This window comes from Bos taurus, chromosome 16 (assembly GCF_002263795.3).
Source record: "Bos taurus isolate L1 Dominette 01449 registration number 42190680 breed Hereford chromosome 16, ARS-UCD2.0, whole genome shotgun sequence".
Lineage (NCBI taxonomy): Eukaryota > Metazoa > Chordata > Mammalia > Artiodactyla > Bovidae > Bos > Bos taurus.
The window spans coordinates 50,726,079-51,265,429 of NC_037343.1; the positions used below are offsets into that span (position 1 = coordinate 50,726,079).

The 539,351-nt window shown below is 53.3% G+C and overlaps 29 protein-coding genes, 1 long non-coding RNA gene, 1 other non-coding gene and 3 pseudogenes across 100 annotated transcripts; 22 read left to right on the plus strand and 12 right to left on the minus strand.

Annotated features, from left to right (window-relative positions):
- Positions 1–15,324: 15,324 nt before the first annotated feature.
- On the plus strand, positions 15,325–105,054 carry CFAP74 (cilia and flagella associated protein 74). Of its 8 annotated transcripts, none has more exons than XM_024976793.2 (40): positions 15,329–15,729; positions 46,876–46,943; positions 48,728–48,812; positions 48,921–49,061; positions 49,307–49,405; positions 50,348–50,452; positions 53,407–53,580; positions 54,114–54,224; positions 54,537–54,639; positions 54,971–55,128; positions 56,027–56,228; positions 56,850–56,897; positions 57,138–57,293; positions 58,622–58,795; positions 59,123–59,241; positions 61,636–61,702; positions 62,088–62,177; positions 71,372–71,536; positions 72,851–73,013; positions 74,142–74,218; positions 74,720–74,842; positions 79,030–79,151; positions 81,031–81,159; positions 81,378–81,465; positions 81,972–82,145; positions 83,485–83,618; positions 98,205–98,481; positions 99,436–99,534; positions 100,361–100,500; positions 101,156–101,290; positions 101,436–101,545; positions 101,680–101,735; positions 101,864–101,983; positions 102,233–102,388; positions 103,025–103,151; positions 103,257–103,411; positions 103,649–103,781; positions 104,011–104,141; positions 104,329–104,463; positions 104,606–105,054. In XM_024976793.2, the coding sequence occupies exons 2-40, from the start codon at positions 46,892–46,894 to the stop codon at positions 104,705–104,707; spliced, it is 4,935 nt and encodes a 1,644-aa protein (XP_024832561.1). In that variant the 5' UTR covers positions 15,329–15,729; positions 46,876–46,891; the 3' UTR covers positions 104,708–105,054. The 8 variants fall into 8 exon arrangements, with proteins under 8 accessions (XP_059731746.1, XP_024832562.1, XP_024832560.1 ...); XM_024976795.2 differs by having other exon boundaries at positions 103,257–103,393; XM_024976792.2 differs by having other exon boundaries at positions 15,326–15,729; positions 103,257–103,781; positions 104,014–104,141.
- On the plus strand, positions 90,499–98,062 carry LOC132342513 (large ribosomal subunit protein eL34-like; annotated as a pseudogene).
- Positions 105,055–107,229: 2,175 nt separating the features above from the next.
- TMEM52 (transmembrane protein 52) lies at positions 107,230–109,174 on the plus strand. Its single transcript, XM_059875765.1, has 4 exons — positions 107,230–107,308; positions 107,395–107,438; positions 108,247–108,425; positions 108,531–109,174. The coding sequence occupies exons 1-4, from the start codon at positions 107,243–107,245 to the stop codon at positions 108,707–108,709; spliced, it is 468 nt and encodes a 155-aa protein (XP_059731748.1). The 5' UTR covers positions 107,230–107,242; the 3' UTR covers positions 108,710–109,174.
- A 364-nt stretch (positions 109,175–109,538) lies between these two features.
- CALML6 (calmodulin like 6) lies at positions 109,539–111,778 on the minus strand. Its single transcript, XM_059875626.1, is given in 4 exon segments — positions 109,539–109,736; positions 109,828–109,972; positions 110,063–110,326; positions 111,685–111,778. Coding segments are annotated over 4 exon segments (699 nt in total). The 3' UTR covers positions 109,539–109,540.
- Positions 111,779–122,829: 11,051 nt separating this feature from the next.
- On the plus strand, positions 122,830–122,933 carry LOC112441930 (U6 spliceosomal RNA). Its single transcript, XR_003029885.1, has one exon. It is a non-coding gene; the product is annotated as a U6 spliceosomal RNA (small nuclear RNA).
- A 7,283-nt stretch (positions 122,934–130,216) lies between these two features.
- On the plus strand, positions 130,217–207,323 carry GNB1 (G protein subunit beta 1). Of its 2 annotated transcripts, XM_005217017.3 has the most exons (12): positions 130,217–130,434; positions 175,263–175,311; positions 185,377–185,479; positions 189,378–189,416; positions 190,951–191,057; positions 194,913–194,976; positions 196,045–196,207; positions 202,114–202,180; positions 203,537–203,738; positions 204,452–204,668; positions 205,339–205,454; positions 205,674–207,323. In XM_005217017.3, exons 3-11 carry the CDS (start codon positions 185,423–185,425, stop codon positions 205,443–205,445), a joined length of 1,023 nt encoding a protein of 340 aa, XP_005217074.1. In that variant the 5' UTR covers positions 130,217–130,434; positions 175,263–175,311; positions 185,377–185,422; the 3' UTR covers positions 205,446–205,454; positions 205,674–207,323.
- Positions 207,324–211,554: 4,231 nt separating this feature from the next.
- NADK (NAD kinase) lies at positions 211,555–236,961 on the plus strand. Of its 6 annotated transcripts, none has more exons than XM_005217071.4 (12): positions 211,555–211,739; positions 220,709–220,930; positions 222,442–222,525; positions 225,613–225,742; positions 225,990–226,098; positions 226,212–226,297; positions 227,176–227,278; positions 227,629–227,783; positions 227,936–228,035; positions 228,100–228,269; positions 228,855–228,937; positions 229,365–231,048. In XM_005217071.4, exons 2-12 carry the CDS (start codon positions 220,758–220,760, stop codon positions 229,543–229,545), a joined length of 1,374 nt encoding a protein of 457 aa, XP_005217128.1. In that variant the 5' UTR covers positions 211,555–211,739; positions 220,709–220,757; the 3' UTR covers positions 229,546–231,048.
- On the minus strand, positions 229,671–235,899 carry LOC104974460 (uncharacterized). The gene is made up of 2 exons (XR_009490870.1): positions 235,854–235,899; positions 229,671–234,618 (listed from the first exon to the last, which is right to left on the minus strand). It is a non-coding gene; the product is annotated as an uncharacterized lncRNA (long non-coding RNA).
- Positions 236,780–256,580, plus strand: SLC35E2B (solute carrier family 35 member E2B). Of its 6 annotated transcripts, none has more exons than XM_005217097.5 (10): positions 236,780–237,518; positions 239,790–240,025; positions 245,058–245,463; positions 245,591–245,726; positions 245,910–246,037; positions 247,426–247,546; positions 248,425–248,478; positions 248,828–248,900; positions 251,277–251,422; positions 252,731–256,580. In XM_005217097.5, the coding sequence occupies exons 3-10, from the start codon at positions 245,142–245,144 to the stop codon at positions 252,966–252,968; spliced, it is 1,218 nt and encodes a 405-aa protein (XP_005217154.1). In that variant the 5' UTR covers positions 236,780–237,518; positions 239,790–240,025; positions 245,058–245,141; the 3' UTR covers positions 252,969–256,580. The 6 variants fall into 6 exon arrangements, with proteins under 6 accessions (XP_005217154.1, XP_024832032.1, XP_024832033.1 ...); XM_024976264.2 differs by having other exon boundaries at positions 236,780–236,960; XM_024976265.2 differs by lacking the exon at positions 239,790–240,025 and having other exon boundaries at positions 236,780–236,960.
- Positions 256,581–257,527: 947 nt separating this feature from the next.
- CDK11B (cyclin dependent kinase 11B) lies at positions 257,528–277,368 on the plus strand. Of its 8 annotated transcripts, none has more exons than XM_059875255.1 (20): positions 257,528–257,994; positions 260,027–260,150; positions 260,944–261,059; positions 262,223–262,350; positions 263,373–263,511; positions 271,545–271,681; positions 272,045–272,167; positions 272,442–272,537; positions 272,619–272,774; positions 272,962–273,027; positions 273,568–273,743; positions 274,453–274,543; positions 275,036–275,157; positions 275,341–275,446; positions 275,652–275,773; positions 275,851–275,958; positions 276,041–276,157; positions 276,248–276,396; positions 276,486–276,675; positions 276,760–277,368. In XM_059875255.1, the coding sequence occupies exons 1-20, from the start codon at positions 257,909–257,911 to the stop codon at positions 276,850–276,852; spliced, it is 2,445 nt and encodes an 814-aa protein (XP_059731238.1). In that variant the 5' UTR covers positions 257,528–257,908; the 3' UTR covers positions 276,853–277,368. The 8 variants fall into 8 exon arrangements, with proteins under 8 accessions (XP_059731238.1, XP_059731240.1, XP_024831847.1 ...); XM_059875257.1 differs by having other exon boundaries at positions 262,223–262,320; XM_024976079.2 differs by having other exon boundaries at positions 257,528–257,607.
- Positions 266,604–267,136, minus strand: LOC100295775 (large ribosomal subunit protein P1; annotated as a pseudogene).
- Positions 277,369–277,776: 408 nt separating the features above from the next.
- Positions 277,777–280,121, minus strand: MMP23 (matrix metallopeptidase 23). 2 transcript variants are annotated; one of them, XM_005217096.5, is made up of 8 exons: positions 279,936–280,121; positions 279,471–279,607; positions 279,250–279,389; positions 279,018–279,185; positions 278,491–278,655; positions 278,309–278,419; positions 278,106–278,232; positions 277,777–278,018 (listed from the first exon to the last, which is right to left on the minus strand). In XM_005217096.5, the coding sequence occupies exons 1-8, from the start codon at positions 280,092–280,094 to the stop codon at positions 277,907–277,909; spliced, it is 1,119 nt and encodes a 372-aa protein (XP_005217153.1). In that variant the 5' UTR covers positions 280,095–280,121; the 3' UTR covers positions 277,777–277,906.
- Positions 280,122–281,652: 1,531 nt separating this feature from the next.
- On the minus strand, positions 281,653–293,901 carry MIB2 (MIB E3 ubiquitin protein ligase 2). Of its 11 annotated transcripts, none has more exons than XM_059875766.1 (20): positions 293,687–293,901; positions 292,097–292,252; positions 288,194–288,449; positions 287,944–288,115; positions 286,922–287,028; positions 286,535–286,729; positions 286,243–286,385; positions 286,032–286,139; positions 284,941–285,045; positions 284,696–284,858; positions 284,485–284,618; positions 284,251–284,399; positions 284,009–284,165; positions 283,756–283,916; positions 283,540–283,666; positions 283,220–283,453; positions 282,630–282,808; positions 282,362–282,555; positions 282,185–282,287; positions 281,653–282,046 (listed from the first exon to the last, which is right to left on the minus strand). In XM_059875766.1, the coding sequence occupies exons 3-20, from the start codon at positions 288,438–288,440 to the stop codon at positions 281,668–281,670; spliced, it is 3,057 nt and encodes a 1,018-aa protein (XP_059731749.1). In that variant the 5' UTR covers positions 288,441–288,449; positions 292,097–292,252; positions 293,687–293,901; the 3' UTR covers positions 281,653–281,667. The 11 variants fall into 11 exon arrangements, with proteins under 11 accessions (XP_059731749.1, XP_059731750.1, XP_059731751.1 ...); XM_024976799.2 differs by having other exon boundaries at positions 281,717–282,046; positions 282,222–282,287; positions 292,097–292,184; XM_024976800.2 differs by having other exon boundaries at positions 281,717–282,046; positions 282,222–282,287; positions 286,032–286,127.
- A 10,527-nt stretch (positions 293,902–304,428) lies between these two features.
- LOC100847369 (large ribosomal subunit protein eL39-like) lies at positions 304,429–306,319 on the plus strand (annotated as a pseudogene).
- A 7,992-nt stretch (positions 306,320–314,311) lies between these two features.
- FNDC10 (fibronectin type III domain containing 10) lies at positions 314,312–321,277 on the plus strand. Of its 2 annotated transcripts, none has more exons than XM_024976807.2 (2): positions 314,312–315,862; positions 316,014–321,277. In XM_024976807.2, exon 1 carries the CDS (start codon positions 314,448–314,450, stop codon positions 315,123–315,125), a length of 678 nt encoding a protein of 225 aa, XP_024832575.1. In that variant the 5' UTR covers positions 314,312–314,447; the 3' UTR covers positions 315,126–315,862; positions 316,014–321,277. The 2 variants fall into 2 exon arrangements, with proteins under 2 accessions (XP_024832575.1, XP_024832576.1); XM_024976808.2 differs by having other exon boundaries at positions 316,120–321,277.
- Positions 321,278–327,481: 6,204 nt separating this feature from the next.
- On the plus strand, positions 327,482–351,980 carry SSU72 (SSU72 homolog, RNA polymerase II CTD phosphatase). Its single transcript, NM_001076349.1, has 5 exons — positions 327,482–327,635; positions 337,212–337,355; positions 349,343–349,482; positions 350,255–350,373; positions 351,619–351,980. The coding sequence occupies exons 1-5, from the start codon at positions 327,556–327,558 to the stop codon at positions 351,718–351,720; spliced, it is 585 nt and encodes a 194-aa protein (NP_001069817.1). The 5' UTR covers positions 327,482–327,555; the 3' UTR covers positions 351,721–351,980.
- A 351-nt stretch (positions 351,981–352,331) lies between these two features.
- Positions 352,332–358,906, plus strand: TMEM240 (transmembrane protein 240). 2 transcript variants are annotated; one of them, NM_001206963.1, is given in 4 exon segments: positions 353,217–353,277; positions 353,502–353,608; positions 357,825–358,033; positions 358,189–358,906. In NM_001206963.1, coding segments are annotated over 4 exon segments (522 nt in total). In that variant the 5' UTR covers positions 353,217–353,220; the 3' UTR covers positions 358,338–358,906.
- A 65-nt stretch (positions 358,907–358,971) lies between these two features.
- Positions 358,972–375,579, minus strand: ATAD3A (ATPase family, AAA domain containing 3A). Of its 5 annotated transcripts, none has more exons than XM_059875576.1 (16): positions 375,143–375,573; positions 371,821–371,897; positions 371,056–371,157; positions 370,882–370,941; positions 370,346–370,415; positions 369,989–370,154; positions 369,754–369,823; positions 369,280–369,435; positions 368,748–368,804; positions 368,479–368,604; positions 368,178–368,302; positions 367,858–367,909; positions 367,497–367,567; positions 366,636–366,803; positions 365,399–365,531; positions 358,972–359,800 (listed from the first exon to the last, which is right to left on the minus strand). In XM_059875576.1, the coding sequence occupies exons 1-16, from the start codon at positions 375,342–375,344 to the stop codon at positions 359,651–359,653; spliced, it is 1,785 nt and encodes a 594-aa protein (XP_059731559.1). In that variant the 5' UTR covers positions 375,345–375,573; the 3' UTR covers positions 358,972–359,650.
- A 7,526-nt stretch (positions 375,580–383,105) lies between these two features.
- Positions 383,106–388,336, minus strand: VWA1 (von Willebrand factor A domain containing 1). Its single transcript, NM_001103230.1, has 4 exons — positions 388,200–388,336; positions 386,558–387,115; positions 384,630–384,908; positions 383,106–384,519 (listed from the first exon to the last, which is right to left on the minus strand). Exons 1-4 carry the CDS (start codon positions 388,264–388,266, stop codon positions 384,182–384,184), a joined length of 1,242 nt encoding a protein of 413 aa, NP_001096700.1. The 5' UTR covers positions 388,267–388,336; the 3' UTR covers positions 383,106–384,181.
- Positions 388,337–393,061: 4,725 nt separating this feature from the next.
- On the minus strand, positions 393,062–396,371 carry TMEM88B (transmembrane protein 88B). Its single transcript, NM_001076958.1, has 2 exons — positions 395,805–396,371; positions 393,062–394,994 (listed from the first exon to the last, which is right to left on the minus strand). Exons 1-2 carry the CDS (start codon positions 396,078–396,080, stop codon positions 394,770–394,772), a joined length of 501 nt encoding a protein of 166 aa, NP_001070426.1. The 5' UTR covers positions 396,081–396,371; the 3' UTR covers positions 393,062–394,769.
- A 2,674-nt stretch (positions 396,372–399,045) lies between these two features.
- Positions 399,046–401,993, plus strand: ANKRD65 (ankyrin repeat domain 65). Of its 2 annotated transcripts, XM_005217158.5 has the most exons (4): positions 399,162–399,414; positions 399,644–400,178; positions 400,946–401,267; positions 401,452–401,993. In XM_005217158.5, exons 1-4 carry the CDS (start codon positions 399,170–399,172, stop codon positions 401,604–401,606), a joined length of 1,257 nt encoding a protein of 418 aa, XP_005217215.1. In that variant the 5' UTR covers positions 399,162–399,169; the 3' UTR covers positions 401,607–401,993. The 2 variants fall into 2 exon arrangements, with proteins under 2 accessions (NP_001095819.1, XP_005217215.1); NM_001102349.1 differs by having other exon boundaries at positions 399,046–399,414; positions 400,946–401,983.
- Positions 401,994–406,253: 4,260 nt separating this feature from the next.
- On the plus strand, positions 406,254–409,293 carry MRPL20 (mitochondrial ribosomal protein L20). Its single transcript, NM_001038506.2, has 4 exons — positions 406,254–406,365; positions 406,451–406,561; positions 407,232–407,309; positions 408,885–409,293. Exons 1-4 carry the CDS (start codon positions 406,279–406,281, stop codon positions 409,056–409,058), a joined length of 450 nt encoding a protein of 149 aa, NP_001033595.1. The 5' UTR covers positions 406,254–406,278; the 3' UTR covers positions 409,059–409,293.
- Positions 409,294–411,521: 2,228 nt separating this feature from the next.
- CCNL2 (cyclin L2) lies at positions 411,522–419,672 on the plus strand. 3 transcript variants are annotated; one of them, NM_001034650.2, is given in 11 exon segments: positions 411,522–411,859; positions 412,334–412,408; positions 412,684–412,793; positions 413,547–413,667; positions 414,610–414,674; positions 417,133–417,232; positions 417,414–417,518; positions 417,601–417,742; positions 418,227–418,338; positions 418,419–418,511; positions 418,660–419,656. In NM_001034650.2, coding segments are annotated over 11 exon segments (1,563 nt in total). In that variant the 5' UTR covers positions 411,522–411,574; the 3' UTR covers positions 419,015–419,656.
- A 1,609-nt stretch (positions 419,673–421,281) lies between these two features.
- Positions 421,282–425,814, plus strand: AURKAIP1 (aurora kinase A interacting protein 1). 3 transcript variants are annotated; one of them, XM_005217042.5, is made up of 4 exons: positions 421,282–421,511; positions 421,726–421,815; positions 425,085–425,530; positions 425,624–425,814. In XM_005217042.5, exons 2-4 carry the CDS (start codon positions 421,764–421,766, stop codon positions 425,723–425,725), a joined length of 600 nt encoding a protein of 199 aa, XP_005217099.1. In that variant the 5' UTR covers positions 421,282–421,511; positions 421,726–421,763; the 3' UTR covers positions 425,726–425,814.
- A 21,116-nt stretch (positions 425,815–446,930) lies between these two features.
- MXRA8 (matrix remodeling associated 8) lies at positions 446,931–451,286 on the plus strand. Its single transcript, NM_001075830.1, has 10 exons — positions 446,931–447,008; positions 448,076–448,099; positions 448,208–448,558; positions 448,661–448,762; positions 448,873–449,358; positions 449,508–449,666; positions 449,849–449,885; positions 449,965–450,041; positions 450,137–450,217; positions 450,427–451,286. Exons 1-10 carry the CDS (start codon positions 446,960–446,962, stop codon positions 450,450–450,452), a joined length of 1,392 nt encoding a protein of 463 aa, NP_001069298.1. The 5' UTR covers positions 446,931–446,959; the 3' UTR covers positions 450,453–451,286.
- A 2,561-nt stretch (positions 451,287–453,847) lies between these two features.
- Positions 453,848–465,975, plus strand: DVL1 (dishevelled segment polarity protein 1). Of its 9 annotated transcripts, XM_024976257.2 has the most exons (16): positions 453,848–454,326; positions 459,480–459,549; positions 459,674–459,795; positions 460,073–460,176; positions 460,423–460,561; positions 460,772–460,865; positions 460,990–461,059; positions 461,138–461,277; positions 461,351–461,427; positions 461,517–461,584; positions 461,721–461,873; positions 462,464–462,595; positions 462,789–462,956; positions 463,044–463,250; positions 464,051–464,090; positions 464,629–464,706. In XM_024976257.2, exons 1-15 carry the CDS (start codon positions 454,157–454,159, stop codon positions 464,059–464,061), a joined length of 1,725 nt encoding a protein of 574 aa, XP_024832025.1. In that variant the 5' UTR covers positions 453,848–454,156; the 3' UTR covers positions 464,062–464,090; positions 464,629–464,706.
- Positions 465,455–471,511, minus strand: TAS1R3 (taste 1 receptor member 3). Of its 2 annotated transcripts, XM_024976810.2 has the most exons (6): positions 469,778–471,504; positions 469,386–469,686; positions 468,528–469,310; positions 468,163–468,366; positions 467,948–468,068; positions 465,455–467,817 (listed from the first exon to the last, which is right to left on the minus strand). In XM_024976810.2, the coding sequence occupies exons 1-6, from the start codon at positions 469,972–469,974 to the stop codon at positions 466,853–466,855; spliced, it is 2,571 nt and encodes an 856-aa protein (XP_024832578.1). In that variant the 5' UTR covers positions 469,975–471,504; the 3' UTR covers positions 465,455–466,852. The 2 variants fall into 2 exon arrangements, with proteins under 2 accessions (XP_024832578.1, XP_059731755.1); XM_059875772.1 differs by having other exon boundaries at positions 468,528–470,452; positions 471,423–471,511.
- A 72-nt stretch (positions 471,512–471,583) lies between these two features.
- CPTP (ceramide-1-phosphate transfer protein) lies at positions 471,584–475,464 on the minus strand. 6 transcript variants are annotated; one of them, XM_059875271.1, is made up of 4 exons: positions 475,381–475,464; positions 473,656–473,747; positions 473,269–473,402; positions 471,584–473,127 (listed from the first exon to the last, which is right to left on the minus strand). In XM_059875271.1, the coding sequence occupies exons 2-4, from the start codon at positions 473,680–473,682 to the stop codon at positions 472,605–472,607; spliced, it is 684 nt and encodes a 227-aa protein (XP_059731254.1). In that variant the 5' UTR covers positions 473,683–473,747; positions 475,381–475,464; the 3' UTR covers positions 471,584–472,604. The 6 variants fall into 6 exon arrangements, with proteins under 6 accessions (XP_059731254.1, XP_005217095.1, XP_059731256.1 ...); XM_005217038.4 differs by lacking the exon at positions 473,656–473,747 and having other exon boundaries at positions 475,400–475,464; XM_059875273.1 differs by lacking the exon at positions 473,656–473,747 and having other exon boundaries at positions 473,211–473,402; positions 475,400–475,464.
- Positions 475,465–475,579: 115 nt separating this feature from the next.
- Positions 475,580–485,873, plus strand: INTS11 (integrator complex subunit 11). The gene is made up of 17 exons (NM_001101108.1): positions 475,580–475,701; positions 476,567–476,664; positions 477,085–477,158; positions 477,447–477,675; positions 482,250–482,348; positions 482,433–482,467; positions 482,725–482,863; positions 483,281–483,345; positions 483,506–483,695; positions 483,856–483,939; positions 484,324–484,413; positions 484,519–484,681; positions 484,775–484,882; positions 484,981–485,042; positions 485,112–485,254; positions 485,337–485,466; positions 485,556–485,873. The coding sequence occupies exons 1-17, from the start codon at positions 475,674–475,676 to the stop codon at positions 485,616–485,618; spliced, it is 1,800 nt and encodes a 599-aa protein (NP_001094578.1). The 5' UTR covers positions 475,580–475,673; the 3' UTR covers positions 485,619–485,873.
- On the minus strand, positions 485,782–489,021 carry PUSL1 (pseudouridine synthase like 1). 5 transcript variants are annotated; one of them, XM_002694135.6, is made up of 8 exons: positions 488,474–489,018; positions 488,155–488,212; positions 487,875–488,062; positions 487,590–487,739; positions 487,337–487,507; positions 486,685–486,739; positions 486,442–486,604; positions 485,782–486,091 (listed from the first exon to the last, which is right to left on the minus strand). In XM_002694135.6, the coding sequence occupies exons 1-8, from the start codon at positions 488,536–488,538 to the stop codon at positions 486,030–486,032; spliced, it is 912 nt and encodes a 303-aa protein (XP_002694181.1). In that variant the 5' UTR covers positions 488,539–489,018; the 3' UTR covers positions 485,782–486,029. The 5 variants fall into 5 exon arrangements, with proteins under 5 accessions (XP_002694181.1, XP_059731756.1, XP_010811744.1 ...); XM_005217199.5 differs by having other exon boundaries at positions 486,025–486,114; positions 488,474–489,019; XM_059875773.1 differs by having other exon boundaries at positions 485,782–486,459; positions 488,474–489,021.
- Positions 489,022–489,180: 159 nt separating this feature from the next.
- ACAP3 (ArfGAP with coiled-coil, ankyrin repeat and PH domains 3) lies at positions 489,181–503,470 on the plus strand. Its single transcript, NM_001083687.1, has 24 exons — positions 489,181–489,280; positions 492,902–492,959; positions 493,583–493,702; positions 493,899–493,952; positions 495,056–495,114; positions 495,719–495,902; positions 496,264–496,308; positions 496,394–496,489; positions 496,570–496,644; positions 497,067–497,078; positions 497,678–497,790; positions 497,885–497,936; positions 498,174–498,274; positions 498,349–498,460; positions 498,702–498,910; positions 498,983–499,052; positions 499,186–499,280; positions 499,358–499,563; positions 499,723–499,827; positions 500,850–500,948; positions 501,033–501,253; positions 501,432–501,541; positions 501,652–501,762; positions 501,897–503,470. The coding sequence occupies exons 1-24, from the start codon at positions 489,234–489,236 to the stop codon at positions 502,042–502,044; spliced, it is 2,502 nt and encodes an 833-aa protein (NP_001077156.1). The 5' UTR covers positions 489,181–489,233; the 3' UTR covers positions 502,045–503,470.
- A 189-nt stretch (positions 503,471–503,659) lies between these two features.
- SCNN1D (sodium channel epithelial 1 subunit delta) lies at positions 503,660–512,834 on the minus strand. Of its 2 annotated transcripts, none has more exons than XM_024976812.2 (12): positions 509,371–512,834; positions 507,347–507,726; positions 506,606–506,813; positions 506,348–506,529; positions 506,089–506,177; positions 505,853–506,016; positions 505,647–505,745; positions 505,368–505,485; positions 505,187–505,265; positions 505,053–505,110; positions 504,645–504,890; positions 503,660–504,563 (listed from the first exon to the last, which is right to left on the minus strand). In XM_024976812.2, exons 1-12 carry the CDS (start codon positions 509,404–509,406, stop codon positions 504,267–504,269), a joined length of 1,956 nt encoding a protein of 651 aa, XP_024832580.1. In that variant the 5' UTR covers positions 509,407–512,834; the 3' UTR covers positions 503,660–504,266. The 2 variants fall into 2 exon arrangements, with proteins under 2 accessions (XP_024832580.1, XP_005217258.1); XM_005217201.5 differs by having other exon boundaries at positions 507,347–512,539; positions 512,666–512,833.
- A 172-nt stretch (positions 512,835–513,006) lies between these two features.
- On the plus strand, positions 513,007–524,988 carry UBE2J2 (ubiquitin conjugating enzyme E2 J2). Of its 4 annotated transcripts, none has more exons than XM_024976115.2 (8): positions 513,297–513,500; positions 516,813–516,829; positions 517,047–517,177; positions 519,623–519,663; positions 523,046–523,148; positions 523,228–523,366; positions 523,648–523,728; positions 524,337–524,988. In XM_024976115.2, the coding sequence occupies exons 1-8, from the start codon at positions 513,437–513,439 to the stop codon at positions 524,619–524,621; spliced, it is 861 nt and encodes a 286-aa protein (XP_024831883.1). In that variant the 5' UTR covers positions 513,297–513,436; the 3' UTR covers positions 524,622–524,988. The 4 variants fall into 4 exon arrangements, with proteins under 4 accessions (XP_024831884.1, XP_024831883.1, XP_024831885.1 ...); NM_001038043.1 differs by having other exon boundaries at positions 513,338–513,345; positions 524,337–524,983; XM_024976116.2 differs by lacking the exons at positions 513,297–513,500; positions 516,813–516,829 and adding an exon at positions 513,007–513,189.
- A 740-nt stretch (positions 524,989–525,728) lies between these two features.
- C1QTNF12 (C1q and TNF related 12) lies at positions 525,729–531,777 on the plus strand. Its single transcript, XM_002694132.5, has 8 exons — positions 525,729–528,092; positions 529,842–529,958; positions 530,039–530,123; positions 530,210–530,361; positions 530,673–530,781; positions 531,030–531,120; positions 531,324–531,402; positions 531,578–531,777. The coding sequence occupies exons 1-8, from the start codon at positions 527,925–527,927 to the stop codon at positions 531,674–531,676; spliced, it is 900 nt and encodes a 299-aa protein (XP_002694178.1). The 5' UTR covers positions 525,729–527,924; the 3' UTR covers positions 531,677–531,777.
- The last annotated feature ends 7,574 nt before the right edge of the window (positions 531,778–539,351 follow it).

The following is a 539,351-nucleotide window of genomic DNA, read 5'->3' on the forward strand; positions in this document are numbered from 1 at the left end:
CGCCTGTCTGGGCCAAGCTCCACCACACCCGCCCACATTGCCGTCCGAGGGCAAGCCGAAGGCCCGGCTCTGAAGAGATGACGCCCCCATCCCACCCCACCCCATCCCCACCCCCAACCCCACGGACCTGCTAAGAAGGCCAAGGCCTCGAATTCTCTAGCATGACTCTTCTCAACATAAAGCTCTGCAGTTTCCCCCCAAAGCTGACCACAGACTTTAATGGTTTGGTCTTGTCCATTAACTTCTGGACTGGATGTCATCTGACAACCGGAAGTGAGCGTCTCCTGCAGTTCAGTCCCTCAGTCGTGTCCGACTCTTTGCGACCCCATGGACTGCAGCACTGTCCGTCACCAATTTCTCTGTCCATCACCAACTCCCAAAGCTTGCTCAGACTCATGTCCATCAAGTCGGTGATGCTGTCCAACCACCTCATCTTAAAACTGGGCAAACTGGTCTGGCAGTGGGTTGGGTCCTGTGGGTGACTGTGGACACTTGGTCTGAGTGGGGGCGGAGTGGAGGGAGGTAGAAAGGGCTTCACTGTTGGGAATTTCCAGTCCTGAGGGCCACAGATCAAAGCTGAGACCCACTCAGCTTTCTTTCTTAAAGCCACCCAGACCTAAGACAGGCAACCAGGTCCCAGCATAAATGCCTCTCCCTGCCCCCCAACCCCACCTCTTGGGAGGATCTTCTGGGACCTGGAAGTGCTGCCCTACTGTGCCTGTTATGGTGTCCTGGGTGCTTCTCTGGACACATTCCCACGTGTCCTCCCACAGGCTTGATGGGAAGTTGAGAAATTAATCCAACAGAAAGTGTGGAGAGCGGATCCTTTTCTTTATTCCTCCTCTGGATCGAGATCTTGTCTGTCTGCTTCTTCAAAGCAGCCCTTGGGTCTAACAGCCTCTATTATGATAGGCGCTTAATAACTGGGAAAATTTAGGCTCAGAGTCAACGACAACCAGCACAGCGGGTGTGGTCAGACCTGCTCAGGGCTGCTCGGGGCTGCACGGCGCCAAGTTCTAGACTTCGTGCTGGTCCAGGTTCTGGCTCTTGTGCATGGCTCCCTGTCACACTCTTTTCTTTTTTTTTAATTGGAAGATAAATACTTTACAATATTGTGATGGTTTTTGCCGTACATCAACATGAATCGGCCACAGGTATACATGTGTCCCCCACATCCTGAACCCCCCTCCCTCTCTCCCTACCCTGTCCCTTTGAGTTGTTCCAGAGCACCAGCCTTGGGTGCCCTGCTTCACGCATTGAACTTGCACTGGTCACATATCCTGTCACACTCTTTTCCTGGATCTGAGAAGATCCAGGTGCTGAGGGCCTCTGAGAAATATTGCTGGCCTTGAATCACCTGATTCAGTTGGTTCAGAGTAAACCACATTATTGCCATTTTCTACATGCTCCTCTGTTATCTGAGGCATAACATTAATACTGAGCTTTCCCTGGAGAACTCCCTGCACGGGCGTCTCAGCTGTAGCTCAGGGTGCTGGGCAGCATCTCTTCTGGGATTTCCCTGGCAGTCCACTGGTTAGGAGTCTATGCTCCCAGTGCGTTGGTTGGGGGATTCTTCCCTGGTGGAGGGACAAGATCCCACATGCTGCATGTATGTGTGTGTTAAGCCGCTTCAGTTGTGTCCGACTCAGTGACCCCATGAACTGTAGCCTGCCAGGCTCCTCTGTCCATGGAATTTCCCAGGTAAGAATACTGCAGTGGGTGGTCATTCCCTTCTCTAGAGGATCTTCCCAACCCAGGGATCAAACACAGGTCTCTTGCACCGCAGGCAGATTCTTTACCATCTGAGCTACTAGGGAAGCTACTGGAGTACATGGTGCAGTCTAAAAAACAACAACAAAAAAATAAACAGCAATTGCCTTTTCTTCCTCGAGCCCTGGAGGAAGCAGGACTCAAAGCCAGGACTAGAGAAAGAGGTCAAGCAGTGTCCAGCACGCCCACAGGCCCTGTGACACCGCACCTCCCTCCCACCTCCTCCTGGGGTGCCCGCTGTTCACTGACCTTAAATCAAAATTTCTCCCTCAGAGTCTACAAACTTTATTCCAGTTCTGCTGCTGCTACTGCTAAGTCGCTTCAGTCGTGTCCGACTCTGTGCGACCCCATAGACAGCAGCCCACCAGGCTCTGCGGTCCCTGGGATTCTCCAGGCAAGAACCCTGGAGTAGGTTGCCATTTCCTTCTCCTTTGCATGAAAGTGAAAAGTGAAAGTGAAGTCGCTCAGTCACAACTGACTCGTGGTGACCCCATGGACTGTAGCCCACCAGGCTCCTCCATCCATGGGATTTTCTAGGCAAGAGTACTGGAGTGGCTTGCCATTGCCTTCTCCATGCCCCTGATTGGCTTCAGCTTGGATCTCAAGAATGAGAAGTTTCATTGCTCCTTCCTCAAGAATTACTTAGTCACACTCCTGAACCTCAGTCACAGCCCATGATGTGCCCCATGTTGGTCTCCCCAGCCTCCTCTTCTGCTTCACCCAGACAAGCTCCAGACACCCCAGGATGAGGAAGCCTGTTCAGGCAGCCCCACTAAAGGTCAGGAAACCAGGACCTCAGTGCTGGGTGGTTGGCCTGCTGCTGAGGCAAGCCCCCAGGAAGTGCTAACAGTCCACTTCTCCCCACTTTTTGATAATTCAGGAAATGACCCCAAGTCAGAGGTCTGGGAACTAGTCCCAGTCCTGCTCCTAAATGGCTGTGTGGCCTCAGGGAGTAACTTCTCCCGGCTTTGTTTTATTCATTTGCTGAAGGAGGGGCTGCTCAGCGATGGGTGTCCTGAGCACAAGTCCACATGGCTGATCCTGTTACAAAGAATCTCAATAGACTGTCTTCACTAAAGACAGAAGTCTAATTTATATGAGCTCAGGCTCTCCCACCTTCTCTGGAAAATAGTGTAGGTTCTCCCCATCTTTATTCATTCTTGTGATTTTTTTTTAGAGGGGAAGTAGAACTTCACACACCATGTCTGACTGTGCTGAAACTCTCCAAATCAATCAGATGAAGGGCCTCTGTCCACTTCTCGTGAGGTCTGTGCTCTTCGCCCAGATACGCGATGGTCCCATCCCTGTGTCTGGACACGGAGACCAGTCAGGCACCTGGTGTCCATGCCTGCAGACAGAAATAAACAAGAAGCCCGAATGGTGAGGCCTGTGGTCCCTGTGGGTCCAGTTAACTCACCCACACTCTCCCCTTCCTCTTATTTCACAGGTAACACGGCAGCTTCTTGGCTGGATGATGCATGCAGAGCGCTCTGGTTACAGGCTCAGGGTGTCAGCTTCGGTCCCTCCCTCCTGTTCCGTGCAGGGAGGCGTTCTGTTCTCCCCATATGGTGCAGAGCGGGGCATCACGCACTTGGCCCTAGAAGGTATGGAAACTCTGCTTCCGTGGTTGCCCCAGGGTCACCAACTCGACACTTCTCTGGGTGACAAGACCATGGGTAGTGTCTAGGGAGCTGGGAGGTGTGGTTTGGGGTCTGCTTGACTCTTGAGATCCTCAGCCTGCTCCTGTTTCCACTCTGTTTCTTTGGAGTGATGGCTTTGCTGCTTGCTCTCAACGTCTGGGAAGCCATGGCACCGAGTCCAGAGCTTTGGCAGAGAGCTGGCCTGAGTCTCTTGCAGCAGCAGGATGGGCCCCAGGAGGTAGAGGTGAATCATGGGACCCAGGAGGGGAAACTGTACTTGCTAATTTTAAAATCCCTGCTTGATACATTGGTGACGCTGTTTTATTATTTTCCTGGGAAAATGCACCAAATAGAGGAAATGGCAGTGACACAGAAAAATATTTCCGAGCTTAGAGTGTCATTATTAATCCCATGATTTCCAGATGGAATTCATTCACTTGGAGAAGCAGAGACTACTTGGCAGAAAGGACCACATGCAAAATCCTTGCAGCAGCCTGAGATCAATGTCTACTCAAACAAAGGATGCATGAGGAAGCTGGGTTTCATGGCTGCTTTTAGTCATCGAGGCCCTGAGGACCAATAAGTGATCAAACTTGGCCATTTAGAGAATTTTTTCTCCACAAGGTAAATAGATGTCCAAGTACAACTGCTCACATGTAACGAGGAGAAGTCAGAATTCTATTCTCCTATTTTATGTTTTTTAAAGTGGTGATTCTTTCACCTGATGGAAAACACTAAACACAGATTAACACTACCGACAAAGGGCTGCCTGTCAAGTGAGACTCAGCTTTGGGGCCAGCAAGACTGAATCGAGGGCTTCCCGGTGGCACTAGTGGTAAAGAACCCGTCTGCCAATGCAGGTCAGACATAAGACAGGCTGGCCTGATCCCTGGGTCGGGAAGAAACCCTGGAGAAGGGCATGGCAACCCACTCCAGTATTCTTGCTGGGAGAATCCCATGGACAGAGGAGCCTGGCAGGCTACCATAGGGTCATACAGAGTTGGGCACAACTGAAGCAGCTTAGCATGGCACCCACGGCAAGACTGAATCGATGTGAAAGTCCTGAAGGGTCTGCTGGCAGTGTCCCAGATGGCAGGCAGCCATGCTCCCCAGACTCCCTGAGGAAGTCAGCCTGGCTCCCTGAGCCCCTCTCTGCTCTGACATGGTGATCCCCTGGGTAGGATGTTGGAGAAATAAAAGCAAGAGGTTTGCTGTAATCTTTTTTACACTTGATATATAGATGCTTTGATTAAACTTCCTCAAGAAAGGCCCCAACACAGGTCGATATTTATTTAACCCAAATCTAACCATTTAAGGAATTATTCATCTGACTCTGTGAAGTACTGGTCTAGATGTTTAGCCTGAATAAGATATAAAAGGTCCCTGCCTTTAGTGGCCTTGTCTTCTAGGAGGAAGAACAGGGACAATTGTGAGTAAACAAACAATTGACAAATGGTATATCAAAAAGCAGAGACATTACTTTGCCAACAGAGGTCCATTTATAGTCAAAGCTATGGTTTTTCCAGTAGTCATGTATGGATGTGAGAGTTGGACCATAAAGAAGGCTGAGTGCCGAAGAATGGATACTTTCAAATTGTGGTGCTGGAGAAGACTCTTGAGAGTCCCTTGGACAGCCAGGAGATCAAACCAGTCAATCCTAAAGGAAATCAACCCTGAATATTCATTGGTAGGACTGATGCTGAAGCTGAAGCTCCAATACTTTGGCCACTTGATGAGAAGAGCCGACTCATTGGAAAAGACCCTGATGCTGGGAAAGATTGAGGGCAGGAGAAGAAGGGGGTGGCAGAAGATGAGATGGTTAGATGGCATCACTGACTCAATGGACATGAGTTTGAGCAAGCTCTGGGAGATAGTGAAGGACAGGGAAGCCTGGCATGCTGCTGTCCATGGGGTCCCAAAGAGTTGGACATGACTTAGTGATTGAACAGTAACAACAAAACAGACAAAAGAGATCATTTCAAGTACAATGCATGCTGGGAAGGAATCTCAGAAAGATAAAAATAATGAGGAGAACGATAAAAATAATGAGGAGGGTGGGCAGTCCAGACAGGGAGGACCATCCTGAGGGGTAACATCTGAGCTGAGGCTTGGATTCTATTCTGTCCCTTCTGGAGGAAAAGGCAGCCCCATCCAGAGCCAGATAAGTGTTCTGGGCAGAGAATGGAACATGAAAAAGCCCTGAGGCAGGAGCAAGGCCAGGCCAGTGGGTCTGGGAGGGAGGGAGTAACGGTTGTAGAGCAAGGTAGGCAGAAGCCAGGTCATGCGTGGTCCAGTAGATGCAGACGGTTGTCTAGGTTTGTTTTATTTTTAGTCAGCTTTATTGAAATAGAGTTTACAGGGACTTCCCTGGTGGTCCAGTGGCTAAGACTCTGCACTCACAATGCAAGGGGCCCTGGTTTCATCCCTGGCCAGGGAACTAGATCCCACATGCTGCAACTAAGACTTGGCACAGATAAATAAATAAATTTTTTTTTAATTCCTTTTTTAGATTTTTTTTGATGTGGACCATTTTTTAAGCCTTCACTGAGTTTATTACAATACTGCTTCTGTTTTATGTTTTGGCTTTTTGGCAGCAGGCATGTGGGACACATGTGGTGACAACATACAGCCTTGACGTACCCCTTTCCAGATTTGGAACCAGTCTGTTGTTCCATGTCCAGTTCTAACTGTTGCTTCTTGACCTACATACAGATTTCTCATGAGGCATGGTGGTCTAGTATTCCCATCTCTTTCAGAAGTTTCCACAGTTTGTTGTAATCTACACAGTCAAAGGCTTTGGCATAGTCAATAAAGCAGAAGTAGATATTTTTCTGGAACTCTCTTGCTTTTTTGATGATCCAACCAATGTTGGCAATTTGATCTCTTGTTCCTCTGCCTTTTCCAAAACCAGCTTGAACATCTGGAATTTCACAGTTCAGGTACTGATGAAGCCTGGCTTGGAGAATTTTGAGCATTACTTTATAACGTGTGAGATGAGTGCAATTTTGCAGTAGTTTGAACATTCTTTGGCATTGCTTTTCTTTGGGATTGGAATGAAAACTGCCCTTTTCCAGTCCTGTGGCCACTGCTGAGTTTTCCAAATTTGCTAACATACTGAGTGCAGCACTTTCATAGCATCATCTTTCAGGATTCAAAATAGCTCAACTGGAATTCTTTCACAGCATTGTCTTTCAGGATTCAAAATAGCTCAACTGGAATTACATCACCTCCACTAGCTTTGTTCATGCTGCTTCCTAAGGCCTGCCAGAGTCCAGCTCCATCAGCCAGGGAATCAGCCTGAAGGGATGAGCCGTGTTGGCTAAGAATGATGTAGCCTCTGACTCGAGGTATGGGACTACATGTTTATTTCAAGCATCAGGTCTTCTTTTATACTTTGACAAAAGCATTAGACAGCGGTTTTATATTTTCAGTTCCCCCTCACCCAGATTTATTGTCTCATTGTTGGCCTTCAAGCAGAGTTCCTGCTTCAGGGATTCTCTCAGAATCCTGTTTACTTGTGATTACATTGTAACTCATGCTTATGTCTGGGCCACATACCACATTCCCCAGTTTATTTCTTATCTTTCTAAATCCTGCTTGCCCCTAGTATCCTAAGCTCACTATCTCCTAAAAAGGCTTCTAACTATTCTTCAGATCAGATCAGATCAGATCAGTCACTCAGTCGTGTCTGACCCATGAATCATAGCACGCCAGGCCTCCCTGTCCATCACCAGCTCCCAGAGTTCACTGAGACTCACGTCCATCAAGTCAGTGATGCCATCCAACCATCTCATCCTCTGTCGTCCCTTTCTCCTCTTGCCCCCAATCCCTCCCAGCATCAGAGTCTTTTCCAGTGAGTCAACTCTTCCCATGAGGTGGCCAAAGTGTTGGAGTTTCAGCTTCAGCATCATTCCTTCCAAAGAAATCCCAGGGCTGATCTCCTTCAGAATGGACTGGTTGGATCTCCTTGCAGTCCAAGGGACTCTCAAGAGTCTTCTCCAACACCACAGTTCAAAAGCATCAATTCTTCAGTGCTCAGCCTTCTTCACAGTCCAACTCTCACATCCATACATGACCACAGGAAAAACCATAGCCTTGACTAGACGAACCTTTGTTGGCAAAGTAATGTCTCTACTTTTGAATATGCTGTCTAGGTTGGTCATAACTTTCCTTCCAAGGAGTAAGCGTCTTTTAATTTCATGGCTGCAGTCACCATCTGCAGTGATTTTGGAGCCCAAAAAAATAAAGTCTGACACTGTTTTCCCTGTTTCCCCATCTATTTCCCATGAAGTGATGGGACCGGATGTCATGATCTTCATTTTCTGAATGTTGAGCTTTAAGCCAACTTTTTCACTCTCCACTTTCACTTTCATCAAGAGGCTTTTGAGTTCCTCTTCACTTTCTGCCATAAGGATGGTGTCATCTGCATATCTGAGGTTATTGATATTTCTTCCGGCAATCTTGATTCCAGCTTGTGTTTCTTCCAGTCCAGCATTTCTCATCATGTACTCTGCATATAAGTTAAATAAACAGGGTGACAATATACAGCCTTGACATACTCCTTTTCCTATTTGGAACCAGTCTGTTGTTCCATGTCCAATTCTAACTGTTGCTTCCTGACCTGCATACAAATTTTTCAAGAGGCAGATCAGGTGGTCTGGTATTCCCATTTTGCAGAATTTTCCACAGTTTATTGTGATCCACACAGTCAAAAGCGTTGGCATAGTCAATAAAGCAGAAATAGATGCTTTTCTGCAACTCTCTTGCTTTTTCCATGATCCAGCAGATGTTGGCAATTTGATCACTGGTTCCTCTGCCTTTTCTAAAACCAGCTTGAACATCAGGAAGTTCACAGTTCACATATTGCTGAAGCCTGGCTTAGAGAATTTTGAGCATTACTTTACTAGCGTGTGAGATGAGTGCAATTGTGCAGTAGTTTGAGCATTCTTTGGCATTGCCTTTCTTTGGGATTGGAATGAAAACTGACCTTTTCTAGTCCTGTGGCCACTGCTGAGTTTTCCAAATTTGCTGGCATATTGAGTGCAGCACTTTCACAGCATCATCTTTCAGGATTTGGAATAGCTCAACTGGAATTCCATCACCTCCACTAGCTTTGTTCATAGTGATGCTTTCTAAGGCCCACTTGACTTCACATTCCAGGATGTCTGGCTCTAGGTCAGTGATCACACCATCATGATTATCTGGGTCGTGAAGATCTTTTTTGTACAGTTCTTCTGTGTATTCTTGCCATCTCTTCTTAATATCTTCTGCTTCTGTTAGGTCCCTACCATTTCTGTCCTTTATCGAGCCCATCTTTGTATGAAATGTTCCTTTGGTATCTCTGATTTTCTTGAAGATCTCTCTAGTCTTTCCCATTCTGTTGTTTTCCTCTATTTCTCTGCATTGATCACTGAGGAAGGCTTTTTTATCTCTTCTTGCTATTCTTTGGAACTCTGCATTCAGATGTTTATGTCTTTCCTTTTCTCCTTTGCTTTTCGCTTCTTTTCTTTTCACAGCTATTTGTAAGGCCTCCCCAGACAGCCATTTTGCTTTTTTGCATTTCTTTTCCATGGGGATGGTCTTGATCCCTGTCTCCTGTACAATGTCACAAACTTCCATCCATAGTTCATCAGGCACTCTGTCTATCAGATCTAGGCCCTTCAATCTATTTCTCACTTCCACTGTATAATCATAAGGGATTTGATTTAGGTCATACCTGAATGGTCTAGTGGTTTTCTCCACTTTCTTCAATTTCAGTCTGAATTTGGCAATAAGGAGTTCATGGTCTGAGCCACAGTCAGTTCCTGGTCTTGTTTTTGCTGACTGTATAGAGCTTCTCCATCTTTGGCTGCAAAGAATATAATCAGTCTGATTTTGGTGTTGACCATCTGGTGATGTCCATGTATAGAGTCTTCTCTTGTGTTGTTGGAAGAGGGTGTTTGCTATGACCAGTGCATTTTCTTGGCAAAACTCTATTAGTCTTTGCCCTGCTTCATTCCATATTCCAAAGCTAAATTTGCCTGTTACTCCAGGTGTTTCTTGACTTCCTACTTTTGCATTCCAGTCCCCTATAATGAAAAGGACATCTTTTTTGGGTGTTAGTTCTAAAAGGTCTTGTAGGTCTTCATAGAACCGTTCAACTTCAGCTTCTTGAGCATTACTGGTTGGGGTATAGACTTGGATTACTGTAATATTGAATGGTTTGCCTTGGAAATGAACAGAGATCATTCTGTTGTTTTTGAGATTGCATCCAAGTACTGCATTTCGGACTCTTTTGTTGACCATGATGGCCACTCCATTTCTTTTGAGGGATTCCTGCCCGCAGTAGTAGATACAATGGTCATCTGAGTTAAATTCACCCATTCCAGTCCATTTCAGTTCGCTGATTCCTACAATGTCGACATTCACTCTTGCCATCTCTTGTTTGACCACTTCCAATTTGCCTTGATTCATGGACCTGACATTCCAGGTTCCTATGCAATATTGCTCTTTACAGCATCGGACCTTGCTTCTATCACCAGTCACATCCACAGCTGGGTATTCTTTTTGCCTTGGCTCCATCCCTTCAGTCTTTCTGGAGTTATTTCTCCACTGATCTCCAGTAGCATATTGGGCACCTACTGACCTGGGGAGTTCCTCTTTCAGTATCCTATCATTTTGCCTTTTCATACTGTTCATGGGGTTCTCAAGGCAAGAATACTGAAGTGGTTTGCCATTCCCTTCTCCAGTGGACCACATTCTGTCAGATCTCTCCACCATGACCTGCCCATCTTGGGTTGCCCCACGGGCATGGCTTAGTTTCATTGAGTTAGACAAGGCTGTGGTCCTAGTGTGATTAGATTGACTAGTTTTCTGTGAATATGGTTTCAGTGTGTTTGCCCTCTGATGCCCTCTTAACTAACTATTCTTAATTAACTATTCTTAATTATTCCTAAAACCTAAACTCAGCAAACTTCCTTTGCCATAAATACTTCCCTCCCAAACAGGTCTCAGGTAACAATCCTTCCCATGGCCTCAAGCTGCGGCCTACGTGCTCATCCTGGGACATTCTTTGTAAAAATCCTTGAACAAATGTCAATGGTTACTTTATAGATTATTTTCTGGGCACAACTGCAGAAGGCTTTGTGCTTTCTCATGCTTCTCTCAAGAACAATAAACACCTTAACATTCTTTCCAGCCAACTCAACCAAAGAAAGGAAAGAACAAGTCAGAATCACAAAACCTAACTCCTTCATCCCAGGACCGTGCCTGTGGAATGAGGGGAGGGGGTTGGGGCCATGCCTCCTTTTTGTCAGTAATGCCTAACTCGGCTCCCAACATCGGCCCACTTGACTTCGCATTCCAGGATGTCTGGCTCTAGGTGAGTGATCACACCATCGTGGTTATCTGGGTCATGAAGATCTTTTTTGTATAGTTCTTCTTGTGTTCTTGCCACGTCTTCTTAATATCTTCCACTTCTGTTAGGTCCATACCATTTCTGTCCTTTATTGTGCCCATCTTTGCATGAAATGTTCCCTTGGTATCTCTAATTTTCTTGAAGAGATCTCTAGTCTTTCCCATTCTATTGTTTTCCTCTATTTCTTTGCATTGATCACTGAGGAAGGCTTTCTATCTCTCCTTGCTATTCTTTAGAACTCTGCATTCAGATGCTTGTATCTTTCCTTTTCTCCTTTGCCTTTAGCTTCTCTTCTCAGCTATTTGTCAGGCCTCCTCAAACCATTTTGCCCTTTTGCATTTTCTTTTTCAGTCCCTTTTTTGCAAAAAAAAGAAGTTTTGCATTTCTTTTTCAATCCCTGCTCAGGGAATTAAGATCCCATAACATGCATGTGTTAGCCGCTCAGTTGTGTCCAACTTTTTGCAGCCCCACAGACTGTAACCTGCCAGGGTCCTCTGTCCGTGGGACTTTCCAGGCAAGAATACTGGAGTGGGTTGCCATTTCCTTCTCCAGGGGATCTTCCCAACCCAAGGATCAAACCCACATCTCTTGCATCTCCTGCATTGGCAGGTGGATTATTTATCACTAGGAGAAGGCAATGGCACCCCACTCCAGTACTCTTGCCTGGAAAATCCCGTGGATGGAGGAGCCTGGAGAGCTGCAGTCCATGGGGTCACTGAGGGTCGGACATGACTGAGTGACTTCATTTTCACTTTTCACTTTCATGCATTGGAGAAGGAAATGGCAACCCAGTCCAGTGTTCTTGCCTGGAGAGTCCCAGGGATGGAGGAGCCTGGTGGGCTGCCGTCTATGGAGTCGCACAGAGTCGGACATGACTGAAGTGACTTAGTTTAGCACCAGATATGGCCAAAAAAAAAAGTAAAATATACAAAACCTAAAACTACCCCTGTACCCACTTTTAAGTGTACAGTTCAGCAGCAGGAAGTGCGTTCACTTTGTGGTGCAGCGATCACCACAGTCTGCCTCCAGAACCTTTTCATCTTTTCAGACTGAAACTCTGTCACCACTAAACACTTACCCTAGACTTCACCACCCTAACCCCATTCCTGACAACCACAGTCTTCTCTCTGTCTCTATAAACTTGACTGTGTATCTCATATAAGTGAAAACAAATAATACTTGTTCTTTTGTGACTGCCATGTTTCCCTCAGCATCACATCTTGGAGGTATATCCGTCTTGTAGCAGGTGTCAGAATTTCATTCTTTTCAAAGTCTCAGTAACATTCCACCATATCTATCACATTTCCTTTGTCTAGCCATCCATTGATGGACATTTGGGTTGTTTCCAGCTTCTGGCTATTGTGATATGTGTAGTGCTTTTGTGAACATAAGTGTATAAATATTTGTCCAAGTGTTTAACTTTAATTCAGTTAAATAGCCACATGTGTCCAGTGGGTACCATATTGAATAGTTCTAGACATTTTTAGTGGACAAAGCTAAGAAATATATTTTTAAAATTATATTAATTCATACTAATATTTCATATCCAATTCCAGCATCATAGGTTTTTCCATTTATTTTATATTTATACCTGTTCTGTCAAGTGAAAAATAATGGTTCATAATATTACTATCATGGCATCCGGTCCCATCACTTCATGGGAAATACATGGGGAAACAGGGAAAACAGTGTCAGACTTTATTTTTTTGGGCTCCAAAATCACTGCAGATGGTGACTGCAGCCATGAAATTAAAAGACGCTTACTCCTTGGAAGGAAAGTTATGACCAACCTAGATAGCATATTGAAAAGCAGAGACATTACTTTGCCAACAAAGGTTCGTCTAGTCAAGGCTATGGTTTTTCCTGTGGTCATGTATGGATGTGAGAGTTGGACTGTGAAGAAGGCTGAGCACTGAAGAATTGATGCTTTTGAACTGTGGTGTTGGAGAAGACTCTTGAGAGTCCCTTGGACTGCAAGGAGATCCAACCAGTCCATTCTGAAGGAGATCAGCCCTGGGATTTCTTTGGAAGGAATGATGCTGAAGCTGAAACTCCAACACTTTGGCCACCTCATGGGAAGAGTTGACTCACTGGAAAAGACTCTGATGCTGGGAGGGATTGGGGGCAAGAGGAGAAAGGGACGACAGAGGATGAGATGGCTGGATGGCATCACTGATTCGATGGACATGAGTCTGAGTGAACTCTGGGGGTTGGTGATGGACAGGGAGGCCTGGTGTGCTGTGATTCATGGGGTCACAAAGAGTCAGACACGACTGAGCAACTGAACTGAACTGAACTGAATATTACTATGCTACTTATTTGTTTTACTCCACTTTATATAGTTACAGAATAACAGCATCAATATTATTACAAAGACCAGGATCACTGGAGAGAATTTAAGATTTCTTTGCAACTCTTTTTGTCTTTAGTATACAGTCTATTGCTGCTAAGTCACTTCAGTGGTGTCTGACTCTGTGCGACCCCATAGACGGCAACCCACCAGGCTCCCCTGTCCCTGGGATTCTCCAGGCAAGAACACTGGAGTGGGTTGCCATTTTCTTCTCTAATCCATTGCCTTCTCCGATACAGTCTATTAGATATGTACAATAAGATTGTTGGGTTTTAAAGTCACCCGAAATTATCCTTTTCTGTTGGTTAAGCCACCAAGCTGACATATAGTTAGTTTCTTCTTTTTACATCTATTTGTTTGCAAATCTTGGGAGGTTTTTTTCTCTGTTATATTTTGGGTTTTGTAATTACACAGTTCCAAGTCAAATGTATGAGCACATTTAGAGAAACGTAGTTTCTACTGCTGACCCTCCTGTGCCTGGTTGGCAACCATTGTAATGTTACCTTATAATGTAAAAAAATAAGGGAGTACATTCTTAGTGGCCCTGCCCCTTCTCGGATAAAATACTCTCTCAGCTGTTCTGCATCTTAGTGTTTTCCCGTTAACCATGTGTTCTGCCCACAGGTCACTCTGGGGCAGAACACAGAAATGGTCCTTGTACCTTTCCCAGCCTTTGGCAGTGCAGCTGGACCTCAACCAGCTCCTACTGGTGGACACAGGGGCTGTTTTCAGCCTTTTGTTGTCCTTCTGTTCTTTAGTAGAAAGTATATTAATCATTGATATGGACAGGCTCAGAGAAGCAAAGCTGAAAAGGAAAAACCCCATAATTTGGGTGAGGTGGGAACGAGAACAGTTTTTCTTAGAACACCTGTTCTGGGCTGTTCTGCTGAGTCAGTTCTGTTCCTCAATCCAGGAGGGAAGAGGTCTGGGCAGCACTGCAGGGGAGGACTACAGAGGTGACCGCTATCCCGATGAAGTTCACAGTCCTAAGAGATGCTGCACTTTTAGCCAGGCTGCTAGCTCTGATGGATCTTGACATCCCAGGATGAAACTACAGGACTTCCTGGGTCCCACTGTGACATCAGGAGCCTCTGGACAAAGCCAGTGACTGACCAGCAGGGCCAGCAGCCTTGCAAGGCGCAGGTGCGCTGGAAGTTACTGGGCTCTGCAAGGGCAGGGAATACACCGATCAGCCGAGGGTCCAGGGCCTAGCACCAACTGCACTGGCTAGAGGGATCCTTCTGTTGAGGCAGTCCAAGTGCATGTTGGAAAAGAATTTCCAGACACAGAACCTTTCAGAAGGGAGTCAGTTTATTAAGAACAAAGAGCAGAGATAATGTGGGCACTGTGTGTGGACCTCCTGACAAACGAGGGAAAACGGACAGTTTTCTTGGATTAATAACCAATTTTAATAGCCTCAAGACAAAATTCCTGCTGGATGGTTGGCTTTAGGTGATTAGTTGGGGCTCTACAGAGTGCTTACTAGAGTGCTGCTGCTGCTAAGTCGCTTCAGTCGTATCGGACTCTGTGCGACCCATAGACGGCAGCCCACCAGGCTCCCCCGTCCCTGGGATTCTCCAGGCAAGAACACTGGAGTGGGTTGCCATTTCCTTCTCCAATGCATGAAAGTGAAAAGTGAAAGTGAAGTCTCTCAGTCGTGTCCGACTCTTAGCGACCCCATGGACTGCAGCCCACCAGGCTCCTCCGCCCATGGGATTTTCCAGGCAAGAGTGCTGGAGTGGGGTGCCATTGCCTTCTCCGGCTTACTAGAGTGAGCATCTGCCTAATGGGGAGTCAGGAAGCTCCTTAGTGATCATCAGGGGCTTTGGGGAAGTTACAAAGGGGTTCAGTTTCAGAGATGACCTTGGTCGTGAGCTCCGCTTCTATGGCCTTGGTGCGAGGCCTCGCACCTGTGGCTTTGGGGCAGGACTCAACACTTTCCTCACACCCTGAGTCCAGACTGCAAACACACACCCTCGGACAGGTGGAAATGGACCACGCTGACCCCAGACAAGGCTGGGGCGTGCACAGTGAGCAGGGAGGACTCAGTTCAGCTCCAGCCCAGCGTGGCATATTGTTCCAGGTCTCTGGTCTCAAAAAGAGAAGTGAGAAACCTCTATTTTACGTGAACTCTACAGTCACTAAAATTAACTAATCCGTTCTTCAACCAGCTTGGGCCAAAACAGGGGAGGCAGACTGGGGCTGCACCCGTACTACCAAGCGGCGTCAGTCTCCTCCGCCACAGCCTGGTAGTTCAGGTGTCCCGCGACCCTCCGCTCGCGGTCTCTGCTCGGCCCAGCGCGCTGATCTCCAGCAATAACCACCAGCAGCGTACCAGTGTCTGTCCGTCCCGAGCTCCGGTTGCACTTTGCCGCCTCGTCAGCACTGCGCCTGCGCGGGGGCGCTGCCGGGGCGAGCCATAGCCTTGGCGGGGGGTGAGCGGGCACCCCCGCCCTGCGATGGAGCCGTCCGTTGCCATGGAGCTACCTGCTCCAAACCGCGCCGCCAGCGGACTCTGAGGAGCTTCTCCGCCCAGATCCCGCGCTGCTCGGAACCAGCGGGGCCGCTGACAGGTGGGTCCGTTGGCCCCGGAGCCTGCGGTTGGGCTTGGGAACTCTGGCCACCCCCGAGGCACAAATCAGCGCCTCCGCCGTGGAAGTTCTGCCTGAGAAATAACTCCTAGTGAGGGGGTCTCCCCGGCCGATTTCTGGGCATTCGGACGGCCCCGGGCCAGTTTCAGGTGCCTCCTGTCCCCGCGGCGAGTTTCAGCCCCACCCCAAGCGGTTTCGTGACCCCCTTGCCGGTTTCAGGACCCTCCCCATCGGTTTCAGGCCCCGCCCCCGCCGGTTTCAGGAACCCCCGCGTGCAGGTGCAGCCTGGGTTCCGGGCTCCGTGCAGGTTCCGGGCGGACGTGGCTATGCTGTCCTTGCGCATCTAGGAAACCGCTGAGCAAAACTCGAGGGCGAGCGGGCTGGTGAGGAGGGACCCTGAGTGTCCGGGCCAAGGAAGGAATTCCGAGATCATCTCAGTTTGGTTTGTAATGATTAGTCTGTTTCTAAAAACCTGTATTATTTTGTTTTCCATAAACAAATATTCGTTTTATGTGCTCACGTTATGTTTCGGGCAAACACTCCTTGAACATCCACTGTGAACCAAGTACTGAACTAGGTGATGGGCGGGCCTGCCCTGGTACCGACAGTTGAGAGAATTCCCAGATAGTTGTCTCTGCAGACGCTGGTGCAGGGATTCACAGTACTGCATCAGTAGCCAGTGCCCAAGGCCAGAAATGGAACCTTGTCCGCACCCCGAGTGCCCCAACCCCTCCCTTGCCCCACAGCAGACCCCCTTACCCATGACCACAGCCTGACTTCTTGATTTTCTTTAGTTTTACCATTTCTAAACAATGTAGGTTTCACGTGTTTTAATCCATATATGTATACACATAGAATAACACTGTGTATTCTTTTTTAATTTTTGAAATAATCTCGAACTTACCTAAAAGTTGCAAGTTCAGCATCAAAAACTTTGTCTCCCAGGGGTATTTGAGAATAAGTTGCCTACGTAATGCTCTGTCACCTGCAGACACTTCCATTCGCATTTCCTGCACATCAGGGCAGTTTCTAGCAGAACCACACATGACCGTCAGAGTCGGGAGGATGACTCGGACATGTCAGGACATCTGATCATTGGCCACAGACAAACACCTTCTGCCAGCTGATCCTATAAAGGCACAGACCAGAAAGGGTCCAGTCTGGGCTCCCCAACCACACTGAGCTATTAACGTGTTTCTTCAGTCTCTTCCAAGTCAGGCTTTCCTTGGCTCCATGATCTTGACACCTTTGAAGGTTAGAGCCCAGTGGCTTTTGTGGAAAACCCCTCCGTTTGGATTTGTCTGGTGTTTCCTCGAAATCAAATCCCCATTACGTGTCTTTGGCAGGAAGGTCACAGAAGTGGTGCCACGTGTCACTCTGCTCTGAGCACTTGTTTAAGGTGGTGTCTGCCTGTATCTCCCCTGGGAAGTCACTTCAGCCTTTGTAATGGGCAAGTATTTTGTCGGGAGATTATGAGGCTCTAACGCCATGTCAGGCCTCACACGCTTGAGTGGATGGAGCACACTGTGGACATCGACCCCACCCTGGCCTCGGCTGGACTCTCTTACCCAACTCTAGGCTCACTGCCTTCCCCCATGCAGGCTCTAATGCCCAGTCTGGGCCACTGTGGATCCTGCCCACCTGGGCAGGGGAAGGGGGAAGGGAAGCAGCGTGTGCTTGTGTCTTCCTCCCTCCCAGCTGTGTGGTAGACTCATCTACACTCTTGCACAAGCTGTAGGTCACTGTCTTCGTCACCACCCAGCTCGCCCAGGTGGATCTCACAGTGTGTTCTATTGCTGCTGGCCAGGGTTGTTTCCAGAGTTACTGCTCTTAATGAACTCTGGTTTGCAAGGTCTTGTATGGTTCCTGTTATCTATGTGTTAGGAGGGGAGTTCTGTCTCCTCAACAACAAAAGTACTTTGATGTGCAAACCCCAAGTGTCGCAGCTGCTGCTGCTAAGTCACTTCAGTCGTGTCCGACTCTGTGCAACTCCATAGATGGCAGGCCACCAGGCTCCCCCACCCCTGGGATTCTCCAGGCGAGAACACTGGAGTGGGTTGCCATTTTCTTCTCCAATGCATGAAAATGAAAAGTGAAAGTGAAGTCATTCAGTTGTGTCCGACTCTTCGCAACCCCATGAACTGTAGCCTACCAGGCTCCTCCATCCATGGCATTTTCCAGGCAAGAATACTGGAGTGGGGTTCCATTGCCTTCTCCAAGTGTCTCAGCATGTGGCCTCATTTGGAAATAACTGGTTAAGATGATGTCAAACTGAAGCAGCCAGGCCCCTCATCCATCATGACAGGTGTCTTTATAAAGGGGGGGATTTGGATGCAGACATGCAGACAGGGAGAATGCCACAGTGTTACAGGAAAGGGGACCCCTTCCAGGGCCTGAGAGTGGGCTCTTGTCTAACACTCAGGAGAGTTTTCCATGGAGACGCACAAGCTGACCAAGCAAGAGACTTTATTGGGAAGGGGCATCTGGGCGGAGGGCAGCAGGGTGAGGGAACCCAGAACGGCTCTGCCACATGGCTCGCAGTCTCGGGTTTTACGGTGATGGGGTTAATTTCCAAGGTGTCTCTGGCCAGACTGGTGGTGCACGTCAGCCAAGATGGATTCCAGCGAGGAGGATTCTGGGAGGTTGGCGGAACACATGGACTGTCGTTTCCCTCTCCTTTTGACCTTTGCTGAATTCTTGTGGTTGGTGGTAGCTTGTTAGTTCTGTGTTCCTTACTAGGCCCTCCTGTTTAAGATACCTCATGCAAGCAGTTACTGTGGTGCCTGGTGAGGGTCAGTGGTTTTGGTCAGTGGTTCGCCTAACAACGTGGACTGGAGCTGCGCTGCCATGAGCCTGGGAAGCAGGACCGAGGAGAAGAGTCTGTACGAGGGCCTTGCTCAGCACGTCAGAGGGAGCTGGCATCTTGATATCAGGCTTCTGGCCTCCAGAACTATGAGAGAATATCTTGTTCTAAGACAAGAGAATGTCTTGTTCTCGTGGCACTTTGCTGTGGCAGCCTCAGGAAAGGAGTACAGCATTGAAAGGTTGCTGCTGTGCGTCGTGTGTTAACACCAGGATTTGTGTCCTCCGGAGGAGAGGACTTCCATCTGGGATCAGAGACGAGGCTTGACTACTTGGAGCTTTTTGTGTAGCAAAGTTTAAAGTTTAATAGAGATAGGGAAAGCTTCTGACACAGACATCAGAAGGGGACAGAAAGCGTGCCCCCTTGCTAGTGGTTAGCAAGGTGTTTTATGTCTATTAGAAAGGTATTAATTAGATAAGAGAGACACCTCAAGGCTGAGGGAGTTTCACCAGGCGCCTCTCCCACAATATGCATTCTTAAGATAGGATGGCACGAGGTCTGTCATTCCCCGCCCCTGCCCCCACCATGAAACAATTGACAGAAATACTGGTTTGTGGAGGCATTATCAACCCAAGATTTGAGAAAAGAGAAAAAGTTAGGTGGAACCATTTTGAAGAAAGGCAAATTCCATAGCAAATACATAGTTTCATTAACATAGCTTACGAAAAACATTTGCATAAGAAAAACAGCATTGGTTAGCTCAAGGCAGAACCAGGTGTCTTCTACACAGAATTAAAAGAAGCCTCTTTTAATTCTGTGTAGAGAAGGAAAAATGTCTGCCACTCTCAGTTTATTTCCTCTTGCTGCTTGGGGACCTCTGGCCTTCCTGCCTGCTACCCTCTCAGCATCTGAGTTTCTATCAGGTGATCGCCTGGGAGAGGAAGTGCTGAGTCAGAGGGCCTGGTATACACAATAGCGGCCCCAGAAACGGCCACATGCTGACCCTCGGAACCTGTGCGTGTGTTAGGTTACAGGCTGCAGGAATCTCGGCTGTTGGTCAGCTGACTGAACCAGGAGACTGTGCTTCGTTAACCTGCTGGGCCCAGAGCAGTTAGAGGTGTCCTTCTGGTAGAACAGAGGGCAGGGGGAGCCAGGAAGAGCTGACGAGAAGGCCCACCTGACTTTAGTGGCTTTGAAGTTGGTAGGATAGGCTTTGGCCAAGGCCTGTGGGCAACCTCTAGAAACCAGAAAAAGCAAGAAGACGGACTGTGCCCCAGAGCTGCTGAAGAGGAGGGCAGCCCGGCTGACATCTTGGTGTTAGCTCCGTGGGGCTCATTTCAGACTTCCGACCTCCAGAGTTGCAGGATAATAACACATTTGTGTTCAATTACTGAGTGTGTGGCAGTTTCTCACAGCAGCGATCAGATCCTAGTGCAGAGGGCATTATATTTTTAATTTTACAAGGCGATGCCGAACTCTTTTCAAAGCTTCTGTCCCAGTTTCCGCTCCCACCGTGAGTGAACAAACCTTCCCACTGCTTCCTGTCCCTGCTGGCACCTGGTATCCTCAGGCTACTAATGTGTTACTCAGACTGGTGACTGTGCAGTAATAGTTTACGTGGCTCTACTCTGCGTGTCCCTAATTACAGATGAGGTTGAGCTCATTGTCCAACCAGGACTCTGTTAGAAGAGTTAAAGGGATCACTGTGACAACGCCGGGAACACAGGCAGGAGTCAGGACACGCAGACAAACTGGTTACAGTTGTTGGCCTCTTGAATGTCCCTTATTGTGACCAGCCTGTTTAAGTTCCACCACTTTGCTGTCATTCATCTTCCTCTGTGTTGATCGATGGATGTTCCTTACCTGTCATGATGGGAGATGTGTTGCATTTATCTTCCTCTAATTTGCAGCTTTTCTTGAATTCTCCTTTGGGTGTCACTGGATGACCAAAATACTGGAGCTTCAGCTTCAGCATCAGTCCTTCCAGTGAATATTCAGGGTTGATCTCCCTTAAGATTGACTGGTTTGATCTCCTTGCTGTCCAAGGGACTTTCAGGAATCTTCTCCAGCACCACAGTTCAAAGGCATCAATTCTTTGGCATTCTGCCTTCTTTACAGTCCAGCTCTCACAATCATATGTGACCACTGGGAAGACCATAGCCTTGACTATATGGACCTCATAGCTTTGACTAGATGGACCTTTGTCGGCATTAAAGGTCCATCTATTCAAAGCTATGGTTTTTCCAGTAGTCATGTATGGATGTGAGAGTTGGACCATAAAGAAAGCTGAGCACCGAAGAATTGATGCTTTTGACCTATGGTGCTGGAGAAGACTCTTGAGAATCCCTTGGAGTGCAAGAAGATCAAACCAGTCAATCCTAAAGGAAATCAGTCCTGGATATTTATTGAAGGACTGATGCTGAAGCTGAAGCTCCAATACTTTGGCCACCGATGCAAAGAACTGACTCATTTGAAAAGACCCTGATGCTGGGAAAGACTGAAGGCAGGAGAAGGGGATGACAGAGGATGAGATGGTTAGATGCCATCACCAATTCGATGGACATGAGTTTGAGCAAACTCTGGGAGTTGGTGATGGACAGGAAAGCCTGATGTGCTGCAGTCCATGGGGTCGCAAAGAGTCGGGCATGACTGAGCGACTGAATTGAACTTTGTCGGCAGAGTAACATCTCTGTTTTTCAACACAGTCTAGATTTGTCATTGCTTCCCTGCCAAGAAGCAATTGTCTTCTGATTTCATGGCTGCAGTCACCGTCCCCAGTGATTTTGGAGACCAAGAAGAGGAACTCTGCCACTACTTCTACCTTTTCCCCTTCTATTTGCCATGCAGTACTGGGGCCAGATGCTATGGTCTTAGTTTTTTTAATATTTAGTCTTAAGCTGGCTCTTTCACTCTCCACCTTCACCCTCATCAAGAGGCTGTTTATAGTTCCTCTTCACTTTCTGCCATTAGAGTGGTTCAGTTCAATCACTCAGCCAGGTCTGACTCTTTGCAACCCCATGGACTGCAGCATGCCAGGCTTCCCTGTCCATCACCAACTCCCAGAGCTTGCTCGAACTCATATCCATTGAGTCAGAGATGCCATCCAACCATCTCACCTTCTGTCGTCCCCTTCTCCTCCTGCCTTCTATCTTTCCCAGCATCAGGGTCTTTTCAAATGAGTCAGTTCTTTGCATCAGGTGGCCGAAGTATTGGAGCTTCAGCTTAGAAGTGATATCATCCACATATCTGAGGTTGTTGATGTTTCTCCTTCCTATCTTGATTCCAGCTTATAATTCATCCAGCCCGGCATTTGTCATGATGTGCTCAGCGTATAGGTTAAACAGACAGGGTGACAGCAGACAGCCTTGTCATACTCCTTTCTCAATCTTGAACCAATTAATTGTTCCATACAGGGTTCTAACTGTCGCTTCTTGACTTGCATCAGGTTTCTCAGGAGACAAGTAAGATGGTCTGGTATTCCCATCTCTCTAGAGCTTTCCATGGTTTGTCATGTTCCACAGAGTCAAAGGCTTTAACGTAGTCGATGAAACAAGAGATAGATGTTTTTCTGAAATTCCCTTATTTTGTCTATAATCCAGCGAATGTTAGCAATTTGATCTCTATGTCCTCTTCCTTTTCTAAATCCTGTTTGGACATCTGGAACTTCTTGGTTTGCATAATGCTGAAGCCTAGCATGCAGGATTTTAAGCACGACCTTACTAGCACGGGAAATAAGTGCAATTATCCAATGGTTAGCACATTCTTTGGTATTACCCTTCTTGGGAATTGGGATGAGGATTGACCTTTTCCAATCCCATGGCCACTGCTGGGTCTTCCAGGTTTGCTGACATAATGAATGCAAAACCTTGATGGCATCATCCTTTAGGGATTTGAATAGTTCTGCTGGAATTTCATCAAATCCACTGTCTTTATTAATAGCAGTGCTTCTTAAGGCCCACCTGACTTCTCACTCCAGAATGTCTAACTGGGTGACTAACCACATGGTCCTAGTAATTGGTTCATTAACATCTTTTTTATATTCTTTTATGCATTCTTTCCATCGCTTCTTGATCTCTTCAGCATCTACTAGGTCTCTATCATTTTTATCCTTTATTGTGCCCACCTTTGGGCAGAATACTCCCTTGATGTTTCCAGTTTTCCTGGAGAGACTTCTAGTCTTTCCCTTTTTGTTGTTTTCTTCTATTATTAAGCATTGTTCACTGAAGAAGGCCTTCTTGTCTCTTCTGGCTATTTTTTGGAACCTTGCATCTAACTGGATGTGTGTTTCCCTCTCTCCTTTGCTTTTCTCTTCTCTTCATTCTTTCACTATTTGTAAAGCCTCCTCAAATAACCACTTTGCCTTCTTGCTTTTCTTTCTCTTTTAGATGGTTTTATTCGCCATCTCCTGTACAAGATTATGGACCTCTATCCATAGTTCTTCAGATACACTGTTAATTAGATCTAGTCCCTTAAATCTATTCATTACCTCTACTGTGAATTCATACAGGATTTGATTTAAGTCATACCTGGCTGGCCTATTGTTTTTCCCAGTTTTCTTTAGTTTAAGCCTGAATTTTGCTATGAGAAGCTGATGATCTGAGCCACAGTCAGCTCCATGTCTTGTTTTTGCTGACTGTATACAGCTTCTACATCTTCAGCTACAAAAAATGTAATCAATTTGATTTCGGTATTAACCATGTGGCGATGTGCCTGTGTAGAGTCGTCTCTTTTGTCAGTGAAAAAGGATATTTGCTATGACTAGTGCATTCTCTGGAGAAGGCAATGGCATCCCACTCCAGTACTCTTGCCTGGAAAATCCCATGGACTGAGGAGCCTGGTAAGCTGCAGTCCATGGGGTCGCTAGGAGTCGGACACGACTGAGCGACTTCACTTTCACTTTTCACTTCCATGCATTGGAGAAGGACATGGCAACCCACTCCAGTGTTCTTGCCTAGAGAATCCCAGGGACGGGGGAGCCTGGTGGGCTGCCGTCTATAGGGTCACACAGAGTTGGACATGACTGAAGCGACTTAGCAGCAGTGCATTCTCTTGGCAGAATTCAGTTAACCTTTGCCCTGCTTCAATTTGTTCTCTAAGGCCAAACTTGCCTGCTATTCCAGGTGTATCTTGACTTCCTACTTTTGCATTCCAATCCCTGATGATGACATCTTTTTTTAGGTGTTCTAAGAGGTCTTCTAGGTCTTCATAGAACTGATCGACTACAGCTTCTTCAGTATCAGTGGTAGGGGCATAGACTTGGGTTACTATGATGTTGAATGGCTTGCCTTGGAAATGAACCAAGATCACTCTGTCATTTTTGAGGTTGCACCTAAATACTGTATTATGGTTTTGTTGATTGTGAAAATTACTCCGTTTCTTCTATGGGATTCTTGCCCATAGTAGTAGATATAATGGTCATCTGAATTAAATTCGCCCATTCCTGTCCACTTTAGTTTGCTATTCCTAGGATGTCCATGTTTATTCTTGCCACTTCCTGCTTGACCACATCGAACTTTCCCTGATTCATGGACCTATTCCAGGTTCCTATACCATACTGTTCTTTGCAGCATCGAGTTTTACTTTCATCACCAGACACATCCACACCTGAGCTTAGTATCCGCTTTGACCCAGCTGCTTCATTCATTCTGGTCCTATTGGTAATTCTCCTCTGCTCTTCCCCAGTAGCATATTGGACACCTTCAGAATGAGGACTCATCTTTTGGTGTCGTATCTTTTTGGCCTTTTATACAGTGAGCTTCTCACGGCAAGTATACTGGGATGGTTTGCCATTCCCTCCTCCAGTGGATTATGTTTTGTCCGAACTCTCTACTATGACCTGTCCATCTTGGGTGGCCCTGCATGGCATGGCTCATTGAGTTCAGTTCAGTCGCTCAGTCGTGTCCAACTCTTTGTGACCCCATGAACCGTAGCATGCCAGGCCTCCCTGTCCATCACCAACTCCCAGAATCCACTCAAACCCATGCCCATTGAGTCAGTGATGCCATCCAACCATCTCATCCTCTGTCATCCCCTTCTCCTCCTGCCCTCAATCTTTCCCTGCATCAGGGTCTTTTCAAATGAGTTAGCTCTTTGCAGCAGGTGGCCAAAGTATTGGAGTTTCAGCTTCAACATCAGTCCTTCCAATGAACACCTAGGACTGATCTCCTTTAGGATGGACTAGTTGGATCTCCTTGCAGTCCAAGGGACTCTCAAGAGTCTTCTCCAACACCACAGTTCAAAAGCATCAATTCTTTGGTGCTCAGCTTTCTTTATAGTCCAACTCTCACATCTATACGTGACCACTGGAAAAACCATAGCCTTGACGAGATGGACCTTTGTTGACAAAGTAATGTCTCTGCTTTTCAATATGCTGTCTAGGTTGGTCATAACTTTCCTTCAAAGGAGTAAGTGTCTTTTAATTTAATTGCTGCAGTCACCATCTGCAGTGATTTTGGAGCCCAGAAAAATAAAGTCAGCCACTGTTTCCACTGTTTCTCCATCTATTTGCCATGAAGTGATGGGACCAGATGCCATGATCTTCGTTTTCTGAATGTTAAGCTTTAAGCCAACTTTTTCACTCTCTGCTTTCACTTTCATCAAGAGGCTTTTGAGTTCCTCTTCACTTTCTGCCAAAGGGTGGTGTTATCTGCATATCTGAGGTTATTGATATTTCTCCTGGCAGTCTTAATTCCAGCTTGTGCTTCCTCCATCCTAGTGTTTCTCATGATGTACTCTGCATATAAGTTAAATAAGCAGGGTGACAATATACAGCCTTGATGTACTCCTTTTCCTATTTGGAACCAGTCTGTTGTCCCATGTCCAGTTCTAACTATTGCTTCCTGACCTGCATATAAGTTTCTCAAGAGGCAGGTCAGGTGGTCTGGTATTCCCATCTCTTTCAGAATTTTCCACAGTTTATTGTGATCCACACAGTCAAAGGCTTTGGCATAGTCAATGAAGCAGAAACAGATGTTTTTCTGGAACTCTTGCTTTTTCAATGATCCAGCAGATGTTGGCAATTTGATCTCTGGTTCCTCTGCCTTTTCTAAAACCAGCTTGAACATCTGGAATTTCACGGTTCACGTACTGCTGAATGCTGAAGCCTGGCTTGCAGAATTTTAAGCATTACTTTACTAGCATGTGAGAGTAAATGCAATTATGCAGTAGTTTGAGCATTCTTTGGCATTGCCTTTCTTTGGGATTGGAATGAAAACTGACTTTTTCCAGTCCTGTGGCCACTGCTGAGTTTTCTAAATTTGCTAGCCTATTGAGTGCAGCACTTTCACAGCATCATCTTTCAGGATTTGAAATAGCTCAACTGGAATTCCATCACCTCCGTTAGCTTTGTTCGTAGTGATGCTTCCTAAGGTCCACTTGACTTCACATTCCAGGATGTCTGGCTCTAGGTCAGTGATCACACCATCATGATTATCTGGGTTGTGAAGATCTTTTTTGTACAGTTCTTCTGTGTATTCTTGCCACCTCTTCTTAATATCTTCTGCTTCTGTTAGGTCCCTACCATTTCTGTACTTTATCGAGCCCATCTTTGTATGAAATGTTCCTTTGGTATCTCTGATTTTCTTGAAGATCTCTCTAGTCTTTCCCATTCTGTTGTTTTCCTCTATTTCTTTGCATTGATCACTGAGGAAGGCTTTCTTATCTATCCTTGTTATTCTTTGGAACTCTGCATTCAAATGGGTATCTCTTTCCTTTTCTCCTTTGCTTTTCACTTCCCTTCTCTTCACAGCTATTTGTAATGCCTCCTCAGACAGCCATTTTGCTTTTTTGCATTTCTTTTCCACGGGGATGGTCTTGATCCCTGTCTCCTGTACAATGTCACAAACCTCCGTCCATAGTTCATCAGGCACTCTGTCTATCAGATCTAGTCCCTTAAATCTATTTCTCACTTCCACTGTATAATCATAAGGGATTTGATTTAGGTCATAGCTGAATGGTCTAGTGGTTTTCTCCACTTTCTTCAATTTCAGTCTGAATTTGGCAATAAGGAGTTCATGATCTGAGCCACAGTCAGCTCCTGGTCTTGTTTTTGCTGACTGTATAGAGCTTCTCCATCTTTGGCTGCAAAGAATGTAATCAATCTGATTTCGGTGTCGATCATCTGCTGATGTCCATGTGTAGAGTCTTCTCTTGTGATGTTGGAAGAGGGTGTTTGCTATGACCAGTGTGTTCTCTTGGGAGAACTCTTAGCCTTTGCCCTGCTTCATTCTGTACTCCAAGGCCAAATTTGCCTGTTACTCCAGGTGTTTCTTGACTTCCTACTTTTGCATTCCAGTCCCCTATAATGAAAAGGACATCTTTTTGAGGTGTTAGTTCTAGAAGGTCTTGTAGGTCTTCATAGAACTGTTCAAATTCAGCTTCTTCAGCATTACTGGATGGGGCATAGACTAGGATTACCATGATATTGAATGGTTTGCCTTGGAAATGAACAGAGATAGTTCTGTCATTTTTGAGATTGCATCCAAGTACTGCATTTTGGACTCTTTTGTTGACTATGATGGCTACTCCATGTCTTCTAAGAGATTCCTGCCCACCCACAGGAGTAGATATAATGGTCATCTGAGTTAAATTCACCCATTCCAGTCCATCTTAGTTCACTGATTCCTAGAATGTTGATGTTCACTCTTGTCATCCCCTGTTTGACCACTTCCAATTCAGTGACCTAACATTCCAGGTTCCTATGCAATATTGCTATTTACAGCATTGAACCTTGCTTCTATCACCAGTCACATACACAACTGGGTGTTTTTGCTTTGGCTCCATCCCTTCATTCTTTCTGGAGTTATTTCTCCACTGATCTCCAGTAGCACGTTGAGCATCTACCGACCTAGGGAGTTCATCTTTCAGTGTCTTATCTTTCTGCTTTTTCATACTATTCATGGGGTTCTCAAGGCAAGAATATGAAGTGGTTTGCCATTCCCTTCTCCAGTGACCACATTCTGTCAGACCTCTCCACCATGACCTGTCCATCTTGGGTGGCCCCACACAGCTTGGCTTAGTTTCATTGAGTTAGACAAGGCTGTGGTCCACGTGATCAGATTGGCTAGTTGTCTGTGATTGTGGTTTCAGTCTGTCTGCCCTCTTATGCCCTCTCTCAGTGCCTACTGTCTTACTTGGGTTTCTCTTACCTTGGACGTGGGGTATCTCTTCACGGCTGCTCCAGCAAAGTGCAGCCGCTGCTCCTGACCTTGGACGTGGGGTAGCGCCTCTCAGCTGTGCTTCTGCACCATCACAGCGGCTGTGCATGGCTCATAGCTTCACTGAATTATGCAAACCCCTCACCATGACAAGGCAGTGATCCATGAAGGGACCTATTGCTTCTACTGCTCCTCAATTTTAGCACTGGGCTGATGTGTTTTGAGGAAAATCTCAGGTACACTGTTTCACCTGGGAACACTTTAGTACACAGTTCTAACAGATAAAGACTCATTTTAGCATAACCACAAACCCATCATCAACCCCAACAAAATTAACATTGATTTCTTAATAAAATCTAATGCCAACTGGTGTTTGTTTCCACACTCTATCTCAAAAATGTCTTTTACACTTTCTTGCTTGACTTAGGATCCAAATGAGACCCCCACCCTGCAAATGGTTGGCTTGTCTCTTAAGCCTTTTACATTTAAAACAGCCCCCCTTCCCTTTCACCATCGTCCAGTGACTTCTGTTTGTTGATGAAACCAGGTCATTCATTCCATTTATTTTTTATTTGTGTGCATTCTCAGTTGTGTTCAACTCTTTTGACCCCATGAACTGTAGCTCACCAGGCTTCTCTGTCCATGGGATTTCCCAGGCAAGAGTACTGGAGTGGGTTGCCATTGCCTCCTCCAAGGGATCTTCCCAACCGGGGATCAAACCTGCATCTCCTGTGACTCCTGCATTAGCAGGCAGGTTCTTTACCACTGGGCCACCTTTATTTAGGTCTTATTTAATGTTACCCAGGGCTTCCCTGCTGGCTCAGCTGGTAAAGAATGTACCTGGAATGCGGGAGACCCAGGTTCAATTCCTAGGTTGGAAAGATCCCCTGGAGAAGGAAGTGGCAACCCAGTCCAGTATTTTTGCCTGGAAAATCCTGTGTATAGAGAAGTCTGGCAGGCTGCAGTCCATCGGGTCACACAGAGTCGAACATAGCTGAGCGACTAACACTTTCTTTCAGTTTAATGTCACCTAATGGGTTTCATCATTTTCTCATCAGGGGTCTTACTCATCTTTTGTTGTATTTATTCCCAAGAACTGTGGTTTTACTGGCATGATAGTAAATAATAAGTTTTCCAAATCTTATTCTCATTATTTGTTCTGATAAGGAGGACTATCTTTGATTTTTATTATTGAATTTGTATCTAGCAACATTACTAAATTGTCTCAATAATATTAACAGTTTATGTCTGTATTCATTTGGATTTTCTATATACACAGTCATATTATCTGAAATTAACCACTATTTCCTCTTCTACTCATCACACCTTGTGTTTCTTTCTTCTCTGTGTGTTCCTGTTGGAAGACCCAGTGGCTTTAGAGAGCACCCTCGCTTTGTTCTCAGTCTTAAAGGAAATGCTTTTAATAATTATGTTTTTTTGGTCTTGCCAAGTGGCTTTCGGGATCTTAGTTCCCCCAGTGGGGATCAAACCTGGGCCACCTGCAATGGAAGGAGACCACCAGGAAAGCCCCTTGTTGGCAGACATTCCTTACCACGTTAAAGAAGTTCATTTCTAATGCAAATTTGCTAAGTTTTTAAGAAGCGTGTGTGGGATGTGCACTCTCCTCAATGCCATTTTCTGCATGGACTGAGCTGGTCATGTACTTCTCTTCTCTAATCTGTTCCTGTGGTGAACTGACCTGGTTTCTGCTGCTGCTGCTGCTGCTAAGTCGCTTCAGTCGTGTCCGACTCTGTGCGACCCCATGGATGGCAGCCCACCAGGCTCCACCATCCCTAGGATTCTCCAGGCAAGAACACTGGAATGGGTTGCCATTTCCTTCTCCAATGCATGAAAGTGAAAAGTGAAAGTGAAGTCACCCAGTCGTGTCTGACTCTTAGCGACCCCATGGACTGCAGCCTACCAGACTCCTCCGTCCATGGGATTTTCCAGGCAAGAGCATTTTCATTATAACTCAGTTCAAAGCATTTTAAAATTTCTATTATGATTTTTTTCTTTGGTCCATGGGTTATTTAGAAATTTATTTCTTATTTTCAAAAAATAGGTGAATTTATAGTTTTGTATTTCAAAGAGTCAGACACGACTGAGCGACTTCACTTTCACTTTCTTTATTGGAATATAATTGAAATACAGCACGTGTAAGCTTAAGGTACACAGTATAATGATTTGATTTACATATGTCATAAAATGATGATAATGATATATTTTGTGAACATCCATATCTCATGTAGATACGAAATTAAAGAAATAGAAAATACTATTTTTCTTGTGATAACTCAGGATCTACTCTCTTAACAACTTTCATATATAATGTACAGCAGCATTAATTATATTTATCATGCTGTAAATTACATTATTGGTGCTTACCTGTCTTATAACTCAGCAGTCCCTAACCTTTTTGGCACCGTGGACTAGTTTTGGAGAAGATGATTTTTCCATGGACAGGAGGGATGCAAGCGATGGGGAGTGGCTGTCAACACAGATGAGGCTTATTTTACTCTTCCACCACTCACCTTCTGGTGTGCAGCCTGGTTCCTAACAGGCCATGGATGGGTAGCAGTTCATGGCCCACTGCTTGGGGACCACTGCTGTTCCTGGGAGTTTGTACCTTTTGCCCATCTTCATCCAGTTCCCCTTTCCCCGATCTCCTGCCTCTGGTAACCACAAATCTGACACCTTTTTCCATGAATTTGTTTGTTTTTGAAGTATAACTGACCTACTTGTGTTAGTTCCTATTACACGACATAATAATTTATATCTCTATACATTTCAAAATGATCACATGGTAGGTCGCCACACAAAGATACTGTGTAGTGGCTGCTCTGTTCCCCACACTGTGCATTCCATCCCTGGGACTCCTTTGTTTTGCCACAGGAAGTCTGTGCCTTCCAATCTCGCTCACGTATTTGTCTCCCCCTCACCCCCGACCCCGGCCACCCCGGGGTGTATCCATGGTGTTTGTTCTCTGTATCCATGACTCTGTTTCTGTTTTGCACTGTTTGTTCATTTGTTTTGTTTTTTAGGTTCCACATATAAGTGAAATTTTAGTGTTTGTCTTCCTCTTTCTGATTTATTTCACTTAGCGTAATTCCCTCCAGGTCCACCCATATTGTTGCAAATTATAATATTTCATTCTTTTAAATGGCTGAGTAATATTCCGTTATGTATATATACTACACCTACTTTATCCTCTCACCTGTTTATCGGCACTTAACCTTACTTACATATCTTGGCTATTGTAAATGATACTACAATGAAAGAAAAGGGTGCATATGTCTTTTCTATGTGTTTAGGTTTTTTTTTTTTTTCCTTAATAAATACCCAGGAGTGAAATTGCTGGTTCTTATGGTAGTTCTATTTTAAGTTTTTTCAGTAATTTCCATACTGTTCTCCACAGTGACTGCATCAATTTACATTCCCAAGAACAGTGCAACAGGGTTCCCTTCTCTCCACATTCTGCTGACATTTGTATGTCTTCTTCAGAAAAATGTGTATTCAGATCCTCTGCCCATTTTTTAATCAGGTTGTTCAGTTGATGTTGAGTTGTATAAATTTGTGTATACTTTGAATATTAACCCCTTATCGGAAATGTTGTGTGAAAATATCTTCTTCCATTCAGTAAATGGCCTTTTGTTTTGTTCATAGTGTTCTTCACTGTACAAAAGCTTTTTAGTTCAATAGTCTCATCTGTTTAGTTTTGCTTTTGTTTCCCTTGCCTGCGGAGACAAATCTGAAAAATATCACTAAGTCTGTTGTCAAAGAACTTATTGCCTATGCGTTCTTTTACAAGTTGTATGGCTTCAGGTCTTATATTTGAGCCTTTCATCCATTTTGAGTTTATTTTTGTATATAATACAGGAGAGTAGTTCAGTTTGAATCTTTTGCATGTAGCTGTTCAGTTTTCCAAAAATCATTTGTTGAAGAGGCTGTCTTTCCATCATTGTATATTCTTGCCTCCTTTTTTGCAGATTAATTGCCATGTAAGGGTGCTTCTTTTCTGGACTCTCTATCCCATCACTCTATGTCTTTTTTTGTACCAGTATCATACTGTTTTGATTACTGGGGATTTGGAGTACGGTTTGAAACCAGGGAGCATGATTCCTCTAGCTTCATTCTTTCTCAAGATTGTTTGGGCTATTTGGGGTTTTTGAGTTGCCATACAAATTTTAAAATTCTTTATTCTAGTTCTGTGAAAAATACCATTCGTATTTTGATAGGGATTGCACTGAATCTGTAGATTGCCTTGGGTAGTATGGTCATTTTAACAATATTCTTCCAATCCATGAGCATGGTATGTCTTTGCATCTTTTTGTGTCATCTTTAATTTCTTTTTTCAGTGTCTCATTATTTTCTGATTACAGGTGTTTTACTTCCTTAGTTAGAGTTAGTCCTGGGTGTTTTAGTCTTTTTTTGGTGTGATTGTAAATGGGATTGTTTCTTCATTTCTCTTTCTGATAGTTTGTTGGTGTATAAAAATGCAACAGGTTTCTGTGTATTAATTTTGTATCCTGCAACTTTACTGAATTCATTGATGAGTTCCAGTAATTTTTTGGTGGGTTTTTAGGGTTTTCTGTGTATAGTATCATGTCATCTGCAAATAGTGACAGTTTTACTTCTTCATCTCCGATTTGTATTCCTTTTATTTCTTTTTCTTGTCTGATTGGGCTTCCCAGGAGGCCCAGTGGTCATAGTGAAGACTTCTGACAAAACGTGGTCTACTGGAGGAGGGAGTGCAAACCACTTCAGTATTCTTGCTGTGAGAACCCCATTAGCACTATGAGAAGGTAAAAAGATATAACACCAAAAGATGGCCCCCGCCCAGGCTGGAAAATATCCAATATGCAGTGGGAAAGAGTGGAGGACAATTTCTAATAGCTCCAGAAAGAATGAAGCAGCTGCGCCAAGTGGCAGTGATGCTCAGTTGCAGATGTGTCTGATAGTGAAAGTAAAGTCTGATGCTGTAAAAAACAACATTGCATAGGAACCTGGAGTGTTAGGTCCATAAATCAAGGTAAGTTGGACATGGTCAAGCAGGAGATGGCAAGGGTGAACATCAGCATCTTAGGAATCAGTGAACTAAAATGGATGGGAATGGGTGAATTTAATTCAGATGACCATTATATCTCCTACTGTGGACCAGAATCCCTTAGGAGAAATGGAGTAGCCCTCTTTAGTAAAAAAAAAAAAAAAAAAAGTGTCCAAAACACTGTTTTGTATTTGGGTACATTCTCAAAAACAACAGAATGATCTCACTTCATTTCCAAGGCAAACCATTCAACATCATAGTAATCCAAGTCTATGCTCCAATTACCTATGCAGAAGAAGCTCAAGTTGACCAGTTCTATGAAGAACTAATCACCAGACCTTCTTGAATTAACACCAAAAACAGATGTTCTTTTTTGTGTGTGTGATAAAAAAGTAATTTATTTTTTAATTTATATAATTTTTAACTGAAGGATAATTGCTTTACAGAATTTTGGTTTTCTGTCAAACCTCAACATGAATCAGCCATAGGTATACATATGTCCCCTTCCTCTTGAACCTCCCTCCTATGTTCCTCCCCATCTCACCCTTCTAGGTTGATGCAGTGCCCCTGTTTGAGTTCCCTGAGACATAGAACAAATTCCCATTGGCTATCTCTTTTACATATGGTTATGTAAGTTTCCATGTCACTCTCTCCATACATCACACCCTCTCCTCCCCTTTCCCCATGTCTATAAGTCTGTTCTCTATGTCTGTTTCTCCACTGCTGCCCTGAAAATAAATTCTTTGGTACCATCTTTTTAGATTCCATATATATGTATCAGTATACGATATTTATCTTTCTCTTTCTGACTTACTTGACTCTATGTAATAGGCTCTAGGTTCATCCACCTCATTAGAACTGACTCAAATGCGTTTCTTTTTATGATTGAATAATATTCCATTGTGTATATGTACCAAAAATTCTTTATCCATTCATCTGTTGCTGGACATCTAGGTTGCTTCCATGTTCTAGCTATTGTAAATAGTGTTGCAGTGAACACTGGGGTACATGTGTCTTTTTTAATTTTGGTTTCCTCAGGGTATATGCCTAGGAGTGGGATTGCTGAGTCATATGGTGCTTTTATTACTAGTTTTTTAAGAATCTCCATACCGTCTTCCATAGTGGCTGTATCAATTTACATTCCCACCAACAGTGCAAGAGGGTTTATTTTTTTCCACACGCTCTCCAGCATTTGTTGTTTGTAGACTTTTTAATGATGACCATTCTCACCAGTGTGAGGTGATATCTCATTGTGGTTTTGATTTGCATTTCTCTCATAATGAGTCGGAGAAGGCAATGGCACCCGACTCTAGTACTCTTGCCTGGAAAATCCCATGGACAGAGGAGCCTGGTGGGCTGCAGTCCGTGGGGTCACGAAGAGTCAGACATGACTGAGCGACTTCACTTTCACTTTTCACTTTCATGCATTGGAGAAGGAAATGGCAACCCACTCCAGTGTTCTTGCCTGGAGAATCCCAGGGACAGGGGAGCCTGGTGGGCTGCCGTCTATGGGGTCGCACAGAGTCAGACACGACTGAAGTGACTTAGCAGCAGCATAATGAGTGATATTGAGCATCTTTTCATGTGTTTATTAGCCATCTGTAGGTCTTCTTTGGAGAAATGTCTGTTTAGGTCTTTCTCCCACTTTTTGATTGGGTTGTTTGTTTTTCTGACATTGAGTTGTATGAGCTTCTTATATATTCTGGAAATTAATCCTTTGTCAGTTGTTTTCTTTGCTATTACCATCTCCCATTCTGAGAGTTGTCTTTTCACCTTGTTTGTAGTTTCCTTTGATGTGCAAAAGCTTTTAAGTTTAATCCCACTTGTTTACTTTTGTTTTTATTTCCATTACTCTGGGAGGTGGGTCATAGAGGATCTTGCTTTGATTTGTGTCAGCAAGTGTTTGCTTATGTTTTCCTCTAAGAGTTTTATAGATTCTGGTCTTACATTTAGGTCTTTAATCCATTTTGAGTTTATCTTTGTGTATGGTGTTAGGAAGTGTTCCAATTTCATTCTTTTACATGTAGCTGTCCAGTTTTCCCGGCACCATTTATTGAAGAGGCTGTCTTTTCCGCATTGTATATTCTCGCCTCCTTTGTCATAAATAAGGTACCCATAGGTGCAAGGGTTTATTTCTGGGTTCCAGCTCACTGATCCATTCTTCTGCTTCAGATATTCTGCTATTGATTCCTTCTAGAGTATTTTTAATTTCAGTTATTGTGTTGTTTGTATGTTTATTCTTTCATTCTTCTAGGTCTTTGTTAATTGATTCTTGTACTTTCTCCATTCTATTTTCAAGGTTTTTGATCATTTCTACTATAATTATTCTGAATTCTTTTTCAGGTAATTTGCCTATTTCCTCTTCATTTACTTGGGCTTGTGTGTTTCTAGTTTATTTCTGCAGTATTTCTGTGCCTTTTTGTTGTTTTTTTTAACTTATTGTGTTTGAGGTCTCCTTTTCCCAGGCTTCAAGATTTCTTCCTTTTGGTTTCTGCCCTCCTAACCATGGAGATCAGCCCTGGGATCTCTTTGGAAGAAATGATGCTAAAGCTGAAATTCCAGTACTTTGGCCACCTCATGGAAGAGTTGACTCATTGGAAAAGACTCTGATGCTGGGAGGGATTGGGGGCAGGAGGAGAAGGGACGACAGAGGATGAGATGGCTGGATGGCATCACTGACTCGATGGACGTGAGTCTGGGTGAACTCTGGGAGTTGGTGATGGACAGGGAGGCCTGGTGTGCTGCGATTCATGGGGTCGCACAGAGTCGGACACGACTGAGTGACTGAATTGAACTGAACTGAAGGTTGGCCCAGTGGTTTGTGTGAGCTTTGTGTAGGGTGAGGCTTGTGCTGTTTTTTTTCCCTCTGATGGGCAGGGCTGAGTGAGGTGGTAATCTGTATGCTGATGACTGAGTTTGTATTTTTGTCTTGTCTGTTGTTTGGATGAGGCGTCCTGCACAGGATGATGGTTGGGTGATGCCAGGTCTTGTATTCAAGTGGTTTCCTTTGTGAGAGTTCTCACTATTTGATAATCCCTAGGGTTAGTTCTCTGGTAGTCTAGGGTCTTGGAGTCAATGCTCCCACTCCAGAGGCTCAGGGCTTGATCTCTGACCAGAAACGGAGATTCCACAGGTGGTTTGTTATGGTGTTAAATGGGATTAAAACAAATACCCATAAATGAGAAACCAAAGTGAACCCCAGATAAATGGCAGTTACAAAATCAGGCAAATAAGAATTAAAATAATGAAATATGCACGTATACATATACACCCATAAGCAAAATAAACACAGTCCAACAGGTACAGTAGTTGACCAGGTGAACAAAGGAAACCAAAAATGATATCCACCAGTTAAGAGCAAAACTTAACTAAAGCACAAGCTGGAAAGCAAAACTAAAGCAAGGTGCCAACTGGGGAATAAGGCAATGAAAACAAAACTAACAGATATGGTGAGAAAAAAAAGAAAAGAAAGAATAGAAATGCAAAGTTAAATAGAGGTAGATAAAGAATATTTATATATATTAAAGATTAACTTCAAGGGGAAAAGAACAGTAGGAAAAGCAAACAAAGGACTGAATGTAGAAAAAATAATAATTGGTTTAAATTTTTTTTAAATTAAATTAAATAGAAAAGGAAAACTATAGAACTCCATAGAACTCCATAGTTAAAGGCCAACTTAGAGGCAGAGGTTTATAACAGCAATAAAAAGTGTGACTGAAAAAAAAACTCAAAAGCTTAATTAGATTTCATAGTGCTAATAAAATTGACAACTATAACAGAAGATAAAAAAAAAGAAAAAAAAAGATAAAAAATCCAAAAGAAACTATGGAACAAGTCAAAATATAAGAATAATAAATGTTTTACTTGAGTCTCTGCTGTCAGCTTCCTTTCTTTCACTGGGAGTCACAGTCCACCTCGCCTTCCTGGGATGCCCTCCAACACTGTGCTGGTCTCTGGATCTTCTGTGGGGCATCTCAGACTTTAACATGGTCCTACTCCTGTGTGTTCTTGCCTCCAGTGTCCACAGCTATCCCAGAACTAGTGTGTTTTCTTTTATGGGAGCTTTCAGTGTCCTTTCATATATTCAATAGAAACAAAGTCTGCCTAGTTGATTGTGTGGATTTAATCTGAAGCTTGTACAGCTGGTGGGAAGGTTTTGGGTCTTCTTCCTTAGCCACAGTGCCCCTGGGTTTCAATTGTGGTTTTATTTCTACCTCTGAATGTGGGTCATCCACTGGGGTTTGCTAGTGAGGGTGCCCTGGAGGACTTGGGTTTGACCCTGTGAAGGCCAGGTGTGGAGGTGGTGTGGCTGCTTGGGTCACAGGGGTTCTGCCAGCACCAGGCACTCAGGGGAGTTAGCAGCTAGGGCATCAGGAAATATAGTGCTCTAGAAGGGTATGGCAACCAGTATTGGACAATACACTCCAGTATTCTTACCTGGAGAACCCCACTAACAGAGAAGCCTAGCAGGCCACAGGATTGCAAAGAGTTGGACACAACCCAAGCGGCCCCACATGCATAGATGCAAGACTTTTTGCCTGTGGCAGCTCTGCCCCAGTGAGGGTTGAGCGTGAAGGTGGCACAACTGCTTGGGTTGCAGGGGTCCTGGCACGCCAAGTGTGCAGGGACACAGGCTGCCTCAGCTGCAGGAGTTACAGCCCTATCAGAGTCTTTTTTTTGGGCATCTGGTAGCTGGTGATCAGAAGGCCTCTTTGCCTAGTCTTTCTCTGTAGCCCCACCCATTCAGGCATTTAGAGGGATCCCTTGCCTGAGGTCCAAATCTCTGTTGTTCCACACATCAGGCACTTAAAGGGGCACCCTGTGTGGGGTCCTACTCTGTAGTTTGGTGTGTCAGACAAATAGACAGCCTCTCTATTGTTCAGCTGCCTTTGCTGGCCTGTGGGGAGAAAGGCTAGGGTGATGGCTCCACCCCCTAAACATGACTCAGCAGTATCACCTTGCTTCCATGGCTACCTGGCTTTCCTCCAAAGGCATTTCCCACCACAATCTCCTCCCTCATGTCCCCTTGGCCCATCTCTCTGCAGTCAACAACAGCCCTCACCTTGGGATTGCTCCACAATCCCTACGCTCCAGCTCCCAGGCACTGCACCTTCTAGGGGACCTGCCCCCCTGTCTGGGGTATGTATGGCTGCGGCAAGGACTGTCTGATTCTCTTTCCATTGACGCTGTCACAGATCAGCTGTTTCACTCTCAGCCTTAGTAAATGTTTCTCCTCTGACTCAGACAGTTGCCCGGATGTGGGGATTGGATCCTTTCTTCAGTTATCCCACCTGCCGAGGGCAGGTCTAGTCCTACTAACACTCCTGTTTCCCCTCCCCCTAGTTCCTTCCTCCTACCAAGTTTTGCATGGTTCTATATATTCTTTTTTATTGGTCAGGTACTCCTGTCCACTCTCAGCTGGTGTTCTGCGGGCACTTCTGTGTCTGAAGGTGTATTCCTGATGTATCCACGGAGAGAGATGTACTCCACAACCACCTACTCCTCCGCCATCTTGTTCCTCCCCAGATGTTCTTTTCATCATAGGGGACCAGAATGCAAAGTAGGAAGTCAAGAGATACCTGGAGTAACAGGCAAATTTGGCCTTGGAGTACACAATGAAGCAGGGCAAAGGCTAACAAGTTCTGTCAAGAGAACACACTAGTCATAGCAAACACCCTTTCCAACAATGCAAGAAATGTCTCTACACATGGACATTACCAGATGGTCAATACCAAAATCAGATTGATTATATTTTTTGCAGCCGAAGATGGAGAAGCTCTGTATAGTCAGGGAAAACAAGACCTGGAGCTGACTGTGGCTCAGCTCATGAGCTCCTTATTGCAAAATCCAGACTTATATTGCAGTAAGTAGGGAAAACCATTAGACCATTCAGGTATGCTACTGCTACTGCTAAGTCACTTCAGTACTGTCCAACTCTGTGCGACCCCGGAGATGGCAGCCCATCAGGCTCCCCCGTCCCTGGGACTCTCCAGGCAAGAACACTGGAGTGGGTTGCCATTTCCTTCTCCAATGCATGAAAGTGAAAGGGAAGTCGCTCAGTCGTGTCCGACTCTTAGCGACCCCATGGACTGCAGCCTACCAGGCTCCTCCATCCATGGATTTTCCAGGCAAGAGTACTGGAGTGGGGTGCCATTGCCTTTTCCGAGACCATTCGGGTATAACCTAAATCAAATCGCTTATGGTCATACAGTGGAGGTGACAAACAGATTCAAGGGATTAGATCTGGTAGACACAGTGCCTGAAGAACTATGGACAGAAGTTTGTAACATTGTACAGGAGGCAGTGACCAAGAACATCCTAAAAAAATAGAAGTTCAAGAAGGCAAAGTGGTTGTCTGCAAGGCCTTACAAATTGCTGAGAAAACAAGAGAAGCGAAAGGCGATAGAGAAAGGGAAAGATTTACCCATCTGAATTCAGAGTTCCAAAGAATAGCAAGGAGAGATAAGAAAGCCTTCTTCAATGAACAACAATTCAAAGAAATAGAGGAAAACAGTAGAACAGGAAAGGCTAGAGATCTTTTCAAGAAAACTGGAGTTATCAAGAGAACCTTTCATGCAAGGATGGGCACAATAAAGGACAGAAATGGCAAGGACTTAACAGAAGCAGAAGAGATTAAGAAGAATTGGCAATAATACACAGAAGAACTATACAAAAAAGATCTTAATGATCCAGATAACCATGATGGTGTGATCACTCACCTAGAACTAGACATCCTGGAGTGTTAATTCAATTGGCCCTTAGGAAGCTTTACTATGAACAAAACTGGTGGAGGTAATGGGAATTCCAGCTGAGTTATTTAAAATCCTAAAAGATGATTTTGTTAAAATGCTGCACTCAAAATGTCACCTAATTTGGAAAACTCAGCAGTCGTCACAGGACTGAAAGAGGTTAGTTTTCATTCCAATCCCAAAAAAGAGCAATGCCAAAGAATGTTCAAACTACCGTACAACTGCACTGATTTCACATGCTAACAAGGTAATGCTCAAAATCCATCAAGCTAGGCTTCAGCAGTATATGAACTGAGAACTACCAGATGTACAAACTGGGCTTAAAAAGACAGAGAAATCAGAGATCAAATTACCAACATTCGTTGGCTTATAGAGAAAGCAAGGGAATTCCAGAAAGATATCTACATCTGCTTCATTGACTACACTAAAGCCTTTGACTGTGTTGTTGTTCAGTCGCTAAGTCACGTCCAACTCTGCAACCCCATGGACTGTATGTAGCACACCAAGCTTCCCTATCCTTCACTATGTCCCAGAGTTTGCTCAAATTCATGTCCATTGAGTCAGTGAAGCTATTTAACCATCTCATCCTCTGCTACCCCCTTCTCCTTTTGCCTTCAATCTTGGCCAGCATCTGGGTCTTTTCCAGTGAGTCCGCTCCTTCACACCAGATGGCTAAAGTATTGGAGCTTCAGTTTCAGCATCAGTCCTTTTAATGAGTATTCACATTCATTGATTTGTGGATACTGAAACATCCTTGCATCCCTGGGATAAATCCCACTTGATTGTGGTATGTGATCCTTTTAACATATTATTGGATTCAGATTGCTGGTATTTTGTTGAGGATTTTTGCATCTATATTCATCAGTGATACTGACCTGTAATTTTTTGTGTGCAATATCTTTGTCTGGTTTTAGTATTAGGGTGATGCTGGCCTCATAGAATGAGTTCAGAAGCATTCCTTCCTCTGCATTTTCTTGGAATGGTTTGAGAAGGATAAGTGTTAACTCTTCTCTTTAATGTTTGGTAGAATTCACCTGTGAAGCCATCTGCTCCTGGAGTTCTGTTTGTTGACAGTATTTTTTTAAATAGCTTTTTGAGGAAATCTCTTACGGTGCTTTGTATTTCTGTGATGCCAGTTGTAACATTTTTTAATTTATTCTTTTTATTTTACAATTTTTAAAATTATTCGTTTACTTATTCACTTTTGGCTGCATCAGGTCTTAGTTGCAGCGCACAGGCTCTTCGTGGTGGCGCACAGGCTTCGCTCTAGTTGTGGTGCATGGAGTCCAGCATGTGGGCGCTATAGCTGGGATGCTCAGGCTTAGTTGCCCCGCAGTGTGTGGGATCCTGGTTCCCTGACCAGAGACTGAACCCACATTCCTTGCATTGAAAGTCAGATTCTTAGCCACTGGACCACCAGGGAAGTCCCCTAATTTTTATGTTGAAGTATAGTTTCAGGTTGTAAAGCAAAGTGATTCAGATGTACATATATCCATTCTCTTTCAGATTCTTTTCCCATATAATTTTTTACAGAATACTGAGTATAGTTCCCTGTGCTATATAGCAGATCCTTGTTAATCATCTATTTTACATATATTATTGTGTGTATGTTAATTCTAAACTCCTACTTTATCTCTTCCCGCCATGTCTCCCCTTTGGTAACCATAAGTTTGTTTTCAAAGTCTGTGAGTCTGTTTCTGTTTTGTAAATAATTTCATTTGTATTGTGTTTTTTTAGATGCCACATATGAGTGAGATCATATGATATTCATCTTTTTCTGACTCACTTTACTCAGAATGGAAGTCTCTAGGTCCATCTCACTGCAAATGGCATGATTTCATTCTTTTTTTAATGGTTGAGTTATATTTTCTTGGAATGGTTTGAGAAGGATAAGTGTTAACTCTTCTTCTTAATGTTTGGTAGAATTCACCTGTGAAGCCATCTGCTCCTGGAGTTCTGTTTGTTGACAGTATTTTTTAAAATAGCTTTTTGTGGAAATCTCTTATGGTGCTTTGTATTTCTATGATGCCAGTTGTATATATATGATCATATATATATATATATATATATCTCACAACTTCTTTTTCCATTCATCTGTCAATGGCCCGTAGGTTGCTTCTATGTCTTGGCTATTGTAAATAGTGCTGCTATGAACACTGGGATGTATGTATCTTCAAATTATGGTTTCCTCTAGATAGATGCCCACCAGTGGGATTGCTAGATCACATGGCAGCCCTATTTTCAGTTTTTATGGAACTTCCATACTATTCTTCATAGTGACTGTACCAATTTACATTTCCATCAACAGTGCAGGAGGGTTCCCTTTTCTCCACACCCTCTCTGGCATTTATCATTCGTATGCTTTTTGAGGATGGCCATTCTTACCGGTTGAGAAATTTGTATGCAGGTCAGGAAACAACAGTTAGAACTGGACATGGAACAACAGACTGGTTCCAAATAGGAAAAGGAGTACATCAAAGCTGTATATTGTCACCCTGCTTATTTAACTTATATGCAGAGTACATCATGAGAAATGCTGGGCTGGAAGAAGCACAAGCTGGAGTCAAGATTGCCGGGAGAAATATCAATAACCTCAGATATGCAGATGACACCACCCTTATGGCAGAAAGTGAAGAGGAACTAAAAATAAAAAGCCTCTTGATGAAGGTGAAAGAGGAGAGTGAAAAAGTTGGCTTAAAACTCAACATTCAGAAAACGAAGATCATGGCATCTGGTCCCATCACTTCATGGGAAATAGATGGGGAAACAGTGTCAGACTTTATTTTTCTGGGCTCCAAAATCACTGCAGATGGTGACTGCAGCCATGAAATTAAAAGACACTTACTCCTTGGAAGAAAAGTTATGACCAACCTAGATAGCATATTGAAAAGCAGAGACATTACTTTGCCAACAAAGGTCCGTCTCGTCAAGACTATGGTTTTTCCAGTGGTCATGTATGGATGTGAGAGTTGGACTGTGAAGAAGGCTGAGCGCCGAAGAATTGATGCTTTTGAACTGTGGTGTTGGAGAAGACTCTTAAGAGTCCCTTGGACTGCAAGGAGATCCAACCAGTCCATTCTGAAGGAGATCAGTCCTGGGTGTTCATTGGAAGGACTGATGTTGAAGCTGAAACTCCAGTACTTTGGCTACCTCATGCAAAGAGTTGACTCATTGGGAAAGACTCTGATGCTGGGAGGGATTGGGGGCAGGAGGAGAAGGGGATGACAGAGGATGAGATGGCTGGATGGCATCACTGACTCGATGGACGTGAGTTTGCGTGAACTCCGGGAGTTGGTGATGGACAGGGAGGCCTGGGGTGCTGTAGTTCATGGTGTCGCAAAGAGCTGGACACGACTAAGCGAGCAACTGAACTGAACTGATTTTTACTGGTGTGCGGTGATACCTCATATAGTTTTTGATTTTCATTTCTCTAATAATCAATGATGTTGAGCATCTTTTCATGTGTTTGTTGACCATCTGTATTTCTTCTTTGGAGAAACGTCTATTTAGGTCTGCCCATTTTTTTATTGGGTTTGTTTGTGGGATTTTGTGTGTGTGTGTACGTTGTTTTGGCCATGCTGCAAGTGTGTGGGATCTTACTTCCCTGACCAAGTGACTAGAGATTGAACCCGTGCCCCCTGCAGTGGAAGCACAGAGTCCTAAGCAATGGGCTGGCAGGGCACTCCCCAGTTGTTTGTTTTTTATATTGTGCTTCATGAGCTGTTTGTACATTTTGGAGATGAATTCCTTGGTTGCTTCCTTTGCAAATATTTTCTCCCATTCTCTGAGCTGTCTTTTCTTTTTGTTTATGGTTTCCTCTGCTGTGCAAAAACTTTACAGTTCAGTTAAGTCCTATTTGTTTATTTTTGTTTTTATTTTCATTACTCTAGGAGATGGTTCAAAAAAGATGTTGCGATTTGTGTCAAAGAGTATTCTGCCTGTATTTTCCTCTAACAGTTTTATAGTATCCAGTCTTATATTTAGGTCTTTAATCCATTTTGAGTTTATTTTTGTGTGTGGTATGAGAATTCTGATTTCATTATTTTACATGTAACTGTTCAGTTTTTCCAGAACCACTTATTGAAGAGACTGTCTTTTCTCCATCGTATATTCTTACCTCCTTTGTTTTAGATTAATTAACCATAAATGTGTGGGTTTATTTCTGGGCTTTCTGTCCTGTTGCATTGACGTGTATTTCTGGTTGTAACTTCTTTTTTACTTCTGATTTCTAGATTTGAGCCCTCTCTCTGTTTTTCTCTTGTTGAGTTGGCCTCAAGATTTATCAATCCTGTTTATCTTTTCAGAGAACCAGCTCAGTTTCATTGCTATTGTTTATTTAAGTCTCTATTTCATTTATTTCTGTTCTGATCTTCATGATTTCTTTCCTTCTGCTAAGTGGGTTTTGTTTGTTCTTTCTCTAATTGCTTTAGGTTATATTTAGGCTGTTTGTTTGAGATTTCTCTTGTTTCCCATGGTAAGCCTGTATGTCTATAAACTTACATCCTATAACTGCTTCTGCTGCATCCCACAGGTTTTGGATTTTGTTGGCTTGTTTTCCTTTGTGCCTAGGTCAAGTTTGTCCCTAGAAGAAAATTTTAATTTCCTCTCTGATTTCGGCAGTGATCCGGTTGTTATTTAGTAGTGTATTGTCTAGCCTCCTTGTGTTTGTGTTTCCTGTGGTTTTTTCCTTGTAGTTGGTTTTTAGTCACGTAGTTTTGTGGTCAGAAAGGATGCCTGATATGATTTCAATTTTCTTAGATTTGTTGAGACTTGATATGTGGCCTATTCTGTGATCTGTCCTAGAGACTGTTTCATGTACACTTGAAATTATTTGCTATTTTTGAATGGAATGTTCTATATAGATCTATTAAGTTCATTTGGTCTAATGTGTCATTTAAGTCAGTGTTTTCTTATTGATTTTCTTTCTGGATGACCTGTCCATTAATGTAAGTGGGGTGTTAAAGTCCCACCTTACATTAACTATTATAGTGTTACTATCAGTTTCTCCTTTTGTGTTTGTTAATATTAATACTTGCTTTATGTCTTTAGGGGCTCCTATATTGGGTGCGTATTTGTTTACAATTGTTCATCTTTTTCTTGGCTTGATCCTTCGATCATTATGTAGGGTTCTTCTTTGTTTCTTATAACAGCCTTTGTTTTAAAGTCTACTTTGTCTGATATAACTATTGATAACTCAGCTTTCTTTTCATTTCCATTTTGCATGGAATACCTTCTTCCATCATGTCTTTAAGTCTGTATGTGTCTCTAGATCTGAAGTGAGTCTCTTGTGAAGTGAAAGTCGCTCAGTTGTGTCTAACTCTTTGCGGCCCCATGGACTGTAGCCTGCCAGGCTCCTCTGTCCATGGAATTCTCCAGGCAAGAATACTTGAATGGGTAATCATTCCCTTCTCCAGGGGATCTTCCCAACCCAGGATCAAACCCAGGTCTTCCTGCATTGCAGGTGGATTCTTTACCATCTGAGCCACCAGGGTAGCCCAATAATACTGGAGTGGGTAGCCTATCCCTTCTCCAGGGGATCTTCCCATCCCAGGAATTGAACCAGGGTCTCCTGCACTGCAGGTGGCTTCTTTACCAGCTGAGTTACCAGGGAAGCTCTTTACTGGAATGGGTTGCCATACCCTCCTCCAGGGATCTTCCCAACCCAGATCTTTCCAACCCAGGGACAGAACCCAGGTCTCCCTCATTGCAGGCAGATTCCTTACTGTCTGAGCCACCAGGGAAGCCCATGAATATTGGAGTGGGTAGCCTGTCCCTTCTCCAGGGGATCTTTCCAACCTTGGAATTGAACTGGAGACTCCTGCACTGCAGGCAGATTCTTTACCAGCTGAGCTATGAAGCAGCATATATGTGGGCCCATTCAGTCACTCTGTGTCTTTTAATTAGGGCATTTAGTCCATTTGCATTTGAAGTAGTTACTGATAGGTACGTACTTCTTGCTATTTAGTTAGTTGTTTGAGGGCTGAGTTTTTAGTTCTATTTTGTTCTTTTTTTCTTCTTCTGTTCTCCTCTCTTATGATTTGATGATGGTCTTTATTGTTACCTTTGGATTCCTTTCTCTTTGGTATGTGTGTATCTATTACAGATTTTTAGTTTGTGGTTACCATGAGCCTCATATACAGCAGTGTGTATGTATGTGTGTTAGTTGCCCAGTTGTGTCTGACTTTAGCACACCAGGCTCCTCCGTTCATGGAATTCTCCAGGCAAGAATACTGAGTGGGTAGCCATTCTCTTCTCCAGGGGATCTTTCCAACCCAGGGATTGAACCTCAGTCTCCTGTATCGCAGGCAGATTCTTTACCTCCTGGGCCACTAAGGAGGCCCAGATGTGTGTGTGTGTGTATACATGCCACTGGCGGGTGGGGCTGAGGGGTCTAGGATGTCCCAAATTGATGTTGGCCTGCAGGCGAGTGGGACCAGATCCTGGGATGATGTTGGCCTGCAGGTGGGCAAGCTGGGTCCTGATATGGCACGGCGTGGGGCTGTGGTAGTTCTGATCTGGCATCTGCCCATTGGAGGGCAGGGCTGGGGCCCAGGGCTTCCAGAATTGGTATCAAGCCAGTGGTGGGTCTGGCAGCAGGGTCTGGGGGTCCTGGAGCTGGTGTGTCAGCTCACTGGTGTGCAGGCGGGGTCCTAGCACTGGTAAGCCGGAGGGCAGAGTGTGATATGGCACTCGCTGCCCTGTGCCCTAATGTTAGAGCCAGCTCCCCGAGAACAGCTGCTGGCAGCGTCCCTGTCCCCAGGGTGAGCTGCCCGCACCTCCAGCCTCTCCAGGAGGTTTCCTGAGATCAGCAGTGGGTCTGGCCCAGGCTCCTCTCCGTTTCCTGTTTCTGCTTGGGGCCCCGAGTGTGTGGGACTTTGTGCAAGTCCTCTAAGAGCAGTGTTGCTATTCCCACAGCCCTCTGCCTCTCCCAAAGGGAAGTCCATGCTGGCCTTCAAAGTCAGATGTCCAGGGGCCTGTCTTCCTGATGCCAACCCCCAGGGTGGGGAGCCTGATATGGGTCTTGGACCCCCCTCCTTGGGGAGAACCTCTGCAATTATGATGGTCCTTCAATTTGGGGTTCCCCCCAGGTGTGGGTCTTGATGCACCACTACTTTGCCCCCACCCCACCCCACTGAAGGTCCTCCTTTACGTCTTTGATTGTAGACCGTCTTTTCTGCTGCGCTAATCCTTACACGTCTGTTATATTCTGGGTGTGAGACCTTCCTCAAATCTGTGTACTGTAGATAATTTCTCATATTCTGTGGCCTCTCTTCATCTTCTTAATGTCTTTGTAGAAGACAGATGGTTAATTCTTTGAAATCCAGTTTTTTTAATGTTTTTTTAAATCCATCTCTGTACTTTGTAAACCTTTTGCAGCTGATTTTGCCCCAGGATGGAAGAAGACGACAAGAAGCTTTTGGATGACAAGCCGCTCGTGGAAGATGGTAATTAAGAAGGGTCTCCTCACAAAGAACATACATTTCACAGCACAGAAGGCACAGGGTGGGCTTGATCAGGGCCCTTTAATTCCCTTTTTTTCATAGAAGCTACATTTTTTAAGCTCACATTTTTCTTGAAAAGGCAGCCTACAGTATTCTGTCTTTAACTGGAGAAAGGGTTCATGTGGCTGAGACCTTGAAGATGGTGACTGTAGTTTCCAGCGTCTCTGTGGAGGAATCTGGTGCTGTGTTTACTCCAGTCCTCTGAATGTGATCTGTTCTTGTTTTATTTTCCTGGAAACTTTTGGATTAAAAAAAAAGTCCTATGATCTGCAGTTCCTCTAAGACATGCTTTGGTTTGGGCTAGTGCTGGACACCAGCAGGACAGCTTTACAAGGACACTGATGTCCCTGCCCCACTAGGACCCACTTCCATGCCTGAGAGCCCCTGCCCCGAAGCTGTGCTGCCTTCTCCCTTCTACTGACCCCTGTCTCATGACTGTAGATTCATGCCTTTTAGAACTTCTTTTCAGTCATTTTTGCTGAGCTTTAATGAAGGACTGGAGCTAAGCCGTGTTTTGCTTGAAATTGGCCGTGATTCTCAAAGGCAATAATTCTCACACTTTTTTGTCAAGAAACTCCATTATATTCCTAAAAAATTACTGAAGACCCAAAGAGCGCTGGTTTACATCAGTTATACCTTTCAATGTTTACTGCATTAAGAACTAAAGCTAAAAAAATGTTATTTACTCACTTAAAATAGCAGTAATAAACCTGCTGCGTGTAACATGCAGAGCCTGGCCTAAGAGCAGATGTCTGCCTCTCACTAGTCTGGTGTGGTATCCTGTGTCATGTGGCCTCTGGAAAACTCTGAAAGGTTGTTGCTGAGCCATGAAAGACGCCAGGATTCTTGGCCTCCGGAGGAGAGGGATTTAATCTGGGCCCAGTGACAAGGCTTGATCACTCAGAGCTTTTGTGTAATACCGTTTTATTAAAGTATAAAAGAGATAGATGTAGACATCAGAAGGGGGCAGAAAGTGTCCCCCTTGCAAGTTTTAACGAGCTGTTTTATGTCTGTTAGAAAGGTATTAATCAGATAAGAGAGACACCTCAAGGCTGAGGGAGTTTCACCAGGCCCCTCTCCCACAATATGCATTTTTGAGATAGGACTGCCTGAGGGGTGTCCTCCCCTAGCCATAAAACAATTGATATGAATACTGGTTTGTTGAGCTATTATCAGCCCAAGGTTTGAGAAAGGAAAAAAGTTAGTCTTAGGTGGAACCATTTTGAAGAAAGGCAAATTCCAAAGCAAATACATAGTTTTATTAACATAGTTTAAGAAAAACATTTGCATAAGAAAAACGCATTGGTTAGCTCAAGGTTTGAGAAAAGTTAAGTTCAGGTGGAACCAGGTGTCGCCATGGCAACACAGAATCTTAAGAGAAACCTCCTTTTAATTTTGAATAAAGAAGGAAAAAGAATCTGACACTTGTAGTTTGTTTCCTCCTGCCACTTAAGGGAGAGATAAGAAATGGCACTGCAGTCTATTTCCTCTGTTTGGAGACCCCTGGCCTTCCTGCCTGTTACCCTGTCAGCTCCACGCCACACTCACTGATCTCAGGGCGGAAGAGACAGGTAGTGTTTTGCTATCGTTACAAAAATAGCTTTGAAGTGCCGACCCCTGGAAAGGGTTAACCGGGCCACGTTTTGAGAATCGCTGCACCTGTCAGGATTTATCCAGGAGCCTCAGGCTTGAGGGTCTCCGTCTGCTTTCTCTTGCTTGACGTCTAGACACAGAGGAGCTGGAGGACCCAGAGCTTGTGCTGGACTGTGTCCCCAGGGAGGCTGAGCAGAAGGCCGGCCTGGGAAGCTCCTGGTAACTGACCTGGGTGAGGACGGGGTGAGGGGACCTCTGTATTCTGGACAGTACGGTGGGGGAACATAGGCCCCACACAAGGGTAGCAGGTGTCCTTTCCACGTCAAGTCCAGGAATAGAGCAGAGCAAGGACAAGCAGAAGCAGAGGTTGACTGCTCAGGAGAAAAGGCAGGCCTGCCTGCTGCGCAGGGACTTGAGCCACCTGGACCAGCTGCATGAAGAGAAAGACCTTTTCATCCAGAAGACAAGGTAAGTGGGCCAGCCGGTCCCCTGCCCCAGGCTGTGTGGGTGCCCTGGCCGTGGGGGTTCCCTGCCCTCCACTCCTATCTAACCAGCAGTAACACTGCTGTGTGGATGACATGAAACTTCACTCCTGAATGTGTGAGATGGAGGAGGAGAGGTCAGCCACCCCGGGCCTGGTCCCATCCAAGGAGAGGGAGACTGAGGCCTGGGGTACGCACGACCACTCACCCTGATTCTGGCTCAACTTCCAGGGGGGAGCTACGTGCCTGCCGCAGGAGGATGGAACTCCTAGTCAAGCAGCAGGAGAGTGTGGCAGCCGAGATAGCTGCAGAGAGGGCAGCCAACAACATGTAGGTCTGAGGTTGGAGGTGGGGCCTTGGGGCCAGTGTGTGAGCAAGGAGCCATGTCCACCCAATTGTGACCCGCATCTAGTGCCCACTGCACCCAGGTGGCAAGGGAATGGACCCATCTCCTGCCCTTGTGGGAATCTGACAGCTGCAGCAGACACCAGGAGTCAGGTGGCCACGACCCGGGAGGGAGGTCACTTTGATACGGGTGTCCAGGGGGCCCTCCCTGAGAAGGGGACCCACAGGCTGGGACCTGAGTGATAGAAACAGCAGCCACGCGGCACTGGAGCAGGAGCACCAGGGTGGGCTAGGTAGGGGTTGGGGGGAGCATCCAGCGCAGGGCCTCAGATGGCACCAGGTCACGGGCCTGCAGACCAGAGCCATCTGGTCAGTGTCACTAAAGGCCATTCTCATATAGATGACCCCACCCGCTTCTGCCCTTAGAGGGGGTATTTAGGGGCGGTGCATCTGTGTGTCCTACCCCATCACCACCCACCCATTCATCAGAGCATAACTGGGCTCAGATGACTGGGGGTCAAAGGCACTTGAAGTAGAAATTTCAAGGGGATTTCTTGAAGCGCACCACCCCCGCCAAGGAGGGATTGGCCAAGGGCGGGTCTCTCGGTGGCTTTTGTCCTCGAGATGCTTCTGGTTGGCAGATGAGTATGCTGGGTCCTTCCTGGGCCAAAACCAGGCTGGGCCTGCTGCTCTGAGGAGCTGGCAACCAGGGAACAGCTCCCCATCCTGTTAGAGAGGCCAGTGGAGCGGGTAAAGGCAGCGTGGTCAGATCAGTGAGAGTAGGCCCAGCAGAAGCCTGCCTTCGGCCATGTTTCTGCCCGCCCAGCTGACACTCATCTCCTGCAAGTGAAAAATCAGTTGAAGGCATGGCTGGCTGGGGGCCGGCAACCCCAAGGCCCTGATTGCCGCTGTCCCTGTGGTCCCCAGGGCAGCCATGGGCCGCCTGGAGGCAGCGTCGAGGCGCCTGTGCTCAGAGCTGAAGAACGAGCAGGACCTGCAGGCGCAGATGATGGCGGTGCTGCAGCAGAGCCAGTGAGTCCAGGCCGGCTGGGGGCGGGCGCCTGGAGACAGAGAACCACACTTGGCACTTGACTTTCAAGCTGCCTAAAAATGGAAGGGTAGCCAAGACTTCCCTTTTTGTTCAGTGTTTTTCACTTTCTCCACGTTTCTTTGAATTCTTAGGAACTGTGAAATCAGCTGCTTCTTCCTTTTTTCCTGCTCTTTGTGCCCCCATGGAACAACTGAAACGATTTTTAAATCTTTATGCCTTTTCTACAAGCATCCCCCCAGACCCCACCCCCTAGAGAGATACTCCACCTGGAGCTTGTCCTGGCAGCCCTGCTGTGCGCCAACCAACATCTGGGCTGCTCCTCACCAGCCTGGGACACCCCTGGTGGCCCTGCCTTTGTCCATCACTGTATCGTCCATTTAGTTTTTTAAAGCTTCTAACTTTTGAAAGAATTTCAAGTTTACAGAAGACTTGCAAAAACAGCACAAAGAATCCCCAGTGTCCCCTCCATTATCTGGTGACACTTTACAGCAAGAGGGTCCCACCTGGGGTGGTTACAGAGGGTTGTCCTGCCTCCACTAGGAAGGGCCTTCTGACCTCAATATTTCTGAAGATTCCGCCCCCAGAAGGGCCCCCAAGTTGCCTTTGTGTGATGTCTCCTCAGGACGGTGGCCTAGGATCCCCTACCTGGTGCCCCCCAGCAAGAGTCCTGAAGGCCACTGGTCCCCTTTCTTGGTGGGGGAGATTTCAGTCCCTTGATGGAGACGCGGTCTGCAGGGCTCCTTCTGCGCAGCCACGCTTTTCCTGTGGGAACTTGCTGGAACTTGTGCACTGTGTCAGCCTGGAGAGCCCCTCCCCGCCCCTCTCACGCTCCCGTTTTGCATTTACTGATGTTTCTCGCTTGAATCGGTTGTGATGATGGCTGCCAAAGGGCAATTTTCATTCACTTTTTGTGTGTGTGGCCCCCTGGCCACCTGGGGTGGGAGCAGAGTCCTCACCACCGGACCGCCAGGGAGGTCCGTGCAAGCAGTTTTCTAATTCTGTGAGTCTTTCTAAGTGTGCGAGTTCTCATCCTGCTGTAGAGAACAACGTCTCATGTCTCTCTGTGTCAGTGCAGACTCTCCAATTTCTTTTCTGCTCAGTGACTTGTTCCTGCTCCATCTTTATCGTCCCCAGTTTGGCCAGTGGGACCTCTTTCAAGCTGGCTCTCTGTCATTTTTCCAGCACTTTCTGGGGGTAACAACAAGTTCCAGGCTTGCTTGTTTATTGTTGCCCAGCTCTGGACCTGCCAGGTGTGCCCAGAACCTGGTTTCTTGCAGAGAGAACGGTGTTTAGGGATCCAGGGTGGGTACCAGGGGGACTCACTGCTCCAGGCTGTCTCTCAGACAGAGCTGGGAAGCACATGTTCTTCTGTGTGTCTGCTGAAACAGTTCATGCCTGGAAGTCCAGCTCCAACAAAAGCAGAGGCTCACCCTCGTCTCCCGTCTGACCTGTCCCGTCTCTCCTCTGACCTTCAGAGGCTCACCCTCATCTCCCGTCTGACCTGCTCTGTCTCTTCTCTGACCTTCAGAGGCTCACCCTCGTCTCCTGTCTGATCTGTCTTTTCTCTTCTCTGACCTTCAGAAACTTGCCGCTCATTATCCTCTGTGTTTTCACTCATTTTCCTCTGTGTTTTCACTCATTTCTCCTCCCACCAAATGCCAGTCTGCTGACCATGCCCAGCTGCCTGCTCCTCAGGCCCTGACCCAGGGAGCCCAGCTGCCTGCCCCCCTCATGTGGGCGTGGCCAATGCCCACTTACTTTCTTACTAATCAGCTAAGGTCTAATATACATGCAAGAAAACACACATCAGATGTCCCTTCGTGTGTCCCACCCATCAGCAGCACCGACCCCAACGATCATGGGTGTCCCCCCCGCCCCGCCTCATTAGGTGTGCGGACCCTGCAGTGCTTACTGCCTTGCGCCCACTCCTCCTCCCTACACAGCAGCCACGAGGCACCTCCCTTCATGGCTGCAGAGTCCACTGCCATTTGCGTCACGGCTGAGCAGGGCCGCCCAGGCCCCTCCTGGCTCCCACTGGAAGCCCACCCAGTTCCATGGCCCAGTCAGTGTCCGTCTTGGACAGCATAGTGGCCCCTCTGCCCTCTGGTGCAGTCGTCAGCTTCAGCTTCCAGCTCCATGGCCTCGTTGCTGGTTCTTCCTTGGATGTTGCTCCGTGAGCACCAAGGCTTGGTAAATAGCTCTGTCCACTGCTTGGTGCTTCCCTGAGCTGGCCACCACCTCTGGGCCAGTGTGTTCAAGCCTGTGCCCGTGGCAGCCACACCAGGGGTGTCACCTGGGACCCCTGGCAGCCCTCCCCTGGGCCTATGACCAACCAGAAGTCACCCTTGAACCTGTTCTCGGGGGGATGTGCCTTCAGGGCCCTCGGTGTTGCTGCTGGAGTCTGTGCGCCCAAAATCAAGGGCACCCCAGGCCACAGGGATGTCAACGAGCCCCCCCAACTCGCAGTTTGGGCTGAGGGTGGGCGGGCCACAGAGCAAGTGTCAGCTGACCCCAAGGCCATCCTCCGGGGGCATGTGTCCCATTCCACCTGGAGCCCTGTGGGCACACCTGACCTTGGGGGTTGGGAGCTCAGACAGAGCCACTCACTGACACCAAGCACCTGCTGAGTGCCAGACCCTGATCCCAGTGCTTAGGGGTTGATCCCAGCACTTAGGCGTCATCAGTGAGTAAAACCCCAGAAAACCTTGCCGCGAGGAGCCTGTATCATGGGGGCTGGGGCATGGTAAGAGGCAGATAAGAGGGTGGGCGCCATGTGGCGGGGCCTGTACTCCCCTGCACCCAGAGAGCAGAGCTGCGGTGGCAGGGGCCCAAGTGTCATTGGTCAGATGCAGTGCCACATCCCTGGAGTGGCTGCAGCACAGAGGGGTAGCCCAGGCTCCCACCCCTGGCTGACGTGAACACCTCCGCCTGCCAGGAGCGCCCTGTGGCAGATTGAGGTCCAGGAGGGGCAGCTAGAGGACGCCCGCAAGTCGGCCCAAGAGGAGGCTGCAGCCGCCAGGAGAGGCCTTCAGGAGCGGGCAGCCAAGCAGCTGCACCGGGAGATGGGGGCCTCGGGGAAGGCAGAGCGGAACAGGCTGCTGCGAGCCCGGTGCGTCCAGGCCTGGGGTCCTGCCTGCCCCCTCCCACACCTGCCCGGCCAGGCCCACCCTCCCAGCCCTGGCCAGAGTGGCTGGAGCCATGCTCACTCCCTGACCTGACAGTGGCTTCCTCCTGGACACCCAGCCATTTTCTCTGCTCTGGCCACTCCTTCAGCCCATCCTCCCTGAGGCCTGACACTGCCCACTCCCTGGGGGCAGCCCCTTCTGAGCACAGGGCAGGAGGACAAAGTGTGCCACAGGCCAGGGGGCCTGACCTCCCACCCCTGGGGAGTCCCTGCCCCCCATCCCACCTTCACAGGTTTCCTCCAGCTCCCACTCTACCTGTCGCCGGATCTCCTGCTTCCGTGGAATCTAAGCCCATGGACACCTGCGGGGTCCCCATCTCCCTGCCCCCGCCAGGCACGGTGTAGGGTCCTCCCTCATGCGTTTGCCCTCAGTCCCCTCTGGGTCTGCACAGCACATGTTCCTGTTCCCCCTTCTCCACAGCACATGTTCTCATCGTCCCCACCCACCACCCCTGCAGGAGATGCGTGCACCTGCAGAAGGAGCTTGGACTCCGGCAGCAGAAGCTGGTGGAGGAAGCCCAGAAGAACCACCGGAAGGCCCTGAGGTTCCTGAAGGCCTCGTTGGGGAGGTGCGTCATTCCTTCTCCTCAATCTCCTTGTGTCCACCTCACCCCTGCCAAGGGCAAGCCTGAGAAAGTGGGCCACTTGCCTTTATGTTGAAATTCTCTGATTTTATCATTGAACCCTCATGTCATCGTGTGCTTTCAGTTTTGAGCTGACAGCTGCTGCTTTCAGACAAGGACTGATCTAGAGAAATTGATCTCACCGTTTTCTCGCGGCTCATGTGCAGCCCAGCTCTCTTCCCGCTTGCACTTGGCTATTTCCTTGGGGCTCCTCCCAGCCCTGAGGCTGCTCAAGTGGTGACCAGGCCCTCCCTTCAGGATCCGTGAGCAGGAGCAGAAGGAGGAGCTGGAGACCCGAGAGCACATGCGCAGGCGCATGGACGCGGTGCTGGCCCTGAAGAACAGTATCTCCGCCAACCGGGTAGGAGCCCTTCCGGGATCCAGGCGGGACCGCATGCGCCCGCCTGCCCTTGGACAGCCTCTCAGGCTCAGCACACCGTGTGCTGGCATCCCAGGCCTTCCTGGGGAAAGTGGGGCCTGGGGGTCAGTTAGGCCAGGGATGTGGGAAGGAATCTGCAAGGGAAGCCCTGGAGGATTTTCAGGAGAGGCAGCTGGGGGTGCATGGGGAGTGGTGGTGACGTCCTCACCACCTGTGTCTCTGGTACAGTGTGAGGTCACCCACCTGATAGAAAGCTCCAGTGTGCCTGCATACACCTGCAGATGCTGGAGCCTCCATGTTCTCCTTTCCCAAGGAAACGCTCCGGAAATTTCAAGCATGGGGCCAGGCCAAGACAGAGCTGGCAGAACAGAAGGCCCAGGCGGAGAAGAAGGCAATTCTGGCCCAAGGTGGGGACGCCTTTAAGCACCTGTGCCATCAGCGCCGGCGCCAGGAGTTGGAGGCCCAGAACCGGTGAGCATGCTGGGAGCACCCCAGGGTAGTGGGGGCACGTCTGCCACAACTACTGAGGCTGCCTCTTGCCCTGCGTCTCCCTTCCACCCCCACCCCACGCGAGGTACCTCTCCTGGGCCTCAGAGCACAGCCCCTCCTGATTCTGCCACCAGGCATGCCCCTATGTCGAGTGGCTCACTCCTTTGTCTCTGCATGCCCAGCCCCCCACTAGCCCTCTCCTCCCTCCCAGAAGGCAAGGGTAGCCTGGGCTCACTTTCTGGTCTCAGGTGCTCAGTGGTGCCTCAATCCATGCTGCACCCCATCATCCCCCAGAACCCCTGGGCCTTCAAGGTCCCCATTCACAGGTCCTAGGCTGCGCCCACCCTGAGAGAAAAGGGTCCTCTGGAGGGCTTCCCAAGATGCTAGAGCGAGTTCACAGCTCTCCCACCTAGCCCAGCATTGCACACTAGGCTCTGTGTCTCCTCTCCCTGCTGGAGGCCCGTCCCTTCCCCTCTCTGGCTTCCTAGCCCCGCCCGTCGTGGTCACTGTTAGCATCTGCCCAGCTGTGGCTTCCTGGTCCTGCTGCTAGGGAGTGTCCCCTAGTCATACCATTGCCCCACCTGCAGGGGTCCCGGGATGGGGGAGAAGCTCCTTGGCATCTGAGGCTCTCAGTCCTGGCACGTGGGAGGGACAAGTGGGGAGCAGCACCCTCCCACCCAAGGCTGCCCTGGTCTGAGCCTCAGCCAGGCCGCAGAAGTCTGGGGACTAGGAGAGCAGGGACACGAGAGCCCAAGGTTGGCGCCCCAGGTCTCTGGCCCAGCCGCCCTTGGGCCTCCTCATCTGCTCCCCTGGAGCCCAGTGGGCCCAGCCTCTCGGGTCGGGGGCGTCTGGCTCTCAGCCCAGACAGCATTCCCTGCAGCGCCTTCGAGGAGGAGCAGAAGCGCAGGAAGCAGGAGATTGTGAGTCGGCTCTTGAAGGAAGAGGCTGTGGAGGACCGGAGGAGGCCACGGCCCGAGCCCCCGAGACCCGCAGGCCAGCGGAGCCTGAGGGACCAGACCTGGAGCTACGTGGCCACCTTCTTCGATGGGCAGAGCACAGAGGCCCCGCTCTGCTGTCCCCTGGTGAGCGGATGCCCTGGCGGCAACAGGACCATGCCTGCCAGCCAAGATCAGCACCACGGAGAGCGCCCTGGCCCCAGAACCTTTACTTCCTGCTTGCGTCTGATGCCCCACCCCCACCACCAGGGCCTTGGATGGCCTCAAGGCTCCCTCCCAAGGCAGGCGGGTGGCAGCCTCCCGGGGCTCTGGTGCCTCACCCACTGAGAGGCAGACCCCACAGCCACCCGTACCCTAAACAAGATCGTCTCGGGCCGCCTTACATGTGCATCGTTTTGGTGACCTGCTTACTGTGCCTGAAGATGTGGGACAGGGATCTTGGGACCCTGTCCTGAGCCCGGTGGCCCTTCCACTTCTGCCCTGTGCATCCCCAACCTGAAGGCCCAGCTCACTGGCTCTAACAAGGGTGCTGCCGGCTGGGCCCCCAGGCTTCATTGCATGTTGCCCCCCAGGGTCTCCACTCCTCTCAGTGCCCCTCTCCACCCTGCTGTCCTGGGCAGCGCCCGCCTGCACCTCCTGCTGCCTCCTCCCTATTGTCTCACCAGCCAGAGTGCTCCTGCTCTTCTCCGCGGGGGGCCTTTCTCTCACCTGCAGCAACGTCAATCTCCACCCTTATCCCTATTCCAGCCTGATGTCCCTGGACAGAGGCCAGGTCCAGCCCAAGAGCAGATAAAGGTCTGTGAAGGGGATTCCAGCACATATGTGGGCCCTGGAGAAAGGCTTTCATGATGTGTAGACATTTGTACTTTAAATGGAAGTGACAAACGATGTGTGCTCTGGTCTCTGATGCAGAGTGGGGCCTGGGGTCCCAGGGTCCTCCTTCCCATCTATGTGTGGGGGGCCTAGGGGCCTGGGGGGTCCTCCTCCTGTCAGCATGTTCTCTTTTCTAGAATGAGCCGTGTCTTTCTCCCCCAGCTCCAGGAGACCAGGTCCAGATTCTACCAGTCCTCTCCGCTGCTGACGGCCATCTCCAGTGAGTCTGTCCAGGGGGACGGGAGCCTTGGCGGGGAGGACACACTGGCTTGGCCGGAGATCCCCGGGCTCTGGAAGGAGGACTACAAGCCTTTCCAGGTAGCTCCTCAGACACAGACACAGCCCCGTCTCCCCCACCCACCCTCACCCCGTCCTGATGACTGCTGGGGCCTCGGTCATGGGTGCTGCTCTGCGGCTTCTCCTGACTGCCTCCCTGCCCCATAGCACACAGGCCGGCAGGGGCCGCACACAGCAGATGCAGGCTGGGGCTCAGGGTGGGGGAGTGAGCCCTGATTCCTGCACTTACCACTGGGAAGCCTGTGGCTGGAAGGCCTGCTCACACTTCCTTTGACAGCCTTCTGTCAGGGCAATGGTCATCCCAGCAGGCATAGCTCCGTGAGCCATGGAGTTGGCAAGTATCCAGTGCACGTGGCAGGATGCTGGCCCCAGCTCTGTTTCTGGCCACCTGGGAGGGCGTCACCTCTATCTATGGGCAAACTCATTCCCGTCATTCTGAGGGCCAAGCCATTTGGTTCTGCTGGTTCTGAGGAGGCCTGGCTGACTGGGCCGGAGCTGGGCACTACCCCACTCAGGCTTGGGGTCACTGCGCAGGGGTCACCAGTCAGCAGGCCAGCTTCCACCCCAGAGTGCGAGGGCAGGAGGGTGCCAGTCCCTGGGTCGGCCCCGGCACCAGAGCCAGGCCCCCAGAGGCTCCCTGTCTAAGTCACTGAGACTGTCAGGGCTGCACCTTTGTGCCCCTTGAAAAAATTTGCTTCCTGTAGAAATTTTCAAAAACTTTTTCTTGGCCTGATTTTAAAATACTTTCAAACTGTAGTAGTGGAAAAGACTCTTGAGAGTCCCTGGACTGCAAGGAGATCAAACCGGTCCGTCCTAAAGGAAATTAACCCTGAATATTCATTGGAAGGACTGATGTTGAAGCTCCAATACTTTGGCCAGTTGATGTGAAGAGCTGACTCATTGGAAAAGACCCTGATGCTGGGAAAGATTGAGGGCAGGAGAAGAAGGGGACAACAGAGGATGAGATACTTGGATGGCAATGAACATGAGTTTGAGCAAACTCTGGCAGATGGTGAAGGACAGGGAAGCCTGGCATGCTATAGTCCATGAGGTCGCAAAGAGTAGGACACGACTGAGCAACTGAACAACAACAAAAAAACCTAGAAAACCCCCCTCTGCCATTATTTTCCAGAAATCCTCTAGATTGTGGATGGCTCTGCTCAGCCTCTTGTCCCCCACCCCCACCACCTTGCTGGTGCCCCACCTTGGATGTTGCATGCTCCCCTCCCCACGTGGCTCCCTCTCCACCCCATGCGGCCTCAGTGACCCTGGCTGTTCGTGTCCCTCACTCCCCAGCTGCCCTCAGGGAGGCCTGGCCAGGCTTTCCAGATGGCCCTGTCAATCCCCAGGTATCCAAGGAGGATGTGGACCGGAAGCCAGTGGGCGGAACAAAGATGGACAAGGACATCCTGGCGCGGACAATGCAACGGCTACGCAGTGGGGTGATCCACAAACAGGTGGCATCAGGGCGTGAGTTCAGAGGGTGCCCCTTCAACAGCAAGCCCAAGTTCATCCACTTCAAGGTGAGCCCAGAGTCCCGGTACCAGTGTCCTCACCTGGGACTGAGGGTGACAGGGTCCCATGGAAGGGCTCAGGCACCGGCCCAGGAGGGCACTGGTCCTAGGGAGGCCGGGACATCACAACTTCCCAGTCCCCCTGGAGGAGCCAGGCACCACCCAACCCTTTGCTGGGAGACCCACACCCGCTGGTCCCCAGGCACCCCCTTCCTGCCCGAGGCGGAGGTCCTGGGAGACCAGTGAGACGTCCTGGTCTCCCAGGCATGGCTGTCAGGTGCCGAGAAGCAGCCACCAGAGAGCTTTGAGTATTAACTTTTCACTCGCTTTACCTAGGACTTTGATGTGGGCAAAGTGTACAAGAAGAAGATCACGCTGATCAACGCCACCTACACGATTAACTACTGCAAGCTGGTGGGCGTGGATGAGAGCCTGCAGGACTTCATCCACGTGGAGTAGGCAGTGGGGCGGCCATGGGCCGGGCCTTAGTCCCTGCAGCTGCTCCCAGAGCCTCTTTGTTTGAACCACACTTGGGGCCCGCGGGCATTTTCTGAAGTGTCTCGGTCCCCGTCCTCAGGCCAGCCCCATTTTCCCTGATGAATGGCTTGACATTTCCTCCTCTGTGTTTTGAGGTCAATGGCTCTGAGTGAGAGCTCCTTGTGGGGCCTTGTGCCTCCTCAAAGTAAAGAAAAAAGCCGTCTTTATTTCAGGACTGTGTACTTGAACTCTTTAAATTTTCAGTCTGCTCCAGAGTTTCAGGTTTCTTCTCTTGAGACCCTGCTGATGCCTGAGCCAGATCCTCTCGTCTGTGATCCCTTCTGGTCCCTGGAATCCTCTCTTCCTTCTTATTTTGTTTTCCCTCATTTCCCTCATAACGACCGTTACTGTGTCTCTCTGCAGGGCCCATTTCTCTTCTGCTCTTTAAGCGTTTTGACTTCTTCGTTAAGGGTTTTTTCTCCTGCCCTTCCTGGCTTCTGCTGCTCCTCCTCATCATCAATGGGGAGGTCCCCGGGGCTGTAAGTACCCAGGTGTGCGTGGCTCCTGCTGTGTGAGTGCTGCAGCCTCCGAGGCCCTGTCCGCTGCCTGCGGTGCCTTCCAGGGCTGTGCCGCTGGCCGGGGCTCTGGTCAGTCTCCCCATTGGACTCACTGTCCGTTCTGTGCAGCTTGTGAGCCAGATGCAGGATCTTCACTCCCTTTTCTGTCTTCCCTTGTTCCACGTTTATCACCCGCGTGTCCTCCACTGTCGGGCGTGCTGACACTGGGGCTTTCCGTGTGGCTGGTTCTCCCTGTGGATCTGTGGTTTCTGGAGGAGTGGGCGGGGGTGCACAGTCGGTTGGTCACATCACCTCGGCCACCCCAAGTCACCCTCCCCAGCCTGGATCAGGACTGTTTATGGGCAGCTTTTTCTCTCAACACCTTGAGGATATCCCTCCCTGTCTGCTGGCTTATGCTCTTGCCGCTGGAAGTCGGCTTTCCGGCCAGTCCCCTGTCTTCATAGGTTATCCAGCCTCCTCTGATCGCCATGAGGTTGCCGGGCCCTTGGGGTCCAGCATGTCCACCACCGTGTCTGCTGTGGATCGCTGTCTCCTAGAGCCGTTTTAGAACTCCCTGTGCTTCCTGGTCAGGCTCTGCCAACAACTGTGGACATCCCTCCTCCCTGGCCCTTCACACACTGTCCCCATCCATCCTCATGGACTGGCCCTCTGTGCTCGACTTGAAACCTGTCTGCTCTGCACCTCCATGCTTCCTGACCCCTGTATCACACTGCCCCCCGCCTTTGCCGTCATCTCTCTGAGCAAGTTTCTGGGGTCTGTCCCTCCATTCACTTCTCTCTTTTATGGTATCTAATCGGCTGTTGAAATTACTAATTTCATTTCCAATTCCAGTTGCCATATTCCTCATTTCTGAAGGTCCCAAGCTGTCTTTCAGATCAGCTGATATTTCTGGTTCTTTTCTCACGTCTGTAAAAGTCTCCCTTCAGTAATTCTGCCGCCTGAGGTCCTGGGGTCTGGCCCTGCCCCTTGCCGTGTCCCTGTTGGTTTGTGCACAGCTTTCAGGTCTGGGTTTTGACCCATCCACTGGTGAGATGCCATTTGGGACTCTGTTTGTCTAACACCACTTCCCTCCCAACACGAGGAGCTCGGGTCTACTTCTGCCTTGAGCCCCTGGGATGCTGCCAGCCAGAGACAGATTTTAATATTAAGTTTTTGCTTGTGTTTTCTAAGCAAAGTACAAGAGGTAAAATCCAACTTTGTGAAAATGGACCTCGTGTTTCATGTTAGCAATTTTGTGGGGGGCTCCTTTTTTTCAGACAAATTCAAAGTCCTTCCAGAACACTGGGAATGTGAGGCTGTTTTCCTGATCCTTTTACTTGAAGTGGGGCTCAGATGGCTCCAGTTGAATGTAGCACCTTCAGTCCCCCGCCCTGCCTCCCTGCCTAGCTCACAGCCCATCACCTTGAAACCAAAGTCCTAGACCCTTGGTTCCAGACCTGGCTCATGCCCCCAGGGAACCATGACCACTGCTCACCCCATAGCATCTGTACCCTCTGGGGCCAGCCCCTCCTTCCCTCCCTCCTTCCCTTTCCCCTCCCCCTCCCCTCCTTTCCCCACTTCCCTCCCTCCTCTCTCCCTCCCCTCCTTCACTCACACAACTGACACTCAGATGTCCCTGGAGCATCTCCTGTGGACTGAGCCCCAGGGAGGCAGCAGGGGCTCAGCCCCCGGGACAGGGTGAGAAGGAGGTTTCAATGGCCTGCCCAGGCACTGGCTGTCTGGGACAATGGCTCCAGCCCATCTGTGGTCCATGAGGGCAGGAGGCTCAGCCCTGCTCCGTTGTTGTTCCCGCAGCTTTGACCCCCCAGGCCCACTATCAGCCGGCATGTCCTGCGAAGTGCTTGTCACCTTCAAGCCCATGGTGAGTGTCAGTCCAAAAACCAAGCTGTGAAAAAAGGGGTTTTCTACTATCTCGAGAGGGTGGTGGGTGGAATTGGGGTCTCCGCTGCCCCAGGCTCCACAGGATGTTGTTATGGAGGAAGGACACACTGTAATGCAGAGGGAGTGGCATGTGGCCTCCACTTGGCTAATTTCCAAAACATGCTGGAGACTCTTCTTCAGCTCAGACAGGGTGACACGGAGGCCCTTCTGCATCCCTGGGTGGCAAGTGTGACTGCTGATGCCTGCGGGTCCAGTGGGGTGGGCTGCAGGCCCCTTCCTTAGGCAGCAGTGGGGGTGGGTTGTCCAGATAGCACGTGTCACATGGAAGCTGCAAATGTGTGGGTGGTCGGGGTTTTATTTTTTAGATAAACAAAGATCTGGAAGGAAATGTCTCGTTTCTGGCTCAGACAGGCGGATTTTCTGTTCCACTGAAATGTTCAACAAAGAAATGCTCTGTGAGTTTGTGCTGAGCATCGGGGGTGGGGGGGAGGCGGGTCTGAGGCTGGTGTCTGGGGAGGTGGGTACCCACGCCCATGCTGCAAACTTCCAGAGAGTCTGCACAGGGTGGCATCCAGCTTGCAGGACCCCTGGGTCAGAGGAGACCCTCGGGCTCGTCTCAGGAGACCTGCTCCTCCCAGAAGCTCTGTGGTGTCACCTGATGGGTTTCTTTTGTAAATTATAGTCACCATGCAGCTTTCACATCCCCAGAGCTTGTAACTGGAGTTCGTGCCTTCTGATCCCTCTACCCATTCTACCACCCCCACCCCCGCCTGAAACCACAATCTGTTTGGTTTATTTTTTTCATATCTGTGAGCTCCATTTTTTTTTTTTTCAGATTCCACCATAAGTGTAATCATACAGTACCCATCTTTTCTACCTGACTTATTTCATGTGTCATAATGCCATTCACATTGTGCCAAATGGCAAGGTTTCCTTTTTATGGCTGAATAATATTCCATTTTATATCCACCGCAATTTCTTTATCCATCTATTTGTCGATGGACCTGACACTTAGGTTGCTTTCATGTCTTGGCTTTTGCAAATAGTGCTACAGTGAATATGAGCATGCAGACAACTCTTCTGATGATACTGGTTTCATTCATTTGGACGAATACCCAGACCTGGGATCACTGGATCATATTGTAATTCTCTTTATAATTATTTGAGGAGTCTCCATACTGTTCTCCACAGTGGCATCACCAGTTTATATTCTTACCAGCAGTACATAAGGTTCCTTTTTCTCCACATCCTTGCCAGCACTTATTACTTATTTCTTTTTGATAACAGCTATTCTAATGGTACGGAGAAGGCAATGGCAACCCACTCTGGTACTCTTGCTTGGGAAACCTCATGGACGGAGGAGCCTGGTAGGCTGCAGTCCATGGGGTCGCTAAGAGTTGGACATGACTGAGCAACTTCCCTTTCACTTTCCACTTTCATGCATTGGAGAAGGAAATGGCAACCCACTCCAGTATTCTTGCCTGGAGAATCCCAGGGACGGGAGCCTGGTGGGCTGCCGTCTATGGGGTCGCACAGAGTCGGACATGACTGACGTGACTTAGCAGCAGCAGCAGCATTCTAATGGTATGGCTTCCCTGGTGGTTCAGTGGTAAAGAATCTGCCTGCTAATGCAGGAGACATGGAGATGCAGGGTCGATCCCTGGGTTGGGAAGATCCCCTGGAGAAGGAAGTGGCAACCCACTGCAGTATTCTTGCCTGGGAAATCCCATGGACAGAGAAGCCTGGCAGGGTACAGTCCTTGGGGTTGCAAAGAGTCAGACACAACTCAGCAATTAAACAGCAACGATGTTCTAACGATACAAGACAACAGGGAGCTGTGGTTTTGATGTGCATTTCCTTGCTGATCAGTGATACTTTCATGAGGACCTTTCGTGTGCATGTTGGCCATTTGTATGTCTTGTTAGGGAAAATATCTATTCAATTCCTCTGTCTATTTTTAAATCATATTGTTTGGGTTGGTTTGTATTTTTGCTATTCAGTTGTGTGAATTCTTTACATATTTTGGATATCAACTTCTTATCAATGTGATTTGTAATGATTTTCTTCCATTCCATGAGCTGCTTTTTCATTTTGTTTGTAATCTCCTTTGTTACATGGAATTGATATTTTCTTTTAATTAAGAAAATTTTTGTATTAATGAAAAGCAGAAAGAATATCCATATAATCACTTCCTGAATCCAGTCACTGTCAACATTTGCCACTTCTTCTGTCTGTCTATCTGCTTACCTGGCCCACTTCAGAATGAATCAGCAATTTCCTATTGCTCAATACCCATCCTTATAAAACATCAGCATCTCAAATACAATTAACCACATTCCTAGTCATCACCTCCCACCCAGTCCATATTCAAATGTACTGAGTTGTCCCCAGACCACCTTATATAACTGTGGTTTTTTGAGCTGAGATACAATCAAGCTCACATATTGCATTTGATTATTAAGCTCTTAAGTCTCTTTTCTTTCAGGCTTTAACTCTAGTAAAATACATGCCTAGACATGGCATGTGTAGGAAATCCCATGGACGGAGGATCCTGGCAGGCTATCATCCATGGTCGCAAGAGTTGGACATGGCTTAGGGACTATACCACCACCAGCACCATACATGGCATAGATATACATCTTAACTGGCTGTAAGTGCACAGCCCAGGGGTATTCCATACATTCACAGCGCTCTGAGCCCTCACCGTCTATCTCAGAGTCTTCATCTTGCAAAACTAGAGCTCTCCTTATTAAATGCTCGCTCCCCACCCTCCCCCAGCCCCTGGCACCCTCCATTCTCCTTTCTGTCTCTGTGAACCTGATGACTTTAAGTACCTTATGTAAGTGGGATCACAGGGCATGTCTCCTCTTATGAACAGCTTCTTTCACGGAGTGCAGTGCCCTCCAGGGCCGTCCGTGCTGCAGTCTGTGTCGGAACTTCTGAGGCTCAGTGCTGCGGGGGGCTCTGCTCCTGGCGTTTTGCTATTTGTTTTCATGCCCTGCAAGTTCTTTTGTCCCTCATCTCCTGCAGTGCTGTCATCTTTATGTTGAACTGACCTTACGTTGTGAAATGCTCAAATTCCTTTTTCATCCCCTTCTGTGTATCTTCTTTGTGGTGGGATTACATTTAGCATCCTAAAGTCACAACTATCCTATCTGGGTTTGTATCAGTCTGACATTAACAGCTCATGAAAGCTCCACTCCTTTATAGCGTTGTCCCACTCGGTTCAGTTGTTGATGTCACAAAATTACTTGTATTACTTGCGCATCCAGTAACATAAACAGAAATTGGTAGATACATCAGTTTCTTAGTTCTATAGAAAACAAAATGTGGAGTTATAAACCAAAGTTACAATAACACCAGCTTTTAGGCTAAAAAATGCTTTTTAAAAGACTATGTTAGCATCTTAAATCATGTAGGAAACTAAAATTGCTGTTACAAACCATCATGACTTTGATACCAGCACTGTGTGTCTTCCTTTCCAGAGCCTGAGGTTACTCTCTGGGGTCCTTTCCTCTCGCCTGCGCAACTAGCTGGGGCATTTCCTGCAGGCAGAACTCCTGCAGCTCTTGTCCATCTGGGCCTGTCTTTTGAAGGACAGTTTTGGTTTTTTTTTTAATGATTTTATTTATTTAATTATCTTTGCCTATGCTGGGTCTTCGTTGCTCTGCAAGCTTTTTCCTCTAGTTACAGTAATTGGGGGCTACTGTTCGTTGGGGCGCTCAGGCTTCTTATTGTGGCGGTTTCTCTTGTTGTGGAGCGAGGGCTCTAGGAGTGCAGGCTTCAGTAGTTGTGGCACGTGGGCTCAACAGTTGCAGCTCTAGAGCACTGGCTCAGTAGTCGTGGTGCATGGGCTTAGTTCCTCCGTGGCATGTGGGATCTTCCCCAACCAGGCATTGAACCCTTGTCTCCTGCATTGACAGGCGATTCTTTACAACTGAGCCACCAGGGAAGTCCCTGAAGGACACTCTTGAAAATTTAGGATTCTCGACTGACATTTTTCTTCCTGGAGCAGATCGGCTCCTGGCCCTCTCTCCTCCAAGGTGTTTGTTGAGAAATCTGCCATGATCTTACTGAGGCTCCCTTGTGTGTGACACATCATTTCTCTCCTCCTGCTTTCAAGGTTCTCACTTTTTCTCTGGCCTTTAACGGTCTGATTACAAGGTGTCTCAGCACGAGTCTCTTTGAGTTCATCCTTCTCAGAGGTTATTGAACTTCTTGGGTGTTTGTAATCATGTCTTTCATCGAAGGTGGGGAGCTTTCAACCATTTTTAAAAAAACTTTTTTAATTGAAGGATAATTGCTTTTCAGAATCTTGTGGTTTTCCCTCATACATCAACAAGAGTCAGCCATAGGTACACCCATGTCCTCTCCTTCCTGAACCTCCCTCCCATCTGGCCCCATCCGGCCCTTCAGCCTGTCACAGAGCCCCTGTTTGAGTTCCCTGAGTCACACAGCAAATTCCCGTTGGCTATCTATTTTACATATGGTATTGTAAATTTCATATGTCTGTTTCGCCATTGCTGTCCTGAAAATAAATTCATCAGTACCATCTTTTTAGATTCCATATGTATGTGTCAGTATATGATATTTATTTACATTCCTACCAACAGTGCAAGAGGATTCGTTTTTCTCCACACCCTCTCCAGCATTTATTGTTTGCAGACTTTTTGATGATGGCCATTCTCACCAGTGTGGAGTGATATCTCATTGTAGTTTTGATTTGAGTTTCTCTCATAATGAGCGATGTTAAGCATCTTTTCATGTGTTTGTTAGCCATCTGTATGTCTTCTTTGAAGAAATGTCTGTTTAGGTCTTTTCCCCACTTTTTGATGGGATTGTTTGTGTTTCTGGTATTGAGTTGTACAAGTTGCTTGTATATTTTGGAAACTAATCCTTTTTCAGTTGTTTCATTTGCTGTTACCTTCTCCCATTCTGAGGGTTGTCTTTTCACCTTGCTTTTAGTTTCCTTTGCTGTGCAAAGGCTTTTAAGTTTAATCAGGCCCCACTTGCTTACTTTTGTTTTTATTTCCATTAATCTAGGAGGTGGGTCATAGAGGATCTTGCTTTGATTTGTGTCAGCAAGTGTTCTGCCTATGTTTTCCTCTAAGAGTTTTATAGTTTCTGGTTTTACTTTAGGTCTTTAATCCATTTTGAGTTTATCTCTGTGTGTGGTGTTAGGAAGTGTCCTAATTTCATTCTTTTACATGTAGCTGTCCAGTTTCCCCAGCACCACTTATTGAAGAGGCTGTCTTTGCCCCATTGTATATTCTTGCCTCCTTTGTGAAATATAAGGCACCCATAGGTTCATGGGTTTATTTCTGAGCTTGCTATCTTGTTCCATTGGTCTATATTTCTGTTTTTGTGCCAGTACCATACTGTCTTGATGACTGTAGCTTTGTAGTATAATCTGAAGTCAGGAAGTTTGATTCCTCCAGTTCCATTCTTCTTTCTCAAGACTGCTTTGGCTATTCAGGATCTTTTGTGTTTCCATATGAATTGTGAAAATTTTTGTTCTAGTTCTGTGAAAAATGCCATTGGTAATCTGATAGGGATCTCATTGAATCTGTAGATTGCATCTGGTAGTATAGTCATTTTCACAATATTGATTCTTCCTACCCAGGAACTTGGACTATCTCTCCATCTGTTTATGCCATCTTTGATTTCCTTCATCAGTGTCTTATACTTTTCCATATACAGTTCTTTTGTCTCCTTAGGTAGGTTTATTCCTAGAAATTTTATTCTTTTTGTTGCAGTGGTGAATGGGATTGATTCCTCAAGTTCTCTTTTTGATTTTTCATTGTTAGTGTATAGGAATATAAGTGATTTCTGTGGATTGACCTTGTATTCTGTGACTTTGCTGAATTCACTAGTAATTTTCTGATAGTTTCTTTTGGGTTTTCTATGTATAGTATCATGTCATCTGCAAACAATGAGAGTTTTACTTCTTCATTTCTGATCTGGATTCTTTTTATTTCTTTTTCTTCTCTAATTGTCATAGCTAGAACTTCCAAAACTATGTTTAATAATAGTGGTGAGAGTGGACACCCTTGTCTTGTTCCTGATCTTGGAGGGAATGCTTTTAGTTTTTCACCATTGGAAATAATGTTTGCTTTGGGCTTATCATATATGGCCTTTACTACGTCGAGGTTCCTTCTATGCCCATTTTTTGAAGCGTTTTTTACCATAAATGGGTGCTGAATTTTGTCGAAGTCTTTTTCTGCATCTATTGAGATGATCATATGGTTTATATATTTCAGTTTGTTAATATGGTGTATTGCATTGATTGATTTGTGTATATTGAAGAATCCTTGCATCCCTGGAATAAACCTGACTTGATCATGGTGTATGAGCTTTTTAACATGTTGTCGAATTATGTTTGCTATAATTTTGGGGGGGATTTTTGCATCTATGTTCATCAGTAATATTTGCCTATAATTTTCTTTTTTTGTGTTGTCTTTGCCTGGTTTTGGTATCAGGGTGATGGGGGCCTCATAGAATGAGTTTGGAAGTGTTCCATCCTCTGCAGTTTTTTGGAAGAGTTTCAGAAAAATAGGCATTAGCTCTTCTCTAAATGTTTTACAGATGTCCCCTGTGAAGTCATCTGGTCCTGTGCTTTTGTTTTTGGGGAGATTTTTAATCACTGTTTGGATTTCAGTGTTTGTAATTGGTTTGTTCATAATTTCTATTTCTTCCTGGTTCAGTCTTGGGAGGTTGAACTTTTCTAATGATCTGTGCATTTCCTCTAGGTTGTCCATTTTGTTAGTATACAGTTGCTCATAATATTCTTTTATGATCCTTTGTATTCTGTGTTGTCTGTTTTAACCTCTCCTTTTTCATTTCTAATTTTGTTGATTTGACTTTTCTCCCTCTTTTTTCTTGATGCGTCTGGCTAGTGGTTTGTCAATTTTGTTTATCTTCTCAAAGAACCAGATTTTAGTTTTATTAATCTTTGCTAGTATTTCCTTCATTTCTTTTTCCTTTATTTCTGCTCTGAAATTTATGATTTATTTCCTTCTGCTGACATTGGAGAAGGCGATGGCACCCCACTCCAGTACTCTTGCCTGGAAAATCCCCTGGACGGAGGAGCCTGATGGGCTGCAGTCCATGGGGTCGCGAAGAGTTGGACACGACTGGGCAACTTCACTTCCACTTTTCAATTTCATGCCTTGGAGAAGGAAATGGCAAGCCACTCCAGTGTTCTTGCCTGGAGAATCCCAGGGACGGGGAGCCTGGTGGGCTACCGTCTATGGAGTCGTACAGAGTCGGACACGACTGAAGCGACTTAGCAGCAGCAGCAGCTGACATTGGGGTTTTTTGTTCTTCTTTTTCCAGCTGCTTTAGATGTAGAGTTAGGTTGTCTATTTGATGCTTTTCTTGTTTCTTGAGGTAGGATTGTATTGCTGTAAATTTCCCTCTTAGAGCTGCTTTTGCTGAATCCCATAGATTTTGGGTTCTTGTGTTTTCATTGTCATTTGTTTCTAGGAATCTTGATTTCCCTTCTTATTTCTTCAGTAACCTCTTTGTTATTTAGTAATGTATTGTTTAATCTCCATGAGTTTGTTTTTTGCAGTTTTTTTTCCTGTAGTTGATATCTAGTCTTACAGTGTTGTGATCAGAGAAAATACTTGGTAACAATTTCAGTTTTCTTAAATTCACTGAGTCTTGATTTGTGGCCCAAGATGTGGTCTATCCTGGTTCCATGTGCACTTGAGAGCATATTCTTCTGCATTTGGATGGAAAGTCCTGAATATATCAATTAGGTCCTCTTGAACTAATGTTTCATTAAGGTTTGTGTTTCCTTATTGATTCTCTGTTTTGATGATCTGTCCTTTGGTGTAAGTGGGATGTTAAAGTCCCCCACTATTATTGTGTTACTGTCGATTGCCCCTCTTTTTCGGCCATTGTTTTTTTTAAATATTCCCCCAGCCCTTTTCTGTCCTCCTCCTGGGGCCCTGTGATGCACATTTTGATCATCAGGTCAGGGCCTTGTCAGGAAATGGTTTATTGCGGAACCAGTCTTCTTACTAGTTATAGGTCTATTCAAATTGTCTTATTTCTTTGTGGTTTAGTGTTGGAAGGTTTTTGTGTTTCTAGGAATTCTGGGTTATCCAGTTTGTTGGTACAAGGGTAGTACTCTCTTGAAATGAAAGTGAAAGTCGCTCAGTCATGTCCGACTCTTTGCGACCCCATAGACTGTACAGTCCATGGAATTCTCCAGGCCAGAATACTGGAGTGAGTAGCCTTTCCCTTCTCCAGGGGATCTTCCCAACCCAGGGATCAAAACCAGGGATCAAACCCAGGTCTCCCGCGTTGCAGGTGGATTCTTACCAGCTAAGCCATAAGGGAAGCCCATGTACTTTCTTAGAATCCTTTTTACTTCTGCAGAATCAGTATTAATGTCCCCATTTTCATTTCTGATTTTACTACTTTGAGTCTTTATTTTCTTAGTCCATGTAGGCAAAAGTTTGTCAATTTTGTTGATCTTTTTGAATAACCAACTTTTGGTTTCATTAATTTTCTCTATTATTTTTCTATTCTCTACTTTATCTCTGCTCTGATCCTTATTTTATTTTGTCTGCTAGTTTTGGAGTTTAGTTTGTTCTTTTCCTAATTTCTTGAGTTGTAAACATAAATTGTTTGTTTTAGATCTGTCTTATTTATTAATGTCAGTTTTTATAGCTATAAATTTCCCCTTCAGTGACCCTTCCACTGCATCCCATGAGTTTTGGTGTATTGTGTTTTTGTTTTCATTCATCTCTAGTTATTTTATAATTTCTCTTGTGATTTCTTCTTTGATTTTTTGCTTAATTTCCATACTTTTGTGAATTTTCTTGTTTTCTTTATGTTTTTGATTTTTAGCTGTATTCTGTTGTGGTCAGAGAAGATACTTTGTATGATATCTCTCTTTTAAAGTCTGTTGAGTCTTTTGTGGCCTAACTTATGGTCAATCCTGGAAAATGTCTTGTGTGCACCTGACAAAAACATATGTGTTGTTGTTGGGTGAAGTGTTCTGCGTGCATCTGTTAGATCCCATGGTTTATTGTGCTGCTCAAGTTCTGTATTTCCTTACTTATCTTCTGTCTGGTTGTTCTGTTCATTGTGAGAAGAGTATTGTAGAGCTATATTTCTCCTTCAGTTTCCTCAGTTCTTGCTTCATGTACTTTTGATAGTCTGCCAGATGTGTAAGTGATTATAATTGTTATATCTTCCTGCTATGGTGAATCTTTTATTAATATACAACCATTGAATTTTTTTAGCCTTTTCCAGAATGCTGTATAGTTGGAATCATACAGTTTGAAAACTTTTCAAACAGACTTCTTTCACTTATGTAGCTATACACATCTAAGGTTGCTCCATGTTTTTTATGGCTTGATAGCTCACTTCTTTTTAGCTGGCTTGATTTTTTAAAAATTGGACTCAGGTGCTCCCCAATGTCATGATCAATACACGAGTTTATGATTTCTGGCATGTGAATTGTGTTCGTGGGCAGTGCAGAGACCTTTCCTCTCCCCCATGGAGCCAGATGCAGACCTTATCCATGAGTGTGGGGATGGGGTCAGAGCTCCGTGTCCCCTCGGCTGTGGGGTGGCAGGTGGGAGAGGAGACCTGCTGTGGTCACCCTGGCTCACTCAAGGTCTTCTGACAGCTGTCCCTCGACAAGGAGCTCATCGACTTTGGCAGCTACACAGTGGGTGAGACTGCAATCCGGACCATCACGCTGACCAACACTGGGGGCTTGGGCACCAAGTTCAGATTTCTTCTGGCATCAGAGACTTGTGAGATGGACACCTCCCAGTCGGTCCTAAAATTAGTGAGTGTGCCGCTGCTCCTGGTCAATGCTGTGGCTGCTCAGCCAAGGGCAGCGCGTGGTATCTCCTGCCCCAAGATACAGTCCCATGAGCGTGAAGTGGGCCATGAGTCAAAGGAGCCTATTGATGTGAGCAGGATGAGGAGGGGTGGCAGGACAGCCTCCAGTCCATCTGGAAGTGCTCGAACTCTGTAGGGAGCACACCTTGGCAGCAGGACACTGTCCCCTGTCACGTGTGTTGGCAAGGCAGTGGACAAGCATTCTCAGAGTAGGGGCATCCCAGACTCCTCAGGCTGAAAAGCTCAGCAAACCCTGCCCCGCACCCACATCTCTCTCAAAAGTATGAGGGAGGCCCTGGTCCTCTCATGGGAAGGCTGTGCATGTGCTGCCAAGGAAACAGAAATAGGAGGGACCCCATCCATGGAGACAACTTCTAAAACAGCCAGTGGTCAGGGAAGAGGTGTGTTGGTCATTTGGGGGTGAGCACAGAGAGAGAAAGTTTGCCTCAAAATACATTAGTTGAAACTTTCCTATAAGAAGCACTTAGTCTGTTTTCTCTGCTGCATTAAGGGGTTTCAGCAAAGGTCCTGGAAGGGTCTCCCCTGGAGAGGGAGAAGGCAGAGGTACCCTGAACAGCAACATGGGCCAGCTGCTGCAACAGAGGTTGGGACTGGGGTGTGAAACCAGAGCATGGGATGATGAGGGAAGAGGGGGTGCAGGAGCCAGGCTTATGGAGGGAGGACAAGTGGCCGGGCCCTCAGGCTCTCCACGGGTACTGGCTCTGTGTCTCAGTGGGCGTCTGAGCAGCTGGATGGCAGCTCCACCAGGACAATGCCCTGCAGGTCCCCCATGGACCCTGAGTCACACGCAGCAGGCACTCAGTCAGTCTGTTCCTGAGCCCAGGGGAGAGGCCTGCGGGTCAGTGGCCTCTTGGAAAGGAGCAGAGAAGAAGCCAGCCTGCTCTCAGCCTGCAGGGGTCTGGGCCAAAGCCAGGAGAGCTCTGGGCTGGAGCCTGGGGGGTGCCCAAGCTCACAGTGGAGAGCAGCAGGTGTCCTGGAGGAACTCGGCCCCATGCCTGTGTGCAGAGTCTCTAGGAAGGGGCTGAGGAGGAAACCACCTGCGTTAGAGGAGGCCCTGAGCCCCAGGCAAACTCAGCACAGGTCAATGGAGAGCTGCCAAGGGGGTCATGCAGGAGCCCGTGGTCCCCAGCCCAGATCATGGCCGGGTTCTCAGCGTGGCACCTCAGGGATGGTGGATCTGGATAGCTAATGGGAAAGGCAAATGGACTGCACTAAAGGTATCATGTTCTCTTTTCAGAGTAGTACCTTCACGTATGAAGACAAAAGTTTGTATGATAAATTCACCACCAGTTTTTCTGAGCATCAGATGGAGGGCAATGAGTCATCTCCTACAGATGTACCAAGCCAGAAGGAGTCTGGAAAGCTGGACGTGAAGGAGCAGGAGGAGGGGCACCCCATCGGTGAGCTGGGCCCATGGCCTGCGCTCAGCATACAGCCCTGGGCTCCTTGGCACAGGTTCCCTGAGTCCCAGCCATGTGATGGGCAGAGAGGCAGCACTCAGCATGCAGCCCTGGGCCCCTCAGCACAGAGGCCCTGAGTCCCAGCCATGTGACAGTCAGAGGGCCTATGGGTTGGGTCAGAGGGCCCCAGAGGACAGATTCCAGGAGCCACTTAGAGCACATCCACACAGACAAGGCCAAACAACTGTGAAAACAGGCTGGAGGGGGTACTGTTTTACCTTTCCAGGACTTGGCAGCCCCCCTCCCCCTACCACCCCAGCCTGGCCCCCCATCCTCCCCCCCACCCCACCGGGCCCAGCCCTCACACAGCTTTCTACCATTTTCTCCTCTTAATACAAACGTCTCGAGTCCACTTTCAGCTCCTCCTGCCTTGAAGCAAAGCCTCAGATGGTCCACCTAGCTTCCCCATGTTTCTCTGCTGTCCTCTCTCAGACATGCTGCTCTTAGGCCATTTTGAGCAACTCAGGACCTTCTCCCACCTAGGCCTCCCACTCCAGAAGCCACAGTGACCACTGTCTGAGTCCACCCAAGAAACCCCAGGCCTGGGACCATACATGGCATTGAAGTTGGGGGTCCCTGAGTTCCCAAGGCCCCCATGCAGGAGATGGCCATGGGAGCTGTGAGAGTGGAAACACATCCACGTTAACCTGGGGCCACAGTGACAGCCCCTTGTGCCAACGAGCCAGGCTGTCTACCTGCACTGACCCTACAGCCCTGTGACCCCTGTCCTGGTGCAGAAGGGTCAGGACACCCTGCCCAGGCCTGGGGCACAACCCCACTCCACTCTGGTCCTCCTGTGCCACCAAGTGGCCCTTCTTTGCAGACCTGGGTCAGGGGGAAGGGGGGGGCCCTGCCTGGGTCAGGGTGCCCCCTGTGAGGGCCCTCGCCAGCCCTGGGGACAGGTGGGAGGGCAGCACGTGATATTGTCAGGATGAGGTATCTGTTCAGGAGGGCTGGGGTGGCCTCCACAGACTCCAGGACAGCACCTGGTCTGGGAGAGGAAGGGGCCCTGGTGCCCCAGCTCTCCTGGCCTGGCCAGCCTCACCTGTGAACCCCCTTCTCTTCCAGAATCAGAGGGCGTGACCTTGACCACCATCATGACTATACCTCTCAATGAGGAACAGATGGAGTTCTCGCTGGGAGAGGTCAGCAAGGCCTGCCTTCCTCCAGCCCTGGGATGGCCTGTCCATCTGACCAGAGCTGGATGAGACTAGTCTGGTCATCGGACTTGTAGCCTCTGGGCGATTAGCTATCTCAGCCCGTATCTGGCCACCCCATCCCCAGCTGGGCTAGGTCAGACCCAGAGCCAAAGAGGCAGGCCTGGGTGCCCCTGTTGAGCACAGAGGAGACTTCCGTGTAGGGCCTCACTAGCCAGAGCGGCAGGGGTGGGGGTGGGGTCCACGTGTGTGTGCACGTGTGTCCATGTGGTACATGTGTGTGTGTCCGTGTGTGTGTGTCCACATGTGTGCATGTGTGTGCATCCATGTGTGTTCACGTGTGTGTGCAAGGCCCGGGTCATCAGGAGAGCAAGTGCACACATGGCTGCTGCCACCTCCCACCACACAGTGATTGGCCATGGTGAGGCCATGGGAGGTACCTGTCCAGAATGTGAAGGCTGACCAGCCTTCCGCCTCTCTTCCCTGCAGACAACAGAGGGGGACATAGGCCCCTTCAGCTCCATCAAGGTGCCCGTCATCTTCACCCCGATTGTCCCGGGAACGGTCCAGAACAGTTTCAAGGTTGTGTTTAAGAATCAGCAGTGCCCAACTGTGAGTACCATGCTGCTCCCCAGGCATGGGGTCCCGCCCTCCACCTTCCATCCACCCAACCATATGGGGCCTATATTACAGAAAAACCAAAGGAACTTTCTGGCCAACCCTATATTTTGAATATTAATCTCTTATCAGTCATATCATTTGCAAACATTTTCTCCTATTCAGTAGGTTGTCTTTTCATGGTTTTTTTTGTTTTTTTTGGTTTTTGTTTTGTCTTTTCAGTTTTCTCAATGGTTTCCTTTCCTGTGCAAAAGCTTTTATGCTTCATTAAGTCCCATTTGTTTGTTTTTGCTTTTATTTCCTTTGCCTTCAGACACAAATCCAAAAAAAATATTGCTGCAATTTATGGCAAAGAGTGTCCTGCCTATGTTTTCTTCTAGAAGTTTAATGGTTTCTGGTCTTACATTTAGGAATTTAGTCCATTTTGAGTTTATTTTTGATGTGGTGTTAGAGAATGTTCTAATTGCACTCTTTTACTTGTAGCTGTCCAGTTTTCCCAGCACCATTTATTAAAGAGACTGTCTTTTCTCCATTGTATGTTCTTTTCTCCTTTGTCATAAATTAGGTAACCATAGGTACATGGGTTTATTTCTGGGCTCTTTATCCTGTTCCATTGGTCTGTGTGCCTGTTTTTTGCACCAGTGCCATGCAGTTTTGATGACTGTAGCTTTGCAGTATAGTCTGGAGTCAGAAAGGGTGAATCCTCCAGCTCCATTCCTCTCTTTCAAGGTGCTTTGGCATCCCTCCATGTTCCTTCCGCATGTCCACCTTCCCTGTGACCCAACCTTTGACAAGTTCTCCTTACATGCCTCACAGAGGGCTCTGTACAACTGCCTTATTGTTTGATGCATGAGGGTTTGTGGTTGTTTTCTTATAGTAAACTATACCTTCCGCCAGAACCAAACAGACCTCTTCCCCGCTGCTGCTCAGACATCTCTAACAACAGCTGCTCCCACGATAATGATAGAGCCACCCTGCTCTCCTCTGCTTCCCCTTAGCCTCATTTCCCTGTGTCCCCTCCCATATTCATCCTTTTTTTACTCTGTATGTATTTTAAGGAGCCAGGTTTTTTCTATGGATCCAACTAATGCTGTCTGCCTTTATGGGGACACTCCAGTGTGTTCACAGCATAATACTGACACACTTAATCTCCAAAATATGCAAGCAGCTCATGCAGCTCAATACCAGAAAAATGAACAACCCAATCAAAAAGTGGGCAAAAGAGCTAAACAGACATTTCTCAAAAAATTGAAAGCATTACTTCTAAAATCAGGAACAAGACAAGAGTGCCCATTCTCACCACTGTTACTACAAATGACAAAGAATTAATCTCCAAAACACTGATACACTTTGTTTTACTTCTTCCATTAGTTGTATTGACTATTCATTTTATGATATTATTTCCTCACTTTCAATTTTCTTGTTTTGGTTGGTTTAATCAAGTTGCTACTTATTCCTTTTCTTCCTGTTATTTGGAAATTCTACTTTCCATTCCATGAACAGTCCCCTCCACTTTCAGCCCCCAAATCCCACATGACTTGCTACTTCTTAAATGGAAGAGGAAAACCCTCCAGGACAGACTGTGCCCAGCAGGACACTCGGCCAGCACTTCCTTATGACCGAAATACAGTGTGACATTGTGTCCGTCTTACTGACCCTCTTTCTTGGCCTTCAGTGTCTCCATAACACTTAAGTTTCACTGGAATTATTAGAATCTCCTCTGAACCTGCTGCCACTGCTTTAGGAGTTCTGACCTGACACCATGGTCCATGTTTCCGGGCAGGTGATCTCTTTCCAGCTGTGACCAGTTAATGCATCTGTGCTCACTGCACTGTCCTCTCCTCACCGCTTCGGAAGTCTCTGCTCTGCCATGATTCCTATTCAGCGGCCAGAGATTTGAGACAAGACACTCATTTGTTTGAACAGAAACCCCAAGGAATGGGACGTGCCCTACAGTACCCCATAGTGTTCCACAATACTCACACTGCCCCCTGTCAGTAGTACCAATTGGAGTTCCACAGAGCCTCAGAGAACCCTACAGGACCCCATGGAGCCCCCTGGTACCCTACAGGACCCCACAGAGCCCCTGCTCTGTGACGGGAAGGAACACGGGCCAGTGCTGGGTAACCGACCACTCAAGAGAGGACAGCCTGGCTGGGGCTGTGACTTTGAATCAAGCATGTGCCAGCCCATGGGGGCCCTGCTGAGTGAGGCAGGCAGTGAACACCTTGACTGCTCCCCACGCACTGACCTCTCCCAACCAGAACTGGGGACACACACGCAGCCACTGTGCAGCTCTCAGCCTCCTTGGGTGAGCAGGGGTATGGGCTCCCCATCCTGCCTGCCTGTTTTCCTGAGACCAGGCCCCTTATGACAGGTCTGGAATCTGCCAGCCTGCAGCCCCTTCCCATCCAGGGGTCTGGGGGCACTGCTGCCATCTTCCCATGAGGACAGCCCCCCTCCCATGTCCAGGCCTCTCTTTCCCACCCTGCTGGCTCTGCTGTAGATGGGGGCTTCCTTGCCCTCCTTCGTGGAAGTCTGAACTCCGAGGCCTGGGTCTTTCTTCACCCTCATTTGTCACGTGTCACCCCCTGAGTCCATCTGCTCGCCTGGAGCTGATTCAGGTGCTGGCAAGACCGGCCTCTCTGTGACCTGCCTGGCCCTGCCGCCAGGATGCTGCTTGGGGCCTCTGAGCCTCTCAGCCACTGCCCCAGCCCACCCCTGCTGCCTCTGACAGAAGAGGTTGCCTTTGTCCTCAAACCCTCTCCCAACTGCCCCAGCAGCTCCATCTCCCTGGACCTGCTTTCTGTTTATTCTGTCTGGTCTGTCTCTGGCCCTGGAAATGGGCTGTGTTTCAGTGACCCAGTGGCCTCGGATCTGGTCCAGCTGTGTTCTGAGGTCACAGTCCTGCAGGTGGTAGGAAGGAACGCCCCCCACACAGTCTTGTGGGTTGGCGGTCCCTGGCGCTACCCTGGGGGGGCTGCTGTGCACACACTCACCTGGCAAGACACCCACAAAGCCCAGCTCTGAGACCAGGACCCGGGGTCTGACTGCAGGGAGAAGCACCTCTGTGTCTGGGCCCTTGAGAGACCTGAGCTTCCATCTGTGTTGGCCATGTGCACAGCCTGTGTGACACACGATTTTGTAGCAAAAGGGTTTTTCTAAACCGCTAAAAATGTGGATATTTAGGAAGCTGCATGACACGTTTGTGAAAACCCATTGTACAAGTCTACCTTCTCATGTTTAAAAATTTTGAAAATAAACAGGATTATTTAAATTATATGATGTGGGGACCTCCCTGGTGGTCCAGTGGTTAAGAATCCACCTTCCAATGCAGGGAGTGTGGGGTTTGACCCTTGATCAGGGAACTAAAATCTCACATGCCTCGTGGCCAAAAAAAACACACCAAAACATAAAACAGAAGCAATAAATCCAATTGTAACAAATCCAATAAAGACTTTTTAAAATAATTATATGACGTGAAGGACTTCCCTGGTTAGGAAGTTCAGTGGTTAGGATGCTGAGCTCTCACTGCCAATGTTCAGTTCCTAGTCAGGGAACTAAGATCCCACATGCCTCAGAGCATGATCCAAAAATAAACAGAGCTCTGCTCATTAACAACAAAAAAAAATGATCTAATGTGAAAACTGCCATAGATCTCAAAAACATGGTTAGTTTAAATTTTTTTTAATATTTATTTGGCTGCAACAGGTCTTAATTGTGGCATGTGAGATCTAGTTCTCTGACCAGGGATCCAACCCGGATCCCCCACACTGGGAGTGCATAATCTTGCCACTGGACCACCAGGGAAGTCCCAATGGCCAGTGTAATTATTAACCTTCCAATACTTGTAACAGCTGGGACTTCCCAGGTGGCACTAGCGGTAAAGAACCCGCCTGCCAGTGCAGGAGATGCAAGAGACAGGTTCTGTCCCTGGGTTTAGAAGATCCCCTGGGGAAGGCCATGGCAAACCACTCCAGTATTCTTGCCTGGAGAAAATCCCATAGACAAAGGAGCCTGGCGGACTACAGTCCTTGGGGTTGCACAGAGTCAGACACGACTGGGCACATGGTACTTTTAGGAATTACAGATCATGCTCTGAGCTCTGTGTTAGCGCTCACAAGCACTGTCTGCTCTGCTGATGAACATGCGTGTTATTGGATTTTCGTGTTCAAATTCAGTTATATTTCAAAGTCGTCGGCGTGGCTATTGATGTGCCTGTCTGGGTGCCAAAGCCCAACGTAGACCTGAAGATCTGCATGTACGATCGGCTGTACCAGGACTCGATCCTCGTCCACACGCGGTGAGCCCTGGCTGGGTGAGATCCGATACCTCAAGGTGGGGGTCTCCAGGGATTGCCCTGAGAGCCCACTGGGACCCCAGAGCTGTCATAGGATGGAAGCCTGAGGGTCAGCGTCAGACAGAGGCTGACAGTTGCTGGGCTGCTGGCCTTGAAAATGGAAGAGGGGCCACAAACCAAGGGACGTGGCATCTCCAGAAACCAGAAAAGCCAGGAGAGCGTTCTCTGTGGAGCCTCCGGGGGAACCAGCCCTGCCTGCAGCTGGGTTTCAGCCCTGGGACACGGTGTCTGGACCTGACTTCCAGGACCGTGAGGATAAATCGGTGTCATCACCCCTGTCTGTGGGGGGGTCGGCACCCCGCACACCAGGTCAGGCCCCTCGCAGACACAGACAGAAGAGGGGGCTGGTCCTCTGAAGGAACATGGGTAGAGTTCTGAGAAAAGAAGCATGTTTCATTCACAGAGCTTTGCAAGGGTGTCCAGACACCACGGTTGTCATTTCTTTTTTACTCTCCCTTTCTTTTTTTTTTTAACTTAAGTTCAATTAAGTGGAAAAAAGAGGCAAACCCAACAGTTAGAGCTTAGTGGATCTTCACTAACCAAACACACCTGTACTTGGCCAGCTGCTGTACCCAGGGTCCTGCTTCTCTCCGGAAGTGGGGGCGATGTCAGCCTGGGTGCAATTAGGCTGGCACCTGCCGGCTGCTGGGTCCCCAGATGTCAGTGCTGCAAACATCAGGTGACCTGCTTTTCCCGGAGGCTGGGGTCTCGGAGCAGGTTTCAGATGGATTGTTTGGGAAACCAGGGTTTAACAGGGTCTGGTCAGTTTACCTCAATGCAAAGTGTGTCCACCCCTGGGGTGGATGGGGGGACACGGAGCACGGGAGCTCTGCTTTCTCAGCCTGTCCCCTGAGGCACGCACTCGACCTCTTAGGTTTGTTGAATGATTTTAGAATTCAATGTTATTACCAGTTTTATGGGTACAGAGGTAGCAAGGGAGTGAGTTCACAAAGACCCTGGTTGTAGTTGCCTGAGGGGAACCCAGCCACAGCAGAAACCAGGGTGGGAGGGCCCAGTCTGAACACCTTTCATGGTAGGGGACATTCAGTGCTGGGTGACACTGGGGCCAGAGGTCAAAGTTGAGAGAAGAGAGACCTTCCTTTGCAATCTCAGGAGCCCATGGGTCACTCAGGGTCCCGATCGGCCCTGGGTTCCCCATGCAGAGGGACTGTGAGAATCACCCCGGGTGGTTAAGGAGACACCGAGAGGCCTGAGAGGCTCTGGACCATGGCCTGGGGTCCCTGATGGCCCAGGGGCGGTCTCCTTAACAGGCCTAGGGCAGCTCACCCACTGCCTCTCTTTCTGGAGACTGGAGAGCAGGTGGGGAGGGGGTGTCCTAATGGGGCTGTGGCCCACGTGGTTGACTGGGGGCACGCCTGGCTTTCTCCGGCTGGTCCTGAGTTGAAAGCAAGGACAAAAATTGGGGAAGCTGCCGTCACCAAGGCCAAGGCCTGGCCACCTGGGGCCTCCTGAGCGTCCTGCAAGAGAGCCTGTGCCTGAGTGGGGAATGGCAGAACTCCAGGAGGAACAGGGCCCCCTCTCCCTGACCCCCGGCCTGTGAGGCGCTTCCCAGAAAACACTCAGGTTCTAAAAACCGACCAGGGTGACTTTCAGTTGTGATGTTTTTATTTGTAAGGATTCCTCAGCCAATGTCATTTCAGGAAAACCTGCCCCTGTGAGCAGGGCTCTGAAGCCTGTCCGACAGTGGGGCTGGAGGGTGGGGGCTGTGCCCGGCAGGGCTGTGCCTGGAGGGGGTGCACTGGGCCCTGTGGGGCAAGGACTGACCTCAAGTCGCTGTCCGGCCCTCCCTTGGATGCTGCAGGTCGAAGGCCGCGTTGCGCCTAAAGTTCGAGGTGTGCAAGGAGCTGCGGGGCCACGTGGAGCTCCTGCCTGAGACTGGCTACATCCAGGCCCTGTCGTCCTACTCAGTGCAGCTCAAGTTCCTGCCCAGGTGATGTGCCCAGCAGGGCGCCGCTCCTCCCGGGTCGGCCGGGGGGGGGGGGGGGGGGGGGGGGGCGGTCCTGAGTCACAGCAGGAAGCCAACCCCAGGCTCCCGTATTTCTGATCTTCTGTGTACCCCATGACTCTGGCACCCTCACAGTTGAGCCTTTTGTCATTTCTCAAATATAAAGGGGAAAAGAACATTCAAGTGCCCCCTGTCTCTTGCAGACACTCCCTCCCAGAAGATGCAGGGAAGTATTTTGACAAGGAGACCAGGGTTCTGGAGGCCCCGATGACTATCCGGGTGGCTGACCAGGTCTGTGTGGGGCTCATCTGGATGCCGGGCACCCTGGGGGAGCAGAGCTGTTCTGGCCTGGCTCTTGGAGCCCATCTTCACCGGCCTCCGGTCTTGCCCTAGCAGCCCCTGCACAGGGGAGACAGAGGGAGGGGCTTGTGGATCCAAGAGGCCCCAGTGCTGTCCTGGGTGGGCGGGGCTGTCCCCGGGACACCCAGACCCTCGTGTTCCTACAGTCCAGACCCAGGTGTCCAGGGTGTGCACATCCTCGGTACACATGTCATCATGTGAGTTCACAATGCACCGACAAGCAGATGCACAGATGCACATGTGTGTGCACACATACCCTCCGGCCCCCTGCCCCCCTGTGCTGCCCATGCCATGCTGAGGCCAACAGGAAGCAGATGTGTCCGTGAAAGGTGCAGAGTCAGCCGCCAGCTCACAGCAGGACCGGGGTTCTTCTCAGTTTTGGAGACATTTCCCTAACTGACCGCAATGACCTAATGGCCCTGCCCTCTGCACTTCAGATCAAACCCGTGGGGTTTACTGTCCATGCTGTAGTCACCACCTCAGACCTGGAGCTCAGCCCCGCAGGGCTGGACTTTGGCTACTGTACCATCTACGAGGCCATCAGGACCCAAATCAGCCTCTGCAATCATTCCCTCCTGCCCCAGGAGTTTGGGTTCGTTGGACTCCCCAAGGTACCTCGCTCATGTGGTCAGAGTGGGAGGTACTGGGCAGTGAGGGACGAGGGGCTGCTACCCTGAGTCCTGGTGCCTGGCCAGGCCTCACCCACCTGCAGACTCCACGCTCACTCCCAGGGACCTCAGCCAGGGTATCTGGCTGTCCCCACCTCAACCTGCCCCTCTCGAGCTCTCTCCACCTGCTGCATGCACAGCACCCAGAATTCTCTCCCCTCCCTCCCTCCTGAGACTCTGGCCTGCCTGGCCCTGCAGGGCAGCCAAGAGAGGCCCAGGCCTGGCTTCCCTCAGTCCTCCGGGCTGCCCCACCAGAGACCCATTGTCTACCCCCATGTATGCAGACACACTCACATACTCACCTGTGCTCACATGCATGCACACACATTCATATACTCACATACACCTGTGCTTACATGCATGTACACACATAGCCCTGTGCTCACATGCACACACACAAACTCACATACACCTGTGTTCACATACATGTACACACTCATACACACACTCATACACCTGTGCTCACATGCATGTACACACTCATACACACACTCATACACCTGTGCTCACATTCATGTATGCACTCATACACACTCATACATGTGTTCTCATATGCACACACACTCATATACTCACACCTGTGTTCACACACATGTACACACTCAATACACAGCCTCATACACCTGTGCTCACATGCATGCACACACATTCATATACTCACATACACCAGTGCTTACATGCATGTACACACATAGCCCTGTGCTCACATGCACACACACAAACTCACATATACCTGTGCTCACATGCATGCACGCACTCATACACACACTCATACACCTGTGCTCACATGCATGTACACACATAGCCTTGTGCTCACATGTACACACACATACTCACATACACCTGTGCTCACATGCATGCACACATATATACACTCACATACACCTATGCTCACATTCATGTATGCACTCATACACACTCATACATGTGTTCTCATATGCACACACTCATATACTCACAACTATGTTCACACGCATGTACACACTCCATACACAGCCTCATACACCTGTGCTCACATGCATGCACACACACTCATACACACATAGACACACATACCTGTGCTCACATGCATGCAGACACACATAAACACACCACCCTCTCACTTGCACACATGATCACATACACAGAGACAGACTCACACCCACGTAATGCATTTACACACATGTCACCAGACACAAATTTGTTTGTGCTCTGCCACACTCCCATCCACGTTGCTCCCCGTGGCACTCCCTGGAAGGTCACCTCATTTTCGCTTTGCCATCCATGGTCTTCCTTTTGCCAGTTTGTGGACATCCAGCCCAACGATGGGTTCGGGACAATCCTGCCACTGGAAACGCTACAGCTCGATGTGATCTTTCAGCCCACCAAGGCCAAGGAGTACAACTTTGAGCTCATCTGCAAGTCAGAGATTAATCGGTGAGCCTGACAGGAGTGCAGGGCCTGGGCAGCCAGCTGGGAGTGGCAGCCCCTGGCTAGCCAGGCTGACTACAGGGCTGGGCGGCAGTACCAACCTCAGAGAGCTCTGACCTAGGTCTGCACACCTGGGTCCAGGCCCACCTTGCAGGTGTGTGAGATGTGCACATGTGTGCATGCACCTGTGAGCATGCATGAGTGTGCAGAGCATCCCCTGGGCACAAGCCCCACCTGCCCTTATGCACTGTGTGATGGGCTGGTCCCCGGCCTCCGTGTCCACCCTGAGAACTGGGGCTGAGAAGGCAGGGAGCAGGGGGAAATGGACTGGACGACAGGGTCTGGCACGAGGGCCAGCTCTTGCTGATTCTCAATCATCAGCCTCCAGGGAGGAACATGCTGGGACACCCTCCTGGTGTCAGGCCAACCCCTCGTGGAGCCAGCCCACCTGTCCCCTCCTTCTCTTCCTCTCCTGTCTGCTCTTTGGTCCTGGCTGGGGGCCTGGCAGCCCTGGGGCATGGGGTGGAGGGAGGGTTAGCACCCTCCGGCCAGGTGAGTGGCTGAGGGGAAGCTGGAAGGGGTCTACAGGTGGTGATTTTAAGGAGCCAGTGCAGAGCGAGAACCCCTGGAGGAAACCCAGGTACAGGCTCTGCCCAGCTGCAGCCCCACCACCCGCCTTTCCCCTCAGCTCTAGTGACCCACCCTGGGCTGGGCCCCTCTTGGGCTTGTTCACAACTCTCAGCCTCTGGAAAATAGCCCCATGAGAAAGGGTGGTTGAAAAATAATCTCAGTGCCCAGAATGGGCTCCAGCCTATGGCAGAAGCTCCTTAGATGTCTGTCGATTGAATGAGTATTTAATTTTCTTCAAGAACTATCTACAAATAAATTGAAATTTCCAAAAGCTTATCCAAGAGCCACCTTGGAAAGGCTAGCAATGGTAAAACTGTGAGGCCTCAGGGAATAAAGCAGTGATCGGGAGTCCAGAGAGACCCAGTGGCACACACACCCCCACCCCACTGCCCCCCACAGAGCATGGCTGCCCATGGGCTCCCAGACCTGAGAGCTGGACCCGTGCCCAGCACTGCCGCCTGAGCACCGGCCACAGCATGACCCCGTCCTGACTCCTTACCTCCACTTGCACAGCTAAGTCATCAGTAAGGCCTGTTGGCTCTACCTTGAAGACTGAGCTGAATCGCCCCACCCCTACCTGGATGCCAGGGCTCTAAAGCCCGCGTTCTGCCTCCCCTCCCCTAGGCCCTCCGCCACAGCCCCCAGCTGCTGGAGACGTGTCCGTGCAGCCCACCTGCGAAGGACACTGAGTTTGGCACAGGTCCCCAGCAGGTTTCTGTGTAAGCCCGAGTTCCCATCGCCCATTGCTTAGTGTCTAGGAGGGGAGTTGCCAGGTCACAGCGTCAGTTTCTTTTCAATTTTATGTTCTCCCCCATAACGTCCGGGTGTCTGGCTGCTGCACCCCTTCCAGCTGTGGGTAATGTCAGGTTTCCTTGTCTGCTGGATGGAGAGGCATCCTCAGAGGTGTGTGACAGTGTCTCACTAACTCGTGTTTCCAATGACTGACAGCTTGGAGCTTATTTGCCATCCGTGTATCTTTTTAGTGAGAAGTATTTTTAGGTCTTTTGTCTATTTTTTAAAATCAGGGTTTTTATGGAGTTTTGAGTGTTATTTATATACTCTGATAGAAGTTTCTTGTCAGATTTGCAAAAAATTTCCCTGGTGGCTTGTCTCAATCTCTTCACACTGTCTTCTCGTAAAGCAAAAATTTTTAACTTTGAGTGATTGGGAAAGAAATACATCAAGACTGTATATTTTCACCCTGCTTATTAAACTTATATGCAGAGTTCAGTTCAGTTTGTCTGTTGCCCCTTCTCCTCCTGCCTTCAATCTTTCCCAGCATCAGGGTCTTTTCCAGTGAGTCAGTTCTTCGCATCAGGTGCCCAAAGTATTGGAGCTTCAGCTTCAGCATCAGTCCATCCAATGAATATTCAGGACTGATTTCCTTTAGGATTGACTGGTTTGATCTCATACATCATGCAAAATGCTGGACTGGATGAAGCACAAGCTGGAATCAAGATTGCCTCAATATACAGATGACACTACCCTTATGGCAGAAAGCGAAGAGGAACTAAAGAGCCTCTTGATGAAGGTGACAGAGGAGAGTGAAAAAGCTGGCTTAAAACTCAACATTCAAAACACAAAAATCATAACATCTGGTCCCATCACTTCATGGCAAATAGATGCAGAAACAATGGAAACAGTGAGCGACTTTATTTTCTTGGGCTCCAAAATCATTGCAGATGGTGACTGCAGCCACACAATTAAAAGACGCTTCCTTCTTGGAAAAGAAGCTATGACAAACCTAGACAACATATTAAAAAATAGAGACATTACTTTGCCAACAAAAGTCCATATAGTCAAAGCTATGGCTTTTCCAGCAGCCATATGAGGAGCTGGATGTAAAGAAGGCTGAATGCCAAAGAATTGATGCTTTTGAGCTGTGGTGTTGGAGAAGACTCTTGAGAGTCCTTTGGACTGCAAGGAGATAAAACCAGTCAATCCCAAAGAAAATCAGTCCTGAATATTCATTGGAAGGACTGATGCTGAAGCTAAAGCTCCAATACTTAGGCCACCTGAAGTGAAGCGCCAACTCACTGGAAAAGACCTTGATGCTGGGAAAGACTGAGGGAAAGAGGAGAAGGGAGGGAAAGAGGAGAAGGGGCTGACAGAGGATGAGAGGGTTGGATGGCATCACTGACTCAATGGAAATGAGTTTGAGCAAACTCCGGGAAATGATAAAGGACAGGGAAGCCTGGCGTGCTGCAGTCCATGGGGTTGTAAAGAGTTGGACATGACTGACTGAATAACAAGTCCCCTTTATCAACTTTTTGTTTTTGGATCTTGAGTTTGGTATCATATCTAAGAATTTTTTTCCCTAACCTAAAGTCACAAAGGTTTCTTATAAAACTTTTACAAATTTACATCTTACTTGTGCATTTATGTTTTACTTTGATGAATCATTGCATCAGGTGTGAGATACAGCATGAAGCTAAAGGGCTTCCAGTCACTCCAGCGGCATCACTGAGACAGTAGCAGAGGGCAGAGCCCACCCCCCAAACTGGGGAAACTCTGCACAGCCTTTACACCTGAAAGTCTATTTACCTGAAAAAACCTTTTATTTCCTGAGTACCTTAAATACTAACACATTAGCGTATCCACTCTCTTCTGGAATAAAATGTGTCTGTACAAGTCTGATGGCAACCCAGTATTTAAGGGACCTACTTCTTCATAGAGAAATCAAGGGAATTCCAGAAAAACATCTACTTCTGCTTCATTGACTAAAGCCTTTGACTGTATGGATCGCAACAAACTGTGGAAAATTCTTAAAGAGAGAGGAGACCAGACCACGTTACTTGCCTCCTAAGAAACCTGTATGCAAGTCAAGAAGTAAAGAACCAGACATGGAATAATGGACTGGTTCAAAATTAGGAAAGAAGTACATCAAGGCTGTATATTGTCACCCTGCTCATGCAGAGTACATCATTCAAAATGGCAGGCTGGATGAAGCTCAAGCTAGAATCAAGATTGCCAGGAGAAATATCAGTAATCTCAGATATGCAAATGACACCACCCTAATGTCAGAAAACAAACAGAAACTAAAGAGCCTCTTGATGAAAGTGAAAGAGGAACGTGAAAAAGCTGGCTTGAAATTCAACAGTCAAAAAACTAAGATCATGGCATTCAGTCCCATCACTTCATGGCAAATCAGTTCAGTTCAGTTCAGTCACTCAGTCGTGTCTGACTCTTTGCGACCCCATGAACTGCAGCTCGCCAGGCCTCCATGTCCATCACCAACTCCCGGAGTTCACTCAACTCACGTCCATCGAGTCAGTGATGCCATCCAGTCATCTCATCCTCTGTCGTCCCCTTCTCCTCCTGCCCTCAATCCCTCCCAGCATCAAGGTCTTTTCTAATGAGTCAACTCTTCATGAGGTGGCCAAAGTACTGGAGTTTCAGCTTTAGCATCGTTCCTTCCAAAGAACACCCAGGGCTGATGTCCTTCAGAATGGACTGGTTGGATCTCCTTGCAGTCCAAGGGACTCTCAAGAGTCTTCTCCAACACCACAGTTCAAAGGCATCAATTCTTCAGCACTCACTTTCTTCACAGTCCAACTCTCACATCCATACATGACCACTGGAAAAACCATAGCCTTGACAAGACGGACCTTTGTTGGCAAAGTAATGTCTTTGCTTTTGAATATGCTATCTGGGTTCGTCATAACTTTCCTTCCAAGGAGTAAGCGTCTTTTAATTTCATGGCTGCAATCACCATCTGCAGTGATTTTGGAGCCCAAAAAAACAAAGTCTGACACTGTTTCCACTGTTTCTCCATCTATTTCCCATGAAGTGATGGGACCAGATGCCATGATCTTCGTTTTCTGAATGTTGAGCTTTAAGCCAACTTTTTCACTCTCCTCTTTCACTTTCATCAAGAGGCTTTTGAGTTCCTCTTCACTTTCTGCCATATGAGTGGTGTCATCTACATATCTGAGGTTATCGATATTTCTCCTGGCAATCTTGATTCCAGCTTGTGCTTCTTCCAGCCCAGCGTTTCTCATGATGTACTCTGCATATAAGTTAAATAAGCAGGGTGACAATATACAGCCTTGATGTACTCCTTTTCCTATTTGGAACCAGTCTGTTGTTCCATGTCCAGTTCTAACTGTTGCTTCCTGACCTGCATATAGGTTTCTCAAGAGGCAGGTCAGGTGGCCTGGTATTCCCATCTCTTTCAGAATTTTCCACAGTTTATTGTGATCCACACAGTCAAAGGCTTTGGCATAGTGAATAAAGCAGAAATATATGCTTTTCTGGAACTCTCTTGCTTTTTTGATGATCCAGCGGATGTTGGCAATTTGATCACTGGTTCCTCTGCCTTTTCTAAAACCAGCTTGAAGTTCACAGTTCATGTATTGCTGAAGCCTAGCTTGTTGGATTTTGAGCATTACTTTACTAGCATGTGAGATGAGTGCAATTGTGAGGTAGTTTGAGCATTCTTGGCATTGCCTTTCTTTGGGATTGGAATGAAAACTGACCTTTTCCAGTCCTGTGGCCACTGCTGAGTTTTCCAAATTTGCTGGTATATTGAGTGCAGCACTTTCACAGCATCATCTTTCAGGATTTGAAAGAGCTCAACTGGAATTCCATCACCTCCACTAGCTTTGTTCGTAGTGATGCTTTCTAAGGCCCACTTGACTTCACATTCCAGGATGTCTGGCTCTAGGTGAGTGATCACACCATCATGATTATCTTGGTCATGAAGATCTTTTTTGTACAGTTCTTCTGTGTATTCTTGCCACCTCTTCTTACTATCTTCTGCTTCTGTTACATCCATACTATTTCTGTCCTTTATCAAGCCCATCTTTGCATGAAATGTTCCCTTGGGATCTCTAATTTTCTTGAAGAGCTCTCTAGTCTTTCCCATTCTGTTGTTTTCCTCTATTTATTTGCATTGATCACTGAGGAAGGCTTTCTTATCTCTTCTTGCTATTCTTTGGAACTCTGCATTCAGATGCTTATATCTTTCCTTTTCTCCTTTGCTTTTTGCTTCTCTTCTTTTCACAGCTATTTGTAAGGCCTCCCCAGACAGCCATTTTGCTTTTTTGCATTTCTTTTCCATGGGGATGGTCTTGATCCCTGTCTCCTGTACAATGTCACGAACCTCCATCCATACTTCATCAGGCACTCTGTCTATCAGATCTAGTCCCTTAAATCTATTTCTCACTTCCACTGTATAATCAAAAGGGATTTGATTTAGGTCATACCTGAATGGTCTAGTGGTTTTCCCTACTTTCTTCAATTTAAGTCTGAATTTGGCAATAAGGAGTTCATGATCTGAGCCACAGTCAGCTCCCAGTCTTGTTTTTGCTGACTGTATAGAGCTTCTCCATCTTTGGCTGCAAAGAATATAATCAATCTGATTTTGGTGATGACCATCTCATGATGTCCATGTGTAGAGTCTTCTCTTGTGTTGTTGGAAGAGGGTGTTTGCTATGACCAGTGCATTCTCTTGGCAAAACTCTGCTGCTGCTGCTGCTGCTGCTGCTAAGTCGCTTCAGTCATGTCCAACTCTGTGCGAACCCAGAGACGGCAACCCACCAGGCTCCCCCGTCCCTGGGATTCTCCTGGCAAGAACACTGGAGTGGGTTGCCGTTTCCTTCTCCAATGTATGAAAGTGAAAAGTGAAAGTGAAGTCGCTCAGTGTGTCCGACTCTTCGCGACCCCATGGACTGCAGCCCACCAGGCTCCTTCATCCATGGGATTTTCCAGGCAAGAGTACTGGAGTGGGATGGGGAAAAAAATGGAAACAGTGACAGATTTCATTTTTCTTGGGCTCCAAAATCATTGTGGATGCTGATTGCAGCCATGAAATTAAAAGATGTTTGCTCCTTGGGAGAAAAGCTATGACAAACCTAGACAGCCTAGTAAAAAGCAGAGATATCACTTTGTCGACAAAGGTCCCTATCATCAAAGCACTGTTTTTTCCACTGGTCAGGTATGGATATGAGAGTTGGAATGTAAAGAAGACTGAGCACTGAAGAATTGATGCTTTCGAACTATGGTGCTGGATAAGACTTTAGAGAGTCTTTTGGATATTAAGGAGGTCAAACCAGTCAACCCTAAAGGAAATCAATCCTGAATGTTCATTGGAAGGACTGATGCTGAAGCTGAAGCTCCAATCCTTTGGCCACCTGATGCGAAGAATGGACTCATTGGAAAAGACCCTGATGCTGGGAAAGATTGAGGGCAAGAGGAGAAGGGATAACAGACAATGAGATGGTTGGATGGCATCGTCGACTCAATGGATGTGAGTTTGAGCAAACTCTGGGAGATGGTGAAGGACAGGGCAGCCTGGTCTGCTGCAGTCCTTGGGGTTGTAAAGAGTCAGACACGACTGTGTGACTGAACAACAGCTTCTTATCTAAAATCCAGTAATTTTATAAGAACACACTTTGTGTTGGTTGTTATCAACTGATTTTCTCAGGTACATGGTGCTTTTCAAATCTTTTTTTTTTTAATTTCAGGAACACTTCCTAGAATTTTAGTCTTAAAACTTAAAACATTTGCTTTATTCTTGTCCTTTGGTTTTCCTCCTGGGAGCCTCCTGAAGTAAATATAATGACTTGTCTTGGCTTTTTTCACTTTTGCCACTTTTTCTTGGATCCTTTCCATCATTTTAAAAATACAGTTTCTTTATTATTTGGGCTTGTTGTGGAATCCGGAGTCTCAAACACACCTCAGAGGACACTCAGGACAGGGGAGTATGGTTTATTACACCAGCGGGTCCAAGGGGAATCAGTTCCCAACAAGTACCCTGATGTTTCTGAGAGGCCCAGTTTTATTACCCCCACCACCACCACCACATGACTGGTTACGTGTTAGCAACCTCTTTGTTGTATATGACTGAGTTTTACAACAAGTATGTGCTAGGAGAACAAACAATTAAGGTTAAAGTGGAGAGAGACAATGAGTATACATCAAGGGGGAATGTCTACATGGTTAACCTAACAGGGGCAGCCTGACCTCAACTACAAACTCTGTTTGCCATCTGTAGGGAGGGAAGTCTCCAGGAGACCTGGTTTTCATTAGCAACAATTTTCCTCACTCTTGGGCAGGCTTCAGGCCCAGTTTACATCCTGTCTTTAAGATGGAGTCTCTCCTGCTTTCCTCACTCTGGCCCAAATATCCTTCGTTGTGGTATGTGGGATCTTCAATCTTCATTATGGCACGCACGATCTTTACTTGCGGCATGTGGGATCCAGCCCCCTTACCAGGGGTGGCACCCGGGCCGCCTGCTCTGGGAGCCTGAAGTCTTATCCACTGGATCACCAAGGAAGTCCCTCATCACTTTTTTAAATATTTCCACACTTATCTCTTCTTTCTCTTAAAGAATTATCTTCCGTGTTTCTTTATTCATGGCTCCCTTCTGAGTTTCTGTTTCTATATTTCTTTTATTTATAATCCTTTCCTGAGTCGTTTGTGGGTTTTTTTATTTTGGCCATACCACACAGTCTGTGGGATCTTAGCCCCTCAACCAGGGATCCAACTCTTCCTGCATTGGAAGCACAGAGTCCTAACCACCAGACTGCTGGGGAAGTCCCCTTTCCTAAATTTTAATCCCTCACTTCTGACTTCTTGAGATTCTGATCTGTTTTTTCATATGTTGTATTATTTTCTCAAGTCTGTTAAGCTCACTTTGAATGATCACATTGCAATTTTCAATTCTCTGTGGGCACATCTCTCTGGCGTGTTTTACTGTCTATATGAATTGTATTTATTCTGTTCCCTTTTTCTCTTTTAACAGCTTTATTTATGGTTTGATCTGGGTCCTTTCCCACTGCTCATTTTCGCAAATGGTAGCTTCTCAGCTGTGAGAGCCCAGCTCACACTTCCCTCCTTCATGGCTCTGGGGTGCCCTCTTCAGTATGTCGGGGTCAGCGACTTCCTTAGAGCCACCTCCTCTAAGCCCTCCCTTCTGTTTTCAGAAGATTCCAGAGCCAGCTTGCTGTACCCTCCACCCACAATAGTGGCTCTTACATTTTTATCATGTTTGCCTCCAGTTTCCCTTTGTTACAGAAATAGACGGTCTGCTTGCAGCAAGCGACGTGCGGACCTCCTCCCTCCCCAGAGCCTCCCACTGCCAGAATCCGCAGGGTCCTTCCGATTTCTGGGTGTCTGACTTTCACTTCCTAATGGCATATTTATTGTTTGTATGTATTCCTGGGGCTTCCCTGGTGGCTCAGACAGTAAAGAATCTGCCTGCATGCAGGAGACCTAAATTTATGTAAATGCAGGGTGACCAGCCAGGTCAGGCTGTCCAGGAAAGAGGGGTTCCCAGGATGTGGGACTTCAGCACTAACACCAGGGGAGCCGCAGGTGGCCAGGGTCGGGAGGGGGGGGTGTGACACCCCACATCGGTCACATGGGTGGTGTCAGACTCCACATAGCAATCTACATCTTGCTTCTGCTTTTCCCCCCAACTCGCTGGGAGTACCTGAACACGTGAACACATCTAAGGATTTGACTATGGACATGTTAAGTTGGAGGGCTGGTGAACCACCAAAAGTAGTGCTTAGCAGGAAGTTTCTAGCTCCAAATGCATATAAAGAAGAGGAGAGAGTGTGCAAAATCAATTATTTAACCTTCTGTTTCAAGAACTGGGAAGAGAGCACAGCAAATTAAACCCAAAGAAAGTAGAAGGAAAGAATGTAATAAAGATAACAGTGTAAATCAGCGAGTGAAATGAATCAAATATCCAAAAGAGAAAACAATAAAACTAAGAGTTTGTTCTAGAAATTAGTAAACTCATTACTCTTAGCAAGACCAATCAAGATTTTTTTTAAAGAGAGGGGGAAAAAAACACAAATTGCCAATCTCAGGTATGAAAGGGGACACGTCACACAGCCTACAAATATCAGAAAGGTTAAAAAAAATGTTATGAACAACATTACACCAGTTAATGTGACAGTTTGGATATAATGGACAATTTTCTAAAAAACAAAAACTTACCAAAACTGACAGGGAGAAAAAGAGAAAATCTGAATAGTCCAACAACTATGAGGGAAATCAAATGCAAAGTTTAAACCCTCTTATAGAAACTTCCAGTTACAATAACTAGTAGGGATGTCCCTTCATGATCACAACCTTGTCATGGCAACGGGGCTTGCGTAACCCAGTGAAGCTCTGAGCCACATCGTGCAGGGCCACCCACGACACGTCAAAGCGAAGAGTTCTGACAAAATGCGGTCCACCAGCGGTGGGAATGGCAACACTCCAGTATTCTTGCCCTGAAAACCCCATGAACTGTATGCAAAGGCAAAACGATATGACGCCAGAAGATGAGCCCCCACATTCAAAGGTGTTCAATATGCTACTGGGGAAGAGCAGAGAAACAGCTCCAGAAAGAATGAAGCAGCTGAGCCAAAGTGGAAATGACACTCTGCTGTGGATGTATCTAGTGGTGAAAGTAAAGTCGGATGCTGTAAAGAACGATATTGCATAGGAACCGGGAATGTTTGGTCCACGAATCAAGGTAAATTGGATGTGGTCAAGCAGGAGCTGGCAAGAATGAACATCAACATCTTAGGAATCAGTGAAATAAAATGGATAGGAATGGACACATTTAATTCTAAGACCACTATATCTACTACATGGGCAAGAATCCCTTAGAAGAAGTGGAGTAGCCCTCACAGTCAACAAGAGTCTGAAATACAGTACTTGGGTGCAGCCTCCAAAATGACAGAATGATCTCGGTTCGTTTCCAAAGCAAACCATTCAACATCACAGTAATCCAAGTCTATGCCTCAAACACTGATGCCAAAGAAGCTGAAGTTGACCAGTTCTGTGAAGCCCTACCAGACCTTCTAAAACTAACACACACCAAAAAGATGTCCTTTTCATCACAGGAGATTGGAAAAGTAGGAAATCAAGAGATACCTGGAGCAACAGGCAAGTTTGGCCTTAGAGTACAAAATGAAGCAGGAAAAAGGCTAACAGAACTTTGTCAAGCAAATACACTGGTAATAGGAAGCACTCTTTTCCAAAAACACAAGTGATGTCTCTACACATGGATATCACCAGATGGTCAATACCAAAATAAGATTGATTATATTCTTTTCAGCTGAAGATAGAGAAGCTCTATACAATCAGCAAGAACAAGGCCTGGAGTTGACTGTGGCTCAATTAGTTCAATTCAGTTCAGTCGTGTCTGTCTCTTTACGACCCTATGGACTGCAGGGCTCCAGGCTTCCCTGTCTATCACCAACTCCCGGAGCTTGCTCAAACTCTTGTCCATTGAGTCGGTGATGCCATCCAACCATCTCATCCTCTGTTGTCCCCTTCTCCTCCTGCCTTCAGTCTTTCCCGGCATCAGGATCTTTTCCAAAATGAGTCAGTTCTTTGCATCAGGTGGCCAAAGTATTGGAGCTTCAGCTTGAGCATCAGTCCTTCCAAAGAATATTCAGGACTAATTTCCTTTAGGACAGACTGGTTTGATCTCCTTGCAGTCCAAGGGACTCTCAAGACTCTTCATTACAGTTGAAAAGCATCAATTCTTCAGTGCTCAGCTTTCTTTATGGTCCAACTCTCACATCCATACATGACTACTGGAAAAAAACATAGCTTTGACTAGCGCAGATCATCAGCTCCTTATTGCAAAATTCAGACTTAAAAATTTAAGAAAGTAGGGAAAACCACTAGTCCATTCAGGTATGACCTAAATCAAATCCCTTATGTTTATAGAGTGGAAGTGACAAATAGATTCAAGGACTAGATCTGGTAGACACCATGCCTGAAGAACTATGGACAGAGGTTTGTAACACTGCACAGGAGGCAGTGACCAAAACCATCCAAAAGAAAAAGACATGCAAGAAGGCTAAGTGGTTGTCTGAGGAGGCTTTACAAATAGCTGAGAAAATAAGAGAAGCGAAAGGCAAAGTAGAAAGTGAAAGATATACCCAACTGAATGCAGAGTTCCAAAGCATAGCAAGGAGAGATAAGAAGGCCTTCTTAAATGAACAATGCAAAGAAATAGAGGAAAACAATAGAATGGGAAAGACTAGAGATCCCTTCAAGAAAATTGGAGATATCAAGGGCACATTTCTTGCAAGGATGGGCACAACAAAGGACAGAAACAATAAGGACCTAACAGAAGCAGAAGATATTAAGAAGGGGTGGCAAGAATACACAGAAGAATCATACAAAAAAGGCCCTAATGACCTGGATAACCATGATGATGTGGTCACCTAGAGCTGGACATCATGAAGTGTGAAGTCAAGTTGGCCTTAGGAAGCATTACTATAAACAAAGCTGGTGGAGGTGATGGAATTCCAGCTGAGCTATTTCAAATCCTAAATGATGATGCTGTTAAAGTGCTGCATTCAATATATCAGCAAATTTGGAAAATTCAGCAGTGGCCACCAGACTGGAAAAGGTCAGTTTTCATTCCAACCCCAAAGAAGAGCAATGCTGAAGAATGTTCAAACAACCAGATTGTTGCACTAATTTCTTATGCTCATAAGGTTATGCTCAAAATCCATCAAGCTAGGCTTCAGCAGTATGTAAACCAAGAACTTCTGGATGTGCAAGCTGAGTTTAGAAAAGGCAAAGGAACCAGAAATCAAATTGCCAGCATTCATTGGATCATAGAGAAAGCAAGGGAATTCCAGGAAAACATAAACTGGAAAATTCTTAAAGACATGGGAATACCAGACCACCTTACCTGTCTCCTGAGAAACCTGTATGTGGCTCAAGAAGAAACAGAACCAGATGCAAAACAACTGAATGGTTCAAAATCGGGAAAATTGAGTACGTCAAGGCTGTATATTGTCACTCTGCTTATTTAACCTGTATGCAGAGTACGTCATGCAAAATGCTGGGCTGGACAACTTGGAAGCTGGAATCAAGATTGCCAGGAGAAATATCAACAATCTCAGATGTCCAGATGATACCACTGTAACAACAGAAAGTGAAGAGGAACTAAAGAGCCTCTTGAAGAAAGTGAAAGAGAGTGAAAAATCTGTCTTGTAACTCAACATTCAAAAAACTAAGATCATGGCATCTGGTCCCATCACTCATGGCAAATAGAAGGGGGAAAAGTGGAAGCAGTGATACATTCTCTTGAATTCCCAAATCACTGAAGACAGTGACTGCAGCCATGAAATTAAAAGTTGCTTGGTTGCTCCTTGGAAGAAAAACTATGACCAACCTAGACAGCGTAGTAAAAAGCAGAGACATCATTTTGCCAATTAAGTTCCATATAGTCAAAGCTCTGACAGTTCCAGTAGTCATGTGCAGATGTGAGAGCTGGACCATAAAGAATGCTGAGCATCAAAGAACTGATGCTTTTCAACTGTCGTGCTGGAGAAGCCTCTTGAAAGTTCCTTGGACAGCAAAGAGATCAAACCAATCAATCCGAAAGGAAATCTACCCTGAATGTTAATTGGAAGGACTGATACTGAAGCTGAAGCTCCAATTCTTTGGCCACCCGACTCACTGGAAAAGACCCTGATGCTGGGAAAGATTGAAGGCAAAAGGAGAAGCGTGCAGGAGAGGATGGTTACATAGCATTACCAACTCAATGGACATGAATTTGAGCAAACTCCAGGAGATAGTGGAGGACAGAGGAGCTTGGCCTGCTGCAGTCCATGGGGTCGCAAAGTGTCAGACATGACTTAGCAACTGAACAACAACAAACAACTAAGGATGTAATGTTCAACATGCTAAATATAATTAGCCCTGCTTGTATGTTATACAGGAAAGGGAAGAGAGTAAATCCTAAGTATTCTCATCACAAAGGAAAAAATACTTATTTCTTTAATATTGTATCTATGTGAGATGATGGATTTTCACTAAACTTACTGTGAATATCATTTCACAGTATATATGTCAAATCATTTTGCTGCACACCTCAAGCTAATGCAGAGCTGTGTGTCAATTACATCTCAATAAATCCTGGGCTCTAAAGCACAGGCTCAAATAGTTATGGCACATGGACCTAGTTGCTCCACAGTATGTGGGATCTTCCTGGACCAGGGATCAAACCCATATTTCCTGCGTGGACAGGTGGATTCTTTGCCACTGAACACCTAGGGAAGCTCTGTCATTTTATTTTTAAATGTCATGCATATGTTTGTGCTCAGTCGTGTCCAGCTCCTTGCAACTCCATGGACTGTAGCCCTCCAGGCTCCTCTGTCCATGGGATTCTCCAGGCAAGAATCCTGGAGTAGATGGCCATTTCCTTCTCCAGGGGACCTTCCCAACCCAGGAATCAAACCCATGTCTCTTGTGTCTCCTGCATTGCCAGGCAGATTCTTTACCACTGAGTTACCTGGGAAGCCCTTTTAAATATCACTGAATATTTAAGGAAATAAATCAGACACTTCCATTGCAACTGTTTAAACTTGTGATGAAAATTTTAATTATCCAGTTAAAATGTGCACAGGGGCCTCTTCAGTGGACAGCATCTAGAGGCATTCAGGATGGTGCAGCATCTGACATACTGTTGTAGGCTGCCCTACAATACAACCTCTAACAAAACCAGGCTGTCCTGAACCCCTGGTAATAGAATTGTTTACACTTAGACCAAGAAGGTTGGGAAGGCAACAAAATCCACATGTGGTGTGTGCCCAGGCCAACTTAGAGGCGTTCATGCTATGAGACCTAAAGTTCTCATGAGGTTGTCTGAAACGAAGAAATACGTCAGCTGAGCCTATGGTGGTTCCATGTGTACTAAATGTGTCCGTGACAGGATCAATCACGCTTTCCTTATCGAGGAGCAGAAGATCGTTGTGAGAGTATTGAAAGCATAAGCAGAGAGTCAGAAAGCTAAATTAAAAAATGAAGCATTTTTGAGTAATAAAAAATGTGCACAGGGGTAAATGGTATTTTGGAAATTGACTAAAACTCATGAATGGGGTTGGAAACAAAGCCTGTGACACCTGCTGTCCTGGTCCTGGGCGTCCTGTGTTGGAGGCCCCCTTGCTCAGCCCCTGGCTGAGCCCCTCATGCTGTCACTTCCAGGTGCTTCAAGCTGGCATGCCGGGCCGTGGGTGTCTACCCACCCCTGGAGCTGTCCCACAACCAGATCAAGTTTGCAGCCACCTCCTTGTACGACACATCCGTGGCCACTCTGTACGTCATCAACTCCCACCTGAGCATGAACTCACTGACCCACTCAGTGCCCCGCATTGGCTCAGAGGACGCTTTTCCCGTGGGGCCCACGTCTTTTGAGTTCCTGCTGCCCCCAGATTCGCCCATCACCATCTCACCCCTGGTGGGCACCGTGTGGCCAGGAAAGGTAGGTGTGAGCCCCACAGGTGGGCTGTTGGGGGGGGGCAGGCCACCCCGGGGTGCCTGGTTCTGCCCACCCTGGACCACAGTGGTTCAACCAGACAACAGATGGTAGAGATCAACCTGGATCCTCATCAGAGCTGAGTGGGCCCTCCTGCCCTCTACCCAGCCCAGCCTGGCCCCAGAAGCGGGGCACCCAAAGGCATCTGACCCCACAGGCCCCTGGCTGGGGGCTCCATCAGTTCAGACCAAGTGAGGGTGTAGAGCCCTGGATGTCACAGCAGATGGTCACAGAGGCTGCGCAGCACCTGGTCACCAGGAGCACAAGGTTTCCCACCTCTGCTCCTCCTGATGAAACAGAAAGAGCCAGGCCTCAAGGCAGGGACTCCCCGGGGCCCTCACAGCATCTCTGAGCTTACTTCCATGCCTTCATATGTGGGGGTGACAGCCACTGTGAGGGAACTGAGTGAGGATGGGCAGGGACATGCAGGCCCTGCAGTCACAGAAACGCATCGTAGTAAAGTGAGCAAATTAGGCTTAAGAAATGGTTCTTTTCTCCAAGGGAGTTACTGCAGCTGTTAAGAGCTTCCCCCTCACTCCCTTGCTGTGCTGAGCATGGGGGAGGCTACGGTGAGGGAGCTCTTGTGGGGCCCAGTGTCATCCTGGGGGTGGGCTGCCATTCCCCTCGTGGGGACAGATGGGTGGTGCAGGGACCACCCCCAGGTCTCAGAGCCTGAACATGAACCTTCCCTTCTCACTCATGCCCTGTGGGCTGCTACCCACTGTGGGCAGTGTGCCAGGTCCATCACAGGGACCCTCCCCCGACATGGTGAGAGGGGCCTGGTGATCATGCCTGCAGCCACCCAGCTTCCAGGGACAGAGATCAGGCAGGACCTCCCAGGAGGGCTCTTCTAAGCTAAGACCCCAACATGTCCGAGAGCATGAACCTTTCCCCCCACAGAGGTGCCTGGTCCGAGTGGCCTTCCGGCCAGTGCTGCCCAGCGAGCTGATCCACCAGGAGGCCTTCCAGGCCCTGAGCAGAAAAGCTGAGGTCAAATCGGTGCGTGGTGGGGAGGGGGCCAGGGGGGCTTGGGGCTGCCCGCTTTGTACGAGGCCCTTGCACAAAGGCTTGGGAACAAACACCCCCCACCCCACCTTGAGATTGGGGGCGCCCAGGGTTGGGGGGCAGGAGCCCTAGGAACACTTTACGGAGCATTAGGTGTGTTTTAAGAGGTTAGCACTTTTTCTTGGCAAAGGCCCTCCCTCCTCCCTTGAGAGCATCACCAGGCAGGGAAGAGCCCCAGATCCTGGTCCATCAGGGTGGCCTGGGAGGGTAGGCCAGGTCCTCTGTACTGCTCAGCAGAGGCTTGTGCTTACAGTGAAGGGGAACAGACAAAACATCAAAGGGCCTGTGAACCTGAGGGAGTTCAGGCCTGAAGAAGCAGCTGCCCCAGGCTCCTGCCCAGAAGGGGCATCCGATACAGCTGGGCAGTCATGACCCAGAGCCCCGTGCACCTGCTGCTGCCCTGGAGATGCGGGGGCCCCCAGCCATTACTCCTCGGTGTCCAAGCACCCCTGCTATCACAGCACACCCAGAAGGAAGGGGCAGATGCCTTCAGCCTGCCAGAGGGCAGTGAGGCATGGGGGCAGGGAACAAGGGCAGGAACCCCCGTTTTGGCCAGCCCTCTGCCTCACCTTGTGCCTCCCCTTCCTGATGGGGAAGACAGACACTGGGGGTGGTGCATGAGCCCTCAGGGGTCTCCGCACCTGTCATCGGTCTCCCTTAAGGAGGTACTTGGGGTCTGGGTCCCGGGTTCCTGCCCTGGACAGTCTGCCAGCTCAGCAGGGTCCCAAGGGCAACACCACAGCCAGCCTCCCCCTGGCAGTCCCAAAAGGAGACGGTCACCCAGAGGAAGGACCAGCGGAGACCATCTTTCTCCATGCTGCGGCTGCAGAACCAAGACCGGCTGCTCCGGGCCTCAGCCTCCCAGCCCCCGGAGCTGCAGAAGGAGGACCTTGCATCCAGGTGGGCCCGAGAGAAGGCTGCCCCCACCTCCTGCCCCACGAGATGTCCCCCTATGCTCCAGGGCCTTATGACTGCAAGTCCAGAGCGCGGCTGGCTTTAGGCACAGCTGGAACCAGGAGCTGCCTTGAGGCCCCTCAGGTTCTGCTGTCCTGGGTATCTGCTCACCTCAGTTCCCCTGGGCCCAGGGTCCCTGTGAAAACTTTCAGTCCAGGGGCTGGGGGACGCTGAGCCCCTGACCCCCATGTTCCCAGCTCAGCAGCCCAGCCTCCCCAGTTGCCACATGAGCTCTGGGCAGCTCTGACAGGCTGGAGCCACTTGTCAGCCCTGGACCCTTGCTGTGGCCCCAGAAACTCGGTTGTCTGGTGGTGCTTGATGGGTACCCTGGGAGAGGAGAGGCCCCCACAGGGACCAGGGAAGGGATGCAAAAGCCAGACAAAGTCTGGCTGCAAAAGTCAGACAAAACCGTGACAACCACAGCCTGGGCCACAGCATGGCCCCCAGGCTGCCACCCCCACTGCCCCGTACCCTCCGGCCCAGGGCCCTGGGAAGCAGGTGTGGCCTTACAGATCCCTCCATGGAGGGCAGGGCACAGCCTCCTGGGTGCTGGGGGCAGTGTGGGACAGGGCATGAGTGCACCTTGCCGGTTCTGTTCCAGCTCTCAAGAGTACCAGTCGGCACAGGCCTCCCTGACCAGGTCTTTCCAGGGGAAGTTTGACAAGTTTGTGGTTCCCTGTGTTGTTGCTAGCGGCGACACCAAAGACAGGAAGGGGACAGAACCGCTGAGCTTCAGGTGCGGTGCTCTGGGCAGTGGGGTGGGGTGGTCACTCTCCCTGCCAACAGCCACCCAGATCCCGGTGGGGCCGGCTCAGGGTCTGGATGGGAGGGCAGGGCACATGGTTCCTGCCCTACCCTCAGCAAATCCCCGCCATTCCCAGTCCCCACAACACGCTGTACCTGGAGCTGTGGTGTCCAGCAGTGGCGCCGTCTATCGTGGTGACGTCCGACAAAGGCAAGACCATCATTAACTTCGGCGACATTGCTGCAGGTGTGTCCCGATCAGAGCCCAGCCCCCATGCACACCCCCACCCATCGGAGCCCAGCCCCCACGCACACCCCTTTTCACCTGGGCTCCCACACCCACCCCCAGGCCTGGGGCTGTGACCTGACCCCCCATTTCAGGACACCGGGGCATAAAGAAGGTCTCCATCCAGAACATCTCCCCTGAGGATCTCGACGTATCCTGCCCACGCCGTCCAGGCAGCTTGTAGCAGGGGCAGGGGGTGAGGGGATTGGGGGGAGAGAGAAGGGGATTGTGAAGGGCTGAGGCCCCATTCTCACCCCCTCCTTGACACTGGGCCCTCAGCTGGAGTACTCCGTGCTGAACCCCGATGGCCCCTTCGTCCTGCTGAACCCCACCATCAGGTTGCCCTCTGGCGAGACCCAGGTCCTAGATCTGTCCTTCTCCCCACGTGAGAGTGTCGTGGTGAGTCCCAGCCCACCCAAACTCCTTTGCAGCCCTATTCCCTGCTCTGCATGCCATCCAGCACTCTGGGCCTGGGAGCCACTGGTCCTCCTGGGTCCTGGCCTCTCGCTGGAAGAAGGAGGAGGTGGCGGCCAGGGAGCTCCCAGCCATCTCAGGTCCCCCATGCCCTGACCCAGCTGCTCCAAGACAGAGCTCGCACACCTGCGTCTGCCAGGGTCTTTTTCACGCTAAGGGACATGGTCTCTGCAGGCCCAAGAAATACTGGACATCATCACCAAGAAAGGCACGCTCTCCCTGGCCCTCATGGGCACGGGTGTGGCGTCCACGATCACGTGCTCCATTGAAGGTGATGTCCTCAACATGGGCTACGTGATCGCCAGAGAGTCTGTCTCCTTGGGCTTCAAGGTAAAGCATGTGGCGGGGCCTGGTGCCACCCATCGCCTGGGAGAGGTTCCCAGGAGGGGTCCACCCCGCCTCAGTCACAGAGCCAGCAGAGTCGCAGGCCGCTCCGATCCACCCTCTCCCCCACCACCCCCAGCAGCTGTCACTCCACTGGCCCCTCTAGCCAGTGGGGAGGGGGTGCTGAGGATGCCCCTCCCTCTGCCCCTCCGCTGCTGCCCAGGCCTTCTCACTGCTCCCATTTTTCTGCCCCAGGGCCTCTGCATGGGATGGGGGCCATCCCCCACAAGGGGCCATGTGGGTTCCTACCCCCACGCAGGCAGGCAGGCCTGGCTTTTTCCGCTCCCCCGCATCTGAGGTGGCCTTGGGCTGAAGGTGCCAGTGGGACCCCTGCTTCTTTACTTAGCTTAGTCCAGGTTCTGACAGCAGACCCCTGGGCCCGATTCCATGGGATATTTTACGAGGGATGCGGCGTTCTCCCGGGAAAAGGGGGAGGCAGGAGAGAACTGGGGTGGGATGCTGGTTCAGCTGAAGGCTAGCCTGAGCCTGGAGGGGCAGGAGGGGGCTGAGACCTGGCAGCAGTAGCCTGTTCCCCGGCTGGCCAGCCCAGTTGCCCCAGTGACCCGGCCCTGCTCCCCGCAGCTGCAGAACAACTCCCCGCTGCCCATCAAGTTCTCCATGCAGCTGGACAGCCTCTCCTCCAGGAGCAGAGACCAGCACCGCCTGCCACAGTTCCTGGCCTCGCCTGACCAGAGGACGGAAGTCGTGGGTGAGCTGGCCAGCTGTGGGGACCATGTGGGCCATGGAAGGCGGGGGCCAGGGGGTGCTAGGCGCTGCAGGGGGATCCGGACCAGCCTGGCCACCTTGCCCCCAGGCACGCAGAACTACAGTGGCCAGAGCGTGTTCAGCGTGGTCCCGGTCGAGGGCGTCATGGAGCCCGGCAAGGCTCAGGACTTCACTGTGACCTTCAGCCCAGACCACGAGAGCCTATACTTCTCTGACCGGCTGCAGGTCGTGCTCTTTGAAAAGGCAGGACTCCGACCCAGCCTGGACCCCTCCTCCCCACCCGCATGTCCATTTGTCCAAGCCCTTTGGCTGCCTGAGCGGCCCCACATTGGAGCTTGGTGCCTGGGGGGGCTCCACATCAGGCTGGGGGTCATCAGGTGGAGAGACCAATGTCTGGGGTCCCACAGGCCCACATCACAGCCCCGCCCCCTCCCAGAGCCCCACATGCAGGGTTGCAAACCGCTGTGCTCCTGCCCCCAGAAAGTGTCCCACCACATCCTCCTGAAGGGCGCGGCCCGCGAGCACATGATGTTCGTGGAGGGCGGAGACCCCCTGGACGTGCCCGTGGAGTCCCTGACCGTGATCCCTGCCTTTGACCTGGAGCACAGAGAGGGTGAGCCCTCTGAGGGCAGAGAGCCCCGAGGTGGGCAAGGTGGCAGAAGAGGACACATGACCTTTGGAGTCTGCAGGGAGGGCAGGCATTCCTGGCCCATCCACCACAGGTGGGGGCAGGGCTAGTGGGCCAGCCCTGCTCAGAGGATCCCTGCCTGACCCTGGGCACCCCCGCACTCCCTCCGTGGTACCCCCACCCCCAAGACCCCCACCAGGCCCTCCTTCTCCAGAAGCTGAGGAGCTAAAGCCCATCCTGGTGACCCTGGACTACGCCCAGCTGGACCCAGACACACAGGCCCCACCTGCCACCCGAGAACTGCAGGTGGGCTGCATCCGGACTACCCAGCTGTCCGCAAAGAAGGTGACCACAGCACTGCCCTGGCCTCCCTAGTACCTCTGCAGCCACCACTGCCCGGGCAGCTCGGGCCTCTGTTGGCCTTGCCTCTCTGTAGTTGAGGGGTGGGCAGCCTGCTGGTCAGGGCCTGGGGCAGGGTTGCTTGTTCCCGGGAGCTGTGTCACCTGCCCGCTGACGGCACCAATGCCTGCAGACTGTTGAGTTCAGCATGGACAACATCGCAGCCCTGCAGCACAAGGGCTTCACCATTGAGCCCTCCAGAGGCTCTGTGGAGCGCGGCCAGACCAAGGCCATCAGCATCTCCTGGACACCACCCATCGACTTTGATGTGGGTGCCTGGGAGCCCGCCACCCCAGGAGAGGGCTGGGGGGCCTCGGTGGGTGAGGTGGGCAGTGCCCTCAAGAGAAAACACGTGCCTGCTGCGCCCCCTGACTGAGGATCCCCCTCTGTTCCCACCTCTCCCCTTCCAGCCGGACCACCCACTCTTGGCATCGGCCCTGCTGCAGCTCAGGGGGGATGTGAAGGAGACCTACAAGGTCCTCTTTGTAGCCCAGGTGGTGACCGGTCCCTGAGGCCACAGGAGTTTCTCCACAGAGCCCCCTGATCTTCCTGCCACCCTCGAAGCCCTCCCCTGGCCTGTCTACCAGGCCGAACCACCCAGGGGCCTGGGACCTGGGCAGTTTCAAAAGGGCAGCCTCCTGCATGGCCCCAAGGGGCACTCCTGCTGTCCTGGCTTCAGCTCCCGTCCCAGCTCCACATCAGAACCAGCCAAGAGGCCAGTCCCAACCACAGCCTGCTCCCAGCCTGAGCCCTAAGGGTCCCCAGCCCCACCAACACCCACTCAGCCTTTTGAGGTCCTGGTGGGGAACAGCTGCCCCCACAGACCTGTCAATAAACCCTGTGTGAATCTGTGCCTCCATGCCTGCAGTGTGGGCTGCAGTGAGCAGGTGGGCCCACGGGGAGGAGCCCTCGGGGCCTGCCCCCGCCCACACACACGTCAGCCCAAAAAAACAATGAACTCAGCCTGGACAACTAGAGGGGCTTCCTGAGCCCTGGGGAAATGGCTGGAGGGGGTTTGGGGTGGAATTGAGGCCAACCCACAGCTGGAGAGGCCGGCGAGCAGGGGGAGCTGCAGATTCCAAAGTCCAGGCAGCCCCTTAGCCCCCTGCTTTCCCAAGTCCCTGGCCCCAAGCAAGGAGTGAGCCCTCACTGCATCCTCCCTCATGGCCCAGTCAGGGTCCAGGGGGAGGCCCACCTGTCAGTTTGGTTTCCCACTATTCTGAAGTGAGCCCAGGCTCAGCCTTCTGGGTCCTGACCAGCTCTTCAAGGGAGAAGCCCCCTCTCCCAGTGCATGAGACCTTGCTGGGAGCTCAGAACGGTACCTGCACCAGTGCCTGCCTTCTAGAGAGTGGCAGGGTAGACACTGTCCCCACAGAGCTCACCCAGCCAGGCCCCCTGTGTACAGCACAGCATGCCCAGCCTGTGCCAGCCTGTGCCAGCCCTAGGAGACCAAATGTAGCCCTCCCTGGCAGAAGTGGAGGGCCAGCTACGTCCAGGGCTTCTCCTGGGCACAGGCCTCAGGACACCAGCCTGGAGTCCTCACCTTACTTCTTCAGTGCCCTTGGCATCTGGAAGTCTGCCCTCTCCCTAACCCTGAGCCCACAACAGTGGCCGCAGAGCAGCCTTTTGTGGGACTTCTGTCCAGTGGGCAGACCCTCACCAGGCTGCTGCTCACCAGGTGGGAGAAAAACCCAGGTCCTGCAGTCAGGTCAGGCCCCAAAGGAGTCCTCCCTGCAGGGCACTGCCCCACCTCCTCCTTGGGTAGGCCCCTCTCTTCTAAATGCTGGCCTGGCTCTTGGGGTTTAGAACCAGCGGGCCTTGGCGCTTACTGGCCCAGATCCTGCCTGCACTCCTGCATCCTGGCTGCACTTCTGCCCATCCTTCTCCTTCCCACTCCTGAGCCAGGAGCCTGGCTGGAGCAGGGTGAGCTGGGGGCCACCGTAGAGCCCGGAGGCGTGGGACAGCTTCAGGACAGAGCCTGGGCAGAGATCATGCAACGGGCCTGGCAAGTGCAGGCAGGATAGAGTCAAGCTGAGGAGGTGAAAATGAAAGTCACTCAGTAGTGTCCGACTCTTTGCAACCCCATGGACTATTCAGTCCACGGAATTCTCCAGGCCACAATACTGGAGTGGGTAGCCTTTCCCTTCTCCAGGGGATCTTCCCAACCCAGGGATCGAAGCCAGGTCTCCCACATTGCGGGCAGATTCTTTACCAGCTGAGCCACAAAGGAAGCCCAAGAATACTGGAGTGGGTCGCCTATCCCTTCGCCAAAGGCTCTTCCCTACCCAGGGATCAAACCAGGGTCTCCTGCATTGGAGGCGAATCCTTTACTAACTGAGCTATCAGGGAAGCCCAAGCAGAGGAGGCCCTGCCCTCAAAGAGCTGCAGTCAGTTCCCCTCCAGGGGGTAGACGTTTGAGGAACGTGTCCTGATTGCAATGAAGAAAGACAGGCAGAGCAGCTTCCTCTCCCTCCCTCCCCAGACAAGGCCCCTTGCCATGCGGACCAATTCCCTTAGCCTGACCGCCCGACGGATAAGCAGAGGGCAGAGGGCAGCGAGCGTGCACAATTAATGTCGCTGAACTATGCTCTTGGAACGCCTCAGCGTCTTGACTGCTGCAACCCTTATCTTGAGCACCCGGGTGTGTGAGAGGCGTGGCCGCCACCCTCCGAGGCCACACCCAAGCACAACTGTCCATGGGACGCCTCCGTCCACCCTGAGCCCGACTGCAAGACGCCGAAGGGCAAGACTGCCCGCCACCCCGTGACCCTATGCTAAGGAAACATCTATGGGACGGACCATGGGGCGGGAATTGCGTGGGCAGGGCCCTGAAGTGGCCAAGGGCCTGCCCGTCGGGGGCGGGGACTCTAGAGGGCGCCCCTGATCTTGGGGGGAGGGTGGGGGCGGGGACCTGGGCGTGGCTACAAGGCCAATCCTCCAATGGACGTAGTCTCGGGTGGGAGGGGTTTACGCTGGGAGCGGCCCAGGGGCGTGGCCCTCATATAGCCGCCTGGCCTCAGGGCTCGCTACCTCTGTCGGCGCTGAGCATGTTCTCCCGGGCGCCGGCTGACCGCGGGCTCCTGCTGTTGCCGCCACTCTTACCGCTGCCGCAGGTGGGTCGCGGGGTGCTCGGCTCCGGCACCGCAGGGCGGGTCTGCGCTCGGCGCGCCCTGGCCCGGGCTCACCCGTGTCCCCGCAGGTGGCGCTGGGTTTCGTGGAAGGCAGCTGCGATCCCTCGGACCAGTAAGTCGGGGACGGGGGAGCTGGGAGGCGGCGAGAAGGGTTGGGCGGAGGGAGGGAGCGGGGTTAGGGGGACCCGGGGTCCTCCCTCGGAGAGGCTTGGGCGGGACGGTGGGCCTGGCCTTTCCCCACCGGCTCCAGGTGCCGCCGTCCCACAGGTGCCCGCCCCAGGCCCGCTGGAGCAGCCTGTGGCACGTGGGGTAAGTGGAGGGCGCCGCGCGCAGCTGGGTGCGACGATCCTCCCCTGGGCCAGTCCCACCAGACCCCCACCCACTTGCCTCCACGGCTGAGGAGTCACCAGCCCTGTCCTGGGCCCCTGGCAGGAAGGTTCTGAGGCCCCCAGCAGCCAGGCAGACGGATCCCAGGTTCCTCCCCCAGTACCCAAGCAACATCGGGCATGGGTCCTGCCTGAGTTCCTCATGGCTGGGGACACCCCTGGGCCCTTGACTGACTGCCCTTGGTAGCCCATTTCCCATTCCCTCACTCTTCGTCCCTGTGGGAGGCCCCTTGAACATGGTCATTGGTCTGAGCACGGGACTCTGTAGCTGGCCTAGGGCAGTGTGTCCTGGAAAGGAACCCAAGGCCACTTGCGGCCAGAGCAGGCCCAGCAGCAGGAGGCCAGGGCAGGCCAGATCCTCAGGCCCAACTCTGGCCAGGAATGAGGTGTCTGGCCTGGAGAGGCAGTCCTGGTTCTCTTTTATCCTGTGCATTGCCTTGTCTTGAGCAGCTGGGCTGTGACTGCCCCCAGGGAACAGGTGCCCAGAGACCAGGGGGCAGTCCAGCGGTAGGGGTCTTGCTCCTCCCTGCCCAGGCTTATCCTGCTCACTGCCCTCCTGCTGCTGCTCTGTGGAGTCTCAGCCAGCTGTGTCCGGTTCTGCCACCTCCGGAAGCGGGCACACTCACAGCCACACCTGCCGCCAGCCCCTGAGCCTTGCGACCTGACAGCCATTCCCATGGATAGTGACAGCCCAGCGCACAGCACTGTGACCTGTGAGTGCTGGCACACCTCTCCTGGTGGCCCACCCGCCTGCAGGGGTGGCAGGGGACCGGTGAGGGCCAGGCCCACCCCCACAAACCCATCCTGGATCCCTGCAGCCTACAGCTCCGTGCAGTGCTGGCTGGGCATGCAGCTACCCCTGCCCTTCGGGGAGCTGGACCTCGACTCCACGACCCTTCCGGCCTACAGCCTGTACGCCCCTGAGCCGCCGCCTTCCTATGAGGAGGCCATCAAGATGACGAAGACCAGACAGGAAGAGCCACCCCTCTCCCTGTAACCCAGCCTCCCCTGGGGCCTCGTGCCTCGAGACCCCTCCAGGGCTCCAGGAGCCAGGCCCCAATGCCCAGGACCCCTAGCTGTGGCCCTGGTGCCCCATAGTGGGGGCAGGAAAGCTCTCCCAAGCCTCCCAGTGCCACAGGCCACTCTGCTCACAGGGGACTGTGCAAGGGCACCCAGCCTGTCCGCACCGTCCTTTCCCCAGGAAGGCCAGCCATCCATCACATTGCTGCAGCCCTGCACTCGTTGCTGTGTAACTCTGGACAGCCAAGCTGACTGGCCCTGTGTTGGACACACACACACACACACACACACACACATGCTGCTACATCCAGCCCTGGCCCCTAGCCCAGCCCCAGCAGGCCCTCAGCCCAGAGGAGGCCCCAAAGGCCTAAGCCTCAGGGCTCAGGGCTTGCTGTAATGTCCGCAGCTTCTCAGAGAGAAAATAAAGTTTGTATCTAGGTGATCTCTGCACGGAGGAAAGGGCCCCGGGATGGGCCCTTGAGTAGCGCATTCCAGGGCCAAGGGCAGGGTGTGCGGTCCTTGACCTAGGCCCAGCCTGGCCTTCCGACTGGTGTCCAGAGCCCAGGGCTGGGCTGTGGGCCGTGTCAGTTGTCCCACAGATGTGACAGGCCAAGTGTCATGGTCGACTCAGGAGAACCCTCTACCTTCTCCAGACCCACAGCTTTGCAGCCCCTTCTTTCCAGCCTGGGGACAGTGACACACACATGAATCTGGCTGGAGCATTATTGGCTGCGGAACGGGGGTGGAGTGGACAGTAGCGGGTAGTAGGCTTCTGCCAGCAGACCTCCCTTGGCCCCAGCGGCTCCTCCTACTGAACCAGCTTGAAGGACTCCCCAGTCATCATGCCTTGAACTCTGAGAGCAGAGGGACAGGTCAGCAGACCGACCGGGCTCCCGGGGCCCATCCTCTGCTCACCCTCGTAGTTGAGGGTCCCGTCCCCATTCTCGTCGGCTTCCTTCATCATTTGCTCATTGAGGGGCTCGCCTACGTTCATGAGCACGTACCTGCAGGGGCCCCCCTTGCACTGAGCAGCAGCCAGCAGGGCACCCACCTCCCTGGCCTCGTGCTCCACCCCCCGCCTGGCCTGGGCCCTACTTGAGCGTGTCCCAGTCAATGTAGCCCCTGGCCTCCTTGTCAAAGATGCACAAGGCTGCCCTCAGCTCGCCCTCTTGGTTCTGGGCCTTCTCCCAGTACAACCCCATCAGGGCCAGGAGGTTGCTGCAGTTGAAGAACCCTTTCTCTGTGGGGAGCAAGCGGCCAGTGAGGGTGGCACACCCTTTGTCATGCACAGGGGACCCCTGCCTGCCCCGGCTGTCCCTGTCAGCCTCACTAACTCTGTCCACATCCTTGGCCGTGGAGGCCAACTCGCTCTTGGTGGAGTTGATGCCCAGGAGACTCACGAGCCACTCCAGCTCATCCGTCTTCACTTGCCCTTTGCCCTCCTCACTGAACATCTCAGAGACCCCCCTTGTCATCCTTTATCTGCCCTGTGACAGGCGCTCCGTCTGTGGGGATGCGGGCCCAGGCTCACCAGGGGCTCCTCCACCCTCAGTCCAGGGGAGGCTGAAGGGCCTGGGACACAAGGCCCATGGCGCTCAGCCCCAGCCCAGAGCAGCCTTCAGACAAGGCACAAGGGGCGGGTCTTGAAGGGAGAGCAGGACACCAGGGCCAGGGCTGGGGGTGAAGGAGCCGGGGCTGGGGCAGACCAGCCATGTGAGAGCAGTTGGGGCAGCAGTGGGTACCCAGTTAGCCCGGGGGAGAACACCATGGACCAATGTGGGAGAAGCCTTCCCGGGGGGGCAGAGTGAAAGCCCCAGCCTGCTCTGGCATCCCAGAGGATAGCCCAGCACCTGGCCACCCCGTCTTCCACCACCATGGCAGCTTTCAGAAAGGGCTGCTCTGACCCGGCCCCCCAGAGCAAGGGTGGCCCCAGTGGCTGGCAGGGCCTGGCCTTGGGGAATCCGTGCTCTTGTCCAGATTCACTGAACTTCTTCCTCAGGTTCCCAGAGATCCTCACACCTTCGGGCACAGCCCCAGCTGATCCCCATGCCTAGAGGCCTGCCCACCCTTTCCCGCAGGTCCTGCCCCCAGTTCCCTCTGGACCACCCAGCTGGCCCACTGGGGCTCCGCCAGGCACCCATAGCAGCCTTGCCATGTCTGTGCCAGCTGAGAGGACCCTGCATGGTGGCACACAAACTGTTCTGGGTAGAGTTCAAGGGGTGGAGGGGACAGCTGAGTTTTAGCGGGGCCCAGCAGCCCAAGGCCCCAGGGGTGCCAGATTCCAAGAGCCTTTTATGTCCAAGAGATCCTCTCAGCCCTGTTTTGGGACGGGTGGCCCTTCCCCATGTGGCCCTTCATGGCCTGAGCAGCCCCTCACCCCAGAGCTCCCTCTGCGACCCTGGGTCCTAGCCAAGGCCCTCCTGGCTGCAGCAAGGATGGACACTGTGGGCCAGGGCAGGTGAGGGGGCTGCTCCCCTTTCCCCATGCAGCCCCCTTCCCCGCAGGCTTCTTGGTGAGGGTTCTTGCTGATGGCCTCCCTGGCCAGGTGACTCCCTTGCATTCCCAAGGACCCAGGGCCCAGCGTGGTACCAGCACTTTGCAGTCCCCCTCTAAAGACAAGATCAATAAACAGATACATCTGGGACCCTCTCTGGCCACCCTGTGCAGAGGAGGCTGGGGATCCAGAGTCCAAGGAGAAGACAGCTGGCCATGAGCCAGGGGCAAGAGAGGGCAGGGCAGACAGAACCAGGGGGCCAGACTGGCCACAGAGAGGTCAAGCCAGGTTTCCCCTGGGCAGTCAGGGGCTATTCTCAGGGAAACCTGACCTCCCTCTCGCTTGGAACAGCAAAGCTGGCTCCCGGGGGAGCTCCGGGGCCAGGTTGTTTAGTAACAAGATGCCACAGCAGCGCACAGCCCTGCACATGTGTGCTTGACCCTTAGACACATACATACTACGAACTGGGGCAGTGGCTCCGCGCTCCTGGACCTTGGGGCCCAGGTCCTCAGGCTCCCATCTAGGTAGGCAGTGACCTACTGGCCTGGCCATGGCACTCGGAGGTGTGTGGTTCCAAACTGGGGCTGAAGGGTCTCCTCCCATCTCCCCTCCAGTTCCTGCCCCAGGAACAGTCACGGGCCCCCAATTCCCTTCACCACTTGCATGGCCCCCAGAGTCTCACAGGCAGACACACACCTGCCCCGGCCCTGTGACCACCTGACAAATCTGAGCAGGTGGGGTGTGCCCTGTCCCCCGCCGGCCTGGCTAGTCTGCCAGAGTATGGAAACCACAGGGATGCTGCCCTCTGAGGCCCAGGATAGCTGCTGAAGCCGCAAGATTTGTGCTGATGGGGACAAAATGGCTCCAGCAGGCTCCAGGCCAGCGGCCCTGGGCCGAGATGGAGAAGAAGCCGTCTCTGGCCCCCCTACCTTCGTCCTGGCTGCTCCCGGTTATGGCTTCCAGCTGTGTGATGGTGAGAAGGACTTTCCCACCGCTCCCTTCAAAAATTACCAAGCCATTTCAAGGAAACTGGTCCCATCTATATTTCTGGACCAGAGTGGGGATACAATACAATGATGGTGTGGGTGAGGGGACAAGGGCCTGTAGAGAAAGAGGCTGGAGGGTCAGTTTTAGCACCCGATAGCCAGGCTGCGAGGCTAGGTGTTTTCCCAAACACTCATCTAGGTGTGGCTGTGAAGGTGTGTTTTTCCATATATGTATTGATTACTGTGGTGAAATTCGCCTAAAATATTACTCAAAAAAGAGAACTAACATATATTGATCATCTATTATGAACCATAATCTTTCTGTTTGTTCTTTTTTGTATTGTTTGTGGTACAAAGCCTATAACATAAAATTATCCATCTTAACTGTTTTGGGGGCTTCCCTTGTAGCTCAGTCAGTAAAGAATCCGCCTGCAATGTGAGAGACCTTGGTTCGATCCCTGGGTAGGGAAGATCCCCTGGAGAAGGAAATGACAACCCACTCCAGTATTCTTGCCTGGAAAATCCTATGAACAGAGAAGCCTGGCGGGTCACAGTCCATGGGGTCGCAAAGAGTCGGACACAACTGAGCGACTGAAGCACCACATCGTGGTTGTATCACTTAACTGCAAGTGTGCAGATCAGTAGCGTGAACTACACTGGCCTTGTTAGGCAGCAGATCTCCAGGACCTTTTCGTCTTCCCAAACCCAAATTCTGTCTCCACTAAACTCTCGCTCCCCATCCCACTCCCCGCATGACACCCACTCTCCTCCTTTCTGTGTGTGGATATGACCCCTCTGGAGACCTCTTATAAGTGACATGAGACAGGATCTGTCCTTTTGTGTCTGGCTTGCTTCACCCAGCATCATGTCCTCTAGGTTCATCCATCTTTTAGCAGGTGTCAATATTTCCTTCTTAAGGTTGAATAATATTTCACTGGATTGATTGACTTCGTTTTGTTTATCCAACAATCCATGGACATTTAGGTTGCTTCCATCTCTTCGCTACTGTGAATACTTCTGCAGTGAACATGGGAGTCATGAGGGGTTTATTCCAAGGTGATTAATGTTTAAATCTATAGATTTTAAGTAAAGCAGATGACCCTGATAATGTGGATGGGTCTCACCCAACAAGTGGAAGGCCTTAAGGGGAAAATCTGAGGTCTCAGGGAAGAAGGGACCCTCTGCATACCACCTCTGGCCTGGAGCTCCTCCTTGGGTCTCCAGGTACTGGACAAGCCACAAGCACATGAACCAATTCCTTAAAATAAGTTGGTCTCCCTCCCTCCCTCCCACTCTCTCCCATTGGTCTGTTTCTTTGCAGAACCCTTACCAATTCAGTGACCAGGAGCGAGGACCCAGGAGGGCCAGAGCTGTGTGTTCCCTGCACCCAGGTGTCTGTGCACAGGTGCTGGGGTGGCTTCCCCACTTCAGGGCACACGGTGTGTTCTCTAGACAGGTCTGGATGGGGCTGTGGGCTTCCAAAGAGAAGAGCTACATTTGCACACTGAAAACGCAGACCAGGGGAGGGGAAAGGCTGCATGTGCAGCAGGGAGACCTCAGGCCCTCCCTCAGTGCCCCGTCCTCTCGCATAGTGCAGACCAGTCACCTGCTCCCAGACAAGAGACCCACAGGCGCTGCCACCCCATCCCTCCGGGGTGGCTGCTGGTATAGACTCGGCTCACCAGAAACTGTGGTCCCACACGGGACTCTGAAGGGTGCTCACTCCAGAGCCTATGGCTGGCCCAAGGCTTCTCGCAGGACAGCTGGACCTGACCTCTAACATAGAGCCTGTACCCTAGACCCCACCTCGGGACCAGCTTCTGGAGGACCAGGCTGCAACCAGATGAGCTTTGGAGATGGGTCCCTTGCTGCCCAGCTGCCACGAGGCGCCGGGAGTAGGTACTGTCCCTGCTGTAGGTCACACGGGACAGAGTGGGGGAAAGGCCCCATAATTGCAGCTGACACAGCTGAGGACAAGTTGGGCTTGACGTGGGTAGATGAAGGGACCTGGTGGCCCTGCTGGCAGGAGGCAGGTGAGCACATCTAGGCCTGGGGGCTCCCTCTAGGGTCTGGAGCATAAGCTGGGGGTCGGGGGCAGAGAGCTTCTCAGACCCCTCCACTCTTCCCCTTGGCCTGAGCTTCACTCAGCCAGCCTGGGGCTGCTGCATGGGGGCTGTCACCCTGGGCTCTGCTGAAGCCCCCAGCCTCCTCACCCATGGGTGATAGCTGCACCGTGACAGTTTCCCCAGGTCCTGGTGGACTGAGCCCCCTGCTCAGCCCAGCTCTAGGAATGCCCCCTCCATCCCGTCTTAGTTCCTTCACCCCCAAGGAAAGCCTGCCTCCCCTCCTCCTGAGCCCTTATCACACGGTCTGCTTGGGGGCCGCCCAGCCTGGACAAGGGGTGCCAAAGAAACCCCAAACCCAGACCACCAACCACAGATGGGAGAGAGGGATGCAAGCATAAGATCCAGTAGTGTTCAGGAAATGGCCAGTGCCACTGACTGAGATTAAGCTATAATGTAAAACACTTACGATAACCACTAAAATCACAGAAATAGGTTGTGTGACTTCCACATCTGTGGAAGGAAAAAAGACTAAAGAAAATGTAATGTACCTCGTAGAACACAGGCAGGGAGAAAGAAGCATAAGAAAGCAGTGTAATGGGAACTTCGCTGGTGGCCCAGTGGCTAGGACTGCACTCTGGCTGTCAAGTGTCTGGGTTTGATCCCTGGTCAGGGAACTAAGATCCCCACACATCACAACCAAAAATAAAAATAAATAAGAGAAAGGCAGCATAGCTAGGAAGCAAAAAGTAACATAATAAAGGTAAACCCAGGTGGGGGCAGGGATGAGGAATTGGAGGAAGGCAGTCAAAGGCTAGGAACTTCCAATTATAAGAAAAGTAAAGGGGACTTCCCTTGTAGTCCAGTGGTCAAGACTCCAGGCTCCCAGTGCAGGGAACCTACGTTCAATCCCTGGTTAGGGAACTAGATCCCACATGCTGCAACTATGACCTCGGTGCAGCCAAATAAATAAATAAAAATTAAAAAAAAGAAAAGTAAAGTACTAGAAATGTACAGCACGATAAATGTAATCAATTTTCTGTATGTTATGTATGAAAGTTGTTAGAGAAAATCCTAAATTCTTGTCACAAGGAAAAAAGCTTTTTTCTATTTCTTTAATTTTGTATCTATATGAGATGATAGATGTTCACTGAACTCACTGTGGCGACAGTTCATGATGCTGTTGTCCAGTCGCTCAGTTGTGTCCGACTCTGCTACCCCATGGACTGCAGCACACCAGGCTTTCCTGTCCTTCATTATCTTCCTGAGTTGGCTCAAACTCATGTCCATTGAGTCAATGATACCAGCCACCATCTCATCCTCTGTCACCCTCTTCCCCTCCTGCCCGCAGTCTTTCCCAGCATCAGGGTCTTTTCCAGTGAGTCAGATCTTCACATCAGGTGGCCAAAGGATTGGAGCTTCAGCTTCAGCATCAGTCCTTCCAATGAATATTCAGGACTGATTTCCTTTAGGATTGACTGGTTTGATCTCCTTGAAGTCCAAGGGACACTCGAGAGTCTTCTCTAGCACCACAGTTTGAAAGCATCAGTTCTTCGGCACTCAGCTTCCTTATGGTCCAACTCTCACATCCATACATAACTACTGGAAAAATCATAGCTTTGACTACACAGACATTTGTTGACAAAATGTCTCTGCTTTTTAATATGCTGTCTAGGTTTGTCATTGCTTTTCTTCCAAGGAGCAAGTGTCTTTTAACCTTATGGCTGTAGTCAGAGTCTGCAGTGATTTTGGAGCCAAAGAAAATAAAGTCTGTCATGGATTTTATGTTCTCATTTTTTCTCCATCTATTTGCCATTAAGTGATGGGACCGGATGCCATGATATTCGTTTTTTGAATGCTGAGTTTTAAGCAAGCTTTTCCACTCTCCTCTTTCACTCTCATCAAGAGGCTCTTTGGTTTCTCCTTGCTTTCTGCCATTAGGGTGGTGTCATCTTCATATCTGATGTATGTACATCAAATCATTATGCTGCACATCTTAAACTTACACAGTGCTGTATGTATGTCAATTATACTTCAATAAAATTGGAAGAATAAACAAAGCAAAGCCAGCCACCTGACAGAGTTCCCAGGGGCCAAAGCTGGAAACATGAGCAAGAAAATAACCAAGTCATATTGGTTATAACCACCAAAGTGTATGGTAAATACCAGTGTGCATCACAGCCAACCATCAACAGGGAGAAGAGGCAGTCCACAGGATGGGAGAGGATACTAGCAAATCATACATCTGATATGGGATTAATACTCAGAAAATGCAAAGAACTACTATCACTCAACACAAAAATAACCTAATTCAAACAATGGGCAAAGAGCCTGAACAGACCTTTCTCCAAAGGAGACAGACAGCCAACAAGCCCACGACAAGATGCTCAACATCACTGATCATCAGGGAACACAAATTAACAGCACAGCCAGACAGCACTTGACACCACCAGGACTGCTACTATAAAAAAAACAGAAAACAAGACGTGTTGGTGAGGACATAGAGAAACTGGAACCCTTGAGCATGGCTGGTGGGAATGTAGAATGGTGGGAGGTCCTACAGAGGTGCCTCAAAAAAAAGGAGACATAGAAGCTCCATGTGATGCAGCAATTCCATTTCTGGGCCTATTCCCCAAAGAATCAAAAGCAGGGTCTCAAAGGTATTTGCATACCCATATTCATAGCAGCATTATTCCATTTAAAACAATCACCACTTAAAAAGGCAATTCATTTTCCTACCTGGATAAAAAGCCCAGATGCTCCCTGTGCACAGACACAGTCTACTGAAGGCCAACCCTCGGAGGCTCCCAGCACCCTCTCTGTTGGGCATGTCCCAGGAGCCCCACCCCTCTGCGCCCAGCGCTCCACACACTGGATGGGTCTGGGGTCATAACCTCAAGACATCCTTTCCTAGAAACCCCGCTTTGCTCTAAAATTCCATCATTTGTTGATCCACAAAGAAATCGCAACACTAAAGATCAGCCTCAAACTGACCACCTTCTCTGACTACCGATTTCCAACAATTATCTTTTTTAAACTATTTATTTATTTGGCTGCACTGGGTCTTTGTTGCGGCATTCGGGACCGTTTTAGTTGCAGCATGTGAACTCTTAGCTATGGCATGTGGGTTCTAGTTCCCTGACCAGAGATTGAACCGGGGCCCCCTGCATTGGGAGCTTGGAGTCTTAGGACCACCAGGGAAGTCCCTCCACCAATTTCTAAATCAAGACCAGAGGAGGAAATTCTCTGGTGGTTGGGCAGTTAATAAGACTCCGTTCTTCCACTGCAGGAGGTCAGGGTTCGATCCCTGGTCGGGGAACCACGATCCCACAAGTCCGGGGCGCGGCCAAAAAATACCAAAACAAAACAGAAACACCGGAAACAGTTAAGAGCTGAAAGGGCTTGTTTCCGCGAACAGCGGGCGGGGCGCGCTAAGAGATAATAGCCCCGAAAACTAAGGACGGTTTTAGCAAAATCACAGGCGGATCTGGAAACAGGTTATGTGGCCCTCCCAAGTTCTTCGTGGGAAATGCTAAACCGCCAGCCCAGTCTGGAGGGCGGAGTCCGGCCGGAGGGGAGTCGCTCAAGCCCGCTCCCGACACTCTGCCCTATAGTTGCCCAGTCCTCGGCCCCGCCCGGGCCCTTCTCCCGGCCCTGTCCCGGACACTCGGCCCCGCCCCGCCCCTCGTTCCTCCACTAGGCCCCGCCCCGGCCCTTCCACCGGACCCGCCCCATCCCCGGCCCGGAAGCTGCGCCTGGGGTGTCCACTCCGCGCGTGTGCACCAGGCGGCGCTCGCGGGCCGCGCGAAGCCCGGACTGGGCGTACCGCTAGGCGGGCACGGGCGTTTGAGGGCGGCCCTCCCGGATTTGGAGCTGGGCGGGGTCGCCTTCCCCGGCCTCCAGCCGGCCTCTCTCCATCCCTCCTTTCAAAACCCTGCCCTCAGAGACTCATTCTTCGGTTCCCTCAATTGTGAACACAAAAACAGGCATAAGTACAACCCAGCTTGTGGCAGGTCGGGGGGAGAGGGGAGGTCAGAGTGCCGACTGCAGAAACGGAGCCACCGCTCACCACCTTTACTCAAGGGCATGGGGTGGGCCCTGGACCATGTGGTCCTGAGAGCCTGGCCAGCCGTGCTCAGGAGCTGGGGTCCACTGCTCAGCTCAGCCACTAGGTGACCCGGTGTGGTGTGGCCGGCCCCTGCTTTGCCCAGGCTCTGGGGGCTCCCAGCTGACCCTGACAGCCCTGTGTCCCCTCTCCCCTGAGGACTCAGGGCCCCTGCTCCAACGTTCTGAGGGTTCTTCCTTGTCCTCTTAAGTCAATGGAAAGAGCCTCAGACCTCTCTGGTTCCAGGGGACCCAGAGGCCAGAGGGCGGCAGGAGCCTGGCTGTCTGTCCCACATGGAGGGGACGCTGATGCTGGAGGAAGTGAATTCTGCCCATAGAGCCTGGGGGCAACACCCATGAGGGCAGCACCCATCAGCCTTGGCAGACAGGCCCCCCGCCAGCCCAGGGGTGAGGCTTGCATGGCCCTGTCCTCAGCAGTGCCCCTGGTGGTGCCCAGTGGGGATGACCCACTGCCCCTTGCACTTGCATTCTCTCTGGGGCTTCATCTCCATGGTCTGTCTCAGAGGGAGTGTCCACCCAATGCAAGGCCTTACCCCTGTGGCCACTAGGGGCTCCTGGAGAGACAGTAGGACAGGACAGACAAGTCATTAGAAGTCTGATCCTCAGGCTGAGCCACCTCTAGCAGCCCAGAGCAGGCCTGGGCACGAGCCCAGGGGAATGTAGCAGGGGCTTGGCAGGTCCCAGATGGACGTCACTGAAAGAGCTCCAGGGCCCCGGCTCCAGGCAGCGCTACCACCACCGATGTGCCATGCAGGCCTGCTGGTTTCCAAAACACCCAGAGCCTGCAGGCCTGGCCGCCCCAGGAGGGCCAGCCCGGGGGCAGCATGCGCTCCATGCTTAGCCTGCACTCCTACTGCCTGGGGTCCCAGCCCACCACTTCCTCTTTCTTCTCCCTGGGTCCCATGCCTGCCGGCCTCCAAGACCACCGCCCTGGGACTCTGCCAAGCTCCAGGGTCACTGGCCTCACACCTGCCTCTCATTACCCCTTGCAGGCACAGCTTGCATCACCTCCCAGGTGACCGGTGGGCTGGCCTCAGGGACAGGATTCTTGACAAACAGCCCTCAGGCCCCAAAGGCCCTCCCAAAGGGAGGAGAGCTGCATCCTCAGGATAAAGGGCCCTCTGCTGAGGACCGCAGGGCTGAGGTTCTGGGGGCCTGGATGGCCCTGCAGGGGTCAGATGTCATCTCCCTCCCCCATGCCTGCCCCCAAACACATGCAGTGGTGCCCAGCCCAAGTGTAATGCGCCCTCCTGACTAGGAACAGAGCCTGGTGGTGGAGTGCAGGTGAGGGTGAAGAGTACAGCACCCAGCGAGCACCCCCCCCCACTTGCTGTCCAGCTGTCCACTTGCTGTCCCCCCCCACTTGCTGGCCCAGCCCACATCGAACTGCATCAAACACCCCCACAGCTACCCCGGAGCCTACCCCTGCCTCGGAAGGTGGCCTTGGGTCTCTGGGTGCTGGGGCTGCCCCTGGGTCCTAGCAAGCTCTCCCTGGGCAGTTCCATTGGCCTCACAGGCTGGACTCATGACAGGGGTGAGGGGCAGCTGGCCCATGGAGGGGGATAGGAAGGGGAGGAAGAGGAGACCAGAGAAGGGTAGTCTTGCTCCAGGCTGAAGAGTGTCCCCAGGTGCCCAATGGGAGTAAGGAGGGGGCTTCCAGAGAGCCAGATCCTGCCCGTGTGGCCAATGGCTGGCTGTGCTGCTTTTACTCCTGCCAGCTCCAGGCCCTGCTCAGACTGTGGAGGGATCTCCGCTGCCCAGAGAAAGCCCTGAACTGGTGAATAAGGAGCTGCTGCCAAGAAGTGGAAGAGGGCAGTGTCGGGGTGGGGCAAGTGACAGGAAGGGCCCCTGCCTTCCTTCTGAGGTACCCCCAGGCCCAGGATTCATGGCCTCTCCCTTGACTATAGCTCTGTCCTGGCTCCTGGCTGTGTTCACACATATCCCCCTAGGCAAGCTCTGGACCCTGCAGCTCCCATGGGACCCCACCCCGTGCTGGTCCCTGCTGCCCTGACCACATAAATCTGTTGTCTGCAAAGTTCCCACCTCTCTGTGGGATTCTCCTACTTCTCTTCTTCCCACTCTCCCCTTGTGGGGCATTGGCAGCCCCAGACATCCTTGGCTACCTTGACTCCCCCATGGCCCCTCAGTGGCCCATACATGGCTCTCCAAACCCACTGCAGGCCTGCTTCTCAGCCAACATCTACAGCATCTTAGGCTGAAAAGGCCCAGGGCACAGCATCTCCTCCCTCTGGCCCACCAGGACTGCCCACCCAGTTGCCCCTTGTCCTCTCAGCTCACTGTCCAGCCGTGAGGACAGGCACCCTAGTGTCACCCCTGACTCCTCTGTGCCCCCATCCTTGAACCACCACAAACCATGTCACTCCAGACTTGGCCCTGTCCAGCTTCCCCAGATCACTGCGCTGCCCACTTTAGGCTCACCTGCCCCACAACAGCTGTGGGGGTGCACCACTGCTCAGAATCCCCCAGTGGTCCCCATCTCCAACAGGACCTGCTCTCCTAGCTACCACAGGACCTGAGCAAGCTGACCACTGCCAAGGGCAAAAGGACTGAGCTACCACCATGGCCTCCTCCCAGAGCTTATATTTTTAAGAAGCATTGGAGAAGGAAATGGCAACCCACTCCAGTGTTCTTGCCTAGAGAATCCCAGGGACGGGGGAGCCTGGTGGGCTGCCGTCTCTGGGGTCGCACAGAGTTGGACACGACTGAAGTGACTTAGCAGCAGCAGCAGCAGCTGATAAATGCCAATGGTGCTTTTTTTTTTTTTTTGCCACTGAGGAAAAAGTCACTCCTCAAATTCACACAGAATTGCAAGGGACCCTGAGTAGCCAAAATGATCTTTAAAAAGAAGACCAGAGTTGGAGGACTCAAACTCCCAAACTTAAAATTTATTACAAAGCTACAGTGATCTTAACAATGTGGTACTGGTATGAAGACAGATATATAGACCAATGGAATAGGACAGACAGCCCAGAAATAAACCCTCACGTGTTTAGTCAAATGATTTTTGACAAGGATGTCAAGGTCATTAAGTGGGGAGAGCTTTTCAACAAATGGTGCTGGGAAAACTGAATATTCACATGAAAAAGAATGAATTTCAGAACTTCCCTGGTGGTCCAGTGGTTAAGACTCTGTGCTTCCAGTGCAGGTATTATGGGTCTGATCCCTGGTCAGAGAACTAAGACCCCGCATGCTGAGCAGCATGGCCAAAAAAAGGGAAAGAATAAGAACGAATTTGAACCCCTACCTCACACCATATACAAAAATTAACTCAAAGTGGATGAGACCTAAACTTAGGGATTAAAACTATAAAATTCTTAGAAGAAAACATAGGAGTAGATCTTCATTAACTTATATTTAGCGATGGTTTCTTAGATGTAACATCAAAAACACAAGCAAAAAAGGGAAAAAAATAAACTGGACTTCAGCAAAACTAAAAACTTTTGTGCATAAAGGACACTATCAATAGAGTGAAAAAAACAGTTGACAGAATGGGAAAAAATATTTGCAAAATTACATATTTTGTAACCCTAATAAGGATCTCATGTCCAGAATATACACAGAACGCATGCAACTCAACAACAAGCACAACAAAAAACAAGTTTAAAAAAGGGTAAAGGACTTAAATAGATATTTCTCCAAAGAAGACATTCAAATGGCCAGTTAACACATGAAAAGATGCTCAGCGTCCCTAGTCACAAGGGAAATGCAAATCAAACCACAATGAGATTTCACTTCACACCATCTCGAATGGCTAGAATCAAAAAGGCATGTATAGTAACAAGTCTTGGTGTGGACGTGGAGTGGTCGGAGCCCTTGTGCACTTCCTGTGGGAATGTAATATAGCTCAGCTGCTGTGGAAAGCAGTTCGATGGCTAACTAAATACAGAATTACTGTATGACCCTGCAATCCCACTCCTAGGTAAATACCCAAGAGAACTGGGAACAGGTGTTCAAACAAAAATGTGTACACGAATGTTCACAGCAGCGCTATTCACCACAACCAGAAGCGGGAAACAGCCCAAACGGCCACCAGCGGATGGCTGGATACACAGAGGGCGATGTGTCCACCCAGTGGGTCATGCAGCCCTCGAAAGGAATGAAGCACCAACACCTGCTCCAACATGGATGAGTCTTGAGAACACAGCACTCGGTGAGAGAAGCCAGACACAGAAGAAGGACACACGTTGTGTGAATGCTGTATGATTCCACTTGTGTGAAGTATTAATACATAAAACAGGCAGATCCATGGAGACAGGAGACTTACGGTGGGGGGGGCTGGGGGGAGGGCACGGGGAGGGACTGCTTAATGGGGGTAGGGCTTCCTCCTGAGGCGAAGACCGTGTTCTCGAAGTGGATGCAGGGGCTGGCTGCACAATGAGGAACCTGCTAAATGAATTGAACTGTGTACATCAGAAGAGTTTAGTGCATACTAAAACTGGAACGGTACAGAGAAGATTAGCATGGCCCCTGGGCAGGGATGACATGCAAATTCGAGACACGTTCCATATTTTTTAAAAAAGGGGGCTTAATGGTAAATTTCACATTAGGTGTGTTCTACCAGGATTCAAAACCAAGGTAGCTCATGAGGCAGAACCTCTCTGGGGGAACTTTGAGTCTGCAGGAGCTCCTGAGGCATCTCCCTTCTGACAGGAATGTGGGCTGCCCTGCAAAAGGGGCTTCCTGGTAGAGACCCCTCCCCGAGCTGGGAAGCCAGGGCGGAAACCCTGGCTTCTGGCCATGGGCTGGGTATCTGCTCCCTCTCATGGAGCGGCAGCATGGTAGGGGTCTTCTGTTGGAAAGGACAGTCCCTCCAGGGCAGGACCTGGGACAAGGCTGTGGGGCAGTCAGGACAGTGACCAGGGTATAGGCCCAGAGGTTAAGGCCCTTCCTGCCAGGCATCGGGCGCAAAGCTCTACCACTGTGCCAATCCTGGGGTGGGCTGGCAGATGAGGTGTGGTAACTGGTGACAAGATATGGCAGGTAACACGGTGTGGCCAGCGTTGTGTGGCATGATGTGGCATGGGGCCCTGTCCATGGTCATGGGGTCGGGGGGTCAGGGCAGCTCTGGGCCCGTGTGGCCTTGAGGATTTCCTGTCCCTTCCCCTCTGCTCAGTGGCTGCCCGCCTGCTGGAAGAGGCCCTGTGTGGCTTCTCTGGATCACGTGACTTCAGGATGGGGTGAGAGGGCCCTGTGGAGTACGGGGTCACAGGCACCCTCGGCTTGAACCAGTGCCACAGGTGCAAGCTGTTTACCTGGCAGGTGCTGGCGGAGCTGAGTCCCAGGGCACCGCCTGTGGGGAGAGGAATCCCAGAACAGCTGGGCGCCCTCCCCCAGGCAGGGCCTGGCAGAGGGAGGCCAAGGGAGCTGGAGACAGGGCGAACCTGGTGGCCCTGACAGCAGACCTCCACTTCCCCAGCCTGGTTTCCCCTGCCACCACCCCATCAGCTGTGCTCCTGTCTGCAGCAGGAACTGGGAGCCAGGCAGTCTGCAGGCCACTCCCCTCTAGGGGCAGTCAAGCTTGGGCTTCAGCCAGGGTCGGCCCACCTGGGTATGTGCTGCCAGGCCAGCTAGGGGCCTGTCCCAGCTTCTCGGCCCCAGGGACCCCTCCCTCTCTGAGCCTGGCCAGGCCTCTAGATGGCACCTGAGGACAGGAGGCTTGCCAGGCTGGGGAGAAGGGGTCTGGGGGCTCAGAGCCCTAAGGTATCTCTGGGGCAGCAGCTGCCTCTGAGCCACCACGCCTCCTCACCGCCCTCGGGCCTCCCCGTCCACTAGGCTCCCGTGGTCTACCCTCCCACACTGGACACTGAGGCCTCCTTCTCCTCTCACCTCTCTGGCCCCTGCCTGGGCTCCCGTCTCTCTTATGTTTGGGTGTCGGGGCCTGTGTGTGCCCCACTCCACCCTAGGGCTCTTTCAGGATCTCAGGGTCTCTGCTTCAACCCTTGGTTTGAATTCTCTCCTGGTTTCAGAATTCCCATCCTGGCCCAGGGTGTGCTAAGGCATTTCTGGCAACTGCAGTCCAGGGCTGGGCGGGTGACTGCACAGCCTTCTGCAGGCAGCTGGGGAAGCTCCAGTGCAGAAGAATCGAGGCCTCCCTGCCAAGGGCGCCGCCCAGACTGGAGAGGAAACAGGACTGGGGGCTGGGGCGGCAGGAGCACACCCTCAATGCCTGCCAGGGAGGCCCTGGAGATAGCTTCTGGGGGTGTGGAGGCGGGGGAGGGGGAACAGGGGAGGTGAGAGCCTGCCCAGCCTGTCCCTCCAGGCTCTGCCCCCAGCATCCGATTTCAGGATGGTGCAGGCCAGAGGCTGGGGTTGCCTGGCCTCCGCCAGGAGGAGCCGGAACCTGGGCCTTGTGGGCCTTGAACCCGCCCGCCCACCCCCGAAGGCTTGGTTGATGAGTGTCTCAGCTGTTGCCCAAGCTCTGCTTTTTTTCCCGTGTGTTCCCCTGTCCACCAGCCCTCCGCCTGCTGGTGACAGCATTCACTTTTTCTCAGTGTGCATGTTGTCCTAAGAGGGCCAGGGGCCCTCCATCCCCTGCCTCCAGGGGCCTATGAAATCTGAGTGAGGCCTTTCAGGGCCTTTCTGGGGTCCACGCAGTGGCATTGCAGAGTCTCTGGAGCACTTGGCTGCTTAGCTGGGTGGTGTGGAGGCAGCCCCAGCAGACATCCCCACTCCAGGCAGGAGGCCCTGCTCCGGAGGTGGAGCCCAGTAGCAGCCTCCCTGAGCCTAGCTGAGCCTGAAGCTCAGGATCTGAGCCTCTTTCCAGATGAGCTATTTGAGCTTCTGCCTCTTCCTACCCTGAGTCCTGGCTGATCCAACTCTCGCATGTATTGTTTGCATACCTGTGGGTGCACACATTTCTGGGGGGATGTGTAGGGATTATACCCCGACTCATGGTTGTATCTTGCTTCCTGAGTATTCAGCCAAAGACATCTCCCTCCACACATGATACTGAAGAACCCCTTGTGAGGTTTGCTGTGGCCCCAGAGCCATCTGTGGGGCCAGGATTTCCAACCCCACAAGCACAGTCCCGGGTTGACTGGATGCAGCTGCTATGGGGACACCCAAGGAGGAGGGTGGACTCTCCTGTTCCGCTTCCCCAGGGAAGGCAGCGTGGGCATCTGCTGGAGCTGATGGTCTGCACTGCCCCTGGGTCTCAGCCCCTCAAAGACAGCCCCCTCTGGGAGTGGCAAGAAGGCCACTGGGGCCTTCCCTAGGGTGTCTGCTCCAGAACTTGGAAGGGGGCATGCCTCTGAGATGCAGTTGCCCAGCCAAGAGCAAGCCACCCACACCCGTGGTGCCCACCCCCAGGTGGCACTTCCCAATTCCCCACTGCCCCCCATGTTTTGGTGCCCCCCAGAGATGTCTGGTTTTTGAGCAAAGAGGGGGTGATGAGGAGGGTCGCAGGCTCAGAGGTCAGGTCACAAGAGGCAAGGAGAAGGGGCAAGTCCTGCCCTGGAAGAGGAAGGGGCTGCCTCCACTGCCCAGGAGAAGGTCCAGGGGTGCTCCAAGATCTGCTGGCAGCCAAAGGGCAGTGACCAGCCCTTCCCCAAGGCCGATGAGGTGCGGTCAGCCCACCATGTCAGCCTTCTGGGTGCACTGCCCATGACCTGGTCCATCCTATGCCCACCTTGGGCCTTAACCCTTCCCTGGGGCCTTGGCACTCATGCGGCTCACTCCCTCTCTGTCTGCTGTAGGGTCTGCTTGACTGTCCCTTCCCACCGTCCACCCCACATAAAACTGCCCCTGCTCTCCACACACCCTTCTGCAGACCCGTCCCACATTGTGCTCTCCTGGCACCCAGTGGGCGCTCCCCTTGGTGAGTTCAGCTAGAGAGGGGCGGGAGCCGCCTTCCCACCTGACCCTGTTCTGCTAGCAGCCCCCACCTCTGCAAGCCAGCAGGATCTAATTAGGCTTCTTTTGGATTACCTACATTCCACCCGCCTCCCCCTACAGCCTGTCCTTATCTTCTGTCTTTCAGAGCTGGGAGGCAGGGTCAGGCCCCAGCTTGCTTACTGGAGGACAAGACAGACCCAGTGGGAGATGCCCCTGCAGCCCTAGACCTGCAAAGCCAGGCTTGGAGCTGGGCCCCCGCCCCACCGGGGGCAGTCTGGTTGTGTGCACGGATTGTTTGAATAATTCAGATTTTAAAAGACCTACTTTCCTGTCAGACCATTTCCTGCTGGAGAGCAGATGGGGCCAGGGCATCTGAATTATGCATTTGTGCTCCCCAGGTTTTAGTGGAGCTGGGCTCTGAGCCAGACACTGGGGCCCAGCTGGCCTGGCCCTTGCCGGATACGGCTGACCGGGTGTGGCAGTAGACTCGGGACCACAGGCTAGGCTCTAAGCCACTTATCAAGAGTAGAGGGAGGGAGTGTCTCCGGGAAGTCAGGAGAAGCCTGGCCTCCTGGCTGGGCATGAGCTCTCCAAGAGGGGCCCCGGTTTATGCCCCACTGAGAAGGGCCGGGTGGGGGCCCCAAAATGCAAGAGGCCAGTGCAGCAGGAATGGAGGGTGGGCGGGGAGGGCAGGGTCCCCAGAGCATCCTGTAGACCCTTGGGGTCTCAGGGACCCTGAGAGCTGATCAAGGCCCAGGGCATGTGTTTTCAGGGCCACAGGGCCCTGCTGCCTGGGGCCTCTGAGGCCTGTGTGCTTCAGATGGAGACGAGACCGGGCAGGGAATTTGGGAATGAGGACCCTGTGGCCCTGTCTCCTCCCTGCTGCCTTCCCTTCAACTTTGCCCCTCACACCTGGTCCATAAACACATAAAAGGGCTCTAGGCCCCAGCCATAGGGCAAGTTCCAGGGAAGGCCCTGCCACACCCTGCAGACCTACAGATTATCCAGGGGCAACAGGGCTGCACCCCAAAACTTCAGACAGCTGGGGCAGTCACTGGCTTGGTGTCCTGATGCGTGGCCTTGCCCTGTGGCCTTGATGTCCCTGAGGAAGGGCCTGATCAGGCTGATGGTGGCCTGTGGGACAGGGGAGCCCTGGGTCTGCCCTCAGATGGGCATGCAGGGACCCAGGATGACAGGATGGGGGTTTTCCTGCCATCCCCACAGCAGCGCAGAGTGGGCTCCATGGAGACCACTCATCGCGCTGCCCAGTTCCTTCTGCTCTCCCTCCCTCCCATTTTTCTCGCTCTCCCCCACCTGCTCTCCCCCTCCTCCAGCCACCACCCCTTTCTCCTCCCCTTCTCCCTTCCCTGCTCCTCCTCTCTACCTTTCAGTCCCTGGACTTAGGTGGGCATAGAGCTTGGGACAGCATGAGACCCACTGGACTCTCCAGGATGTCCCTCTCTCATCCCAAGTCTGGGGCCTTGGGACCCACCTGCCAAGGCATGTGGGATCTCAGTTCACTAACCAGGGATCAGACTAGGCTCTTAGCAGTGAAAGCTCAGAGTCCCAATCACTGGGCCACCTGATAATTCTATTTACTTTTTATTTTTAATATCTATCTAGTTATTGCAGCACGCCAGATCTTCAGCTGAGGCATGTAAACTCCCAGTTCCAGTATGTGGGATCTAGTTCCCTGACCAGGGATTGAACCTGTGTCCCTGCATTGGGAGTGTGGAGTCCTAGCTATTGGACCACCAGGAAATAACTGGTTTTTTTCCTCTCCTCCTCTTGAGCAGTGGGCAGCCCTCATCCTGGACACAGTGACCACTCCATTCTGATTCTCCCTGCTCCCCTACTCCCCTCCCCATCCTCACTCTGAGTCGTGTCCCCCTCGCCTGGAACGCAGCATGTTGCCCACACCCCTTCCCCCACTCATCAACACCTCTGGAGCTCCCTCTGTGTGCCCCCCGCCCTGGTACACAGGTGGAGCAGTGGGCAAGGGAGTCCAGCTCTGTTTTCAGCAAGTGAGCAGGGCAAGAAGCAAGCAGCCTGAGCATGAACCACATGAGGTCACGGGAGCCAGAGTAGCACTGGGGGGCCGGGGCGGGCTGGGGGAGGCTCCTCTGCAGAGGGGTCTTAGGGTTATGGGGGAGCCCCTCACAGGCAGGTAGAGCTACAAGGACCAAAGGCCAGAGCATGGAATGTGGAGACTGAGTGTTTAAGGAGCAGAGAGAAGCCAGATGCTGGGCGGTGAGGAGGATGGAACAGAAGTGCAATAGGAGCTGCCAGTGGTTTGAAGCAAAGGAGCAATCCTGCTGATGTTCAGTTCTGGTTCAGTTGAGCAGGGTGGACATCTCTGCTTCGGTCAGCACCCAACCGAGGGGGCAGTGATCATGGAAGATTTGTTACCCAGAGGGGGTGGTCTGCGTGTGTACGTATACATGTATGCTTGTACATGCACATGTTCCTTAGTCCACTGTCGGGGACCAGAAGTAATGGCACTCCAGGGGCAGCAAGCACAGCCTATGCCTGAATGCAGGCTTCTAAATACCTGCTCCACCAGAAGGAAACAGGGCCCCCTGGAGAACAAGTTAGGTCAAGGCTGGGGCAGGGAGGACCTGAGACAAGCCTGGAACTTCTTGTGCCAGAAATTGAGGAAGGGCTCCCAGGAAAGTGGAGACATGTCTGTGTGCTGGTAGGATGAATCAGTGTGTGTGTGTTGGGGGGAAGACGGACAAGGGGCACAGCCCCAGAGTGGGTGGGAAGGCATGGGCTCCAAGCTGAGGTCCAGGTCCACCCTAGACAGACAGTCAGGCTCACACACAAAAGGAAACAATCTGCTGCAGCTGTGAAAGAGGCTGGGGAGGGAGGGTCTACAGGGCCCCTTGAGGTTTATGGGGGCAACTGCATTGCCTGCCTGTTCTACTGTACAGGCCAGGGGGAGGAGAGGGCAGCACAGGGAGGGCTGCGGGCAGGGAGCTGATGTGGTTGCAAGGAGGTGATTAGGGTGGGGACCCCAAGCTCTTGCAGTGAAGGACGAGGGTGTCAGGAGTTGTTGGAACTGGGGAGGCAGAGGTCAGATGGAAAGGTGGAAGCCGGTGGGCTAAGGGCCCCAATCATAAACGTCCAGGAGGGGTCTGAGGACACCGGAGACTGCTGGCTGCTCACAGCTGACCTCCTTCCCCCTCCTCCACCAGGGGGTCTTTGATTCTCAGCTCCCTGGCAAACTCGGTCGCCGCATTTGCAGGGGTAGACTATTTGTCCCTACTGACAGTCGTTCTCGTTCTCGTGGTCACACCTCCATGCTCAGGTGGCCATTCCAGACAGAACCTTGACTACAGAAGCCGCACTGCCTGCACCTGCCCAGCTCACTGGAGCCCCACTGGCACCTCTGAGGACAGCCCTGACCCTGGGCTGTAGGGGCTCCACTCCGCAGGCAGACTGAAGCCAGGCGTCCCTGAGGCCGACACAGCGTGGGTGTGGGTCAGCATGGGCTGGGGGTATGTATACTCGTGTGTGTGCCGGGTGCACAATGCAGATGTGGAGCGCCCGGGGCTTTACGTGCGCGTGTACGGGGAGCGGAGTTCAGATGCTGAGCGCCGGGTGCGGTGGCAGGTTCCCGCCCTGCGTCCTTTATCTTAGTCCACCTGGCTGGGAGCCTAGCGAGTCGGCAGCCGGCAGACCACCCTACGCAGTGCCCCACGCTCCGGCCCCTGGGGAGCGGAGCCTGGCAGGGGGAGAGGCGGGTCTGACTTGGAGGCTACCAGGGAGGGTCTGAGAGGGTAGGGCGCTGCCCCTTTAAGCGGCTCGCGCACGCGCGCGGGGGGCTGGCGCTGGGACGAAGCGCGCGCGCCCCCCCGCGCGCGCGCCGGGGACTCTGCCGAGCGGGGCGTGCGCGCGCGGCGTGCGCGGTGACGCGACCGTGGGGTTTCCCGAGGCTGCGGGCAGGGGCCGCCGCGCCCATCCCGATGGCTGGAGGCGTCTGAGGGGCGGACGGAGGCGGCGGCGGCGGGAGCGGGAGCGGGCGCGGGAGTGGAGCAGCCGCCGCGGGACCGACCGGACCGAGCTTCGCCGGCGCACCTGCCCGCAGCGCCCGCGGAGCGGCCGGAGCGCGACCACCTCCCGTAGCGGCGGCCGAGGCGGCGGGGAGCGGGCGCAGCAGGCGGGACGCGGCGTCGAGGTGAGCGCGACGGCCCCAGCCCCAAAAGCGACCCCCGTCCCAGACCCCTAGCCCTGGCCGTCTCCCCCACCATTGGCCCTCCCTATCGCCCCCCCCCCGGTCGCCCGCTCGCCAGGGCCGCCCCGCCCCCACCCTCCCCGCCCCCACCCGGCTGCCTGGCCGAGTCTTCCTGCCCCGCCCGGGTGGGGTCCTCGGGGCGGGGGCGGCTGGGACCCCGCGGGCTTCGGCGGGCCCTGGGGCCGAGGTCCTGGGCTTCGGGCCGGGAGTTGGGGCGCCGGGGTCTAGAGTCCAGGTCCGGGCCTCTGGTCTGGGGTCCCGGGTGCAGGCCTGCGGTCCGGGTCCTGGGGTCCGCGGTGGGGGCGGGGCCGGAGACTCCGTGGTTTGGGGGTCTGGGGCCGGCGCCCCTCGGCCGGCTCCTAGGAGGTGGCTCGGAGGAGGGGTACCGAATGGTCCGAGAACAAAGGCGGCGGCGGCCCTGTCTCGCGCTGGGCGGTGGGCGCCATCCTTGGCCCACGGGAGGACGGGCTGCGAGAAAAGCGGCCTTTCGGAGGCTGGAGGAGAGGCCGGCGTCGCCGCGGCGGAGAAATGAGGAAGCGGCGCCTAGGGCGCGCGGGGCGGACAAAGCGCCCAGCGAACGCGGGTCCTGGCCCCACGGTCGCCGCCGGCCCGAACGGGGCCCCCCGAAACCCCGGTGCCGGCGCGCAGCCTGCGGGCGGCGTCCGGGCTCCCGCGCCCCGCGCCGAATGAATGGCCCTCGGCGGCCCGGCAAGATGGCGCGTCCGCCGCGCGGCCTTTGTCAGCCGCCGCCCGCGCCGCGGGGCTCTGGGGGCGCCGCCCGGGGGCGCCGCCCGGGGACCCCCACGGTCCCAGAGGGGTGGGGAGCGCTGAAGATTCCACCCGGGGGTCGCTGAGCCATCGGACTTTGAAAACCCTGTCTTTTTCCTTGCGAGTTGCTGTTTGACTCCAATGGTCTCCACACGTTTCTAGTGTCCTTTAAATTGCCGAGTTAGCATACCTGAGTAGCGGGAGCTTTCTGTGCTTAGTGTCTTTTTCATGGACCCTTTTGAGTTAGGATTGGGAGACTCACAGCCTGAAGGAAAACAGCAATGTATTTATGTGGGGAAACAGGGGTGTTTATTTGGGCAAAGGAAGTTGGTGGACATTTACAGTTAGAGAGTACATTACTGAGTTTATGCATACACGATGTATATATTTTCATATGTAGTTTTGGTTTAGGTTAGAGGCCTTTTTTTTTTTTTTTTTGTATTTCCATGTTGCTACGTGTTTAACAGTGATCTCAAGTAATATTTAATGATTAAGCGGTTGCCTATGAGATTATTAGGAAAAATATATAGCTATTTTTCATGATAAGCAAATAAATGGAAGTATTAGCTTTATGAGAAGTTCCTTCAACCCCAGACTCTAGATAAGGTCTGAAGACCATTGTTATCCGTAAGATTTCTACCTGAGTTCTCGTTTTCTAATTTGAGGCTGTAGTCTTTTTTGGTTTGGAGTGGGTTCTTATTTCAAAGGAAGGTTTCAGTTTGAGTCCTATTAAGATAGATAGGGCCTGTTCTGGATTTCTTCCGGAAGGTACACATTGCAAACAGAAAGCGAACAGGCAGTTCCTTTTTTGCTTCCTTACTAATACGGGTGTGTGGCTGGGGACAGGGCTGCTTGCCACCAACATGGAAACAGGTCTGAGAACCTCCAGACTGCAGACGGGAGCTTTTGGCCGGATTGAACTTTGTGACAGAGCTGTCAGAAATGGAGTGCAACTGGAAGGGTCAGAGGCCGCCCTGGCTGGATCCTGTTGGGGAAGATTTCCAGCTGCTGTGAGGCTGTCCAGCAGACTGCAGGGCCTTTCTCCTCCCGGGACTCACTCCCTCTGTCACACCAAGCCTCTGGTTTCACAGGCATTGTGATTGCTGCAAGTTTTTCTTTAGAAGGTGTGAATTGAGGAAAGCAGAGTTTTATGGTTGTGCCTGCAGCTCATTCCCAATTCTCCTGCTTGGGGGCGCGTGTTAGGCCTGCCTCTCTTCTGCAGAAATGGAGCAAGAGTATGCTAACAGAGAATATCGTTCAACTCTGCAGTTTTGCTTCAGAACTGACACTTTCTTAAATGAAAACACCCACCAGGTAGGAACCATTCTGCTTGTTTGTTACCTGAGTTTACGACAGAGCTATATTTATATTATCTTGCAAGTACTAAGAGGAATGTCCTCTTTAGTGAGACCTTAATAAGGATTTCTCTTTGTTTGATGTCTTGAGTTACTTCTGTTTTGGGAGGAGTTCAAGAAAATTTCCTCAGATTTCATTTTAATCTCAGAAGAGATTTGAAAGATTGTCAAGTCTTTTTCATCCTTAGCGACTTCGATTTCAAAGCTTGGATCACCTAGGTCTTAACATTGATCACATGAGAAGTGCACTGATTCTATGAGGAGTTCATTTATTTCTCAAAGTTTTGTTCCGTTACCTTTTATTTTACTAAAATTTTCTCTTTTATCCTTTAGCTTGATTGGTAAAGTTGTATTTCTAAAAATACCTTGAGAGGGGTCTTTATGTAGACTTGCCTACCATTGGTTGTCTTTTTAGCGAGCACCTTGATGAATAATGTTGACATGCAGTATTGGCATTTATTGTAGTGTCTTCATTAGATTGCTTTTTTCTATGCCCAAAAGATTTGGCTCATGTTGGTTTCTAAATGGGATTAAGTTCTTACTGTCTACAGACTTTGGCTTTTAGCATTAGTGGATTGGAAATGGATATCCTCAATTTTATTATATGGGCTTGACCATATGGCATGCCATATTATTTAAAAAGCCTTATTTAGCATGAGTCTAATAAAGCATTGAACAGACAGATTTTAGCATTTTTTAGGCTCCCTGGTGGCTCCGTCAGAAGAGTCTGCCTGCAGTGTGGGAGACCTGGGTTCATTCCCTGGGTCAGGAAGATCCCCTGGAGAAGGAGATGGCAACCCATTCCAGTATTCTTGCCTGGAGAATTCCATGGACAGAGGAGCCTGGTGGACTACAGTTCATGGGGTCACAAAGAGTCAGACTCTGAATTTTTTAATGTTGGTGTAAATTCTGATCTCAGGTTTGCATTTGTAGATAAGAGTGGTTTGAGAATTTATGAAGCAGGCAGTTCAGTTGAGTGAGTGGTGTAGTAAACATAGAATGAGGAGGTAAAAAGAAATTGAAATTGAAACTGATATCAGAGAAGTAATTTACAAAACTGATTGTGTAACATTACTGGGGGGAAGACACGGTCCAAATAGGTCCAAATATACATGGAGAGAATGGCTGTGTATTGAGTAATGCAATAGCACATTTGACTGTTCCGGGAAAAGAATGGAGTCCCACTTCTTTTAGAGCTGTGGGTTTTGTTTCCAGACTTAAACTCTCATTTAAGAAATACAGGCAATTCTATAGACACTTGAATTGGTCAGTGGATTAGAGGAATGCTAATAGCATTTAAAACCTTTTAGCCCACTTGTTCTTGTGGCAGTGCCTGTCCTTAGGTGCCGCGGTTATCGATGGAAATTACTGCTCACTTCCAATGATAGAAAAGCTTCCCGTTTTATAGAGCAATGTTGCTTTTCTTTTCTTTCATTTAGAAACTTGAGGATTCTCTTATTTAACTAAGTAAACATTCTGGGGAAAAAACCATTTCTAAAAACTGATTTAAAAGACCAAGTCAAGATTATCTAAAATAATAATTCGAAGAGATTATCTAGTTGAATCCATATTGTCATTGATAAAAGTTTACAATTTAATAATGAGTTGCCACAGGATCCCCCTTTGTTTTTTGGCCACCTTGTGGCTTGCAGGATCTTAGTTCCCTGACTAGGGATTGAACCCCGGGCCCAGGAGTCCCAACCACTGAACTGCCAGGGAATTCCTGCTCCAAGCTTAATACTGTATTTTATCAAGGGGGCAAAGCTATTCTTTAACCTGTCTGGACTAGAATACTAAGGGATTTGGTTGAATATATTCTTGTTTACTTGTGGGTTGTTGTGTCTATGCGTGTCTGTATGTCCTCTGACTCAGTCCTGTGGCAACTGTAAAATATATTCCCGATGCAGATTACAGATTCTCTTGACTACCTGTCCAAGTGTTGTAGTTGGTAAAGCTTTAAAAAATTCTGGGGCCTTCCCTGGCCCCAGACTAAAACTCCATGTTCCCAGTGCAGGGCCATCTCTGGTCAGGGACCTAGATTCCATTTGCTACAACTAACAGTTCACATGCTGCAAAATCAGATGCTGCCTGCCGCAACTAACAGCTGGCACAGCCAAATAAATATTTTAAAAATTCGGAACACTTCTAACTAGACAAGAGAGTATTAAAGTTTCTACAATAGTTTTCCCAAAAAAATTGTTATAGGAACTTTAAGATAATTCCTGAATTTCAGGGACAGAAAGAAATGCACTCATTTCTCAAGAGACTGTCTGAGTTAGAAGTCGGTTCTGTAACTTGCTCGTTTGGATTTGATTTTGACTTCCATGTATCTGTTTCCTGGTGTGTAAAGCAGGCACACGAGCCCCTCCTTTCTGGAGTGGTTGTAAGGGGTGCAGTGCAGCACTTGGAGCATTGCTTGACTGGCAGTTCTCTGTGCTGGGAGCACCATTTCTGTTGTTGTTGACCTTGCTTTGTAACAGTTTTTTTTTTGGCCACGAGGCTCAGCAGGTGGGATATTAATTTCCTGACCCCCGCCTCTTGGAGTCTTAACCATGGGACTGCCAGGGAAGTCCCATATTGACCATATTTCTTTGTACTGTACAGCACAATACTCTGTATTATGCTCCTGCAGCTTGTTTATTACATAACTTCTGTGGACCTCTTAATCCCCTTCACTTATTTTGCCCCCTGCCCCTTTTTGGCTACCACTGTTCTTTGTGCATCACATGAATAGCTTTGTGTCTAGTTTCGTTTTGTTCAAAAGGCTTTCTTTTACCTTTAAAGGGTAATTTTGATCCTATAATTTATTTTGAAATTGGTAAAACGATTGTTTATTTTTTAAGGATCTCACTCCCCCACTCCATTTATGATGCCAAAGTATTTGAGAGTTCACAAAACAGTTTTTGGCATCCCTTAATTTGTCAACTAGTGGCAATGAAATATTTTTCACATGTTCTCAAAAGTACCATAACTTGAAATTTGTGTCTCATTCAGCGCCTTCACTGCTCCTTGCTGCTGCTGCTACTAAGTCGCTTCAGTCGTGTCCGACTCTGTGCGACCCCATAGACAGCAGCCCATTAGGCTCCGATGTCCCTGGGATTCTCCAGGCAAGAACACTGGAGTGGGTTGCCATTTCCTTCTCCAGTGCATGAAAGTGAAAAGTGAAAGTGAAGTTGCTCAGTCGTGTCCGACTCCTAGGGACCCCATGGACTGCAGCCTACCAGGCTCCTCCGTCCATGGGATTTGCCAGGCAAGAGTACTGGGGTGGGGTGCCATCACTGCTCCTTATTGAGTGTAAATTGTTGTAGAATGGGCGTGGCTCAGGGCCTTGTTACAAAGTGAAAAACAGATGGATCACGGGCACCTAACCTACTTTAGAGTTCAGCAATGGCTTTCTAGGGAGAATGTTTCTTTTGGGGAGAGTCTTAGGTTTCTTGATTTATTACATATATGCAGCCCTGTGTTATATATTTGCTCGGTTTTATCTAATAGTCTCACCAAAGCATTCTACTGGTAGTCTCCCCCAAATGGATTCAGGAACACTAGAGAGTTGTGCGCTTCATGACTGCAGACTTGAAGCTCCCTGTGTCTTGCACTAGAGTCAGCGTGAGCATAAGGTGCTGTCCAGGCCCCGCATCTCTGGTTTCAGGGTTAGGGCTTCTGAACACCTACGTGCAAGGGACTGCAGAGTGGGAGTGGGGAGCACCCCATGTGACCTGCAGGAGGCTTCCCCAAGGGCTCGTTTCTTCTTGTCCTCTTCTTTCTTGTTTGAGTTTGTAGTCAGCCAGGGCGGCCTTGATGGCCTCTCTGGCCAATGTGGAGTAGTGCAGTTTCACAGGGAGAAGGCAGAGTTCCTTGGCGGTATCTGTGTTCTTCATGGTCGAGGCGTCCTCCACCATCTTCCCCTTCACCCATTCAGGGGCTGACCAGCTGCTGGGAGTGGCAGAACCACAGCCAAATATTTTAAAACTGGTGTTCACCATCTTTCTCTTTTCACCCACTTTAATCTGTATTTTCATTTCATCACTACACGCTGGAGCCCCCACCTATCCAGTTCCAACATTTGTAGATGCCTTGCCAGGGGACCCCAGGTTTCAGGGATTTTCATAAGAATCAACTGCAGTCTCGTGTGAATGCCAAGCCATAGCTGACAGCTCCCAGGGGGCAGGCAGGTAGGCGAGGGGCTGGAGCAGCAGCAGGGCTGCCACCATCTTGCAGGTTTGCTGGAAAATGTTGAGACTGGAAGGATTTTCCAGTTGGAGCCTGCCTGGTGCGTGAAGAGGAAGGAAAGAGTGTTCAAGGCTGAGGAGATGGACCGTGTTTTTCATGCAACCAGTTGGTCTCCTTCACTCACTGCTTCCAGCACCTAGAACCATGTAGTGCAAGATATTGTTTAATCACTAAATTGTGTCTGGCTCTTTGGACCCCAAGAGCCTGTCAGGCTCTTCTGTCCATGGGATTTTCGAGGCAAGAATACTGGAGTAGGTTGTCATTTCCTTCTTTAGGGGATCTTTCCAACACAGGGATCGAACCCGCATCTCTTGCATCTCGTACACTGGCAGACATGTTCTTTACCACTGCGTCACCTGGGAAGCCCTGTATTGCAAGATATGAAGTGAAGTGAAAGTTGGTGAGTCGTGTCCGACTCTTTGTGACCCCGTGGACTGTAGAGTCCATGGAATTCTCCAGGCCAGAATACTGGAGTGGGTAGCCTTTCCCTTCTCCAGGGGATCTTCCCAACCCAGGGATCGAACCCTGGTCTCCCGTATTGCAGGCAGATTCTTTACCAGCTTAGCCACAAGGGAAGCCCTTATTGCAGGATAGGTGCTCAGTAAAATTACGGAATGAAAACACATCCATACATGACTGCTGGAAAAATCATAGCTTTGGCTATATGGACCTTTGTAGACAAAGTGATGGCTCTGCTTTTGAATATGCTGTCTAGATTTGTCATTACTTTTCTTCCAAGGAGCAAGCGTCCTTTAATTTCATGGCTGCAGTCACTGTCCACAGTGATTTTGGAGCGCAAGAAAATAGTCTGTCAGTTTCCATTTTTTCTCCGTCTACTTGCCGTGAAGTGATGGGACTGGATGCCATGATCTTCAATTTTTTAATGTTGAGCTTTAAGTCAGCTTTTTCACTCTCCTCTTTCACTTTCATCAGGAGGGTTTTTAGTTCCTCTTCGATTTATACTGTAAGGGTGGTGTCATCTGCATACCTGAGGTTATTGATATTTCTCCCAGCTATCTTGAGATTCCAGCTTGTGCTTCATCTAGCCCGGCATTTCACATGATGTACTATGCATATAGGTTAAATAAGCAGGGTGACAATTCAGTCTTGACCTACTCATTTCCCAGTTTTAAACCAGTCCGTTGTTACATGTCTGGTTTTAACTGTTGCTTCTTGACCTGCATACAGGTTTCATAGCAGGTAGGTAAGGTGATCTGATATTCCCATCTCTTGAAGAATGTTCCACAGTTCATTGTGATCTATGGTCAAAGGCTTTAATGTAGTCAGTGAAGCATAAGTAGATGTTTTTCTGGAATTTTCTAGCTTTTTCTGTGATCCAGCGGATGTTGGCAATTTGATCTCTGGTTCCTCTGCCTTTTCTAAATATAGCTTGTACATCTGGAAGTTCTTGGTGGTTATTGTAGTCATAATATTCTTCACCGCTGTGAACTTGTGGTTAAAAAAAATCCAATTTAATGTCTTTGACGAAGCAATAAAAATCAATTTTATTAAACTGCAACCTGAGTACTCATCTTTTTACTGGTCTGTGTGACCGAATGGGAAGTCAGCATAAAGCGCTGATCCTTACGTAGCATCCTAACGTATGAGAGTCTGCACAGCAGCTATGCCATCACTTGAGTTGAAAGAACAGCCGACAGAAAATGATGACTGTTCAGACAGGGGAACTTGGCAGATGTTTTCTTAAAAACGAATGAAGTGAACCAGATACTTCAAGGAAAATAACTGACATTGTTGGCAGTGATAAAATTTGAGCTTTCAGATGGAAATTTGAATTTTGGAAAACTTGATTCTCCTACCATGAGCTTGACAGCTTCCTGGTACTTTTCTTTCAAGATAGGTGGAGATGTTAAGGGAATGTTTCTTTTTTAATGTTATATAATAGGATGTGTCAACGTTGGGAAGATCTGCTTAACTCAGGGAGGTGATGCTTTCCAATGGCCTGTGTTCAATGCTGGGAACTCAGGGATAAGTAAAAGATCCGTTCAAAGCATCAGAGTGGAGTGAGGCCCCTGGTGTTTGATGTAACAGTGTGAACAGTTAACTGACAGGGTTTCAGGTTCCGCATCAGAACTTTAAGAAACTTAGCACTTGGCAAGTTTTGATGTAGTATCAAAGAAGACTGTCGACATTTATTTGAAAAGGCTGTTAAATCACTCCCTTTTTCTACCATGTATTTGTGTGAGAAAGTTCCTCATCTCCTTCAACTGGACAAAGTGCGGCACCAGATTGACCCGCTCCCTCCCCCGACCCCCTGCTCCCCCCAGGCAGACACTTAACAGCTCTGCTGATATGTACAATGTTGCTACTCTTCTCTCCAAGTTATTTTTCTGGTTATATTTTGTAAAAATATTGTTTATGGTAACAGGCAGTATGCTTATTGAATGTTTTTAGAAAGTCTCTGCTTTAGTTTCTAATACAGTAAATACCTGTTGATATAACCTATGTAAACAAGAGCCCCTGGGGTCCTCAGTAATGAAGAACGTATGGGAGCCTGAGCCTCGGCCTCCGAGCAGCATGATGGGAGAGGAGTGCAGTGCTTACCCTGCAGGACCACTTGAGGGCCTTGGCCAGGCACCTCGCTGCGGGGACCAGTGCGGCCCTTCTCTGCAGACAGGCACCCTGCCTGATGTGTCCTTACAGGTGTGCCCTTTCCCGGGGAGAAGAACCACCTGGAGATTCTCTAAAGGTTGAAGGCCCACAGGTGCAGCTTGGGTGTAGCAGGATGGGCAGAGGAAAAGCTGCTCAGAGGAGTGGAAAGAGTTGGAAGAACATCATAGCAGTGTCAGCTCCTGTGAGCATCTCCGAGAAGCGGGGAGGGAAGTATCAGAGAAGCAGGTTTGGCTGGGAATGAGAAATCGTCTGGGGTTCAGTGATCAGGACTTCCCAGGGCCGATGAGTGGCAGTGGGGTAGGGGGAGGCTCTGAAGGAAGGGGAATTTTACTTATTTTTTCTCTTTTGACCGTGCTGTGTGTCATGTGGGATCTTTGTTCTCTGACCGTGGATTGAACCCTGCCTTCTGCAGTGGAAGTGCAATCTTAACCACTGGACCACGAGGGAAGTATCTGTTTGATGGCAATGGTGAGCAGGAAAAGGAAAGGTGCTGAAAAAAAATTAGGGCAGGGCTTCAGAGATGGCTGGGATTTCATTTTAAAAGGTGGTAGAGGGACTCCTCTCGGAGAAGGCAGCGGCACCCCAGTCCAGTAACTGTTGCCTGGAAAATCCCATGGACGGAGGAGCCTGGTAGGCTGCAGTCCATGGGGTCCCTAAGAGTCAGACAGGACTGGGCGGCTTCACTTCCACTTTTCACTTTCATGCATTGGAGAAGGAAATGGCAACCCACTCCAGTGTTCTTGCCTGGAGAATCCCAGGGTCGGGGGAGCCTGGTGGGTTGCCGTCTATGGGGTCACACAGAGTCGGACATGACTGAAGCGACTTAGCAGCAGCAGCAGCAGCAGCGGGACTTCTCTGGAGGTCCAGTGGCTAAGACTGTGTGGTCCCATAGCAGGGGCCCTGGGTACAATCTCTGGTCGTGGAATTAGATCCTGCATGCCACAACCAAGACCCGGTGCAGCCAAATAAGTATTTTTATAAAAAAGAAAAGCTTGGTGGAAACATTTGAGGTCGAGTGCAGGAGGAGGTTGGGGATGAGCCAGGCAGATATCTGGACAAAGGGAGAAGCCCTGAGACAGGACTGAGCTACGAACTGAAATGAAGGCTTGGGAAATGGAAGTTACTCTCCGTCTGCCATAGATGTTCCTATATATAAAATGTGTTGGAAGAGGTGGTTGAAGATAACCCTGTTGAAATAGAGTTCTTCAAACCATGGCCCTTCCGTCCTCCACCTGCAGTTCCCTTGGCAGTAGATGAACTTGAATTTTGCAGATGACCAGTGCTGTTAGCTCATGCTTGTTAGGCACCTACTTTGTTAGCTAGATGCCATGCTAAGAGCTTGATGATATTACACTCTGATCCACTCATCAGTTCTGAGCCTGGTCCTGTGAGTAGACCCATTTCACAGATGGCTAAACCTGTTGAGGAAATTAGGTAATTGGCCAGAGTCACAGCTAGGAATTTGCTGAACCCATATCTGAGTGTCAGTTACTTGCCTCCAGAGCTCTTACCTGTTACACCGTGGACCATCTAGCGTGCATGTCTCTCTAGTCTCCCACCTCTTGGGACTTCTGTGTCTGCCTCTGCCTCCTTCATAGATTTATTAAAGGGAAGGTTCTTCCACTTGAGGACGTGCTCACCTACACTTTTATCTTTAGTTTCTTCTTCAGAGACTCTTTTCTGTTCTGCCTTCAAATGTGACTAATAAGTCTTACATAACTCAATCTCCCAGTTAATCTTGGTGTCTTTTTCAGCCACTATTCTCCTTTTTTTCCCTCTATTTAAAATTAAGCAAAAAAATAAAATAAAATTAAGCTCCTGGACAGGCAGTCTGTCTCCACCACCTCGGTTCCTCCATCCCTCTGTCCTCCTCCTCTGAGGGCCTGTTCCTGTTCCCTCTAAGCCACCACTCTTGTTATTTTTATAAAAATGTCCTTTCAGCAAGTCCATTTTATTGTCTCCAGTTTTTATCTTTAAATTTTGTATTTTAATAATAAAAGTGTTTAATTGTTTATTATACAAAATTAGGATTATAAAAATGAGGGGAAAATCAATCATTGACCTATCTAGAAATAACCTTGTAATAGTGTATTTCCCTTTAGTCTTTTGTATTGCTCGTGCACATGTGTTCAGAGATTCCTCCCCAGATTGGAGGTCACACCGTATACTTAGATTGTTAAATTGTGCTCTGTCTGTTTTGTTAACATATTATGTGTATTTCTGAAGGTCATCTTTGAAAACATGACTATTAACTGCACAACTGTTGATGGTGTTGCTTACTTCCTGGCTTCCCTGTACTCATGAACTGGACATCCTGGCTCTGCAGTCTGAGCTTTGAGGCCATAAGCAGGTTATTTAACTCCTCTCCCAGTTTCCCCATCGCCAGGATAGTGGTGAGGATGGATTGAGATGGTGCAAATGGAATGCTTACCCCGTGCCTGGTGTGGTGCAAGCACTGGCATGTCCGCTTCCTTTAACACCCCTGCCCGTGACCTCTGCCTGTTTCGCCTTCCTTCCTTCACACACTTCTCCAAGCTGACCTGTTCTTTATTTCTGTCTTTGTGGATGCTGTCTCACTTAAGGTTTTCAGGGGTTCTTCTGTTTGGCTCTGAAGTGTTAGTTTCCTGGGGCTGCAGTAACATTACCACAGACTGAGGGGCTAAACCCCAGAAATGTGTTCTCTCAGGGTTTAAAAGGCTGGAAGTCTGAAATCCAGGTGTTGGCAGGACAGCTCCCTTGGATGCCTCTTTCTGGCTTTGGGTGGTTGTTGGCGATCCAGTTTCTGCCTCTTTCTCATGGCCTTCTCTCTCAATCTGTCTCTGCTCTTGTAAGAACACCAGTCATTGGATGAGGGACTAATCCAATGTGACCTCATTGTGAGTTAAAACTAATTATACCTGCAAAGACCTTTTTTTCCAAATAAGTCACTTCCCTAGGTTTCAGGTGGACAAGAATATTTGAGGGCCTCTCTTCTACCCGCTTCAGTTATCTGGAGCTTCTTCCCAGGCCTGTTCCCCTCGCCTTGCTGGTTCCCAGTGGTCCACGTCTTTCCCTACCTTTCATGGCTGAGCTTATAAAGAAAATTTTAGTTGCAGATTGAAGAAACCAACTTAGTAGGTTTAGGTAGAAAACTTAGGTAGAACTTAGGTAGAAAAGATAAATGTCTTATCAGGATTCTGGGTGTCTCATGGAACCAAAGTTCAGGAACAGAGCTGGGCTTTTCAGTCCAGGCCGGTCTCAGAGGATAGAGACCCTGGAGAGTCCCTGCCCAACTCTCTTCCATTCTCCGTGTGCGCCACGCCGCCTGCACAGTGAGGAAGCAGCCCTGAAATGGGCATGTTCTGCCCATCACACTCTTCTCTTGGTTCCTGGTTCTCCTCCTGCCATCGTTTTGTCCTTCTTGGTTGCCTTCCAAGGTTCCTCTCTGGCCGGTGACCAGTGTGGTCTGCATACCCTCAGTGGTCTGGTCTTTCTCCATCCTGAGACCAGGTTTCTCTCTGTTCTTGGGGGGTGTCCTTAGGTGATCATGGCCATTCCCATCTGTTCTTGTCTGTTTTAAATGCTATTTACTGAGAGTTTCGACGATTCTTAAATTTGTATCTCTACTCCAGCCTTTCCTTCAGGCTGATCTGCCTGCCTGTCCACCTGACATCTCCTTCCTTTTGCTGTTTTCATTACTGAGTTCTTGATCCTTTAGTTCTCAGCCTGAGTGGCAGCTCCTCAGAGAGGCTCTTCCTGGCCACCAGTGTTACTTTTGGTCATGTTGATTGAGCAGTTACTGCCTCACAGTACCGAGTTGTGAGGCCCTGTCTCTTACCCCTCCTAGCGCAGGCTGGAAGTAGAGGGTGCATCTGTTTGGGGCTGTTTGTGTGGGCAGGGTTAGTTCTTGGACTTGACTGAGTCAGATCTCCTGAAAGTGTCCATCAGTCCATCTGTAAGCCTGAGATTCGGGTGGGTTAGAGGAGCACTGTGAGCACCTGTGCCACACAGCCAGGTTGAGGAGACCTGAATTGCAGGCACTTTTCCTGAGAGTGGACAAGGGGCTGCTGGGAAGGCTTCACGTGGCTTAACCGCTGAGGGGTGGGCTTAGGGGTGGCTGCTGTAGATCTGAGAGGTAACAGAAGGGGCACAGAGCCTTCCTGGGAACTGATGGACTCGAGGCTGGACACTAATTGGCCTGGCATTTAAAACGTGCTTTTGAGTCAGTAACAGACTGTCATATCCTCTGTACAATTTCTTAAGATATGGGAATTGACCGCATACATTTCCCATAATTTAAAACACGACATATTCAGGAAAAGGTTAAGCTGCTCACTGCTCTTCAGCTTTACAGCAGCATCTCTTCTGGTCTGAACATGTACTCACAGATTGAGGTGATGCTGGCTGGACAAGGAGAGCGCCTGGAGTTTCTGGGGTGCTGCTGAGATTCAGGAAGTGAATGATTCCAACCATTTGGTAACATGGAATTATTTAGTAGATATAGAAGGGAAAAATCTCTGCTCCTGAGAGTGGGAGATTTCCCTATCACAGGCAAAAGATTTTTGACTTTGCTTTTAATTTCTGTAGTTTAAATGAGCTTTGTACAGTAGAATTTTTTTCAGAGATGGAGATATTTTGTAGTCTGTATTATATATATGGTAGCCACATGTAGCTGTTGAAATGTCACCTGTGTGACTTTTTAGCTTTAATATGGGCTTCACTGATAGCTCAGTTGGTAAAGAATCCATCTGTAATGCAGGAGACTCTGGTTCGATTCCTAGGTCAGTAAGATGCGCTGGAGCAGGGATAGGCTACCCAGTCCAGTATTCTTGGACTTCCCTTGTGGCTTAGCTGGTAAAGAATCTGCCTGCAATGCAGGAGACCTGGGTTTGATCCCTGGGTTGGGAAGATCTCCTGGAGAAGGGAAAGGCTACCCACTCTAGTATTCTGGTCTGGAGAATTCCATGGACTGTGTAGTTCATGGGGTCGCAAAGAGTTGGACATGACTGAGTGTCTTTCACTTTCATTTTCATGGTTAAATAAGGGGCTTCCTGGATGGCTCAGTAGTAAAAAAAAGAACATTTTCACCTGCAGTGCAGGAGACGCAGGAGACTCAGGTTTGATCCCTGGATTGGGAAGATACTCGAGGAGGGCATGGCAACCCACTCCAGTATTCTTGCCTGGAGAATCCCATGGACAGAGGAGCCTGGTGGACTACTGTCCATGGGGTCTCGAAGAGTCAGATGTGACTGAAGTGACTTAGCAGGCAGGCACGCATACATGGTTAAATTAAAAAACAAAACCAAAAACACACGTGGCAAAAATAGCCATAGTGGATAGCATGGTCCTGTAGAGATTTAGGAGATCTGAGGAAAAGTTTTCATATAAGAGGGTGAGAATTGGGAAAATTAAAATCTGTTTAGGACCTGATATTTAGCAGCCTTTGTATATCTGAGTTGCTCCTGTGTGCTCACTTGTGTCCAACTCTTTGTGACCCCATGGACTGTAGCTCACCAGGCTTCTCTGTCCATGGAATTTTCCAGACAAGAATCCTGGAGTGGGTTGCCATTTCCTTCTCCAGGGATCTCCCTGACCCAGGGATCAAATCTGTGTTGCCTGCTTTGGCAGGCAGATTCTTTACCATTGCACCACCTAGGAAGCCTTGTGTTTGTCTAGACCTTTCTGGACTACAAAACCCCTTCCTAAAGTTGTGTCCTTTGTCTTTTACCACCACCAGTGGCTGTCATCTGATCAGAGAATTTATATCTAAGGAATATTAAAGGAAGGCTAGTTAGCTAGTTCATTGAGCCCACGAGGAAAGAGCAAACAACTTTACCACCAAGTGCTCTATTCCTCAGGACACTTGCCTCCCTCACAGACCACCAGAAACAACAAATTTTTATCTTATGATTGTATAATCATAATAGCTTGTACTTAACCTCCATTTTAGAATTTATAAAATCCGTACATACCAGTACCACATTTAATTCTCACAACAGCCCTGAGATGTCAGTCTTATCTCCCCATTTTACAAATGAGGAAATTGGACCCAGAGGATTTATACAGCTACCCTCCGGGGGGCAATAATGGGTCTGGTTTCCTTCATAAAACACACAACTTAATATGCTTCCAATTGCCTGGCTCAAGATGGAGTACATCTTTTCCTCCATGTAAGAGGGAAAGGCTAGCGCCTTGTTTTTCAGATGTCCAACTGCCTTTTCCTTGTCTACTGTGCCACATCTATTCCCTCCAATGATTCATTGTCCCCTAGTATCCATTCTCTGCTTTCTTGTAACAAAGTGTTTGTCTCTCAGTAGTGTCTGACTTTGCAACCCCATGGACTGTAGCCTGCCAGGCTCCTCTGTCCATGGAATTTTCCAGGCAAGAATATGGAGTGGGTTGCCATTCCCTTCTACAATATCTGAGATTAGGAACCTCTATTGTATTGTGTAAATCTTGGAGTGTTGATCAAACATGATTGATAAATGTATATTTTAAATTTTAAAGAACAGTTTGTATATATAATTGGAGTTTTGCTGGTCAGATTTACTCAAACTATTTTGTATTGTTGTTCAGTCGCTCAGTTGCGTCCGAGTCTTCGAGACCCCGTGGGCTGTAGCACACCAGGCTCCTCTGTCCTCCATTATCTCCCGGAGTTTGCTCAAGTTCATGTCCATTGAGTTGGTGATGCTATCTATCTATCTCATCCTCTGCAGCCCTCTTCTTTTGTATTGTAGTATAGCCAATTAGCAATATTGTGATAGTTTTAGGTGAACAGTGAAGGGACTTGGCTATCCATACACGTGTATCCATTCTCCTCCAAACTCCCGTCCTATCCAGGCCAACACAAAGCATTGAGCAGAGTTCCATGTGCTATACGACAGGTTCTTGATGGTCATCCATATTAAGTATAGCAGTGTGTAGAGAACTCCGTTGGAGAAGGCAATGGCACCCCACTCCAGTACTCTTGCCTGGAAAATCCTATGGATGGAGGAGCCTGGTGGGCTGCAGTCCATGGGGTCTCGAAGACTTGGACACGACTGAGTGACTTCACTTTCACTTTTCACTTTCATGCATTGGAGAAGGAAACACAACCCACTCCAGTGTTCTTGCCTGGAGAATCCCAGGGTCGGGGGAGCCTGGTGGGCTGCTGTCTCTGGGGTTGCACAGAGTCGGACACGACGACTGCAGAGACTTAGCAGCAGCAGCAGCAGAGAACTCCCTAACTATCCCTTCCCTGCAGCAACCATAAGTACTTTCTCTCAGTCTGTGAGTCTCTTTGATTCCCTGTATGAGGGATATCATACAATATTTCTCCTTTCCTGTAATCAGATTTACTTTTAAATATTTTATTAAAAAAAAAAAATACACAGGGTTCCTAAACTTGCTGGGCTTAAAGCATGTTCATTTTGGTTAGTGGCAGTCAACCCTGTTTTCTGGGTCTGTGGAGCCCATTCACCAGCTAGGGTTTTGAGTGTCTGGGGAGCCAAGACAGGCCCAGTGCTGGAAAGGCCCTTAAGCCAAGTTTTGTTTTTTGTGGCTGTCTTGTTTTTCTGTCATGGGAACAAAAGAATGATGTCTTTGGAGGTAATTTTCACAGGACTAGGTAGAGGCTGCTGCCAGTGTCCATTCTACCAGCTGTCCTTTGAGGACGGGTCAGCCCAGACCAGTTGTGGGAGGGAGGAGGGACAGAGCACACCCCTTCCGCCCCGTGAGCGCAGCCCCTTCCTTCTCTTGGGGAAATGCCAGGCCCCCGGGGGCCCAGGCAGTGTTCTCCCCTTGCTTCTGGTCTTCGTTGTTTCTTGTCCAGAGACACCTGTAGTTACTTGTCATTAGGTGGGGTTGGGCTGCAGGGTTGTTGCTTAACCACTAAGGGGGAGCCAGCCCAGAACATCACAGGGCCAAGACAGAACTGTGACTTCCACTGACGTGCACTCTGCTTGGGAAAAACTTCTTCCTCGAGGCCTTCCATCAGTTTCCTGTTGCTGCCTAACAAACTGGCCCCCGAGCCTGATGACTTCACACAATAGCTGTGTGTTCCCCGTTGCCAATTAGGTCAGGGCCTCAGAGCTCAGCTCGCCCTGTGTGGGGGGCTGTGCATTTGCAGTCAGCTGGCACAAGGGCTGGGTCTGCACTTCCAGGACCACCTTATCTGCGGGGACTTTCGCCAGGCTGCACCTCTGTTCTCTGTGTGGCCTCTGCAGAGGGCTGATTCAGGCGTCTCATGGTAACTGAGTTCCAAGGGCCCGGAGCAGAAGGTGCTCAGCTTTTCACGGCCATCCGTAGAGGTCACATAGTGTCACCCATGTCACATCCTCTTGGCCACTCAGGTTATGAGGCCCAGCTCAGACTGGAAGTGTAGGGAAACAGACTCTGGTTCTTACAGGAGGAGCTGCAAAGAATCTGTGGCTGTGTTTTTTTTTAATCTATCACAGAGCTTTCTGTATCATGACATTTAGAATGGTCTGCTTCAGGATGTCTAGTTACTATCAAGTTTTCTGTGGAATGGATTCCAGAAGTGAACTCCTTAAAGGCATCAGTTTATTTAACAGATATTTGCCATGTACTTACTTTCAGCAGGACACTGTGATTGGTGCTGTGCAAGTACTGGTTAGTAGCTTCTCATCTTTTATTCTTTTGGGGTAGATTGTGAACTAGGGAATAAGCAAGTTTCAGACCTGTGGTGAGTGCCCTGAGACCCAGAGTGGAGAGACGGCACTTGGTTAGGTGAAGGCCATTCTGAGTAGATGGCCCCTGACAGAGGAGAAGCCAGGTAGAAGAGCCTGGTCACTTCAGGTGCAGAGAACAGCGATTGCAGAGGCCCTGCGGTGAGAGGAAAGTGTGCTGAAACTGGGTGCCCCACAAGCAAGATGGTGGGAGTCTGGGTTGGAGAGGAAGCTGGCTTTGGTCACCTGGCTGGGTTGCCTAGGACAGCGTCAGTTTACTCCTGGTGAGCCAGGATTCAAGAGGGGAGTGCCTGCTGTGACTGTTAGAAGTGCCCTGGCATGGACAGTACGTTCTATGGTTGCTGTGCTATGGAAGAACATTGGTATTTTTCCCTTTGGTGCAGTGGGACACCAGTGAACAGTTTTAAGCAGAACCGTGACAAGATGTGAATTTTAAAAGATGGTTCAGATTGCTGAATGAAGAATGGATTGTTGCGGCGAAAATAGAAGCAAGGATCATTTAAAGTAGACTTGATGAGAAATGATGTGACTTGGCCAAGCCGGCGGGTTGAGGAAAGGGATGTAAGTGGATAGACTGATTTCTCCTGTGGCGCTCAAGCCAGCCATTGTTCTGATGACCGAGAACGGTTATTTTTTGGGGGGCTGTGCCATGTGACGTGTGGGATCTTAGTTCCCTGACCAGGAGTTGAACCTGTGCCCCTCTGCAGCGGAAGCACAGAGGCCTAACCACTGGACTGCCAGGGAGTTCTCCTATCAGAGTTCTTAACTGCTTGCTTTGCAAACTTAGGAGCCAGTTATGTCAGGTGCTGAGATGAGGCCAGATGGGCGGTGCTGGCTTGTTTGGCGTCCACTGGGGATGAGAGAGCTATGCTTGGAACTCTTGAAATGGACATAGAAAACCAGTGCAAGTGTTGGCTCGTAAGTGTAGACTTCAGGTCTTGTGAATGGAGACTCTCACCTGCGCATGGGCAGTAAAGTGAGGAGGGGATAGATACCCAGCCACTGAAGGAAGGAGAGGTGGGGATCCCCAAGAGGAGGGTGGGGATCTCTGCATAGAGTGCTGATGAGGGGTGAGGAGAAAGAGTCCCCTAGACTTAGGACCTGTAGGTCCCAGGTGGTGGAAGTGAAAGCCAGATTGCGGGGAGTTAAAACATAAGAGTTGAGGTAGGGGCGACCACCTATGTAGATGCGGCTTCAGGAAGGTTAGCTGTGGGAGGAGGGGGCTAAGGAAAAGGGCTCCATAGTTGGTGGGTGATGTGAGAACAGTGGAGAGTTCTGTTTTTAAATAGGGAGATCCTAAGTTGTGTGTTTAATTGCGTGCAGCTGAGAATGAATCCCCTGGGATCTTGTTAGATGCAGATTCTAATTCAGCTGGGGGTGAGGGGCAAGTGAGTGCACTTCCCTTAACAAGTCCCCCGGTGCCTCTGGTGGTGCTGGGCCCTGGGCCACACTTGGAGAAGCAAGCACTGCTGATGTTAGAAGCTGGCTGGGAGAGGAGACTGGTGCGGTAGTGGAAGGCTAAATGCCTTAGGAAAGCTAAGGGGAGGACGTTCTTAACTACCTCACTGCTGGCACCAGCTCTTTGGATTGGCTTTTGTTTCAGTTTGTCTCATGGTTTCAAAATTCATCCTAATTGGTATGCCACTCCTTCCAACTGAGCAAGTTTCTGTGACATGGGACATGTGATAGACCTATTTTCATTAACTCTTGTGAAGTTAAACAGCAGCTTGATTAGCATCAAATTTAATTTTTTTTTTTTTGGATGGGGAACACATGTATACCTGTGGCGGATTCACCCCGATATTTGGCAAAACCAACACAACCATGCAAAGTTCAAAAATAAAATAAAATTAGAAGAAAAAAAAAAAGAAATCAAGTTTATAGTCTAAGTTAATTGTATGCTAAAACCAAACAAAACAAAAATCAATACTGGGAACAGAAAAGAATCCAGAGCTTCTTCAACACAATACTCACCATGCCCAGGACATAATCACAAATTACTAGATTCATTAAAAAATAATAAAATACAACCAATCTTCCAAACAAAGGTAATAAATAAAGACTAACCCCTAGATGGCAAATTTAAGAGAAAAGAACTTTAAAGCAGCTGTTATCACTGTATTCAATGATATACAGCAAAACATGCTTAAGATCAATGAACAAATATGAAATCTCAACAGAGGAATAGAAACTATAAAAAAGAATCAATTTAAAATTGTACAATTGAAAAGTAAATGAAATAAAAATGCCTAGATAAGCTTAAAAGAAGAAATATAAATTATATTATCTAATTTGCAGAAATAGAAAAAAAGTATTGACCCCATAAATGAATGGAGCATAAAGTATCTGGTAAAATCAAAATTTCCAATACATAAGCATTTCAAGTCCCAGAATGAAAAGACAGCAAAAAGGAACAGAAAAAAATATTTGAAAAAGCAACTCCTGAAAATTTCCCAAATTTAGTAAAAGTCATAAATGTACAGATTCAGAAGGTCACTGGCCCTAAAACAGTGTAAATACAAAGTAAATTACATTTTAGTCAAAATAAGATAATCAAAGAAAAAGACAAAATCTGAAAGCAGAGAAAAAGCATACATTAGAACAAGGAACAACAATTTCAAAGCCACGTATTTCCTGTCAGAAACAATGAGGGTCAAGACAGTGGAACTAATCATGACAGTGGAATATCCTGAGGGCTAAAAAAATGTAATGTCTATATTTGGGGACATTAATAATATCCTTCAACTGTAAAAGCATAATAAGGTATATTTAAATGAACAAACTTTATAAAATTAATTGCCAGAAGATCTGCATTAAAGGAATACGTTCTAAATGGACACATATATTCAGAAAGGAATGAGGTGCACCAGTAATTATGATTATGAATATAACATTATATTTGTGAATTTAAAATTCTATTTATACTTATAAAATATTTTTCTTAATTTATTTGACGTACATATGAGTGTTTAAAATAAAATATACAACTTGTATTAAGCAGATTAAAATATATATCCTTATAAAATGAAACTATAACATAAATTATGTGGAGAGTGGTAAACGGAGTGAAATTCTTGCCTGCATGCGTGCTAAGTCGCTTCAGTCATGTCCGTGTCCATGTCCGACTCATTGAGACGCCATGGACTGCAGTCCCTTAGGCTCCTCCGTCCATGGGATCCTCCAGGCAGGAACACTGGCGTGGGTTACCATTTCCTTCCGGAGAAGGCAATGGCACCCCACTCCAGTACTCCTGCCCGGAAAATCCCATGGACGGAGGAGCCCGATAGGCTGCAGTCCATGGGGTTGCTAGGAGTCGGGCACGACTGAGCGACTTCACTTTCACTTTTCACTTTCATGCATTGGAGAAGGAAATGGCAACCCACTCCAGTGTTCTTGCCTGGAGAATCCCAGGGACGGGGGAGCCCGATGGGCTGCCGTCTGTGGGGTCGCACAGAGTCGGACACGACTGACGCGACTCAGCAGCAGCAGCACCATTTCCTTCAGGGGATCTTCCCAGCCCAGGGACTGAACCCTGGGCTTTTACATCTCCTGCGCTGGCAAAGGGGCTTCCCTGGTGGCTCAGACGGTAGCATCAAATTTAATTTATGTCTGAAAAAATAAATTTAACTAGTTAACTTTCAGCAAACAATACTTTATTATCATTTCAGCAACTCTCCTGTACTTAACAGTCTGCATGAAGTGCTTCCTAAGGTCAGAATTTTAAGATTTGGAAGAGACAAGGTGAGATCAAGAAAGATGGCTTTGATTGGGAAGGGGAGAGATTAAACTTAAAAGATTGTTTTTTAATCTGAGACATATAGCAAAACATCATTATAAATAGGTGCAGGCTAACATAGATATTCCCTGATAAACTGAACATAAGTAGCTCTGAAGCTTTTTACATACTGGCCTCTTACAAAATTGGGGGCGTTCTTGGGGGAGAAAGTGTGAGGGTATTTGGGGCATCTGGAGGGAGAGGCAGAAAGGAGGAACCAGGTACTTGGTGGATAACTGTGATTAGATAAACAAGTTCCTCTCACTGCCACCCCTTTGTCTTTCCTACGGATTATCTCAGCTGAGATGGCTGAGATTCTATCTCAGCTGAGATGGCTGAGATTCTCCGGGGAGGAAGCAGGGCCTGAGGAGAAGAAGGCTCCAGCTCCAGGTGCACCTGTGCTGCTGCGTCTGCCCTCCCGTGACCTCACCTACCTCAGAGATACCCAGGGGAGAAAGACCAGGCCACAGTCCGCCTGCAGTTAAGCTCTTTGCCGAGAATGCTTACCTGAAATAAACTTTATTGTTGCTTTAGAGTGAGCTGCTGTTTTTAGTGTTATTATGGAGGTCAGTAATTTGAGCCACTCTAAGATAATGAATGGTCAGAAAGTCCAAGAGCAGAGGTTCATTGACAAGACCCACAGGTCTTACAGAAGCTTGCTTATTTTGATAAATAACTTATTCCTTTATAGAAACTAACTTCAGAAATAATTTTTTTGAGTTCTTAGGAAAATTGGCCAGTGTAATTTCTTACGATTGTTAAGCCTAAAACTTTCCTTTTTTTTTCAGTGGAAAACATGTTTTAAGTCAGCTATAAAACCTAACTTAAATGCATTATTCAAGAGATAAAATAACTTGAATAGACCTGATTACAGAATTTGAATGCAGTTTTCCTGTATGTACATGTTGGGATATTTTTTAAATGTCTCCTAATCTGGAGGAATAAATATTTGAGAGGAGTCAGTTTTATAAAAGAAAGATGAGGGGAAAGTATTCTATTAGATATGAACAGGAGAGTTCCATGAAGCACAGGCAGGGAGAGCAAAGTCTAGATGATGATCTGTGTATTTATGGGGATTTAGTTCATGGTTAGTGCAGCGTTTTAAATTGGTTGGGAATGGATAAGATGTTGAATCAACTGGCAGTCTGTTGGAAAAAATAGTTGAAAGCTCTATATATTTTGTAGCACATAGAGATTCTGAGTGGATTAAAGATTTAAATGTAAAAATTAAAAACATGGAAATATTAAAAATATTATAAGAAATGTTTTATAGCCTTTGAGGTAGGATGTTTTGGGAAAGGGTTTCTTAGCGTGATACTAAGGCTCTAAGCCATAAAAGATCATCTGCTTGAATACTCAGAACGTACCTATAGCAAAAGACATCTGAGAGAGGAACTTTTTTAGGGGGGCGTTGGCTGTGCCATTCAGCATGTGGGATCTTAGTTCCCCAACCAGGGATTGCACCTGTGCCCTTTGCAGTGGAAGGGCAGAGTCCTAACCACTGGACCACTTGGGAAGCCCCGATAACAGATTAACTGTAGTTCAGTGACAAGCAAATTGGAGAAAATATTAGAAATAGACATATATATGACAAGAGATTAATGTGCTTAGTATAAAAAGAACATTTCCAAACTAAATTGTTCAGCAAGTTTATTTTTGGAAATTTATTCATGGAGGATTAAAGAGAATCCTTATTACATTAGTTATGAAAATAAAATACTAAAAACAGTTTGTTAGAAATATCATGTATGAAACGAGATGCCAGTCCAGGTTCGATGCACGATACTGGATGCTTGGGGCTAGAGCACTGGGACGACCCAGAGGGATGGTATGGGGAGGGAGGAGAGAGGAGGGTTCAGGATGGGGAACACATGTATACCTGTGGTGGATTCATTTTGATATTTGGCAAAACTAATACAATTATGTAAAGTTTAAAAATAAAATTAAAAAAAAAAAAAGAAGAAATCTTCACCTAGAATTTTTGATCAGAAAACAAAAAATTGTCAGTAGTTTGGATTATAGCCCACCAGGCTCCTCTGTCTGTGGGGTTTGCCAGGCAAGAATATTGGAATGGGTTGTCATTTTCTTCTCCAGGTCTTCCTGACCCAGGGATCGAATCCATGTCTCCTGCACTGACAAGTGGATTCTTTACCACTGACCCAAGTGAAGCCCATAAGTTCCATAAGGGCAGAGATCTTTTCTTTTCTTTTTTTTAATTTTATTTTATTTTTAAACTTTACAAATTGTATTAGTTTTGCCAAATATCAAAATGAATCCGCCACAGGTATACATGTGTTCCCCATCCTGAACCCTCCTCCCTCCTCCCTCCCCATACCATCCCTCTGGGTCGTCCCAGTGCACTAGCCCCCAGCATGTACCGAATTGCATGTGGGAACTTAGTTCCTGCACCAGGAATCTAAACTGTACCCCATGCATTTATAAGTTTGGAGTCTTAACCACTGGATGGCCAGGGAAGTCCCCACAGATCTTTCTTTAAAATACACACATTGGTAGTTTTTTAAAAAGAAACATGTATTTGACTACACTTGGTCTTATTTTTGGTTGTTCTGGGTCTTCATTGCTGCTTGGGCTTTTTTCTCTATTTGCAGTGAGCAGTGGCTACTCTGTTGTTGTGGTGCTCTGGCTTCTCATTGTCATGGCTTCTCTTGTTGCAGAGCATGGGCTCTAGAGTCAAGGGCTGCAGTAGTTGTGGCTCCCAGGCTCTAGAGAACCAGCTCAATAGTTGTGGTGCACAAATTTGGTTGCTCCGCAGCACGTGGGGTCTTCCCAGGTCAGGGATCAGACTCCTGTCTCCTGCATGGGCAGGCCGTTTCTTTACCACCGAGTCACCAGGGAAGTGCATAGGTGGTTTTTATTTAAACATAAATGGCATTATACTTTTTGTACTTTTATGTATCTCAACATATTTTGAATATATTTCCATGGGGGATAGATCGTTGTCTTTTTTATTGCCTGACATATCCTGGAACAGTGCCTGAAACGTAGTACATTTCAAAAACACTTACAGGACTGAGTGAGTGAGCCTGAGAGCCATCTGTAGGGACTGGTTGGACTAAGGTGCACGCAGAACCCTGTGGGGCTGCTCAGAGGCTTGAGGTGGCCCTTCTTCGTTGTCCTGAGATGACCACCATGTAGCACACAGGGTCTGAAGGGAAGTACACATCCTGTTCATCCTGCGGAATGGGTGTTGTTTCTTGGGAGTAGGTGGGGACAAGAACAAGTTGTACAGTAAGGTAACGCTTTATCTGTATTTTTCTGTGGAAAAGCACCAAGATCATGGCTATTAGGAAAAAGATATTTTCACTTTGGAAGAAATTTAAAAGCACATTATTTACATTTCAATGTATTAGAAGCTCTCAAAGTTGGCTTGATTGCAATGAGCATATTGTAGAAATGTCATAGTCTTGGTTTGTTTGCCTTTATTTTTATTAAGGTATAACTGAGTAAGTTTGCCTTTGAGGTAAAAAAGTGTTATTGGTGCTGTAGTCTGCTCCTTTGTAGCACTTTTTGTTTTGGCCATGCTGCATGGCTTGCAGGATTTTCATTCCCCTTCTAGGGTTGGAACCTCGATCTGCAGCAGTGAGAGTGTGGCGTGCTAACTGCTGGACCGCCTTCAGATTCTCTGGTGGCGACTTATATTCGTGTTTTTCCTGCATCCTTTCACTAGTTGTTGTATATGGATGGATGCAGTGGATGCTTTTTGTGTGTTTTTATTGATACCACAGCTGCAATCTACTGTTTTTTAGTGACAGTACTTCTCAGTGTTAGATAGTAACACTCTTCAGGAAGGCTTCAAGGCAGTATGGCAGAACTGAAGACCAAGTGAAGTGTGCTTGGTCAAGGTCCTGGTAGCTGTAACAACTTGAAGTCACAGTCATAGAGTGGAGAGGCCCACGAGCAGCTGTAATGAGCCTCCAGGGCACCGGGGACTATCAGCCGAAGTGGAGCTGCCTTGCCAATAGTGTAAACTGTCAGAGGGAGAATTCTACTTTAGGTGTTCATCTCCGTGTAGCGGGGGAATCTTTTGTATAGTGGGTTTTCCACAGTTAGTTGGCAAGATTGCATAGCTTGATTTAAAGATTCTAAGCCCATCTCCTGGACTGTAGGAGTGCCAGGTGCCTCTGAAGTGTGCATGCACTCCTCGGTCTGACAGAGGCAACTGCAGAGCAGCAGGAGCGGACTTGGTCAGCAAGGGACCACCATCGTGATAAAGTGGGCGCCAGGCCTTGGGTCTGAGACTGGGATTTACAGGCTGTTTTCCCAGATAATAGTTGCTGGGCACCATCTTGTGAACCAGAGGTTGGCAAACTCTGGCCTGCCATCTGTGTGTGTGTGTGTGTGTGTGTGTGTCCTATGGGCTCAGAATAGTTTTTCTTTTTTACAATAGTGAAAAAATGGAAAGGAGGCTATTTTGTGGCATGGGTAAGTGATACGAAATTCAAGTTTATGTTCATAGACAGTTTTATTGGCATGCCCACGTCTGTTTTGTGTGTTGTCTATGGCTGCTTTTGCGATGGGAAAATGCGCCCGGAAGTGTGGTACGTATCTCTGGGCCTCTACAGGAAATTGCCACCACTCCTGCGCTGATCTCTTGGCCAGTGTGGCATCAGCAGGCCTCACCAGCAGAGCAGCAGCCTGGAGTCACAGAACCTTTGATTTTAACTGCTGTGCAGCACAGCCTCCACAGGAAAAATGTTCTGTCTTGTTTTCCTTTAAGATCGTCTGTTACCAGTTATGTGCTAGCGTACACTAAGCTAATGGGACATTCTGTACACAAAAAGAATAGATAGGTTTTCTAAATTCTTCCAAATTAAATTCCCTTAGAAATCTCACTGTGATACTTGAAATTGGAATGTCCGTGGATCAATACTAGAAGTACCTTGGAAGGAGAATTCCTTTATGGAAGTTGTGCTGAGGAGGGTCTAAAAATAACCTCTTTGAGGGCAAGGAGTTGTTTGTTCTTTGGTTTAATTTTAAATTCTCTTGTAGGACAGCAGTATGTGAGAGGCACCAGAACGTGAGCACTGTGGCTCCAGTCACAAAAGAGACGTTTAGGTCCCCTCGGGGCGTTCGCAGAGCGTCTCGTTACTGTGTCAAGTGTCCTTACTGTGTCAAGTGTCCGTGTGTGTTTGCTCTGGCAGCCGGCAGCCCCCACCTCCTTGCCAAGGTAGCAGGCACTTGGGCGGCACCTCTGTCTGAATTTGCCCATGTGCTGTCACGGAGGCAGGGGTCTGACTCCAGTTCTGTTCCCGTGAAGTTGCTCCACGCTGGTAGCTTACCTGGTAACGCCCCCCTGCCGTGCTGCCGCCTCTGTCGCCCTCGGCTTGTCGGAAGCCTGCAGTCTGGGCACGGCTCCGCTGACACGTGGCAGGGAAGGACATTCGGAGTTGTTGCAACTTGTGGGAGGCATGGCCCAGCACCCTGCAGGCCCAGGACACCTCAGCCAGGTGAGGCCTGGCATGGGGCTGGTGCATGGCAGGGCTATGGGGGCACTGCATGGCCTTGGGCGCCCCTGCCTGTGTCTTTCTGCAAATTGCCAAGAGGTGATTCCTGTTTCCTCCACTGAGCTCTCCTTAGTTTCTTCCTCTCTCTGCTAGGCTCATTCCATCAACTTCCAGAAAAACAAAGTTTTTCTTTACAACAGTGGGTAGTGAACCAGGGAGAGGGCCCAGCACCTTACTGCCTCCTGTCCCCCCAGGCCTCTTCAAGGAACACTGCACTTCTGAGCAAAGAGCCAGCCCTGCTAAGGTCACCTCCCCCCCATGAAGGCCTGGCTCGGGGGGTGCTGCCAGAAGGGGGCTGCGGGGTTCCAGCTGCCACCCGATGGAGGATGTGCTCCTTGCTGCCAGCCAGGCCCTGTGTGCCTACTCTCCTAGTGCACACACCACTGCATTTTAAAACAAATGTACATATATCATGAAGTAGAGTGCAGAATTTATCACTTTTCCCCCGTTACCACTAAATACTTCAGTACATATGTTTTGAGAACACAGACATATTTTTATATAAGCACAGTTCAGCTATTAAAATCAGTAAGTTGAGCACTGATAGCCATCTACTTCCTCCACGTTTCTTTGGTTGTCCCTGTACTGTCTTTACAGCTGTTCCTCCCTGTCTGGATCAAGTCAGTCCAGGAACACATGTTACATCTAGAGGTCAGGTCTGTTCTTTTTTAATCAGAAACAGCCTGCCTTTGTTGTTCTTTCCCTTGACATTTTAAGGAGTGCAGGCTGGTTGTCCTGGAGAATGACCCTTCTTTGGGTCTATCTGGGCTTTCTCAGGGATAGATTTAGATTTTGTGTTTGGGCAGGATACCGCACAAGTATTGCATCCTGGGCCTTCTCTGGTGAGTGTTTCTGATGCTCTCTGTGCCACTTGCAGGGTCTGGCCTAAACGCTGTCTCCCGGGTCCCTCAGCACCAGCTCCCGTCTCCCTGCAGGAATGGCAGCTCCCCGTGAACACCTGTCCTCAGGGCCGCCTGTGCGTCCCTCAGGATACGTGTCCCACCTGTCCTGGGATGTGCCCTCCAGTAATCAGTTACTGAGTTCCTCTTGGGTGTTGTTTCGGGAACACAAAGATTAGGAATTCACTTCTTGATGAATTCCTACTCTTGGTGAATTTATGGTTATTGTCCAGTTTTACAGCCCATACCTAGAGCAGGGGGACAGAGAGCCAGGTGAGGCTCTGGGTGGAGGTGGGGCCACAGTGGTGGTTTGTGGGGCACCCCTCCATGCTGTTCTGCCTCCCCTCCCTCTCATCCCCTCCACTTGACTCTGTGGCCCAGACTTGAGTCTTCATGCAGAGACTCCCCAGTTCATGGCACCTTTAGTGTCCCTGGGGTTTTCACAATGCCCCAGGCTAAAGTAAATACCTAAAAGTTTCCTTTATTGAGTCCTTCAGTTCAGTTAAGTCGCTCAGTTGTGTCCAGCTCTTTGCGAACCCATGAACTCTTGCAGTACACCAGGCTTCCCTGTCCATCATCAACTCCCAGAGTTCGCTCAAACTCATGTTCATCAAGTTGGAGATGCCACCCAACCATCTCATCCTCTGTTGTCCCCTTCTCTTCTGGCTTTCAATGTTTCCCAGCATCGGGGTCTTTTCCAGTGAGTCAGTTCTTTGCATCAGGTGGCCAGAGTATCAGAGCTTCAACTTCAGCATCAGTCCTTCCAATGAACATTCAGGACTGATTTCCTTTAGGATTGATTGATTTGACCTCCTTGCAGTCCAGGGGACTCTCAAAAGTTCTCCAACACCACAGTTCAAAAGTGTCAGTTCTTCGGTGCTCAGCTTTCTTTATAGCCCAACACTCACATCCATACATGACCACTGGAAAAACCATAGCTTTGTATGGACCTTTGTTGGTAAAGGAACGGCTCTGCTTTTTAATATGCTGTCTAGGTTGGTCATAGCTTTTCTTCCAAGGAGCAAGCGTCCTTTAATTTCATGGCTGCAGTCCCCATCTGCAGTGATTTTTGGAGCCCAAGAAAATAGTCTGCCACCCTTCCATTGTTTCCCCATCTATTTGCCATGAAGTGAGGGGACCGGATGCCATGATCTTAGTTTTTTGAATGTTGAGTTTTAAGCCAGCTTTTTCACTCTCCTCTTTCACTTTTATCAAGAAGCTCTTTAGTTCCTCTTCACTTTCTGCCATAAGGGTAGTGTCATCTGCATATCTGAGATTATTGATATTTCTCCCAGAAGTCTTAATTCCAGTTTGTGCTTCATCCAGCCCAGCGTTTCCCATGATGTACTCTGCATGTAAGTTAAATAAGCAGGGTGACAATATACAGCCTTGATGTACTCCTTTCCCAGTTTGGAACTAGTCAGTTGTTCCATGTCCGGTTCTAACTGTTACTTCTTGACCTGCATACAGGTTTCACAGCAGGCAAGTAAGGTGGTCTGGTATTCCCATCTCTTTAAAAATTTTCCAGTTTGTTGTGGTCCGCATAGTCAAACGCTTTGGCAGTCAGTGAAGCAGAAGTAGAAGCTTTTCTGGAGTTCTCTTGCGTTGTCAGTGCTCCAGCAGATGTTGGTAATTTGATCTCTGCTGCCTCTGCCTTTTCTGTATCCAGCTTGAACATCTGGAAGTTCTCGGTTCATGTACGTTCTCGGTTCATGTACTGTTGAGGCCTAGCTTGGAGAATTTTGAGCATTACTTTGCTAGCAGGTGAGATGAGTGCAATTGTGCGGTAGTTTGAAGATTCTTTGGCATTGCCTTTCTTTGGGATTGGAATGAAAACTGACCTTGTCCAGTCCAGTGGCCACTTCTGAGTTTTCCACATTTGCTGGCATATTGAGTACAGCACTTTCACAGCATCATCATTTAGGATTTGAAGTAGCTCAGTTAGAATTCCATCACCTCCACCAGCTTTGTTTGTGGTAATGTTTCCTAAGGCCCACTTGACTTCACCCTCCAGGATGTCCAGCTGTAGGTGACCACATCATTGTGGTTATCCAGGTCATTAAGGTCTTTTTTGTGTGGTTCTTTGTATTCTTGCCAGTTTTTCTTAATATTTTCTGCTTCTGTTAGTTCCATACCATTTCTGTCATTTATTGAGCCCGTCTTTGCATGAAATATTCCCTTGGTATCTCTAACTTTTTGAAGGAGATCTCTAGTCTTTCCCGTTCTATTGTTTTTGTCTATTTCTTTGCATTGAGACCTTAGGTCCAATATAAGTATTTATGTCTTAAGAACTTATAGCCCTTTGAGAATGTAATACCCATAAATTGGACGAGACTTTTTTTATTTTATTCTTAACCATAAAGCAAGCTGAGTGCTGAAGAATTGACGCTTTTGAATTGTGATGCTAGAGAAGACTCTTTAGGGTCCCTTGGACTGCAAGGAGATCAGATCAGTCAATCCTAAAGGAAATAACCCTGAATATTCCCTGGAAGGACTGATGCTGAAGCTCCAATACTTTGGCCACCTGACGTGAAGAGCTGACTCGCTGGGAAAGATTGAAGACAGTAGGAGAAGGGGCAACAGGATGAGATGGTTGGATGGCATCACTGACTCAGTGGACGTGAGTTTAGGCAAACTCCAGATGGTGAAGGACAGGGAAGCTTGGTGTGCTGCAGTCCATGGGGTTGCAAAGAGACACGACTTAGCAGATGTTAGCCAATGGGCAGTATAGCTTCTCACACTCAGAATCTGCCAGGACACGGCTGTCTTTGTTTCCTGGTCCTCCTGAATTCTTGGGCAGTGCTATTTTCTCCAAGCAACCGAGGAAACCCAGCTTTGTAAGGATGTGACGTCATCAGAAAGGCTGTAGCGCCACCTGCTGTTGGATATGTGAACTGTCTCGAGCTAGCCGCTTCCATGGTGTCTGTCACCTGTCAGGTTTCTCTGTGCTTGTCTCAACTTCAAACTGTCTTACAACCTGGGAGTTTGCTGCATCTTTCCATGCAGTTTGAGTACTGCGGTTTTAATAGCTCACAGTCTGCTTGAACTAATCCCTGCAGCTTTGGCACTTGGAGGCTTCCAGGAGAAGGGGCTTACCCCCTAGAGGAGCCAGGTGAATGTGGAAGGCAGGACCTTTTCCTGTCCGAGAATCAAATTTCAGTCATTCTAGGCTGTCTTTCCCCAGAGGGGAAGTTGAAAGACCTACAGGAAAACTAGTGGTGTCAAATATAAAGAGGTTTTACTGACATTTATAATGTGTGTTTTATGGGAAAAAATGAAATTTATCATCTAAGGAACTTAAAAATTAACCTTCGGTAGCCTGTAATTTTTCTTGACAGTTGTGACAAATGAACTGCAAATATAAATGACTTATCAAGATAACAGTGTCTGTCTTTGTTAGATGCCCTGATTCTGGCCATGACGCTTTCTCCTGTTCTTGACGTGTAATTGGTAAGACAGCAGGGACAGCCATAGTGCTTTAAAGAAAAATAATATTAAAGAGATTCTGCAGATTTTTTTTTCTTTTAGGGCTGCATGTGTTGACTGTAAGTTTTTGAGAACCAAATTATTACTTGCTGTATATATTTGGGTTTATGTATGATACTTTATGACTCCTCTTTGCCAACTAGTTAAATGGTACCAGAGAGAAGAGATACAGCTTATGTAACTTGCAGGGAGAAATGTGTTACTGTATTAAAGACACTAGTCTTTTTTGTTCAACCTGTGTTCTCTTCTAGGCAAACTTTATCTCCCATCTCAGGGGCAGCTGTCCCCTCCTGGGTCACAGACAGACACAGCTGACACTGGTTGGTGGTTGGGGTGTGAAGTTACAGTCAGCTTTGGACCATGCACAAGTTAAGAGAGGGGGTGAAAGATAGGGAAAGTGCACCCAGCCAAACTTTAGAAGGGTCACCAGGAGCCAGTCACTGGGCGCTGGATCCTGTGTCTCGTGTCTAGTGCCACACCCTGAGCCTGTTGTGCTTCTTGTCCTGGGACCTGTCGGATCCCTCCATTTCCCGTGGGAATTTCCCTCTTCTTGGCAAACAAAAGAGCCTTGACTAGACCAGTTAAACCTTGTGGTGGATTGAGGGTAAGGGAAGTCGAGTCATTTTTTCGTATCTAGAATTTAACCATTTCCTAAAAGATGTAGTTCTTAATAATGTCAGAGTTCTTTTTTCCTTTATGTTTTTCCCCCCCGTTGACAAATAGCACAGGTAATTAGACAATGTATTTATTTATCCAGTGATAATATATGTAGTAGATAATATTAAGTAGATAGTATAAGTAGATAATATATCTACTTCATGGCAAATAGATGGGGAAACAATGGAAACAGTGAGAGCCTTTATTTTGGGGGGCTCCAAAATCACTGTAGATGGTGACTGCAGCCATGAAATTAAAAGACGCTTGCTCCTTGGAAGAAAAGCTATGACCAACCTAGTCAGCATATTAAAAAGCAGAGACATCACTTTGCCAGCAAAGGTCCATCTGGTCAAAGCTATGGTTTTTCCAGTATTCAAGTATGGATGTGAGAGTTGAACTATATATAAAGAAAGCTGAGCGCCAAAGAATTGATGCTTTTGAACTGTGGTGTTGGAGAAGACTCTTGAGAGTCCTTTGGACTGCAAGGAGATGCAACCAGTCCATCCTGAATATTCATTGGAAGGACTGACACTAAAGCTGAAACTCCAATACTTTGGCTGCCTGATGCGAAGAACTGACTCACTGGAAAAGATCCTGATGCTGGGAAAGATTGAAAGCAGGAGAAGGGGACTACAGAGAATGAGATGGTTGGATGGCGTCACTGATTTGATGGACATGAGTTTGAGCAAGCTCCGGGAGTTGGTGATGGACAGGGAAGCCTGGCATGCTGCAGTCCATGGGGTCACAAAGAGTCAGACACAGCTGAGCGACTGAACTGATAATATATGAAAATATAAAATGATTAAAAGTCAGAATATACTGTTCATGTAACCTGGTTTTCTTGAACGTCTTCATTGTGTCATTGTTTTCCAGGACACATCCCTCAAAAGGCTCAACAGTATGTGAATCTTTTCCCTTTTCTTTCTGAATTAATGTAATTTTTCTTTCTTTGAAATATAACTTTATTTTATTTTTGACTGTCCTGGGTCTTTGTTGCTGTACAGTCTTCTCTAGCTCCGGGGAGTGGGGCCCCCTCTTGGTTGTAGCGTGCAGGCTTCTCATTGCAGGGGCTTCTTGTGGAGCAGGAGCTCTAGGGTGCTCGGGCTTCAGTAGTTGCGGCTCCCAGGCTCCAGAGCACAGGCTCAGTAGTTGTGGTGTACAGGCTTAGTTGCTCTGCATCATGTGGGATCTTCCCAGAACAGGGATCGAACCCATGTCCCCTCATTGGCAGGAGGATTCTTTACCACCAGGGAAGCCCCAATGTTATTTTTGGCTTTAAAAGAAAAATAACTGTCAGAATTTACATTCTTGATCACCCCATGTTTCACCAAATTGTTAATTACTACATTAGTATGATTGGGAGGAAGAAATACTGTCCACTAAAAAAAAGAGTGAACAAATGTTAAAGAAATATTTGGGAGGCCCCTTGATGCCAGACTCTTTGGCACCAAGAGTAGGGTGAAGAGTCTGGTGACTGCGCCCCTGGGCCAGGCTACGCGTGTGCAGACACTTCTCCTCTCAGGTCTCTGAAATTATGTGTCCTCACTTAACTCTTGTAGGTCAGGAGCTCACAGCATCCAGTTATGTGCAAAGATCTGCCCTCGCCCTTCTGTCATGGCCAGGGAAATGCCAGCTTCTCTCCAAGGAGTGCTTTCCTTACCCTGGACTTAAGCACAGTGGCTGAGTGTTTATTACTCCTGTGAGGGGAGGGGAGTTATTTATGTCATTTACTTGTTAATCATTCGTAATAAATGAATAACTTGGATGGAACTTTGATTTTTATAGCTTGGTTTTCTTATATTCAGTAAGCTTCTTGGTGAATTCCTACAACTAATGATTCTTTAATCAAAGAGTTCTATCTTGAGTGTTTGCTTGCTTAAAGTTTAATTAGGAAGGAAAGTCTGGGACCAAAATGATACGTGTATGGTGTGTATAGATCCTTCTTGAAACAGATTTTTGATGCCCGTTTCTTTGCTGTGTTTCCACTTCTTTTCTGTGATCCCCTTCTCCCTCCCCACCCTTTTCCCCCTTTTTTTGATGACTGAACTTTTTTGTATCAACAAGGTTGCATTTAAGAGAGGGGTAGCAATTGGAGTACATTCAGGAGTGGGGAAAACAAAGTTACTATGTCTATCCCTGTCTGTGTCCAGCAGGGTTTAGTTTATGCAGGTGAGAGCCTTGAGTTCCGGAGCAGGTTGGCATGTGGACCCCTTGCTTCAGTGCCTGGCAGCAGGCAGAGCTGTGTTGAGTGCGTGAATGAAGGCTCATAGACCATTCATTGCCGGAGGTTCTGTAAACAGTTTACAGCTTCCGTCCTGCTTCGGTGCTGCTGGACAGTGTGGCTGTACGTTTTCAAACTGGAAGTACAGGCTCAGCTAGGGGTTCCTGTGGGCTCGGTCCTGCTCCCTCAGTAAAACAAGCCGCACAACTCTGGTTGGTTCCCAGTCACGTGACAGTTGTGTTTGCCGTGCACTGCAAGTGTGCAGTAAGTGTGCAATAGTGTGCTCTCTAAACAACTGTGCAGACCTGAAATGAGAAACACTTCACTGCTAAAGAGTGAAGACCATTGAGCCTTCAGTGAGTCAAATTAGTAACAGCAGGGATCACTGATAACCATGACAAATACAGTAATAATTAAGAGATTTGAAATATTTCAAGAATTCCAAAATGTGACACAGAGACACAAAGTGAGCAAATGCTGTTGGGCAGATGGCGCCAATGGACTTGCTCAACATGGGCAGGCCTGCCACAGCCCTTCAGTTTGTAAGAAAACACAGCATCTCCAAGCGCAGTCAAGCAGTCTGCCTGTAAGTGCTCCCGCCTCAGTCTGGCCTGAACCGGCGCCGGCACGGGGCTGGGTTTGCAGAATGCGATTCTGACAGTGACCACGTGATCCGTACAGACGTCGGCTGAGCTGCACAGTGCAGAGCACTGCCGGCTTCTGGGCCGCCTGCAGGCGCAGAGTCTGTCCTTGCCCCCTTCCAGGCCCCCTTGTAAGTCACAGTGGCTTCAGAGACACTTCAGCTCATAGTGCTTTCCATGTTTGTAGGAAATATGCTCATGTCTTCAGCCTGGAAGTTTTGGAAGCAGGTTCCTATTCTTGAATGTGGGGGAATATCTTACTTTTTAAAATTTGTCTCTAACTCTTCAAGGGAAGAATACATTCATGTTTCTCAGATTTCTTTGTGAAGGACTAATGGTCAGGATCATGGTTCAGATCTGGCAGAGAGACCCAAGTTCACCTGGAGTGTTTGTGTCCATGTATTTGGCCATACTCAGACTCACTGAATCTGAGTCCTGGCGACGGTGCCCGGATGTGTGGTGGGTACAAGCACCTTGAATGGTACAGGCCCTTTCAGCTTTGTTCCATAGGAGTCAGATGTCAGAGCTCTCCCTTAGAGAGTTAAGTCAGGTGACGATAAATAAGATGGTTGGAGAGGAAAAGAGATGGCTGGGGAGTGAGTTAATAGTAGGCTCCATGAAGACTGTGAGCTGGAAGGAGGCCAGCAGTGGGAGTGAGTCCAGGGTAGGAGAAAGGGAGATCGGTGGGATTGGGTGGCAGCTTGGGGTAGGATTTTCTGTGCTGAAGAGGGTGGGGAATGGACTGTCAGGGGGGTTGGAAAGGCAAGCCTGTGATTGTGATGGGATTGAGCCTGAGAGTGCAGGACCTGGGGTGCAGCCAGGAAAGGGCGCAGCAGGGAGGAGGGGCAGCAGGAGAGCAGGGTCCCCTCATCTGGTGTTCAGGGAGCAGGAGGTGACTGGCATGCCGGGTGTTGCTCATACAAGTCAAATAAGGGAACCAAGGTCTGCAGTTGCCATTACCCAGGTGGGAGGCATGGGTTATGTGATTGGAGGCTAAGACAGGTGGGAATTTCAGAGACATTTTTGGCGAAGCCATAAAATGAGGACAGAGGTCATGGCCTGACTTGGCAGCACTTTATGTCTGGAATGCAGAAGCCCTGGGACAGGACAGGAACCATGGGGGGTGTGCCCCTCCCATGTGTCCGTGCTGCTGCTCTTTTTGCCGCTTAGCCCAAGCTGTGGTGGGTGGGTTGCCACAGGCCTCAGGTTCATGTCCCACTCGCTGCCTCTATTTCCACAGCATCAGGGGACACAGTTTGGTCTGACGTTGGCTGGAGGGTACTTGTCCTTGGTGTGGTCAGCTCTGACTGGGGTGAGGGGGAGCCTGGGACAGTCCTGAGACCAGGTTTTGGAAGAGGAGCAGTTGGGGCAGCTCTTAGGAACTCGGTTTGTAAGCTGACAGCCATGAAGGCTTGGCACCATCCAAGGTACTGCCTCTTGGGGTCATCGCGACAGTGGTCTGAGAACTGGACAAGCCAGGTGGCTGGGGAGCGTGGTGGTCAGGGGGATGTGATCAGCTCTGTCTCGAGGTCGAGTGTTGTTTCCTGGCAGAGGGGAAGAGAGGGCAAGGACATTCTGAGCAGAGGAACACATTTAATTTCTATCTGGTTTTCTTTTAAAAATTGCACACAGACTTGTGTTTAAATGACAGTAAGTATTGCGTCAGGGTAAGCCCCTGGGCTCAAATCCAGTTACCGGGTGTCACACCAGCTCTGACCCTTGGTCTTAGTGCAGCTTTGAGCCCAGTTACTGACCTTCCTCTGCCTTAGGTATCTTTTCTGTAATTTTGTAGAATTGAAATGCGAAGGAAGGATGATAGCAGTACGCACTCGTTGCGTTGCTGAGGAGTTAATCAGATGGCTATAAAGTACTTAGCAACATAGCATTGGGTGCATAATAGTTATTTGATAAATTTTATGGTTGATTAACCTTTTGATCTATATCTTTTTCACAGACATACATTAGAAATCTAGTTTGGGGGCGTAGACTCTATACGGGTTTAGTTGTCCATAACGTAAAGGGTACACTGCAGATGTGGTGCTTAGAGTGGTTCCTGAGACCCACATGCATGCCTGGGGGTCAGCCCTTCCGGATGTCACTATGACAGAGCACATTCACCCCCGAACCTGAGGCCAGAAGAGGATGGAGGAGAAGATTGTGTCTCATCTGGATCTCCTAAGTTCCAGTTGTGACATCTTTCTCATTTTTTCCACTTTTGGGGGAAAATGTCCTCTAGTCTCTTCCTGGACTTTGAGTGTATGATTTTTGCTTGGAGTTAGTTCAAGACAGCACTGTTTTCTCCCAGTTTCCAGTGTTGCTGTTGGGAAGTAAGATGCTGCCGACTCTTGATCCTGTGTAGCACCAGTTTGTTCCATGTGGAAACTTTGAGGGTCCTGCCTCTGGTGTTCTGAAATACGATGTATTTTGATAGCAGTATCTTTTCATTCATTATGCCTGGCCCATGGTGCGTCTTTTCCGCCTGGAGATTGAGATGGTTCCAGGAGGAAATGATCAATGCCAGGAAGAGGTGGTGGTATAGTTGTGCTCCAAGCATATTGCTGTTTTTATTCATTTTTCCGCACTGATGTATCCCTGGCTATATATTTCCATAGCTCGTCCTCCAAGAATGTGTTAAATGCTCAGTAGTTACTGCTGTGCTTGATGGTAAAGTTACTCTTTTATTGCAAACATTTGAGCTATTCTCCCAGGCAGACCTAAATTGGGAGAAAGTTGGAGCTCTGCAGGTCATATTGGACAGGTTACCACCCTTCTGCAAAAAATAAGTACTTTTCCTCATAACTTTTCCCCAAGAGATTTATTGTCACATGTGGAAACCACAATAAAGTGTGGCTTTTTTTTTTTAGGCTTTTAATGAACGCAAGAAAATAAAGGATAATTTAAAAACCAACTGAACATGGTTAGAAGTTTTTTATTCGGCAGCTAGAGTTAACCAGATCTGTTTCTGGTTGGAGCATCACAGGCATTCCTGGGCGCCCCTTGCACCTTCACACGGAGCTGGCTCACCCCAGACTGTGACAGTGGGAATGGCAGCCCAGCACGTTCTTTCATTTTCACACTGCTCAGGAATGATGGTGTGGACATGAGACTCCTGACACGTCACGGTAGCACGTCACCGTGACGTGTGGCTGGTGTGTTCTACAGGCTGGTCGGACTCGGAAAGGACCCAGCGGTTGGAGCCGTCAGGGGCTTTACAGTGAAGTTAAACTAGCGACCAGTAACAGAACACTGTCTGGAAAGTCCCCAAATATTTGTAAATTCAACAAAGATTACATCATAAGGGAAACTTGAAAATATTTTAATTTGAATGAAAGCGAAAACAAAGCATACCAGCATTTGTGGAGCATAGTGAAAGCAGTGCTTATAGGGAAGTATAAAGAATTAAATGCTGACTACAGAAAACAGTGGTCTTACCGGTCTAAACTTCTACTGTAAGAAGAAGTTTAGAAGAGCAGATCGATTTCAAAACAAGCAGGAGGAGGACAATAATGACAAAGAGCAGAATTACGTGGAAGTGAATGTAGAAACACAGTAGAGAAAATCAGTGAAACTGAAAATTGGTTCTTTGAAAAATTCAAATTGATAAACCTCTAGCCAGCCTGAGAAAAATAGCACTTAAAACACGAGAAAATGACGAAAAATTAATGAAATATGAAAAACTGTAAGTATTAATTCATCTTTTTAAAAATGTACACTCTTAAAATGCCATTCATTGAGCCGTTAAATCATGAACGTATTATTGTGCCAAGTTTTCCAGCTACTACAGAAGCTCTTTCTTAACTATATTGGTCAGTGAAAAAAATTTTTTGTTTTTAATTTTTAAAAATAGTTATAAAATGTTATTTTCTGACTTTATCTTCAAGTAATCTCATCTTTTATTTGATCACTGCAAGGGTGTGTTTTTAAGTCTTATGTTTGCTGTTGGTTGGCCGTAGTATTTCCCTCCCCCAGCTTTTTTTTTTTAATGTTATTTTTATTCATTTATTCTTGGCTGTGTTGGGTCTTTGTTGTTGTGCGGGCTTTCTGCAGTGGCAGGTGGACTGTCCAGTCGCAGTGCTCGGGCTTCTCATCGCAGTGGCTTCTCTTGCTGCCTAGCATGGGCTCCAGGGCGCAGGCTTCAGTAGTTGTGGTACACAGGCTTAGTTACTCTGAGGCGTGTGGGATCATCCTGGACCAGGGATTGAACTTGGATTGGCAGGTGAAATCTTGACCACTGAGCCACTGAATTTTATTTATTTGTTTAAAAGTTGAAGGAGAGTTTTTATTTTTGCATCCTGCTAAATATTGGGGAGGGAGTTTAAGCTGATCACTTGAGCACTCTGTGTGTTAGTTGTGCAGTCATGTCTGAACTTTGCAACCCCAGGGACTATAGCCCTTCAGGTTCCTCTGTCCATGGGATTTTCCAGTCAAGAGTACTGTGGGTAGCCATTTTCTCCTCCAGGGGATCTTACCAATCCAGGGATCGAACCCGGGTCTGTTGCTTTGCAGGCAGATTCTTTACCATTTGGGCCACCAGGGAAGCCCGTGAATAATTCAAATACATTGATTAAACCCCTTGCTTGAAGTTTTTCTATAATAAATGTCGATTGTATCACACACCTGGTTTTGCATAACTTTTGACGCTAAATGGAGCAGTGGACATTCTGTACTTGCACCAAGATTTAGTAACTTGTAACATTTTCTTGGAGAAGGCAATGGCACCCCACTCCAGTACTCTTGCCTGGAAAATCCCAAGGACGGAGGAGCCTGGTGGGCTGCAGTCCATGGGGTTGCTAAGAGTCAGACACGACTGAACGACTTCACTTTGACTTTTCACTTTCATGCATTGGAGAAGGAAATGGCAACCCACTCCAGTGTTCTTGCCTGGAGAATCCCAGGGACGGGAGCCTGGTGGGCTGCCGTCTATGGGGTCACACAGAGTCGGACACGACTGAAGTGACTTAGCAGTAGCAGCAGCAACATTTTCTTTGTGTGCTTTTTGGTGAACCATTTGATTGTTGTAGGTGTCATGATACTTTATCTCTACAACTTCAGCCCGTCCCAAGAACAAGGATGTTCTTTTACACTCATCCCAAAATCTGAACATGGATTCAGTGATGCCAAATCCAGTCCACATGTAAATTTCCTCAGTTTTCTTCAGAATGTCTTCATGCCCTTTTTAAAATTCAGGGTTTAACCAAGTTCAAGTGTTGGATACTTCGTTGTCATGTCTCCTGAGGGCTGCTACATCTTGTAGTCTCCTGTAAAAAGCTTTACCTCTTCTGTCTTATCTATTATTTGAATATTATTGTGTATGTGTGTTCTTTTTTTTTTTTCCAATAAGATATATTCTGTTATAGTTATTATTCCTTTTTACCCTCAGACTTATTCCTAAATTTGGCTAGGGGACCTTCTTCACATTATCATTTCCCACTCTTCAGAACAGTTTTGCGCTAGAGAATTAATCAGAACTGAGAAGTTTGCTTTGTCTCGTACAAGTGCCCAGTCCTTTTTGCAGAACTGTAAGGACTGGATTGTTCTGGGTTTTAGAAAGATGAAGGTATGTGTGTGTGTGTCATATTCTCAGTGCCACCAGTAGGACTTGGACACCTCAGAGTTTGTGACAATGCATGACTGTTCACATAGGGCAGCTAAGGACTCCTCAGTGCCCTCATGTCTGTTCTGGCCAGGTGTGGGTACTCAGAGCTGCCGAGAAGAAACCAGGCACCTGTGTGCTCTTACTGTCTTGGGGTTGTGTTGGATGTAGGAGGAGTCATTCCCAGGACCTTTCCTTGATCTGAAAGTTCAATGTCATCAGTAAAGGAAATCTCTAAGTGTGTCTCTGTAGAGGGTTTGGGTTTTAGATTTTGAAAAATACTAAAAAAAACAATAATCAAACAATTACTAGTATTTGGTACTTAAAATCTCATGATGTACTAGAATATGAACAAAGAAGTTCATCACAGATATTTAATATTGCTAAATTAACAACTACACTGAATCAAAACATTGGCTTAGTTGATCTTATCAAGACTGTTTAACTGCCTGATCTTTGACACAATAATAATAATTCCATCTTCGAAAATCTGCTCTGAGGGTATTAGCCTAGTACACTTTGGCAGTCGAGCACCTTGACTAAGGGAACCAGGTGTCTGTGGCCCTGAGAACGGCTGAGTCCCCAGCCCCTCGCTTCTGTGCAGTGGCCTCTCTGCTCCGGGCCCTTAGTCTAGTTATGTTGGTCCTGTGCCCCGTGGCATAGTTTCTCACGCTTGCTTCTCTGCATGTAGCAGGACCCAGGTAGGCGGCACACATGGGTTTTGTTGTCTGTGTTTTCAGTGTCTGGCACACTGTCTCACATTACAGGCATGGAAATTTATTTGTTGAGTGAATGGATGTTCAAGGGATTTGACTTCCAAAACCAGAGCTGGGAGGGGTGTGGTGTGCAGCTGTCTTGTTCCTGCGAGGGAGTGGTCTGGAAACTTTGTGCTGCACAGGTTTACATAAGTGGCCCGTCCACAGAGGACCAGAGGGAGGGACACAGGGCTCACACCCCTCTTCCTGGAGGCTCGCCGCTGATCAGCGGAAGACTGTCTAAAAGCAGTGTCAGGGTTGGCGAGGCGTTGTTTATTTGGGGTATTAAAAATGTTTGGTTTGTTTGTAAAATTGACTTTACAGTTGTGTGTTTACATTGGTAAATCTATGATTTGAATTTTATTTTACATACTTTAAATTTGACTAAAAGTTGATCTTTAAATGTTGGAACCTTTTTCTTGAAGTTTATGTTTGTGTTTTCCTCCAACTTCTCTTTCTAACTGGATTGCTTTCGAAGAAGATTAAAGAAGAAATACTCAGCATGTGCTCATGTCACCCCTTACCGCTCCTCTGCAGCCACACCCTCCTGGTGGGCTTTAGGGTAACTGTAGTGTCCACAAGCCTGCCTGCTGCCCAGGGGCCACACTTCCTTCTGACTGTGCTATGTGTTGCGCCCTCCCCTGTGAGCCTGTCAGCCAGGCTCGGTGGAGCGCTCTGAGGTGCTGGGCTCTTAGGGCTTCAAGGTTGTGGCTCACCCACCACTGTGCCTTTTGCCTCTGGTCAGTGTGGTGGCTTCGTAAAATGTAGACTTTGGTTTTTTAAATCCATGTTTGTCTGATTGCCTGTAAAAGTGGTGCTTCTGGTTTAGGATCATGTAGTCATGTATGAATGTGAGAGTTGGACTATAAAGAAAGCTGAATGCCGAAGAATTTATGCTTTTGAACTGTGGTGTTGGAGAAGACTCTTGAGAGTCCCTTAGACTACAAAGGCGATCCTACCAGTCCATCCTAAAGGAAATCAGTCCTGAATATTCATTGAAAGGACTGATGCTGAATACTTTGGCCACCTGATGCGAAGAACTGACTTACTGGAAAAGATCCTGATGCTGGGAAAGATTGAAGGCAGGAGGAGAAGGGGACGACAGAGGATGAGATGGTTGGATGGCATCACCGACTGAATGGACGTGAGTTTGAGTAGGCTCCAGGAGTTGGTGATGGACAGGGAAGCCTGGCATGCTACAATCCATGGGGTCACAAAGAGTTGGACACGACTGAGTGAACTAAACTGAACTGAATATATGCTGCTGTCTGAGACTGTGGTCTTGTTCCCTCTACTGGGTTCTGTGGGCTGGGCAGTCAGAAGACCCACACTTGGGTCTTGTATTCAGCCAGAAATGAGTCTGGGCAGCACTCCCTGTGAATCTCGGGCAGTGGGGTGGGAATGGGAGGGGTTCAGAGGTGCTCTCAGCACCCTCTGTAGCTAGAGGGTAAATGTTCTGGCTCCCACAGGATAGGCAACTTGAACTTTGTTTCATTCTTTGGGCACAAGACAGTCTAGGCCTTTGAATTAGATCAAACTGTGATACATTTTTCTGACTATTCTATACTTTTGTCTTCCTGTCTCTTGATGTGAAAAATCCCTGAGAGGACTTGCATTTGGAGATCCAGCTGAGGGCAGCTGTCACCTGGGACCAGTATTGCTCTTCCCATGGAACAACTAGTGGGGTCTGGAGATTGGGGGTTGTCACAGCTGCGGAAGGGGTGCCGGGGCCAGCCAGCTGCTGAATACCTCCCAGGAGATGGGGCAGCCCCACCACAGTAGAACAAGCCAGTCTCAAAAGTCAGCTGTGCCAAGATTGCGTTCCCCTGTTTTAAATTTGACGTCTGGGTGAAGCCTGCGGTGCCCACTCCTCAGAGCTCCACTCAGTAGGTTTGTGAGGGTGAGCCATAGTCTACCCTGTCTCCCTCTTATTCCATACCTGCTGGTTTGGGTTTTGTTTTTTTTCTTTTACCTCTCTGATCTTTTTGCCTCCCAGGCATGTGGGACCTTTGTTCCCTCACCAGGGATCAAAACCCCTGCCTCCAGTAGTGGCAGTGCGAAGTCTCTATCACTGCACCACCAGGGAAGTCCCTGCTTTTGTTTTTCCTTGCACCTCTAACAGCACTTTTTCCTCCTCCCATCCAAGGTAAAATTCGTAAAACAAAACCGTCTTGAAGTGGACAGTCAGTGGCATTTTAGTAATTCACAGAGCTGTGCAGCCACTGCGTCTCCCTAATTTCAGAACACCTTCATCTCCCCAGGAGGAGCCTGTGTTCTTGTTATTGTGCAGAGTCCCTGCAACCCCTGCCTTCTGTCTTCGTGGGTTTGCCTGTTCTGGGTGTTTCACATAAACAGAATCATACAGTGTGTGACCTTTTGTGTCTGGCTTCTTGACACAGCATAATGCTTTCAAGGTGTTGTCCATGTATCAGCACTTCATTCTGTTCTCTGGATGAACAAGGTTCCATTGTGTGGCTGGTCTTCATTTGTTTATCTGTTCATCTGCTGATATTTGGGCTGTTGCTACCTTTTGGCAGTTGTGACTAGTGCTGCTGTGAACATTTATGTGTGGGGATTGAGTACCTATTTTCAGTTCTTTCAGGTATATAACTACAAGTAGAATTGCTGGGTCGTGTGGTGGGTCTGTGATTAACTTTTTGAGGAATCCCCACACTGTTTCTTCCATACTTAACTTTTATTGCTGGATAAGTAGAATGTGCTTGCTTATAACATACGCAGCATAATTCAACAGTAAAACTGTTTTGTTAAATAAATGCCTTAGAATTCACAGTTCAGCTGGGGGACATTTCAGCTTGTTGATGCCTGTCCCAGTGCCCAGATTAGATGCATGTATGGGAGTTTGTAAACATAATAGTGAATTGATCACTAGGCAGGAGGTAACCTGCGAAACATCCCAAAGTGGCCCTTCCAGATAGTGTCATTTAGAGAGATTACCAGAGCATTTTAAAATGTATTGAAACTTAGTTTCTGGGAAAGAACAAGCACGTATTTCCAAAGAAATCTAGAATGAAATTTATTTTTGTACTGGCTGCAGTATGATGAGAGGCAGGTCTGGAGGCTTATTGCCATGTCTTCTGCTCTGAGGAGGTCCGTTTTGGACGGTACCGAGGCAGCTGGAGTGGGCTGGAGGAGTGGGCAGGGTGTCTGTCCAGGTGGATTTGCCTGCACTGAGAGGACAGTCACATAAGATCTTCTGGGGGAGGTTAATCTTAGAAGTGTCTTGAATTGCAGTGATTTTTCTGTTTTTGTTGTTGCTGTAATTTTTCTGGTAACACCCCTTCCCCCTGATTCTTTTCAGTTTAATTCAAAGTATTTTCCCTGAGGCATTTTTAAGGTTTTGTTTGTTTGTTTGTTTTTTAAGAAATTGAGATCATTTTTCTTCTTTTCCACAATGAAGAACTTAACGCTGTTAATACCAAGTACTGTTCAGTGATTTTGGGGAAAGAAATGGTGACAGGGAAGGGGCGAATTCATGGCTTCTTAAAGTGTATGGAATATTGTGCCTCACAACCTTAATCAATGCAAATACAGCCTTTTCTCTGTTGCAGACAATTTTACATGTTTGGGAGAACAGACCAGCAGCACTTCTGAATTAAGGTAATATTTATATAATTTGATTTTGTCAGTTTTTAGAGTAGAATCTTTACATTTCTTCAGGATTTTCTTTTTTCTTTTTAAGAACCTGGTTTTTGTAATAGTTTTGCCCATCTCTTTTTTTAAGCCAGTGTTGGTTTTTCAGAATAGACTGATCCAGAGAAAGATGTTTTCTTCCAAAGCTCCCTCCATTGTTCATCATGGAGGGGTGAGGTTCTGGAGTTGATGGTCCACATTCTGGATAAGAGCAGTATTTCTCCAACTTTTTCCAGGAGAAAGTGGGAGAGCCCCTTTGTAATCAAGTCTTAGTTGGAGTACCAGCTGATGATACAGATTGAAGGTGAAGCCATGAAATCCAGAAAAAACTCCAGTACATTTGTATGAGGTGGGAGAGATAAAGCAAAAGTGTCCCAGTTGTTAGGGATAACTAGGTGAAGGCATCCAATTCTTTATGTTTTTCTTCAAACTCTTTGCAAGTTGAAATAATTTAAAATTAGAAAGCAAAACTAAATTGAATGAGTTAGGTGCTCAGACAATTGGGTATCCATATATAAAAGGTGAAGTTGACACCACAGACAGGAATTAACACAAGATGAATCATAGAACTTAACGTAAAGCCTAATACTAGAAAACCTCTCTACGAAAACATAGAAAGTCATTGAGACTTCAGGTTAGGCAAGGATTTCTTTTTCTTTTTTTGGCCACCATGCAACTTGTGGGATCTTGGTTCCCCAGCCAGGGATCAGGGAATTCTGAGGCAAGGATTTCTTAGTGACATCAAAGACACAGTCCATTAAAAAGAGCATTTTTAAATTGGACTTGTCGACAAATTTAAAAATGCCTGCTCCTTCTAAGACACTGAAGAGAATGAAAAGACAGGCCACAGAAAATATTAACAGATCACATGTCTTCTAGGTAACTTGTGTCCAGAATAAGTAAAGCACTCTTAAAATTCAGTATTAAGAAAACAACCCAGTACAAAAGCAAGTGATTTGAGCAGACACTTCACCAGATAATATAATGAGATAGCAGATGAGCATGTGAAAAGATGGTCAGAATTATTAGCCATTGGGAAATGCAAATTAAAACCACATTGAGACACCACTAACCACCTACTCCAGCGGCTACAGTGGAGAAGACGCACCAAGCGCACCCAGGGCGTGCCGCGCCAATCCAGTGCATGGACAGGGGGCAAGAAAAACGGTGCAGCCACATTGAAGACAGCTCAGCAGTTTCTGAATATGCCAAGTGCATGCTGGTCATATATGATCCTGCCGTTCCACTCCTGGTGGTTACCCAGGAGACATGAGGGCAGGTATTCATGTAGAAACCACGCTGAGGGCGCACAGCCAGAGCACAGGACGGTGCATCCTGTGGGATTCGCGTGTGTAAAGTGACAGAAAGCAGATGCATGGTTGCTGGGGTGTGAGGGGCAGTTACAGAGGGGCACAGGAGACTTGGGGTGTGGCCGTGTTAGTTGTCTTCACCAAGGTGTGGTTTCAGAGGTGTGTTAATGTTTCAGAGTGTATCAAACTATCTGTTTTGTTGTGTTACTTACTTTCAATAAAGATATTTTAAACTGAAGGAACAGTTAGCATATGAGCTGCCCCACCTCAATCTGATTGAGTCCCTGGTTAGTTACCCTGGCAGCCACTGTTATGCATAGTTCCACCTCTGTAGAGACCTGTTTCACTGGCTGGGTAGGAAGTGTGGCAGGTGAAGGAAGAGGTGGTTTTCTGTTACTGAATCATTTCAGGTGGAAAATCCTGTTAACTGCTTTTGTAACAAGTTCTATTTAGTGAGACTTTGCTGTGGTTCAGTCAGGTGTTAAGGACCTTTTGTGGATCCTCATTGAGTCCTTGTGGCCTATGAGGTAGGGATTGTTTCTGTCTCCATTTTCAGACCAAAAGCCAGACGCAGAGGGGTTACACCTGCTGACAAGTGTCAGGCCTGGGGGGTGGATGTGCAACCCCTGCCACATGCAGCCACACTGCCTCCACCAGCAAGGCCTGCTAAGACACGTGGGACACCCAGTGGAGTCCATTGTAGTTGCTGGAAGGGAGTGTAAAGACAGAGATTCTCTGCACAGTGGTGTGCACGTGGCCTGTGGAGAGCAGTCTTCCCCAGCGTGAGGGTGCAGCCCCTCAGAGGGGCCTCTGTCGCGTGCGACTGACTTCCAGTCTGACTACCTTTCCCATTTAGCCCTTTCTTCCTTCCGGGTGCGGGCATCTTAGATGGCGTCCATTGTGTATTAAATTTGGCTCTGAAATCATTAGAGCAGAACTTCCTGACTCTCACAGGGAGGCTGGGGAGACCTGAGTACTGGAGAGGGGGAGTCTCCCCATCCGCCACTGAGCATTTGGAAGCCGCAGAGGCTTCCTGGATGCACAGGTTGTGGGGTCGACAGCTTGCAAAGGTGGTTTCTGGGCAGCAGGTGGGCTCTCCCCTTTTGGAACGCGCCCACCGCACCCTGAAGCCCTGCCTGCTTGGGCTCCTCGGCTCCCACTGTGCAGTGCTGCCAGGGCTCTGGGGTCTCCTAGGTCTGCTCCAGTGCTTTGGTACCTATAAATGCAAGGTGGACTGAGATGCATGTTCCTTTCTGGTGTAAGAATTTTCTTAACAGGCACAAAATAGTATTCATGTGCTAGATTAAATAAATCTGAGTTTTAAATTATTCAGTATAATAGCAGTATGTTTGCAACTTTTTAAAAACTTTCTATAACATGCTTATCGGATGTTTTGTTATGAAATATAAATTCTTTATTCGCATTTTACTATTTTGAAGATAGAAAAATTACTATTTCCAAATGTGACATTGCATAGCAGCCATAATTACCTTCTGTATGGTGGTAAAACTGGATAGTGCCTTCTGAGAAATGGGCTTTAGTAAATAAAATAGGGAATCGGCAGTACTTGATACCATTTCTGTGTAGGGAGGATGGAACAGCCTTACAAAAGGTACTTTTTTACTTTCTGTGTGCTCTGCAGTCTGTCCATGGAGCCAGAGTACTTTCCTACTGTCTCCAGGTACATGGTTGGTTTTTTAAAGAAACTATTTTGGTTTGTGCAGCTTGTGGGATTTTAGTTCCCCAGCCAAGGAGCAGACATGAGCCTGACAAGCCAAGTGCCAAGTCCTAACCACTGGAGTGCTGGGGAGTTCCTGGTGTGTGGTTAGCTTTTGTTAGACAATAAGCCCCTCTGGGTGCTTTTAGCCCTGTGATGGTCCCTCTCACTCAAGGACTGGTGGTCCTTGGGAAACCAGGGAAGAGTGTTCTGGAAGGTGTAGGAGCCACTTACAGTCAGCAGACCAGATGCCTGCATGGTACCAGGGGCTTTTCTTCTGCCCTGATGTCTGGGTATGCATGGATTTCTTAAGTTGATACACAGGTTTGCAGAAATTCAGTTTGTGTGGAAGTGGCTTTTGGCTGTCAGTGACTTTGTGAATTTATCTGTGTATGTTTTATTATGATTTGAAAGTATAAGAACATTTATTTTCAAAAGGTAGTAAACTGAAGGGGCTTCCTAGGTGGCGCTAGTGGTAAAGAACCTGCTTGCCAACACGAGAGACATAAGAGATGTGGTTTCAATCCCTGGGTCAGGAAGATACCCTGGAGGAGGGCATGGCAACCCACTCCAGTATTCTTGCGTGGAGAATCCCATGGACAGAGGAGCCTGATGGGCTGCAGTTCATGGGGTCGCAAAGAGTCGGACAGGACTGAAGTGATTCAGCACACATTAAGTAAGACTCCTCTTCCTGCTTAGAGAACATAAGGTGGGGACCTGGAGCCAATCAGATCTTTGTAGCTCTAATAGGTAAATTCACTTTCCCTATAGAGTCTATCTTGTATCTTTTTTTTTCTTTTTCTTTTTCCTATTTACAGAACTAATATACCATCATTGTATCAATTGATTTCTGGTGAGAATGGTTACATTTTTACATTGTACTAATGCTTCAGGGAATATGCTTAAATTGGCCTTAGATAGTAGATTGAGAAGGAGGCTATGCTGCATTGTCTTAAATGTAGAATGTGGGAAGCAAGTCTCCCCTGTATGCATTGTCTAGCAGTAAACACTAAGTGGGGGCTGTGCTTTTTCTTTAAAAACTTGTATTTAGGGGACTTCCCTGGCAGTCCAGCAGTTAAGACCCTGCACTTCTAATGCAAGGTTTGTGGATTTGATCCCTGATCGGGGAACTAAGATCCCACATATCTGCTGTGTGGTTTGGCTAAAAAATAAATAAAATTTGCATCAGAAAATCGAGAAACAGGAAAATCTCATGAGATAGCTTAGATGCTGGGGGCAGACTATTTAAATCATTGCATTTAAAAAACTTTTTTCATTGATTATCTTATTTTTGGCTGCTCAAGTCTTGATTACTGTGTGGGCTTTTTGTCGTCAGGGGGAGCAGGGGCTGCTTTCTGTGTTGCTGTCATGTGCTGGCCTCTCGTTGCAGTGCATGGGCTCAGCTGACTTGTGGCATGTGGGATCTTCCCATACCAGGGATGGAACCCATGCCCCCTGCATTGGCAGGCATATTCCTATCCCCTGAACCACCAGGGAGGTCCTAAGTCATTGCATTCTAAGAAAATGTAACACAGTGTCAAAGAACATGTGTAAGAATTTGCTGGATGCTTTTTAAATCCGGAGCCAGATGAGAATTCTAGATGTAATGGGATCTCCTATCTTAGTCTCCATTACCATCTTTTACCTGTATAAAAGCTAGTAATGGCTTACTAAGTGTTGAATATGTTGATATCTGCTACTTCTTAGAAGATAATGAATGTTTCATCAAAACTTAACTTTTTCTCACTTTTGAATCATAGAAGCCTCCAGGGTCAACCATTGAGTTGTTCAGACAAATTTGGGCATTACTGGGACTGACTCTCACAAACAGCCAGCTAACATGGCAGCGTAATCCATGTCAAAATACAATACGATCTGCTTGAGGAATACCTATGCGTCTGTATTTTTAAAACGAGATACATAACAAATTTCATATATACTTGCAGTCAAACAGTACCAAGAAATAATGACTTTTTAAAAAATTTACTAAGAGAATGTTCAAACGTAGATTAAAAGAAGAATATTACCTAAAATCTGAAGCTTGAACAAAACTCTCCTAGCTTTGTTTAACCTCCCTTCTTCCTATCAGAGTCTCATTTCCCTCAGAAGTAAGAAGCACGTCTTATAGTTATGGGTTTTAGCTTCATTGTGACAACGAACAGAAGAGCTGCGACTCCTTGTCACCGGATACCCAGACCATATTCAGGTTGTCCTGGTTTTTTCTGTACATTTGGATTTTAAATCGATTCAGGGTCTCTTAACATTTAAAAAGAAACTATTCTAATGGAAAATTGAAACATAGAAAAAGTTAATAAATAGCATAAGGACCTCCTATCACCAAACTAAAGCAATTACCAAGGTTTGGCTGGATGTGTTTTTCTATGCCCTCCCGTTTCCCTCCTCAGTTTTTTTAAATCTAATTTCACACCCAGCATTTTATTCTTAACTCTGTCAGCATCTACCCCTCACCCTGGGGAAGCCTGGGGGTGCCCTGTCCCTCGCCCTGTGGAGTTGTGCTGCCTCAATTTCGGAGGTTAACTTGGATTTGGGAATGAAGGGAAAAAAACAGAAAAGCTGGTGAAACTGGTTTAAATGCCTCATGCGAACTACTCTCTCCCGATGCTGCTTTATTTGGAGGTGAGGTGTGGAACCTGTTTGGCCAAACAGGTCAGCAGACTCCTGCCCCCGGGGCACAGGGTACCATCAGGGCTGCTGCTTCCCCAGGCAGTTAAGTGCAGCAGGGGCCCTGGTGGTTGGTGTCTTGGCTGCCTGCCCTTCAGTGGGCTGAGCCTGCCTGTTCTTGGCTGCTCGGTGGAGGGTGCACTTCGTGATCTGATGGCTGATCACAGAAAGGCTTCCGGAGCCCTTTGCAGTGGTCTCGCTAGTGCTCTTCTCCACCCTGGCACTCGAAGACCAGAGTGGAGAGTGAGTGGGTGGACGTCACCTTCCTTGTCTGTGCAGAACCCAAACCCAAATTATACTTTGATACAGTGGAGAGGACTGGGCTCTTGCTGGGCTGTGAAGCTGCTCGAAGCCGCTGCTGGACATATCATTTCACAGTACTTACTTTTACGTTACATTTCTGTGGAAAATGTTTCCTAAACAGGTGAAAGCTAGTGGCAGATGTGGGTCACAAAGAACAGAAGTGAGGCTCTCAGCAGGTCCTGTCTTAGTGGATTAGACTGATCAGGGCGCTGAGTCAGCGTGGCCAGTACTTAGTTGTGACTTTGGCCCTGAAGGAGAGAAGGAGCCTAGGCCACGTAACTGATGGTGGGCTTCCTGGAGGCTCTGGGGGACTGAGGACAGTGAGGAGAGCAACAGAGACGTCACATGTAAGTGAAACCTTTAGTGTTCATTCGTCTTTGTCATCAAAGGAATTTGAAAGGCATGTCCAGCCTTTGGAAAAAAGAGAAAAATATGACCAGTAATTCTAACAAAAATGCTGTTCTTATGTTTTGGTCATAAAATAGCTAAAATTATTACACACACATTTGTTTTTCATTTCACATATAATGAGTGTTTTTCAGGGTTTTTATGGTGTCTTTGTTATTGTTATTAGTGGTGTTTAATAGTTCATCCAGTAAAAGGTTAATATCAACTAGTTTGCTTTTTTTTTTTTTTAACTGAAAAATGGAGGAAAAATTGTAAGTGCTTCTTGGTTCAAGGCCCAGATAACGGGTTAACTTACATATATACATATATATAATTTTTATTTTTCCCTTATCCGTATATATATGATAATGTGAAAAATCAGAACTGCCCACTATTGCTGTGTTTCTCCAAAAATAACCATTAACATTTTCTCATGTATGTAGAAAAAAGATTGCTTACTTAAATGAACATAGATGTGTAGTCTTTTTATAGACACAAAAGGAGAAGTTTCATCCTTTATGTACATCCCTGTACCCCATTTATTGCATTTGCTGTCTCCACAGAAGAGCATTTGGGGTGAACTTTCAGTTTGTGGGAGTTCAGAGTTGTTCTGCTTCCTGTCAGTTTGCTGTGCATGCTCCTTGCTGTCCTTGGGGAGCCGGCTTCTCTTTGGGGGAGCCCTGACTGCCTAGTCCTTTCATGCACATCCTGTGAGGCCAGTTGGGTATCCATTAGCCCGGGAAGGAGGAGGCCCTGGTTGGTGCCAGGTCAGAGTGAACCCCAGGGCCCCCGGGTACCCCTTCATCAGGGAAAGTCCCTCTACAGACAACTTCTTCAACATGCAGAATGTAGAATATAGTTGGATTTTATTTTAAATGTCTGCCAGTAGTTTTTCTTTCTCACCAGACTGTAAGATAAAAAATCTTGGACCTTTTTGGACTCTTATTTTTATTGGTGGTAGCCTGGTCGTTTAGTTGGTTAAAGAATCTTTCAGCAATGCTGGAGACCTAGGTTTTATCCCTGGGTGGGGAAGATTCCCTTGGAGAAGGAAATGGCGACCCACTCCAGTATTCTTGCCTGGAAAATCCCATGGACAGAGGAGCCTGGCAGGCTGCAGTCCACAGTATCGCAAAGAGGGGGACACTACTGAGCACCTTTTCTTTAAATATTAACAAATACGAATTTTTTTGAGATTTAACTGTGGCCACTGATCAGAGACAGAGCTCTAATCAAAAGGCAATATTAGGGGGAAGGGTGGGGTGGAAAAAAGGAGCAAAAAGACCTCAGTGGAGGCCAAGTGTAGGGGAAAAAAAGGCAATATTAATAATTTAATGATGAAAGAAATAGATCTGGTTTTCTTCTCTCTGCTTGTGGCTGAATGTTGAAGTCAGCAAGTACTGTTACTGCTTCTGAAATTTTGTGAGGTAACTGAATTGGAGTTTGTCATTTTAAAGATACTTAAGTTTTCAATAAATTAATTTCTCTAGTTTGAAGTAATACATCTGGATGATTATCATGTATATATTCTTTTATAATATGTAAAAAAGAGCATCTAGTTAAAAGACATATTTAATTTTAAGATCTCAAGAGCTATTCCACCTAATACTAGAATTTGGGTCTTGACCTGTTTATCTTGATCCTAGGAATTTATTGGTTTTTTCCTTACTTAAAAACTAGCTCGGCTTTTTAGTGTTTAAATTAAGATCAGAATGTATGGTTTATTGACTAAAGCTCAGCATTTAATTCAGTGTACCTCATGATAACGTTAGTTGTTTTCTTCATGTGGATTTTGGAAGGATTGAAGGAAGTTGCTTATCCACAGACTAAGAACAATTATTTACTGATGGGGGTGGGAGTGTTACTGGGGCAAAACTACCCCCGACTCAGCGGACTGTCCTTATGATAATAACTGATCACGTGTGGATGCACGTGCTCAGGAGGGTTGGGTGTGCAGCACAGTCTGGAAGCTCAGGGGCACATCAGCACAGCTTTCTATTTTAAAATGATTTCGTGTTCTCTTGGCCCTGTTATTTCACACATTAATATTCATCAGCTGCAGTCCTTTGAGTGTATATGTGAAGACACAAGAATCAGCCCAGTTATCGTGTAGGGTAACTTCAGCTGAGCTCCACTTGTCCAGGGAGGTGCCGGCGGTCTGCAAGAGTGAAACTTGCAGCACCCGCTTGAAGCAACACCTCTCTCGTCACTTGGGCTTGCCTCCCCTGCCTTTGACTGTCCTACCGAGATGCCTCAGCCCCACGTCCTGGCCCTACCCATTAGTCCTTTCCTGGCAGTGGTGTGGACCCCCTTTTAGGGTCAGTGCTAGGGCCTTCTGTGCTTCCTGCGCGGTGTGCCCAGCAGCCAGTGGGATTTGTTCCATGAATAGACCAGGGCTGCAGGGGCAGGTGAGGGCAGCAACCAGGATGTAACGTGCTTTTCAAAGGTGCTTTTTACTGGGGAAAGTATTCTTATTTTCTCAATAAATATACATCAATACAAACCATATCACAATTATTTTGAATGCTTTTGTGAGGAAAAAGAAAGTCTAAAGTCTATCTAGATTGGGAACTAACAACTGTGTTTCTTGGGTCATCCAGATAATTTCCCCCAGATGTGCTCCAGTCTCAAGAAAATAAAGGACCACTGTTAATTAAATATCTGGTCTATATTATAATAACCTTGTGACTTTCACACAAAATCTAGGAGGGAAGAATCTCCCCGCCTGTATTTGCGTAGGAAATTAAGGGCCTTGCAATATGCTGTGCTTGCGGGTGGGAGCTGATTGTGTTCTTAAGTGATTACAAGATGTTTGTGATTGTTTCTTTGGCTTTGTGATACGTTGGTCACAGTTAGGATTGCCTTAACAGCTATGTTCTTGGTCAGAAATGCAACCCCCAACTATGGCATTCCCCCGGGAAAACACATCTCTTGTTTAACAGATAATTTTGTTTTGACAGTGATTTCAAGAATAGTGTCTCATGAGCCTAGGGGTGGGGCTGGGGCAGGAGTGGGCAACAGGGTTGCTTGTACTGAGCCCTCTTGGGCCTGTGCCTGGAAGGGCTGCAGTGATGCTTCTGAGTCTCTTGGGATCCCAGAGCACATTTTTGTGGGAGAATAAGTTGTCCTGAATCAGAGGCCTGGACACCAAGCTGAGTCCTTCTGGGTTTGCTGTGTGACTTGCTGATGTCCTCTGGGCAGTCATGGGTTCAGGGTCATCAACATGCCTCTGAGGTGCTAGGTTGCCAGGTGGCCGCTGTGCCCCATCCTGAACTAACTGCCCTGAGTTTTCACATGAGAGCTGTTCTAAACATCACCCTTAGGTTCTTGAGTTAATAATGAAGTCCAGATCCTCTGTGAAAACTGCTTCTAGACAGACTTTCTTTCGGCCCACCACCGCCTTCTGCGCTGTCTGCTGGACACTGTCATTTTTTCGAGGTTCATGTACAACAGTAGTTACACTCTGTTGACCCAGCCCTTGTGGGCATTTTACATGTTCTGATGAAGGCTAAAGAAAAGTTCTCTGACTTATAATGAAACCACAGCTCTCAAAATTTCAATTCTCTTTTCTCACCAGCTTCATTAAATGACTCAATCATTGTTTATTCATTCTTGGTACTTGTTTTTCTCTTTCAGATCTCAGATTCTTTGAGGTGGCTTTGAAGAGCACTAAGATTAGAAGATGAGTGAACTTGACCAGTTACGGCAGGAGGCCGAACAGCTTAAAAACCAAATTAGAGTACGTAAACTGCCTGTGTGCTTCGTTTCATTAATCATTTGGATTTTGGGTGTGATGTTACTGTTTTAAGGAAAGATGGGTTTCAGAATGGCTATTCCTTGTTTTGGATTGAAATTGAATCTTAATTGGCCCAAGATGTAGAAACTATAGATCCAGATGTTTGGCCTAGCACCTTATTTTCAGGATTTTTTTCTAGTATATTGTTACTTGAATATACCTAGAATGTTTCCATAGAAATTACAGACATCTTTCAGGGCCTTTTTTCTTAACCTTGGGAATTGGCTTCTGGACCTTCTTTTGGTCACCGTACAGAGTGTGGTGTCTGCTCCCCCACTGTGACCCCTGAGTTGAGGGCAGGAAACTTGTTTAGAAGCACGAGTGGCAACAACACTGGAAGTATTCTAGGTGTGGGTGATTTGTTGAGTGCTCCCTAGGGAGGGTTTTGGCTGTTAGAACAGAGACGCTGACTTGAAGATAAAAATGATTGGGTCCCGTCCAGCTGCCTGTTGGAAAGAAGGACAGTTGCAGAGCTGTCCAGCACCTCCTCACCACCCCTCCATGCAGTCTGCTGGGTGGGTTTGCAGAGGCATGCTGCAGAGCCACGGGTATTTCAAAGGGGAACCTAATTATTTCCTTTTAAATGACCAATTATATGCTCCAAGGGCCTGATGGTAATTGGAAGGAAAGACCAGTGTCATTTTAGCCAGGTTCTTAACTGAACTTGAGAAAAGATAAGGGGATTATTTGAGATATGCACCAAAGAGGAGACAGAAGAGATCCTTCTACTGTAAGAATTTCCAATCTCAACATTTAAAAGATACAATATAGCTCAATAAGAATAAGGAGGACTTAGAAGATTTGTTTAATACGTCCAGCCACACTCTGGAATATAGAAATCAGAACTTTTGTTTTTCTAACAACAAGTTGTTGTTCATAAATAGTGGGTTCAGGTCTATTCGTAGCAAATAAAGTTTGTATGGTATAGGTTTAAAAAAATTCCAAATACTGTGGGGGAAAAAAAGGGTTCAAAGTGAGTGTTGCATCTCAACCCAATTTCTGTGAAGCACATGCAGCCCTCCTCACAGGAGACAGGTCTGTCCTGTGAGCCACGTATGGACTTGAAAACTGTACTAGGAAACCAGTAGGATTAATTTTTAGCAACTGTATCTAACCAGTATATATAAAAGATTACCATATTGACATGTAATTAATAAGTACGTTTATTGCATTACGCTCTTGGTGCTGAGTCTTGCCAATTCAGTGTCTCTAGCACAAAACTGCCTCAGTGTGCACCTCTGGCATCTTCGTGGCGTCCCCTCCCCATGGATCGTCCGCAGGTAGAGCCAGAGAGCTGAACAGCCCTGCCTTTGAAGCCCTGCTGGTTCCTTTTACTTGCACAAAACAGAATTGGCAGTACATCAAACGGGAATGGAAGACTAGAACTAAGGAAAACCTTTTTTCCTGCTTGCCCAAGAAACACGTACTTGTTAAAGAATGGAGACACAATGAGTCCAGCGGGAGATGGTGGATGACGCTAGGAGGGTCTCTTCTTAGATTGGTATTTCAGCTGAAAGACCCCAAGGCACCGTCTCATCTGACCCGTGGTGGTGTCTGTGAGGAATGCTGACTGAAACGTGGTGCATCTTAGACACGCGAGCTTCTGACAGATGAAGGAGAGCTCCAGGGCTAACCCTGCCAGTGAGCACCCCAGGCCGCGTGGCATGTGTGGGCACTGCAGTCACTGTGGCCCAAGTGGATGGCCTCACCACATGCTGTCCTGTGCTGGTGGGACACCCACCCAGATTCGGCCTGGCTGGCTGCTGGCCAGGGTGTTCTCCTCTGTGGAGGGACAGGGTGGTGATTTTCCTCAGCACAGACAGACAGGAGCCTTGGCTAAACAATAAGGCATTGTGAACATTGCCCCAGGCCATTTAGTTGGAATTGAGTCTGAAGAGTGCTGAACGTCACTGTCAGTCTCAAGCAGCTGCAGAGATGGCTCCTACGAGAAGACTCTCTGCACAGTGCAGATGCCTGTCCTGAGGAGTGCTGCAGACTTTTACACCAGCACTTGTGGGTCCTGTGTTTAGTTTCTAAAATGATTTTTCTGTGTTCTCTTGTGTCATCACAGTCTGCTGTGGACATTACAAAATCTATTTTAATCTCTGGACACTAACCAGGGCAAAGCTGCTTATGTCCTTGGTTTGCTTTTTCCTTTAAAATAATTCTTGTCAAGAGTCCCAACCAGGGCCTTCCCTGGTGTCTAGTGGTCAGGACTCTAGGCTTTCACTGCGGTGGTCTGGGTTCAGTCCCTGGTCAGGGAACTAAGATCCCACAGGCCACATATGACAGGGACAAAAATTTTTCTTAAATACTCATCATTTTAAAAAATTGAGAGCCTTATATAACATCAGTAAGAATGGTATTCAGAAGTGAATACTGCGCATAGGGACCATAACAAAACCACACGTGGGAGACCTGCAACTTGGGATCTCCCCTCTGCCTGGTCCTGACACCAGAGTAGGTGCTGGTACAGAAATACTCAATTAAATAATTTTCCTGTTTTAATTGTGTAATTAAATAGGCAAAATTAACTGAGCAAAAAGGCTTCTAATAGGATAATTTAAGTTGAATTTGGAATCTAGCTATTTGGTACATTTATAATAGCAATCTCTTTGAGTATGTCTCCATGTTCTAGGTTGGTAAATACTACCACCAGCTTCATGAAGTTAAAATAATTAGCAGTGAGGCTGTTGGCCCCTGGAGAAGGTCTCCTGGATGCCTTCAGGAGTGTTCACATGAGCGTTCAGATGTGTATCAATGAGCGCAGGTGGGCAGATGGCTACACAATGGCAGAGTTTTATGAGAAATTGTCAGTTTCCTTTAAAATTATTCCTACACCCAAATTTTCTTCTTAGGCCCCACTCCTACACTCAAGAGTTCTTTCAAAGCCAGTGTCTCATTTCCCTTCATAATGTGTGGCTTTCTGTTTGTAAAAGTCATATCCAGATTTGAGATTTCCAGATTTATTTTTTAGCAGCTTGGATCGCTTAGAACAACAAGGACGTCTTTATTAGCTTGAGGAACATCCCTTTTTATTACATTTCTTGCCTACTTCACAAGGTCATTTCACAGATAAGAAAGCAAGCAGCAGGATGTGACCAGCCAGAGATTTGGTTGCCTTGACTCCAGACCCTTTGCTCCTTTCCATAGAGGTCAGCATCAGTGATTGTTTGGCTTGAAAACACAGTCCTGAGTTAACATTCTAGAAGAGAGGTTCCCTGGGCTGGCCATTCAGTGCTTTCTAGACATTGTTTCTTGGGCCCCATAATTCAGGACGCAGGTGCAGTGCTGTGGGGGGTGCTGGAGGCTGCGGGCAGGGGTGAGGGCACAGGGGTGCTGTGCGTTGGGGGGGTGATCTGCAGGCTGAGATGTGTCTGTGTGTGGCTGGTTCTGTGTCCAGCATGCCCTGGGCTCGAGGCAGGGTGGGGAGGCTCTTGGTAGAGGCTCTGAGATTGCTTCCTTGTGTAGCTCAGCTGGTAAAGAATCTACCTGCAGTGCAGGACACTCTGATCCTGAGTCAGGAAGATCCCCTGGGGAAGGGATAGGCTACTCACTTCAGTATTTCCTGGGCTTCCCTGGTGGCTCAGCTGGTAAAGAATTGGCCTGCGTCGCGGGAGACCTGGGTTCCATCCCTGGATTGGGAAGACCCCTTGGAGAAAGGAACTGCTACCCATTCTAGCATTCTGGCCTGGAGAATTCCATGGACTGTATATCCATGGGGTCACAAAGAGTTGGACGCAACTGAGCGACTTTCACTTTAACTGAGACTGCGGCCTGGGTCTGGGGGAGCCTGTTCTGGGAGCAGCACTAATGTCCCATTGTCCTTGTCATTTCCCAGGATGCTCGGAAGGCGTGTGCAGATGCGACTCTCTCTCAGGTAAGAACCATTGATGCAGAGTCACTGACTTGCTGTAGAGGCTGATGCTTGTGGGGCCTGCTCTGGGCCTCTGGAAGGAGCTGCTCTGACTTTGTGCACAGTGAGGGTGGGGCCCCTGTTTGAAGGGTCTCATTGGCAGGTCATTGTCAGTGTTGGGCATAGGCTGTGGTGAGTTTTAGATAAAACGTAAATACCTCTCTAGCCTTAAGTAATTATATCCTCTTAGGTCAGAGTTGTAAATATTATTACAGTTTCAATATGGGTGTTTTGAAGTTCCTCTCCCTAATTAGGTCTGCCTTAGAACTTTAGTTTCTAAGGTCCAGTTTGGCAGATTCTCTGAGATTTAAACCTGAGTTATGACCCATGGCTCCACTCCTAGGTACACACCCAGAGAGACTAGAGGTGATGCTCAGACCAGCCGGTGTACGAATGCTCCTGGCAACACTGCTCCCAGCAGCTGTGTGCCCTCAGGGGATGAGAGCAGGGCCAGGCACAGCCTGTCCACACAGTGGGACTTACTCAGCCATAGGAGGGTGAACCTCAAGACACGGGTGCTCAGTGAGAGGAGGTCACATGTTGTGTGATTCTGTGTATATGAACTGTCCAGAACAGGTCACCCTGTAGAGACAGAAAATAAATTCATGCTTGCCCAGGGTTGAGGAGGAGGCTGTAGGGAGTGACTGCTTAGTGGATGAGGGGCTTCCTCTGGGGGTGATGATGAAGATGGTTTGGAACCAGATACCACTGACAGTGGAACAATGTTGTGAATATACTAAATATTGCTAAATTATGTATTTTCAGATGGTGAATTTCACCTTATTGAAAAAAAATTTTTGTCTCAAACACTGAACAGAAATGTGAAAGAAAAATTATATTCCTCCTTCTGTTGAGGATGATTACATTTTTTACATCATCTCAATGCTTTAGAAGCTATTGTTTAATTGGGGTTAAACAATAAGTTAAAGTTAGACTGCTGGGATCACCTGCATTTGAATTCTCAGATGCACTTTGGACTCTATGTTTTTTAAAGCCCACTGTGGTGACACACTTACTCCGTTTGTTGATCCAGAGTCATGAACGTCAGGCTCTTGTGTGCTGGGTGAACAGTACGTGTGCACATGCAATTTTGTGCCCTAAACTCCAGAGTGCAGGAGAGATGACCACTTTTGTCCAGCTCAGCACACACAGCACCAAGCAGTCTATGTTCCTGGAGCCCTGTTAGATGGTGAGGAGACTGTAATTAGGAGGAAGAGCAGCCTTTGAGGGCCGGACAGAGGCAGGAGGAGCTGGGCCTGGATGGCCAGTTAGTGTGCTGATGGGGGCAGGAGGCTCTGGGCCAGCACCAAGCTGCTGCGCCTGCCGTGGGGCCTCACAATGGAGCGAGGCCGGGCTAACTGGCAGGAGCCAGGCAGGCACAGCCATCCAGGGCGGTGGCGTCATTGAGCATTGTGGGCGTGAAGGAGACTTCAGCAGCGGGGGCAGGGGGAGGGTGTGCCTCCCGTACTGTTAATTCTTGGTAACTTCTATTTTTAAGATCACAAACAACATCGACCCTGTGGGAAGAATCCAGATGCGCACCAGGAGGACGCTGAGGGGACACTTGGCCAAGATCTATGCCATGCACTGGGGCACCGACTCCAGGTGTGTGGGCCGGAACGCGGGCATGTGGGCATTCATGGTTGGGGCCAGAGCTCACAGGCTGGGATTGGTAAAGAAAAAACTGGGAACTGCTGTCAGACGTGTAGCACACAGGACAGCTGGCCACGCTGCCGTTCCCCTGTCACCACCCTCCCTTCAGCTTTGTCTTCCCAGCTCCATGGCACAGCGCCCGTGCCACCTCAGGATCGGGGGTACCTGTCCTCTGTGTCACCGGGGGGCTGACCTGTCCCCTCTGTGCCATCTTGAAGGGTGACCTGCCCACTGTGCCATGGCTCTTCTTTCCAGCCTGTTCTCATGGCCTCATGACCACATCCTCTCCTGGTTTTGGTGACCTGGTTCAGGGATCAGAAGCCAGTCCATGCGGTGTTGGGAGAGTTAAAACAGTGACGTGTGTGTCCTGAGGGCCTGCACTGGGGCACAGAGCATGTGCCTGAGAGGTGCTGTCTCTGACTCTCCCTGGCCTGCCCGCCCCACCCCCTTTTCTCTAGCGATCCCTCTGTTCCTTGAATTCTGCCTGTGTTCACACCTCTTTCTAAGTGACTACTCACCATTCCTCTCTGGGCCTCCTTCCCCTTCCTCGTCCCCTGTTTCCCTTCACCTGCAGCATTGCCGAAATGAAATCCATCCAGCTCCTTCTATCTTCCTGTTGGAGGGTACTGGGAATCTTTCTCCACTTTTCCTCCCAAATAATTAAAGAAAAAGCCATGTGATGTTGAAACTGTAATGTGTTTTTTCAGATACCTAACATGTTATACTTTGAGCATCAGATGCTTTTCTTTGAGTTGCATTTTTTTCATGTTTTAATTGTCAGGAATTTTCTGCTTGGTATTTTTTTCCTTTGTTCGTGAAATTGGCTGCTTTAGTGTGTCCACAGCTATAGAACAAAAGATTCTATTTTTAGCTTGTTCTGTACAGTATCCCATATAATTCCAAATGCAAATGAGAGCTAACTTAGATCCTGTTAATGATGGCAATGATCAGAAAGAATAGAAGAGGAAAAAAGGAAAATTGCCCTTACTAATCCATCCATCTTAGACTCTTTTCTAAAAAAATAGATGGTAATCATATAGTGTCTTACCTTTGGGGTCTTTCCTGATCTGTGGGAACATCAGTGTCCTGGTTTGACAGGAAGTTGGATGGACAGTGATGTGTCACTTGTGTCCTGAGAGGTGACTGAGAGCTGTGTTCAAAGAACTATGGCAAGTGTGCGGCCAGAGCTGTGACGATGAAGAGAGGGGCTTAGGGGGCAGGGAACCCCTAGATTATGCAGGTGTCCTGACCACATCCTCAAGGCTCTGCATGCCCTCTGGTTCGAACACAAACTGTGCTTGGGAATCCGGTGGTGGAAGGTGCAAACGTGAGGAAGCAGCAGCTCCAATTCAGGGTCGTGGTCCCCAAGGAGCAGGGTCAGGCAGAGTACCCGGAAGGCTGCTGTGCACCACCTGGCCTGTTCACTTTCTTGGACGGTGTAGGGTACATGGACGTGTGTTTTACAGATGCTCTTCAAATGGCAATTACTGGTATAATGCCCTTACATGAGGGCTGTTTTATAATCATAAACCAGGAAAACAAAAAATGATACCAAGGACAACTCCTGCTATCCAGAGCCCTTCGGAGACTTTCCCCCCTAGATAGCCATGTTTCTTGGAGAGTAAAATTTTCTACTTTAATATCAGAATTTTTTTTTTTTTAATGTTTTGGATGTACATTTTGTTTATCGCATCTTCATAGACATCAAAGTTTATTATACAACTTTTTTCATGACTCAGGGTTAATGAGTCATAATAATAATTTGGCAATACCCGTTATTTTATTATATTTGTGTGGTTCATGGGTATTCTCAGACTATCACAGTAGTTAGCTGGTTGTATTTTAAAACTATAGAAGAGGGACTTGCCTGGTGGTCCGGTAGGTAAGACTCCACGTTCCCAGTGCAGGGGCCTGTATTTGATTCCTGGTCAGGGAACTAGATCCCACATGCCACAACTAAGAGTTCACATGCCCCAATGAAGACTGGAGATCCTTCGTGCCACAGCCAAGACCTGGCACAGCCAGATAAATAAATACTTTAAAAACAAGTGAATAAATTTAGAAATTTTTCAGGGGGAGATAAAGCTATAGGAGATGCCCACAGTGAGGCGTGTGGGTGTGTTTGTGTCAGTACGTATTACATGTATAATATGTTTATCAATGTATTGTAATTTTTATATATAAAGTCTACTTTTTATAATGTTTGAGAGTCTCTTTCAATCATGTGAATTAATGTTAAACCTTTTCTCCCTTTTCTGAAATCTGCCAAAGTGATACAGTTGAGAGGGAAACACTGCTAATCCATCCAGGCTTGTGAGTGTGCAGGAAGGGGAGGCCTTGGGACCCGGACTGGGGCTTTCGGCCTTCTCCTGGCTCTGCCTCTGTGCTCCGAGGAGGTGGGAGACAGAAGGAGCCAGGGCCTCATGGCAGTCCTCTTGGGGATTAAGAGGTGTGTCTTCTCTCACCTTCTGGGGGATCAGGGCTGCTTAAAGTTTACAACCTTGGGCACGTCAGCAGATATTAAGCTTTCTGACGAGGAGACCTTTGTAGAGGTGACCTTCCCAGGGGATGAGCTTCTTTACGTTGGCTCTGATGTTCCAGCCAACCTGTACTTAGAGGGGCTGAAAGTAATAGAGCCGCCAAGTGACCCTTGATCTGATACACAGGGTCTTTCAAGTGCCTGATGTATTTATAACTGCACCTCAAGGCAGGGATTTGCTTTAAGAAATTGCATCTCCAAAATAATAGAGTTGGAGCCTGCACTGGAATTAGTGTTGTCATGCAGAGCTGAACACATGTGTATTCCCTGCCAGACTCCACATGAAGGAGTCTGTGCATCAGAACATAAGATCAGTTGTCAGACTGACTCAAGTGATGGTACCTCCAGGTTTGAGCAGGTCAAGAAGCCAAATGCACTTGTGTCTGAGATGGTTGAGACCGTGTTTTGATGCAGTCTCTGAAATGACAGACCCTTCTCCGTGTCCACCCCACTGACAGGTCTCTCCATGGGTACCTTCTCACCTGTCCTGGAGCAGCGTCACCTGTAGGGCAGAGTCCCCAGGTTGTCCAGGAGGGGCTGGTTCCTGGAGTACTCGCGTTTGCAGTTCCTTTGCCTATTGATCATGCTTTCCTTTGGCAACATCTGTCCCTCTGTGCAAATGCAGACAAAGCACCTCTTCAACACACAGGGTCTGTGCTTAGCCCAACTGACAGGAGCAAGAAACTTGGCACAAAAAATGTTCGTTAGGCTCTTCTGTGGGACCAGGCACAGCTGTGCTTTACATTGGCATCTCTTTTCAAGGCAGGTGGGAAGGCAGTTCCTTCATGGTTCTAGGAGACCTGGATTCCCATTTTGGTGAGAAATGGGTTATAAATTCTGAGTATCTAAAAACTTACTAGTCCTTTATGATTTTTATGTGTCAGAATGGAGCATAAAATTATATACTAAATATTTCCTACCACGTTTGACTCATGAAAGATCTGTGGGCTTCAGATCTGGTGTATGGCGACCAGAAGCCCCGAGAGAGCAGCTCTAGGCAACCAGCGTGTCTTATCTGAATAGCTGAGGGGCTGCGGCTGGGTCTGCACCTGAAGACAGGCACCGTCAGGCCTGCACTCTTACCTGTGCGGGTGTTTTCTTCTCATGCTTTCAGAGTTGGTGTAACAATTAGAACTTGGCTGGGGATTATCTCAAGGGAATGTACCATTGAAGTATGTGTTAGTTGTCATGAGAATTTAGTTTTCATTTGCTGTCTTTGGGGAGGCTCCAGTGTTGCTGACGAGTTTGCTTTTGTCTCTTTGCTCCAGGCTTCTAGTCAGTGCCTCGCAGGATGGTAAACTTATTATCTGGGACAGCTACACCACAAACAAGGTAGGCACTGCAGACCATGACCTGGACCAGCCCGGGCAAAGGCGGGTGTTTAAACTCTGGGTTCACTTACGTACAGTTTGTAAAGGAGAGGGCGGAGGAGCACAGGGGTGTCACTTTTAGAGTAAAGTTGGTTTGGGCCAGATGGAAACCTGGTCACATAGCTGGCACGTGTGGCCTGTGCTGCCAGGCTGAACTCTTATGGCATGGTTGGTCTTCCCTACAAAGCAGGTGGAGGGAGGGCCTCCTCCATGTTTCTAGGAGCCAGGAATCCAATTTTAGCTCATGGGAAATCTCATGTTTTATTTAAAAATGCAGAAGTATAGTTTTCCATTAGTGACTAGTTTTCACAAGAAATAACCTGAAAGATATTATACTTTAAAGTATAAATTATTTAAAAAATTTAATCCAAGATTGTTCAATCCATATTGAATGGAAAAAGTATTGTCGTTGGTCTAAATGTGTATAGCAGACAAAATTCAGTTGTATTTTGCTGGAGAATACCAAATGTGTATAAAAAGATTGCGGTACTTAAATCTCAAACACAGGGAGGTGTGTTGTAGGATTAATTATAGTAATGTCTAGTTTGATTACTTCACTAAAAATACTTGAGTTTGTGAATTAATTTTATAGTCATTTTGATAGGCCAATGAAATGTTTTCGTCTTAACATGTAATTTCAATTTGGAGGCTTTGCTGGTATTCCTGAAGTGCCTGCCTGACTGTAATAAATCTGCATTTGGGATTCTCTGGTGGGCCAGTGGTTATGACTCCACATTTTCACTGCCAAAGGCCAGGGTTTGATCCCTGGTCAGGAAACTGATCCTAAAAGCCAAGCAGTGCAGCAATTAAAATAAAAACTCTACATTAAATTGTTGTGCAGCACTGAATTTCTAATTAAATTTTTCCTTCATTTGGCTACCCATAAAAATTATTTTCAAACTAATTTTGGCCAGTGTCTTGCCGTGTCACCTCTGGGGCAGTGACAGTTGAAGACAAGAAGCAGGATCCCAGTGTCGGTAGGCGATGTGTCTGAGCCGCACGCTCACATCATGTGTGTTCTGCCCTTCAGGTCCATGCCATCCCTCTGCGCTCCTCGTGGGTCATGACGTGCGCTTATGCCCCTTCTGGGAACTACGTGGCCTGTGGAGGCCTGGATAACATCTGCTCCATTTACAATCTGAAAACTCGTGAAGGGAATGTACGTGTGAGTCGTGAGCTGGCTGGACACACAGGTACACATTCTCATCAATAAAGTCACAGTCATGTGTGCTGTGGCCAGGCATTATTAGTTCCGTTCTATGGACACTTGCCTCTTCTCAGTAGTTGTTTTATGAGATTGGCTGCAGTAATGGCCAGAGATACTCTGAAAGTGAAATCAAAGACAGGCCTTGATACACTTTTACCAGTAGGAAGCCTTTGGGTTTAAGTCACTATAGTGTCTGGTTTTCAAGGATCCTGGGTACTTGGGTCACTGTGTAGTAGCTGGTGGCCCACTTCTTTCCATATCAGCATGACATAGTTCATTCTCTTCTCTGCTTCTGAACCATATTCCATCTTGAGCACTTTTCCACAAGGGTTTCCTAATCTAAACACGCATGTTACACATACCTGTGTCCACTTGTGCACACACATACGCACCCTGACTGATTACTGACCAGCACTCATGCTGCACAGGGCGGAACAGTCCTGTAGGCCCAGGTCTCCTGAACGGAGCCTGCTGGAACTGTTAGATAGTGGGTTGTTTTAAGTTCAATTTACCTGTGACAATTATTATTCATTACAAAAGACATAACATTTCTGGAAAAGAAGGTCTCACCCCAGTTATTTTACTTCTCTTGCTGTATCCTCATTCACAACTACACCCTCTGCTCATGTATTTCACATGCAACCAGAGAATTATCATAGTTACTGGCGTCCTTTTGACATCATTCAGGCATTGTGTCTGTTAAATTGATTCTGGCCGGTTAATTGTATATTCTTAAATTTTTAAAGATACACTGCCTGTATTGTACTGATTTCTGTTCTGTGTCATTTCCTGCCTTTTGTTGGCTTTGGGGTTGCTTCCTTCTTAACTCTAGCTTCTTATTAAGGTGGAACCTTAGGCCTTCCTTCTTTTTCAAATTGAGCCTTTAAAGCTGTAAACTCCCCTCCAAGTGTGGCTTTAGCTATGTTGTCATTCAGTGGAAATATGTTTAGCACCATTTTGATAACCTGTTGTTTCTGATTAAATGCAGTTATGTTCAGAAACAGTGTTCTGTATTGGTTGAGTTTTTACATTTGTGGAGGCTCACTTCCCGAGGAGCAGGTGGTCTGACAAGGACGTGCTGCGTGTGCTCAGGAGGCCAGGCTGTGGGGCAGTTCTCAGTGTGTTTGTCAGAGCAGGACTTTGACGCTATTCACATTTTCTGTGTCTTTAGTTTTGTAAGTTGCTGAGGTGGGGTGGATTTCTCTCTTTCTCCCTTCATTCTGGGCATTTCTGCTTCTTGTATTCTGACTTATGTCAGTGGAAGCAGTTATGTTCCTGACTGTCATTCTTAAGAACTGACCCTCTTCCTCTCTCAGAACCTCTGCTGGAAAGTAGGCTTTATCTGATGTTCTTGCAACCATTCCAGCCTTCTTAGGCTGACTGTTTGCATGGTGTATTTCTTCCGTCTGCGTAACTGGGTTTATAAACACAGTCCGTTGTTTACTCTGCATGTCTCTGTCTCTCTAGTAGTGTGAGCTCCGTGTCTGCTCCCTGCATTACAGATGGACTGGGGTTTATGATGACCTCTCCTTTCCCGCCTTCTTTTGGGTTACCTGATTGTTTAGAATTCTATTTTATAGTTGTATCTGTTGGCTTCTTGGTTACCTCTTTGAATTATATTTTAGGGGTTATGTAGGGATTACAGCGTACATTAACGATTCTTAAGGTGCGGCCAATTTTGTTGTGTCCATTTATGTGAAAGGCAAGAGTCTTGTAGCCATAAATGTCCATTTCCTGCCCTTCCTTACCCTTTAGAAACTTTTCTTTTTTTAGGTCTTGCATCCTTGTGTGTTATAAGCCCCCAGTATATTGTTACACTTTTTCCGTTAAACATGCTTAGCCATTTGAAGAAAATTGAATAGTCTTTTACATTTACTCAAGTCTGTACCATTTCTGGTGCTCATTCCTTCCTGTAGATATGCGCTTTCTCCTGGGTGCCCTTCAGCCTGAGGGGCTTGCTTTAGCACTTCTTACAGTTGGTTTGTATCTCAGCAAGGAATTCTGTCTGTCCTCACCTGAAAATACTGACTATCCTTCAGTCCTGAAGAATATTTTTGCTGATATATTTCATTGGGGTTGGTATTATTTTCTTTTAGCATTTTAAAGATTTTTCTTTATTTTTCAGCAGTTTGACTGATGTGCCTTGGAGTGATTTTCTTTGTTTATTGTGCTTCAACACCTTGACTTGGTAAACTTCTGTCTTTCACTAAATTGGGGAAATTTTAGAGGTCCACTTTCTGTGCTTGGTGCTCTCTGCTGTGCATTCACGTCATCTCTTAGATTACACCTCCCGCTTCTCCATAGCCGTCCTCTAGTGCATGTGACTTCTGTCACCTCCATGGTGGTGTTAAGACCACCCAGCAAGCCATTTAAGTCAGATGTTTACTTGTTCAATTCTACAATTTGTTTGCTTTTTAAAAAATGGTTCTCGTTTCTCTGCTGAGATTTCCTGTCTTTTTTAATTTATAATGAGCATAGGATCTTTGTCAGCTGTTCCAAGAGCTGCCTTTAGAATTCTTGTCTGCCAGTTCTAGCAGTCAGTCCCTTGAGGTTGGTCTTGGTGGCTCCTTCCTCTCAAATGTAGGTGACATTTTCCTGCTTCTTGGTGCATCTAGTGATTTGACTTGTATCCTGGGCTTTTGCGGCTGTTGTATTGTGCAGACTACTCTCCTGGAATCCTGCCGTGTGGTCCTGTGGGCAGCAGCCATGCTGTGTGGGCTCAGCTGCCTTGCCTGTGTGTGCTTTGGACAGATGTGGGGGAGTCGGTGTGTGATTTTTTAGGGCCTTGTATGGCTTTCTCCTTTCTAGGTTTTCTTCTTTCACTTTCTGGCTGTGGTTGCCCAGAACCCTTAACTGGCTGCTCAAGGAAGTTGGGCCACAGATATGCTGTCTGAGGTGTGGCTGCGTGGTTGTGGCTGTCGCAGGAGGGGACCTGCCTGCAGGCACAGCACCTGAAAAGCAAGGTCCCCCAGTGCCTCCAAGTGCAGGCTTCCCTGCAGTTTGTCGTCTGCTGCTTCCAGTGTTTGTAGGAGTTTGCTTTATATTTGTCCAGAGCTCATAGTTGTTATAGGAAGGTTACTCCTGGGGGTGGAACCCAGCCTAGCCTGCCTGCCCCATCCTTGTGAACGGGGCTTCTGTCCAGTGAGCACCCTTCATAAGACACTTTGCTTACAGTGTCAGTGAACTCACAACACTTAAAAAACGTTCTTACTGTTTATCAATCTTTTATTATCCAGTTCAGTGTATGGACTTCCATTTTTAATTAAATCTTTTAAATTTTTTAACACTTTGCTGAAAGAAAAAATAAAACTAGTATTAGAATGCATTAGAAATTGTGTTTCCTTCATGCATTGTGAACTCTTACTTCTTGAGAGCTGAGTGGTATGTTTTAAACATTCGACATCTTAAGGGTATTTGTGACTTCAGACATGATGCTTCAGATCAGTAAAGGTTAATGTTCGATGAGCTTCACGTAGCCTCCCTTTAGTCGGGCGAGGGTGTGAAAGGTCAGTGGACTCAGTAGATTGGAGCATGTGTGGTCTGTCTCGTCTCTGTCCTTCCTAACTTCATCTGAGGGCATTGGTAGCCCTCATTCAGGCGTCTCAGGCCTGAGCATTAAGCCAGGGTTGGGATATTTTCTTGAAGGATCTTAGAACTCAGTTGCAATAAAACCCATCTGGGTGCTCTTCTCAGCAGGCCCTCATGCTTGGTGGTGTCTGCAGAGTCGGGGCAGGCATCAAGCTTGTACAGCCTCAAGAAGGAGGCTCTTGTGAGCAGTTTCATGTTGCTGTTGTTTCCATAAGATACGGGGCCCACCTGGAGCAAGCCGAGATTCCTTCTTTCAAGTTGGCCTCCCAGGCTGTGGGAGCGCTTGCGGGGCCGAGGGAGCACCTGTCAGACGGCGCTCTGTTCTCACATGTCTCATCTAAGTTGTCTGTCTTGCAGAGTGCAAGGTGCCCTCTAAAAACTACTCAGGGACTGAGCATCCAGCCTTGAGACTGAGTGTTTGTTGTTGTTGAGACTACATTACATACAGAATAACCTTTTGAGTGCTGTTTTGGCAAAAAGGCATTATTAGATCATGTGTTTGAGAAATCAGTAATGCCCTGAAAGTGCCTTTTTCTTTCCTGACCCTCCCATCCCAGTGCAGACGAGTGTCTTCCTGGGATCGCCTGGTCAGGAGTTTAGCCCGAACTTCCTTGGGGCCGTGATGGCCCGCCGTCCTGCGGTGGCGAGCGCTTCATGTTTGTGGGCTGGCTGTCTTTGCTGTCCGGGGCCCCTGGCCTGTTGGTTCCTTTTTCCGTGACAGGAGCCAGCAGGGTGGGCTGTAGGAGGAGAGAGGGCCCGTCCTGCTTCATCCCAGGCCTCCTCCCTCTGGACCGTGGCCTGCTCGTCCCTCCATCAGGCTGTCCTGCTGCCACTCGGGTCTCAGAGAGGCCCTGCACACCCCCACTCGGTGCCATGTTTGTCTGTTTCCCTGACCCTCTGGGACTCTGGAAAGGCACCAGTGCCTGGGCCAGCCACCTTTCTGCTGAGGACACACACAGGGATACATGTGCACACACAAACTGCAGGGAAGAGGTCCTGCTGAGGGCACACAGGCACACTCACGTGCATACACCCACACTCTTGGGAAAGGGATTCTACTTAGGGTGCACACAATGCACAAACACGCACACACACACACATACACACACACACACCCCCATGAGGAAGGGTTCTGGTGAGGGCACACACATACAGGTACACATAAATTCATATACACCCAAGGGGAAGGGATTTTGTTAAGGGCACACAAGCACAGTGCTCTTTCCAGTCGGCTGTGCTCTCCAGTCGGACAGGGTAGTGCTGGAGGCTCCAGGACTGGATCCTGGAAGACTGGCTTGTATGAGGGTGGCAGTGTGCCAGGAAGTGAGAGCTGTTCTTGGAGAGGAGCTCGGGGACCTTGGGAGGAGCCCCTGAGGGCACCCATGTGGTCCCCGGTGTCCTGTGGACATGATGTGGACTCTAGGGAGCACTTGACCACATGTCCTTGTCTAGGCACAGAACTGATATTCTGAAATTGTCTCTCTTTCTTCTATGGGAGACAGTGAGGTAATATGTTAGGTAAAGGCTTTGTTTCCTCAACAACCTTATGCTTTCCATATCAGCAGCTGTCATCAGGCTTCTCCTCTCTTGGTGTGTATTTTGTCTTTGGTTTTACTGAGTGACACAGCATCACACGTGGCTCTGTGTGGCCTGGGAAGAGCCGGCTGGGGTCAGGGGCTGCCCTGCCACTGTCCCTGGGCCTCCCGGGTGGGGTGCTCACTCCATATATGCAGTCCTCAGAGTCACTTGTGCTAAGACAACAGAGATGGTGGTGAACAGGGCTTATTCAGGAGAAATCAAATGTAGGCCCTACAGTATGGATCTTCTTCGTGTTTGCCCTTCCTTATTCCAAAAGGGGATGCAGGCTGGGACCTGGCCTTGGTGCGAGGCTCTGCCTCACCTCTCATGCTGTTGGGGTCGCGGAACTGAGTGACACACAGCGGTTTCCACGCTGAGCCCGCACTTGTCCCACAGAAGCAGGTCTGCCTCCGTCTCTGCACCCCAGTCTCTTGCCCCTGCAGACCCTCCGTCCTGGCTCCTCCTGCCATGTCAGGGGCCGGGAGGACGCGTGTGTGCTCAGGGCGCCTCCTTCCTCCTGGTGCCCAGTCCTGTGGCTCTGCTGTTGCCCGCAGTGCCTGCAGTCTGTGTGGCTTTGTCCCTCTTTCCAGCACACAGGGCAGGGCCACAGGTAGTGGACGTGGCGTTTGCCTCACCTTGCGTGGGCCTTCCCACAGTGGTCACTCCATTTACAAGATGTAGAGTCAGGTGCTTACAGCTGGGGCCATTGTTGGGTCTGTTTTCCAGGTTACCTGTCCTGCTGCCGTTTTCTGGATGACAATCAGATTGTTACCAGCTCTGGAGACACCACCTGGTGAGTCCTAGCGCGCTGAACCTGTCTCACACTGTTCTCCCCGCCGCGCAGCTGAGCCACAGGAAAGCCCTCAGCTAGGCCACTGTAACTGGACACGGCTCTGGGGCTTCAGACATGGTGCAGAGAGGTGGGCCAGTTCGTGGTGATCTGTGTAGATGTGAAGTTTCAGTTTTGAACAACTAAGAACTGATTTTGAAACGAGAGCTCTGCGTGGAACACCTGCTTGTCTCTTCCTCACAGTTCACCTTCCTGGGCCACAGTTAATAGCCTTGGGGGGTGTGCTTCAGCCTCCTCAGGTGAGCGCTGCCTCCCTCTGGGCTCTGAGCACAGCTTCAAAGTAGCAGGTGTCCCAGGAGTTTCCTCCACCTTATTGATGGAAGACACTGAAACTCTGTGAAGTGTTCACTTGTGGCACCAACACACATCCTTTAAAATCATTGAGAAGTTGAGTCATTTCAGGCTCCCACTGTCCCTGTGGGTTTTTCTGGTTCTTTGAGGCAAGATGCGGTGGCTGAGAGCCAGCAGGCCACATGGGAGGGCGGGACCCCTGGCCAGCCCTGCTCGGTAAGGTGTCCTTCGTGTGTATGCTCACTGAAGATCTGCAGTCTGTCTTAACTGCCAGTTTGGGAAGAACCTCTGATTAGAAGGTATTTTTGGAAGCTTTTTCACTTGGGAGGGATGTTTTTTGGACTTGGGGTGGAGGGGTTGTCTTTCTTCCTTCCTGCTTGTCCCTCAGGCCCTAGAGAGGGGTCCCCCATGCTTGGATGTGGGGGCTGGGTTGAGCTGGTTTTCTGTGAGGCCGACAGGGAACAAGGAGCATCTGATGGCCTTGCTTCTGTCGGGGAAGCACAGAAACAGTGCATACGTCCTTGCCACACTGCTGTGTCTCACTTTTCTCTGGCCTAGAGTAGCCTCTCGAGCTGATAGCCATGGGCCCCAGCCTTGGCTCTGTCCCATGGAGTGCTCTCCCCATGGAGTGACCCAGCCTCTGGGCTCCGGTGGGCATGGAGCTGTCCAGCAGGGGCACCAACTGGAGGCCTTCTGCTGCCCCTTATGAGCCCCTGCAGGGCTCAGGTGTGCGGCCCAGCCCACAAGTGTCCCCGCTGGACTGGGACTCAGCTCCCTCTTCTGCTGATGTGTGAGCTGGTGTGAGAATCAGAGAAGCCCCAGGTGGACTCACCCATGTCGTGTGTGTGCTTGGCTCTGTAACAACCCATTTGAGCAAAGTCACTACAGGATGCGGATCTGTCTTACGTGAAGTGTGGATGTTGGCTGCAGGCCTGGGGGTTTGAGGGAGTTTGTTGCGTGTCTGGTCTTCCAAGCAAGGGGGTGACCCCTGTCGTTGCTCTGTTCTAGTGCCCTGTGGGACATCGAGACTGGCCAGCAGACGACCACATTCACTGGACACACCGGAGACGTCATGAGCCTTTCACTCGCTCCGGACACCAGACTGTTTGTCTCTGGTGCTTGTGACGCTTCAGCCAAACTCTGGGACGTGCGAGAAGGGATGTGCCGGCAAACCTTCACCGGCCATGAGTCCGATATCAATGCCATCTGTGTGAGTTGAGGTCACAGGTGTGGGTCAGGGCCCCTGGCTGGCCGTCAGCAGGTTGGAGTCCTCAGGAGCTGCAGCTGTGTCAGCCAGTTGGAAAATGTTTTCAGGGCTAGGTGTTCACTCTTTTCTATGCAAATACAGTCGAATGGACAAAAACTCCCTGTGGGAGACTTAGCTGTGATTCGCTCTGTCCCAGTGAGGCCCGCATGTGTTCTACTCCCAGGGTGACCGACCAGTGACTGACCATGAGGCTTCCTCCCGTCGAGGGCAAATAGTCCCGTAACTGACCCTGTCAGGCCAGCCTCTGTGGGGCTCTGAGGGCACAGCAGTGGAGGGAGCCTGCCCCCGTCCACGTTGCCCTGACAGGAGGGCCTGGCCATCTGAGGAGCTGGAGGTGGGGAGGGGGAGAAAGTGTCTGCTTGCTGAGCCATCCTTCATGTGGTCAGGTGGCCTGACTCCAGCGCCTGTGGGCACCCAGCCGTGGGCGACAGCCACACTCTTGCTGTTCCTTGGGACCATGATGGTGACGGGAAGCCAACTGTTTGCCCAGGTCTGGTCCCTCCTGGTCCCTGCACAACGTCTGCTGTTGCGGCCAGAGCCTGGTCCTAGCTGGTCTCCAACTCCTATGCCCACAGTACCCTGCGTGGGGCAGTCTGTGTTTCCAGTGTTTCTTTCTGTCCATTTGCAAACTGTCGCGGCTTGCTTGCTCTTTACAGTTCTTCCCGAACGGCAATGCATTTGCCACTGGCTCAGACGATGCCACCTGCCGGCTGTTCGACCTCCGTGCGGACCAGGAGCTCATGACCTACTCCCATGACAACATCATCTGCGGGATCACCTCCGTCTCCTTCTCCAAGAGCGGGCGCCTCCTTCTCGCAGGGTACGACGACTTCAACTGCAACGTCTGGGACGCCCTCAAGGCCGACAGGGCAGGTAGGCAGCTGCCGGGCCTCGCTGGGTCTGCAGATAGATGGGGCACATGTCAGCTGCGACATGTGGGCTGGCAGAAGGACAGGAGCCAGGCCCTGGCACCAGAAGCTCTTGGCGGTGCCATGTGGCTCATGCAGGCAGGACCAGGCCAGCCACGTCCTCGTAACACCCTCCCATTGTAGAGCTGGGGCACAGGTTCAGCAGGGACCCCTGGAAGCACAGGTTGGAGCGCAAAGTGAAGTATGTGGTTGTCAAGTGTACTGAAGGAAGTTGTACAGATGAGAACTTGCTGTCTCAGTGCTGGAGAGGGAGCATGGCTGTTGGCCTGTGGCCTTCTCTGGGGCCCCTCTTCTTCTCCTGCTCCCCTGAGTGCCCCCAGGTCTGCAGCCTCTGTCCTGAGATCACGGGGTGCTCTGAGATACAGCTTCAGATTCCTCTGGAAAGTCGTGGCTGATGATTGTCCAAGCACTGACCACTGAGTGTCACAGGGCGCCCTGTCTGGGGGGAGGGGGTCGCTGAGCCTGTCTTGAAGGCCCACCCTCTGTGCTGTGCTCTTTGTGTTGGGATCCTTTCCTCACCACCAAGGCCTGGCAGGGACTGGATGTGGGGGTTTCTGGGTCCACTTCAGCAAGTGGCTGGACCCCAGGCTGACCACACTGTCCTCTGCCCCCAGGGGTCTTGGCCGGGCATGACAACCGCGTGAGCTGCCTGGGGGTAACTGATGACGGGATGGCCGTGGCGACGGGATCCTGGGACAGCTTCCTCAAAATCTGGAACTAACCCTGACAGGTAAGAGGCAGCCCACACCCTTCCCTGCTTGCAGCGCCACGTTTCTCACAACATGGGGGGAGCTGTGGGTTGGGGCTCCTGGAGTCATTTGGATGTGGCTGCTCTGGGCTCGCAGGCAGGTGAGCTCTGTGGTTAGCCTGAGTACTTGCTGTGCCCCCATCCTGAGCGGGTACAGCTGCCATGCCACTCTTCATGGTCTCTCAATTCTGTTTAAAACAGCAGGTGGACGCCACAGTGACTGGAAGACCATTCCAGCCTTGGAGCGTTGCAGATAGCATTTCCCATCTACCCCTACTAACGCGGACGCCCTGCACCCCTCAGAACTTCAAAAGGGCAAGACCTTCCCCTCACTTATTGCTGAAACCAAGAGCACAATTCCCACTGAGAGAAGAATCTCTGTGCTGTAACTAAAACGAATCGTGCATTCCTTCCGGGACCATTGTCTTTGTTTTCTTTTTTTGTTTGTTTTGAATGAATTTAAAAGGAAATACTATAATAAAAATGTTAACAAGAAGGTAAACTTGAGTGTAATTGTAAGACAGACACACCTTTTTACTAGTTTATTTGAAATCTTGATCAATAATCCTGTTTGGTGATGTTCATGCAAAACAATTTGAGGACTTCATCTTGTAATTGACTCTGAATTCTAGATTGTGTTTGTAACAGGATTTTGCAGACATGATTCATATTTCCTTCTTAAAATATATTTCTTTCTGCTCGTAGTTAAACAGAGAAGGAGGGTCTGGTGTGGCCTCTCTGAGATTGTTAATGATGTAAATTTAGTCCCTGGTTTTTTTACTTCCGTCTCGTGTCACATGACCGTCGTGCGCATGGTGTAGAAGGATGATGCTGAGAAGTCAAGGAACTGAGCACGCGGACGAACAGTGGCCGCGTCAGGCGCCTTTCCCCCAACCCACCCTCTCCCCTCAGTTTGGTTTTTAGTCTCACCCAGTCTCCTTGTGAAGTTGGAGGGAGGCTGACACAACAGCGCGACACTACCCTGTGCCCCGCCCGGCCATCACGAGCCTCCGTCCTCAAGAGCGGTGCCGTCCTGTGCGTGGAGAGTCAGTCAGTTATTTGTGTATGAAACAATGTACAAATCAATGTTTTGAAAATAATGATCTCAAACTTTCTAAGTTAAATTTTAAAAAACCTGATCGTTTGCCATATGGGGTGGGTTTGCTCTTAGAACCGCATGCTGTAGAAATGCTCACAGTGCATATAGGACTCAGTCCTTAGATGTTCCTTTTCTTTTAAGAAATAACCTCTTTGAAGTTGTGACGTCGCGCTCTGTCCACTTCGCGTCGCCCCTCTGTGCACACGCATCGCATTGGAGGCCGTGCAGTTAGCGGCTCTACACGCTCGCCTGGCGAGATGTCACTGTTTTCTTTCTTTAAAAAAACAAGTCCTGTTCCAAAATCGTTGTTGGAATGGGGTGGGGGGTGTACAGGGAACGGAGTCCCTGGCCTCCCTTATGGATTCCTCACGGCCCACCTCTCCCGGGAACCAGCCTTTGTGCTGAGGCAGACCACTTTTCTAACACGCAGATGTCCCTGGTTCCGTGCGCGTCCAGTGTTGGGCAGCGGTGCTGGGACAATGCGGGCCTCCTCCCCGTACCAGCGCCCCCGTAGCGGCAGCAGTGGCTTCTCCACCTGTGTTTGCACCATCCTGTGCGCCCTGTGCCCTGGACCCGCAGAGAGTGGGATGAGCCCCCGCCCCCGTCGGCACCTCTGTAGAGCTCTCTGCACCCTGTCCCTCACCTTTTGTATTTAATTTTAAAGTCAATGTACTGCAAGGAAGCTGGATGCAAGATAGATCCTATATTCAACTGTACTGTTATTTAAGATGTAATAAAGCAGTTTGACATGAGGGATCTTGGCGTGACTGCTCATTTGTGGGGCTGTTTCGGTGTCTGGAGGCAGCTGCCTCCCCTGCTGCACACTCTTCTGTCCATGTCCCTTGTCCCCATCACAGTTCAGTCACTTAGTCGTGTCCAACTCTGCGACCCCATGAACCGCAGCACGCCAGGCCTCCCTGTCCGTCACCAACTCCCGGCGTTTACCCATGAAAGGGTGGCTGGTCCTCAGATGGGCCTGCAGAGCAGTGGCATCCTGCCAGCCCTGGCCCTTTGTCCCTGGGCAGCAATCTGTCGTTTCCTCTTCTGAGCCTGAGCCACGCACCCCCCCTTCCCTCCCCAAGATACGAAGGACCTTACTCAATAGACAATACTTCTCTTCAGATCAGACTGTTTTCATATTTGAATGAAAAGAACTGCATTTTACAATAAAGAATGAGCATCAGCCCCCCTCACATGAGAAACGGTGCACTTCAGTGAGGAGAGCCCCTCACTCCACCCCCACCCCCGCCACAGGATCGAGGCCTGCTTCTGCTGCAGGACAGTTTTCTTTCAGCCCTCTGTGTTCCATAAGGTTGTGAAGGCTGCCTCAGTATTCCCCTGGGTCAGGTTCATGAATAAGTGAAGACTGGTCTCAGTGGGAAGCGTTCCCGCCTGAATCTCCCATTTCCGAGGATCAGGAAGACACAGGCACCAGGTCCACGCTGCCTCCCCCCTCAGCTTTGCCCCTGGGGAGGGATGGCTGGGACTGGCACCTTCTCAGGGGTTGCTTCTGCAAGGACCATGGGTGCAGTTTCTGGGTGACTGACAGCCTGAACAGTGGGTTCACCTGGTTTCAACCTCCGCCCCCACTTCTCTCTGGAATAAATCTGTTACTTGAATGTTTTAACTGCCAACTGCCTCACAGAATGCCAGAGAGCATCTAAGGTGCTCCCTGGGCTGGCAGTCTGAGGTGGGGGAGAGAGGATCTCCTGGGGTCCGGAAGCCTTTATCCTGGCACAGGGCACACCTGCTGCTGGCCACCTGCAGAGGGAGCAGGTGGGCACAGGAGCCTCTGCAAGGACCAGCTCACCCAGGGATCCTCTGAGCTGGAGCTGGGGCTGGGGATGCTGAGACTGAGTCCTCTGCTGCCTTGAGGCCACTGGCCCACCTTCTCAGGAAAGTGGTCACTGAAAATGGGTGTTGGGGACGCTGAGGGCAGGCAGCCAGCCAGAGGTGTGAAGTGACACCACTGGCACTGTGCTGCCCGGCGTGATCCTCGGACTTGACGCTGGAAGCCCAAGACCCTTGGCACAAGCACGCGGCTCCCAGGGCCTGGATGCACCTGGGACGTGACATCCCCCTGTCCCACCTCCCCTCCAGGGCGCCTACTCTTCTCCTTTCTTCCTCCAGCCTCATCCCACAGCCTCCGTCCCTAGCGTCCAAAGTAGCCGCTGGCTCTGGTGGGCATTCCTCTATCAGGTGTGATGTCCATACTCGGCCCTGGACCCTTGGTTGCTGGACACAAAGTCCTTGCAGGGAGCCTGGAATCACCTGGGCCCCTACCTCGGTTCTCAAATGCACACATGGTGTCCCCCCTACCCAGAACCAGCACCCACACAATTCCTGACCCTCCATGGGGAGCACATAGGGAGGTCCTCAGAGCCCCTGTGCCCACCCTCTGGGCCCCTCCTGACGTGTGAGAGCAGGAAAAGGCTGCCCTGCCCCACCACTCTTGCTCCAACTCCCCCACATCTCCACTATTCCCCACTCCTGGAGTCCAGCCAAATGAAAGGGGCAGAAAATCCTCTTTCACATCCTTCCAGTGTGACCTGGGGCCAGTTACTTGGCCTCTCTGTGCCTGGGATTCCCTGCAAGAAAACTGCAACAACAAATGGCACCTGTTCTGTGAGGCCTTGTGAGAACTTGGTGAGTCCCACGTGTGTGAGGTGCTGGAGTGGGGGCTGCACTATCAGAGAACCCTCCACCCCCACCGCAGGCCCATGCTTTATGCTCCCTCGGCCCAGGTTCCCTCTGCTGGTGCTCTTCTGGGCTCTTGGCAGGGCATGCCCATGCAAATACATGCACGCCCCTGCGCCTGAAGGTTTGGTTTCCTGCAGTATTGTGTTCCAAGTGGGCAGTTCCGGACACTGGTCCCAGGGGAGGACTGGGAAGGGTGGGACAGGAGGGGTCAGCAACCAGGGCCTGTTGGCTGGAGGCCAGCACTGGGGGACACCCCCTGTCCACAGGGAGACTCCATGTCTCAGCCACTTCCCTTTTCAGGTGTTGGGCAGCCTCCCACCACCCTGTCCCCCGCAGCCAGGCACAGCTGAGGCCTACATCCCCAAGAGCTTGGAGCAGAACCCCAAACAGAAGTGCCATCTCCAGACCCTGCCCCCAAATCCAAAGGTGCCTGAGTGAGTCCAGCTCTGGGCAGGCAGCCCTGTCTGCTCCCTCTACAGCCCCACTTCCTCCATTTCCATCCCCCACTCTTGCTGTCCCCCATCTTTCCACCCTCAGAAGAGGAGGGGTCCAGGTTTGGGGTATCTAAAGCTTAAATGGTAGGGGAGCCATGTTTACAAAAAAGAACACAAACATTAGAGTCCAGCAGTGTGGCACTGCAAAAGGTCATGCCCATGGCCTTTCCTGAACCCTCAGCTCCTCTGAGGCACACCGGCGTCCCTGCCCAGCCCACGTGGGCCTGACTGGCGTCCACCCCCCATCCCTACACCTGCCTGGATTCCTACTGCTGACCCTTCCCTCTGCCCCCTGGCCCAGCTCATTCCAGCTCAGCCCTGCTCTCAGCCCAAGCAAGATCTCCAGGAACCTTCCAGAGGCCTAAAGGGCCCCTCCCTGCACTGTCCTGGACCGCAGGGTGTAAGCCGGAGGCTATGAGGCCCCGGGGAAGGCTCAGGGCCTGCTGGGAGAAATTGCACAACAGGTTCAGCTGAGGAAAGCCACAGCCCCATCTTCTCATCTCTGAAATGCAGAAGCACTCCTGCCCGAGGTCTGCCTGAGGTCCTGGGTGGAAGGACTCCCATGGTCACAAACACACACCACACAAGTTCCCTTTAGGAAGGGTGCCTGCTGGGTGACCTTGGCTTGTTACCTGGCCAGAGCTGCCTTCTCTGCACACTCTGCCTGCTCTAGAATGTTCTTGGGGGGCCTAGCCAAGCATTCATATTATTGTGCTAATAATATCCAAAAAATGCAACTCAAAAGGCTTTTCTTTTCTGTGGGTGTGGCTGGGGGGGTCACTTTGAGGAAGTGGTTGGGTTTTCAAAATAACCAGATATGAGGAAGTTTGGAGCTTGAGAAATCCCCCCAAATTCCCGCCATCCTTGCCCCGCTTGTCATTCACCCTTGATGATCCCATGGTCCCATGGTCATGTAAGAGGTGTCCTTTGCTGTGCCCAGGTGTGTTCAAGGTCTCTAAATACAGGGCCAGGAGTTCCCAGCCAGAGAAGATGTCAGCAGCAGGTATGCAGATGCATAAATTTAGAGGCCAGGCTGCTGCAAAGGACCTCGTTGTCTGCACACGGCCTGGGCCAGGTGCTCTGTCCAGGCCTAGGGGGAGAGGGAAAAGGTGGCTCACCCAGCCTCATTTACAGAGGCCCTGCATCATCGCATCCAGGAGCTCGGCACACCACTGGAACACTTGACTCACTGCCCTGGTGGTGGGTAACCTGTCAATTCAGCAAGACTTGGGTGACCCACCATGCCTAGACTTGGAGGTGCAGGAGAGCAGTTCCCTCTTGGCCCCTTCCTCCCTCCTCTCTAGGTCCTCCAGTGAGGAAGCACAGTGTTGGCAGGTCACCCTTGAGGGGCCCCGCTTGAGACCTTGCCTAGAGTCCCTCAGGTCCAGGGGGTGTGCAAGGACCCACCGGGCTGCAAGGGGCGCAGTTCTATTCCAAAGTACTTTCCTTCTAAGCAGTGGTTAAGGAGTCCGGGGCAGGTAGTGTCACCACTCGCTGGGCCGCAGTCAGCCCACCGGGAGGGATGCGGGGCCCGGGTTGGCGAAAGTGCTTAGGACACAGCGAGGTGAGTGGGCACCTAGCGTAGCCCTGAGGCCCCCGCTCTTCCCCAGAGGGCAACCCCAAGCCCGCGCGCACTCTGTGCACAGTGCCCCCAACCCAGGCCTCGGTCCCGCTCCCTGTCCGGGTCCAGCGTCAGAGCCACCTCCCCATGTACGAGGGGCGGGACGAGAGTGCGGCGCATGCGTAGGGCGCCGGGTGCGCCTGCGCGGGGCGCGGAGCGGGCCTGCGCACTGGCGGCGCGGTGGCATTGCTGCTCGGCGGGCCGGGTGGCCGCGGGGCCGGAGGCGGCCATGGGGCGGGGGGCGGCCGCGGCTCCAGGGGCCGGCTAGTGACGGCGAGCGGCGGCGGGGCGCCGGGACGCGCGTGTGTGGCCTGGCGAGGAGACGGCCCCGCAGGCTCCCGGGGCAGCGAACGGTGAGTTCGCGTCTCCTCGGCCCGGCCTTCTGCCCGGGGTCGTAGGGTCGGGGTCGTGGGGTCAGGGTCGTGGGGGCGGGGCGGGAACGACCCTGCCCACTGACTGGCCACACACTGCCCCGGGCGCCGGCGCAGGTGTCCGGGTGGCCAGACCTCGACCCCCGCGACCGCGCTGCGAACGAGGTGGCGGGCCCGGCCTTCACGCGGGGCGGTCAGTTAGGGGTCCACGTCGCGGTATTCATCCTCGGAAAGCGCCTCTGTGCTCGGAACCCAGCGCCCAGCCGACGACCCCTGAGGCCGGCGGCTGGCCCGCCTGAGCCGGGTCCGAGCCCCCGGTCTCTCTGCCTCTGCGTCCGGCGCGCTCTGGTTTTCGTGGATCCTCCTCACCCGCCCGGGACCGGGCCTGAGCCCAGACGTACGCACTTCCTGCTGAACGGCGCCCTGGGCTTGGCCGTGACCTTTGCCCCGTTGCGGGAACTCGAGGACGAGGACAGGGACCCGCAGGTGCGGTAGGCGGGCTACGGCCCTGGGGCTCGGGTGCCCAGGTGTCCTGGGCCTGCAGTTCAGGTGGGCGTGGGATGGGCCCGAGTCGGCCCCGGGGGTGGACGGGGCACCCCGGGCCGGGCTGGAAGGAAGGCCGGTCGGGAGAGGTCGATTCTCTGCGGGGGCTGCGGGCCACCCCAGGCGCTGACCGACTGGGCACGGGGCCCAGTCCTGCGGGCGGGGCTGCCGGCTTGTCGTTTGCGATGTCTCCCCGACCCGCTGTCGTACAGCCCAGAGTTCAGTGCGTGGGGCCGGGCAAATGCGTGTGTAGACTGTTGGCGAAAAGAGGAACTGGGTGAAGGTGGCCCGGAGGCGGGCTCTTGTGCAGGGAGCTAGGTGTGCAAATACCTGCTTCAGCCCAAGCGCGTGCGAGATCTCCCAGGGGAGCCCCTGGAGCCCCCTCGCGTCTCTGATCCTGTTCTTCCGCCCAGCAGGCTCTGCCCCTCTGCGGGCCCAGTTTTGTCAGGTCCTGGCCAGCACTGGGCATCACCTGCCGGCGGGAGAGGGGAGATTTAATAGGTACCTTTTATTGCCTCAGTGTTAAGGAGGGATAAACTTTGCTTTTTCATTCAGTATTTGAGCAGGTGTATGTTGAGAGCTTGCACTAGGCGTCATGTTATGTTTATATTTGTGTGTGTGACTTTTACTTATGGGCATCACAATGTGTCTCCTTTCTTCCTGGGGAAGTTCTTTATCTTGGTTATTGTGCTCCAGCACTTTTCTGTTAAAACTTCCCAGTGCAGATGTTTTTTGAAAATGAACTGAAATAATTCTAGACTCCCAGAAAGTTGTGAAAAACAATACAGAGGAACGCCTGCACTTATCCCCACATCCGTGGCACAGTGACGTGAACCCTGGCACCTCCGTCACACCCCTTGCTGGGGTTCACCACTTTCCCGGGGCACAGCTGTGTGGCTGCCACCACAGACTCAGAGCTGGTGTCACCTAGGGAGCCCACCCCAGGCTCCCCACACTCCCTGGCCACCAGTGATCTGTTCTCCATGCGCTTGTGTTTAGTCATGTCAAGAAAGTTATGTAAGGGACTTCCCTGGTGGTCCAGTGCTTAGGACTCTGAGCTTCCATTTCATGGGGCCCTGGTGGAGAAGTAAGGTCTCACATGCTGCGTGGTATGCCCCAAAAAAGAAAGAAAGAGAATGAAAAGCGAGTTGTGTAAATGGGAGGGTTTATCCTGCAGTCAGCCTGGGGGCTGACTTCCTTGCCCTGCAGTCAGCCTGGGGTCACCCAGCTGGTTTCGGAGTCCATGTCCACTCCCTCTGATGGCCTGGCGCACTCACCAGTGGGGACTCTTGGACTGTCTGTGGTGTTTGGCTGCTGCAAATTAAAAGCTGCTGTGAATGTTGAGGTGCAGGTTTTTCTGTGAGCATCAGTGTTTCTCCGGGGTGAATGCCCAGGTGGACTTGCTAGGCTGTCTGTTTAGTTTTTAGTTTTTATAAGATGGTGTCAGCCCTTTCCAGAGTGTCTGGCCGTGTTCTGGTCCCGGGTGGTGTGTGAGCAGGCGTTGCTCTGCGACCTCTCCAGCGCTGAGTTGTCTGGCTGTTCTGGTCAGTGTGCAGTGGCATCTCATTGTGGTTTCAGTTCCTTCTGGCCCATCGCATGGAGCATCTTTTCACCTGCTTCTTTACCATGGGTGCATCTCATCTGTCCAGTCATCTCTTGTCCACTTTCTAATTGGACTGTCTGTTTTTTACTGTTGAATTTTGATAGTTTTTGCTATTTTATAGGTACAGATCTTCTGTTGGATATCTAGTTTGAAAATATTTTCTGTCTATGGCTTGATTTTGGGGAGGGGGGGTGTTTCTTAACAGGGTCTTCCACAGAGCAAGTTTCTAAGAAGCCCAGTTTACCAATTTTTTTTTATCTTTTATGAAGTGTGCTTTCTATATCGTGTACAAAAAAGATTCTGTCTAACTTTAGGTCCCCAAAACTTTCTCCTGCACTTTATTTATTTGTGTATTTATTCATGGCCATACCATGTGGCTTGCTGGACCTTAGTTCCCTGACCAGAGATCAAGCCTGTGCCCTCAGCAGTGAAAGCTTGCAGCCCTAACCCCTGGACCACCAGGGAATCCCCTCTTCTGTATTTTATTATGAAGGCTTTCTAGTTTACGTGGAGTTAATTTTTGTGTCACGTGTGAAGGTTAGGCCGAGGTTTACTTTTTTTGCCTATAGATATGAATGACTCCAGCATCCTTTGTTGAAAAAATTGTCTTTCCTTCCTTGAACTGCTTATGTACATTTGTCAAAAATTAATCGAGTGTGTTTGTGTAATTGTGTTTCTGGGCTCTCTCTTCTCCATTGACTTGTATCTGCCCTCCCCCAAGGCCACAGTCTTGACTATTACAGCTAAAGAGAAGTCTTCAGAGTCACTCATCTCCCTTTATCCTTCTTTAAAAAAAAAAAAAAGGGTGTTTGCTTTTTACACATACATTTTAGAATAAACTTGGCCGTATCTACCAAGAAATCTTGCTGGGATTTGTGTAGAAATCACACTAACCCTGTAGATCAATGTGGGGAGAACTGACATCTCTGCTGCATTGAGTCTTCTGATCCATGATTAAGGGCGTCTCTCAGTTACATCTTCTTTGATTTCTTTCATCAGGGTGTTTAAAATACAATTCAGCATACAAGTCCTCTGTGTATTTTGTTATATTTCATCCAAGTGTTTTTTTGGTGACTGTAGAGTGTACCGTCTCTAACTTCAGACTACCTTCTTTGCCTGTTGCCGTGACTCAGACATGCAGAACTATGCTGATTAAGGGTGGTCAGAACAGACATCCTTGCCTGGCTCCCAGTCTTATATTTTCCCCATCAAGTTAATATAGTGGTAGCTTTTTTGTAGGTGCTCCTTACCAAGCTGAAGAAGTTACCCTTGATTCCTAATTGCTGAGAATTTTTACCATCGTTGGGTGTTGAATTTTTTCCACTTTCTTGCCCATCAGTTGGTGTATGTGAGATGGGTTACACTGACTGAGCCAGCCTTGCGTTCCTGAGATACGCCCCACTTGGTGTCGATCGATCCTTTTTAAGCATTCTATGTTGTGTCCGTGTTGAGGATGCATCAAATAACGCATTACGCTGAGAGTCAGTGGATGTAATTCTTAAACTGCAAGTAGAAGCTGAGACGGCATCACTGGCATACTTAGCTGCAGAAGAAATGACATCTCAGCACTTGTCCCAGGGTCGGTTGAGCGGCTGTTGGAGAAATTTGGGCCTGGTCAGTGAGCAGCTCAGAAGGTCCTGCACTGCTTGTAGGTGGAGGTCCCTGGTGGGGATGGGGCAGCATTTGAAACATTGTTAACAGACATAAATTCATCTCAGCCATTTAGATGAGAATTATTTTGAAGAATGATTTGATCTTTTGAATGAATATATTGCCCATAATAGCAAACAAAGTATGTAAAAATCCAATGATTATATAATCAGTTATAAGACGAAAATTTCAGCATCGTAGGATTTAATTACTTCCTTGTCTGTATTTTCTCAGGATTATAGTAATCTAACTGGATTATAGTAATCTAACTTGATAGTTGCTTCTGTGTCTTCTTGGGGTGATAGAATTTTCTACACCCTCCTAGGATTACCATATCACGTGCATCTTCGTCCACACCTTCTCAGGATTGTACTACTCTAACTGGATAGTTATTTCTGTGTTTTCTTGGGATGGTAGAGTTTTCCACACAGTCCTAGGATCGCCGCATCACCTGCAGGCTCAGCTGGCTTTAAGGCAGGCTGGTGGCTCAGACGGTAAAGAATCTGCCTGCAGTGCAGAAGACCTGGGTTCGATCCCTGGTTTGGGAAGATCTCCTGGAGAAGGGAACAGCTACCTACTCCAGTATTCTGGCCTGGAGAATTCCATGGAGGAGCCTGGCAGGCTACAGTCCATGGGGTCGCAAAGAGTCAGACACGACTAAGCAACTTAGACTTTTCGCTTTCCTGGCAAGCAGGTTTCAGGTTCTTGCAGCTGATGCAGCACCAGGATAGTGGTCTTCACGTTCTGTTTGGCCAGGGTTCTGACATCACTGCCTATAATCATTGTCTCTTGATCTTACGTGTTACTGGAGGCTGGGGTGTGTGCCCTGAGAGAACCTTTTTGTCATTCAGGAGGGGCTACATCAAAGGCCTCTTTTGCAGAACATGAGGCGGGAAGGGTCCTCTCTTCTCCCAGGACCCTGGGCCTTTCTGCTGGGTCACATCGTCTGTATCAGTGAGGTCATGCCAGGGGCCCAGATACAAGCTCTGCCCTCCTCACTGTGTCACCTTGGGCTTTGGTGTCCTGGACACCCCCACGCAGCTCCTTGCGAGGACAAGTCAGACAGTTTGAGTCAAGTGCTTGGACAGGGCCTGGCAGTGTGGGCGCTGGGTCTGCTGCTCGATGGTCATCCTGACCTGGAGTGAGTGTTCACGCTCCCGCACTATGATCCTGGCCTCCCTGGCTTGCTCTTCCCTGTGGCTGGTTGTCCTAGGCCAGGGTAAGCATCTACACTCCTACACTGTGACAGCTATTCTTTATGTTATTGTTGTTGACTGGCTAAGTCATATCTGACTCTGTGACCCCATAGACTACCGAATGCCAGGTTCTTCTGTCCTCCACTATCTCCCGGAGTTTGCTCAGATTCATGTCCACTGAGTTGGTAATGCTATCCAACCATCTCACCCTCTGCAACCCCCTTTTCCAGGTCTCAGAGTGAAGCCACTACCAGGCCTCTTGTAACAGCTTAAAGCAAGTTTTTTGTTTTTTTTTTTTAAACAATATTTCCTCTTAAAGTTGTGAATTCATGGTCCATTACAGCAGTTTGTGGGGTCCTCTTGGGGATTAAGTGATATACATGAGTGGGACAGTCAGGGCAGGGCCAGCAAGAGAAGGCAAGCAATGAGGTTAGTGATTGTGTTTTTATCTTGGGCAGTTTTTACTGAAACGAGGGAAACGTGTACATAGCTTTTGTGTATTAACTGAGCCCAAACCTGCCTTCTTGTATTTCTTGCGACTTTGTCCTGTGTCCTTTCAGGCATCGTGACCTTTCTGTGTGGCCAGACTCGTGAACTCACTCTGCCCCCTTCCCATCCGACCCCACAGCTGGTGGTCTTGTCCTCATCTCCCAGCACTTGAGGCCGCCGCAGGCTCTCCGTCCCAGCACCCTAGCACTCTTGTGTCCTCCACTAAGTGTTCCAGGATTCCCCCAGACTCTTATCCAGACCCCTCCATTTGGTGTGCCCCGGGTTCAGTCCTGAGAGCCTGTCTGGTTCTATGGTTGTCAGCGTTACCGTGTGCTGACAGAGCCCAGCCCCGCATGTCCCCGAGCTCTAGGCTTGAACTGTTAGCTGCCAGCACGTCATCTCCCCTTGGCCAGTAGTGATCACGTGAAGTCAGGCCCGAGAGATGGCAGAGTTTCTGCAGCGCTGCTCTTCGGGCTGTGAGGAAGTCAGACCCCTTTGAAGAGGAACTGGGCAGCAGGTAGTGGTCAGGGTTGCGGAAGAAAGGAACTGGGCACCAGTGGGTGGGAGCGGGAGGCACCTGTTCTCTTGAGCAGGTGGCATCTGAGCACAGATCTGAGGGATGGTCGTGTCACGGGTGAGGTGTCTCGACAAGTCGTATGGCCATGCTTTCTCTTCTGTTGGGTAAATGTCTGAGTGGAAGGGCTGTAGCAGATGGCGGAACCATGCTTAATTAACATTTTAAGAAACCGCCAAACTGTTTTCCAAACTGGTTGCCCCGTTTTCATTCCACCAGCACTGTCTGAGGGTTCCATTTCCTCCTCAGGCTCTGGGACACTTGGCGTGGTCAGTTTTCTTACATTTTAGCCATTCTCCGTAGGTGTGAGATGATGTCTCCTGGTTTTAATTTGCATTTCTCCAGTGACTAAGGATGTTGAGCATCTTTTCATGTGCTTTTCAAGATGCAATCAATGTATCTTGGGGAAGTTGCCCAAAGTTGGTATCTTTGGCCTGTTTTTTAATTGAGTTATTTTCTTACTAAGCTTTAATAATTCTTTATATATTTTGGAAGCAAGTTCTGTGTCATATATACATTTAGCAAATTGGTCGATCTCATATTTTCATTAAGATTTTTGTCAGTTTATATTTTCATTTTCTTAATAGTGTCTTACGAAGGGTACAAGATTTGAGTTTTAGTGAAATTCAGTTTGTCAGGTTTTAAACTTTGTACTTTTTGTATCCTGTTTAAGAAATCTTTGCCAAATTCATAGCCATGAAGATTTTGTCTAGTGCTTTTTTTTTGAAAGTTTTATAGCTTTTATTCTTACATTTAAGTGTATGATCCATCATGAGCTGACCTTTGCCAACTTGTGAGGAGAACTGAACTTCATAGTGTTGGGTGTGGCTGTGGAATTTACCTGGAACGTTCTGGAGGAACGGTCGTCCTCTCCTGTTGACTCCCCTCGGCACCTCTGTTGAGAAGCCCTGACTGTCGTCTGCGTCCTCTGTCTACGTGTACGTCTCTGTGTCAGTACCACACAGTCTGGTTGCGGCAGCTTTGTAGCAGGTCATCAGATCCGGTAGCATGAGTCCTCCAACAGGGCTTTTTTTTTTTTGAGCTATTCTCGGTCCTTTTACGTTTCCAGTTTCCAGCTGAATATTAGAATCAGCTTGTTACTTCTGATAGAAAAGGCTGGGCTTGGGGAGACTTGAGATCTTAACGATATCGTGTTCTCTGGTCTGTGCACATGGTATGTCTCTCCCCTGACTTGTTTCCTTTCAGTTGTGTCCGTGGTGCTTGGAAAGTGAGGTAGAACGTGAAACCTAGTGACTCAGTATTTGTATGTGTGGTGAAGTGACCACCACAGCAAGTCTGTCACCACGTTTAATCACCAGGCTTTTTTCTCATGGGAACTTTGAAGACCTTCCCTCTCAGCACCTTTCAAATAAGCACAACAGTATCACTGACTGGAGTCACCATGGTACGTGCTACACTAGGTGACTGACTGACTTTACAGCTGGAAGTAAGGCTCACTCTCCTTTTGCCAACGACATCCCTACATGTCTTATATCTTAGTAGCACTAAGCTTCAGTTTCTTTCTTTTATTTTTCTTCTTTTTTTGGCCGCATCACAAAGCTTGGGGGATCTTAGTTCCCTGACCAGGGATCGAACCTGGGCCCTGGCATTGAAAACACAGAGCCACCTGGGAATGCCCTGGCTCAGGAGTTTTTAATGACTGCTGGAGCCTTTGGTCTGGGTCCGGTGTGGGAGTTAGTATTTCGCAAGGTCCTGATGTGATTGTAAAGTGCGTGCGGAGGCAGGGGACTCAGGGGCCCTCACCTTTGGCCTCGTTGTAGAGGCCCCAGGCTTCTCTGTGGCCCCTGCGCTGTCCCTTCTGATGTCCGCGCCTGCCTTGTGGTCCTGCCCCATTCCCCTCCCTTGTCCTCAGGGCTTTGTGAGCCATGAGGCAGGCTGAGCTGCTGGGCCTTTCTGAGCGGGAGGATGGGCAGGTCCCATGGCCCCAGCAGCAAGGCCAGGCCTCTCCCGTTAGTCAGTGGTTTCCTAAGAAAATGACCTTTCGGCCCAAATTCTCAGAGTGTAGCTCTTTCCACCGTCATCCAAACTGGCTTCTTCATGTGGTTTTTGCCCAAGCTCTGCTCTGCTCTTTCTACTTGTCGGCGCTCTGGTTTCTGCCGTATTTCTGTCACTTCTTTTAGGCTCGTTTGATTCCTGCTCTGGCTCTCTGACGAGGCCTTGGCTGCTGACCGCTGTTCTCAAGGACCTGGGGGCAGCTGGGTGGGCATGTGGACCCGGCCTGCATTCCCTCTTTGCTGTAACATCATGTGGGTCTGGATGGGCACGTGGATCGGGCTCGCGCTCCCTCTTGGCTGCAGCATCACATGGGTATGGGTGCGGTTATGAGCCCTCAGTGGCTTAGGAGGAAGTTGAGATGTTCCCAGCTGGTCGAGGACTGTTGTTTTGTGTCTGCTTCCATCTTTTCCTGCTTTACTGCGTGTGGTTGGGAGATGAAGCTCCTGTAAATTGAAGTTTTTTTTGAGGACCAAATAAGTCAGTTTGGGCAAGTGTTTCATCGGCACTAGAGGAAAGCGTGGCTTTGTTTGCAGGACGAGGGTGCAGTGTGTGCCCATGGTTGGTCTTCAGTCGTGCTCACCCAGCCTTTTCTGGATGAGAGGTACCGTGTGACCGTTAATTCTCTCATCAAGGTCCCACCATGTGCCTGCGTGCTAGGCTGCTGGTTGGTACCTCACTCTTGGACTCCCAGCCCTCTGGATTCATGGAAAACCACAGGTAGATTCCGGAGTTGTTAAGTGCCTTTGGGATGAAAACAGACTTCCCAGACTGGGTAGGCTAGATTTCAGCCATTTTCCCTCATGAGGGGTGTAGGTGTGTGTGTACATTGCTTTACTTTATTTTATTGAAACAATAATAATATTTATTTTATTAAATCAAGGCATCCTGGGTTTTCGGGCCAAAGTCTTCCACATCCATCAGTTGCAGAAATGGAACAAGAAAAAGTCAACGGGAACAAGGAGCCGAGTGCAGAGGCATCTTCGTACCGCTGTTCCGCGTGCCATGGGGATGAGGACTGGGGCCTGGGGCACCCACTCCGGGGCCGCGCCAAGTCCCGCAGCCTGTCGGCCGCGCCTGTCCTGGCCAGCGCCCGAGAGTTCAGGTACTGGCCTCCTGGGCCTGTGGGGGTGCTCAGGAGGCAGGAGGGGGTTGTGCTGGCTGGCATGGCCTCCCAGAGGGCACTCCCAGCCAACCCCCCCGCCCTAATGCCTGTCCTCACTGTGGAGGCTGAGGTGTGGGGGTGCCGCCCAGGGTGGCCCCAGGCCCTGGGCACACAGTGAGGGGTGGGGAAGCTGTGCCGGCCTCGGCCATGTGAACGTCACTCAAGTCCAGGGCGAAGCTGTCCTAGCCAGCACTGCCATGGGTGCAGGGCCTGAGAAGCTGCCATGTGAATAGCTGTGTCACCCTCCTGTGTCAGAGTCAGTGGGCGGGCGGGTGACCTCGGCTGCCGGCTCTGCGGGGTGGGATGTTCCCACCCTTTCCCTTCAGAGAATATTGCTTCAGAGAACGTTGAACTTGGTTCAGTGGCAGCAGGTCAGAGGTGGCTGCTCTCAAAGGTTGACTGTGATGCAGACTTAGAGAAACCTGCTGTGAACAGCCTTTCCCCAGAGGCCAGGCCGTGGCCGGCGGCCGCTCCTGCATGTTCTTGAGCTGGGGGGTTGGGGGAGCCCTTGACCAGACCAACTCTCCCGGGCTTGGCTGCCCTTCACGAGACAATAGGAAATCTGCCTTGTCCGTGTGGGGATTTGGCGTTTGTTGAGCCTTGAGATGGGCAGAGACGAAAGCAAGTTTGCCATCTGTGTTTGGCTGTCTTTGTGCCAGTATTTTTGGTGCAGAAAGGGACCATGAGGGGACCTCCCTGTGGTCCAGTGGGGAGGTGGCATACATCCCTGGTCAGGGAACTAAAATCCCACAAGTCATATGGTGTGGCCAAAAATTAAAAAAAAATAACCAAAAGGACCACAAAGCCTCTGGAGCTGGCACTCTGCGTGAGGGAGGACACACCTCCACCCTGTCTCCGTGGGGCATCCACATGGCTCCCAAGGACCGGCGCTGGACCTTGAGGGGAGGACAGGGAAAGTCACCAAGCGGTGTCATCCCTGGGACGTGTGCTGGCCACGGTGCCCTGTGATTCAGTTGTGGCTGGAAATGCTGAGCCACTCAAGTGCTGTCTTCTTCGTCGACAGTACAACTCAGCATGGGCGTTTTGTTAGAACCTGGATGGCTGGGGGATGGTATCTGAGGTCTTAATTCCCAAGGACAGGCCCAACAACTGCTCCTCAAGTAGACTTGCCTGGACAAGAATTCAGAGCCGCAGGCCCGAGCCCCATGGTACATCCCCTTTTTCTAGGGTGGGGCCCGGGTGCCTGCCCCGGTTTGGGTCCTTTGTTGTAAGGAGTTTCTGGGAGCCCTCTCTGAGGGCAGTGCCACAGCATGTTTCCCTCAGAGCAGCTCTGGGGATCAGGTGAGTGTTCTGGGACCGTTGCTCGGGTGCTGGCAGATGGCGATGCTCAGGCTGTTGGAGTGAAGATGGCAGAGAGTCTGAGAGTCAGTGCCTCGTCTGCATGCGTGTCTCTCAGCGACTGAGGGCCCGCCCTGCATCCTCTCCCACAGGAGGACCCGCTCCCTGCACGGGCCGTGCCCAGTGACCACGTTTGGACCAAAGGCCTGCGTGCTGCAGAATCCCCAGACCATCATGTGAGTCAACGGGGGGCTCCATGGGGATGGGGAGCTATGGGAGGTTCTGATGCTCCGGGGAGCAGGGCATGGGCCTGGCAGCCACGTGGCAATGTCCCCAACTCCCAAGGATGAGAAGGTGGTGGGGCCTGCTCCTCGGGCCATAGGAGCTTCAACAGGAAAAACTCAAGGAGAAAAAATAGTGTATTGCATGCTGATGCATCTGGTGACTCACATGTGTTTCTCTTCATTACTGTTGAAATGCAGAAATGTCAGCTGGTGTTTTTTGAAAATCTGAGGTGTTTTTTGAAAATCTGAGTTGACTTGTTTGAGTCCCGCCTTGTGGGCATGGCTTTTTTTGTTTTAAGATAAGCCCTGCATTTTAGCAACACCCACCACCTGAGAAACTAGTTAAAAACTAAGCAGTTTGGGTTATTTCGCAGACACGTGGCCTAGGCTGTCTTCTGTACCTGTCCTGCGCCGCCTCCTGGCACTGGACATGCCAGAGAGGGGCTGTCGTCTGCTGGCTCTGTGTGTTCTGTCTCAGGGAGAAGACACGCAAATGGCTCCGGCCACCAGAGCTTGGTGAGGAAGCAGCAGAATTCCAACCAGCTCTGCTGTCAGGCCTGGTGGTGGGCTGCCCGCTGCATAGACCATCTGTGCCCCCTCTTCGAGGGAGCTGTGGAGGCTTAACTTCTATGGGGGATAGGCCAAGGCCCACACCCAGCACAGCAGCCACACTAGCAGCTGGCCCCCCAAACCCCTCGCCTGGCTGCACCCTGCTGTGTGCCCGCCCTGTGTGACCTTTGCTGGCTGCCCAGACCCCCCCTCCCTGTGTCCCAGCCCTGCACTGCCGCACCCTCCTCGTCATTCACAGCCCAGCCTCAGCGCACCCTGGTGGCCCTTGGCCATCCAACCATAACTGGCTGTTGCCGCCCTGCCCAGCCCACAGCAGCCCAGGTGTGTGTGCTTTGCCCTCACAGCCCTTGGGTGGGGTCTCAGGGCGGCATCTGAGCTGTTCCCCAAGGTCAGGTGGGGTTGTGGGGTGCTCCAGGCAGAGGAGCAGGTGCCCCAGAGTGTCAAGGGCTGAGCAAGCAACTTTCTCTGCCCCCTGGCCCTGGCTCAGCTCAGTCAGATGGGCTGAGCACCCTGGTAGGGTGGGATCCCTTACCCGTGTGGTCCCTGCCTCTCCTACAGCCTGGCCAGGAGCAGGGGTTGTGTGCTAACCTGACTTCTCCCCTGACAGTGTAGAGGAGCTGATTACGAGAGTCTTATCTTCTACTTGGTTGTCTCATATCTCACCAATGAGTGCGTGTTTTCTGTTATGTTGAAACGTGTGGAATTACTAGTATCTGACGCCTTCAGCTTTTGAAACTGTGGCTCGCTGGGTGTCTGGCTAAGCTGTCCGGCACCCAGATCCTCCTTGGGAGGGGTCAGTATCCCTCTTTGCAATGACCCAACAGGAAGTTGAGTGACCAGTTGGCGCCCAAGACCGAGCTGATGGCACTACAGTGGCTCTGGCTGGGCATGGCTGACTCACAGATCTGGAGGGGCTGTGAGCCTCACCTGCCTGGTCAGTGGGGAGGGGGCTTCAACGTCTACCTCACCAACCAGGCAGACTTCCATCTGCCCTCCTTCTAGGCCCAGGGCCAGGTGGAGTGACGAGAGGCCTGCAAGTGCCCGCCCTCCACGTGTAAGCCCCTCCCATGGGCCAAGCCAGTTCCGCAGCCCAGTACTGTTGTCTGCAGCTGGACAGGGCCCGTCCTGACTGCCCTGGGCGGCAGAGCTCAGCGGCCAGCTGGTGAGGAGCAGTTGTCTGAGGTCTGGCCGCTTTGCTGTTAGAGGCGATTGGACAAGAGGATGGTGTGATCAGTAAGGTCAAATACAGCTTGTTTGCTTTGAGTTTTCATTTTAGGAAGCTCTGCACTTGTTTTATGCAGCTTTTAGCAAGTCACTTTACTTTATGTTTTGCTTTCAGTTTTGAGGAGACAGTGGGGTTATGGTGCCAGTGCACACTTGGGGAGTCTTGGGGGGGCTGGGGTGCATCGCACTTCCGCCGTTAGTGAAGCACAACCGAGATGCTGGGCACCCAGCACCACCCTCCGCCAAGCTGCGCGTGTGACCCAGCCTGGCAGAGATGCTGGCAGAGGGCCATGAGTGATCCCCTCCTTTGCAGAAACGCCTGGAGAGGGTGAGTGATGGTCAGTCAGTGACAGCCTGCAGCCAGGGACCCACCACCTGTTTAGTGGTTGGCATCATGGTGTGGGAAGTTGCTGGTGGGGCTGACAGGTTCTCAGGGAGGCACCGGCCATGGGGCATGATCTGGAGCAAGTGTCTTGGTTGGGGAACTTGCGTCAGAAAGGCCGTTTCCATGGCCTGCAGTCCTCAGGGCTGTTTTCCAACAGGCGGAGGTGCTGCCTGGGGGCCCGCCCCCACGTGAGGGCTCGGCCTTGGACACCCCTGCCCCTGGGGGAGGACCTGCTGCCCACAGACCATACCAGGCCCTGCACCCGGTGACCGAGGCTGGGTGCCAAGGGACTCTTGGAGCTGTCGTTGGCAGGCAGGCCCAGCTGACTTCTTTTGTTTTTTTTTTTTTTTAATTTTTTGAGAAGTTTTGGGTTCACAGCAAAAGTGAGAAGAAGGCGCAGAGCTCCCTGTTGCACTCCTCCTAGCCTCCCCGCTGTCATCATCCCCGAAGCCAGTGCATGTGTGACAAACAATGAAGTTACACTGACGCATCGTCGTCACCAGAGTCCTCTGCATATCAGGGTCCTGGACACGTGTGGTGACATGTCCTCGCGATTGAAATCACACAGCACAGTCTCACTGCTCCAGATCCCACCACTGGCTTTAAAAGAGGCTTTTACTGTGGAGGCGAGGGTCCACTGAGTTGGTCACATAGCCGTGTGGACCTGGGTCAGCGGCAGCCCAAGTCCCCATTGGCTGGTCTGGGTGCACGTGGGACGTCCTCTGAGTAGGTCCCCGGGCCGGCCTCGTCCCGAAGGGGCCTCAGGCAGGGGCACGGCCGGGCATGGGGAGGGTCTCCATACTGTGCAGGTGCCAGCAGGTCAGCCTGGGGCCCACGTGAGTGCTCCTCTCCCCTCAAAGGCACATCCAAGACCCTGCCAGCCAGCGGTTGACGTGGAACAAGTCCCCGAAGAGTGTCCTCGTCATCAAGAAGATCCGGGACGCCAGCCTGCTGCAGCCCTTCAAGGAGCTCTGCGCGTACCTGATGGAGGTGAGTGGGGACGGGCTCCAGGCTCTCTTCCCATCTGCTCAAGTCAGGAGGCTTCGTAAGCCAGACACAGGAGCTCAGAAGTGTGTACTGTGAGCACAACAAAGGCACTTTGCATCTGAGAGACAGAGGAATCGTGCCCCTCTCCCCTGACCCCATCAGAAAAGCCTGAGACGCAGAAGGAGGCTTCTAGAAGACCAGCGCCCTGACCTGTCTTCCTGGTGGGGCTGACGCCACCATGTCCTTCCAGGAGAACAACATGATCGTGTATGTGGAGAAGAAGGTTCTGGAAGACCCCGCCCTCTTGAGCGATGATCACTTTGGGCCAGTGAAGAGGAAGTTCTGCACCTTCAGAGAAGGCAAGTTGTCCCTGGGTGGCAAGGTGCTGCCTCCAACCCGGCGGGACCTCTGGTACCCCTGCCTTGCCCCGTGCCCAGCAGTTGGGGTGCTTGACGTCTCCTGTGTCTTCCAGATTACGATGACATCTCCAATCAGATCGACCTCATCATCTGCCTGGGGGGTGACGGGACCCTTCTATACGCTTCCTCCCTCTTCCAGGTGAGGCCCTAGTTGCCTGAGGCCGTAGGGCTGCAGGTGATAGGACATGGAACTGGGACTGCTGTGGGTGCTGGAAGCTGTGCCAGGCCAGCTGATGGCGCATGAGGGCCCAGGGGCTGGGCTGGGAGGAGGGTGACCCCTGGGAGAGCTGGCATGTGGGCTGAGTGAGGGGGCAAAGAGTCAGGGGCAGGTGAGAGCAGTAGCCCCAGGCTGACTGGGAGGTATGGTGGGGGAGGGACTGTGGAGGCTGCAGAAGGCAGGGATCTGTGGGGGAGGGACCTTGCCAGGGTATGTTAGGAGGTCGGGCGGGCCCCTAGAGCAACACCTGGGAGTGAGACGGAGCCAGTTGGGCAGGAGGGTGGAGTCCAGCAGGGCCTGGGGCAGTAGCGGTTGGCAGAGGCCGAGGTTGAGGGTCCTGGGATGTCCCACATGCTCAGAGCTCTCATTCTCCCTTGGGAGCCTTCTCGGCGGAAGTGGCTGCAGAGCCACCTGGTGGGACCTGAGTCCCACCCTAGGCTTCCTGCCCCGGCTGCCTGTGCTCTTGCCTGGCATCTCTGTGGGGGCTCACTGCCCTCCCAAGCCTGCTGGGCATGGCCTCTGTGTGTCAGAGCCCCCATGTCCTGCCCTGCCACGCCTTCCTCTGTCCTGTCCTCTGTGGCCAGCAGTTGGTCCCCCTGCCCCGTTTCTCGTCAGCTCTCCAGCTGTTCTCCTGGCTCCCAGGCTTCTGGCTGACCCTGTGCCCTGTGTGTCAGCACCGCCCCCCTGCCCCCACCCGCCAGCCCTCCCAGGGACCATCCAGGCGCAGGTCCATCTGGGCTAGTGCTCGCATGCCTTCCACGTGGACTGGCCAACGAGTGACCTGTCTCATTGGCTCGCAGGGTAGCGTGCCTCCAGTCATGGCATTCCATCTGGGCTCCCTGGGCTTCCTGACCCCCTTCAACTTCGAGAACTTTCAGTCGCAAGTTACTCAGGTGATACAGGGTGAGTTGGAATGTTCCTGAGCCTGAGAGCAGTTCCCATGTGGGATAGTCATCCTGCTTGGTTTGGGAGGTTTTTAATGATGCTGAGAACAGCACTGAGTGTTTGGGGCTCAGAGGACTCTGATTCTGAAGGTCGGACACCTTGTCCTCAGAGAGGAGCTGAAGCCACCACAGTTCAGCTGCCATCTGTGTCACGCAGCAATGGATTGATTTCCACAGGAGCCCAGGGTGTCGCCCTCCATTTGTGTGAAGATGGGAGGGGGTCCCTGGTCAAGGGAGCGGGTACCTCTTCTGTGGCATGACTGCCCCCACCTGCTGACTTCCCTGGGTGTGACCCCTGCTGGCCTCCAGGGAACGCAGCTGTTGTTCTCCGGAGCCGGCTGAAGGTCAGGGTCGTGAAGGAGCCCCGAGGGAAGAAGGTGGCCGTCCCTAATGGCATCAGCGAGAACGGGGTGCTGGCTGCAGGCCTGGACGTGGAGGTTGGGAAGCAGGCTGTGCAGTACCAGGTCTGTGGGCCTGCCCCTCCCCCCACCAGGTGCCGGGCCTTGCCCTCGGGCAGGGGGTGCAGGGCAGGGGCTTTGGGCTGGACCTCCTAGGGAGCCTGGGAGCAGCCCACACGCTGCCCTGCCTGCTCAGTGTGTGGTGCCCTCACCCCCAGGTCCTGAACGAGGTGGTGATCGACAGAGGCCCCTCCTCTTACCTGTCCAACGTGGACGTCTACCTGGATGGGCACCTCATCACCACAGTACAGGGCGATGGTAGGTGGGCATCGGACCTGCCCGGGGGTGGGGTGTGGGGGCAGTGCCCTAGCCTTACCTGCAGCCTGTCCCGCAGGTGTGATCGTCTCCACCCCGACGGGCAGCACGGCGTATGCGGCCGCCGCGGGGGCGTCCATGATCCACCCCAACGTGCCCGCCATCATGGTCACACCCATCTGCCCCCACTCGCTGTCCTTTCGGCCCATTGTGGTGCCCGCGGGGGTTGAGCTGAAGGTCAGAGCCCCCACCCTTGTCTGTTGGAGCCCTTTGGGGCTGTCTGCCTGCCCTGCTGGGGGCGGGAGGGACTTTGTCCACTCTGGCCTTTCGTCATGTGTCCTGTGCCCCAGAGGGTCTGGTCGGCGGGGCGGGGCTCTCAGCCTGAGTGGGTGGGGACAGTCGGGGTGGGGAGGCCCTCAGGCAATTAACCACTGCTGCCTGGCACGTCCCTGGGGCCATATTCTGGTGTTTGACTGCCCTTCCACATCCACCTCTTCTTTCCCTGGGCCGAGCTCCCTGCTACAGGCCACCCCGGGCCAGCACGTCCTTAGTGTGAACCTTGGCGGGCAGGGCTACGTCTGACGGACACAGCTCCAGGCCTCTGTGCCCTGTGGGCCTCTGTACCCTCTGGTTGGTATCCGCATAGTGCAGTGACTTCACGGCCTGGAGCTGACCTTTTTATGTGGTGGGCAGTGTGTTGCCTATGAGGTTTTCTCCTGGCCGTTGCTGTGCCCCAGGGTGGGGTCCGTGGCACTTAGCTGTGCTCAGAATGCATCTGCGAGTCCTCTGAGCCCCCTACATGTGTGCTGCTTGACTCTTCAGATCATGCTGTCACCAGAGGCAAGGAACACTGCATGGGTGTCTTTCGATGGACGAAAGAGACAGGAGATCCGCCACGGAGACAGGTGTGTGGACTGTGGGGTGCAGTGGCCAGGGCAGGTGGGCCCAGGGTGGCTGTAAGCTGTGGACCTCTGTCTGGGTGATGGCACCCTGCCAGCTGCACCTGCTCCTTATCTTCCCACCGCCTTGCCCTGGGGGTCTCCTCTTCACGGACCTGGGTGGAGTGAGGGGGTCCACGGCTCTGTCCTGGGGGGCACAACAGCACCACTGAGCCCCTAGCCTGGCTGTCTTCAGGGCCAGACTGGAAAATGGCCAGGTGCCCGTGACATCAGAGGACATGGGGCCAGGCTGCACGGCAGATGGTACAACCAGAGCTGAGGTGGTCCACCAGCCAGGCTGTCGAGGGTCCTGCTCAGTGGGTGGCAAGGGGGCTCAGTTCCATGAAGGGGCTCAGTTCCAGGAGGGGCTATGTTCATCTCCTTTCTGCTGCAGCATTAGCATCACGACCTCTTGCTACCCTCTTCCCTCCATCTGCGTTCGCGACCCCGTGAGCGACTGGTTCGAGAGCCTGGCGCAGTGTCTGCACTGGAATGTGCGGAAGAAGCAGGCCCACTTCCCTGAGGACGAGGAGGACGCGGACGAGGAGGGTGGGGAGGAGCGAGCGGGGAGCTAGGCCGGTGCCCTGTCTGTGCTCTGTGAACATCACAGGCCCTGCACCACTTGTCTCTGGCCAGAGGAAGGGCCTGCAGTCTGCCTTGTGTCGACCAGATCAGTTGTTTTTAACGTTTTAAATCTGACTTTTCTGCATTTCTAAGCAAGCCAGTGAGCAGGCCACACAAGCTCTGAATCAGCCCAGGCACACCCACCAGGCAAGCAGTCAGAGCCCAGTCCAGTTGGGGATTGCTGAGCTGGGTGGTGGGCTCCTTGTGATTCCTTGTCAGCAAACTTCCACAAATCAGTCTGTTGAAATTGAGAGGGGATCAGAATGAACGGGTCTATCCTACAGTCTTGAAAATAAATATGTCTCACGGCCAAAAATCTCCCTTCAGCGTCACAACGTCCCTGAAAGCCACTGTGGGGAGTTTGTGCCGAGAGCCGCTCCCCAGCTCGGCGTTCATCCTGAATCTGCCGGGCCTCCTGCCTCGGTCCCCAGGCCTGGTCTCCTCCCTGCTTCCGGTGATGCCGTGGCAGGCAGGGGTTGGACCACACACATTCCTCGGGAAGCAGGGGCGTGCCTCCCCACCCTGGAAGGTGTTTTCAATCCTGTGTCTACTTTTTAGAGATTCTTTTAAACTTTTCTGAGAGTGCTTACGTACAGATTTTCTTGTACACACTGTGAGATTTCTGCGGGAGGGCTTGTGCTGTGAAGTGGGACCATTCTGTGCTGCCCAAGTGGCCATCTAGAGAGCTGGGTGGCTCTGCTCAGAGGGTCTGGCACTTGGTGGGCCGGGAAGGCACTGCTGCTGCTCTGGCTTCTCCCAAGGGGCCTGGCTTTGAGGGCACGTCTGTCATTCCAGCCCCTATGCCTCTATTGCTGGCTGACCGGCCGCCTGGGGCTGGGCCTGCATGGAGTCTGGTGAGGGTTGTGGTCAGTGGGCCTCTGGTTACTGGTGCCTAATGGGCGACCTGGTTTTGAGTAACCATATTCTTTCTGAGCTGCATTTTCAACTGTGAAATTGGCCAGAAAGGATGGAGGGCCTGTACGTTCTCGAACTCACTTCTGGAGGGCCAGGGGCCAGGAGGTTGAGCTCTGCCCATCTGGACCAGGGCTGGCCCTGCAGCCTCAGCACCGTGGCCACTGTTCACATGTCTGTTGAGTGCTGTCCACCCACGTGGCTGTCTGGGCAGCTCAGCCAGTGCTGGGATGGAGATGGGCTCCTACCCTCTGCCCACAAGCTCCAGCACAGAGGGTGGCCCACCAGGCCTCCCACAGGCTGAGGGGGCGACACCCCCAGCTTTAGCTCCAGAAGAGTGGTCAGAACGCAGGTCACACATTCAGACAACAGAGCAGGTGCAGACCAAGTCCTGCAGAACGAGGGGGAATGACCTAGGAAACTTTGGGTTTTTGAAGTAAATTCTTAATGTTTCATATTGTTAATATCTTGAAATTTGTTAAATGTTGAAAGCCTTATTACTATTTTCAGATTCTTTCAATAAACAGACTTGTTTAAAAATTGGGGTTTAGCAAAAACTTTATTTGGTTCTTTGTAACCAACACCAAAACACGGAGGGGTGGGTGGGCCTGGGGAGTCCAGATGCACTGAGGCTACCCCTGGCACACTTGTAGGGTGTGGGGGGGGGTCATACTCCAGCAGCACCTCACCCGTCACGTCCTGGGGACAGGCTTCTGGGCCTGTCCTGCCGGAGGAGCCCAAGCTTTGGGCCATGGGTGCCCCATGGAGGCCAGTGGGCGCATGGTCCCCTCTCTGGTTCTGGGCCTCCCCCTCTTGGGCCTGGGCTTAGGCAGGGCCAGGCTTTGCCAGGAGCCTGAGCAGGTACTTTGGACACAGACACAGCCTTGTGGGCTGGAGCCTGGGAGCTGTGACAGGTACTTTATGGGCACTGCTGCGAGGCTAGCATAGGACAGGTGCAGTGGTTGCCCCAGCAGCGGAGCAGCCCAGGGCCTGCTCATTCTGGTCAGAGGCATGTGTGTGCGGTTGCCTCCCTGGTTCCCTTCGCATCCAGGCACACGTGGGAGCATGACCCCATCCTGCCTGGGAGTCTCAATGGCTGTGAGGCCTCTGCTATCTCCTCTGTAGTGGGGCTTGGTGGCCAGCATATCTGCCTGGAAGCCATTGTGTCCGTGGGCAATGGGGTGGGCATGCTGTCAGAGCCCAAGTTTCTGTGGACTTAGCTGAGCATGCACAGACCCCAGGCTGGGCCCTGCTGCTCCGGGAGCAGAGGATCTACTTGAGGGCAGGAGTCAGCCCACTGGCCGGGGTTTTTGGACTGCAGGTGCAGGCTCTGTTGGCACAGGCACCACCTGCAGGGTCACCATTCTTGTCTAAGGCTGTTGATCTCTCAACCTTGACCTTTCAGGCTTTGTGGAGCACATGGAAGGGGGTGGGGAACTGGAGGCACAGAGGCCGCAGGATAGGAGGGCATTTCTTTGGGCTCAGGCCTTTGGTCCCTCAGAGATCCCAACTGTCAGGATGGTGGCCTTTCCTGGCCTGTTGGACCTCCTCCCAGGCCTCAGTGCTGGGCACCCATCCAGCCGATCTCCCTTCTCTCTCAGATCAGGCTCCATGTCCAGCAGTTCCTGCCCCGGGGCAGCCTGGGCCAGGGCTGTCCTGCTGAGGTTCCCACACCTGGGAGCCACTGGCTAGAAGGACACTGGAAGTCTGCCAGAGTGCCAACTGGGAGGGGGAGCTGCTGTAGAGATGGAGCCCTGTGGGGGTCGGGGGCCTGTCAGAGGAGCCCAGAGAAGTTGGGAAGGGGGTGTTAGGGACAGGGGTGGGGGTACTTGAGTCACCACATCAGGGAATCGGCCACTGCTGGCACATTTCACCCCAGAAGGGCCAGGCTGGAGCTTGGGCTGTGTCCAAACCAGGAAACACCAGAGTATTTGGTGGAAGAGGTGAGGTCAGGGTGGGCGAGGCCAAGGAGGAAGGAGCCGACAGAGGACACTCAGGGCTGGTCTGGGCACCCTATGGGGAGGGCCTCTCGCCCCCAGAAGCTCCGGACAGGCAGCCTTGGGGACATATGCACAGCCTGACCTCAGTTAGACTTCCTGGGAGCTCGGTTAGGCCCCTGGGTCCCCAGGACACTCCTGGACGCTGATCTGAAGCCGCAAGGGGGCCACCTGCAGCCCTGGGGTCCGGTGGGCAACTTTCAGATGTCCCCTCCCACCCCCATGGAGTTCAGAGGCTGAGTCCCAGGGTCAGGCCAAGGTGGGGACTGGGGGGGTCAGCCAGGGCAGCGGTCATGCCACTGGGTGTGTAGAAAGGGTACCCAAAGGGCAGCCAAAGTGGTGCTGCCCCTGTTTCCCCACCTGCCAGTCAGGACGAGCCAGAGGCCCTAGCGGCTGTGGCTACAGCTGCCCCCACCTCCACATGCAAGGCACAGTGCCCATACTAGACAGAAACCTGGCTCCCCAGGCGCAACTGGCTGAGGTGATGGCCAGGATGGCAGGTGAGTGGACCCACAGGACCAGGGGCAGCATCCAGAAGGGCTGCTTGGCCATCCCGAGGGAGCGTCCCAGAGCCTAAAAGGAAATACCCAGGAAGGTACCGGAAGCCCCAACTCCCTACAGCCAAGGGACCTGGGGTGGCCAGGGGCCCAGCTCAGGCCCAGGCAGACCCCAGTGGGCTCATCTGATGGTGGGGCTCCCCGTCCAGGCCCTACCCGCTAGCTGGGTCTGAAGGCCCACACGCTTGGCATTGTACTTAAGATCTGTGAAATCCTTTCCCAGGGGACCACGTCCTAGGATACCCCCACCCTCAGACACCTAGAACAGGCTCAGATCCCAATGCCTTGGGTGCCCAAGGGCCACCTGTCCCTGGTCTGAGCCTCTGCCCCCTTCTGCCCTGGCAGCTCTGGTGACCCCTCACTACTGACCACTCCACTTGCCCTCCTCCAGAATGTCTAATTAGGGGAGGCCAGCAGAGGTGCCCAGAAGCACCCCAAGGTGTGGTGAGGCCTAACAAATGTGGATGGTGTGCAACACAGAGACACCTTGAGGCCTAATGTGCAGTGATCAAAAATGGCCCTGGAGGGGCTGTGGTCAGGATGGGAGTCCTGGAAGCTACATCATGTGGGTCAGTGCTGGCAGTGGGTCTGGAGGTTGGAGGTGGGGGGCCCATACCCATTCTCCCACCCATGGATCATGATCCGGTTCTCAGGACCCTGTGGGCTCCTGAGACCGGTCCACATCTGCTGCTATCTCATGTTTCCCTGGAAACATGGGCTCCTCTGGGCCCACCTGACTGTAGCCATCACTTCAGACCAAGATACGGATGTAGGTCAAGCCTGTGAGAGGGGGCAGGGGACCAGCTTGGCAGTGGGGAAGGACTGAGAGGGCCCAGCAGACACCAGCATGCCATGGGGGATGCGGGGGAAGGGGCTGTGCCAGATGTTTCAAGGATCGAGGCCAGGGCAGGGGGGTCAGCTAGGGCTCCTTCATAAGAACAACTTCCTAACAGGTATTGTATCTAACTTGCAAATAAGCAAACAGGCTGAAACGGCCATATTTGAAGCTGACAAGGGTGTGAAGAATTCTGGTCAGTCTACTGTCTTTTACCCCAAACTCCACTTCTTGAGTAAGTTGAAACTCCAGCAAACATTGGTAAAACCACTCAGATCCTTGCTGTGGCTTCTCTGATACTGGAAGTCACACAAAGACCTTCACAGGCAGCAAAGCCACGTCTCCTGCAAACATTTAGAGAATTATCTGAAAATTAATCAAGGGACACCTCAACTAAAATGGAGTTGGGAGGCGACAAGGTGGAAGTCCTCAGGCATGTACCCCCAGTGTCCACACAGAACCAGAGAGGAGGGGAGTCCCAGCACCTGTGGCCAGAACAGCCATCTCACCGCCACCACCCGGCAGATCTCCCTGCCTGGCAACGGCTCAGCCAATGAGAAGCCACCTTATTTAAACTCCAATGTTTCCTCTAATGGACTTCTTGTTTATAACAACTTCCCTTCCTCCTTTATAAAAGAATGTTCTCTCTGCTTTACCAGACTTGCATGTAGTTATCACAGTTGCATGTCCTGAGTTATAATTCTTTGCTGCTGCCAAACAAACCTGAAAGAAAGTGGAAGTCGCTCAGTTGTGTCCGACTCTTTGCAACCCCATGGACTATACAGTCCATGGAATTCTCCAGGCCAGAATACTGGAGTGGGTAGCCTTTCCCTTCTCCAGGGGATCTTCCCAACCCAGGGTTCGAACCTAGGTCTCCCACATTGCAGGTGGATCCTTTAACAGCTGAGCCACAAGGGAAACAAACGTGACTTTCTGTTAAAATAACTGGCTGTTTTTTTGCTTTGTTTTAGGTGAACAATCATTAACAGGACAAAGAAAAGGGGGCAGGATACAAACTCTGGAAGTGTGACCATGGAGCAAAGACTCCAGCAATGGTCGAAGGCCTGGGTAACACTGTCCTCTGTGCTGGAGTGGCCAGCCCAAGAGGGGAAGGTGACTTGGCACTCCAACATCATTTCAGAATTGTTAAAATGAACTGTCTCAGATAAAATGTAAGAAAGACTCGGCTATAAAGTTTTTGCTACTTTTCATACAATTGCTTTTGAAATTATTTGACTACAAGTAACTCACTGACCAGCAACAACCAGTGCTGCTGGGCAGTCATCAAGCATCTCAGAGTTGTGTGCAAAGTAGGAAAATCTACCCTATAAACTTTGTTCAGTGTCCTGAATACTCACTTTTAGGGATGGTGAAGGTGTCATATTCTGCTCCGAGATACAGATGTTAAGAGAACTCCACTTTTGCTTCTTTTTTGCATTTTAGGCCCAGGCCCCTGACCAACCCCTGGGGTGTCCAGGCCCTTCCTCCAGTCATACCTTCTGGAGGATCCCAAGGAAAACCCTTCCCCTGCACCTCGTGGCCCAAACCCTGCCTGTAGACGCCAGAGGTAGGCAGATACCACCATCCATTAACTGACCCTCTGGCCAAGATCTAAAGGAGAAACTATTAATTTTAAAACAATATGAAGCTAAATATATGAAAGTCTGACAAGAAGAATAGGCCTTGGACTTCCCTAGTGGTACAGCGGATAATAATCCACCTGCCAATGCTGGGGCACGTGTTTGATCCCCGGTCCGGACAGATTCTGCATGCCACAGAGCAACTAAAAACCGTGCACCCAACTACTGGAGCCCATGCTCCTGGCCCATGCGTGCTCCGCAACAAGAAAAGCCACCACGATGAGAAGCCCACGCATTGCAACAGAGTAGCCCCTGCTCGCCACAACTACAGAAAGCCCCCGGACAGCAACACGTACCCAGTGCAACCGAAATAAATACTTTTTTTTAAGTAGGCCTTAAGAAGAGCCCATTAGAAACTTCTCTGGCGGCTGACCAAGACACCAAACTTCCAACGCTGACGGCATGGGTTCAAAAACTAGGTCCCACATGCGGAAACTAACACCCAGGACAGACAAATAAAAATAAATATTAAAATGAAGAGGAAGAAGAGCCCATTAGCAGTAACCTCGCTCCTAAAAATTACCTTTAAAAGTAAGTGGAGAGAAGTCCTTGGCAGTCCAGTGGCTAGGACTCCTAGCTTTCACTGCAAGAGCCTGGGTTCAATCCCTGTTCGGGAACTAAGATCCCACAAGCAGTGTGGCACGACTAAAAATAAACTTTTTTTTTTTTGCTAAAAATTAATAATGTAAGCCAGGAGGAAAACCGGGCCAGGAAGATGCTGCGCGTGGTGCCAGGGATGGGTGGGGGTAGGGGCGCGTACGCAGGCAAGACAGTCCCACTGAAGCCCCTCAGAGACTTGGGCCAAGGCCACGCCCCCTGGTGGAACTCCCCAAACTCAGCCAACCAGCGTCCTCGTGAGGGGCGTGGCCTTGGATTCTAGCTGCCCCTAGAGCACCTCCGTTGCTGGCTTCCTCAGCTAGGACAGTCCCTTTGTCTTTCCTCTTCTACGGGAGGCTCCTTGAGCCTGAAATTTCTGTCTCTTGAAACCAAAACTCAGAGCCAGCTTATAGGTCGGCTCCTCCACGAACTTGCCGCTCCCTGGGTCGCGGTGGTACGGCCTGGAAGTTATCAAGGGGAGGGCGGTTCCCAGAAGCATCACCCCTGACTGGGCTGAATTGGTACGGCCCGGAGGATACCAAGGGGACGACCGTGAGAGGGTGCCGTTATCCAGAAGCACCTGCCCCGCTGGCCGAGATGGTACGGCCCGGGACGTGCCAAAAGAACAACCGCGAGGGGGCGCCATCACCCAGCAGCACCACACCAGCCTGGGCCGAGGTGCTACAACGCAGAGGGGACCAAGGCCGCGGGGGCCGCCATCGCCCAGCTGCACCACCCTCGCCTGGGCCACGCATTACGGCCCGGAGAGTACCAAGGCCGCGGGGGCCGCCATCGCCCAGCTGCACCACCTCCACCTGGGCTGATGAGGTACGGCCCGAAGGGTGCCAAGGGGATGACCACGGGGGTCGCCATTGCTCAACAGCACTATCCCCACGTGGGCTGATGTGGTACGGCCCAGGGGGGTCCCAAGGGGACGACCACGGCGGGAATCGCCCAGCAGAGCGTCCCCGCTCCCAGCACCCAAGCGGCAGCTGAGAAGCCCAGACCCTCAGGACACTGCGGAACAACTCCCGGGGGATGGGTCACGCGGGACGGCTAGGAGCCGCGGCGGACTTCAGACGCGTCACTTCCGGCGCTTGGCTTCCGGGCCAGTAGCGGCTTCTCTCCGCCTTCGGCCCCGCCCCGTCGCCCGCCGGGACCTGCGGGTTTTCTCCGGGTCCGCCCACCCAGCCCGACCCGCAGCCTTCGGCTCCTTGAGCCGGGGTCACCGGGATGAGGGCGGGTCGCTGTGTGGAGTAGGGGGCGACGAGGCCCTAGATGACCGCTCCGTCCGTTCCGGCGCGCCGGGTCCCCGCCCGGCTGCGGGGCCGGGCCCACGTCCCTGAGGCTGCGGGACCCGCTCGGCATCTACCCGGGGGCTCCTTGGTGGGTGAAGGGCTGAATAAAGTTGGCGGGGCGGGTCACCTCCGGGGGTCGCCCTTTGAGTCCGTGCCGACCCCCCGCTTCCCCTGGCAACTCGGCCAACCCCGGACATTGGCACGCGCGCCTGGGCGTCTGAGGCCGCCCGGGGGTGGGAGGGAACCGTCCCTAGAGCTTTCACGCCGGCTCCGCTCCTGCAGCGTCCACCACGTGGGCCCCAGCCACGCCTTACAGGCGTCCAGGTGGACCTTAGGCCTCCGAGGCCGGCGCCACGTTCCCGCTCCAAATCTGCCCGCGGCGGGCGGGGCACAGATGGGGCGGGAGCTGGGAGTCCTCGGGGCCCGCAGCGCCTGGATACCTGGGGGTACTGTCAGAGGCGGAGGTGGGGACACAGGGTCGGGGCCCTTGTGTTTTAACACCCACCCCCCCACCGATGCGCCCCGAGGTGGGCACGGCCCTGAAGCAGCAGGTGCAGCCGCTCCTGAAAGAACCGGGTGGTGCTGTGTCCACTTCAGGCACAGTCGCCGGCAGCAAATTCATTGCAGTTGGTGTCTTCGCAGGATTAAAAAAAAACTGGAAATTATATAATGACTGACGTCCTGCCAGGCGCCGGTCCTAGCGAACGGTTATTTTGTAAATTGGGTTGGGAAACTCCCAGTCAGGCCCAGAGCTAAGACTTCATTGTAGTTCTCAGCCTACTTTCTGTACGGGGTTTATAGGGCTTGCAGTGCCGCCCCCTCCTCCCTCAGCGCTCACGCTCTGAAGCCTTGAAAAACCTTGCTCACCCGCCGCTGCTGTTTAAAAAAAAAAAACAAAACAAAACTATTTAGAAGCAGACTTTGTTTAATGGCTTAAAGTTCTTTGTTTTTCAGTAGAGTGCAATGTTCTTTACCCAAAATCCTTTAACTTGCAAGTAACATTTTAAAGCAGAATGAAATAATACTAAACTGCCTGAAAAGGAACATTAAGAGAGGGAACAGGAAAAGTTTTTACATTAAAGAAATTATTTTTGTCTTAAAATTGAAGTATAGTTGATTTACAGTGTTCGTTGCTGGTGTATGGTAAAGTGATTCAGTTGTACATACATAACATTCTTTGTCATTCTTTTCCATTCCATCATAGGTTATAATAAGATACTGGCTATGGTTCCCTGTTTTATATATAGTAGGTCTTGTTAAAAAATCAATTTTCAATGCAAATAAATTAGAAATTGGAGAGAATGCAAAAAAAAAACCTGAAGGATCTGAGATTCTGCCTCTGAGAGTTGACCACAGTTGTTACCTTGGCCTGTGTTCTTCTGAACCGTTGGTACTTTTTAAACCTGAACACAATGTACAGAGAGCCTGTAACTCTGACTCTGCTCTCATTTTCTCTATGACAAATATATTTTTGTCACAACTGGTAGGGCTACAGCGTCCCATTATGTGACAGAGTTGGTTACAGTTTTTTTAATCTGCCACTTAGCCAGTGTCAGCTTCTCAGTCTTAAAAACAAAGCTTTTGAACATCTTTGTATGTACAAGCCTGGGCCTTTCTTGGATTATTTCTTTAGGATAAAGCCCTAGAGGTGGAATTTCTGAATTAAGAGTATGAAATTTGTAGACTTTCACTGTATTTTATCTAAACTGCCCTGTTGACAATGTGAACCGACCTAGATTTCCTCACCAGGTGTTTGAGAGCATCCTGAGTTGCTTGTTGTAGAACAGAAGACTCTTGACCTCTGACTATGGGCCTCAGAATTCAGGGTTCTGCAAAACTGGATGGGAAAGTTGACAACTTCCTGTCAGTAACTTCCACCCCGAGCTTCCCTTCAGTGGTTAATGTGCCCCAGTGGTCCTGGCCGCCCACGTTTCAGAACCAGGCAGCCTCCCCAGGGTCTAGAGCCCCTGTTGCAGGGTTGGTGGAGGCTGGGAGGGTCTCAGTGCCTGCATGTGATGAAAGCATCATGTGTGTGCTTTTTGCAACGTGATGCTGGTTTGCTTTCAGTGCCCCGTCTGGACCTTGTCCTGCGGAGGCTTTGGACAGGAGCACAGTGGAGTCAACCCTCACCTCATAGGCTGCTGGCTCTGAGCTGAGCGGAAGAGGCTACATTACAGTTCTTGTCATTTGTGCTATAAGCCCAGAGGGCAGTAATTCAGACCTGTGTCACCAGAGGCCTGGAGGTGGGGGACCCCACAAGCCCTGCGCTCAGCCTGGTCCACCCCATCTCCAGGCCGCCCTGGGTGAGGTCAGTTTTCATCGTTACCAGGTTGGGCTGCTGATCTTTGGCTTTTCACAGGATAAAAACTGCCTCTCGTGAAGGTGCCTTGAGTCACAGAGACTGAGAAAGAAGACGGCGGTCAGAGCCAGGGAGGGCAGCTGGGGTCCCAGTGGGCCTGGCTGAGCTGGACCTGCTGGGTTCTAGGTCGCTGCCCCCAGCCTCCATGCGCAATGCCAGCACAGCCACTGAGGGGCTTCACTGCACCTGGGAGCAGGCCTTCTGCACAGGACTGCCGCTCTGGCCAGTGACCAGCGGTAAGTGCTATGTGCCCGCCTGCTATCTGACCAAGAGGACCTGGCTGACCATCACCTGTGGGTGCCACCAGGCGTTTCTCACTCCTCGCGGTGGATAGTTGCCACTCCTGGTGGTGGTGACCAGCAGTCTCTCCCTGGGCACTCCTGCTGGACATCTCTGGGGGACCCTCAAAGATGGAGGTTCTGGTTTGTAGGATGTGCAGGTATGTCCCTCTCAGCGTGGTGCCCAGTCCTCTCCCAGTTCTGGTACCAGCCCCTCACTGTAGCTGTGTTCAGGCCTCTGGATCCGCACCTCACAGCAGCTCTGGGTGTTGTCAGACCTGATGGCTTTTGGCAGTAGGGGTGGCTGGTGTGTCTATCTCCCTGACCATGGATGAGGTCAGCACCTTTGGTCAGCGACCTCCAAGGTAACACCTGTGACCCTGCCTCCTGGTGTTCTCACCTTCTATAGCCCCCTTCCTTGAGGGTGGGCTTTTCATGAGCGCTGTCCAGCAAATGCTAAGGGGCCAAGGTTCCAAGAAGACTTGGCCTCCGTGGGCGCTGGCTCTCAGCCACCAGCCCTGATGCACGCAGCCCTGCGGAGGGTCTTCCCCTCACAGCTGCTGGAGCTGCATGTGTGGGCTTGGAGGTGAGACCCCAGCCCCTTCCGCCATCATGCTGGTCGACCGCCTGGACCACAGAATCTGTGGGGTCACGAGTGCGCTGTCGCTCTGAGCCTCCAGCTGGGTATGTGTTGTCCAGAGGTGCAGAGCTGACGGCTCCTCTCGTGTTCATTGGGCGTGTGGACATCGTCTCCCTCCTGGCGTGTTACCCACGTTTCCTGTTGATTGTAGGTATCCATCCTTTCTCCCTGTCGTGTTGTCATGACCCCTCCAGGTGTCACTTGTCATTTAGCATGTTTAGTGTGCTGATGTTACATCATGATGCACTGTGAAAGCACGGGAGCTCTTCCTTTAGCAACCTCATCTGATTTGTTATATTTGTGGGTCATGCTTTGGGGGATTGGTTTAAGATGCTCTTTTCTGGGCATTCCCTGTGGTCCAGTGTGGGATTTGGCATTTTCACTGCCAGGCCTGCATTCAGTCCCTGGTGAGGGAACTAAGGTGCCACAGGCTGTGCAGCACAGCCCAAAAAAACGGTACTCTTTTCTTACCCCAGGATCAGGAAGATACTCCGTACGATTTCTTCTAAGTGTGAGGTTTCACACAGTTGCATTCCACAGCCCAGCTGCCCAGGTTCAACCCTGGTCAGAAGCTGTGCCTCACACGGTGACAGCATGCCTCCCCAGGATTGTTGGGAAGAGCCATGGAGTCATCATGTGTGCCCTGCTGGGTCAGACCCTGCCTGGTTCCTGGGAAGTGCCCTGTGGATGTTGTGAATTGTTAGCACATGTCTGGAGCTCTGAGGCTGGGATCCAGTCTGTCTTTACTGGCATGGATGACAGTCGTCCTGGTGTCAGGGAGCCGAGGCCACCTTCTCCCGGAAGCCGCAGCCCGCTCTGTCTTGGGTTTGGGTTCTGCCAGTGCACAGACCCTGGGCTCCGCATCCCAGCTTGTTTACGTGTCTCTGCACCAGTGCAGCACGTGGCCTGATGCAAGTGTCCAGGGGGCAGCCCCCCTTCTTCAGGGGAGTCTCCTTCCCTTTTCCCCTTTGCGCCTCCATCATGCTCTTTGTAGTTGCCCAGTAAGACTGAACATCCTGTCACTGCTGAACTGTCACCAGCTTCCAGCCTCTGCTGGTGGGTCTCGCCCAGGGCTGCAGCCAGGGGCCTGGTGGCACATCTAGTCACGTCAGTCATGTCACCCTGTACCTGAAGGAACAGCTTTCCTCATTTGTTGATCCTGGTGGTCATCTGTGTGCTGGCCCTTTGCTGTTATTTACTTTCTCTCAATCCGCCTGGATTTCGCTGGCGGGCACCCCTCATGCTGGCCTCGTGCCATCCAGGAGCCCACCCTCCTCCCGGCCCAGCTGTGGCCCCAGCCCTGAACTCAGCCGTCTCTGCGAGGAGGCTGATTTGGTTCAGCAGAGCAGAGGTTTGGAAACCAGCTCTGCCCCTGCTGCGGAGGCATCCCTGTTCCAGGCCTCCGTGTGGGCAGAGTCGCACGTGGACGTGGAAGCAGGCACACTGTGGCCCCCTCCTTCTGCACAGCCCACTCCCTTGTCTGCCCCTCCTTAAGTGCTCCCACCAGACTTGCCCAGGTCTCGTCTGGAGCCTGCGCTTGACCTCAGCACCCATGCACAGGCTCACCAGTCACTTCCTCCCCTTCGCTCCTCAGTGGGCTGAAGTTGTTCCTCTGAGTTGTGCTTGGTTTAGGTATTTCTGTCTGTATTGCGCATTAGAGATTTTGTTTCTAGAAGTGTTATTGATGTGGGCATTTTGTTTTTTAAGCACGTGGAGCGTGGACCTGGTTCCCAAGGGCATAAGTGTTTTGAAAGTGCTGGCATTGGCGGGATCCAGGGCATGGTTGCTGTGAGGATCTGCACTCTGGCCTGGAGCTCGGTCCTCTGCCGTCCAGCCTCCTCTGCTCGGCTTTCTTTCAAGACCCTCACGCTCTTACCGTCAGAGTTGTGCTCATGGCAGGGAAACTGCAGCGGCACCAGGTTCAGTGTGGTGGATCAGGATGCATGGTGTCTGTCTCATCCCTGGGGATTCCACTTTGGTGGCTCCACGGTGGGGCAACCGCTCGTTTCTCTGGGGAGTAAAGTTGTGATGGGCTCTGGTTGCTGGTTAACGCCCTGCCAGGAGATAGTTGAGGCCACCATGGGGTCGTGGACGTTTCTTCTCTAGCTTTTCCATTTTTTCATCCCACTGATTTGTTCCTGACAGTTTCTTGTCTGTCCGCAGGACTGCGTCCTGCCTTCTGTCCCTCCTTGAATTTGCATCTGTCTCTCCTTGAGTTTCCGGGAGGTAACTCCTCCCCTACCGTCAGGGTGATTGCTGATCTTTGATCTTCACCCAGGAAGGTCCTCAGACTGAGTTGGAATCAGTTCTCCAGGGCACCCGACCCCTCCCTCTGGTGCTGGGCCCCGATTGGGCCGCTTTAGCGCCTACAGACTGTGTTCAGAGGCAGGATCCTGGTCAGTGTGGTCCCTGCTGTCTGCTGCCTGACCCCTCGTGCTCCTTGTGTGCTGCTGGGGGTGCTTGGAGCGCCCACGTCCAGGCCTGCCTGAATCGAGCTCCTAGGAGCCTGGTGCCCTGGGTGAGGTTTCTGTCTCTCCTGCCCTGGTCTTTGTTTCCAGGGGACCCTCTTCTGGTAACTTTTAGAGCAGCACCTCCCACTTTTCGATGGGCACTTGGCCCCCTCCATGTCCTCCTTGGCTTAGGTGCCAGGGCACTGAAGGGTGACCAGAAGTCCAGGGCTGCCCATGGAGGTGCAGCTCCCGCATGGTATTGTCTGGAGGGAATGGGGCACAGGCCAGGAAGAGGAGGGAGGACGGGGTGTTAGTGGAGATCTGACCCCGGCAGTGCCAGAGGGGTCGAAGGGCTTGTGCGTCTTGTGGGGAAGTGGAGCCCACAGGAGGGCCGGGTGCATCCGTCCTGGTCTGGTGTGCGTCGGGACAGCTGTGGTGTCCCCAAGGTCAGTGTGCATGTAGAGGCTTGGGTACCCTGCGAGCCCAAGCGTTGCTGAGCTTGTGGAGTGACTGAGGACACTGTGTGGACACTGGGAGCCAGGGGCAGCTTAGCCAGGAGCCCTGGCCTGGGTGAGAGTCAGAGGTCACGAGTCCACCTGGACTCAGAGGTCCAGAGTCCATCGGAGGTCATGAGTCCATCACAAGCCTGAGCAGAACTGGGCCTGGGGCGGTAAGGGTAGAGGAGCCAGCCCTTTTGGTGGGTGGCACAGCAAGCTGAATACCTGATGCCTCTTCTACATACACCTAGCAGTTAGGTGGAAACATGATGGGTATCCCCCAAACGCCAGCATCTGAGGGACCAGGACGTTGCTGGCCAGCTTGGCTGCTTGGGGGCGGGGGGATGGGCAGGGGGCTGGGACTTCCTGTTTGGTGTCACAGCAGCCAGGCCTCCTGTGCTGGTGGTCGTCACTGGGACACTGTTTATAGCCCAAACTGGGAATTTCCTCGAAGTCCAGTGATTAGGACTCTGCTCTCATTGCTGGGGCTCGAGTTTAATCCCTGGTTGGGGAACTAATATCCCATAAGTTGTGTGGCACAGTGGGGAAAAAAGCCAAAACTTGAAGAACCCACCCACCAGCACACATGAGAGGCTGGGTCTGACTGTGTGTGGTCTTAGGGCTGAGGGAGGCCTCTCTGGAGAAACCAAGAGGTGTGAGTCTGTGGAGGAAACAGTGTGTTTTCCTGGCCGCAAGACAGAGGCAGCCCCCTGCCCGTCTGCAGGCTGGCCCTCAGGTTCAAGAGGAGTCTCCTCCTCCCAGCGTCTGTGCTCAGAAACTGCCCCCTCAGGCTGGAGGCGGCTGACCACTGAAGGATGGGGACTGTACTGTCAGGTCCTGGGTGATGAACTGTTGGACCGTGAAAGATGGTACAAAGGAGGAATGGAAGGTCAAGGGAACAGGCCGGTTTGGTCAGCCCTCCCACCAAGGACAGCTCAAAACTCTGGATGAAACATCAAGGGGTGGGGGAGGGTACTGTGCGCTGGAGAGCCAGCTGGGTGGGAGGGAGCTCAGGGCAGCCCCTTGTGGTCCTGGTGGGTGGAGAGAGATGCAGAGCACTGGAGACAGCTTCTGAGGTGGGGGCAGGGGGCGGTGAAGACACAGGCCTCGCCGAGCTGAGGGAAAGGCCAAGGGAGGAGGGCAGCTGGAGGAGGCCAGATCACCAGGTGCTTTAGAAAAGTTTGGGTGGGACTTCCTGGAGGGTCAGGTGTGTGGGGAGGGAAGGGAGGCTAGGCTGGTGTAGGCTGTGGTCTCAGTGGGGCGCCTGCTCTTGCTCCTTTGGGGCTCCTGGATGCGTGGCCGACTGTGGTCCTGAGTTTGTGCTTTAAGTTACTGTAAGGGGGTGATTGAACCTGGCAGGACCTTGGCCGCTCACAACAACCTCGTCCCGTCCTTTCCGTCAGCTCCAGCCCACGCCCTGCCCGGTGTCACCATGGCTGCCACTTCTGTCCCTGGGTCCCTGACCCGAGCCCTCTGCCACCCCTGAGATGTCGGCATCTGCGAAGCCCCCAGCCCTGGGGGAGCTGGACCCGGGCCCTGGCGAGAAGCCTGGGGGACGGCCGCTCCTGGCCTGGGCCCCCGTGTTCAGCCACCGGAGTGAGAAGATCGCGTTGGGCCAGAGCGATGGCAGCCCCGAGGAGCAGGTGCTCACAGTCACCGTCACAGAGACTACCGTCATCGAGGCAGACTTGGGCGTGTGGGGCGCCCGCGCCCTGACCTACCTCACGCTCTGGTTCTTCTTTAGCTTCTGCACCCTGTTTCTCAACAAGTACATCCTGTCCCTGCTGGAAGGGGAACCCAGCATGCTAGGTACCCGCCTTGGCTAGTGGGGACGGAGCCCCGGGGAACCCCTCTGTTCACTAGGTACCTGCCCGGGCTGGGGGGGGACGGAGCCCTGGGGAACCCCTCTGCTCACGGGTCTTGTCTCCTCCTCCAGGGGCTGTGCAGATGCTCTCAACCACGCTTATTGGCTGTGTTAAAATATTCGTTCCCTGCTGTTTGTATCAGCACAAAACTCGGCTTTCTTACCCACCCAATTTCATCATGACGATGCTGTTCGTGGGCCTGATGAGGTAAGCCCACTGACATTTCAGGTTGGGTGTCTGAATTATTTGTTTTTGTGAAACCTCTTCCCCCAGCTGGCTGGCTATTAGCATCAGGTGATCCTGGGAGTGGGGAGCAGGGTGGGGCAGACCCTCCAGGCTGACTCCTGAGGGAGGGAATGCACTGATTTGTGAGGCTTTTGATTGTCTTAGGTTTGCAACAGTGGTGTTGGGTCTAGTCAGCCTGAAAAATGTGGCGGTGTCCTTTGCTGAGACCGTGAAGAGCTCAGCTCCCATCTTCACTGTGATCCTGTCGCGGACGGTCCTGGGGGAGCACACTGGTGAGCAGCCCCCCACGCCCGGCCTCATCGCGCCTCTGTGTCCCTCCAAGGCTCAGCAGATGGGACTCAATCACAGATCTCTAAGCTGGGCCGGGGCAGGCACTGTCCAGCTGCACACACGTCCCTGACTCTCCTGCCAGCCTGTAGGGGGTGGGGTCCTGTGATGAGCAGACTCATCACATGACTTATGTTTGCCCTGGGGGCAGGAGTGCTGCTCAGAGAGGGAGCTGAGTTGGCTTCAATTAGGAAATGACCAGAAGGTAAAACCAGGCAGCACCCGGCACCCTGGGGAGGAGGTGGTAGGGAGAAGGCACAGCTGGGCACCTCGCAGATCGGGCCCCTGGAGCCAGGCCAGCGTGCAGGTGATGGTAAAGCAGAGTCGGATCAAAGTGTGACCGCAGTTGCTGCAATCCCACACAGCAGGAAACAGCCTGACCGCACTGGTGCCTTCACCCACAGGGGCTTCCAGTGCCTTAGGGACGCCAGGCCACAGCGAAGGCACTGTCTGGCTGGAACAGTTAGGAAATCTTGATAAAATGCAATTTGTTGGGGAGAATGACTGAGGTACCCAGACTTGTGGGGCCAAGGTGTGGAGTTCCCAGAGGGGTGACCCCCGAAGGCACCCCAGCAGAGCCGCCTCATGGGTCCTGGCAACGGGCACAGCCCCAGCAGAGCCCTGAGCCCACCACCGCCCACCGCGCAGGCGTCTGCCTCCTTGGTGGCCTCCCAGCCACAGTCCCACGTGTGGTCCACGCCCAGCAGACAGCTCCTTCCGTGGTGACACTCAAGGCCTCACAGGCCCATGGATTTGCTGTGTGGACAGCACTGTCCTGGGCGGGGTAGTGGTCACAGTCTCAGGAGGTTACCAGATTGTCTGAGGGCTGCACTTCTGCTCTGTTTTGCTAAGCGTGAAAGGCTTGTCCCTTCGTCTGCTTTGAATTTCAAGATAAATGAAATGCCATGTCTGAAATCCAAGTAGAGGCATGGGAGGTGGGGGGACTGGAGGCCCTGTGCCCACTGACAAAGTTTTCTGTTGTCCCGAAAGGACTTTCTACCTTGTTGTCAAGACTGTTGGTTATGAAGGCAGGAGGGCTGGACGCCCTGAGGTGTGGGGCCTCCTTCCTCCCCTAGCCTTCCCTGGAGACCACCCTTCACCCTTTGTTTCACAAGTGAGAGCTTGGCGACTGTGGGGTGGGGTGCAAAAATCGGGGCTTGGAGCTGGCAACTCTGGTGTGGAGCCCTCTGCGCCACGTGCCTGGCCGGGGTAGGTGACACAGGCATGTGCTATTTTTTCCCTCCAGTGAGAAGTAAGCGAGCAGAACACCCCTGGGGGGCAGCTGGGTCCACTGGGGGGCACTGCAGCCCAGCCATGTGCTCTCCCTCTGCAGGGCTACTGGTCAACCTTTCCCTCATCCCGGTCATGGGTGGCCTGGCACTGTGCACAGCCACCGAGATGAGCTTCAACTTCCTGGGGTTCTCAGCCGCCTTGTCCACCAACATCATGGACTGGTGAGTCTGCAGGGTGGGAGCTGGGCACGTGAGGCCCACTGCTGGAGTGCAGGCACCAGGCCCGATGGCTGACAGCTGCACGCAGCCTGCTCTTGCGCGTCGCCGTCTCTGAGGGGAGAAGGGAGGCGGCAGCGGCACTTATGTCTAAGCTTGTGTCATTGCTGGTACTTCCAGAGAGACCAGAGGGTCTCCGAGTGGTGCATGAGTAAAGAGAGAAACCACCTTTCATTCCATCTGACACTTGCTGTGTTTCCTTCAGCCTCTTCTCTGCCTCTCTAGTTCCCAGAAACATAGCCCAGCTCAGTCCCAGTTTGCATCTCACCTGTAACTCCAGCACAGGATGGTCTCAGAAGCCTCCTCACTCACCGGCAGATGCTTCAGACCTCCTGGCCGCTGTCCTGCAGGGACTGTCCTTGCACGAGTCCCGCCAGGTTTCCCGCTGGCCTGCAGTGTCAGCCCTAGAGGAGGCGGGCCTGTGAGTGTCTTCCCCCAGCCTCACTTTGGTTCAAGTCCCCTTGGCCAGAGCTGGGGGCAGTGTTGGTGGTCTGGAAGCGGACACTGTCCTGTCTCCTCTCAGCCACCACTGGCCTTCCCAGCCAGGAGTTCTATCCCTGTTTCCCTGGGTCTTCCTGTGCTCATACTGTCTGTCCTGTGGCTGCGGCTGATTTGTGGGAGCTCTGGGTGCCAAGAGGGGCTCTGTGCAGAGCTGGGTAACCCCAGGCATGCCCTCCACCTCTGAGACCTCAGCTTACCCACCTCTGAAAGGGGCAGCTCGGCCTGGCTCATGGATGCCCCACGTGTACCTGTTTCCAGAGGACAAGGCACTTCGAATGAGGTGGTCTCTGAGCTCACATAATCTCTTCTCTTCTTTCTTCTAGTTTGCAGAATGTTTTCTCCAAAAAACTCCTCAGTGGGGACAAATACAGATTCTCGTAAGTGTCACTGCCCCACAGAGACCAGAGCGCGCTGGACCCCAGCCCCAACCCTCGCAGAGAGCCCTGGACCCCAGCCCCAACACTCCCAGACCACCCTGGACCCCAGCCCCAACCCTCCCAGAGCTCCCTGTGCCCTAGCCCTGACCCTTCCATTTCCCTGGTGCCTTTAAAAGAACCTTGTTGAAACTGGGGAGAAAAACCTACCTGTTTCCAGTTGCCCTTGGGCAGGGATGCTGTCACTGTCCTGTAGCAGGGGAGAAGAGGGTAGCAAGGCTGGGGGTAGGGTAGGTAGGCCGGGGTGAGGCTGGAGGGGTTGGGAGGCTCAGACGCCTGCCCTGTCCTGCAGGGCTGCAGAGCTGCAGTTCTACACTAGCACAGCGGCCGTGGCTATGCTCGTCCCAGCCTGGATCTTCTTCATGGTGAGTCCCACCATCACAGTCACCTTCAAGGGGGTGAGCCTGGCACTGTGTGGCTGCCACGCGCTTGAGGGGGCCTGACCGATGCAAACCCAAGCAGGTCCTGTGCCTGTGAGGGCTGGGCTGCAGCCCCAGTTCTGGAAACTTTGGCAGAAGGGTGTTAGGCACACTCTTGTGTTGTTGCCTTTTGGCCACACCTCATGGCCTGCAGGATCTTCGTTCCCCAACCCTGGGCACAGCAGTGGAAGAGCTGAGTCCCAACCACCAGGCCAACTGGTGGCCACTCCAACTGGTGGCCAACTGCAGGGAACTCCTGCAGTTGTTTCTTATTTCTTCTCTTACTTAAAAACATTGTGACCACCATAGAATAAGTCACAGGACAGAAACATGTAAAACAGAGGGTCTCTCCCCAGCCGCTCACACGCCCCCTCCTAGTGGAGCTGCTCCCTCTGTGTGTTTGTATGGCCACAAAGCTGCATACATGTGTCGTGAGTCCCATAGGAGCGCAGGTGTGCGTCTGCGTGGCCCTGTCTTCTCAGCACGGTGGCGCTGGGCTGTCCAGTCCAAGCTCTGCCCTGACCCACCAGACGCAGTGGTCTGGCCCTGCCTCTGCCCTGTACACGCAGCACATGACAGGGAGTTCCGTATGTCATGTCTTTCGTGGGTGAGGATGTTTCTCTGGGTTGTGTCCTTGGATTGGAATGGTTGAGAAAAAGAACATGCGTATCTAAACTTACTCTGGTATGATAAATACCTATTAAATTTACCATTCTGGCCGTTTTCTAGTGTACGTCAGGTACGTTGTTCACATCGTTGTGTGACCATCACCCCAGTTTTTTCATCGTCTCAAACTGAAGCTCTGACCCATTAAATGCTAACTCCTCACACCACCCCACCCCACCGGGTGGAGGGGGCAAGACTTACCCTACCCCCCAGAGTTCCAGCTGGGCCTGAGAGTTAAACTGACTTAGATCAACAGGAGGCAAGCACATAGGTTCATTTAATATGAGCTTCATGTGATGCCAGAGCAAATGAAGCCCCAAACAAGTGGCAGAACCTCAGTGCTTCCACGTCAGGGTGAATGAGAAGGTGACTGTGGGCAAATGACTGAGACACTGGGGCGGCTGAAGGGGGACGAGAGGGATGATGACAAGGCCCCTGAATCCCCTCTCCTCCTGGTTGCAGGGAAGGGGCAGCTCCCATGTGGGGTTTGTCTCCTGCTTCTGGGAAGGAAAAGAGAGGTCAGAGCACCCTTCTGGCACCTGCTGTTTTCTCAGTGCTTTGAGCTCAAAAATAATCCTTATGCCGAAGAGACAAACGTTGGGGGAGGGGTTCTGAATTTGGTTACCCTCTCCCCCACCCCCGGTTCCCACCCTCCTACCTTGTGTCTCTGTGACTCTGACTCCTCCAGGGACCTCACAGAAGTGGAATCACATCAGATTTGTCCTCTTGCATCTAGTTCATTTCACTCAACTTCATGTCATAAGGTCCGTCCACGGTGGAGCAGGTGTCAGGACCTCTTCCCTGTTTAAGGCTGAATAGACAGACGTATGGCTGGACCACATTTTGTTTACCCATCTTCCAATGGTGGACATTTGGGTTGCTTCCACTTTTAGGCTGTTATGAGTAATGTTGTTCTGAATGTGAGTGTGTAAGTACTTTTTCAAGACCCTGCTATCTGTTCTTCAGGGTACAGACCACAAGGGGAGTCCTGGCTCACATGGGCAGTTGTGTGTGTAATTTTTTGAAGGTTGACTAGTCTGTTTTCCCACGGCAGTCGCACCATTGTGCATTCCTACCTCCAGTACTCAGGGTCCAACTTCCCTGTCCTCGCCAGTGCTTGTTGTTTTCTGGTTTTTGTTTTTTGATGGCAGCCATCCCAATGAGTGGGAGCAGGTACCTCACTGTAGTTTTTTTTCCCGAGGCTTTTTATTTGTTTGTTTTGGCTGCACTGGGTCTTCATTGCTATGCTTGGGCATCTCACTGTGGTGGCTTCTCTGGTTGCGGAGCACAGGCCCTGGAGTGCTGGCTCATCTGTGGCACACGGGCATGGTCGCGACATCGCATGCGGGATCTTCGTTCCCTGGCTGGGACGGAGCCCGCGTCCCATGCGTTGTAAATTCTAAACCACTGGACCACCAGGGAAGCCCCCTTGGTGTAGTTTTGATTTGTTCTTCCCTGATGGTCAGTGATGTTGGGCATCTTGTCACGTGCTTAGAGGCTGTGTGTGTTTCGTGTGTAAAGTTTTGATCATTGCCGTCCACGTGCTGCCCCAGAGTCCTCTGCAGTGTCATTCCCTTTACCCAGACCCTGGGGCACAGATGCCACCAGAGTTCCCCCAGGGGCCACACAGCAGCCATCCCTCTGGCTCTGGTGCAGGACCTGCCGGTGATCGGGAGGAGTGGGAGGAGCTTCCGCTACAGCCAGGACGTGGTGCTGCTGCTGTTGGCAGATGGCGTGCTGTTCCACCTGCAGAGCGTCACGGCCTACGCCCTCATGGGGAGGATCTCCCCTGTGACCTTCAGGTAAGGACAGGAGATGAGGTGCATCTGGGTCACGTGTAGAGGGGAACGCTTGCCACTTGATGTTTTTATCAGAGGGCTCTGTGATTGTGGGTCACAGTGTAGTGATTGCTGTGCCCAGTGGTCATAATTACTTGGCCATTCTGTATTGGTGCCATTTGAAACATGAATAGGAAAGCCTGTGAAATAGATTTTTAGGGGGATTCCCCACTGGGAATCTGTGCACAGAAGAGAGTTCCTTTCAGTGTTGTGAGGTACTTCTCCCCAGAACAGCACTGTCCGGGGAATCTCCTGGGATGATAGAGGGTGGGAGCCCCTGGCCATGTGTGGATCCTGAGCACCTAGAACTGGCAGAGTGCTGAGGAGTCGAAGTCTGTTTTTCTGACTTTAATCAGCTCGCACTCAGCAGCCCCACTGACTCCCTGCTGGGAACTCAGCACCAAGCTCGGGTTTCATGAGCTTCTTCCCTAACTGGACAGCCTTAGTGCTGATTTGATACCAGAGGGGTTTTGGTAACAGAAAGGAAGGAGCCCAGGTCACCAGCAAGCCTGAAAACCCACCCAGTGATTGTCCTTGGATTTGGCTGTCATATTGTTGTGGAAACTTTTTAGCAGCCCTTTGTCCTTTAACTTCAGAACAGTCACGGGAGAGCAGGATTGTCCGCAGATCTGAGGGCCTCAGGGGCCTCGCGCTGCTCTCAGACCTGGCAGCCTCTTCCCACATCCTGGGAGAGGGGCCTGCAGGGCTGTCAGGGCCGCCTGGGTGCCACGTCCCCTGACTCAAGTGGTCAGTATGTTTTATGAGTCTGTTTCCTGTATGACAACAGGAATTATTTCCAAATATCCCTGAAACTTTCTTTTCAGGGGTTGTTAGTGACGGTCCATATAAAGACAGGAAACTGGTTCTTTTTAAGGGAAATAGCTTATGGCAGAAAAATACAAAAGTTAACTTTAAATTATCCATAATGGCAGCCCAGGAGACAAACCCTTGTGGTCATTGCATCCTCACGAGGTCCCAGCAGTGAGCAAGCAGCATGGTGTCATTTCCAGACAGCTTTCCTAAGGGAGCACTTCCCACTCTGTGGAGAGTAGGCCGCAGTGTTGGGGGTGAAAGCTGTAATGCCTACAGTTCACTTAGAAATATTTCCATCAAAGAAAGGACAAAGTAAGGCACAAGACTGAGCCTGAAGATGCCACCCAGCTCTGTTGTCCCTCTTCTCTGTGATCTCTGTTCTAGTAGGTAGGACCCCAACACAAAGCGGGGTTAGCGGAGGTGCCTATGGCCCCCGCTGACCTCCCTGCTCTCCTGCAGCGTCGCCAGCACTGTAAAGCATGCCCTGTCCATCTGGCTCAGCGTCATCGTTTTCGGTAACAAAGTCACCAGCCTGTCAGCTGTGGGTACCGTGCTGGTCACAGCTGGCGTCCTGCTCTACAATAAGGCCAAGCAACAGCAGCGCGAGGCCATGCAGAGCCTGGCCTCGGCCACCACCCAGCCCCCGGATGGCAGCTCTGAGCTGCTGCTCCCCCAGGACCCCCGGCCACACCACTGAATCCCAAAGCCATGGGGGCACCACACCACCCCCTCTTCGCTGACGGGGGAACCCCTTTGCCTCTCTCTCCCTGTGGACAGCGGGTGTGGGACCACCTGGCTCTACAGGTCACAGTCATTGTGGGAGGCAAGGTGGGCAGCCTTTTCCGCTTTTTTCTGGGGCTGTCAGTCAGAACTGGCAGGAACTTGAATTGGGTTGGAGAACACAGCTGCCACTGAGCCATGGCTGAGCCCCCTGACAACCTCCTCCTGGCAGCCTCTGCGCACCCCAGCATCTGGGCCAGGCCCCAACTCCTCTGTGAGTGATGACCACTTGGGAAGCTGGAGCTGTGTCCAGGTTCCAGCGGGCACCCCCTCACTTGGAGCCAGTGTGGGGTACCGGCTCCTTCATGCCAGCCATCAGCAGCTGCTGGAGTCCACCCTGCTCCTTGGCCATTGGGGATCTGCTGGGCTTGGCCAAGCTGAGGCCCCCAGGGCCAGGGCGTGGAGGCCACTGCAGTGGGCATAGTGGCATGGGACAGATGGGGTGAGAACCTGGGGTTCCCTGCTCCTGAGGACAGGATGTCTATCTCCTCTACCCAAGGCAGAGCTGTCGCATCAGTACCACTTAGGGAAGGTGGGCTGCCCCTCCCCACATCTGCTATGCTGAGCCTCCCACCTCCAGAGTGTCCTGTCCCTTGTGGGCAGCCAGGTTGCGCCCCCCCCACCTCAACACCCAGACCCAGATGTGGTTTCCGGCCTGAAAGCTACAGGTAGATGACCACAAGGCAAGGCGGGGCTGTGTCCCTTCTGTTCCCATACTCGTAGGTTAGAGGCAGGCTCTTCTAAAGGGGCTCCAGGAGCCCGTTTCCACCCAGCCAGTCTCGAGCCTCCTGGTCTCACTGACAAGGGTGTTATGATTTCCCCCTTGTGAATGATGAACAGGACGAATGTGGAGTGTTTACACTTTTGTCATGCTGCATTTTAAATGACAGTGTAAGTTTTAAAAGGAAACACAGGTACAGATGGCTTCTGGAATGCATGGACTGTGCTGGGTAAACCAGAGTCAGACCCACGGCCCAGCCCGGCCCTCCTGCCCCAGGGCAGACAGCCAGCCAGCCAGGTGTTTAAGGCTCCACCTCTCTCTTTACTCCTCGCCCCACATCCTGTTGGAACTTCTGGTCAGGGTGGAGCCCCCCTCCCACCTACCAGACTGGAGCTCTGGGATTTGTCAGGCACAGCCCAACTCAGGGGCCGCGGGCTGGCCACCTGCCCGTCTCTAGCCGGCCTGTGGGATGGAGCGACCCGAGGGCACAAGTGGCCCACGAGTCTCGGGAACAGTCCCTGCTGTCCAGGCCCTGGCGCCTTAATTGCTTCTCTGGTTTTCTGGTTGGCTTCTCAACTGGAAAATATAAACCAGCCCTTCCTGGAGAGCAAGTCTCTTAGAAACAAAGAGCAATAAGTGCATCTCATTAAGTTCTGCCGACTTTGAAAGTCTGTCGTGATGAGGGATTAAAAATGGGGCCTTTTAACTACAAACAACCTTTTATGAAGCTGACCTCCTTGCTCAGAGGTCAGCAGGTCACACGCAGCTTCCCTGTACAGGGTAGCAGGTGTCTTTCCCAGGTTTCCCCCCTTTCCTCTTTTTCTGCTTACCCTTAAACAAAGCTAAAGAGGATGCTGGGGCAGTGGCTGGGGCAGCGCATTGCTCTGTGAGGACCAGAGGGAAAGCACCACTTCTGGGGGGCTCTTGCCTCTGCCCTCAGACTGGGGCCACAACACCTGCAGCTGCCGGCGAGACATGAAGAAGGGGAGCATGTGTGTCGCCAGCTGCAGACTGTCATCTGAGAGTGAGCAGGTGCCAGCTGCTTGTGTCTGAGTGTTGTTAGGGGCCTCTTTTGATTTTCCAGATTTGGGGACCAGAAAAGATTTTCCTAAATTATTAGTAAATGAGGCAGTTTCTAGCAAAGCTGCTTTTGGGGCATCCCCTCATCCCCAGCAGGGAGTCCGGGGCCTGGCACCCACAGGACACATGCTGTGGCTGTATTCCGTCCATTGACTGCCCAAAGTCGTCCACATGGTGGGCGTTTCTGGGAGGAGAGTCAAACCCCACAGCCTGCGTGGGCGTTTGCTTAATAACTGTACAGACATGTTTTTTAATTAACTTTGTCTAGTAGTTTTCTAGTATGTTCCTTTCACTGCACCGTCGCAGGCCAGCTTGTACCAACGCCAACACTAGGTCCATTTCCTCTGGGTCCATGGTCGTTGTCCGTGTCTTTGTAATCAAACTCATGAACCAGGCTTCCAACTCTGGTCATCTGCTTGCTTACGTCAATACTTAGAGATCTCTGGCTTTCAAGGAAATTTCCACTGTTGAGTGGCATGAAAGGCTTTTTTAAAAAAAAAAATTCTGATAGTCATAACTTCCTGCATATTAGCATTAAAATCATCTGCCTTGGAAAGCTGAGAATACTCTTGCATAATCCAAAATGTGTCTTTAATTTGTAAGTTACACAATAAAAATGTGCTGCACGAAGAGTAAGCCACGTGGAACCGCGCTAGCCGCAGGCCCTTGAAATGCTTGCCCCAAACCGAGGGACTTTGCCTCCCGTGTGGCACTGACTGTCCTGTGGATGGTCATATATAGACAGGTCAGCAGAGACCACAAAAAATGCAACACGACTTTCTACATCTGTCCAGGGGATGTGCTTCCTGAGGCCTGGAAGTATTTTCACTATTTACCTAGGTTGGAAAAATTAAACAAGGATGCTATTACAGGTAGAGACCCTCTTCTGTTTGCCTGTGACCAATGTTGTAGTAAGGGCTCTGTTCTTTTCCAGAATATGTTCTTGCCCTGGTTGGGACCTTTTCATTTTCCTAGCTTATAATAAGAACGCTCCTGCTTCCCTGATGAGTCGGCCTGTTTCTCTCTCCTGAAGAGCAAAGAGCAGCCAGGTGGTTGTGCTGACCATCACTTGGCTTGCTCACCCTGATGCTCTGGCTATAAAACCTTCCAGTTTTCTCTCTCTGTAGTATTTCCTCCTCTTCTCTGGAGGGCTTGGATGCTGCCATTGCATCCTTGCCTAGATGTCCAGACTGACTTGGAAACTGTTCTAATTGGCAAAGTCTTTTTTTCTTGCTTTTAACTTGAGGGAAACTGGCATTCAGTTGATGTGCTATTTCTAGACTGTAGATGTGTGAGTTGAGTCTGAACCCACCCAGGGAGTATTGTGAACCCACCATTGCAGAGGGTCACAGTGAGGGTGACTTTCCCATACTGAAAAACTTGAAAATTATATGAATAAATTGTCTATATCAGAACCAAATTATACTTGCTTTACACCAAAAAAAAAACAACAACTGTGGAGAACTAAAAGTACATTACTCAAAATTTTAGTGTTTATTTCACCTATTCCAGTATTTATGCAATTAGATCAATTTTTCCTAGAAAAATGGTGGTTACATAATCTAGTGAGTCACTGTGTATTCTGCTATGGTAATACATCAATGCTGTATAATTAATCCTGTGGATGCCTACTGGTTACTCTGTCCAAATTAAGCTACCATGGTAGCAACTATCTAGGACTCTTGGTCTGCAAAAGTAAAATAAATGTTCAGTGTGTACTTTGCTTTCTCCTTTGTGTAAGACTCAAGTGTTTGGGCTACTGAAATGAACATGGGTGGGTTCTTACTGCCTTCATCTGTTTTTTGAAGGTTTTTCCTGTTACCAAAAACTAAGGAAGCAAAACAAGAGCTTGGGCACAGAAAAAACATTTCTTTCCAGAAGAGAAAGAATTTCACTTCCACACACCCTCTTTGGGCCCTAATTTCTTGTCAGATTTTTCTACATTTTCCACTTCTGGCCAGGTAGTAAACTGGAGGTGACGTTAAGTGGTAAAGAATTCGCTTCCCAAAGTAGGAGATTCAAGAGAGGAAGGTTCAATCACTGGGTTGGGAAGATCCCCAGAAGGAGGAAATGGCAACTCACTCCAGTATTCTTGCCTGGAAAACTCCATGAACAGAGGAGCCCGGTGAGCTACAGTCCATGGGGTCGCACAGAGTCGGACACGACTGAGTGCACACACTGCAAGTGAATGATACTTGTTTACCGTTCTCTTCCTGAGAGTCACGATGTCGCATTACCATTTTTCTGTGACCACAAAAGTTCGAAGAATAATTTGCTTGAACTTCAGCAGGTTTGAGGCCGAACCTCAGGATTCAATGTGTTTAAAAACCTTCGCAGGCGAGCCTGAGTAAGCACTAACAGTCATCCCTGGTCTTCGCACAGCTGAAAATCCTGCGGTAACCGCTCTTCCCGCCCCGCTCCGTAAGCAAGATTCGTCTCCTTTTAGGAAGATTCAGGGTCTTGCCCCGGGGTCACGGGAGCGGGGAGAGAAGACACAGTCACGACCACCCAACCAGGCTGGTCCAGACACCTGCCGGCTCCGAGCCTCCGCCCCTAGAGTTGTCACCAGCCTGCGCCAAGGCCGGAAGTGACGCGCAGCGCGCTCCCGGCACTCTTCAGGGCGGGAGTCGGCGGCGGGGACGCGTCTTAGCTAGTCATCAGCCCGGCGCCGACGCAGGAAGTGACGACATTACTGTCGCGCGCCGGGCGCTGTTTTTTCTCAGGCTCCGGGACCGGCGGCGGCGGCGGCGCAGGGGTAAGTGGAGGCGGGGCGGGCCGGGCAGGGGCCACGGCGCGACCAGCTCACTCGATCTCTCCGGTCCCGGCGGGCCTCGGGCGCGTGGACCGGGCTGGGCTACACTCCTCGCCTCCCCGGCCCATCTCGCTCTGCGCGGAACTCGGAGTCGCGGAGGCGGCGGGCCCAGGCGTTCCCCGAGCTAACTCCAGCCCGGCCGAACCCCGGGTTAGCACGACTGAAACTCCAAAACCGGGCCCCGCTGCCTGGTTTGCGAGCGCGCCCTTCGAGTCCTTCACTCCAGACCTCCCCTAATCTTGTGATGGGGCTGCCGCCGTCAAATGGGCCAGTGGCCCACGCGGCCCAGGTGGTCTTTCAAATAAATTCTGACGGCGAGAACAGTTCTCGGTGAGTGCCAGGTACCTAACTACGAGCTTTACCTGGGAGATCTCACTTAATCTTCTGTGATACCGTCACACAGGTGGTTTTCTTACCGTTTACAGAATGAGGTGAAGTAACTTTCCCTAGACCGTACAGGAATGACAGAAAAGAGGTTGGAATACAAGCAGTCGCTTTCCGCGACCCATCACTCTTTTTTTGAAACCTTTCCCCCCGCCCCTTATTTTCCATTGTTAAAAATCAGAGTATAGTTGATTTACAATGTTGTAAATGTTAATATTTCTACTGTACAGCAAAGTGATTCATTTATATATATATACACACACGCACACACACACGCATGTTTTTAATATTCTTTTCCATTATGATTTATCACAAGAAATTGAAAATAGTTCCCTGTGTTGTACAGTTGGATTTGGCTGTTTATCCATCGTATATATACTAGTTTGCATCTGCTCATCCCAAAGTCCCACTCCATCTCATTTCCATCCTTCCCCCTTGGTAATCCCCAGTCTTTTGTATATGTCTGTGAATCTGATTCTGTTTCATAGATAAATTCACTTGTGTCATATGTTCGAGTCCACATACAAATGATATCATAAAGTATTTGTCTTTCTGACTTCACTTAGTATGATAATCTCTAGGTCATCTATGTTGCTGCAAATGGCATTTCATATCTTTTTTTATGGCTAAGTGGTATTCCTGTGTGTGTGTGGCATGTATAGGTATATATACCACATCTTTATCCGGTCATCTGTCAGTACACATTTAGATTGTTTCCATGTCTTGGCTGTTGTGAATAGTGCTGCTATGAACATAGAAGGCACATGTATAACTTTCTTAATTATAGTTTTGTCTGGATATATGTTCAGGAGTGGGATTGCTGGGTCATAGGGTAGCTCTGTTTTTAGTTTTCTGAGGAGCTTCCATACTGTTCTCCATAGTGGCTGCAGAAATTTACATTCCCACCAACAGTGTAGGAGGGTTCCCTTTTCTCCACACCCTCTTCAGCATTTATTTGTTGTCGTTCAATCACTCAGTCATGTCTGACTCTTTGCGACCCTATGGACAGACATGCCAGACTTCCATGTCCTTCACGATCTCCCGGAGCTTGCTGAAACTCATGTCCATTGAGTTGGTGATGCCATCCAACCATCTCATCCCCTGTCATCCCCTTCTCCTCCTACCTTCAATCTTGCCTAGCATCAGTCTTTTCCAATGAGTCGACTCTTTGCCATTAACAATTTTCAAAATAAATGAACCAATAATGATGGCCATCCTGACCAGTGTGAGGTGATACCTCATTATATTTTTGATTTACATTTCTCTGATAATTAATGATGTTGAGCATCTCTGCATGTGCGTATTATTCATTTGTATTTCTTCTTTGGAGAAATGTCTATTCAAGTCTTCAGTCCATTTTTCGATTGAGTTTTCTGGTTTTTCTTATTGAGTTGTGTGAGGTGTGTGTATATTTTGGAAATTAAACCCTTGTCAGTCACATTGTTTTCAGATATTTTCTCCCAGCCCATAGGTTGTCTTTTTGTTTTGTTCATCATTTCTCTGCTGTGTAAAAGCTTGTAAGTTTGATTAGGTCCCATTTGTTTAGTTGTTGCCTAGGAGACTTACTAAGGAAACATTAGTACGATTTGTGTCAGATATTGTTTTGCCTATGACGTCTTCCAGGAGTTTTAGAGTGTCATGTTTAAGTTTTATGTTTAAGTCTTTAAGCCATTTTGAGTTTATTCTTGTGTATGGTATGAGGATGTGTTTGAATTTCATTGATTTATATTCAGCTGTCTAACTTTCCCAGCACCACTTGCTGAAGAGATTTTTTTATCCATGATATATTCTTGCCTCCTTTGTTGAAGATTAATTGACCATAGGTGTGTGGGTTTATTTCTGGCATAGCTCATCCCTCTTAACAAAGATTTCTACTGAAGCGCTCAAAAGTGGTGAGGCAGAAGTGTCCAGGAACAGCGTAGCATCAAACCATAGCTTGCTGTGTCCTGAAGCAGTTTGAATTCTTGTCTTTTTGCAGTGTTTTAACTCAAATGGGTGATGAAAAGGACTCTTGGAAAGTGAAAACTTTAGATGAAATTCTTCAGGAAAAGAAACGACGGAAGGAACAAGAGGAGAAAGCAGAGATAAAACGCTTAAAAAATGTAAGCTATGTTTTTTAAGTAAGTGTTTTTATTTTAAAGGAGATTTAATTTCTTTGCCCTCATTTTTCCATTAGAACAACGCTTCTTCGGTGAAGTTCTTTTGTACTTCCAAATGTCTCAGGTGAGCCCAAAATCTATTCTAAAAATTAACAAAAACATTCAGATGCTCAGTTTACTTTGAAGACAGATTGATAACTTACTAAAAAGCTGCATATAGATGACCACAGCTACATGGAAAACAAAGTATTTTGAACCTAAAATCATTAGTGCAGTTGAACTAATTTTTCTCATTTCATCATTATACTCATGATACCATTTCCAAGTATTTTTTACTATAGTAGGAAGTTGCCTTGAAATTAATGTTTTACACCTTTCTTGGTTTACCTAATAACATAGGAAAAGTTTAGTAATTTAATGAGGAGCATTGAAAGAAATACCTCTTCTTTAAGATTAGCAACAGACTTTTCTTACGTATTTATGAGATTATTGCAAATTATTTGGTGTATGAAGTATTCTTTAAGGCTCAGTTTTGTCTCATATAAACAACTAACATACTTGGCATAGAGTCTAATGTCCCTTTACATCTATGCTGGTTTTAATTTCTCAGGTTCTGGTTTACAGAGTTATTTGTAATTCTGATGTCATGGGATTTGAATGAAAGTTTTTTAGATTTTATCACATTGGTCATATGAAAAAGTGTGTATGAAAGTTGGTTTTGGGATTTTGGCAAGGTTTGCATCTTATTAAAAATAGGCTTATCTGTAAGGAAAAGTACTCTCTCCTTGCTTCTTAGTCTGATGACCGGGATTCCAAGCGGGATTCCCTTGAGGAGGGGGAGCTGAGGGACCACCGCATGGAGATAACAATAAGGAACTCGCCGTACAGAAGAGAGGACTCCATGGAAGACAGGTGAGCAGGGTGTAGCCCCGAGGAGCTTGCAGGCTGCAGGTGCGCTCACATCTGGCTGTGTGTGACCCTTATGGCCCTTCTCAGTGTGATTTTGTAAGTTGGAGGTCACCACCTCCATGGAAATGAGCCTTGTGTGGTGTCAGGTAACAGCTCCCCACTCTGCTTAGGAGAAGTGTGAGTGTGTGCTCCTTTCTTTGTGATTGCTCTTCAGTGAAGTCAGCACAACTCACATAGTACATTTAAGGAATTGGGTGTTTGTGATGATTTCTATACGTACTGTCTAAAATTATCTACAAATAAACCAGAGTTGCTGCTGAAAGATACTTGAGCGAGGCCTAGGAGAAACAGAAACAGAAGCAGTCCTGCCAAAGCTGCACCTCTGACATTTCTTCCTATGCTGTGGCTTCTCCTCGCTTTTTTTCCCTTCGTGTCCATCATCAAACAGTCAAAAACACTATAACGAGAAATTAAGGCTAAAAGGTATAGACTGTGTATTCTCCCAAGGTTTTGGTTTTATACTCAGTTGGGAATATGAAATGACCTTTTGAGGTCATTAAGTTTGACTAAAATTGTGGGACCTTCTTTTTTAACAGCTTTTTTAAGTGAGAGACTGCACAGATTTAATGTATGCAGTTTGATAAGTTGTTATACACGATCAAGATAATTAACACTGCATGTCTGTCACACCCTAGAGTTTCCTCAGAGAGCATTTTTGTTCCGTATAACACACTGATTTCCACTGTATTTTCCATCTGAATCTGTGTTTAGTACACAGTTTGGGCTTAAGTTTCATAATCGTTGTTATTAAAGTCAATAAGTCATGTCTGGCTCTTTTGCGACCCCAGCGGACTATAACCCACCAGGCTCCTCTGTCCTTGGTATTTCTCAGGCAAGAATACTGGAGTGGGTTGTCATTTCCTTCTCCAGGGGATCTTTACTACCCAGGGATAGAGCACATGTCTCCTGCATTGGCAGGCACATTCTTTACGGCTGAGCCACCAGGGAAGCCTGAGTGTCATAATGAGCACAGTCTTTGAGGTGATGGTTGAGGCTCTCCTTTATGTTCTGAACCCTTCCCTTCCCTGGGCTGGGGAGACTCCCTGATGCCCTGGTGCTCCCTACTTCCCTCTCAGGTGACATAATGCCATGGTGTCTCATTGCAGAGGAGAGGAAGATGATTCTTTGGCTATCAAACCACCCCAGCAGATGTCTCGGAAGGAAAAAGCACATCACAGGAAAGACGAAAAGAGAAAAGAGAAACGTAGGCATCGCAGTCACTCAGCAGAAGGGGGTACAAAGCATTTGTTTCATTTTGTGTTGTGTTCAGATACGGTCTCCTTCCTACTTCATGATCTGCTACGTTCTTCAGAGCTCAGCTGAGAGAGAAGAGAATAAAATTTTAGCTAAAAGTATAAATTTATTATAGATCATTCTGAATAGATACTTCATTTTCCTTTTGGTGTGTTTTCCCCTCACTGCATTGTTCTGGGGAAGCTGGTCTGTGTCTTAATTCAGCGTGGGAAGGCCGCTCTTCAGTGCTCAATTGCTTTTAAGAAACAGATGCTTGATAAAGTCCAAGTAGTGAGTTTGCTGTCACACCAATATCGAGAGCTTCTTAGGGATATTGGGAAACTGAACCTGGGCCTGATGTAAATCTTGTTAAACGCAGGTGGCTAATGTGGTTTATAATGTGATGCAGAAACTAAAAGGAGTTAAGCTTTGTCCTGTGTTCTTTACAAAGGATGACTTTTTTAAAATCATGAGACTAATGTAGCCTAATCACAGTTTATTTAATACAGAAAATTGAGAAGATAGAGACCACAGTTCTGTTCAGTGATAATCACGTTATTTTTGTTTTTTTTTTCTTAACTTCACGCTTACTGCCTAGCGTTTTATGTCTTCATCTTTTTTCTTTTTTTTTTAAACAAAAGTCATGGTTGTTTCTCCAAGTCTTTTTTTTTTTTGGCTGCACTGGGTCTTCATTGCTACTCAGGCTTTCTCTAATTGCAGCAAGCAGGGGCTACTCTTTGTTGCAGTGCAGGTTTCTTATTGCAGGGGCTTCTCTTGTTGCAGAGCATAGGCTCTAGGACACACAGGCTTCAGTCTTTGAGGCACATGGGCTTAATTGCTCCGCAGCATGTGGGATCTTCCTGGACTGGGGATCAAACCCTTGTCCCCTGCATTGGTAGGTGGATCCTTAACCACTACACCACCAGGGAAGTCACTGATTAGATATTTTTTCTTTTTTTCACTGGGTATTGTTGAGTTTTGGAGGTTAAGTCTCCTCTCACGACACATGCTGTTTGCCCATAGGGAAGCACGCCAGAGTGAAAGAGAAGGAGCGGGAGCATGAGCGCCGGAAGCGGCACCGGGAGGAGCAGGACAAGGCTCGGAGGGAGTGGGAGCGGCAGAAGCGGAGGGAGCTGGCCCGGGAGCACTCGCGCAGGGAGAGGTAGGTGCCCTGATGACAGCAGAGAGGGCACGCAGGTCACACAGACGGGAACTGGGCAGGAAGCGGCCCAGAGGCTTGTCCTGAAGGGAGCGAGGGCTCCCTGCACATGGGGCTGCACATGTGAGGTGACAGAAGTTGACGAGGGGAACAAAAACCTGTGCACCGAGGCTGCTCAGGTGCCCAGGAGCCCGGCTGAGCGGGTGAGAGAATGTGGTCCTGACTCAAGGCAGAGTCCCCGACTCAGCTTCTGAGGTGGTCCCTCAGGGAAGGATACTGCTGGAGGGAGCTGGGAGTCTAGGAGGAGCTGAGAGGTGAAGAGTGAAGGTTTGGGCCAGACCTGCAACAGCGGGGGAAGGAGAGTAGGGGGGGTGGTGGCCATTAGGGGTCGGGGGGCTGTCCACACCCTCAGACGACGTCCATGTGAGGGTGGTAAGGGACAAGCCTGGGGCGAGGCGGGCTAGGCCGCTGTCCCATCCCGGTGGAGCCATCCTGGAGGCGGCCCGTCCCTGCGTGTGCACCTGTGGCACAGCGAGGAGGGGCTTCGCTGTGGGTGACTTGCCGCCTGCTTGGCCGGTGGGTGTGCACCAGGCGCCTGCTCTGTTCTAGGGACCTTGTCCAGGAAGACTGACCAACAAGGCATATTGCTTAGGGTTCTCAGGGGTTACAATAGAAGTAGACTCGGGTTCTTCCAAACAAACAAACAAAAAAGACAAAGAAACCCCAAAGGCCCTGAAATGGCCAGGAGCTAGGACACCAGCCTCTGGTGCTTTTGTCTCCAGGGGCCTCTCTGTGGGCTCAGAGTCCCAGAGGAATATCTGTTAACCCAAGTCTGTCCTACATGGCCGAGGCGTGACCCCTAGGCTACCTCTGTGTCCTGTGGTCATTTCCAGGGAGAGCTTGGGAGCTGGGCTGCTCTACAGGAGGGGAGTAGTAGGGTGGAAGGTGTGGACATTCCCAGCAGCTAGGGCCCCACAAAAGGCAGGGAAGGCAGGTGTGAGAAGGGTCTATGTTTGCAGTGCTCTGTCCAGTGTGGTAGGGGCACACAGCTATGCAGACACAGTAGTGACCCCAAGGAATCCATGCTTGAAAATAAAGAGAAGCACATGGAATGGTGCAGCAGTGGCCACACTGTACAAGGCGAGCTCATAGGGTTAGCCTCACAGTCACTGAATGGCAGCAACTGGGAGGAAAGGTTGGAAGGCATGGTTGCTGCAGGACATTGTCTAGAATGTCCAGTGTTCAACAGAGAGCTCTAAGACAAATAGGATTTAACCCCTTCTAAGGAAGAAAAACATCATAGAAACAGTGTGTTCCAGACTTGGCGACGTAGAAGCATGGAACTTGAAGATGGACATCGTGCCTTCTAATGACAGCGAGGAAAAGGTTGAAGAAAAGCTGAGGGACAGCGTCTATGGGACCAGCATGTGCACAGTGGTAGTCTTGGAAGGAAGGGGGAACAGCTGAAACTGTCCCAAATTTGATGAAAAATATTTATCTACATATCAGAGAAGCTCAGTGAACCCCGAATAGTATAAGTACAAAGCAACAGTTGTACCAGGAAAACCAATGGGAAATTGGGGAAGGGCAGGAATGCTGGTAGCCCAAAATTCTGTGTGCGTCACAGCCTGCCTCCCAAGTGAGGGCAAGTGAGCAGAGGCTCTCTGCCAGCAACGTGGGCATTCTGGGGAGTGCTTAAGGACAACCTTCAAGCTGAGCAGAAATGACACCAGAAGAAAAGGCTAGCCCTGGGCGTGGCTGAATTGCAGGTTGGGACAAAAGCCCCTGTAAACATGCTTCTTCTCCCATCTTGTCTGAATTACTACAAGAGACACAGGATTGCATAAAACAATGATTAAAACACTGTGTGGTCAAGTAGCCATAATGTGTATAAACTGCAGGAGGAAACGGGAGTGGGGGCTGTATGTGAACAAGATCTGCATTTCCTGGAGCTTAATCTCATGAGATGCACACTGCAATCTCTAGAGCAACTTCTAAAAAGTAGTAAATAGAGGAATTAAAATGATTTGCTCAAAATCCCCATTTAAACCCCAAATGGGTAACTGCCTGGTAGTCCAGTGATTAGGACTCCCTCTTCTGCCACAGGGGGCCTGGTTTTGATCCCCGGTTGGGAAATTAAGATCCTGCACGCTTCATGGTGCAGCCAAAAAAGAAACCATCCCAACTGGGAGAAAGAGAGAAACCAAAAAACAAGACAAAAGAAGGTGGGGGTACGGGGGGCAGCAGCTGTATCCATAGTTACATTCAGTGTGAGATGAGTCTCTGCACCAAACATGGGAGAGCCTGTCAGACAGAAAACAAGATCCAGCTGTGTGCTGTGTCAGAGGGACATCTTAGAGTTGGAGACAAAAGTAGGTTGAAAGTAAAGGAGGAGGACTTTGTTGGAGGTCCAGTGGGTAGGATTCCATGCTTCCAATGCAAGGGGCACAGGTTCGATCCCTGGTCATGGAACTAGGATCCCACACCCCACGTGGCAGCCAGAAAATGAAATGATGGGAAAGGATGGCCCATGCACACGACAACAGTAAAAGGGCCTGAGTGGCTACACTGACGTCAGACAAAATGGATGTTACAAAAGACACTGGAGGTAGAGACCCTCATGACGACATAAATGCAGAGCAGGAAGATGCGACCAGGGTAAATGTTTTGGCACCTGGTGTTGGACCCCAACCTGACACAACTGAAGGCAGTCCATTGACTCTGGGTGGAAGCATCGGGGTCCCATGCCAGTCATCAGTAGTAAAGCTGGAGAAAATCAGCAAGGATGTAGACAATTTGGAAGATGCTACCAGCCAAACGTCCTGACAGGTGGGCACAGCGGTGCAGCTGCAGGACACACGTCTGAAAGCTTCTAGGATGTGTTTCCACAAAACTCCAAGCTGTGTGAGGGGTCTCAGAAGAACTGAGGCTGAACAAAGTGTGCCCTCTTATCACAGAAGAGTTCAATTAAGGTTCGCAACGGAAAGAAACTGGGCCAGGTGGGGTATCCTCAGATGTTTGAAATCCAACAACCCATTTCTGAAAAACCTATGGCCAGCACAAGAAACGATGAGGAAAAATACAAACTATTTGACTTTTTTTTTTTTTTTAACAGCTCAGCTTTTTATTCAATGTGTTACTAAAGAGATTTAGTCAAAAAGACCAAAGCCCATGTCATCATCAGACTCTTCAGATTCTTCTTTCTTTGCTTCTACTTTCTTCTCCTCAGCTGGGGCAGCAGCAGTGGATGGGGCAGGACCTCCTGCTGGTGCAGCACCGGCCGCTGGGGTGGGTCCACCAGCCCCCACATTGCAGATGAGGCTCCCGATGTTGACATTGGCCAAAGCCTTTGCAAACAAACCTGGCCAGAAAGGCTCAACATTTACACCGGCTGCTTTAATGAGGGCATTGATCTTATCCTCCATGACCGTCACCTCATCATCGTGCAGAATGAGGGCAGAGTAGATACAAGCAAGCTCGGAGACGGAGGCCATGGTGCGAGCGAGTGCTAGGTGGGGGCTGCCGAGCGCGGTGCTAGTCGCCGGATGAAGTGAGGGCCTCACCCCAAAACAGCCTTAGCTTCCTCGGAAGAACCAAGCACCTTAGCGGCAGCGGAGGAAAGAGCTTGACTTTTTATTTTTGAGGGCTGAAAAATGCGTACAACTTGTGGGATCTTAGTTCTCTGATAGGGATCGAACCCAGGCCCCACCAGTGAAAAGTGCCCAGTCCTAATCACTGGACCGCCAGGGAACTCCCTGGAAATGTTTTGAACTAAATGAGAATAGAAGCAGTATATCAGAACCTAGGGCTGTGGCTACCATTTTGCTTAAAGTGAAGTGTTTTGGCTGTAAACACCTAAACCAGATCCCTGCATGGGGCTATGGCTCCCTTCCTTTCCTTAGATGGAAGGCCCAGGAAGACTTGCCTTCTAGTAGAAGTGGATTAAAACTATGCACACCTGGGGAAAGCCCTGGTGTGTCTCAGAGCATCAGCTGAGCAGAATGACCAAGTGGGGTTTCAGCCCTAGGCAGTTACCTCCTTGGACCAGAACTTTCCTCTTGGCCAGTTGTTAAGGATGGGGTTAACAGGACTCGAGTTCTGGTTTTTAAAAGCCCTTTGTGGGCTGAAAAACCCAGTTCAGTTCAGTTCAGTCGCTGAATCGTGTTGGACTCTGCACCCGACGGATTGCAAAATGCCAGGCTTCCTTGTCCATCACCAACTCCCAGAGCTTGCTCAAATTCATGTCCATCCAGTCAGTGATGCCATCCAACCATCTCATCCTCTGTTGTCCCCTTCTCCTGCTGCCTTCAGTCTTTCCCAGGTCTTTTCATCCTGTCAGCTCTTCCCATCAGGTGGCCAAAGGATTGGAACTTCAGCTTCAGCATCAGTCCTTCCAATGAATATTCAGGACTGATTTCCTTTAGGATTGACTGATTTGCTCTCCTTGCAGTCTAAGGGACTCTCAAGAGTCTTCTCCAATACCATAATTCAAATGCATCAGTTCTTTAGTGCTCAGCTTTCTTTATGGTCCAACTCTCACATCCATACATGACTATTGGAAAACCATAGCTTTGTCTAGACAAACCTTTGTTGGCAAAGTAATGTCTCTGCTTTTTAATATGCTGTCTAGGTTGGTCATAGCTTTTCTTCCAAGGAGCAAGCATCTTTTAATTTCATGGCTACAGTTACCATCTGCAGTGATTTTGGAGCCCCCCAAAATAAAGTCTCACTATTTCCACATTTTCCCCATCTATTTGCCATGAAGTGATGGGACCGGATGCCATGATCTTAGTTCTTTGACTGTTGAGTTTTAAGCCAACTTTTTCACTCTCATCTTTCACTTTGATCAAGAGGCTCTTTAATTCTTTGCTTTCTGCCATAAGGGTGTTCTCGTCTGCATATCTGAGGTTATTGATATTTCTCCTAGCAGTCTTGATTCCAGCTTGAGCGTCATCCAGCCCAGCATTTCACATGATGTACTCTGCATATAAATTAAATAAGCAGGGTGACAGTATACAGCCTTGGAATACTCCTTTCCCAATTTAGAACCAGTCCGTTGTTCCATGTCTGGTTCTCACTGTTGCTTCTTGACTTGCATACAGATTTCTCAGGAGACAGGTGAGGTGGTCTGGTATTCTCTCTTGAAGAATTTTCCACAGTTTGTTGTGATCCGTATAGTCAAAGGCTTTGGTGTACTCAATAAAGCAGTAGTAAATGTTTTTCTGGAACTCTTGCTTTTTCAATAATCCAGCGGATGTTGGCAATTTGATCTCTGCTTCCTCTGCCTTTTCTAAATCCAGCTTGAACATCTGGAAGTTCTTGGTTCATGTACTGTTGAAGCCTCGATTGGAGCATTTTGAGCATTACTTCCCTAGCATGTGAGATGAGTGCAATTGTATGGTAGTTTGAACATTCTTTGGCATTGCCTTTCTTTGAGATTGGAATGAAAACTGACCTTTTCCAGTCCTGTGGCCACTGCTGAGTTTTCCAAATTTGCTGGCATATTGAGTGCAGCACTTTGACAGCATCATCTTTTAGGACTTGAAATAGCTCCACTGGAATTCCATCACTTCCACTAGCTTTGTGTGTAGTGATGCTTCCTAAGGCCCACTTGACTTTGGACTCCAGGATATCTGGCTTTGGTGAGTCATCACACCATCGTCGTTATCTAGGTCATTAAGATCTTTTTTGTATAGTTCTGTGTATATTGCCACTTCTTAATATCTTCTGCTTCTGTTAGGTCCGTGCCATTTCTGTCTTTTATTGTGCTCATCTTTGCATGAAATGTTCCCTTGTTATCTCTGATTTTCTTGAAGAGATCTCTAGTCTTTCCCATTCTGTTGTTTTCATCTTTTTTTTTTTGCATTGATCACTGAGGAGGCTTTCTTATCTCTCTGTGCTATTCTTTGGAACTCTGCATTTAGATGGGTATATCTTCCCTTTTCTCCTTTGCCTTTCACGTCTCTTCTTTTCTCAGCTATTTGCAAGCCCTCCTAAGATAACCATTTTGCCTTTTTGCATTTCTTTTTCTTGGGGATGGTCTTGATCCCTGCCTCCTGTAGGATGTCACAAACCTCCATCCATAGTTCTTCAGGCACTCTGTATGTCAGATCTAATCCCTTGAATCTATTTGTCACTTCCACTGTATAATTGTAACGGATTTGATTTAGGTCATACTTGAATGGCCTAGTGGTTTTCCCTACTTTCCTCCATTTAAGTCTGAATTTGGCAATAAGGAGTTCATGATCGGAGCCACAGTCAGCTCCAGGTCTTGTTTTTGCTGACTGTATAGAGCTTCTTCTTCTCTGGCTGCAAAGAATATAATCAGTCTGATTTCAGTATTGATCATCTGGTGATGTCCATGTGTAGAGTCTTCTCTTGTGTTGTTGGAAGAGGCTGTTTGCTATGATCAGTGCATTCTCTTGGCAAAACTCTGTTACCCTTTGCCCTGCCTCATTTTGTACTCTAAGGCCAAACTTGCCTCTTACTCCAGGTATCTCTTGACTCCCTACTTTTGCATTCCAGTCCCCTAGGATGAAAAGGACATCTTTTTTGGTGTTAGTTCTAGAAGGTCTTGTAGGTCATCATAGAACCATTCAACTTCAGCTTCTTCAGCATTAGTGGTTGGGGCATAGACTTGGATTACTGTGTTATTGAATGGTTTGCCTTGGAAACGAACAGAGCTCATTCTGTCATTTTTAAGACTGCACCTACATTCTGTATTTAACTTATATGAAGAGTACATCATGCAAAACGCCGGGTTTTATGAAGCACAAGCTGGCATCAATATTGCTGGGAGAAATACCAATAACCTCAGATATGCAGATGACACCACCCTTACGGCAGAAAGTGAAAAGGAGCTAAAAAGCCTCTTGATGAAAGTGAGAGTGAAAAAGCTGGCTTAAAACTCAGCATTCAAAAAACAAAGACCATGGCATCCAGTCCCATCACTTCATGGCAAGTAGATGTGGAGACAGTAGAAACAGTGACAGACTTTATTTTCTTGGGCTCCAAAATCACTGCAGATGGTGACTGCAGCCATAAAATTAAAAGACACTTGCTTCTTGGAAGAAAAGCTATGACCAACCTAGACAGCATATTAAAAAGCAGAGATACTTCTTTGCCAACAAAGGTTCTTCTAGTCAAAGCTATGGTTTTTCCAGTAGTCATGTATGGGTGTGAGAGTTGGACCATAAAGAAAGCTGAGCACTGAAGAATTGATGCATTTGAACTGTGGTGTTGGAGAAGACTCTTGAGAGTCCCTTGGACTGCAAGGAGAGCAAATCAGTCAATCCTGAAGGAAATCAGGCCTGAATATTCATTGGAAGGACTGATGCTGAAGCTGAAGTTCCAATCTTTTGGCCACCTGATGGGAGGAGCTGACAGGTTGGAAAAGACCTGCATGCTGGGAAAGATTGAAGGCAGCAGAAAGGGACAACAGAGGATGAGATGGTTGGATGGCATCACTGACTCGGTGGACATGAGTTTGAGCAAGCTACGGGATTGGTGATGGACATCCATTTCTTCTAAGGGATTCTTGCCCACAGTAGTAGATACAATGGTCATCTGAATTAAATTCTCCCATTCTTGTCCATTTTAGCTCACTGATACCTAAAATGTTGATGGTCACCCTTGCCATCTCCTGTTTGACCACTTCTAATTTACCTTAATTCAGGGACCTAACATTCCAGGTTCCTACGCAATCTTGTTCTTTACAGCCTCCAACTGTGTACCTCCATCGCCAGTCACATCTGCAACTGGGTGTAGTTTTCGCTTGGGCTCCTTCACTTCATTTTTTCTGGAGGTGTTTCTCCACTCTTCTCTAGGTGCATGCTGGGCACCTACCGGCCTGGGGAGTATATCTTTCACTGTTGTATCTCTCTGCCTTTTCATACTGTTCATGGGGTTCTCAAGGCAAGAATACTGAAATGGCTTGCCAGAGGGATAGTTTATAAATGCAGCAAAAAGCACTGAGGGCCAAAAAGAAAGCTTCCGGTTTCGGGGGTGAGAAAAGATTTGGTGTGCTCCTGTTCCAGGGACCGCCTCGAGCAGTTAGAGAGGAAGCGAGAACGGGAACGCAAGATGCGGGAACAGCAGAAGGAGCAGCGGGAGCAGAAGGAGCGGGAGCGGCGGGCCGAGGAGAGGCGCAAGGAGCGGGAGGCCCGGCGGGAAGGTGGGTGGGGCCCCTGAGGTGGATGGAGCCCGGGAGTTGGGCGAGGCGGAAGGGTAGGGGAAGGCTGAAGGAGGGCAAGGTGGGCGGGGGCGAGCGAGAGGGCTAGGTGATGCTGCAGGTCCCGGGGTGTGAGCTGTGCACCCTGGATAGCCATGTCTGGTGTCCACCTCCCTAATGCCCAGTGGGTGATAGGCCTGGGCTTGAGGAGGTGGGTTCTGTCCCCTGCCTTTGACCAGTAGAGAGCAGTCTAGAATGCCCACGTGGGTCCTCTGGTGGCTTCCTGGACTCCTTCCCGGGCTGTAGGCATGTGTGCGCCTAGAGGAAAAGGGGACTGCCCCCAGCCCCTGTGCTGTTCTTGCGCAGTGTCTGCACATCACCGGACCGTGAGAGAGGACTACAGCGATAAGGTGAAAGCCAGCCACTGGAGCCGTAGCCCACTCCGGCCTCCTCGAGAAAGGCTTGAGCCGGGGGACAGCCGGAAGCCAGGTAAGGCCGCACAGCGCCTGCGGACCCAGCACAGGGTGGTCTTTGCTAGGGGGACACCTGAGTTCAGAGACTGATGCTTCACAACATCACAGGGTGCTGCAGTACCTGTGTGTGTGATGGGCTATTTGTGTAAGTTCATGCGCTGGAGGATTTGAAGACTTGTCTTCCTCCCAAGTGTCTGTAGATGAGCTGGTCCTCTTATATGAGAAGCACCATCTAATGTTTTATTTTAAAACATTGCCCCATATTCACCTTCAATGGTTTATTTTATAAGTGAAAGAAGAGAAAGTGGAAGAGAGAGACCTGCTGTCCGACCTGCAGGACGTCAGCGACAGCGAGAGGAAGACCAGCTCCGCTGAGTCCTCGTCAGGTGACTGCTCGCCCGGCCCTGCCCAACTCAGCCACCACAGGGCGGGCCCCAAGTTCACTGCTGCCTGTTTTCTTCCTAAAGCGGAGTCGGGGTCAGGTTCTGAGGAGGAGGAAGAGGAGGAGGAGGAGGAAGAGGGGAGCAGCAGTGAGGAGTCAGAGGAGGAAGAGGAGGAAGAGGAAGAAGAGGAGGAGGAGGAGACTGGAAGCAACTCTGAGGATGTGTCTGGACAATCAGCCGGTGAGCTCGAGCCTGAGGCTTAATGTGATAGGAGCTTAGAAGTTACACAACAATAAAGTCTAAGTAAACAAATATCCATCTTGAAAATGCCTTGCTGACTGGGACCTCGTGAGACCCCCACTGATCATGTGAGGGCCCTTTGCTACCTCTTGTAGAGGGTCTTAGCTGACACCTGTTTCTCTTGCAGAAGAAGTGAGTGAAGAAGAAATGAGTGAAGATGAGGAGCGAGAGAATGAGAACCACGTCTTGGTTGGTGAGAAGCCCCCAAGTGGTGGTTCACCTCTTCCTCGTCCACCTCTGACCAGGGTGCTTGACCCATGTCAGAGTTGTGGTGGGACCGTGACCCACAAATAACCCTTGTCTGTGGCACGTCCCACCCAGAAGCCACAGGGGCACCCAGCTGCTATGTCCAGGACCCAGCTGCTGGTTCCCTGGCCACCCTTCTGGGGGCTGCTCGGCCTGGACATTGGGACAGGAGCTAGAAAACACCAGCTGGGCTCTGACCACAGACCAGTCACTGGCCTGGGACTTTGTGGCCTCTGCCAACAGCCAGGCCAAGGCCTTGGGCCACTGGACACCAATTCTGGGCCAGCCTTCTCAGACGACTGGTCATTAGCTCACAGTGGTCCCAGCCTGGCCAGTGGCCCCAAGACACAGCGCCCTCTGTCCAGGGCAGTGGGACACAGTGTGTCCTGGCCCCTGGAGGCGGTCGTGCTCATATTCCCCCCCCAGAATGGGTGGGGGTTGTGACACTGTCTGTCTCTGGTTCTGAAATTGGGTTTAATTTCTGAAGTTCCAGAGTCACGGTTTGACCACGATTCTGGAGAGAGTGAAGAGGGGGAAGAGGAGGCAGGTGAGGGCACCCCCCAGAGCAGCGCCCTCACCGAAGGGGACTTTGTGCCTGACTCTCCAGCCCTGTCACCCATCGAGCTCAAGCAGGAGCTGCCCAAGTACCTGCCCGCCCTGCAGGTGAGGAACCTCCTCTTTGTTGCCCATGGATGGGGCTGGTGGCTGGGAGCAGAAGCTGCGTCCTCACTGTGGGGGTCTATCCCTGGCCAGGCCTGGCCCCTAGCCTCCGACATATCCCTTGTCATGGTCTGGTCTCTTGTCCAGTAGGCTTGCTGGAGGACAGCTCATGCAACTGCAGCCAGGACTCCCACAAGGGGCCCCTGCATAAGAGTCAGGCCACCTCGTGTGCAGTCAGCTCTGCAGTCACTTCTGCCTCGGCCTGGGCAGATGGGCCCTTGACCTTCCTTGCCTTATTGCCCTATGGGGGTCAGAGGGCAGTGGTGCATATCGCCCTGCAATTCAGTAACCAAAGTGCTGCAGGGAGGGACTTGGGGGAGGGGCAGGTCCCAAGAGGGTGAGGGCCCAAGGTGCACTGAGGGTGCCACTGCTCCTGAGGGCTGCTGCGCCAGCTGAGGGTGCAACACAGAGGGTCCCTGCTGTCTTGGCATCATCTTAGGATCAGTGGCTGGAGGTGTCTCGGGGGGCCAGTGCCCAGGGCCAGCTATTGGATAGAGGGCGCCTGCTCACTGAAGGAGCAAGCAGAGGCTGAGAAGATTATTGCTCCCAGGTCCTGCCTGAGCACCATCTGGGCCTCTGGAGATGTCTAGTTGAGGCTTTGCTGTGGGCTGTGAACCTGGCTACCATGCCCTCACTCTGGTGCCTCCCCTAGGGCTGTCGGAGTGTGGAGGAGTTCCAGTGTCTGAACAGGATTGAGGAAGGCACCTACGGGGTTGTGTACAGAGCAAAGGACAAGAAGACAGGTGGGACGCAGCCCAGGGTGGTACCCCACAGGGAAGGGGGTGTGGGGCATGGACCAGGTGGCCCAGAGTGCCAGCCAGCACCACAGGCCCCTGGCTGTGTACAGGGCCCTGTCACCTTCAGTGTCAAAGTCATTGGGCGTGGTTCCTTCTGATCCCAGGGATCACCCTTCCCCTGGTGCTGGCCCTCATGGGGCCTCACCTGGCTGGTGCACACCTGAGCAGCTGGCTCTTGGCACCCACAGAAGTCAGCCTGACCAAGAAGCCCTGTGCTGCTTGTGAGTATGGAGTTCACCAGGCCAGGCCTGGAGTGACAGCACCTAAGCAGATGTGTGCCCGGGGGCCAGGGCCTCAGAGATGGAGGCGGTCCAAGCTCTGAGCCCCCAGGGAGGCCAGTTGACCACGTCCTGTGATTCTAGGGGACAGCCATAAATGGGAGCTTGTGGGTAGAAGAAGGTCTCCTCAGTGTCTGTCTTCCGGTAACTTACTTTTCAGATGAAATTGTGGCTCTAAAGCGACTGAAAATGGAGAAGGAGAAGGAGGGCTTCCCAATCACATCACTGAGGGAGATCAACACCATCCTCAAGGCGCAACACCCCAATATCGTCACTGTCAGGGTGAGGCCCATGCACCTCTGCCCACAGGGCCCCCAGTGCTGCGCCCCTAGTGGCCATCACACTTGGGGGGGTCCCTGCTGTGTCACCGGGTGTCCGGCCCTGGGATCTCACGTCTCTTGGGAGCGCTGGTGGCAGCAGGGCTGGCTGGGGCCCTGACCCCTCAGACCTGCTGTTGTTTCCTAGGAGATCGTCGTGGGCAGCAACATGGACAAGATCTACATCGTCATGAACTACGTAGAGCATGACCTCAAGAGCCTCATGGAGACCATGAAGCAGCCTTTCCTGCCAGGTGGGTCCCAGTCAGTCCCATGGGGTGGCCCTGGACCCACATCCCCTGAGGGATGTCCCACCCTCGGGCTGTTTGGGCGGGGGTGGGGGGGCTGCTGACCTTGAACTGTGACCCTATCCCACTGGTTGCACATATTCTGGAATGGCCAGTGGCTGCCACAGCGGCGAGTAGCCAGGCACCAGCCCTGTGCTGCCCGTTGCCACAGGGGAAGTGAAGACACTGATGATCCAGCTGCTGCGCGGAGTGAAGCACCTCCACGACAACTGGATCCTGCACCGAGACCTCAAGACGTCCAACCTGCTGTTGAGCCACGCAGGCATCCTCAAGGTGAGCCCTGCCCGGCGGCTGGGAGCAGAGCAGCTCCCAGCCTCGAGCCGTCTGCAGCCCACCCTCTCCCCTCACAGGTGGGGGACTTCGGGCTGGCACGGGAGTATGGGTCCCCTCTGAAGGCCTACACCCCAGTGGTCGTGACGCTGTGGTACCGAGCCCCTGAGCTTTTGCTTGGAGCCAAGGTGAGTGTGGGTATTCCAGAGCCCCCGGGGCATGCCAGCCCTCAGCCCCCTGAGCACTCCCTGACTCCTCCCTGACCCCCAGGAGTACTCCACAGCCGTGGACATGTGGTCAGTGGGCTGCATCTTTGGGGAGCTGCTGACTCAGAAGCCGCTATTCCCTGGGAAGTCAGAAATCGATCAGATCAACAAAGTGTTCAAGGTAGGTGCCCACTGGGGGCAAGTGCAGGTGCCCGGGCCGGGCCACCCTTCCCTGCACGACCCGAGTGTCTTGAGACGCTCCCTCTTGTAGGACCTCGGCACCCCCAGTGAGAAAATCTGGCCTGGCTACAACGACCTCCCAGCTGTCAAGAAGATGACCTTCACCGAGTACCCCTATAACAACCTCCGCAAGCGCTTCGGGGCTCTGCTCTCAGACCAGGGCTTTGACCTCATGAACAAGTGCGTCCTGCCCTGCGCCCCGCCCCTGCCCACCTTGGCCCTGCCCCCAGGCTGCCTCACTGGTGGCACATAGCACCTTTTTCTCCCAGGTTTCTGACATATTTCCCTGGGCGGAGAGTCAACGCAGAAGATGGCCTCAAACATGAGTATTTCCGTGAGACCCCCCTCCCCATCGACCCCTCCATGTTCCCCACATGGCCGGCCAAGAGCGAACAGCAGAGGGTGAAGCGAGGCACCAGCCCACGACCTCCAGAGGGAGGTCTGGGATACAGCCAGCTGGTAAGGGGTGGGCAGGAGCTGGGGAGAGGAGTCCGCGAGGCAGGGCTGGCCCGGCCCGGGCCCTACATGCCACTGTGTCCGCAGGGCGACGATGACCTGAAGGAGACCGGCTTCCACCTCACCACCACAAACCAGGGGGCCTCGGCTGCGGGCCCGGGCTTCAGCCTCAAGTTCTGAGGCTCCCAGCTGACCTGGACCCACCCTGGGGAGCACCGACCGCGCAGGCGCTGGAGGCGGTGTCTGGGTCCAGATTGTGGACCAGGGCACCACTGCCACAGGGCTGCCACGGGTACAACCTCAAGTCTTGGACTGCTGGCCTCGTGGGGTTTTCCACGTTTTCTTTTTATTTTATCTTGGCTTGTAAATTTGTAGGATTAAATCACATTTTCCTTGTTGTGGGAGGAAAGGCTGTACTTTTTCATATGACTTGGACTTGCCCTGTGAGGGGAGGATGGGCATTGGTATCCCCACACACTTGGCCACGGGAGGGCCATGCCGGGCGGTCATTGCTGGGACTGGGACCAGAGCTGTGGAGATTTTTGTAGTTTTTAAATCTTCAGGCTGCTGCTGGGGCACCTTCCTGCTCCTCAATGCAGGGCCCCAGAACCAGGCATGTGAACTCTCAGCCACAGTGGGTTTTTGTACAAGGTTGTTTCTGTGTTTTAAGATGTAGTAAAATATTCTTGGAGGAAAGGTCTGGTATATCCTTCTTTGAGCGGCTAGTCCTGTGCTGGATCCTGAGCTAGTGCTCCCTGGGGGTGCGGGGATCCTGGGCCCCCACACTCTTGATAGAAGTGGGGGATAAAGGGTGGCCTCCAACCCCACTTGGGCCCATCTCTTCCTGACTTGGAAGACCAACAGATACTAGTCTGGCTGGACAGGCTCTCTGTCTGAGGCCCCCACCTCCTCCAAACTAGTTCCTTTTGCTGGTGCCCCCAGCCCCGCTCCCCAGCTCACTCCACTCTTGCAGCCACGGGAGCCCTGCCTCCCCAGCACTGAGCACATGCCAGATCTGGCTCTAGTGGTCAGCCCGCTCAACAGGCTCCCCACCCGCTGGGCGCAAGAACAGCCGCCCACCCTCCCAAGAAAGGGCAAGGAGACTTGAGAGACAAAGTGCTTTATCAGCGGCCTCAGCCCCGAGGACGGCGCTCAACTCCGCACGCGGATGCGCCAGGAATAGGTGCTGAGCACGCGCTGCCGCCGGCGCACCACACACGTGTAGGTGCCCTCGTTAATGGCATTGGCGATGATGCTCAGGTGCGCTTCGCCCAGGGCCAGGTAGCCGGGGTAGGAGAACTCGAGGGGTTCCTGGTCCTTGTACCAACTGCGGAGAGGGCGGAGGGCTGGGCAGGGAGGGTCCCGCCCTCCCCTCTTCGCGCTCCCCGCGCCCCCACCCCATCCCCAGTCGGGCGCCGGGGCGGGTCACTCACTATACTTTGCCTTTCTTGTGGAGGATCTTCTGACCGCAACGGAAGGTCACATTCCTGCCCTCGGGCACCAGCTTGGTTTTGGTCCTGGGGGGCGGCGGGGTGGCGGCCACCGTGGGGAAGGGGAACTCTGCTCGGGGTGGGGGAGCCAGATCAGCGCTGGGCGCCCCCCCGAGCACCCAGGCCAGGCGGACACCCGACCTCACCATAGCAAAAGTCGCAGCTGCTGGGGCACAGCCTCTTCATGAGTCGCCGGCGGGTGTCGCAGAAACCCCTCCGCGCCCAGGACGCGCACACAAACAGCCTGTCCAGGCAGCCTGCGGAGGCAGACTGACCTCAGGACGCGCCCGCCCCCGCTCCCGCAGCTCACCGCCGGTCCCGCACTCACCGTAGAGCCGGTGAAGCCCCCACAGCTCGTCCTGCGATAGTGCCTTCCAGCCGCGCAGCGTGGCGTTGAGGTGCATGAGCGCCCGGCCGTGCTGGGAGTGCATCAGGCCCAGCGCGTGGCCGATCTCATGGGCCGCCACGTGCACCAGGTCGGTGAGCCACACGCCTGCGGGCCCGGCCGGTCAGCGCCCGGTACCCGGCCCAGCACCCACCCCCACCCAACCTCCTTGCTCCCCGCGGCCTGCACAGCTGCTGCAGCGCAGGGAGCCTCCCCGCCGCAGCCATGGAAGATAAGAATGTTCCAGGCCGGCTAGGCGGTGAGCTGGCCCCCAGGAATGCGGCTCCGGCTCCGGCTCCAGCGGTGTGGGGGTGGAGGGGCTTCAGGACTCCCAGAACCCAGGCCTACGGCCTCGGACCAGCCTTCCCCTCCCCGCCAGCCTGACCCCAAATCCCCTGCACGACCCCTCAAAGATCCCCGCTGTTCCCACTGTGGTGGAGGGGCCCCATGGGAGGCCAGGACCGCGTCACCTTTCTTCCAGCTGTAGCGCGTGGGGCCCAGGACCCAGTACTCGCTGTCGTCAAAGTGGATGCCGCCGTGTGGGGGAAAGAAGGCGTGGGCCAGCTCGCCCGTGGGGCCGTCGAAGCAGTGGTGCAGCGGGGAGACCAGGCAGTCCGTGTGGTTGACGGGGTAGAAGCCTGGGGGAGCACGGGCCTGAGAGAGGGCCTCTGGGTGGGGCGGGGGCAGGGGCACGGCGCCCACCTATACGGAGATCGCTGGGCTGCTCGGGGGCCACCTCGCGGAAGCTGAAGGGGGACACGTCACTCCACATGCGGAAGGCGGCGGCCAGACCCCGCCGAGTCTCGCTGGGGCTGAGCAGGTTCCTCGGGAAGGAGAGGATCCTGGGGTAGGAGTCACGGTCAGGGGTGGCGGCAAGGAGGCACCGGGCTTGCACCACCCACCTTCCAGGGCCAGGGCCGCACTTGTACGTAAGGTTGAAGTGTTCCCAACGCAGCCTGGCCGGGGTCAGCGTGTAGCGGCGTCTGCGGGGCACCGGTGGGTGCGGCGGACCGAGGCTCCCGGAGGCCAGGACGCCCGAAGTCTGGGGCGCAGCGTCTCCCTTGAAGGGAAGCAAGTGCTCCGTGGGGAGGCAGTAGGGACTGTCCCCAAGCCCCAGGTCGCGAGGAAAAGGGCCTGGAAAGGGGGCGCGCTCCAGGGAGCGCTGATGGCCCCTCTTTCTGCCTTTCGGCTGTTTCTGGTTTTCTACCCTGAGCCGGGTTTACTTAACAGAAAGAAAAAATTACTAAAAACAAGCCAGGTCGGAGTGGGCGGAGCTGGCGGCAGATTTGCCCCCCACCGGCCCCTCCCCCCGCATCCGCGGACATGCGGACTCACGCCGGGATAGCGGAGCTGGGGCCGGACCCACCCGTTCCCGCGCCCGCTCTCACCTGCGCTACTCTCGCCCCGGCCCCGTTCGCTGGGGTCCCTGGCCAGGCCAACAGCACGAGCGCGGGGAAAAGGCACAGCGCGCCCAGCACCGCTCCAAGCTGGCGGGCCCGGTCGCCAGCCCCCGACGCCGCCGAGGGGACGCAGGCCCCGCGGCCCATGGCGCCTGCGGACTCGCTGTCGGGGCTGGGGCGGTGGGGCGGCGCGGCAGCGGCTCGGATTACAGCCCCGGGGGGAGGGCGCGCGGCCGCCCCTGAAGGGAACCAGCTGGCCGCCCACTGTCGGGAGCACCCTCGCCGCCTCCAGCCTGGGGCGCAGGGACCTGGGCCTCTGGGTCGGTGGCGGTGGCCTGGGCAGGGCCCGCTGGGCGGGGTCACTTGGCAGTGGGGGGGCGAGGAGGGCCCGGGACGCCAGAGAAGGGACAGACGCCAGGGACTTAGGCTTAGGCGGGAGTGTCAGCTGGGGTCCCCAAACTCGCTGGAAGTTGAATGACTCGGCAGCTTTTCTCCCAAACGGAGTCCCCCCAGGCCCCTCGACACTGCATGAGACCCGGCAGTGGAACCTCCATCCTGGTCAGCTGAGGACACGTCCCCCGCAGGCGCTGGCGACAGGGACCCCGCAAGAGGGGAGGGACGCGACGGGAGGGGACGTGGCAAGTGAGTACCAGGCTAAGGAAGAGGGACGGCGCCTGCGGAGAGGGGTTTGTGTGCCAGGAGAGAGAGGGACCTGCCGGGGCCAGCGGAAGGACCTGGCAGGCGACAGAGAAAGCGCACAAGGTGCGGGGGTGGGGGCCATAGGGAGCCAGGAATCTGCACTAGGCGCTCCCTGCGGCGCGCAAGCTGGACCGAAGTCTGGACAGTTCTGGGTAGGGGCTGGGGGCCGGGTGTCCTGAGAGCAGAAGACTCGACGGGACGACTTTCAGGCTGCGCCTGGCTGAGGAGCCGAGCTAGGCTGGAGGGAGGCGAGGGCGCCTCTGGGCTGGGGGAACCGGGATCCAGGGCCGGGCGGGAGGCCCGCCGGGGCGGAGCGGACTGCGGGAGGGGAGACGGGATGGGGGCTGGGGGAATTGCTCCGAGTGGAGAGGCGCCCAGCCAGAGGAGGCCGGGGGTGCGGGCCCTCCCCATTCTCCATCCAGGCTTTGAGCCCAGAGTGACAGTGGCGCACCGGGCCAGCAGGGTCAGCGCCAAGTGGCTGGCGGGCAGCCTTGAGGCTCCAGGGGAGCATTTTGGTGGTTCTTGGAAAGCGCCCGGCTGCTGGGTCCAGACGAGGGCAGTCCCCCTTCCCCCACTTCATGACTAAGTTCGAGCCAGCACACCGACCCTCTCCGTCCTGTGTCCTACCCTCTCCCCAAATCCATATTCCGCCTCCCACGCTCAGCGGTCCTGGGACCCTGCCGGGGCTCCTGGCTTCAAACCAGAGGCCTCGCCCAACTCCCCACTTAGCCAGGACCGCACAGTCTGCTGCGAGACCGGGTCCTGCTTTAGCCAAAACCCGTCTCTGTAGCCCACCCCAGGAGACAGGAGGTGGCTACTGCTGGGGTTTCGGTCCACTCAGTGCCCCTGGACGACACCGCAAGCCCGGGGTCCCGTTCTTTCTGGCCAGGGTCCGGGGAGCACTCTGGACCCGTGAGTCCTGGGAAGGGCAGAATATGGGTCGGAAGAGGCCCTGTAAGCCTCTGGCCAAGGCGCAGAACCTAGCGCTGGGCCAACGGTGTAAGGGGTGCGGTCAGAACGGTCAGCGGTGGGGGACCCGCACGGCCCCGCCCCACACAGGCAACCAGGCACAAAGTCCAGCAATCTTTTTATAAAATACAGAGAAAGGGCTCGTGAGGGCGGCCGCGGGGCATGGCCCCGGAACGAGGCGGGGGGCGCCGGCTACACGAAGATCTGGATGCGGTCGCGGATGGGCTGGCGGCAGATCGGGCAGGCGCTGAGCGCCGCGCCACAGGGCGCGCACGCGCCGTGGCCGCACTGGAACACGAGGCGGATGTGGCTGTCGATGCAAATCGGACAGGTGATGCGCTCCTCCATCTGCCTGTAGCGGCTCTGCAGCTCCTCCACCAACTGCCGCGGTGGGCCGGGCGCGGGGGCTGCGCTGACCACCTCCGTGCCGTCTGCGGAAGAGGTCCAGGTCAGGGGCGGGGGCTCGGGGCTGAGGTCTTGCGAGAGAACCCGAACAGAGATGTGAGCCACGACAGGGGGCGGGGCCGTGGACAGCGGGCGGGGCCGCGGGCGGGCGCAGCGGCCCACACCTGGGGGCAGCGGGGCGGGGCGGGCGCCGGGCCCCACCTGGGCGCAGCTTCTTGCTGATGACCACCTGGCACCTGATGCATTTCTTCATCCTGCGCGCGCACTCTGCGGGGGGGAGGGCACGGTTGAGTGAGGGGCCGTCCAGCCCGGCCGCGGCCCCCTCCCCACCCGGCACTCACCCTCGCACACTGTGCGATGCTGGCAGGGCGAGAACAGCACCAGCAGCGCCAGCTCCGAGCACACTAGGCACTCAGCGGCCTCGGGGCCCGTCGGCGCGGCCACATGCAGGTTGGTTACAGTGTTCGGAGCACTGAGCACCAGTCTTGGACCCTGGGCCGAGCCCCCGCTGCCACTGCCTCCAGCCTGCCGCTCCCTGCGTGAGGACAGGGGTCTTGAAAGGGCCCGGAGTTTCGAGCCCGCCCCCCACCCGCCTCCCCACCGGCTCACCGGAAGCGCTGAGCACAGCCCTGCAGGGCTTTGAGCAGGCGACCCTCGGCAGCCAGGTCCAGGGGGCTCCGGCCGCGGTGGTTGGCGTAGCTCAGGTCGGCGCCCTCCAGCGCTAAGTAGTAGGCCATAGCCGCGCCTGCCGTCAGCTCTGCACTGCTCGGAAGGCCCGAGGCCTGTAGCTGGATGGCAGGACAGACGCTGGTGAGGGCGAGTGCCTGGGAACACTGGTCTGAAGGAAGCCTCGGCTGGTATCTGGCTGCAGAGGCCTGAGCACCTGCCTCCTGAGGCCCCTGGAGCCGGAGGCAAAGGGCCCCACTAGGCAGTTGGTGGCATGAAGGCCATGTTCTGACACACCACTCGGCCTATAGCAGGGCCCAGCCCCGCTAGACCCCACTCCCTCTCCCCAGATGGTCAGAATCTCAGGAACACTGGGCCAGGAGTGGTGACCAGGGTCGCAGAACAAACCACTGTGGCCCAGACTGCCTGCCCTACGAGACCTGATCCGGCCGTCCTGAGGGCAGGGAGGGCAAAGGAGCCTGTGGCCCAGTTCTGTGCCCCCCTCCCCAGCACCCAGAGTCACATTTCCTCACCCTGGACAGCAGCTGCAGGGGACCCGGGTCCCCTGCGCTCCCATCAGCTGCCAGAGGCAGCAGCTGGTGGCGCTGCAGGGCCACGTGCAGAGCCGTGTCCCCCTCCTCATCCTCGGCGTTGACGCTGCAGCCCGCATCCACCAGCAGTGGCACCAGCCCCACGTGGGCCTGCTGCACAGCCAGGTGCAGTGGGGACTGCAGCTTACGGTTGCGAGCGTTCACATCACAGTGGCCCTGGGGAGGGGTGGGCACGGGCTCAACCCAGGGAACCTGGTGGGCCCTGACACCCCAGTCCGAAGCCCAGGGGACTCTGTCCACACCTCTTGGATGAGAACCTGGGCCACCTCCCCATGGTTGTTGAAGGCGGCCAGGTGCAGTGCCGTAAAACCATCCTCCTTCTTGGCGTCCACCAGCTGCCGTGCCCGTGCCAGAATCCTCCTGACAGCTCTGTGGGAGCAGCGAGATGCCTCTGGGGTCAGGGGCGACCCAGGGTGGCCCGGTGGCACAGCAGGAGCTGTGTGTCACCCCAAACTCACAGTGTGTGGCCTTTGAGGGACGCATGGTGCAGCAGAGTGAAGCCCTGGCTGTTGGTGGCAGTGACATCGATGCCTGGCACCTCGGTGAGGACCTCCACAATGCCGCTGGCACCAGTGCCCGCTGAGATGGCGCAGTGCAGGGGTGTATCAGCATGGGCATCCTGCCGGTGGTAGGCCAGTGATCACTTGGCAAGGAGATCTCAGCCATGACCTCCTTGACCCCAGGGCCAGAGCCAGGGGACCCAGCACTCACAGGCAGGTTGACGTCACAGCCACGCTCACACAGGACCTTCACCACTTCCAGGAAGCCCCTCTGCACGGCCACATGCAGTGCTGAGCTCCGAGTGCTGTTCAGAGCATTGGCCCCACAACCTGAGCTCAAGAGCACCCGGGCAGCCTCAGGCTGGTTCCTGGCAGGAGAGGAAGCAGGAGGGGCGATGTGCCCACCGGCTGGACCTGCAGGCCCAGCCCCCTCGCACTCTGGCCGGGCCTCACCCCAGGGCTGCGTAGTGCAGTGCCGTGTTGCCCTCATCATCCGGCAGGTCAACGCCCGCCTGAGCCTGCAGCAGCAGCCGCACCAGCTCCACCTGGCCTAGGTAGGCAGCCATCTGCAGGGCAGTCCTGCCCTGATTCTTGGTGTCCACCTGCCGGGAGAGGCAGAGGGTCAGTCCCTGGCCCTTGGCCCCCTCGCTGGGGCTGCCTGGGCCAGGAGGCAGGTCTCAGGCTCGCCTGTTCTGGGTGCCGCCGCAGCAGGTCCAGAGCCCGGGCCACATTGCCCAGAGCCACCTCCACCACCAGCTTCCCTGGGTGCTCCAGGTCACTCTTCTGGGCTCGAAGCTTGTCCAAGACAACGCTCAGGGAGCCTGGGGAGGGTGGGGTTGAGGGTCAGTGGTGGCCAGGGCAGCCCTGCCCCAATGAGCTGCTCAATGGACGCTCTCACTTTTGTTCTCCCGGGCTCGCCCAGCTACGTCCAGGTTGGCATCTTCCTCAGGCCGGTAGGCCACCAGGCAGGAGGGGCTAAAGGTCCACAGCTTCCCACTGACCAGCACACCCACGTTCCCGTCTCCGAAAACCTTCAGCACTCTCCCAATGCGGCCCAGAGCCTGAATGAGGAGAGGGTGGGGTCACAGGCGTGCCTCCCAGAGGTTAGTGTGATGGGCATGGAGGTAGGGGTGGGGGACTCACAGGGGCCATGTCATCGGTCCATTCCCCATGGCCAGCCTGCAGCCGCTTCACCGTGTCAAGGTCATCGATAACCCGCACCACCTCACCCACCAAGCAGGAGTTTTGCTGAGTGACAGAGGAGCAAAAGAGAAGCACATGAGGGGCCCCAGCGGGCATGGTTGCCCGGGGTCGGAGAGCAGGAAGGCCCCCACCCTCGTTCAGCTCCACCTCACCAGGACCCCAGCCCCTGCCTGAAAACACAACCAGAGTCTCACCCAATAAGGGTGACAGGTGACCAGGATAGCCCTGCTGGCCCAGCCTCAGAGCCACGGGGGTGATGGCCAGAGTCAGCTCAGGGGTGTTCAGGCTGGGGCAGGCCTGATCACGGGCTGATGGGAGGGTGGGCAGTATGGCCAAGACCAGCCCAGCCCAGCTTGGAGGAGGGGCGCCAAGATGACTGGGGGCAGAGCCTGAACATGGCGGGGTCAGGGGCTGCTCCTCCCGCACCCCAAACCTTCCCTGGCAACTTTCTCCACACCTGTGCCCTCACCTGCACAGACAGAACTCACTGTATAAACCACCTGTCCTGTGACCCCGCCATACCCCCTCCTTGAAGGCCCACATGTCCCAGGTGTCCCCAACTCAAGCTGAGTGCTGGCTCCGCATTCTGTCCAGGGGCCGTCACCGGATGCTCTGCCACCTGCCCTCCACCTCCTCCCTCCTGCTTCTGAGAAATACTGCTTCTCAAACAGCTCTCACCATGCCCCACCACCCTGATCCAGGATCCACCCCTGTCCTAAGGGGCCTTCCCACCTTTCAGGCGGCACCCACAGTAGCATTCTAGGAACTCTGCCCAACCATGCCACCTGCAGCCTGCGAGGCTCCCCTGGCCCTCGGAACACACACTGGGCCCTGGTCTGCCCCCACTTCCAACAATGCCCTGGGCCTCCCCTTCCCATCTAGGTCCCTCTCCCTGGACTGAATCCCCTTCAGACCCACCAGGCCCTGACCTCGTCCTTCAGGGCCAGAGGAAGGCACTCCCAGGGCCGAGCGGGTACATGAAAGGGGGTGAAGAGTGAGCAGAAGGGGCTCAGCTAAGCCCCCCCATGCACCTTGGTGAGAGCCCCAGGGTGGAAGGTCCAGCGGGTCTTGTGGCTGAACTGCACACGCACGTCCCCACGGTCTGTGATGCGGTGCACGGTGCCCGTCTGTCCGATAAACTGTGGCGGGTCATGGAGGCGGTGGCCAGGTGGAGCAGGAGGGTGGGGGGCCAGAGGACATGGGGAGAGTGGGCACGGGAACTCACCAGGTGGGGCATCTCACCTTGGCCATCCGGGGGTTCCACCCGCCGTGGCCTTCCTGCATCTCCCTCAGCACATCCGCGTCCAGCAGACACTTGACCTTGTCCCCACGCTGGAAGGGCTGGCCATCAGCACTGACCCTGCGCTGCAGCTCTGCGGGCTTGCCTGGGGGTGGGGGGTGTAGCAGGCCTGGCTCAGGCAGTTCCTTCTGCCTACACCACTCACCTCAGTGACTCCAGAGACCACCCCCGGGCCCAGGGCAGGACAGAGGGCAAATGGGGGGGGCGGGGCACGTGGTGGACGGCCCCCCATACCAAGCCTTGGGAGGTGGTCCCTGTAGTAGAAGCCGCCAGCTGCCTCGCCCACACACTTGAGATCCACCTTGCCCTTGTGGCCCACACGGTACACGTTGGTGGTGCCATCAGCCCACGTCACACTGGCCACGCTCCGGCCTGTCTCCACGTCCCAGCCACGGATGTCCACTACTCGGCCTGGCTTCCCTTCTCCTCCTGGGAGACAGTGGCCCCACCAACAGGGTAAACCCACGCCATGAAGATGAGCCACAGCTGGCGGAAACTGCCTCCCACAACCGCCCCCCCTTCCCACCCCCCTCCACTCACCATCCTGTGAGCCCCCCACCTTCCTGCCCTCTCACTCACCATCCTGTGAGCCCCCGACCTTCCCACCTGGCCCCCACTCACCATCCTGTGAGCCCCACTCCCAGTCGGGGCCCCGAACCACCTTCGCCCCCTGGAAGATGCCCCTTAACGGGATCCTTGGGAGGCCCTGGCGGGGACTCAGCATGACCCTACGGGAAACAGAGTGGGTCCCAGGCCATGAAGGGCAGTGGTGCCAGAGGCAGGCCCTATGCTCTGCCAGCCCTGCTCCCATTCCCGCCCCAGGGTCTCTTCCCCTGGAACAGCAGGTGCCCCAGGCCAGTGCCCTCCACACTGGACCTTGAGTGGGGCTGCTGACTGGTTCCCTCCAGGGGCCTTTCATGACACCAGGTTGGACGGGTGCTCCAGGCCCACCCTCACCGCATGGTTCCTGTGTGTGGTCACACCACATCTGCCACCTCCTGGAGAGCTAGGTATCCTGTCAGAGCTATGCCCAGAGCTCAGCACCCGGCCTGGCCTGGGGAGGGTTCAGCATGTGAGAAACAACTGGCGTGAGGAAGGCAGGCCTGGCCAGAGGTGTTGGATGGCTGCTCCCAGCTCCCTCACTAGCCAGCACATCCCTCCCCTCCACGGGTGGGGGTGTCAAGGAGCCAAAGGCGACAGTGTAGGTGGCAGGGGTGCGCCTCTGGGAGCCCATCTTCCCTAGCGTGGGCCCTCCTGACCACAGCAGATGCAAGCAGCACACCACACAGGCCACTCTCAGAGCCCCGGTCAGGCAGCACTGGGGGGCCAGGGAGAGCCTGGCGAGAAGAGGGTCAGGGTGAGAGGAGGCCCCATCCACAGCACCGACCTCCGCAGACCTGCGAGGTGGACACAGTCGCCTTCTGTAGGGGGTTGGGGCTGGTGTCAATGCCCAGGCCCCTGGGGTGATCATCACCCTGGTCACTCCTCCAGGAAATGGCTCAGGACAGACTTGACCTGCAGCAGAGCAGTCAGCAGGAGGCAGCTCCAGCTCTCCCAAGGCTCGTCGTGGGTCAGAGGCATTCTCAGGAGGCCCTGGACGCTTGCAGGTGGGGTGGGACACTGGGACGGCTGGGGGGACTCACGGGCGCGAGTGGGCCGTCTCGTAGCGCTCGAAGGCGTGGGCCAGGTCGTGTTTGTTGTGCATGTAGCATTGCGTGCAGAGATCGTAGTCGAAGCAGATACGGCACTTCCAGCGCATGCCCCGCAGCCCGTGCTTCTTGCAGCAGTCGCAGATGATGTTGGGGTGGCGGACACCTGCAGGGCGCAGCGTCAGGAGTGCCGCAGGCCCCGCCCCAGCCCAGCTCCGCCCCAGCCCCGCCCCCAGGCCCGCACCGATTTGGGCGTTGTCATAGAGCAGCAGGTCGTGTGCGCCCTGGTAGCCCGCGCGGTAGTTGGTACGAGTGCCGTGGTCCCACTGCACGACCACCGTGCGGTCGGGGGTCGAAGGGCTGCCGTGGCGGCCGAGCTCCACCACCGTGCCCACGCCGCCCTCGCCGCCGTCCTGCTGGCCCCACTTCCAGTCCACGCCACGCACCACGCGCATGCCCACCTGCACGCCTGCTTGGGGGTCTGGGTCCATGGTGGAGGCCTGCGGGGAGAGGGGACCATTGGGCCACATGGAGAAAGCCACACGAGGTCACACCAGAGGACTGCCAGGGAGAGAGGGAAACCAGTGTGGGGGAGGGGCACGCAGAAATGCCCTGGGGCTGGAGGGCAATGGGACACCTCTCTGGAAAGGGACCCTCCCCCAGCTGCCCCCCTCCAGCAGCTGTGGGGAGCTGGAGCAGTAGTGTGGGGGCAGTCCTGGTGATGGGACTCCAGCTCCCCAGGGACCAGGGAATAAGATCTGGTCAGAAGGTCTACACAGCAGCAGATCAGGTTCTGGGTGCCTGGCATGGGGGTGGGGGGCAGGGGGGTGCCCACTAGGACTGCAGATATCAACATGCAAGGTAAGACAAAACTTTCTGAAGAAACACTGGCTGGCACTTAAGACTAGAGAGGCACAAAGACCACGTACCCAGAGTGAGGAAAGAGCCTGCTGACCTCATGCACAAAGCAGACTATCTGACAGAAAACAGGAAAACCCTGCGACAGGTACCTCCAGCACCTAGCACGCTGTGGGGCTGATGCTACCCACAGCCGGTGAGCGGTGCTGCACCGTCACTCGGCCTCACTGCCGGGCCTTCCTCTGAGAGGTGTGGCCTGGCCACCCCAGGCAGGCCCTGACGGAGCTGGCACAATTCACAGCAGTGCCCGCGTGAACCAGGTCCTGAGAAGATTTACTTTCAAGGGAGCACGACCCACCACACTACACAGCAGAGCTCACAAACGGACGCTGAAGGAGAGGAGCCATGCACCTGACCCCACCGACAGGAAGCTCACAGGCGGAACAAGCAAAGCCAGGGCGCCGGAGGCAGGGAGACCGTGGCTAAGCCAGTCACAGGGGCTTGGAACCGGGGACATGCTATTTCCTCATCTGGGTGCCAGTTACATGTGTGTTCACTTTGCAAAGCTGGATCACTCATGACCTGTGCCTCCTGGCATTATGTGATTCTTCAATAAAATTGGTTTAACATCAATGGATTTGAACAACCCCTAAGAGTTTAAAGCAACAGGACCTGAAGTGGGAGGGGACCTGGGGCCCCCCAAGACAGTAATGAAGAGGTAGGGGTTTTGGGGCCCCAGGACAGTAAGGGAGCAGTCACCCCTCCATCTCTGGAGACTGCCTCCCCAGCATGAGGGCCCCAAGGCCAGGAAAGATGCAGGCCTAGATCCCTGAACGAAGCTCACTGCACTTCCAGTGGCCCCTGGAAGGCCAGAGGAGGCCTGGAAACCTTCTGGGGTATAGCTACTCCCTCTAGTGCCCAGTGGCCCAGAGCAGCCATAGCCTGCCAGGCCAGCCCAAGGCTTGACCAGCAACAGGGAAGGAAACCCACATGTCACCCCTGCACCTGGACCACCCCCCCCAACCCCAGCTCAACAATCAGCATCCCAAGCCTGAGCCCACAGGTCACCTGACGGCCACCCTCTGTCCAGTCTCACCTGTAGGCCAGCGCCCGGCACAGGGTATGCAGGGGAGGGGCACTGCCTACAGGGCGAGGCTCCTGGGTCACACCCAGCCTAGAGTCCAAGTGAATGACCCTCAGATTCTGTGGTATGAACTGCTCAGCCAGCTCAGCCTTCTGCGAGTCCTCCCCAACCCCCACAGGTGCCTGTGCCCACTCCCTCCTCACCCTGCCCAGGACCGCCAGAGCTTCCAGATACTGGTAGACCATCTGAAATGACAAGTCTTTCGAACTCGAAGCCCAGTCTCAGCAAATCACCCTGCTACTCCTTTACCTGGACGGCTGCCCCACAGGGGCTGTACGGCCTCCTGCTCCCGCTGCCCTCCAGCCACCCTCCCCCCATGACCTCTGGACCCACTGAAGATGGGGCACCAGGGCTTTTCTGTCCTGCTAGCCACAGCGAGAAGCCCACATGAGAATGCCTGTGGCTCTTTGGTGCCAGTAAGCCCCAGACAAGGGCAGGGCCTGTGGGCTGCCGCCTCATCTGTCAGCAGCTGCCACTCATGTGCAAGTGGGCAGGGCAGCCCAGCCTGAGCCAGTGGTTCAGTGGCAGAGAGGAGGTGCTGCCCTTCAGGGCACAGGCCCTCCTCCCACTGGGAGCCTCCAGGATTGCCATGGCTCCTGGGCAGTGCTGAGCTGCCCCCTACTCTTCCCAGGCACTCCTGCTGAGCTAGTCAGCCAGGCAACCACATACCCAAACAAGTGTGGGCAGATAGGCAGCGAGAGTGCCTGCTCGCAGGGGACATGCCACCTGCAAGGCCCAGAAACTGGCCCTGGATTGAGATAAAGGAGCAGGAAAGGACGCTCTCCCAAGAGTCAGCACCACAGTTATTCTGTAGCCTGTGAGCCCAGCCTCTCAGCCCACCTGGCCGGCCACCGCACCCACCCTTTCTGTAGGCCTACAGATCCACTGGCCATGGGCTGCAGACTGTCTCCAACAAGACTCAGGGTGATTGGACACCTTAAGCAGGAGAGCAGGTGTGGCCAGTGCCTGGCTCTGCCCTCAGGGGGATGGACAGAGAATGGTCAGGAGTGGAAGGTGCCCAGCAAGGTCTGTGGGAAAAGAGGACCAAGTCTCAGCCCGCAGTGGCTCCACTAGGTCACCAGCAAAGTCCAGCCTGTCACAAGAAGTGCCTCTGACAAGCACCTGTCGTGTTCACATCCCTATTTATAGCACAGCCAGACAGTTCTCCAGTGCTGGCCAGCAACCTGCCACGCTCCCTAAGTATGTGGCCCTGGGAGCCCACTAGCCCATGGGGGACAGAGCTGAAGGGACACGCTGAGCCTCAGGCTTCCTCCCACTCAGACCAGTGCCCCTGAAGGACAGTGGACAGAGAAGAGCAGTCCTCCCCTCCACACTCCACCCCGGGTGCCCAGGTGGGTCCTGTGCCGCAGCACCTCCATCCAGCCTGGCATCACTGCAGCTGGGTCTGAGCAGGGACCCCAACAATGCCCCCTGCTTGCCCTCCTGGCTCCCAGACCTCGGACACAGCATTGTAGGACCCCTGTGAAGCAGCCCAGAGGCTTTCCAGGTCTCTCTGCTACTCTGCCACCTGCCTCCCTGCCTGGTCTTTGTCATTGTTGTCACCAGGACCCAGGAGATGGCCATTCGTGCTCCATGTGACCCCCAGGTCCCCAGCCCTCCCACTATCAGGGCTCACTATCTCACCTCAGAAGGTCTCCAAGGGTATGAAGGGAGGGGATGGCAAGTGGGGAATGGACCAGGGTCAGGGGAAGGGAGAGGATAGGGAGGAAGGGAACTCTTGTTTCACTGAGAAATTCACCCAGAGAGCTCTTCCTTTTTCTCCTTTTGGCAGAAACACTGTCCTCTGACATCTTCCTCAGAGCGTACAACCCAGGCATCTGGCGGCATCAGAACCCCCAAAGGCTGTCGCTGCAAAGGTTTATGACAACCCTGAGGGTTTCCCAAGTGGCGCGATGGTAAAGAATCCTCCTGCCAATGCAGGAGACACAGGAGATGGAGGTTCCATCCCTCAGTGGAGAAGATCCCCTGGAGTAGGAAATGGCAACCCACTCCAGTATTTTTGCCTGGAAAACTTCATGGACAGAGGTGCCTGATGACCAGCAGTTCATGGGGTCGCCAAGAGTCGGACACGGCCAAGCGCGAACAAACACAGAGGCACTCAGGGCATGAGCAGCTGGCACTTACCTCAGCGTATACACCAGCCTCTTGTCAGCATCCCAAATGCTTAGCTGCTGTTTCTCGGGTCACAAGTTTGCTCAGCCACCAAGATTTCCTGTTGGAGATTGGAATCCATGGCTGACACAGAGCACAGCAAACCAAACAGGTAGAAAGTCAGCAGGTCTGGGGAAAAATGGGTTTTAAAAGGCAGTCTTAAACTTTTAGCATTTACCATCTCAACCAAATGGGTGGACACCTGGGTCTGCTCTATTAGTTTACTAGTTTCTCTTTGGAAGGCAGAAGTATTTCTAAAGCACACGTTTAGACAGTATAGAAATAAAAGTATTTGCACTATTTTGATTATTTTATGAAAAAAAACTTTAAAAAGCTGCAAAGAGTAAATCCCATTTAGCTAGGAAGTTGGCAAACTGTCTTTATTGAGAAGAATCAACTTGGGTGCCGACTGCTGGCCACCAGAGGCTGCCACTCCTTTCTGGGCACCTCTGGCTGGTCTAATGACGGTGTTTAAATCCGCACCACATGTGGCACAGTCAACTGGCAAGACTTGGCGAATCATAGGCTCCGGTCATGTGGCAGCTCTTGCTGAGGCCGAGGTGGACATCCTGAGTGGCCAGGGAGTCTGGCCTGTCAGTCACCTGCTGGAAGAAGGCCTAAAGGAAGTAGAAGGAGGCCATCACCCTAATCCTGGTGACCCAAACAGAAGCCCTCAGGCAAGGGCAGTCACCACCCAACCACTGCACAGGGCCAGTCTTGGGCGGGAGCATGACATTCAGATACTTGTTGCACCTGGAGCAACAGGCCAGAGGGAAAGGCGAGAGGAGGGGACCCGCCAGGAACGACCTGGTGTGCCAGTGCTCCCACTGTAATGCTCCCGCAACCCCTGCCCCGCTGATGCCCACCAGGAGCCTGTCTGGCACCTTTACTTATTTTCTCTATTGGTTCTGAGCTCAAAAGGAGAGAGGCAGGATTATTCACACCCCAACACCCTAGACATATTAAAAAACAAGCAAAACCTTTTTGACGTGGCATCAGACAAAATCTGAGCCCCTCAAGAGCTCTCTTATCTAGCTGCCCAGTCGTCCCCCGCCCGCCTACAGACAGGTGGGCTGCAGCCCTGAAGCCTGGAGACTTGGGGGCTGGCCGTTAACCTTCGGCTCAAGCCCTGAGCCATCCGACCCTGCGGCGGCGGGGGGGGCGGGGGGGGTGGGAATGCCAAGACGCACAATCAGCGCCTCGCTGGTTTGTCTACACGCCCATGCACGGCCCACGCTAACGACACCAGAGCTGCCCCAAGGGCCTGCCTCCTACCCTGCAGGGCTCCGAGGGTCTAGGGCCGCCGGGGTAGGGCCCAGAGGGGTGGCGGACCCGGCTCAGCCGACGTCAGCGCCCAGCGCTGCGCCTTGGACTCCAGCAGCTGGCCTGCGGGGGGGGCGGGGCTGGACAGGCTGAGCCGGGCGCCCACACTGAAAGTGACCCCTTCCTCACTCGCTCGGGTCCGTCCCGCCCCTGTCATTCGTCACCTTCCTCGGGAAACCGCCCCGGGCCCCCGCCGCTGCCGACCCCGGGCCTAGTGGCCCTGTCGACCCTTCCACTTGCCCGGAAGTTTGCGTCCGGGCCGCTCTGCGCCTAGGCTCCAGGGGCCTGAGAAGCGCCGAGTCTGTCAGTCGGTCGGCTGCGGCCTCAGTGTGTGGGGCGGCCAGCCCGCGAGCTAGACTGCTCTGAGCCAGCCAACCTGCCAGGTGCTCAGCTGTGCCGCGCAGCGCCGGAGTCCACTGGCTGAGGCCGCCCAAAGCCCCCGGCGCCAGGGGCTCAGGGGCCAACGCGAGGCCTGCCGGGACCCGTAGTCCGCAGCCCCCTGGGACGAAGGCCGGGGGGCGGGCCCGAACCACAACTCCCAGGAGGACCAGCAGAGCCGTGACGTAGGGGGAGTGAGGGCTGAGCTACGGCCCTAGTCCCGCCCCGACAGGGAGGGGAGCCGACAGCCTTGCTTCCGGGAAAATAGTTCGAGTCCGCTCTCGCGTCTGACGACGTGTGCACACGTCTTGAGACGAATACAGACTGAAAACTACGGCAATTCTCGCGCCTCTCAACGCGTGGGGCCGCGGCCAGGGAGGCGTAGGGACACTGGCATCCAAGCCGCCAGGCTTCCGAAGACTGCGCACGCGTAGGCCGGGAACGAGGGTACCAGACGACCACGCCCCTGCAGGGGGGGCGGGGCCAGAGGCGGAAGTGCGTCACCCTCGCCCGGCCCTACGTGGGGCTGCTGGTTTCGGAGCCGCGTTGGGTTGCTGTGGAGACGGTTTGCTGAGCCTTCTGGGTGTAGAGATGAGGCGTTTTCACAAACAACTTTTTTTACTTGATATATTTTAAAATCAGAGTTACGCCAGTGCATGGTGTGTGTGTGTGTGTGTGTCTGTGTGTTTGGTTTTAATTCTCGCAGAAATGAAGACAGTGAAAAACAGCTGTCCCATGCCAGTTTCCCCCAGAGGCAAATACTTCCAACTCTTGTAATAGCTTTTCTTCTGACAGAAACCTTTATGTTTCTCAGCCAGAGAAGACTGGTTTTTGATGTATTAAATTTAGACATTTTTGGGACTTCCCTGATGGTCCAAAGCTAAAACAACGCCCAGTTGTGGATGTGACTAGTGGTGGAAGTAAAGCCTGATGCTGTAAAGAACAATATTGCATAGGAACCTGGAATGTTAACCCATGAATCAAGGTAAATTGGAAGTGATCAAACAGGAGATGGCAAGAGTGTACATCAACATTTTGGGAATCAGTGACCTAAAAATGGACTAGAATGGGCAAGTTTAATTCAGATGACCATTATAACTACTACTGTGGGCAAGAATCCCTTAGAAGAAATGGAGTAGACCTCCTAGTCAACAAAAGGGTCTGAAATTCAGTACTTGGGTACCATCTCAAAAATGACAGAATGCTCTCTGTTCAACAATTTCCAAACCATTCAATATCACAGTAATCCAAGTCTATGCCCCAACCACTAATGCTGAAGAAGCTGAACAGTTCTATAATGACCTACAAGACCTTGTAGCTGCTGCTGCTAAGTCGCTTCAGTCGTGTCCAACTCTGTGCGACCCCATAGATGGCAGCACACCAGGCTCCCCCATCCTTGGGATTCTCCAGGCAAGAACACTGGAGTGGGTTGCCATTTCCTTCTCCAGTGCATAAAAGTGATAAGTGAAAGTGAAGTCGCTCAGTCGTGTCTGACTCTTAGCGACCCCATGGACTGCAGCCTACCAGGCTTCTCTGTCCATGGAATTTTCCAGACGAGAGTACTGGAGTGGGTTGCCACTGCCTTCTCCACAAGACCTTGTAGAACTAACACCAAAAAAAAAAAAAAAAGATGTAATTTTCATCATACAGGACTGGATTGCAAAACTGGAAAATCCAGAGATAGCTGGAGTAATGGGCAAGTTTGCCTTTGGAGTACAAAATGAAGCAGGGTAAAGGCTAACAGTTCTGCCAAAAGAACGCACTTGTCATAGCAGACACCTTCTTCCTACAACATGAGAGAGAGAACTTTACACATGGACATCACCAGATGTCAATACCGAAATCAGATTGATTATATTCTTTGTAGCCAAAGACGGAGAAGCTCTATACGGTCAGCAAAAACAAGACGAGGCACTGACTAGCTCAGATCATGAACTCCTTATTGGCAAATTCAGCCTTAAATTGAAGAAAGTAGGGAAAACCACTAGGCCATTCAGGTATGACCTAAATCAAATCTGTTATGGTTGATTATACAGTGGAAGTGACAAATAGATTCAAGGGATTAGATCTGATAGAGTGCTTGAAGAACTATGGATGGAGGTTCGTGACATTGTACAGGAGGCAGTGATCAAGACCATCCCCAAGAAAAAGAAATGCAAAAAAGCAAAATGGTTGTCTGAGGAGGCCTTACAAATAGCTGAGAAAAGAAGAGACGTGAAACGCAAAGGAGAAGAGGAAAGATGTATCCATTTGAATGCAGAGTTCCAAAGAATAGCAAGGAGAGATAAGAAAGCCTTCCTCAGTGATCAATGCAAAAAAAGAGATGAAAACAACAGAATGGGAAAGACTAGAGATCTCTTCAAGAAAATTAGAGATACCAAGGGAACATTTCATGCAAAGACAGGCACAATAAAGGACAGAAACAGTATGGACCTAACAGAAGCAGAAGATATTAAGAAAAAGTGGCAAGAATACACAGAACCATACAAAAAAGATCTTCGTGACGCAGATAACCACGATGGTGTGATCACTCACTTAGAGCCAGACATCCTGGAGTCCGAAGTCAGGAGGGCCTTAGGAAGTATCACCACACACAAAGCTAGTGGAAGTGATGGAATTCAAGTGGAGCTATTTCAAGTCCTAAAAGATAATGCTGTCAATGTGCTGTACTCAATATCCTGGCAAATTTGGAAAACTCAACAGTGGCCACAGGACTGGAAAGGGTCAGCTTTCATTCCAATCCCAAAGAAAGGCAATGCCAAAAAATGTTCAAACTACTGCACAATTGCACTCATCTCACACGCTAGGAAAGTAATGCTCAAAATGCTTCAATCAAGGCTTCAACAGTACATGAACCGAGAACTTCCAGATGTTCAAGCTGGATTTAGAAAAGGCAGAGGAAGCAGAGATCAAATTGCCAACATCCATTGGATTATCAAAAAAGCAAGAGAGTTCCAGAAAAATATCTACTACTGCTTTATTGACTATTCCAAAGCCTTTGAAGTCAAGGCCCACCTGACTTCAGACTCCAGGATGTCTGTCTCTAAGTGAGTGATCACACCATTGTGGTTATCTGGGTCATGAAGATCTTTTTTATGGAAAATTCTTAAAGAGATGGGAATACCAGAACACCTTACCTGCTTCGTGAGAAATCTGTATGCAGGTCAAGAAGCAACCATGAGAACTGTACATGTAACAACCGACTGGTTCCAAATAGGAAAAGGAGTACGTCAAGGCTATATATTGTCACCCTGCTTATTTAACTTACATGCAGAGTACATCATGTGAAATGCTGGGCTGAATGAAGCACAACCTGGAAACAAGATTGCCTGGAGAAATAACAATAACCTCAAATATGCAGATGACACTACCCTTATGGCAGAAAGTGAAGAGGAACTGAAGAGCCTTTTGTGAAAGTGAAAGAGGAGAGTGAAAAAGCTGGCTTAAAACTCAACATTCAAAAAACAAAGATCATGGCATTTGGTCCCATCACTTCATGGCAAATAGATGAGGAAACAGTGGAAACTGTGACAGACTTTACTTTATTGGGCTCTAGGATCACTGCAGATGTTGACTGCAGCCATGAAATTAAAAGATGCTTGCTCCTTGGAAGAAAAGCCATGGCAAACCTAGACAGCATATTAAAAAGCAGAGACATTACTTTGCTGACAAAGGTCCACCTAGTCAAAGCTATGGTTTTTCCAGTAGTCATGTATGGATGAGAGAGTTGGATCATAAATAAAGCTGAGCATTGAAGAATTGATGCATTTGAACTGTGGTGTTGGAGAAGACTCTTGAGAGTCCCTTGGACTGCAAGGAGATCCAATCAGTCAATCCTAAAGGAAATCAGTCCTGAATATTCATTGGAAGGACTGATGCTGAAGCTGAAGCTCCAGTACTTTGGCCACCTGATGCAAAGAACTGACTCATTGGAAAAGACCCTGATGCTGGGAAAGATTGAAGGCAGCAGGAGAAAGGGACAACAGAGGATGAGGTGGTTGGATGGCATCACCAACTCGATGGACATGAGTTTGAGCAAACTCTGGGAGTTGGTGATGGACAGGGAAGTCTGGCGTGCTGCAGTCCTTGGGGTGGCAAAGAGTCAGACACAACTGAACTGAACTGAACCTGATCATCCAGTGGCTAAGACTCCACACTCCTAATGCAGAGGTGCCAGGAGCCAGCGTGGGAGTCCCCACCCATGACTGCCGGGAGCCAGCACAGGAGTCCCCACCCCATGACAAGGTCATGTGGGAGAGATCTGGTGGGCAAGGTGAGCCAGAACTCGAGGGGTGCCCCTCTGGGCCTACCTGAGCATCTACCCCAAAACCTGAGCCTGTCTGTTTTACTGCTTCATGACTTTCACCAACTCCTTTGACAGTCACGAGGGGCTATTCCCAACCACTCTTATCTGTAAGAAAAGCAACTTAGAGCTCTAGTTACTAAGTCTCCAGGGTATAATAAGGTGTGTTCCAATTGTGATCCCCTCAGAAAGCCTTCTAACCTGCCTAACAGGTTTCCGGACTCCTACAGCTATGCATGTGATTGTTTGCGACCTTCCAGCCGTATGAGGCACAAGGAGACTGTTACAATGCAGAGCCTCCCAGGGAGTTAGAAATTGTTAAAATAAAATCAATAGACGAATTCTTTGTCGAGTTAATGCCTGCTGCCAAGTTTCCATATTTCCCACCCACTGTGTCCCTGAGAGTGTATTGATTAATATAGTTTATATAAGTATAAACTTTAATGTTAATAATAACCTTAGACTCCTGAGCTAATAAATTCTTCCTTTAATTACCCCCGCTGCACCCTTGCCCTATAGGAATGCAACTTTGCCTAGTGCTTTTGGGGAGTGGTACTAAACTCTAAAGTCACCTTTGGAGAAAATAAGTTTTTCTGGTTGACTAACTCTTATCAGAAGAAAAATGTTAGCAGGTCTCCTGACCAGAACATGATGTAAATCATAAAGCCTTTGTATCTGAAGAAAAGCCTGGTTTCAAGGTCTGCTGACCTTGCATGACTTTACATCCCCTATTATCTTCTATGTACAACTTTGGGTATAAAAGCCCCTGCTGGAAATAAAGCTACGGACCCTGCTCACTAAGCTCGGTCTCCCCATGTCATTCTTTCTCGTCTCCTTTTCTTTCCTTTTGTCTCTACTCTTTCTTCAGGCCAAAGTAATTGGAGCGTGGAGGTATATTAATTTCCCACATAAATCAATTGTAATTAGGCCTCTGATTCTCTCCACTGACGCTATCCCTTTTCGCCAACGCCGTCATCCTGAAGGAATCCCTGGATCCAACCAGGGATGGACCCCGGTACAGAGGCCTGGGTTTGATACCTGCTCAGGAAAATGGATCCCCCTTGCCAATATAAGACCCAGTACAGCCAAATAAATAATGAATATATTTGTGACTACTTTAAAAAAAGTAAAAAACATAAAATACATTTAGACATTTCTATGGACTTCCCATTAAGGTCGAGGAGAAGCATGCTCTCCAAACAACTCTCTGCCCACCTCACCCCACCCCTACATTTTCACAACTGTTCACAATGAGGGCTTAAAAATTATATCTCCTTCTCTACTTTATCTTCATTTGTTTTGGTCGCTAAGCTGTCTCGGACTCTTTGGGACCCCATGGACTGTAGCCTACCCAGCTCCTCTGTCCATGGTATTTTCAGGCAAGAATATTGGAGTGCATTGCCATTTCCTCCTCCAGGGGATCTTCCTGACCCAGGATTCGAATTCGTGTGTCTCCTGCATTGGCAGGCAGATTCTTTACCGTTGAGCCACCAGGGAAATCCTCTTTCTCTTCATAGTGACCTAGTATTTCTCTTGTGCCTGGAATTTTATGTGGCTAGTTTTCTTTGTCACCTGCTTATCAATAACATTTTCCAAAGGCTCAAACACATCAGAACTGTTTAATTTCTGGAACCCCCTTTTCACTGCAGACTGATGGCATTCTCAACCCACTCACAGCCCTGCCCTCTTGACCCTTCCTCTGCCGTCATCCCTCTGACTCTTGGCCTTTCTCCTGTATGGTTCCCTTTTCCTGGAACCCCTTTGATGTTTACTCTCTTATTTTGCTGAAGTCAGTAGCTTCCTGAGAAGGGAGCTTGTCTGAAATGTGTTTATTCTGTTCATCACCTGTGGATAGTTTGGTAGGGTATAGAATTCTAAATTCAAAATACTTTTCCTTCAAACTTTCTGAAGTCATAGTTTTTAACTGTTGGCTTCCAGGGCTGCTGTGTAAAAGGTCAAAGTCATTATGATTCTTCACCATTTGTGTGTGATATTTGTTCTCTCTGAAAGATTTTAGGATTTTCTCATTATCCTTCAGTTCAGTTCAGTAGCTCAGTAGTGTCCAACTCTTTGTGACCCCATGGGCTGCAGCACGCCAGGCTTCCCTGTCCATCACCAACTCCCAGAGCTTGCTCAAATTCACGTCCATCGAGTCGGTGATGGCATCCAACCATGTCGTCCTCTGTCATCTGTCCCTTCTCCTCCTGCCTTCGATCTTTCCCAGCATCAGGGTCTTTTCCAACGAGTCAGTTTTTTGCATCAGGTGGCCAAAGTATTGGAGTTTCAGCTTCAGCATCAATCCTTCCAGTGAATATTCAGGACTGATTTCCTTTAGGAGGGACTGGTTGGATCACCTTGCAATCCAAGGGACTCTCCAACACCACAGTTCAAAAGCATCAATTCTTCAGTACTCAGCTTTCTTTATAGTCCAACTCTCTCATCACATCTTTATTCTTGGTGTTCTCAAATAACACAACAATATACCTTGATGTGGGCTTTGCTCATGGTACTGTGCACACAGTGGTTCTCTCCATTCTACATATTCATGTCCTTTAGTTTTGGAACTTTGTGAAGAACAAGCCTCCTCCATAGTCTATGTTCTGTCTTGATGAAATTCCTTTTACATTCTGACTGGACCTCTAATTTTAATCTTCTGTTCTCACATAGTGTTTACCTCTATTTCTGGTAAATATTCTTTTTAAAGTTTTATTTATTTATTAATACTTTTGGATGCAGTGGGTCTTCATTGCTTCTCAGACTTTCTCTAGCTGCAGCAAGCTGTGGCCACTCTGCTTCTCATTGTGGTAGTTTCTGTTGTTATGGAGCATGGGCCCTTGGCATGTGGGCTCAGTAGTTGTGGCACACAGGCTTGGTTGCTCTGTGGCATTTGGGATCTTCCCAGTGAGTGTTAGTCGCTCAGTCATGTCCGACTCTTTGTGACCCCATGGACTGTAGCCCACAGGCTCCCCTGACCCTAGAATTCTCCAGGCAAGAATACTGGAGCAAGGCTGGCATTAGGTGATTGGTTAGTGTTGGGGGAATATTGTAATTTCCTCGGTTCTGTCTCACCTCAGCAAAAATTTGAAGCGATGGATGGACCTGTGTTACAGCCCCATGTAATTTCCTCAGACAGAACAGTGTTAAGTCCATTTAAATTGATAAATGTCTCTGAAATTTTCTATTTTCTCTTCCTCTAGAGGTTTTGTATATCCTTAGTCTGCTTTATTCATGGATAATTGGCTTTGTTTGAAGCTATTGTAAATCATAATTTTAAGAATTTGCTGCTTTACAGAAATACAATTGGAGTTTGTATACTGATTTTTTTTTTTTATGTATACTGATTTTATGTAGAGCTACCTTGCTAAACTCTCTTACTGACTCTAATATTGTATTTCTGAATTACATTGTTTCATGTACAAACACAACCATCATATGTGAATTATGCCAGTTTTATTTCTTCCTTTCCATGTTACAGACCAGCTCCATGTTACAGCTCAGTTTTATTTAGAAAGCAAAGGAAAATATGTCCTTGAAGCCTGAGGGCGGGCTGACTAGAAAGATGTGTAGAGAAGAGAAGCCCCCAATCCTTCTAGGCTTCTTCCTTTTACACATTTGTCTCCTCCCCTGAGTCTGCCCTGTGTAAATTGGGCTGGCCGGGAGTGCTGTTTGTTTTATCTGAGGTCCTCACTCCTGTCCTCGGACATTCCTTTGCTCTATTTTCGTGGGCTTTTCCCTTCTTTGTCTTTTAGCCGCCGCCATTTTGGACTCCTTTATTCTAACTACCTAACAGTTAGGGCGGGTATTTTTACCTAACATGGGGCTTGAGAACTGGCTGGTTTAGATCCAGGGGGCTCATGGCAATGGTTGCTCTGGGGTTCAGTCAGTTCCGGAGATGACCTTAGTGCAGAGCTCCACACTTGTGACCTTGGTACAAAGCCTCACACCTGTGACCTTGGTAGGGGGCTCCACAACAGTGAGAACTGTAGACAAGGCCCATGGATAGATGCTGAAATTAGTGATGAGGATGTGTGATGAGAAAGAGGATGTTGTCAGAGTCTCTAAGTAGCTTCCTACTGGATATTTATTGGTTATAGTGACTTTACGACAGAGAAATCCACCTTACCATGATATCAAGGTGAACGTTGCTGGCCAAGAGACAGATGGATGCTGTGTTATCCCCGTTATGATGCCCAAGGACACAGCACTTCTTGCCAAAATGTATGAGCTCATCGTAATCTGGAGAAAACATTAGACATGTCCAAGTTAAGGGGCAATCAACAAAATAAACTTTAGAAGTGTCAAGGTTATGGGCAACAGGCAAACCCTGAATATCCAGGACTGATTGGAATGGACACAGGAGCCATGACGACCAAAGGCCATGTGGGTCCAGGGCAAAGGGCATTGTGGGAAAGCCACCACACCTAAGTAAGTCTTGTAGTGGCCAGTGCTGTGCTCAAGCAGCTGCCTGCTCTTCAGAATCTCATAAGGCTGTGTTAGTTGTGAGCATCAGGAGGACTTGGCAGTACTGTCCACTCTTTGCAACCCTATGGACTGCAGCCCGCCAGGCCCCTCTGTCCATGGAGTTTCCAGACAAGAATACTGGAGTGGGTTGCCATTTCCTTCTCCAGGGAAATTTCCTGACCCAGGGTTGAACCTGTGTCTCTTGCATTGCAGGTAAAGCCCAGGAGAACCTGGGTGGAAGGTATATGGGAACTCTCTATACTAATTTCTCAACTTTTCTGAGGTCCTAAATTATTTTCCAAATAAAAACCAGGACACACACAATGGGGCATCACTACCCACTCACTATCTTTATTTTTTTTTCTTTTATTCTTTTTACTGGAGTATAATTGCTAGCTTTAAAAAGACCAAAATAGGGACTTCCCTGGTGGTCCAGTGCTCCCAGGGCATGGGCCCCTAGTTCAATCCATGGGCAGGAAACTAGATCCCACATGCTGCAGCAACTAAGAGTTTGAGTGCCCCAACTAAGAGTTCGAATGCCACAAGTAAGGATCCCACGTGATGCAACAAAGATCTTGTGCGCCACAACTAAGACCCAGCACAGCCAGAGAAATAAACACACGTTAAAAAGACCAGAAATCCCTAGTGTTAACCAGGAGGTAGAGCAACTGGAGGTTTCACACCTTGCTGGTAGAAACATAAAATATGTCAACTATACAAGAGCCACTTAGGAAAATGATCTGGCAGATCTGACAGTGTCAGTCATATTCCATACCCCACGTCCCCTAAACTCCACTGCACCCAGGTCTTCAGTTAAGAAAACTGGAAGCACAGAAACACACAGCCCTGAACATGCTTGCTGGTAGCAGCTCATCCACCAGGGCAAACCCCGCCCAGCGTCCACCAGCAGGGAAGGAAGCACAAGCTGAGTGGCGGGTTGGGTGCTGTTTGGGGGTACAAGGCCGTGAACTGCTGAAAGGAGCAGCACCCTGGAAGGATCTGGACCTCCTTATGCTGAGAGAACAAGCCTGACATGCAAGGGGGTGGACAGCAGGATTTCATTTACATAAAATCCAGAAACAGGCAAGACTCCAGTGAGTGGACGGGCAGGGAGGGGCGGCTGGGACTTTTCGGCTATACGTTTGTTGACTCATCCGACTGTACTCTAGAAATGGAAGCATTTCACTTTAAAAATCATATGTCAATAACCTTTTCAAAAGGTAGATAAAATTAATACATTAAAAAGCAAGAACAGGGACTTCCCCGATGGTCTAGTGGTTAAGACTCCATGCTTCCAATGCAGGGGGCACAGGATCAATCCCTGGCTGCAGAACTAAGATCCCACAATGCTGCGTTGAGAGGCCTCCCCCCCCCCCCCCCGCCAAAAAAAAGAAATAAATTAACACAACACTGTAAATCAACTACAACATTGTGAATCAACTATACTTGAATAAAATAAATGTTAAAAAGCAAGAACACCCAGAATACTTCTGGAAAATCAAAGTCCTGAAGGGGTCCTCGCCTTACAGAGGGTAGAGCGTCTTCAGACCCGGAACTAGAACAGGGTGGAGCAGCAGAGGGCGGAACAGAGGAGGACACCCTGTGGACTCCTGGCACAGGGCGGCTCAGACTTCCCGAGGCAATTCCAGGTACTTTCCTAAGGAAGAACCCTGCCGCCCCCGGGACGCTGGGAACGCAGGGCCCGCGCAGCCTCGGTTCACCGCGCGGCCAGCAGGTGGCGGTGCTGCCGACCCCGACGGGCCGCAGCCGCGCTCCTCCTTCTGGCGACTCCCGGAGGCGCGGCTTCCTGCAGGTGCACGTGGAGGCAACTCTCCCCGCGATGCCCCGAGTAGCTGGTGACCCAGCAGCTGAACGCAAGGCTGGTCCTTCATCCATGTGCGCTGCCTCACAGCCTCCACGTGTACCCTCAGGCCAGAGTGGGAAGCAGTTACTAGGCTGCCTCTCTGAGCACGGGGTGGGAGTAACACCCCCTCTCCAGCCCTCGAAGCTGCCTGTGCGGGAAACTGGAGCCCTGGACCACGGAGGGGCCTAGGGCTGGGGAGTAGGGAGCCGGTTCATCCAATACACTTTTTTTTAGGGCGTTTGTAGCCAAAGATAAATCAACGATTAGTAAGGAGGAGCCCCATTTTCAGCAACGAGATGTTTTCAATCACTGGAAAGTCCTTCTTTCTCATTGAAAGGATGGAAAATCTGTATGAAATACGAAAGCTTCCTTTTAAATGCATGGCCAAAGTGAGAGAAAGAACAGGAGGGAAATAGCAAACCCAAATGCAATGAAATCAAAACCATAGGGCTTCGCTGGTGGTCCAGTGGTTAAGAATCCACTTGCCAATGCAGGGGACACGGGGTCAATCCCTGGTCCTGGAAGATCCCACATGCAGTGGAGCAACAAATCCTTCGAGACACAACTACTGAAGCCGGGGCCCCCAAGAAATAGTAACCCCAGCTCTCTGCAACTACAGGAAGCCCTCAGGCAGCAACGAAAACCCAGGGCAGCCAAAAATAATAAGCAAATAATTTTCTTAAAGGGGGACCATAAGAGGGGCTGAGCCCCAGGATGTGCCGTTGGAGGAGGGGGCAAGAGAAGGGGACAGGCAGGGAGGAGTGGACCCAAGCAGAATGTGAGGTCAGCTGTAGGTCAGTGTAGGGGGTGAGGCTGAGGACACCACTTATCAAGAGGGCAGGATTCTGTATTCATTCCCATTTCTCCCAGCCCGGTGGGGGCCTAGCACTTTAAAATAACTGCATGTCAAATGAGCAGATTCTTCCTGTGAAGACGGCTGGCTACTCGGGCTGCAGGTTTACAGAGGAAGGAACTGGGGACACAGAAGGAACAGGACAGCCCAGCTAGCTGACCCAGAAATGTGTCCTGGAGGATTAATCTTAATCATGACACTTCCAAGAAAACATCTGAGCATATTAGTATGAAAGGAAACAGACTTTTGACTCTAAGGAAACCAACGAAACTGTGAGATTTGGCATAATTTTTTGCACAAAAAGAAAAGAAGGAATTCCAGAGTTTTCTTCTGGTTTCACTAAGAAATCGCACAGTTGCCCATAAGAAATAATAAATGACTTACTCTTTTTCTTTTTAAAAAGATAAAAACAATTCCACAGCTTTTGTTTTCATTTGACACAAGCATGATCAAAATCATGAATAAATGTTTTGAACCTGTGTCCATCAACAGATAAATGGATCTCGTCTCTTCTCTGCCATATCCTATCAGGGTTGAATTTACTCCCTGCCAGGTCTTCTCACCGGAGAAGGCAATGGCACCCCAGTCCAGTACTCTTGCCTGGAAAATCCCATGGATGGGGGAGCCTGGTAGGCTGCAATCCATGGCATCACTAAGACTCGGACACGACTGAGCGACTTCACTTTCACTTTTCACTTTCATGCATTGGAGAAGGAAATGGCAACCCACTCCAGTGTTCTTGCCTGGAGAATCCCAGGGACGGGGGAGCCTGGTGGGCTGCCATCTCTGGGGTTGCACAGAGTCGGACACGACTGAAGTGACTTAGCAGCAGGTCTTCTCACAAGACTTTCAGGATCAAGTAATTCCAGGACAAGAAGCAAAAGCAGGATTGTCCCATTCCTCAATGGATTTAAATGAAAACTGGTAATAAAATCAGGTACAACTACAAGAGAAGACATTGGAGAAGAACCAGGCTGGGTCTATAAGGAGCCCCCATGGGAGGTGGCACAGATTTATGCTGTGTCAAGGTCACTTGCATCTTACTGTATCACTCTGAGAACATCACTACTGTTTGAAAAGCTGGATGAGTTTTAGTGGGAAATGATTTTTCTCTTTGCGTCAGTGTTTCTGCACTAGTGCTTTGGCTTAGTGATAAATATGTAAGACCTTTTGTTGGGAAAAAACAACAGATGAAAGAATAAAGAAGATGTGGTATACGGAGGACTTTCCTGGTGGTCCAGTGATTAAGACCCTGAGTTCCCAGTGCAGGGGGTCTGGGTTTGATCCCTTTTCAGGGAACTAGATACCACATACTAGAGCTAAGAGATTGCATGCTGCAACCAAGATCTGGCACAGTCAAGTAAATAAATAAATATTTTAAAAAGAAAATGTGGTGTATATATACTCAATGGAATACTACTCAGCCATAAAAAGACTGAAATTCTGCAACTTACAACAATGTGGATGGACATAGAGATTACTATGCTTAGTGAAATCAGTCAGATAGGAAAAGACAAATACCACATGTTATTACTTATATGTGATGCCTTTTTTTGGCCATGAAGTTTGCAGGATCTTAGTTTTCCAACCAGGAATTGAACCTGGGTCCCCGCAGTGAAAGCACTGAGTCCTACCTAACCCCTGGACCACCAGGGAATTCCCTGTACTTGGAAACTTCAAAATAAAACAAACTAGGGAATACATTTAAACAGAATCAGACTCACATATATGAGAACAAACTAATGGCTACCAGTGGGGAGAAGGGCGGGAGAGGGGCAAGACAGGAGTATAGGATTAACAGATACAAACTACTGTGTATAAACATAGATAAGCAACAGGGATTTACTGTACAGCACAGGAAAATATAGCCATTATTTTGTAATCACTTTAAATGGAGTAAATCCATTAAAGTGTTGAATCACTATGTTGTATACCTGAAACTAATACCGTAAATCAACCATGCAGCAGTAAAATAAACAATATGAGTAAATGTTTCAGATGCCTTAAAAAACTGTTTCACATTCCCAAGAATTTCTCACTTCGTTGATAATTTCTGGTTGAAGACACTTTGGAGCAGAGTAATGTTATATTCTTCAAGCATGATTCACCTCGTTGTTTCCTTGACTTTAATTTTGAATGAATCTCTTCTGCATCTCCTAATATGAGATTCATATACTCATCAAAAGTGCTTCCCTGGTGGCAGACGTAAAGGATCCGCCTGCAATGCAGGAGACCTGAGTCTGATCCCTGGGTCAGGAAGATCCCCTGGAGAAGGGTTATTCTTGCCTGGAGAATTTCACGGACAGAGGAGCCAACAGGCTACAGTCCATCGGGTCGCAAAGAGTTGGACACGACTGAGTGACTAACACACACACATACTCATCAAAAGCAAGGAGATCGCCCTCTAACCCTAACCCTAGCCACATACTCACCTGTGGCTAAAGCCACACTTGAAGCCGAGATCTAGTTTGCAAGAATTTAAAGATGAGGTTGAGGCTTGCACTGTCACCCTTTCGTTCCTGGCCATGGAGTAGCAAGGTGGACACCCACAGAAGCCAGGCCGACTCATCACACTGAAGGATGTCAGCTCAGTGTTATCAGGGCAAAGCCCTGATTCAGGAGGCTGAATCTGCGGGGACATCGGTCCACTCTTGAAAGTCCGGGTGTCGCAGAGGTGCCTTTGTGCCACCTGCAGGCAGCCGGGGAGTGGGGGCAGCTTTATAGCATCAGAAGAACAGAAGTTTCTCCCCTTTCACCACACTGACTGGAGAGGAGGGACATGAATGTCCTCAGAATCAGACATTCTGAGGACGCAGCAGGTCAGGGGCGGCTGAGCCTCCCTCCCACTGCCCTTTTAAACCTCTCTCCCCCCACCCCTGCCCCAGCAGCTGGGAACTAAGCTGGTCAGAGGCTGGATCACCCTGGTTAACATTCCAGAAATAGGGGCCTACAGAGCTCACACTTGCTGAGATTAGTGAAGCGCAGAGCAGACCCTTTCTAAACACATGCCATACATGGTGAGCGGTACCTTTCTCTTTTATGTTAGGAATGAAAAAGAATATAATTGTATCTCTTGCGGGAGCAAGAGCACTGTAGGAATTTTCATGCCGATAAGTCTGGAAACATAAACAAGATGGACAACTTCCTAGGACATCTGAATAGTTTCAGGGTCAGCAGATCTGCTGATGCCCTGAGCCCAGACTGACCAGTGAGGCTCAGCCCTCGTCAGCCTCCCTGGGGCTCCCGGCCATAATGGACTCCAAGAGGGTCTCTGTACAAAAGCAGAAACAGGCCAAAGGGAACCTGAGTGACTTCACACATGGGCCTCCTCACTGGAGCCCCTCTCCACTCTGTTCAACACCTCTTTTTGCTCAATTCAGTGTGCTCCCAGCAAAAACTGCCATACTGCTGATGCCTGTGCTGATCTGTTCTGGGAGGAGGGACCCACTGGGAGCCCTGTGGGTCCCTCCAAAGGGAAGATCCCCCAGGTGGGACCTGCCCCACTTCCCAGGCTCATGGAATCCCGAGCCTCAGTTCTGCCTCTGCCAGTTGCCAAGCTTGTGATCAGGCAAGCTTAGGCCCAACTGCTGCCCTGCATACTGCCGGCTCTCCGTTTGTCTACTCTAGGGAGGGAAGGGAGCCAGGTCCCAGGCCAGGTCCCGTCCTGCATGTCCTGGGAGCCCGGGAACCGGGTCTGCCCCAATAGTCCACGATGTGCTGTCCTCTTATAGAATCCTTGGAGGCCCAGAGAAGCCGGCCATTCCAAGCTCCAAGTCTTGCGGGCCAGCTCCCTGCTAGGGGCTCCTGGAGGCCAGAACTTACCCCCCGCCTCTGCAGGTGAGAAAACAGGCACCAGTCCACTGCTATGCCGCCCTGGGGACATTTTTGCAGCCTCTCAGCTCATCTCTGTCCTCAGGGAGCAGAGAAGCAGGGGTTCTGGGTAGGGAGACATCTGGGGCTGGGTGCAGAGGCTCAGTGGGTGCCGGGGCTGGGTGGGTGCTGGGGCTGGGTGCTGGATGGGTGGGTGGGTGCCGGGGCCGCCCCAGCCACCTTGCTGCAAGGGCAAATTGGGCAGTGAGTTGTGCAGAGGCTCTCGACACACCCCAGTGGTGGTGTGTGGGGGTCCTCTCTCTAGTGTCCCCTGCACTCTCCCTCCCCACAAGGTGCGGGTGGTCTCCCTCAGGTCACTGGCTGAGGATGAGCTGCTGGGGGGCCCCAAAGGCTGCCTAGAAGCCCGGGCTGTCCGGCCAGTGGCGGAGGCACCTTTGGGTCCTACAGGGGAGGAGGGCGGCCAGCTGCATCATGAGAAACATGGCCCCACAGAGGCCAACCTGGGCTTGACAACTTGTTTCTCAGAGCCCATATCTGCCAAGAGGAGAGCGCTGCACCCATAAAAAAGGCCCCCTTCCTTGGATGTCAGGTCCCCACCCCACCCCGCAGGAGCAGTCATTCTGTGGTCCTTTGGGGCATGAACAGAGGCTGGCCCCAGGAAGAGAGGACCCAGCCAGGGATGCCAAGGCTGTGGAGAGGGTGGTTCCCATGAACACACAGGCCCAGGAGGGCAGTTGCCGCCCCAACCCTCTCTTGCTCAGACAACCCAAACAGCTTGGTCACCTGCTCATCCCATGACCCTCCGTGCTCGGAGTCTGAGGAGCCCCACGCCAGCTGCTCTCTCAGGATGCTGATGGGGTGCAGGGGGCCACCCTGTCTAGAAGTACCCCCAAGAGGTTTCCTGGAAGCCCCTGTGGTTGCTCCAGGCTGGTCAACCACCCCACCACCACCACCTCTGGGTAGAAGCATTTCCCACAGGTCCTGGAGATCGGCCCCGACATGAGGTGTGAGCTGGGTGGGCTCCCCTGGATGCCCCTTCCCGAGCAGGGGCAGGGACCACAGGGACACCATGGGTGACCAGCAGCCTCCAGGGATCTGAGGGGGCAGGTGGCATGTGGAGAGAATGAAGTTCATGGAGGCTTCTGGGGTCACCCTTAGATGGTCAGTCTGACGCCTCCAAGCAGGAAGCCAAGACCATCCGACACTGACTTTTCTTCTATTTGTGGTCGTGATATGAAGTCTCCTCTAAGCGGATTTAAAAAGAACTTTCAGGAAATAACCACGCAGCTGGTAAAAGTGAAAGTGTTAGTTGCTTAGTCGTGTCCAACTGTTTATGACCCCATGGACTATAGCCCGCCAGGCTCCTCTGTCCATGGGATCCTCAGACAAGAATACTGGAGTGGGCTGACAGTCCCTTCTGGAAGGGATCTTCCTGACACAGAGATTGAACCTGGGTCTCCTGTATTGCAAGTAGATTCTTTACCATCTGAGCCACCAAATATACTGACTACCAGAAAGTGGAGCTTCAAACAGGGAAGTGTGCCTGAGCTGGACCTGTGGGGGCTGGATGGAGGCCTTCCCTCCCTGCCTGCCACGTCCTTAGGGCCAGCCCCAGCTGGATCTCTCAACAGGGGACCTGAGAAGCCATGTTTTCCTTGCCCAGAAACGGCTTCCTGTTTCCCGTGCTCTCGCTCACAGTCACGGGCCATAGCCTCCCCCTTGCCTTGCTGGCCCCTCGCAGGCAGCTCAGCCCCCTGTTCAGTCTGTGTCCACAGCTCACAGCTGGAGCCAAGGGACAGCGGGCCAGGCTGCCCACCCTGCTGTCTGAGGCCCCCGGACCCCAGTCAGGGTAGGGGCAAGTAGGGCTGAGGGAAGATGCTCATATGTTCAGGGAGGAGATGTTAGGCAGAAGGAGTGACCTAGGGTTCTTGGAAAGAGAAGGGGTGAGGGTGGAGGGTGGAAGGTCAAGTTGGGGAGGTCAGCGGGGCCCGCAGGCCACGCATTTGTGGAACTCAGTTGCAATGGTCAGAAAACTGGTGTTCTACTATTTACACAAGAGGGGCTTTCCTGGCCTCTGTGACTGTGAAGTCCAAGGGTGGGCTTGCTTCAGACAAGTTGGATCCAGACACCTGGTGCAAATACTCTGGTAGGTTTCTTGCCTCTCTCCGGGGGTGGCTTCATCCACAGACCAGCTCTTCCCGAGACACCCTCCAGTCAGCAGCTGGATGTCTACCCTTGCCAAGGGAGCAACCACACTTTCTGTGAGGTTCAGCAAAGGCCTTCCGGCCAGGCGGATGGTCTGACTGGCCAGGTTGGGTGCTCTGCCAACACCTGGGTAAGGTGGGTGAACCCACCTAAAGGCCCACAGCCTGAGAGTGGAGAATGGAGGCCCCCAAAAGGAAAACGGAGGCACTGGCACTGGAAGGCAGAACAAACGTGGGGCAGGCAGGTGCTACCCGCCTAAGACACGGTGGGGGTGGGGGTGTTGGGTTTGGTTTCAGTTCACATGCTGGTTCCTCTCTGTCTGCTGACCCTCCCCTGTTCCCTGTGCCCAGCAGCCAGCCTCCATGTCTGCATAGCCCAGGCCCTGTCCTCTGGTCTCCAGTGGGAATGCTCAGGAAGCTGGTTCCAGCCAAAGCAGGGTCTCTTTGTGGGGAGGGAGCAATCATGATGGGTGGACAGTTGGTTAAAGACGGGCCCTCTGGTCTTTGCAGTCTTGCCCATTTGCCCTTTCTGGTGGGAGAGAGGCCACCGGTGCCACACTTGGCTACATGAGGGCTGTGGGTGCTGACCTTGACTTCTCCTCCCCTTCCCTTAGTGGGGAAAGAATGACAGAAGCTCCAGCTGCTCCTGCAGACTCCATGAGCTCCTGCTTCTGGGTTGGGGGCTGTCAGGTAGGGGCTCTGGCGAGGGGATCTCAGGGCTGGTGGATCCAGGATCTGAGAGGGGCCATCTCTGTGGGGCTAGGAGAAGGGACCCAGAATTCACCTACATTCCTCACAGGCTGTGGCTGGTGACAGACGGGGTTCCAGCCCCTCTGCAGAGCTGAGCCCTAGGACCGGGTCTTTGCAGAACTAGAGATGGTAACCCTGGTGGCCACTGGCAGGGACAGCTGCAGAGGTGGGTGTGGGGGCTGATGTGAGGTGAAGGGTGGATTTCTGGGGAGTTTGTTTGCTTTACCAGCCCAGAGCCCTCTGCTGGGAAGCAGGGCTTTGTCACACTTGCCCCCACCCCAAGCCTGCAGCAGCTCCTCATACCCTGGATAGGAGCAGAACATGCCCCTCCCCCAACACCTGCTCTTTGCCCAGACCATGCTCTGCAGAGTCAAGCCCAGACCGGGAAACAGCAGATCCCGCAACCCCATGCCTGGCCCATCCCTCCAGCCAGGAGCTGCCTGACCAGGAAGCTCAGCATTGGTGTGTGAGCCCCCAACCACAGAACAAGCTCAGGGCATGGGCACCAGACTCCCCAGGGACATCTGAGGTTGGATCTAACTGGACTTCTCCCCTCATCCCTGATCAGCTGGAAAAGCTCTGAACAGTCCTGTTTCCACCTGTCTCAGGTGTGGGCAGGTGAAGTGGTTACCTGGCGGCTCTCTGGCCCAGAGGACCATGGCCCCCTCTGACAACTAACCCCTCGGGCAGAGCAGTTGCAGCAGCCTTAGCTCCCACTGGAAACCCGGTGTGAGCAAGCTGGTCCAGGCCCCAGGAAGCTGAGGGTGAGGATGTGGGGGTCCCTGGGTCACTGTAACTTTCTGCCTTCCTGGGGGAGCTCCTGAGTCCCCCATGATGCCAGGCAAGAGGCTGAACCCAGCCCCATCCCCACCTGCAGAGGGAGAAGCCAGAGGCAGGGCCAGGGTGCCTCTCTCTAAACCCTCACCCCAACCCTACCCCAGTAGGTGTAGAGACCTGGGGAGACCCTGCTCTGGATCTGAAGGAGCCAGAGAGGCCTGGTGTTGAGGGGCAGGAGTGTTGGGCCTGGGTAGGGGGCCGCTAACCCCTAGCTTCAGGCTCCGGTTGAGGTCTTGCTATCCAGTGCTGACACAGAATTCTGCGGGATGACCAGGAAGTGGTGAGGGGGGTGGAAGTAGGATGCTCCATGGGCGGGTGCATGGAGAGCAAGGACTCAGTGAGTGCTGGAGACCACCTCGTCCCTCCCCTGTGTCCTCAGGTGAGAGCAGCACCTGGAAGGGGCTGCGAGGGGACCAGGGTCCACAGGACAGTGGCCAAGGACCCCTCCCTCTCGCTGCTCAGAGCTGTGCTCCCTGCACGTGAGGCGCTCCTGCTTCACATCCAGTCAGGTCAGGCAGGCTTGGCTAGGGGCCCCCTGGCCCTGAGAGGCATCCGGACCGACAGGGGCGGCTCCCGGTCTCTGGCCCATGCTGAAGACGGGAGTGGGGGAAGGTGTGTGCCCTTCCTTCCCAGGGTAGTAAGGTCCGCCCGCTGCATCCGGTGGGCTTGTGGAGGGTTCTTCCCTTTGTGCATTCCTGCTCTCTTCTCGGAGATCCAGAGGGCTGCCCCAGGGCCCTATCTGCGAGAAGCCGAGGGAAAAATTAGAGTGGTCCACCCTGTAGCTGCCTCTTTGGTGCAGAATGAATAGTTTTCAGATGAGGAAGCCTCTTCTCGCTGGCGCCCCTCCCAGGTCGGCGCAGTCCACCTCTCAAGGAGCAGAAGCCTGGGGTCGGGGGATGGGGGGGGCGTTTCCATCCTCACCCCTTCCAAGTTAGGGCATGTGGGACCCTTTCTTTGCCGGTCACCACCGTGGGTCTGGGATGAGGCGGCGTGAAGCCGCGCGCGCTCCAGACCTCTGGTTCTCCCTACCCAGAGTCACACCGCGTTCTCGCCGGGCATGGCCAAGGAGAGTCGCGGAGCTGCCCCCGTGGGCCACGACTCGAGACCCCAGTCTGCCAAAGCCACGGAAAAGCCCTAGAAAGGCCTGGCAGGGCGGGAAGTGGCAGGGCTCCGAAGGGCGCTCATACGGCGAGAGGCCAACAGGCACAGCGGCCTCGGCGCAGCTGGCCACAGCCGGCCCCCGCCCCACTCGCGCAGCCGCCCCCTCTCCTGCGAGATCCGATCTCCGGGTGGCTGCGGCCCAGCGAGGGTTAAGGGGGGCGGGACGTGGGGCGGCCCCGCCTCCGCCGCCGCGCCGGTCCGAGCGCGCACGGGGCGCGGGGGCGGGTCGGAGCGGGCGGCGGCGGAGGGCGCGGCGCGCTGGGCGAGCGCGGGGAGCGGTGGCGCGGCCCGCGTGACCCACCGCCCGCGCCCGTGCGCCCGCGAGCCCGCGCCCCGCCGCCGCCCGGCCCAGCCGCAGGATGCGCGCCCCGCCGCTGTTGCTGCTGCTGGCCGCCTGCGCGCCGCCGCCCTGCGCCACGGCCGCCCCGACGCCGCCGGGCTGGGAGCCGGCGGCCGACGCGCCCTGGTGTCCCTACAAGGTGCTGCCCGAGGGCCCCGAGGCGGGAGGCGGGCGCCTGTGCTTTCGCAGCCCCGCGCGCGGCTTCCGCTGCCAGGCGCCCGGCTGCGCAGCGCACGCCTCGGCCGGCCGCTCACTGCGCGCCAGCGTCCTGCGCAACCGCAGCGTGTTGCTGCAGTGGCGCCTGGGGCCAGCCGAGGCGCGCCGCGTGCGCGCCTTCGCGCTTAACTGCTCGTGGCGTGGCGCCTACACGCGCTTCCCATGCGAACGCGTGCTGCTCGGCGCCTCCTGCCGCGACTACCTGCTGCCCGATGTGCACGACGGCGTGCGCTATCGCCTTTGCCTGCAGCCACTGCCGCTGCGAGCCGAGCCGGCAGGCGCCCCGGAACCCGCCGCACCCGCCGAGTGTGTGGAGTTCGCCGCCGAGCCTGCCGGCATGCGGGAGATCGTGGTGGCCATGACGGCGGTGGGTGGTTCCATCTGCGTTATGCTCGTGGTCATCTGCCTGCTCGTGGCCTACATCACCGAGAACCTCATGCACCCGGCCTTCGGGCGCCCGGGCCTACGCAGGCAGCCCTGAAGCGCGAGGCACCTGCCCGCCCGGGCTCTACCTGCCCGACTAGGGCGCAGGAGGCCCCGAGCCCTCGGCCCGCTCTCCCCTCGTCGCTCCTGCTCCCTCTTTAGGACCTCCACACAGGGCCTTCTGGAGATGGATGGGGCACCGGCCCTTACCAGGGCCTGGAGTCACCGGACGACCTTCCCAGCCGAGCAGCTGACTCCCAGATTCCAGTTCGGGACTGGCCCTTGGGCCTGAGGAGAGGTGCCAGCCCTGTCCAGGGCTCTCCTCGCTCTCCAGAGGCCTTTGGCGGCGCCGTGAGACCACAGAGCCCCTTTTCAGAAGAGCCATCGGCAGCCCCTGGCCGTCACCCTGCGCCTCCAGCCCGTGCCGAGTTGGAAAAAAGCCAGGCTATCGTCATGGCTTGGTCACTGTGTACTTGACCAACTCAAGGGCCCTCGAGCCTGTCCCCTCCCCGCCCCGCCCCAGTGGGTTTAGGTAGCTTCGTGCCTTAGTATCTCGGGCCCATTGCGGGAGCCAGCCACCCGTCCAGTACTGTCGGAAAAGATCTGTGGCCCCGATGCTGGCAGCTTGTGTGTGCTTCTGGCTAAAGCCCCCTGGGGACCCTCCCTTCAAGCTTTGCAGGAGTGATTGGCCTGGGGAAGCAGGGTCCCGCGGCATTTCCTCGTTTGAGCATCTGACAGGCTGGAAGCCACGGCTTAGCTCAGCAGGCGGCCCAGCGTTCAGCTGTTGTATCCAGGGTGAGTGTCCCTGACCTTGGGGGGAAGCTGGTGCTTTGCCTGGGCTGGGTTCCTTCCCTTTCCTTTTGCGTTTCTGGAGAGGACTTTCCTCGGTGACGGGGCAGGTGGCTGGGAAGATGGGACTGGTCTGAAAGAACAGTGTTGTATGCAGAGGGCACAGGACAGATGCCAACCTTGCCCGGCTGGACCTGCCACTGTGGTCTGGATCCCAAGCCTCAACCACAGCATGACGGACAGTACCGTCCACCCCCTCCTAGAGCTGCTGGAGATGCTGCTGCCTGCCGGGCCCCTCCACCCTCTCACCATGGACTGAAGACCGGCCTTGCCCCTCTGTGGGCACCAACCACATGACAACGCTGGGCTCTGAGTGAGCCCCTGACTCTGGCCGTTCTGGACCTGGCACTTCTGGAGTCACTGTGGCTAACTCCTCCCCGCTCACCCCAGCAGCCACCAGTGACCCCCACACCAGCAGCCTGGCTGGTGCCCCCGAAATGCCCACTCCCTACCTCTCTGTCCTTGCTCTGCCCACCCCTGGTGTGGCACTGGCCAGGTGTGAGCCTGGTACCAGTGTCTAAATGTCCATCATTCTTAGACCAAAACCACTGTTTTGTGTACTTATTTGTGACAGGGGAGAGAAGGGGTAGGGTGAAAGTTGAGCCCCTTTTCCTGGCTCCTCAGGCATCAGTCAGTCCAGTGGTTGGCCCTGAACCCTTTGCCAGGTCACCTGGGGTCAGCACAGGCCAGGGGCACAGGCATGCTGCCCTTGCAGTTTGTGTCAGAGGAACAGGCGGCATGTCCCTGGCTGGCCTTTCCAGCCAGGGAGCTGGGGAAAGCGTCTTCTCCCTGCCTGCTCTGTTGGGTGGGGGCAGGGCGGCACTGCTGTGGTTAGAAAAAGCCCAGTCTCAGGGATGATCTACTCGAGCTAAGACAAGCTGCAATTAGACACCTCCAGCAGAGCCCCCTCCCTGGCCTGGGTCTCCCCACGTGGTGCTGGAGCTGGGGTAGGGGGCACAGGTCGCAAGCAGGGCTCCTCTGGCCCTTCCCCCACCCCACCCTGGGCCTCCCCCACCTAGGCTAGGGTGTCCTTGAGATTCTGCAGCTGGCGGTGACCCTTCTGAGCAAACAGCTGTGGGCGGGCCAGGCTCTAAGGAGTGACTCATCCCTGCCACCAGGGGGTGGGGGTGCAGTGCAGTGTCTAGACAGCCCTGGGAGTAGGAGGGGTTTTACTTCATCCTGGCTTCCTAGGGGCCTTCTGCATCCCTCTGCCACCTGTGAGGGCGCTCAGTTATCTTCCACAGGTGGGCAGTCCAGCCTCCAGCTCCTGTGTGCAGCCGGTTTCAGAGCTGGGGCCACCATGAAGTTGTTGGGAGGTCTGCCCTGGACCCTTCCCTCGCCCTGCACCCAATCTGGTCTGTGGCCCTGATTGAATTCATGTCAGGTAGAGCCTCAGGCCTGTCCTCCCAGCTGATTCTTCAGACTGGTCAGCCCTGACCTGCAGGCTTCTGCTTCAGAGATGACTTTGCAGGGCTCTGTTCAGGGGCTTCTTAGAGGCCCAGTGCCCAGCCCAGCACAGTGGTGGGGGAGCACAGGCTCTGGAAACAGCCTGGAGCTGGTGTTCAGGAAGAGCACTTCTGAAGCCTTGCCATCTCCGAAGCTGCGCCTTTCCCCAGTGGCCCCTCGGTCCTCCCCAGGGGGTGCAAGGGACACTCAGGCTTCTGCCCTACTGAGTCCCCAGTCCTCCATCCCCACCATGTCCTGGAGGAGCCTCCCTCTCCTTTCCCCCTGCCCTCTCTGACTCATGCAAGGCTGGTGGGGGCACACGCGTCTTCCCTGTGCCCTGGAGGTAGGGTCCTGATGGCTGTTCCTTGGTCAGGACTTCACCCTCCTCACTGGTGCCTGAAGGCAATTTGCCTAAGCTTGTGATTTTTCTGCTGTGGGGCAGAAAGAACTGTTCTGCTTCTGAAACACTGAAGGGTTGCCTGGCTGTAGGCCTGGCCTGGCCTTTAAAGAGCCACACACAGCCATCAGCGCCTCTGTCTCACCTGTGAAGTGGAAACAGTCATAGGAGCAGTCTCAGAGGCCTGTTTGGAGGCTTACGTGAGGTCAGCCACGCAGAGAAGAGTTAAGTGTCTGTGCTGTTACTGTCCATGCCATGACTGGACATGCGTCTGGGCCGAGATCCCCAGGGCTGCATGCATAGCCTGATTCTGCTCAGAATTCTGGGGTCCTTGAGATTCCGCTACCAAATGCACGCCCTCTGGTGCCCAGACCTGCCCCACAGCTTGTGTTCCACACTCAGCCAGCAGGAGGGATCAACAGTCGTTTTGTGAACACGTGCCCAATGCCCTGTGTGGCTGGCTCTGAGGCCCCGACAATGACACCTGTAGGCTAGATGCTTGCTTGCTTGCCTGCCTGCCTGCTCAGGCCCCTCCCCATGGCCCCCAGGCAGCTGCTTGCGCTGTTGGTCCACTGGATATTCTGGCCTCTGCTCTCTTAGGAGAAACCGGTTTCATCTGTGCTGGCCTGTGAGGACCTCATAAACCTGGGGGCTGATGAGCTAGGGGACACAAAAATGTGCAGACAGGATTGGGTGCAGTGGACAAAACATCCCTCCACAGGGGCAGGGTGTGGGGCCAGCGTTTCCCTAAGATCTCAGGATCAGTGGTCTGGGCTGTTGGATTTGGTCCAGAGGGACAGCCAGGGAGCCACTGGAGACCGGGGGGATGTGCAGTTTGGCCACTTCAGCTTAGAGAGTCCTGGACACTGACAGCTAGAGCCTCCTTCAGCCTCGCTGCAGCTTTTTGGGGACTGGGAATGTGTCCTCACTGAGCCAGCTGAGAGAGAAGGTAGCAGCCCCCTTCCAGGGAGGCGTCAGGCTGCACCTGACCTGAAGGCACGAGTCCAGGGGCCACGGGCAGTCTTCTTTCAAGGCCCCAGATTTCCCTCTCCTTTAGAGATGCACCTCAGACGGTAAAGCATCTGCCTATAATGTGAGACCTGGGTTCAATCCCTGGGTCGAGAAGATTCCCTGGAGAAGTAAATGGCAACCCACTCCAGTACTCTTGCCTGGAAAATCCCACGGACAGAGGAGCCTGGTAGGCTACAGTCCATGGGGTTGCAGAGTCGGACACGACTGAGCGACTTCACTTTCACTTTCATTTTAGAGATGCTAGCTCATTTCTACCTTGTATTGGCTGTCTTTTCAAATCTTCATTTTTTTCCAGTGGTCTGGAAATGTCCCCTTCATTTCTGATGCAGGGTGTTTTTTCAAAACTATCCTTTTCCTGTTTGGCTTACAATGAAACATTTGGTTTAAATGTCTGTTTTTTGGGCATGTCTTTCTGGTTTGTCTTCTCTATCTATAGGGATGTCAGCATGCTGCTTCTTTTTCCTTTTTTAAAAAATACTCGGCTGCGCTGGGTCTTAGTTTTCGCATGTGGAATCTTTAGTTACAGTATGTGATATCTAGTTCCCTGACCAGGGATTAAACTCAGGCCCCCTTGCACTGGGAATGCAGTCTTAGCCACTGGACCACCAGGGAAGCCCCTCTTATTTTCTTATGAGTCTGGATGTGAGTCAGTCACTGCTTTGTCCTTTTGGTCACATATAACAGAGCCAGGTTTCCCTCACTCTTAGGTGGGGAGTGGGCGGGCTGGGATGGTGTCTATAACATCCCAGCTCTGCTGTTAGCCATGTGTTAATTACATGGCCTCACACATCTGGGACCTGCCTTTCTCTTCCTCCCCAACTTTTATATGCACTCTCCTTCCTTTGCCCCGGTGTCTCTGTTCTGCTCAATTAGGATTCCAGTCTGGCAAATTCTCCCCATGCCTGTTCCCTTCCCTCCTGGAAACCACTCTGATCTTGTGCTGCTCATTTTTTTTTTTTTTTTTTTAACTCTACACCCTGAGATTTATCCATGCTGCAGAATGCACAAATATTTCATTTCTGTTCATTATGTGCAATTTCTAGTGTGTGTCCCTCAGGCTGACTTGTCCTCACCCCTGGAGGAACACGGGTGGCTGCCATGCTGATCACTGTGTCACCATGAAAACCCTTGTCCATACTCCTCAGGGACCTGTGTGAGGATTTTTCTAGGTGAGAGAACGTGGATCTTAGGGGTGTGCTTACCTAATTTCACCATTATCAGCTTGTTTTTAATGGCTAAAGCAGTGCAGAGAGGTTGTGACTTACTGATGTCTCACAAGTGCTCTGCACCACTGTGTTCTATCTCATGCTCATCTGTCAGTGCCACAGCAGGAACTGGATTTGAGTCTGTTCTGCTCACTGGAGAGGCTGCCGACCACTTCCCAGTCCTATTGGCTGTTTGAGTCTCCCCTCAGATGAACTGCTCATTCACGTTCTTGTACAACTTTCCATCACTATGGCTTTTCCCCCTTGGTTTTCAAGAGCTCTGCAAATACCCAGTTCTGCCCAATGGGACTTTCTGAAATTGTGAAGATGTGCTTTATCTGTGCTGTCTTAGTGTCCTGGGGCTGCCCCAACAAAATCTCAAACTGGGTGTCTCAGAACAGGAATTTGTCCTCTCACAGTTCTGGAGGCTAGAGACCTGAAACCTTTTGTGAGTCTCACTGTACTATTGAGAGAGACCAATACTACTACTCACTGTATTATTGCTCACCTTAATCCGTTATAATTTGATTGCATCTGCAAAGACCCTTTTTAAAAAACTGTTATTTTTTGTTGTGTTGGGTTTTTGTTGCTGTATGTGGGCTTTCTTTAGTCGTGGCGAGCAGGGCTAGGTCCATGGGCTTCTCATTGCAATGGCTTCTCTGGTTGCAGAGCAGGGGCTCTAGGGCGCTCCAGCTTCACTAGCAGTAACCCACAGGCTTAGCTGTCCTTTGGCATATGGAATCTCCCCAGATCAGGGATTAAACCCATGTCCCCTGCATTGGCACGTGGATTTTTAACCACTAGATGGTTAAACCCATTTGGACACCAGGGAAATCCAAAGACCCCTATTTTCAAATAAGGGCACATCCACAGATAACAGGAGTTAGGGCATCAACTTATTCTTTTGAGGAACACAATTCAATCACAGTGGTCACTAGTCAGTAGTAAGTCACTAATAAGTCATTGTGGATACTGTGGTTAGTGTAACTGAGAAATTGCATTGTAAGTTTTAATTAAGTGTTAAGTTTAAATATCCATATATGTTTATGTACTGAACAGCATAGTTCTAGATACATACCCTTGACCATTTAGCTGTCACAAATATTTTCTCCTATACTGTTAACATTGTCAGTAGTGTCCTTTGTTGAAAACATAACCTTAATTTTGATGACATCAGACCTTTTTCCCCTGTAAGTTGTATGTATTTTTTTGGTCTTAAGCAATTCTTGCATACCCAAAGAATACGTAAGTGGTCCCCATAAAATATTTCTTTCAACTGGCTTTATGACTTTACTTTTTTTATGTCTTTAGTTGCCTAGAGGGCATCTTTGTATATGGTGTGAGGTAGGGATCCAACATTTTATATCAGTACCCCAATCTGGTCTGCAGAAACAATCTATCCTTTTCTAGTATGTGGATAGCCCCACATCACATACCACATCCCGGCACATGCATGGGTCTCTTTACAGGCATTGATCTGATTATCTTTTCCTATTGTCATCCTCTATTAGTCTTACCATTATGATCTTAACATCTGTAGGATGAGTTTCCACATTTCACTCTCTTTAAAATGGATTTAGTGAGACTTATGATTCCTACTTATGATTCTGGAAAAGGTCAGTTTTCATTCCAATCCCAAAGAAAGGCAATGCCAAAGAATGCTCAAACTACCGCACAATTGCATTCATCTCACATGCTAGTAAAGTAATGCTCAAAATTCTCCAAGCCAGGCTTTAGCGATATGTGAACGGTGAACTTCCTGATGTTCAAGCTGGTTTTAGAAAAGGCAGAGGAACCAGAGATCAAATTGCCAACATCCACTGGATCATGGAAAAAGCAAGAGAGTTCCAGAAAAACATCTATTTCTGCTTTATTGACTATGCCAAAGCCTTTGACTATGTGGATCACAATAAACAATGAAAGAGATGGGAATACCAGAACACCTGATCTGCCTCCTGAGAAATTTGTATGCAGATCAGGAAGCAACAGTTAGAACTGGACATGGAACAACAGACTGGTTCCAAATAGGAAAAGGAGTTCGTCAAGGCTGTATATTGTCACCCTGTTTATTTAACTTATATGCAGAGTACACCATGAGAAACGCTGGACTGGAAGAAACACAAGCTGGAATTAAGATTGTCAGGAGAAATAGCAATAACCTCAGATATGCAGATGACACCACCCTTATGGCAGAAAGTGAAGAGGAACTAAAAAGCCTCTTGATGAAAGTGAAAGTGGAGAGTGAAAAAGTTGGCTTAAAGCTCAACATTCAGAAAACGAAGATCATGGCATCCGGTCCCACCACTTCATGGGAAATAGATGGGGAAACAGTGGAAACAGTGTCAGACTTTATTTTTCTGGGCTCCAAAATCACTATAGATGGTGACTGCAGCCATGAAATTAAAAGACGCTTACTCCTTGGAAGGAAAGTTATGACCCACCTAGATAGCATATTCAAAAGCAGAGACATTACTTTGCCAACAAAGGTTCGTCTAGTCAAGGCTATGGTTTTTCCTGTGGTCATGTATGGATGTGAGAGTTGGACTGTGAAGAAGGCTGAGTGCCGAAGAATCGATGCTTTTGAACTGTGGTGTTGGAGAAGACTCTTGAGAGTCCCTTGGACTGCAAGGAGATCCAACCAGTCCATTCTGAAGGAGATCAGCCCTGGGATTTCTTTGGAAGGAATGATGCTGAAGCTGAAACTCCAGTACTTTGGCCACCTCATGTGAAGAGTTGACTCATTGGAAAAGACTCTGATGCTGGGAGGGATTGGGGGCAAGAGGAGAAGGGGACGACAGAGGATGAGATGGCTGGATGGCATCACTGACTCGATGGATGTGAGTCTCAGTGAACTCTGGGAGTTGGTGATGGACGGGGAGGCCTGGCGTGCTGCGGTTCATGGGGTCGAAAAGAGTCGGACACGACTGAGCGACTGATCTGATCTGATGATTCCGGCCAAAATGAAGTAACAGGGATCAGAATTACTCTTTCACCTGAAGCAACTAAAAAACCATACAAAATATGTGAAAACAGTTCTAAATACATTGGCTGCAATGAAGGGCCATGACCCCTAATGAGAAAGGAAAGAGATGAACTGTGAAAGAGAGTTCTGTGACTGTTCCAGCTTACTGTCTGGAGGACTTTCAGGATGCAGAGCACAGAGGAGAGACTCAGGCAGAGTCAAGTACTGTCCTGACTTGAGTGGACGGCTCTGGGAGGCCAAGGTGGCTGGAGACTGAGGGGCAGAAATTGGAAGGAAGAGGACGTGAAGATCTGTAGCTTAGGACTGACTAGTGTGTGTGAGGGAATCACTGGGCCAAGAAAGGTAGCAACAAATGGAATCAGAGGCAAAATTCCTGAGTTCAAGCAGGGCCAGGAGCAGTGTCGCTAACAACTAGCCAGAGTGCCAACCCACCCACTGGGGACACTGATTCCATGTAGATCAGTTGCTGGAGGCTGCCCCATAGCTCACTGATATTCTGTTCATTTTTTCTGTTTCATTTATACTTTCTATCGGTATATCTTCTATTTAATACCCTTCTCTTCTTTAATCTCTAATCTACCATTAATCCCATCAGTATATTTTTCATAGCAGATACTTTAGTGCAATCTATAAAAGAACAAATTGATAAATTATACTTTATCGAACTTAACTTTTGACTTTGAAAGATACTGATCAGAGAACAAGACAGACTGCAAGGAGAAAACATCTATAAATCACATATCTGGAAAATATATATACACACTTAACTGGGGATCCCCAAGTAGATTAGTGTGAAGAATCTGCCTGCAATGCAGGAGACACAAGAAACCCTGGTTCAGTCCCTGGGTTGGGAAGGTCCCCTGGAGAAGGGCATGGCAACCCACTCCAGTATTCTTGCCTGGAGAATCCTGTGGACAGAGGAGCCTGGCGGGCTACAGTCCATAGGGCTGCAAAGAGTTGGACATAACTAAAGCGACTGAGCACACAGCACAACTTAATTACAACACAGTGTTAAATGCACAAATGATTTGGACACCTCATCAAAGATGACATAGCAACAGCAAATAAGCACCTGAAACTATGCTTCATTTCATTAGTAATTAGGTAAATATACATTAAAAACACATTGAGATACCATGAGACATCAGCTATTAAAAACATTTAAAACTGAAAAGATTAATCACATCAAATGCTGGCAAGGATGTGGAGAAACTGGAACACTGCTTGTGGAATGTAAAATAGTACATCCGCTTTGCCAACAATTTGGCAGCAGTTCCTTAAGAAGTTAAACACACATTTGAACATGTGATCTAATCATCCTGTGCTCAAGCATTAACTGAAGAGATATGAAAGAATATGTCCATATGAAGTTTCATTCTTGGATGTTCACAGCAGCCTTAACTGTAGTAGCTAGAAGCTGGAAACAACCCAAGTGTCCATCAAGAGGTGAACGGATAAATGAAATGGGGAACACCCATACACTGGAATACTTCTCAGCAACAGAAATGAACCAACTATTTATATGTGCAAGATTATTGGTGAATCTCAAAATGAATATGCTGAGTGACAGAAATCAGACTGCCACCCACACAAAAAAAAAAGACAGCACATACTCTATGATTCCATTTATGTAAAATTCTAGAAAATACAAACTAATCTATACAACAGGAAACAGCTCAGTGGTCACCTGATGAGATGGGGGGCAGGTGGAGGGGAGCCCAAGGAGGAATTACAAAGAGGTATAAGCAATTGTTGAGGGTGATACATGTTACCATTGTATTTGTTTTTTGACATACAGGACCTTCCCCCACCAGGGACAGAACCTATGTCCCCTGTTGTGGAAGCAGAATCTTAACCAATGGACTGCCAGTGAAGCCTGTTGTTACTACTGGCGCATGGATGTACACATGTCCGAACTCTCAAACTCTACCCTCTAAATGTCTAGTTATATGTCATTAAATTGTCTTATTTATCCATCTCAGGTTGTTCTATATTCTCCAGCTCTTGAGGAATTAATTATCCTGCTTGATGAATATGCAAGTTACCTTGTGGGAGCTCACCCTGCTTTCAGTCTTTTATTGGTAATACTTGCTCATGGACTGTTCTTTGTCCCGTGTGACCCTGGTGATGGATATGTCCTAAGGGAACATTGGGTCCTGTTTATACTGGAGCCCTGGGGATTCCAATGGTCCAAGACTAAGTATATTTTTTATTTCAGCTTGGGGTTCCCATGCCACGAACGTATAAAATTAAACCTCAAAGAGATGCTGGTAGCCTAAGCACAGACAGTGCACAGAGCGCTCTGTCACCCACCTGGGCACCTTCCCCCTCAGGTATCTGCTAGATGAGCAATTGGTGAGTGTCTCCAGAGGAATGATATTTCTAAATACACTGGGCATACGCAACACAGCCATCTTGGCTGAAAAAGGAGGCCCTAACCCTTTTGAGCTCAGAGTCTGTGAAAGCAGTGGGAAAGAGATGCACAGAGTGCTAAAAACTGTACAGAGCCTTAAGAGCAAGTTGAGGGTGCTACTGGGAGCATAGAAAGGCCAGGGGGAGAAGACATGACGAGGGTGAGCTTTCCTGAAGCCCGTGACATCTGTCTGCAACTCTTAGGGCCTGGACTAAGACCTGAGGTATGAAGTTGCCTTATGCAGAGGTAAAAAAGGTAACGGACAAGCAGTTTTCAGCTGGTAGTCCCCTAAGTTCTAAACAGGAAGCTGGGAAATGTGAGGTAGGTGAGCTCAGTACTGCACTGGGATGGTCAGACCATAATGTCTTTGAATTACATTGGGAAAGCACATGGGGGGGGGGGGGTGTTGTTTTCAAAATGTAAACAGCACTATTATTTGTGGTGGGTGTAAGAGAAATACATGTTCAACATAAACTACGAAGTCAAGGGTGCTTTATTCAAAGTACCCATAACCCTACTGCCCCCGTTCTCACTGCCTCAGTGCTCTGTCCTCCTAGACTTATGCTATACGTACATTTAAATACATAGAGAGCAGAGGAGCCCTCCTTCCTCCTGATTCGTCCCTCACACCCCCCGCCCCCCAACCCAGTCTTTCCAAGTAAATGATTCCTTGTTGCAGTCATGCACTGTCCCTCCCCCACACTATGCTCAAGGGTCCTTAAATACTCTAAGGGTCTGATTCTCAGCCTTTTCTTCCGTGAAAACATCAGTAGTAACAGGACACTGGAACATCAGTAAGGGTGGTCACTCACTGCCCTGGTTTCTGTTTCTCCCTCTCCAACAGCAAGACTATCTTCTACTGGTGCCCAAGGTCACACTTAGTCTACAGAGATATAAAATGCGGCCCCCTCCCCACACGCTGTTTCAAGCACCCTGTTCTACCTCTGTTTGGCTCCAGTGGCATTTTTCCCACCGGGATCCCCAATTCAGAACACACAGTACCTTTTCACTGCTGCCACCCCTTCACATCCTCCTTTCTCATCACTTCTGGATCCACAGTGGAACATCGCCATTCCCTGCCCCCTCCCTTTTTTGCGCCTCCATTGCAAAACATCAACTCAGTGGCCACTCCAAGCGGCTGGAGGACAATAAAACCGAGTTGACTAGTTTCACCGCCATATCATGACCCCAAACCTCTGGTCCGCACTGAGTGCGTGCTCAGTCATCTCCGACTCTTGGCGATCCCATGGACTGTTGCCCTCCAGGTTCCTCTGTCCGTCGAATTTTTCCAGGCAAGAATACTGGAAGGGGTTGCCATTTCCTACTCCAGGGTACATTCCCCACCCAGGGATCGAGCCCGCCTCTCCTGCATTGGCAGGCAGATTCTTAACGACTGTGCCAGTGCCTCCAAACAAACCCAAGGATTTAAGTCAATTTGCTCTCCCAACCCAGGAGGTCTCCTCACACCTCCTACGTCTCGTTTCTAATTGTCTTTGCAAATACTTTCACAACTGCACTTAAATGTCAAACTCTGCAGGGTTTTCAGAGGACACCCACGCGCTAGTGTTTGCGAGAGGCTAGTAAGACGCTGGGGCAGTCATCCAAGAAGGGGCGCGGGGCTCGGCCTAGAGCTGTGGAGGCACGGCGGCTCGGGCGGTAGATGTGAAAACAATCCGGGCCGACTTCACGCTAAGGACGGAAGCCGGAAGAGACCAGCAACCTTCAACATACGTCCCAGGTACCGCGGCGCCTCGTACGTCACTCCCGGCGACGGCGAGGACGGGCGTGACGTCACTTTCGCCGACGCGACGCCTCGCGCGTCAGTCCCGGCGACGGCGGCTTGCGACGTCTGGACGCCAGTTCGAGTAGCCGGGCAGAGTGAGGGCCGTGGCCCTCACGCTCGAAGCGGTTGTGCGGTCGCCGGCCAGGCAGCAGGGGGTGGGGACTCCCTCGGTCCGCGGCCCAGCAGTTCGGGGCGGTGTGGGAAGGCTGTCTGGACGCCGCACATACGCCCCCGCCGCGCGTCCTGACGCGCTACGTCGCCGGCGCCCCCGCTTCCGCGTCATGACTTCCGGGCGTGGAGGCCGCCATCTTGCTCGTGCGGAAGCGGCGCGGCTGGGTGGGAGTCCCGAAGTGGGAGTTGCAGACGGTGCGGCTGCCGCCATGCCGTCGTCGCCACTGCGGGTGGCGGTGGTGTGCTCGAGCAACCAGAACCGGAGCATGGAGGCGCACAACATCCTCAGGTAGTTGGGGCCTCCGCCCTGGCCCAGCGCGCCCCACGGACGCCGGCCGACTGGCCGTCCTTCCGGCCCCGGCCTGTGATGGGCAGTCCTGGTTCCTAGTCTCGGACCTAGCCGGCCCGTGCTGGGCGGTCCCGGTTCCTGGCCCGTGTTGGGTGGTGGCGGCCGCAGTTGCTGGCCCCGGCCCTCCCCGGTCCATGCTGGGCGGCGGCCCCGGATCTTGGGTTCGGACTGACCCGTGCCAGGCAATCCCGGCTCCCGACCCGTGCTGGGTGGCGGCGGTTACCAGCCCCGGTTCTCCCCGACCGGTGCTGGGCATCCCGGGTTCCCAGGCGGGCAGTATTCGGCGGCTCCCGAAGGACGGCCAAGAGGCCGCGCCGCGTCCGGGCTCATTGGCTCCGGGGCCGTGTGCTGCGAGGACTCGAGAAAAGCTCGGTTCGTCCGGTTTTTCCCATATGTACCTAGTGTCAGGAAAAATGCAGAATGTGAGCCGAAATGTTTCCGGATGACGGGAACCTCGAAAGCTGCTCGTAAACCTGAAAGGCTTATGCTGTTCGTGTCTCCTTAGTACTCACATCTGTATCTGAAAACAGTGACCTCCTTTAAATGCTCTGCAGTGAGGTGGTAAGTTCCAAGCCGAAGCTTAGGGTCCACAAGAGGACAGCCCGGCTCTGTCCAGGGCGTGTCGCCTTGTATCAAACGTGGAAAACTTGGCACGACAGAATCTCAGGATAGCACAAGTCGTTAAAAACACGGAAGTGGCCTGTTTTAACTTAATACATTTGTGTGTTTACTCCTGTTTACATTTTTCAAGTCTCATGCAAAGAATTCCTTTCTCCTTTGGAAAATCTCCAGTCGACAATTTCTGAATCACACGTGAATTTGGTTTCACTCTTTTAGTTTATATTTCAGTGGTAACTGCCTTTTTGCGAGTCTGATGTGTACGTTTAATAAAAGTTTATTCCCATTTGATAGTTTTTTTCGTTCAAAAGCACGTCACAGAATGTGAGATTGATCCCTTGTGTTACAGTTAAAAGTTAGGTGTACATGTCATCTTTGATAGTAAAATAAAGTTGAAATTGCTTTTTCTCCCGAAGTTTGCTTACTTGGACTTTAAAGGGCAACCATGCCTCGCTTCCCCTACCGCCGCAGTCAGCTTTGACTCTCCCAGTGAAATCAGAGTTTTCCTGCACTCCTCATTCTTTATGAAGCTGGACATACCAGGTGTCCATGATCTGCTAGTTAGGAGTTTAATTCTTCCCTAAGATGTACCACACTATCCACAGTATTCAGTTAATGTGTTTTTTTGGTCGAATGTGGTATGCTTGAAACCTAACAAATTAATGTGGAATTTATTTCTAAACTAGAATTTTTAAAGTTGTTTTAAAATTTGGAAAGGCGGAGGATTACAGTGTGCTTGATCTGATCCCCAAACTGCGTGTATCTGTTCAGAGTCACTAAAATATATGTATTTTAGTGGTAAATATAAAGAAAAGACTGCAAAGTTCACATTCATGGAAAATTATTCAAGGAAAATGAAATTTAATATCTTCAGTTAGAATAACAAGTGACCTGGAGACCACCTCATTCTGCTGACTCTGGCTGGTTCTGGATTCTTTGTTTTAAGCTCTTCTCTGCATAACAAAGTTGGGATGGAATCTTACAAAAGGAGGTGTTTTTAAATTTCCTCTAGCAAATTTGTTCAATCATTTCTAAAGTTTTGCCTACCTAATAGTCCTCAGTCACTGCAAATTACAATCCCTTCCTTAGTTTGAAGTAGATGGTATAGCCTTGGTACTCCTGTGGAAAGGAGGGTGGAGAAGAGCCCCTGGAGATAATCACCAAGTAGGAATGCTTGTGTACTTTTAGCCATTTTACTGTCTTTCAAATTTACTCACGAATGAGAGCCAAAGGAGGTAAGTTTAGAGTAACATACATTATTTATCTCATGAATGTGAAGTTATTTTAGATATGAATCTTAATTCCTAAGATGTTTATATTTGGGGGACTGTCTTCCTTTTTAAAATAATAGTGTGTGCGTGTTGCAAAACATCCTTGCTGTAGAAGATGGGGAAGATAAGAATCACTTGAAGTACTGTTTCAGTGTACATCCTTCTTTCTGGATGTTTTCTGTATATACATACACACACTTAAGAAAGATCAAAACACTGTTCTGTAATCTCTCCACAGGATGTCAACGTAGTTTGATTTCAGTGTTCATTTCTGCTTTTATTTTAGTATATTGGATTTAAACATATCTGTTCAGATTGAGTAATGGCAGTGGTTTCAAAATTGATTGAGTAGGCAAGCAGTCCTGTGCAGTAGTCACTTTGGTAATCATCCCTAGTGACAGACGTGGGGTGGTTTCTCAGTTTTATAATGTCCAAATCCTTGTGCCATTCATGTCTCTTTGTACACTTTTCTAGTTATTTCCTTTCCATAAATTGCTGGAGGTAGAATTGCTGAGTCAAAAGGTAGGCATATTTTACATTTTCATACATTCTGCCAGACTGCTTTCCAGAAAAGTGCCTATTTACAGAACTCCCATTTCCTCACAATATGGGCATTATTTACATCTTTTCATGCTGCTGGGGCAAAATAAGAACTTTGCCTTTCCTTTAGCTTTAAAGTTGCTATTGAGATTGAACAAATTTTCATGTCATTTTTCACTTTTGAAACTATGATATTCTCTCCATTTGGATAATTCACAAGGTTTAATAGCATCTTTAAGTAATTTATATAATGACTTTTGTTACAAGTAGAGCTTATAGAAGATGTAGAGACATGAGACATAGGCGTTAAAAATGATTGAGAAAAGTATTTAAAAATGATATGATAAGGGACTTCCCTGGTGCAGCAGTGGTTAAGATTCCGCACTTCCAGTGCAGGGGGCACAGGTTCCATTCCTGGTCAGGGAACTAAGGTCCTGCTGCCTTGGCGTGGCCAACAAAAAGTATGATCGTGAAAACAGGAAAATTGCATTTGCAGTTTAGTTACAACTGCATAAAACTGTGCTTAGGAAAACTTCTGAAATGAACTGTCAAAGGGAATGTAGGTTTTTTTAGGCTACTCTGGGTCTTAGTTGCAGCATGCGGGATCTAGTTCCCTGACCAGGCACCAGCCCCGGCCCCCTGCAAAAGGAACGTGGAATCTTAACCATCAGACCAAACAAATGTAGTTAGTGGAATGTGCATGCTAGATTGTTTATTACTGAAATCCAGTTTTTTGCCCTGTTGAAAGTCAGCTCAGGCTGTATTTTTCTGACAAGTTGAATATAAGTATTAACAAAGGTTGGCATTTTCTAGAGCTAGCCATAATTTCCCTAGGGTAATCATTTTTGATCTTTTGAGACTAAATTGTTTGAAATACTAGTCCTGGGAATCCTTTAGGTTTTTAAAAGGAGTGTAGGAAGACTGTTTCTACAGAGCCTCCTATTCTTTGTACTCTGCAGATTAAGATGTCCCTTTGGTGCCAATTAAATTACTTTTTTGTTCCAAACTATCTCTGGATGTTAAGGAGCATGTTGATTTTTGGAAGCTATATTTTTAATTGTAGTAATTCAAATTTTAAAGAAAGATTTGTATAACTTACTAAAGTGAATTCTTAGTCTGTTTTCAATTGTAACTTCCTGGGTAGTGTGATTTGGGGAACATAAGCAGACAGGCTTCAAATGTGGAAGAAAGAAGTTTAGCGTCATCTCTTGAGCCCCTCTGTGCCAGGTACTTTACAAATGCATATGTCATTTCATCCTCACAACTCTTAAGATGTCCACACTGACAGAGGTGAGGGGATAAGACCCAGAGCCAGAAGCCCCAGCTGGTGAGTAACAGCAAGGTTCTGGACACAGGGCTCCAGTCCTGATGCACAAGTAACGTCCGATGGGCTGGGGAAGGATCCAGATCCAGGGTGTGGGGAATGCCCAGGCAGCTGAGGCCCTGTGATTCTCCGATTTGTGGTGGGGCTCTCAAGTGTCAGTGTCCTCAGTGGAGCATGTAGACCCCAGCCACAGTGGGATGGAGGTGCTCAGACCTCCTCTCCCAGGGGTACCTTGGATCTGAACCCTGGGCCACTTGACACAGCACACTCCCCATGGTGGTGCTGAACTCTCCCTTGTCTTGTCCTAAACCAGGGAGGGATGGTTAGCTCTGCCCAAGGCTCCTTGGGCTGCATTTTTTTATATTTCCTTTCTGGGTACACTTGGCGAAGGTGAACTGGAGACCATTTGGGGAGGTGGAAGGATTTGAAATCGTGTCTTTAAGGATGGCAGAAGAGGTTCCTACAGGGGACATGTTTGCCTTCATAGATCTTAAGGGACTTTGCATTGTGTTTGCTTTTTGTCTTCAGGGGGCAGAACTAAGACCAGAAGGATTGGTTGGAAGAAGGTAGATTTCTGTTTGGATCTGAACATTGAGATGAAACTGGGTAGACCAAGCATAGTATCAGTCCAGCAGCTAAAACATTTTCCCTGCCTTAAGGATCATCACCAACCTTCTGTAGGTGAGAACAGGTCGAGCCCAGAGAAGGAAAGATAGTTGGGCGGGTTCACTATGATAAACAATGCTTAGCGCGGTGTTGGGGCTGAGACGACTCGAGTGCTAGATCTTAAAAACCTGCTGTGTGCTGGCCCCCACCCTGGGGAGGCCAGCAGTGACCGGAAGAGCAAGTTGACCTTCGAAAAGCCAGGGTGGAGGAAGAGCTGGCCTGGAGCAGGGACATCCAAGCAGGAGCTCTCATGGGGAAAACGGTGTATGTTTGTCACAAGCTTTGTGCACTGTGACCTCATGCTGAGAAGCCTCTTGGTTTCTACTTGACCTTGTGGGATGGTAGGAGTAAAATAAATTCTAGAAAGCATTTATTGAGAAGTGTTTTGCTAGTGGTGACATTACTGGAATGTTAACATTTCAGGAAGTTGATCTCAGGCTTGCGGCTGTACCACAGTGAAATTGCAGGCGGATGTTGGAAGTGTGATGGTGTGTGAGCAGTTGATTTGTGTTGGGTAAACATGGGGTCGTTGTGTAGCTAGAAACTAGGCTGATTAATAAGTCATGGATGGTTTTACCTGTAGTAAAGGTGACATCATTGTAAGCACATTGTGTCCCACTTAGAGGCAGGTCATACTTTCAGAAGTTTGGCAGTGGTCTAGGATTTCAGTCTTAGCCAAAATAATGCTTTGAATTAGATTAATAAGTACACTAGAAAATAGGGAAAATACCATAACCCGTAACCTATGCTGATAATTTGTGTGTTTTCATGATCAGTGTTCATTTTAACTTTTTATTTTACCTTTAGACATCAGTACTGAAACAATTCTGTTTTCCAAAATTCAGCATTTTCTATGATACTATTATCTTTTTTTAACTTTAACATTTTTTTATCTTAATATTTAACATAATTAAAGTATGTCTCTGATAGTGATAGTTTTTTGATACCTTTATAAAAACAAGTTTGATAAAAATTTGTCTGGAAGATTTATTTAACATACGAAATAATTGGCCCTTAAAGCTTTTTGGTTGTCAGGAATACTTTTACAGCGCTCAGTCCTTTTATGTAAGAAACACATTGTCACTGTGCACAGTCACATAAGATGGGCCTGTGTTGTCAGCTGCGTGAGCTTAGAAGAGAGAGCACTTCTGTTGCTAACTAGCCTTTTTGCCACTTGTGAACATTTTGCTGGGGGAAGAACAAGCCGGATTTATTTTTTTGTGTGTGTGGTTTAAATGCTTCTGCCAGTGAATTCCTCTTTTGGGGGGTTTCATTTTATTTTTAAATATGTTTGGGTAACTAACTGTTCAGGCAGTTGGGGAGGCAGTGAGAGGGCACAGCTGCGCACCCCTGCCCCGCACTGGCCGGATAGTTTCTAGTGGGGAGAGGGTCACCTAGCCTTTCAGACACCATCAGGCATCCTCTGAGATACCCTGGTAAGGGGTCAGCCACCTGAAAGATTAGCCCAGGTTATCTTTGGGGTAGTTTACTTTTAGCATATGGACAGTGTTTCCTTTGGGCCCTAACTCCAACCTCAGACTCCCCTATGATAGGAGAGGAGGAGAGGAGATGACCCACCCAGGCAGCTTGGACTTGCTGCCCCAGCAGTAACAGGGTGGGTGGGCACAAAAGACGCTGTGCTGGGGCCTCTCCATCTCCTGGAAACCCTGTGGGCAGCTTTTCAGTGGCAGCCCTGCACTGCCCCGACCTGACAAATCCTGGGGTCCTATTGGGGTCTGCATTACAGAGTACAGTATGTGTTGGGGGCCCCAGGGCACCCTGTTTCCACTCTGCTATCACCCCTGTGCCATGGTTTTGCTGTCCTGTGCTTCCCGCCACCTGGGTCCTGGAGGGTGCCTTTATGCCATGCTCCCAGAGTATCTGAGGAGAGGGTTTGGGTCTCTTGATCGCTGCTAAATCCCAGCACATAGCAAGCTCCAGAAAATACTCCTGGATCAAGGTGTTACGACAGACCTACCGCCAGTAGAAATGGTGATTGTTTTCCTTAAAACCTCAGCCATTGGGGTTTTAATAATCTCTTTGCTTCTGCTGGGCTAAACTAAGGTTTGTTCACTGTATATCATTAATGTGTTTCAAGAGTAGTTGTACCTGGACCCGTTTTAACAAATTTGAACTTAGATTTAAGAGTTGTGTTAGTCGCTCAGTCATGTCTGACTCTTTGCAGCTATATGAGCCCGCCAGGCTACTCTGTCCATGGAATTCTCCAGGCTACTCTGTCCATGGAATTCTCCAGGCAAGAACACTAAAGTGGGTTGCCATGCTCTCCTTCAGGGGATCTTCCAGACCCAGGGAGCAAACCCAGGTCTCCTGAATTGCAGACAGACACTTTACCATCTGAGCCACTAGGAAAGCCCCAGATTTAAGAGTTAGGCTCATGTAAATAAGTTCTTTGAAGTGAAGTCACTCAGTCGTGTCTGACTCTTTGCGACCCCATGGACAGTAGCCTACTAGGTTCTGCCATCCATGGGATTTTCCAGGCAAGAATACTGTAGTAGGCTGCCATTTCGTTCTCCAGGGGATCTTCCCAACCCAGGGATTGAACCCGGGTCTCCTGCATTGCAGACAGACGCTTTACCGTCTGAGCCACACTTCAGGATGGAATAAGTTCTTTAACAATGGATAAATATTTCAAAAGAATGACCACAAGGAAATGACAGATATAGAGATACCTTTTTTTTTTTTTTAAAGAGTGATGGAGGAGCTGTGTCTAAGTGAATCTTTCACGTACCTTTGTTGGGAAACGTTTTATTTCTCCCATTGTTACCCAAAATGATTTTTGGGACCCTTTTTGGAGCCGACTTCATAGATAGCTAGCTGAGAGAAGTGGGCTCAACCATGATTTCTTACTCTGACCTCACAGGCCCTCTCCCATAATTAATTTATCATTATTTGGTCTCAGATGACATGTTTAAAAGAATCAGGGCTGCCACCAAAGGACAGACCTTTCTCCCCAGATGTGTGCACACCTGTGTGGCTTTGTGACAGACCCAGGGTGGTCTTAGATGGTTGTCCAACAGCTGTGCTCACGCAGCCCCCCGGCTTGCTTCCTGATGGTGTCACACCTTAGGCTCTCTGTTTGGGAACTGGAGTCAGCCCCAGGTCCCTGGGGACTGTGTTTCTGTGGGTATGTGTCTTCTCATAGCACACATCCCTCCCTGGTGGGCCTGTTCCCTCCAGGGTATTTCTGGGATGGGGAGAGTTGGCTCTATGAGGATAAGGTGATTGTTTTGGGCAGTTCTTGTGGAGTAGCAGCCATCGTGAAGCCAGCAAGACCAGCATGGCCCCTGCTGTGTGCTCCTGTGGGGACATGGCTGTGACCTATCCTCCATCACCATCTTGGGAGGGAGTGGCCCCTGGGCTGTTGTCAGGGGGGCCTTCAGCCCCAGCTTGTTGGTGCTCTGACAGAAAACATTTCTTCTATTGTGCATTCCTGACCTGCTGAGGAAACAGATTCAGATTCTGGTGCCATGGTCTGCGGGCATCTGCTGGGGGCCCTTGCGTTCCAGCCACCCTTCTTTGAGGTCTATTTACATCTCAAGTGGCCATGACCCAGTAGGCTCCTCAGTCATCTCTGCTGTCATCCATGTTCTCCATCATGGGCAACGTTCAGGGCTTGGGTGGGGGCACAGCTTGGGCTTCTAGGGGTGGAAGGACAGGGCTTGGTAGACACAAACCCGATGAGATGCTTTTAAAACGTATGCCTGTGATGCTCTGTGGTGCCAAGCATGGTGACTGTGCTCCTGGACCCTTCATCTGCACAGTGGCACCCCTGAGTGACCTGCAGGTCCTTCCTGCTTCTCTGCGAGAACAGTGACTCAACTGGGCTTCTGGAACTGCTGTGTCTAGTGGGAGGGACCGTGGGTCTCGCCCCATGGGCACCATGGCCCAGTGAGGTTTTCCTCCTCCGTCCCCCTTTCAGCAGAGAGTGACCGGCAAGGGTGCCCACGTGGTGGGGGAGGGCCCGCATGCTGGCACTTCTCTGGGTGCTGGGCCTCGAGTGTCCAGATGCACTGGCTCCTCTGTGGACCTCCCATTGTGACAACCAAAAATCGCTCCAGAAGCAGCCAGACCCCTGAGTTACGATAAAATGTACAAAAAAGCTTGAGACACTGAGAGGTGGCCGCAGAGCCCACAGCGCCGTGAAGAGTACATCAGCGCTGCCGGTCTCGGGGTCGGCTACCAAGTTGGTGGGTAGGGACGCATCCACACGGGCATGCAGCAGTGTGTGAACACAAGATGAGGATGAGCAGGCTGTTTGACGCAGACACTTTGAGCACTCCCAGCCTGTCAGTTTGAGAGGACACAGGGTCTGCAGCAGAGCCCCTGGAGTGAGGACAGCCACGGGGCCACGTGAGTGCCGTGTGCGACTTGCAGGTCCTGCCTGCCTGACCATTTATCAGGAGACACTCAGCCATCCCCTTGTCTTCAGGCCTCACAGGCGTTGCCTCGAGGCAAGAGGCCATTGTGGGGGTGCTTCTCCTGCCCTGGGGGCTCTGGGGCTTGTGTCTAGGTCCTGGGAAGCCGGTGTCAGGGCAGCTGGGAACCTGGGCAAACAGTTTCCTTTTAAGAGTCGCACGACAGTCAGACGACAGGGTTTTCTAGGTGAATTTCACTTGACTGTGTGTCTGTCCTTGGCTTTCACAGATAGCCGCCTCATTCCCCGGCGTTCACTGGTTCTTTGTCTTCTCCTTGGATTGGCTTCATCTAGCTTGTGTAATGTGCTGCAGGATTTTTTAAGATTTGAGTATAAAATACTTAAAAATGGAGAGACTTCCCTGGTGGTCCGGTGGCTGAGACTTCACCTTCCAATGCAGGGGATGTGTGTTCAGTCCCTGGTCAAGGGAGCTTAGATCCCACATGCCTCATGGCCAAGAATCCAAAACGTAAAACAGAAATGATAATGTAGCAAAATCAATGAAGATTTTAAAAATGGTTCACATCAAAAAAAAAAAAAAAGAACTGAAGAACATGTTCTCTGCAAATGGCAAAATTGTTCGAGTCCATTTCCTGTTCCGTTTTAGCATTTTCTGTCTTGTTTAATCCAACTGTGATTCTCTGTCCTTTTGTGTCTTTCAGCAAACGAGGATTCAGCGTCCGGTCCTTCGGAACAGGAACTCACGTGAAGCTTCCAGGACCAGCACCCGACAAACCAAACGTTTATGATTTCAAAACCACATATGACCAGATGTACAACGATCTCCTTAGGAAAGACAAAGAACTGCATCCCAGTGGCTGCCCTTTAACCCCGAGGGCTTGTCTCTGGCACGTGTCAGCTGTGGGCACCCCTCAGGGGCACCTGTGAGGCGGGGGATGCGGCGGCCCGTGCGAGGTGTGCGGGGTCACTGGGTCTCTGTCTCTGTGCTTACGGGACAGTCCAGGGGTTGGAGACCACGTGGACACAGTCGGTTAAGGTTCTGGTGCGGTGTTAGAGCAGCTTAGGTGAGGAAGGTGGGAGCCCGAACCCTGTGGCTTCGCGCACTGCAGGTAGGTGTGCGTGCGGGTGTGCCCTGGTCCACAAGGGTGCCTCCCACCCTGGTGGTGTTCTGGAGATCACAAGAGGGCCATGGTGGCTGCAGAGGAAGCGTGTTAGAAGCAGGTAATCTGAGAGGATCTCATTGCAGAAAGACACAAAGCAGACTGGGTCTGCTCCCTGAGACTCACCAGCTTCTTGCGCACGTGATCCCAGGCTGCGGATGGTAAGGCCATCCTGCTGGCTGGGTTTTGACCAGGACCTTTGGGGTCACCCCGAGTGCTTTAGATTCCTGGGCCTCCTCGCGTTACCTCAAGTGATGGTGATTCTTGGGGTGGAGCCCAGACACGTTCCAAGTGAAGGAGTGTAGGTGCCATGTGGAAATCTGTCTTCATGTTGGCAGTCTTGCAGTCTTTTAATAAACTACGAATGTCCTCTGTACACCTCTAAGTTAGTTAGGTGCGAGGGACCCCAGAGGCCATTCCAGCAAAAGTACCGGACACAGGCGGTTGCTGCATGCTCTGTCACTGCACCTGCTCCTTCCCAGTTGCAGGGGGAACGTCGGGTGGGAGCATCAGGGCAGAAACAGGTGTTTCTTGTCAGTACTTCGGCCAGGCACTGATGCCCGGGTCCAGGACTCGCCCCCTGCACGGTCCCCAGGGTCCCCCAGCGCACCTGACCCACGTCCCCTTCTCAGAAGCCCCAGAACCCACATTAGAAACAATTAGGAGCACTTCCAGGGAGCTGCCAATTGTGTCCTGGCCTCCATGGTGGTGACGGGCTCTGGTAGAGACTCTTCCCTGAGATCTGAGCAGTGAGAGCCGCCCTGGCCTTGCACAGAGGTGTCTGCCACGGCTGCTCCCCAGGGCAGAGCTGGGAGCCTCACTCCACGCTTTTGGTACTTGCACCGCAAACACTCTGTTGATGGCTTATCTTGAGACCTTGTCTGTTTTTGAAGACTTGTTCAGTTAGCACCATTCATGTTTTAAAAGCTCTTAAACTCAGCAAGAGAAATGAAACAGGTAATAGTGCACTTGCTGTGCTCCCTTTGTCACTGTACCTCAGGTTATCTCACACAGAGTGCTCTCTGCGAATAAGCATTCACACACGAGACTAGATCTGGAGGTGTCGTGTGTGTGCCCCTGGTAGCTTGAGACGAAGGGGCAGGGCCCAGCCTCTGAGTGCTCAGATGCTTCTCCAGGGTGACTGCACAGGCCTGTGCCCCCTGGGAGTGTCCAGGGGATGGCTGTCCTTGCTGTTGGCAGTCACACCCTTTGACTGCCCTGTCGGCGCCCTCTTGAGGCTCTGGGAGGGACCATTGGTTTCTTGCTTCACTTGGGTGGGATTTTTGCCCTCTAGCTGTGGGTGGGAAGGGGCCAGACATGCAGTGCTTGGCTCTTCCTGAGTCAGCCTTTGGCCTTTAAAGGGGGAGTGTGGGGGATCTGGGGCTTCCACACATAAAGGGAATGGCAGAATGAGTCTGCTGACTTGGGCAGGTTGGTGATCACAAGTGGGACTGGAAGCCCTATGTCCCCATGTGTTTGGGACACAGCAGACTAGCTGAAAACCCAGGACTGTAGCATGAATGCCGGGGCTGTTGCAGAAGTGGTGGTTCTTGTAATTTGCAATGCAAAGCTAAGAAAATACTGTAAGATGTAAACCAACATTCAGTAAATGTTCAAATTTTCAGGGGAGAAAAAATGCCAGTCATTGGGCAGAGGCGGGAGTTGAGACCGAGGTGCTGGTGGGGACAGAGACAGCCCTGAGGACACTCGGCAGGGCCGAGGATCCTGTGGTGCTTGAGCCCTCAATGGTGTTAATTACTTGGCTATAAGTAGACGTTTTGATTCTGATGTCCTGTCCACAAACAGGAGTGGGGTTGGGGGCCTGCCTGCTTCGAGCCCCTGGCGACAGGTGTGGTGACAAGAGCACCTGCTGAATGTTGCTCAGCCAGTGAGTAGAGCCAGACGCCTGGTGAGGTGTCCTTGGCAGTGCAGGAAGTCTAGGCTCACCTCACCCTCCCAGACACGGACGCCTCCAAGGTGGGACCTGGCCTTGACTATAAGGAGGTCCATCCACTCCAAGTGTGTGGGTCCCAGGATTGTACAACCAGCAAACAGAGAATGTTCTCACCCAGGAAGCCCCCACAGCCTCTGGCCCACCCCTACCCGTCAGGTTGTACGACTTGGGTCTGTAGCAACTGGCTTCTGCCTGACACCTGAGGTTTGTACAAGTTGTAGCAGGTACTCAGCTGGCCTTTCTTAAGTGTAAATTCCCCCTTGACCTTAATTTCTTTATTCCTTCTGCCTTGGAGTCCTTTTAAAAACTGATCCACTGCAAACTTGGTGTTCCACGTGGGGCTTTAATGTAGCTCCGGGGTCAGGTTGGTGGAGGCATCCAGGTTTTTTTCATTTCCTGCCAGAGCCAGTTTCCACAACTGAACGTCCTCCCTGGCTCCCAGCATCGGCTGTGTGGACTCTGTGGCTTAGCCTCAGCCTGCTGGCCGCCTTTGGGGAAAGAGAAATGGTTTCTTCTAAATGTAAGGATGGCCTGCCTGTGACCTGATGAACAGGGTCCATGAGCCGTCACTGGAGGGGCCGCCCAGAAAGGAGAGTCAGGTGGGGTCCTTGGGGCTCCTTAGAGGGTCATCTTTATGTAAGTTCCAAGTAATTGCTTTGTGAATTACAAAACCATGTGTCTTAACATGGGAAGGAATGTGTGGCTATAAATGCAGTTAATGTAAAATTTTTAATATGTGTGACCACTTGCTCCCCAAATGGTGAGCTGAAGTGCTGGTGTAACTATAACATGTTCCCAGATCCTGACTTGTCCTCGGAGCTGGAGGCTGCCTGTATAGCTGTATCTAGCAGACTTGCCCAGTTTATCTTGTGGATCTTTTGTAACTAATTACCTTTGGGGTTTAGATTTTTTTTAACTATTCATTTTCATCTTCTCAATTTCATTGTTTTTTAGGCCTTAGATTTATGTTTACACTCACTTCTCTACTGTGTACTTTTTGTTCTCTTGGGGTAAAAGATAAAAATAAAGGTGATTTCTAAGATTGTAAATCCCACAGCCTTCAGACCTCCATCCTGGGTTCGAAGTCAGTGGACACGGCAGTTCTGTCCTATTCCAAGGCCCTAGGCTTTTCCAGAACCTTGTTCTTGTGGTCTCTCAGACTCTTAACCGCCTTCTTGTGCTGTGCTCAGGTGGGTGTTGGGGGGTGGCTGCCCAGCTCCGGGCCCTTGCCCTGGAGATGCTCTCTGCACCTGAAGCCCCGCAGGCTCCTTCAGGCCCCCACTGTCGGCATGTTCCGCCTGCCCACCTTGCTCACAGTCGTGGTCGCTTTCCCTGGCCCCGTACCTGCCTGGACACAAACTCGCCTGTCTGACCCCATCTCATTTCATCCTGGTTGGCAGCTGTGGTCTCAAGTGGTTTTTGAAAATGGTGTCTGTTTAACATGGGAGCGTGTTCCTAAGCCAGACACTGGTACCCAGGGAAACTCTGATCCAGTTTTGCTGATACTTAAGCTGTTGGGTTTCAGAAAAGCACTCATGCTTAAAATTATGGCCTTAAAGATAGATGAGGCCAGAAGAGTAGCTTTCATGTCTGCCAGACCATGCCCCAAGTTGAGTGGCCCGCTGGGTCCCTTCTGAGTGAATACGAAGCCTCAGGCCTGATCACTGCACCCTGCAGCAGGTGTGTAGACAGCAGGTGACACCGTAGCCCACGCCAGTGTTTTCTCTCTGCCTGGTGTCCAGGGTGGTGAGGCCATTGCAGATCTCGGCACCAGACTGCCTGCCACTGGCCCTGGGCAGTGGTGGGACAGGCGCTGGGCAGCTCAGCAGCCTTGGGAGCTCCCTCCAGGGCCGGCCAGGTGCTCATTGCAGGGTGGCTGCAATCACCCTGATGAATATTTTTTTCAACATGAGCAAGTCCCACGTGACAGCTTGTGCTGAGCGTTCCTCAGGGTGTGTTCCAGGAGCGCCCCAGCCATCTTGGACCCTGCGACCATCTCCAGTCTAGAGCCATCTGCTCTTGGCCTTGCTCACACCTATGTGTGGAGGGCAGCCCCCTGACGACTGATGGGCTGAGTGTGTTCTCATGACGACACACAGCAGCTGCACCACCCACCACCCCCCCCCCCCCGCCGACAACTGCCACCGGTTCCTGGAGCCCTGGCCTATCCCCAGCCCCTGGGGAAGAAGGGCTGACTCAGCCACAGGAGCTGCAGCCTGGCTGTGCTGCCCCAGCCCCGAGGCCCAAGGGAGACCCTCGTGCTGCTGCTCAGCGCTTTTCTGTGAAGAGATGGACTGGGTGCCATGGGGAAAGGGTGCTTCCTGCATCCACAGCAGGTGAGGGTGATCAGGGCTCTCTGGGGGGAGGGGGTGCAGTCAGCCTCTGGTCCCCTCCCAGTGGCATTTGCATCTGGAGTCTGAACTCCAGGTAACCTGTGACCAGCGTTGGAGGGCTAGCTGGCTGGGAATCCTGGTGAGCTATGACGGGTATGAGGTGGGGGCTGGGTAGGCATCAGCAGTGTGTTCTACCCTCCACCCTGGGGCTGGGCCTGGGCCTGGCTGCAAGGAGCAGGAGGAGAGGGCTGGATGGGCATGCTGAGGGTGGGTGTGGGTCTAGGCCCCAGCACTGTGTGGACACAGTGGACATGGCTTCCTCTGACCTTGGTGGGGGCAGAGTCTGCTGATGAATCCCTGAGCTGGGATGCTGGTGTAGCTATGTCCACTCCAGCACTGACCCCTTCTCAAGGTGATGTGGACTGGAGGAGAGAGCACGCGTGAGGTCTCAGGCCAGAGCTGTGTTGCCAGCAGGTGCTCCCCTCACCGGCCCCACATTCCCTGTCCACAGGTGAACCTGCACCTTGCCAGCGCCATCCTCTCAAGTGAGGGACCTGTCCAGGGTATCTTTGGAGCACGTGTCCACTCTGGTAGCGGGTGGAGGTCGAGGGGTGTCACAGGTGCTCTTGGGGAGGGCCTTTCCCTGGCATGGAACTGTATCTCCCTGGCTCATGTTCAGGGGCATAGCTACCCTGTCAGGACATGTGCTGTCACCGTGACCCCCAGAAAAAAAGAGCGGGAAACCTGTTGGGACAGGCTCTGCTGGGCCGCCTTTGGGTTAGGGTCCTGTAGGTACCAGGGGACACTGGGCAGCGCCTCTCCTCCCGTAGCCTCCTCTCAGCTTCTGTCCTGCCCTTGGGGCTCACAGCTCTTCCCTTGGCTGCGGTGTTTCCCAGACACCTCCAGACCCTGGCTGCTCCCACAGGTCCCCAAGGGGAGCCCTGTTGGGCACGGGTCGGTTTGCAGTGATCACTGGCGTCTGGGACCAGCCCCCAACCGTCTTCTTATCCAGACAGTTAATTTTCTCATGCCGATTGCATTGTCTCGAGGGCCAAGCTCAACCCTCTCTGAGTGGGCTCAGTTGGGGGCGTCTGGGTCAGGGGCCACCCTGGGCTTGGGGCTGTTTCTGCTTCAAACAGTAACTGGAATTTCAGTGAGGGAGGGGGTCATTTTATTTCTCCTGGAACTCAAAGTGTTTGGGGCAGATCTGCCTGGCACTGCTGGGAGGGTGGGCGGTGGTGGATGGGCAGAAGAGAGGCTCCCGGAGTGTCACCACATGCCCCCGCCCCTGCCCACTGTACAATGCTTGGGGTCTCTTCTGTTTTCGAACCATTCTGCATAGAAGTGATTTGATGTTTGTAGAGTTAATTTATCATTTGAGGATTTTTTTCTCAAAAAGTTTTAAAAAATAAGTTAATTATTACTAAAATGCTCCAACCTAGGACTGAAGCTTTTACTTTTGTTTTGAGTTTAACATTCCTATGATGTTGCACACAGACAGCTGGGGACAGTATGTGTCTATTTAAAACAAAACACTTAAGACTAAAGATACATTCCCCATTGTGTTTTTATTTATCCAGCCAATTTATTTTTTAAAAGTTCTATTTTCTTGAGCTTTTTCTCAAATGAACGTAGTCTTTTACCTGATTTGGATAGCAGTCGACCTTATTTAAAAGTCTACTGATACCAACTCTGGTTTAATGATATGCTTGTCACCTGCTCCTTTCAGGCTGACTTGAGAATGAGGCCCTGACCTTTGACCTCATGGATCCTTCCGGTTACACTGAGGGTCGCAGTTTGTGTTCTGGTGGCCCAGTTTTGTTTTTAACACCATTTGAGAGTGGAGGTGGGCGGGTGGCAATGTTTCCTTTGAAGAAGAGATACGGTGGTTTCTCACCCCGCCAGGATCCATGTGGAGGTGGCCAGGTGCGTGGAGCCCCTCATGCTGTGCCCATCCAGGGAGCGCTGGGGGCAGTGCTGGTTGATCAGACCCCCACCTGTGAGCCCAGGCCAAGTTCCAGGTGTGTGTGTGTGTGTCTCTGTGTGCAGGGGATGGGGACAACCGTGCCCTGGAGCCCAGGCCTGTGAATAGTGTGGTGCAGCTGGTTACGTGTAGGACATGATTACAAATGAAATGTATTTGCTGGTTTCCAGTCCATTCTTTACTGACTTGGGCCCAACCACAGCAGCTGTGCTGCCAAGTTGCAGTTTGGGGAGTTGTGGCCGGGTCTCTGCTTCTGTCTATCCTGCCCTTTCCCGGCTGCCTGTAGCCCCGCCAGCCCAGGCCCAGTCCCCTTGGGTGGTCCCCTCTGGTCCCTGCAGCCTTCAGCTGTTGGGAGCACTCTCTCTGTCCAAGAGGTGTGCTTTTCTGATTTTTATCCTTTCTGTACATAATACGTGTGACACAGGTGTAATGGCACAGTTACACTTCCCGTGTTGCCCTGTGCTGTCCTCCGGGGTGTCCTGTTTGCAGCACGTGGGTTTGAGACATCCATTGTGATCTGAAGTCTTCTATCTTGGGACGTGGCTGTTTAACAAGCATGTGGTTGTCACAAATGGTCCCGTGGAGACAAGGTTGGGCCCAGCCTGCCCTCTGGTGGCCAGCACCTGTGCTTCTTGGGTTTGTGCTTTTTTACAGGGCCTTACCAGGCCAGTGGCTTTGACACAAAACCCTGGGGTTGTTGTGACAGCAGATTGTAAGTGGCATGGGGAAGCCATGGGCAAGGGTTGGCCCTATGCAGCCTCGGCGCTCATCCAAAGTGAAGGTGGCAAGGTTGTTGCTATGTTATGAGGCTAAAATTTGAGTGAAATGATTGAATTGTTCCCAGATGGAGGCCCATTTCCCTACTGAGCTGCCCATCCCTCCGTGCCTGGAGGCTTCATGCGCAGGGAGGGGGCTCCTAGCTGCCTCCCTCAGGACTGGAAGGGGTCTGAGGGTAATCTTGACCCTCTTGAATCAGCAGAGAAAAGAGCAGGGCAGCTGACCAGGGCTCCAGACAGCTGGACTTGGAGTTGGGAGGTTACTGTGGGCTTCCAGGGGTGCAAGGTCCTGCTGACCTTGGTGCTATGCTTGGCCCAGCAGGGTTTGCAGAAGCCTCAGCTCTTGCCCAGGGCGTGGCCAGCCAGTTGTCACCTGTCCGGGGCAGCGAGTGCCTGAGCTTCGCAGCTGGGGGCTGGTCCCTGCCTTCGAGTACCTTCCCCAGAAGCATTGGGCCCCTGCATGAGGGGTTTTGCAGCTTCCATTCCTGTTGGAATGAGCTCAGAACTGGAACTCGAGTCAGGTAGGAGGATGCCTGAGCAGAGTGTCCTCTGCGGGCGCAGCCCACCTGGCAAGCCCAGCCAAAGGATCCAGGTTTACATCCCAAGCTCAGCCCTGAAACAGGAAATGACAGGCTTGGCCTCATGGTGTGCAGGTGCAGAGGTCCTGACGTAGGTGGGCCAGGATGTCCTCAGGTTCTGACGGGTCAGTGTCCGGGGCGCAGCTTGGACAAAGGTATCCTCTCTTGGCAAAACTCCCATGGTGGTTAGACCGAGACATCCTTTCTTGGTGAAGCTCCTGTCATGGTAGACTAGGGCCTGCCCGAGTCACCACGCCTGCCCGATCCGAGAGTCCCCAGTGCGTGGTCAGAGCTGGGCTCCAGAGCCTGCTTGTGGAGAGTGAACGTGGGTGGTGGTGGACAGTATTGTCCTGAAGCCTCTTTCCAACAGGTGTGGAGCTGCACCGCCCTGGCTCTGCTCCCTCCTTCTCAGGGTTCTGTCTCTTCCCAGAGACCCTGCTTCTCTTCTCAGTGTTCTGAGCTCCGCTTTTCCTGGGTTTGTCTCCATCTCGTGTACTGGGCAATATTTGCGGGAATCCAGACTGAGCTGTCTCACCTTCTGGGAAGTGTTTCTGTCCCCAGGGAAGCCAGACCCTGGTGGGCCTCTGGGCTGAGTGGGGACATGGGGTCTGGGCTCCACTCTTAAACCCATACCCTTCAGGGGAGCATCTGACCCCGGTTCTTCCGGTGTGTCTGCCCTCCCTGGAATCCCTTTGTCTGACTTGCGCATCTGGCTTGGAGAGTTCCATGGACTGCGGAGTCTGGTGGGCTACAGTCCATGGGGTCACAAAGAGTTGGACACAGCTGAACAGCTAACACTTTTCCACTTTGGCTTATCTGCCCCCTCCGCCCTCAGCTATCTGCCTTCATGGGTACATCTCTGCTTGGACCCCAGGCTCCCGGCCTGGGCTGTGTGCCAGGGCCCTGCTCTGTGTCTACCCAGCCCCTTCGGCTCACCCTCCTGGGCCCTTGTCTGATGGGCACCTCTGTACAGCTGAGTCGACCCCCACCTGCTCCTGGGGAGGCAGGAGCAGCCACGTGCTTGCACTCCACAGGGTCGGCTGCCTCACTGCTGAGGGCTCAGTAAGGCCCTGCCCGTGGGTGCCCGTCTGTCATGGTTGCCAGGTGAATTGTTGAGGCCCGTTTCTCTGAGAATCGCTGTTGAGGCACATGTTCAACTGAACCTGTTTGTGAGCCAAGGACACCTGTGTAAGGGCCAAACCTCACTCTGAAAAGCTACCTTGACCTAGAACAGGCCGGAGGCCCTTGGGTGTTCAGTCATGAGCAGGTGCAGCTCCCCTAGCAGGCGGCCTTCAGGCCAGCCCATGGTGCCCACGGGTGTGTCTCCAGCTCATTGGTGTGCCTGCCTTTTGCTCTGGAACTTTGGAGGTGAGCCACCCTGTACCTGCTGTGTTCTATTGCACTGTCAGGACAGTCCCTGAGGACCCCATCCTGAACCAGGCGCTCTCCCGTGGGTTGCTTCAGTGACCCATGGTTGCTCATGGAGAAGCTGCTGAAGAGCACATCTCCTCTGACAGTAGGGTGTGTGTCTTTCAATGGCTGAGACGCCCGAGTGTCTCAGAACCACCCTCTGTGCTTCACTTGGCAGGAGGCAGACCCTCCTGTCTTCCCCAGGACCCCCCCGCCCCACTGCCCCGAGATGCCGCCAGTCACACAGCAGGGGAGGCGCCCCAGCCATCCTTCACCAGCCCCAGGTGAGAGTAGTTGGGATGCACTGTCTGCAGGCCAAGGGGCTGGGGATGCATGGCCGCCACCTCAGGACTGGAGCTGGAGAGGGGGTAGGAGCCTGGATGCTGCATTCTCTGCCTGCACCCACCAGGACCTCCGTTCACCTGGATTGGACTTTTGAGCCTGCTTGGACTTCCCTCATATCTCAGTTGGTAAAAAATCCACCTGTAATGTGGGAGACCTGTGTTCGATCCCTGGATTGGGAAGATCCCCTGGAGAAGGGAAAGTCTACCCACTCCAGTATTCTGGCCTAGAGAAGAGGTCACAAAGAGTCGGACACGATTGAGCAACTTTCACTTTCACTTTCCACACTCGTCAAGGGGTTAGTTTCTGACAAGTGTCTGGGCTCCAGGGGTGGCCCCAGCCAGCTTCCCTCCCTCAAGGAGGCTCCCTGCTGTGGCGGGTCACCTGGCCCTTGACCTACTGTGCTCAGCCAGGCTCATCATTGCACCTGGGCCCAGGGTCACCACTGGCCACCTGAGGATCCATGGGGGTAGTCCAAGGGGCCTAACATGTCCTTCCCTCCTGGTCGGACCCCAGATGGGTGGGCCTTCCCTCAGAAGCCAGACCCTAATAAACTCTTCATCTTGGTGGCAGATGACTCTCCCTGTCCTGTCCCCTACTTTTCCTGTCCCCCAAGGTATGAAGCAGGAGTTCAGTTGGGTCCCTGTGAATCCGGTGGTTTGCAGCTTCACCCTCAAGGGCTTCGAGCATATGCTGGCCTTGGTCCTGCCAAGCACGGCCTGGACCCTGCTTCTCAGATATTTGCTGGAGAATATCCCCAGAGGCCACCATTACCCCTCTCCTGTTGCACTGACCAGGGAGCGGGTTTGATCTCTCAACTCAGCCCTTTCTTAGTTACATCACCTGAATTTCATCTGTTGGGTCATCTCTGTGAATACCTGAGGGTCAAGGAAAGGAGGAGGGGCTTTGCAGGGCTGCTGGGAACCCTGATGTGCAGCTTCCTGAGTGCCTGGTGGCCTTCTTGTGGCTGTCACTGTGAGTCTCGGTGTACCCTGAAGCTGGGCTGTCTGGCAGCAAGTCTCAGCCAGCGTGGGGATATAGGCGCCTCCTCCACCAGCCTGACCCATGTAGGGCCTCCCTGGCCCATGTTCCACAGGACATGGATGCCAGGCTGGCCCATGTTCCCTGGACATGGGTGCCAGGCATCCAAAAGACTGGGTTCTGGGAAGGCCAACCTTGGTGTGGCAGCACAACTACAGCAGGCAGCCAGGGACGCAGGCCAGAGTGTGGTGCCACAGTCATTACACTCTTCTAGAAAATGGCCAGAGCCAAAAACATTCCCCCCCTGCCCGCTAACAGGTATCTTTTCAAGTAAAAACTCTAAATTGATGTTAAAAGCCGTTTTCACCATCCAGGATGGTAGGAAATGTGTTTTGAGTAATATGAGCTTGTTTAAATAAACTATCTTAATTTAAAATCTGGGAAAGACAGTAAATGTACCACTCAGAGTTCCTAAATCAACTAATCTGTGTCCCTGAGTAGAGTGGGGGACATGCTTGTCCCACACTATCCGGAATGACCTTTAGAGACTACAGGCCCCATCTTTGGAGTGGCCAGCCCTCCCGTGGGGCCAGGGACACAGCCATCGGCCTTTGGGTGGGGCCCTGTGTGGATCCCTGGGGAGGCATCTCCAGCTTGGGGCCACCTACTTGGCACAGACCCTGACTGTGGGACCCATGTGTCCCATCCAATCTCCAATGGACCCGGGCCTGGGCCTCTTTGACTCTGCCCTCAGTTAACCCAAGGCTTCTCCCTCCTGGACACCCTTGCCACTGACGTGTCCTTTCTTGGATGGGTTTCTGGATCTCCTCACTGCGGTGACTGAGCCAGACTTGGGTATCCATGTGAGCTCAGTCTTTGCCGAAGGGCTGCGGTTCATTGCAGGCGTTGGCCAAGAAGCTGTAGGACAAAAGCAGCCATTAGGGACTTGACTTACTCACTTCCACTGCAGGGGGCAGGGGTTCGATCCATGATCTGGGGGACACAGAAGAGAAGGCTGTAGACACTTGCTCTGCTTCCTGGAAAGGTGTGAGTCTAAAGGCAGCCTGGTAGGCTGAGGGGCGTGTGTCCAGACACTAAGCTGGGGGCACTCATCCCCATCTGACTTGTCTTCTGCGGGGACTGTAGCACATTCTGTGCGCCAACCTCCGATCCCCACCCCACACCTGCACCACCCTGATGCTCCTGCTGAGGAGGTGGCCCTGCCTGGGGTGCTGAGCTAGCTGGCTGGGGTGTGGGGCTGCTGCACTTAATGACAAGGGTCTTTATTGAAAGTTCCTTAATTCGAGTACTCAGCTATACGCAGAATGGCATTTTACACATGCTGGACAGAAATAAGAGGATCAAGCCCCGGCCAGAAAGGTTCCAGAACTGCAAAGACCTGTTTGACCTGATCCTCACCTGTGAAGAGCGAGTGTACGACCAGGTGGTGGAAGGTGAGCCAGCCCCAGGGCCAGACCCTGCACTGTGGAGCTAACCAAGGCCATGCCCTCCACCCTGCTGTGTATCCAGTGCTTCTGAGGTAGCCCAGCTCCTGTGGGCGGTCCCTGGTCCTGGCCCAGGGCTGATTAAGGATTCCTGGTGTGTCTGTCCCTAGAGGAGGGCATGGCAACCCACTCCAGTACTCTTGCCTGGAGAATCCCATGGATGAAGGAGCCCGGCGGACTACAGTCCATGGGGTCCTAAAGAGTCAGTGTGTCTGTGGGCTCCTGTGAGCAGGGGAAGTTGGGTGAGGCCACAGAGAGGTGGACAAAGGACCCTTGACCTTTGTGGGTCCTGGGAGGGGGATGGGGGCAGGAGATGGTGGCCTTCTGGGTAATTGCGTTCATCAGGGCAAAACCACCCCTGGTTGTGGCAGCATCATGTGTGTTAAGGGTCTTTTTGGCACGGAAAGAGCATGCATGGTGCAGAGGAACTGGGGCCTGGTCCTTTGCGAGTGAGGGCATTGTTACTGCCCCCTGCACCGTAGGCTGGTTGGTGTTTGTAAGTGTGACCAAGCTGCTAGGGGTCCCACTTGAGCACAAGCTTTCCTCCCAGCACAGCTGTGTTCGGCATGAGGCTCCGGGGTGGCAGGGAGTGTGCAGCCTGCTTAGATGCCTGATGTCGGTCCTTAATTGTAGTCCCCAGAGGCCAGGGCAGTTGGGTATCACAGACCCTCCTGTGCTCTGATTCTGAGGCCTCTGACTTCCATCTTTCTGTCACGGTCAGATCTGAATTCCAGGGAGCAGGAGACCTGCCAGCCCGTGCACGTGATCAACGTGGACATCCAGGACAACCATGAGGAGGCCACGCTGGGGGCATTCCTCATCTGCGAGCTCTGCCAGTGTGTGAGTATCAGCCTGCCTGGGCCGCCTCCTGCACACCAGGGCTTCAGCAGAAAACTGACCAGCCACTCAGTTCATGTTCAGATTATTTCCAAAGGTTACAACCCAGAACTGCGGAGGTGCCCACAAGTATGAGGGTCAGCAAATTGGTTCTGGCTAGAGAATCCCCCTCTGAGTATTTTAGACTGATCAGTCGCAGTGGAGAGCACCGTACCCCGTGCTGGTTCCATGGACACAGGCCTCCTGCCAGGACTCCAACACCTACTGAAGCTTGGGAGCCCCAGAGATGGTGTTAAAGGGTGCTGGTCCTCTTCATCCTCTGGGCTTATCATTCCAGACATCTGGCCCTCCGCAAGTGGCCGTGGACATCCTCCCTTGTGCAGGAAACCTCAGGTTCTTTCACGCCTGCTGTGTAGCTGTGCTCAGAGCCAGACATTTCCTCTTAGTGGTGCAAAAGAACCCATCCAAGGAGAAACTGCTATGCTTTGTCATACCTTCACCCGCGGTTTCTGCATTTAGGCCAACTAACTGAGTGATTGGAAAATGAGGAAAACAAGTGGCTTAACCAAGAAATATAGAGACAGGCAGGTGTGAATATGTTTGCTGTGTGAGGGGCCCAGGCCCCTGCTCTCTTGTTACTGTGCCCAGCGCAACTTCTGTTTCCAGTGTGTCACACAGTCCAGGGTGGCTGCTGAAGCTCCAGCCGTTGCACTTATGATCTGGCCATCATGCAAGAGAAAAGGCTGAAGGGGATGACGCATCCTAGAAATAGCACACGTGACACCCACCTGGGTCATGCTTGTGAGAGCTTGCAGAGGAGAGGTAGTGCTTACAGGCCGAGACTAGGGCACCAAGCTGCCTCGGCCTTAGGCCAGCCCCAGGCCACCCGAGGGCTGCCCCTGGTCACGCCGCCGCCTCCTCAGGCAGTGGTTCTCCACCAGGGGCCATCTCACCACGTCTGCACGCACAGTGGGCCTCAGCTGGGAGACACTAGTGGCAGCTGGCAGGGGGTGCACAGCGTGCTGCCCAACACCCTGCTGTGCACAGGATGGCCTTTGGGCTTCCTTGCGGGGAGACATGGGCAGGTTGGGTCTGCCATTTGTGGGGACAGCACAGCAGCGAGTGTCTAAAGTGCGTGTTCACCTGAGCTCTGAGGCTGGCCTCTGGCTGCTGCTGCTCTGTGTCCCTGTCCCTGGTGGGTTCCCCTCACAGGGCAGCAGCTCAAGGTGGGTCTCTTGTCCACTCCAGATCCAGCACACGGAGGACATGGAGAACGAGATCGACGAGCTGCTGCAGGAGTTCGAGGAGAAGAGCGGCAGGACCTTCCTGCACACTGTCTGCTTCTACTGAGCCCGCCTGGCGCCCGGCCGCCACCTGCCTGAAGCCATCTTTTTGAACTTCCTTTTGTTAATACTTTTTCCTCCCTGATATTTGTTTTTACCTGTAGGTATTCTGCCGGTGGACGGTAGCAGTACCCAATAAACTGTACATATGAAATGAGAAGATACCTACATGCCAGATCACAAACAATCAAGTTTTTCCCATCTCACTTTCACGTAGGAGTGGGATCTCGATTATAGTTTTTCTTTAACTGAAAAAAAAAAAAAAAAAAGTTGATAGCACATGACCTCCAAGACATCTGCTTCTCACTGAGCATCCCTTTCCCGGCTCCCCTAACTGGCTGGAATGTACAAATCCCTGAATAAAGCAACAGGCTGTACTTTTTGGGAAAGAACCTGCCATTGTCCAATAAATAGATGTTGATGGTCATCTTGGCTTCATCCTGAGTTGCCTGGCCCCCCAGTCAGGGCCCTTGGACAGCAGTCCCAGGCATGTGGGTCACGGGGGTGTTCCCTGGCACCATCCAGAGGGCTTCCTGTTCATAAGCCCCTGCCCCGGGAGCTGGGACCACTGTCTGGTGAGCCCTCCTGATTTCTGCAGCAGTGGAAAACCTTAAGTCCCTGCAGGAAGCTGGGCAGGGAGTTGGGCGGGGGGAGTGGTCCTGCGTAGGCAGTGCTGTCCCTGGGCTGCAGATGACAGGTTGGCCCAGGGCCCCCTCCCCAACCCCCAGCATCATGGGGCAGCCAGATCAGGCCTCTGACCTTCCAGGTTGACCCCTAAGGACAGCTGAAGCTGAGGCTGGCCCTGACCCCCGCAACGGGGGATTCTTTGGCCTTTTCTGGGCTCGGATAGCTCTGGAGTGATCTAGCTGGCAGCCGCCCTGCAGCCCCTCCACTAAAGGCAGCCTCTTGCCATAGTGGCTGGGTGCCGACCAGCCGGTCCGCAGCCCCTTACCCCGCGACCCCGGGCTGCGGGGAGGAGGGGCCTCCAGCTGAGAAGTGGGGAGGAGAGCGGAAGGAAGCCCGGGCCTCTCCAGGATAGCCCTGGCGGGTCGGGACGGGACGCGGCCCGCGGTCCCGGGGCTCTGGGCTGGCAGCCAGGGCCGGCCCTGGCCACATGGGGGCGAGCGGGCCCTGCGGCCCCCGGGGAGGGGTCCGGCCGGCGTCTCGGGGGCGGGCGGCCGCGGGCGGCGAGGTCCCTCCCGGGAGGCGGGCGCGGGGGAGGCCGCAGGGGGAGGGGGCCGGAGCCGCGCCGCGCGCAGGGCGGGAGGCAGGGCCGAGGGCGGAGCGGAGCGCGGCGGGCGCGGCGAGCGCGCGGGCCGGGCGGCCGAGGACCCCAGGAGTGCCGCGTCCCCTGCCCCGAACCGGCCCCGCGCCTCCTCCCCGGCAAGCAGCGGTGGGTGCGCGGCGGGCTGACCTCTGCGGAGGCGGCGGGGGCTCAGCATCGGGCCGGGGCCGGGGGGGCGCCGGGGCCGGGGGGCGGCGCTCCGGCCCGGCCCGGCCCCGCCCGATGTCCATGAGCGCGAACACCATGATCTTCATGATTCTGGGGGCGTCGATCGTGATGGTGAGCGGAGGGGCTTCCCGCGCGCCCGCTCCCCACACCCGCTCCCGCCTCCCGCGCCCGCGCACCGCCTCCCCCTCCTGCGCCTTGTTTACAGGCCCGCGCGGCCTGCGCTCCCCCATCCCCGGCTGCCCTGCGTTTCCCCGTCCCCATTGCGCCGGCCCCTGCCTGGGGTCCCCGGCCCAGCTGCTCGCTTCTCGGCGCTGACCGGTCATGGGCTCTTCCAGGCCATCGCGTGCTTGATGGACATGAACGCGCTGCTGGACCGATTCCACAACTACATCCTCCCGCACCTGCGGGGCGAGGACCGCGTCTGCCACTGCAACTGTGGCCGGTGAGTCTGCGCCCAGAGGGGCACACGCGTGATCACACATGTCGGTGGAAGTGGCGAGCCCCACGCAGGCCGGGCTGCAGGGCCCAGCTGGGCTAGGCTGGTGGGCGCTGCCGAGGCTCTGCCAGGCTGGGTGGGGGAAGGACCCGTCAGGCTCCATCTGCACAGGGTGTTCCGGGAGGGGAGAGGACCCCCTCCCATATGGCCTTTAGAGAAAGGGCCTGCAGGGTGATGGGCAGAACTAGTCCAAGGCCTAGAGGCCAGGAGAGCAGCCGCCCAGCCTGGTGTCCTGGGAGGGCTCCTGCCCACAGAGGACACCCTCCTTCTCCCGGGGCCCCCAGCTCTTTCCCTGAACTTTCCTGGGAGCCAGCTAGGGGGAGGAGCAGAAGGTCAAGGTGGGCAAGGCCTCCCTTGAGGGGCATCTGCCCACCCCCTTTGGTTGTCCAGGAGGAACTGAGGCCGGGGATGGAGTCTGCTCAAGGTCAAGCAGAGGGAGGGGAGCACCCAGGCCCCTGTGCCCACTTTGTGACACCCCCCCCATTCTGTGCACATGTAGTGATGGAGTCTTCCTGGCCATGCATGTTTGTATGTCCGTGTATGAAATAAACATCTTCTCATGAGACGCGCATGTGTGTACCGTCTGTGCATATACATGTGCGCACACACAGCAGTCCCTCAGCCCTGCAGGAAGCCCACACGCTGGGGCCGTGAGAGTGGACAGAGGCTGAGCAGACGGACTCGCCCGAGGCTGTGTGGCCTGTAGGGAACTTGTGTTCTTGACCCTGCCCTGCACTTCTGCTCCAGGGATGTGTGCACACATACTGAGCTAGGGGTATGTGTGTGAGATCAGTTTCATGCCTCACTAAACATGCTACACGCCTGTGTGTGCAGACCGGGTATTGAAGCAGAACACGGGCGTCAGGGCAGGTGGAGACAGGTGTGTAAATGGCCCTCACGTGTGCTGTGCGCTGGCCAAGAATCATCTTGAGTGTCGGCTGGGTGGCCACACCCCCTGAGGTCCCTGTATTCCTGCCCCAAGCACACACTCCAAGGCCGAAGAATGGCAGGTCAGCTCCACGCTAACTGGGCCAATGTGGACTGGAGTGTGAGCAGGGTCCCAAGACCCTCCCGGACACCGGAGGTGTGCACGGCACTGGCCCAAGCTTCGGCTCCATCGACATTTATAAGGCCTATTTTCCATGTGAGGGCTGTGGTAGTGTGACCAGCACATATGTGCCAGAACATCACACCACGGGCCCATCTGGGCAGACAGGATGTGTTTTCAGTGTGTATTTGCTCAGGTTGTGTGTATGCATCATATGTAATGTCCAGAGTACACATGGATGGTGTAAAAGAAATCCCCATAGAGTGCAAGCTGCAGCGAGGCCCATGTGCAGTTTAGACACAAACAACACGAGAGTCACCCAACTGTAGCGCTGAGTGTTTCCACGTGTGTATGTGTTCATGTGTGTGTGCTTTGTATGCACTGCCGCATACAGAATATAAAATTCAGTGTACAAACTATTCTTGTACACTGACAACATGTATGTGTATGCGCAGTACATGTGTGTAACAATATACAGCACCGTGTTCGCCCTGTGGGCGTGGTGAATGTCTGCAGGGCACAGGCTTGCACATGAGACCTCTGTGTACAAACCATGTACATGCACTGCCACAATGGAGTCTACCTGTGTGTACACCCCATGTGCAGAGAAAGTGCACACACACTTGTGCCTTCCACATGCCAGTATGGAGAATTTTATGCAGAGGACACGTGTATAAATGCTGTGGAGCGTGCGTGCCAATAGGCTGTCTGTGGGCGCTCACCATGCATATGCCATGGGGCCCACAGAGGAGGGCTGTGTGCAAGCCCAGTGCATGTGCATCTCCATGTGACACGCACCATGCTCGGCCCCAGGCACGTGTGCCCTTGCACACGTGTGGAGCTCATGGGCCGAATTCATGGTATACACGCTGGGTCCTGTGCATGTGGCTGGCGTGTATACACAACATGCGTCCAACCTCAGGTAGACACATGCAACATGCGTGGCCCAGGCAGGACACATGTATGTACACATCACAGAAATACGTGTGCACATGGGTGACCTGAACCCCCACCTGCCCCCCAGGGTCTGCCTGACTTGGAGGAAGGAGGAGGGCAAGGGGCAGGGGATGAATGGCAGATGCCAGACCAACGATGGGGGCACAGGTCATGACCTTCGATCCCTTGGAGGTCCCAGGCCCCCAGGTAAAATTGGGGCTTGCCCTCGTCTTACTTGCAGGGGCATTTCTGGCTTCCTTGGCAACCCCATCTTCAAGTTTCCTGCCCTGTCCATGGGTGGGAAGTGGTGGTCCCGAGGATGACCTTCCCTATGGGGGCCCAGGAGGCAGGAACGCAGGAGGCGGGGCTCAGTGTTCTCAGCTGCCGGAAGGCCTGGCCTGGTCAGGGCGATGGGACTGCGAACAGGTGACTAAGGGCATCCTCTCCTGGGGGCTGGCCATGGCTACACACTGGGCAGTCAAGAATTCTCCATCTCTCACTGATGACCAATGAGAGCTATTGGTGAAATGTGATCACATGAGCTATGGCTGCCATGTGTCAGACAGTCCTTGCCAAATAAGCTGGGTCTGCTCATGGGGCTGTGGCGGCCAAGGTGCACCCCCCGACCCCCACCGCCACCAGGCCTGGTCACACTCCAGACTAGCTGAGGGGGATGGGCCCCAGGAATCCCCAGGGGTAGCAGAGGGGTGTGAAAAGGGGCTGCCATCCTCACTGGGAGGAAGGAGCTGGGTGATTCCTGCTGGCTCAGGGGGTGTCTGTGAGGGAGGAGCTGTAGGGGTCTGTGGTCAGGGATGACCTGTGGGGTTTACCGTTTTTGAGAAGGTCCTCTGCAGGGGAGGGGGCATGGAGCATATCCAGTTGTGAGGTGGGGGCAGGGACTCTTAGCTGGAGACAGGCAGAGGTGTCAACGTGTAATTGAAGGGAGGATGGGGAGAAGCGGGCTTGGGGAGGGAGGAGCTATTTTTAGGTGCAAGTTTGAGGTGTCTGTAGATCCCACGTGGAGATGCCACGTAGGCAGCTGGAGCTTGGAGCAGACGTTGTGGGGAAGGTGGGGACTTGGTGGGGGTGGAGGGTTGAAGAAGCCAGTTGAGAGGCTCAGTAGGAAGAGAACCAGGCAGGAGGACCCCAGGGTGGCAGTGACCCTTCAGGGCCAGAGGAGGGGCCACAGCTGGTGAGGGTGACTAGGGGTTCAGGGTGCAACGGGCACCCAAGACCAACAGCTCCTTTTCTCCAGCTCTCTTTCGAGAGTGGAGGACCTGGAATTCAGAGTCTGGTGTCCTGGGTACTGGTCTCCTGGGCAGGGCCACCTCGCCTAGGATCCCTAGGATTGCTAGGCCCAGAGGGCTTCCTGGAGGAAGAGAGGATCTGGGCAGGCTGGAGAGAGCTTTGTGGGGAAAGTTCGTTGTGGCCGTCAGAGGCAGGAGAGGGCCTGGAGGGGTCAGTGGCCTCAGATTGGACTGTCAAGGGAGGGGAGGCTGAGGGGAACGGCCGAGCCTTGGTGGGTGCTGGGATGCCAGGGGCCGTGGTCGTCTAGGAGGTCGTTTACGGCTCCCATGCCAGGATCAGGGACCTGTGTGGGGCAGGTCCAGGGGTGCCCTTGGGCCTCCAGCACAGACAGTGGGGGCAGGGGAGGTTCCTGCGAGGGATGGGGAGCCGAAGGGGACCAGACGCCCAAGGCAGGCTCATCACTTGTGGCTTTCCTTGGAGGACAGGGCAGGCTGACTGCAGGGTTGGGAGGGAGAGGCCAGGGGGGCAGTGACCAGGAGCCAGGCCCACAGGTGGGCTGTGACTCTCACTGGGCTGGGATACCCTGCCTGGGCTCTCACCCTGAAACGCCTTTACCTGTGCTGTGTGCCTGTGACCTTGTAGGGGTTGCCTCTGAGCCTGGGGCTGGGGGGAGAAGGGAGGAGGGTATGCGTACGGGCAACTGAACTTCACGCTAACCTCCGACCTCGCACACTCCCACCCACTGGGCAGGGCAGCCTCCCGCCTGGGACCCATCAGTGACCTGGGTCCCAGGCGATTACGGTGGCCCCTTCCGACCTCAGCTCCCCACAAGGGCTGCTTCAAAGATCCCAGCAGGTGAACGGGTGCGGCTTACTGCGGGGTCCCCGCCCGCCCCGCGGGACAGGTGCCAGCCCGCCCTGCCGCCCCCAGGCACCACGTCCACTACGTGATCCCGTACGACGGGGACCAGTCTGTGGTGGACGCCTCCGAGAATTACTTCGTGACAGACAACGTCACCAAGCAGGAGATCGATCTAATGTTGGGGCTGCTACTCGGCTTCTGCATCAGCTGGTTCCTGGTGTGGATGGACGGCGTCCTGCACTGCGCCGTGCGCGCCTGGAGGGCCGGCCGGCGCTACGGTGAGTGCGGGCGCGGGCACGTTGGCAGAGCTCGGTCCGTGCCGGGGCTACGCCCCACCCGAGCCCCGCCCACAGTCCCCTTCCCGAGCCCAAGCCCCGCCCACCCGAGCCCCACTCACCACGCCCGCCCCCTGACCGCGCCCCGCGTCCCGCAGACGGTTCGTGGACCTGGCTGCCCAAGTTGTGCAGCCTGCGGGAGCTGGGCCGGCGGCCACACAGGCCGTTCGAGGAGGCGGCCGGGAACATGGTGCACGTGAAGCAGAAACTCTACCACAACGGCCACCCGAGCCCGCGGCACCTCTGAGCCGCGCGCAGGACTCGCGGGGCCGCCGGCCACCGCGCCCACGCTCACGGGACTGGACGGCCAGCCTGGGCCAGGGCGCCCAAGGCCGTCGGGCGCGTCCGGCGGAAGGTGCTGTCTCCTCTTCTTTTTATAAAGGGGGTCGGGGTGGGGCGGGGGCGGCGGTACCTGGGACGGAGGCGGGGCCGCGTGCCCAGCCTGGGACCACGTCTGCCGCTTGAAGCTGGAGGCCTCCTGTGCGCCTGCGTCTGTCTCTCCGTCCATGTGTCTGGTTCCCGGAGCTGGAGCCATCTCTGCTGGAGGGGAACGCGGCCGGGAGCCAGGCGCGGCAGGGAAGGGGTGGGACCCCGGTGCGCCCACGTCTGCACACGGGAGCACGTGCATGAGGCGTGTGCGTTCGCAGGGCCCGCAGTAGGGGCGTGGGGCAGGGGCCCGGGGTAGGCCCCGGCCCAGCAATAAGGCCCCCGAACCCTGCTGTGGCAAGTGCGGCCACCCTGCCCAGGGCATCCCCGGTCGGGCGCCTCACTGTGACTCCCACCCCTGCTGGTCAGTAAATTCTCCAGAAAGCTCCAGCCTCTGCCTCTTCTTTCACCTCTGACCCCGGGACCCCCACGGCAGGAATGAGACAGACACTTGGTGATATTTGCCAGTTTTTTTTTTTTTTTTTTAATTAGATTCTGGATTAAAAAGACACCAACTCCAGTCAGGGAGAGCTGTGGCTTCTGTGGGCTAGCCAGTACCCCTGTGCTGGACATCCTTGGCCATGAGATCTTGGTGGGCTAGTTCCCGAACCCTAGGTTCCACAGACCTGAGGGGCACACCCCTCTGGAAGAGAGTGGTGGGCACCCTCATTGGGCCGCACAGGGACCAGCTCTGCTCATGGCAGAACAGCTCACGCCTGTTGTTCTGGTCCTGGGTGGGACTCGGCAAAGTCAGGTCCCCTCCCTTGGCCAGGCCGCCACTGCTGTTCACAGCTGAAGCAGCCAGCACCTGCTGGGATGCAGTGCTGCTAGCCTGGCTGCTGCCCCTGGGCATGGGGAATGGTGCCTTCTCCCCATCTGGGCTTGGCCAGGGGACATATCTCCCAGGGTGTCCTGGGGGTGGCCCCAGCAAGCACCAGCCTGGATGTGGGGGGCAGAGGAACCAACCCTGCCTCAAAGATGCCCAGGTCTTAAGCAGCAGCTGGTCCCTAGCAGAGGCCTTTGACACTGCCTCGCCCCTGACCGAGGAAGATGAAAACTGCCAGGAGATTGGGCACCTCGGTGTTTCTTCTTGCTGAAGCCACCTGGCCAGTGTGCCTGGGAGTCTAGGCCAGCTCACTCAGCTTGTGTGCGCAGGGTTGGCGGCTGGCTCCCCTCTGCCTTCAGCCACTGCATCTTCTGCCTGTGTTGCTGGATGGCATCCTGAACCCGGGCGTCCATCATGGCCTCAGTGAGGACCCCGTCCTCAGAGGCATATGCCATGGCCTGGCGAAGAAAAGGGTACTGACTCAGGGCACCAGAGGGGCTGCCCGCACAGGGAAGGGGCCAGGCCTGTGGCTCCCAGGTGACTGGTCAGGGCCCACCAGTCACCAGGAACCACTCAGCCTGTAGGCCAGCCCCATCCTTGCTGCTGCTGCTTATCCCCCACCTTGGAGACACCCCCCCACCCCACAGAACCCAAAGCCCTCTTGCGGGCAGGGCAGGCAGGAGCAAAGGCCAGGGTGCTCCCTTGGGCCTGTGCTCAGACTCAGGAGGGGCCTGGCCTCTCAGCAGGACACATATGCAGACAGAAATGCCAAAGGCACACGCCTTGACTCCCTATGCACTTGAGTGTGCCACATACACGTGCTCACAGGCAGATCTGCAGCCCAGTGTGGCCGCCACCCCTCAATTCCGTGGTTCTGCCTGCTCCACTAAGTTTCTCAATGACTTTCTACAAATAGAAACCCAGAGGACTACTTTCAGGAGGGAGCCCCACCCCTCAACTGCAGGCCTTGCTCTATGGATAACCAAGCTCCCCTCAGGCCCAGGCCATGGTCATCAGAACCACCACAGGCCTGACACTAAAGGGAAGCAAAGCCCTCCAGGGGTCAAATGGGGCACAGTCCACTAGGACCTGCCCCTCACAGGCCCCCAACTGTCCTCACACAGTGCTTCCCAGAACTGTGGGGCTGCTGTGGGCAGCACTGCATTCCCCATACCCCAGCCTTGGCACGTGGCTTGGGGAACCAGAGTTCTGCTAGTCAGGTCCCAGTGTGGTCCACAGCACTGCAGCTGCCAAAGCAGGTCCTCTGGCCAGGCCACATGCCACCCAGATGACCCAGCATCCCTTCTGTTCCCAGTCACCCATCAAGTGGCTCTGACATGTGCCTATCCTGAGGATAGCACTCAAGTGTCCACCAAGCAGGGGGCTCAAGCCAGGCTGGCTGTTTCTCTCCAGCTCCCTGAGGAGGTTCAGCCACGTTAGGGCATTGGGAGCAAGCTCCCACTGTCTGAGATGACCAGTCACTGTGCTTACCCAGGTGGCCCCAGCCTTGGGACACGGCTGTCCTCAGCACCCAAGCCAGGTCAAGGACAGAGGGGCTGCCCCTGCAGCCTCCTGCGAGGTACACATGAGAATGGCAGAGGAGGCAGGCTGGGTGGCGGCAGCCAGAGGGGATCCAATGGTGGGAAGGGGCGGGTAGAGGTATGCAGTGACGTCACCATGGAGAAGCCAGGCAGCCACCATGTAACCAGGGGATCCAGGCCAACATCCCTGTGATGTTGTGTGGATGTCTGATGCCCCAATGTGCCATGACCAGATGGGTACCTCGCCTTTAGGGTCTCCTCCACAGTCCCACAATCCCAGTCAGAGACACGAGACTGACCAAAGGAGGGACGCTCTATAGCATTCCTCGAACCGTGAGGATCATGCTCAGAACAGCGCCCCCTGAGGAGCCTGAGACAGCAGGATGGAATATCATGGGCATCTGGGCGGGTTCTGGGTGAGATCAAATCTAAAGTGGAATTGAGGGATGTGGTGAGACATTCAGAGTGTAGTGGGGGCTGTGCTGGCCTTGTGACCTTCCTGTGAACTTGGACTTATTCAAAAATTTAGAAGTTCATTACAAAAAAAACACACAAAACCTTAAAGGAGAACTAACACCAATGTTGCTCAAACTCTTCCAAAACCAGACAAAACACCACATGTAAACCATAGATCCAGATCCTCTGTGAATACTGATGTAAAACCCTCAACAAAATACTAACAAACCAAACTCAGTAGCACACTGACATGGCTATACATCACAACCAAATGGGATTTATTCCTGGAGTGCAAGGATGGCTCACCTAGGGAAAACTGACCTAGGCAAATAATTAACAAAATGGACAAAAACCACATGAGCGTTTCAGTTAATGAGAAAAAATGTTGGCAAAATCCAATACCCTTTCTTGACAAAAACAATAAACTAGGGGGAATTCCCTGGTGGTCCAGTGGTGAGGACTCTACACTTCCACTGCCAAGGGTCCTGGTATATGTGCTCAGGGGAGAAAAAGATCCTGCAAGCCATAAGGCATGACAAACCAATAATAGACCAGGAATATAAGAAAATGTCTTCATTCTAATAGAGGCCATATAAGAAAAACTCACAGCAAAAGTCATCTCAATGGTAAAAGACTGAAAGCTTTTCCACTAAAACTAGGATCAAGGCAAGGATGCCCACTTTCAGCACTTCAGGTCAACACAGCACTAGAAATTGTAGACAGATCAATTAGACAAGAAAAAGAAATAAAAGACATCAGATCGGAAAGGAAGAAGTAAAATTGTCTGTAGATGATGTGATCTTATTACATACAGTAAACCCTAAAGATCCCCCCAAAATTGTTAAAAGTAATAAACTCAACAAAGTTGCTGGATACAGAAGTAACACACAAAACCACTTGGGTCTCTATAGTAACACTAAACAACTGGAAAAGAAAGCAAGAAAACAGGGGCTTCCCTGGTAGTCCATTGGTTAAGAATCTGTTTCGCAATACAAGGGACAGTGGTTTGATTCCTCATCCAGGAAGTATTTAGCTGGAATTCCAATACTACCCAAAGCAATCCACAGATTCAATGCAATCCCTATCAAAATTTCAATGATGATTTTTTGCATAAATTAAAAAAAAAATCCACCCTAAAATTCATATGCAATTTCAAAGGCCCCCAAGTAGCCAAAACAGTCATGAACCTCAGAATTCTCACATTTCCTCATTTTAAAACCTAAAGGACAGTGGTACTGGCACTAAGACAGACATAGCCCAACAGAACAGAACAGAGCGCCCAGACACAAACCCTCACGTGTACTGTCAGTGACCTCCAAGAAGGGGGCCGAGACCACGCGCTGGGGAAATGACTGCCTTTCCAACAAGTGGTGCTGGGAAAACTCCAAACTTTAAAACTGGTAGAAATAAACTTAGGGGAGAAGCTTTCAGACACTGGATTTAGCAATGACGTGTCTGTGACACTAAAAGCAGGCGACAAAAGAAAAAAAATAGGAAAATTCAGCTTCATAAAAATTAAAATCTTTTGTGCTTCAAAGGACACTGGTGGCTCTAGTGATAAAGAACCTGCCTGCCAATGCAGGAGACCCAAGAAACACACATTTGATCCCTGAGTCGGCAAGATCCCTTACAGGAGGGCATGGCAATCCACTTCAGTATTCATGCTTGCAAAATCCCATGGATGAGGAGCCTGGCGGGCTACAGTCCACAGGGTCGCAGAGTCAGATACTACTAAAGCGACCTAGCAGCAGAAGCAAGACACTACCAAGAGAGTAAAAAAAGGCAACCCACAGAAGAGGGGGAAAATATTTGCAAACCATGTGTCTGATAAATGGTTAATATCTAAAATATATAGAAACAACACAAGTGTCCACTTGCAGCCAGAGAGGTGCATGAGGTATGTCCATTGCACTCCAGGGTGTCAGGCTGCCTGACGAGGACAATGACACCTGTTACAACACGGATGAACCTCAAGGGCACTGTGCTCAGTGAGGAAGCCAGTTTTAAGAAGACAATGCTGGTATGATTCCTCACAGGTCCCTGGAAGAGTCAAGACTCTCAGAGACAGCAAGTAGGGGAGTGGGGGCTGGGGGTGGGCGGCAGGCATGGCAGCAAGTGTTTAATGGAGACAGAGCTTCAGTTTGGGAAGAGAAAGTCCTGGAGATGATGGTGGGGACAGTGTACAACAACACGAATGTGCTCAATGCCACTGAGCTGTGCACTTAAAAATGGTCAAGATGAATTTTATGTTAAAAAGTTCAGGTTCCCATGATGGATGACGAACTGTAGGATGGTGAGAAGCATAGACCTGACCGTCACACCATGGCACAGGGCGGCAGCTGCAACAGAGCCCACGATACCAGCAAGCGGGAAGTAGGTGCCGGGTGCCTGGGCTGCCCGGCCGGAGAGAGTGGTAGGGTGGTCAGAAGTCGCCACAGCCCAGCCCCAAGCACCTGGGGCCACAAGGGGAGCAAACTTGAAAGAGTGATGCCAACATGTCCTGTCCAAGGCGATGGAATCCCCATGGCATTCTGGGGGTTGCGGGAAGTGGTGTTGGAAGTGGTGATGAGTACCAGGCACACCCTGTGCACACCTGACCAGGGACTGGATACACAGGGAGAGCTCCCTGCAGGCTCCAGCCTCCCGCGCTTGCCCCGGGTCTCCTGACCCTCAGCTCCCCACCCGAGAGTACATGCAGGCCTGTCTCATGGCCTCCTCAAAGAACTGGGAAGAGAAGCAGGGAGAGGAGGTGCACCAGGACCCCTGCTGCTGGGACCACCTGTTTGTCCTTCCCCAGGTCACACTGAAGTGCTAACCCCAGCATGGCTGCCCTTGGAAACAGGCGGGTCAGGTCAGGTAGGGTCACAGAATGGCACCCTACTCCTGCAGGGCTGTGCGTGAGCAAGTGGCAAGGATGCTGCTGGGTGGCAGCCAGGAAGCGGGCCCTCATAGCAACAGGAACCCCCTCACTGGCACCCTGAGGCAGGACATCCAGCCTCCAGAACCATGAGGTGACACTTGTTCAAGCCCTGGCTGTGCGTTTTGTCCCGGCCGCCTGGGTTGTTGGCCACTTTGCTGGTCACAGAAATAGCCAACCTTGTGAGGCCTGCTTCCTGACTGAGGCCAGCATGGGGAAGAGCCCCTGACTCCCGCAGTGGGGTTTGAGATCTGGGGCTGTTTGTTACAGCACAACCTAGTTCATCCTGACTAACACACTCGTGTATCTGGACGAGGATGTTCAAATTCAACAGATGTCCCCTAATTTCATAAAAGATGCGTTCATGCTCAGCTGACAGTGGCCAGGCTGTCATGTGGCCACAGACACAACTCACTCAGCACACTCCACCCAGCAAGGACAATGGAGAAACGTGCTAAATGGCTGCTCCCCTCCCCATACGCGGGGAGCTGCCACCGGGATGCCTCAGAGGAAAGCCTGGTGTCAGGACTGACCAGGGCCACTCTGACCTGTGTGCCCAGAGCCACCATCCCGCTGCCCCCAGGCCCTCGTGACACCACAAACCTGTCCTGAAAGCCAGGACACCTACCGCCTTCATTACCCTGCAGATCATCCTAAAGGCTGTGGGCTTCTGCAAGGAGCCCAGAAGGAAATCCCGTCAGGTCAGTTTTGTCCTGTGCCCACAGACAACTCCTGGGAAGCGCCATGCCCTCCCAGGCTGTGGCCCCAGACTCTGCACCATCTGCCATCACCTGTACCGACTGTCCTGGGCCCTGGCTGGAGACAAAGCCCAGTGGTTCCTGGGAAGTGAACATGTTGGCCACAGGACATGCCACTGATCTAGAGGGCCCCTTTTGATGTGGACCAGAACGACAACAGGGAGGCCAGAAAATGCGAAGCTGCAGAGGGCCCTGGCTCATTCCCCACCTTGCAGGGGCCCCAGGACTGTGATGGCAGGGAAGTAGGCAGTCATGTCACATCTGTCCAGAAACCCTTCAGAAACACCCCAGTGGGCGCTCAGGAACCAGCCCAACCGCCTTCCAACCACTCTGAGGGTCCCTGGCTCAGCTGGGCTCTGCCCTGCAGGGTACGTCTCAGCTCACCTGCCACGCCACAGCGAGCTGAGAGATCTCCCGGCCTGACATGCCCTCCGTCAGCTGCGCAATCTCCGAGCACTTCTTTCCATAGTCAAACTGGGCCAGCTTCAAGCGCCTGTGAGGAGTTCCTGAGTGATGCCTGGGCGCCCACAAGACCCACAAACGACCAGAGGCTAGTGAGGGCCTGGCTTCTACTAATGGAGGCCAGGGTGGAGCCTGCGCTGGGAAACCCCAGGGAAGAGTGTCCAAGCCCCTTGCTGTAATGAGGCACACCCTGACCAATGTCCACAGGTGTGATCCTTCCACCTCCTCCCCTGCTGGGCATGTCCCTTCCCTGGGGAGCCCAAGACGGAGCCCCAGTGGGGGCCGTGTAAGGATGAGGGGCACAAGCTGTGCTCAGGGGCAGCTGAGGGGCTGTTCAGGACATGCAGGAACAGGCAGGGGGAGATCCCAGTCTGCTCCCAGCCCCACCGCTGGCCAGGGGGCTGGGGGCCATGTGCCCTCCCCCTGAACCCCCGCTGCACACAGCAGCTAACACTCCTGACCCCTTTGCATGCAGATCTCGCCCCATCGGGCTTGACTGAAAGCCCGAGAGAGACCACTCAAACTCTTGTGAAAAGCCTCAGCTCCTCAGGTTGCGTACAGTGCCCGGGCTGCTGCTGGGTCAGGATGTGCCTTCAGGAGCTTAAGGGGACTGGGATCAGCTGGGGCAAGAGGGGAAAGAGGCCCAGGAAAGAGAACTCAGGGGACAGGTGGCAAAGGACTGGCAAAGTCTGCCTGAGCACAGAAGATGGCTCAGCTGTGCCAGGCGGATCCAGGTCAGTGGGGCTGAGATCCGGTCCCCAGGGAGGGATACAAATAGAGCAGGCTTATCTGGAGCGCTCCTGAAAGCACAGCAGTCGGGGCCGGGGGGGTCCTGGATGAGCAAGGAGGGTTACCCCAGCCAGTGGGCCCCAGTGTGTGCAGTGAGGGGCCCAGAGCAAGGCTCAAAGAGTCCAGAAGTGGGCTGTCATGGCCCCTCACTACCAGGACCCAAGTGTGGACTGGATCTGAGGGGTTTGAAGGCAGGATGGAGGCAGGAGATCAATGGGTGGACAGGATAGGAGGGCAGAACCTCCAATGATGGGTGGTCAGGACCCCGTGGTGAAACCCCAGGGGCAGGGTTAGGATTAGTGCCCATGTGGGCACTGGGGGGAGGGACCAACATGACAGGCAAGGGGCGCCGTGGTGGCAGGACACTTACTGCTTTCCTTCTGTAGCCGGTTTAAGAACATACTTGTCAAAATACATTCTCACCAGGCGCTCCCGCTCCTCCCGCTGCGGCAGCTCAAAGCTGACCATCTCATCGATGCGGTCGTTGATGGCCCAGTCGAATTGCTCGGGCTGGTTGCTGGCCAGGACCAGCATGAACCTGCAGCCGACACACGGCAAGAGACGGGGGCTGCCGTCCAGCAGGGTCTACTGTGCAGCTTCTCAGCCCACAAAACCAGGGAGACTGGCATCACCCTCTACCACCTGCCCTCCCTGTCTTGCCCCAATTTCCCGCTTCTCTTGACTGATGGCCCAGCCTGGGGGGAGGACCGTGAAGCCTCCACGTGCAGGAAGGGCAGGGACCCGGGGACCCAGGATGGAGACAGACCCCTGCCCCTCCCCAATCAAGTGCAGGGTCCCAAGGCCTGGCACTCAGCTCAGCAGAGGCAACAACCCAGGAGGAAGTCAACAGGCCTCCCAGCAGCTAGGCTGGGCTCTCCATGGGCAACAGGTGCAGCAGGCAGAGGGCTGGAAGGGTCCTGCCCACGCAGAGTACAAGACTAGGAACCCAGAAGGGCCAGCCCGACCCAGGGTCACCTGACGGTGTGGTGGCCCAACAATGCCTCTCAGGGGCAGAGAGAGGTGCCAAGGGCAGTGGCCTGTGGACGAACATGCCACTGGGCTTGGCTTCAACCTACAGCATGTCTCAGGGGCACCCACAAATGTCCCCCAGTGCCCAAATGGCCATCCCACTGCACGGAGGGAAGACACAGGAGGCTGTCTGGTCATGTGGGCAGGCCACCCCACAGCAGCCCCGTGAGCTGAGGCAAGGCTGCTGGCCACCCCTTCTCACTTGCTGCTGTGCTGGCCCGTGCGGTGCAGGAAGGCGTTCAGGGTGGCCCTGAGGTCCTCACTGATCTTCTCCTGCACAGAGAAGGGTCAGGCTGTAAGCAGCCATGCAAACAGTCAGGCCCCCCTCATCCAGGACAGAAACATGGAAGGACCTTCACAGATCTAAGCTCAAAGACTGAATGAAGCTTAGCTTTGAAAAGATGCTAAACTTCCACTTTTCAAACGAAATGTATGAACAAAGTGTGGTTGTGGAGCAGGCTCCCAACAACCTTCCCATAAGTGTAGATGTGGCCCAGGCCACCACCTGCCCACTCCCCAGCAGCCAACCCAGTTCAGGACAAATGGGGCCTCTAGACACTTACAGTCGCTCGCTTCCTGAGAAAGGCGTCCGCTTCGTCCACGAAGAGCAGGAGGCTGTGAGGGCAGGGCCACGTGAGGGCAGGCAGGGCACAGCCCAGCGGAAACCCCACACTTTGCACTGTCCCCAGTGGCCTCTGGGACCCAGAGCCTGGCTACCGATCAGGACGTGTCCAGTGCCAGCATTGGGGCAAGTAACTAGAGATGGGCTGGTGAGCCCTCATCTTAAACACTGATAAGTCACCGACACTGAGAGGCCCTTGGACCTCAGGGACAGGCTGTGGGGAAAGTACCGACCCCTTTCCCAGCAGGAGCCCCGGCTCACCCTCGCCGGCTGGTGCTGGCCCAGTCGAAGACCTTGTGCATGGCCGTCACGCCGTCCCGCCCCATGGGGGCCACATCCCCGCCCGTCATGATGGCGTAGTCCATACCGGAGTGCAGCGCCAGTTTCTGGGCGTTTGGGGAAGGGGCTTTAAGGGCTGCTCCACCTACCCTCCACCCCACTTCTCCTGGCCACCAGGGCCGGATCACGTGTGTGTGGAGACACCTGGCCTGCAGAGCTGGACAGGGGCACGTGTCCCAGGCAGGTGAGTCCCCACCACCCCCAGTCCCACCTGTGCCCTCACCTTGGCAAACAGCGTTTTGCCCGTACCGGGTGGCCCGTACATCAGAACATTTCGGTACAGACTTTTGTTCTTCTTGGTGTTCCTTGTGGCGATGGCAATGTCCCGCACGCGAGCCTCCAGGCTGGGCTGCCAGGGGACATAGCGGTTTGGGGGGCGCTCTGCTGTCCAGTCCGTCCCTCCTTAGGGCCTGGGCTGGCACGAGAGGCCACTCTCCCCAGCTGGGCTGAGCCAGCAAACCAACTCCTGGGAGGTTGGGCAGCCCCACTTACGCTGAGGACAACACCCTCCAACGCGTCCTGAGGTTTACTGAGGAGGCGCCTGCTGACCTGCAGGGTAGGGGGAGGGTAGGGAGGGTCAGCGAAGCTCATGGCACAGTCACACCAGAACGCATGTGAGCAGCTTTCCTGGACAAGGCCGGCGGGGGAGACCGTCCGCAAAGCTGACCTCCAGCGCTGACCTCACAGCACAGCCCACAAGACGCAGGGGAAGCCTGGCTCCCCTCAAGGGAAGGAGTCGACCCTAGGCTGCCTCCAATGCCTTCTCTTCCAGGAGGACGGCTCACCACAGCCCCAGGAGTTCATAAACAAGCAGGGGGGCAGTCCACTCAAGAGGATGGCCACCCCGACAGACCCCCAGAGAGACCGAGTGGACCAGGGTGAGAGTCCCCCCAGTGCTGACATCACAGGGCCCAAGGGGCAGCATCAAGGAGGCAATGCAAGTCAGCACACAGAAGGAGGGTGGCATCTGGACAGAAGAGGAGGAAGGGGCTGTTGGGTGTGTGCCCCCAAGACCTGTGGTTACCTGTATGGGGTGCCTCAGCGCCTCCAGCACCGTGATGCGAGATGTCTCCCGCACCAGGGACGGCTTCCCCAGCCGGGCCTCAATGTACCGCCCTGCTACGGACGTGGCGTTCTTGGCGGAATAGATCCCAACAGCCAGCAGCGTCAGCCCGGCCACCTGGAGCGGACAGAGGAGGCAGGTGGTGTCCATCCCATCCCCTGGCTCCCTGGAGTCTTGCCAGGCCCACCAGCACCGGTGCACCAAAGGGCTGGCACCGGGGAGATGAAACGGGCATTTGGCATCCCCCATGCCCTCCCCCCAGCCCCACCAAGGTTGACGCTGAGTCGTTTGAAGTGCCCCAAACCCAAAGGCCAAGTCACTTGTGCCTTTCTGGTAGGGGGAGGGGTGAGCACTCAGCATAGGCGCCAACCCCCAGTGGCTTGCAGAGTCCCTGACATGTGAAAGTACCCCAGGGAAGAAGGCAAAGGCGCTTACCGTGGCTGTCACTTTGTCCCAGTCTGTCACAAAGGCACGGAACCCTTCACCAAACAGGGTGCCTGCTGTCCTGCAGGGGAGCAGTGGCATGACCCAGAAGGCATCAGGCCATGTGCCACGTGGCTGGAGGCCCCTAGGTCAGCCCCGAGGGGCACTGCAGAAGGACCAGTCAGGGGAGGAGTAGGGCACCCACGTAGGAAAGGGGCCAGCAGAAGCCTGCCATGCGGGGCCTCACCTGATGGACTCTAGGATGGTCTGGCGGTGCTCAGCGGCCTTCAGGCGGATCTGCTCTCGGATGATATCAGCGTTCTCGCGCTCGGCCTTGGCCCGGGCGCGCGCCTCGGCCTCCACCCGCAGCATCTCATTCTTGTGCCGCAGCTCCATCTCCCGCTCCACGGTGGCTGCCCGGGGAGGGGGCAGGGGTGGTGCTCAGCCCATGGCCCCCACCCAGGGCTGCTACAGAGGACAAGCGAGCCAGGGTGCCCTCTACCCCCAGGGTCTCAGCGTGCCCACCCCTGATGCTGCCTGGGGAGTGAAAGGCCTAAAGCAAGGGCGTGACCCGTGGCCAAGAGCTCCCAGGTCAGGGCCCTACCTCGCCGCAGGGCCTCCTGTTTCTGCACAGATTCCTCTTGCTTCCGTAAGTTTTCCTCATTGAGAAGTTGCTGAGAAGGAGCCACAAAGGGAAGGGAAGGGCTTCGAGATTAGGAAACAGGCAACATCACACCAACAGGTTAGCTGCTCTGGCCTTGGAGACACCCCCACCACTCCTAGGGCTCCAAGCTCCTGGGGACGGTTACCCTGGGGCCTGCAGGCTGCACAGCCTAAGGCAGGAAGGAACCCTGGCCCCCGCTCAGCTCAGCCTCGGGGTGGCCCTGACCTACGGCTGTCCTCATGAAATAGGCCTTTTGCCGAACTGTTGAATTTAGAAGCTAAAATGCCAACAGGCTCGATGTTTGAATGCCCCCTACAAACTCACTCGTCAGTCAAGTCCCACTTGGGAGACCCTCAGGGCAGCTCGGTTGGAACCCTCCTTTTCCCGCCCCTCAACCCAGTGCTTGCTGACAAGAGGATCCCAGACTCTGGCCCCCATGCCCCCTTGGGGAAGATGAGTGGGCAGGCAGTGCTCACCTGCTGCTTTAGCTGGTCCTCGTAGCGCTGCCGGGCCAGCTTGTCCTGGTACTGGGCCCTCTAGGGAGGGAGAGGGCGATGTGAACATACCCCAGCCTCAGGAACTAAGGTCTAGGCCGGGCCCCCACAGGCGCTGTCCCTGATGAGCACCCCTCCCCGGCCCCGCTCTCTTACAGCCTGGTGCTGCCGCGTCTCCTCACTCAGGGTCTTCCTCCGCTCCTCAGCCTGCACTCGGATCTGATCACCCTTCAGCTGCTCCACTGCGGCCTCGTACTCCTGCAGGACACACCAGCTGCTGTGAGCCAGGGCCTAGTCAGACCTCCTGCCCCCCGTTCCCCCTCTGAGGGCCCTCCGAAGGGGCCAGACAGTGATGTGGCCTGTTCCACACCCCCATAGGCCTGTAGGTGCTCAGCTGCAACTGCACCAAGGCCCGGGAGGACCCAGACCCACAGGCAAAGAGAAGCCAGGAGAATGGACTGGGCCGGTGCCAAAGTAGCCAGAGAGTCTCCTGGGTGCCAGCCCCCCGACATGTGCTTGTGCTAGCTGCTCACTTCCTGATTCGCTTTACAACAACCCAGGTGGAGCATAGAGCAGGGCCTTTTCCACATTTGCTCACTATGTGCTCAGTGTGAGGGTGGGGCTCCCCTCTGAGAAACCAGACTCCTCACCCACACCTGCCTTCCAGAAGGTTCTGTGCAGACCTCAGGCCACACACCTGTGCTGATGCCCATTTCCCTCAACCCTGAGGAGGTGCCTGGGCACCCACCCTGCGCCCACCGCCTGCCTGTGTTCTCTCACCCTCCCCCAGCACCCACCCTCACCGATCACCCCGTCCTCTCCATCCCCCAACCCCTAGCACCCACCTTGCACCCACTGCCTGTGTCCTCTCCTTTCTGCCCGGGTCCTCTCCACAGCCCCCGAGCGCCCACCCTCACCCACCTTGAGCTTGGCTTGATGTTCCAGCTGAAGTGTCTGCTCCTGCATCTGAGCCAGACTCAGCGCCTCCTTGGCGTGTCCTGGGGGGAGGGGCGTGCAGGCATCAGGACACCAGGCAAGCGTTCACCCGGGCTAGGGGCGCTCAAGGACACCACAGCCTCAACCTGAAAGCACGCGTGGCCACGCTGGTTCCTGGTCAGATTTGCTCAGAGGCCCCCACTAAGAAGACCACTGCCCCATCTTGCCACTTTTGTCTATTCCACCCCCAACAGAAAACCCACATGTGGGGTCTGCCCCCAGGGGACTGTCACACCCCAGAGGGCTCCAGCAGAGAGGCTGTCCACTGCTCGTCCACTGACAGCAGGAGAGTCAAGCCTGTGGTTATACCGTCATTTATTTTTCAAGTGTGAATGTTTCTCTTGAGCCTTTGATACCTGTTACTATTCTACAACTGAGCACAGGCAGCTGAGGGCCTGAGTAAGAAAGAAGCAAAGGAGGATTAAACCAGAAAGAAGGCAACGCTTGCAGGCTGACGTTAGAAATGTCTTCACAGGCCATCTGTTAGAAACATGTGTGTAATTAACATCTTCCAGGTGTGTGCTCTTCATAAGGGGACACATGTGGAAATATGTGGCAATACAAGGATGTTCTAGAAAAGAACGGACCCCAGCACTCTCCTTTCTTTTTTTTTTTTTTATTTTTTTATTTTTTTTTTACTCTCCTTTCTAAAAAACCTTTGCATGGGGCCTAAGAGACCCCTGGTAACACAGTTCTGTCATCACTGTAAAGACCACGCTTTTCCACAAAAACCTTCTAACGCATAAAAGCACAGAGAGAAGCTGGGGACCCCGTGGGCCCACCTCTCTGATGCTACCACATTCCTAGGTTGCGGACCACATGTCCACCCTTCTGTCTGCCACATCTATCTTATTTTTTGAGGCCTTCAAGGTAGGCTGCAGATCCCAGGACCTGTCACCCCCAAGTTGCAGCCCACACGCCACTGATTAGAACATAACCCCTGGGGCTGCCGGCTCCCAGCATGGGGCTCAATTGTCAGCTGAGGCACTCGGTCTGGCTTCAGAGCTTAGGGAGGACCTGCAGCTGGCTTGTTTACTCAAGCTGTGACCTATGGCAGCCAGGCTTGGTCACAGCCTGCAAGCAAAGCGGGCGCTCCCTCCCCTGACTTGTGGAGTGAGATGGCTGAATTTGAATTTGGCAATAAGGAGTTCATGATCTGAAAGCAGGTAAACTGCTTAGTGCAGGGCCTGGCACCCAGGAGCCCTGCTAATCACAAGCTTTGGGCTCAGTGCTGAGAATGACGACTGTCACCTCACATCGTCCCGCACCAGGAGACGGGCCCAGCATCAACTGCACCCACCACAGGCAAGTTACTCTTCCCAAAATGCTATAAACACGTGGAGCACACAGCTTAAGGCCAAATGGGCTGCTCTGGCGTCCAAGGAGGACTGAGGAGCCCTGGGGAACCAACAGCATCAGGCTAGGCCCCCAAGGGACACAGACAGTGGCCAGGCTGTGAGGGGCAGCTGAGGGTATCTTCGGTTCGCATAGGAGAGCAATGAGTGAACAAGAGTGGGCCCAGGCCAACCAGGGCAGGCCTCTGGCTGGGAACTGGAAGCATCTCCAGAAGACCGGCCTGGGGAGGGGCTGAGGGGCCTGAGGCACCCTGGGGAGGAGGGTTTGGGGACAGAGGGGACAGGCAGCTCAGGGTGACACCTCTCCCACTGACCAGCAGAGAAGCCAGGAAGGAAGGCAAGAACAAAATGAAGTAGGGTTCACACCTGGGACAGCATCACGAGACATGGAGACGGATGAGGAGACAATGCCTCTAAGTGGTGGCAGGCGGAGGCTCTGCAGGAAATGCTGACTGTGGGAGGTGGGAGAGCAGAGGCCAAGGCCCTGCGGACCCAAGTGGAGCATGTTCTGGGGCAGCCAGTGCAGGAGACCTGGGAGCAGCTCACAGGCATGAGCAGACAGGAAGTCAGGGAGTTCCCTCGACTGCTACCCTGAGACACACCACAGGCTATTCACACTGGCCTGTACAACTGTGTGAGTGCGAGGGGCCAAGAGTCAGGCTTCAGATTCCCAAGGGAGGACAGGAAATGGGTGAAGCCCCCCCATCACATGTGTGCGCACACACATACCCCACCCCACACACACCCCTAAGAAATAAGGGCGAACTCCCCCCACACACACACCTAAGAAATGAGGGTGTACTCCCCCCAACCCCCCACCACACACAAACCTAAGAAATTAGACCTCATGTCAAAAGTCTATGATCACTGAGGTGTCTTGAAGCCTGGTCATTGTCTCTCAAGCCCCTCTGCAAGCCTGTCTTCTATTATCTTGCAAACTTAATCCATCTATTACACTCTACACCCACTCAGAGGTAGGGAGTGTTCCAGGTAGGTCTAAGGAAACAGGCTGCCCTGGGCCCAGGCCTAAATATCCACAACGTTCCTCCCAGGATCGGAGAACCAGGCAGGCAGGAGACCTTTGCGCGGGGTGTTCTTGTGGCCCCGGTGGAAGAGCAGAGACTAAGCCACAAAGTGCCAGGCCACCCCTGGATAGGAAGATTCTGCTCACCTCTGCTTACAAGGCTGCAGCATGGGGTGGTAAGAAAACAGCACCTCTGCTTAAAAGTTTGAAAGTCGCTGTATTCTTTCAACTAACATCTTCTCAGCATGTGCTATATTCCAGACTTTTGAGACATCGTCAAATCCGCAGAAGAAAAGAAGGTTGGGAGAAAATACGTGGGCTTAGTGAAGGTGCAGTCAAGGGCTGATGCCTTGAGGGTAGGAGCCAAGAAGGTCATCTGCTGCCCTGGGCCGGCCTTATTTGTTGCTTACAGACCTCACCTATTCGAATGCTAACGTTCTCCAACAATAAGTGAAAGCCTGATGCATTTTCTTTAAAGCCTAGGACACTCAAACCCATCTCCCTTCTCAAACGGAAAACTGCCAGCAACTAGCACAGACGGATCCCCAACCTGGCCTGCCTTGGCCGTCCCACGTGGAGGCGGAAAGAGGCCGTAACTGGAGACCAGGGTGCAGTTCCGCCACCTGCTGCCCGTACCCTCTGAGTCTACTCGGCACTGGTTTCCCCACGTGAAGAATGCGTGGCAGCTGGGAAGATGCCAGAAGGTCAGGGCATCCCGAACTTCCCCTGCACGCAGGGTGGCTCCGGCGGGCTTATCGCTTAAGGCTGGTTTCCTCCCCCGACCACCACTTGCTGCTCGATCGCTCAGACCACTTGCCCGCGAGCGCCCCGCCCGGTCGCCCTGCCCGCGCCCACCCGCCGCACTCACGCGAGTGCTCCAGCTCTCGCGCCGCCTTGGCCGCACGCTCCAGGCCCGTCGGGTCGAAGTTGCTCCATTTGTCCTTGGGCCCCGGCCGGTCCCCCGCGCCGCCGTCCCCGCTGCCTTCGCCTCCGGGCTGTACGGGCGGCAGGGGCAGAGGTGGCCCCGTGCCTTCGCCCTTGGAACCCTTGATGCCGAAGAGCCAGGACATGGTCCACAAGCGCCGCCGCCGCGGGAACTTGCAGCCGAATGGACTCGCGGGACTCACAGCGGGTTCCACGCGCCGGGAGCCGGCGGCAAAGACTGCGCAGGCGCAACAGCGGCCCTTCCTCCCTGGCAATGGAAGCGTGTGAGGGTCCCGTGCCCCATGCGACCCTCGGATTGGCTACGAGGGTCGTGACATCATGGTGTCTCAGCCGCGATTGTAGAGGCAGGCACAGAGGGCAGGCCGTCGGAGGGGCGGGGCGAGGTACCAGGTGACAGGCGCCGATCAGGGACAAAATTGAGGAGCTGGGCGCGTGCGCCCCCTTGAATACGTCAGCGTGGCAATGACGCTGGTCCAGGTGCTATGGGCCTCCAGAGTTCCGGCCCCGGGGGCAGCAGAGATGCTGGTGCTGGAGCGGAAGGCTTTTGGGTCCCGAACGAGGGAGCGGCCGCGGGAGCAAGAGTCCTCCACAGGCGCTCGGTCAGCGGGGGAGGAACCGGCCCGCGGCGAGCGATGGGTCGCAGGACCGGGGCAGAGAGCAGGTGCCGGCGCCGCTGGCTGAGCGGCTCCCTAGGATGGCAAAGAGCGGGTTGGGTGTGTCCAGCGCAAAGCGGGCCGGCTCATGGGCCGGGCGGCGCGGGAAGTACTGGGCCTGTTGCTTGTTGGGTCTCGGTGTTGAAATGATGGAAGGGCGGAAGCGCGGCCCTGGCCAATCTCCAGCAACCGTCAGTAGGATGAAGGGCTCTCCCAAACCTCCTCTTCAGCGTCTCAGCGCAGTGGCTCTCAACAGAGGGGACGTACATGCGAGGGTGTGTTCATGCTCAGTCCTGTCCGACTCTTTGCGATCCCATGGACTGTGTACCCTTCCAGGCTCCTCTGTCCATGGGATTTTCCAGGCAAGAATACTGGAGTGGGTTGCTGTTTCCTTCTCCAGAGGGAATCTTCCCGACCCAGGGATGGAACCCACTCCGATGCCTCCTGCATTAGCAGGCGGATTTTTTTTATCACTGAGCCACGTGGGAAGTCCCAAGTGAGGGGACTGAGCTATCCAACCCCAGAAGTAAGGGGCGGCAGAGTCCAGAAGCCCCACAGAGGGCGCCTTCGTGGGAGAAGAGCTCCTCGGGGCCCAAGGGTCCTGGCTCTGGTTACTGTCTGGTGAGACTTCTGGGGAACTCCAAAGGCCAGGTTCCTGCTCCTGCTTCAGGGACCAAGGTGCAGGCCAGACGGCCTGGGACAGATGGAGACAAGGATGGACACAGGGCAGCACCCAAAGTTAGCAAAGTTTGCTTCTTGGGCCAGTGTCCAAGTTGCCCCTGTGTTCTTTCCTTGATGGAATTTGTAGAGTTCCCAGAATCATATGGACTTTCCCCTCAATAAGCCTCAATAAAAACAGGGGGAAAAAATTCTAAGATAATTCTGCCAGGGTTTTGTTGTTTGTTGTTTCCCCAAGTGAGAAAAACCAAAGGAGTTTTCCTGCTAGATGTCGCTCATTGGTCATCATCAAGGTCTTTATGAACCGGCCAGAAAATATACATCCAGTAGCACTCCTGGCAGGCTTTGCTGGATAAAGAGGAAATGGGGAAGGGAATTGAAGTCCATGTCCACAGGAAACTGTTTAGTTCCATCCAAAGTCCAGCATTTGGCAAGCTTGTGTACTTTTATGGGCTTTCCAGGTGGTGCTAGTGGTAAAGAACCTGCCTACCAAAGCAGGAGACGTAAGAACCCAGGTTCCACCCCTGGGTCAGGAAGATCCCCTGAGGAGGGCACAGCAATCCACTCCAGTATCCTTGCCTGGAGAATCCCATGGACAGAGGAGCCTGGTGGGTTACAGTCCAAGGGTCACAGAGTTGGACATGACTTAGCACACACACGCACGTGGACTTTTATATGAAAGTGTTAGTCACTCAGTCATGTCCAACTCTGCGAGCCCATGAACTGTAGCCTGTCAGGCTCCTTTGCCCAAGGGATTCTCCAGGCAAGAATACTGGAGTGGGTAGCCATTCCGTTCTCCAGGGGCTCTTCCTGATCCAGAGATCAAAACCAGGTCTCCTGCACTGCAAGCAGATTCTTTATCATCTGAGCCAGCAAGGAAGCCTGGTAGTTTTATATGACAAGGAATAATTGAAAATAAAGCTCTGCATTTAAAAAGTCAGTTTTAAAAATTAAAAATTAAAAAAATGTAAAGTCAGCTTCACAAAAAAGTCAGTTTTCCTTAACTTGGCTTAATTAAAAAACAGAAAGCGTTGGTTGCTATCTTAAGATTTAGGTGGTTGCACGCCCTCTCTTGGAGCGAAGAAACTGCTTCCCTCCAGTTTCCCTCATCAGAGTAGTACTGCTGACACTTTCTGATTTCCAGTGGACCACGCAGAACATCAGTCCACTTGTGTTTGTCACTTAAAGTCTTAGGCTGGAAGTAGACACAACTTTGCTAAAGACACTAAGTTAATAGGGAAATTAGGATGACACCTTCCACCTGATGTGTTCATTTTTTTTTAAACTGGAGGATAATTGTTTTACAACGCTGTGTTGGTTTCCGCCATACCATGTGAATCAGCGGTAAGTATACATATGTCCCCTCCGTCTGCATTCATGTTTAGTTGACAAACTCAGGGCACTCAGCTGCCAAGCTGTGCTGTTTTGCTGGTGGGATTCCCCCAACACCCTGCTCCCTGTGGCTTCCCCCCTCCCAACCCCCGAGGGAGTCTTCCAGCTTTGAAGACCTGGAGAGACTGAAGAAATTAAAGGTGCAACTTGGCCTCCAGCCTGACCTTGAGTCAGAGAAGGGGGACACTGCTGTCCCCGAGAGCCCAGGCCAGCAGAAGCAGAGTGGGCCCCACACAGGCCCAGAGCAGAGGACTCTGCCCCCAAAGCCTGCATAGCAGGCGTGGCTTCCGAGTCTGTGCATCTGGTCAGACCTCTGGGGAGCTGGAGCCTTCCTGTCAGGCCCCAGGGCTTCCCAGCGCCAGCTGCCTGGCATCTCCCAGGGACAGAAGCCCCCTGTCCACTTAAACTTGGCGGCCCCGGCCCTCACTCCTCTGGCTTGTTCTCCTAGCTAGGACAGTTGGGCCTGCAGGGGCTGGTCTCTCCCTGTCATCCAGCCAGGCCTGTCTGGCTCCTGGTCTCTCCCCCCAGGTTCCAAAAGACGTGCTGCTAGTTCAGTCTCTAGGACCCCTGCACATGCACGCCCCACGCCTGCCCCCAGCCTGGCAGGCCCCAGCCCCCATGAAAGAAGAGCTGCTCAGTTGGGCCCTCCTGGGCCTGAGCCCCCAGGGCTGGGCCCCTGGATGCTGGTCCCCACTCCACCCACCAAAGCAGTGCTGGGATCTCTGGCCCATGCAGCCCCTCCTTCTGACTCTGGGGTGAACAAGAGCCGAGCACCGAGCCCTCAGACGGGCTGTCTTGGGTTCAGGTCTGGAGAGGGTCCTGGGGCCAAGCCTAAGCTCTCTGCCCCCAGCCTCGTCTTCCTGCACCGTTTGCCCTTGGTGAGTGGCCACCTACTCAGATGCTCTGACACTGTCCTCTCCCCTGTGGAGCCATGCCCCATCTGCCCCCCACCCCACAGCTGGACCGACAGGCTCATCCAACAGAGGTCAGTAGAGCCAGGCCATCCCCAGAAGCATGGAGGGTTGGGGGGCCTTCAGCACAGGCACACAGCTTCCTGCCCACTCTGCTGAGGCCAGGAGACATGCCATGAGCACTGGCTGGCCTGCTCCTTCCCAGAAGAGCAGGGTCAGCTGCATGATCTGGACAGAACTTGGAAGCAAGTTTTCAAGCCCGGTGGCACTGACGGAGCCCCAGCATCATCTAGAGGGGGTGTGGTGAGTGGCGCCTGCGGGAGTGATTCTCAGAGGAAGAGCCACCCAGCTTGGCCTCGAGTGCCCTCTCATCCAGCAGGGGCTGGCCCTGGAGCAGAGGAAGGAGGGAAATGGGAGCTGGCTGGGACCCTGGGCATACAGTGAGTTGAGAAGCTTGTGGCTCTCACCCCCCTCCTCTGGGCAGCACCCCATGTGCTGTGTGGCACCAGAGTGGAATGGCCAAGGCCTCAGCTCCTGTGGACACTGCTGTCATGGGCTCAGGCAAGCTGCTGGCTTGCGCACACAGCTGGGGGGAACGGTGGTGGTGGGGACTTTCCTTCCTGCTAGGCTCGCGTGTCTGTGGCTAGGATGACATAATTTGTTGTGGGTGTGTTCCCTGACACTTCTGAAATGTGAGTGATGAGTGCCAGGGATTTTAATTCCTGGTTAGTGAGCAGGGGTCGCATTCGCCCCACGTGGTCCTGCCTGGGAAACCTCAGCCTCTCTCCCTCCTTGAGAAGGGGGCTGTCCCTAGAGCCCCCTGCCCACTGCTGTCAGCCAAAAGCACACCTCACCCTAGCTACTGAGTTGCTGGGGCTGCGTCTGCCTCCCACCCAAGGGCTGGAACCTGTGGGGTGGGGTCTCCCAGAGGGTCCCCACCTTACCACACTCACCTCTAGGGAGAGCTATGACTTCCACTGACATTTTTGTTTTAATGGACTTTGAAAAAAAATTTTCATCCCAGGAAAAAAGCACAGACACACAGCTGTCGCCCTCTAGCTTCCTGAACTGCCCCCTCACCCCAGCAGGAGGCTATGAGGACTCACACGTCTCTCAGGGCGGCTGGGCTTCCGGCCCTGGCTCCACAGAGTTTATTACTGCTGCCATGGAAATAGCTCCTGCTCCAGGGAGACACCGCCAGCCCTACCACCCACTCCTGGACGTCCACCTCCCGGAGACCTAGATCCAAACCCAGTGGCCATCCAGCCTCCTCACAGATGGCCTTTGTCCATTACCTGGCTCTCACAAACCCCTGCCGTCAGGCAAGTTCTGGCTGCAGCGAAGACCCCACACAGGAAATCCTTGCAAATTAGGGAGCAGCAGTCACCCGTGAGTGAGAATCGTGCCTACCCAGCACCACTAGAGGAGCCTCTGTTCGAGGGTTCTCCCCACCCAAGCAGCAGCTCCTCCCCAGCCCAGCCCACTCTTGCTGCATGGACCTGGCCCTGTGGGGCCAGCCCATGACTTTCAGGTGTGCGGGGATGCTCGGGGTTGCCTTGGGAAGTGGCACGTGTAAGTTCCTGCAGGCCTCAGCTTGGGCCTGACCCAGAGTGGACCATGGAGCCAGGGCTTGCGAGTCAGGGGAGGTGGAGGGAAGGGGTGGGGTCGAGACGAAGCTATTTCCTGGAGACTTTCCAGATGCAGCCTGGACTCTAAGACCTTTGAGAACTGCCTGGGATGATGCAAAGGCCGCACTTTCAAGACGAGGGCTTCCAAGAGAGGCATTCCTAGGCCTGGAGATGACCTGGGGCTCCTCTCTCTGGGCCTCAGCGTCCAGCAGAGATGAGGCGAGGCAGGGAGTAGGGTTGCATCTTCCAGCTGCTTTGCCCTCTCTCAGGGATGGAAGGATGTTTTGGGAGAAGGGGCTCACCACTCGTCTTTAATGTGTGACTGAACCACTGGGAAACCGCCCATCAGCACTCGGGACTTTTCTCCTGTCGCCTGTGCAGTGCGCTGCAAGCTGGGCTTGTGGGTGCAGCATGGAAGGAGGCCCTCTCTGGGTGCCTAGTGGGCTGGCACCTGCAGAGCACCCAGGGATCGGGATGGGGAACTCAGGCCTCCACAGGGGAAATCCTGCCCCTCAGGGGTGGATCAGGCCCAGGTTCAGGCCAGGGGAGGGGTCCAGGCCCTGGTCAGTGCTGTCTGGGACCTTGGGACCCTGATGTTCAGGTTCACCAGCCATAGGTGAGCTGCTCACCAGCCATCTCCTGCTAAGATCACAGGAGCTTCTGATCCTCAGCTGACCACTGAGCACCAATCAGGATGCAAGCAGAAACCTTCAGTGGCACAGGCCACAGTGCCAGGTTTCCCTGGGCCTGCCTCAAGGGGATGGGGGGACATGGAGGAGAAACAACATCTATCCGGTAGGCCCCTCAAGCCGGGCCTGGACAGGCACTATCATCTGCCTTGGGGTTAATTCACCACCTGAGCCCTGCTCTCCACCCTGCTCACACAGGCAGTGTGTGTGTGTGGTGGCAGGGCACAGGAACACCAAGCACACTGAACTGGTGGGTAGTGTAGGCGCTGGGTGCCTGGGTGGGCGCCATGGGATGCTCAGAGGTAGGTGTTTGGGAAAATGGTGGCAGATTAGATTGCTAGAAGCCACCCCCCGTCCCCAATATACTCACCAGGCCAGGTGGACTGAGCTGCCATCTGGGGCCCCAAGACCACCTCTCAGCCCTGCAGTTGCTTGGATTAGGGGTTCTCCTTCCCATTAGCAGGGGGCAGCATAGCCAAACTGAAGCCGAGGGAGTAGCCGTGCCAACAGAGGTGGGGGTCTCAGCAAAAGAATCAGGGCCTGGGCTCTCTGAAGAGGAGGTGCACAGAAGGGCCACAGTGGCCTGCGACCCAGTGCTGGGAAGGGATGGCTCCCCCTTCACCCCAGCACCAGGTGGGGTACCAGCCTTTCCTACCAGAGCCCTTTATTTTACTTGAAACCTTTCACAGGGCTGGTGTGTTTTGACAAGGAGTAAAGCTTTTAAAAAAGGCAGAGGAACCAGAGATCAAATTGCCAACATCTACTGGATCATCAAAAAAGCAAGAGAGTTCCAGAAAAACATCTATTTCTGCTTTATTGACTATGCCAAAGCCTTTGACTGTGTGGATCACAATAAACTGTGGAAAATTCTGAAAGAAATGGGAATACCAGACCACCTGACCTGCCTCTTGAGAAACCTATATGCAGGTCAGGAAGCAACAGTTAGAATTGGACATGGAACAACAGACTGGTTCCAAATAGGAAAAGGAGTACGTCAAGGCTGTATATTGTCACCCTGCTTATTTAACTTATACGCAGAGTACATCATGAGAAACGCTGGGCTGGAAGAAGCACAAGCTGGAATCAAGATTGCCGGGAGAAATATCAAAAACCTCAGATATGCAGATGACACCACCCTTATGGCAGAAAGTGAAGAGGAACTAAAGAGCCTCTTGATGAAAGTGAAAGAGGAGAGTAAAAAAGTTGGCTTAAAGCTCAACATTCAGAAAACAAAGATCATGGCATCTCGTCCCATCACTTCATGGGAAATAGATGGGGAAACAGTGGAAACAATGTCAGACTTTATTTTTTTTGAGCTCCAAAATCACTGCAGATGTTGACTGCAGCCAAGAAATTAAAAGACGCTTCCTCCTTGGAAGGAAAGTTATGACCAACCTAGATAGCATATTCAAAAGCAGAGACATTACTTTGCCAACAAAGGTCCATCTCGTCAAGGCTACGGTTTTTCCAGTGGTCATGTATGGATGTGAGAGTTGGACTGTGAAGAAAGCTGAGTGCCGAAGAATTGATGCTTTTGAACTGTGGTGTTGGAGAAGACTCTTGAGAGTCCCTTGGACTGCAAGGAGATCCAACCAGTCCATCCTAAAGGAGATCAGCCCTGGGTGATCATTGGAAGGACTGATGCTGAAGCTGAAACTCCAATGCTTTGGCCACCTCACGCGAAGAGTTGACTCATTGGAAAAGACCCTGATGCTGGGAGGGACTGGGGGCAGGAGGAGAAGGGGACGACAGAGGATGAGATGGCTGGATGGCATCACTGACTCGATGGACGTGAGTCTGAGTGAACTCCGGGCGTTGGTGATGGACAGGGAGGCCTGGCGTGCTGCGATTCATGGGGTCGAAAAGAGTCGGACACGACTAAGCGACTGAACTGAAATGAACTGAACTGAAAGCACTCTCAGGAGACTGCAGGGCTGAGTTTACATCTGATTTATTGTATTTTATTTTAAAGGCTGGGTCATTAGTGGGGAAGATGAAAAGTGAGCACTGAGTCAGCACAGGTGTGGAGGAGGTGCCTGTGGGGCCACGTGGCAGCAGCACTGCCCGCCCTTGGGACTTGTCCGGTGGCCCCAGCACAGTAAGGAGTGACAGGAGGTGGACACTGCAGGGACGGCTGGGGTGCAGCACCCAGAGGCACCTTGCCTGTCCCTGCCCCAGCACAGAGGCCCTCCACCCAGCACAGGGAAAACCCTCTGCAAGTGCCAGCCTTGGGGCCCTGCAGGAACAGGCTCTCCGGTATCCAGGGTCCTGAATGCCAGGCTCTTGTCGCATTCTTCCCAAAAGGTGCCACCTGGGTCCCAGAGGCTGTGGCTGGGCCCAGGAGGGTTCTGGGTAGGAAGGCAGGGCCACTGTTCCCAGCAAGCAAAGCACTGCCGCCAAGCCAGCTGAGCATACCAGTGAAGACTGCCTCTCCAGCCACCCAGCTGTTAACCACAGGATCTACTGCCAGCACTTCCCCGCCCCTTTTCCTGACCCTATCCCCTCCAGGAAAACTTTGGGACCTGGCCAGAGCCAGCTCCTTCCCTTCCCACCCTGGACCCGAGTGGCTGGTGGGAACTCAGAACGGCCATCTGGGCCAAGCTCCCTCAAACAGATGCCAGCCTTTGCCACCAGACGTGCTGGCCTCTAACACAAGTGGGAGGCCCGGCTGCCCAGGCGCCCTGTGGCCCTGGGTCCAGAGCCATCTGGAGTCTGATGTTCTCAACGGGCCCCCTGACGCCTTGTCCATCTCCCCGCTAAATCCTGTCCAAAGGACACCACCGAGTGCCCAGGTCTGGACCGGGCAGGGGAGGGAGTCGCAACGGCACGCGCTGCTGCCATAGCTACGGCGGAAGGTGAGGCGAGGCTGCGTCCTGGAGGGCGGACGCCGAGGCGGGGCGCGCTCCTGCGCGGGGGTCCCGCGGGCCTAAGGCCGGTCAGCATCCCATCCCCGGGTCAAGACCCACCGGGATCGGGAGAAGGGGGCCCTCGGGTGCGCGGGCGCGACCGGCTCACGGTTCCCGGCCCCCAGTCCTCTGCGGCTGGGGACGCGGGGCACGGCTGCGCTCGCCTTCGGGCGTGCAGGCCTTAGCTGACAGCGCCCTCTCGCGGCCCGAGCGGAAGGCTGCGGTCACGGTCACCAGGTAGGCGGTGCCGGGCGCCAGGCCCTGAAGCGTGGTGCTGTTCTCGCCCGCGGGCACCTCCACGCTCTGCGCCGCCCCGCCCCGCAGGGGCCCGACCTGCACGTGGTAACCGAGCGCGGCGTCCGGGCCAAGCGCCGGGGCCCAGCTCACGCGCAAGCTGCGCGGCCTGGTGTGCGAGACGACGATGAGCTCCGGCCCGGTCTCCTCTGCGCGGGCGTGGGGGTGAGGGTGCGAGAAGTGCCCGTGAGCGGGAGGGGGCCGCGGCGCCCAGCCGGACCCGTACCCCCAGCCCACCCGGCCCTGTGCCCCGCCTCACCTGGCAGCGTGCGCACCCGTAGGTGCTGTGATCTTAAGAGCCGCACGTTGGACTCCGGCACCAGGGCTACGTCGTAGTCCGTGTCTGAGTCCAGACCGGTCCAGGCCCAGCCCGTGGCGTTCCCTGGCAGCTGCTGACGGCGCGCGGCCCCCGGATCCGTGCTGGGCGCCAGTTCCAACACGTAATAGCCTGAGTCTGCCGTCAGTAGGGACGGCCAGGCCAGGCGGAAGCCGCTGGACGTAACCTCGGAGGCATGGAGCTGCTGTGGCCACATCGCATCTGAGTGGGGTGCAGAGGGTCAGAGGACAAAGGTGGCTTCTCGCGCGGGTCTCTGACTGCTGACTCGAGGTAGACTCCCAGAGCCTTGGAGCAGGAGCGCCGGGAGCAAGGCTAGCCTCGGCCACGCCTACCAGATGCTAAGGATCTGCCAAAGCGCGCTGGCGCCAGGCTGGAGGAAGGACGTGAGTGCAACCAGCGGCACCCCCCCCCACCCCCCCACCCCGCCTCCACCCCCCTGCCTTCGGCCGCTTCAGGAGCTTCCCTCCCCACCTCAGCTCCAAACCATAGCGGGCCACTTCCCACCCACCACTCAGTGGGCTAGACAAAGGGCACTCAAGGGTGGCAGGGTTCAAAATGATGTCAGAGGATGCCCTCCCCACCACTCCGGGCAGCACGAGTGACCAGCACGGGGTCAAGGATCAGTTCTGCTCTGGAGAGTCAAAGAAAAGGGGCCCACAGTTCAGCCAGGAGATGACAGGCTACTGGAGAATGTCCTGAGGGGTAGGAGAGATGTGACAAGCCCAAGGGCAGCTGGACCTGGAGGAGAGTGTGGTGGGGGGACTCTAGGGTGGGACCCCCAAACGTTACTCCTGAGCTTTGATGCCAAGCCCCAGAGGGTCATCTCAGTGACCTGGCAGGTGGGTGAGGCTAACAGATGTCTACATAGGGTTAAGTCAGGACCCGATGCTGTGAACGCTGGGTGCCCAGCTGCCTGGCTGGCACTCCCCTTGCCCATCGCCACACACAGACCCTGCCCCCAATCCCAGGAGAGCCACCCTACTGCCTCACTGCCCTGCAGCCCTGGGCTTTTCCTGTCCAGCTGCTTGCCCTTTCTCCTGCTGTCCCCTTCAGGCTCAGCCCCAGCAGCTGACCCATGGGCCACCAGGGCCAGGTGCCCTGGAGCAGATCTTCAGAAAGACCCTCTACCTCCCTCCAACCCACAGACCAACTCCTTTCGGTTTCAGGTGGATGATTAACTGCAGGCCAAAATTCAGGAAGACCCTGGGGTTGTTGGCATTTTGCAGTGGCTACAGCAAACCCTGCCAGTGACCAGGCCCTTTAACTCCACCTCTCTCTCCTCCCTGTCCCTCTCCCTAGCTGGGTCAGAGGGATCCAGAAGAAAGTCCGTGGGGAGCTGCTAGCCCCTGCAGCAGGCTCTCCCAGGCCCAGCCTCCTTTCCAGCAATCCCCAGCAGTGCAGTCTTGCTCAAACCCCCTTCCCCTGGGGAAAGAAGGGACCCAGCTCTGGTTGGGGGCACTCTCTGCCCTTCCTGCCCTGGCCCTCCCCCTTCCTCCAGGCATGGTGGGTACATGTGCAGAGCTCTCAGGCTTGAAACCTCCTTCTCTACCTCTCCACATAGCCACAAGACACATCTGCTCAGATCCAGCCCGCGGGTCCCTCAGCCCTCACCAAACCCCCCACTCTCCAGTAGGGAGCCTCACCTGAAGGTGTTTCCTCAGACCTGTCCTCTGTCCCACCTCAGCCCAGGTGGTGGGACCCCTGTGGTGACCAGTTGGAATGTGTCCCTGGAGAAGCCGGGTGTGCAGCCCTGGCCTCTGCTCCCTCCAGGCATGTGAGTTCCTCCTGGAGTCTTCCCAGCCCTCTTCCCGAATTCCCAGCTGGGGTTCCCCAGGCCCCCTCCCACCTACCGAGGATGGAGCCCCTCAGTGCCTGGGTGATGATGTGCAGGTCGTCCACATCCACAAAATGCAGGTGTTTCTCAGCGGGGGCCGAAGCGGCAGCAGACAGCTCCAGGAGGTTGCCCCGACCAGTGCTGACGATGAAGACGGTGACCCCCAGGTCCTTCAGCTCCTGCATGGGGGGCCCCACGGGGTCGCTGGAGCCGCCGTCTGTCACCCACACCAGCACCTTGGGCACTCCTGGCCGGGCCCCTGCCGCCTTGGCAAACAGTTGCTTCTTGGCGTATGCCAGTGCCAGGCCAGTGTTGGTGTCGCCCATGCGCTGGGCTGCAGCCCGTATGGCATCCTGGACGGCTGAGCCTGAGCTGTGCTGGCCGAAGGGGAACTCGGTGTGTGGTCGGCTGCCCACGTGCACCAGGCTGGCACGCAGGGCCCCAGGACCCACGGGCAGCAGGGCCGCCAGCCGCCCCAAAAACTCCCGAACTCGGTTAAACTCATAATGAGACACGCTGGCTGAACTGTCCAACAGAAACAGCAGGTCCCCCTGAAGGGCAGATGCCGGAAGGCCTGGGAAAGAGGGGAGGGTTCAGCCCCTGATGGTGGCCCCCAGACAGCCCCACACCCAGGGCAGAACCCCCAGGGCCTGAAATTTCCCTAAGCTGGCACTCGCCTTTACCCAAGGAAGCCCAGGCCAGCTCAGCTACACCTCAAAGGTCCTGGGATGGCACCCCTGGGGGAGAGAGGCAGTAAAGCCAACAGGAGGTCCAAACCCTCAGCAATTCCAGTTCTACACCCTGGCCACATACCAGGGGGTCCCTGTGGGCTCCTGTCTCAACTGCAAAGGAAAACTGACCCCTCCAAGCCCCCACCCCTCCCTGTCTTCAGCGGAATCTAGGCGGGCTGGAGCTCAGTGTCCGGCCCCGCCCCCAGGAGTGGTGGGTGGATACGTCTGGGCCACAGGGGCCTGGCTTCCTAGAAGTAGTCTACACAGCTCACCCTCCAGGTAAGGCAACCGGTGGGGGGTGGGGTGGAGGCATTCGGCAGCTGGGGAGACTGAGGACAGAGGAGGAGGCAGGGGGAAGACAGAGCACTGACTGCAGCCTCTCCCACAGTCCAGAAGTCTGGGTTGGAGTCCTGACCCCACTTACAGATGATGTCATCCCTGCCTGGGCCCCATCCTCGGCTGTGTCCGGACCCAGGAAGCAGGTTACCTGCTGCAGCAGCCTGAGGGCCCGATCATCCCTCAGGCGACTACGCCTTGCTCTCCGCTCCCCAGGGAGCAGATGGGCCCCTAGGTCACGAGCAGACAGCGGCCTGGGGTGTCTCGGGCCTGGTACTAGCCTAGGGGCCTCAGTTTCCCTCAACCTAGGTGAACGACACCAACCCTCTTACCATCCTTCGTCTAAGGGTCATTCCAAGCAAAGGGAAAACTGAGGCAGGAACAAGTCTCTCCGATTGGCACCGCCCACTTCCCCGATCAGGCCCTAAAATCCCGCCGAGTTGCCGGCGGGGCCTGCGCCTCACGTGGGTGGGGTCCCCTGCCAGCCGCCCCGGCCCCACAGCAGCGGAAGGAGAGCGTGGCTCAGCGCGGACATCAGAGGGTGGACGGGCACAGAGAGCCGAGCCTGACCCAGCCGCCCGTCTCACTCACCACGTTCCGCGCCGCTCCGCGCCAGCCGCAGGCTCAGGGCCAGGCCGATCACCGTCCAGGGCAGCATCGCGCGCGACGGGACGGCAGCGTTCTCCCTGCACTGGTCTTTGGCTCGCTCCTGGGCTGTGGGGCGCGCGGCCGCGCGGGTCGGACCCGGGCCCCGCCCCCTGGAGGCCCCGCCCACCGCGGCCCGCCCCGAGATCCCTCGGAGGCGCGCGCGCGCTGCCCCGCGTCCGGAGGAGCATAGGCTCTGCGGAGGCGCACGCTCGCGAGGCCCAGGCGCGCGGCCACACGCTCCATTCATACGCGCGTGGCATGTTTATGTGTATACACATAACTCTTCGGTCTCCCTTTGGGCTGTAAGGCCTTGGGGTCTGCCCTGCTTCTATCCCCTGCCCCCTTCCCCAGCCAGGAGCAGAGCAGGGAGCCACCAACCTGTATCATGTATCCTCAGCGCTGGGAGTCCCTGAAGCCAAGTCCAAGAGAGCCCCAGGAGGTGTTAGAGTGTGAGGGTGACACCAAACACAAGGCTTGGGAAGGGGAAGGTGTATGAAAACAAAGATCAGGAGGGCAGAACTTAGAACGTTGGGAGAGGAGAAAAAACCTCAGACATTCAAGGAGGGGTTTCTGAGGGGGCACAAAGATCCCACCTCACCAGGCTTCTTGGAGGAAGAGGCATACAGCTGAGGGTGGCTGATTCAGGCCTGTCGTATGTGACCATGCGGGGCCTATAGCTGTCCCCAATAAGAGGCTCAGGGCCAGGGCTGAGGCCAAACTCCAGGACTGGGGCTAGACCCTCCCCAACAGTGCACTGGGGAAGCCCTCCAGGGACTCACTGTGACCAGGAACCTTGCAGCTCGGATCTTGGCTGGACCAGAGCAGAGGTGGCTGCCTGCAGGGGGCATCCTGAGGGACACTCAGCCCTCCCCCCTACCCACTCCAGGGCAAATTCCTTGCCCTCAGGTGAGGCAAGGCCGACAGAGTCCCATGGGCCGGACTGCCCTCCTCCCTCCTAAGATGCCTTCCTGTGGGGTCACCACTGTCCTGTCCCAGCCACTCCTCTCTGAGGAGCTCGGTGCAGGGTGGCGGGGCACAGGTCCGCATGGGGAGGCGGCAGGCCATCTCTGCCAGGATGTCCCCTCCCTTCCCCCCTGTCAGGAGGTGCTCAGCCCGGAGGACGGATGAAACTCAATGGTTTTCCTTCCTCCCTTTCTGTCAGGTGAGACGCCAGGCTGTGAGACAGGCTGGAGCTCTGACTTTGTCTAAAAAAGGAAGCAGCTCAGCTGAGCCTGAGTAGCTGGGGCAGGAACAAGCGAGAACTGTGTCCCTGCCACACCCCCCCTTGCCGGGAATCTTGGCAGTGACAGGGCTGGCTCAGCTCCACAGACCTCAGGCCTCAGCTAGGACCAGAGGCTGCATGGTGTTTCCGCCTGGGCCCCGGGAGCAACAGTGGGCTTGAACCCCCAAAGTTCAGGGTGTACCGCCCAGAAGGACGGCTCCTGGCCCCCAGCCCTCCAGCAGATGAGGCTGACCAGGGCTGCTCTGGGTATGGGGCCGTGAGAGGAGGCAGCTGAAGACAATCTGAGGGCCCAGCGGGGGACTGACCCAAGTACACGCATGCAGACACAACTTGGCTCATCCTTCACCTTGCTGGGCACCCACTAGCAGGGCACCAGGCCATGCTGGATCTGCCTTGTGGCCTCCCCACTCGTGGCCAGCGGTGGGCCCAGAGTCACACCTCAGCTGTGCTGCTGGGCTAACAGGGAAGTTTCCCTTCTGGAAAAATTGAGCTGCTCTTCTTGGCCACTACTCAAGCCCTTGAGGAAGCAGGCATCCTCCTCCCTTCAGCTCTCCATCAGAGGGAGAAAGGACAGGGGACCTGGCCTCGGCAGTGGTGACAAGGGCCTCTTGCCAGCCTTGGCTGAGCTCAGACACCTGCTTTGGCTGAGAGCCCCTCCTGATGCTCATGCTGAGCTCTGACTTGATCCCCGAGAGACTAAGACCATCCCACCCTCACTGGGTCAGCTCTGTCCTTCAGGCCCCCTGATCTGCCCTGTGGCTCAGCTGGTTCTACCACCCCTGCTGTTAGCATCATGGAGAGTCTCCTTTACCCTGCGGAGACATGGGCAGACAAAGATTCCTAGGGAACGTGGGGGTCAGCCAGGGGTGTGTAGTAGTCCAGGCCAGGGCTGGGCCTGAGGCAGGCACCAGAGGAAGCACAAATATAATGGCCTGGAAACCTCCTCTCTGAAGGAAGACAGGCCTGGGGGCAGGAGGGGCAGAGAAGGACCAGAGGGGGCCAGGACACAGCTGGCCCCAGTCCATGCCTCTCCCTCCACCGGAGCCAGCCCCTGCCTGACCCAGGTGTCCTGGGAACGAGGAGGAGGGACAGGGAGTCCCCATTCGTCACTTCCTAGAACTCGCCCACCATGCCTGTCAGTCCACAGGCAGATGGATGGGGATCCACAAAACCCAGGGACAACATTGCTCTCCAAGGCACTGCCCCTGCCCCCAGCCAGTTCACGGGAATGTGCCCTCCTCCACACCATCCACGCCTACTCAGAGAAGAAGGGCCTTTTGTCCCCAGCTAGCTGTGGTCATGTTGACCCCAGGGAAAAGGGCAGCTCCCGGGGCCTCTGACCCCAGCCTAGAGCCTGAGGGGCAGAGTGGCCTGGCCCCACCCCATTCCGTGGGGGTGCCTGTGCTGCTGGTTTTCACGTCAGTTGTATCTCACATAGGCACCCACACACGCTGGGAGACACAAAAACTGGAAGTGGGGGGCAGCTCCTGTGGGCCTGGAATGAGTGGCCAAGCTCAAGGCCCCCTGACCACACCCAGCAGTCGGAAGAGCAGAGGGAGGGGGTGGCCTACCACCACTCGCCCTGCTGCCCCACCCACACATTCTTTTAGACTCAACCTGCCTGTTTGTGGTCAGGGACATGCCAGGGCCTGAGGGCCAGTCCTGGGGGTCTGACTGTCCCATTGTTTCACTTCCTAAGTGCCCCAGCCTGTCCCTTGTGGCCCCAGAGACAACCCCTACCCAATCTTTCAGCCAGCGACACCCAGGGTGGCAAGTGGGCAGCCTGGTCACAGGGTGGGTGCCAACCCATCTGCACTCATCCTTCATCTCCATGATGGGCCCAGTCACATGACAGACTCTGCCCTGGGGACGTGCAGGCCCTGGGCACAGCCCATGTCCTCCAAGCCCTGCCAAGCTAGAAGAGGGATGGGAAGTGGCAAGCTTGCAAAAATGCGTGTCTACTCATTTTTCCTCTTGGATGATAGCGTCATGTCAGAGCAGGTGGGCAGGAGCTAAAGGAAGTACCAGGGCTCCGGGATGAGGGCCTGCCAGTATGTATGAGGGCAGTAAGGAGGCCTGGGAGGCAGAAGGGCAGTGGCAGTGTTCATGGGGGAGGCAAGAGCCCAGGGGGAGGGTGATATCAGGCCTTGTAGACTAGAGGCAGAAGGTCAGAGCTTGGAGGCAGAAAGGCAGGAGGGCATCCAGTTGTTCCTGGGTTTTCAGCCTGTGCAAGAACTGCACAGTGGTGCCCTTCATGAGGTGAGACCCTCCTCCCTAGTTTGGGTTCCCTGTTCTGGAAACTTCTGCAACAGGGAGTGACCACCATGCCCTGTCTCAGCCCCAAGCAGGGTCCTGGCAGGCTTGTGTGGGGAAGGAGAGAGCAGGGAAGGACAGATTTGTGTCCACACCTTGGTAGGGGGGCTCCTCAGGGGTGAGAGTGAGGCCCTGGGGCAGGGGGAGGGACCTCAGGCCCCAGAGCCAGCAGGGAGCTCTGCCTAGTCCTCCCCAGCCCACCCACCACAGCTCAGTTTCTGGCTGACATGCCTGCGTGGGGGCAGGGCTCACAACTGTCACAGGGGGCCGGTTGTGAGGACAGAACGGGCCCCACCTAGCTGCTCACCACTCAGGGTGTGCCTGCAGACACCTGAGTTGCCAGGAAATACTTTGTGAATGAATACACGGCCCTGGGCAGATCAGGAAACCTCACAAAGCCCAGACTCTACACCTGTGGGGTCTGGAAAAAACCCCCGCCAGGAGTGTGAGGGCCGGTAGACAGAATGTAGGCACGCCCTCACACGCACACACATGTATACCCATACACAATGCACACGCACACGCACCCACGGCCAGGTGCACAATGGCTGGGCAAGGGCCAGGGTGCTTGCAGAGATTTTTTTTCCCCAAAGTGAGGGTCTCATCTTGGCCCACCCAGTAGCTCACAGCCTCTACCCTCTACTTTCCCCACCCTGACAGCTAATGCCCCAAAGCAGACCACTAGGCTCCTCCATCAACCTTCCACAGCCCCCAACAAGCGTTCCTTTTTTGAGTGGGTGGTAGTTAGAGCTGAGGCAGGCTGTCCCCGGGGCCAGCTGGAGGCCATGTGGGGCTTGGGTAGGCCTGGGAAGCCAGGATCCACCTTCTGAAAGGCAGCTCAGCAGCTGAGCTCCCCAGGGTGGCCTCCCCACCCCCACCAAGCCCAGCTGTTGTTTTGATGACTCCAGGGCCAGGCGGATCCTCAGGAGAGCCCTTATCCTCAACGCTTGGCCAGAGCAGCCCGACCCTAGGCAGGAGGGGGAGGGCGGTCTCAGACCAGGAAAGCTCTCCTTGGGCATGGGGCAGCCAGCCAGGCTCCCGTGTGACTGGCCACAGACAATTGGAAAACCCCAAGGACTCCTGCTGGACCTGAGCCAGGCCCGCTCCGGGCCCTGTTCAAGCCACAGCTGAGCCTCAACCTTGGGCACATCTGGACCCTGGTCTCCTGGTCACAGGTGGAGTCCTGCTGGCAACAGAGTGTGCTAGGACCTTCCCAAGGTCTTCCAGCTATTACTAGATTCTGGACAAATTACAACAAACACATCTTTAATACACTGCTGGGCTTACAAGGAAGTAGATCTCTCCAAGCCCCCTCCCCTCCAAGAAACACTAAAAAGAAGTATATAAATAAACAAACTGAAGAATAGTGAACATAAACCAGGATGCTGAAGTGAAACAAACAGGAAAGCAGAGAATTCCCTGAACACAGGATGGAGACCCACACCACATGAGGGCCACAGGCCCACGTGCATGGTAGGCTACCAACCAGGTCCGTAATAGGGACACAGGCTGGGCACGCCTCACAAGGGCATCCTCTCTGGAGGGACATGGCTGCAGAATTTTCACAGGTGTGGGCTGACGCTTACCAAGTACAAACATCAAAGAAACAACATGCAATTACTGAGTCAGCAGAAACAACAAATAACAGATTTAGACCCCAAGGCAAAGGAAGTGTAGTTGCTAAGTGCAGACTATAAAATAACTGTGTGAAATGTTCCTGCTGGATTCCAAAACACAACCATGCACCAAGAGACCATCAAAATGATCAGATGTGAATAAGAAATTAGTAGTATAACTTTTGAGCTTCCCAGGTGGCGCTAGTGGTAAACAACCTACCTGCCAATGCAGGAGACCTAAGAGACATGGGTTCGATCCCTGGGTCGGGAAGATCCCCTGGAGCAGGGCATGGCAACCCACTACAGTATTCATGCCTGGAGAATCCCATGGACAGAGGAGCCTGGCAGGCTAGTGTTCCCAGGGTCGAAAAGAGCTGGACTCGATTTAGCACACAGACAGTATAACTTGTAGATGTGCGTTTAGTCGCTCGGTCGTGTCCGACTCTTCCGGACTCCATAGACCCTAGCCGGCTAGGCTCTTTTTGGATAGGAGGACAATCAGCAGATTGGACACAACCAGTGCTTAGTGAACTATTAGAGGAAGACGAGGAAATTGCCCAAAACACGTGCAGCACAAGGAGACAAGAAGGAAGACACAGAAGAGAAATGAACTGACAGGAAGTATTAATGCAGTAGGTGTTTCCCAAGAAAGAATATGTGGAATGAATGAGGCAGAATTGAAGAAATAATGGTTGAGAATCCTGCACTACTGATGAAAGATGTGAATCCCTAGGAACGGGAAACAAACACAGTGTGTACCAAAGGAATAAACCAGAAACATGCTTGAAAGCAAAAAACACAAAAGACGGAAAATATCTTAAAATTAGAGGAACTGACAGAGCCCTTGCTCTAAGCTGATGCAGGCCTCCGGCTGAGCCCTGCACACTCCGCTGCTCTGGCTGTTGAACCTCGGTAACCGTGGAGTGTGGAAGTCTCCGGAGCAAGCCTCCCCAGCTCTACAACTCGCTGACCAGACGGCGGCCCGCAGGGTCTGCCCGTTGTCGGGGCACAGGAGCCTTGGGCAGTCGCAGAGGTAGAAGCCAGGAGGGCCGCTTTTCTCAGAGTCTGGCCTCGCGCCCCTTCTCTGAGGGCCATCTCCCTGCTCCCTGGGGGGCGTCCCAGCCTCTCGGCTGCTGCGGAGAGTGCGGGGTCGGGCGAGGGTGGGGAAGGGCCGCTCAGTTCCGGGGGAGTCCGGTGCCACCTCGCGGCACGTCTGAGCACTGCGGTCGCGCTTGCCGGGCAGGGATTTGAACGCAGACCCTTGAGCTCGCCAGCCTGGGGCCACTGATGGGGGACACAGGGTAGTTCGAGGGCCTCCGGGATTTGAAGAGGCTTCTGGGGTCACACCCAGGCGCAGAGCTGCTTCTCCCCGTCGGACTGGCGGTGGGGTCCGGGGCTCCAAGTAGGGGGCGGCAGCAGCGAGTGGAGGCGTCGTGCCAGGCGGGCGCGAGCGGCCGAGGCGAGCACCAGCAGCGGAGGCAGCGAGAGGAAGCCCAACACAATGACTGCCGCGGAGCCGCGGTCGGACAGCAGCGCGCGGCACGCGGGGCGGGGCGCCGGGTGGACCTGAGAACCGGGCGGATGGTCAGGCGGGTTGGTGGAGGGGGGGGGGGTCTCAGTTCCGGGGCGGGGCCCGAGATCGGGCAGAGAAGAGGGGGATGGGTAGGGTGCAGGGGCTGGGGCTGGCTGTGGGCCAGACATTTCCTAGCCGAGGATGGGAGATGGGGGACCGGGCGGTAAATGACCGGAGTAGGAGTCCCCTGAGGAGAGGCTCAGAGAATAGCTCGCTGGCTCCCCAACCTCCGCCTTCCTCCTCTCTGTGCTCTCCATGGTCCTTCCCTACGCTGGCATCTGATTCCGAAGCCCTACCTCGGGGTGCCCCCAGCTGGTGTCAACCTTCTCTTCTGCAGCCAGCGTTTGGTCCCCCTCCCCTGCTGTGTGCCTACAGAAAGAGGCACACGGGGCCCACCTACCTATACCCTCCCCATCCCAGACCTAGCCATAGCCCATTCCACAGGTGGGGAAACCCATCCCCCAGTAGGATGGATCCTCAGAGGGGCTGTTTTGAGGGGCCTGAGGGGTGGGGGCTGTGGACTGGTTAAATCCGACAATATCTTTATCTCCTCTTCCTGGAAGCCTTCTCCTCTCCCCACCCTGCCCAGCTGTCCAGGCCCTGGTGGCCCCTGGTACAAGGCTGAGAGGCCTCAAAGAAGGGAGAGATCCATCCCCTTGTTGGCAAACAAAAGCTCTTCTTTTGCTGTGGCCCGTGGCAGGGTGGGGGGCTTGGCAGAAGAAAGGGCTCTTTAGGGAGGAGCACCCGCACTCCCAAGGACCCCAGACAGTTCCCCAGTCTTGCCCAGGGAAGGCTCAGCTCACCCTCGAGTGACACAGGAATCCCAGGTACACGACGGCAGCTGCAGGCAGCAGCACCAGCAGGAACACAGCTGCAGGCAGCAGCAGGTGGAGCAGGAGCCGGGCCAAGGCCCATCCTTGGAACAGCAGGGTCCCCAGGCCTCGGGCAGCCAGGCTTGCCCACCCTGGGGACATCAGGTCTGAAGCCTGGTGGTCAGGAAGCCTCTGGGGCAGCATGGGTGCTGTGTCTGAAGGGTCTCCTCCCTCATCCTCCTCTGTCTCCCTCTCCTGATCACTCATGCCCCCAGCAGTGGGCCTGGTGAGCTCACAGCAGCAGTCACGTGGCAGGACTGAAGCCCCTCACCCCCGTCAGATTAGCAACCTTTTAATCCTAGTCACCAGGTCAGATCTCTGCTCAGATTCTAGCAACCGAAAAGTGAACCCAGCTGGAGGAAAGGACCCTGGCCCAGGTAGTTGCACCCCTGACCATCTGTCTCCAGGGCCACACTTGAGCGGCAGGTCCCTGTTGCCAGGCTGACCCTCTCTCTCTGCCAGGTTCCTACAGCTCTGGCCCTGGCCAGTCTCTCTGCCGGCCCCTGCGTGCTCTGGTCAGAGCCTTCACAGCTGTCCTGACAACTCTGCACTGGGCCCTCCTCCCTCTGGGTTCCGCCCTCTCCCCGCTTCCAGCCCCTGCACACAATGACTTCATTTCATCAGTCTCAACTGGCAATTAATTGCCCCATCAGTAGCTGCCTCAGAGAGGTCAACACCCAACCCACCTCTCAGCCCTAGTCCCCCTGGTCGCTTCATCCCCCACACCTGGCCCCTCTCAGCATCAGAGAAACAGCCCCAACAGATGCAAGCCTGTTGAGAAGGCATATGAGAAGTGCATGTGAAATGCTTGTGTGGGACTCAGCACACAGTAGGCACTCAATAATGGCAGCTGCCACCACAGGCATCCTTTTTGTCAGAATCCAATCCATCCTGAAAACAGGGGGAGTGTGTACTCCATTATTTCAAGTAAGGGGGGAAAAGCATTCCTAGCCCTTCCAAAAACCCTAATTTCTCCAAATGTTACCAAAATATAGTTAGCACCTAACAGTCTCCTGGGGGTTTTGTGCACAACCTACAGCATTTTAAAGGGCACTTAGGTGAGTAGTTGACACTTACACACTGAGTAGGTTGTCTGGGAGCTGGACGAAGGAGGCTGGGTGATACCAGATGGGAAAGTTTCTCTTTCCCTTCCCACACAGTCCACCTCATCCCTTCCATTCCTAACACTCTCCAGGTCTCTCAAGTTCACCAGCACCCTTTCACCAGGCAGGGATGCAGACGATGATAGTGACAGTGAACAATTCGTTCAAGGGACGCTGGTGGTGACACCGTGTGGGGCTCCAGGGCACAAAGCCTTTGTGTCCCCCATTTCTTTGATCATAGGGAACAGCCTTCACTCAGCCTCCATGACCTTCCCTGAGTTCCAATGGGCAGATTCAAGCCGTTGTTCATTAGGGAAGGGAGGGAATGGGAGACCAGAGAGAAACCATCAGGAGCAGCCTTGGAGCAAGGTCCTGTTTCCCCATCAAGGGATACACACAATTTCTTTGAGTTATTTTGCAGATAATGAAACCCCTAAGTTTTTGCAGAAAACTTCTGCCTGTGGGAGAAGTTAACAATTAACAATGGAATACTGCCCATAAGCATGTAGACCCCAGACCAGTTGGACCTGAAGGTTAAAAATGCTGACTCCTATGGACTTTCCTGGTGGCTCAGATGATAAAGCATCTGCCTACAATGCGGGAGACCCAGGTTTGATCCCTGGGTTTGGAAGATCCTCTGGAGAAGGAAATGGCAACCCACTCCAGTACTCTTGCCTGGAAAATCCCATGGACGGAGGAGCGTTGTAGGCTACAGTCCATGGGGTCGCAAAGAATCAGACATAACTGAGCGATATCACTTTCACTTTTTCTACTTCAACCCAAACTCTGCCTCTGAGATTTGATTTGGAACCAGTGTACAGAGAAGCTGAGCTTTCAGCATCAGTGGAGACACTCTGGCCGGGAAATCTGCTGAGGTCCCTGGCAGTGCATGCCAAGCCCTGCTGCCTGTATGTGTGCAATTGAACTATTTACACTGGCGCACACGTGGAAGATGTCACAGTAACTATTTATTCTGATAGTGAAAGTGAAAGTCGCTCAGTCACAACCGACCCTCTGTGACCCCATGGACTATACAGTCCATGGCATCCTCCAGGGCAGGATACTGGAGTGGGTAGCCTTTCCCTTCTCCAGGGGATGTTTCTGATAACAAAGTTGGGGTTAAAAAAAAATGCTGCAGATGATAACCTTTGGGTGGAGAGAGTTCAGACAGCAAGGATCTCTGTCTCATCTCCTTTTAAGCCCCGCCCTCTCCTCTGGTCCTCCACTCAATCATTCACTCTTTCAACAAACAGCTGAGCTCTGGCTGTGGGCCCTGCATGCTTGAGACCAACAGAGGCCTCTGGCCCTGGGGGACAGCTCTGTGTAGGTGCCCTGACATCCAGTGGTCACCTGAGCAAGCTGCAGTGCCCTGGCTGTGGTAGAGGCTGCGGGGACAGGCCTCACAGCCCACTCTTGCTGCTTTCTGCCTGTGGAGAGGCCACCAGGAGAGTTTTGAGCTTCCCTGGCTCTGATGAGGGATAGGATAGTCCCCCAGTGCCCAGGATACGGGCGCTTCTCCTCAGCAACAGGGTGCCCTTCCCACCCCACCCCAAGTGCTTGTGTCCCGTCATCTGGCCCTGCTGCTTTCAGCATCTTCCCAGGTCATCCTGTGCAGGCAGGGCACACAGAGCTGACACCCTTGTTTTTCTGGCTTTTGCCGGCTGCTGGCACCCAGTCCACTCGGCCCAGTCTTAGCCAGCAGGGACAGGAGTGGGGCTGGGGGGCAGGGCCAGAGGGAGGGATCCAAGGAAAGGCATGTGGGTGCCTCCTGGGGGGCAAATCGTGGCACATCAAAGGCTGTGCTCTTCGAGGAGCTGTAGTCCACGGGCAGGTTCCTGCCTGCCTGGCCTTTATCTCCTGGGAGGGAGGACAAGTCAGAGGCCCTGGCGGTTGGCAGGGGCTGAAGGCTGCTGGGACACAGGCTGTGGCAGGCAGGGCCTCCCCCTAAGTTGCTGGGTAAACAGTGTGGAGAGCTGGCCGTTCGCCTGGCCCCCAGAGGCCCCCACTTCCCTGCCCTGCCCCTCTCCCCGCCGCCCCAACTGCAGTTCCAGCTACCTACCTTCCTGGACAGATCTCCCATCTCAGCTCCTGCGGAAGGAGTTTCATGAAAGGGCCTGTGGCTGGGCCAGGACAGCATAAAGAGGACCCCCAGCCGGAGGACTGGACTGGGGCCAGCCTGGGCCTCCAGCAACCATGCCTGATTCATGTTGTTTCCAGATGGACTCTGGGGTCTCAGAGCCTGGGGAGCAGGACCTGACAGAGGCAGGGGCGGAGCAGGAACTGCGGTGGTTGGATCTGGGCTCTGAGGAGGCTCTGGGAGCTGGGACACAGGGGCCCAGCACCCCACAGGCCTGGGGGCACCTGCTGCAGGCTGTGTGGAAGGGTCACACGGGCCTGGTGACTCAGCTGCTGCGGCAAGGGGCCAGTGTGGAGGAGAGGTGAGCCCCGTGGGGGCAGGACCAGGTATCTTCACAGGTATCTGGTGGGGTGGTGGCTGCTGTCCCTTCAGTGGTAGGGGGAAGCAGGGATTCCCGGTGGGTAGAGGGGGTCCTTCCTGGGCAAAGGTAGCCAGTTTGAGTTTCTTTCCCCAGCAGGGGGCAGGGGCCGGAGACAGTGGCCTGGTTCTGGATCCAGCCCTCACCCTCACCGCCCATACCTGCCCCACAGGGATGGCGCGGGCCGAACTCCGCTCCACCTGGCGGTTTTGCGCGGCCACGTGTCGCTGGTGCGTCTCCTGCTGCAGCGCGGGGCCCAGGTCGGAGCCGCAGACCGCGCGGGGCGCACACCGCTGCACGAAGCCGCCTGGCACGGGCCGTCGCGGGTGGCAGAGCTGCTGCTGCGGCGCGGGGCGCCGGCGAATGCACGTTGCCTGGCCGGCCTCACACCGCTGCACTGGGCCGCCGCGCTGGGCCGCACGCTGATGGTTGGGCACCTGCTGGCGGCGCCTCACCCGGGCCCAACAGCGGCAGACGCGCGCGGCTGGACTGCGGGGCACTGGGCGGCCGCGGGAGGCCAGATGGCGGTGCTCGAGCTGCTGGGAGCCAACGGCGGCGCGCGCCTAGACAGCGTCCTGCTCGTGGCGGCCGCGGCTGGGCGCGCAACTGCGCTTCGTCTCCTTCTGGCGCAAGGGGCGCCGGTGGACGCCCGGGACGGTGTGGGGGCCACTGTGCTGGGCGTCGCGGCCGGCCTGGGCCGCAGGCAGGTAATCCTGGCCCAGCCTCCGAGTGATAGAGCGGGTGGCGGAGAGAGGCCAGCCACCAACCCCCGCCGCCCTTGGATATTGGCTCCTGGAAGCCCAGGGAGGGAGCCGGGTGGTAGCACCAATATTTATTGTGCAAGGGGCAGGCCTGTTTGAGCCAGCAGGGAGGATGGGCGGCAGGGAAGTCAGGACCATTAGGGGGCAGTGGCAGTCTCCAAGTAGAGCCTCTGCAGGTGTCATGCCTGAGTGCTAAGTTGATTCAGTTGTGTCCTACTATTTGTGACCCTATGGACCGTACCTCTCCAGGCTCCTCTGTTCGTGGGATTCTCCAGGCAAGAATACTGGAGTGGGTTCCATGCCCTCCTCCAGGGGATCTTCCTGACCCAGGGATCGAACACGCATCTTTTATGTTTCCTGTATTGGCATGCAGATTCTTTACCACAGCGCCACCTGGGAAGCCCACATAGGTGCTATTTGTTGTTCAGTCGCTGAGTTGTGTCTGACTCTTTGCAACCCCATGGACTGCAGCACTCCAGGCCTCCCTGTTCCTCACTATCTCCTGGAGTTTGCCCAAGTTCATGTCCGTTGAGTTGGTGATGCTTTCCAACCATCTCATCCTCTGCTGCGCTCTTCTCCTTTTGCCTTCAATCTTTCGCAGCATCAGGGTGACCAAATAAGGAAGCAGTGTCAAGAAAGGAGAGGCCAAGGGCAGCTGGGTGCTACGTGGTTAACACAGCCAGCAGCCTAGCCCCTGCCCTCTTCTCTTCCAGGACATGGAGGTGCTGCTTGAGCACGGGGCAGACCCAAGCCTCACGGACAGGCATGGCCGCTCTGCACTCCACAGGGCTGCTGCGGGTGGACATCTGCTTGCCGTCCAGCTGCTGGCCGCCTGGGGAGCAGAAGTGGATTCTCAGGACCTGTTGGGCCTCACCCCCCTGCACCATGCTGCCCGGGGAGGCCACATAGAGGTCACTGGCCACCTCCTAGACAGGGGTGCAGAGATCAATGCCGCTGGCTGGCTCCACAAGACCCCCCTGCATCTCGCCATGGAGCATGGCCATGGCCCCACTGCAGAGCTTTTGCTGAGCCGAGGTGCCAGCCCCACCCTGCGGACACGGTGGGGGGATATGGCCCAGGACTTGTGGCCTGCCCTCTGTGGAGAACAAGAGGAGTCCTAGGGGCACAGGGCCCTGGGGTGGCAGGGCCAAAGCAGGACAAAAGGCTCCGGGCTTCCATGGCCTTCAGGGTGTGCTCAGGCTTCTCTCTGCTGGTGCAGGGGAGAAGAGCCCAGAGGTTCCTCCAGGAGACAGAGGCAGTGGCTGGAGCCTGAGCAACAAATGTGTCGCTGGACCAGGAGCAGCTCCACTGACTCCCAGAGCCACTCACCCCTGCAGCTCAGGCCTTCTCCACTCTCTGCAGTGGAGAGACTGAGTCATGACAGAACTGACAGAAACCCGATGGTCTCCGCTTTGTCTGTCCACCGTGGGTGTGTCACCCCTGGTGTGCCCTCTGTGCACGCTGATGCTCTTACTGTGTTTTCTTAGATTCAGTGTTTGTCTGTTGGCGCCCACTCACAAATGATGGGGCCAAACAAACGGCCAGCTGTTCTGCCCTGCCACCTGACCCACCCCCTGAACTGCCTTCTCTCATGTGCCCAGCTGACGTCCTCCTGCCCAGAATCACCCAGGGCCACACATGCTTCTGTGCACCAAGGCCCAGTGAATTATCACACAAACCAATCCCAAACTGTTTCCCTGCCCTGCCCTGCCATTCCTGCCGGAACCCCAATAAAGGCCTGAGCCTTCCCAGGGCCCCTGATTCTGCCTCCCGGTCGACACCAGTGCTCCTGCCCATGTCCCTGTGCAGCGTGGTGTGCCCCCCACCTTTGGTGACATAAGGCATAAGAATCTGTTTTCAATGGCTTTAGCCTCTCCCTGTCACTCAGTCATCTCTGCAATACAACAGATACAGAGAGACAGCTGTTTCTGATTGCCCACCGCTGTATCCTCAGAGAATACCAGTGCCCTTATTCTGTTTTTCTAGAAGAAAAGCTCTAGAGGACAGATTTTGTCTTTCAAAAGTGAGAGTTGTATCAAAGTAGTGTCTCTGTGCGGCAGCCCTGGGAACACTTGGATTTTACTCACAAAATAATGTAAACCTTTGGAGAGTTGGTGTGCCTGTGACATGGTCTCTTTGGTTCCAGGCCCCCAAGTGCTGAGTGGACCATATCTAGGAAGGGGGAACCCTGGAGACCAGTGAAATGGTGGCAGCACAACAGTGGAGGTGGGAGAAGCAGGCAGAATTTGGGTGATTCTGTTGGCACAGCCCTCTGGACTTGCTGATGGTTGAACATGGGGGGCCAGGGAAAGGGAGACATAAAAATGACTCCTAGAGAGGCTGGGCTAGGTGGAGGGGTGGGTGGGAGAGCAGATGCACAGGAGATGAGATGTGGGGAGAGGTGGGGCTCAAGTGACGTCTGGAGCCATCAAAATAAGGATGGTTGTGCTTTGTTGGCTGCACAGCGTGGCATGTAGGATCTATAGCATCTTAGTTCCCTGACCAGGGATGGAACCCCTGCCCCCTGCAGTGGAAGCATGGAGTCTTAACCACTGGACCGCCAGAGAAGTCCCAGGCTGGTTTTTAAAGCTGCAGGATTAAAAAAAAAAAAAAGCTTCAGGATGGACCTACAACCAATCTCCAGCACAGCCTGTGGTCTCAACCTTAGAGCATACCCCCAGCCTGACTAACTCTCACCTCTCCCACTGCATCCACCACGTCCAGGCCAGCAACAGTCAGCTTTTCCTGCCCTCAGCCTAACCAATCTTCTGGTTTAACCTGTGACTCCCGGGGGCTCTTCTCAGAACAATAGCCATAATCCTACGGCATGATCCCCCAGGGGCTCCCTCTCATGGAGTGTAGACCAAACATAGCGTATGGTGTTTGTTGATACCCCAGTGATCTTGGCTGTCAAATGCACTCCTTCCAGTGGGATCCCCTTGTTCCTCCCATCCAGAGCTGAAGTCTGGGTCTCCTCCTTTTGAGCAGACTTTTGTGACTAGTCCAGTGCCCTAGCACTGCCAAAGCCATGCTATGTGACCTTCCAGGGTGGGCTGAGAAGGTGACCAGGCTGCGTTGTCCTGTCCTGTGGCCACCATACTATGAGGAAGCCCGTGGTACCCAGGACATCAAGAGTCCTTCCTCGACCTCCAGGGGCCATACATCCTCACCAGCCTCGGTTTCTGGCCTCTGCTGCTGACTTGCTCACTGGCCCTGGACCTGCACTGGCTCTGCTCCCACCACTCTGGCCTTTTGCTGACCTTGCCCATACTGGGTCTGGCACGTGCTGACCCTCTGCCTGGCTGAGTCAACACTTCCCTTGTCGCTGGACCACCACCTTCTGGATGCATCCTTTCAACACTATCTAGAGCCCCAAGGGAAGGCTCTTCTTTAAAGAGAATGTCAATAAATATGGAAAGAGTTATAAAGTCAATGATGGACACCCAAGTGAGTGAGTACAAGTGGTCTTAGAGCCTGCTGGCCACAAAGAGGCTGCTCAGACATCCATTCAAGAACCTCCCCGCCCCCACCTTGTGGAGCTTCAAGTCCATGGCAGCATTTCAGCTGAAGGCATACTTCTCCTAGTGGCCCCAATGCTGGCTGAGCACAGCACAGGTGCCAGGGTCTGGCCATCTCTGCCCAACACAAGGCTTCCCTTCTAGGCAGTCTTTGCTCCAGAACTGTTGTGCTGGCCGAGATGTTGACCAGTCTGCATTCTCCCTCTCTCACATGCACGACACAGTACACCTCTGTGCTCCTACCTGGCCTCTGCACATGCTTACAGGAAGGCCTGGGATGACTCATGAAGTATTTCCCTACAAACTACGTATTAGTTGAAACATAAACCTGGCAACCATACCAAGTGGTCAAAGCTGACATTACCTGTGTTGGGACAGGCTGCCATCATGGTCCCCTGACACCCCATACCAAGGACACAATATAATTTCTCCAGTATTCTGCCGAAAATGTGTAACCTGATTCTAATTACAAGGAAGCATCACACAAACTCTGGTTGAAAGGCACTCTGCAAAATAACTAGCCTGTACTCTTCAAGAATGCCAAGGTCAAAAAAGACAAAGAAAGGCTGAGGAACTATTCCAGATTAAGACCAAAAATGCAGAGTGTGATCCTGGACAGAGATAAAAGCGGTAAGAACTTTGGACAGAAATGAGTGTGGACTAGACAGCATTATTTTCTGGTAAATTTCCTGATTTCGATCATTGTGCTGTGATTTGTATGAGAATGTTTTTGTTCTTAGGAAACATACTGTGACGTATTTAGCTGTCTCCAACTTCCTCTTGAATGGACCAGAAGAAATCCCCACTAATGTTTTTATAAACAACTATAGAGAGAATGATTAAAAAATGGAGCAAATTAAACAACTGGTGCATTTGGGTAATGCATATTGAGGAGTTTTGGGGACTAGTCTTCCAACTTTTGTGTAAGTTAGAACCAGACATGAAACAATGGACTGGTTCCAAATTGGGAAAGGAGTACATGAGGCTGTATAGTGTCACCCCGCTTATTTAACTTAGATGCAGAGCACATCATGTGAAATGCAGGGCTGTATGAAGCACAAGCCAGAATCAAGATTGCCCAGAGAAATATCAATAACGTCAGATATGCAGATGACACCACCCTTATGGCAGAAAGTGAAGAGGAACTAAAGAGCCTCTTGATGAAAGTGAAAGAGGAGAGTGAAAAAGCTGGCTTAAAACTTAACATTCAGACAACAAAGATCATGTCATCTGGTCCTATTACTTCATGGCAAATAGATGGGGAAAAATGGAAACTGTGACAGAGTTCATTTTCTTGGGTTCCAAAATCACTGCAGATGGTGACTGCAGCCATGAAATTAAAAGACATTTGCACCTTGGAAGAAAAGCTATGACCAACCTAGACAGAACATTAAAAAGCAGAGACATTACTTTGCCGACAAAGGTCCATCCAGTCAAAGCTATGGTTTTTCCAGTAGTCATGTGTGGATGTGAGAGTTGGACTATAAAGAAAGCTGAATGCTGAAGAATTGATGCTTTTGAACTGTGGTGTTGGAGAAGGCTCCTGAGAGTTCCTTGGACTGCAAGGAGATCCAACCAGTCCATCCTAAAGGAAATCAGTCCTGAATATTCATTGGAAGGGCTGATGATGCTGAAGCTGAAACTGCAATACTTTGGCCACCTGATGTGAAGAACTGACTCATTGGAAAAGACCCTAATGGTGGGAAAGATTGAAGGCAGGAGGAGAAGCGGACGACAGAGGAAGAGATGGTTGGATGGCATCACCTACTGGATGGACATGAGTTTGAGCAAGCTCTGGGAGTTGGTGATGGACAGGGAAGCCTGGCATGCTACAGTCCACGGTGTCACAAAGAGTCGGACACAACTGAGCGTCTGAACCGAACTCAAAACTACATTTAAATGAAAAGTTACTAATAAATTGCACACACCCACTTTGCCCCTCTTCACTATTTTCTGTAATAATGGTAATATAGTGGTTGTTGTTCAGTCGCTAAGTCGGGTCCAACTCTGTGACCCTCATGGACTGTAGCCCACCAGGCTCCTCTGTCCATGGGATTTCCCAGCAAGAATACTGGTGTGGGTTGCATTTCCTTCTCCAGGGGATCCTGCCTATCCAGGGAACAAACCGACGTCTCCTGCGTTGGCCTGTGGTAAAACAGTGACAAAATACACAGGATAAAACCTGTCATTCCAATCATTTGAAAGTGCGCAGCTCAGTGGCCCAATGGAGACTCTGGCCCCCTGTGAAAAGCAGAGCTGCTCGGGTCCGCAGAGGGAACCACTCTCTGCTACCCTGCTGCGGGAGCACCCCCCGGCCTCATCGGGGTGGCCCCCACCAGGGCCCCAACCCTTTCCTCCATGCCGCGCCCCACAGCCTGAGCATGCGTACACCGGGTTGTCACTGCAGGCCCGAAGCGCACGCGCGACGGCCCGGACGTTCCCTTAAAGAGGGCGGAGTTGACCCGGAAGCTCTCGAGGGGTGTGGCGGCAGAGCAACGCACGCGTTGGTGAACGGCGGTGCAGGTGTCATGGTCTTTCTCAGTGCGCCGCTCTGGCTGCGGAACCGCATCACCGACCGCTACTGGAGGGTTCAGGAGGTGCTGAAGCACGCGCGGGTGAGTGTGCCGCGCGCCCCGCTCCCCTGGCCGGCCCGGCGTGCGTGGGCGCCGCCGACCGCCTCCTCTCTCGTTTCTTAACCAGCACTTCCGGGGGAGGAAGAATCGGTGCTACCGGCTGGCCGTCAGGGCTGTGACACGAGCGTTCGTGCGGTGCACGCGAGCCCGCAGTCTGAAGAAAAGGCACCTGCGGACGGTAAGCGCGGCCCTGTCGGCCTCACTCTGCCCTCTCGAGCCCGCGGCGCCCTGCTGCCGTGGGTAGCCCCGACCCGGCGAACCCTCCCGTGCACCCGTCCACTCGTAGCGCCTGGGGGCCGGCTGTGCAGGACGCTATGTGCGGGGGTCAGCGGTGCGCGCGGAGCCTGCTGAACACTCAGAGCTCCCGCGTCACCTACCCGCCCTCGCAGCTTCCCTGCAGTGCCTACCCCTCGATGCCCCTGGAGCGGATGCCCCTGTCCATGTAACTCCGGCCCTTCGTGGGCCCCCGCTTTCTCTCCTCCACGCTGCTCACCTCCCTGAAGCTTCTACCCGGGAGCGCGCCGTCCCTGCCTGGTAGCACCCGTCTCAGTGGCTGTCGTAATTCCCACATATGGATTCTTTCTACACCCGGAGCGGTGTCTGCCCCAGCATCTCCCGCTGATTTTTGTATTCCGGCTCGAATGTGCGAGATGTGAGCTTTACAGCTGGCATTTGGACAAAGGGCATCAGGCTTTGCTCACTGTTGTTTGCAGTGCAGCCTGAATAGGCCACTGACTTTTGCGTTTGCTTTTACAAAAACATTTTTTAGTTCAGTCAGAACCTTTGCTGGGAGGTGTGGACGTGACATACAGCTGGTTCTCAAACATTTCTACGTTTTGTCATTTCAGCTCTGGATTAATCGAATTACAGCTGCCTCCCAGGAACATGGTCTGAAATACCCAGCATTCATCCTCAATTTGATTAAGGTATGGTCGAGGATGTGGTTCTGCCGAGACATTAAACGTCTTTACAGCCCGTCTAGTTTTCATGCTCTAGCAGGCTCCACCGTGAAGTGTTAGCAGCCTAACACGGTTTTCATTCTTTTTTTGGGGGGGCGGGGGGAGGGGTGTCTTTATTAATATTAGAAAAATCCAAGATTACAGAGGACTTGAGTTGGCATTGGGGCCCACTGCTTTCACTCTTGGGGTGGGGTTCTGGTGGGTTCACCTCACTTGCTTTCATTGCCCTGCTGGTAGCAGAATTAGTAATAGGGTGTGTGGTACCAAGACATAATCATGCTGTTTCCCCATCAAGAATGAAAAACAGAAAAACTTTGCTTTGAAGTTTAATTTCAAGTTTTTCATGTTGAATAAATTATGACAAGGTGGCAGATCAAGTTGAAACATAATTAAGTGGAGCGAAACATTGGAATGTTAGAGTAAGCAAGTGTCAGAACATCTCACTCACTCGCATCTAGACAGTATGCCATTTCCTCTGCTTTTTTGGCTGCACTCTATGACATATGGAACTTCCCCCCAGCCAGGATTCAATTCCTAACCCTAACCAGGGATGAAACTGAACCCTCTGCAGTGAAAGTGCAGAGACTTAACCACTGGATCACCAGGAAGTCTGTCCCTACTCCCTCTGCTTTCTTATGAGTTAAATTTTTTCTTAAAAAGCTCGGGGAGTAGGTGAGTTGGTGCTGTGTTTCTTCCTGTGCCAGGTGGGCCTAGCACTTTACAGAGATCCTCAGCGCAAGTGTAGGTGTGACACTTCCATTTTACTCATGGGGAACTGGCTCAGAAAGGAGAGGGACTTTGCACAGGGGTCCTAGGTAGGAGTCACTCCTGCACAGCTGCATTTAATGTCACAAGACCACCCCCCTTTTTTTCCTGCACCTCAGACTCACAGGCACTGTCCATTGGTTTTCTATTATCTTACTCAACAGATGACTTTGTCTCTCTTATGGAAATTGGGAATACCCAGTTTTATTTCTGGCTGTGCTTGGTCTTTGTTGTTGCATGTGGGCTCTCTCTAGTCGTGGTGAACAGGGTCTAGTCTCTAGCTGTGGCACGTGGGCTTCTCATTGCAGTGGCTTCTTTTGTAGGGCAGGGGCAGTAGGCCAACACAGGCTTAGTTGCTCCACTGCATGTGGGATCTCCCCAGATTAGGGATCGAACCCATGTCTTCTGCATTGGCAGGCAGATTCTTCACACCACTGAGCCACCTGGGAAGCCCAGAATGCCCAGTTTTGGTCCTTGTTCTTCTGTGCCTCGCATACCTTTTCCATGTGTCGCTTTTCACCATTTATACAATGGGAATTGTGGTTTCCTCCTCCCACCTTTCTTAAAGGGATAACTTAGGCCAGGAATCTGGCATTGGGAGCTGCGCCCTTCCCTTCTACTCATTTGTCCTACTTGGACAAGACTCACAATGCCCTCTCCCCAACTGGTGCTCAAGCAGTATGTGTTGGTGACTGAAATCACAGGGTGATCAGCTGCATTCAGTCGTTTCATGTTTCACTGAAATGCTAAAATACTAAACTATGATTTTCTTCCCAGTGCCAGGTGGAGCTCAACAGGAAAGTACTTGCAGATCTAGCCATCTATGAACCAAAGACTTTTAAATCTTTGGCTGCTTTGTCCAAAAGAAGGCGAGAAGAAGGATTTGTTGCTGCCTTGGGGGATGGGAAGGAGCCTGAAGGAATTTTTTCCAGGGTGGCACAGCACCACTGAGGGGGATGCTGATACCAACGGCCCTTTGAGCATCCCCCTGTGATGATAATACTAAAATAGGGACTACAAGTTACTTGTCAACAGTTGTAGGTTTGACTTGCATTTGTGTTAATTTACATGTCAGTTACAAGCCCAAGAGAAAAGGACTTGTCTTGCCTCATTGGCACAGGTTCAGAAATCTCACATGGATTGTGTAAAGTATGTATTGTGTAAATAAAGTTTCTGTGGTGTTTGAGTTAACTTCTTTGGTATCAACAGACGCTTTGGGTGGGCCCTGACTGGGTGTTGATGCTACCAGGATGAGGCTTCCCCTGGGAACCTTAGATTCTCCTGAAGGCTGGGGGTGTGCACCAGGCCTGACCCTGGCCTTGCTATAGTGCCCCCCAACCCCATTTTGGTTTCCAGTAGGGACTCCTGGCTCAACTCTTCAGCCATTGAGCAGCAGCTGGTTTCCCTCGCTGTAGACCAGCAGTGGCAGCAGGCAGGGTGGTTCTCCTGATCCCAGGCTCACCTTAGGCTCCACAGGTGGAGTGACCATCAGATCACCTGGGGAGCCTTAATGTAAGGGTTCTGGTCTCTCATCCAAATACTTGACTTCATTAGTTCCAGAATCAAGCCAGAAATCTCTGCTGATGGAGGCTGCTTCACAGGTCAGCCCTGTCCACCTCTTTTGACCACAGCCATGCAGAGGTGTCTCCCCTCATGCTTAGTAACAGGGCCTTCCTCTGGTCCTCTGTGGGAGCCTCATCTGCTGAGCCCTCTAGCTCTGGCCTGTCACTGGGTCTCTAGTCAGCCCCACCACTCCCTGACAACTCTCACCAAAACCATCTCCTAGTCCCCCAATCTAGGGACACTGTCAGCCCTGGGTGACATACACCCCACCTCAGGCTCACTACCTTCCAGGACTCTGACCTCACCCTCACACCCTCTGCTCTAGGAGAGCTCTTCAGGGCCACTATAGTAGTCGCTGTCTGCGGACTCCTATGCTTACCGCCCTCACCCCAAAACTCCCACACTGGGTCCTGTGTAACACCATCCTTTGCCAGCCAACCCTTGGAAGCCAGTCCTTCCTCAGACACACCCACCTCCAACTCAATAAGGGGCCAATCAAATCCTGGCCACCCATTGCCTAGCAACCTTTAGAGTCTGCCCACTTCCCTCCATCCTCATGTGGGCAAGTATCTCTTACGGCTGCAATTACTGCACTGGCTTCCTAACAGGAAGCCTCCTCTAGCCCTAGTTATATTCAGTGATGGCCACTAGACTAAGCACTGTAAGGCAGAGAGCTGAGTCCTGTTCTGCCACACAGTATGCGGTGCCTGACTCCATACCTCGTCAGTGAACAGCTCTTGTTGAAAGACAACAGGGTGGAGGATACAGGGAACTCTCTGGCGTGGGGACGAAGTTCTGTGTAACAGGCACTGTTATGGAGGAGCTGCCTTTGTTCATCTTGATAAAGGAAGGCAGACAACTGTGGGCTGTTCTGGCACACATACCCGCACCACCACCACCACCGCCCACCAGAAGCTGGCAGTCACTAATCCTGAGAGCGCCTGGTGCAACCAATGAGAAATGGAGGGTCAAACCCCCGGACGGCTCCCCGCTGTTGGTAAGACAAAAGTCCAAGCCCTTCCTGTGCTGCCCGCGCCCTCCCACCCCCGCATCGCAGCCTGGCTCTTCTGCCAGCCTCGGGGGAACTCATGCTTCATGCCTCTTTGCAGTTGCTGTGCTTTGTAGGAACATCGAATTAAACGTTTCCAGCTACCATCTCTCTTCTCTCTAGACTCAATTCTGAAGGCGAGATCTTTGGGAGTCTGGCGTTAATACCTGTACTCCAAAACCTCTACTCAGTAAACACCGTGCCGACGGCCACAAATTAACCAGGGAAACAGCATCCCGTGGCTGCTGGGCGCGGGCTGGGAAAACTTATCACGCATGCGCCTATCCTTTAGGGTCGGAGGCCTCGGAGACGTCTGACAGCTCCACTCAAGCCCGGACCACCCGCCCGAAAGACGCAAGGAGAGCTGCCTCCCACCCCCGCCCCGCGGGCCTTCGCGGCAAGGGGCATCTCGCCTGGCTCCGCTTATCAGGGGCTGCCCTCGGGCCCCTTCAGCCTCCCTCGGCACCCGCTTGACCCCTAGGAAGCCTGGGGCTGCGGTGGGAACTTCGCGAGCTCCCGGGTCTCTGCGCGGATCCTAAGACACGCCCGAACGGTTAGACCTGGAAAGTCGCCGGGAGCCGGCCCCTGCGACTACTTCCGGGTCGGGATCGAGACGACGGTCTCGCCCGGGCGCCGCAGGGCCTACTGGGTAACGAGCCCCTTCCCCTACCCGCGCTGACTTGCGTCGTCGGTATCGCCGCTGACGGACAGGCATCAGAGCCAATCGGGACAAGGGAACCCCGAGCCGCGCGCCAGTCGAACCAATGGCACGCGGCGGGGCGGGGCGGTCGCGGTCGTAGAGCGTCGGGAGGAGCCGCCCTGCCGGGAAGGAGCCAGAGAGAGTCGGCGGCACAAAATGGCGGCTGCGGCCGGGGCCGGGGCTCCAGGGTCGACGGCCCCCGCGGTACCGGCTGGCACGCCGGGCTCCGGAGGCACAGCCCCCGCGTCACAGGGGGTGTTGATCGGGGACCGGCTGTACTCCGGGGTGCTCATCACGTTGGAGAACTGCCTTCTGCCCGACGACAAGCTCCGCTTCACGCCGTCCATGTCGAGTGGCCTCGACACCGACACGGAAACCGACCTCCGCGTGGTGGGCTGCGAGCTCATCCAGGCGGCCGGCATCCTGCTCCGCCTGCCGCAGGTGAGGGAGCTGCCGCGAGCCTCGGGCCGAGGTAACCGCCGCGCCCGCTCCGGGAAGGTTCCCAGGCCCTTTGTTGGCGGAGGGGCCGGAATCGGACCCGGAGCTTGCTTCGTGTGTCTGCCCGGAATCCGGGCCCAGCAATGACCCCCTACCCGGATCCCAACCCCACTCCTTACTGACGTCTGGTACCCTGCTCGGATCACTCTCCTTATTCCCACCGAGAACTCAGCCCCTACCCCGTTCCGTGTCCCCGCCCGGGACCTGGACCCAGCGCCTACCCAAGGCCGGAGCGCCCCTGCTGCAGCCCACCAGAGGTGATAAAGGAGGCGAGGTAGCGGGATGCGAAGAACCTTTGTGGATGCAGAAAACGTTTTAGGTTCTGGTTCTTTATTAGGAGTTTCGCGAAACTCAGTGGTTTTATTTGAGACCCTTGAAGTGGGCAACTGAAAAGGATGGAATCCTTCTCTTGTGCAGGTGGCCATGGCTACCGGGCAGGTGTTGTTCCAGCGGTTCTTCTACACTAAGTCCTTTGTGAAGCATTCCATGGAGGTGAGATTTCCCGTCTTTCTTCCCCACAGAAACGTGTTGACAGGAAACCTGGGTTTGTGGTGTTGCCGATCGCTCAGAGGAAGGAGTACTGGTCTTGGCAATTGTAGTGCTCGCTGTATTTGGGGCGGGGTGTGTTGGGAAGCTCCCTGCTATAGAGGGGTCTCTCCCAAGTGGCCTTTTTCTCCGGGTGTATCTCCTCTGCTCTTAACCGCCTTTCTTCAGCTGTTGGAGACTGGTCCTTGGAACGAACCTCTGTCCCGTCGCTTACATTTCAGCACGTGTCAATGGCCTGTGTTCACCTGGCCTCCAAGATAGAAGAGGCTCCAAGGCGAATACGGGACGTCATCAACGTGTTTCATCGCCTTCGACATCTGCGAGAGAAAAAGTGAGTCCATCAGCGCTGTCATAGACATCCGCCTCCGTGTTTTCTCAGTTATTGTTACACTAGTTTCTGGGACAAAATTTAGGGTGTGGGGTTTTACACTTGTGCCCAGAAGGAGGCCTGGCAGCTGGGAGGTACCCTTCAGATACTGTTAATCAGTGAAGGAACCACTGTCGGCAGGAAGGGGACTGTGGCTTTTGTCCAGCTGACATCGGTTTCCTGGTTGCCCAAGAGGCTGTTTGGTCAGCCTGGATGCTCTGGAGCTGGTTCTAAACCTCAGCACTGTTTTCATTTTGGGCTGGATGAGTCTTTGTTGTGGGTACTTTCCTGTGTATTGTAGGGTATTTAGAAGCATCCTTGGCTCAGGCTTTCCAATGCTCCAGGTAATGGAGGTCCTTTGTGAAACAGTTTTGGCTGTTTAAGCATCGTGCTTCTGTGGGTTCTTTCGATTTCCATTCATCCACAGTGCATCTGCTTATGTCTTGAGCCCAAAAAAGGATGTCCAGTCTTTGTGCGATGAGATGGTGAGACCCTCCAGTCTTCAGTCCACGTTTATTGTCTGTAAGGAAAACAGGGAGAGGGTTATTGAGGCATAAGTAGGTTAGCATGGGGTTTGAGGAAGACTTCATGGTTTTGTTAAAGGAAGTGAACTTCCTGACTCCATCTGTGTTGTGTGTATGGTAGATTGTCACTGTGGGATTTGATAGACTCTGTTTTGTTTGACTCTTATGCAGATTGTGTGTTTTGTCTTTGTAGAAAACCTGTGCCTCTCCTCTTGGATCAAGATTACGTTAACTTAAAGAATCAAATTATAAAGGCGGAAAGGCGAGTTCTCAAGGAGCTGGGTTTCTGCGTCCACGTGAAGCACCCTCACAAGGTGGGTATGAGGCCCAGTTGCCATGTGAGCCCACTAAAGTGACTGCTGCATTCCCACCCAGATTGGGAACCCCAAAGGATTAAATGTGTCCCTGATTTGGTTTTCCAGTTTATACCTGTACTCTGAAAGATAACCGTTTTGTCATCAGTCTTCTCGTATTATGTTAATTTTAATAGTATATTTTTAAGAGGTGGAAGTTATCTCTCTTAAGTTTGAGCTTTCAGAAATAGTGATAAGAACTTGTAAGAATGAAATTTGTCAGTTTACTGTTTCTTTGTCAACAGCTGATTTTCTAAAGCTGCTTAAGTAATAACTTTATTTTCTTTTATGGGGGAATTGGAAGAATTCTGAACTGTTTATTTGGAAGTGAAGGAAGACAGTTTTACAGCGTGTATCAGTTGAGCATATGATAGCACACATATCTTCCGTGTTCCCTTCAAACGCAGAGTGCTGTTTTCCTCTCTCTATGTCCCCTTTTTATTGGGGGTTTCCTCATAGCTTCTTTCTCACTTGTGTGACTTTCTGGCATTAATTCAGAATCTTGGTAAATTACTCACCATAGATTTAAGACCTTTTTCTTCATTTGCTGAAAGTATTCTCATGCCATGCCTTGTATAAGTTAGCGGCTGGGGTACAGAAACGTTCCAGGCAGGCTACTCTCACTCGTGGAGAATGTGTCGAAGATGAGAATGAGCCTGAGCCCCAGCCGCGAGCAGCTCAGCGCAGCTAGGTCCTCCCGTGCTTCCCTGGTGCCTGGCTCAAAAGCAGGGAGCACGCACGTCAGCAAAAACTCCCCTCCAGCTGAACTGTGCACCGGGCGTGTGACGGGAGCCAGCCCTGGGATCTAGCACGAGGCTCTTGTTTGCTGCATGGACACCCTCAATATCTGAATTCTGGGTTCTCAAGGTTCTCGGTAATAACTGCCTAACCCGTATCTTCCAGATAATCGTTATGTACCTTCAGGTGTTAGAGTGTGAGCGTAACCAACACCTGGTCCAGACTTCATGGTGAGTTGACCTTCCTTGTTATATGAGACCAGGCAGGGCAGTGCAGGAGTATGTTGATTTGAGGCACCTGGGCAGTGGGTAGTCGGTCCCATGACTTGGTTGTGGGCTGGAATTGTCCAAGTGCCCAGTGTTCCTGCCATGTAAATCCAACCAGATTCCCAAAATATCAGGCACTGGTGGAACGGTAAGGTGACCCTTCCCCCTCCAACCCCCCAGGAGAGCAGTCAGCGGGCTTCCCTTTGGGGGCTGTTGACTAGGCATGTCGGGATCTTTTCCACAGCTGGCAGTGTGGACTTAGTGGTTTTATATCTAACGTGAACTTGCTTCTCACTGCCTCAATTAAGCAAATCGTATGGGAGGAACGGGGTGTAAGGCCTTCCTACAATTTGGGGACTGATTTTTAACAGTATGCTAATATACTAGAAGTGAAGCCTGAAGTAACGGTTCAGTGCTGGGTGCTTTCCCATAGAGTTAGGTCTGTAAGGGTCATGTTTTTGCTGCCTGAATTGTCTGGTGCTGTGCTGTGCTAATGGAGAACCTATTTTGACTTTTCTTTTCTGTACTCTTTCAATCAAAGGGTAGCCTCTGAGGGTAAGTGACTAAGACTTCTCCTCTCCTGTCCAAGCGCTTCGGTGCGGGGACAGCGGCCGTCCTCAGCCAACCCTGTGCAGGCTCTCCACCGAAGGCTGGCTCTAGATGGTGGTATGCGCACGATAGTCTAGTGCTGGCCCACTGCTGCTGTGGTTCTCTGACGGTTGTGCTTCTTGTTAATCCTGTCGTGCTTGGTAATTGTATTGATTAGAGTTGATAACTGTCTTGACTTGAATTTTGTCCATTTGAAACTGCTCTACCTGTGCAATAAAGATGCAGTACCTTTCTCTTAAAAAAAAAGCAAACTAGGGGATGCTGTGAAAACCGGCTGGTGGGAGTTGAGACTGTAGTGTGGGTGGTGGTATTTATTTCTGGAAGTCCTGAAGTTGCTCTTTTCAGCAGCTAAGGGTTGACACATTTTTGTAAAAGGTGTGCATCTTTAAATCATTCCATGGACACTGTTTATATTGTAACTTATTTTAAAAATAGTAACTTTAAATATATGTTGTGAGGACTTTTTTTTAAAGGACATAAAAGTTAATGGTTTAATAATGTTACAACTGAGTACTAAATGTTTTTTTCATTAGAACCAAAATAGTTACTGATGGTTGTATTTATTAAATGTTTGTTTACTTGCAACTCTGGGGACATACGGCCTTGGCTCCATCACACGAGGTTTTTTTGGTCCCTTCTGGGTACCTGGAGCGGGATCTTAAGAGCCAGGTGCTCCTAGTGGGCAGATGTAGAATTTATCACTGAGAAAGCTCTCCATGGGTTCGTAGGTCACCTTCTCCAGGATTTGGGGCAGAGATAACCAGGGTGGGGGGTGCATCAGTTAGGCCCCAGCATGACTTGGCTGCCCCTTGTGGGTGTAGCCTGCTATCATTGGGGTATGTTAGAAGCAATGAATGTATGACCTGTTCAACTGTTCTCTTGTGCAATGAATCTCTGCAATATTTTCTGTTTTCTTGTGTTTTTGCAATATTGATAAAATTAATGTGAGGTTTGACTTTTGGTCTTTTAAATCTTAGAAAAACGTATCTAAATGAAATTGCTGAAAATGTAGCCAGCATTAGAATTCTAACCTTTTAAGAAATGCAAATGTTTTGTATTTTTATATCTTCTAATATGATAGCTGTTAAAAATGTACTGACTGTGATGAAACTTGTAGTATTTTGTTGCTTTTATCTGATTTTATGAATGTTCATTTTAAGACTCCTTATTGAAATGGGACAATTTGGAAACGGTTCTTTGATAAGCCTGAGAAGAGGATTTCCCTTTGGGCACTGAGCCCTCTGCATGATGTTCCCATGCACCCAAGGGAGTTTTTCCCCCTTGTCAAGTGGACTCCCGTGTGGAAGAAGCCACGCTGCGAGCACCTCTTCCAGGAAAAGGAGCGCAAGAGGACGACTTGTCTCAGAAAGGCCCTCGCAGGCTTTGTGCTCAGCCCGTTCATTTGAGTTTGCATGTTTCTCTGCACTGTGGATTTTGAGCATTTAAATGTTCTTAATCAAATATGTCGAGCTGCCACAGTAGACGTCTTTCTGAGGCACTGCGTTTTGCATGAGAGCAGGCCAAAGGTTGAGAGGGAAAAGTAAAGTTAAAGTTGGTTCTCTTTCATAGCAACATGTACTCTCTGACATTCAGCCAGCTTTAAAAGATTTCAGTAGTTTCCCTATCTTCCTATCCTGTATTCAGAAAAAGCAGCTGGGACGTTTCTCCATGAACTTGTGAGAATCACAGGACTGTCTAGATCTTAAGTCCTGGCCGTAGACTAGTTAGTGGAGTAGTGACTTGACCTCGACAGTGCAGACGGGTGTCATGTGCGTGCCCAGGGGTTTCAGTTCTTGCTGTGTTTGGTTTTCAGGAACTACATGAATGACAGCCTTCGCACAGATGTTTTTGTGAGGTTCCAGCCTGAGAGCATCGCCTGTGCCTGCATCTATCTTGCTGCCCGGACGCTGGAGGTCAGTGCAGGGCCACCTGGGGAGTCACCAACCCCAGTAAACTGTGTGCTATGCTTCAAGTTATGTTTACTGGCATCAATAAAAAGCCTACTTGTTGGTGACCATCAGGCTTGTTTTTATTTCCCTGAGAATCTTGTTGGCTATGAAGAATGGTTAATGATGATGGCCTCTGTGTTTACAGATCCCTTTACCCAATCGTCCCCATTGGTTTCTTTTGTTTGGAGCAACTGAAGAAGAAATTCAAGAAATCTGCTTAAAAATCCTGCAGCTGTATACTCGGAAAAAGGTTCTGTGTCTTTTCATGTAACGTGTGCACCTGTTTTTGACTGGAAGCATCTGGTCTGAATCATGCACTCTGGCTTTTCTAGGTTGATCTGACTCACCTGGAGAGTGAAGTGGAGAAGCGCAGGCACGCCCTCGATGAGGCAAAGGCACAGGCCAAGGGCCTGCTGCCCGGCAGCACCCAGGTGCTGGACAGTGCATCGCGGTTCTCGCCTGCCCCCAAACCTGGTAAGCGTCTCCTCCCAGGGGTGGCCCTCCCACCCTGAGTTCTCTTGGATCACATCTGCAGCTAGTCTGAGCACTCCTGAGGGCTCCAGAGTCCCCAGCAAACAAGAGGCAATCTTTGAAGTAAGAACGGAACGCCTATGAAGTCTGTTCTTGTGTTTTCATTAGTAAGGGGTATGGACAGGCTCCTGAAATGGCTCTCATTACCCAGCTCACCCAAGTAGTTTGCCTTGATGAAAGTCTCATAAATCTGGAGGAGTAGATCCTGTTGTCAGATCCTAGAGTTAAGCATGATGCCTGTCCCCAGTCCCGGAGGCCTGGCGAGTGAGACAGGTGGTCTTCCTGCATCTTGAAGTCCTGAAGTGGGCTGGGAGCCAGAAGTCAGAGTTGGCAGCAGCAGTCCCTTGGGAGTGGCCTCACCTTGCTCGGCATTCCTGTTTCTCATCAGAGCAGTTGTTGAGTTGTAACTTCTTGTGATTGATTCTAGTGGAATCCCCCAAAGAAGGCAAAGGAAACAAGCCTTCCCCACTCTCCGTGAAGAACACCAAAAGGAAAGTGGAGGGTGTGAAGAAAACCAAGGCGGACAGTCCGGTGAACGGGTGAGTAGCCACGTGCCCAGATGGTACTGGGGTCGGCTAGAGAGACTTGAGGTCTTAACTATTCTCTGCCCTATTCTCAGCTTGCCGAAGGAGCAGGGGAGTCGAAGTCGGAGCGGGAGTCACGAGCAGAGCTACTCAAGGTCCCCGTCACGTTCCGCGTCCCCTAAGAGAAGGTGTGTGCTGCTTGGGTGCACGGGGCTGCAGCAGGCACCGGGATGTTTCCTGGGGAAGCGGTGTGGCCTTTCCTTGGGGACAGTTGCTCCTGACTCTCAAGTGGTCAGGATGGGTGGTTACCCACCTGCCTGGTGGTCTCCTTCACAGGAAAAGTGACAGTGGCTCCACATCTGGTGGGTCCAAGTCACAGAGCCGCTCTCGGAGCCGGAGCGACTCCCCACCACGTCAGGCCCACCGGGGCGCCCCCTACAAAGGCTCCAAGGTGCGGAGCTACCGAAGATCCAAGGACTGCAAGTACTCTACCCAGAAGCCACACAAGTCCCGGAGCCGGAGCTCCTCCCGCTCTCGGAGCCGCTCACGGGAGCGGGCGGATACTTCTGGAAAATACAAGAAAAAAAGCCATTACTATAGAGAACAGCGACGGGAGCGTTCTCGGTCTTATGAGCGAACGGGCCATCGCTATGAGCGGGACCACCCTGGGCACAGCAGGCACCGAAGGTGAGGGGTGGGGTCCCCGCAGGACTCTGCTTTGGCCCTTGATGTGGACACCTCAGCTGCTGGCCCTGGGGCGTGACTCTTTCTGGATATAGTTGTTGACTCTGGACAGTGTGATGAATTTGGAGATGGCATGGAGAGGCTGGCAAGGTGCCCATTCGTCTGGCCCGGGCCCAGCCCCCAGCTCTTGCCCAGCGCCTCAGCAGCAGCCCTGCTAGATGCAAAGGCGGGGCACGTGTCCCAGCAGCGGGGTTTGGTGCTACGACAGGCTGTCTGTTCACCCCCGAACCCATACTTAATTACGTCAAACCAAGAAAATGACTTTTCGAACCTTTGCCTATATTAGGTTATACTATGTATGTATTTTGCAGTGTTTCATGATGAGAAAATGGCCTTAATAGCCCCTTACTCTGTCCACGTTGTAAATAAACGTGTTTAATACGAGTTAAAGCTATATATGAAAACTGAGAACTTGAACTGTCAGCTTAAAACGTGTAGAGAATTCTGATTTTTAAAATGTGAAGGTAGATCTGTGTTGAAAGTCGTATATTTTTATCTGTGTGATGCTGAGTGCAGGCCACCAGCTTCTAGAGAAGTTTCCTATATATGCATTTTACGTTATTAAATAAACAATTCTCTCTACTCAGGACATTTGGAAAGTTAAAGGGCTTGTCGTTTGTCATTCTCATTGTTTGCTCCCCTGCACAGCCTGCAGCACCGATCTAGCAATGTGTCTGCACTCCCCTCTCTGATCTCATTACTGTGTTGGGTTTTGTACTGAATTCTGTGCATCTGCTCCTCTCTGAGGGCTTGTGAGGCTCTGAGCTGTCTGCTACCAGCATGGTAAATGGAGGGTTTGCAAAGGACAAAGAGCATCACCCTAGAGGGGTCCTCTGTGGGAGTGGGTGAGGACAGCTCGGTGGTGCCAGTGAGCAGGGTGGGTCAGGGCTGTCTCCAAGTGCTGTGTGCACTCTGTGCAGATCAGAGGCACTTGGGGGCGTGTCTATGCCCTGTGTTGGCTCTCTCCAGACCAGCACTTCTTCATGGGTGGAAGGCACTCCCTTCCTGGTGCCAGTGGCCTGGAGAAAGGTGCCTGAAGTCAGTACAGCCAAGGTATGAAAGCAGCAAGGTCAGCATCCAGGGTCCAGGTGGCTCACTCTTAGAACCAAACCATAAAAGCCTGTGGAGGCTGAGAGATAGGCTCCTGGATGGGTTTAGAGACCTTTCAACCTGGGAACCAGAAGCTGCCCCTCAGGTTGAAGGGTACATCCTCTGGAGACTCAGTTATAGAGCTGGGCCCAGATCCTGCAGTTTTGCCCTCCCATTGGCCTATCCTCCATTCTCTGCTTAGCTAAGTTGGGGCCTGGGGGTGGCTAGGCCTGGCCATTTCATACTAAGACTCACTGGAACACCCTCCTACAAGGGCAAGCCTCAGAGGAGGACCAAAGAGACTCCCCACGTCCTTGTCCCAGCAGGAGTTCCTTCAGGTCCATTCTGGGGATCCTGTCCATCCTAGCCAACCTCAGGACAACAGAGCCTTTCTGTGTTACACGGGTTAAGTGGGCCCTCTGAGCCCCTTACCCTGAGGAACAACACTGGGTCTTAGCTCAACCCCATGCTGCTTCTGGTTTTCAGACAAACTTCTCATGGACACAACATGGGAGCTTGTTTGCTTTAAGGAAAGAATATACACTCCACCCATGCAAAAAGCGTCGTATTATCCATCCCACGGTACATGCGAGACGTCCTTCGCTTATCCAGACTAGCAGAGTGGAGGCTGCAAGCCAAAGCGGAGGGGTGGCGGGTCCTAGATATCCAAGTCACTCCTGACGGCGCCCCGGCTCTAGCCCAACACCTCGCACCTGTCAATCACCTTCCCCGCCCCAAGAGGCGGGTTCGGGGGTGAAGACGACGCCCCTCAAGACGAGTTGCTCCGAGTCCGGCTCCCGCCCCAGCATCTGCAATAGTTAGGGCCACTTCCGTCGCCCCCTCAACATCTCCGTCGCCGGGAAAACGCCATTTCCGGCCTCCCGGGACGACTGACCCTTGACTGTCGCGGAGCGACCAGAGTTCGAGCCACGCAGGCGCAGAGGGAACACGCTTGGGATTGTGGTAAGTGTAGTTTTCTAGCCTCCGCGAGGGACAGGCGGAGTCGGAGAGCTGTGGGAGGGGCTGGGCACGGGGGCAGGAGGGGCGGTTCCTCCAGCCGGAAACCGTCGCTTTCTGGGTCCGGCAGGGCCTGCGCTGATTGGGAGTGGGGCGCCTTGGGGCTCTAGGGGGCGCTGGGCGTAGAAGCACGCGGGCGGCCGCGCTCGGGCCGGCGCGGCCTTAGGAAAGGACCGGAAGCGCTTGAGCGAGGTGAAGGTATGGTTTGTTGAACCTCCTTGCGGCGTCTGGGGAGGGTCTGTGTGAGGACGCGGCGAGCGGGCTCCAGGGACAGCCCTGGAGGCCGCGACTGGGTGGGGCTCGGGGACCGAGACCCGATCGTAGACACAGCGTGAGAGGTGGGAGACCCGGGGTGAAGCTGAGGCTCAGGGAGGGCCAGTACCTGCCCAGAGTCGCTCAGCTGGGGGCCCTCGGAGGCAGAGGTTTTGAGGGAGGAAGCTGTACTCGAAGTGGCATCCTCGTGGTGGGAGAGGGTGGCGAGGGAGACCGGGTGCGGGAATCGGAACGAGACCAGAGCCCCCAGAGTGACCTTGGCGCACACCTGTATTCCAGCTCCGCTGATCGCCTGGGGCCACAGCCAAGCACAGAACATGTTTCTGATGCGCCTGACTTCCCAGCTGCTCAGGGCTGTTCCCAGGGCAGGTAAGAAGCCCTGTGGGGGGAGATGGTCGGGATACACATCTGGGTTAGGAGTATGGAGTTAGCAGCTCGGTGACCTGCACTGCTCTTCCTCACCACCTGGAGGCGGGGCCAGGCCACACAAACAACCCTGTTCAGTCACTCAGTCCTGTCGGACTCTTTGTGACCCCCATGGACTGCAGCACGCCAGGCTTCCCTGTCCTTCACCATCTCCCGGAGCTTGCTCAAACTCATGTCGGTAGGCCATCCAACCATCTTTTTCTCTGTCATCCTCTTCTGCCTTCAGTCTTTACCAGCATCGAGATCTTTTCCAGTGAGTCGACTTTTTGCATCAGGTGGCCAAAACATTGGAGCTTCAACATCAGTCCTTCCAGAATTTTCTTTAGGATTGACTGGTTTGATCTCCTTGCAGTCCAAGGGACTCTCAAGAGTCTTCTCCAGCACCACAGTTCAATAGCATCAGTTCTTCGGCACTCAGCCTTCTTTATGGTCCATATCTCACATCCATACATTACTACTGGAAAAACCATAGTTTTGACTAGACAAACCTTTGTTGGCAAAGTAATGTCTTTGCTTTTTAATACGCTGTCAAGGTGTGCAGAGTACATCATGCAAAATGCTGGGCTGGATGAAGCACAAGCTGGAATCAAGATTCCCGTAAGAAATATCAGTAATCTTAGATATGCAAATGATACCACCTTTATGGCAGAAAGCGAAGAAGAACTAAAGAGCCTCTTGATGAAAGTGAAAGAAGAGAGTGAAAAAGTTCACTTAAAACTCAGCATTCAAAAAATGAAGATCATGGCATCCGGTTCCATCACTTCATGGCAAATAGATGGGGAAACAATGGAAACAGTGACAGACTTTATTTTCTTGGGCTCCAAAATCACTGCAGAGGGTGACTGCAACCATGAAATTAAAAGACACTTGCTCCTTGAAATAAAAGCTATGACAAACCTGGACAACGTATTAAAAAACAGAGGCATTACTTTGCTGACAAAGGTCCATCTAGTCAAAGCTATGGTTTTTCCAGTAGTCATGTAGGGATATGAGAGTTGGACTATAAAGAAAGCTGAATGCTGAAGAATTGATGCTTTTGAACTGTGGTGTTGGAGAAGACTCTTCAGAGTCCCTTGGACAGCAAGGAGATCCAACCAGTTCATCCTAAAGGAAATCAGTCCGGAATATTCATTGAAAGGACTGATGCTGAAGCTGAAACTACAACACTTTGACCACCTGATGTAAAGAGCTGACTCATTGGAAAAGACCCCGATGCTGGGAAAGATTGAAGCCAAGAGGAGAAGGGGATGACAGAGCATGAGATGGTTGGATGGCATCACCGACTTGATGGATATGAGTTTGAGCAGGCTCCAGTAGTTGGTGATGGACATGGGTCGCAAAAAGTCGAACACGAGTGAGTGACTGAACTAAACTGCCTGAAGGTCTCTTTTGTACAGTTCTTCCGGGTATTCTTGCCACCTCTTCTTAATATCTTCTGCTTTTGTTAGGTCCATACCATTTCTGTCCTTTACTGTGCCTATCTTTGCATGAAATGTTCCTTTGGTATCTCTAATTTTCTTGAAGAGTTCTCTAGTCTTTCCCATTCTATTGCTTTCCTCTATTTCTTTGCATTGATCACTGAGGTAGGTTTTCTTATATCTCCTCGCTATTCTTTGGAACTCTGCATTATCAGATGGGTATATCTTTCCTTTTCTCCTTTGCCTTTCACTTCTCTTCTTAGCTATTTGCAAGGCCTCGTCAGACAACCATTTGCTTTTTTGCATTTCTTTTCCTGGGGATGGTCTTGATCACCATCTTCTGTACAGTGTTATGAACCTCTGTCCATAGTTCTTCAAACACTCTATCAACTCTAATTCCTTGAGTCTATTTGTCACTTCCACTGTATAATCATAAGGGATTTGATTTAGGTCATACCTGAATAGTCTAGTGGTTTTCCCTACTTTTTTCCATTTAAGTCTAAATTTGACAATAAGAAGTTCGTGATCTGAGCCACAGTCATTTCCCAGTCTTGTTTTTACTGACTGCATAGAACTACTCCATCTTCGGCTGCAAATAATATAATCAGTCTGATTTCAGTATAGACCATCTGGTGATGTCCATGTGTAGAGTCATCTCTTGTGTTGTTGGATGAGGGTGTTTGCTATGACCAGTGTGTTCTCTTGGCAAAACTCTATTAGCCTTTGCCCTGCTTTATTTTGTACTCCAAGGCCACACTTGCTTGTTACTTCAGGTATCTCTTGACTTCCTACTTTTGCATTCCAGTCCCCTATGATGAAAAGGACATCTTTTTTTGTTGTTAGTTCTAGAAGATCGTGTGGGTCTTCGTAGAACCATTCAACTTCAGCTTCTTTGGCATTACTGGTCGGGGCATAGACTTGGATTACTATGATACTGAATGGTTTGCCTTGGAAACAAACAGAGATCATTCTTTCATTTTTGAGATTGTATCCAAGTACTGCATTTCAGACTCTTTTGTTGACTGTGATGGCTACTCCGTTTCTTTTAAGGGATTCTTGCCCACAGTGGTAGAAATAATGGTCATCTGAATTAAATTCTCCTATTCCGGTCTATTTTAGTTCACTGATTACTAAAATGTCAATGTTCACTCTTGCCATCTCCTGTTTGACCACTTCCAATTTACTTTGATTCATGGACCTAATATTCCAGGTTCCTGTGCAGTATTGTTCTTTATAGCATTGGACTTTAACTTTCATCACCAGATATATCCACACCTGGGCGTTGTTTCCACTTTGGCTTAGCTTCTTCATTCCTTCTGGAGCTTTTTCTCTGCTTTTCTCCAGTAGCATATCAGGCATCTTCTGACCTGAAGTTAGTTCATTTTTCAGTGTCATATCTTTTTGTCTTTTCATACTGTTCATGGGGTTCTCAAGGCAAGAATACTGAAGTAGTTTGCCATTCCCTTCAGTGACCATGTTTTGTCAGAACTCTCTACCATGACCCGTCCATCTTGGGTGGCCCTACATGGCATGGCTCATAGTTTCACTGCATTAGACAAGTCTGTGATCCATGTGATCAGTTTGGTTAGTTTTCTGTGCTTGTAGTTTTCATTCTATCTGCCCTCTGATGGATGAGAACAGACAACCCTGTAGTCATCCAGATGTCACAGAAGGTGAGTCTTGGCCTAAGAATGTTAGCAGGGCTTCAGGGGGTTCTGCTCCACAGGCCCCATGGCTGTGTAGGTTGTGTAGCCCCACGAGCAGTAATTAACTGTGCTCTCTTGTCTCCTGCAGGCTGCAGTGGACCCTGGCCTGTCTTAGGGGTGCTGGGCAGGCATGCCTGCAGGCCTTGCTATAGCACGAAGCCAACAGGCCCAAGTGGGGTTGCCTCTCTCCCTGGCAGGCGGGTCCACATGGAACTTGAGGAGATGCTGGTCCCAAGGAAGATGTCCATCAGCCCCCTGGAGAGCTGGCTGACCATTCGCTACCTCCTACCCAGACTGGACACTGGGGCCCCAGGGACTGTGTCTCCAGCCCAACTCTATGAGTGTCCGCCCAGTCAGGTGGGCGAAGGGGTCGAGCAGGGTGGTAAGGATGTCTTTGATGCGCCCCAGATGCAGTGTAGAAATGTGCTCAAGATTCGCCGGCGGAAGATGAATCATCACAAGTACCGCAAGCTGGTCAAGAGGACCCGGTTCCTGCGGCGGAAAGTCAGGGAAGCACGTCTAAAACGGAAGCAGGTGAGCATGGCCCTTGGCTGTAACTATGTGGGGTGGCTGGAGTGCGTGGTTATGCCACAGACCTGTTGGTGGTCACTCCCTCTGCCCTCGCAGATGAAGTTCGAGAGAGACCTGAGGCGCATCTGGCAGAAGGCAGGCCTGAAGGAAGCCCCCCCAGGCTGGCAGACCCCCAAGATCTACCTGAAGGGCAAATGAGTCTTCTGTCTCTGTCCTCCTCCCCCGTGACTGCTGATGCCCAACGATAATAAATGCTCTGGGGACTCGGCTGTCCCTACTGGCCGGGACCTTCTTCTGCTTGGTGTGAGCTGTTCTGGGATGAAGGCTGGTACCAGCTTCTGGTATTACAGGAGCCCAAGGCCACTGGGGCAGATTGAGAGCCCCTTCCCCCAGCGGGCCCTGTCCTGGTGCCCTGGCTGCAGGAGGGAAAGCCAGTGCTGTGGGACATCTGTGAAGAGTCACAGCCCTGCCCCTGGTGAGCACACAATCAGGGAGCATGGCACGGGGACCATCTGGGGGTTAGAGAGTGAGTATACCGTTGACCCTTTTTGCAGTCGAAAACCTGAGCAGAGCTTATAGTCAGCACTCCATTTCTTTGGTTTTGGGATCAACCAGCTGTGGCTCGTGTGTTGCTATAGGACCTGATGATTGAAAAAAAAAAAAAAAAAGAGTGGACTTGCACAGTTGAGGGGTCAGGGAGGCCCTCACTGGGCAGACGGGTGGGAGGCAGCAAAGGCGCCTGTCCTCAGGGATGGTGGGCAGGTCCTGCTCAGCTACAGCAGGGGACCCCTAGCGTGCTGTGAGCTCCTTGGCCTCTGCCACTTTGGGGGGCTCATCAGGAAGGGATGGCCTGCTCTGGCAGGTTCAGGGTTGGACTGGCTGAAAGGGGGCCCTTTATGGAGCTGGGGAAGCCTGGAGCCTTATCCTGAACCAGTTGCCCCCAGGGATTCCAGATTCTGTTTGCGTGGAGAGGAACATGTTTTGTCTAATAGTAGGGGATTAGGCGGGGAACCTGGGCCTCTCATATCCAGGCTTGGGGGATTGGGTTGCAGGCATGGAGCCTGGTCAGAGTCTGAGCTCAGGTGAGCATAGGTGAAGTGTCTGCCTTGCTCCTGACTGCCATGTGCAAGGAGGGGAAGGTGCACCTCTCCTGAGCCCTGGAGATGCCCCTGTCCTGCTTCGCACTAGGGCTATGGAGATGTGTCTGGGGCCTGGGTTGGGTTCCCTGCAGATCTGGAGGGAGGGGTTGTGCTTGGACACAAGCTTCCTAGAAGTTGCCCTGGAAGGGCACTGATGACTCCAATGCTTCAGTGAGCCTGGTGGGCCCTGTCCTGTGTGTGCCCGCCAGCCAGGTGAGCAGGCTTCTAGCCAAGGGGCCCATCTGGGTCCCTGCCTGTCAGTGGGATGGGCTCATGGAGCAAATGCACATGTTGGATGTCAGGAAGGTGAAGCTGGCCCTGACTTTGAGGGGACCTGAGGCCTTTGGGAGCGCAGGACTGCTTCCACCAGTAACCACTAGGGGGCACTGGTTGGGCTCCTGCCAGCCCTAGGGGTTTTTGCTGAGCACCAGGACACTAGCATCCTTCCCTCTCAGTTTCCTCAGCTGCCGGTGGGGCAGGGCTCCCAGGTCCAGGGCTTCAGCAGTGGGGCCTCCCTGGGGTGGAGTGGACCAGGCTCTTCTGGTAGTCAGTCTGGCCCCAGCTCCACCAGTCTGCTCAGCAGGGCCTCCATTTGCCAGTGCCGCCCTTGGCTGATACCCATGGCTGCTGAGCAGCTGCTCCCGGTGTTTCCTTCCAACCCTGCTGCAGAGCTGCCTGCTGCTCACCCCACCCTTCCCTGACTGGCGGGGGAGAAATAGATGCTGAGCCTGGAGACAAGGCCTCTGTCCGTCAGAAGCTCAGCTGGGGCAGTGAGTGCCGGAGGTGCAACTGGCTGCCTGTGCAAAGAGGCACAGACCCAGATGCCAGGAGGCAGCCACCTGGCAGAGTGCCGCAGGACCCCCGCCTCCTCCACGCTGGGGGGCTGCCAGCTGGGGCACCCCTAGAAGGCAGGCTGCCCGGGGGTTCCAGACTGCACAACCTCACCATTCCTCCAGAGCAGTGGTTCTTAAGTGGACATTTGGCCGCGTTTGGAGACAGTTTTGGTTGTCATGGTGGGGTCACAGTGGACGAGGCTGGGGATGCTGTGAAATGCCCTACAACGCACAGAGCAGCCCCTGACCTAGAGCAGGTAGCCTGGATGTGTGAGTGGGACTGCTGTCCAGGCCCCTGCTCCTGATGTCACTGATCCTTTCGGGTTTTCTCCTGAGCTGGCCCAGCCCTGCTGGTCTCCTTAGTCCATCCCCTCCCTTGCCCTGTTGGGCCTGGACTTGGCAGCCGCCGCCCCGCCTGGCTCACGTGCAGACCTTGTCCCCACTGTGGTTTGGGTGCCCTGGGCCCCAGCCATGACCTCAGGAGGTGGTTTGGGGGTTTTATTTTTACTCTTTAGCTCCTCCCAGACCGCAGGAGGCTGCCTCTTGCTTCTTCCCTGTGGGGCCTCCACCCTCTCCCAGCTCCTCTATGTTGGCTCCTGTTTTAGCCCTGGGCACCCTCTGAGAGGGGCACAGAGTGAGGGGCCTGCCTGTGTGATGTGGTTCCGGCCTACAGTTGGTTCCTCCACAGCCTCTCGGAGCAGTGCTTTGGCATGAACACAGCCAGAGGAGAGGCTCCAGGGCTGGAGTGGCTGCCTTTTGGACCCAGGGCAGGCACTGCATACAGCTCTGCTCCACGGCTGTCGCTCTGCTGGTGCTTCTGGGGCATGGCCAGGCTCTTCCAGCCTGAGCATTTGTGTCCACACCATGGGCCAAGGAAGGAGCCAGGCAGGTTCAAGTCCTGGGGGAGGATGTGAGGCTGGACACACAGGGGTGGACACAGTGCACACATACGTGTGCGCCCCTCAAACCCTGCCTGTGAATGGCTGTGCTCCCCGCCACCCAGGGGAGCACGCAGGCTGGTGAGGGTGACAGAGGGACAAGGCATAGGGCAGAGGGAGGCCTCACTCCCCTGGCCTGGCCATGCCCACTGGACTTGCTGCAAGAACACTGGAACCTGGGGGACAGGGAGGCAGAGAATGTTCCTCTCTAGGACTGAGTTTTGGAGAAAGCCCCTGAAGAGCTGAGGCTTCCCTGATAGCTCAGTTGGTAAAGAATCTGCCTGTAATGCAGGAGACCCTGGTTCGATTCCTGGGTCAGAAAGATCTGCTGGAGAAGGGATAGGCTACCCACTCCAGTATTCTTCGGCTTTCCTTGTGGCTCAGCTGGTAAAGAATCTGCCTGCAGGGCAGGAGACCTGGATTTGATCCCTGAGTTGGGAAGATCCCATGGAGAAGGCAAAGGCTACCCACTCCAGTATTCTGGCCTGGAGAATTCTATGGACTGTATAGTCCATGGGGTTGCAAAGAGTTGGACATGACAGTAACTTTCACTTTCCTGAAGGGCAGTGGAGTTGCAGCCCCCAGGATGGGGTGAAGCAGTCCAGACTTGGGACTGGAGGTAGCCTGAGGGTGGGCCCTGGAGGTTGACAGCCCCGCTGCCTGGCTAGGCACCCAGACGCCCTGTTGAATCTTCCTGGCGCTGACCTCAGCCCCACAGAGCGCTGCTGGGCCAGCGTTTGCATGAGGAGGCTGAGCTGTGGCGTCGGGCCCCTCACCTGGGGGTCAGTTGAGCAGTGGGCCTGGGGCTGGAGTTAACCTCTGCGGAGACTTGGCCCCTCACAGAGGTTGGAGTTCTCTGTGTGGGGTGTGGGGCAGCCTGTGTGTATTTCAAGGACCCCTTCTGACTGAGTAGGGAGGGAAGCACTGGAGACCCCAGTGGGGTAGGACCAGGCCTACAGCCCCTTCATTTCAGCTGTGGCAGTGACAGGACTGTCAGGACCTCTTGAGGACAAGAGAAGGGGAGACAACACTTGGTTGTGGGGGGGAGTTGTGCCATTTCCTTAGGAGCCTCTTTGCAATGGCCAAGACCCAAGATCAGGGTGAACCGGGTCACTGGCATGAATCATTCATGTGCCATGTGGAGTGTAGGTGGACCCAGTGAATTTGGGAAAGTAGGACAGGGATCACCCTGTGACCTGATTCCCCACACCCTCGCCCACGTGGGCTGCCACGTGGGCTGGCCTTGCCCTAGGGTAGATGGTCTGCAGTGTGCGGTAGGGAACTGATTCAGCCTGGCTTCCTGCTGAGTGAACCTGGCCTCCCTCTGGGCCCTCTGTGGGTGGAGGAAGCCCCAGAGACTACCACAACTGGGGTTCTGGCCTGGAGTCCCCAAGGGCTTGGGACACCAAAGCCGTCACATGAATGGGGAGGGGGTGCATCACCCCATGGTTCTCTGGAACTCAGGCCTGGGCTTCCCCATGAACCCTGCCAAGAGGAGCCTGTTCACTTTGTTTGTGTTGGTTTTGTTACTGTGTATTTACAGTTGAATTCTTATTTCTTAATTTTATGGGGCAGGTAGGACTGTATGTCAGAGAAGGCAATGGCACCCCACTCCAGTACTCTTGCCTGGAAAATCCCATGGACGGAGGAGCCTGGTAGGCTGCAGTCCATGGGGTCGCTAAGAGTAGGACACAACTGAGTGTCTTCACTTTCACTTTTCACTTTAATGCATTGGAGAAGGAAATGGCAACCCACTCCAGTGTTCTTGCCTGGAGAATCCCAGGGACGGGGGGGCCTTGTGGGCTGCCGTCTATGGGGTCGCACATGAGTTGGACACGACTGAAGTGACTTAGCAGCAGCAGCAGGACTGTATGTGGCGCAGCCTTGAATTCTCAGCTTCTGCTCACCCAACTCACTTCGCCTACCCTGAGCCTGTCCCAGAGGCACCAACCTCACCACCTCTGCATGCTGGCCTCAGCCTCTGCCTCCTCCTAGTGTCATCATGGCAGTGTAAATGGCCTTAAAACTTATATTTCCTTTGTTGTTCAGCTTTTTGGTCTTGTTTTGCTTTTTCTTTTGCAAGTTTTTCTATGTGTCACTGACTCAGCCCCAAACATGCTGACAGAACTTGAAAACTCTCAGTCCAGTCCAGCTCCTCAAGTTCCTTCTTCAGATGGAACCGCCCTCCTGAGCCCTGTCTGGGCTGCCCTGTGTCCTCAGTGGCACCAGTAAGGTCTCCCTGGGATACCCTTGGCCTCATAAGCTGGAGCCTCTGTTTCTGGAATGCTGCGTGTTCCAGTTTTATTCCAGTGGTTTATTTCCTTTTCTTCATGGAGCACATCCTAGAGTAGCTTACCAAGAGTAGGTGTCTGAGAGACAGTTGGCAGATTAAGAATTATGTTTTTAAACAATAATTGATGTAGGTGTGATTCCTTCTACTACAGACAGAGTGCTAGGTTCTTCACAGGACTATCTAATTTCAAAACAAATCTATAATGAGCTTTGTTTGATAAGGGAGGACCCTTAAGTACACAGATGAACTTGCCCACAGTCACATGACTGAGAAGCCATGAATCAGCTCAAACTTATTTTTTAAAAAGTGAATCACAGAAAAAGCAAGAGAGTTGCAGAAAAACATCTGCGTCATTGACAATGCTAAAGCCTTTGACTGTGTGGACCACCACAAACTATGGAAAATTCTTAAAGAGATGGGAATACCAAATACCAAATACCTTACTTGTCTCCTGAGATGCCTGTGTGCAGGTCAAGAAGCAACAGTTAGAACCAGACATGGAACAACGGACTGGTTCAAAATTGGGAAGGCAGTACGTCAGGGCTGTATATTATCATCCTGCTTATTTAGCTTATATGCAGAGTACATCATGCAAAATGCTGGGCTGGATGAAGCACAAGCTGGAATCAAGATTGCTGGGAGAAATACCAATAACCTCAGATATGCAGATGACACCACCCTATGCCAGAAAGAGAAGAACTAAAGAGCCTCTTAATGAAAGTGAAAGAGGAGAGTGAAAAAGTTGGCTTAAAACAACATTCAAAAAACTAAGATCATGGCATCCGGTCCCATTACTTCATGGCAAATAGATGGGGAAACAATGGAAACAGTTACAGACTTTATTTTTTTGGACTCCAAATCACTGCAGATGGTGACTGCAGCCAAGAAGTTAAAAGACACTTGCTCCTTGAAAGAAAAGCTATGACCAACCTAGACAGCATATTAAAAAGCAGAGACATTACTTTGCCAACAAAGGTCCATCCAGTCAAAGCTATGGTTTTTCCAGTAGTCGTGTGGATGTGAGAGTTGGACTATAAAGAAAGTTGAGTGCTGAAGAATTGGTGCTTTTGAACTGTGGTATTGGAGAAGACTATTGAGAGTCCCATGGAATGAAAGAAGATCAAACCAGTCCATCCTAAAGGAAATCAGTCCTGAATATTCAATGGAAAGACTGTTGCTGAAGCTGAAGCTCCAATACTTTGGCCACCTGATGTGAAGAACTGACTCACTGGAAAAGACCCTGATACTGGGAAAGATTGAAGGCCGGAGGAGAAGGGGACAAGAGATGATGAAATGGTTGGATGGCATCACCAACTTGATAGGAGTTTGAGCAAGCTTTGGGAGATGTTGAAAGACAGGGAAGCCTGGCGTGCTTCAGTCCTTGGGGTCGCAGAGAGTCAGACATGATTGAGTGACTGAACAACAATTTTTATAAAAATCACATCAATGCATATCTACATATGTAAATAGTTTAATAGTTCAACAGTGCTGCTTAAGAGAACAGCAGTCTCTGTTCCTTTCCCCACACCACCTTTCCCAGAAGCAAGTCAGCCCTTTTAGATAATTCTTCTGGTGTTTAATGTCATTTCTCTAACTTGGTGGGTTTTGGACTTTTTTGAGCAAAACTCAAATATATTTTGTATATCACTACCTGGTACACACCCACATCTACAAAATTAAAAAAAAATACTTAGCCCTCCTAAGCACAGTATGGATGCTCAAGCTAGATTTAGAAAAAGCAGAGGAACCAGAGATCAAATTGCCAACATGTGTTGGATCATCAAAAAAGCAAGAGAGTTCCAGAAAAACATCTACTGCTTTATTGGCTATGCCAAAGCTTTTGACTGTGTGAATCATAACAAACTGGAAAATTCTTAAAGAGATGGGAATACCAGACCAACTGACATGCTTCTGAGAAATCAGTATGTGGGTCAAGAAGCAACAGTTGGAACTGGAACAACAGACCTGGTTCCAAATTGGGAAAGGAGTACGTCAAGGCTGTATATTGCCACCCTGCTTATTTAACTTATATGCAGAGTACATCATGGAAAATGCTGGGCTGGATGAAGCACAAGCTGGAATCAAGATTGCCGGGAGAAATATCAATAACCTCAGATATGCAGATGACACCACCCTTATGGCAGAAAGAGAAGAACTAAAGAGCCTCTTGATAAAAGTGAAAGAGGAGAATGAAAATGTTCACTTAAAACTCAACATTCAGAAAACAAAGATCATGGCATCTGGTCCCATCACTTCATGGTAAATAGATGGGGAAACAATGGAAACAGTGACAGACTTTATTTTGGGGGGCTCCAAAATTACTGCAAATGGTGACTGCAGCCATGAAATTAAAAGATGCTTGCTCCTTGGAAGAAAAGCTATGACCAACCTAGACAGCATATTAAAAAGCAGAGACATTACTTTGCCAACAAAGGTCCATCTAATCAAAGCTATTTTTTTCCCAGTAGTCATGTGTGGATGTGAGAGTTGGACTATAAGGAAAGTTGAGTGCTGAAGAATTGATGCTTTTTGAACTGTGGTGTTGGAGAAGACCCTTGAGAATCCCTTGGACAGCAAGGAGATCCAACCAGTTCATCCTAAAGGAAATCAGTCCTGAATGTTCATTGGAAAGACTGATGCTGAAGCTGAAACTCCAATGCTTTGGCCACCTGATGTGAAGAACTGACTCATTGGAAAAGACCTTGATGCTGGGAAAGATTGAAGGTGGGAGGAGAAGGGCATGACAGAGGATGAGATGGTTGGATGGCATCACTGACTGAATGGACATGAATCTGAGTAAACTTCGGGAGTTGGTGATGGACAGGGAGGCCTGGCGTGCTGCAGTCCATGGGGTTGCAGAGTCTGACGACTGTGTGACTGAACTGAAGCGTAGTAATCTCAGACATTTTCTGTTCTAATCAACTTCATTAAGAAATGGTTTTTGTGAGCCACTAAATTGAATTCACACTCGCTCATGGGACCTAAATTTCACTCTGGAAAATATGGCACTGAACATACTTGTCTCTGTGGTTTGTTTTCTTTGGAGGTGTCCTCTGCTGTCCCCTTCCACCCCTCCTCTGACTTGTGAGTTGGGGACCGTGAGTGTGTTCATGTCCCTGAACCATAAAAAGGAGATACTCACTGCTCTTCCTTCCCTGTTTTTCTTTTCCCTGGAAGCATTAATTGTCTTATTTTTATTCTATTCTTTTTATTGCTTTAGTTTTCTGTGCCCTCATCACAATGTCAGCACCAAGTTCTCAGCCCACCTCTTAGAGCAGCTGAGCTTCACTCATCTTGAGGTGAGGTCTCTCCTGGACCACTCACCTGTCCAGCTGGCTGCTTGCCCATCACCTCTGGGCCCGGCTTTCACCTTGGGGATTCTCTCAAACTCTCTGCTCCCCTGACCCCTCGTGTTCACTTATGTTTTTAAATTCTTTTTCCTTCCTTCACTTTGAAAGAGCATATCCTCCATGGTGGGTGGTAATTTAGTTGCTAAGTTGTGTCTGAGTCTTGCGACTCCATGGACTGTAGACCACCAGGCTCCTCTGCCCATGGGATTCTCCAGGCAAGCATACTGGAGTGGGTTGCCGTTTCCTTCTCCAGGGGATCTTCCCAACCCAGGAATCAAACCCGGATCTCCTGCACTGCAGGCAGATTCTTTACCAACTGAGCTATGAGGGAAGCCCACATCCTCCATAGTTTCCTACACACACAAAAAAACAGGAGAAATTCTGAAACTTTGTAAATCTGCACATGGCTTTATTGCATCCTGTTTCTTGGTTGACAGTTTGGCTGGATATGGGATTCTAGGCTGGAAATTATTTCCTGCCAAGCTCTGCAGATGTCACTCTCTCATGTTCCCATTCTCAGTGTTACTGTTGAGAAAACTGCATCTGTTTTGGCTCCAGAGCCTCTGTGCCTTTTTCAAAGCTCCTCTTTCCTCACTGGTGTGAACTCTCCCATGATGTGTGCTTTGGTGTGGGTCTCTTTCTGCCCTGCGGGAGCCTAATTCTATCTGGAAACGCCTAACCCTCCTTCAGTTCTAGGACATTTTCTTGAACCATTTTGTCATTATTTCCTTCCCTGTATTTCTTTTCTTCTGAAGCTCCTGTTTTTTGGATCACTTTCTATATTCTATCTCATTGGCACCCTCAACATTTTCTTCTAACACATGTAATGCATTTTTTCATTTCTGTTACTTTGTTCTTCATTTCTAAGACCCCTTTGTTTTCTGTGTGTTTTGTGGGTGTGGTCAGGTCACTTCTGTGAGGATACTGATGCTGTGGATTTCCTCCACCTCCCTCCCCCACCAAGTCCTGTTTCCACTTCTTCCCAGTTCATCCGTCGGTCTGTGGACTGTAGCCTCTGCTTCCCATGAAAGTGGGCTTCCTCTAGTGGCACATAAGCTGTGTGCTTATGTTTGAGAGTGGGGTCTACAAACTGAGACCCCCAGCAGTGGCTCTTAAGTGCCCTCCACTCCACTTCTGGTGGAAGCCAGGACTCTGGGACTATGGCTGATTCTAGGAAGGTTGCCAACTTCAGCAAATAAAAGTACAGGTCTCCCAGTTAGATCTGAATATCAGATAAACAAATTTCTTAGTACAAGTATGTCCCGTGTGGTGTTTACCTGGCAGCCCTAATGCCAGACCTGTAGCAGGAAATTCTTGAGAGCCCACCATGTCTCTTCATGGCAGAGGCCATGGAAGGAGTTTGGAGGGCACAAAGGGCTTTGCTGGCCAAAGATGGACCATAGGAGGCGGGTAGCCACACTGAACTGAAGCGTATGATGTGTATTGAAGCCCGTTCTCTGGGCAACCATGGAGGATGAGGCCCAAGTTCCAGGGTCTCCAGATGCCTGACTGGAGGCATTCTCTGAGTGTTTTAGTGTAACTCCCTGTCTTCCTGGAAACCAAAGCAGTCTGTATGATTAAAAAGCTAAAAGAAAAAAAAAGCTAGAGAATGTGAGAATTCCAGAAAGAAAAGAGAAACTGAATTCCTAACAACAGCTTAGAGCTTTCCAGGTGGCTCAGTGGTAAAGAATTTGTGTGCCAAGCAGGAGATGTGGGTTTGATCCCTGGGTTGGAAAGAGTCCCTAGAGAAGGAAATGGCAACCCACTCCAGTTTTCTTGCTGGGAAGTCTCATGGACAGAGGAGCCTGGTGGTCTACAATCCATGGGGTTGCAGAGTTGAATGCAACCTAGCTACTGAAGAGCAAACAGCAATGCCTTAGAAGTGTTCACCCTTTAAAAGAAAGTCATTTTCTTGGAGAATCCACAGTTAAAAAAGAACAAAACACCCGAGACAGTGGTTGATCATTGGATAAGAAACAGAGAGATGTGAATTCTGGCAGAGAGCAAATATTGCCAAGAAGACTTCATGTCATAGAAACATTAATACTGTTTAAATGTCAGGGTGGGAGAAGGAAATGGCAACCCACTCCAGTATTCTTGCCTGGAAAATCTCATGGACAGATGAGCCTGGTGGACTAGTGTCTGGCATCGCAGAGTCATACACAACTTAGCAACTAAACAACAACAACACACAATCAGGCAGATGGTGATTTGGGGAAATAGTTCTTGATGGAAATGTGACATAAAATGAAGAGTGAAGTGACCTAGCAATATGGAATACAGAGTTTTGTAAGAAATTAACATTTGTGTATAGAATAATAATTGCAAATACTCAAACAATAAAGTCCATGGCTAAAGAAAAAAAATGTCAGGGTGGAAAATGTGGAGTTTAACAATCTATATTATAAAAAGGTTAGGTAGTGTTTTTAATCAGGATGAATCCTTGAACAAATTAGACTGTTATTGTTTAGTGGCTAAGTTGTGTCTGACTCTTTGCGACCCCATGGACCGTAGTCCACCTGGCTCCTTTGTCCATGGGATTTTCCAGGCAAGAATACTGGAATGGGTTGCAATTTCCTTTTCCAAGGGATCATCTGGACCAGGGACTGAACCTGTGTCTCCTTCATTGGCAGGCAGATTCTTTACTATGAGCCACCAGGAAAAGCCCCACATTAGACTGGTTCCATAATTTTGACTTAAAACAACTATATATCTTTCTCCTGACACATAACACTGAAAAGATAATGTAGCATTGTGGAAGAATTAGGTTTATTTATGTATGCAAAGCTTAATTAAACTTTCCTACATTTCTTAGTCTGGTTTTATGGGTCAGATAAGTTATTTTTTTCCAAGAACTATTTAAGGTCATAAAAATGTAAACATATGTGTTTCAGTTCAGTCATGTCTGACTCTTTGTGACCCCATGGATGGCAGGATGCCAAGCTTCCCTGTCCAGCCCCAACTTCCGGAGCTTGCTCAAACTCATGTCCATCAAGTCGGTGATGTCATCCAACCGTCTCATCCTCTGTCGTCCCCTTCTCCCGCCTTCAATCTTTCCCAGCATCCGGATCTTTTCCAAAGAGTCAGTTCTTCACATCAGGTGGCCAAAGCACTGGAGTTTCAGCTTCAGCATCAGTCTTTCCAATGAACATTCAGGACTGATTTCCTTTAGGATGGACTGGTTTGTTCTCCTTGCAGTCCAAGGAACTCTCAAGAGCCTTCTCCAACACCATGGTTTGAAAGCATCAATTCTTCACTCAATTTTCCTTATAGTCCAACTCTCACATCCACACATGACTACTGGAAAAACTATAACTTTGACTGGATGGACCTTTGTTGGCAAAGTAATGTCTCTGCTTTTTAATATGCTGTCTAGGTTGGTCATAGCTTTTCTTCCAAGGAGCAAACATCTTTTAACTTCATGGCTGTAGTCACCATCTGCAGTGATTTTGGAGCCCAAGAAAATAGTCTGTCACTGTTTCCATTGTTTCCCCATCTATTTACCATGAAGTGATGGGACCAGATGCCATGATCTTAGTTTTTTGAATGTTGTTTTAAGCCAACTTTTTCACTCTCCTCTTTCACTTTTATCAAGAGGCTCTTTAGTTCTTCACTTTCTGCTATAAGGGTGGTGTCATCTGCGTGTCTGAGCTTATTGCTATTTCTCCCGGCAATCTTGATTCCAGCTTGTGCTTCATCCAGCCCGGCATTTCACATGTTGTACTCTGAATATAAGTTAAATAAGCGGGGTAACAATATACAGCCTTGACGTACTCCTTTCCCAATTTGGAACCAGTCCATTGTTCCATGTCTGGTTCTAACTGTTGCTCTGTGACCTGCATACAGATTTCTCAGGAGGCACGTAAGGTGGTCTGGTATTGTGTTTAACTATATTTGATTAAATTAACTGATCTTGGGCTTTCCTGGTGGCTCAGTGGTTAAGAGTCCACCGTACAATGCAGGGGTCACAAGTTCAGTCCCTGGTCCAGGAAGGTCCTACATACCACAGGGCAGCTGAGCCCACGTGCCACAACTACTGAGCCCGCTTGCCCTAGAACCTGTGCTCCACGACAGGAGAAGCCGCCACAATAAGAAGCTCGCATTCTGACTAGAGAGTACCCCTCACTTGCCACAACTAGAGAAAGCACACGCAAGGGAGCAAAGACCCAGCACAGCCAAAAATAAATAAATATTTTTTTTGAAAGAAAAGCACTGATGTCCCTATACCCCGCCTTCCTCTTCGGAAAAAAACAAAACAAAACAGCTGATCTGTTTTACTTATTGCTTTTGACTGCACTGGGTCTTTGTTGCTTTGTGTGGACTTCCAGGTGTGGCGAGCAGGGACTACTCTTTGTTGCAGTGTTGGGGCTTCTCATTGCGGTGGCTTCTCTCGCTGCTGAGGATAGGCTCTGGGCTCCCGGGCTGTAGTTGTGGCACACACTCAGTAGTTGTGGCTTACAGGCCCTAGAGTGCTCGGGCTTCAGTAGTTGCAGCACGTGGATTCTGTATTTGTGGCTGGGGGCTCTAGAACACAGGCACAGTAATTGTGGCACATGGGCTTAGTTGCTCTACCACATGTGGAATCTTCCTTAGACCAGGGATCAAATCCATGTCCCCTGATTTGACAGGTGGATTCTTATCCACTGCACCACCAGGGAAGTCCGAGCTGATCTCGTTTATAAAGGATTTGTTCAGGTAAACCTGAGACATGCTCTGAACTACTCGCGTTTTATTGTGCTACCTGCCTCTCACCTCTGGTATATGGTCACTACGGATGTCAGAACCCCTCCCTGTACACAAACCCCTTGGCCTTGTGGTCCTGCTTTGGTCCCCCCACCAAAGCCAGGGGCTGTCTCCCTTCCCAGGAGTCTGGGCTGTGACTTGCTTTGACCAGTCGGAAGCGGCAGATGCTTTTGAGCTTCGGCCTTAAGGCTCCCAGCAGTTTCTGTCAGGAAGGAAGCCTGGTTTAGACTGCTGAGTGACAAGGGGCCACACCAAGACCCCAGTTTCTGGAGAGAAGCACGTGGATCGTCCAGGCCCCATCAAGCCATCCCAGCAATGCCATGTGGAGCTAGGACTCCTGACCCACAGAATTGTGGGCAGTAGAGGACAACAACATCAGCCCTGTACCCCACTGTGCTAGGTGTGGGTGAGAGCCACGATTCTGTTCTCTCTCCACCTCAACCTTGGGGTTCTCCTGCCTGGAAAAGCTGTGTTTATTTCTAGTCACTTGTTCCTGTGGGTGTCAACATGGATGGTTACTTCCTCCTCTGGCTCACAGTCCAGAACCCCTGGACTTTGTTGCTCCTCTGGTTCCAGCCTTGGGCCCTGTGACCTTTGACACCCCCATCATTAGTTTTGGGTTTGTTTTGTTTTTTTTTTTTAGCACATCCTTCCTTTTTGGCACTACAGACTTCTTTTGTGTATTTCTTCACACAGCCCTAAAATCAGGCATTTCTCCAAGGAGCCCTGGTTCCTGTTCTTAGAAAATGATCTTAGAAACCAAGATCTGGAGCTGGGTATGCACACAGCTGTGGGCCCTTCTCAGATGGCACTTGACCATGTGTTCACACAGAGGAAACTGCTGCCACAAGCATCCACAGTGTTTCTGTTAGGCTGAACACGAGTTCATAGCAGCATCTCCAGTTGTGATCCAGACCTTGTGGTTCATCCCAGCCCCTCTCTTGCTTTTCCATAACCTCTCATCTAATTGTTTAGCCCACATCCTATAGGCAGTAGTGGAGCTGATAAACCATAGCCAGCAGGAAACAGCTTTGCCAGCTCAACCTCAGTGCTGTGTGCAGGCCCCTCTTCCTTTAGTCACAGGCTCTGCTCACTCCTGAGGTTGCTCAGACTGGCGCTCACACACCCCTTACGTGTTGTTACTCCATGTGTGACTCAGCAGGTTTCTTGGCCACATTTTGGTTTCCTGATCACCTGCATGAGTTTTTTAGACTTTTCACACATTAAGGTTCCCTCCATGTTCCATGCAGTTCATTGGATCTTAATAAAGGCATGGTGCCACGTGTCCCCTGATTGTGGGTCATGCAGAACAGTTCCCTGTTCCCTGATCTCCTGCTTGGAGAAACCCCCTGTGCTCTACCATTCATCCCTCCCCCAGCTTGTGGTTGTGTTGCTTATGCAGCAAATATGTGGATCTTTTCTAAAGATACTGAGATTATTAAGACATCTCTTGTAGGCTGTGCCGGAAAACTCATCTAACACAAGACATGGTCTTGCAAATTGCTCTCCATACACCGGTGTCCCCTAGAAGCAGCCTTGGATAAGAGCCCTCATGAAATTATGTATAGACCACTCTCTGGTCCTGAGTAAAAAACATTTTTAACACAGGAGGTAAAGTTAAACACTATGTTCACAATTGTTAAGTGCTATGCATGAGCGTGTGTCCCACAGATCTCCCTATCGTCTGGAAGCTCCCTTTTATCCCTTCAACACAGGGTTGAATAGTGACTGTCACTATTCATACAGTCATTATTCAAGTGACTTTTTTAAAATACATTTATTTATTTATTTGGCAGGTCCGATTTCCTTTAGGATGGGCTGGTTTGATCTCCTTGCAGTCCAAGGGACTCTCAAGAGTCTTCTCCAGCACCACAGTTCAAAAGCATCAGTTCTTTGGCAATCAGCCTTCTTTATGGTCCAACTCTCATATCCATACAAGACTACTGGAAAAGCCATAGCTTTGACTAAACAGACCTTTGTCAGGAAAGTGATGTCTCTGCTTTTTAATATGCTGTCTAGGTTTGTCATGGCTTTTGTTCCAAGGAGCAAGCGTCTTTTAATTTCATGGCTTCAGTCATCACCTGCAGTGAATTTTGAGCCCACGAAAATAAAATCTGCCACTGCTTCCCCATCTATTTGCCATGAAGTGATGGGGCCAGATGCCATGATTTTTTTTTTCCTTATGTTTAGTTTTAAGCCAGCTTTCTCACTCTCCTTTCCATGAATCAAGGTTAATTGGACATGGTCAAGCAGAAAATAGCAAAAATGAACACCAACATCTTAGGAACTGGTGAACTAAAATGGATAGGAATGAGAGAATTCCATTCAGATGACCATTATATCTACTACTGTGGGCAAGAATCCCTTAGAAAAAGAGGAGTAGCCCTCATAGTCAACAAGAGTCCAAAATGCATTACTTGGGTGCACTCTCAAAAATGACAGAATGATCTCAGTTCGTTTCCAAGGCAAACTGTTCAACATTACTTTAAGTCTATACCCCAACCAGTGGTGCTGAAGAAGCTGAAGTTGAATGGTTCTGTGAAGATCTACAACACCTTCTAGAACTAACACCAAAAATAGATACCCTTTTCATCATAGGGGATTGGAATGCAAAAGTAGGAAGTCAAGAGATACTTGGCAAGTTTGGCCTTGGAGTACAAAATGAAGCAGGGCAAAAGCTAACAGTTTTGTCAAGAGAACACACTGGTCATAGCAAACACGCTTTTTCAACAACCCAAGAGATGACTCTATACCTGGACGTCACCAAATGGTCAATACCGAAATCAGATTGATTATGTTCTTTGCAGCCCAAGTTGGAGAAACTCTATACAGTCAGTAAAAACAAGACTTGAAGCTGACTGTGGCTCAGATCATGAGCTCCTTATTGCAAAATTCAGGCTTAAATTGAAGAAAGTAGGGGAAACCACTAGGCCATTAAGGTATGACCTAAATCAAATCCCTTATGATTATACAGTGGAGGTGACAAATAGATTTACGGGATTAGATCTGGTGGACAGACTGCCTGAAGAACTACTGATAGATGTTTGTAGCATTGTTCAGGAAGCAGTGACCAAAACCATCCCAAAGAAAAGGAAATGCAAGAAGGTAAAGTGGTCATCTGAGGAGGCTTTACAAATAGCTGAGAAAAGAAGAGAAGCAAAAGGCAAGGGAGAAAGGGAAAGATACATCCAATTGAATGTAGAGTTCCAGAGAATAACAGAGATAGGAAGGTCTTCTTAAGTGAACAATATAAAGAAGTAGAGGGAAAAAATAAAATGGAAAAGACGAGCGATCTCTTCAAGAAAATTGGAGATATCAAGGGAAACATTTCATGCAAGGATGGGCATGATAAAAAACAGAAAGAGTAAGGACCTAACAGAAGCAGAAGAGATTAAGAAGGGATGGCAAGAATACATAGAACTGTACAAAAAAGGTCTTAATGACCCAGATAACCACAATGATGTGGTCACTCACCTAGAGTCAGACATCCTGGACTATGAAGTCAAATGGGTCTTTGGAAGCATTACTGTGAACAAAGCTAGTGGAGGTGATGGAAATCCAGCTCAGCTATTTAAAATCCTAAATGATGGTGCTGTTAAAGTGCTGCACCCATTTCAGCAAATTTGGAAAACTCAGCAGTGGCCACAGGGCTGGAAAATGTTAGTTTTCATTCCAATCCCCAAAAACGGCAATGCCAAAGAATGTTCAGACTACCATACAATTGAGCTCATTTCACATGCTAGCAAGCTTATGCTCAGAATCCTTCAAGCTGTGCTTCAGCAGTCCCTGAAACAACTTCCAGATGTACGAGCTGGGTGTCAAAGAGGCAGAGGAACCAGAGATCAAGTTGCCAACATTTATTGGATCATGGAGAAAGCAAGGGTGTTTCAGAAAAACATCTGCTTCTTTGACTATGCTAAAGCCTTTGTGTGGATCACAAGCTGTGGAAAATTCTTGAAGTGATGAGAGTACCAGACCACCTTACCTGTCTCCTGAGAAACCTGTATGAGGGTCAAGAAGCAATGGTTAGAAGAACCAGACATGAAACAACTGCCTGGTTCAAAATTGGGGAAGGAATACATCAAGGCTGTATATTGTCAACCTGCTTATTTAACTTATATGCAGAGTACATCATGCAAAATGCTAGGCAGGATGAATCACAAGCTGGAATCAAGACTGCCAGAAGAAATATCAACAACCTCAGATACGCATATGATACCACTCTAATAACAGAAAGTGAAGAGAAACTAAAGAGCCTCTTGATGAGAGTGAAAAAGTTGGCTTAAAACTTAACATTCAGAAAACTAAGGTCATGGCACCCAGTCCCATCACTTCATGGCAAATAGAAGTGGAAAAAGTGGAAGCAGTGACAGATTTTTCTTGGCCTCCAAAATCACTGCAGACAATGATTGCAGCCACAAAATTAAAAGATGCTGAATCCTTGGAAGGAAAGCTATGACAAACTTAGACAATAAAAAACAGAGACCACTTTGTCAACAAAGGTCTGTATAGTCAAAGCTATGGTTTTTCCAGTAGTCATGTACAGATATGAGTTGGACCATAAAGAAGGCTGAGTGCTAAAGAACTGATGTTTTCGAATTGTAGTGCTGGAGAAGACTACTGAGAGTCCCTTGTATAGCAAGGATATCAAACCAGTCCATCCTAAAGGAAATCAACCCTGAATATTCATTGGAAGGACAGATGCTGAAGCTGTAGCTGAAGCTCCAATACTTTGGCCACCTGATGTGAAGAGCTGACTCTTTGGAAAAGTCCTTGATTCTGGGAAAGATTGAGGGCAGGAAGAGAAGGGAGCAGCAGAGGATGAAATGGTTAGATAGCATAACCATCTCAATGGACATGAGTTACAGCAAACTCCAGGAGATGGTGGAGGACAGCCCTGTTTTCTCAGTCAGAGGAGAAGAGAGCCTCCATGGGATTCATGGGTCCTCAGACACGAGGGCTGCAGAGTCCCCCTGCCTCTTGGGGCCAGGCAGGCCACCAGGAACCAAGAAGAAGGGCCTACACAGTCTCAAGTGACTTTTTTTTAATGTATTTATTTATTTATTTGGCTGTACCAGGTCTTAGTTGGATTTTCATTGTGGCCTGTGGGATCTAGTTCCCTGACCGGGGATCAAACTTAAGCCCCTCGCATTGGGAAAGTTCAGTCTTAGGCACTGGGCCACCAGTGAAGTTCTACAAATGGCTTTTAGGAGAACTGCTCAGACCAACAGAAAAGCAGTGTGACGGTCCGTTTTCTTCTTAGGGGAGGGAGTTTCAGTGTTCCAGGAGAAGCTGAGGCTCCTTGGCAGCAATGCAGACTCTGCCTCAGGAGTGACTGGCAGGCACCTGTTGTGTGGGTACAAAGGGCTGTCCGGCCACAGGCTCCTTCAGGGCTGGGTGCCCTGGGGAGCATCTCAGATTCCGTCCACCACCTGGTCCTCGGATGTCCATTTTCCTGGTGTGCTCTTGTAAACCCTGACGGCTCTAAACTAACCATTTGGCTTTTCTTGCGTCACCAGACCACCAGGCCTCTTCAGGCCTCCCTGTGCTCACGTGAGAGCCTGGGCGTGGCCCACAGACCTCCTTGCCCAGCTTGCCTACCCCCCTCCCCAACACCTACTGGCAGGCAGCTTCCTGAGCCCCTGCCTGGCCATTTGCTGTGGGTGTGGGTCCCTCAGAGGGTGTCCTGGTCCATCCTCGGAGGAATGGGTCCCTTGGAGGCTGTCCAGGTCAGTTCACGGAGGGAGCCCCTGCCCGGCTTTAATCTTGCTGCATTTAAAATGACATCATTCCTCAGCGAGCCGGCTGCCTCCCTACTAACAACTCCCAGAGGGCAGGAGCTTGGCCTGGGTGCAGTGCTGAACCCCAGGGCCTGGCACACAGCTCAGCTCTGTGCCGGCTGAGCAGTAGGTGCTCAGCTCTGTGCCGGGTGAGCAGTAGGTGCTCAGCTCTGTGCTGGGTGAGCAGTAGGTGCTCAGCTCTGCTGGATGACGGAACAGCACGTGTTAACACGTGTCTGTGTCGGGTTGTGCCTCTGAGTGCCTGTGGTTTTTCCTCCCAATGAGCCTGGCTGCCTGGAATGTCCGGGTCCCCAGGACTGGAGCCAGAGGCTGAGTCTCAGTCTCCATGGGGCTGCCTGGCTGACCCGCCTTTTGGGAGAGGGGATGCGGTCATTTAGTTCTGGTCTGTTCTCTTCTGGGCCTCTGTTCTCACTTGTGTTTCCTGCCAAGGACGGGGGAGGTGGGCTCAAGCAGAACAGGAGGGAGCAGGGAGGAGGGTGATGCCGCCTTCCACTGCCCTGTCCATCCTGCCCAGTGGTGCCACAGGGTTTGCTTCCTCCTTCAGGCTTCTACACTGGGGCTGAGCCAAGGGCTGGATCTGCGGTGCCATAAACCCACCAACCTCCATGCAGGCCTGGTCGGGTGTGGGGGTGGAGGGGCTCTGCAGGGAGTTCAGGGTGTGGACCCAGCACCTCCAGCCTCCTAGCTCAGTGCTGGGAGCTGACCCTGTCCTCTTCCAAACTGAGAGGCCAGACCTGGGTGTCTGCCTTCTTGCCGCCCTGCTTGGACAACTTCCTTCTGTGGAAGAAAGACAGCCCCGGCAGCCAGAGGCGGGGACAGAGGGCTGAGATGGAGGACAGAGGCTGAGGCACATGGAGAGAGACAGACACATCGCAGGGGCTGGGGTGGGGGGGGTGGGGGTGGGGGGGCGGTGCGCAGAGGAGGGAGGCGGACTGGGAGGGAGGCCACCAGCACTAATATAAACCAGTTAGAAAAACAGGAGAGGCCAGGCCTCAAGGCCAGCCAGGCTGGGCTTGTTTTTCCAGAATGAAAGGCCCGGAAGGAGCTGGGGGTGGGGTGTGGAGACAAGTCCTGATTCCAGTTTGGAAAAAGGGCTCTGCCTACCAGGGCCTGGATCCTGCTGAGGAAACGGTCCGTTAGACTGGGGGTGGGGCGTCCTCCCAGTCCTGTGTCCTCAGCCGGTCCTACCTGCTGTCACCCCTCATTCCTTCTTGCTGCAGCATCAGCAGCCTCCTCCCCTTGCCTGGAGCCCAGGAGTCTGGCTGAGCTGGGCTCCTTGCTTGTCTGAGAACTTGGGGACCAGGGCAGGGTTCAAGAGTTAGACTCCAGCCCACCAGGGTCTGGGACCTGTGACCATAATTCAGTCCAAATGGGCAGTCCAAAAATGCACCGTGGGTTTTGTGGTTGTTCAGTGGATTTTTCCTTTCTTTTTCTTGAGGTTTGCTTAACTAGAAAGAGTGGGTTTGGTACACAGTGCATGCTCTGTTATTTCACATTTGTTTACGTGACTTTGTGAGTTTTCCCAGAGCTTCAAATTTGTGCCTTCTGTTGGGAAGGCTTCCATACCCCCCTTTCTTCCCTCTCCTCCAGGAGGGGAGGGTGGTGCTCCCGGGAATAGTGGACCTGGGTCTGGGTGGAAGGCAGATGGGGTGGGGGCACCAGGACAGGGAACCCTGGTCCCTGCCACTCATCTCCCTGGCAGCTTTCTGGGTGCTGAAGCTGACTGATAGACCGTGGTGTCCATCATGCTGCCAGGAGGGAGCCCCTGCACCCCCAGGGCCTGCACTACTCTTGTCCCCACCTCACAGCTGAAAAAATGGAGCCCCAGGGGTCACCACACAGCCAGCGGGAAGAGCTGGTGGCTGGGGGGCCTTTCTGCTGGCCTGCAGGGGGTTGGGAGGGGAAATGGCTGGGGTCCCCCTATAGAGGTGCAGGTGAGGAGATGCTCCCCCCAGAACCCTAGACCTCCAGTGGCCCTAGTGGGGATCCGTCTGTCACAAATACCCACAAGGCATCTGGGGCCATGCCCTTAGGCCCCTGCCCCTCCAGGGCTGGGCTGCTGCCCCCTTCTCCAGGACCCAAGCCAGAGTGACTCCCCTCACCCTCTGGGATACAGTGGCCAAGGCCCTAACGCCTCCCATCAAGCCAGCCAAGTACTAGGGGAGGCCAAGGGGCCGGGCAGGAGCAGAGGGGGCGGTCTGCAGACTGTCAGCCAGCCCAGGGCTCCGTGATGTCATGGCGGGTGCTGAGGAGGGGGAGGAGGAGGGGGCCGGGCTGTTTTTCTGCAGAGTTTGAGACTGAGGGAGACAAAGCGCCTCCGGGCCAGGCGGGCGCCATGGAGCTACGGGCCTGGGTCCTGCTCTGGAGACTTGTGCTTCTGCAGAGTGAGTTCATGGGGGGTGGGGTGGCAGGAGTCACATCTAGTCTGAGCCAGTTTGTGTTTGGGGCTAAGCCTGTCTGAACTCTGGGGTGAGGGGACACCCCACCAGGAAGCGGATGGGTCTGGGGACCTCAGAGGCTGCCGCTCACCAGAAGGCCCCCAGGACACGGAGGGGCTGAAGTCTGATGTTAGATCCCTACAGAACTTCCCCTCACTGTATGCTGGAGACAGGGCTGGACAGGGCAGGGAGGCTGAGCATGGGGGTTCCTCCTGGGGTCCCTTGCACCCTCTACTTCTCTGGGACGCCCCTCTAGCCTTGTGCTTATCTGTTGTCAGGAGGGGATGGGTGAAGGATTGAGGGGGACCCGGGAAGCATGGGTATCATAGGGTCCGTTCCCGGGCCGCCGGAGCCTGCTCCCCGGGGGTGGCCTGCTGACCCGGCACATTCCTCTGTCCAGCCGGGGCGCCAGGCCACATCTCTGGAGCAGGAATTTAGCATGTGGGGTGGCAGATGGTGGGGTCACTCTCCACATCCAGCCTTCTTGTCCTTCTGAAGGCCAAGGGCCTCCTGGGTGGGGTGCCAGCAGCCTGAGGACCCTGGAGGGTTAGTGCAGCATGGCCCTGGGCAGGTGCCACACCTGGATATGTATGTAGCCCCCAAACCAGCTGAGGTGTCAGGCACTGGCGCTCTTGTGGCCTTGCTGCAGTGATGGTTAGGGTAGCCACCATTCCTGAAGGTGGCCCTTGGTGACAAGCACATATCCAGAGCTGGGCTGGCCCCACCACTCACCCCGAGAGATGCAGGTGCTGTCCCTGCAGCCCAGGGAGGTGGCCACGAGGATTAAGTGGGGGCCTGGGAGAGGTAGGGGGAATAGGAGACCCCCCACTGTCCCCTCCTGGCTTCTCTGGACCTACCCCTACCTGTTACCAGGGTATCCTTAGCACCCACCTCAAATAGGACTAAAGAAGGGATCCAGGGGCCAAGTGGGGAGCCAATTTCAGCAGGTGAGCCACATGTGAAGGCTCAGGTCACCCCCTCCCCAGTTTGACCCTCACTTCCTCTCATTCCAGGTTCTGCCGTCCTTCTGTCTTCAGGTTAGTGACCACCCTCCCCTAAGAACCTGTCAGTCTCCCTGCCTTCTTGCTAGCCCCATCCTCTGGAGTCTCATCCCTCCAGAGGGTGAGACTCCCCTTTCCCACCAGGGCCATCAGGGCCCGCGACCTCCGACAGGTCCGTGGTGTCCGAGTCCACAGTAAGCTGGGCAGCAGGCGCCCGGGCGGTGCTGCGCTGCCAGAGCCCGCGCATGGTGTGGACCCAAGACAGGCTGCATGACCGCCAGCGCGTCGTCCACTGGGACCTCAGCGGCAGCAAGGCTGGCGGCCCCGCGCGCCGACTGGTGGACATGTACTCGACGGGCGAGCAGCGCGTGGGCGAGCAGCGCTTGGGCGAGCAGCGCGTGGGCGAGCAGCGCGTGTACGAGCCGCGCGACCGCGGCCGCCTCCTGCTGCCTCCCTCCGCCTTCCACGATGGCAACTTCTCGCTGTTCATCCGAGGTACTAGCCGGGGTACCGCGGCGGGGGGGCGGGGGCTCCGGGGCGCAGGCGGGGCCGCGGAGCTTACGGCTGGGTTCCCCCCGCCCATCCCCTGGTACGTAGCGGTGGAGGAGACTGACGAGGGGCTGTACACCTGTAATCTTCACCACCATTACTGCCACCTCTACGAGAGCCTGGCCGTGAGCCTCGAGGTTACCGACGACCGTGAGTGTGCCCCCCCAACACCCCGCCCCTGCGCTCCCACCCCTGCCACCCTGGACGCCCCGTCCCGGCTCCCTCCCGGCCCGGGATCCCTGACCACCATGCTCCCCCAGCCCGGGCCGCCGGCGCGCACTGGGACGGCGAGAAAGAGGTGCTGGCTGTGGAGCGCGGCGCGCCTGCGTTGCTGACGTGCGTGAACCGCGCGCACGTGTGGACTGACAGACACTTGGAGGAAGCGCAGCAGGTTGTGCACTGGGACCGCCAGCCTCCCGGGGTGCCGCACGACCGTGCGGACCGCCTGCTCGACCTTTACGCGTCCGGCGAGCGCCGCGCCTACGGGCCGCCCTTCCTGCGCGACCGCGTGGCCGTGGAGGCGGACGCGTTCGCGCGCGGCGACTTCTCGCTGCTTATCGACCCGGTGGAGCCTGCAGACGAGGGCACCTACTCCTGCCACCTGCACCACCACTACTGCGGCCTGCACGAGCGCCGCGTCTTCCACCTGAGGGTCACCGAGCCAGCTGCCCGGCCGCCCCCGCCCCCGCGGGACTCCCCGGGCAATGGCTCCAGCCACAGCGGCGCGCCCGGCCCAGGTGCAAGAGGTACGTCTGCGGGGCAGCAACCCACCTGGCCCCCTCCCGTCCCAAATCAGGGATCCCGGTGTTGGGGGGTTGGCCTCTGCGGGCTGAGATCGGCTGGGTCGGGGCGCACGGTGCGCTCCCTGACGTTGTCCCGCGCACGGTCCCCGTAGATCCCACCCTGACGCGAGGCCGCAGCGTCATCAACGTCATCGTCCCCGAGGGCCGAGCCCACTTCTTCCAGCAGCTGGGCTACGTGCTGGCCACCCTGCTGCTCTTCATCCTGCTGCTCATCACGGTCGTTCTGGCCACCCGGCAGCGCCGCCGTGGAGGTGAGCCGATTGCCTGGCTTGGGCCAGCTTCAGGAAGCCTTTCCCGGCCGGAGGCGGGACTTAGGGCACAGTGACCAAAGCAGACGGGCCTGGAGCCTCCTGCCCGGGCTGCGAGGGTTCCTCTGGGCTGGAGGAGCTGGGGAGTGGGCAAGGCTGCCCCCAACACGAGTCTTCCTCCCCAGGCTACGAATACTCCAACAAGAAGTCCAAGTCAAAGGGGTAAGTATCCCTTCTGGGTTCCCCGGGGACCGAGCAGACTCACCCACCTTCTGACCTCGCACCACCCTCCTGCCTCCAGGAAAGACATAAACATGGCAGAGTTTGCTGTGGCCTCCGGGGACCAGTCTCTTTACAGGAGTGAGGACATTCGACTAGGTGAGGAGACCCAAGGGGCAGACTGTGGCTCCCAGGCCTGGGATGAGGGAGGCACGTCTTTGAGGGGCCCTCACCTTGCTCTCTTCCTGCTCCAGATTACAAAAACAACATCCTGAAGGAGAGGGCTGAGGTGGCCCATAGCCTCCCACCGGCCAAGAACATCGACTTGGACAAAGGTTAGTGAAGGGGAGGGAGGGAGACCCCTGCCCATCTCAGAGCTGGGCTGTACCCCCTTTCCATCCACTCAGAACCCCAAGACACCTGCCAGCCTTGCAAGGAGTCCCCTGCCCCCTCGGGGTTCCAGAAGTCCCTGGATGGTCCTGATAGAAGTCGGCCCATTTTGCCGGGGCAGAGGGCAGACACCACCTGTCCCTTTGGCTTCCAGAGTTCAGGAAGGAGTACTGCAAATAAGGCGACTCTGGGCTCCTGGCTGGGCCAGCAGCTCTGCCAACTCTTGTCTGTCCACCTTGGAGGACTCTTCCTGACCCCCACGCAGCTTACCTGGCCCCCCTTCCAGCGGCTGGTCCCGCTGTCCAGGAACTTGGCCCGGACTGGTGCAGAGTGAGGCTGCCTCCAGGCCCACAGGACCACCTAGTCTTCCGACGCGCTCGTGGGCTCCCTGGAATCTGCCAGCGCTGCAGCTGGCCCCTTCAGCAGCCCTCACCAGGTGCCCTTCCCTCCTCACGTGGCCAAGACCCTGCTGATGTCCACCAGTCCCTCAGGCTCTCTTGGCCTCTGCCCACTGGGGGCTAGGAGCCCCACCTCTGCAGGGGCAGGACAGGGCTCAGTGGGGATTCTTGGCGTCTGGGTCAGCCTCAGGGCTGGCAGTCCTCAGGAGAGCTGCCTGCTGGCTCCCCTCGACTGCACCCCATGTTACCCTGCCAGACTGTAGCGGGCTCTGCATGGCAACCCAAAGCCTATGCACTCCAGGCCTGGGGCTAGTGTTTCTCTGCACTGCATCTGGCCACCTGGGGCCGCCTCTCTGCTTACCCTGCTCCAGCCCCGTTTTCAACAAGTTGCCTTGACAGTCACTGGGCTCCATGTGACTTCTGACTCTGACCCCCTTCTCTCGGCTTTTCCCTGGGCTGGAGTCCAGGGACGAGGCCTCATTGACTCTGTTTTGGCTGAGGACCGGAGGATGGTGTCAAGATGGTCTTAGAGTGGCCAGTGCTGCCACTCCCGACACCCTAAACTTGCTCATCCTGGGGAATTGCTATCGTCTCAATAAAGACCACATCGATTTTAGACCTGGGCCCAAGGATGCTTCTGCTGTTCCACTCCGTCTCCCGGGGGCAGAGTCTGTGCCTTGGGGACCCCAAAGTGCTTTCTTTCATCTGAAGTTGCACTGTCATCACCCCTTCCTTTGGGTGGAAGGTCTGGGTGTCCTGGGGAGGGGCCTCAGGTCCTCTTCAGAGGGTTTATTGGACATGGGGGAGGGGAGCATGATGGGGGATATGAGGACAGAGGGCTGTACTAGTTCAGTCCTCTGAAAAGAGAAGCAGATGCCAGGATGGGCTTCAGTTCACGAGGAAAAAGGGGGAGGAAGCAGTCAGTGGGAGAGCCCTCAGGGGTGCCAGCAGGACAGGAACAGAACAGGAAGAGTATGAGGTAGAAAGAAGCCTGTTTCTCCAGCCCTGACCCTGTCTTCCAAGGCCCTTGGGGGGAGGAGGGGCAACTGTCACCCTAAGTCGGAAAACCCAGAGTGGTAGACTGACAACTCACAGATCATGACCTGCTGAGCAAGGAAGCACAGCCACCCTCACAGAGTCCGCGTGTGGCTCTCCCAGCACTGGAACTCTCACCTGCCGAAGGTGAAACCCTGTCATTTTGAAGCCACAGTTTCAAGATGTCACACAAGGAGACCCACAATATTTGTTCCTTACAGTTCCTGGTTGGGGGATGGGAATGCTCTGTGAGCCAGGGGAAGGGCAGCTCTCTGGAGCAAGGGCTGCAGGCCGGAGATGGATAGCCCAGGGTAGCAAGCACCTAAAATTTATAAGGCACTTGGGGCAGCGGTCACTGACTGTCACGGGCTCGACTCTGAGTGGTCACTGTAAAAGGTGCTGGGGGAAAAGCAAGGCAGGAACTTGTGGTGGGGATCCTGAGCTTGGGTCCTCACCTACCTGTCCAGATTCTGTACGTGAGCAGGGTTGACATGCAGTAAAACACCTGGGCGACAATTCAAAATAGCTGTTTTCTCTTCACACCCCTCAAGAACCCCCCCAGTGGCAAAAGCAGGGAGGGAGGCTGGGGCAGGGAGTTGTGACTCCCCCCAGCCTAGTGGCCCCCGAATCACAGTGGCCACACTGCCACTGGACAAGGCCCTTCCTGTCAGAGCTCAGGCTCTGGCCACAAACTCAGGCCCCTTGCAGAACCCCAGCTCGACCACATGAACATGGGTCCTGGGACTGGCCTCTGGCTACCAGCCTCTGTCCTGTGACTTGGGCTGAGAGTTAGGTGATCAGGTAGGAGAGAGAGGTTCAAGGGCAGGAGAGCATCTGGGACCCCAGAGCCCCTGCATCAGTGTGACCAGCAGCTATTTGACTTGGGGGATCTGGTCCCTGGTGAGCTCTCAGGGTAGGGACTGTCTTCCTCCCTCCCCCGAACACCCAGCAGAAAGCCATGGTGACCCTTCCTTCAAGGCCATCTTTCCTGGCTTCCTCAGATCACCTCTGGGGAAGCTGAGACCCAAGAGAAGAAGGCCCAGGCTTTGTTGAGTGGGCCAACCTCATAGAGCCCTCAGAGCCTAGGGAAACGGATATCAACACCCCTGCCGAGGCTCACCTGAGGGTGGTCCCTGGCCTGGACTCAGGGACTTATGGAAAAACTGGCTCCTCCAGTCAGTGATGGACTAATGTGGCCTTTTCTTGTGCTGGTCCACTGAGCAAGGATGGTCCTGACCTGGCAGATGGGAGAGTCTAGGCTCCAAGCCAACTTCAAAGAGGGCAGCACCATCACTCTCAGGCTCCACCCTAGGTCCTCTCCCATCTCACTCTCGCCAGCGTGGGCCTCCTTCTAGTGGCCTCAAGTTTTCCTCCTGGGGTCGGAGAGGGAGAGCCGCTCTCCCCAGTGGCTGGACCCTTCACTGCCAGGGGGGGCGCTGCTCCTCATATCCCTTGCCCCACGGAGGACCCCACGCAGGTTTGATGGACAGCAGCTAGGAAAAAAAAATCTCTACACCTGCTGCCGGAGGGCCGTGCTCCTGTGTGCGCATAGCTGCTCGCGCTGACCCTACTGTCGCGTCCACACGGGGACCCGCAAAACGCTTGGCCCGTGTTTCTTGGAGCCCCCGTGCGACCTGGCAGAGGGCGCGCCAACTCGGAGCTGACGCGGGGTGGGGGTAGGGGGGCAAAGTGACAGAGTGGCATCGGTTCCGGTCCGGACACAAGAATTCTCAGCTTCCCGCGTAGCCGCTGCAGCACGTCGGTGTAACCAAGGCGCCGCCGGACTATGAAGAGGTGGAGGACCGGAGCCCGGCGGCGCAGAACCCCTCCGAGGGCTCCAGGCCGGGCTCGGAGCTTCCTGAGGGCCCCCACCCGCCTTCTTCCTGCCGAGCGCGCCCCCGGCCACCCACTGGCCCGGAGCCTGACCCTGTGGACTGCCCACCAATGCGCGTGGCGAAGGCCGGGAGCGCGCGCCCTAGGCTCCAGGCCTGGACACGGCAGGAGGCCCCGCCCCTAGCGCGCCCCGCCCCCCAGGCGCGCGTGCGCAGCCCCGCCCCCACGCCGCTGGCCGCCCGGTGACGTCAGGCACGCCGCTCTCGGGCGCCCCCAGCGGCCGCTCGTAGCCGGATCCGCGGTCCCTTTAACGCGCGGCCCGAGGGGGCGGCGGCGGGGCGCACGGACGCGGCGGGCCTCGCGCCCTCCCTGCCTGCGTCCCGGGCCCGGGGCGCATGGGCGGCCGTGGGCGGCGGGGCAGCAGCCGGGGTGCTCGCGGAGTCGGGACCGGGGCCAGGGCCTGGGCTGAGGCCGGCAGGGCGGGCGGGGCCGGAGCGGCCGGGCGGGGACGCGGGGGCCTGGTCGCGGCCGGGCCGGGAGCGGCGCGCGGGCGGGGCGCGGGCCGGCAGCGGGGAGGCGCCCGCGTCCGAGGCCCGGGCCGGGCCTGAGCGCCGCGCCATGGCGGAGACCAAGATCATCTATCACATGGATGAGGAGGAGACGCCGTACCTGGTCAAGCTGCCGGTGGCGCCCGAGCGCGTCACGCTGGCCGACTTCAAGAACGTGCTCAGCAACCGGCCCGTGCACGCCTACAAATTCTTCTTCAAGTCCATGGACCAGGACTTCGGGTCAGTGGGACGTAGGGCCTGTGCGCGGGTGCGCGCGGTAGGCACCTGTCCGGCCAGGCAGGGCAGGGGATCCTGGGACTGTGACCTGGGCGGTGTCTGCGCGCCCTGGTGCGTGTGTCCCACCTGTCTGTGCTCTGAGCATGGGACGCCTGGGCCCCTGACTGCCTGTCCCGGGGTCTGAGAGCACTGGACGGTGGGCGGACAGCAGTCCTGGCTTCTCCATTCACCCTGGGCCCTGTTCTGAGTGTGTGTTACTTGTGGTGGAGGTCTGTAGTCGAAGTGGACCTCCGAAATCCCATCTTGGCACCTGTCAGACTCAGGGTCTGCTGACCCCCTTATGTGGAGGGCAGGTGGGATTCATGAGGCTTGGGGTCAGAGGAGTTTCCAAGCGTTGGGGGGAAGGGGTTAGGGAGGGGACAGGGTGCCAGCCACCCAGTGGGTCTCCTAGTTAGCACGGGGGAAATGAGGTGATCCGGGACAAGGGCACAGATCTGTCTGCAGGGGTCTGCAGAAGTTTCTGGAGGCTTAAAACAGCATTCTTCTGGCCCCCTTCTCCAGGGTCCTCAGGACAGGGCAGGGGCCAAGGGTCACTGGGCAACATGGGGCTTTATTCCACCCACCCCAGCCTTGGGGTTGCTGGCCACAGGGCCTGTGTCCCTGCTGAACTACATGCCACTTGGGTTCCTGAGAGCAGTGCAGGCCAGCTGCTGACTCGGGCAGCCTCTGGGTCAGAGTTCCCACGTCTGCCCTTAGGGGTGGCTGTCCCGGCTGAGGGGACTTCCTGCTTGTGCCGGGCCAGGCCTCTGGAATGGTGAGTGGTGAACTGGAGGCTGCCTGGACGCTCGAGCCCTGACCCAGCACAACCACGGGTAACCTGAGTCCCCCGCTCGGCAGTGCTGGGGGGGCACCCAGAGGCCGCCTGGGTCGAGCAGGTGTGCTTGGGCGCCCTTAGGCAGCCCGTGTCCTTGTCTGTGGCTGCGTCTTAGGACTTTGACATTGAGGCCATTTCCTGGATTCTGTGGTTTGCGCTGGCCCTGGGCAGTCCCAGGTCAGGTTAAGCTGAGGCCACTTTGTGGCTCCCAGGGAGGCCTGAGGGACATGGGGGCAACTAGACTGTCTCATACCCTAAACACCAGGGAGAGGCAGAGAACGAGGAATGGGTCCTTGGCAGCCCCCAGCCCTGCTGGGCTCAGGTTAGGAGCTGCCCCCAGGCCAGGCTTCACAGGGTAGGGCATAGACTGGGGAGCCTGGTCCTGGCCACTGGCTGCCCCCTACCCGCCTCAGCTGGTTGATCGCCTACAGTCTCACTTCTCTGAGCCTGCTCTGCTTTGGCTGTGAGCATCAGGTATGTGAAAGGGTGCTTTTGTTTTTTAACTTTGTTTATCATTTTAACAAAAATTACTGAAATCACACATGCTCTTTCACACACTGAAGGGAGTGTGTGACAAACTGTGTGCCCAACCCCCCAGGTTGCTGCCCTGGGACCATGATCTGGGGTGCAGCCTGAGGGACCGACCCTCCTACTGTGTCTAATAGCCACTGAGCTGCAGAGACCCCTGCCCCACGCCAGGTGCACTCTCAGCAGAGGCTGTGCCTGCTAGAGGATTTTCAGGACCCATGGGTGCCCTGGCCCAGGAGGTCATGGTGGGCAGGCAAGATATGGGTCTTGAAGCAAGAGTAGGTGTTCTTCAGGTTGTCTAAGCATGACTGGGATGTGAGGGAGGGAACAAGACCGGGCTGGTAGGCTGGGCTGGGACAGAGGGAGGGATTGGGGTGACTCTGGAAGGTGCAGTGGGCATGGGCAGACAGAGCAGGGGTGGCTCATCTTATCCTCCACTCCCACCCCCAGACCTGTGGTTGGTGGCCTGTTGGCCTCAGGGACCCTTGGAGGGGATCTGCTTCCTTCCTTCCCTCTCCTGAGATCTACCTACAGAGTTCCAGGTTCTGTTTATTCTGTAGAATCATTTACTCAGTGGAATAAATTTTCTCTGGGAGTGTCTGATTAGTCACCCACACTTTAGTATAAATGAGAGCTAGAGTCTCACCTTGGCTACCTAATGGATATAGCTGGAGATTGGAGAAAGAGGGGTCAGGCCCTGGCTGGGCTGGGGAAGTGGCCCCCTTATGAGAGGGGTGGCCTCAGATTGGGGACTGTGAGGTCCCTGACCCTGCTGAGGCCTCTGTTCCTAAAGTCTCAGTTCTTGGCCTCTCTGGCCAGGAAGGGAAACCTTGCTAAGTCTAAGGTGTGGCCATAGCCACTTGCTCTGGCCAGGCCCCACTCTCCATGAGCATCTTTGGCAAGTGGGTAGAGCATCTTTGGCAAGTGGGTAGAGAGTCCTGCACCTCCCTCCCACTCTTCCCATCCAGGTCATAGCTGTGTGTCCCAGTGAAGCTGGGGAGGCTCTCAGAGCCTGTGCTGGTCTGACCCAGAGGTGCTAAGCATTGGGCTTGGTGTGCAGCCATGCTCACAGGCTTCCACTGCCTTGTGGACTCCAGGCCTCCCTGGACTTGGCAGTGGCCCTGGGCCCTGCATCTCTGGGCCAGGAGCTCTGGTCTGCAGGGCCATCTGTCTGTGGGCCCTGGGGGCTGTGGTGGGGGCTGTGCTTGGCCTGGTCTAGGCTGCCTGAGCTCCCACTCTGCCCTCTGCAGCTCTGCCCTCTGCAGCCAGTGCCCCTGGTGTTGAGAGGTTCTAGATGCCTCACCCCCTGGAGCTTGCGGTCAGGCGTGGAGCGTCTAGGGTCTAGACCGTTCACCCTGGAGCCTTCAGAGCCCAAGCCTGGTCAGGAGGCAGTAGGGGGACAGATGAAGGCTCTGTGGGAACTGAGGATCCTGACTCCTGGGGCACCCCTGTGTCTCTGAGGACACAGGCGGGGCATCCCACTGGGTCTCTGGAAGCCCAAGGGTCCCTGGGCTCCTGGCTCGGAGCAGGGAGCCTGTTCTGTATGGGCCCTGCTCTGAGCAGATTCCTGGCTGGGGCGCGTCTGCGGGGGTGGCGGGTGGGGCTGGACAGCCCAAGTTCCAGGTTATCATGGATCTCACCAGGAATCCCAGAGCTGGGGGCAACATGCCAATGGAGGTTCCCCTGGGTGGCCACCCTGAGGGTTCGTGTCTTTGCTGACCACAGCTCCTGAGGTCTACTCTCAGGTTCAGGGAAGGTGCTCTGGTTGTTTGGGGGGCATTTCCCCAGGGTTGGTTGAGGCCTCCCCAAACCCCACCCCCAACCTCGTCCCTGTTCCTGGCCATCACTAGGGATGGGCAGCACCGTGCCCCTGGTGCTGGGCGTGCCCCTGGGGAAGGCAAGGCCCTCCCTCTCCCTCCCTGCTATCCTGACTAGCTGCTCCTCGATGCCCTGACCCCCAGGGGGAAGGCTGGGTGCCCTTTAGTTCTGACCAGAAGGTGTATATCTCTCAGACTGGAGAGGACTGGGGAAGCAGGGCCTCTGGGCCCTGGTCGAGGGCATTCATGTGTGAGTGGGCTGCATGGGGGCCTCAGGCAGCTCTGGGTGACCGATTGTCTGGAGGCACTGGCCGTGCAGGCAGTGGGGGTTCAGGGTGCCGCCTGAGGTGTCCACCTCTGGGAAGCCCCATGGACCTTGTGCTGTGAGTCAAAAGGGCGGGAACATGAGTGCAGGGAGGGAGGGGAGGCTGCGGGCCAGGCCACCTGGGCTGTGAAGTGAGAACCAGGTCCCCCTGGGTCTCTTGCTGCAGTGACTCAGAGGTGGTGCTTGGGGCCTGTTGGGTCCCCTGGAGGGCTTGCTGCAACCCCCTGTCTCCTGGCTGCAGCCAGCAGAACCCCAAGTGTCCCCAGGCCACCACAGGTCTTCATGTGGTGACACCTTCTGTCATCTTGGGCTGGGTCTCGGCCTCCTCAGAGCTCAGCTCTGCCGGACTGTGGTGCATGATGGAGGCTGCAGACACTTTGTCTGTTCCTCACTGGGGAGAGGGGCTCCTGAGAAATGACTCTTGTCCATTGTTTTGTCCACCTCATTTGTGCCTGTGTGGCTGGCCTGGGAGGCCTGGGAGGCATCTGATGGAGTCACCATAGGACCCTGGCGGAGTGCCCCCTCCAGGCTGCCCTGTCTCCTCTGTGCACTCTGCCCTGAGGTCTTGGGCCTCTCCTGGTGGGTGGGGTGGACTGGAGCCTTGCTCTCTGGGGCCTCCTGCCCCCTGCTGCTGCCTCGGACATGCCGAGTTGAGGTGTCTGGGCCCAGAGGCCACGAGGCTACTTCCTGCTTGGTCTGTAGCTCCTATTTCTACACTGGGCCCTCATCCCAGGTGTGGAAATCTGCGGTGTTGGGCAGGGCTGCGCTCCAGGGGCCTGCTGCTGGCCCCGCCCTGCCTACCCTGCTCCCTGGGCCTCCGGGAGGCCACAGTGTGGGATGTGTCTGGGCCACAGCACTGTCTGCCCTGCCCCATGGCCCTTCTCTGCTACCCTTCTCACCCCTTTGAACCGGACTCCTGGACCTCCCCAACCTGTTTCTGACCCCAGGGTCATTGGCTTCCTTCCCAGTTAGAGTTGCACTGGGCCTTGGCCACCTGCCTCTCCTGTCCCCACCGGCCCACCTGCTGGGGGCAGCATGAAGGGACAGGCCAGGCTAGCCGTTGGGCAGTGGGTAGAGCTGGTGACCTTCAGGGCCTGAGGCTTCTCCATGGGCCCTGCTGGCCCTGCACTTGTCCGCCCTTCGAGTTGGGCCAGTGTTGTTAGTGGGGATCTGTTTCTGTCTCCTTGGCTGGGCCAACAGGTCAGGAGGGTGGTGGCCCGTTCCTGGAGTGTGAGCTTGCAGGTCTGTGTGCCGTGCATCTCCTGGGGGCTCTGCCCACACCCTACTTGTGCTGAAGCCTGCTGTGAACTGAGCCCTGCCGTCACAATACAAAGTCTGGGGGAGTCACACAGAGCAAGGAGGATACTTGTATTTGTATCTGGGCCCCATGGGCCCTGGGTGGAGTCCTTGGAAGGATGGTGATGGTCCCCAGAAGCGGAGGTGCTGGGTGAGGGCATCCGCACAGACTGGCATATGGGTGTGTGGCCGGATGCCCCGTGTGGCCAGATACCCCATGTGACCCACACCCCGGACAAGCTGGGGGCCTTAGTCCAGAGCCCAGTGATGGGAGCAGGCCCCAGTGTGGCTGCCTCACAGCTGCGTCTGCCTGCAGGGTTGTAAAGGAGGAGATCTCTGACGATAATGCCAAGCTGCCCTGCTTCAACGGCCGTGTGGTCTCCTGGGTGAGTCCATGGGATGCTGGCAGAGGGCCCTGGGCTGGTGGGAGTGGAAGAAGGTGACTGCCCATGCCGGTGCCCTGCTGGGGTCACCTGGACGCTGGTTCCTGAGCCCTGCTCTTGTCTACAGCTGGTTCTGGCTGAGGGTGCTCACTCGGATGCAGGGTCTCAGGGCACTGATGGACACACAGACCTGCCCCCGCCTCTTGAGCGGACAGGTGGCATCGGGGACTCCCGGCCTCCCTCCTTCCAGTAAGGATTCTGGGGGGCTGTGCTGAGCCCAGTGGAGCTGAGGGGCTTGCATCCTGCCAGCCTGTTGGAAGCGGGGAGGGGCAGCTGAGCAGGGACCCACGGTCAGTAGGTGCTGGTCAGCAGAGGAGGGGCAAGTGGAGAGGCCCAGAGTGGGCCGGCGGGTAGATGGGGGCTCTGCTGGAGTTGAGGTCCCACTGGATGTTGGGAGGAGAGGAGCTGAGAGGGTGTTTGAGGCATGAGTGGCCTGGCCGCCCCAGCCCAGCCCTCCTCGGCACAGCCCGAATGTGGCCGGCAGCCGCGATGGGATGGATAACGAGACTGGCACGGAGTCACTGGTCAGCCACCGGCGGGAGCGAGCCCGACGCCGGAACCGTGAAGAGGGTAATGAGGCCATGCCCTTGACCTCCCTGGGACCCCCGTGGGCACCCCAAGCCCCTGCTGGCCCCTCTTCCCCTGGGGGTCCCTTGGCAGAGGTTCCAGACCCAAATACTCTGGACCCTAGTGACCCCTCAGCAGCCCTGCAGTCACCCTGCCAGCTCCCAGGTGAAAGCGTGCATGAGGTTGCAGGGGCTTCCCATGACTTCCAGGGGATCCCATGGCCAGGCCCCGTCCCTGCTGTCCCCACAGCAGCCCGGACCAACGGGCACCCAAGGGGGGACCGGCGGCGGGACCTGGGGCTGCCCCCTGACAGTGCGTCCACCGTGCTGAGCAGTGAACTTGAGTCCAGCAGCTTCATCGACTCGGATGAAGATGACAACACAAGCCGGTGGGTGAGGGTGGGGGTGTAAGTTGGGGCAGGGTGTGTGCCCTGGACCACACATGTATATATGCATGTGCGTGTGCACATGGGCAGGACACCCTGCTGGCTGCTCACTGTCTGCAGGGTGGGGATGGTTTCCCCAGGTTCAGCCTTGTCCCTGCCCCTTTGAGTTCAACTGTGTGGGGGTGGCCAGACCCTGACTCTGGGCCCCCCCAGGCTGAGTAGCTCCACGGAGCAGAGCACCTCCTCCAGGCTCATCCGGAAACACAAGCGCCGGCGGCGGAAACAGCGCCTGCGGCAGACAGACCGGGTAGGTGCAGACTGGGCAGGTGTGGGCTGGCAGGTGTGAACCAGTCAGGTGTGGACTGAGCAGGTGTAGGCTGGGGCGGGCAGATGGGTCCCACTCACAGCCCCTCACCTGGCGTCCCCTACAGGCCTCCTCTTTCAGCAGCATCACGGACTCCACCATGTCCCTCAACATCATCACCGTCACACTCAACATGGGTGAGGCCTCTGGGGGGTGCTGGGCAGGGCACAGTGGTGCTGGGGGCACACCTGCTCACCACCCACCCTGCCCTGCAGAGAGGCACCACTTCCTGGGCATCAGCATCGTGGGCCAGAGCAATGACCGGGGCGACGGTGGCATCTACATCGGCTCCATCATGAAGGGTGGGGCTGTTGCTGCTGATGGCCGCATCGAGCCAGGCGACATGCTGCTGCAGGTGCGGGCTGGGAGAGCTTCTGGTGGGGGGAAGAGCAGCACCCCCACCCACCATGCTGACCTCTTGCCCCCAGGTGAACGACGTCAACTTCGAGAACATGAGCAACGATGATGCTGTGCGAGTCCTGCGGGAGATTGTGTCCCAGACGGGGTGAGGCGTGTGGGGGTGACACATGTAGGGGTGGGACAGTGGATGGGAGGGGGCCGCCTGGGTCACCTTGTGACCCGCCCACCCCACAGGCCCATCAGCCTCACGGTGGCCAAGTGCTGGGACCCAACGCCCCGCAGCTACTTCACCATCCCGAGGGGTGAGTGACCCCCTGGGGCCAGTGGGGTGGGAGTGGGGCACCTAGCCCAGCCTGAAGGGCTTCTTCTCTGTCCTGTGTTCCACTTCCCCCCAACACCATCCATCTGTCCGTCTGTTGCCATGCTATGGCTGCCCAGCGGATCCAGTTCGGCCCATCGACCCAGCTGCCTGGCTGTCCCACACGGCAGCATTGACGGGAGCCCTGCCCCGCTATGGTACGAGCCCCTGCTCCAGCGCCGTCACGCGCACCAGCTCCTCCTCACTAACCAGCTCTGTGCCTGGCGCTCCGCGTAAGTGGCAGCTCACAAGGTTGGGAACCGAGGCTCTGGCCAGGCACTCACTGGGTGCGGTCGCCCCTGAGGGCCACACCAGCCTTGAGTGTTCACGGTGCTGCCGGGTCCTCATGATCAGATGTAGGGCTGCCTGGTCCCGCCCTCCTCCCTGCTCTCTGTCCCAGCAATGGGAGTGGGAGATGCCTGGAGGGGCTCAGTGAGCCCTGGGGTCTGCGTGGCGGGGGCAGGGAGAGGCAGGTGCCTGTGTGGGGCCCTCACCCTGCTTTCCTGCCACTAACATGACTAATAGCCCCAGCCCGCAGGGGAGGGGGTAGAAGACGCCTGATATTGGCCCCTGGGGCTCTGGTCTGCAGGGTCAGGGGGCCTTGCCCTAGCTGGACAGGGTGGGAGATGCAGGTCCAAACCCCTCCCGCCTAGTGCCTGTTCCCTGACCCTGCAGGGCCATTGAGCGCTGGCACTGAGCCCCACAGTTGCTTGGCCAGCAGAGCCTGGCCTCTGAAGTGGGGAAGCAGGCCGGGCCTGGGGTCTGTTCTGACCCTGTGCCGCCCGTCAGCCACTCGGGCTGAGGAGGGGGCCATGCCTTGCAGAGCTGGAGGAGGCGCCGCTGACGGTGAAGAGCGACATGGGTGCTGTTGTCCGGGTCATGCAGCTTCCGGACTCGGGCCTGGAAATCCGGGACCGCATGTGGCTCAAGATCACCATCGCCAATGCCGTCATCGGTGAGGGTCCTGTACCCGGGGCTGGGGCCAGGTCCCTGCCTGACGTGCCCGCTGCCGCGCAGGCACAGATGTGGTGGACTGGCTGTGCCTGCACCTGGAGGGCTTCCGCAAGCAGTGGGTGGGTGGGTGGGGGTGGTTGGGGGTGAGGGGCGGGACCGGGTCCCTGTCCTGACTGCTGCCTGCTGCCACCCAGGGGCAGATGTGGTGGACTGGCTGTACGCGCACCTGGAGGGCTTCCGCGAGCGGCGGGAGGCGCGCAAGTACGCCAGCAGCATGCTGAAGCGTGGCTTCCTGCGGCACACAGTCAACAAGGTCACCTTCTCAGAGCAGTGCTACTACGTCTTCGGGGACCTGTGCAGCAGTGAGTGGGGCTGCGGAGTGGAGTCCCAGAAGGGAAGGCCGCCCTCCCCACCCTCACCCGCACTCCCTCTGCCCTCCCCTCTCGCAGATCTTGCCGCCCTGAACCTCAACAGTGGCTCTAGTGGGGCTTCTGATCAGGACACGCTGGCCCCACTGCCCCACCCGGCTGCCCCCTGGCCTCTGGGTCAGGGCTACCCCTACCAGTACCCAGGGCCCCCGCCCTGCTTCCCGCCTGCATATCAGGACCCTGGCTTCGGCTACGGCAGCGGCAGTGCTGGGAGTCAGCAGAGTGAAGGTGAGGGCCCCTACCTCCAAGCCCAGCCCCATCCCCCACAGCCTGGCTCTGCCCTGCGTGCCCGCCCCCTGCCCTGCACTCCCATCTGCTCTGTGCTCGGGCCCTGGGTGGCTTCTTCTGAAAGGGGTGAGTGGTCAGAGGCTGGGGAGAAGAGCTTAGAGTCTTAAGGGGTTGTGTGGGTGTGCTGGTGGTCCAGACGTGGCAAAGGCAGAGAGAGATGGTGTGGAAATGGGGGCATGGGATGTGATGGCCCAGGGTGGGGGAGCAGCAGAGGGGTCCTGGGACCCTCCCTCCAGCACCTGCAGCACAGCAGGGAGCAGAGGTGACAGTTCCATAGATAGCTGCAGCCCGCTGCTGGGACGTGAAGGGAAGCTGAGCAGGGGGGTTGTGGTGTCACAGAGGAGCACCTGTTGGGACACTGTCCTGAGGCTGAGTCGGGGGTTAGTGAGGCCCATGGGCATATGCTCCTAAAAGCACCTGGGGAGAGATCTGGTAGGTGACTCAGTAGACCCAGAAGGGGATAGGGAGAGAGGACAGTGGATTAGGGGCAGCAGTCTCCAAAGGGAAGCATGTTGGGTGCTAAGGCCAGTGGGCACATGCCCCCAGTGTCTGGGGAGAGGTCTGGTGGGTGGCTTGGTGGACCCAGGAGGGGATGGGGAGAGAGAACAGTGGATCAGGGGCAGCAGTGTCCAAGGGGAAGCGTGTTGGGCGCCGGTGGACCTTGCACAGGCCCAGCTGGCGGTGTGGGTGCCCGGCCGCTGGTGTGTAACTCCTCTATCCCTTGCTTTGTGCTGAGCAAGCCTTAGACTGAAGGACTAGCGGAGCGGACCCTCGGGGCCGGTAAGCCAGGGTCCTGCTCGGCGTCCCCCTCCGCACGTCCCTAGCCAGTGGGCATCTTCAGGTTCCCGACATGTCCTGAGTGCCCAGGAGGGGCTGAGCTGAGTAGCCGGCCAGGGCTCTGGGGGCAGATGAAAGGCGGGTCTTGGGTGGGGAGCCCACGATGGCTGGCAGTGCCCCGGGCACATGGCCTCCTCTGGGCCTCCGTTTCTCAGCTGCAAAACGGCCCTCGATCCAGGCACTGGTGTGAGGAGTGGGGACCAAGCTGGCCCTGGAGCATCCCTGCCTGTCTGCCACTGCCCGCCCTGCCCCCCACCCCCCACCCCCCACAACCGCATCTCTTCTCTGCCTGCTGCAGCTGCTCCTGCTTCCCTGGGCTGGGCCAGTCCAGCCCTCACATCTGCATGGCTGCCCACCCCAACCTGCACCCGCTCAGGACCGCTGGTGTTGCCCCTGGTGGTCCCGGCCATGGCCGTCTGTCTTGGAAGAGGCAAGGTCTAGTACTGACCATCCCATTCCTCTCCCCCGTTCTTGACCCCAGGAAGCAAAAGCAGTGGGTCCACCCGGAGTGCTGGCGGGAGCAGCCGTCGGGCCTTGGGCCGCGAGAAGGAGAGCCGGTCGGCTGGAGCTGGGGGCAGTGGCAGCGAGTCAGACCACACAGTGCCAAGCGGGGCGGGTGGCAGTGGCTGGCGGGAGCGTCCCCCTAGCCAGCTCAGCCGTGGCAGCAGCCCACGCAGCCAGGCCTCAGCCGCCGCCCCAGGGCTCCCCCCGCTGCACCCCCTGACAAAGGCCTACTCAGTGGTGGGTGGGCCACCTGGGGGGCCACCTGTCCGGGAGCTGGCCGCTGTCCCGCCAGAGCTGACAGGCAGCCGCCAGTCCTTCCAAAAGGCCATGGGGAACCCCTGTGAGTTCTTCGTGGATATCATGTGACCGAGGCGAGAGTGCCTTCGGCCCAGCCCTGCTGTGGGGAGTCCCAGAGTCCTGCTCTTGCAGGAGGGCTCTGCTCCTGGAGCTTGTGTGGGCTTGCCTTAGCGGCCATTCCAGGTTAGACCTGTGCTTGCTGCCATGGAGTCTGGGCCTGGACAAAGTGGCAGCAGGCTGGAGGGGAGGGGCTGAGGGCAGCCCAGACCACCGTGATCTGGATGGTGGCTCATCCATCCCTGGCTGGAGCTGTCAGTGCAGACCCTGGGCAGGAGGGGCATCTCCCTGTGCTTAGGCAAGTCTGACCCTCTCCTCTTGGCGTATGCCTCAGGGACCCCAGCTTGCCCACAGAGCTGCACATGGGGCCTCAAACTGAGCTGAGAGGTGGCCACTAGGCCTGGGCCCCACCAGGTTCACAGGCCCCACCCATCTTGCCTAGGCCAGGATTGGGGGGTTCCTCTCGGGGTTAGAATCATAGCCCCAAGGTCCCTCTGTGGCTGCCCAAGGTAGGGATCTAATTTATTTATTTATTGTCTGGCCTGTGTGCTCTGTGGGGTGGCGGCCAAGTCAGCTGTCCCCTACCCCAACCACCGGAACAGTTTCGTGTATCCCCCCTGCAGGGACACAGGTCATGTCTGGAGGTGTGCGGGAAGACAGTGAGGGGGAGGCGGCAGGATGGGGGACCCTGAGCGGGGGAGGGCCACAGACGCGCACAGCTGCTGCAGGGGCAGGGTTTAGAGCAGAGGGCATGGCCAGCTCAGCCTTCCTCGCGATCTTGGGGTGGCATCCCACCCACCCACCCACGCACGCACACACACATACACGTCGCTTCCGTCCGGCGTCTCTGGCCTGCACATGTCTGCACTGTAGATACTATATCTAGTTGGGAGCATCATCCAGATAGTTAATAGAGCTGCTTCTGTGTAAATGCTATTTTAAACACTAAAAATCGTTTAATTTTATGGGACTGATGTGTGACCTGTGTCTCTTCCACACTTCAGGAGGTTGGGATGCAGGGGCTGGGTCAACTTCCCCAGGGTCCAGTTGAGAACTGACCCAGGACTGGCTTGGTGCTGTCCTCTGGGTGCCAGCTCACCAAGGCCCTGCCCACAGCTGACCTGGCAGGCAGTCTTGTATCTGTGGTGCTGGCTCCTGGCTCTGGGGCAGGGGTGGGGTGGGGGGTAGGGGTCCCTGTGGCTGGTGCTGGCCATAGTGCTGACCCCCCAACCCTGCCTGGGCTCTGTCCGTGGTGCTGGAGGTGACTGGCCCCCATTCTGCTGGCTCACCGGCCAGGGAGAGAGAAGGAAGCTTGGTGCCCCCTCCCTTCTGAGGAGGCCTCTGCCTTATGCTGGGGCCCAGGTCAGGTACACACCCCTGCAGAGGGGTTGAGAAAGCCCCACCCACCTCCCAATATCCCACTCTTGTGATGCTTGGAGAGGATGCTGGGTGGGGGCCTCCCACTGGGCCCAGCCAGGCAAGTGACACCCAGCTTTGCCTTCATGTGGTCCCTGGGGTCTTCCCTGAGCGCTCAGTGTAGGATTCATGGAGCCCCGAGAATCCTCTATGGGCCTCTGACTGGAACAGTGGGGCTGGGTCACCTGTGTAGGCCAGGGCTCGGCCAGGACAAGACAGAGCCTAACTCTGGGGCCCCAGGTGATGAGATCCCATTGGGCTGAGGCTGCTTATGCACTCTGGAGGTCACTCTGGGGTCAACGTGAGCAGAATCTAGGGCTGTGAGTCTCAGTGGAGTCAAAGCACAGTCTTCAGGTTGCTGCATGGAGACTTGGTTTGGGGATACCTCAACGAGGTCTGAATTCACTGGGGTGAGGTCACTGACTCAAGGATCACTTGTTTTTCCCCTGAGTCTCCTCCCCGTGCCCACTGCCGCCCTGCCCTCTGGCATCGCTGGGACCCCCTCCCAAGAAGAACTCGGGGGTGTTGAGGTCTGGCCGCCACAGCAGCAGGTAGCACTTAGGCAGGTGGAAGGTGGTCAGGATGCCCAGCACACAGAAGAGAATGGTGCCCATCTGCACAGGGGGGTGGGAGACCACATGTACATTGGCAAAGAGGGGGATGTAGGAGACCCAGGTGATGAAGTAGGCCAGCATGGCAAAGGTCAGGCCACGGGCGCTATTGTAGTGGCCAGGCCGGCTCTGTACCAGGAAGGTGCCCAGGAAGCAGAGGAAGGCCAGCATGGCATTGGTGGCATGCACCACTCCGAACATGATCCAGGAGCTCACACGGCAGTGCACCAGTGCCTCCGTGGGCAGCGCATGCCAGTTTGTTACAACCACTGGCGGGAAGACTGCCAGGTACCAGGAGCAGAGCGCCGCCTCTGCCAGCATGGCAAGCAGCACTACCAGCCAGGCCCAGGGCCCCCGCAGGCAGCTATGGAGCCAGTCTGTCCAGCTGGGTGGCAGCTCTGAGCCCACAAAGATCTCGGCTGCCAGCAGGAATAGTGTGCTCAGGCAGCCGGTGAGGGGGAGGTGGAGCAGCAGCTGCTGGCCCATGCAGCTGGCAGTGCTGGGCCGGCCAGGGAACAGGAGGACGCTGAGGCAGACCAGGCCCAGGCAGGCCAGGCCGAAGCAGGCCCGGGGTCCCCCTGCGGCCTGAACTAGTGGGCTGTCCCGGTGCCAGGTGAAGAGTCCCAGGGCCACCAGCACCAGACCCAGAACGATGCCCAGCAGCAGGAGCAGCCCAAGCACAGCCGGCTCCCCCCACGCCAGGAACCTGGGCCTGCGGGGGAAGCACCGGGTACTACCGTCTGGGGACCACTGGTCCTGGTCACACTTGCTGCAGAGGGCATCGTCTAAGGCAAGGGAGGAGAGAGGGCATGCTGGGGACCACTGGCTTTCCTGGCCTTCCTTCTGCCCCAGACCTGACCCTATGGTACCTGCCCTCACTCGGGCCTCAGCGTGGGCTGGACCCTGAGGGCTCACCTGGGTGGCGCTGGTAGCTGCCTGCCTTGCAGTCCACGCAGTCGTAGCAGCAGGAATGGAAGCCCTTCACGCGGCGCACCTGGCCTTCCCTGCACTGCCGTGAGCACTGGGACACGGGCTCCTGGCGGGCGGCAGGGCTCAGGCTCTGCGTGGCTGGCCACACTGGCCCAAGCCCTGGGGGCCGCCCCTGCTCCCCGGGCAGGACTGGTGCTCACTTGGTTTCCTGGGGTGTGCCAGATCATGCTGGAGAACTGGAGCTCCAGGCTGCCGTTGAAGCTGCCCACAGTGCGCAGCATGGGCATCCGGTCCCTCCAAACCCACAGCTTCAGGTCATAAGCAAGGTCCACATTTCCGCTGGTGTCGAACTGCAGGGTCCGGTTGTATGCGTGGAAACTCATGTTGTACATGTTGTCCAGGAGCTGGCAGTGGGGAGATCAGGGGGTGGTGGGGGAATCAGGGGATGGTGGGGCTGGGCAGGGAGTCGCCACTGGCCAGACCCCCCTCCCCGTCCCCCATCTCCTCCTCAGGGGTGCCAGTGAATTGGGGAACGAGCCAAGAGGCACAGCTTCTGTGACCTCACCTGCCAGGGCCGCACGGGCTCCTGTGCAGGGCAGCCGGAGGAGTTGCAGAGCAGTGCTTTGTGAAGCGCATGGGCCACGCTGTACACAGCTGCGTAGGCGGCAAAAGTTTGGTGGTATAGCAGCCCATCGGTCACGTTCTCCGGGGAGGCGCGGTCACACTGCGGGCAGCGTGGCCCCACCACATGCTCCTCCAGACCCAGCCGCCCTGCCTCTAGCGAGGCACAGTAGGCGGGCTCCGCAGCCCGGGCCAGGCGGGTCTGCACATAGGATCGGAACTCGGGCATCTCAGCACCCTGATGCAGGAAGCCGAGCACCGTGCCCACCCGGTCCATGCCTGGTAGCGTCATGACCAGGCTTGAAGTCAGCCAAGCCTCGCTGGCCACCCATACCTTGGGTGAGAGCCTGTAGCGGATGCTGTAGCTGAACAGGCTGTAGGTGGCTTGGGCGGAGGAGAAGACCACCACCACCTGCACGCTGCTGTGGTTTACCTGGTGCAGCAGGCTCTGCACAGAGCCTAGCCGCGTGCCGCCAGCACGGGGCAGTGGCATCAGGCCCTCGTAAGCGATGCAGATGCCCTTGGCATTGGCCAGGCTGGAGAAGAGGCCCAGGCCCTGCCGGCCATACTCGTCATCACTGCCCACGGCGGCCACCCAGTTCCAGTGCAGCCCCCGCAGCAGCTCCACCATGGCTGTCGCCTGCACGCGGTCGCTGGGCACCGTGCGGAAGAAGGATGGGAATGTCTCGCGGTTGCTCAGCCGGTCGGTGGTGGCACCGTAGCTGACCTGCAGGCGAAGGCGGCTCCTGACACGGGGGCTCCTGAGGTGGGCGGGAGGATGGGATGTGGGGAGGGGGCGCACCTGGGGCATGAGGAAGAAGCTGAAGAACTTGCCAGTGACCAGGGCAACTTCGGACGAGTGGGGCCCAATGACAGCCAGCACACGGGGTTGGTACTGCGTGTAGTCACAGTAGGCGCCGATGCTGCGGCTGCCTGCCTTGGCCATGAACACCAGGCTGGGCTTCATCGCAACCACGGGTTCCGAGCATGTGTCGAAAAGGTCATAGCCCAGACGCAGCCCAGGGAGCAGGGTGGGTGCGTTGTTGATCTCCTCCACGGCCATCATCACAGCTAGTGCCCAGAGCAGACCGGGGGCCGACAACCTGGGGCCACAGGGGCTGCGGGTGGCCAACCCCTCTCCCCCTGACCAACCTCCCCCAGCCCCACCCCTGCACACAATCCCAGCCTCCCTACCTGGTGCACACGGTGGCATTGGGCTGCGTCCTGTCACCCAGCCCGGTGTCATCGGCCGAGCCCAGGGGGAAGAGCCCACCCAGAATATAGTCCCCCGGCAGGCTGAGCTGCTGGGACAGGCACAATGGGGCCCCTGGCCTGATACCCAGTGCAGCCACAAGGCCCAGGAAGGTCAGGCCTAGCATGGCAGGCGGCATCTTCCAGCAGCAGGACAGACTGCTTGCACCTGAACTTCCAGTAGCAAGTGGGCGGGCAGACTGGGGCCCCAGATATGGGGAGTCAGGCGGGGAGGGGCACAGGATTTGTTTAGCAAAGTGCTTGCCTGCTCACCTGCCTCCTTGGGGCCCTGGAGTCGCCCCCACCTCCTGGGCCTCTCAGGTGTACTCACGTTGGGCTTATCCTGATGGCACCAACAGGCCCTCTGGGTGATGGTGACCTGGGCAGGCAGGCTCTAGGAAGCTACTGCCCATGACATTGCTACCTGTGTCCAAACCCCTGGTACCCACCTGTTCTGCAGGGGTTGCCCTGGAGTCTCCAGCTGATGTGAGACAGTCATGGAGGTGCCAGTGGGGCAGCACACCATCCCCCCAGCCCAGGGAGGCACTGTCTATAGTCGGGGTGGAGCAGGGTGGACTGCAAGCCCAGGGGCAGCCTGAGGGGGGGTATCGCACAGCCCTGCAACCAAAAGTACAGTGGATGGCTGGCCAGCATGGCTCTCACCCATGACTGGGTGGGGAGGGTCCCGAGGTGGGGGTCATGGCCTCAGCCTGCCTGGGAACAGTGCACCTTGAGGGTCTGTGGCCTAGAAGATTCGGAGGCCACAAGGTTTCAGAGGGCAGGTGCCTTCCTTCAGGGACAGAGCTCACAGCTGGGCCTGGGTGGGGAGGCATGCAAACAAGGGAGGAAATGCTGTAACCAAATGGGCTGCAGCAGTCATACCAGCACCAGGTGTGGCAATGGACCTGAGGCCCAGGCTGGTGGCTCCTGCTTAGCCACTGGGTGCCCGGGGACTGGTCTCCCCAAGTCTGGGTCTGGGGGCCTCACTGACACCAGGCCACAGGCACCCAAGGGAGCTGGGGGAGGCTAGAGATGCCCTTCAGGGTGCAGTGGCGTCTGGCAGACGTTCACGGAATTGGTCTAGGAACCTGGTCTTTGCCTGAAACTATGGCCTTGGGGGGGGCACACATGGACGGCACGCTCACCACAAACACACACACGCACTACACACCCTTAGGGAGGGCGCACGAGGCACAGCACACACAGAACGCACACCACACACACAGTGCCTACACCAGCACCCACGTATGCACACAGGCACACGTGCAGCCCTTACTCTCTGGCCTTTGTCAGTAACCTTCTAGGCTCTGGCCCCCATGGGTATGGCCAGAGCTGGACAGGGTGCAGCAGCAGACCAGGAAGTGGCTTGTGCTGGGCGCTGCTGTTCAGCTCTGGCCATCAAGCAGCGTCTGTGAGGACCCTGCCTGACACGCGTCCTCTTTCTGTCCAGACCACGGCCCTGCACAGAGCAGCCTCTCCACTGGCTGCAGCTCGGCAGATTTTCCTCTCTCTACAGGGGAGGTAGCTGACCTCAGATCTGCACTTCCAACTCAGCCACTCAGGTGATTCTGTGACTCAGTCTTCTCACCTGTACAACGAAGATAATTCAGACCTTGGCACTGGTTGAGGGACCAATCTTGCACAGAGATGGGAAGGACCCCAACACTGGCAAGGACATGCCTCATGCCCCTGTGGTTGACACTGCCCTGATGGCCTGGCAGCACCCTTGTCCTGGAGCGCAGTACTTCATTCTGTAAGTGCAATTTGTTTATTTTGGAAAAGCCATCACCTGTATTACAGCGCCTAGGGTCCCTGAAAGCTCATACTTACACACATTTGCTCTTGGTGGATACTGTCCCCTTGGCACCTGACATCCTGGGCTCGCAAAGAGGAAGTGGGTGGGACCAGACCCCCAATCACTGGATGATGGCCAGGCTGGGTGTGGTCACCTGTCAGCCTGTCACCAAGGTGAAGTGGCTCAGGCTCCCTCCCGTGTTATGTCATTCTAGGTCTCCTGAGCTACATGGGGACAGAGCAGTATGGGGCCAGGAAGAGGGGACACAGCATCTGGATGTGTGGACGCTGAGGAGGCAGAAGCGAGCGCTGGCCCAGGAGTCCTGGGCTTCTGGGATTCTCATCCAGGACTGTGCTGTGCAGACTTGAGGCTGCAGGAGGCCGTGTGTGCGTGCAGGGCAGTGGAGGCAGAGCAGGCCTTCCCTCGGGGCTTCAGGTCCTGCTATCACAGCCAAGGACATGTGCACCTCTAGCTAAGGAGGAGGCCAGAGGCAGGGAGAAATCCCACAGAGCTGACCCCTGCCCAGGGGTTTTCTCCCTGTTCTGGGGTCAGCTAGCTGATATAGAAGGCTCAAGACAGCCCAGGTGGGCAAACACTACATCCAGGGCCCTGTGACTTCCCCAGCCCACAGACTTGACCCCCAAATAGGGGCAGCTTTTCCATGAACACTGATCCTTCCTGCCCCCCACCTCCAGCACTTCACCCACCCAGAAGAGGCCTAACTACATGGGTGTAACTTGGTAGAGGGTAAAAATGAGACGCTTGGGCAAGGGAGAGGTCGGGTACAGAGCAGATGGCCAGTGACTGCCTTCTCTGTTGAAGCCCGTCTGTGGCCCATGTGCACAATCTGAGTGGCTCCTGACAAGCTCAGCTCACAGGGGAGCCCAGAAAGTTCCATGGTGGGACTGATGGGTCCTGGCTGCCCTGCCCACCTCTGGATCAGGGGAAGCCCACCCCACGTGGGTCCGCCAGCCCCTATGGCAGGTCCAGTAGGGCGTGCTCGGCGTACAGCTTCTGGGAGATGTTGTAGACACGCTCAATAAAGGGCAGGGCCTCATTTAGCATCTCCACAGCCTGTTCGGAGGACCCAACATTCATGGACTCCAAGAAGACCTTGCGTGTGGGCAGCGCACAGAAGGCCACAGTGACAGCCCGGCGGATGATCCAGGGGTGGTAGGTGGCCAGCGAGGCGTTGTAGGAGTCGGTGCAGAGTACGGAGGTGCGTGCATCCTCAGGGCTTGTGCGGACACCTTCCAGGAAGAGCTGCAGCCAGCGCAGCGCACGGTGTAGCCGGAGCACCGTCCGGCAGCCTGAGTCAGGGTGGCGTGAGCGCCGCTCCAGGTCCACCAGTTGGTTGCCCACTTCGTAGGCAACCATGGCCTGCAGGCTGCTGTAGTGCTCCTGTTGGGGGCCGCTTCGCAGCTGGTCCATGATCTGCAGCTTTGTCACGACATCCTTGGAGATGAATGAGAAGATGGTGCCCAGACTATTCAGGAACCTGCAGGAAGAAAGCAGGCACTCTCAGCCTGGGTGTGGGCGAGACCACTCCCACCTCCTGGGCCGCAAGTGAGTATGGCCGACCTGCACTGGGCCGACGGGATACAGGTAGGACGTGTGGCCGGGGAAGCCCCTCGCGCACCTGACCAGCCCCCTCCAGCCAGCGAGGTAGTATTCCAGTAGCACCTCCTCCTTCTCATTGAGACACTGCTTGAAACTGACCAGGACGACTTTCAGATTGAACTCTGACTCCAAGTCATCCATTTTCAACAGGAGCTGGAACACACAGGGGGTTGGGCTGTGGGTTGTCTCCCGGTAAGAAGGCTCCTCTTTGGGTCATTATTTTGGGGAGGGGGAGTAGAGGCAGTTGGAAAGAAACAGCTGGGATCCCATAGCTCCCCAGTGAAAACCCATGAGGACTCCCACCCCCAGGTCAGCCCCTCCTCCCCAGAAGCCACCTTGCTCTGCTTGGGCCACAGCAGGACCCTTTGCTTTCAGCATGGCCCCCCATAACTCAGCCTTCTCAAACCTGATACATCTCACTTGTGGAAAGCATCTGTGCTCAGGTTTTCTTGCTTGTTTACAGTCTGTGTCTCTCCAGGGTGTGTCTGTTCCTACTAACTGGAGAAGTATTTGCTGAGTCCCCACGCACAGCCAGGCAGCCACCTGGGTGCACTGTGAGTGCAACCAACAGCCCAGCCCACTGGGATGACATCCTCGTGGTGGGTGTGTGCGTGTGTGGTTTTTAACAAAGACAGGAAGTCCAACGTAGCAAGTAAAAGGATGAGAACCACGGAGAGACAGACTGTGGGCGGAAGCAGGGGGGGCGTCATGCCCTTCCATGCTTGCAGCTATATCCCAAAACCCAGAACAGAGGCTGTGGGGTCAGCGTTTGCCAGAGGACAGACACCAGATATTCCACCCCTACAGTAACTGGAGCCCGGTGAGAATGTAGGAAGAGGGCAAGGAGATGTCATGTCCCACACAGAAGGAAGGCTGGACATAGGCCCTCCCCCGGTCCCAGGGACTCCAGAAGTGCCCCAGGCCACAGAACTCCTCTAGATTCTGCTGGCATTCCCATAGTCATGCCACTCAAGTGCCCAAGGTTAGCAGGTGCTCCTGGACACCCCAGCCCCTGCCTCCCTGCGTGCCCAGGGCTGCAATGTGGTGTGGCTCTGATGGGCCCTGGAGACTAGGCTGTGTCTCATCTCATTGTCCAGGACAAGATCTTACCCCTTTGGGCACAGGGGTTCCTGGGCCCTCAGTGCTGGAAGTCTTGTGAGAGCCTGCATGGGAGGCGGCCATTTGAGCCGTGGTGAGAGCCCAGCCAAGAGAGCACACGTGGATCCCTTCCATACCATGGGCAAGTCATGCACTGACCTAAGATCTTGTCCCACAGGTTTAGGGAAAATGGGCCAGCACATCCTGCCCTACCCACCACCCAGGTTGCTGGGAGCCTCTGATGGGGCCCAGTGGGTGCTGAGGCCCTGCAGGCCCTATGCCTTTGTCACACGCCTGGCACTAGGTGGAGTGCCCGGTGGTGAGCTCACCCCGTCTTCAGGTGTGGGGGACAGCAGTGCCTGACCTCAGGAAGAAGACACTGGGAGGCTTTCAGCATAACCCTCCCCTCTCTCAGGGCCTCAGTGTCCTGTCCACCAAACAGATGGCCTCTGAGGTCCTCAGGACTACCTTCCTGGTCACCAGCCATCCTGTGGGCCTAGCCTTCCTGCCCGGAACCTGAGCCAGCAGCCAACGGGAGGTGCCAGCAGCCTTTCAGAGCTTGGAAACAACAGGAAGGGCAGTGGCGACGCAGCGGGGTCGGGCAGGCTGCCAGCTCCGAGGAGGTGATGCAGGGAATCGCGAAGGCTCCCCCAGGGGCAGCCCATGGCCCCAAGGTCAGGGCTCGTCCTGAGACTGACGGCAAGCTGAAGGTCCCCAGGAAAAGAGGGCGGCCCTCCGGCACCCCAGGCCCAGAGGGTGGGAGCGGGGAAGTCCTGGAAATCTCGCCTGAGAAGGGGGCTCCAGGTGGCGCCAGGCTGGGACCCACTCGGGTAGGGTGGGCCCCTGTCCTGCGCGGGTCCTGCTCCAGCTGAGTCCCTAGGGAGGGGACAGGGGCTCGGGGTCCAGGCCAGGTCCTCGGCCGCCTCCTCCCACGCCTGGGGGGTCCCGCTCCGACCCCTCGGCAAGACCCAGGCCCAGCTCGGTTGAGCTAGGATTCCTCGGCGCCGCCTTGAGCCCGTCGCGCCACACTCACCTGCGCCTCAGCTGCTCACCTGTGCTGCCGCTGCAGCCGCGGGGCCGGCGGCCCGGACCTCAGCCACAGCTCCACCGCCCCGTCGCCCGGGACTGGCTGCCGGCCGCCCAATCAGAAAGCCCGTTGCGCGGGCCAGCGTTTCCGTCCGGCGCGCCGGAAACTGGCGCCGTTGGGATTGCGCCTGCGCAGTGCGCAGCCGCGAATCAGGTGCGCGTGGCCGGGACCCGGTCGCGGGCCCCGGGGTCTCGTGGGACCGTGGTGGTCCCGCCCGCTCGCTTGGCTTGCCCAGCAGGATGCCCGAGATCAGGGTCACGCCCTTGGGTGAGTGCTGGGCGGCGCGGGGAGCGCCCGAGGAAGGCTGGTTGGGGGCTCCGAGGTCTGGGGACCCCGGGACGTGTCTTCCTCGCCGCGCGGCCCCCCTCCCAGCGCCGGTGCTCAGTGCACCTTCTTCCTGCCTCTGCGTTCGCGCACTCGCTGCCTTCCACCTGTTCCATATGTCTCGAGCCCGGCTTCCCTGCAGCCTCCGTTTACCCGTGAGCCGTTCACCCCACGTCAGTCAGACCTTGTTTTGCTTGACCCGCGCAGCGTTAAAAACAAAAACCAACGTCGCCCCCCGCCCCCCAGCTTGCCTTTTGCGGAAGATGTAAGTGCATAGTTTAAAGGCCCAAACAGTACATTGGTGCGAAGGAGGTACAGTAGGTCACTCAGAATCGGAACAGCCGGGGTTTCTGTGCACAGGTGCCAGGGGCTTTTCGGGAACCTGCCCCCCTGCCACGGCTATATGTCCGCAGCGTCTTCTAGCAGTGTTGTCCCCCGCAGCTCTCCATGCTCTCTTCTGTGGTGCACTCTCAGAATAGCCCACCCAGCCTCCCGCTGCAGTGGCCTAGCCCCTGGCCTACCAGGGCACAGCACGCATCCCGCCCCGCCATAGGTGCCCTCACGCCTCTCCTACCTGTTGGCTCCGGTTCCCCTCTGGCCACTTCAGCCCCACGCTGTCCTCGCACCTGGTTCCTCTCCAGGGGCTTCTGCAGGGTTCTCCTTCCAGCCTCTTTTCCCCTATGGCATCTTTCTCACCGCTCACTTTTGAACAGTCCTGTCTTCTTACTGCTTCTTTTACCCCAAATCCTCGCCGGGCAGTGGGAGAGAGGGGGGCATGGCCGTGCCTCTGACTGGTCCTCCCATACAGGGGCTGGCCAGGATGTGGGCCGAAGCTGCATTTTGGTGTCCATTGCGGGCAAGAACGTCATGCTGGACTGTGGGATGCACATGGGCTTCAGCGACGATGTGAGTCTCGAGGGTGGGATGCCTGGCATCCAGCCCGCTCCTCGGCGTCGTCACCAAGGGACCTGGGCCTCAGAGTCTCAGGCTCTGACTACAGAGGGGGAACAGGGGGGCAAGTGGGCACTGGTAGGAGGGCAGCCCCCACGGTCACCCAACAGGTGGAGCACTTGCATGGGCCAGACTGTACTGGAGCCAGGGCACAGCTGGGGGGTCTCAGCTCTCAGGTACTGGCTCAGCAGCCTGACCTCTGCCCTACATGCTCAGGGGTTCTGAGCAGTTGGTGGCCTCAGTGGGCCTGCAGGGTGTGGATGTCAGGCTCAACTGCACCCTGACCCAGGGGCCGTCCCCACAGCCCTGGCTGCCCGACAGTCACCTGAACCCTGGGTGGGCGGCATCCTGACACTTCTGCTTCTCCCCCCACAGAGGCGCTTCCCCGACTTTTCCTACATCACCCGCAGCGGCCGACTGACCGACTTTCTGGACTGCGTGATCATCAGGTGGGCGCCCTCCCCACCCCAGACCCAACCACCCACCCAAGTGGCATCCTGGTTCGTGTTGCCCTGAGCCCCTTCCTGTTCCTTCCTGGAACGTGAAGCTGATCCCACAGTAACTGCCTGCTGGTGGCGTCGCTGGACACCTGGGCCTGAGTCCCTTTTGCCCTCTCCCTCTTCCATGTTCAGGGCCGTGTCTGACACACAGTAGGCCCTCAGTGAGCAGAGGAATGGCAGTAGGGTTGCTGAATGGGGGGTTGGGGGGCATCCAGCTGACTGGTGCTGCGCCCGCAGCCACTTCCACCTGGACCACTGCGGGGCACTCCCCTACTTCAGTGAGATGGTGGGCTACGATGGGCCGATCTACATGACCCAGCCCACCCAAGCCATCTGCCCCATCCTGCTGGAGGACTACCGCAAAATTGCCGTGGACAAGAAGGGCGAGGCCAACTTCTTCACGTCCCAGATGATCAAGGACTGCATGAAGAAAGTGGTGGCCGTCCACCTCCACCAGACAGTGCAGGTCAGCCCCCCACTACCCGCCCCCAACTCACTCTGCTGCCATCCCAGGGACCCTTGGAGGCAGAAGGTGAGCGTGGGGCCCAGCTCAGATCCAGCACTGAGCAGGGCCCCTGCCACTCCCTGGCTCTGCCTGAGTGCGTGGAAGAGGCCAAAGAGGGCCACTGTGCCATCTGAGTACATAGGAGCAGGCCGGGTGGGTCAGAGACCAGAGTGTGGGCTCACTGCAGTGGACTGACTCAGGGTGGAGGGGTAAGACTTGAGGCAGGCGAGTGACATCAAATGTAAAATTTATAACAAGGATTATGGATTTGTCTTCTTCTCAAGAGTCTAGGTTTTGCTTGTTTTCATGAGTCTGACATTTGGGGTCATCTTATTTTTCAGGTTGAACCCTTTGTCGAGTTGAATCATTCTGTGTATCCTCAATAATGCTTTATCTTTGAGTCTACCTTTCTGGCGAAAGCTCGCCCCTCCCACACCTTGAATCCTTGCCCTTCCTAGTACTTTTATCCTTTCTGCTGCATATTTTATTTTTGTTTTTTGGCTGCACTGTGTAGCATGTGGGATCTTAGTTTCTTGACCAAGGATCAGACCTGCTCCCCTTGCTGTGGAAGTGCAGAGTCTTAACCACTGGACCAGTAGGGAAGTCCCTCTGCATCATATTTTAAATGTGACTCTTTTCCACGGCTTGGGTTTAATGCAACCTGATGGCCTGTCCTGTAGGAGAGGTGTGCACTCCACGTGTAATAATTTGGGATTTAGGTGTATCTTCTTCCGTTTACTTCCCGTTTGTCCATCCTGTTCTATGTTTTATTTCCTTTGTTGTCTTTTTCCGGACTGAGTCTTTAAAACTCCATTTGTCCTCTTATTTTGTAAGTAATTATATGTTCTTTCGTAATTCTTCTTGTGGCAGAGATTACAAAACACATCCATGACAACTCAGCTCTAAGGTACTTGGAACTTTTGCCTCTTTCCTGGACAATGAAAGCGTCTCAGAGCATCTTAAATTCACTTACCCCTCTCCTACTCACCAGCTCTTGTTTCCATATAGCAGGATTTTAATTCTGTCAGCCTATGAGGCCCCAAGGCCCTCACCATTTGCCACGTACCATCTGCATTACCCTAGCTGTGTCCCTGCTCCTTCCCATGTTCTTCACTTCATATTTGCAATGAAGAGCATCAGTATGGATCTGCTGGTGATGAATGTTCTCAACTTTATTTGTCTGCAGATGGGTTTATTTCGCCTTTATTATTAAAGACTTTCTCCCTTAGGTTCAGAATTCTAGGGCAGCAGGTACTACCAGGACTCAAGTCTTCCATCTGCTATTTGTAGGAGAATTCTCTTGGGCGACTTGTGGGATTCTGTCCTTTCCTGCAGACTGGCAGGTGGCTGTGCTGGCTCCACCTGTTCCCTTCCTGCTCAGGTGTGAGGCCCTGGAGCTGCCCCCAGCTCCCTCCAGGCTGAATAGAGATCTTTCTCCTCCAGACCCTCCATTGTCCTCATGTCTATATTTCATGCTGGATAGCCTTTTCTATTTATTTTAGTTCATTAATTCTTTTCTTGGTTGTGTATAATGAGCTGTTAAATTCATCTGTTGAATTTTCTTTTTAAAGTTGAAATATAATTGACTTACAATATTACATGTTGCAGGAATGCAGTACAGTGACTCATGGTTTGTAAAGGCTATACTTCATGTGTCAGTCAGTTCAGTTCAGTTGCTCAGTCATGTCCAACTCTCTGCAACCCCATGGACTGCAGCATGCCAGGCTTCCCTGTCCATCACCAACTCCTGGAGCTTGCTCAAAGTCATGTCCATTGAGTCGGTGATGCCATCCAACCATCTCATCCTCTGTCATCGTCTTCTCCTGCTGCCTTCAGTCTTTCTCAGCATCAGGGTCTTTTCCAGTGAGGCAGTTCTTCCCATCAGGTGGCCAAAGTATTGGAGTTTCAGCTTCAGCATCAGTCCTTCCAGTGAATATTCAGGACTGATTTCCTTTAGGAGATCAGTAAAGGCTACACTTCATGTATAGTTATTGTAAAATATTGGCACTCTTCTCTGTGCTGTACAGTGTATCCTTGTAACTTATTTGATGCATAAGAGCCTGTACCTCTTAATCCCCCATGCTTCTCACCTTTTCTCTCTTCCCTCTTCCTACTAGTAGTTTGTTCTCTATGTCTGTGAGCCTTGTTTGGTTTTTGTTACATTCACTAGTTGTATTTTTTTATATATCACACATTAAGTGATACAATACAGTATTTGTCTTCCCATCTGACTTATCTCACTTAGCATAATGCCTTCCAAGTCCATCCATGTTGCTATAAATGGCAAAATTTCATCTTTTAAACGAGTAGTAGTCCTGTGTGTCTGTGTATACCACATCTTTATCCATTCATCTGTTGAGGGGCATTTAGGTTGATTCCATATCCTGGCTATTGTAAATAGTAAACAGTAAACATTTGGGTGCATGTTATCTTTTCGAATTACTGTTTTCTCTGGATGTATGCCCAGGAGTAGGATTGCTGGATCATATGGCAACTCTAATTCTGGCTTTTTGAGGAACCTCCATACCATTCTCCATAGTGGCTGCACCGATTTACATTCCCACCAACAGTATAGGAGGGTTCCCTTTTCTCCACATTCTCTGTATTATTTATTATTTGTAGACTTTTTTGTAAAGTGGTACCTTATTGTAGTCTTAAGTTGCAATTCTATGTTAATTAGCAGTGATAAGTATCTTTTCAGGAGCATGTTGGCCAGCTGTATGTCTTCTTTGGAGAAATGTCTGTTTAGATCTTCTGCCCATTTTTGGATTTTGGAGGTGTTTTTTTTTTTTTTTTTAATAATTTTTGTTTTTGGCTGCACTGGTCTTTGTTACTGTGCATAGACTTTTCGCTAGTTGTGGTGAGCAGGGACTACTCTCTAGTTGCAGTGTGTTGGCTTCTTATTGCAGTGGCTTCTCTTGTTGCGAAGCACAAGAGCTTCAGTAGTTGTGGCCCATGGCTCAGGAGTTGTAGTGCACGGGCTTAGATGCCCTGCAGCGAGTGGAATCTTCTTGGACCAGGGATTGAACTCACGTCCCCTGCAGTAGCAGGCAGATTCTTAATCACTGGATAACCAGGGAAGTCCTGAGTTGTTTTTCTGATAATTGAGCTGTATGAGCTGTTTGTGTATTTTGGAGATTAATACCTTGTCGACTGCATCATAAGCAAATATTTTCTCCCATTCTGTAGGTTGTCTTTTTGTTTTGTTTATGGTTTCCTTTGCTGTGCAAAAGCTTCTGAGTTTAATTTAGGTCCCATTTGTTTACATTTGTTATTTCCATTACTCTAGGAGACGGATCCAAAAAGATACTGCTGTTATTTATGCTGCAGAGTATCCTGTCTTTGTTTTCTTCTAAGGCTTTTATGGTGTCTGCTCTTTAACATTTAGGCCTTTAATCTGTTTTATTTTTGTATGTGGTGCTAAAGTTTTAATTTTATTCTTTTACATGTATCTGTCCAGTGTTTACAGCACCATTTATTAAAGAGACTCTCTTTTCTCCATTGTATGGTCTTGCCTCCTTTGTCGTAGATTAATTGACCGTAAGTGTGTGGGTTTATTTCTAGACTTTCTATCCTGCTCCACTTATCTGTATTTCTGTTTTTGTGCCAGTATCAGATTGCTTTGATTACTGTAGCTTTGTAGTAGTCTGAAGTCAGGGAGCCTGATAACTCCAGTTCTGTTTTTCTTCATTTTTCTCTCCGTTTACCATGTAGATTTGATGATTGTAGCTTTTCAGCATAGTCTAAAATTGAGGAGTGTGATTCCTTCAGCTATGTTCTTTGTCAAGATTCTTTTGGCTTTTTAGGGTCTTTTGTGTTTCCACACAAATTTTAAAATTATTTGTTCTTGTTCTGTGAAAAATTTGTTCTTGTTCTGTGAAAAATGGTTATGTTGATGTGCTATGTACTCAGCTGCTCAGTCATGTCCAACTCTGTGTGATCCTATGGACTGCAGCCCACCAGGCTCCTGTGTCCATGGGATTCTCCAGGCAAGAATACTGGAGTGAGTTGCCATTTCCTCCTCCCAGGGATCTTCCCAACCCAGGGATCAAACCTGCATCTCTTGCATTTCCTGCATTGGCAGGCAGATTTTTTTTACCACTGAGCCATCGGGAAAGCCTCAGTATTTTAATAGGGATTGCACTGACTATGTAGATTGCTTTGGGTAGTATGGCTCTATTGAATTCTTAATTTGGGTTATAGTTTTCTCATTTTAAGATTTCCACTGTATTTAATAGTTTCTAGTCTTTTGCTAATATTCTTAATTCTTTCTCTGAATGTGTTAAAAGCAATCCTTTTAAAGCCTGTGCTTGAAAACCCCAGGTGCCCCGAGTCTGCTTCTGTAGACTGTTGTTTCTCCTCTTTCCTTCCCTATTGTCCCATTTCCTGTGTCCAGTTGCTTCTGACCAGAACTGGATGTTGCATATGGAAAAAAAACTGGCATAGTGAAAGGCTGGAATGATGTCCCAGACTCCACCTCCCAGCCCTCTGACCGGTGCAGCCCACAGACCTGAGGTCAGCCCTCTTCTCTGCAGGTGGACGATGAGCTGGAAATCAAGGCTTACTATGCGGGCCATGTGCTGGGGGCGGCCATGTTCCAGATTAAAGTGGGCTCAGAGTCTGTGGTGTACACGGTCAGTGGAAACTTGGGGCACAGGAAGGGCTGCCTGGTTGAGGAGAGGGAGGAGGCCCCTCCTCATCACCACATTCTTTGCCAGGGGGACTACAACATGACCCCAGACCGGCATTTGGGGTAAGCAGGCCTGTGCATTTGTTTCATTCATGGAGGTCCCTGCAAGGGTATAGTGACCCTCAGCGGGGTGTGTCGGGTACCTGAGTGGTCTGTATCACTGTCCCCTGGGTGTCCTCCTATCTCCCTTCAAGCGTTGCGGCCTGGGCCTGTGCAGAGAAGGCAGGCTGCCCGCCAGAGGGTACAGGAGGGCCGTGGCCGTGTACAGCCTAGCTCCCGTGTGGACTGTCCCCCTCTGGCCACCCCCACCTGTGTTCTAGCGCCGCCTGGATTGATAAGTGCCGGCCCAGCCTGCTCATCACAGAGTCCACCTATGCCACCACCATCCGGGACTCCAAGCGCTGCAGGGAGCGAGACTTCCTGAAGAAGGTCCACGAGACCGTGGAGCGCGGTGGGAAGGTAGCTGGTGAGGGCGCAGGGGCCCCGGGTGGGACTTGCCACATGTGCCCCGGCCATGCTGCACAGGTCTTTTGGCTTTCCGGCATGTGGTCAGGGTAGGGACAGAGGGAGGAAGGTTTGCTCAGCCCTGGGAAGACCCTTCCGCCAGGGCTTATTCACCCCTCATACCTCAGACCCCAGTGAAGGGCTGGCCAGAGTGTCTGCTGACCACTGGTCAGTTTTGCTGGGACAAAATAGGAGCTACACACAATTGTCACAGGGCCTCAAGCCCCCAGAGCTGCCAGCAGGGCTGGTCTTCTGAGAAGGCAGCCATAGGGAGTGACTGCCTGCCCGTGTGGTTTGGGCTTGACACAGTTGGAGGGGGACAGCATGGCCAGGGGTTCCTGCCCAAGCTGGCCTCACAGCCCCACCCCACAGGTGCTGATCCCTGTGTTTGCACTGGGCCGTGCTCAGGAGCTCTGCATCCTGCTGGAGACCTTCTGGTAGGTGCAGCCCAAGATGGTTGTTTTAAGCCTTGTGCTGCTAGCTGTGGGTGGGGGAACACCCTTCCTGGCACTGGACTTGACCCAGGCTGAGGGCACATGGGGGTCACTGGCTGGCCCTGCTCCACAGTCTCCCCACCATGCCCTGTTCTGGCTGCAGGGAGCGCATGGACCTGAAAGCCCCCATCTACTTCTCCACGGGCCTGACAGAGAAGGCCAATCACTACTACAAACTCTTCATTCCCTGGACCAACCAGAAGATACGGAAGACCTTTGTACAGAGGAACATGTTCGAGTTCAAGCACATCAAGGCCTTTGACCGGGCATTTGCTGACAGCCCAGGACCCATGGTGTGCCCCGGTGCAGCTGGGGGGGGGCAGGGAGTTCCACCAGGCTCAGGCTCGCTTGCAGGGTGCAGTGTGCCTCTGTGCTGGGAAGATGGGAGGGCAGAAGGCTCTGAGGGTAGGGGGAGCATCTGCTGCCCTGACTGTCCCCACATTTGCCCCGAAGGTCGTGTTTGCAACCCCGGGGATGCTGCATGCTGGCCAGTCACTACAGATCTTCCGGAAGTGGGCAGGGAACGAGAAGAACATGGTGAGGGGTCTGGGCCCCAGGGCTGGCTCCTTGGGGGCAGGGGCTGCCCTGGCTAGGGGCTTGCTGCCATTAGGAGGAGCAGGCTGGGCATGCTGGTGCCTGGGGTCTGACCCAGGCTGACTCTCACTGTGTCTTGGACCATCTGCACCAGGCAGGAAAGCCCCTGGCTTCCTGAGCGCCATCATGGGGGTCAGGCCTGGGTGGGCTTGTGCTGAGACCACTGAGCCTGCTTCTGCAGGGTCTGCAGTGGGCCCTGAAGGGGAGGGCTCTCCATCAAGGGTTCAGGTTCAGGTGGGCAGAAGGGTGGGTGGGGGGAATGTCCCAGGAGGAAGCCCCGAGGCAGGAGGTGCAGGGGAGCCACTCGTCTATCCCTCCCTCCCACAGGTCATCATGCCTGGCTACTGCGTGCAGGGCACCGTGGGTCACAAGATCCTCAGTGGGCAGCGCAAGCTGGAGATGGAGGGGCGGCAGGTGGTGAGTCCTCACCTCTCTCTACCAGCCCTGTGGATCCCACTTGGGTGGGTGGAGGCCCTCGGAACCACCACCTGTGCTGATGGCCCACATACTGCGATGTTACAGCTGGAGGTCAAGATGCAGGTGGAGTACATGTCCTTCAGTGCCCACGCAGATGCCAAGGGCATCATGCAGCTGGTGGGCCAGGCGGAGCCAGAGAATGTGCTGCTGGTGCACGGCGAGGCCAAGAAGATGGAGTTTCTGAAGCAGAAGATTGAGCAGGAATTCCGTAGGCAGTCCAGGCAAGGGTAGGGGAGTGGGGGGGTCTGGTGCAGGCGGGGCCCTCCAGCCTGGACTGAGGCTCTCTCCATCTCCCGGCCAGGGGTCAACTGCTACATGCCGGCCAACGGCGAGACGGTGACGCTGCCCACAAGCCCCAGCATCCCTGTGGGCATCTCACTGGGGCTGCTGAAGCGGGAGATGGCACAGGGTGAGTGGCAAGGCCAGCTGCGGTGGGGGTTGGGGGGCAGGGCAGCTGCTGGGCAGGTGGCCCCATTCACAGTGCTAACCAGTGCCCCATCCCCACAGGGCTGCTCCCTGACGCCAAGAAGCCTCGGCTCTTGCACGGCACCCTGATCATGAAGGACAGTGTGAGTGCTGCAGTCGCCATGGGGCTGGGGGGCTGTCTCTGCCGGCTCTGACCCACTCTTCCCCCACAGAACTTCCGGCTCGTGTCCTCAGAGCAGGCCCTCAAGGAGTTGGGCCTGGCCGAGCACCAGCTGCGCTTCACCTGCCGTGTACACCTGCACGACACACGCAAGGAGCAGGAGATGGCCATGCGCGTGTACAGCCACCTGAAGAGGTAGGCGTCCTGGCCGCCCTTCCCCATGGGTGCAGGGCACACGTGGGGGCGCCAGGCTGGGCCTCACTGGGATTCCCTGCAGTGTCCTCAAGGACCACTGTGTGCAGCACCTTCCTGACGGCTCCGTGACCGTGGAGTCCATCTTAGTCCAGGCCGCTGCCCACTCCGAGGACCCAGGCACCAAGGTGCTACTGGTCTCCTGGACCTACCAGGTGAGGGCAGGACTGGTTGGGTCTCCCTATCACCCGGGGCAGGCGGGTCAGGGGGATAGACCAACAGCCCTTCTTGCCTGTGGCTGCAGGACGAGGAGCTAGGAAGCTACCTCACATCTCTGCTCAAGAAGGGCCTGCCCCAGGCCAGCTGAAGCCCCGTGGACAGTAGAGGGACCTGGCTTGTGCTCCAGGACCGTCTATGCCCCCGTCTTCCCCGTGTCCTTGGGTGTAGATCCCATCGCTCATCTGTGTAGAGAACACAGGGCCACGTACCTGCTCGAGTGGCTGCTTTTGGCCAAAGAAACGGATCTGGGAGGCTTTTCACCTTTTATTTCTACTCCTGGCCTCCCAGGAGATGGGTGGGGGCTCTTGGGGTGTTGATCTCCAATAAAAACCACCACAGGCTGTCTGGGCGTCTTCCTTTCTGATGCTTTCTCCTGCACCACTCCTCTGTGGCAACCCACCTGGGCAGGTGCCCAGGGAAGTGGGGACTTGTGGCAGGTACAGGCTTGCTGTGGTTGCTGCACGGTGCAGGGCAGGTCAAGCAGCGGAGCAGCAGAGGGTTACCTGTGACTTCTGTACTGGGTCTCTGAGGGCCTGCGAGGAGGCTGCATGGAGGTGGGACCTATGGACAGACCCCAGGTCATCCTGGGGGCAAGAAGGTCCCTACAAGGGCCAGGCGAGAGCCTTCCATGGAACTGCAGAGCCCCTGCCTTTGCCCCAGAGTTCAAGTCCCTCCACCCAGTGCTGCCGACTGGATCCTCTCAGCTTCCCTCCCCGCCTCCACCACCCAGGGCCAGGTCAGGACGGGGCTTGGCTGAGGGGCTATGGCACCCACTCCAGGCTACCTGCCTTTGGGCTTTCCTGGGGTATGGCACTGCCACCAAGCACCCTTCTTCTGGTGAAGGCTCAACCTTGGGCAGGGTCAGCCAGTCAGGGTACAAGCAGGGACCTCCTCAGGTCACTTCCTCTTACCAAGGCCTTCGTAGAGCACTGATTTCAAGAACAAGCCATGGGCAGGGGCCACACGGGACTGGTGTTTCCCCAGGGGGTCCCGGCTCTCCAGAATGGCTTTCACCTGAGCAGGCATCAAAGCCCCCAGCCCCACGGCTACAAGTACAGCAGTCATTCTCCGCACCTGTGACCCAAAGCAAACACTGCTGCAGCTGCTCAAGCCCCAGGCCCCACCCCCAGGGAAGACCCCAGGCTGGAGCTCACCTGTTTGTACAAGAAGGACTGGCTCTCAAACTCCATGCTCCAGAACTGCAACTGCCTGCAGACACAGACACCTCACAGTGTGACCTATGGCTTCCCACCCTGGGGTCCAAATGCCACCCCCCTCCTGCTTTACTGTAATTGAGCCCAGTGAAAGGGAGACTAAAGCCAGATGACTGGTGCTTGTGAGGTGACTGTAGAGCTGTCGGGGCTGAGGTCCTGGTGTGAGCTCAGAGGCAACTGTAAGGCAGCCCTGGGCTCTTCAGCAGGAGCTGGAGGCTGGGCCTAACTGGGAAGGCTCTGGAATCCAGTAGCTGCTGGATGGCTGGAGGCCCTGGGACAGTGAGGGTGGGGTGAGGTGGGGGGCAGTAGAAACAACCCTTGTCAGCCTAGACCAGAACCACTGGCCTGGTGTTTCTCCCCCAGGAGAACCTTGTCCTTGACCACCAGGATTCATCTGAGTTGGTGAGCTCTGCCTTCCGGACCGAGGCTCATGGGTCTAGAAGGCCCACACCATGGCTGACAGCCACCCTCTTCTTCCCAGAAGCTGGATGGGTGGGTACCCAGGGAGCCCCAAGTGCAGCACTAGGGAAGGTTCTGGAGCTAAATCTAGCCTTTGCAGCCTCCAGACCGGAGTGCAGGCTGCTCTTCTCACCTGCTTTCCTCGGGGAGGACAAAGGGGCTGGCGGGGTCGGGGGACACAGAGGCCCGGCGCAAGGTGCGCACCGGGCTGGAGGCTGGGCTGCCAGCCGACTGGAAGGCACTGAAGTCATGTGTCCCCAGGAGGTGCTGGGCGGCTTCCTGCATGGCAGCCACATCCAAGCAGCTGCAGGGAGCCAAATGAGTGGTCAGGAGCGAATGGCTGGCCAGGCAGGCCTGGCAAGCCCCTGCTCACTCAAACCACTCACTCTGCCTGAAGCGCCCAGCACCGGTTTCGTTCAAATACAGGCAGCCTGTCAGGCCTGGGGCAGCCGGTAGCTAGGCGGTACAGGTAGGTCCTGGATATGGCTGCATGGCGGGCATGGAAGTGGCTGGGTACACGGAAGGCCTGTAGCACCCTGTGGGAGCGAGACCAGGAATGACCCCCTGCCGCAGCGATGTGACACCTTGGCATCTCCCCCATCACCCCAAGGAGTTCTGTCCTCACCTCCCGCCTCTACCATAGTGTACGATCCCAGGAGAGCGGTGCTCACCTGATTGCAGGGTGCTTCAGGTGGGTGTTGAGGGCTTCCGTCAGGACCTCAGGGGAGAAGGGTGGCAGGTCTGAGCGGCGCTGGATGTCCAGGTGCGCCGCGTTACTTAGGGCGTGGACCCCAGCATCCGTGCGGCTGGAAATGGTGAACTTTACCGGCATCACGGAGTTCAGCCGCTCTGCGGCCTCCTAGGGGTGTATAAGATACAGATGGGCCGGGCTCCCATCTGCCTCTCCCCGGGGTCGCCCTCCTCCCTCCCGGGCACGGGCCTGGAGCTCACCTCTAGGTAGTTCTGGACTCCGACGGCGCGCTGGACGCCCCTGACGGCCGCGACCCCGCTGCGGGCAGGGAAGGTGGAAGTTAGAGCGCGGAGGCTGCTTAGCCCGGGGCCCCGCCCGCCCCGCCCACTGTGATCAAAGGCGGCCGTTCCACCCTGGCTGCCCGGGCCGGAGGCCGGAGGTGAGGACCCTAAACTCAGCCTCTGCCATCCCCTCGGGCGCCAGTCCTCGGCTGCTTTCCGGCTCGAGCTTGGGTGCTCCCCGCGGCGCCGGGCTCCACGAGGGGGTCGCGGGCACGGGTAGGAGGCTCAGAGGACGTACTTAAAGTCCGTTCCCAAGTACTGGAAGTACACGAGGTAGCGCGCCGGCACCGAGCCCGCGCCCATAGCCAGACTGGACAAGGTGGAGCCGCAGGAGCTGAGCGGGACAGGCGGAGAGCCAGGCAGATTGGGACCGCACGTGGGGCTACGCGCGCGCGCACCCCGTCTGTCTACGCCCCCTGGCCGCTCCGGCGCTTGCGCCTGTGCTCTCGCCCCGCCCAGACAGCCTAGCAAGGCTGCCCAGGGCTGGGGAGCCGAGGCGGGACTAGACTTAGGGAGCGGATGCAAAGTCCCCACCCAGGGGAAACGCCGCCGCAGCCTCTCGCAGACCCGCAAGCTCCCGCGCCCACCCCACTAGCACCCACCCCAATCCTCCCGCCGCGGTCCGGATGAGCGCATGTTGCCAATCCCCCAGGTTGCCTAAGGCCGAATCGCAGGAGCGCGCGCGGCCCAGCGGCTCCTGAGACTGCTACTGGCCCCATCCACTCTTCCGACCCGCTGCCGGGACGAAGGGGGCGGGACGTCGGAGCGTTTGGCGACGCTCCCCGGCGGTGACAGCGGGCGGCGCGCGCGGACGGAGGACTTTAGCGACGCTCCCCGGCGGTGACAGGCGGGGCGGGGCGGTGGCGCAGCGGCCTCGTTCCGGGGCGGGCGGGCGCCGATCGCGGCGCGGGCGGGCGGGCGGGCGGGCAGGCCGGTCGGGGATGCCGCTCGGGCCGCCGCGGTCCTCGTGCCAGTGAGCGCCGCGCGCCGCCGCAGCCATGACGGTGGAGTTCGAGGAGTGCATCAAGGACTCGCCGCGCTTCAGGTGCGCCCCCCGGGCGCGGCGCGGCCCTTTGTGATCCGCCGGTTCGCAGCCCCTCTGGGTACCCGGGACCGCCGGGGGATGGGGCGCGGGAGGGGGAGCCGGTGCCGCCTTTGTACCCGGCGCCCGGGCTGGAGGCCAGAGCAGGAGGACTCGCCTTGGACAAAGCCCTCAGCAACCACAGCCCTAGAGCCCGGAACAAAAGATGCCCCTTGTGCTGATCGCCGCGCGCGAAGGGTGCGCGCGTGGGGCGGGGCGGCCTCTGGCGCGGCCACCTCTCCGTGGGAGTGTCCGTCCGCTTTGTGTCTAGACCTTCTGCGGGCCACCTGCACAGAGCTGAGACCTTGCCGGGCCCTGCAGCCCGACTCTGGCTAGGGTCGTCTGGGTGCGTCGGGTGTCTGCCCCTGGAATCTGTCTTGGTTCCTGTGCCCGGAGTAGTCAAGGGGGCGGGCAGCTGGAGCCACAGTTAGGGCTTGGGGAAGCTGCTTGGCAGGGTGACCTAGATGCCTGGCAGGGTGGGGGCTATCTGAGCAGACTGGATTCGAGAGACTGGTGGAGGTTCTGGGCTGTGCCTGGCCATGGGTTTGTGCTTTTAGTCCTTCCTGGGAGTGCAGGCGGGCTTATCTGTGTGGACATGTTCATGGTGTGCATGCATCTGCTCTAACGGGGCACCTCTTGTGTGTCAGGTGCTCATGCTTGTGCTTGGGTACACTCGTATGAATTCTGCCCCTCTGCACCCTCCCTTGAGGTGCCAGCCCTTGGACATGAATGTGTGGGTGAGCTGCGCCCCTGGACTGCTGCTAGATACAGAGTGGGTGTTTATCATGCAAGGATGAGTTTAGGCACTAAGCGCATGTTAGTTTGTTCCTCTGTATCCCAGCACAGGGTACGTGTTTATGCAGCAAATCCATGAGTACACACTTTGTGTGTGTTGTGCTTCTGCGTGCGTCCATGTTTGATGGCACATGTGCCTGTCAGGCCTTGGCACACTTGCACTGGGTTGTGTGCATGTGTATGTGTGTGTGCTGAGTCTTTGAGGTGTGTTAGCAAGAGGGCCTGTGTGCGGTGCCTTGTGGGCCTCAGCATCGGTGCTCTCACCTCTGAGTCCCTGGATCCAGCGCCTTGCCCAGCTGCTTCACAGGGAGTCAGCAATGAAGGCCAGGGAAGACTGGATGAGGGGTTGAGACTGGACCAGAGAGTGGCCCCTGGCCCTGAGCAGAGGGCTAATGGTCACCTCTGCTCTCCCATCTTACATTCCTGACAGTTGATGGGGGGAATGTGAGCAACTCAGGTACCTATGATCCTGGGCTGGGGGCACCCACAGTGGGGCAGCTCCAGGCCCTCCCTCCCACACCAGCCTGCTTGCCAGGGGGCACCCACAGTGGGGCAGTGGATGCAGCTGATGCCTGGGCTTTGCTAGGTTTTCTTTGAAAGTACCTGGCTAAGACCCCAGGGTGGGGGCCAGGGAGATGCCCCTGACCTTGGGCCACAGAAGCTGCACTGTGTGGGTTTCAGGGTTGGGCTGAGATTTAACCAGGTTTTGAGGCCTTTGGGGGGTTCCCTTGTCCGTGTGCCCTCAGGTGCTGCTGAGGATGTAATATGGACTTCCTGGAGGCCAGCTTGGGGGCCAGGGTTAGGGTAGAGCTGGGTGGGAGAACGTGGTCAGCATATAGGGCCAAGTGACCCCAGCCCTGGGGGAAGAGGGACCCTGTCTGTGTGCTTGTGGCCTGGGCAGAGCCCTAGAGCCCTGGGTGCCTGTGGCTGGAGGGCTCCAGGCTCTCTTAGACTCACCGGGGCACCGCCCACCCCTTGTTCATAGTGCCCCCTCCCCTGGGTGGGGCTTCAGGCGCTGAGTCATGGCTCTGGTGGGGAAGCCAGCCTCACCCTCCTACCCACCATCCAAGCTGCTGAGGAAATCCTGGAGGGATGGCAGGAGAGGAGGCCTTGGTCCATGGAGGTGGGAGGAGAGAGATGAGGGGCATGGGGCCCCCAGGATGGGCTCTCTGCTGAGTGCCCACCTCACCCCCATGAGCACATTGTCACCATCTGGTACAGCGCCCCCCACCAGCTCTCTAGGGACCAGCTGCCCCCTCCCCACCCTCCTGGCTCAGGGGAGATGGCCCTCCATGCAGCTGCCCAGGGCAGTTGGGGTGACTGGGGCTCCAGGGGCCGTGTCTCTGCTCTGCTCTGCAGTATCCTCTCCTGGGCGGGTGGTCCTTCCATACCCTGGGCCCCTGGGTTGTGGGGAGGGGAGAGGCTACAGCGATGGTCAGGATCCTGTAGTCTCAGGCTGGGCATCCTGCTGGGGGTGGGGCAACACTGGTCTAAGCAGACGTCCCCTCTGACCCCTTCCTGCTCTGGAATTCAGAGACCCCTCAGCCCTGGGGCAGGGATGAGGGCTGCTCAGAGTGGAGGAGGACAGGGGATCTTCCAAGGGCCCTGACAAGGCAGCCTGGCACCCCTCCCCCACAGCTCCTAACTGAGGGAGTACTGAGCTGCCCCGCACATGAGGGACTAAGTCCCTCTCCCCCAAGCCTGGGAAACCCTGGAACATGGCCCTCTTCTACCAGCCACAGGGCAGCAAAGGGCCACTAGACCTGGACAGCCTCCTCTGCCCTGGCCCTGGCCCTGGAGGCTGCCTCCAGCCCCTGGCCCGAGCTCCATTCCACGTTGTCCCTTGTCCCCAGGAAGCCAGATGGGCCCAGCTCACCAGCTGAGTGGGTTGGGGGGGCCCTGGGATCCTGGCCCTCTTTCCCTGTTTCCTGTTCCCAGAGCATTGGGGGCGGGGGGGTGGGGAGTCACGTGCCTGATCCATCTGCCTCTCGCCTCGCCTTCCGGGATTCTCTGTCCACTGGCTTCTCTGGTGATGTCATCGTTAACTCTTCCCTCCCCAAGGCAGCCCCATTGTTAGGCCGTCCCAGTGGGAGTGGGCTCCTCCAAGGTCTGACCCACTGCTCCTTCCAGGCAGACAGGGCCAACTTGGTATTTGAGGTTGGGGGAGTAGTTGGGAGGTAGGGGCATGCCTCTGCTGGATGTCTCACTGTGCCAGGGAGCAGCCCCAGGTTTGCAGGCTCTGCTGACACAGGTCTGCGCCAGGGTCCGCCAGCCCCAGGCCAGAGTGGGCTACAGCTGAAGCTAAGGATTGGGGGGTCCAGATGGGGTCTGGGGTCAACTCTAGCCTTGGAGAGGTGTATAGGCTGGGCCGGGGGGCAGTGACTAGTGAGGCCCTGCATGTCCCCCTCCACAGGGCCCCGGCCCCTCCCTCTGTGCTAGGGACCACCCCCTCTCCTGTCCACAGACCCCATTTGGGGGCATCACAGCTGAGTAGGCCTCTATCTGCCTGGGATGGTGGTGGGCCCTGGAGGCTCTGCAGCCGTGGAGTCACGGTCCAGGTCCTGCCCCCTCTCGTCCTCCCTCTTCCGTGCCCCCACCCCAGTCCCCATGTCTTAGTCTGTCCAAGGGGCGTGGAGGAAGGTGGCCCTGCAGGAGCCAGTGGCTATCGACAGAGCAGCCCCTTCCCACTGCAGACCCCTTTGGGGAGGTGCCTGGGGAGACGAAGACCGGCTAAGTCGGTGGGGGAGGCTCGCTGCAGGCGGGTCTCCAGCCACCCTGTACCCGTCGCAGGGCAACTATCGATGAGGTGGAAACGGATGTGGTTGAGATCGAGGCCAAGCTGGACAAGGTGAGGGAAGGGCCTGGGGGCACACAGAGGGCTTGGTCCAGCTCACTCACAGCCACCAATACGAGCACAAGTGTGTGTTTATGCATAGCACGTGGGCCTGGCTGTCACTGGCCTTCATACCTGCCGCACACACACCTGTGTCTGGGTAGTTTCCTCTCGCCAAGCCAAGGAGGGGAGTCTTGGGGGAGGCAGGGGCAGCTGCTGGGGGGCTGTGCCTTTGAGTGGCTGGGTTAGGGGCCTGGGGCACAAGCAGGAGGGGAGGAGGGGTGGCATCCATGAGCCCCTGCTGGCTGATCCTGCTGTTCCTTGGCCAGGACTGCATGCCCACCCCAGTCCTGGGTCCCTGCTCCTGGCTTCCCTCTCTTGCTCCCACCTCCCACACTGGAGCCAAGGCCTGGGCAGTGCCAAGCTGTTGCCCAGCACCAGGTGGGCTTAGGACAGGTGGCGGGCAGTGGCCTTCTCTGCCTAGGGCTGCCCAGCTGTGTCCTGGGCACTGATGGGCCCTGAGCTGAATTCCGGCTGCCCTGGCAGGGTCCCAGCCCATGTGGTCTGGCCTTGGTGGTGGTGAGGGCTGGGTGCACAGGTGGCATGAGTGTCCCCCATCCGTCCTCTCCTGTCTGCAGCTGGTGAAGTTATGTAGCAGCATGATCGAGGCAGGCAAGGCCTACGTCACCACCAACAGACTCTTCGTGAGTGGCATCCGCGACCTGTCCCAGCAGTGCCAGGGCGACACTGTTATATCGGTGAGGGGCAGCTGACCTCTGACCTCTAGGCAGGGGCAGGCACAGGCAGGCAGCCCCTTGAGGGTGCCCCTGCCCTGGGAGCAGGTGGGCGTTTGTGCTGGGCCACAGGGGCCACTCTGTGGCTAGTGGGTGGGAGGTACTGACACTGGGGGCACGGCAGTCCCATTTAAGCAAGGGTCTCCCCACCCACCCCCAGGAATGTCTGCAGAGGTTTGGAGACAGCCTGCAGGAGATGGTCACCTACCACATGGTGAGCCCTGATGGGGGGAGTAGGGGGGCACTGCGCTTCCTTATAATCGCTGTCATCCCTTCCCAGGCAGCCACCCCTCGGGCTTCCTGCAGGCCCCACCCAGCCTGGAAGGCTCTGGGCTGGCTCTGGGAGAGCTGAGCTGGCAGGGGCGGGCTGTGGGGGAGGCCACGTTTCTGCTCCTGCAGTCTGGGTGTGGGGGGCCCACATTGCTGAAACTCTACTGTGTCCCAGGTGAGGGCTGGATAGCCAGCAAGGAGGTGCCTGGAACCTGCCCGTCTGGGGCTGAGGGTGGTAGGGGCTTGGCATAGGTGCCTTAGAGGGTTATCCAGGGCCATCAGACAAGGGTCATTGGCCAGGCTGACCCCACTGCTTCCCAGGATGGGTCTGTATGACCTTGAGCCCCTCAGGGGCCCCCCGCATGGACACACAGAACAGAATGAGGCCCATGTGGGTGGTCAGACCGTGGCCTGGAAACCAGAGCCCCAGACTAAACAAGGGGCCCCTCCCCCACAGGGGAAGTTCAGAAATAAACCAGTGCTGGACAGCTCGTCCGGCTTCAGCAGTCTGTCTATGTGTCTGTCTGCTTCTGGTTAGGGCCCAACCCTCTCCCCATGTTGAGCGGATCTGATTCTGGGTCCAGTTAGCACTGTGGGGGAAGCTCCTCCAGCCCCCTACAACCACTTCACCCTGCCCCCAGGCCAGATCACTCAGGAGCTTCTGCCACAGCCGGACCCTTCCAACTGCAGGGCTGGTCATCCTTAAGGTGGCCCCTCCCCAGGCTGGGGCACTGGCTGTCACTAGGGACCCTGGGTGTGCCTGCTCTGTCTGGGCCATGGGAGGGGGACAGCTTGGGCCTCGAGTCTGAGAGCCAAGTCGGGGAGATGGGCAGGTGGTCACAGCTGTTGTCTCTGGGCGCCGACCCAGGCCTGGGGGCTGCACCTGGTCCCTTGGACCCTGAGAGGCTTGCTCTGTGAGGGTGACCAGCTGGGGCCTAAGTGGGGCTGGACAGGGCATTCTCTGGTTCTTACCTGAGGGGATGGGGCCTGGCCTCTGGGGTCATGTGGGGGCAGGTCCCTGATACCTCCACCTTCCTATGCTCCCAGATCCTGTTTGACCAGGCCCAGAGGTCTGTGCGGCAGCAGCTCCACAACTTCGTCAAAGAGTGAGTGGCCCCAAGGGAGGCCTGGCCTCTCTAGGCCCCAGGAGGGCACGAGGCCACACCCATGCTGGGGTGTTTGAGCTGAGGGAGTCTGGGGCCCTGACACAAGGTCTGCAGGCTCTGGGTGGGGGGCTCAGTGTAGGCCAAGACTGGGCTGAGGAAACAGTGCTGGAGGGCAGGGACCACAGAGGGCAGCAAGAGGGCCCTCAGGCAGAGGTGAGGGCAGGACCATGGAAGGGTCAGGGTCGGGGTCATAGAGCAGGAGGTGGGGACTTGGCGGGGGTCTCAGCTCAGTGCTGTGTGTATAGTTGGGAATCCCCCAAGTGGAGCATCTGGAGTCCAGGGTAAGGCTAGGGGTCACCCCAAGCTGGACCAATCCTGTGGGTGAGGTGGTGAAGGGAAAGGGGGCCCTGGATTGGGGAAGGGACCTGAGGAGGAGGCGGCAGGGAGTGCTGGCTGTAGTGGGTGGGAGGCCAGGACAGGGAGGTGGGGAAGAGGGTTGTGGAGCACAGAGGGGCTAGGAGCAGAAAGAGGGCCTTTCTTGAAGGGGGGAGACCCCAGTGCACCCCTCCTCAGTCTCCCTGACCTGACACCCGCCGGCCTCCAGGGACGTGCGGAAGTTCAAGGAGACCAAGAAGCAGTTTGACAAAGTTCGGGAGGACATGGAGCTGTCGCTGGTGAGGAATGCCCAGGCCCCGAGGCACCGGCCCCACGAGGTAGAGGAAGCTACGGGTGCCCTGATCCTCGCCCGGAAGTGTTTCCGCCACCTGGCGCTGGACTATGTGCTCCAGGTGAGTCGCTGGGCCTTGGGTGTCACTGCAGACAGGGACCTGGTGTCTGGAGGGGCCCCTGTGACCTGAGAAAACTTCAGATGCTTGGGGAGGGACCTGGAGGGGGGAATGCCCCGGGCAAAGGCCCAGAGGTGAGGCCGTGCTTGGGACAAGCCAGGGCCAGAGGCTGCAGGACGGCTTGGAGCATGGGGTAGAGTTCATGGCTTTGTCCATGGAGAAACCATGAGAGGAGGGATGGGTACCAGTGTAGGGAGCGTCAGATGAGCTGGTGGTCTCGGGGAGCCACAAGCACCCTGAGTGGACACAAGCAAGGTCCAGGCTCAGCCCTGATGTCTTCACCTGTTCACTCCTTCCTTGGCAGATCAACGTCCTCCAAGCCAAGAAGAAGTTTGAGATTTTGGATTCTGTGAGTGCTGGGGTTGGGTGCACCTGTTGGGGCCCTGGGCACCATGGCTGGCAGCCGGGCCTCACCTGTGTCCCTACCCCCCCAGATGCTGTCCTTCATGCATGCCCAGTACAGCTTCTTCCAGCAGGGCTATAGCCTGCTGCACCAGCTGGACCCCTACATGAAGAAGCTGGCAGCCGAGGTGAGCCTGCGGGGAGGGGAAGCCAGGGCCAGCGTGTCAGGGGAGGGGGTCCACTTCCCTCTCTGTACCCCTCCCCACAGCTGGACCAGCTGGTGATCGACTCAGCAGTGGAGAAGCGGGAGATGGAGCGCAAGCATGCCGCCATCCAACAGCGGGTGAGGCCCTGCAGCCCTGGCCTCCCTGTGGAGGGGCCCCTCAGCCCTCTCCAAGTGTGGACCTGGGAGCCTGCCACAAAGACACACTCCCCGTCCCTCCCCAGGCCTGCCCATGCTCAGGCTGATTCTGATCCTCCTTGGAAGAGCAGTCAGAGGTGGGAGTCCTCATCCCTCAGGGTCTCAGCACCGTGAGAGGTCACTTAGAGGCCAGGACCAGCCCCCTCAGCCCATGGGCGCTAGGGCTGGGGCTGGGTGGAGGGTCCTACTGGGGCCTCTCTGCTCCTGGCCAGACGGCTGTCATGGCGCTGCCCTGGGCGGAGATGACTGCTGGTGGGAGCTGCTAGTTCCCAGGAGGAGGCAGCAGGGCTTCACTCACTGGCTCTCTCTCTCCCTGCTCCCGCTCCTCCCGCTCCCGCCCTCAGACGCTGCTGCAGGTGAGTGGGCACCCACCCGGGGGGGACAGGTGGGTGGGGCCTCTGTCCGCCTCGCCCTGTTTCAGCACCAAGGACACCTCCGCAGCCCCGGCGCTCCGACCCTGAACACCTCCCGGGGTGTGCCCAGCACCAGCGGAGGCTGCTGAGCTGGGACCGAGTCCCCTTCGGGAGCAGCTGCAGCTGTCCCTTCCCGCCCCCACTCAGCCAGGGGAGCAGGTGGCTGGGCCTCCTCTCCCACTGCCGGACACACAGGACAACGCTCAGTGTCTCCCTGGCCCGTGTGAATGGAGCTCTGTCAGGCTGGCTGGAGCAGCCCAGCTGGCGACTTGAATGGGGGACTGAGGACAAGGGAGGCGGCTTCCTTCCTGATCCTACCCAGAGGCTGCTGTCTGTGCTGGGCGGGGGGAGCTAGGGGGTGGGGCCAGAGCGCTCCGGGCCCCCAGCTGTGGCAGGAGGCATCTGCCCCCATGGGGTTTTGGTCAGGAAGTGGCTGTGAAGACCCACCCTCTCAACCTTGGCTGGGGGGAGCCTGGGAGGGCAGCCGTGTCCACACAGCAGTGGGTGGGTGCTCATGGGGGCTGGGCTCCGACTGCTCCCAGGACTTCTCCTACGATGAGCCCAAGGTGGAGTTTGATGTGGATGCACCCAGTGGGGTAGTGATGGAAGGCTACCTCTTCAAGAGGGCCAGCAACGCCTTCAAGACATGGAACCGGTAAGGGAGGCCCTTCCTCAGGGGACTGCAGGGCAGATAGGTGGGGGAGGGTGCCCAGCCTGGCTTGACCCCTCCTGGCCCATTCCCTACCCAGGCGCTGGTTCTCCATCCAGAACAGCCAGCTGGTCTACCAGAAGAAGCTCAAGGTGCACTGGGCCCAGGGCAGCAACTCCTGGGCCTTCTCACCTGGCCTGGGGGTGGGCAGTTGGGGGGGTTGGTATCACAGGGCTGAGGACACGGATGGGCACCATAGCCTGAGTGGCCAGGGACAGAGACCACTTGAACCCCAGGCAATCTGTGTCCTGGGTAGAGCAGTGAACGGGTGGTCAGGGTGGGGCAGGGGTGGGTGCTGAGCACGAGGACCAAGGCGGTCATGCCCACAGGACGTGCTGACTGTGGTAGTGGACGACCTCCGGCTCTGCTCTGTGAAGCCCTGTGAGGACGTCGAGCGGAGGTTCTGCTTTGAGGTCGTGTCGCCCACCAAGTAAGCAGGTCCTGCCCAGGGCGTGATGTGGCAAGAGCCCCTGCTTGCCCAGGCTGACAGGCCCCTTCCTGCAGGAGTTGCATGCTGCAAGCCGACTCAGAGAAACTGCGGCAGGCCTGGGTTCAGGCGGTGCAAGCCAGCATTGCCTCCGCCTATCGGGAGAGCCCTGACAGCTGCTACAGTGAGGTGGGCCTTCCCTGCATGTGCATGTACAACTCCCACAGGCCACACACCAGCACACATGTGCGTTCACACACCAGCACACATGTGCACATCAGTGTGTGTGCCCACATGGGGGTGCAGGCTCGTGCCTCAGGCACCCTGTCCTGTGTCGGCCCCTGTATCTGGGGAGGAAGAGGGGGCCCCCGCTGGGGAGACTGGGGTTGGAGCTCCCATGGGGTTGAGTGACCCCTCACCCGGTCCCCAGAGGCTGGACCGCACTGCCTCCCCGTCCACAAGCAGCATTGACTCTGCCACGGACTCTCGGGAACGCAGCGTCAAGGGTGAGAGTGTGCTGCAGCGGGTGCAGAACGTGGCCGGCAACAGCCAGTGTGGTGACTGCGGCCAGCCTGACCCGCGCTGGGCCAGCATCAACCTGGGTGTGCTGCTCTGCATCGAGTGCTCAGGCATCCACAGGTGGGCCTCCTGGGCGGTGTGGAGGGGGTGGGGGCGGAGCCGCGCCCTGACTCCTCCTCCCTCATCATCCAGGAGCCTGGGCGTCCACTGCTCCAAGGTGCGGTCCCTGACCCTGGACTCATGGGAACCGGAGCTACTGAAGGTGTGTGGGGTCCATTTCAGGCAGCTGGCGGGGGTGGGGGGGGGTAGCAGGGTGGGGAGACAGGAGCCGGGTCTGCCCACTTGAGGGGAGGTCTGTGGGCTGGGCTGATGCTGGCCTCACCCTCTCCTGCCAGCTGATGTGTGAGCTTGGAAACAGCACCGTGAACCAGATCTACGAGGCCCAGTGTGAGGGGCCGGGCAGTAGGAAGCCTACAGCCAGCAGCCCCAGGTGAGGTGTGGGGTAGCCTAGGCAGGCCTGGGGAGCCCCCACCCACAAGTGCGGCTTCATGTCTGGTCCTGGTCCAGACAGGACAAGGAGGCCTGGATCAAGGACAAATATGTGGAGAAGAAGTTTGTGCGGAGGCCGCCCTCAGCACCAGCCCGGGAGGCCCCACAGCGCTGGAGGGTGCAGAAGTGCCAGCGTCACCACAGCTCTCCCCGAGCCCCTGCCCCCCGCCGCAGCAAAGTCCGGATGGAGCCCGTTCTGCCCTCTGTGGCAGCCCTGTGCTCAGGTGGGAGGGGGCCGGCAGGTGCACCCCAGTTCACAGGCCTGGGCAGGGGGTGAGCCTCCAGACTATGGACCCCAGGGAGGCCAGGGGTGGGGGAAGGAAGGAGCAGAGCCCCAAGCTCTGCCTGCCTCCCAGCCTGGCCCGGTTACTGCCCTGCTGCAGGCTCCATGGAGCCCAGGTTCCGCAGGGACTCGCTCTTCTGCCCGGACGAACTGGACTCCCTTTTCTCCTACTTCGATGCAGGGGCTGCTGCAGCCGGCCCACGCAGTAAGTCCCCTGCTGCCCACCACCCCCAGCTCAGCCAGGGCAGCTCAGAGCAGGGACCAGGCATGCTTGCTCAGAGGGTGGACAAGTACGGGACAGCTATGGCCACTCACCCAGGGACCGGAAGGATGGGCATTCCTTGCAGGAGGGACTAGTGTAGGGATGGGGAGAGTCTGGGGGCCAAGCAGGGCTAAGGCTGGGACAGTATCTCCAGGGGCTGGGGGTAATTCAGCCACTGACTTGGAGGCTGGAGCCATGACCCTCAGGGAGACCCGTGTGCAGTGTGCACACAGGAGTGTGTGTGTGGCATGACTGTGCACATGGGTACATACATGTGAGTGTGTACATGTGTACACACATGGGTGTGTGCACATACATGTGTGTTCGTGGACAGCTGTGTGCCAGACCAGCTCCTGAAAGACAATTGTGTGCATCTTCTCCAGCTCCTCCTGGAGTGGGGGTAGGGGGCACATGCTGCAGGTTGGGGCCCTCCCCGCCCTGTCGCCTGCCTGTAAAGTGTCTAACAGCACCCACTGGCCGGGGGCGTCTGGGCCGCCTTTCTGGGCAGTGTGGACAGAAGACATAGACGGGGGCCAAGAATTGGCAGGGCTGATGGGGTGAGCGGGTGCCCTCGGGCAGCAGAGGGCGCTGCCTCGCCGTCCCTCAGCTCTGGGCTCTTCTGTGAGGGCTGCTCTTGGGTGCCGCTCACTGCTGCCTGGAACCGCGTCTGGATGGAGACCTCCCCGCTTGCATTATGGCGGCGCTTCGGCCCATCCGTCCTGCTAGGGCCGGCCTGAGCGAGGGTGGGGATCACACCCACGGCTGTGCTCCTAGGGGGCGCTTAATCCTTGACTCTGTTGAGCTGTCACTTGATTTCCTCACCTTTCCTCCCATCCTGGGCAGGGCTCTCCTCTGCCCGCTAGTGGGGACTGATCCTGCTCCAGGCAGCATCCCCGGGAGTGTGGGCGGCCCTCCAGCCTTCCCCCAGACGCTCTCAGGACCCCCTCTGGCTGTGGACTTTGCAGGTCTGAGCAGCGACAGCGGCTTAGGGGGCAGCTCCGACGGCAGCTCAGATGTCCTGGCCTTCGGCGTGGGCTCTGTGGTGGACCGCGTCGCTGAGGAGGGTGAGTGCGCGGCTCCCCATCTCCGGCCCTGCGCCTCCCCCGCTCCGGGCCGGTTTACCGGCCCTGATCGCCCTGTCCTCGCAGAGGGTGCAGAGTCGGAGGAGTCCAGCGGCGAGGCGGACGGAGAGGCGGAGACCTGGGGCCTGGCAGACGTGCGCGAGCTGCATCCGGGGCTGCTGGCGCACCGCGCGGCGCGCACCCGCGACCTTCCCGCCCTGGCGGCGGCTCTGGCGCACGGGGCGGAGGTCAACTGGGCTGACGCGGAGGACGAGGGAAAGACGCCGCTGGTGCAGGCTGTACTGGGGGTAAGTAGGCGCCCGGCTGCGCCTGGGCCCAGGTGCAGCGTCTTCACAGCGGCTCTCCCTTGGTGCGCCAGCTTGAAGGGGCGTCGGGGTGTGGTGGGAGGTGGGGGGCCTGCAAGGAACCGTCTCCGTGGCTTGGCTCCGTCTGAACCATACCGCCTCCCCACGCCCGCTTCCCCAGGGCTCCCTGATCGTCTGTGAATTCCTCCTGCAAAACGGAGCGGACGTGAACCAAAGAGACAGCCACGGCCGGGCTCCCCTCCACCACGCCACGCTCCTTGGCCGTACTGGGTGAGTCGTGGGCTGGTCATACCCTCACTTCCCCCCGCCCCATGGGCCCGGGTTGCCAGCCCACCAGTACCTGCCCAAGGCCTGACCTGACTTGACCCCTCCGCTCTCAGCCAGGTCTGCCTGTTCTTGAAGAGGGGGGCGGACCAGCATGCCTTGGACCACGCTCAGCAGGACCCATTGAGCATCGCGGTGCAGGAAGCAAACGCCGACATCGTCACGCTGTGAGCAGGAGGGCGGTGTGCGTGGGGGACCCTGTGGGCGGTGCGGAGCACTTCACAAGGCCCGCCCTCCTCAGGTCTGGGACGCAGTGGGGTGGGGGCGGGCTAGGCTCTTCCCAAGGCCCGCCCTCTTCCAGGCTCCGTCTGGCGCGAATGGCCGAGGAGATGCGTGAGGCCGAGGCGCCCTCTGGCCAGCCGGGCTCTCTGACCGGCAGCAGCCCCACTGAGCTCCAGTACCGCAGGTGCATCCAGGAATTCATCAGCCTTCACCTGGACGAGAGCTAGGGCAGCGGGGTGGGCGGGACCCCCCCACCGGCCTGTTTCCGGAGAGCACTGGTGTTCCGGAGCTCCTGGAGGCCCTGCTGCCGGCTCTGCCCTCCTCCTCCAGCGGCCCCCACCCCGGGCCGGAGCAGGACCAGCACTGAGTCTTCTGAAGCTCCAGTCTTCCCCAGGAGGTGTTGCATCACTCCCCGCCCAGGGACCCTGTGTCTTCAGGTGACCCCTTCCTAGGGGGCCTGGGTTGCTCGTGTCACAAACCACTCTCAAGGCCCCATGTCACCTTGTGCTCCTCTCTGCTCCCCCAGGCCCGTGTCACCTCCTGCCCCTCTATCCCTGGGCCCATGCCACTTGGTGCCCCACTCTGCCCTCAGGGCCTGTGTCACCTCGTGCCCCCACTTTACTGCCCAAGGACACTGACCTGCTAGTCGGGTCCCTCCCATGCCCCTAGCCCCTCCGCTGGGCCCTGGGGCTGGTGGCTGGCCACCGGCACCTTGTGAGGGCAGAAGGGACCGCCCATCCAGGGAATCAACCCGTGTACCTCACTTAGCGACCCCAGCATCCAGGCTGGGCTTCTTGGGTGCTTGGGGCTCTGGCCTGGGGCCTCAGCCCTGACTGGGCACGGACGTCCTGAGGCCGTGTGGCTGGCCATGCAGCCCCATCTGTCCCTGCCTTTTCCCAGAGCGAGTGGCAAGTGCGTCGCTCTTCCCACCCCTGCATCTGATGTCCTTTGTCATGGACTGAGGGGTTTTCTACAATGACCTCGTTCTCACTTTGTCTCACGTCTTTTCTCTGGACTCAAGGACCACCTTGACCCCCAGCTCTGCCCGCTGCTGCGGGGGCTCTGCAGCTCAGCCCTGCCCCCTCACCAGCCTTGACCCTGGCTCAGCCCATGGGGCTTCAGCTCACCCCCAGGGCCCTCTGATGCCTTCTGCATTCCCCTTCCTGGAGCCCTGGGGCAGTGGCTGGGCCTCTCCCCATCTCTACCCTCGGCCAGTCCAAGGCCAGTTGGCTGGTCACTATGCAAAGGCTGCCCAGGGAGGCCCCATGGGCAGCAAGGTGGGCCCCCAACTCCCTCGCCTGCTGGCTGTGACACCCAGAGAGCAGAATTAACTCCTTCCTTTCTCCCTGCTTGAGCTCTGCCCCCACCTCCCACCCCACTGCCTGCGCCAGGGCCTTTGCTAGGGCCTCAGCTGGCGGGACCCGCCTCCACTCCAGATCACAGTTAATAAACAGCCGCTTGCACCCGCTTCCTTGCCTCACCCGCCTCACTCTGCTCTGTCTCGACTGGGGTGGGGGGGTCACCTGCCTTCCCCAAGGGGCGGCCCTGCGTGGGACAGCACCAGTGGTGCCCTCAAAGGGTGCAGTAAGCTGGAACCTGAGGGCCTGCCTGAAACCTGGGCTCCATTGATTAAAATCAGTTCCTGATACTCCATTCTGGCTGCCCCGCCCTTTTCTAGGATAGACACTAACTGGCGAGGATGGTCTGGTCCTAGCCTTGTCCCCTAGGCAAACTCTGCCCCATGTCCCCTACCCCACAACCCCCACAGAATCTGTGACTGAGGATGTGGCAGTACTATCTGGTTGGAGGTTTTCAGCTCACTCAGGAAACCAGGAGGGCAGGAGAAAACACCCTAGCCACCAGGTGAAATCATTTTATTGCAAAGTGTCCCCAGGTCACTGAGTGCCTGGGCCTGGCCCTGCCCTTCCTCCCATTGGCCCCAAGCTGAGTGAGGCTCTGCCCAATGCCTGCACACACCTACATGTAGGTACAGACAGACCTGTTGACACAGAAACATGCGGACATATGTCACTGGCAACAAACACACACTCCCATGTGGAGCGCCCCCCACACACGGGCACACACTCCACTTGGGCAGATGCTCCATCACAACCAGAACACGGGAATCCAGAGTGGTGGGGATGCTCCCTTATTCCCTGCCTGCCCTGGGCCTCCTTGAGACCTGTGAGGCCACCACTGGACAGGGCAGGGTGGATTGGCTAACAAGAAGCCCTTTTGTGCTCTGCCTGGCGGCGAGCCACCCCCCAGCTCTGGTGCTGCTGCTTCCTGGGCCCCAGGTTTGGGTTGGTTGGCCCAGGAAGCCCCATGGGGCTTGACTGGCCCACCCTGGGCAGTCAGGAGAGCCCACCGCTGCCACTGCCCCTAGGATCAGGCCAGGTTCAGACTGGTTCAGGTGTCAGGGGTCTCTGGGGCCCACGCTTGGCTGAACTCAGCCGAGACTCCTGCTGAAGTCCCGGCAGCATCTTGGTAGGTGAAGGCAGCCAGGCCCCGGGGCATTCGACGTTGTGTCTGCAGCCACTGGTCCACTGGCTGGCCTCTGGCTCGGAGGGTGCACCCTTGTGGCCGCCCTGGGCTGGCCCCGAGACCCACAGAGCCAGCGGCAGCACAGCAGTAGGGTGAGGGCTATGGCGTCCAGTAGCAGCTCTAGCACCTCCACAACCGAGAGGACGGAAGAACCGAACCACAGGCTCCAGAGGCTGCCCATGGCTGAGAGCAGCTGTGGCACCTGCGGGTGTTGGCAGTGGTGAGCAGAGGCCCAGGTGCTGGCCCCGCCCCTCTCCCGGCCCTGGCCCAGGAGGCAGCTCACCGAGTAGACCGGTGTCTCGTCCACCGTGCGGTAGTTGAGCTCCTGATAGAAAATGTTCACCTTGGCCAGGCTGATGCTGGGGCAGGGCTCAGGTGAGAGGGGCTGAGCCCCAGACCTGCTGGTGGGGCCCTCTGTGCGGGCCCTGGAGGGCGAGGAGGGCAGGGGCAGCGGCCAGGACTTGATAGAGGCAGAAGATGGCCATGGGTTCCGTCGGCTTGGCTCACCCAGCACAGCCAGGACCCAGTCCTGCACACAAAAAACTTGCTGTGGCCGCGGCTCCTCCTGGCCCTTGGGCGCTGCAGGGTGGTGTGAGGGCAGGACTGTGGGGACACAGGCCAGTCCTGGGAGGGCTCTCTGCCCGTGATCTCCCTACTTGTCCATCCCTCAACCCCCACTTTGGGGACTCACAGCTGATGTGGAGGAAGGCCATCTGGAGGTCCCGGCAGAGAGCTTGTACGAAGACTCCCTGGGAGAGACAGCCCCGTCACATCCCTGTGTGCTGGCCCCCGGCAGACCAAACAGAGCCCAGCACACCCCCTCACCTGCAAGGCCGCGGGCATCGGGTGGTGCAGGGAAGCTGGTGGGTCTTCAGTTTCTGGTAGAGGTGGTGGAAGCAGTGACCTGGGGAGACAGTCACGGGTGAACCTATGAGAAGCGACCCAGGGGCGGTGGGGAGGTCTGCTGTCGGCCAAACAGGCTGGTAGGGTGGGGCGGGGAGCTCACCCCAGGCTGGGTGCCGCATGTAGCTGCAGTACTCGGCCCCCGCCGGCAGAGGGTAGAAGAAGTAGCCGCAGGAGCAGGTCTCCACCATCAGATGCTGAAAGCAGGAGACCAGACAGGCCTAGGGGGACAGTGGGGGCTGAAGCTGGGGGTCCGGAGCAGCTGCCCCTCTCCCTGGCCTGCCTGCCTCCCCTCCTTCCCACTGGCCTGCTCCCCCACCCACTCCCCAGCCCCTTCCCTGGGCCCCTTCCCCGCCTCCCCATCCTCCACGCCCAGACTCACCTGCCTGGTGTAGGAGGTGTTGTACAGTAGCTGCACGTCCACGCTGCCTGTGCTGTCCATGCACTGCCCATAGGGGCTCCCGAGCCGGTGCACCTCGTCCTGGGGGAAGGGGGGCTACTCAGTCCTGCTGCCTCGAGCTGGAGGTCCTGCCCCCCACCCCCCAGGGTTGGAAACAGGCTGAGAGCCTGGAGGCAGGGGAGGCCCACCTCACGGATGTCAATGGTGGTCTCTGTCCCTGGCCGGATGCTGAAGCCCTGATGCTCCAGGAAGGGCGTGTGGTCTTGTGGGTGGATCATGACCTTGATGCCAGCCTTCGTGGACAGTAGAGGGAGGTGGTCCAGCTGCTCAGCCCTGAGGACCAGGCTGATCCCTGGGGGAGGCCAGGGGTGAGGCCAGGTCGGCCTGGACACCCCGCCCGCACCCAGTCCCGGCTGGCACTCACTGTGGGTGACGCCCGGTCGTTGTGCGGCCCAGACACCGTTGAAAGTGTAGCAGCTGCCGTAGGTGGGGTGGTGGGATGTCTGGAAGTGCCTGGAACCAGGGGCCATGCTCAGACAAGCACACGCCCTCCACCCACCACCCTGCTGTGTGTGGCCTGGGGTTCTGGGGAGGGGAGCACAGGTGCCTTGTCTCTGGAGGGAGCCGTGGGGCCGGCAGACCACTGGGTGGGGTGGGGGGAGCGGACACTGGTCTGTACTCACTGGGCATGGCAGTCCCGGTCATCGTAGCGGCAGGAGAAGACAAAGTGGCTGCCGTGGCTGTCCTCGTGGGCAGCGGGCAGCAGGGCCAGGATGTTTATGTAGTGGAAGCGGTACCACTCCCGGGCGGCCACCACGCCGGAGGAGTAGGCCCGCTCAACACAGTCGCCGCCAGTGCTGTTACACTGTGGGGCATGGGGTCAGTGTGGGCGCGACTGGCCTGCCCGAGTCCCATGCAGACCCCCCGGGCTGGACACTCACCAGTTTGAAGCCCACTCTGTTCTGGCCGTCCAAGGGCCTCAGCCTCTGCAGGCGGATCCTACGGTCCAGATGGAAGGCGGGCTCTGGACCTGGGACCTCGGCCCCCAGGGCGTCCATGCTGTCGCTAAAGTTGAACCGATACAGGGAGTAGATGCTCTCCCGGGCAAAGTCATCCAGAACCCGCAGATGGTGGCGGGCTAAGTGTGGCCTGGGGGCAGGGCAGGGGTGGGGGTCAGAGTCAGAGCCAGGGCCCCTTAGCACGCGCACTTCGGAGAGAGCCAAGCTGGCCCCCAGGCACTGATCCCGAAGTCGCAGACAGGATAGGAGCCCCCCACCCCGTGCCATCCTCAGAAACCTAGAAGGTGGTTCTGAATACAGAGCCGGGGCTGCAGAGGGAAGTCAGACCCCCGGCCTGGCCTGCCTCCCACCCCCGGGACCCCATCCTCCTCTGGCTCATTCACAGCCCTTCCCTGTCTTTGCTCTGTTGACTCCACACTGCAGTGTTACCCTGCTCCCCTCTCCTGGGCACCTGCTCTTCTGGAAAGCCTCCGGCTCTCCTCCCCTCCGCATCCTGGGCTGCCTAACTCCTGAAGGTCCCTCCAGCCTGGCACTGGTCACAGTAACACTCAGCTTATTCTTCTTGTCCTTTAGCCCTGCCCCTGGGGCACAGAGCAGGAAGAGGTGGGTTGTCCTGCTGTGACCGCACCAGGGGAGGGGCCCCCAGGCTGGACCAGCCCTCACCGGTGTGGGTTCATGTCGCACAGAGTGACCGATGGGAAGAGCTTGCGCTCCGAGTGCACGGACACTGTCATGATGACCGGGTAACGCCAGTACTGCTCGAAGAGGAGTGCGAACTGCCAGTAGAGCACGCCCAGGGCTCCTGCCAGCAGTAGCCCCCAGGAGGCCGTCTTGAGGCGGTTCTGGCTGGAGCAAACAAGGCGGATGGTGCCGTGGATAGTGGAGTTGGTGCAGAAGAAGGTGACCAGCTCCCTGAAGGAGGCGTGCAGCTCTACCAGCCTCTCTCCATGTTCCTCCTCGGGCAGCGTCGGTGGGGATGCCTGGGGGCATGTCCAGGTTCCTGGCCCCCCACCCACTGTTTGGCCCGTGCCTTCAGCCTGCATCTGAGAAGTGAGACTCAGCGGGGCTCCAGCCCACCACTTGGCCTGACCCCACCCGGGTCTCCCCACCTGGGCCATCAGCCTTCCATTCTCCATGCCTGGGAATTCCCAGAATTGTCACATCCCTCAGCCACCTGTGGCCTAGCCCGGCTTGCTGATGCTTGAGAAAAACCCCATCAGAAGCTGGTCCATAACATGGGACCAACTCTGTTGCCCCTACTCCCGTGGTGACAAGCAGGGCACCAAGCAGCCTCTACAGGCGTGTCTTATGGCCAGAGTTGAGCCTGGGTGGTGGAGCAGGGACAGCAGGGGACATAGGCTCTAGGCTGTGCCAGGCCTTGTTGGAAGGTGGCTCAAGGCTGGAGGCTTGGGTGGGTCTCTGCTGCCATCTGCCAAGTGGGGCAGGGGCCTCTGGTGAGGGGCAGCCAGGTGACCTGCTCTGAGTGGGCCTAGGGCCCAGCATTGGGGGTTGACTGAACCCTGGGCCCCAACAGCCTCCAACAAACCTCAGTGGCCAGCATAGCCATGCTGGATTGGGGCCAATGGAGCCACACAAGTCCAGCCACATCTGGGCCAAGGGTCAGGCCTGTAGCCTGTTGGGAACTGTGGGCCTGTGTGGGGGTGTTGTCCGCCGAGCTGAGTCCAGGGATGCTCTGTTTGTGGGCCTCGGGCTTCCAGAAAGTAGGCAGCAGTCTGGCCAGACATGGTGGGGACCTGAGGGCTCCAGGGAGGTTGACCTGAGGCCTGCCTGGCCCCACTCCCACCCGGAGGCTCCAGCATCCTGGGACCTTGGTCCCTCAGTGCACAGGGCCATGGGGCCTGACCAGGTCAGGCTGGCTGGCCCGGGACACGCACTGAGTCACTGCCTGGGCTTCCTACGGACTTTCCAGAGTGTCCCCATCTTGGTCTGAATCATTAGGCCTCTTGCAGCTGGGGTGTAGCCTCCTGGGTTCTGGCCCCTCTAGGCAACTGGGCCTGGGCTGATGCCTTGGGAGGGGGCTAAGCCAAGGAAGGGCCTGGTGTGTCTCAGCCAGCACATGCTGGCCTGGACACCCAGCACCCACCAGCTGCCTGGGGCCCAGGTAGGAGGTGGGGGTGGTCAGCCCGGGCCTCAGGTTTGTGGAGGCGGCCAGGCCAGAAAAATGTGCCAGCATGGGTGCTGCTGGTGGGCCCCCTGTGGCACAGAGCGCTGCCCACACGGGTGTCCCGTGACCACATGGAGCCCTCACAGGGCAGCAGGACCTTTAGCTTCGTGATATAGGCGAGGGAAAAGGGCCTCCAGAAGGTTCTTTCCGACTCCAGTAACCATGTTTCCAGACTGGCCACCTCCCACCCTGGCTGGGGCTGCCAGGCAGGAGGAAGGTAGCTTCCTGAGATGGGGGGTGGGGTCCCCGACACCTTAGCCACGGCAGGAGTGGGGGTGCACCACTCCTCCACACAGTACACGCACGCGCACAGCTGTGCACACACACACACTCCTCTCACACACAGCAAGCCCTCTGTCAGTAGGGGTGCATGACAAAGGCGTGGATGGGAGCCTCTGCCCTTGCCCCGCCTGTGCCTGTGCTCCAGACGATGTGGGGGACATGGCCCCTCCACCTCAAGCCGGGGAGACCCCAGTGACGGCCCGCCCTGATGCCCTGGTACCTCGAGGCTGCACCCTCCCTGTGCATGGGCATCCATCCTCTGGTGCTGGCGGCTGCAACAGCGGTGACTGTAGCAGTGCTGATGGCACTTCTAGCAGGTGACAAAGTGGGCTGTGGCCCGAGGCTGGCCAAGCAGCCTCCTGTTTATAACAGGCTGGGCGTGGGGAGCGGTGGTGGGGCGGAGCCTGGCAGGGAAAGCCACATCTGCTCTGGTCCCGGAAGGGGAAGCCTTTGGGGTAGGGATGGGGGTCCTTCACCTCAGTGAGGCTCTCTTGCCCACGTTCCTGGAAGTGAGGTCTGGGGGCCTGGCCCTGGCAGTGGGTGAGGGGCTCCAGGTTTCTGGAGGGTGAAGAGGGACCCCACTCCGGTAGACCCTGGGGTGCCTGGCCCCCTCCCCTGTCCACTCTCCTCCCACCTGGCCTGGGAGAATGCTTGCTTGCCTCCACCTGCCCAGCTCTAACCACAGGTGTCTGTGGCCAGGGGTCCCCAGGCAGGGGCCTCCACTCCCAGAACATGGGTGTCCCTTGGTGCTGGCTGCCCAGCCCCTGGGACAGGTACCTACTGTGGGAGTAAGTTGGGGCCTGGGTGGGCAGGTGGTGCCCATAGCTCAGCCTCCCAGGAGGCACAGAGACCCTGCGCCAGCCACACACCACATTCAGGGTCCAAGTCCACCACCTCCCGGCTGAAATCTTCGGCCCCAGAGTGATTACCTGAGGCCAGACAGTGTGTGAAAGGCTGGAGAGCCCCCAGGAGGACCCACGGGGAACCCAACAGGGTTCCATGAGGCCAGAGGCCTCACCATCCCAAATAATCAGACCCTCCGCTTGGCCCTCTGCCCCTCCCACACAGGCTCTGGGTTCCTGACGGCCCACCCCAAATGGGTGCTGAGATGAGGGAGGAAGCCCCCACCTTCGCTAGGCCCTTCTGGTGGGGGTTTGGCTCTGAGGAGGGGTGAGGTCATCAGCCTCCTGCCTTTGGAAGGGGCAGATGGCAGCCGGGGACCTCTGGGAGAGGGAAGTCACGCTCAGGGAAGAGCTGGCCCTGGACTCATCTAGGTGTGAGTGCGAATCACAGCTTCCTCAGTCATCGGCTGTGTGACGTTGAACAAATTACTCAACCTCTCTGAGCCCGTTTCCTCAAGCACAAAGTGGGGCTGAGTTTCCTCTTGAAGCTCGAGATTCAAAGGTGAGACCAAGTGATGTCACGGAGCTCGCATCAGAGCCCCATCTTCCTGCTTCTGAGGAGGCTGCCCCAGAACCCACCTTTGGGAGGCCAGAGACACAGAGACTGTGGCCAGTGGCAGTGAGGCCAGCAGCCCCCTCCTCCCTTCCCTGCCTGACCCCTCTCCTGCCTCCCCAGGCTCCTCCAGTGCCTGGAGGAGCAGAAGGCGCTGTCTGGGACCAGACAGGGCATCTCCAGCTTCTCACACAACAGGGGCTTGTGTGACTGCTCCTTGACAGCTGTGTGTTGAGAGAATTAGAGAAATTATTTAGGGCCCTATGTCCCCCACCCTCTCTCCAGAGGGACAGCTGGCCCCAGCCTGCTGAGCATGGCCCCATTGAGCCTTCAAGTGGTGGCTTTCCCTGAAGCTGGACCTAGGGACACCAATGTGCCTCCTTCCAGACTGTGGACACCCAGCACTTCATGGGACCCCTGGGCTCCACTTTCACACCTGTGGGTGTCTCCACCCTCAGAGACAGCTAAGAGTTGGTCCTGGAAGGATTCTGGTGCAGCAGCTATGAAGTCTGAGCCAATGGGCTCTGCATGTGTGCCAGATTCTGGGGGCCAGGGGCATCCACCCCAGCCTGGGGGGCTGCACCATCTGGAGTCCCTGCCCACTGGCAAGTAGGAAGCCTCCTCGGTGCTACTGCAGCACCTCCCTGTCCCCCAGGTCCTGACTGCAGTGTCAAGCAGGGATTCCGGCCACCACGGAGGGGGCTCCTCGAGGTACTGGCCACTAGAGATGGGCCGAGTGTGTGATGTTGCCCGTGTGGGGCTCAGGGTCTGGTCTTGTGTCTCTCTCACACCTGCGCTTGAAACACCCAGCGCCTCAGGGCAGCCTCCCTTACATAACTCTCCTCAAGCTAAAAACAGCTGGGCCCGCCCTGCGTGGGGATGGCAGAGCCCGGAGGAGGCAGGGGAGAGAAGGAAGCTTGAGATGTTTTCTGAGTGTGGCAGCAGGAGGTGGAGCCTGGGACCGCCAGCCTCCCCATGAGGAAGGAGGGCCAGGGCCAGCGAAGCTCACTCACGGCAGGGGGAGGTAGCAGGCTGCTTCCCCCCGGCTGGCTGGCCTGGTGCTGGCCTGAGGGGCGATGGGCACTTCTGTTTCTGCCCCTGGGCCAGCACTGCAGTGACTGCTCATATCTTGTCTGAGGTGCCCCGGGTGGGCCAGATTCAGTGGCGATCATGGCCCCGTCTGCCTTCTGCCAGTGGCCATGGCTGGACCCGTTGGAGCTTGGGGTCCACTGTCAATGGTCATGTGGTTAGTACCCCTGACCGGTGCTGTATACTGAAAGGCAGTCAGGGTTGTGGTCAAGGGTGAGACTTTGGGGTTTGAACCCCAGATCTGCCTAGCGACAGCCTCTCTGGATTAGTCCCAGCTGATGACCAAGGCCTGTCTCACAGTCAGTGCAGCGTCTGCCCTGGCACAGCCCTGTGGGGGCACACCCCAGCCCCCACTCACCAGGAAGGGTGGTGAGGAGTGTGCTGGCCCGCCTGCTGCCCAGCCCTCCTGTATCCAAACCCCCACCCGAATGCCATCCTCACCTGCTCCAAAGTGTTTCCCAGTGCTATCCCAGAGACTCTCTGCTCCCCAGGGACTTCCCTGGACTCCTCACCTCCCTGCTCTGCCTCCCCCTCCCCCAGGGCCTGGGAGGGGACCGTGGGAGCAGAAAGTGAGGCTCAGTGCAGCGGCCACTGCTGCAATAATGACCCTATTCATGGGCTAGGCGGAAAATTCAGTCGGAGAACAGTGTAACTCTTTTTATGAGGACAGCTCTCCCCCTGGGCAGGGGCTGGGCAGGATTCCTACGCTGGACCCCACCTGGCACAGGTTCCAGTGGGGCTCCTGGCTCCACAATCACTGCGGTCACACAAGGTCACCCAGGATTCGATTCTCAGGGACCCAGGTGGTTCAGTCGCCAGGGACGCGGACTGCCTTCAGCGCTTCCCTGTTAAGTGGGCACAAGAACTGGGTCCTCCAGGCGGGACTGGGCCGATTCTTTGGAAGGGGGCGGTGGGAGGGTCGAGGTACCAGGGAACTTGGGCGGGGCTCATCCCGGCATCTCGGGGGTTACCTTCTAACTGGGCCTGTTTTCCCGCGGAAGGCAGGGGATCATGAGAAGGGGAACGTGCAGGGTCGGGGGGCCCCGGAGCCCGGCGGCCGCTGACAGCGATGTGGCCGAGGGACCAACAGGAGGGCCAGCCGTGGCTGATTGGGCCAGACCTGCCCTGAGCTCGTTCTCCGCCCCTCGGAGCTGCCTGTCAGTGCGCATGCGCCGACTGCTTCTGCCTCCCGGGACTAAAGGCGACAGCGAGATGCAGGCGACCTCCGCCTGGCCGTCTAGAGCGGCCGCCTCAACTAACCGCGCCCCGGAACTGGAAGCGCGGCTTGCCCCGCCCCGTGGGCGGCCATCTTGGAAGCTGAGGCGGCAGCAAAGCGGCGGCGGCGGCGGCGGCGGCGGTAGCGGCTGCGGTCGGGTGGGCTCGCTCCCGGCGCGGTGCAGCTCTGCGGCGCGGGCCCCACTCTCCGCTCCCTGCTCCGGCCTCGACCACGGCGAGCCTGAGCGCGGCGGCGGCCCACGCGCGGCGACGGGGAGAGGTGAGTGCGCGCCGCGGGCCCCCGCCGGGGCCTCTTCCGCGCGTCCGCCCCGCCGGAGCCGGCCCGAGCGGGGAGCGCGGGGCCTCCGCACTGCCCGTCCTCGTCGCGTCCGCGCTCGCGGGGCCCGGCCCGGAGCTTCTGTGCGCGGAACCCGAGGTCGGTTATAGCGGGGCGCCCGGGGCTCCGGGCCGGGTCGTCCCTCCTCCGGCCAACTTAGGGATTCGGGTGGCCACACGGTTGACGTCCCATGGAAAGGCTCCCGTTAGTGGCACACTTGCGGGCGCCGCCAGGACGAGCCGGCGTAGAGCTTGGTTTGTAAACGTATCTTGGGAATCGGTATCGGGGTGGGGTGGCTGCCGTTGAGCCCGCCGCCGCCGCCGCTTCATCTCGATCAGTTAGGACCCCAGACCGCCTCTTAAGTCCCCCGAGCAATGAACGTCTGGGGTGGAAACAGAATTCGGGCGGTCAGACTGGGAAGCTCCATGCTGGGTGGCTGGAGAGTACCCTGGGCCGGCTTCTCGCCTGTGCCTGCCTGCCCTCCCCGTCTGCCAGTTACTTGTCTGGGTCCACCCCTGGCCAGATGTACGCTTCTCGCCCCCTTCCCAGTTAACACCACTTATCTGGACTATGTTTAGTTCACATCCATTCTCAAACTCAAGCCGGGCCCGGCTTGGAAATGCTTAGAGAGGTCCCGGGGCAGCCCCTGGGGAGTTAGTGAGGGCCTGAGAGTTTTCTGGGCAGTGGTCAGGGCTCTGTTCTCTCTGGGTGAGGGACCCTCGGTGTAACTTTAGGGTCTTGCTTACTTGAAAAGCCCAGGCTCTCTGCAGGTACAGTTGGATGCCAGTGCCTAGAACTAGTGCTCTGTCATCAGCACACCTTAGGTGAGCCGACCTCTGTGCAGGTATGGGAGTGAGTGGCAGGTGCAGTGGCCTCCATCAGCCGCGGGCCTCCGTCCAGCCTGTGAAGCAGTCCCACTGGTGAAGGAAGAGACTTCCGTGGAAGTCCTGGGCACGGGGGTGTCACGTGCGCTCTGGTGGGTCAGACCAAGGTCTCTGGGCGGAGAGAAAGGAGCCAGAGGAGCCGGGCGGGCAGTGCTGGGTGAGGGGCGAGTCTTTGTACACGTGGTACTGAAGGGACTCTTGCCGGGATGTTGTTTCAGGCTACTGGCCTTCAAGCTGTCTGCACTGAAGTTTTTTCTGTGGACTGTGCTTCTTGTTTTGTTTTTTAATGTCTCCTGTAACACTTGTGCTCTGTCTGTGGGGACTTGGCCTGAAGGGACCTTGAGATGCACTTTGGGGTCTGTGGAGGCACCCGATATGCACCCTGTGTGCTTGGGGAAGACAGAGAAACTGGCTCGCCTGTCATCTGGAGGGACCTGAAGGCACTGCTTTGAGCGAGGCGGAGAGATCCCTTTCCTTTAATAAACGGAGCAGTTGAATTGTAAGTGGGCTTCTAAAGATTATGATTTCAAAAGCAAGAGGGAGAGGAAAGTTCATTTGTGAGGAGCCAGGCAGGATCTATTTTGTTTTGTGTGGCTGTCCTCTAACCTTCATGAAGCATCGAAGTCGGCCACTTCGATGCAGTTCAAGCACAAGTGTGTTTGAATTATCCAGTGAATTGGTTTGTGTGTGGCAGAATGTCAGACTTAAGTTGAATAGTTAAAGGAAACAAGTCCTGGGTGATGGATGGTCTTGCTTTTGAGTTGTCATGGTGTTTGTTACTAGATGTTGCCCATGGCGAACCACCTGGCCCTCTTGCCGTCTCTGGCTGGAGCTTAGGGGTGGTGCTGGGGGAGCACTCCCCTCTCAGGCTAGACCCTAACTACCCGCAGTGGGCACCCCAGCCAGCAGTGTCTGCTGGGGCCTGGTGGCACCTGTGCGATATGCAGCTGGGTAACAGGAAGGCCAGCAAAGGGCAGAATGTGGAGGCACTTGACCAGGGGAGTCAGGCACTGGACTGGGCAGGGCCTCGGCAAGGCATCCACTGGTAGAGGCTGGGCGAGGACATGGCCACGTGGTTGGGGTGAGGAGGGGTTGGCTCAGGCTGTAGGAGTGTCAGGGGCTGTGGGAGTCCAAATCAGGGGATAGAGGGCGGCCTGGGGCTGAGGACTTGGCAGGTGGCAGAGGTGTTGACATATATTTGTTCAGTTTTGAGTGAGTCCCGAAGGTTGTGATCTGAACTGTGCGATGAGAAGGGTCTGAGAGGGGAGCGCTCCCCCAGCACCACCCCTAAGCTCCAGCCAGAGCTTGACTTCAGTGAACAAGATGGACTGAAATGGGGGGAGACTGGAAGCCAGAGGCTGGTTGGACGTCTCGTGATAACTGATGGGCAGTGTAGTGGGCCCTGCATCGGGGGTGTGTGGTGGGATGGAGAGAGTGGAAGCATATGGGTATCTGAGGTTTAGAGACCCCAGGGCAGGAAGCAGGGCTGAGCATGTGGAGGGACCACTGCTGCACCGTGGGAGTGCAGAGTGAGACAGCAAGCCCTGGTCGTCATCTGGCGGGGCGGGTGCTCTGAGGTGGATCCCGTGGGCACAGGGCAGGAGTCCATAGCCTCTAATGAGGCACTATGTGCAGAAACTGATGGGAGGAAGGGTGCAAGTGAGGTGAGGAGGGTCCGGCCTGGGGCGGGGAGCAGTGCCAAGTGGGTACTGGCTGGGAGGTCTGTGTGGAGGTTTGGCTGCTGACGTCCTGTGCTGTGGTGGACAGGTTGGGAACACAGGTTGGGCAGAGTGATTGCTCACTTGCTGCCCTGTCTAGTCAGCCTCCCCCGTCTTCTTTCTATCCTGTGCTGCACACCCTGTGTGTCCTCCATCTCCACCTTGTTTTACACCAGTGGCTTTCTTGCTTTATTTTTAGCAGCAGAACTTTTTCATTTATGCACCTAATTTCCATCTATGAGACGTTCTAGTTTGTTAAGTAGACGGAGCTGGAGCTGTTCTGGTGCCCCTGAGAGTGGGGAGCCCGACTTCTACTTCCCCGTCCTGCCCTCCTACCTCTGGAGCAGAGCTGAGGCGTCCCAGGTCCCCTGATCCAGGCCAGGTCTCTTCTCTCGAATGATGGCTGCTCCCTCCCTCCCATCCCAGCCTTAGTACTGTCCTGTCCCTCCCGTGCCATCTTGTCTGTCTTAGTCTGTCCCAGTCATCCTCTACTGGGCCTCCAGAGTGCCCTTTCTAACGGAAGACCTGATTTGACTTAAGACCTGGGCCTAAAAACTTTGTGGGGTGCCACCTGACAGCCTGGCCTTGAGTCCCTGGTCGGCCTCGTCAGCTGCCATTCACAGTGCTTCGGCCCAGTGCTGTGCCCTGGACACAGCACACTTCCTTACCTTAGCCTGTCCAGCTGCTCCTGCTTCCTCTTCTGTGCTGCATGTGTGTCTGGGTCTCTCTGGGGCCCCCTCTCTCTCTCCAGTCCCAGAAAGAGGCTATTCCTCTATTCCCTTGTTCTTCCCACCCACCTGTGGTCAGTGGTAAACATGCTGGAAAATGTTTAACAAGGAGCTCTGGGAGGGGCATGGAACCCAGTGCAGCGCTGGGGGAGACATGCACATGGCAGGTGGTTGGGGCTGGCTTTAGCTCGCTTCCACTCACGACTGGCGAATTCAAGGGCTCTCTCCCTCTGAAGCTTCTTCAAGGACACAGGTGAGTCTGCAGGGTCTCTCTTAACCTTTGTATCTGAGGAAAGTCACATTGGCGAAGGACCTGCTGGGACAGGCAGTAAAGACTCTGCAAGGCTCATGGGTGTCTGAGAGGGCGGGCAAGTTGGAGCAGCCCAGGGGCCTTGATTCCGGGTGGCAGAGGTGTGGGCAGTGGGGGTTGCCTTGCTCTGTCCTGTGTCAGTGTAGACTTGTCTCCACAGATGAGCAGCAACAGCGTTAAGAGAGCACCGACGACAGCGACCCAGCGCCTGAAGCAGGACTATCTCCGGATTAAGAAAGACCCCGTGCCTTACATCTGTGCCGAGCCCCTCCCTTCCAACATCCTTGAGTGGTAAGGCTCTGCCGCCTCCTTCCCTGTACCACCTGCCACCTGGCTTCTCCCTGATGGGCTTAGGGCCAGAGGGGCCCTCTTAGCATGGGAAGGGGGTTCCTGTACCCTCATCGGGCGTGAGTGGACCGTAAGGCCTGCAGATGCTCTCTGGTTGTCTTCACAATGGATAGCAACCCGGGATGTGGCAGGCTGTCTTTGAGCTGTGCACGCTGGGGCCAGAGAGAGGGTCCTTCCTAGGGGTGACTTTGGGGCCTGCAGACTCACGCCTGTTGGAGAAGCTCCTTGTCTTGACTCTTCTTCTCTGCTCTTTGCTTCTTGATGCTGTGAGGTGGCCTGTCCTACGTTGGCAAGTTTGTGATGGGGGATGATGGGTCCTGAACCCTGCTCTGTGCCTGTGGACGTGCGTTTCATGGGAACTTGCCACGCCACAGAAGCGCTGCCCTTATCAAGTGTGCTGGTGATTTTGTGAGAAACAGTGTAGGGCTGAAACATTAAGGAGCATTTTCTCTGTTTGGAGGGTATTTAATATTTTATGTTTTGATCTTAAATGCTGTAAAAAAAATTTTTAGATCTAGAAGAAAGAGATCTGAGTTGAAGAAAAGTCTTTTCCAGGTTGGACAGGTGTTCAAGGATTTTGGATCCACATTCCTTGGCTTGCAGAGAAGGGTCAGCGCTGGCAGGTGGGCAGAAGGTCTCAGGGAGTCCAGCCTTGGTGTGTGGGGGAGACATCAGTATAACAACCCGCCCTGCCCCCAGGATGTAGCTAGCAGATGGACAGATGGACTCTGTGGCAGTCTAGGGGACATCCTTGTCATGTGGGGGACCCTCCTGAGTGGGGGTCAGGTCCCAGGTTCTACTGTTAACTAGGGTCTTCCCTAGAGAGGCGCGAGACGGAGTCCATTGGAGACCAGACACAGGCTTCCTCTCCTTGCCACGAGCTGCGACAAGCTGTATGCTGGCGGGTTGTCCTCAGGGAAGCCCCTTTGGGACTGAGCACCAGAGATTTCAGGGGGAGTGGGTCACAGGAACCTCTGCCTGGAGCCCCCCAGTATTCCAGACTCCCAGAAGGACTGCAGGCTTCCTTTCAGCACTGACCACATATTTGCCTAGTTGAGGTGCCGTTAAGGTGATGAGACCCCCTGGCATCCAGTTCCAGACACCGGCTGAGGACGGCCGTGTTGGGCCTGCTGTGTGGGCTCTTCCCAGCCGGGGTGTCTGTCCCCGCCGCTGGAGAAGAGAGCAGTCTCCTGGAGAGGGCTGTACTCTAGGCTTTCCTCACTCTGCTGCCCTGGGGCTGTCAGGCGCTCAGAGCACTGCTTGCCCGGCCCTTCCTGATGTCCTTAGATTGGACAGAGGAATTGGGAGCAGTGACAAATTAAGGCCACGTTCCCCATTTTAAGGCCACCTTTCCCAGTTTATTCCTGGTCTGCTGACATAGGATGATGGTATTTTTTGAATCTGACCTATCAGCCAGGAGAGAGCAGGGGTTGTCGAAGTGTCCTGGTGGGAAGTAGTGTTTGGCGAGGTGGTTACGCGTGTGTGCACAGTTGTGTCTGGTCTTGTGTTTCTGGTTGGTTCTGTATTCTTCTTTGTGCTTTTCTGTTTTCTTTGAAAATTTGTAAGTTCAGGGCTTCCCTGGTGGTCCAGTGGTTAGGACTCAGCTCTCACTGCCAAGGGCCTTGAATCCATCCCTGGTCAGGGAACTAAGATCCCATCAACCACACAGAGCAGCCCCCCCCAAAAATTGAGTATTTCCAATGCTTCTTGCCATAGAGATGAAGTGTTGTTTATTTGTGTGGAGAGCAGAGTCCATGGGGCTGTGGTCCCTCTGTGTGAGGCCTTTGGTGACCACCACGAACTGTCCCTGTTCCTCCTGCTGGAAGATAGCTGCTCTCGAGGTCACGTCTGAGTCTTCCAGGGTAGCAGGGCCAGGGGCACAGTCTCTGCGTGTCTCCAGCTATTCCTGGTGAGCTACTGCATGATATTTGGGCACACTGAAAAGCATCAGATTTCAAGTACATCTCAACTATAAATTGTGAATTTTTGTTTTTTTGTTTGTTTTTTTCCTCCACACTGCACGGCCTGTGGGATCTTAGTTCCCTAACCAGGGATTGAAACCTGCACCCCGTGCATTGGAAGTGCCAAGTCTTAACGTCTGGACCTCCAGGGAAGTCCTGTGAAGTGAATTTTTAAATTGTCAGTTGATGTTAATGGTCAAAGAGGGTTAGCTTTTTGCATACTGTGTTGTGGATTCAGAGGCACTTTGTAGAAAACTTGGAGGGCACAGCCTCTCTGATCCTGTTGGCAAGGCAGGGAGCTGTGTAGCTGGTCAAGTTTAGTCACCTGCTGATGTCTATGAGTATATTAGTTTCGGGTGGGCCCCAAAAACCCCAGCCTTGGAGTGATGCCATCCCCAAAGCCAACTCATTTTCTCTCGTCCCTCAGGCACTATGTGGTCCGAGGCCCTGAGATGACTCCCTATGAAGGTAAGTCTTTGCTCTGAGTTAGATGAACAAGAGGTAGCGTCTGTGTTCCAAAGAGACCTTACCTGAGAAACTCCGTCTGTTTGTCAGTAGCGCTCTTTCTGGTTTGGATGTGCGAGAGATAGACTGCGCACATTTGGAGCTTGTTCTGGTTTCCTCCAAGTCCTAGAGGTGTTTGCTCAGGGTTTGGTTTTGCTGATGTGTCTCCGTCTTCAGGTTCGATCCCTGGGTTGGGAAGATCCCCTGGAGAAGGGAAAGGATACGCACTCGAGTATTCTGGCCTGGAAAATTCTATGGACTGTATGGTCCATGGGGTTGCAAAGAGTCAGACACGAATGAGCGACTTTCACTTCACTTCACTTCGCCTCTCTGTCTTCAGGGACTGCTAAAGTATCAAGTTTGCTCAGCCTCCTGTCTCAGTGGAGTCAGCGCTGGGAGAACAGACGGGGAAGAGGAAGACCAGCGTGTGTGTTGTTGAGGGAAAGGAAGTCATTTCCCGAGTGCTCGCTCTGCGCCGTGTCCTCTGAGCTCCGGCATGGCACGTTGTGTTGGTGGGGCACAAAAACGTGGGGGCCCGCAGGGCTTGCCAAGGGTGGCTGCTGCCACCCAGTGGCCTCTGGTGTTTGTGAGTAGAACTTGGAGCTGTCAGTCAGTGAGTCTCCAGGGCTCGAGTTGAGCCCTGGAGCCAGCCTCCAGGTGAAGCTGGAGCCCAGGGGAGAGCTGTGGCCAGACAGGCCGCTCTCTAGGCCTGGGTCCTGATTTCTGGTTGCTGGAGCAGCCCGCTTGCTGCTTTGCCATGGGGTTCTGTGTGCGATTTCCCTAGAGGGCTTGTGCTGCTGGGAGGAAGGGTGGGGTGACCTACAAGCCACTTACGAGCCTTGTGGGTAGGCTGGCAGAAACGTCACTAGCCTCATGGGACTCTGCTGGCTTGGGAATCCCCTGTCTTGAGGAAATAGTACAGAAAGCACTTGGGTGGCATGTCATTTTTGCCACAGGGTGTCAGGCTTGGTCATGGCTTTGCGTGGGGTTCCAGACCACAGGGCAGAAGATGGGCTGCAGGACAGCCTGTGTGGATCGTACTTACCAAATACATGCTGTTTTTTTAACAAACCTGAAGAGACACTAAGGACGAGCAGTGTTCTTTCGCAAGTAGGGTTATGCCTGGTTTTAAAGGTTTTTTATTCTTTGTGGATTTAGTGTTTTCCATATAGGAGGGGTGGGAGGTTGGATTGCAGGAACTTCCCCATCGCCCAGCCGCTCTGACTGATGATAAAAGTCCCTTCTTCCCCGGCCCAGCCCCGTCACTCTGCTGGCCCAGGTCTGGTCTACTCTCCTGTGTGTCCTGCTGTTCCTGGTCCTCGGGCTGGGACAGTCCACCTCCTCCTCAGGAGGGTTCCTTCAGAGACCAGGGCTTTTTCTGCTGCCCACCTTGCCACTACCTTCCCCCTTCCCCTTTGCACTTGTTGCTGTGCCCCTCCTGATGCCTGTCCCTGCCTCAGCTCAGGGCCCCGCTGCCCACAGTGCCACCCTCCAATGACTCTGCTCCGTCAGGGTCTCCCAGGGACCCTCAGCTGCCGTACCTGGTGGACAGCTCTTGGGTCTCAGTGTTTGGGCCTGTGTGGATTCTGATGCATAGACTCTGGCTCCCTCCTCGTTTGCTCCTCTGACTTGTGGGTGTTCTGACCCTTCCCTCGCAGTCTCCTTAGCCACTCTCCCATGTCCACATCTGTCTAGTTCCATGTCAGCTGCCCGCTGACCCCATCTTTGCTCTGAACTCTGCTAGTGCTGCTCTAGAACTGGGAGGCTCACGGTTCAAGTGGGCTTCCTGACACACGAGTGTTGATTTGTGTCTAGAGGTTTTATATTATTCCTTTAAAACCCTAGGAGAGTGTTCTGTAGACACACACAGGTTTATTCTAAAAATTGGTTCTAAAACTTACATGGAAAAGTGAGGGACTCAGAGAAGCTAAAATGGTTTTTAAAATCATAAAGCGGAAGTAGTCACTGTGCCTGGTTCTGAGACTCCTAGTGGTGTCGTGTTGACTGGACGGTGTGCTGGCCCTGGAGGGAGGTGCGGGTTCAGCTCCCCTACAGTAGGTCGGGGGCAGCACTGCCCTGGCTCCCGGTGTGCTTCTCCTAGGCCTCCCTCCTCCAGAGCCGGGCACTCTCAGTGGTGTCTGTCCTAGGGCTTGGCTGGGACACTTGGAATGAAGCCAGAGGAGAGACCCCTCCCTCCTGCTGCCCCCCCACCCCCAGCCTCTCACACCCTCAGATGCACTACCCCCCAGGCCTGTGACAGATGCTCTGCGGTGAGAGCGGGCATCTGGGTGCCGGGGGAGCTGCAGGCCCTGCTCGTGGCTCTGCCCCAGCCCCTCAGTGTGTGACTGCATGCGGAGGCCTTCCTGCCGGGGACCAGTGGCTGCGGGTGCTGCTGACAGTCCTCTGGATTGCCCGGGCACGTTGGCCGCCCTGCACACACCCTGCACTGCCCCCCCCCCGCTAAGTGGTCTCCACTAATGTGTGTGAATGTTCCTGCTCCTCTGGGCTGAGCCCCTGTTTCCACCTCCTGCGCTTTTTCCAGTTTGGTTTTTCTCAGTGCTCGTGGTGCGGGCGTGCTCCAGCGTCGTCTCGAGAGTTAATCCCTCTCTGACTGGCTTGTCTATGTGCAGAGGTGGCCTCAGGTGGCACTTGCCCGTCACCGCCGCCCCCCCACACACACACTTTTCTGCCTCCATCATTCCTTCACCATGGGAGACTGCCCCAGACAGTTGGGAGAGTTGTGCAGAGACTTGTGGGGCTGGGGGCCAGCAGGGAGCCCCAGTGGGAAGATGGCAGCTCTGTCAAGCCTCATTGTGCATGCACACACTCACACAGACACGTGCATGTTGCTGGAAGTCCTGTCAAGTGACGTTCTTCTGCCTTGCCAGTCTGGGTGGGCCCAAGGTTCTCCAGGGGAGGGAGTAGCTCACAGGGCTTGGAGGGGGTAGGGGTCAACGTTGCGTTGTTGACTCATTTTCAGGGGGGAATGACAGCTATTCACCTGTTGCTGGGTGTGGTTTGGTGGAGAATGGGAGGCAAGAGGTGCAGGAATGAGGGGACCAGAATATGGGGGTAGGGCCAGTGAGGAGCCTGTGCAGATTCTGTCTTGATGCTCTGCTCTCGGGAAGAGAGGTGCGCAATGAGGGAAGAGGGGCTTGCGCTCGGCATGGGGTGAGATGGGTGGTAAGGCCTCTCTAGGTTGGTGGTTGTGAGCCACAGCGAGATGGCCAGCACTACATGTGTGTTCCAGGGCTCGTGGGCAGGAGTAGGGTGTGCGGGAGACTGAGGACTGTGAGGGCTGCGCCCACTGTGGCGATGACAAGGCTGCTTCTCTCTTCTTTTGCAGGTGGCTATTACCACGGAAAACTAATTTTTCCCAGAGAATTTCCTTTTAAACCTCCTAGTATTTATATGATAACTCCCAATGGAAGATTTAAGTGCAATACAAGGTAAGGTGCCCCTGCATGCTTGGGTGCGGGACTGGGGTCCTGAGGAACCTGTGCCCCGTTGACTGGGTCCCTTTTCCAGGCTGTGTCTTTCTATCACGGATTTCCACCCAGACACGTGGAACCCGGCCTGGTCCGTCTCCACCATCCTGACGGGGCTCCTGAGCTTTATGGTGGAGAAGGGCCCCACCCTGGGCAGCATCGAGACATCGGACTTCACGGTGAGCTTGGGGGTGGTGAGGAGGATGCTTGGTCTCCTCAGCCCAGTTAGGACAGGGACTCCTCCATTACTAGTTGGCATCAGGTCTAAGATCAGTTGATGATACAGAAAGGTAAATGGCCTTGGGAGACTCCATGTCAATCTGTCCTGAGGAGCACGCTTGTGGACTGCTTTCCACAACATGAAGACACCAGTCGCTCAACTGTCATTTAGTCTGTTTCTGGAACATGAAGGAACTGAAAGCAGCCACCAGACTGACATTTTCCTTCTTTTTCTTCCTAGAAAAGACAACTGGCTGCACAAAGTTTAGTGTTTAATTTAAAAGACAAAGTGTTCTGTGAATTATTTCCTGAAGTTGTGGAGGTAAGAAAGTGAAAGTTTGCCATCGGTTTTGCTTTCCCCAAGTCAGGAACACTTTGATTCTATTTTTTCCATGAGAACGTATTCCTGTGTGTTCTTGTGCTACAAACATGGAGAGGGGAACTGAGGTGCAAACAGGCAGGTGTTGCAGACCTGCCCCTCTCCTTGGGGCACCTCGGGGCTGGAGGGTGGGTTGGAGATGGGGGCAGGTCAGGGAAAGGGTGGTGGGCCTGCTGAGGTCATGGGTGGCCAGGAGTGAGGGGCGGGCATACTCCCTGGTCTTGGTGCTGGAGCAGAGAATGTGGCTGTGAGCAGGGGAGGCTGGGCCTCATGGGGGTTGGGGCCCTGGTGGGTCAGAGCAGATCGGATCTGGCTCAGTCCCAGTCCCTGAGGCACAGGCATGGTGATTCTGACTGTTCCCACAGGCCCTTGCGTCTGTTAGACAGGATTAGCAGCAGCTCAACCTTCAAAGGCAGTTGTTAGGATGAAATGTGTACAGCTGGTGACCACTGACCCTGCAGGGTCTCCGTGGTATACCATAGTCCCCTTCTAGGCCCTGAAGGAAGTGGCTTGTTTAAACCAACCCTTGTTTCCTGCTGTTTTTCTCTTAGGAAATTAAACAAAAACAGAAAGCACAAGACGAACTCAGTAGCAGACCCCAGGCTCTCCCCTTACCGGACGTGGTTCCAGACGGGGAGACGCACCACGGCCAGCACGGGCTCCCGCTCCTCAATGGGCACGCGCCGGGGGCCGGGCCGCACCTGGCGGGGCTCCAGCAGGCCAACCGGCACCATGGACTTCTGGGCGGGGCCCTGGCGAACTTGTTTGTTATAGTTGGTTTTGCGGCCTTCGCCTACACGGTCAAGTACGTGCTGAGGAGCATAGCGCAGGAGTGAGCTGCCACCACGACCAGCAGAGGGGTCGGACACGCAGGACGCTGGGCCCGAGCTCGACGTGGGCTGGCTGGACGTGCTGCTGAGCACTCAGGCCTGGCTGACTCCTGGGGTTAGCTTTTTAAAAACCTTTAAAAGGAAAACAAGAACCAAAGCGTGTAGTTTGGATTTGGAGGAAACGTGAGATCCCCAGCCCCCATGCTCGCCCTGGCATCTGGCAGGGGCTGAGGGGCTCCATGTCCACGAGGAGGCCTCACGCTTTGGTTTTATAGCTTATCTCCCGTATTGTCTTTTGGACCTGTTTTAGTAACCTGTTTTTCATTTTATTAGATTTGGTCACTTAAAAATATAAAACTCGATGCCTATCCAACACTCTGCGTGTGTTCTTAGTGCAGAACTCTGACCTGGCAGGCAGGGGCGGGGCCTGGCAGGTGGCCAAGGGTGGGTCAGAGGGTGTGGGCTCTGTCTGGCCTTAGTGTTTAAGACATGCTTGTGTTCACTAGAAACGAGCAGGTTTCTCTTAGGGGAGCACACGGGCTGTTGTGCTGAAGTTGAAAATCGGCTTTCTCACTAAGGCTGAGCTGTTTCTTGCCTGGTCACACTGCCCGCTTCCCTTCACACCTGCAGCCTTCCATGTGCTGCGCTGGTGGCAGGAGGAGACCCTCAGCGGTTCCCTGGGTCCCACCTGCTCCACAGGCTCCGCACTTGTGGTCCAGACCTTTGTTTGCCCTGGAGACAGGCTCCCAAAGATCATTTCACAGCAGATCTGTGTCTAGTTCCTAGAGGCTGGCTACCTGGCAAAGAGGGATGGACAGCTGGGTTCAGGGGCAGGGCCAGTGTGCACCCTCTCAGGCTTGGGATCTGTGACTCCCTGGATTGCCAATGTCTTCCTCCTCTGTGTCTCTGCTTAATGATGTCACCTGCACAGTGTTTAGTGTTTGGAAGGTGCTGTGCCTGGGGGCCACCAGACAGCGGGTGGTGACTTCACTGCGTGCCGGCAGGCGTTGATGCACCTTCAGCATTCTTTGTTTTTTGATCAACTTAAAAGTACTCTTTGATTTACCACTTCTGTGTATTTGACCCACTCCTGTGAAAAAAATCCTTTTGTCTTTGTTCCTAAATTCTGTGCTCTTCGTGTGTGTGAACCACAAGCCCATCTCCACCCAGTGCTGAGGTGGCCTGTGGGGCCAGAGCTGCTGCATGTGCCAAGGAGCTGGGCGTCCTGTGACCAGCAGTGGACCTGTTGCCTGGGCTCACTGCAGGGCCTGGCCACTGGTGGAGTGGCTCTGCTGGGCCTCCCTCCCCCCACTGCCAGCACGGGGGCGTGTCTGTGGAGACCTTTACCTCTTCCAGGTGTGCCATGTTGCCTGAGGGCCTCAGGAGGCAGAGCGTTTAGCAGATGGATTTTTTCTGTATATGAAATCTTGACTTTCAAAAATCCTCAGCCAACGTTGGGAGCAGGTCCGTGCTGTACAGAGACTCCCCGGCGCCCATGGCGGCTTGCTGTCTGATGTGACCCTGAATAAAAGATGACTTTGTCCTCTCATTGGTTTGAGAGGGTGGGATACCTCCCCTGGGCGGTGGGTGGACAACCCGATGGGGGCTGTAATGGGGGCTCCCAAGGTCCTGTCCTCCTGTGGGGTGTTGGGGTGTCCACTGTCGGGTCAAGGTCAGCTGACCTGAGCCTGTTCAAGGGAGCAGTTGGTGGCTGTGGCCAGGAGGTGTGGACAACTCAAAGAGTAGGCTCCCTTTGGTCTGGCCTCAATCAGCCAGGAGGGCTGGGGCTCGTGGGGACTGCCGGAGGCTGGCACAGCTGGCGCATCCACATGTGCCGGGCCAGCAGGACTCAGGTGCTCAGCCTGGAGAGGAGTCGTCTGTCTGCCAGTCCCTTCCTGCTGGGCATTGGCCAAGGGCACGTGAAGGCTTTAACTGGGCAGATGCAGAGGGGCTTCTGTGGCGTGACCTCCTTGAGACTGGGCTCGCCAGCTGGACACTTGAGAGAGCTGAGGACCCAATGGCGAGCTCAGGATTCAGAGACTGGCTGCTATTGTCCTGGAAGGTGACCACCTCTACCTGAGTAAGGAGCGGGACAGGTGTCCTTGAGCAGACACTCCTCACATCGTCCCCACCCAGCTTGTCTCTGAGGTGGTTCTGCCTGAATCTGCCAACCCTGCACGTGACCCAAGGCTGGCTGTCTCCTTCCCACATTGTTCGTGCTGGACTTCTGTCAGGGGTGGGGGTGGTCTGGAGGGGTCTTCCGTGCTGCCCCTGGGACAGGGAACCCCACCCTTTTCAAGTCTGGGTTGCAAGCAGCAGGTCAGCCACAACTCTGACCACCCTTAGCCCCAGGCAGCACTAGCCAAGGGGCAGCTGATGAAGGGGGAGGGTCCTGGTTTAGGTGTTGGCCCCACCAGGGCCACAGCTTCATGCTGCCTGCAGCTCGTAGGAAGGTAAGGGAGGGCCCCAGCTCTCCCTGGGGACCTGCCCACTCTCGCTTGCTCTCCATTGCCAGAGTGGCTTGTCTGGCAGGGCACAGCCACTGGGGCCTCAGCTTTCCGCTGGCCTCCAATGGGGGGATAGGCCTGGAGGCTGGAGGACCCAAGGGGCACAGCTGGGTGAAGGCAACCCCTCTGAGGGTTGGGCAGGCCCAAAAGGAGGGGCAGATGCGTGCCATGCCTTTGCTTATAGGTTGACCTGTCTCTTCCCTGCTAGCCCCACTGGCCCCTGGTGAGGAACCCCCAGGGTTACCTAGGCTGGGATCAACTGGGAGCCCTCCCGGGAGCAGGGCCACGGCCCCGGGCAGCAGGGCCAGAGGGACAGGCTGTGAGGTCACAGGAAGGGGCTGTGAACCCCCACGGAGTGTGTCCCCGCCTGGGGTCGCTGGGCTCCGCCCTGAAGGGGCTGAGATGGGGAGTGCACAACCTCTCCCCTTGGGTAGCAGCTATGTGGGAGGTGGGTGGTCTGTCAGTGGGGTTCCGCCCCCCTCCACGCGCCCACCCCGCCCCCTGCCGCAGGCCCTGAAGCCTGGGAGGCTGAGGTTCCTCCTTTGTGGGCCCGCCCCCTTGGAGCCCGCCAGCCTTGGGGAGGAGGGGAGCGCGGGCGGGGAGGGCACTGCTCACAAGGGAGTCTGCAGGACTGGGGGCGCGTCCCTCACTAGCCCAGCTCATCCTGTGCAGACATGCACCAGTGGCAGTCAGGCGTCCCTCGGGGCTGCGCCCCCACGCCCAGCCTCTGAGTGCCTCCGGTTGCCTGGGCTCAACAGCATTGAGCCGCTGCGGGCTCCGGACCCGGCAGCTCGCAGCCAACATGCGCTGGGCCTGGGTGGCCGCCACAGTCCTCCTCTGGCCACAGATCTCCTTCCTCGGGGGCAACGGGGCCCGGCGGGAGCCCAAGAGGCCTCGGCAGTCCAGCCAGCGCCCCATGGCCCCCAGCACCACCACACTGGGCAGCGAGGGGCTACTGGGCTTCCCCAAGGTATGCATGATCTGTTACGGGCCCACGTGAGCCATTCTCCAGCCCGCCTCCCCTGTCAGAGTGGGGTGGGACTTTGGGCAGGAACCATAACAGTGTGGATCAGGGGACCCTCTCTGGGCCTGGGGAAGGAGTAGGGGGTGGAGGGGCTTCTGTGGGGGCTACATTGAACCCACTGAAGCCTAAGGACCATCAAGCCCTGAGTAACCTGCTGCCCTGAGGTGAGACTGCAAACTGGGGAGGTGCTTTGGGCAGCTGGCTCAGACCCCTGGATGGAATCTGGTGCTCCAACTCTGGCTTCTGGGGTGGCCAAGGCTAGCCCTGCCCTGACCCACTGCTGAGTAGCCAGCATCCCTTACGGCCTCTGGGATGGGGAAGGAGGCCAGGTCCTGGGAGGCCCCTGGCTCCAGCCTACCCCCTGGCATCCCCTCTAAGAGAGCCTCTCACACCTGCTTCAGCCTCCGGTCTCCACCCTCTTGGGCTGGGGCTCCCTGAGGGGGTCTCGGAGCTGACCCCGTCAGCAAGGGCCTGGTGGCTCCTGGACTTGAAGTGAGGCAGCGGTTGCTGGGCCAGGCCCCCTGCCAGCCCTTGAGCCTTTGATCCTGGCCTTCACCTCCCGCGGGCGTCTCTATGGCGGCCAGCCCGGCTGCTCTCGGCCTACGCGCCCCGTTGGAGCCTGAGGCCCCATATTCCAGCTGGGCAGGCTGAGGAGAGCAAGTCCTCTGGCCCTGTTGCCAGGGGAGTGGGCTGCCAGCAAGCTCTGGGAAAGCTGCTCGGGGGAGGATCCTTGGGGGCAGTTCCTGCTCTGCCTGGCCCCACCTGCCTGGGCTGCCCCTCCAGAGCCATGGCAAGGCAGTCTGGGGGCAGACAAGGGCTGTCCCTGACCATGGCACCCCCACCCCAGGACAGCCCTCTGCAGGCGTCAGGAGACCCACTCTTCCTGCTGAAAGTGGGCTCCTGCTCCACCTGCCCCCCGGGTCCGCCCACTATGGCTCAGGTCTATGGTGACCGGAGGAACAGGTGGACTGCAGAAGGGAGAAACCCTGGCCCTCCCAGACCCCCAGACCTGGTCAGGACCTCTTGGCCTGTCTTCCTGGACAGCTGGCTCTCCAGGAGTGGCCGGGGCTCCACTGGCCTCGTGGCAGTAGCTCTCCCCCACCAGACCAGTGTCTGCTGTGCTCCTGGTCACTTTGTGGCCCTCCTGTGTGAGACCTGGATACAGAGAGGGACCAACCCCCAGCTCACACCCCTTCACTCAGCCCTGACTTTGGGGCTGGGTGTGTTCCTATCCCTCCCACTGCCCTGGTGCAGAAATGGGGTGTACGAGAGATGTCTGGAGGGTCTGATCCTGGGCCGCCAGCTTGCACACCCAGCGCCCACTCTCCCCAGCCTCACCATGACTCTGGAAAGCACTCCTGTCCATTGCCTGCCTCAGCCAGGCTGGACCTCTGTTGGGACAGGCAGGGCTGGCTCCATGTGCACATGGCCATGCCCGTCTGCCTGGGAACAGGAAGCAGCAGGAGGGGCCATGTGGGTCCCAACACAGCAGCAGACCGCAGGCTTCTGGACACGGGTCCCCAGCCTGAGCCCAAGGGGAGCCCTGCAGTGTCCCGTTGCCATATTTCCTGTGTCTGCACCGAGTCCCACCCCAGCAGCCTGGGCCCTAAGATTCCTGTTGTTCGCCGGGGGTAGTGGGGCAGGACCCAGCGGGGCCTGGTGGTCAGTTTACAGGCTTGTCCTCTGACCCTTCAGCTGCCCGAGGCCTCAGGGCCTGAGTTCACAGATGCCCATGTGACGTGGCTGAACTTTGTCCGGCGCCCTGATCATGGGCCCTCAAAGAAGCGGTGCCGAGGTCAGGACAAGAAATCGGTGAGCCCCGGGATCTGAGCCCAGGTCGGGGTGGCTGTGAGTGCCCCCTTGGGAGCCTCATTTTCTCCTGCCTCCCCCAGCGAGGCCTCTCTGGCCCCCCCGGCCACCCCAGTGTGGAGGCCCCCCAAGAGTCTGCACTGCGGGAGTTCCAGGACATGCTGAAGGGTAGGCCCCCTCCACCCCCTCTCCTCCTGGGTGTGGGAGAGAACCCCATGCTGCCACGAGCCACACCTGCACCGTTGTCCCCACAGAGGCCACCGAGCATCGGTCCTTGGGGCTGCTGGGCCCTGTGCTGCCTGAGGGGATAGGCAGGCAGCTGGTGGCTGAGGCCTTCCATTGTCGGCTGAGGGGCCCGGTGCTGGTGGACAAGAAGACGCTGGTGGAACTGCAGGGCTTCCAGGCCGTGAGTGGACGTGGCGGGCGGGCCCCACAGGAGAGCAGGCCACAGTGGCCCCCGTCCAACCCTGGGCCTCCACACAGCACTGAGGCTTGGGGTAGGGTGTGAGGAAGCCGGGGCAGAGATGCCTTCCCTTGTGGGGCTTCTTGGTGCCCAGAGTCCTGGTGGGGATGGATGCACAGGTCACCCTTCTGTCCTGCCCACCTGGGGTCTGCTTGAGCTGAGGGCTGTTGGTTGCAGGCACCCTCCTGCACCAGGCTGGATGTGGGAGGTTGGGCTCCAGACTGCAGCTGCGTTCCCCTGCTGTCCCACTCCAGCCTGCGGCCCAGGGTGCCTTCCTGCGGGGGTCTGGCCTGAGCCTGGCCTCTGGTCGCTTCACAGCCCCGGTGACTGCCATCTTCCAGTTTTCCGCCAGCCTGCATGTGGGTGAGCAGATCTGGCCAGGGTGTGGGTGATGGGGAGGGGCTGGCCCTCCAGGTGGGCCCCAATGTCACAGACCTCAGGCCTCAGTCCCATTGCAGAGACACCTCCTGCCTTAACCCTGCACCCACTGGGGACTGGACAGCCCTCATGCCCACCCTCCCCAGCCCACAGTGTGCCCCGAAGGCCCCCAGGCCCCTCCCCCTCTGCTCCGTCCTCCCTGTGGGCACTGCAGACCTGGCCTGTCTCCCCAGATCCCAGGGAGCTGCAGGGCAGGGTCCGGCCAAGGGCCCGGGACACAGTGCGGGTGCTGGTCTGCATTGAGTCCCTGTGCCATCGCCACATGTGAGTGAGCCCCCTGGGGGTCGCTGAGGTGTCCTGAGGGGCAGGGGACCACCTACCGCCTTGCCCACAGAGGGGGGCTGCCCCGAACACAGAGTACCGTGGTGAGCCCTGAGGTGGGAGCACGCAGGTCTCTGGGCACTGACAGGGGTGTTCCCCCCACGGCCACTGTGCCCTGGCCCCTCATCCCTGGACCCCACGTTCAGGTCCCTGGAAGCCATCTCCAGCCTGGAGAGCAGTGGCAGCGTCTTCTCGATGCACGTGCAGGGGCTGCTGCAGCTGCAGGTGAGGCAGAGCCACTGGTGCGGGGGTCAGAGGAACACCGGGGGTGGGGTCCTGGACCTCTAAGCCTCAGCCTGGGCATTGCAAGGCCTGGGGAGGGGCCACCTCGTGGGGCTGGGTGTCGACCAGAGAGCAGCTGGGCCCCATGGGTGGTGACGTCCACTGTGGGTGTCTGCAGGCTGGACAGTACACCTCCGTCTTCGTGGACAATGGCTCCGGGGCAGCTCTCACTGTGCAGAGCAGCTCCAGCTTCTCCGGCCTGCTCCTGGGCCCGTGAGGGATGGAAAGGGCCTCAGAGTAGTCACCCTGCCGCCCCCACCACTCTGCCCGCTGGTAGGCCTGTGATCATAGCAATAAATAAAGGTTCCCCAGCCCCCACCGTCGCCTGGTCACTGGGGAAGGGGCAGGGGGTGGCGCAGAGTGGCCATGGGTATGGGTGAGGGCTTGGCCGGGGAGGTGGAGGCTCTGGCTAATCACCCTGGCAGCGTGGGTGTGGCCCCAATAGCCCCTGCTTCTGTTAAGAGCCACATTTACTCTGAGGACAAGGACAGTTGTCCATTCAAGCTGCCACTTGGCCCTGCCCATGACCTGGGGCTGCCCCTCAGCCAGCCCGGGCCAGTCCCACCCCAGAGGGCAGCAGTCTGTGGACATTCGCAGGGCCATGGAGGACTCGAGGTTGGGGTGCAGGATGGTACATGTCGGGGCATGCAGGGCAAGGCAAGGTGCCCCAGGGGGGCCTGGGCCTGTGGGTGAACAGGGCCGCCAGCCCCCCGTATGAACCCCAGGGTCCTCAAATCCCCTCATTCCCTAAGGGAGCTGACTTCTCACCACCTTCTTGGCGGCTGCCACCCTGAGGTCTGGCCCCCACCCCTCACAGCCTCGGCAAACTCAGACTGAAGAATGTAAATTGTGGTGGGTCATTCAGGCCTCTACAGAGCTGCTGAGATACCATCTCTGCTTGGCCCCTGGGCCCGCAGTGGGTGGCCCCACGTGACCCCTCTGTATAAGCCTGGAGGGTGGGGGTGAGGGGGCGCTCAGCTCTGTAGTAGTGGGGCCCAGAGACCCATTTCCAAGGCTGCAGGGAAGAGTAGGGGCTCAGGGGCAGGGGTGGGGGGTGGGGGGATAGCAGGCAGGTTACCAGCTGCTCCCCCGACCCTCCTGCAGCCCGCTGGGTAATGAGGCAAGAAAGCTCTGGTGCCGGGCAGGCGCCAGTCCCTGTAGCTGCGGGCTTGGCCTCTGACCTGTCCCCCCCGCCTCCCACCCAGTGGCGACAGGAGCCAGGGGTCTGGGGGGTGGTTCTCAGCCTCACAGCGGCATGATCTGAGACAGGTGTATCCACCCCTGCAAGGGGGATGCGTGAGTGCCAAGCTGGGGTCTCTCTGCTGGGCGAGGGAGGAGAATAGGGGAAGCCAGGGTCACTGCTCCACATCACTGAGGGCCTGTGTGGGCCCCGGAGCCCAGGCTTCCTGGGGCAGCCATCCATCCGGAGTCCGGCTTGGCTGCAAGTACAGTCAGTGTTGCTGCCCACGTACGGGGGACACTGAGGCTGTGCCTGGCAGGACGCACAGCCAGACTCCTCCCTGTTCCCAGGACTCTGCTGACAGTCCTTTGGTACCAAGCTGCCCTTGACCATCCCGCCTGACCCTGAGGCTGAGGCTGTCCCTGAGGTTCTGGGGGCCGGCATGTCTCCCAGTCGGGTCGGAGCCTGCTCCCTGCACCCTCTGCTGTTATCTGGTTGGAGTGCAGACAGGAGATGGGCCTCTGGCTCAGGAAGCCTCTCAGATCCCTCACCCGACCTGGCCTGAGAGGGGGCAGGGATTGCCTCCTCACTTGGTCCTGTCGTGGAGTTGTGATGACAGGGTTCGGCCCAGGCTCTGCTGGGGTAACAGGTGGGAGACAGGAGATGAAGAGAAGAGAGACAGACAGGACAGATGAGCCAGCTGCCCGGGCTCCCTTGGGCAGGTGGCCAGGGCTGGCGCCCGACTCCACCACCTCCCGGTCTGTCTCGTCTTCCTCCCGGCTTCTGCCCCTAATGGGAGGTCATTAACCACTTAACTATAATTCCCCTGGAATATGCCGTCTCCAACTGAGCCCCCAGCATGGTGCTGGGGGTGCAGGAGCAAAGAAATAGGGGGCTTGTGTGGGCAGCAGTGGCTGTTATAGGCGGGTCTAGGCACCTGAGTGCGGAGGCAGGGAGTTCAGGCCCACACTGGCGCTTAAGGACGTAGGCTGACCCCTCAGTACAGATAAGGGGCCAGTGCAGGGTAAAGCCCGCACGAAACTCCACCCTAGACCCAGCTGCATCATCTTCTCTCAGCTCCGCCATCTCCTGGAGCCAGACCCAAACTGGGGTGTTTGCTAAGCCTCCGAGCCTTGAAAGGGTTTGCAGGACCCTGGGCCCTGGGCCCTTTGGGTCACACCCACCTGGCCTGAGCAGGGGCTCCTCAGGTGGGTTGCAGGAGCTGTTGCTGCTCCGGGTAGGGGGGCTCACTGGGGTCTGGGGTGGGGGGCCTGGGGACAGGGCTCGTTTCTGGCCCAGACTCTGGTTTCCAAGCTGGGGTTTGGGATGGCCAGCACTGCACTGGGCAGCCTTAGCTTGAGCCCTGATCGAGCCCTGATCTGGAGCTGCAGGAGGTGCTGGGCTGACCTTGCTGGCCTTTCTAGGGCTCACTGCCTTCAATCTCCGCTGATCTGCCTGCAGCCAGAGCTGGGGACTGGCCATGCCAGGGCTCCTGGGATGGAGGACACTCCCTGAGCCCTGGGCCTGGGGCTGTAGCCAGCTTCCCTTGACCATCCCTCCTGGCCCTGAGGCTGAGGCTGTCCCTGAGGTTCTGGGGGCCAGTATGTCTCCCAGTCAAGTCAGAGCCTGCTCCCAGAACCCTCTGCTGTTATCTGGCTGGAGTGCAGACAGGAAATGGGCCTCTGACTTAGTAAAGTAGCAAGTTCTCTTGGGGGCTGGGAATAGTTGTGGCAGGAACTGGGGAGGACAGGGGTGGGCAGGCTGGGTGTTCCAGGCCCCACCCTCATGGTCCCTCTGGGGGCTGCAGATGGTCCAGGGTAGGGGTGAGGCCTGTCCGAGAGCCACCCAACTGCCTGGGCCAGGGCTCCAGGGAGGGTGTGGCCCTTAGGGTGCAGCCAGGACACACTGGCCCTTTGGGGCTCTTTGTGGCCAGGGACTCACCGTGGGTATAACATCTTCCCCTCAGGTTGGGCCTGGGCTGGGAGGGGGGCCTGTTCCAAGGGCCTCTTGGACTGCCTCTCCCCACCACAGCTCCCATCCTCAGCCAGACTAGACCGCTGACTCCTGTGACCCCGACCAAGGATCCAGAGTGCCCTGAGGGTGTGGGGGTGTGGGGGGGCTTCTTGGGGCCTGGGTGGATGTTTCCTCTGGGGGGCCCTGACCCTCCTCCTGGCCTGTGTGTATCTTGGCCTCCCAAGTTGACCCCAAATGTTCCAGTGCTGATCATGACGTTGACTCTGTGGTCCAAGTGGAGCCCCGCCAAAGTCCGTTGTGTCTGTGTGGTGTGTCTGGGGGTCTCTGTGTGTCCCTCATCTCTGCCCTGGGGCTTAGGCTTTCTTGCCTGAGCTGGAATCACTGGGCCCCCAAGGGTGGATGCAGAATTGGTATCCAGGCACTGGTGGCCTGAGCCCCTGGCCAGGCAGTCCCTGGGCTCAGGTTGGTACAGTCAGGGTTCTTGGCACTGGGAGAACTACTGGCATTGTCCAGCTCTGGAGGCTGTTGTTCTGACACTTGGGCTGGTGACCACACCATCACTGATCCTGGGTGGGGAGGGATCAGTTCCCTGAAACCTGAAGCTGGACTCCCCGGATGAACAGGGACTCTCGGTGAAGGGAGAGGGGTTCCAGACCCCCAACCTGGGGCAAAAGCTCTTCAGGGGCCGTAGGGAGCCTTATCTCATCTGAGGCCCCCAGCCGGCACTCGGTGTTCTGACCTGGGACCTGGCTGCGCCCAGGGGCCCTCGCTCAGTGGGTGCTGGGGGGCTGTGTTCACTGACTGGGCTTGGCCACATGCCTTCTGGGCTCCACGTTCAGGCCGCTCCAACCCCGCCCTAGGTCCTGGAGGTGCTCAGTCTCGACCTGACTGATCCAGGAGCTGATCCAGGAGCTGAGGCCTCCAGCAGCCTGGGGTCTCCCCCAGTTCAGCCCCTGGAGCTGGGTCAAGATAGGCTGGGGAGCCCACCTGGCTGGCTACTAGGCACACCCTCCCCCATGACCCGTGTCCATGTCTATGCCCACCACCTTGATCAGCATGCCTGCCCCTCGGTGCATCTGAGGGTGTGTCAGACAGCGCCAATGGTGTCGGGGGGCTGGGGCATCTGAGGGTGCGTCTGATGGCGCCCACAGTGTGTGGGGGATGGGAGGGTGGGGGCACGGGGACAAAAGACCTTTGTTCTGAAGGATTTGGATGCAACCTGCTCTAAGGCAGTGACTCACAGGCTCCTCTGGTGTGATAACACTGGTGTTGCAACAGCTGGCATGTCACACACACCTGGGGTGGTGGCCAGGCCAGCCTAGATGGCCACCTGTGCCCACACCCCTCCAGGGGCCTGGGTGTGTGAGATCAGAACTCAACAGGAAAGGGCGTTACCCGAAGCGAAGCGGCCCTGCTCCAGGCCCTGCAGCGGGATCAGCCTGGCCTTCACTCTGGAGGCTGCGGGTCCCTCCTCTGGGGCCGGAGGGGCAGCCTGGGATCTGCCTGGGACTCTGCGAGGCACCACATGAGCGGTTGCGGCAGGGGTGCAGGAGCCCCTCAGGGATTGGGCTGCTGAGACCCTCAGACGCCACTGGAGGGAGGGGCAGAGCTCAGGTTTCTTTCTTCTTGGATCACCAGGCCAGGTCAGGCCCTGGGTCAGCAGGAGGTGGGCGCTGGACCGAGACCTGCCCTGGCGCCCGTCCTGTGGGCAGGGCCATAGAGGTTCAGTGTTTAAGGGACAGAGTGAACCCCTGTCTAGGCTCCCATGGCCACCATGGCTCCAGGTTCCTCCCCAGCCTTGAGCATTGCCCAGCACTGCGGCCAGCAGAGCCCTGTCTGGTGGACACTGCCAACCCCAGGGGCTGTGGGCAGGGGAAGTGCCGGGACCTGGGGTCAGGGGCGATGAGGCACCAGCTGTGAGCCCAGGGCACGGTGTGGTAAGGAGGGTCCTTCCCCGCCCCAGCCAAGGCTGGCTCTCCTGGGGGCAGTGAGGGCAGATCTCGTCAGTCAGTGGGGCTCGGTGGACCCGGCCATGCCTGCCAGTGCTTGGACTGGGGGGTGTACCTATGCACAGTCTTCTGACCTGGGTGACTAAGGCTGACATTCAGAGCGGGGTCTGGCCCTAGCCCAGGTTGGAGGGTACTTGGGATCCCTGCCCCAGCCTCACAGGAACTGCTTACCTTTCCTGATTTCACTCATTCCCTGAGTCCTGTTCGGGGGCCCCAGCAGCTGGGAGGGGCATCAGTGGAGATTCAGCTGTTGGCTGATTCCCGCCAGAGCTGGGCCCTGGGCAGAGCTGGTGCTGCAGCCACAGTTCACGGGATGGGCACGAGGCCATGAGCAGGGTCTCACTGGTCACTGTGGCCCGAGCAGGGGCCTGGGCTGGCAGTCTCCCCCTCGCCTCCCGCTCTCTTCCCGTCACCCTTCTGGTGGGCTCCATGACTGGGGAGGCTCAGGGTCATCAGAAAGGGTGGGGAAAGTTCCAGGGACCCCTGGCAGAGGAGGGAACCCGGGGACCCGGGGAGGGGGGGCGGCGGGTGACCGGCGTCAGGGCTGAGGAGGGGTCTCCTGGCTGCAGTGTGGCAGTGGTGAGTAGTGCCTCCTCTGCTGGGGGTAAGGCTCTGTAAGGGTGGGAGGGTCTGGGCGGGAGGGAAGTGGAGGGCTGGGAGCCAATACTGCCATCCACAAATGGAGGAGGGTGCTGGGGGCCAGTGGGGGGAGGGGACAGGGAGAGCTGGGAGTGCATGGAGGGGGGTTGATGCACACTTTCTGTGGGAGCAGAACAGAGGGTGCAGCCTAGGGGGCCCAGGCTGGCCTTGGTGGGTGCCCGCAGAGGCCAGGTGATAGGTGAGTGGTCTTCCAGCTCCCAGGGCTGTTGGGAGAGTGACCCCCAGGGGAGACCCAGGCCTAGGAGGCTGGGTGGATGGCGGCTTTTCACCTGCTTCTTGGACTCAGAGTGGGAGAGAGATGTCGGCTCAGCCCAGAGTGTGTTTCTAGGGAGGGAAACCAGCCCACACCCCTCGTCACGCCCCTGGACCAGAGTGCAAGCATCAAGCAGCAACTGGATGTGATCTTGACTCTGGGTTCTCTGATGTTGGAGGCCCCGTGGGGGACTGGGCACCTGCTGTGCTTTAGGCCTGTCTGCAGCAGCTGCTGTGGGCTCCCTGGGCCCTGGATGGGCAAGAGTAGGTGGTCTCCTGATGTGAATGTGTGCTTGGGGCGGGGGGCCTGAGACAAGGGTTGGCCGCCCCTGTGAGACCTGTAGATAGTGGGCAGGGGACCAAGGGATGCAGGGAATGTGGGATCAGGCAGAAGAGGCACAGTCCATGGGGACGCCGGCGGTTGCCATAGGCCACGTGCTCCCACCCTGGAGCCTGGACGTTGGAAGCCTGCCCCCAGACGGCTGGGTCTGTGCTGAGCCCTTGGAGGTGGTGAGATTGGGCCCAGCCAGCAGCTCAGCGGTCTCAGGTGTCTGCCCTGGAGTGTGCGGATGAAATCCAGGGCTCAGCAGACTCTGCGACTGAGGGTGGAGCTCCTGGCAGCCTCCCTGGACTCTGCCTTCTCCTCCCGGAGCCTCTGCTTCCTCTTCCTATGAGGACACAGTTATTCTGCAGTAGGTTCCCTGCCGTACTCACCTTGGTTACACTTGCAAAGACCCTACTTCCCACTCAGGCCACTCCCAGGTCCTTGAGCTGGGACTTGAACCCATCTTCTGTGGATGCAGCGCAGCCAAGCGTGGGATCGTCCCCTCCACCCCAACCCCCTGCCGCCCACCACACACTGAAGCTGACAGGTGGAGAAGGTCTGAGGGGGCGGGACACATCCTAGGAAGACCACTGTGGGGGCCAGGGTAGCCACCCAGGCCCCTCCCAAAGACCCAGCATGCCCAGCAGCACCAGCTCTGCCTCTCTGCTGGTGTCTTTTGAACAGTAGGGCCCAGCATGCAGCAGGTGAAGAGCTCCTGGTTCCCAGGATGGCTCACTTCCTGGGACAGCTCACTCCCAGGATGGCCAGGGAAGGCTTGAGACCAGTGGGAGCAGTTGTGAGTGATCTCGACAGCACCCCCCACCCCCAACCGAGGATAAGGAAGTGACATTCAAGTGAACCAGGGCTGGTGGGGGCTTGGGGCAGGAGTGAGCCTGGTGTGGAAGGCGGAGGAGGCTGCAGCCAGGAGCCCAGGAAAGAGGCCTGAGTGTGGGGTTGCCGAGGGACAGGCAGCAGGGCCAGGCACAGCCCATGATGTGCCAGCTCAGGCTGCAGGGCAGCGGCCGTGGGTCCTCAGGTGCCCTGTTGTCTTCTCCTATTACAAAATTTTTTTTCCACTTGCTGGGTGCACAGCACAGCATGCAGCATCTTAGTTTCCCTACTGGTGATGGAACCCGTGCCCCCTGCAGTGGAAGTGCAGTCTTAAACACTGGACCACCAGGGAAGTCCCAGTGCTGGCTTCTACTCCAAGTGCTGGCTGGGCTGGTCCTACATTCTGGACAGGTCCCCAGCAGCCCCGCAGCTCAGTGGCTGGTTGGAGGTGGTGAAGTTGGGGGAGGACCCCCACCCCACACGACAATGTCAGCATCTTGGGGTTGGCTGCATTGCCCCCTGCCCACATCTCCCTCCCAGGCTTCCAGCAAGGGGACACAGACTTCCAGGGTTGCAGCTCTTGAAACACCAGGGATCTTTGAATCCATTTTCATCATGTGCACACGAGACTGAGGGACGTTCCCAAGGCCAGAGCTGACTG

What these genes read in the sequence shown, in the direction of transcription:
- CFAP74 (XM_024976790.2), top strand. Translation starts at nt 46,892, where the DNA reads ATGGAAGAAGACGACAAGAAGCTTTTGGATGACAAGCCGCTCGTGGAA. An exon ending in CTGAAGGCCTCGTTGGGGAG is followed by an intron (nt 54,225 to 54,536) that starts GTGCGTCATTCC and finishes CCCTCCCTTCAG; the next exon opens with GATCCGTGAGCAGGAGCAGA. An exon ending in CAGCCCAAGAGCAGATAAAG is followed by an intron (nt 56,898 to 57,137) that starts GTCTGTGAAGGG and finishes TTTCTCCCCCAG; the next exon opens with CTCCAGGAGACCAGGTCCAG.
- TMEM52 (XM_059875765.1), top strand. Translation starts at nt 107,243, where the DNA reads ATGTTCTCCCGGGCGCCGGCTGACCGCGGGCTCCTGCTGTTGCCGCCA. An exon ending in AGCTGCGATCCCTCGGACCA is followed by an intron (nt 107,439 to 108,246) that starts GTAAGTCGGGGA and finishes CTCCCTGCCCAG; the next exon opens with GCTTATCCTGCTCACTGCCC. An exon ending in AGCGCACAGCACTGTGACCT is followed by an intron (nt 108,426 to 108,530) that starts GTGAGTGCTGGC and finishes GGATCCCTGCAG; the next exon opens with CCTACAGCTCCGTGCAGTGC.
- GNB1 (XM_005217017.3), top strand. Translation starts at nt 185,423, where the DNA reads ATGAGTGAACTTGACCAGTTACGGCAGGAGGCCGAACAGCTTAAAAAC. An exon ending in TGAGCTGGCTGGACACACAG is followed by an intron (nt 196,208 to 202,113) that starts GTACACATTCTC and finishes TCTGTTTTCCAG; the next exon opens with GTTACCTGTCCTGCTGCCGT. An exon ending in AGCTCTGGAGACACCACCTG is followed by an intron (nt 202,181 to 203,536) that starts GTGAGTCCTAGC and finishes GCTCTGTTCTAG; the next exon opens with TGCCCTGTGGGACATCGAGA.
- NADK (XM_005217071.4), top strand. Translation starts at nt 220,758, where the DNA reads ATGGAACAAGAAAAAGTCAACGGGAACAAGGAGCCGAGTGCAGAGGCA. An exon ending in AGCAGGCTGTGCAGTACCAG is followed by an intron (nt 227,784 to 227,935) that starts GTCTGTGGGCCT and finishes CCTCACCCCCAG; the next exon opens with GTCCTGAACGAGGTGGTGAT. An exon ending in GAGATCCGCCACGGAGACAG is followed by an intron (nt 228,938 to 229,364) that starts GTGTGTGGACTG and finishes TTTCTGCTGCAG; the next exon opens with CATTAGCATCACGACCTCTT.
- SLC35E2B (XM_005217097.5), top strand. Translation starts at nt 245,142, where the DNA reads ATGTCGGCATCTGCGAAGCCCCCAGCCCTGGGGGAGCTGGACCCGGGC. An exon ending in CTGTTCGTGGGCCTGATGAG is followed by an intron (nt 245,727 to 245,909) that starts GTAAGCCCACTG and finishes TGATTGTCTTAG; the next exon opens with GTTTGCAACAGTGGTGTTGG. An exon ending in CAGCCTGGATCTTCTTCATG is followed by an intron (nt 248,901 to 251,276) that starts GTGAGTCCCACC and finishes GCTCTGGTGCAG; the next exon opens with GACCTGCCGGTGATCGGGAG.
- CDK11B (XM_059875253.1), top strand. Translation starts at nt 257,909, where the DNA reads ATGGGGCTGCCGCCGTCAAATGGGCCAGTGGCCCACGCGGCCCAGGTG. An exon ending in GCGGGAGGCCCGGCGGGAAG is followed by an intron (nt 271,682 to 272,044) that starts GTGGGTGGGGCC and finishes GTTCTTGCGCAG; the next exon opens with TGTCTGCACATCACCGGACC. An exon ending in GTCTGGGATACAGCCAGCTG is followed by an intron (nt 276,676 to 276,759) that starts GTAAGGGGTGGG and finishes CTGTGTCCGCAG; the next exon opens with GGCGACGATGACCTGAAGGA.
- MMP23 (XM_005217096.5), bottom strand. Translation starts at nt 280,094, where the DNA reads ATGGGCCGCGGGGCCTGCGTCCCCTCGGCGGCGTCGGGGGCTGGCGAC. An exon ending in CCGGGGCGAGAGTAGCGCAG is followed by an intron (nt 279,608 to 279,935) that starts GTGAGAGCGGGC and finishes CTTCCCTTCAAG; the next exon opens with GGAGACGCTGCGCCCCAGAC. An exon ending in GCCCAGCGATCTCCGTATAG is followed by an intron (nt 279,186 to 279,249) that starts GTGGGCGCCGTG and finishes GTGCTCCCCCAG; the next exon opens with GCTTCTACCCCGTCAACCAC.
- MIB2 (XM_059875766.1), bottom strand. Translation starts at nt 288,440, where the DNA reads ATGGACCCAGACCCCCAAGCAGGCGTGCAGGTGGGCATGCGCGTGGTG. An exon ending in GGAGTGGGGCTCACAGGATG is followed by an intron (nt 286,730 to 286,921) that starts GTGAGTGGGGGC and finishes ACTGTCTCCCAG; the next exon opens with GAGGAGAAGGGAAGCCAGGC. An exon ending in GGAACCCCCGGATGGCCAAG is followed by an intron (nt 286,140 to 286,242) that starts GTGAGATGCCCC and finishes GACCCGCCACAG; the next exon opens with TTTATCGGACAGACGGGCAC.
- FNDC10 (XM_024976807.2), top strand. Translation starts at nt 314,448, where the DNA reads ATGCGCGCCCCGCCGCTGTTGCTGCTGCTGGCCGCCTGCGCGCCGCCG.
- SSU72 (NM_001076349.1), top strand. Translation starts at nt 327,556, where the DNA reads ATGCCGTCGTCGCCACTGCGGGTGGCGGTGGTGTGCTCGAGCAACCAG. An exon ending in CTTAGGAAAGACAAAGAACT is followed by an intron (nt 337,356 to 349,342) that starts GCATCCCAGTGG and finishes TCGAGTACTCAG; the next exon opens with CTATACGCAGAATGGCATTT. An exon ending in GTACGACCAGGTGGTGGAAG is followed by an intron (nt 349,483 to 350,254) that starts GTGAGCCAGCCC and finishes TGTCACGGTCAG; the next exon opens with ATCTGAATTCCAGGGAGCAG.
- TMEM240 (XM_059875558.1), top strand. Translation starts at nt 352,828, where the DNA reads ATGGGGGCGAGCGGGCCCTGCGGCCCCCGGGGAGGGGTCCGGCCGGCG. An exon ending in TGGGGGCGTCGATCGTGATG is followed by an intron (nt 353,278 to 353,501) that starts GTGAGCGGAGGG and finishes GGGCTCTTCCAG; the next exon opens with GCCATCGCGTGCTTGATGGA. An exon ending in TGCCACTGCAACTGTGGCCG is followed by an intron (nt 353,609 to 355,887) that starts GTGAGTCTGCGC and finishes TCTTACTTGCAG; the next exon opens with GGGCATTTCTGGCTTCCTTG.
- ATAD3A (XM_059875576.1), bottom strand. Translation starts at nt 375,344, where the DNA reads ATGTCCTGGCTCTTCGGCATCAAGGGTTCCAAGGGCGAAGGCACGGGG. An exon ending in GCGAGAGCTGGAGCACTCGC is followed by an intron (nt 371,898 to 375,142) that starts GTGAGTGCGGCG and finishes CCCTCCCCCCAG; the next exon opens with GACACGCCAAGGAGGCGCTG. An exon ending in ACAGGAGGCCCTGCGGCGAG is followed by an intron (nt 370,155 to 370,345) that starts GTAGGGCCCTGA and finishes CTCCCCGGGCAG; the next exon opens with CCACCGTGGAGCGGGAGATG.
- VWA1 (NM_001103230.1), bottom strand. Translation starts at nt 388,266, where the DNA reads ATGCTGCCCTGGACGGTGATCGGCCTGGCCCTGAGCCTGCGGCTGGCG. An exon ending in GCGGAGCGGCGCGGAACGTG is followed by an intron (nt 387,116 to 388,199) that starts GTGAGTGAGACG and finishes CCTCTTTCCCAG; the next exon opens with GCCTTCCGGCATCTGCCCTT. An exon ending in ACTGAGGGGCTCCATCCTCG is followed by an intron (nt 384,909 to 386,557) that starts GTAGGTGGGAGG and finishes CACCCCACTCAG; the next exon opens with ATGCGATGTGGCCACAGCAG.
- TMEM88B (NM_001076958.1), bottom strand. Translation starts at nt 396,080, where the DNA reads ATGAGTGATCAGGAGAGGGAGACAGAGGAGGATGAGGGAGGAGACCCT. An exon ending in GATTCCTGTGTCACTCGAGG is followed by an intron (nt 394,995 to 395,804) that starts GTGAGCTGAGCC and finishes CCCGGTTCTCAG; the next exon opens with GTCCACCCGGCGCCCCGCCC.
- ANKRD65 (XM_005217158.5), top strand. Translation starts at nt 399,170, where the DNA reads ATGCCTGATTCATGTTGTTTCCAGATGGACTCTGGGGTCTCAGAGCCT. An exon ending in GGGGCCAGTGTGGAGGAGAG is followed by an intron (nt 399,415 to 399,643) that starts GTGAGCCCCGTG and finishes CCTGCCCCACAG; the next exon opens with GGATGGCGCGGGCCGAACTC. An exon ending in AGAGCTTTTGCTGAGCCGAG is followed by an intron (nt 401,268 to 401,451) that starts GTGCCAGCCCCA and finishes CTGCTGGTGCAG; the next exon opens with GGGAGAAGAGCCCAGAGGTT.
- MRPL20 (NM_001038506.2), top strand. Translation starts at nt 406,279, where the DNA reads ATGGTCTTTCTCAGTGCGCCGCTCTGGCTGCGGAACCGCATCACCGAC. An exon ending in AGGTGCTGAAGCACGCGCGG is followed by an intron (nt 406,366 to 406,450) that starts GTGAGTGTGCCG and finishes TTTCTTAACCAG; the next exon opens with CACTTCCGGGGGAGGAAGAA. An exon ending in AGAAAAGGCACCTGCGGACG is followed by an intron (nt 406,562 to 407,231) that starts GTAAGCGCGGCC and finishes TTGTCATTTCAG; the next exon opens with CTCTGGATTAATCGAATTAC.
- CCNL2 (XM_059875464.1), top strand. Translation starts at nt 417,140, where the DNA reads ATGAATGACAGCCTTCGCACAGATGTTTTTGTGAGGTTCCAGCCTGAG. An exon ending in TTGCTGCCCGGACGCTGGAG is followed by an intron (nt 417,233 to 417,413) that starts GTCAGTGCAGGG and finishes CTGTGTTTACAG; the next exon opens with ATCCCTTTACCCAATCGTCC. An exon ending in GCGGACAGTCCGGTGAACGG is followed by an intron (nt 418,339 to 418,418) that starts GTGAGTAGCCAC and finishes CCCTATTCTCAG; the next exon opens with CTTGCCGAAGGAGCAGGGGA.
- AURKAIP1 (XM_005217042.5), top strand. Translation starts at nt 421,764, where the DNA reads ATGTTTCTGATGCGCCTGACTTCCCAGCTGCTCAGGGCTGTTCCCAGG. An exon ending in CAGGGCTGTTCCCAGGGCAG is followed by an intron (nt 421,816 to 425,084) that starts GTAAGAAGCCCT and finishes TGTCTCCTGCAG; the next exon opens with GCTGCAGTGGACCCTGGCCT. An exon ending in CACGTCTAAAACGGAAGCAG is followed by an intron (nt 425,531 to 425,623) that starts GTGAGCATGGCC and finishes CTGCCCTCGCAG; the next exon opens with ATGAAGTTCGAGAGAGACCT.
- MXRA8 (NM_001075830.1), top strand. Translation starts at nt 446,960, where the DNA reads ATGGAGCTACGGGCCTGGGTCCTGCTCTGGAGACTTGTGCTTCTGCAG. An exon ending in GAGACTTGTGCTTCTGCAGA is followed by an intron (nt 447,009 to 448,075) that starts GTGAGTTCATGG and finishes CTCTCATTCCAG; the next exon opens with GTTCTGCCGTCCTTCTGTCT. An exon ending in AAGAAGTCCAAGTCAAAGGG is followed by an intron (nt 449,886 to 449,964) that starts GTAAGTATCCCT and finishes TCCTGCCTCCAG; the next exon opens with GAAAGACATAAACATGGCAG.
- DVL1 (XM_024976247.2), top strand. Translation starts at nt 454,157, where the DNA reads ATGGCGGAGACCAAGATCATCTATCACATGGATGAGGAGGAGACGCCG. An exon ending in ACGCCGGAACCGTGAAGAGG is followed by an intron (nt 460,177 to 460,422) that starts GTAATGAGGCCA and finishes CTGTCCCCACAG; the next exon opens with CAGCCCGGACCAACGGGCAC. An exon ending in CTACTTCACCATCCCGAGGG is followed by an intron (nt 461,585 to 461,720) that starts GTGAGTGACCCC and finishes ATGGCTGCCCAG; the next exon opens with CGGATCCAGTTCGGCCCATC.
- TAS1R3 (XM_059875772.1), bottom strand. Translation starts at nt 469,829, where the DNA reads ATGACACCGGGCTGGGTGACAGGACGCAGCCCAATGCCACCGTGTGCA. An exon ending in GGCACACCCCAGGAAACCAA is followed by an intron (nt 468,069 to 468,162) that starts GTGAGCACCAGT and finishes GCCGCCCGCCAG; the next exon opens with GAGCCCGTGTCCCAGTGCTC. An exon ending in CAGCTACCAGCGCCACCCAG is followed by an intron (nt 467,818 to 467,947) that starts GTGAGCCCTCAG and finishes CCCTTGCCTTAG; the next exon opens with ACGATGCCCTCTGCAGCAAG.
- CPTP (XM_059875271.1), bottom strand. Translation starts at nt 473,682, where the DNA reads ATGCTTTCCACAAGTGAGATGTATCAG. An exon ending in CCACAAGTGAGATGTATCAG is followed by an intron (nt 473,403 to 473,655) that starts GTTTGAGAAGGC and finishes TGTGTGTTCCAG; the next exon opens with CTCCTGTTGAAAATGGATGA. An exon ending in GGCTGGAGGGGGCTGGTCAG is followed by an intron (nt 473,128 to 473,268) that starts GTGCGCGAGGGG and finishes TTCTTCCTGCAG; the next exon opens with GTTCCTGAATAGTCTGGGCA.
- INTS11 (NM_001101108.1), top strand. Translation starts at nt 475,674, where the DNA reads ATGCCCGAGATCAGGGTCACGCCCTTGG. An exon ending in GATCAGGGTCACGCCCTTGG is followed by an intron (nt 475,702 to 476,566) that starts GTGAGTGCTGGG and finishes CCTCCCATACAG; the next exon opens with GGGCTGGCCAGGATGTGGGC. An exon ending in GAAGATTGAGCAGGAATTCC is followed by an intron (nt 484,682 to 484,774) that starts GTAGGCAGTCCA and finishes TCTCCCGGCCAG; the next exon opens with GGGTCAACTGCTACATGCCG.
- PUSL1 (XM_010813442.4), bottom strand. Translation starts at nt 488,538, where the DNA reads ATGGGCGCGGGCTCGGTGCCGGCGCGCTACCTCGTGTACTTCCAGTAC. An exon ending in TACTTGGGAACGGACTTTAA is followed by an intron (nt 488,213 to 488,473) that starts GTACGTCCTCTG and finishes CCCTGCCCGCAG; the next exon opens with CGGGGTCGCGGCCGTCAGGG. An exon ending in CTGAAGCACCCTGCAATCAG is followed by an intron (nt 487,740 to 487,874) that starts GTGAGCACCGCT and finishes TCGCTCCCACAG; the next exon opens with GGTGCTACAGGCCTTCCGTG.
- ACAP3 (NM_001083687.1), top strand. Translation starts at nt 489,234, where the DNA reads ATGACGGTGGAGTTCGAGGAGTGCATCAAGGACTCGCCGCGCTTCAG. An exon ending in CTGACAGCTGCTACAGTGAG is followed by an intron (nt 498,461 to 498,701) that starts GTGGGCCTTCCC and finishes CCCGGTCCCCAG; the next exon opens with AGGCTGGACCGCACTGCCTC. An exon ending in GAGTGCTCAGGCATCCACAG is followed by an intron (nt 498,911 to 498,982) that starts GTGGGCCTCCTG and finishes CTCATCATCCAG; the next exon opens with GAGCCTGGGCGTCCACTGCT.
- SCNN1D (XM_005217201.5), bottom strand. Translation starts at nt 507,819, where the DNA reads ATGGAGAATGGAAGGCTGATGGCCCAGGTGGGGAGACCCGGGTGGGGT. An exon ending in GACCGGGACTGCCATGCCCA is followed by an intron (nt 506,178 to 506,347) that starts GTGAGTACAGAC and finishes CCCTGGTTCCAG; the next exon opens with GCACTTCCAGACATCCCACC. An exon ending in ACGACCGGGCGTCACCCACA is followed by an intron (nt 506,017 to 506,088) that starts GTGAGTGCCAGC and finishes GGCCTCCCCCAG; the next exon opens with GGATCAGCCTGGTCCTCAGG.
- UBE2J2 (XM_024976115.2), top strand. Translation starts at nt 513,437, where the DNA reads ATGGAAAGGCTCCCGTTAGTGGCACACTTGCGGGCGCCGCCAGGACGA. An exon ending in TGAGATGACTCCCTATGAAG is followed by an intron (nt 519,664 to 523,045) that starts GTAAGTCTTTGC and finishes CTTCTTTTGCAG; the next exon opens with GTGGCTATTACCACGGAAAA. An exon ending in TATTTCCTGAAGTTGTGGAG is followed by an intron (nt 523,729 to 524,336) that starts GTAAGAAAGTGA and finishes TTTTTCTCTTAG; the next exon opens with GAAATTAAACAAAAACAGAA.
- C1QTNF12 (XM_002694132.5), top strand. Translation starts at nt 527,925, where the DNA reads ATGCGCTGGGCCTGGGTGGCCGCCACAGTCCTCCTCTGGCCACAGATC. An exon ending in GAGGTCAGGACAAGAAATCG is followed by an intron (nt 529,959 to 530,038) that starts GTGAGCCCCGGG and finishes TGCCTCCCCCAG; the next exon opens with CGAGGCCTCTCTGGCCCCCC. An exon ending in AGGGGCTGCTGCAGCTGCAG is followed by an intron (nt 531,403 to 531,577) that starts GTGAGGCAGAGC and finishes GGGTGTCTGCAG; the next exon opens with GCTGGACAGTACACCTCCGT.